The 576,716-nt window shown below is 43.2% G+C and overlaps 2 protein-coding genes across 5 annotated transcripts; one reads left to right on the top strand and one right to left on the bottom strand.

Annotated features, from left to right (window-relative positions):
- Window positions 1-92,992: 92,992 nt before the first annotated feature.
- DIPK2A (divergent protein kinase domain 2A) lies at window positions 92,993-117,750 on the bottom strand. 2 transcript variants are annotated; one of them, XM_075004099.1, is made up of 3 exons: window positions 116,994-117,750; window positions 98,029-98,332; window positions 92,993-95,951 (listed from the first exon to the last, which is right to left on the bottom strand). In XM_075004099.1, the coding sequence occupies exons 1-3, from the start codon at window positions 117,645-117,647 to the stop codon at window positions 95,620-95,622; spliced, it is 1,290 nt and encodes a 429-aa protein (XP_074860200.1). In that variant the 5' UTR covers window positions 117,648-117,750; the 3' UTR covers window positions 92,993-95,619. The 2 variants fall into 2 exon arrangements, with proteins under 2 accessions (XP_074860200.1, XP_074860201.1); XM_075004100.1 differs by lacking the exon at window positions 116,994-117,750 and adding an exon at window positions 116,281-116,348.
- Window positions 117,751-174,519: 56,769 nt separating this feature from the next.
- SLC9A9 (solute carrier family 9 member A9) lies at window positions 174,520-500,280 on the top strand. Of its 3 annotated transcripts, XR_012646757.1 has the most exons (17): window positions 174,520-174,803; window positions 181,961-182,163; window positions 192,437-192,514; window positions 193,191-193,267; window positions 248,940-249,055; window positions 268,917-269,022; window positions 305,434-305,572; window positions 307,616-307,721; window positions 320,133-320,221; window positions 357,744-357,857; window positions 359,513-359,624; window positions 368,080-368,233; window positions 421,532-421,580; window positions 429,432-429,447; window positions 497,417-497,540; window positions 499,293-499,421; window positions 499,909-499,947. XR_012646757.1 is itself a non-coding variant. In XM_075003792.1 (16 exons), the coding sequence occupies exons 1-16, from the start codon at window positions 174,635-174,637 to the stop codon at window positions 500,128-500,130; spliced, it is 1,920 nt and encodes a 639-aa protein (XP_074859893.1). In that variant the 5' UTR covers window positions 174,520-174,634; the 3' UTR covers window positions 500,131-500,280. The 3 variants fall into 3 exon arrangements, 2 of the variants coding, with proteins under 2 accessions (XP_074859893.1, XP_074859894.1); XM_075003792.1 differs by lacking the exon at window positions 497,417-497,540 and having other exon boundaries at window positions 429,432-429,511; window positions 499,316-499,421; window positions 499,909-500,280; XM_075003793.1 differs by lacking the exons at window positions 499,293-499,421; window positions 499,909-499,947 and having other exon boundaries at window positions 497,417-497,984.
- The last annotated feature ends 76,436 nt before the right edge of the window (window positions 500,281-576,716 follow it).

Genomic DNA, 576,716 nt, shown 5'->3' with positions numbered 1-576,716 from the left:
AAGTATGTGCTCGTGAAATGACAGTTTGTCTTCAAAACTTAAGTTGGCCTAAAGCTGTTCCAGCAAGCTAGTTCTTATCTATAGTAACTGGCCATTTTAAGTTCTAGTTAAAAAAACAAGAAGCTGCTTCCCCCCTTCCCCGCAGGAGTAGAGGTAAAATGTATTCCAACATGCAATAAGAACCATTACTAAGAACAAACTTACACAACACACAAAGATGCAGCAAATGAAGGCAAAGAGTATGAATGATCCTGAAACCCAGTGGGCAAGATAAACAATTTATAAAAGGGAAATGATTAATTTTACAAGCTGTTGAGCGCATCCTCAAAAGATGTTTTGATATTACAGAAGCTCTGTCAGCTTTAAAAAAAGAAGGCATGTTATTTTAACAGCTCGTATCAGACCATTAAAGCAATTCAGACATAGTTTTTACTATTAATTATGCTTGATTGCTTTGTGCTGAGGTCAGCTTGGACAAAGAAAATAGACTGTCATATTTTATAGATGTCATGAACACACACAATACTATGTTTGTGTTTCAAGTGGTCATTTATTGTTCTCCACATCCCATAGCATCAAAGATTTTCAGGGTTCTGCTTCTCAACTTTAGAGAGAGCTGGGAACAAGGCAGCTCCAGAATATGAACATTGTGCCACTGTAGAAAGAAAGGGGTAAATTCTATCCCAATTTACACCCTACACAACATGATTTGCTTCAATGACATTGCATGGAGTAAAAACCGAGGTGTAATTTCCCTATACGTTAAAATTTCATACATCTTGTCTGGAATAACTAAATGTCACATCAATTTGATCTTTATAGTTACATAAATTAAAGATGTGTGCCTTAAATACTAACAGCTTTTTAAAAAGAGTAAATATATTAGATTTCAAAAGTTTGTTAGGTGGATTAAGTCAGTCAACTTTCAATTCTCTCATACCACGAAAGATCTCTATGATAAGCGAACCCATTATTTTTCCTTTCCCTAAGCTTTGCTAACCGTACAAAAGACAAAGGAAACAATGGGAATGGACAAGTGTTGCACAGTACAATAGACTATTGTATGAAAAGGAATGAAAACACTTTCAACCCAAAGAAGCTGACCACATGCATTGTTTCATTGTCTTCCCCTCCCCCACTTTCTCGAGTGCAAACAATTCCAAAAGTCTTTGGAGAACAGCTACTCGTGCAAACACATCCAATAGAAAATCCACTGTATTGCATGCATGTTTAAACACAGGCACCATTATAGTCAACAGCTTTCCAGGCCCACCAATTTGGCACAGGAATATCATGAAATCTGAGTGTCCTGAGGGCCACAGGATCTTTCGGTGTAAAGCCCCTCCATGTGACTTACTCAAGGTAGACATTAACAAACTCACGATCTACTTGCTAAAGATACTTTAGAAAAAGACTATGGGTTCACATTGTCCTGTACAATATATAAAATCAGCAGTGATGGTTCAAATTAAAGGACCTGCATGGTCTATTTCATTTGCAGTCCAGCGGCAATCAAATGAGTGCCTTTGTCTTTAAAAAAAAAAAAAGTTTTTAAAAGTCTTGAAAAGGTAAGTCAGTGTAGCAATAAGAGACAACTTTAGGGCCTTTAATTATGTTGACTACTTCTGTCAGCAAGATCATTCGTTAACTGCGGTGCCACAAAAGCATCACAGTCTCCTCAGCTACTGATGTTCTTTTACTGAAAAGTTTTATACTGGGAGAAGCTAACAATTTTTCAGCGAGATAAACGAAGTTTATATGGGGATTGGAGGGGCAATCAGTCAAGCCCTGCAAACTTTAACATGAATTATCACTACTGACCTGTTTGCAACATAGCCTGCGGTAAGCATTTTCCAGATATATCTTCTCCACCCCTTGGAGTTCATAACCTAAGGATGAACACAAGATACTAGGGAAGGGAGCAAACATCACAGTTTTCTACAGAAATCAATAAGATTCAGTGCAGAAGAGGAGTACTTTGTAAGAGGGATGTACAACTGAAGAGAGTCTAGAGCATCGTGAATGATCTCAAGCCATACATAAGGTGAGGTGTGAAGACAGTACAAAGGCAATTGCTGGAGATCACAAAGCAGGTAGTTGTAATATTTAGAGAGGTTATGGGCAGAGCTGAGAGAACCTACCCTGGGCAAATTGCTTAAAACCAGGCCACCTACAGCCCAGGCTGGAATACCCTTCACAATAAGGCAAACCAAAACCAGCCACAAAAGTACCTCTGCCAGTCCCCCTGGCCAGCCAGAAGCTTCACAAGCAAACCCACAGATTTTCCAGCTACTGCTAATGCCCAAACCAGCAACCCATTACTCAGGCGAGCAGTTACAAAAACTTCTCACCAAATCCACACAGATTCTTCCAGACCCCAAAGGGTCCAGCCACACTCCCAGGTCAATCTGTACTCAGTTCTTACCTAAAACAGCACACTGTACCAAGGTTATTAATAAGGAAAGAAATAACAGGGTGAGAGAAGTTGTTAAAGTGGTATATTACGTACGTCAATTAAAGCTATTGATGCAGGACAAAGCAATGGTTCAAGAACAGCAGCTTGAGAGTCTCTGAAAATACTTCCTCTGAGGGATGACCCTCCAGTCCACACAGTCTTAGCTCATGAGGACTGAAGGGACATCTTTATAGACTTACTATGTGGAGGGAAAAACCACTTTCTTCTTCACGTAGGCAAGGGTGGGTCACGTGATCGGGTGGCCTGTTGTGGCATTCTGCCATTGTCCACTGAGTTAGACAGCCATTCTCAGTCAATGGGGATTTGAAGTCTAAGCCTCTGTTTAGCCCATGTCACCTGACTAGAGAGGTGCTCATACCTTCCACTGTGAATCCTTAGCTCTAAAAACATTTCTAATACAGGTATAGAGCTAAATATCTATAACATTAAATACAAAACAACATAAATGGGATTCAGTGAATTACCAGATTTCATTAGGTACCTTACGTGGCCTACCTTGCACCCAATCTTGTGAGAACTTAATACAGTGATTACAGAAATAGTTTTGTGTGTGCTGGATTTTGACAATAACATCACAGTAGTTTAGCAAGAAACATGAGTAATAGCTATGGAGTTCTCTCCTTCCTCCCATCTGAAAGAAAACCCCCATCTCTGATGAAATATGAAAATTTGCCGTAATGTTAGCATTTTAGTGCTGTAACTAGTGTCATCATTCACAATAAGCAACTTTCATGAGTTAACCTAAAAAAAAGAGAGAGAGAGTGAAAAATTGCAACACACAGAACATGTCTTAAGGGTTTCTGTGAAAGTCCACTGCGTAACTGATGACCATGGGTGCCAATTAGCAAACAGTTACAAGCAATGCCTTTCTCAAAACCAGACAATACACTCTACACTGAAAACACTGCTCTCATGAGGTTTATACTAAATAGTCTAGCATGTGAGGTCTCTCCTGAAAGCTCGTAGCTGATCAATACTCATAAGCAGCATGAGGTATGTGTAAAGGTAATATTTAATAATGTAACTATATTGAAAATTGTTCCCTAATGGTCTTGGGGTGGGAGAGTCACCAGCAAATCATGGGTCACCCTCCCTGGCTAGCAAATTATGTGATGTATTGTTCAATTACCCACTGTTGCAAACAAATGACAAAATGCAACAGTAAACCCATCAGAAAGCTACATCTATCAAAACCACTTGGAAGCGAAATGGGCTCAATAGTAAGGGAGCACCCATGTCAGGGATTTTTCGGGCATTATCGCCCCCGTGGGTCAGGAGAAACAAGCCTTTGTCCATTAAACATCATTACAGGTACAGGTAGAATCTAAAATCACATAGGCTGCCATTTAGCAGCCCCCTGTAATGGTCATTCTGAGTCAGTCGGTTTCCCCGGGAACCCTGAACTCATAAACAACTCGTGACCTGGGGTTTAAAATCCAGGCACCTGATTGGCCGCAGGTGGAAAGCTTCTCGAAGTTTCCACAGCCCAGACGACCTGTTTGAAAGCAGGCCCTCAGAACGCTCGCATGTAAATAGCCTCATGAATCATGCATGAGATCATAGGATATAAGGCAGCGCAGCACAGCGCTCGCCAGCCCTTGGCGCGGATACAACTCTGCTACCTGTACGGGGAGGTGCTGGCCCTTGAGGCGTCCACCAGCCCCTAGGCTAGCTGCCTCACAAGCAGCGAAGACTTTCCGAAGAGCTCCAGCCTGAGAAGACTTTGCGAAGGGCTCCTGAGTCAACACCAGCATCGCCCAGCAGAGCCCGCCTGCTGTGGTGACAGCTGGCAGTTTTACCTCAGCACTAAAAGAGTGATAAGCAGCCCTGAGGTGAATCAGGCGAGCGGCGAACTGGCCTCATCACTAGGGTGAGGTACTGCGTGCTCGCCTGTTGAAACCCAGGGTCCGCCATCTAAACAGCAAGCAGGCTCCAAGGTGAATCAGCTGGGTGGCGAACTGGCCTCACCATTAGGGTGAGGTACTGCGTGCCCAGCTGTTGAAGCCCAGAGCCTGCCATCAAAGCGGCACCCTCGCTCCCGCCGCCTGCCATCCTGCAGTGATGACACTACCTACCAGCCACGACCCACCTGCCTGACGAGACTGCAATCACCTGGACACGTAAATCCACCACAAGCCTGAGGCCCAGCCCAGGCTATAAGGACTTCCACAGGCCTGAGGCCCAGCCCAGGTGATAAGAACTACCATAGGCCTGAGGCCCAGCCCAGGCCACATAGACTTTCACAGGCCCGAGGCCCAGCCCGGGCTATACAAATTATATTATCATAATAATTTGGGCATTGGGTCCCCGCAACGGGGGGGTTTGAAGTCGCGAATCAAACTGTGCCCCTCCTGGCCAAGAGGGGCCACACCCTGGGGCTCGACCGCAAGGCCGGGCCTAACAGCCCAGGTTTCCTCTACCATCTTAGAAACTGCACACTTGTGTTAATAGTTTCACAGCTATAGTTAATTAGTTAGTCATTTAGTTATAGTAAATGGTACTAGTAGCAATAATTAATTATCTAAGTGATTAGTCATAGACTGATAACAATAGCATTTATCTAACTGACGTGTTTTATATACTTAAGGAGCAGGCAAGTCATCTTGGTAGAGGCTTGACCTCCCAGTTACCCTATAAACCCTGCATCCTACCTTACCCCCCCTTACCTGTCCCTATTCTCTGAGCCCCAGGCGGGGAGGTTACACTTCCCTCTCACTCAGCTGGGAGGAGGACCTTGGCAGGCAAAGCCCGAAGGCCTCCAATAGGCTGGCGTAGCAAACCAGCCAGGGCATTAAGGGGGAAAGCATATTGACCTTCCCCTGCCCGGAGCTATATTAATATAAAACTACCTATACCTCTCTCCTTGAATTTCCCTTTAATCTTCCTTTTTGCCTCCAACCTAATAAAAAACCATCATACAGGTCACTTCATGGACTCTTTAGTGTATAGCATTGTAAGTGTCTAAAAAAATACTATTGTTGCAATTCAATGCATTATCAGTAATCATGAATATATATATGGTTACTTTATAAAAAATTGTCTACTGGTACAAGTGTCATTACTCCTTTCCCTGTTGTTTGTTCTGTTAATAAACTTTGTAACTGTTTGCACCTTCACAAGCCTTCCTCTTCCCCTCTCACCCCTCTCCCTTAAAGCCAGCCTCCTGCCTGCCAGGGAAAATTCTACCAGCCTCTCTAATGGCGGTACAGGGCCAGTGCATAATCCCCGGGGCCTCCTGCCGGAGGTGGGTGGGGGCGGCCTGCAGAGGGGCGGGGCGAACTCTTCTCATCGCCGGGTCTCCACCGTCCCCTCCATATCCTCGTCCCAGGCCTCTTGAGGATCCAAGCGGTATACTGGTGTGGGATCAGTGTGGCCTTGGCCCGCGACTTTGCCTGCACCGACAACCCAGACTGCAAATACAGAGAAAAGATGGATTTGGTATATCTCAGGATGGAGAAAGATACTCTCCATCCAGTCACTGAGCAGCTCAGGCCCTAGATTCTTAGGGCCAGCAAAAAGACTGAACTTTGGGGTGACAATGTACTTTCTTAGCTCTGCAAGAAAACTATTAGTTTTAGGCCACGCTTCATGGTGTAAGGTTTTGTTTTGTAGGTAACTAGTTTGTTTCAGGTCACTCACATGTATTTCTATTAGAAAGGTTTGCTTCTGTTTTCATACAGCTGAACTCAGGTGCTTTGTTTGATACAGAAGCAGTGGGTAAACGTAAATCTTTGTTATACTGTTCCTTTGAAGATGGAGGATCTGTGATTTCTGTGGGTTTCCAGCAACTGGGGAGGGGAAGCGTCTTTGAAGTGACTGGGCCAGGGAGCCACATCTATCATCACGCTACAGAGCTGGGATAGTCCAGAGAAGGAGTAGCTGACAGGTTATGTTACAGAGCTAATACCCAGCTGGAAGGGAGAAGGCTCCCACACCCTGGAGGCAGGTGGCAATAAGGTGACTCTCAGCCTTGGGCACTCAGCTATATCACAGTAACAGGACTGTTCTACAGAGAGTTTTACTAGAGAGGGTGTTAAATGAGCAAATTCTAATTTCAATGATTCAAAGCTATGGAACCCAATTCTAGAGTTTAATAGGCAGCAGGTTTAAAACTAACTAACAAAAAGAAGTTTCCCCCCTCCCCAGTCCATAGTAGGCCTGTGGAACTCTGCCAGAAAAGGTGGTGAAGACCCAGACTTTAACAGGGTTCAAAAAAGAACTAGATATATCAATGGAGGTTATGCCCATCAATGGGCATTAGCCTGGATGAGTAGGAATGGTGTCCCTAGCCTCTGTCAGAGGTTGGAAATGGATGACAGGAGAAGGATCTCTTTGGTGATTACCTCTTCTGTTCACTCCCTCTGGGGCATCTGGCATTGGCCACTGACAAAAAACAGGGTACTGGGCTAGATGGACCTTTGGTCTGACCCAGTATGGACAGCCATTCTTGTGTCTCTGGGTAAGACCTAATCATATAGCTCCTCCCCAGCACTGTATGATAAGTTGTACTTCACACCCATCAGGTGCCACAAAGTGGGCTAAATGAGCCCCCCAGACTACCAATAACACTTTCACTGCCAGTGCAGGCTGCATCACAGCACCTGATAAGTAACTGGTAGACAGAGGATTTTCAACTCTGCAGTTCTTGACTCATTGAGTCTCAATTGAATTTTTGCTCCCAAATCCCTTAGGCACTGTTGGGCCTGCCCCCCTCCCAAGAGTTAAACTGTGGGCAGGCACTAGGCATACTACCATCTACCATGAAGGTCACAAAAGTCCAGTAATGTTGTCACCTCCTTAAAAGGCTTGTCTTCACTACTGGCCACATGAAGGAGCAGCAGTGGACCAGGAGTGGGAAGTAGATATATCAGTTCTAGTATAGACTCAATAAGTTGACTGCTGATAGCTCTCACACTGACTTCAGTAATCCACCAGGCCAAGAAGATCAAGGGGAGTTGATGGGAGAGCATCTCCCACTGACACATCACAGTGAAGACACTGAAGTAAGTAGAGCTATGTACACTGACTTTAACTATACTACAGTATTGACACAGCTGAAGTTGCTTAACTCAGATCAGTCCTACCCCCTGCCCAGCAGAGACCAGGCCATATGATCAGCAGACATAAACCTCTTCCGTGGTCTACTTTTTATGGCCCCAATCCAAAGTATTTAAGCATGTGAATATTCTCTGCTGACTAATAAAATGACTTACATAGTTAACGTTAAACATGTGCTTCAATGCTTTGCTGCATCAGGAACTAGGTCACTTGCTTTCTTAAAGGCTGATGTATCTGACAGCTGTAAGAAGACAGCAAAAAGCCCCCACTGTATTAAATAGCTGGGAAGCTTATTTCTTCCTAAAAGGACTGAAGCTCAATGGTTTTTTGCAAAAGCACCCCACACAGATGTAAAATATTGATCAAACAGTGTTTAGATGAAGAAATTTATATTATTGATGGTCCTCTTGACCTGTAAAAAGCTTTTTGAATGAAGGACCATTCCAATTATTACACCATTCAGCACTTTGATAGCGTCTTCTTTCTTCTAGGTAGGACTGTAGGATTTGGGGAACTAGGCCTAAATGAGGCCTGAAAATGCAAATGATTTTTGGAAATGTCTCATGAAAATGCTTCTGTTTGGGTCAGAAATCACAAGTCACAGCAACACGTCAAGATCTGGAAAACAGCCAGTACTGCTTTTCCCTTAGGAAGAATGGAAGTGGGCAGCGTGGCTGAGTGACCTTGATGCACTGAGCCAGCATGGTTAGGCTCAATTTAGCCCTGTAAGAGTCTGCTGCAGGGAAGCTGACGATGTTATTAAAGCCAGACAACAGGAAAAATACTGCTAGAGGCATTAATATTACAATATAGCTTTGTGAGAGCATGGAAAATGGAACAAACAAAAACAGGAGTGAGGGGAAGTATAGAATCAGGGGGAAAAAAAACCCACATTTGTACTCTACAACACAGACTCTTACAAGGAACATGATTTAATCTTTTTCTAAGAATTAAAAGTTGGTAAAAAAAAAAAAAGTATATTCCAGAACATTCTTGAAAGTCACTGTGTGATAAAAGTCAAGGCATCAGAGTCAGAAATGCTCCAGAAGCATTATGCTTGTATGAATGTGGGATAAATCACTCTGACCAGCAACAAATTATGAAAAACCAGAGTAAAAATAAAGTTTAAAAAGGTCAAAAACTGTCAAGCAAACAACCCAAGTATGGCAGAAGGCTACAACACATTACTACAGTCTTTTTTTTAAAAAATGTTAAAAATCTGTGTTACTTGCTGTAACAGAGGGATGTAAAACAGTCATCTGCATCATCAATAACCCTAGGCTCAGCGTCTGTTGGAAAGGAATAGTGAGAGGCATCAGACACCATCTTTCCCTGTCCAGTGTGGAGTGGCTTAGTTTGTGTAGACTAGCTCAACACCAATCTAATCTAATGTATCATCTACCCATTATGCAAAAACAGTGCTTTGTCATATATGCGAGACTGAGTAAGAGAGACTCAAAGGCTGTATTTGCTCACAAATGGTGCAAATCTCCATTTCTAATCAGAAAGACCCTGTAGTGTTTCAATAAGCAGATGGGAAAAAAAGGCCGTGAACCTATGACATCTGCATGCTAACCTTATTCCAAGTGCTATTTCTTCCAATGAATCAGTTTTCCTATGAGTTTACCAGACAGGAAAGAGGTGTTCTGGCTATGGCATGTTGCCTTTTTCTGCACATAAGCCAGAACACCAGAGTAAAAACTCTTTCATGTCTGGATACTAGAAAGTTATACCTAGCAATGCATAACACTCATGAAAAATGAGATTCGCTATTAAGAAACAAACAAAAATGTATGCAGAGTACTTTAATTTACCACCAACAGTAGTATTGTACACTGTAAACATACTGTGTGCTGTATTTGTTTGTATTTATTTTCACTATACTGCACTTATGGAAAACATAACTAAAATTTACTTATTGTTCAAATGCCAGTTATTTGAGTGTTCCAGATAAAAGGATGCCAGAGATGAAAGCTTACTGTAAATTGAAAATGAGCTCAATCCTGTACCAAGGAGTAGCTAGTTGAAAGGGGGCAATTCTCAATTAACATATGTATTTAAGTTAGTAGGGTTGCCTTTGATCATAAACTGAAGTGTCCTTAGTCATAACTAACTAAATAGACTGTATCTAGGTGTTTTCACCTATGGATAGTAGGGCAGGGCTGGGACCCACTGTCGTCATGATCTAGAGCAGGAGTTCAATATTTTTCTTCTCTGAGGGCCTCCTCCACATGCTATAAAAGCATAAAATGGAGGTGGGGGGGAATTGGACACTGACATCATTTGACTTATTTGGGAGAGGGGTGAGGGCTACCAGGGCAAGGGCAGCTCTGCACAATGCGCAGGGACAGTGTAGCTCAGGGTGCGGAGGTCAGGGGTAGCTAGACTCTGTGGCTACATCTACACGTGAAGCCTACATCGAAGTAGCCTATTTCGATGTGGCGACATTGAAATAGGCTATTTCGATGAATAACGTCTACACGTCCTCCAGGGCTGGCAACGTCGATGTTCAACATCGACGTTGCGCAGCACCAAATCAAAATAGGCGCTGCGAGGGAACGTCTACACGCCAAAGTAGCACACGTCGAAATAAGGGTGCCAGGCACAGCTGCAGACAGGGGCTACGTCTACACGTGAAGCCTACATCGAAGTAGCCTATTTCGATGAATAACGTCTACACGTCCTCCAGGGCTGGCAACGTCGATGTTGAACATCGACGTTGCGCAGCACCACATCGAAATAGGCACTGCGAGGGAACGTCTACAAGCCAAAGTAGCACACGTCGAAATAAGGGTGCCAGGCACAGCTGCAGACAGGGTCACAGGGCGGACTCAACAGCAAGCTGCTCCCTTAAAGGGCCCCTCCCAGACACGGTTGCACTAAACAACACAAGATACACAGAGCCGACAACTGGTTGCAGACCCTGTGCATGCAGCATGGATCCCCAGCTGCCGCAGCAGCAGCCAGAAGCCCTGGGCTAAGGGCTGCTGCACATGGTGACCATAGAGCCCCGCAGGGGCTGGAGAGAGAGTCTCTCTCAACCCCTCAGCTGATGGCCGCCATGGCGGATCCCACTATTTCGAAGTTGCGGGACGCGCAATGACTACACGGTCCCTACTTCGACGTTGAACGTCGAAGTAGGGCGCTATTCCCATCCCCTCATGGGGTTAACGGCTTCGATGTCTTGCCGCCTAATGTTGATGTTAACATCGAAATAGCGCCCAACACGTGTAGCCGTGACGGGCACTATTTCGAAGTTAGTGCCGCTACTTCGAAGTAGCGTGCACGTGTAGACACGGCTTGTGTGTGGTTGGGGGATAGCTAGGAGCTGTCTCCCAGAGTGGTTCCTTCTAAGGCAGTTGCTCCCTGCAGACTCTGCCACCCTGCGGCTGGGTCTCTCTTACAGCTGCACATGCAGTCAAAGGCAGCTAAGGAATAGCCACATCCCCAGACACTATTACCAGCAGTTGGGTGAGTGATAAAGCTGCCTGTTTTGCGGCACAGCCAGCCAGAGGAACAGTTGCCCCACGCTATGTGGCTCTGGCTTCCCACCTACAATCTGGACAGAGGGCTGGGTCCAAGGGAAACTGTGGGAAGGGGGAGGACTCAAGCTGGCCCCAGGACTGCCTGATTTTAAGTAAGGCCTTGCAGTTTGGAGGAGCCACACCCATGCCCTTGCCCACAGGCTCAGGACTTCTGCCCATGGGAGTACTGGAACTTGGATTCTGATCGTGTGCCCCACGCTGCTGCCAGCTTCAGATAGGATTGGATGGCGTCAGTGGGGCTACCAGCTTCTGCCCCATGCTGCTGCTGGCTTCACATGTCAGGGTACAGGAGTTTGCAACGACCAGATTTAGGGGTGGTGCCAGGGCTCGGGACACTAGCCATGGGGACCTGCAGCCCTCCCTAACTGGTTTCAGAGGTCCATGGACACCCAGTTGAGAACTCTTTACAGTATTTCCCCTTGGTGGAAGGCAAGTCCTTTAGGCTAGGATTACTCTTGTACTACAGAGACATTGTTTCTGGTGTTGTCAGTGAGCTGATGCACCTTTATCAGTTAGGGAGCTCCAGTCCAGAGTCAGTCTTCATCCTGATTTCCAGTGCAAAGCATAGCTACTGGGATCATTCTTAGGGTTGCATGTACACAAAGCTTTCCCCTCCCCCTGCTGAGACAGGATTAGGTACAGTTAGAGCATCCATGACCTGTGTTTATCTAATCTAGTCTTTAAAACCGCTGAATATGGGGATTCCACAACCTCATGTTTTTCCCCAAAAATGAAAGTTAAAGGCAGGTCTACGCTACAAACTTTGGTGGATTTACATTAGCTAGACTTACCAGCACTACAGTAAACCCTCGATTTAATGGGTTAATAAGGGGAGGGGTGTCCATTAATGCCAAAAATCAGTTATATCTGAATGGTTCTACTGTATGACAATGCACTGACCTTCCCAGTTCATCACTCACTCCTGCCCTCTGCCCCCCTCCATCTCCCTCTCCCAATTACCAGGAGCTCCTTCCACCTCCTGCAGCTCCTCCAGCCCCTGGCTCCGAGCCACCTGCACGAAGAGAAAGATGCATTGCAGGCAGTGACATCTCAGTGCCAACATGCTCCATGCACATGGGGCTGGGGGAAGAAAGCTCTTGAGCCCTGCTACAGCCCTCTCCCCACCCCTCAGCTCCTCTGCCCCCCTGTGGCCCCAGCTGCTGCATTGGCCCTTCCAGCCCTGGCAGTCCCAGCTGCTTTGGCAGCTCCTTCAGCCCCAGCGGCGACTCGGGTGAGCCTCAGGCATTTATTTGGGCAGGGAGGGGCACAGAGATGGTGGCAGATGACATCCATTATTTCCAAAGTCCTTTATATCAGGGTCCATTAAATGCAGAGTACAGTAATTACTGCAGTGGTTCCTATCCACACTGCCCTCCTTTGATCAGTGGTGCACACCCTCAGCAGGAGCATTTTCATCAATGGAGGAGGGGCAGCATGGGGAGGACCAAAAGTAGACTTCCAACTCCCTGCCAGAGGCAGAGCAGCTGCCTAGGCTCCCGCCTCTGTGCAAGAGCTGGGCAGCCCCAGACAGGCGCAGCAGGATCTCCATGCTCAGAACCGCTTGTGAATACAGAGTTATTATGCAGGTGTAAGAGAATATTTACATCAGCAGGAGCAGGTATTGACAGTCAGCGTGACATATGCTGCATGGCTTCAACCCAACTCTGGTGTAGACCAGACCTACAGTTCCCATACTCCAAATTAAATAATTAGTTCTTATGCTACCATCTGTGTAGATGGAGCACAGTTGATTGCTGGCTTCTTTATAAGACCTTTTGAAGACTGACATCCCGCTTAGTCTTCCCTAGATTAAACATGCCCAGTCACTTCAACCTTTCAACAGAGGTCTTGTCTTTTATCAGTTTGGTTGCTCTCCTCTGGATTCTCTCCATTTTCTCCTTATCTTTCCCAGAATGTGGTGTATTCCAGATGAAGCCTAAGTGGTGCCAAGTAGAGAAGGAAAAGGACTTTTTGGTCTTAGATAAAATACTCAGAATTAAATTTGTCCTCTTCATAAAGTGTCACATTGTTCCTTCAGATTGTGAGCCACTAGAACCCCCAAATTCTTTTCTGCAGTACCAATTCCTAGCCAGATATGCCCCATTTTGAATTTGGGTATTTTGTTTTTCCTTCCCAAACATAGTGCTTTGCACATGTCTTTGTTTAAATTCAATAATAAAGATTTCATAATAATTCTTCGGTTTAATCAAGACCACTTTCAGTTCTAACCCTGTCCACCAAAATGCTTGTAGCCCTTCCAGTTTGTCATCTTCTTTTATAAATGGACTCTACTCCATACTCCAAGTAATTAATCAAAAGTATTGACTCAGACTGGACTGAGGACACATACCCATGGCACCCCACTTGATAAGTCTTCCCAGTTTAATGATGAACTATTGATAACTACTCCAAGTACAGCAACGAAGGGTCCTGTGGCACCTTATAGACTAACAGAAAAGTTTAGAGCATGAGCTTTCGTGAGTTAACTCACTTCTTCAGATGCTGGTCATAAGAAGTGAGTTAACTCACGAAAGCTCATGCTCTAAACTTTTCTGTTAGTCTATAAGGTGCCATAGGACCCTTTGTTGCTGCTACAGATCCAGACTAACACGGCTACCCCTCTGATACTTCAAGTACAGTACTAATTTCATCTAGACCATGGTTTTCCTAGAAGGATGTCACAGGGAATTATGTCAAAGGCTTTACAGAAGGCAAGTTATAACAGAGCTGCAGCTATCCTGAAGTAAATAGAGTTGCATTCATTTTACACCCTCTAAAAAACATGATCGGGCCCTGTGTCTTTCATATACCTTGAGGAGAGCACGGGAATATAGACGGGTTGATTCTTCTCTGTTAAACAACAGAGAACAGTCCAATGCTCAGTTCAGGACTGCAAGATGATGACGGCATACATATGTACCAGCTTGAGACCTGATCCATGCCCTTATGCAAACTTAAGCTTCAAGATGTTGTTAAGCATAGGATCTAGCCACCTAGACATTTTTTTCTTTTATGTATGGAAATTCAAGTAATATATTCCTTTCAGAATTAGTATTACCTCTTGAACAGATAGCAAAAGAGTCAGAAACTTCTCTAGTTTATAAGTCTCATATTTGAAAAAGTTTAACTGTTTGAAATGCAAACAGAGCTCTGTGCAGAAATGGAGTTTTCAAGCATCCTGTGTACATTTATAATGCACATGGTTGTTGTATATGCTTTAATGTTTTAGGAGTTGCCCTGAATTACCAAAACTCTGGCATAAAATAGATGCAACGCCCATCTGTGCCTGCAAGAGATGCACCTGCTTATGTATTGAAGAAGGCCCATTACATAGTAAAAACACTGGAAGTCATTTTGTTTTAGATTTAAAAAAAAAAAAAAGTCACCACCCCTGAGCATGTTAGAGATACATTTTTGGTTCAGCAAGATTTTTTTTTAAAAAGCAACTTAACTGTGTTAAATGTGATCAGCAGAGTCACATTTTCAGGGGGAAAAAATGCCTCAAAATATACACCTACAGGGTTTAATTCACTGTTATTCGGCATCTTGTGGGGTTGCTTAAGCCAGCACACAGTGATTGGCAAGTGAGTGCTGAACACACTGCCAAGAGAATGGTAGCATTTTACATCCATTTTCCATTAGTGGGAATGATCCCAAACTGCAGGGCAGTGGAGAATTGATCCCACAGTTCAGAGTGCCCATTCTGACAAATTTAATTACCTCGCATAAGTCGCTTGCCCATGCTCTGCATGCACAGAAACGACAGGCAAACATGGAGAGCTGCTTCCACAAAATTCCTGTGACATTTTTTTTTTTTAATAGCATAGTTCACATTCCTTGCCACATATACATTTCCCATGCCATTGTGGTATTTATTAGCAAATTAACTTTTACAGAAGATTGCAGCTTCTTTTGAAGAGCTCTGTTTAAGAAAAGATTCTCTGTGGGTTGTGGGGGGGTGTGGCCAAAACATTATTTAGATATATTTTTTTAGGCATCTTGTGTGCAGGAAGCTTCTTGCTCTTATCCCCAGCACTTGTACAAGACTTAGATCTAGTAAACACTGAAATCTTTTACTGGTAGAACTATTTCACCTACACTTTTACCACAATAATTCTACCAGTTTAAACCATAGTGTGCATGAGGGTTGGGCAGATGGATCTTTCACTTTGTTGGCTGGGTAGAGAGGGGTTAGTGATTATTCCAGTATTTTATACGAAGAGGAGCAACTTCAACGAGAGACTGGAGATCTGTAACAGGTATTTGAAGCCAGGTCCTCCCTGCTTCCCCGGTGCAGGCCATGACTATCACACTCCTCCTCTAGGCCCCTTGTGAAGCTAGACATTCCCCGCCCCACCCCACCCCCAAAAGAAAAAACCCACCTATTTGGCAAGTGAGTGTCAAATCCATAAATACCTTCAGGAAAAACAAATGTTCTTGCAGCATCCAGAACTAAGTTCCCTTCTGCCTCCAGCAAAAGTGAATCTCTCCCCCCATCACCAGCAGAAATTTGTCCGATAAGAAGATATTACCTAACCCATCCTGCTTGTGTCATATCCTGAGACCAACACAGCTACACCACCACTGCAAACAACCACATGTTCAAAGCATCAGTAAGCATCATGGCTGATCAGGTACCTGCACCCACTAAAGCATTCTGCCTATATAGCCTATATAGATACAATGCCTCAGGCATCTCTACTCCATTACTACAGCTCCACAACACTCTCCTAGGAACACTGCTATCTGGGGAGCTGTCAGGTTATGATGAACTGGATTTCTCTTTTTAGCAACAATTTCTTAGTTCTCATTGCCAAGGCCTCATTTTAAGCCTATTTTATGAATGTTAATATAGATGATTATCTCAAAAATGTGACTCCACCACATAACCCCAGTCTCTAATCAAGACCCAACTTCAACTTTCCCAAAGTTCAGGCTGTTAGAGGTCCACAAAGACTGGCCTGAACCGCAAGCTTTTGCAAGTTCACCACCAGCGTAGTTTAGAATCAGAAATGGCCGGACCTAGTTGGATCCAGAAATGGACCTGGAAACTGTTCTATGCACTCATCATTGTGGTTTTTACTCAAGTCCTGGATTGGAATTCATGTCTGGCATCTGTCCTGTGGATCCAAGACCAGTGCTATGCCCCACCTTTGGGGCAATTCCTTGGAGGAAAATCCTTTGATGTGCTAAACCCACAGGAGACTCACCAGTACCCTGCTCTAACCCAATCCCCAGACCCCTCTCACCGCCCCCAGCTGTAATCCAATGACAATGACTCACTGGAGCTAACACTGCCACATGCTTCTCCCTCCAAACCCTGGGGCAGGAGGCATACAAAGACCAGCACACAGTGCTCCTGTGACTCCGAGCATTTTATTGCTCAAAGACCTGCATGCAGCTCAGGTGTGCGTACCCTCACCCCCAGACTTCTGTCACATACCCCTAGGGGTACATGTACCATGCACTGAGAAACACTGTGTTATAGTATATCTAGCACATTAATACAATCTGAGTGGGTAGGAATGGATACAGATACACCCCCTCTCAAGGGTGTCCTCTTTTCTGAAAGTTCAAATACGGCAACCCTAGTTAAACTAGAGCAGAGCAACTTTCCTTCAGGGCTTTAAAAGACCCCACTGTGAATCAGATCCTCAGCTGTTGTAAGTCCACATAGTTCCCTTTATTTTAATGGAGTTGTGCCAATTTACACAGGTCCAGGATAGATGCAGTGTTCATTCAGGACCCTAAGATGTTTTTCAGATAAAAACGAGTTGCCCTGGTCAACATTCCTTCCATTACACAAGCAAGTTTTCCAGGACCACGGATGGGCTATTACTGAGCATAGCTATAGCACTGGACTTACTAACTCATAACATTGTTAAATGTTTTGATACCTTGAGTAAGAAAGGAACCAGGTAATGCCAGATGCTTTGCCATTATTAAGCCTCTGCTTGACTTCTGTTTTACAATTCATTTTGTTCAAAGGCTTTTTAGCTTGGGAAAAAACTTACACATTTCTTTAAAAGAAAAAACACCCCACAGAGGGAAGCAGAGGTGAAGTTACTCCATCACAATGGCCAGATCCCTTCTGTTCTTCCCAGTCCTTCTCTTTTTTCTGAATGCCAGTCACTGAATCCAGACAGCAAGCTATGAAAGAGCTGTATCTCATGGCAGCATCTGGCTTTCTAGCAGACTGCAGACACACTGGTGTTTGAAGTTTTCAAGTTACTGCCTTAGGGTTTTCAGAGCTTCGGCTGCTTATAGGCTGCCCTAGCTCTCTGGATGCCATCTTCCATCCACATCACCTGTGATTCTATAGAATCTGTGGCATTTTATCTATGTAAGGATAAGATCCCTTCTCCCACCACCTACCCTTTGAATCAGCGTGCAGGCTTTTCATGTAATTTTCCCATGATCTTGTTTTCTGTAGACCTGCTCAGGGAAGTTCTTAAAAAAAAAAAAAGAACCAACCTCTTATTAATAAAAAGATATGCTCATGCAGCTTGTCTCCCGAATATCCTGGGATGAACATGGCTTTGACAACTGTTTTTTGTGGCCGCTTGAATATAGATGCACACTACCTACCTACAGGCATATCCAGCTAAAGTACCAAAATTAAAATCTACAATTGGGCCCAGATCAGAGTACCACTGGTATTTACACCTAGAATGAGAGGTCAACATTATCTAGCACATTACCAACACTTTCACTGATTACTGGGTTCTTGGAAGACATTTGGGTAAATTATAGCTAAACATCAGCACAGAACACTGAGAAACAGGACTGGTGGCTGTAAACAACCTTTACAGGACCACAAAAAACTTGGTCACACCCATGATAAATGGTTGTCCAGCTAACTAAAATTATGCCCAATCGCAGAGTTTTCTGGATGTGAAGTGCCAGTTTAGAGAGGTTCAACCTGTACACAGAACAAAAATTTCCAGCTTTTTATACATTGCTATGAAAAAATTCAGTTTATGAGAATTCCTCCTTTATTATTAGCTGCTCTTTAAAAAAAAAAACAGGAAAAATTACTAACAGGGCACATGGGGAAGCTGGACTATGAGATAGGATTGGTTTGCAACTCAACAGCCACATCATTTGTAGCACAACCACAGGGTACCCTGAGTCAGTACGACTTACTGATGGTCCCAACAATACACCGCAGGTGGCAGTTACTCAACTCAATTCTGTTTCATCCCGGTAGCAGGGGAAAGAAAGGATGAAGTCACTGATTTCTACTCAATAATACTCTTCACAAAAGGGAGTTTTGCTTCTCTCAAACAGGGTATCAGGTTCAATACACAATAATTTGATGTAACCAAATTTGACACAGCATATGTTTTTGTTAGATGCTTATAGAAACATATTAAAACAAAACACAGGCTAGAAAGCTCTTATACATATCACACAGGATTCAGGAATTCCAGCCATTTTTGAGAGCATAGTAAAAGAAAGGAAAGCTCAGATGTAATATAAAATGAAAAGGCTTTTCCTATTTTTCCAGCAGAAGGGTGCGTCCACTTTGTGATACAACATATACAAAATAAAATCCTGTTAAAACCTGGAGCGTATGTACTTACTTCACTCTGGATTTGATATATTTGCTAAAATAAAATATTGTTCTTAAGAGCATTTTTTCTTGAGAGCTGTCAAAGAAAATGATGTCAGCCATACAGATAATGAACAGCATCATGCCAGCTTTAAGCAGGCACCTACTTAAACTAATACATCACTGTAAGGTTTGGCTAGGTTTGCTGCATACTGCTTTAGGGGTTTTTTGTTTGTTTGTTTTTGTTTTTTAAAACAAGTAGCACAACTATGAAGAATTGCAGAAAACATTCAAGGAAGAATCAGCATGTGGTCAAAGTAACTCCTGGAGACATGTATTCTATTCCTGACTCTGGAACACAACTTCCTTTTTGACCTTCGGCAGGTGGCACCCAGGCAGATTTTTCATAATCTCAGGTATTGCAGGTACCCAGAGAGGCACAGCCAGGTCCCTCCACACCCTATCAACTCTAAACAGCATTTTTGTACTTAAATATCTCCCCATGGCTACCCAAATGGCCATAGATATCAGTTGTGTAATTGTGCCCCATGAGTCAGGGAAAAGGGAAAGTAAAAAAATTCCACTGCATTGCTGATACCACCTTTTAATTACATCCCAAAATGGATTTTAACTGTGTTACTTTCTCCCTGCTCCCCTTTGAAAAAAAAAGGAGGGGGAGGGCAGAAGGCTGACAACCCTTACCTGACCTGGCCTGGCCTTCCCTTTCCTCTCTCCCTTTCATGGACTCCATGTTCTGGGCTGCAGCCATATTCAGAAAAGCTGCACAGCATCAACCTCCCCTCACACCCCACCCTTTCCATTTTCCCTTCTAGACTTCCTGTGAGATACACATTCCCAGAATTCTCTGTTCCCCCACAAATCCCTCCAACCAGTGCTCACAGCCCCTCACCAGCCTTTATGCTCCCCTTCCTTAAACTCACACAGAGCTGCCAGGTTTTGCACAGCTGAAAGTACTCCAAATCATTTACTAATGAGCTGGTGTTCCTCTTTGCCGCGAGTTGGCAGAAGAGCTCTCACCCGAGGTCAGCTAGAGGCCTTGCTGGGAAGCAGGGGAGATAGTCTGTGATCTGGCTGAGAGAGATTGGTGCTAATATTGAGGCTCTAGGCTACTCTCATTGTTGCTTTCCTGTTCAGATCCAGCAGGAATTGCAGCCTGAGGGGGGTAAACAGGCTGCCCTGCTGCCCACAAATCAGTCTTCATGGCAACCCTTTAAGGCTGGCAGGGGAACTGCAGTACCTGAAGACAGCTTGGTGGTCTGGATGACATTCAGCCTGAACGCTAAGAAATGGGGGGAGGGGAGGCTGCCATACACAACAGGGTTCTTCCCAACCCTCCTTATTTCCTAACTTGCCTTGGACCCTAGGCTCTCCTCCTTACAGCTTTTTGTCACTTTCCCTCCTGCCTGTCCCCTATCACCCTCTCATGCCTGTGTCTCTATAGTAATGCCCCCACTCGTGGCTAGCCCTCCAAAGGAGAAACTGCAGCCCTAGCTTCTCCTGCTCTCCAAGCACTCACAGACAGCAAGTGAATAATCTAAGCAAAGAGCTGCTTAACAAGCTGCAAGCTCCCTCAGGCCCATGGTAGAGCAGACTTTGGTGGCCACCTGGAGCCTAACAGTTTACAGAGGGTCAGGGCACTGAGAGAGTCTGTGCACCTCTGCTGCCTCTAACTCGTTTTCCTCAAGAAGCCAGAAGTTAGGGCGGAGAAAGAAAAGTGATGTTATCTCTAGGTGTTGGGGGAAAGGAGTGCCCCACCCAGGCCTGCCCTGTCCTAGAAACACACATATGGGTGACCCATGAATTCTTCATTGCCCCTTTCGCATCTCTTCTTGAGAATCCTCAGGGCTGGAAGGGAAACTGGTCATTTCTACTCCAAGTAAGTTCAGAAATGGCTCTGGCAGGGGCAATCCATTCAGCTATGTTACCTGAATTCAGTGTGGCAGGGAGGGTGACCAAGACCAACACTTGGGAATTTGTCTGTGGCCCTTCTTGTATTTGGAAGACTGATAGCGTGCACTTGTACTAACCAGCAAGGGACATGCTATAATTTCAAACATGCCCTGTCACATTAGTTCAGATTTGGCGTTAGCGCCTTTTAGCTCTGGCAGCAATTGTTCTTGGCTGTTACTTTTTTCATGATTACCAATCTCGTTTTTTACACAAAACTTTTCAACATAGTTTCCAAGTGCTCAGAAAAAGGAATTTCCTACAGCAGAATAATAAATAAAATGCTTTAATCACAGGCACTGGCCTTAATCACCAGGGTAGGGTAGATCATTTGTGTAGTAGAAGTTTGTGTTTTATGTGTCCTGGTGATAGCTAAGCACTTGCAAAATAACAGCAACAAGGATAATTCGCTGAGAAATAAATCAAATGGGAAGGGTGTGAGAAGAAAGGAGTTTCATTACTGCAAGGGAAAATGTATCTACGCTGTCTTTGTGAAGTCATTTCATTGTCATACAGTAACCTTGGTGTGATATGAATGTAAATGGAGAGAAAGCAAGTCACATTCCTTAGGCACCTTGGGGTAGAATGAATAAATATAAACAGAAGTTAGATATAAATTTATAAAAGGCTGCCTAGCTTGCCTTAAAGGCAACCTGTGCTTTCAACTGAATGGCCAATATCATCTTCTGATAATTTTATGCACACAGGCAAGTAAGCAAACACATGATTTCATCTATTGTCATACTAGTTTTTTGCTTTGTTTCTCTTTCTAATGATGAATCAAAGGCATTTGAATATTGAAATGTGAAAACGGTCAATGAATGATTTACAAGAAAAAGCTACAGAATGAGGATTTAATACTAGTTACTAGGTGTTTTGCACTAGCAACCAGGAGCCCCAATCCTGGACAAAGAACCTCGTTGCGCAAGGTGCTATACTCTTTAAATACCTATCTGGAAACTCCTCCCACCCCTACCCCACCCCACCCCACTCATGCATCTGATGAAGTGGGTCTTTGCCCACAAAAGCTGATGCTCCAAAATATCTGTTAGTCTGTAAGGTGCCACAGGACTTCTTGTTGTTCACAAAAATATAGTCACTGGCCTACAGAGCTTACAAACCGAGTGTGAGGCAGTAGATGAGAAGCAGAAATGTATTTGCTTTTCTTTTAGCTTTCTCCCTTTTTGAAACCAGTTTGATAAACCAAAGTATTATTTTCTTCTTTCTTGTTACAATGAAGGGTACAAAAGTTTCCAACCTGTTCTTCAGACGCTGCCTTATCTGACGTCACAAAGCACTACAATAGGAAGCTATGCTTCCTGTTGTGGTGGTAGTGTATTTTGAAGTACTGTACTGCTTCACCTCTTGCCCAACAGGTGCCATTTTAAAGAAGTTTTCAAGCACTATGTGATTACAAATGATTGACTGACTTCCTGCCATCAAACCATCTAGCTGCTCCTGATTTAGAACTTAGGCAGCCTGCTGTGTATAATAGAGATAGTCAGACTGAGTGCAGAATTGACAAAACATAATTTCTTTCCCATTCACTGAGTAGTCTTTTTCAAAAACTCCCCCAGTACTGTATAATGTAAGCACGCTTGCGGAAGTTTGCACAACCTAACTTTGCTTGTGCTACTTCACAGACCAGCTATATTTGAAACAGCATGGCCTGCTGCTAAAAAATCATGTGAACCTTGCAGAGGAACATAATGCAATATACTGAAATATATGTGCACTTTGAAGACAGATCTCAATTTTTTGGTAACAAGATTCACATCAACCTCAGCCTTGAACCCTGCCAAAGACCCTCAGAGCTGAAAAGACTGCTGGAGAAGATTGTAGTGGCAGAAAACAGCGCAAATGCCCCTCTCTCTGAGAAGGACTACACAGACCTGGTGAGCCCCTAGATCCATAAACACAACTAGCAGCAGCAGCCTCCAACTGAACACAAGCTGCAATTTAAAACTGTCACCACATCCTCCCTGGCTGAAAAACCAAAGAAGGATAGGCAGTGGCAATACTACTTGGGATGAAGCACCCCCTCTCAGGGGGAGAAGAGCCAGGCTGACACAATGAGAAGTTGTTTATGCCACTCTCTGACAGCTTGGGGTACTCCACAACACAAACTAAACCATCTATAGTTTGTTTAGCAACGTGCTTCTTTCAGACAATTACCCATGGATGCTGTTCCAAGGCAACCAACTTGACAGTATGTTTGCTTGCTCTACCTGTACAGCAGGAGAATTCCTGAGCTAGTCATATGCTGCTGCTGGTCACCCTTTGTCTTTGTACTCAGTCAGGCGGGAATCTGTGGGCAGGTCTACACTAGACCTGAATGGTGATCTTAGATACACAGTTCCAAGTACAAGAATTGCATAGCTGGAACTGACTTATCTAGGATTGACTTATCACTAAGGGAGTTTGATGGGAAAAACTCTCCTGTTGGCCTCCTCGCTCCTCACCACAATGAAATCGACTGTTGAGACCTGATAGTTCGAATCACACGTCCCCACTAGATGTGCAAAATTGAACCCAGGAAGATCACCCCTGAGTGGGTCGGTCACCCAGTAAGTGTAGATGTACCCTTTGGCTAAGCATACTAAGTGTAAGCTGGGAGGCTGCAGCCATACTGTCAGCCTGACACTTAAGGTTCTGTTGACAGTGTGCAACTAGTCATCAATCAAAATGAATGGCAGTTGAGGAGAAATGGCACTCTCCCAGATCAGCATTCACACTGATATCTCCTGAGCTATGCTAAACTGAACAAGGACGTATAAGTGACAGCATGGAGCTGTTTTGAATTACAATAGTAATTGAAGCATAATTTCATTATTACCATTATCCAGCTACAGGTAAGTGTGCAGGCCCAGGGCAAACCAGATGCCCCATCCAACCAGGCCAAGTTCTGCTGGAGGAGCTCCTCATGCAGCCATATGGAATCCAAACCTGCCCTCCCCAGGGGAACTTCCAGCAGTGATCAAGCACTGCATGGCTGTCAGCCATCATCACCCAGGTACGGGACGCCTCAGCTTCCATTGCAGACATGAATTGTTCCCCTGCCCCAAAGGCATCTACAGGGCTTAATCCAGCCTCGGGGTGGTGAATGTATTTATAATAGTCATTAATCCTCAGGTGCCAATTTAAGCACCCATAGCAGTGTTTCATCTTCTGTATTTAACTTCTTGAGAACACATAGCCCAACCTCCCTCCTTAGAAGCAAAGTCCCCAAAGCTGTTAAGACAGACTTGTATCAAAAGTCATTTTCTCAGCAAGACATGTTTTAACAGAATGCAGTAAATGGGATTAAAGAGAGGAAAACACAGCCAAATATAACTTGTAGGTGTACTGCGCTTGCTGAAATCGACTGATTCGTTAAAGCACTTGGGAACAGCAGACTGCTGTGCTGTTCATTGTAATCTGTGCTGAGAACAGAGAGGTCCTTAGCCTCAATTAAGTTCTTTTAGTTTCTTATTCCCTGTGATACAAGGCAGTGTCAGCTGATGTACAGTAAAACAAAAGGTAGGCTGAATATTGGGAAAATTTCCTACCAGTAATATCTACTAACCCATGAAACAGTCTGTAAATGGAAGAGGTAGATGTCCCATTGCTTGAGTTATTTCAGATTGGACTAGAAAAAGCACTGGCAACTACGTAAGAGACAGCAATCTCTATTGACAGGGAGCTGACCTAGATGTATTGGGTGTTTTCCAATGCTAGTCACCACGATCATGTGTTTACTCCGTACATAGTAAACCAAATTTGTCTTATATCACCATGACAAAGATGTCTTGCTGAGGTGCCCTAAATGGCAGTTCCACTCTGCAAAGTGACTGTAAAAATGAAATTGTCAGGTCACACGTTGATTACACATATTCTCATGCATAATCACCACCAGTTGTACAAATGTTGCAGGCCAAATTGTCTTCAGTTACCTCTCTGCAAACCCCACTGATGGCTATTAAGTTGGACAGATGTATCTGATGGCATCATTTGAAGAGAATGGGGTTTTGCAGCTGTATGTATGGGCATAAATGAGCATGCAGAAAGGTTATGAAGTATGAAAAATAAAGTACCCAGCTAGACTTTTAGACCTCAGGTAGAGGTTAAAGGCTTGAGACCTGGAAGAACAGGGATGGAGCAAACTCCTTTTAGGAATACAGTGAGCGTATCTGATAGAAACAATAAAAAACTATAAATATGTTCTTTTGCTTTAAAATGGTCAGACAAAAGAAAGTTTCATTCATGTTTAAGAGTTGCCTACTTATAATGAGACAGATTTCTTTTGTCACAAAGGCAGCACACAGCACAGTCATTCCTGTTAGGAAAACTATTTTTATTCAGCTTTGTGACATCTCAAAAGAGAATCCAAAATTCAAAACAAAGAAACTCAGGACTGTACAATTTGCCTCTTATGAAACATGTGTAGCCAAGGTGGCTATGTCACATAATCAAACTGAAAGAAGAGTAAAGGAGATTGCTGTCTGTTCCTCAACCACCAGGGTCCTGGAGCCCCTTAGGGGATACAGCTACTAAACAGAAACATGTCACTCAGATTACATTAAACAGATATGAGCTTGATCAAAACCACATTGAAGTTACTGGAAGGATTCCCATTGCCTTGAATGGGCTTGTGATCTGAGGCTATATGCATTGTTCTACTTTACCCAACACCACTTGAGATGAAGGAAATTAAATGAAAACTTCCTTGAGTAAAAATATTCAACCAGAACAAATATGAGCCCATGTAGTTGCTGGATCCTTCACAAAGCACTGTCCTTCCTTTGGGAAACACTGTTTGCTGACTTTGACAAAATGCAATAGTTGGTTTGGTTTCTTTTTGTTATCTTCATTTTTTAATGTGATTATTCCACCTGTGAGGCCAAGGAACCGTGTGTCATACTCCTCCTGTTCCTTTAGCTCTGCTTCACATGTGGAGCCATGGCCTCTCAGTTAGACTAGGGTGAACAGACAGCAAGTATAGGGAAGGAAGTAACAGGCAAAGCCGTCCTGGCCCCAGGACATTTTGGGCCAGCTGCCCTACACCCCGCACTTTGAGGGTGGGGTAGGGCTCATGGTGGATGCCTCAATCATCCTATTGGCAGGGCCCAAGGGGTTACTGGGCGGACTAGTGTGGGGCAGCAGCAGAGGATGCCTCCTCCCCTACTCTCTGCAGCAGTGGGAGCCAGAATGACCTAGCAGCTTGCTTTGCTCTACCCCAAGGCCCTCTCCCAGCCAGCTGCACTGAACTTAACCAAGCGCAGCTGGCTGGGAGATGGGAAGCGCAGTGGAAAAAATGTCAGGTTGCTGCAGCTCCAGCTGGCACAATGAGCGTGGCGGGGGGGAATGCCAAGCCTTGTTGTCGTCTGTCACCAGGGCTTCCCCTCCTAGTTATCCCCAGCTCACATTGCTATAGGGAGGATGCAAGGAAGCAGGAAGGGGCAGGGCAGGGGTGGAGCAGAGACAGGGTGAGGGCGGAGCCTGCCCTGCAGTACTGGGAGGTTGCCCTGGGCTCTGTAGATGGGGCACTGGAAGGGGTTGCCCCAGGCCCTGTGCACCCCCTTCCCCCCCACAGGAGCGGCCCTGGTAAGAAGTGCCTATATAAAGACAAAGCACCAAATATAAAAACTCTACCTATAAAATTGGGGCTTCTGGCCACACCCACTTTCCTACCATACCTTCTCCTTTTACACATATTGCACAGAGATATTCAGTGGAAAGCACACAAGGGAAGGAAAAAGCAAGACTGGAAAGCAGGTGTTTTGCAAATGCCCTGACTTTTGCATCAGCATTTACTTCACTGTTTGTCTGGAAATGTGTCCCAAAATAAAGTGCATTTGAACTGCCTCAGGAAAGGGACACATACCATAGACAGACATATCTCCTGGCACAACAGCGCACAAAGGCAAATTGCTGTGATACCTTCATTCCTTGTGAACGGATTTGTGGCTGCTTGTGCTGTCTTTCCTTTTGGCATCCTTTGCAGGATTTTTAGGGCCCAATCCAATACTTGTTGAGACTTTGCATTGATCTCGGTTGTAGCTATATAGGAAGACATCTGACGAGGAGAACAGGAATTTTATTGTGTATTATAAAGCACCTCCTGCAGCGTACCCACCCGTCAAAAATGGTAGCTATATGCATGATCCATTCTTTGGAAAAATTATAAAAGCAGACAATTCATGAGAAGTGTTTAGCCCTGTTCTGCAGCATTAACGTATTTAGTAATACTCTTCTATTTTTCTCTCTGTTACAGGCTTCAAGTTCTACTGTGTGCCACATTAGAGGGGAGATCATTTAATATGTGCCTGAGCAGACACCGCAGTTTGGATAGGTAGGATCATGTTTTACTGAAGTGCAGCACATGCCTTTCCAAATGACAACAAAAGGACTGTTTCAAAAATTACAAAGTATCCTACATGGTCTCAACATAGTATAATGAATAGTTCGTCTGTAAGTCTGATCACAAATCATTGGAGGAATTATACACTAGTCAGTCAAAATTCAGTATGTGGAAAGATACTAGAACAAACTGTTAAATAATCAGTTTGTTCAAATCTAGCAGGTAGTAAGGTGATAAATAATAGCCTCCACAAATTTGTCAAGAAGAAAATCTTGCCAAACCAACATAATTTCTGTCTATGAAAGGATAACCAGCCTAGGAGAATGGGGGGATGCAGTAGAGAAGATATAAGTGGACTTTAATAAGAATTTTACATACTCCTTCCCACACAGCATCCTCTTGTGCCAACTGAGAAAATATAGTTTAGATACAATTACTATAGGGCAAGTGAACAGTTACTAGAAAGACCATACTCAAAGGTAGCTACCCATCACTTGCTGCCAAACTGGAAATATGTATCTAATGGGGTCCTGGCAGGGTCTGTCTTGGGTCCAGTATTACACAGTATCTTTAACAACTTGGATGCTCGCACAGAGCAGATGAGTTGAACATTTGTAGATGAACTCGCACCAGAAGAAGTTGTGAACATTTGGAGGACAGGGATAGAATCTAAAATGATCTTGATAAATTGGAGAATTGGTTAGACATCTCACTTATCTGTCAGAATGTTTTTATGAACTTATAAAAAGTGTCAGTCGTGCAACCAGGGATCAGAAGCAATGCCATGTTGGAGACCAACCATACAAAATAAAAAAGTGAACGGCAAAGAGTTAAAGAGAACAGCTACTGAACTGCACTGTAGGATGAAAAGATCCCTGGCTGTCCCTGTCTCTGCCCCTTTTGCCTGAGGGTCCCCTTCTGGGAGTGTGGAGTACAGTATCCAGGGAGCCACCCCTCCTCGCCATCTTGCCCAATGACCTGCACAGGCTGTCATCTCTCCAGGGCCCAGGTCTTTATTGGAATCTGTTGAACAAACCACTTCACTGAACTGATCATAGTGATGTCAAATTCTTTTAACCTGTGATATACTGTGGATTCTGAAGACGACAATACATATGTGTAATTTGCATCATTCCCTCATCTGCGCTCAGTGTTATCTTCTACCTAGCGCATAGCACAAATACTGGCTTTCTTAAGCCCTTCTGAACTTCCTTGATTTGACTAACTTGAATAATCCAGTATAAGCAGTAACTTTAATCACTTTGCCATTTCCCTCCCCTGCCTTCCCACCACCACACTTACCTACTTACCTTCCTATCATTATTAAATGAACTGAACACCACCAGCCCTACCAGTTATCCTGGGGTTACTAACCTTGTTCTGCACAGACTTGGCAATTTATTTTTGCTTTTACTTTATACTTACTTAACCACTTTTTAATCTAGATATGGACTAAACCACTCATCCCATAGCTACAGGCAATCTTCAATAGTCTTCTGTTTAGCTGCCGAGAAAGCTAATATGTAAAAACCATCAAGACTTCAATAGCCTCCTTTAGAATTAATTTAAGAATGCACATGAGGAAAAGAAGAGATCATGTGAGATATTTTACTTATTCTTTTTATGAACTTGCCTATGCCCAGCATTTGAAGCTGAGTAGCAAGCAGCACACGTACTGAATATAATTAAACATATTGTTTAAGTATAGTGACCAAAGCTGTCTGAATTTGTATGGTTAATATTCTTTGCAAATTTAGTTCTGTGTTGTAGTGAAGGTGTGAACCCTCTCTAAAGGTTAGGTATAGGGCCAGAAGTTTGAATCCCCACCTTTGCACCGCACCCATTGCTATTGGTCAACTAATTGTGATCAGCCTCAGAAAACAAAAGAGATTCTGATTTGTCTCATAAATAAATGTGTAATTTTCAATGCAGAGTAATTCACGCTAACTTCTTAATCAACTATCTCAGGCAGTCATCACCTTTAAGGAGCTTTCCAAATTTGCAGTTTGCAAGCTGTGGGGAGCTGGTCATATTGCTGGTATCAAATCTTGACTTTCCTTTTAAGATTATAGATTTGAAGCATGTAATGGTGGAAAAGACTGCACATTTGGTGGATAGATGAAATTGTTTGCAATGAATGGTTAGCTAAACTGTGCTGGCAGGAACGCCATTCCAATACTGTGTGTGTGTTCTACTGCCCACCTGTTTTATGCCCCCACTATTTAATCCCAGATGGGATTAAATAGGCTAAATTGTTGGATAGGTACAACAGTGTGTGCATGATTATTAGAAGTCAAATCTCTGTTATACGATAGACTTTATTCAGAAGAATGTCAGTTGAGGCAACTTATATTTAAGTTACGCTGACTCTAACAGAATGTTCCTGATGTAATGAGCACTGTAATGATGTAGATGCTTTAATCTTAAATGAGTCATAAATCTGATTGTAGTACCATCCAAACAGTGGTTAGCAGCAACATGACCTCTGAGTTGAAAAGATAGAGGGAGGGACATAAAGACAATTAAATTAGGCCACATGAATTACGGGTGGAGGATGCAGTCTATAAAAGTCTAGAACCTGCCTGGATCAGAATGGCAAAAAGGACCTAGCTAAGCACCAGCTTCATTAATTATCTTTTAAGAATTGATCCAGAGGAAGCCATAAATTACTTGACACACTTAATGTAAAATTCCTGTACTCAACAGCTTTTTGGGGGTCTCTGAAAACTATAAAATCTGATCAAATCCAGATCTCCAAAAAGTGGGGGCACTTTACATGCATCTCAATAGGCAGGCCCATTGATGGAAGGGTGGGGGAATGAAGGGAGCAACTGCCCCGTGACCGAGCAATTCAAAAGAGACTGGGCCTCATGGCTACCCATTGCAACTAAATGCAGTGGTGGCAGGGGGCAAAGCCTCGGCCCTTTAATTTGTTGCATCCAAGCAGTGCTAAGAACTGACAGGGGGCACAGTGCAGTCCAAGCAACACTGAGGGCTGGCTGTCCTCAGTCACACCACTTCTATCTGAAGCCCAGCACCTTCTGGGAGGGTGGAGCCACCCCATCATGCACCTTGTCCAGAGACCAGGCAATTCTGTCAGCCCCACTGTTAATGGGTGCCAAATTTTCACCCTTTTCCCAATAACCCACCTCATAAAATTTCAAACATAACATAACTGTTTTCCATGCTTTAATAGATGTAGGGATATTTTGCTGAGACATTTTCTGAGGACAGTTGAAAATGTGGTCCTCTGTGACTTTTCAGTGGTAGTGTCTTTGTTTACAAATATGTTTTTATTACTATCATCCCTACTGAGCCAATGTAGCTGTAAGAAAATAAATTATAATTTAGTCTGTTTCATGCATCAACAAGCAAGATGCTAACTATGTTTGGAAGCTAAGCCCTTTATTGTTGGCATTGTTTGGCAATCTGTTCCAAGCTAGTTTTAATACTTTGTGTACCTTTTCCTCAAACCATAATTCATTGGCCCTAACATATTGGTATCTAACAAAGCAGAACCAACACCGTTCAGATAGTTTATCCCCAAAAATCACTGTCTACTGCACACAGCTATAACACCATCTTCCATTCAACAGCTCTTTCTCCAAATTACAATTGATAATCTGAAGCAGAATTGCAAATGAGGGGTTGGATTAACTGGGTATTGTTTATATAATATTTATTCAGTCATTTAGGATTTTAAAAGCCTAAATTCTATTTTCAAAACTGATTTTCAATGGGATCGATGTAGGCACTTGAAAACAGGATGATGCTGCTCTCAGTGGAAGTAAGGTACATAGAAACTTTGCAAAATCTCACATGAGGCCTATCTGCATTTTTAATTACCTAAATTATTTAAGAAATCTGAATCAGTCGTTTTTGAAAATGAGAGCTAGGCACCTAAGTCAGCTACACTTCTTTTAAAAAATATGATCCATGGGCTTCTAAAGGACTTCGGCATTTCTGAACCTTTTACCCCCTTGCATAAATATGATGTACCTGCATTCCTTAGGAGAGCATAACAGCCTTGAGGTAGAATAGCCCTGTTACCACAGAGTACTGACCCAGATCCAGAGCCTGTCAAAAACAACAGGAGACAAGCAGGGTGGGATAATATTTTTTATTTGACCAGTGTCTGTGGTGAGAGAGACAAACTTTCGAGTCACATAGAGCTTTTTCTGGAGTCTGGGACTGGGGTAGGAAAAATTCTGTGGCTTGACAGCTTATCTCTACAACTATACTTACAAAGCCATGGGTGGCATTCCATTGACTTCAGTGGGATTTGGATTAGGCTCTGCTATGCATTATGTTAATGACATTGGTTGCCTTTAGCAGTGCAGCTCCTCATCAAGTTAAGTAATTCTCACCACAAAAGAATACCTTCTAAAACGTGCATTTTGCTAACCTATACATATTTAGAGAGAGTTTATAATGCTAACAAAGCACAATGTACCACCCTTATTCTTTAGGAAAATTGTTATGGGTGTTTTATCATCTTCCAGGAATTTTAAAATAATTTACTCCACTAGTTTCCCCTAATGGATACACTGAATATATTTGTTCCATTCCCATTAAAATGACAGAAAAGTTTGCCTTCCATTTCCCAAATTCAGATTTAAGGCCACATCATAACCAAAGCTACTTTCCCACCTAGAGGAATGAGGGGATGTAATACTCCCCTGTACTTGTGTTGCATCTAGTACAAGGACAAAGCAGCTGCTGCTTGGCTGCTATTCCCTTTCCTACAGGGTATGGACTGAATTTTGTTCCCGTTCCTCCACTCCAAATGTGTGTGGCAGCACAAGGTCTGCCAGGAAACAGGCAGGCACTTTACTTGTCCCACAGAGTACAGGAAAAGCCAGGACTGAAGTCTAACTTTGTGATCAGATATTGATTCACTGTGGACTTGGAATTTAATCTCTCTCCCTCAGTATGCCCCTCTGCTGAATGAGGATAACAACAGTCACATTGTAAAACATTTTGAGAGCAGTGACTAAAAAACTTAAAGCTTTTGATACAATAAGGCATTTCTGTGAAGTACAGGTTCCCTGAAATACAGCAGACAAGAGCAAACCTCACCTTCCTGGGAGCAGGCACCCATAGTGTTACATTTTTCTTTCCTGTCAAGCATGCAAAAAGTGTGTGGAAAATATGCTGATTTATGTTGGAGTCAGGTACAGGCTCATTATACAAAACAAGAGATGAACAAATATAAGATGTCCTTAGGCCTAATTCATTAACAAATTCAGAGCATAATTAATTACTAGCCAAGGTTATGTTTCAAGGGATGGTTAGCTGTACTTTATGGTAATATGTGTCCCCTTCCCCATTCAAAAGGTGAGGAAATGTGAGCAATAAAAGAGTGTGCAGAATCCCATAGAGAATGACATCCATTCATCTTGCCTGTGATTGTACAATCATCAACCTTCAGCAAGAAAAGACATATGACTAAAATTTTCTAATAAAAACCTCCATAATGTTGAGAAGGGGATTCATTAAGATTTTAAACTTCCGCACATACATTTTCTATATTCTCTGGGTAGCTGGTAGAAGTCAGAGATGCGTGATAGCTAAAAGTATAGTGTTTGTTTATTTTTGTGACAGTTGTATTAATGTTAAATGGAGGGACTGTTCAGTCCATGAGGCACCAGTTCAGTAAAGAAGCTAAACATACACTTAACATTAATACCATGGATGATGGAACTGCCCCCTCAGCAAGTTCACAGATAGATGGAGGGAGAGATAGATGTGCTGGAGGGTAGGAATAGGGTCCAGAGTGACCTAGACCAATGGTCCTTAAACGCTGAACAACTCACAGCTGTGCCATGAGTGTTTGGAAAAATAATTCAACATTTTACAATAATCATTATATAGTGATAACATTAATGGAAAATACTGAAAAATAATCTTATTTCTAGAACTCACAAGAGCAGTAGTAGTCTGGCAGCACAGCAAAGTCGACTAATATTCTGCTAGCCTCCCCTCTCCTCTAATCTTCTTCTGCTATCTAGACAGTGGCGTAACAACTAACAATGATGCGTTATGCCAGTGTGGCAGCTACGCTCAGTCAACTGCTTGATGTCAGCCAACGTGCCCATGTGACATGATGATTTATTTTCATAGGTGTTCCGCATAAAAAATATTATTGTTTGGTGTTCTGTGGTCTCAAAAAGTTTAAGAAACACCGACCTAGACAAATTGGAGGAATGGGTCAAAAGAAAGCTGGTGAGATTCAACAAGGACAATTGTAGAGCCCTACACTTAGGATGGAGAAATCCCAAACACTGCTACAGGCTGGGGACTGACTGGCTAAGCAGAAGCTCCTCAGAAAAGAGTCTGGGGATTACAATGGATGAAAAACTGGATGTGAGTCAACAGTGTGCCCTTGTTGCCAAGAATGCTAGCAGCATATTGGGCTGCATTGGTAGGCACACTGCCAGCAGATTTAGGGAAGAAATCATTCTCCTTTATTTGGCATTGGTGAGGCCCCATCAGGAATATTGCATCCAGTTTGGGGGCCCTGTTGCAGAACGGAGAAGGGAGAATTGGAGAGAGTCCAGTGGAGGGCGAAGAAAATGAATATGGGACTGGGGAACCTGACTTATTAGGAGAGGCTAAGGGAACTGGGCTTATTTAGTCTGTAGAAGAGTGAGAAGGGAATTGATACCAGCCATCAGCTACCAGGAAGGGGGTTCCAAAGAGGATGGACCTAGGCTGTCCTTGATGGTGGCAGATGACAAAATGAGAAGCAATGGTTTCAAGTTGCAGTGGGAAAGGTCTACATTAGCTGTTAGGAAAAAACTGTTTCAACGGGAAGGTGGTAAAGCACTGGAATCAGTGGTGGGATCTCATCCTTAGAGGTTTTTATAGTGAGACTTGACTAAGCCCTGGAAGGTCTCTCCCACCAGAGCAGATGGAGGGCAGCCGCAATCACCATGGCCAACAGCCTGACCACAGCATGGACCAGAACCAGTCTAGGGGCTTATGTGAGTCCATGGCTAGCAGTTTCTGGTCCCTGCACTGGTTCTGCTCAGTGTGTGCAGGGAGGGGGTTTTTGGGAGGGGCCCTTTAAGGGAGCACCTGGCTGGACCTCCCAGAAGTGCTTGCCAGCCATGTGACCCCATCCACAGCAGTTCCTGGCTCATTCTTTTGGAAGTGTGGCCAGGACTGTGTGGTTGCTCTCTATCAAAAAGTAGATCAATTTTTCAATACTTTGTATATGGCCATGATATTTTGATAGAAGTTTTTCTGGAAGAGATCTTCTGGAAGACCTTCTTTTGAAGGATCGCTGTAGTCTAGATATACCCCAGATGTGTTGCATGAATGATCTTCTTCTTTCTTTAAACCCTTGTACTGCAGGTGGAGCATAGGTCATCTACAAGGCTCCTCTACTTCATTTGGTCTCGGGAAATAATAATCCTAATTCAACAGTAACTTACAGTTGTTATGCCTATGTATTATATGTGGAAAATTTTCATATTGTGAAAGAAATTGACCTGTATTAAATGTAGGTCCTGGTACATGTATGCAGTCCATTTTCCCTACAGGTAAAGACAACCAACAGAAGAATGCCATTGCTGTCTATTTGACACAGCTGTCTGTTCCTTCCAACATGAAAAAGTGTTACCCTTGAATATGAGAGGCTGTGGACAGGGCAAGTTCAGGCCTCCTGCCTCACAGGCACTGATATCCTTAACATAACTGCTGGCTAAAAGCCTGAGGACTGCAAATGTCAAGCTATCCCCAACCACCAAAATCTATGGAGCTCCACAATCGTGCAGTACTTGGAATAAAGTATATTTGCACCTAACCGAGGAAGAGGGAGTGGAAGGCCAAGGGAAATGGGCGCACAGACTACTCCTAAATGTTTGGATCAATAAGTATTAACGTAGTTTGTGGCTGGCTTGAAGAGGCCTCTGTGAAATCTGGAATCACACAATGGTGATCCATACAAAATCCCCAAGCTGGTTACACTCAGATTTTGAGGCTTGCCCCCCACTCCAGGCTTGTTATGCAGGTTTCCCAGAGATCAACAGACAAAGCAAGAGCTTGGGGTACAAGGGACAATAGCACAGTAAGTAGGGGTGTGGGGGACTCTGCGACATCCCCCAGATTTTACACCCTGTGCCATGATCCCAGCAGCCAGCCCACACCCAGGACCCAGCAGCCAGATCCAGGGGATCCCAGGTGCCAGCCCCGTTGCCTCTGGGGGTCTCAGCCACCATCTCCACAGTCAGCCCTGGGATCCCTGCTGCTGGAGGCTCTGCTGCCAGCTGGGTCTTCACCAGCTCTACTGCAGGCCTGTGCCCCAACTGTTTACCCTGCATCCAGGGCTCTGCAGCCATCCCTAGCTGTGGCTCAAGTGTGGAGCAGTGAGGGGTGCAGATGGGGTAAGAGGATGGTGCAGCTCAAGCTCCTCCCCTGCCCACAAATTGTTCCAGCATCACCGTTTGAACAGACAGAGGTTCCTTCATTTTGATCCAACCAACAGACATGAACTTTGGTCCAAGGTGGGGGGACTGGGAAAGTGGGCTAGAAAAAGTTTGGAAGCTATCAAGGGCTTGATTCTGATGAGACCGGTGGAGAGCCTCAGTAACCTTAAAGCTGTTCTTAGGCACTTCTATCATTGCAGATGTTTTCCTCTTTAAGGCTTTGTAATCCTAAAATAAATGCGCACTGCTTTGAAAGAGCTGTTTGGAAGGGCTGAGCTCGGGTCAGACCTACTGGGATAAACCCCAGTGAAGTGCCAAGGGGCTGCAAGCCTAAACCCCTAGTCAGATGGGCTAGGGACATCGATTCCCGCTCAGAGAGTGCTGACAGCTAACTTAGAGCTCTGAGACCTGTGCAGGAATTCTTTGAGCAGACCACACTGGGCCTCAAAGGCAAGTGTTGATGGTAACATAAATTTCTTTCTCTGGGCTCAATTTTGTTTGCCTCGGCCACGTTATCCAAATGGGTAGTGGACCTATTCTCAAGAAAATGTGAGCATGATTTGCACATTTTAACATAAAAATCAGGCCACCGAGTCAAACTAAAATCATGACATATCACGCATATTGCCAGACCACAGTGCACTGGACAAGAAAGGCTCAACCTTTAGTAGTATTAATTATTCTAACTGAATGGATAGAAGCGTGGAAGACTTTAAATTGATCAAGAGGTTTGTTGCATTTGCACAGGTTCATTTTAACTACTTATTCTAATCTTCAGAGTTACAAGTCGGAACCGTTTTTTATTTTTTAAAAAATTACAGTATTTTTGTGCCTACTACGGTATGTTAGATGGCTACCTGACATCACTGCTGCTTCCAACAGCCAGACTGGCTTTCCAGAATTCCTAGACAGGGTTACAAAAATGGAATTTAGAGAAAGTTAGTAACTGAAACGGCACACAGAATCATCATCATCATGATGCTGCATGCATTGTTAACAGGCAGAAAAAGCAGTGTTTCTTCCCACTGTGAAAAAGTATCACTGTCCTAGGAACAAGCAAAAATTTCTGAGCACTCGCAATTCTTAGTAAAAACCATGGCCCTTCAGCAACAACTGGACTGACAATGTCTAGTACAATGATACTTAGAGAATGGCCAGGCACAACATAGTCTCTGTTTCCGGTCACCTGTACCCTCCTTAGCTGGAATAGAGTCCTCTGAGACTGGTGGAAATGATTTTGTTGAAGCTTTTAGCCTATGAGTTCTACCTTTGACCCTGGTTACCAATGCAGCACATCTGGGGGGGTTGTCATGTTCACCATGAGGCTTTTCTAAATTGCCTTCCTCCTTTGGGACAGTCAGGGCCAGAGTAGCATAGCCATGCCAAGACTAAAATACAGAGTAGTGCACAGAAAAGGAAAGTCTGAAAAGGCAACAGAGGAAGTGGAGTAAACATAAGTAAAGGAAATTCAGGTTGACTGGCAAGTTTTAGCAGGCAGAAGTTTCCCCAGAGTACAGTGAGCATGAGCCTTAGGCCTGGTCTACGCTGGGGATCAAAGACAATCCCAGATACTCAGTTCTAGCCCTGGTGTAGACAGGGAGTCTTTGGCTGGCAGCTTGGAGTGCCAGGCTTGACAGCTGAGCCCAGAGAGATCACTAATATGGCAAAATTGACCTCCAGAAGATCAACCATAGCGCATCAAACCCCCCATAAGTATAGACACACACTTAGAAATTTACCTTCCTTGTGAGAATACCTTTAAAGTGCTAAAGCAGCACTGAGCTCCACAATTCAGTGTCCTCTTCTAAACTCGTGGTTGTGTAAGGTTGGGGGTGGTTCTTTTGTTTTTCGGGTTTTTTTGTTTTTTCGCGGAAGACAAGATATTCTGGAAATAACTGAACTAGCTAACAGGCCCGTGTGCAAACTAGAGATCCATTAGATTTCAGCCCACTCTACATGCATGATGGGCCCCCTTTTGGCACAGAACAACATTTGACACCCCCATATTGTACCTAGTTTCCTTTTATAAACTTCTGTGTGAGCCCTCCTTTTCCCTACGCAGGAAACTTTAATTTGGATTCATTTACACACCTGGTGGATGAATTCACTAACTTCTTAAATCAGGTAGCAAGCATCCAATTTGTAAAAACTTAATGGGTAAGTGGAACATTAGCAAAGCTTCCAAACGACTACATTATTGGGTAAGTATGGTCAGACATATTCGGTGTAAATGCAACTCCCCCATCTCTTGGATCTACATTTCACATTTCTTTTAGAATGTAGTCATTCTCAACGTAATGTTTAAAACAGTCGTTCTCAGCCACAGTGAAACAGCAGTCTTCCAGGAGGTATATCAGACTCATCTAGTTTTATAAGTGCCTACATAAAAAGCAGGAGCAAAGGCAATATAAATTAAAATTTTGTACAATGACTTGTTTAATACTGCACAATAAAGTCTACACTGAAAAGTAAGCATAATGTTTATATTCGAATGGATCTTTAATTATATGATAAAAATGGGAAAGTAAGCAATTTTACAGTAAGTGTGCTGTGAGACTTTTGTATTTCATGTCTGATTTTGTAAGCAAGTAGTTTTAAGTGAGATGTAATTTGAGGGCATGAAAGATAAATCAGACTCCTGAACGGGGTACATTTGTCTGGAAAGGCTGAGATCATGGCTGTGGCCACACTTGGCCAAAACTTTGAAATGGCCATGCTAATGGCCAAATCAAAGGATACTAATGAGACACTGAATTGAATATTCATCATCTCATTAACATTCATATGCTTCCAGCTGTGGCACTTCAAAAGTGCTGCTTTCAAACATGCGTCGCTCAGCATGGCTACATGGAGGTCCTTTTCGAAAGGACCCTGCACATTCCAAAATTCCCCTCTCAGCTGAGGGGAATAAGGGGATTTCAAAATGTGAGAGTTCCTTCTGAAAAGGAACCCCGTGTAGCTGTGCCGAGCCGCGTGCATTCGAAAGTGGCACTTTTGAAGTGCCGCAGCCAGAAGCATGAGAATGCTAATGAGAAGCTGAATATTCAATTCAGTGCCTCATTGCTATTCTTTGATTTGGCCATTAGCATGGCTATTTCGAAGGTTTAGCCAAGTGTGGCCACAGCCCATGTGTTTAGAACACATAGGCTGGGTCTACACTTGACCCCAGCTTCGAAGGGGGCATGTTAATCCGGGTCATGGGACATTACTAATGAAGTGCTGTGCTGAATATGCAGCACTTCATTAGGCTAATTCTAACTCAAGGCAACTTTGAAGTGTCAAACTTCAAAGTGCTAGCATGCATTCAGCCATGGGCCCATGCTACTTTGAAGTGTCTCCAGTCCCCATTCAGGAGTCTGATTTATCTTGCATGCCCTCAAATTACATCTCACTTAAAACTACTTGTTAAAAATTTTGGGGAGTAAAGGAACTTCGAAGTACTGCGGGCCCTTCGAAGTGCCTGTGGCTACACGCATGCCAGCACATTAAAGTCTGACACTTTGAAGTTGCCGTGGGGGAGAATTAGCCTAATGAAGTGTTTTATATTCACAGCAGCACTTTATTAGTAATCTCCCATCACTCTGATTAACACGTCCCCTTTGAAGTTGGGGTCAAGTGTAGACAAGCCCATAGTGTGAGGGGAATTTCATTAATGGAAGCATCCTTCCAAACCATCCATTGACAGTGTTCAAATCTACACTGAAAAGGCTCCTGAAATGTCAATTACTTAACTGTTGGCCACAGTGCCACACAGGAGAATTTCACCTGATTTCTACAAGAGGTGAGTCCACTCAGGCCCAGCCCTTGCATGACTTTAGTATAATTGAAAATCTTACCTGGCCCTTTCTGGTGAAAACGAGACAGGTACCCATGGGACCTGATCAGGTGGGAGACAACTATGATAGAAAATGCATTGGGGATACGATGGCCACCCAGTTCAAGAGACCTTCCCTATCCTGTGAGTGTAGAGGTGGAAGTGTATCGAACAAGCCATATTCTTGCTCTTAGCAGCCGCAGCATAAATTTTCCCCATAAAATGACTGCTGTGCTCCCCTCATTTCTTTAGTTATACCATAGACTCAGCACCATTGTGCCACCCATGTTCCCCAATGAGGCCAGCCAATGGGGCAGGGGTGGAAAAGGACAGTTGCCCCCAGCTGCATTTGAAATGCCGCAGCAGCACTGCTCTGGCTCCTGTGGCTGACAGGGGGAAAAGGGGGTAGCACCATGGTCCAGGTGGTGCTGGGGACTGACTGCCCTTAGCCCCACCCCTTCCTCTTGTCTCCTTATGTGGTGTGAAGTCACTCCCCCACCTTGCCCCAAGGCCAGATATCGTTGCTGCTGTCCCTGATGCTCTCCTCTTGGATTGCATGCATGCACTCAGAAAAGAAAACGTTTACTGTGTGCATTCATCAATTACTGCCTGAGCAGGTGTGTCCAGCTCAGAGGTGCATGTGCTCTTTATTCTGCACATGGGCTTGCAGGATCAAACCCTACATGATCATCCCAAGTCTGAGTTGCTCATAGGAATATATTATGCTGAGAAAAAGTCACTTATAAAAGGATAATGACACGAAACACTACATCAACAAAGACTACATTGTCTCAGGGGGTAGCCATGTTAATCTGTAGCTTTACAAACATCAAGCAGTCCTGTAGCACTTTAGACACTAACCAATTGATTAGGTCATGAGCTTTCATGGTTGACACCCACCCTTACCCATGAAAACTCATGATCTAATAAATTGGTTAGTGTCTAAGGTGCTACAGTATTGCCTGCTATTTGGAAAACTAGATTGCCATATTAAAATAGATGAACTTTAAGCCAAAACAGACCAGGAAACTAGCTCAGAGCTATTTAAATGTCATCCATATTGCATGAAAGCCCATTCACAGTAGCTTGGAGGTGTGATTTACCATTTGGCAGAATAAATGTCTTGTAGTGTTCAGACAAAGTATCAAGCACTGAAAAATGGACACTACCAAATACAAGACACACCTATAAACTATAGTGAACAGGTTTGCAGGCAATACAAAGGTTATCAATTAAACAAACTAGACATGCACATTATTTCAAGTAATTGAAACTGTGCACTGAATACGTTCTCTGGTAATCTTTCCAACTAAATCAGAGCGCTTAAGTGGATGCTAATGTACCTGAGTTCACACACATTGCTTGGCTTCTCCTACATCCCTGTGTGTTGTAACTAACATTGCTGTTCTTTGAAAGGAACAAATGCAGAAGCAGTGTTGTCAATGGCCAGCACTGGACTGGGATGCAGAAGGTGGTGCTATTCCTGATTCTTCTACTGACCTGCTCAGTGATCTTGGGTGAGTCATTTCACTTCTATTCTTTCAGCCCCACTCCTTTGTCTTTCTTCCACATGTAGATTTGCTCAGCACAACAAGACCCAATCTCAGCTGGGCCTTCAAAGCACTAGCACAATACAAAGAAATAGTAGCATGATTCTGAAGATAGTGGGATTGAATGGGAATAACTAAGAACAAAAGTGAACCTAGTATCTTTTAATGTTTTCAAGACAAATCTCTATGAATATCAGTCTTGAATGGCCCAGAGCAGTATAAAATCATTAAATATTCCCAATTCATCAAATGCAGCTGCCTTAAAGAGCATCACTTTGCAAAATACAATTATAGAAAATCTGAAGCAGAGCTACAAATACAATATGTAACAGCAACGAAGGGTCCTGTGACACCTTAAAGACTAACATAAAAGTTTTGAGCATGAGCTTTCGTGAGCACAGACTCACTTCATCAGATGCTGGTCTTGGAAATCTGCAGGGCCAGGAATAAATAAGTCAGAGCAAGGGTGGGGATAACAAGGTTAGCCTCACCCTTGCTGACTGAGCTTACTACCAGCAGTTGATCTGGAGGTGTGAACACCAAGGGACGGGAAGCTGCTGCTGTCTTATTTATACCTGGCCCTGCAGATTTCCAAGACCAGCATCTGATGAAGTCACTCTGTGCTCACAAAAGCTCATGCTCAAAACTTTTCTGTTAGTCTATAAGGTGCCACAGGACCCTTCAGTGCTGTTACAAATCCAGACTAACACGGCTACCCCTCCGACAAACACAATATGGTGAGTCTGAATTACAGCAGAGTAATCCCTTTGAGTCACAGTCTGCCCTCCGATGCACATGTGTGCAAATCCCATTCCACTAGTAAGGGTTCTGTGCATATATCTAAGAGCAGAATGTAGTCCCTTGTTGCATAGTGCCCTTCTACACACCACAATGTTTCAGATCACACCACTCGGGACCATCATTAGCACATCTTTCAGCCCTAGGGTCACCCACAAGTCTGACTTCATTCCAACTCACTGAAGTTACTGTTATTCTTTTGACATCACCGACATTACTCACTAACTGAATTTTTTCTTAGTCTCTGTTCCACGTTGAAACTCCACTAGCCTTAATAATACTGCAGGGATAGATCAGATAGGGAGGAGTGTTGAACTTCAAATTAAATGAGAAGTTTGTATCTAAATTCTATTCTACTTGCCATCCTTGAGGGAATGAACTTGAATGAAGAGTTATCATAACTCAGCAGTGGCACTGGCATGATTTCTAGTGCTGGGGTGCTAAACTGCAGCCCCTCTTTAGACCTGATGAGATCAGTTTGCAAACTCTCTCTCAAACTGGACAGATTGTACCCATTGCTACAAGTGGCATCTGATCTGTCTGGTCTCGGAGAGCTGGCAACCCTCATTGCCCCAGGCTGGGGCCGCAACAAGAGGCAGCTGCAGCATCCAAGACCAGTCGTGGGACACACAGTTGGCAGGGCTAGCAGCTGGTGGAGCTCACAGCAGGGTTGGTGGGAGGCAGGACCCCAATGAGCCAGCAGAACCCCACAGTAGGGCTGGTGGGACCCTGGAGAAACTGCCCACAAGATGGGAAAAAGGGCTGGTGGAGCTGGGTCTGAGCCCCAGTGCAGGAAAGAAGCCAGGTGCAAAACTTTGCAAACTCAGAATAATCCTCATGACCCCAAGATTTGCTTTTTGAATTTCATCCACAATCTTCACTTTAGGATTCACAGAAGAGTTTATTGTTCTCTTTATGGAATTACCCTTTTTTTTCCTTCATGCATTATTTTGTTTTAGTTTCTAAGTTCCAGGTCCCACTTTTAATGCATCATTCATTGTGATTTCTTGCTTCATCTCAAAGGAACAGTCCTTGGCAGTAGTACTGTCATTTAGGCTTACTTCTCATTAACTTTATACCATATTACTTACCATAATGCTTTTTTTTTCTTTTGGGGCTTTGTCCTTCATCCGCTTTTCACCACTGATTTGACTTTTTGAGATAAAAATCATCTTACAACATTATTAAAAATAGGCAACTTTTTTATAATCCTGGGTTCTGAAATGCTATATAAAAATGTATTGTGTGATCTAAGTAAACCACTTTTTTAAACAAAACATATGTTTGCAGACATTGGCTGAGTCCCTTTTAGCATGTTTTACTCTTCAATTAAAATACGAAGTAATTAGCTTTGAAAAATCAACTATGGCAGGAATAAAATGTCTACTAAGCATTTTTAACCTATGTGGCAATATTCCATTTTAGAAATACTATACAATCCTATTTATTTCAGCAAGATTTGTCATGCTAACGTCCACACTTTAATTGTTCCATTCACTTGCGTAAAATACAAAGAAAGGGATACCCTATGCCCAATGACCAACAATTTATAGGCAAAAATAGTTCTTTTCATGCAGAAGAATTCCAAAGTACTTTAGAAATGATTCAGGGGCCCTTTCACCCACTACTGAAATGATTAAAAACATTTTACATCTCAATGTATTTGCTATTTCTTTTTTGTAGCTCTAGGAGTTGAAAATGTGATTGCAAGCTTTTGGATAAAACTTCCTGCCTCTTTCAAAACAAAAAGCAGTCAAGTAGCACTTTAAAGACTAGCAAAATAGTTTATTAGGTGAGCTTTCGTGGGACAGACCCACTTCTTCAGACCATAGCCAGACCAGAACAGACTCAATATTTAAGACACAGAGAACCAAAAACAGTAAGCAAGGAGGACAAATCAGAAAAAGATAATGAAGGTGAGCAAATCATAGAGTGGAGGGGTCAGGGGGAAGATCAAGAATTAGACTGAGCCAAGTATGCAGACGAGCCCCTATAGTGACTCAGAAAGTTCCCATCACGATTTAAGGTCTGAAGAAGTGGGTCTGTGCCACGAAAGCTCACCTAATAAACTATTTTGCTAGTCTTTAAAGTGCTACTTGACTGCTTTTTGTTTTGATAGTGTATAGACTAGCACGGCTTACTCTCTTACTATTCCTGCCTCTTTGTCCTTCCCAAGCACTGATACTCTGTGAATGCGCGCTTTAAAAGCCTTATGAACATTTTTAAAACATATTAAAATGACAAATCTCCCTTGTGAAGCTTTATGGACAACCAACTATCAGTAAGGAAAGTGTGCAAAAGCCAACAAAATTGAAAAGTGCTATTTACCTTGTAAACCAAACAATGACATCCAGCAGCAACATCTCTTTGATAATGGAATGGAGCAGCTGGAGCTTATTGGTTGGTCCCCCTATTTGGTGACCCCCTAGTTCTTGTGTTATGAAAAGGATTAAATAACACTTCCTTATCTACTTTGTCTACACCTGTCATTTATAGGCCTCTATGACATCGCCCCTACTCATCTCTTCTACAAGCTGAAAAGTCCCAGTTTTGTTAATTTAAATTCATATGGTACCCATTCCTTACTCCTAATCACTTTTGTTGCCTTTTTGTGAACCTTTTCCAGTTCCTATATATGTTTTTGAGGTGGGTTGACCACATCTACATGAAGTATTCAAAATGTGGGTATACCACAGATTTATATGGAGGCAATATGATAATTTCTCTCATTATCTATCCCTTTCTTAATGATTCCCAACATTCCATTTGTTTTCTGATGGCTGCTGACCCTGTGTGGATGTTTTCAGAAAACTATTCACAATGCATCCAAGATCTCTTTCCTGAGTGGTAATATAACAGCTAATTTACACCCCATCATAATATATTTATAGTTAGGATTATTTTTTTCAATGTGCATTACTTTACAGTCACCTTGCTTTGAGAGAGCCTTTTGAAGATCTTCACACTTGCTGTGTCTACACTTGCATTCCATTTTCGAAAGAGGAATGCAAATGAAGGAAAACAGAAATGCAAATGAAGTGCTGATTTACATGCCTTGCTCTTCATTTGCATAATCTCTTTTTGGAAGGGATTCTTTCAAAAGAAAAAGGTGGTGTAGACAAGGCTCTTTTGAAAATAAACTCCTTTTTGAAAGAACCCTTATTCCTAAAAATAATTAGTATATATCTGGGTCTGATCTGGGTCTGGACTGGAAATTCTATATTTCTGAAGAAGTGGGTCTGTCCCATGGAAGTTCATCACCTAATAAATAATTTTGTTAGTCTTTAAAGTGCTACATGACTGCTGGTTTGTTTTGCCCAAATATATGAGTGCTCCTTTACTCTGCGCTTCCCTGAAACAGCCAGAATCCGCTCACCCTTAGAACACAGTGTGAGGCTCATCTTTTTAAAAGAACTGAAGTACCAGAATGGGATGCATGGAGAATTGTGTTATTAATATTAATAATTTGCTGTGAATAGTTACTGAGTTATGGTGTATCTCTGTGGTTGCTGTTTTATATACTTCCTGTCAGAGCACAGAGAATGAGAGCGTTGATGATTTTATACATCCAAAGAAACCAAGTAACACAGAATAGATCTGCTCCAATATGAACCTATGCCCAAGAAAAGTGGGCTTTTTAGCTGACCTGATGCTTTAAATGCTCTCTCCCCACTGCAGGTGGGACCAAATCATATTCACAGTGTTAGGAGTCAGGCTGGTGACAGCATAGTACCAGCCAGTGTTCCCTGTAAGCTGAGCACTTGTGTGGCCACCCAGGACAGATTCAGGTGCTGCCCAACCTATTAGTAGAGCACCCATGGCCACCAACTGGGCAGCATGTGTTTCTACTCATGGTGCACATCCACACATGCCATGGTGCACATAACAGAATTTATTTCGCCCATGGATGCAAAAAATTAGAGGAAACACTAGTGCCATCCATATGTTTATTACAATGAAAATTCTGCCTTTGCAAGACGGGATTGTTCAGGGAGGACAGCCATTCTGAGCAGTGGCATTGGTACAAATTGCTGCTCATTTGCAAGAGTAGCATCATCCCCTACACTATTGAAGTCGTCCTATATACTAGCCTTTAAAGATCTGGCCACAACCCTTTGCTAGAGGCTGGGGAGCTGCAGAATTGCAGTCAGACCCCTTTCCTTTAAGCTTTCCTGATTGTTAGATTGAAATCTGGCTCTCTTTAAGACTATCTGTAAGGATTAGAGAAGGATAGGAGGCACCCTACACCCATTGCTCCCCATAGCACAGCCACACAGAAGAGGAGATTTATCCTTTAACCTTATTTCCTGTCAGCTGAATCTGCATTTTCATTTTATTCCAAAGCTAATCACACTGAATTGAACAGGAAAGATTTGAATGAATTACGGTTCCCTTCCTCAGGAGTGTTTATTCTCACAGCCATGCTCCTAATCAGTAACTGCCAGTATCTCCAATACTGCCCTTGGAAAACATAGTGTTTGCATATTTCTTTTTTAATTAAGAAGCACGTGTTACTTTTCTTACGTGAGGTACTCTTTTGTAGTTAGTGAGCCAAATTCTGCTCCCCTTTACACCTGCATGTGTACTAGCTCTCTGGAATACAATGGAGTTGCTCTGGATTTACACTAGTATAAAGAAAAATTAGAATTTGTCTCCCTCTTTAGCCACATTTCCCTTAACATAACTATTTAAACAGAGTAAACAACAGGGCTCCATCAAGGAAGATCACACTAACCTGCACGATGTCAGCCCAAGTTTGCTCACTTTCATCTGAGTCAATTCAGCAAGAAAATAGCAATGAGTCACAAATGAAATATGTGAAATAACGTCCCTTCCATCAGGCTCATCTCTCAGAAATTCTGTGCAAGCGCATCTTATCCAACCAAACTAAACTCATTCTAATTAAACCCTTCTACCACACACAGAGACAACACCACCATGCTATGTATAATTGAATTTAAGATCAATGCATCGTCCAATAAATAATCACTGGGCACATAAGATAGGAGAACATGAGCGTTGAGCGAGATATGTGAGAGCATGCACACAAGGCTTGAAATAAACTAGGAAAGATTGCTGCAGGCTGCTTTTGAAGAGCGTGGCCTAAATATCCAAAAACGACGATTGATTTTGTGTGCCCAACAAGGGACGTAGTAAGGAGGCAGCTTTTCAGAGACGGCCATGATCTCTTTAAAGCAGGGGCAGGAAACCTTTTTTGGGTTGGTGGCCATTGAGACAACCTCACTCCCCTTATACTCCAACACCCTGGGCAGGAGGTTGGAGAAGGGGGAACTGAGGTTCAGGGCTTCCCACAGGCCAGATTAACTCTTCTGGGGGCCCAGGGTTGGACCAAAAATGTGGGGAGGGGTTCAGGATTCAGTATGCAGGAGACAGCTGCTAGGGAGCAGGTATGGAGTCTGGGTGGGAGTGATGGTGCGAGAGCAGGCCAGGGGTTGTTTGGGCTCAGGGTGGGATGAAGGGTGCAGAAACAGGGTGAGGATGGGAGATTTGCCTCCTCACACTTCTGCTACCTCCCCATCCCCAGTGTGGGGGAATGGCAGCATGGAGAAAAGCTTCCTGGAGAGGGTTTTCTCCCATGATCCCAGGCACCCCCACCACCACTGCTCTGGTTGGCTGGAACTCTGGCCAGTCAGAACCTGCGTGGTAAACCTCTCTCCAGGCAGTGCTATGCTGCCATTCTCCCAGCTGGGGGAGGGGAAGAGAGAGCAGCAGTGGTAGCAGTAGCAGTGGAGCCTCTTCCTGTCCCTACTGGGCAGAGCCCATAGATGTGGATCCTGCGAGGGGAGCCCCAGGCCTTGGGGGTCAGATTCCAGCAAGCCATGGTCTGAATCTAGACCACAGGCCAGGTGTTCTTTACCCCTGCTTTGAAGTACCTCAAATTGGGCACCCACGACAGCCATAATCACTAGTCCATCTGGAAGACTGAGGTCCTTGTGCAGGTCTATCTCCTCTTTATACCAAAGCTAAGAGTCTATATGTGGTTATATAAGCTCCTCAGGGTATGGACTATCTTGTTGATCTGGATTTTTATAGCACCTAGCACAATGGGGTTCTGATCCATGACTGGCGCTCCCAGATGCTACACAATAGAAATAGTAATTATTAAATATATCTATGTGTCTCCTTCCTTGATTGTTCCTTGCTGCTTACAATAGATTTTAAAAATGGTCTTAGTTGCTGCACTGTAGACCTTGACTTGGAATTTAGAATGCTGAGTGTCCCCCCACCCCCACTTTGTGTCCTCCCTCTGTTCTCCAACCTGAAAAAAAGAATTTAACAGTAATTTGTAATGCACCAATAATTTACAATTCAGCTCTAGGCAAAAAGCCCAATGCAGATTCTCAGTTTGAAATGTTATTAACACATCTGACACCAAGGTCAATCTCAAACCCTTTCAAGAGCACCTGTACAAGGCTCTGTCTCTACTCTCATGTAATTAAGTGTAACGGTTGCTTACATTAACAGGTGCACGTCAGATTTGCTTTTACCGAATGAGGTGTAACGTTTGTTGCCAATTGATTTCAGTAACCTGAGAAGCAGCAGCCCCAACTATAAATATATCTCTGGGGGAACATTAATGTACAGTCTATTTAGATGTTCATAAAGACTATCCCTTTTAAAGTCATGAAACATCAAAAATATATAGTAGTTTATCCTTTTAGGTAGTAAAAATAGCAACCTTAATGTATTGCCCTAGACATAGACGAAATATAAAAAGTTGTTGCTTTCAGTTGCTTGTAAGTTTTCAGTAGTTACTAGTAAATGTATTTTCTATATAAATAAATGTTATCTCATTACCAACAATCTCCATTAGGATCTAGCAGACCATGAAATAGGCTTTGCAAGATCAAGCAATGTGCTAAGGCCCAGAAAAGCATTATTTTGGCTTCCAGTGCCAGAAATTATGGGAGAAATGAAGCACTATATTACAGTTAGGAATACACACACTATGTAATCCTTTCCAGGAAGAGATATTACTAAACAGAAGTGCAGATTACTCATAGCTGTGAAAGTAAATCTAGTTTATGCCTACACTACCACTCACACTGGTATAATAACTTACGTCTCAAGGCTCTGAATAAGCCACCCTCAGTGACATAATTTATACTGACCTAAGTGCCTGTGTTGGCAGTAGAACTTTGCCCACTAGCATAGCTAATTGGGATGGATTAATTATGCAACAGGACAGCTGTCTCTTACGGATTGTCTCCAGGAAATGGTGGATTGACACTGCTGTGATCGACCCACTGGTGGGCGATTTGTCACATCTGCTTAGACACGATAAACAGACTGAGCACTCTCCTATTGACTCCAGTACTACACCAGAACAAGAAGAGTCGAGGGAGAGCATCCGCTGCAGACCTTACTGCGCAGAAGACATTGTGGTAACTACATTGTAAGTCTAAGTACATTGACTTCAGCTGGGCTATTCATGTAGGTGAAGTTGCGCATCTTAGGAAAGGTCTACATTATGACAAAAAAAAAACCAGTTTAAGATACGCAACTCCAGCTAAATGAACTGCATAGCCGGAGTCGACATATCGCAAATCTATTTGTTTTGCTATCCCCACAGGGGGAGGTCAATGGGAGAATCTCTCCCATCAACTTTCCTTACTCCTTGCAACAGTGAGGAGAACCAGGGTCAACAGTGGAGTCCCTGATGGTTCAATTTAGCGTGGAAGAAAAGGTTGCAACACTAGACAAAACTGCCTCAATGACTGCACTGAGCATTAACAATGAGGATCAACCAGGCCAACAACAACAAACAACAACATTACACTGGGAGGGATAACCCGGAAGATGTAGAGAAGTTCGCTTACTTGGGAAGCATTACAGGCAAAGTGGAAGAACAGACAAGGATATCAATGCCAGGAAAGGGAAAACAACAGCTGCATTTGAGACTCTGCGTCCCATATGCAGATATTACTTGTGAACTCCGAAGATGAAACTGTGAATCTTCAATACAAATGTGAAGAGTGTGCTCTTGTATAGATGTGAGATCTGGTGTACTGAAAAGTCTTCAAATCACAAGCTACTGGCATTCATAAACAGATGCCAGAGGTACATCCTTCACATCAAATGGCAAGACTTTGTCACAAGTGAGGAGCTTTGGAACAGAGCAGGACAAGATCCACTGTATGTGCAAACCAAGAGAAGACTGTTAGAACAGCAAGACCACACTCTCAGAAAACCATTATCCAATATAGCCCATCAAATTCTCACCTGGAACTCAGAATGAAAACACAAAAGAGGAAGACCTTGGACAACGTGGAGAAGAGCTATGGAAATAGAAGGACAACAATTGGGGTACTCCTGAACTCAGCTACAAGCTTTGTCTCAAGACAGAGTGAAGTGGAGGAGACTTGTAGATAACTTATGCTCCATTGGAGTACAAGGGTTTAAGTCAAGTAAGTCAAGTCACTAGGGCTGTGTCTATGCTACAAAAATAACTTTGAAGTTGCTTATTTCAAAGTACAACTTTGAAGTAAGCAACTTCAAAGCTGAGTGTCTACACACACCCTACTTCAAAGTCAAACTTTGAAGTAGGGCACTACTCCATTCCTGGGAATGGAGTAAGGACTTTGATGTTGGGCCCCCTAGTTAACTTCCAAGTAAGGGAAAATGTGTGTAGACTTTCTGATGGCTACTTTGAGTAGTGCCTAACTTTGAAGTTAACTTCAAAGTTAGTTCCTAGTGTAGATGCACCCTACGGCTGTGTCTACACTAGCCCAAAACTTCGAAATGGCCATACAAATGGCCATTTCAAAGTTTACTAATGAAGCGCTGACATACATATTCAACGCCTCATTAGAATGCTGGCATCCACGGTACTTTGAAATTGATGTGGCTCGTCCAGACAGGACTCCTTTTCGAAAGGACCCCAGCAACTTCGAAATCCCCTTATTCTTAATAGCAGATAGGAATAAGGGGATTTCAAAGTTGGTGGGGTCCTTTTGAAAAGGACCCCCGTCTGGACGAGCCACGTCAATTTTGAAGTGCCGCAGCTGCTGGCATTCTAATGAGGCGCTGAATATGTATTTCAGCGCTTCATTTGTAAACTTCGAAATGGCCATTTGGATGGCCATTTTGAAGTTTTGGGCTAGTGTAGACACAGCCATGTGTGTTAAATTGAATCCCAGAAGACTGACCACGGCAGCTTAAATCTTCTAGTAAGTGTAGATGTACCCTTAGATCAGGGGTCTGCAACTTGTGGCTCCTGACCCACATGAAGCTCTTTAAGGACTTCTTTGTGGCCCGCGATGCTATAGTTGCAAAGTTAAAAAAAACCCTTCTGATTATTTTCGATATTTCTGAGAACATCTGAAAGCCCAAAACAGAACTCACATCTAAATAGCAAACAATATGTGATCTTGAAATGTGAGAACTCCTTCTTTAATATGTGTGGTGTGTTGTGGGATACATGTGTGCACTGTTCTTAAAATAGGGGTTACAAAAAAGTATGGTTTGACGTTATTTATTAAGGACCATCTTGTATTCACATGCATTGCAGCTCCTGAATTATTGAGATTTTTTAATAAATTTGAAAAAAATGGCACCTCTTGCTCTTTCGGTTGCTAACCCCTGCCTTAGATCAGTCAGCTGCGGGGAGGGCATAGTGTAGTCCAGGCCTTAGATTAGCTACACTCAACAGACTACAGCAGCCACTGCTAACTCTCTAATGTACGCACAGCATTTGTTTGGTTAGCACCTACATTTTTTTGTTTAAGTCTCTACTGTTTTTAACTGCTTGCAGAATATGATTTATGCAGAAGAAAGTTGACTATGATTTTAAATACAAGGAGGAATCTTAAATATCTATGAGCACAATTCTGCGCTAGAACATGATCAAGAGGCACTTTTCTTGCTGTGTGCAGAAGATCACAGTAGGAATATTTTTGCCAAGATTAACAGCAATGCAGTCCAGAAACAAAACATGAATTCTGATTTTCAACTAAAATATCAGTGTACCCACTGCGTTTTCTATTAATTTAGTAAACGATGCCCAGTATACATCATCATAAGGCTAAAGGAACATATTTTAAAAGTCACTTGTCTGTACATGATGTAAAATTGTAGCACGGGTTGGTAACCCGTCGCATGAGCTGCTTTAGAGTGGCACGCAGCAGGGACTCCAGCTCTACCTCTTCTCCCCACCTTCCCCCCGCAGCATGGGAGGTGGTGAGAGCATAGGGCTGGGGCCAGAGCCCTGCTGCGACACAGGGATGGGCTGTGGCCAGAGGCCACTCCATGCAGCCCCCATGGCCAGAGGTCCCCATGCCATAGCAAAGCCAGAGCTGTCACCCCAGCCACCAAGATCCCACCACGATGCAGGACCTAGGCCAGATCCGACACACACACATGGATCCATGGCCGTGGCACAGGGCCCGTCCCAGAGCTCTCCATGCCCCATGGAACCACCTCCACATCATGGGGCCAGACTCAAAGCCCTGCCACAGATGGTGGGGCCAGAAGCCGTCTTCCTGCAGCCCCCTCTGAAGTGCAGGAATTATAGAACAAACTGAGAGATGTGTCACTGATGGGCTTAATTTATTTATTAATAAAAATGTTGTAAGTAGGATTATTAGTGACTTTAAAAAGTATCAAAAGCTCTCGAGCTGTACATAGAGGCCAAAAGGTCAAGTTTTGGCACCCTGCTTTGGAAAGGTTGCTGACCCATCATAACACTTTTCATGTAAATTTATCAAAGTGCCCAATGTATCAAAAAAGTCTGGATCTCAAACTGAATATGAACTATCAGACAAAATAATATTGAACATCAGTATCTTTGATAGGGATTTAAAATTGGTGGAGATGTTTTGTCCCAAGTTTTACAGAGTGAGAACTCTCTTGCTTGGCTTTTGAACTAGCAAAGATGCAAGAAACTACTCAAGAAAATTTCATAGCAAGGCCTAATCAGTTTTGATTGCCAGAGTACAAGGACTTAGAGGGAAGGTAAAACAGTCAGTCCAGAGAAACAGTCAGCCCAGAGAAGTATATACATTATTTTCCTTTGGGCAATGGAGCAGAACAAATGTTTTGAAATCCACAAATTGTTAATATGTTAACAGTGAGAACTAAAGAAATATTTTCCCTTCTCAGGTCAGCAAGAAAAGAAATGATAGCTTTCAAGAGTAAATATCTGCATTTAACACTACTTCAAACCACATTATTTTTCGACTGGATTGTCTAAATTTGTTGTCATTAAAATCAGTGGCAAAATCACCATTGGAAAAAGAAGACCCCCACCGGAGTGACTGTGGAAAGTGAGATTTTGTAAACATGGAAAAATCAAAACATATTAAATAATGTGACAGCATAATACATGTAGTGCTTGCATTTGAATTACACACTGGAAATTGAATACTGTCTGTGCTTTAGCAATACCTATATACTTTTCACCAACACACTAAATATCATTTTATAAACATTTATACTGTACATTCATTTTTTCTGTTATTTTGAAATATTGAACATGTTTTAACTTCTATTCTAAATGAAGTCACTACTTTGGTTAATATTTATCTTTGTATCTGCTGGGTTACCTGTAAAAATAGGTCTAAAAGAGAACAATTTGTGTGCAAAACTTATCATGTTTCTGATAATCATATACTCTCTAATTAGAAGTCTGAAAGCTGTGAACACAGTTGGTCTGAACAACATTCCTTGAACTTTTGCTTCCAACTTCTCCATTTGTTCCCTTCCCTAATTGACCCTATTATTCATTTTTTTCATATACAGATAATTACGTGTATTTCTTACATAGTGCTTTTTATATCTAGATTTCAAAGCACCTTACAACTTTTAAGGTGATTATCCTGTCAGCTCCCTGTGAGGTAGGGAAGTGTTATTAGCCCACTTTTACAGCTGAGGAACTGAGGCACAGACTACCCTAGGTGACACAGGAAATCTATGGTTAGCAAGAAATTAAACTGGTATTTTCTATATCCTATGACAGTGTGCTAACCACTGGACCATCATTCTCCTTTTGGTAAAAGAGATACTCTTTTAACACTATATCCAATCCATTGTTTCATATTGTATTATTTCTTCATGGTCACACACTTGAAATCAATGGAAAAGCTTTTAAGACAAGAGATCTCAAGATCTTACAGATAAGCCAGTAATTCCTTTGGGTAATCATAGGCTTTCAACTTTAACTGATACGTAACAGTGGACAGAGAGATGACTTAAGGTTTTCATCGATGATCACATTCAATTTGTTTTCACAGTGTTATATGGAGGTCCAGCACATATCTTGAAGCATCACAACAGATCTGAAAGCAAAATACCCACCTGTGCAGCCTTTAGCTTCCGTGACTTACTTAACTTAAACTCTTGTACTCCGGGTGGAGCATAGGTCATCTACAAGTCTCCTCCACTTCACTCTGTCTTGGGACAAAACTTCTAACTGACTCCAGGAGTACCTCAATTGTTGTCCTTCAATCTCAATAGATCTTCTCCACATTGTCCGAGGTCTTCCTCTTTTGCGTTTTCTTTGTGGGTTCCATTTGATATCTTCACGGACTATGCTGAACGATGGTTTTCTGAAAGTGTGGCATAGTCATCACCACTTCCTCTCTTGATTTGCACAAACAGTGGTTCTTGTTCTGCTCTGTTCCAAAGCTCCTCATCTGTGACCAAGTCTTGCCATTTGTTACGAAGGACATACCTCAGGCATCTCGTTATCAATGTCTGTAACTTGTGATTTCAAGGATTTTTAACATACCAAGTCTCCCATGCATACAAGAGCACACTCTTTACATTTATCTTGCATCCCTCACTGGAATTCATCTTCACAAGCTTAGGACTTTTTGACCATTTGTTTTTAACCTGATTGCTTACAACTAATGGGAAGTGCGCACTCCCTCTGGAACAGGAAGTTAATGATAACATTTTTCACTATTATTTACTGTCTTCATTTCAGATAATGTGTGTGGAGGGGTGGGATTTTAGACTATAACTTTAGTTTTTTTCATTTACTCTTTTGAAATTTTTGTAGACAGGACAGCACTCATTGCTACCATTTGATGAGAAGGATAATCTTTTATCCATACTTCCATTATAGAATCAGTTCGATATTGTCTCTGGTCACAAGTCAGACCCCAGGACGCCAGGTTTCAGCCAAAATGTATATTGCGCAAATATTTTTTCCAGGGTATCATTTAATACACTTTATAGGGAAAAAAAAGGTCTAAAGATTCTTATTAGTGTCTCTTTCTTCCTTAAGATTTTCTAGCTGCATCAGACCAAGATCCACTGATGTCTGAAAAGTGAACAAGCTGACCTTCACAAACAACAAGCAGTTCTGTAGCACCTTAAAGACTCAGAAATTTGTTAGGTCATGAGCTTTGGTGGGTAAAACACACTTCTTCGGATTACCCATGAAAGCCCATGACCTAACAATACATTTATTAGTCTCTAAGGTGCCACAGGACTGCTTGTTCTTTGTGAAGATACAGACTTCTATGGCTACCCCTTTGAGACAAGTTGAGCTTTGTTATGAATGACTGGATAGTCAAAGTAAAAACCCAAGATATTTGGTTTTACCACATGTTAACTAAGGGGTGTTAATTGTCCTGTTGTAAAACCTGGTGGAGATAAGGCAGTGTCTTTTTTTTCCCAGGTGGCATAATGGTATTATCACCCCACCTGGTGGTCTGGGTAGTTTTCTTACATTTATAGACCAGCTCTCCTCCTGTGCAAGACTATCTGCTATACTAATGCTCTCCTGTGAGTACTCAATTTACTGAGTAAGTGTTATGGTTGGCCCAGTTTCTCGCTGCTGTTCCTTGGGAAAAAAGGGTGAGAGGAGCTGTGGAAAGTGAGGAAAAGTATGAAAAATGGTTTGAATCCTCCATGGTTTTTGCAGGAAGAGGTGTAGAAGGCAAATAAATTCCTCTACACAGACTGCAGCCCTCTTTATTTGCTGCCTGTCAACACTTCGTTTTCATCAGGAGTGATGGCCAAAGGAATGTATTGAAGTACAATACTTGTCATGCAGACTTATACATATCCTGGATTTTTCTTAAAAGTAGAATTCTAAACCCCTTTGCCCCTACAGAATATTTCACCTCTCAAGTAGCCTGCATTCTGAAAGGCACCCAACAGCAACAGCCCACAGGGGACCGGCAGAAGCTGATTTCCCTGCCAAGCTATGGGGAAAGAAGAAGGTGAGAAATGACAGAACTGTGGATTTCTTTAGATTCTAAAAGCACATTGGAGTGGGAAAGGGAGCATGTGGCAAGAGAGTATGAGGAGTTCAGAACTGGATATCAACTTTGGACACAGCCTAATGTGAGCATCTCTTGCCCTCTCCCCATCTTCACATTTGCTGACATGGTTTTGCCGATAATCAAGCATTCCATAAATCCATGGAAATTAAATTTAATAGCAAATGAGGAAATGCCTTAGTGGATCACACACCCCCTTTCTAAACGAGGCAACCTAACCTTAGCTTCAGCAAGATAGTCAGAGCTTTTGGGGTGTCCAAGTAATAGGTGGCTGTGGAGGTTTCAGCAATAAAACCAGGGGCAAAAGTAACTTAAATTTCTTAAAGTTACTGTCGTATTGCATCCCCCGGTGGAAGGTCAGGGCAGGGAGATGCAGGGGATGCAATACAATAGTTGTAAGAAGTTTAAGTGTGAGGGGCCTCAGGGAAGGAAGTTGTGGAGTGTCTAATGAGGCTGGCAAGTACAGACGGAAATTAGGCAAGCCAAGGTTCTTTACCCAGCCCCAATCCGTCTTCCCTAGCAGGGGCTCAAGTGATAGGAGCTAACTGAGGCTGTGTCAGCAGTACCCTGCCACAGGGCATAAAACAGGCAGTCTGCTGAAGCCCCACACCCATGAAGAAGGGACATGCACAGAAGTTCATTCCATTAGCTTAAGCTCTGGGGGAATGGAATGAAGATCTCTATCAAGAATAAATTATCACCATCACATCCATCTTCCACCTCTTCTGGGGGCAGTCATCTGATACCAGGACTGAAGATCACACCCTTCATGCCCCAGAGCCCCACCTGTGCTCACCCCCTGAGGTGATCAGGCAGTTCTGGAGGTACTCCACCAGTGCAGTGCTGACTGGTGGGACTGGCTGATCATGAGGCAGTGGGATGACCAGCCATGGCACCAGAATTTCCAAATGCAGGACGACACATTTCTGGAGCTCTGTGCCTGGCTTGCCCCTACCCTCTGCAGACAAGACACCCAGATGCAGCCCACCATCCCCCTGGAGAAGCGGGTTGTTATCACCATCTGGAAGCTTGCCACCCCGGACAGCTATCGCTCTGTCAGGAATCAGTTTGGTATGGGAAGTCCACCATCGGGACTGTCCTCATGCAGGCACAGCACTTTCTGGCTGCAGACCCTGCACAGGTGAGAGAGGGTTCCACAGAAGGGGGGCCCTCAGGGAGTGGAGTTGGGGGTGTGAGGGCTGGGGTTGGGGGAGAAGCCTTGTCCCCAGTGGACTGACCTGTTCTACTGTCACACAGATGCACTGCTGAGGGGATGGCCTTGTGGGGGGATGCCTGGTGGAAAGAGGGATGGTGGGGAGGGGAGCCCATGAGGGCCCAGAGACACCCTCCCTCAGTCCCTCACGTGTGTGTTTGCTGTTCTCCACTTGCAGGTAGTGACAGCCATCAACATGTTCCTGCTTTGGAGGGTTACCCACATTGCAGACTTGGACGTGGTCGTGGTCCTGGCCAGCTTCACTGCCCTGGTATTTCCAAACTGCTTTGGGACAATCGATGGGACCTACGTCTCCATCCACACCCCAGGAAACAGCATGGCATGGTACATCAACCACAAGGGATACCAGTCCGTTGTGCTACAGGCCCTGGCTGACCACCAGGGATGGTTCCTGGACATTTATGTTGGGTGGCTGGGCCAGGCACACAGAGTGCGGGTGTTCTGCAACTCTGGCCTGTATGGGTGGATGGAGGCAGGTACCTACATCTCTCACCGGGAACTAGTGGTAAGGGACGTGGACATGCCATTGTGCATGGTGCGGCATACAGCCTACTCCCTCATGCCCTGGCTCATGAGACTGTACACCGGCCACCTGGACCCAACTCAGAGCCTGTTTAATACCCACCTCAAGGCACAGTTTAAGGAATCCTCATCTGGCTGGATATGAGGGAGCACAATGCCCCGCAAGTGATGGCCAGCTGTTATGCCCTCCACAACAGTTTGGAGAGGAAGGAAGAGGCCTTCCTCCCAGGTCAGGGGCGGATGCCAGCCAAGGCTATGAACAGCTGGGTGCAGCTCCAGTCTGCCAGTCCCACAGGGTGCAGATCCCGGAGGCCCTATAGGAGAGCTTCCCCCAAGGACCCTCCCTAGGGCACCCCCGTTAGGGGACTTGGGCCTGCAGCACTTACCCAAGCCCACCGTGATCCCTCCCTTGGCCTACTCAGCCCTCCCCACCTGCCTCCCCCAATAAAGAGGGATGCAGGGGTGATGAACAAATAACGCATTTACTTAAAAAAACATAAATCTGTTAAAAAATAAAGGCTGTGCAAAAAACCCTAATCACAGTGTGCAAGGATATAGTTATATACAGTGGTAGGGCTTGGGTCAGGGGGACGTGAATTTGGTTTAGGGGCTTGAGACAGGGGATGGGGGCATCAGTCCAGGGAGGGTGTGAGGGTCTGCAACCTCAGGGGGGAGTAGGACGCTGAGTGGCATCAGGCATGGGATCACCTCCCCCCATGTGTCTAGGGTCCCCGTTGGGGCTGGGAACGCAGGGAGGTACAGAAATGTGGGGCTTCTGTGGCATCAGGCTCAGCAGATGGGGGGGGCCTGGGGAACAGGGGCGCTGGCCATGACCATTGCTCACTACATGACCTGCAGCATACCTGGGGGCAGGGCAGCGGATGGGTGGGTAGGGACACGGAGCAGGGGTTGCGGGGGGGGAACAGTGATGGCAGCCAAGGGTGCCTAGGCCAACAAGGCCTGCCAGAGGGCAGTGGCAGCATCAAGCAGGGCCATAAGTTGGTTCTGGGTCCACATTCACCACTCCCACTTCCATGTCCTCCACTACAGGTCAGCCTGCAGCCACCACTCCTGGAGGTCATTCTGCCTCCTGAGGGCAGCTGTGTAGGCCCACAGGGCATCCTCGATGGGCCAGGGATGGCCCCTCTGGCCACAAGCCCGTCCCCACAATGGTGGGGTGCTGGCCCTGCTAGGCCTTGGTTCTGGGCTGCTTGGCTCTGCTCTCGGGATGGGGCTGGCTGGCCCTGGTGGAGTGGTGGGCCTGGCTCTAAGATGGTGCAGCTGTAAGGAGGACAAGGAGGAGAGAGAGTGAGTCATTCCCACAACACAGCCCCTAAGGCCCTGCCCCCAACCCACCGTGAGCAGCAGCCACCACCCCGGGCTGAGGATCAGAGATGTCCCAGGAGCACAGGCATGCATGCCCTGCATGGAGAGCCCTGCCACACAGGGAACCCATGATGAATCGGGGACTGTGCCAACCAGGGAGCCCCGCATCCCTCTGCTTGACATCCTAGTGCCCAAGGGAGGTGTCCCTGCGTGGGTGGCAGGTGAGCTGGGTGCAGCCTGGCCCATCTAAGAGCCCCCCCACCACATGTGCGGCTTGCAGAACTGTCCACAGAGGCACAGATGGCAGTCACCTGGGGGCATGCCTGAGAGCCAGGACCCATGGTCCTTGATAGTGTGTCTGGCCTGCTTTCAGCCATGGCAGGGGCAGGTAGGCCTGCCCCGGGCCCTGGGGCTAGTGCAACATCCTATGGGGCTAGCAGTGGGCTGGTGCCCTTGCCCGGGGGGCTGCCTGCTGGATCCAGGTGGGACATGCTGGGACCACAGCTTGAGGCCCTGCCTGAGCTACCCAGGCGAGCCTTACTGCATGCTCCATCTGCGCCTGCCCCCCCGGGTGTGTGACTCATGCTGTACCTACTGGAAGGTCCCCTGAGGGCTTATGGGGTGGCTATCTTGGATGCCATATCACTTGCCTCGCGCAAACGGAGTGGCTGTGGAGCATGGGGAAAAGCGGCGTGCTGCTGCCATGCTTCCCACTTCCTGTCACAGGGTTTCCAGGGCTCCCTGCAGCTTTAAGAATGGCTGGAGGCAGGGAGCATGGAGCTGTGATTGCAGTGGACAGGGTGCCCCTCTGGCCAGTTTTGACATTGTTCTGTTGCCAAAAGCCCCCGCTGGAGCATCCACATTTGTATTCTGTCGACAAAATCTGTCAACAGAGGTGTTCTGCCTCATGGGGGAGGCAGAAGGCTGGCAACAAAAGTGCCATGTTCTGTCGATTTACCGGGGACAGAATGCGTTTGTAGCGCAGATGCTCCATGAGGTTCGTCAACAAAATTCTCTAGTGCAGATGTAGCTATAGAGTTTGCACCTTACAGCAGCTTCCATTAGTTTTTGAAATCTAACTAATTTCTTTTTCCTAACTAATAAATATTTAGATGGTTTATTATCAGATTGGCCAGTAGCATCATCTTGGATATAATATGTGAGATAGAATTGACCTGTTAGGTGACAGGTTCTTTGGAACTGGGCTCAAGCTGAATAGGGTTGTGATTTTTGGCAAAAGGGATTATGAATCCCAAAGGCACGTTTCTCTCAGTGGCAAGATAGACTTGAGGACCCAAGGGAACTGTCTGTGACCCCAGCTGAAAGGCTGTTAGAGTCTTTAGCAGTTCATGCTTGATATTTGCTCGGTGAATTCTCTGTTCAGAACTCACAATGAGTTTGGGGTTTGTTCCCTGGTTTATATCAACCTGAACTACGGCTGCAGTCAGCATTTGTGTTTATGAGCCACTCCAGCCAGCTTGAAACTGATCTGTCAACCAAATCAAAGGCACTTTGATGTCGATATAAGCCATGTGAAGCAGATATTCTCAGGGCTGCTCAGCCAGGGAACAAGGATAGCATCTATTGCCCACTATGCAGTAGTGTAACTTGATTGCTCTGAGTGGTGATTCTTTTAAGGAGCAGCTGCATCCTACCAAACAGAACATGAGCAAATCTTCTCGAGAGAGAGACAAACACAGAGATTTGCCTCAGCTTTCTGAAGAGTCCTGTGATACATTAGTGAAACAGGCAGACATGAGAGCATGGAGATGTGCAAGAATGTAAATATTTGAAGGGCATGGCAAATTGTGAGCAGGAAACCTACATCAGTTCTCTGGTCAATAAAGCAGAGCAAAGCCTGAAGTACCCTGTCTGCAAAGTGGTCCCATGCCAGGCGAGCAGTCAAACATCCTTGTAACGTTACCATCATGAAACTAGACCAGTTTTAGTCATCAGCAGATAGAGGTCCTGAACAGATGGAGAACATTACAAAATGATCCTGAGCCACACACCTACTGACAATTGTCCAGAGCTACATGATGCAGCAAACTCTGTGGCTGCAGAACCAGGGATGCACAACACTCCTGAGTTTCTTGAGGAAGTAGGAAAGGCCATATAAAAATTACAGAATTGAAGTACTACTTCTGCACATGATGGTATTCCATCCAAGCTGCTCAAAAGTGCATTGGAACAGTGACCTGCATCAATCGCCTTTCAAAGTGCAGGCATAAAGAACCAATGAAATGGAAAGACAGAATCCTGTATCCCTGAACAAGGTAAAGAATATGTAATCATTACTGGCGTATAAGAGATGCCTAACAGAATCTTTCAAGGTATAGCTGATCTCTGAGAGAATTTTTTTAAACATTCATCACACTTTCTCTTTGCTGCCATTTATCTGCATTCATAATTTCTTTTCCTGATTATTTGAATACCAATAAAATACAAGTTATCTGTGCCAAGTTCAAAAATCATCTGAGTAAAAAGCTGTTTTCCCAAGGATCCCTTGGAAGTCTTTTTTTCTTTTTTAATGATTTATAGATTTTTTTTAAATGGTCAGAAGTCACCATTAGCTTAGTTTGACCCCTAAATATCACAGGCCATTAAATTTCACTCGGTTACCCACTGCACTGAACTCAAGAACTTGAGTTCAGCTGAAACATATCTTTCAGAAAGGCACCTGGTCTTGACTTAAACACCGCAAGAGATGCAAAACCTACCATGCACTTTGGCAGTTTTGTCCCTTTGATTATTCTCCTGCACAGTTAAAAATATGTGCCTATTTGGCTCTTAACTATGCCTTTCTTGGTAAAAGTCCTTTCATCTGTGGTATTTTCTCCCTGCAAAGGTATTTATGTATCATAATCAAGTCAAATCTTGATCTTTTCAATAATTTAAAAAAGTTGAGCTCCAAGGCATTTTCTCGAGCCTTCAAATAGTTTTGGTGACACAGGTCTGGAGCCGGTCATATTTTTCAAGAACCTTTTTAGAACAGCTACCATACCTGTATATAATATTCTAGTATCTACATGGCCAATGCCAAAAGACAGGCATTGTGCTCCTAAGTGATCTCTGTTCATGCATCCAGGGATCATATTAGCCCTGTTTATCACACCATCACAGTGGGAGCAAATGTTGAGATGCTTGCTTATCTGCTACGAACTGTGCCTTTTGCTCTCTCTTCCTAGATATACAACTAATATGATGTACATCAGGCCTTCCATTTGTTTTTTTTTTCCCCATTTGGTTTCTTTTTCTTTTTTAAACTAAAAACTTCTACAAATATTTTAAACTGCTCCAACTTCCCAGATCTGGCTTCATGGCTCTTCTGGGGCAGGGCAACCACGCTCCCATGCCCTAGGCATGGGGGCCAAGGTAACCCCCCCGCAGGCCCCACCCATCATGTGATACCCTCATCATGACCCCTCTTCACCCTCCGCAACCAGCTGGGCCAGGAATTACATGGGGCAGCTTGCAGCAGCAGACTGCAGCAGCAGCAGCAGCGGAGGTTGCCTGCCCCGCCAATCATCTCTCACCATGCCACACAGCTGCTCTGCTCCAATGTGGCCCCACTTCTCTGCAGGCAGCTGGGTTGGCTGCTCGCACTGCGTGGTGAGTTCAGGGAGGGGTAACAGGAGAGGAAGTGACCCCCTGCTGTTGCCATTGTCCTCTGCCACCCACAACCTGCCCCAGGTAACCCTCCCACACCCTGTCCATAGAAAGTCTGGGGAGGCTGCTGTGGGCTCCTCCTGCAAAAGTGTGGGGCCTGTGAGCCCCACCTAATCCTATGGATGAGATGGCTTTGTCTGGCTCCTCCCTTTCAGGCTTCCTGCCACATGGAGCAGGGCCCACACACGTACAAGGGAAAGTAATGAGAGCCAAATGGGCAGTATGGCTGGGCCAGGCACAGCCTCTGGGACCAGGATGGGGAGTAGAAGGCTACATGCCACAAGCACTGGGCCCCTCTGACTGCAGCCATTTAGCAAAGGCACAGAACCCTGTCTGCTTCGCCCTCCCACATACCTGCCTATGCACTGCCTGCTGGGCCCTTGGAATACCGGTCACCCCCTTACGTCACACCTCCTGCCTCCAGTGATGCTCCTGAGAGCAAATGACCAGGAACAGGTCTCTCTAACCTCCTGTGATCCAGTGGAGCAAAGTCCAAGGGCACAAAGCACGATACATGTCCCTTATCGGACAGGGCCTTCCTCCTACCCCAAGATTCTTGGAATTCTCACTGAAGCCTCTTTTATTAAGCAAAGCTGATCAAGTAGCCTACAGCAAACTGTTTTAATCTTCAAAATAAATGCTCTGATTTTGTAATGGGGGTACAAATAATGGTTTCATAAACAATAAACTCTTCCCTTTATTGCTATTTTCCGTTCTCCCTTTTCGCTCCCCAAATATTAATCATATTTACACAGAAAACTGAAGTTTCTTTTCATTTTTAAATAAATGAAGCAAAACTGATACAGTTTAGGACATTCTTAAACAAATTAAAAACCGGAGATAAAGGGCCTTAGATGTATGACATTTTCCTTCAGTTTTAGTGGGTGCTGGATTATGTAGATGTACATTTAAATAAATAACCCAGTGAGATTGCAAAAGTAAAAAAGATACCTCCTCTATGAAATAAAGTCTGTGGAACTTAAAAAAAAAAAAAAAAAAAAAATGTAGATTTTCCAGAAGTGGGAAGACAGGAGTTCTAAAGAGTGTTGTACACTTCTAGTGCAAGAGCCATAGTCCATTGATTCAGTTCAAGTCTAAGTATCCCCCCTTCAACGGATTTTGAATCAAACCAAAACTGATGAGCTTTCAGCTTTGGCAACTGTAGTGCCAATATTTTTGAACTCTATCCCAGCCAATACGAAAGGTTAAAGTTTAACTGCCTTGAAGGGACTGGTGATCTAAGGTTGTCTGTCTACAAGTGGATGATATGCAACAAAAGCAGAAGAAGGATGTTTTTCAAACAAGCAAACAAAACACTACCTAAGATTTAGATTGCAGAGCAAAGTCTTGTTTAAATCACCAGCAATTTTTCCTCTATCTTCAAGGCCACGCTCATTAAATTAACTAGTTGAATATACTGATTGTTCACAAAACAACAACAAGTCGTCCTGTGGCACCTTATAGACTAACAGATATTTTGGAGCAGAAGCTTCCTCAGTCAAGCAGAGGGCCACAGTTGGCAAAGTCTGTTCAGTCACGGAAGATGTGGCCCATCGTCAGCAGTTAATGTGGGGTTGTGAACATCAAGAGAGGAGATGTGCAGGTGAAAGAGCCCCTGATGGTGTGGTCGACGTGCTTCGGTCTTGTGATGATATTGCTTATGTAGATACGTGAGCAGAGTTGGCACCAAGGTTTGTTGCAGGGATTGGTTCCTCTTTTAGAGTTAGAGTTACTGTGGGTGTGGTCTATAGTTGAAGATAAGAATTTCAGCAGCAACTATAGACCATCTACTAATAAAAAGAATAAAGGGACACAAAATCAGATATCAGGAATGATAACATACAAAAACCTGTGCAGGAGAACACTTCAATCTCCCTGGACACTCAGTAACCGATTTAAAAGTAGCAATCCTACAACAAAAAACTTCAAAAATGGACACCAAAGAAACTGCAGAGCTGCAATTCATTTGCAAATTTGACACCATCAACCAAGGACTGTAAGAGACTGGGAGTGGCTGGCCAATTACAAAAGCACTTTCAAAAACAACAAGAAGTCCTGTGGCACCTTGTAGGCTAACGCAATTTGGAGCATAAATTTTCATGGGCAAAGACCCTCTTCATCAGATGCAGTTTCTCTGCTCTTGATGTTCAAACCTCTACATTACCTACTGATAATGGGCAACATCCTCCCTGACTGAGCTGACCTTGTCAACTATGGCCCTCCCCTTGGCTGAGACTCCTTCCTTTTCATAAGCCCATATATGTAAACCCTGCTCTGGAACCACCCCCCCATGCATCTGACAAATCAGGTGTTTGCCCATGACAGCTTATGTTCCAAAATGTCTGTTGGTCTATAAGGTGCCACAGAACTTCTTGTTTTTGAAGATACAGATGAACTCAGCTACCACTCTGATGGTTGTTCACAGTTTGTATAAGGGAGTTGAAGTGTTAGTCTGAATTACCCTGAAGGCAGGATCTTACTGTGTTAATAGCTTTATGAAAGTAGTTCTGATAAGCAACAATATCTTCCTGCTCTATTTTCCTCTGCACAATTTGGTCATTTTTACAGCTAGATGGAATGCAATAAAGCGCTCTCAGCCACTATTCAGCTGAAGTTGAAGATCAAAAAAAGAAAAACAAGCAAATCAAGCAAATGATTTCTTAAATTTATATTTTGTAACTACTAAACTAAAAGGGCTCAAAATCTCTATTTGGTACAAACAGAAATTAATACTTTCATATTAATAATTAGTATAATTTGCAGGAAAAGTCATGTATCAGAATTTTACACTTTTAGTACTAGATCCTCTCTCCTGCATCTCCATCCATAATTCCCTTTGAAGGCAGCCAGAATTTTAAAACAACAGCCCAAAGAGTTTCACAAGGCAGGATCAAGAGAAATGCTTTTGTGGCCTTTTTCTTAGTAGAAGGGAGCACTCAACTTGTAACCAAGACAACAGTTTTTATGGCCCTTCACCACAAGTCAGCTGACACAAAGCAGCTACAAGGGTTTGATTGCATTGGAAACCTACCTACCAAGCCTTAAAGATTAGACTACTTCAGGTATGTGCACAAGAACACAGTTGCTCACTTGCAGGTGACTGGACAAATGCTAAAATAGTGTCATTTAAGTCAACTACATACAAACATGTTTCAGTGCATTGCAGACATCAGAGCTGGACTTAATGATTGCCATAATTCTCTTAGAATCATGGTTACACCTGCACCCTCACAGAAAGGTTATCTGAAGAAGATTAGACAACATCCATTAGCAGAGTAAGTGCTCAGATTCAACCTACTGAGCAAACAGGAGCACCTGAAAAATAGGTTGCACAGCACAGGTAAATCTTTCTCTCATGCCAGAACAAACCAAGGAAAAGATACCACTGCTGGGCTAATTTACAGCACTTAACCAATATGGCATCTAAAATAAATGATCTTTTCAGTATCACGTATGCTCACTTTCTGTGTCACAAAGTTATCTTTGAGCCAAACTTTGCAAGTCTGAGACAAAGTTTTGAAACAAGTATTTAAAAAATAATAATATAGCCCTTAACTCCAGGAGAAAAGGGGAGAAGAATCGTTTAACTTGTACACAGTGGAAGAGAAGTTGAGTAGATATTTGAAATGTGAATTATTTTGTTTTTACCTTTTGCAAAATAAATTCCCCAGAGAACTGGCATAACTGCTGCATTAGCCACCAATGAACAAGACTGTTAACAGGAGAGTCAAACTCATTTTAAAAAATTCATTTAAAGTACTTTCCAAGGGCTGTGTTCTTCCTTACACCAAAGCTGAGTTGTGTGATACAGGCACAGAGGAGTTCAGCGATGGCTGATTACTACAGAAGTATAGTGGGTGCTAAACAATCTGATTGAAGCTTCAGAGGTACTGATTTTTTGACATCAACCGGAATATTTATCAGGCAGTCAAGTTACAGAGAAGCAGGCCATTATTTCCTAAGAGGTCTTAATATGTTTAATGCAAAGCAAACAACTAAAAGACAGCTTATAACACTCCGGAAAAAGAGTCTACAAACACACTGTCTTAAGAGATAAGAAGGAAGTACATGAAAATTTTACTTTTTATTAACGTTTTTGATTGGCGGGCCTGTCTCAGGCAAGCAAGACCCAGGGCTCTATCAGCTGCCCATTTCACTTTGGTTTTATCTGCACCTGCAATTGATCAACAAGTCTTCCGTCATTCACAGGTGCTCAACTCCCTTAACTACATGATGAGTAATATATAATTAATAATAGTACATAATTAATCCCTGCAACAAAGCCCGCTGCCAGCTTTGTCCATATATCTTCTCTGGAAATACCATCACTGGACCTAACCAGGTTACTCACAGAATCACGGGCACTTTCTCATGCTCCTCTACTAACACCATATATGCCATCATGTGCCAACAATGCCCAGATGCTTTGTATATTGGACAGACTTCTAACTCCCTTAGACAAAGGATTAATGGGCACAAAACAGACACCAAAACACTCCAGATCCACAAACCAGTTAGTCAACATTTTAATGGAATGGGGCATTCTATTAATGACCTAAGGTATGTGTGTTACTGAAAAAGAACTTTTGCACCGTTCTTCAATGGGAAGCAGCTGCGCTGGCTTTTCTATTCAAATTTGGCACATTAACACATGGTTTAAACCAGGACGGGAACTTTCTGAGTCATTATAGGGGCTCGTCTGCATACCTGGCTTAATCTAATTCTTGACACCCCCCCCACCCCTCCACTCTCTGATTTGCTCACCTTGATTATCTTTTTCTATTTGTCCTCCTTGCTTACTGTTTTTGGTTCTCTGTGCCTTAAATATTGAGTCTGTTCTGGTCTGGCTATGGTCTGAAGAAGTGGGTCTGTCTCACGAAAGCTCACCTAATAAACTATTTTGCTAGTCTTTAAAGTGCTACTTGACTGCTTTTTGTTTTGATAGTGTGTAGACTAGCACGGCTTCCTCTCTGTTACTCCATAATGAATAGATACTTTATGTGTTTTCTTGTCTAGTGTATGTAAAGTCTCGTTCTGTGGGATCACAGAATCACGGTCACACTCATGTTCCTCTACTAACATCATATATGCCATCATGTGCCAACAATGCCCACATACTTTGTGTATAGGATAAACGGTAAACACGTTTCAACAAAGAATGAATGGGCACAAAACAGACATCAAAAAGCTCCTAACTCACAAGCCTGTCAGCCAGCACTTTTATGGAGTGGGCCATTCTGCTAATGACCTGAAAGTCTATGTTTTACTGAAAAGGAACTTTAAGAATCGCCTGCAAAGATAAATTGCCGAACTCTTTTATATTCAAATTTGACACATTAACACATGTTTTGAACCGGGACGCCAATTACCTGAGTCATTTTTTACATACTTTGTTTGATCTGACTCTACTTCCCCTCCCTCCTACCGCCCCTCTGCTCTTCTGATTTGCCCACCTTGATTACAATTTTTCTGATTTGTCAACCTTGATTAATATTTTTTGTTCTCTGTATCTTAAATATTGAGTCTGTTCTGGTATGGCTATGGTCTGAAGAAGTGGGTCTATCCCATGAAAGCTCACCATCTAATAAATTATTTTGTTAGTCTTTAAAGTGCTACTGGACTGCTTTTTTGCTTGTATATGTTTTACTATTTAAAAAGCTGTGTCTTTTCTCCAGGAGGAAGGGGAAGCAAGGTGAGAAATTTGTAGTAATATGCTCCATCCTGTTACCTGACATCAAAACAAAACACTTGATTTTTTTTTTTCAAAATGAAAATGAGGAGACAATTAAAAGGATATGGCCTAGAGCTACAGTAACAAAGCAGGTCAAGCCTGTCTGTCTGATTGTTAACATATCCACCAGCTCTTGCTGATAGGACAAATATTTACTAGCTACCGGTGTTCTTAGCCTGATTTTTTTTTAAACTTATCAGCAAAAGTAGAAAGATTGTAAGAAATGTCCAAAATGTGTAGCTGTACCCATAAAGTGAGAGGGAAAAGTCAATGGTGTGTGATCCACAGTCTGCCTTTTGATGCTCTTAGTATATATTTGGCATGCATTTCCTACAGTTTAGACAGATATTCTGAATTACAAAAGGCAAGGCCATTTCTAAAGATCTAGAATGCTGAGTTATTTCCCAGGTGTATCTGTCAAAGCTATACAGGTGTTAATGCTAGCCACTAATCTATGGGGCTACAACAACATAGCACAGAGCTCTGTACCTTTCAGTCATTTAGGTAACATCAGTTGACAAGACAAAAGGAGAAAGCAGAGACTTGAAGAAAGCAAAGCAATGGTGGGCCTCAAACAAAATATTAAATATAATAAATTATTCAGATAAGTATACAAACATTTGGATAAATATTAATTTAAACACTCTTTTAGAACTTGCTGTTATTCAGGAGAGGGAAATTGTTCAAGTACTGTATACAATCGTGCTGCAGTGTTACAAGTGAGATTTAAAATATGTTTAAGTCTGGAGAAACTGATTGTACAGAGTTCCAGATAGCTCACAACTTGTTCCAGTATTGCTTCCAATATGCTCTCTCCTCACCTACCCCCCAACACACCCATTTACAGCCACTCATGTCTACACTTTGAGCTCTACAAGCTTTGCCACTGAAGTGTGTTTGGTGAAGATGCTCTGTGCTGACAGAGCTCTCCCCTTGCATAATAAAACTACATCCTTGAACAGAAGAACTTATGTCACTCCCACCAGCATAGCACTGTGCATGTAAGTGCTCATGTTGGCATAAGTTATGTCGCTGAAGGAGGTAGCTTATTCACACCCAAGTGACAAGCTATGTCAACATCCGGTGTTCTGTAGGCATCACCTAATTTTGGTGGGGAAAATGACTTTCCAATTTCCACCATGCATACCTTAGAACATAAGGTATCTAAAATAATTATTTCCCTTTACTGAAAAGGGAAGTGGAAATGTGTGGTTTACCCACAGAAGCTCTTGACTTAATACATTTGTTAGTCACAAGGTGCCACAGGACCGCTTGTTGATAACAAATGTCAGACTAGAAAAGAAGTCCTGTAATGAGGAAACCCTGAGAATGGTCAATAGGGGTCTGGTTGTCAAAAAGAAAAAAGTGTCCCTGAAAAAAGGGCTGCTTTTGAATTATGCCACAATTGCCAACATGTCACTTTCCATTAAATTCTGTTAAACCCAGAGCTTGGGACACAAAAAGGAAATGTTTTACACCGATCGTGTTGCACTCAAAAGAAATACAGCTACCTCAACTAACTAGTTCCATGTTTTATCCACAAATTATGCCTCATTGGAATTTTGGCATAGCATATTTCAATTCCCAATTTTTTAATAAGGTAAGAAGTGTGCCCTACATGGGAGCTTCTCAATTGCATTTGTTGTACACAATGGTAAAGGAAAGGCTTCATTGTTTTATTTCAAGTTTGTACCAGTTTAAATAAAGGTGCAATTTTAAACAAGCCAGTGCAAATCATGTGTGGACGCTCTTAGTTCAATTTAAACCTGGTTTATATTCAGTTCCGAACAGATGTAAGTATTTTCAAGCTCCAGAGTCTTCAGGCTCACACTAAAGTGGCTAATACAACTGTCTGTGACCTTCTATTTGCTGAACACTGTGCACTGTTAGCTCATCCAGTGAAGGATGCACAGGAGCTTTCTGATCACTGTTACCTCTGCTCACCGCTTTGGACTCTCCGTGTGAGCCTCAAAAAGACAGAAGTTATGTCTCGGCCTGTTTAGAAAGGGCCCAGCACTCAAGTGTTAACTGCTGCTGGTACAGTCCTTAAGGCTGTTGAAAAATTCTACCTAGGAAGTGTATTGTCCTCTGGTATAAATGTGGATTATGATGTACCTGCTCAATTAGCCAAAGCCAGCGCTGCCTTTGGAAAATTGACTAAACACCTATGGAACGACCATGGTATTAAACTCCTTACCAAGGTAGCAGTTTAATCAGGCAGTTGTCCCAAATATCCTGCTGTATGGCTCGGAGCCATGTGCAACATACTGCTGCCATATGTTGGAACTTGATTAGTTCCATATGCGCTGTCCAAGGACGATCACCCACACGAATTGGTGGGACAAAACTCCTAACATGGAGGTTCTTAAGCTGTATGGCATCAAGGGCATGAAAACAATGCTTATGAACAGACAGTTTCACTGGACTGGTCACATTATGAGGACGGATGATACACAGATACCAAAGATGCTCTTCTACGGCCAGCTTGCTCATGGAAAGCACCCTATCAGTGGTCAGTATAAGCGCTATAAAGACACCTTAAAGGCCAATGTGAAGTCATGCGACATCTCCCAATGGTCTGGAAACTCTAGTTCAGGATAGATTGTCCTGGTGGCAAACTACTGTACAAGCTCTTAATTGCTTTGAGAGTCAGTATATCCAGGCACTATGGGAAAAGCGTAGTATCCAAAAAGAACACACAGTGCTTGCAGCTCGTGGCTTTTTATGTGACATCTGTAATTAGCTCTGCCGATCAAGAATTGCTTTAGTCATCCATCAATAGCATCATAGATGAAGAGATCCATCAATCGATGGCTCAGTCCAAGAAGAATTACAGTGTAGTCATTTATAAAGTATAACCACAATGTCAGATTAAGCTTCAGACAAGCCCAAGACAAGGAGATGGCAGACGACCACATGCCAAGAATATATTCTCCTCCCAGATTTTGAAAGCAAAACAGATCCTTTATGTAAGGGAATTTCCCCTGATGCAGAGCTTCTGCTCTAAAATACAATTGCCTCAATAATCAGGAACAAACTTCCACCAGCAGAAGTTGATCCAACAAGATATTATCACACCTCCCCTGACTCTCTCATGTCTTGGGACTAACATGTCTACAACCCTTCAGACAATCAGAAATGACAGCTCCTTACCAGTACAATAGTAATATATAAAAGGGACGCCAAACAATAATACGTATTCTCATTTATCACATCACTTCACAATCTTTCTCCAAATCATTTAGGAGAAATCTGTTTAAAGTGTAAGAGTTGCCTGTATGTTAACACAAGATTAATGCTTAGGATACATGGAAATCAGACCTGCCATTCAAGATGAGTTGCATTTCCCTCTGATCTTATTCAGTTACCAGCCTTTTCAAACCACTCCAAACATTTCCATTAAGTAAAATGTCCATCTTCTCTGTGGTGTGGGGTTTGGGATCTAGATTTTTTTATATTAACTTATGCAAAAAATATATTTTGCATACCAAAGTCTGTTGAGGAGGTTTATACAAAGGTGAATACGAGCTGCATAAACCTAATGTCTCTCACATATTGCAGTATCTATTCAGTTTCCCCAATACATATCACCTAATAACAATCAATCTATTTAAGAAGATTTATAAGAATTTTACAAAAACTAGTTGTACTGCTCTGTTTGTTCTCTAGTTCCAACCAATGGCCAACACTTTTAAAACTTAATCTAAGATTAACCAGTGTAAAGACAGACAGAAGTAGTTCTGGGCTATGTAATACGTAGAGGACAGAGATAGTATTAATTGATATCTACATTTTAGCAAAAATGAAATAGTTATAAATTCAACATTCATTGCCTGTTACTGAGTATGATACAATTCAGTGATTTATATAATATAGTTTGTAAACTGGCCAGCTATGTCAGCTAGCAATGTAATGTCTATACAAGATTTACAAGACTCCAGCATGTAGTCAGATGATTTATTAGATAATAGGGACGCGTGCACATATTCATGAGTTAGTGACATTGAAGGATAGTAATCATAAAGTTGGGTATCAGCCTGTGGTCTTGCAGCTTGGCACAAGTCCCAATAATGTTATTAAGTAATGAGTAAAAATAGCTCCCAAACAAGCCAGCACAAGATGAGCTGTCTAGTTATTTTCTTTATTGGGGGGGCAGGGGGAAAGTCTTTGTTTAGTAAATAGTGTTTCATTTATGCTTAATGTTAGATGCATATACTGCTGCATACAGCGCAGTTAATCATAGAAGGTTAGGGTTGAAAGCAGTGCTTTTTTTTGGCAGGGGAGAGGGGAGAAGAGGAGCCAGTATTCAGCTGACTCTTCCCTTCCCCCACTACTAGCCAATCCCATGGCTGGGGCTGCCAAGGTGCTGGTACTCAGTACAGGCAAGTACTGGCACAAAAAAGCACTAGTTGGAAGAAATCCCTGGAGGTCATCTACTACAACCCCCTGCTCAGAGCATGACCAACCCCAGTTAGATCATCCCAGCCAGGGCTTTAAAGCCCTCTAAGTATGTAGATTCCACCACCTCCTGAGGCAACCCATTCCAGTGCTTCACCGCCCTTCTAGTGAAAGAGGTTTCTTTTCTAGTATCTAGCCTAATACCATTGCAACTTGAACTTGAGACTATTGCTCTCACCTGCCATCACTTAGAAAAGCCTCTAAAACACTCCACTTTTAGATAGGTGCAGGCTGCTATCAAATCTTCATTCCTCCTCCCCGCCTGTCTTCTGAATGAGCCCAGTTCCCTCAGCCTCTCCCCATAAGTCATGCTCTCCAGCTCCCTAATTACTTGCATTGCCCCCTACTGGACTCTCTCCACTTCATCCATACCCTTTCTGTAGTGGCAGCCCCAAAACTGATTACAGTACTTCATGGGTGCCCTCACCAGTGCCGAATAGAGAATAATAACTTCACTCAATCTACTGGCATTGCTCCTAATTAACGTAGCCCAATATGCTGTTATCCTTCTTGCCAGCCAGGGCATACTGTCAACTCATACCCAGCTTCTCATACAGTGCAATCTCTAAATCTTTTTTTTGCAGAACTGGTGGTTAGCCAGTTAGACCTGAGCCTGTAGTGATATATGGGATTCTTCCATCATAAGTGTAAGAATCTATACATGTCCTTGCTGAACATCATAAGATTTCCTTTGGCCCAATCCTCCAATTTGTCTGGATCACTCTGGACCTTATCCTTATCCTCCAGAACACCTACCTCTCCCCTCACCTGAGGGCATGAACTTGCTGCAGGTGCAGGCCATCCCAACATCCAGATCTTTAATGAAGATACTGAACAAAACTGGCCCCAGGATTGACCGCTGATTGATTAACAGCCCCGGGCAGATTCATTTAAACTAAGATGATTTAACATTACCTCAAAAATCATTGATTTAAAATAAGTTGCCAAAAAAACCTAAGGCTGACTGTGCTTAGAGTGTGCTTAATTTCGGAGTAAGCCCCATTGAACTCCCTGGCACTTCTGTTTTTTTGAGAGAAGTGTAGAACAGGGTTCCTTTGGAAAAGCTGAGTTATACGGAAATAAAATAGGGAACAGACCTATGGCATCACCATTATGGTCTGTGGCCATGATGTTCCAAAATAAGGGGCATGTATTATGTAATCTAAAATAAGAAAATGACAACTGGCAACTCTAAATTTCTCTTACTGCAGTTTTTTGTATTGTATATTTGAGTGACAGATTCTAAATCTAGTTAACCAATTAAATAAACCGTAAGGATTAGCTAAACTAAACATTTTTTTCTAGTAACATCCAACACAGCAAACAGCTTGGGAATTTAATTTTCAAATCGCACTTACACTAAAAGGAATAGAGCAAATCCTGAAGAATGATGTACTACAAAGTGAATTATTTAAGTTACTAACCAGTTGATCCACACAAACATATGCACCATCTTCATCCACCTTTTCTCCCACTAAGCAGTTTCATTTTTGCAAGTAGGCCCTGCATCTTCTTCTGGCACTGCTTACGTTTGACATGTTTTCCTTTTTTCATCCAGGAAATGAATTTCTTAAAAATATTCCCAAATTGGGTTTCTCTTACACCCAGAGGCCATGACTTTTCTTCTATCAGAGGGGTAGCCGTGTTAGTCTGGATCTGTAACAGCAACGAAGGGTCCTGTGGCACCTTACAGACTAACAGAAAAGTTTTGAGCATGAGCTTTCGTGAGCACAGACTCACTTCATCAGATGCTGGTCTTGGAAATCTGCAGGGCCAGGTATAAATAAGCCAGAGCAAGGGTGGGGATAACAAGGTTAGCTCAGTCAGCAAGGGTGAGGCTTACTACCAGCAGTTGATCTAGAGGTGTGAACACCAAGGGAGCGGAAGCTGCTTCTGTATTTAGCCAGCCATTCACAGTCTTTGTTTAAACCAGAGCTGAGGGCATCGAACCTGCAGATGAACTGCAGCCCAGAAACTTCTCCTTGGAGTCTGGTCCTGAAATTTCTTTGCTGTAGGATAGCTACTTTTAAGTCTGCTACTGTGTGGCCTGGGAGGTTGAAGTGCCCTCCTACGGGTTTTTGTATATTGCCATTTCTGATGTCTGATTTGTTTGCATTTATTCTTTTATGTAGAGACTGTCCAGTTTGTCCGATGTATATAGCAGAGGGGCATTGCTGGCACATGATGGCATAAATTATATTGGTAGATGTGCAGCTGAATGAACCCACGATGGTGTGGCTGATCTGGTTAGGTCCTGTAATGGTGTTGCTGGTGTAGATATGTGGGCAGAGCTGGCAACGAGGCTTGTTGCATGGATGGGTCCCTGAGTTAGAGTGACTGTGGTGTGGTGTATATAGTTGCTGGTTGGGATTTGCTTCAGGTTGGCAGGTTGTCTGTGGGCAAGGACTGGTCTGCCTCCCAAGGCCTGTGAAAGTGGGGGATCATTGTCCAGGATGGGTTGTAAATCCCTGATGATGCGTTATAGAGGTTTTAGCTGAGGACTGTAGGTGATGGCTAGTGGTGTTCTCTTGGTTTCTCTCTTGGGCTTGTCCTGTAGTAGGAGGCTTCGTGGCACACATCTGGCTCTGTTGATCTGTTTTTTCACTTCCTCAGGTGGGTATTGCAGTTTCAAGAATGCTTGGTAGAGATCCTGTAGGTGTTTGTCTGTGTGTGGGGGGGGAATATAGGAAGCTGTGTGTGCACGAACAACATTTTCGCTTTTTCCTTCTGGCTCACTCCATGGTTCCTTTCTGTGATGCCTCTGTCCTTTCCTATTGTGTCTCTGTCTTTAAGACAATACTTCAACTAACTCCTGTGCTGGGCTTGGCCAAGGTCCACTGCCACAGAAGCATAGAACAAAAACAATCCTTGTGTCCGTGTTACTTTGTAGTCTGCTGAGAAACAGAAATTGAAAGCCCAGAACCATGAATAAGATGGACAAACTAGAGCCATTTAATTAATTTTTAAAAGACTGTAAGCGTATGTGTAGCATATTTGTGATAAGTGTTAATTGTACCTGATTTTGAAATAAGAAATTTTGGACTTTATTCATGATTTAAAAAAATAAAATCTGATTTAAATAAAAAACCCTGTTACTGATGTTTTTTAAATCTTTTATCCACCCTGGTTGAGCCCAATGACACAGACAGCTGTCTATCCACCTTAGAGTCCATTTATCCCATCAAACTTCTTTAACTTGTTGGCAGGAATACGGTGGGAGACTGTAGCCAGCTTTGCTAATATCAAGCTATGACATGTCAACAACTGTCCCCATATCCACAGCACCAATTAGGTTATTTAGACATGACTTGCCCTTTGTGAATCCATATAGACTGCTCTGGATCCTCCTCTCCAAGTGTTTCATAATAGATTCCTTAACAACCTAATCCAGAATGTTTCCAAGGATGGAGATGAGGTTGACCGACTGAGATGAGGTTGACCAGTCTATTACTTCCACAGATTCTCCTTCCCTTTTTTAAAGGTGGGCACCATTTTTTTTTTCTGGTCACTTTGGACCTCCTTTGATCACCATGAGTTTTCAGGGATAATAGCCAATGGCTCTGTAACCACTTCACCCAGCTCTCTGAGCAAGCTTGGATGCATTTGATCTGGTCCCAAGGGCTTTTGCATGCCCAGCTTTTCTAAGTAGTCCTTAATCTGTACTTTCACTACTGAGGGCTGCTCACCTCCTTCCCATACCACGCTGCCCTATGCAGCAGTCTGAGATCTGCCTTGTCTGGGAAGACCAAGGCACAGAAAGCATTAAGTACTTCAGCATTTTCTACATCATCTGTCACTAGGTTGCCTACACTTTCCTTGACCACCTTCTTGTTGCTAACATACCTCTAGAAATCCTTCTTGTTATGCTTGATATACCTTTCTAAAGGGGTAAGAGAGTACAAAAGTTGGCATACTTTCTTTCAATTAGGAAAGAATTGTTGACTGAAGAAATGCCATAAAAAGTAGCTTACCCACCCAAAATAAATTAAGTCTAGTAAGCAAAGACTTCCCTTATCTATTACTATCAAACAATCATAGTTAAGTCTAGGACTGGGAGGAAACTCAATGTATCATCTAGTTTTGTCCCCAGCACTCAAGTCATGGTATCTTATGTTCTAGGTCATCATGCTAAATAAAAGCAACAGGCACACAATAGTATAATGAACAGTTGCAGGAAAAGAATATGGTGTAAAAAAGTGAGAAATAGGGTTTTTTTATGATATTGATATATCGAGTAGAGGAAGTTAGCGTCATCCGAAAAAGGCTTGTATAGTATTCTTTAAAAATACAGTATTTTGTCCAAGTAAATACTTGGATAGGATTTGGGAATAGGAACTCCAAAAGTGAAGCTGTAACATTGTCTGCAGAGAACGCAGAGAAGTAGGCAGGTAAGCACTGTGGAATGGGCTGCAGAGTGCTCAAACAAAGCATCAAAAGACACAGATAATAAGTGTAAGATCATTCCTCCTGAATCTTCCTTAGCAGGTAGGCGTACTTTATGATCCATAAATACCATGAGGAGATACACTTTTAAAACTCCTCAGAGTATAACTACAGCTGGTCTACACTACCGAGTTAGGTCAACAGAACAGCTAATCATGTCTGTGCTCCCACAATAGCCTTATATCGCACTGATACAAGTGCCCTGTAACATCAGCCTAACTCCACCTGCACTCGAGGCAAAGAGCTTATATTGGTGTAGTTAGGGCTATGTGGTGTCCATTTAGACACTGTCAGGCTAGTCTTTTGGGAGAGGGTGAAGAAGAAGAAAAAAAAAGTTACATGGTTCTTAGTTACATTTGATTTCCCACAGAACAGATGTTCACGTAAAATATACAATGTCAGATTACACAGAGAACATGTATGTTACTGAAATACTCATTAGAGCCGAGTGAATGGAAGGAAGATATTATTTGCAAAGAAGTCAGGGAAACTAAAGACCAAATTTTAATTTGCTGCATTAACTCCATTTGTACATCTGCTGCTTATCATCATTCAACTTTCATTGTGTGTGCTGATTATTGAGAGGTTCTTATTAATGAGGCAGTCTTTTAACAAAAGGACAGACCTGTTGAAATGCACTTCTGATTGCTGGCCAGAACAGTGATTATTATTGCTAGAACAGAACAAAAAGTATTGTAAGGTTCTGAACACACCCTATCCAACTAAGACAGAGCATGGGTGTGAATTTACTTTGGGGCTTGCCTGCCTTTCATTTACACTGGTTTAAACAGACTGTTATTCCACTGAAACAAGCAGAGAAGCATTTGACGTACATGACAGCAGTTTAAAAAAATAAAAAGACATGAACACTGGCAAATAGCATCATATAGTAGAAAAGCTGTATCTCCCCCTAAAACCTGAATATCATTTTAAAACAGAGATCCGTTTTTGCACTTCTCAACCAGAACTGTGTGTACATTCTCACATTGCAATTTTTTGTAACAATGAATGAAGACAGTTTCCTAGACCCAAAAATTGTGACCTGCTTTACAATACATCAGAAAGATTCAGCCTGTGAAAGAACATCAATTGCCTAATATGAAAAGTCAAAGTTACCAAGAAGAGCTCTGTATGGCTCAAAAGTTTGTTTCTCTCTCCAACAGCTGGTGCAATAAAATGTAACTATCCTCTCATACCTTGTCTCCAATACTCACCTGAAGCCTGACCAGTTGGCCAATGAGAATTTATCAGACAGAAGGGTGACCAAGCCAGTTACAGCTGAGGACCAAACTAGTCGATAGAAGACAGGAGTCAACAACACAGCCAAACACAAGACCGACAAAAGCGAAGCACTTGCCAGCTGATCTGCATAAGCAGTATTATTAGTTATTCAGGAAGAAAACACGCACCACCACCCCCAGGTTCACATTTTGAAAGGGTAATTTTGGCATTACTGTGGTATTTTAGAATAGTAACAAAATTAGTAGTAAAATTACCTGTAACATTCTTCAACATTTATAAGTGCATGGAACTTTGAGAAAAATAAAGCTATAAACAAGAATATACAATACTAATATATACTCAGCAAAGACCAAGTTCTAAACAAAAGGTCAATTACTGTCTTTTCTTGAGCAACTAGTAACTCGCAAACAGTAGACTCCTTCTGCCTTGCCGGTAGTGTATTAGGTGTTTCATTTTGAAATGTATTCTCTGGTGTATCATTTTTCAAAAAGCCAAAACTTATTCAATTAAGACACCATATTTAGAAATCGCCAGATTTTAAAAGTCAGAGCTTTCTGGCTCAAAATTGAAGCACTATGAAGGTCAATATTCATTAACTCTTTAAATGCTATATAAATTTAAACAGCAACCAAACAAGCCAAGTAAAACATTTGCAAGTTCCCTTAGCTTTCCATACCACACCTCTAAGTAGCAGCCAAATGAGAGATCTCGCCCCACTCCCACACATTTCACAGTTGCTGGATGCACCATGACTTGGCAGAGCATTGCATTGCAATGGTTCAATAATGTATCAGCCAGTGTAGGTCAGGTTGCCGATACTTCTCTCCCAGAAAGCAGTGAACCATATTGCTAGCAAAGTTCGCGATCAAATTTAAAATGTCACTCAGTTTTCAGTAACTCTAGGTGGACGACTCTTCCTATAGCTCTGTAGATTCCCAGAAGTCATAGCACAGCACTTGTTACATAGGAGTGTCAGCTATGAAAATTAAGCTAAGGAATTCTACAGGCAGACAAAAGCTCATTTAATTTTGTCCCTTTCAGACATAAATGAAGTGTAATAAAGAGTGTAAAGATTACCTGTTTGAGTAATTGTAAAGGAGGATGAATGAGTCTTCAGAAGTTCTAGTACTGTCTGAATTAGTTATTTCAATCTGACTGCGTAAGCCATCTACTGCACCCCCTGAAATATGCAGAAATAACTGAGTGCCTGTATACTCAGAGAAGTTCACCTCTACAATGCTAAGATGTGAATTTAAATGAACAGTCAAAGCACTACAACTCCCTGGATGGATGCTTTTTCTGATGTCTCCAAGTCCCTTTTTCGGTTTCACTTATGTCACATTGGAAGGGGTTTAAGCTAAAGTGAAATAAGTACTCTTACAACAAAGTGAGAAGGTCCACACAAAGGAATATTGTTTCAAACTATACCACCTAAAGCTCTCCTCTGTACACAATCCCCAAGACTAGTTCTTCACAGGACTGTAATGGTTTGGTTCTGAAATTTAGCTCTCTCTAGCTGGTGAGCCTTGTCAGTGCCGATCTCTCTCTCAAGGGCCACTGGGGCTTTGCTGACAAAACTTGCAGTGTATCTACACACAAAATGTATTTTGTTGACAAAAAAGATGTGTAGATACTCCAGGAGGGTCCTTCTGTCAACAGAGTGGATCAGAAGATCAATCCGCTTTTAAGTGTAGATGCGATCTGATGGAAGTTTTGTTAGAACATCTATTTCGACAGTAACTTCTGTAGGCAGATGCTTCTAATGTAGATGTAGCCACGGAGAAATTCACTCACAGCTTTGGAACCCTGGTGAACAAGGACTCTTCAGATGGAGCAGTACAGATTTTAATTGTTTTGATTAAGGACAAAAGAGATTGGGAAAAACAGAGAAAAAGTAAACAGCCTTAAAATGGAATTGCCTATTGAGCTGGTAGAGTCAGAGACAAAATGAAATTTAATTTAATTCTTACCTGTTAAGTAAGTCTTGCTAGCTCAATTAAATAATTCAGCTAGCACCAGCAGATCCCACAAGGAATTTTATACACATAATAGAATAGCAGTACCAGTTGTCACCTCAGAACAGGGATATGAAATTTATTTCACAGGGGGACAGGGGTAACAATCTACTAGAGCAGTAATAACAGGACATAAGTTACTTGAACATTTCCTACTAGGATGTCACATCGGAGACCATATATTGGTACCATATGTGAACGTACGCTAGTTAATGAGAGCTAGTTCTTAAAGTATGGTTATGACATAGGAAAAAAGTGACCGTAATATAATTTAGATATCCTTATTCTGCACATAGAGAATACTGAAGGCTCAGTTATGGTGTTACACTTTAAAAAACAAGTTAGAAGAGACAGGAAATTGAAATCCAGATATCTATGTGGAAGTTGCTAAAGAATTAATTACAGAAGATACTTCATAAAAGCCTAACTTGTAAGATATAAAAGACCTATTTATTAAACAAGGTGCAAGGATTTATAATACCAGCTTTGAAAAAAAATTGAAATGTTTTAAAAGCAGCCTTTTAAAGAAAAAGAAAAACTATTATGCCTCAGATCAAGCCATGTCATGAGTCACATGAATTTCAGATCTGGCAGATCACAGCTTTACTATTACTTTAATTTTACTATTAAATTAAAAAGTGTTTAGAACTATGTTTCTTAAATTATGTTTGACGGAAAATTGGTGGTCTGTAAACAAGTCATAAGAGTTGTTTGGAAAAATACACTGATGTTATATATTTTCTGTTATTAAAACCAGGTAAAATGTTACTTTTTAATTGTTATGATACCCAGTTAAAATTCCTTCATTTTGTTTTTGCTGTATATGTTGCTTTTTTTTTTTGGTCTGACAACAATTTTTTCTTTGATAGGTGTTTTACATAAAAATTATTGTCTGGTGTTCCATGGTCTCAAATAGTTCAAGAAACACTAGTTTAGACAATCCTTTCCATTGTGATATAGCCTGTGAGTTGGTGTAAAAAAGGAAACTAGGAGCTGAACTTAAGAGCTTTAGATCATACCAGATAAAAAATGTCAAGAACTATTTGAGTTTATAACCATCCTTCCAGCCCTGAAAAATGTTGGTGGGATGATAGTCCCAATGAGGGTCTTGTGTTTAGCTTCCTGTGATCATAGAATCATAGAATACTAAGACTGGAAGGGACCTTGAGAGGTCAGAGTCCAGCTCCCTGCCCTCATGGCAGGACCAAGTACTGTCGAGACCTTCCCTATAGAAATATATCTAACCTGTTCTTAAATATCTCTGGAGGTGGAGATACCACAACCTCCCTAGGCAATTTATTCCAGTGTTTGACCACCCTGACAGTTGGACGATAAGAAAAAGTTCCTAACCTAAACCTCCCTTGCTGCAATTTAAACACATTGCTTCTTGTTCTATCCTCAGAGGCCAAGAACAAGTTTTCTCCCTCCTCCTTACGGCACCCTTTTAGATACCTGAAAACCACTATCTTCTTTTTTTCCCCAAACTAAACAAGGCCAATTCTTTCATCTTTTCTTCGTAGGTCATGTTCCCTATACCTTTGATCATTCTTGTTGCTCTTTTCTGGACCCTTTCCAATTTTTCCACATATTTCCTGAAATGCAGTGCCCAGATAATAGGGAAGTGGAAGGTGAGGGGCACAAGAAACCTCCCTTCCACAACAATTATGCAGTTGTGATCAGATAGAACAGGGGTTGGGCCTCTCCTCAACCAAACTGACACTACATTTCCCCCATGAAACAATAAGATCTTTCTCTACATGCACAGAAAGGAACCGCAGAAGGCACTAAAAAGATATAAAATTTACTGGCATTTACCTTCAAAGAGCATGAAGAAATACTTAAGAACTCTCTCAGGATATGGAATAGAGACAATGCACTTGCAGAAAGGTATGAAGAATCAAAAAGGTGTTCTGAGAGAATTTTAATTACACACCAGTACCAGAAATTGTACCACCAAGCATTCTAAAATGATAAATCAAATGAGTTAAATGTAAAGCAAAAAAGAAAGGTTACTCACCGTAGTAACGGTGGTTCTTCGACATGTGTCCCCATGGGTGCTCCACATTAGGTGTCGGGCTCGCCCGGCGCCACAGATCGGATCTTCCAAGCAGTTTCTGCCGGACCGCGCATGCGCTGGTGCGTGCCGCTCCCTTGCGCGCTCCTGGTCACGTGCGCGATCCGGTCCCCACCAGTTCCTTGACCAACCGCCTCGGATACTCCTGCAAAACACTAAACAGAGATCTGAAGCGGGGAGGATGGGCGGGTAGTGGAGCACCCACGGGGACACATCTCGAAGAACTACCATTACTACGGTGAGTAACCTCTTTCTTTCTTCTTCGAGTGTCCCCGTGGGTGCTCCACAATAGGTGACTACCCAGCAGTAACCCAAGATAGGAGGTGGGTAATCGGATTATGTGCAGCTTGTCCCCGAGAGGACCGCTGTCGAGAGACGGGTATCCTCTTGGAATACCCAGTGAAGGGCATAATGTTTGGCGAAGGTGTCAAAGGATGACCAGGTCGCCGCTCTGCAAATGTCTTTTAGCGCAATGCCCTTGAAAAAGGCTGTTGATGCCGGCACCGCCCTAGTGGAATGAGCCCTGGACGTGGCCAGTAAAGGAGTCTTTTTGAGTTTGTAGCACATTTTAATGCAGGATACAATGTGCTTCGAGATTCTCTGCGAAGAGAGACCTTCTCCTTTCGATTTGAGAGCGAGAGAGACTAGGAGCCTATCCGTTTTCCGGAAGGACTTGGTCCTGTCTATATAGAAGGCCAGTGCCCTCCTCACGTCCAGGAGGTGTAGGTGTGCCTCTGTTAGAGTTATGAGGCTTTGGATAAAACGAGGGTAAAACAATAGGTTCGTTAATGTGAAACTCAGAAGAAACTTTAGGAACAAAGGCTGGATGCAGCCGTATGGTTACCGCCTCCTTGGAAAAAACAGTGCAGGGTGGCGTTGCCATAACTGCCGCAAGCTCGCTCACCCTGAGAGCTGACGTGATTGCGAGAAGAAAGGTCGTCTTTATCGTAAGGAGGCGGAGGGAAACCGTGGCCAAAGGCTCGAACGGTGGTCCCGTTAGCACATTAAGCACCAGGTCCAAGTTCCACGAAGGTGGAAGCGGTTTCCGAGGGGGGTAGAGGTTTACCAACCCTTTTGAGGAACCTGGTAACCATGGGATGGGCGAACACCGTGTGCCCTTCCTCTTTGTGTCTGAACGCCAAAATGGCGGCAAGGTGGACCTTTAACGAGGATAGTGAGAGTCCTCCTCTCTTGAGGTCCAGTAAATACTCTAATATTACAGGTATAGGCACCGAAAGGGGGGCTAGCTGTTTGGTAGAACACCATGCCGTGAAGCGAGTCCATTTCTGCTTGTAGGTCTTCCTGGTGGAAGTCCTCCTGCTACTTTCTAGGATTTGTTCCACTTCCTCCGTACATGTGCTCTCTAGGGAGCTGAGCCATGGATTAACCACGCTTGTAGTTGCAGGCCTTGGGGGTGCGGATGCACTATGGACCCCTGGGCTTGCGTGAGCAGATCCAGCACCACCAGAAGGGGCATCGGTGGACGGTCCAACATGCACAGGAGCAGGGGGAACCATTGCTGTCGACCCCATGTTGGGACTATCAGGATCATACGGGCTCCTTCCCTCCTGGCTTTCTACAAGACTTTGTGGATCAGCACTGTGGGAGGAAAAGCGTAAAGCAGGGGGCCCCTCCAGGAGATCGCGAATGCATCCCCCAGGGACCCCCGTCCCAGTCCTGCCCTGGAGCAGAATCATGGGCACTTCTTGTTGTGTTGAGTGGCAAACACGTCTATCTGGGGAAAACCCCATGCGTGAAAAATCGGTCGTAGCAGATTGGGACGGATCTGCCACTCGTGCGTGAGTGCAAAACGCCTGCTCAGCTGGTCTGCCTTCACATTGTGAGCGCCTGGTAAGTACGAGGCTTTCAAGATTATATTGTTGGTGATGCAGCAGTTCCATAACTGGACTGCTTCCGCACATAAGGCACGGGACCGAGCTCCTCCTTGCCGATTTATATAAAACATGGTGGAGGTATTGTCTGTACTGATCCCGACTACTTTGCCTTGTATATGGTCTCGAAAGTGTCTGCAGGCGTTGAACACTGCTCTGAGCTCCAGTATATTTATGTGCAGTGACTGCTCCGTGAAGGACCACAGCCCTTGAGTCACCTCTTCGCGCATGTGTGCTCCCCACCCTATGAGGGAGGCATCTGTAGTAAGAAAAACCAATATTTGTGGTTGGTGGAAGGGTACCCCTGTTAGCAAGTTCTTGGGGTTTACCCACCATTGCAGGGATTTGTGCACCTCTGCTGTGGGCGACACCAGCCTGTGAATGGTGTGTGCTGCCGGTTTGTATACGCTCGCCAGCCAGTGCTGCATGCTGCGCATGTGTAACCTGGCGTTCTGTACTACGAACGTCGCTGCTGCCATGTGGCCCAGCAGCTATAAGCACGTCAGGACCGGCACCGTAGGGCTGAAGGTGATGACCTGCACGAGGGAGCCGATGGCCCGAAAGCAAGTCTCTGGTAGATACACTCTCGCTGTAATAGAATTTATGCGTGCCCCTATGAACTCTATGTCCTGTGTGGGGGGGTCTATCTTTGATTTTGCCAGATTGATAACCAGGCCGAGCGAAGAGAACGTGCCTGCTGTGATGCGTATCATGCGTAGTACCTCCTCCTTCGAGGCCCCTTTGAGTAGGTAGTCGTCCAGATACGGGAAAATAAATACCCCGTCTGTGCAAGTAGGCTGACACCACTGCCAAGGTCTTGGTGAAGACTCTGGGGGCCGAGGAGAGGCCAAAACGGTAGGACCTTGTATTGAAAATGTTCTTTGCCTACCATGAACCGGAGGAATCGTCGGTGAGCCGGATGGATAGTTATGTGAAAATACGCGTCTTGTAAGTCGAGGGCTGCGAACCAATCTCCATCGTCTAGTGCCATAAGGATGGAGGCGATTGTGATCATCCGAAAGCGTTGCTTGCGCAGATACCGGTTGAGGCCTCGAAGATCTACGATGGGCCTCCAGCCTCCTGTCTTTTTCTCCGTGAGGAAGTACCTCGAGTAGAACCCTTTCCCTTGCAGTTGCTCCGGCACTCTTTCCACTGCCCCTATGAGCATGAGATGGTCTACCTCCTGCTTGAGCCTCGCTACGTGGGAGGCCTCCTGGAGGTGGGGCCTGGGTGGAGGTCGTGGCGGTGGGAGCGACTGGAAGGGGATGGCGTACCCCGTGGCTATGATCTCCAGCACCCATTTGTCTGTGGTGATCCTTTGCCACTGGTCGTAGAATGGTCGGAGGCGATGGTGGAATAACCGTTTCAGATGACCTTGTGCGATGGTAGTGATGGCGCAGCCCTGGATCTGCGTGTCAAACTTGTGGCCTTTGGCCCTGCCCCGAGGACGCACGGCTCTGTTGGGAACGTCACCTGGGAGTTCTGTACTGCTGGTGCTGTTGATGTCGCCCTTGCTCGTAACCCCTGTGGTACTGGGGACGCTGTTGCTGGTACTGGTACCGTCTTTGTTGAGGGTAGTACTTTTTCTTTCTGTATGGAGGGGTGTAAATCCCCAGGGTCCTAAGTGTGGCTCTTGAATCTTTACTGGAATGAAGGACCGAGTCAGTTGATTCCGCAAACAGCTTCTGCGAGTCAAAGGGAAGATCGACTATCTTTGCCTGCAGATCCCTCGGTATACCCGAAGTCTGGAGCCAGGACTCCCTTCACATCACCACTGCCGTAGCTGTGGAGCGTGCTGCTGTGTCTGCAACATCCAGGGCGATCTGAACTCCCGTCCTCGAGGCCGTGTAGCCTTCTTGCACGATGGCCTTGAGCACCGGTTTCTTGTCCTCTGGAAGCAAGTCCATGAGGGAGGTTAACCTAGTGTAGTTGTCGAAATTATGGTTCGCTAGATGCGCTGCGTAATTTGCCATTCGCAACAGTAGAGTGGAGGAGGAGTAGACCTTTCTGCCGAACAGCTCTAGCTTCTTGGCATCTTTGTCTGTTCCCCCTGTCTTGAATTGAGATGTCTTGGATCTTTGTTGCAACGACTCCACCACCAAGGAATTTGGTTGTGGGTGGCTGAACAGGAACTCCATGCCCTTCGCCGGCACGAAGTATTTCTTATCTGCTCTCTTGTGGACAGGCGGAATAGTCGCAGGGGTCTGCCATATCATAGTGGCAGACTCCAAGATTGCTTCATCAAGCGGTATTGCTATTTTGGAGGAGGCCGGAGGTCTCAGATTTTTGAGGAGCTTATGGTGTTTCTCTTGCACCTCTGCTGTCTGGATGCCTTGCGTGAAGGCCACCTTCTTAAACAGCTCTTGAAACTGTTTGAGATCGTCCGGAGGATGGACGTCCCCCGGGGCCGTAGCCTCATCCGGGGAGGAGAGCGAGGAACCACTAGGGTACGCCTCTCTGGACCCTTCCGGTTCCTGTTGGTGATGGTACATCCGCTCGCTGGAAGCTTGCAAGGGAAAATCTCGGGGTTCCATAACCAGTTCCCCCTGAGATACTTGAGTCTCTGTCCCCGTTCGCGATTGCCCTCGGGGATATGGGACCGTCTGTGGGGATCTTTCCCTGGTAGATTGCCGGTGGTGTCTATGCCCCGCGTGATAGGGGCGACCATGGCAGCATGGGCACTGTTCTTGGGAAGGTGACCTAGACCACTCCCTTGGTGCGTACCCCCTGCGTCTGGGGGAGTGAGATCGTCGAGAGACCTGGGACACTGGAGAAAGCGATTTGTGATAGTACTCCAGCGGCTCAAACCCCAGGAAGGGTGAAGGTGGTCCCAACCAGGGCGAGGCTGGTTGTAAAAATGGAGACGGGGGCTCCGGGTAGACTAGGGGGGACCCTTGCCTTCTAGTTGGAGTCTGCAGCATGAGCGGAGGGCTGAGAGAAAGCAACTCTGCAGCCCTGTCTGGAGAGGGGCTGCGGTGCCTTGTTTTGTGTGTGCAGCCTTCCCCCTCCCTTGAGGGTGTAGCTCCGCCCCCTGACATGTAGGGGATCTCGGCCCCGTCCGCACCGCGCTTGGCACGCTTATGGGCGGTGCTGCACGGGCGGTGTCCTCCGGTGCCTGCAGGCTGCGTGCCTGCGCGCTCTGCACCGCCGGTTCCCCGGGGGTCGGTGCCACTGCTTGCGGTGCCGCTGGTACCGGCGCTTGTTTAGCCGCCGCCCTGCCTGCGGTGCGGGACGGCTGTTTGATTATCGGAGGCTGAGCCGCCTCCACGTGTCTCTCCGTGCCGCCGCCGATCAGCTGTTGCTGCGGCTGGGGTCTGTGCGCTCCTCCCGTCCCACTCACTGTTGCTGCTGGCAGGGATCGGGCTGGGGAGACTTTCCTCCGTTTTTGCGCTGATGGGGTGAGGGAGGCGGCTTTCCTTTTATGGGCCCTGGAGGGTCCCTCCTGCCACGGCCGCTCCAGCACGTCTGGCTGGAGGGCCTTGTTGAAGAGCAGCATTTTAAGCCGCATCTCCCTGTCCTTCCTTGCTCTGGCTGTTAATTTTGCACAGAAGGAGCATTTCTGCATGACATGGGACTCCCCTAGGCACCTTATGCAGTGACTGTGCCCATCAGACGCTGGCATTGCCTCTCGGCAAGACTCACATTTCTTGAATCCTGAAGAGGACATTGTTGGTGAGTCTTTCAGTTGTTAATGGGGTACTTAGCACCTTCTGTGCTGTTTTCCCCCTCTCCGATAGCCTGCTGCGGCAGGAGGGCTAATGGCCCTAGGCTCCTGGCCTCCAGTGCTCTGCTTGTTACTAGGACTGGACTGAATGCCGTCCCGCTTGTTTTTTTTTTTTTTTAAAATAACAACTGGCTAACTTAACAGTAGCCTAAGAACTTGAAAACTTTAAAGAAAAACAGTTAAAACCATTGAATATGCTAACTTGGCCATAGCCTAGTCGGATTCCGTCTGCAGCCGACGGCAGTTAAGAGGAACTGGCGGGGACCGGATTGCGCACATGGCCAGGAGCGTGCAAGGGAGCGGCGCACACCGGCGCATACGCGGTCCGGCAGAAACTGCTTGGAAGATCCGATCTGCGGCGCCAGGCGAGCCCGACACCTAATGTGGAGCACCCACGGGGACACTCGAAGAAGAATTAAAATTACCAATTAACATAGATGGGAAGTGGCCATTGCTTCTTCCATGTTTGAGCTGAGGCCAAACTATCAGAACAGCTTTAGACTTCTCAGTACAATCTGTATCAGATGGCTATATTTTACAGTTATCTACCTGATCCCTTCTTGAGAATGTTCTCAGTAGAAGCATGTAAGGAGAACGTTTGGTTCTGAAAAGCACTTTCTTCACTGACATCGCTTACGTTTGTTCTTATATGCTTAGTTTCAGGGCATTTTTCTGTTGATCAAAGGGAGATGAACTAGGGTGAGGCAATTCTCTATTGAAGAAACCACATCCCTTATCTGAATTACGGACCTCTAGCTTCCCTGGGTTTTTTTTTTTTTTTTTAAATTGACTGCCCACTGCTTTAAGGTTTTCTTCACTTTTAATAAATATGAACTCTTTTATAGCACTTTTCACCGGCAGATCTCCAAGTGCTTTTACCAAGCATGTACCAGATGAGATGGTGCATGGCTAGTGTTTGCCCATCTAGAATGTTCTATTTTTGCAGGAAATTGCCAGCTTTCCCGCCCCCACCTTTGGTAAGACTATTTCAACAATGTTCCAGTAGAGTCACATTCTGGTTCACTTATGGGTATGCTGTGTTAGGAATTGGTATCAAATTTCCCCTGAGTGCCAGGAGCAACACTTCATTTCCTGATATTAACAGGGCCTGAATGATAAACTCTAGAGTTTCTTATAAGTGGTCCTTGGTTAGTCATTTTGACACTGAAGAACCTATCTACATTGTAGCTCTTCACCTAAAATCAACATTCCTGAGATAATGTACCCTCGTTTGTATATAAATTAGGCATGATTTTTCACCTTGAAAGAAATATACCAAAGCAGGATGTTTAATATTTAGAGATGGACAGACCTATTCTGTTAGGAATTTCAGTCACAAACTACTGCACACCATTGACAGAGTGGTTTTGTTTATTACACCGCACAGTCTGGTTAAGAGAGGATGTGAAGGCAGCTATTAAAAACAAAACAAACAAATGTGAAGTAGATGACAAATTCTACAAATATATGAAGTATAGAAAATTGATAAGATGGGCCAACAACATATGAAAAAAAATCCACAGCTAGCAGAACTGTTACAACAATTTTTAAATATATCACATACCAAATAAATTCTAAACATGGTTCGGGACCATTTATAGATGGAGAAGATTAAAAAAAAAGTGTTAATGCAGAAAAAAACAGTGCATAATAAATGTGTTTGATGTATTCATATCACATGAGGACAATTAACTGCTTTCTGGTACATTAGAAAATAATGTTAAGCTATTAGGGATAAACATTTTACATTAGTCAGTAGTAACTGGCAGCTAAGGGTACTAAATGAGTTGGTTGATGACACCTCTGATCTACTGATCATCAGTTAAATAACTCTTGAAACAGACATTTCAGAAAACTAGAACAGTGCTGATATTGTGCTAATATTTAAAAAGTGCAAAACCTCATAAAAGCCCTCAATCTTGGACAAAAATGGAAATGCTAACAAGATTCCATGAAAAAATAATAGATCAGGATAAGATTAATGTCAGGGTTTTTTTAAAAAACAAAAAACAAAAAAAAAATCCTGATTTAATTCTTTGAGATTATAACTATATAGATGCAATACACTGACTTGATACTGTAACTAGTTTTCTTTAATTAAAAACTAGCTTTTACTTTAAAAATCAAAAACCAGAACAGGGTGACTTACCATTGGAATCAGTTACTCAGCGACGCAGTAATTTCCTACCTTTTGAAATCTTCAGATCAAGACAGGGTGTCTTTCTTGTATATATTCTTTTATAGATACACCAGTAACAGGACTAAAAGTATTACAGACTTTGTTATAATTAGACTAGTAGATGATCTAACTGGGAACATTTTTTCAGAGCAATTTGGACAGCCTAACATACAAGTTGGCACTTGTGGAGTTTTTAGGGTATTTAGGTAGGCTGGACACCAAGTTCCATTTAACTCAAATTAAGTTAGGTTTCTAAGATGCCTGTATGTCCCTGGCCACTAATCTCTACTTTTGGCCACCTAGATTCCGTCAGAAAAATCTGGCCCATGGCCCCTTCTGGCCTTTGAAAAAAGAAAATCAATGAAACTGCTTTTTTCTATATCGTGTAGAAAGTGAAAGCCAAAAACAGAGTAGACACAAATAGCAAAATTAAACCTTTCACAACGGGCACCTCCCCTTCTTGCCACTCCTACTAAGCAGGACATATTTGTTCCATTCTTATTCCTCCAAGTACTGGATAAAGACGGAGTCCCTCCAATCTGCTAAATACAGAGAAGACTGAACAACAGGTTACATAGCTGACTAGCCACACTTAGTTCTAGAAAACCAAGTCTGAAATGCCTTCAGTGGTTCACGAAGAACCCAGCTGTAACTAACCCCTCCAGAAAATGAAGGAAAGAAACAATGTTGACAAGACAGTAGTAGGTCTTAGGTGTAAAGGAGCAGGATATGCTATGGAACAGGGGTCAGCAACCTTTCCGAGGTGGAATGCTGAAATGTGACCTTCTGGCTTCTATGTACAGTCTGAGCGATGGGGATACGTTTAAAGTCCTACTTACAACAGCTTCATTAATAAACAAACATGCAGAGCTTTACTGTTTAGGTTGTCGTTGGTAGCATTAGCAGGTCTTCTGTTAATCCACAGGTCACAAGGCTTTGAGCAAGCTCCTAGCTGCGTGAGGGAGGCAGGGCGGGGCTGAGCTCCTGCTTTGTGTGCCAATAAAAGTCACCCATGCTGGGGGCTGCTGATGCCTGCTACAGAAATGAGAGTAATAATGGACTCTGAGGTTATTTACATTGACTTCTTCCTTACGTCCGCCTGCAAATGTTAAATTTTCTCTGCTTCCACAACTAAATGCTAAATTCAGCTCTGGTGTAAATTGGCTAATTCACTGGTATTGCACCAAGTTGAAGGGGGAAAATGTGTGGTTCTAAGCACATCTGGCACTGTTTTTAAACAGAGAGACCATCAAGAGAGAAAATCTGTTGTGGTATCACAGAATTGTTTCAAAACTTAATTGTTTCCTAAAAATCCAGAACAGAAATTACATTAAATCTTGTAACTCAAAAAATTATTGTGAGCAAAGTAAATCCTCGAATAGCAGAGGATACAAGAGCTTTAGCTACCATTATCCCTTGTCTGGCTTGGCCTACACTACAGAGTTAAGTTGCTAAAAGATAGTTTACATCAACCTAGTTATGTCACTGTCCTGCTGATATAAGTGTACTACTACATTGACAAAGTAACTCCACCTCCACAAGAGGTGTACAACATGTTGGTGTAGTCAGGAGGACAGAGAACTTATGTCCACACTGCATTCCTTATATCAGCTGTCAATTCTGTCAATTTCATTTAGAGCAGTGAAACTGACAAGCAGTTCACCCACAACCCAGCTACCCCAACTCTTTTCGAGCGCTGGGCAGCTGGCCCTCACTCGCAGCTGGAACAAGAAGCCCCAGGAGTTGGGTCCTGCTACTGCCAGCAAGTGGGTAGGTAGAAAGCGTTGGATGGTGTCCCGCTTTCCCGTTCCTGGCTGAGAACTTTCCCTATCTTGTCAATTTCATAGCTCCAAATTGCAAAAGTTGCCTGGCTCCTGCAGGGAGTCCCAGGGAGTGGGGAAGAGAGGGACGAGAAGCCAACACAGACGAATCCCACTCTCCAGTGGCAAGAAGCTAGCTTGCCTTACATTCCCAGCAGAGACCAGAGAGGGGAAAAGCCCCAGATGGCCTCTCCCACCCCCAGCAAGGAATGGGGAAGCCTAGGGGCAAGGCAGAAGAAACTACTGGGAATCCAGGACCCTAAGTTGCAGCTGGGCTCCTGACAGGGAGCTGCCAGTGAAGCTGAAGGGCCAGGTTTTCAGCTCCCCACGCTGCCCCCGCTTAGGTCGGTGAAAGCGATCCTGGTCTTGCACCACTGCAGTAATTATTGTAGTGGCTGTAAGTTAACCAAATATAGGTCATCTTGAATTTTTAGCACAGACATAGCCAGTAATACTGTCTCACAGAGTGTCTTTAAAGTATTTTCAATGCACACCAAGGTGCTACAGGTTGGGGGAGTTAAAAACTGAAACAAGAACAAAAAGGCCCCATCACTTCGGCTTGAATTATAGCATATTCTTTCTCAGAAATTGAAAAACTACAGCTATACCATTATTTAAGGTACACTCTTTAACGAGAAAAAATAATGCTCACTTCAAGACATTTCTAAAGGGGTCATAATACTGGAGCAATTTATGCTTATTAACAAATAACTCCACAGCACAATTCCTAGACCCAGGTATATTGAGTGTCATACCTTTCACTTTGGACTAAAATGCTCTCCACAATGTCTATTTCCACACATGCTTATTCACATTCCCTTTTAAGTGGATCTCAAAGAACTAGGCTGATCTGAAAATGAAAATCTGAGAGGAGATTCTTAAAGTACTCTTTATTAATATCATTAGAAGTTGTAGAAACAACTTTGTGTAATATAAAGGCACAGGGAGACAATTTTGATAAAATATTCCAATTGAACAGTAACTTACAGTACAAAAGACAATTTTAATGCACATACAAACCCCAAATGTCTCATTCAAAAATATTTCACCAAGAATTCATCAATATTAATGGGCAATGACTAAAAATATAAATTGTCATTGTACAGTAAATATCTGACAGGTGCAATTCGAACAAAATTTATTGCTTTCCACGTAAGTGTTTTCCCTGTAGTTACTTTTTAAAATTCTAGATTCCTTTCTGAAATCACCTCTCTCTATATATTTCAGAGGGAACTAAAACCCTTTAAACCAAACCTAACCAGGGACATTTATTAGTAATAAGACGACCTCAAGTACTATCAGAGCTGGCAGTGTTTTCTATTACCATTTAATAATCACACATAACTCAATCATATAATGTGCTAGGCATTTAAAAATCAACATCAGTGACACAACAAGGCTTGTGTAGCAGCTACTATTATTTAATCTCCGTTTTTCAATGTATATTCTTCAAATAAATGTATTTTGTCCCCCCAAAAAAAAAAAAAGTAGCATAAACCCTACTTAAAGCTTCAGTTCTGAAGGGAAAGAGATTGCAGCACAGCTGGTAAAACAATCTCACAATAGCAAAAACAAAACAAAAAGCCAGAAACAGCAACTAGGAAAAGAAAAGCTGCAAGTGTCATATTAGCTTCTGCAAACAAAATTAAGACAAGTGGGCTGCAGTAAAATATGACTCAATTGGCAGAATGTATTTAAAGTGAAAAATCTAAAGCTGTGTAAAACACTCGTTAATACACTCCAACAAAATCTGAGAAAAACTTTTGTATCTTTGTATAGTAATAGTTTCCCATACTGCATCCTCCAGCTTTGAGAAAGATCATCTAATCAGTGTTGAATTACAATATGTTTTTTTCCTTCACCCTGCTCCCACAGCAATTCTCGTATAGCACCAATTTCCATTTGTCTCTGAAGTAGTATTTGATAGCCATGTTGACTTTGTCATGAATGGTGGTACCTACCCAGCTCATTCCACATTCTTTAATACCATCATTGTGGTTGACTTAGAACTGCTACCCTTCCCTTTGTTACTGCTGAAAGCAATAAAAAAAACCCCACATATATCCTAAAAGTGTTTGCTTAGGAATAGAATTTTACCAAAGTTCAGATAAATGAAACACTACAGCAGCTATTGAATAAAAGGAAAAATAGCCACCAAAAATCTTCCAAAAAGTGAACCATTGTGATAGTGTTTGATATTTTATGCAAATTCTTGTTTATGGGAGAAACTCAGGTTTACATTAACCATTAAAGGGACTATTTTTTACTGATATTCAAATAGTCAAACTTATTTCAATGCAAGGTCTCTAGTGCAAACATGGCATAGACAGTTTAACAACTAAACCCATGGATGAACATACAGTAAACTTCTATTACATTGTGAATGCAGCACAACTGTGAACCACAAAACACTAGTCTGCTAGGCATTTTCTGAACTTTACATTTGGATTTTCCCTCAAGAATTAACTAGCAGCTTAAGGTTTCTCAAAGAGTAACTAAGGACCCACTGAAATTTCATTTTGAGGAAGGATTAGTGTTACTACAATACATAATTTTCCTTTAAGACTAGCCTAGGGAACAATACACATAACCATTCTCTTTGGTTTACGCCACACTGGACTAGTGATCTTATTTTTAAACCTACTCTCCATTCCTACGGATTTTTACTATATTCTGCTTGCAGGTTAAAATGACTTTGCTCATACAAACTATTCCCTGCTGAATGGCTATGTGTACATACTTGCATGGAAGGTTGAAATTTTGTACAGCAACTACATTACCTACGGTTACCTGAAATTGCAGAGCTACAAAAATAAAATATGCATGTACTATGGTTATGACATCTGAGTCGGCTTTATGACTATCCTTTTTAAAAAAAATGTAATACACACAGTAAGATACAGTGGAAAGAACTTAGACTACACAGTAAACATGGGAATCCTGCACTCATAGTAATAACATACAGCACAACATTAAATAAAACCTGTTAAATTTGAAACAATGCAACAGACACCTAGGTTTACCAGCATGTATGTAAATGCCACTTCAGTAAGGTGTTTGAACACAAAAATGAGACAATGGCATCAGCAAAAAAAAGCCTTTAAAACAGGCCATCAGACTAACTTGACTTTCCAAGTAAAAGCATCATCTTCACAAAACTGTGATACTAATGCAGTTTTATGTAAAGTACCCTTTGACAAACAAGCTGTCACTTAAGCTATCACAGTCCTCTGTCATCTGACCCACTCCTCAGGCAATCAGGGAGAACAGTCAATAGTTTCTCAAGCTTTAATTAGGTAAGTACATTATCTGTTTACAGAGGAATGTCCTCTGAACACCATAACGTTTCTATGGCATTTATAACACAGATCAGATAGTTCAATTTTTTTTGTGTAAAAAAAAAACTCTTTTGAATATATGACCTCAAAAACTCATTTTTCCATGTGTCTTTGTGATACTGTTTTAGCCAGTGTTATAAAAAAGGAGATTTGTTCACCATGGACTACCTCACGTTATTACTTAGTTGTGCAAGATATTCACGTAGTTCTTTTGCAGCTTGGAATCTACCATACCGCTTCTTTGGGTTGGCACACTCATCCAGCAAGGCCTCAAGTCGGCCATCTTTGGCAATTTCAGCTGGAGGGTCATGAAGTAATCCTCCAGAAGTGCCACGCCAGGTGGCATGTCTTGATAAAAGGTTCTGACAAATAGCATAGTAATTGTGGTCCACAGTGGCACGAGCACAAAGAATCTCTTTCGAAAAGGACAAGCAAGCTTCTTTATCACAGTCATCAAACTTGCTCTCGTACCATACATCCCAGTTTTCAGGTTTATCTGTAAAATAAAGTACAGTGAGTAAGACAAAAGGAAAGCAATACCTTTAATGCAAAATGTGACTGAAAGCTTAGTATGAAGGAAACTAGTAAACAGAACCAGATACCTATATCTATAGCATTATATCTATCCAAATAAAAATCAGTTTATCTGCCAAAAAGAGCCTAGTTTGAGTAGACCTAAAAATCATTCACAAACATGAACTAAAGAATCAAAATGTCAACATTATTTTGACCTAACAACATTATTCATTTCAATTTTGGATATTTTAACAAAAGCAAAGGAAGACTAGATTCACTGAATGACATAATGAAAAGTGAGTCACTGGTGCCTGGTGAACCTTCAGCACAGTGGTCAGATCACTGATTTGAAGTGTGAAAAATTCATGTTCAATTCTCCTTCTGCTAATGTGCAGGAGAGTGCTTTAGTCACTGGGCTATGGGAGAGAGTCTTAATCTCTCTTCTTGAAGCGGATAATGTCTCAAAAATAATTAAAGTCAAAGTCAGTGCTCTAATGATGATTTATAACCTGGGAAGGAGAGCACCCACTAAAGAAGTAGGAGACCCAGGTTCAAGTCCCCTGCACAACTCAAGCCATTATCCCTTAATTTTTTTTTTTTTTTTTTTTTTTTTTTTTTACTTATTTGCTAGCTACATTTTTGTTAGCAACCCTTTTTTGCACATGAAGTTTTAAGCTATAACCTACATTTCAAGAGTCCTTAGTAGTATCTTAGTGTTTTTACAAGTACAAGAGTACAAATTAAATTGTAAATAGTAAGTGGAATTTATAAAGTAAGAGTATCTTAAGAATCATTAGAAATGCTATAAGACATCAAGCAGTGAACAGCTGGATGTTAGAATTTCTCTACAGAATCTAGTTTCCCATAAAACAAGACAACAAAAAAAAAAAAACAAAAAAACCCACACTGATGGGCTTCTCCCCCCAAGTAACTGTATTTTAACAATATAGGTCCTTTAGAACTTCACTGGAAATCAAAAATATTGCAGATATAAAAGGGTGATTAGATTTTTTTTTTGGGTATTGCTAAGCCTTGATTTCACCGTTCACAAAATATCTACACCTGAGAAAAAGTGACCTGAAATTTCCTCCTTACATAGGTGTTCATTTTTTCTGCTTAAATCTAATAATTTTATTTTCGTCTCCAAGGGGTAGACATGTCAGTCTGTAACTTCAAACAACAAGAAGCCCTGTGGCACCTTAGAGAATAACAAATTTATGAGGTCATGAACCCACAAAAGCTCCTGATCTCATAAATTTGATAGTCTCTAAGGTGCCACAGGGCTGCTTGTCAATTTTATTTTAAAAACAGTACAGAGGAATCATCCAGAGTTTGTATGTAAGTGAATAATGTGACAAAAGATTAAACAAATAGGTGAAATCAAATCTTCCACACTTTTCTCACGTACACCTAACAGAACTCCTGAGAGTAGCAGCAACAGTATCCTGGCAACCTTCCTTCTCTGGGGACTTGTGTCTAACAGAAAGGTTGCCGCTGACAAAAATAATTACCTTGATTACAAATGGGAAATAACTGCCTTGAGCAATTCAAAATTGAGCAGGCTATGCCTCTCCCTCACAATTTCCTTGAAGAGCATATAGAATTGAGCTTCTCTCTGGTAGCTACATACTATTGCTTGATTTGCAGTAACTCTTTGTATTGGGGGAAAATCAACTTTGTGGATCCCCTTTGGAGCCTTTTAAGCATCTGTACTGCCTATGTTACCCGAGAGCAGTCTTTGGATGACTAATTAGTTTACAATGATGGTGCACTTCCAGAGTTGTTCTGACAGTAAGCTACTAAATGCCAAGGGATGGCTGACGTAAAACCCTGAAGTAGTTAAGCAATGAAAGGCAGACTCAAAAGAGAAGAGGAAAAAGAAGTATGAAAAAGCTGATTCAAATTTAGCTAATTTAATTACCTCCGATTTCAGATCAATTGCTACACTACTTGTAGACTTAGAAGTCACCATTTCAGAAACTCGTAACAGCTTCATGTTCTTTTCAGACAAACTGTAAAACATGAAGCAAGATGGACAGCAGTGGAAGACTACTTACTCTGTTTGATTAACCTTTTGTCTGCCACCAGAACATTTTCTGCATCTACAATTATAACCTTCCCATCTCTAGGGCCAACTGCAAAGTTGTCAAAGCTGACATCAAGGAGGTAGAGTGCAAATTCAAAGTCATTGTTTGTCAGTTGTTCTGCTATTTCCATTAACTGCCATGCCAGGTCCACTCGTTTTTCCCACGGTGCATGGAAGTAACTCCACAATTCTTCTCCAACATAGTTGACAGCCACCATTCTTCCACATGCTCCCAGGTACTTCGCAAAGGGCCAGCCCTCATCTGATGGGAAACTCTGCATATAAACAGATTTTTTTTCATGTTAATAGTGAACAAAGAAAGGAGCAACAGTATATTTTAACAGGTTGAAATTTGTGCAAGACAGAAAACTTTTGAGATTAATAATTACAACAGATGATTAAGATGACCAGAATACATTTTTATATTTTGATACTATCAAGAATACCTACATACGTACTAGTTCTAAACTAGCTTCTAGCTTTTGTATGTATATTTGCCAATTTTGGAACAGATTATCTTTTGCTTTGGTGTTTTACATATTGTGACCTCTGTTGTAAGAAAATGATGACTTTCTTGCAACGTTAGTTTGTTTTAGTCATTAAGTAGAAAGTTATGAAATATTTGTGGTGTTAAGACTTCTCTTCCCCTTTCCTTTTCATTGCTTCCAGATCAGATAGAATTTTCTGGTCTTTCTTGAGGGAAAAATAAGCAATATTTTGAAGTATAACAAAGTTTAGGATATTCTGTTCTTCCATCTTCCTTCAATTTCCCTTTCAATATATGTAGATTTTTAAAATGCAAGCTGTAGTATGGACAGTACTGTGTAGGCTGTGTAAACATCCAGAGGGCAGGGCAGGGCATCCACAACAATTGGCAGCCTCTGTTTGCTGTGCTTCCGGGAGCCTGTTTTGTCAAGAGAGCAGCCAGGCAGTCCGACTGCTCTGTCGACAGAGTGGAACGCTCTCCTGATTTGCTTTTGTGTGTACATGCAATCTGTTGACAGAGATTTTGTCAGGAAACCTCTCCCAGCAGTGACTTCTGTTGACAGATAGCTATAGTGTAACGGTAGCCTGGGAGATTCAGGTTTCCAGAGTGCTAGTTCAGCACTGTTTGCAGTAGGCCACTCTCCTTACCCAAAACCATCGTTGCCCTTTAAAGAAACCCAAACATGATACAGTGTTGAAATGCACAGTTAAGACTCTGACCGCTTTAACTTTACCCTGTAATGATGCAGCAGAGTGATAATGATCATGTTTAAGACACGCAAGTGTTTGTAATCAGTCCTAGATTAGAGGACACTGATTTTTTGAAGACAGGGAAGGTTGTTTTAATAAGAGCAGTTACATGCAATAGATAATTATCTAATTTCATCAAAGATAGCCAGTCCACAGGAGATTTCATACTGTGTGGAAAGGTTGAAAAGTCTGTGTTTATTTTGTTCAGGACAAAATAAAAATGATTCTCAATTTCTTAAAAGACCTAAACTTGAATTTAATTTTAAACTAGTGGATTTACTTGTCAATTCACAGGAAATCCATACTTTTACTCAACATTAGTCCTGAAAGGGCTTTTTGAGGGGATATGCTGTATTTCTGTCAGAAGGAAAACAAAGGTTGAATCCCTGAGTAGACCATGATTAGGGATTCTTGACTCTATAATACAATCACAGTTAGATTCAGGTTCCATAAGCACTTAAATATTAGTGAAGATGTGCATTCCATTCCATCCATAATGACTACATAACTGTCAATAATACACTACTCCATAAGGTTTTCACAGGCCTCTAACAGATACCAAAAGGCAAGATGTATGTCACTGCATCAAACTTGCACTCAAAATAACAGCAACCTCATGCTTGTACACTGACATGTCTCATACTTCACAGTCAAGTTCTGTTAACTTAGGGTACATATTATTTATTGGCATGCATTGGGAGATGGAATTGAAAGCTTTATGATGTATTTGTTTGCCTGTAATGCTGACTATAGCAATCTGAAGCTGAAAAGAATGCCTAAGTCTTTCCTCTTAATTTCTTATTTCCATGCTTTTCATGCACTAGGTGAATGGGGTGTGACCTAAACTCATTTTTGAGCTTTTTTTTTTTTTTTTTTAAACTAGTTTTCATATTACTTAGATAAGCAAAGTTATTCCTCCCTGCCTGGTAACGACAGCCAGAAACTGTGCTGCTGAAGTTACATCTGACTATGACTATCTTTAAGGGCACGAAAGGTTGTGACGTGCTTTAGAAAGACTAGGAACATGCTACAGCTTATTGGTATAAGTCACGTAAGTATTGGGTGTGAATAAACTACTTCTCGAGAAATGTAAATTATACCGACCTAAGCACTCTCCTGCCAACATAGTGTTCTCCACACCAGTGCTTAGGTTGGTGTAACATACATCACTTGGGGGTGGATTATTCACTCTTGAGGGACATAAACTTTTCAGCTCTCCAATCAACACAGACTGGGTCTACCCTACCACTTATGTTGTCAAAATTTTGATAATTTATTGAAAAATTTATCAGAATTTTCTAGATCTGAAGAAGTGGGTCTGTCCCACAAAACATCACCTAATACATAATTTTGTTAGTGTTCAAAGTGCTACAGGACTGCCTTTTTTTTAAAAAAAAATATGAAAAGTAATGACTCTAAGGTCTTTTGTAACTAAAGAGGGGTGTGTGTGAGAGAGTGAAGTAATATGCAGCAGCTCCCCCCAGTGCTTTTTTAGGTTGGAGTTCCTGGCCTTAGCCATTTAAGAAGAATACTGAATGAACTGCATTGGAATTTAGAAGGAAGATATTTTGGCTCTATCTTCACTGCAACTTTCTGCACAGTAAACTAAAGCAATGCAAAGCGCCAAAGTAAATGAGTATCCAGAACTGGGAGCTGTGCTCCTGGCACTGTTTACTACTGCTGTCTTGGAGGTGCTTTACATAAAGAGCTGAGAGAGCTCCAGCCATGGCCACACTTTCTCTTTAAACATGGCAACACTTTAATTTTGGAAGTGTAGACAAAATCTTAAACCCCTGATTTCTTTTATAGCTCTGAGAGCTCTCTCACTGCTTAATGCACTCCCCCCGCCTGCTCTGAACCAAGGGGTGGTGGTTGGGCTCTGCTGGATTTCAAAGAGACAGTTACAAAAGAAAGGTTTAAGGTTGCTGTTAAGATGAAAGCAGTAACTGCAACCTTTGCTGCTTCGACTGAATAACAGTTTTATTCAATGAAATATTTTTATCTCTATCTGGTGACAGAGTTATGGTAGCAATGCTAGAAGTATATAAGCAGCTGTAACTATTATTTCAGAATTATTAATATTTAACTGGTGTGTGCTTAACCTCATTGAGTGCTATAGTCTATAATTCAGCTTCTGATATTAACATTCATTTTGGATTTTCTTACTGCTTCACATTCTTTACTTTTTCCAAAAGTGCTGGGTAGCTCATCTTGTTATTGCATGGTCACAGATATTTTTAAATTGCATCAAACAGACCAAACATGCACACACTGAATTTTATTTTATTGTTTTCAGTACGCCCTTATTACATATACTGTTTTGTTGACGCAAATCTGTTGGCAGCAGTGTTATGCCTCAAAGTTTGGAAGAAGAACACTGCAGGCAAAAGAGCTGGGTTTTGTCAACACACTGGTTGACAAAACCCATTTTGTGTATAAACACTCCGTGACTTTTGTCAACAAAACTCTCTTGCATAGCCCCAGTGTCTTGCTGTGTGACCTTAGGCAACTTATTTTACCTCTGTGCTTCATCTTCTTCGTTGATAAACTTCGGGTATGATACCTACATCCATTATAAAGCACTTTTGACAGTACGGATGCAACTCTCTCATTGTTATTTCAAGACACTACAGAGCAAAATTAAGGTTCTATTCAGATCAAAAGGCTAGTTACGTTGATTCAGGGATGGAGAAAGACATTAGTGGATGGCAACCAAATTACTGGCCTGTCTGACTTTAGTTATTAATGCCTGCAAAATTTAAGCTCTTTAAGGTTCATAGCTTATGTACGGGAAAGGTAGCTTTCCTACATGTGAAAGGAGTGTAAAACAAAGCAGAGCTGTCTTTGTGATTCTACAGACAGATTTAATGTTTTCTGCTGCTTGTGGTTTTTCTGAACTCTAGCAAATTGAAGTTAACAAGTTCCTGGCCAGTGTCACTGCTGTTTTAAATCTGGATTACAGTAAATACCAAGAACCAGTCTGCTGTTGCTGCAGCAAGGCAGAGCTAATTATTCATAGGACAGCCTTGCTCCTTCCCACCACCCAAGGGAAAAAAAAAAAAGAAAAAGAAAAAGTCAAGGAAAATAGCACAAGGGATACCTCACTGCACTGGCCCTCAAAGCAGGAAAACAAATCCTCTTTCCAGAAACTGTGGGGACCAGGGAGTTACAAGATTTGGAATATACCTGCCAAAGGTGGACATTAAACAACCAGCATCTTAATCCTGGGTCAGCATATTGGTAAGAATCCAGGGAAACCCTCACTTTCCCAGTAGCTCAGGTAACAGAAGCAAGGGGCTAGCCCTGCACTTTTTACTCAGGGTGTTGTCCTTGAACCTCCCTGCTAAGCCAGTCCACAGGAATATTTTACGCAGTCTACATTTGGATAGTATCCACACACTGTAAATTTCTCCAGTCCCATACCAATGTAACAGGATATGCATCATACTGCAGGCACCGATCTTAGCCTGATTTCACCCATGCTTAAAAAAATATAGTTTGTGTTCAATTCTAATGTACACAGTTTTAACTGATTTTAGTATCTTCTCATTAAGTATGAAATACTTTAGTGTGCATCATTGAAAAGGTTCTGAAGAGCGTTTCCAATTTTAGCCAAGATTCCAGCCCCATGCTCAACGATATCTGAAGAAAACAGGACACAGAATTCTAATAACCATTTTACTAATACCATATACATACAGAGGCAATATCGCCTCTTTACTCCTCACTCCAGATTCTCCCAGTTATCCATCCAAGGATCACAACGGTTCTCTTAGCCACAGCATCAAACTAGTCCGTATGCACTACATATACTTACTGTGAGCCTCAACAGGATCATTGATCTCATGACCTCAGATCATGAGTAGAAATCCAAGGACTGGTTTGCTAGATGTAAAAAGTGAACCTTCCAGACATAATGTTGGTATAACAACCACTCACCATATTGTAAAACAGATATATTAATATCTCTGTGGCAACAAAAAAACATCTTGACAACAAGAGTAGAGGGAATCCTGCCAACATCTGCACATACACAAGCAAGCTCTCCGATTCTGGCTCCTTTCCAACTGGCATGTAACAGCCACATCTATGCTTCATTACCCAAGTCAGCAGCACAAGGAGGGCATAAAAAAAAATCTGTGAGTGACACATTCAGCAGTTTTATATTCATATTGATTTTGATAAGAATGTTAACTGAATGCAGATCTGATCCTTTTCTAAGCAGAGGTGTAACTTTTGATACTTGGAGCATGAGACATTTGGCACTAGAATAAGTTTTAAATACATATTTTTAAAACCCAAAAAATATGCATGCAAATCAGAAACATAACTCCCAGTACATATGTTTAGCTGCCTTTAAAAACAAAAGCCAAATACAGTAAGGTCTCAGAGTACGTGAACCCAGAGTAAGTGACCCTGCTCTCACGCGGCTGACCCCCGATTCCTACAGCAAATCCTGGAAAGGCATGATTACTAGTTAAGCTCATCATGCTTTAACGCGAGTCAAGCGCAACTCAAAATCTCACTCTCCTCCCCTGCCCTGGCTCAAAGCCTTGAGGCCCTGACTCAGTGTCTCCCCCACCCCCAGTGCACAGCTCCAGCTCAACCCACATCCTCACCGCTTGCGACTCCAGCTCACCACCCCTCAGGCGTGGCTCTGGCTCAAACTCCCCGGCCTCAGTTCGATCCCCCTGCCGGTTCTCAATCCCCGCACTTGGCTACAGCTCACCAGCCCTGATGTAAAGCTCTGGCTCAACCATTGCTGCCCACCCTGGTGCAGCTCTGGCTCAACCTCTCCCCCACTGCCCTGGTTCAACCTCCCCTCTCCCCACATGCAGCCCCAGTTCCACCCTCCCACCCTGGTTCAAATCCCCTGCATGTAGTCCCAGTTCAAACCCCCTGTGACCCGGCTCACCATCACCACACACAGCTCCAGCTCAACTCCACCCTTCGCCCCCCTGCAGCACTAGCCCACTCCAGGCTTAGCCCCCTCCCACAACCCCAACCCACCACAAGGTTTAACCCTCCCCAGTTGCCCCCCACTCTCCAGGCTTACCTTTCTGATGATTCTCCACCTGCAGAACACATGTTCCGCCAGGGAAAAAGCCAGACCCTGGCTTACACAAAATTCGGGTTACAAGAGGGTGTGTGGAGTGGAGCCCTCACATAAATCAAGGGTCTACTGTAAAAGAGATTGCTAAAAATCTCTAACTACTGTACTATAAATAGCATATTTTTGAACTAAGTAATTGAATTGTTATCAGTACACCTATATAAAATTAAATATTTATATTTGTTTGAAGACAAACAGTGTCAGATTTGCAGCTAAATAAAACAGGGTTAGCAGAAATATTAAAATCTATTCTGGCCATAGCTCAAAAACAGCTACTTGGTTATAAAGTATGTAACTCTGATGCACTTGCGAGCATGCGATAGCAGACTAAAGGAAAGCATTTAATCACCAATTTGAGGGGTGCATTTTGATACAGATTCACAAGCACAAGAGTTAGGACTAACCTACATAACATAAGAGTATACATCTATAAAGAAATTTTCACTCTGTGCATAGAGATATACAGAACAGTCATACCTGACAAAGAAGAGGAGAAACAGTAAACATATTGGAATAACTCATTTCCTCCATTCCCACCGATGACCAAAACACTCCCCCTAACAATTAAGCTGTGTTTCCAAGTGTTGCTTCTTCCGGATGCAAATTTTCCATGCCTTATTAGCATATCGGCATGTGGTTCAGAGTCCAGGAGAAGGGGCTTCCAGAAGGAGGGTTTCCTTCCGGAACATCCCTGCAGGCCAAACGTCTCCACATGTGCTTCGGAGTCCGGAAGAGCTTCTTTCAGACTCCAAAACATATGTCAGTATGCTAATGAGGCACAACATTTGCATCCGTGCCTCATTAGCATCTTCTGGTTAGCTCATTAGCATGCCACTTCCAGAAGAAGCAGCACGTGGAGACGGAGCCTTAAGGTATTCTAATCAGATTTTTTTAATCATAATTGGAAACCTACTCTAAACATTGTTTTTTAAAAAAAGAGACTCTCTTATACAAAGGACATGTGTTTGACCAAAAAAGATGATTTACCTCACCCAAACATAAGCTACACTAACACAGTGTGGTTTTGTTCATCTGCTTCCAGCCCCAGTGCTAGCTCAGAAGTTTATGATTCCACCACCATTTTGAGCTAACAGAGCTACTGAGTCTTTTACCGCCAGAAGCAAAGTATCCGGGTTTAAGATCAAACTCCACTGTCAATAACCTAAAGCAGGGGTCTGTTTGTAACCTATGGCTCCAGAGCCGCATTCAGTTCTTTTAGGACTACTTTGTGGCTCCTGATATTAACTACAAAATAAAAAAAAAAAACAAAACCCTCCTGATAATATTTCATAAAAGGGTGAACGTCTAAAAGCCCAACAGTGAACTCATACCTAAATAGCAACCAATAGGTGATCTTGAAACACTGGCTAACTCCACCTTTAATATATGCAGTTTACTGTGGGACATGATACTCTGTGTTTTGATCGTGTTGTTAATGAAGTCTTGACTCTGAAAAGGAAAAAGAAGCTTGTGGCATTTCTGCTACGAAGTGCAAATCGCATTTTATGAAACAAACGAAATTAAATATGAAGTAAAATTGCATAAATTAAAATGGATTTGGGAGTGAAAGACAGAGGTAGTAATACACACACACACAGAACATGTAAAAAGTTTGTGCACGTCCTGCAGTAAACATGTATCCTATTACAAATCATTGTGTGTGACCTGTTCTTAAAAGAAATGTTACGAAGAGTGTGGTTTGACATTATTTATTAAGGACTGTCTCATACTCACATGCATTGCAGCTCTTCAATTACTGAGTTTTTACCAAATTCAAAAAAAAAAAAAAAACACTCTCCTTGTTATTTTGCTAGCTGACCTCTGACCTAAAGGAAAACTGTATAGAAGCCATTTAACTTTCCAATAATAAAAAGGTAAAAGACACACATCATAAGCAAAGCAAAATTCTTACATTGCACTTTTTCAGGTTCCTAAATATAATATACATGCAACATACCTACATATTTTTTATGTAATAATTACAGTGAATTAAAAGCTAAAGAGTCCGGAAGGATAAAATATTTTAAAATGGTCAGCTGACATCTTGGCATAATTAGATGCACAGACTACCTGCAGTGTGCTTCTATTTTTAAGAAAGCCAGTAAACACAGCACTTTTAGTCAATCACTATTTCTGTATCAAGTATGCTTTAACTCTCCCCCCGCCCCCGCATCTTCCTACCACCCAAGCAAGTTCAACTCAAGATAAGAGCAAACTGGCCCTACAGAACAAATTGCACCCTCAGTGATACTCATGCAAACCTTATCCTCTTAAATGGTGTTTGCATAGGTGTAGCTAACTCACACTGTAAATGGAATTTACATAATGCTGTTCTTACTCAAAAAGGAACAAAATCTAGGTCCCTTTCCCAGAGCCATGTTGACTCTACAGAGCAAATAGAAATAATACTTATTCTAGCCACTGAGCCAAACCAATGCAACTACATAAACTTATATCTAGAAGAGATCTGCTAATATTTTTATTTAGCCATTTTTCAGAGTAGAATGAATGAAAAAGAGTACAATGTAATCTCTAGTTCCCCCATACCTTAAGTCATCAGGAGATATAGACATTCAGTTGGTCCAATAATGCATACCAGATGTATGCGACATGACTGTCTATATCTAAACAGACTCACTGTATGTGGTAGAGACGGAGTATACACCTGGATACACAGTTGGAGCTCCTACTAACAATAAGTATCTAAGACCAAATTATTTTAAAGAAAAATTAACAACAATTTCAGCACACAAAACTCATGCACATACATCTTGCAATGACTTTTGGGAACAGCAAAGGCGTCTGCAACAAAAGTAGCAAGAACAGCCATTTTTCAAATTCGGTAACAAAAAAAAAAATTGTTCAAGAGCCACAATACACATGAACACAAGATAGTCCTTAATAAACAATGGCAAACCATACTTTTTGTAACCCCTATTTTGAGAACAGTGCATGCACAATTTTTAGTTTCTTTCGTCCCTAAGTTGGAAAGCAGAGGAGGAAAAGGAAAATGCTGTGCATGGGGAAAGGCTTTTAGGCAGGAAGGAGCAAGGTCTGCATCAAACCCCCACACCCATGTTTCTCAACCTTTCCTTCCCTGCCCCCCCCAATAATAAAGTACCCTTGTTAACCCCCAACCCCACTGCTCTTAACCCAATCCTCACTCTCACCCTCCAGAGCCAGGCACCTCCAACACCCTCCCCCACACAAACACGCACACTGTAATCCAATGCCAGCAACTCCCCAGAGCTGCTTCCACCATCATCGGTGCCCTGTCATTCTCCCTCAAATCACTGGGTAGAATGCACACACAGAGTGGCGCACAGCGCTCCTATGGCTCAGAGCATTTGATTGCTCAAGTATCTGGATGCAGCTTAGGCAGCGCACCTCCGGACTTATCCTGCACTCCAGGGTTGGCAACTTGCCAGCAGAGCGGGGATCCCACCTGGAGGTGGCTCTGTGGCTAGACCTTACCCTGGGGGCTCATCAGAGCTGCAGGAGTCAGCAGTGTCAGCATCCAGAGCCTCAAATGACTTGTTAAAGAGCCACAGGTTGCTGATCCCTGGATCAGCGTTTCTCCAGTTTATGTAGGAGGCTATATGGGAGAGGGGAAGAGATGGGATTGAACAAGCAGGAAGGCACAAAGAATGGTTCATAAATAACGCCTCAAGGGACACGAGTATTGCAAAAAAGCACAGTGGCTAAACACATTTACTTTGAAGATTTTTACCTCCCCCACAAAACTAATTTTGCCCAGAAAGGCTGAAGTCCAGCAACACAATACAACAAGAAGACTAAAGCAGTTTGTAAAAAGGGCTCTCCTAGAGACAGGGAAGATGTTCAAGAGACAAGAATAGGGCAAGCAACCACTGAGGTGTCTGAAAAAAGTAGGCCTCAATAGCTTACCCTACAGGGAAGGTAAGCCTTACAGGCAAGACACATTCATGAAGACTTTAAAAAAAAAGTTTGCCCCTACTACCAAAAAGGTTATTAATAACACAACACTTTGGTTTTAACAAAGATGTTTAATCACTTTATATCACTACCAGAGTCCCAAAGGAGTGAGTGAGCATGCGAACGAGCACACAGACACATGGCCTGCTCTGTGGCAACCATATCAAGAGCAAGAGTGTATCTTGCTGGCATTGTAATGTCCAAAACCAGACAAAACAGACAGATATTAGAGAAAAGCAGCAAAAGTGATCAAGAAAACAAGAGAACTAGTTTATAAAATAAAGATTAAGAACTAAATAAATATACTTCAGCAAAGTATAAATAGTCATAATACTCCACAAAAGTGTTGGACATAAAACACTCCTAATTCATTAAGTGAATGTTTGCAAACATGCTTAAGAGTACAGGCTTTAAGGGTAGTGAACTTGATAGGGTATCTTGGAGCAGGTGTTTGCGATGGGTTGAGGGTGGGTACACACATTACATTGTATTAATAGGATGCTAGAGCCCGGTGCACTGACTGCATGCCCCTATGCCACATGGCATCATATATCCTGTGGGGGAACCCACACATACCCATAAGCCCACATTGCCCAGAATACAATATTATGACAGCTTGGAATCAGAACAGTAAGCTACTAGGGCTGTCCATTAGCAAGTGTGCATCTGCTGTAAAGAGCTCCAACTCCATTTAAGATGAGCACTCTAACGAGACTTGCTAACGATCACTTATTTGCAAAGTTACCCACTATGCTATCACTGTATTTTGGATAGGGTTTATGGCCTAGATGCAGTTAGAGAAACAAAGAATTCTAAAGGATCATCAAGCCCAGGTCTTGCCTGAAGCAGGATCAACCCTAACTAAATCATAACAGCCAGGACTTTTCAACTCCTGGCTTGACAAACTGCTAGGGACAGAGATTCTACCACCTCTCTAGGTAACGCATTCCAGTGCTTCACCGCTTTCCTGGTGAAACAGTTTTTCCTAATATCCAACCTACTCCTCCCCCTCTGTAACTTTAGACCATTGCTCTTGCTCTGCTACCCGTCACTAGCAACAACAGCCTCTCTGCACCCCCTTTAGAGCCCCCTTCAGGAAGTTGAAGGCTGCTGTCAAATCGCTACCTTGGTGTAATTACACAGGTATAAACCCACAGCACAGAAAAGCCATGTATTATAGTAGTGGTGAGCAAACTTTTATGCTGGGCTCCACTTTTTGTCCCTGCAATTAGCAGCTTGTATAATGTAATCCAAACCAATGGTGGAGTATAGGGGTAGGAAATGAGACCTTTTGGCATATGTAAGAAAATACATAACTAAAATGTAAAAACTTTATGACTTTGTATATAAATGTGAATGCACATACATAAGAACAGTTAACATATTTCAACCTTTTTAATTAGATGGAGAAGCCTGAGACACAGAAGCCAATTATGCTGCATCCCCCTTTCGAAATTTCATAAGGGAACCTGCCCCCACAACTTTGTGCGCCCCTGTACCATAGAAACTAAGTTAGAGGCTACTAGAATCCAAGCTTCCTGAGTATATCAAGAGGAAAAAAAGTCTATGGATGCTTGCATCCATGTGACTGAAGTCTCTTGCTTTGCAAGGAGAAAATCTAATTTCAAATTTTGCAGGGGCTGAAACCCATAGAAACGAAAAACAATCCTGACCTGGTTGTCTGAAAGATGGTCTTACATAAATTAATCTCAATGGTGAATGCTTTTGGGTCTTCTGAGGGAAATCTATTGGCTTGAGGCTGTCGTAGAAGATGTGAAAGTCAGATTCATCAAGCTCTGCTCACTTAGCTTCAATGCTTGGATTCTGTTCATACAGCAGTGTAAAAATTAACAGTCACTTGGACCACTTTACAGAGTTATTACATGAAGCAGAAAAAGAGTGCATAGTTCCGAATGACTGGTACTATGACTCCCAATCAAATGTCAACAAGCCCGCGCTTAAGTATGCCTCCCCATTTAACAAAGATGAAAATACTGATGATATTGTGAATTTTCCCCCATAAGTCTGCCCGAAGTACACTAAATTACTTGATAGAAATATGAATGAATGGCTCAAGCAGAAACTCACTCAGGTTTTTTGCTCTCCAATAAGACATATCTCCTCCATTTAGCTATTTAATAGGCAATCGGGAACAAAGTTTCTTGCAGGATGGGAGCATATCCCTATGTCCAAGAAACTCTGCAGTAAAAGGGCATGTATAAACTACCAAGAAGATTGATGTGATGAGGGTCGATCTTCTGGGGTTCAATTCTGCACCCCTAGCAGAGATGCGTGAAATCAAACCATCTGGGGTTGGCAGTGGACCCTGAGTTTCTCTCACTGACCTCCCTCTGTGAAGACTGCCAGGTAAATCAACTGCAGATAAATTGATTTTAGCTTATGTAATTGCTTTAGCTGGAACTGTATGTCTACAATCTACTTAACGGCTTAGTGTAGACCAAGCCTAACTCTCCATAGATGAGATCCATACTGAGTATTCAAAAGATAGCACTGATCAGTTCAGACTTAACAGTATAATTTTAATTTAAACTAAGGTTAAAACTAAACTTTATTTTTGTAAAGAGATCAATAGTCTGATACAAAAGAACAAGGAAAGTTAAAAAAACAAGATGAACAAAATACAAATGAATGCCCTCAGAAACTGAGAGCAGCAAGTTTTTTCTTTTTTTTTTTAAAAGGGAATCCCTACGCTTACAAAGCTACATCCACGTGGTTAAAGTACTGTACCACAGCAGCACGTTTTGACGACACTCAAAGCCAAAGGAGCAAGAGTTCTCCAGTTGGCATATAAAACACATCTCAGAGCTGCATAAGCTGCATTGCCAGGAGTAGCTCACCCACCAACACAGTGCTCTGCATACTAGCACTTATGTCAGCCTAACTTATATTGCTCAAGGGAGCAAAATATTCATATCCCAGACTGATGTGAGTGTGATCAACACTGTTGTTATAACTTTAGTGGTCCTACCAGTTTTAAACCACAGCTTACAACTCAGAAAGCCACAAGTTTTCGCATTGGACAATCAAAACCAAGGACGCCTGCTGGCAAACAAACTATGTCAAAGTTCTTTTGCCATTTTGACTAAAATAATAAAAAGGTTTAATTGTATAGAGATTGAGTACAACTATTCATACAGCTAAAAGAGCGAAAGTCCACCAATATTTGAAAATGAGTTCAGAGCTTCACATCTCTGTGTAGCTGCAGTAGATAAAAGACTGCACTAAGCAAACACCTATCACCACAGACATAAAACTCAAATTACAATCCAAGTATCAGACAAAGAAATTAATATTTTATAAGTATGTAAAGATATCGATAAATGTCATCTACAAACTAGGATTTAAATTTATTAAAATATTTGCCTATATATTGAAAGCAAGCTGTTTCCCAGTAAAAACGTTTTGAGATGTAAAAAAAGAAAAATTAAAGTGTTAAATCAAAGCTTTATTTCTTCCTCAACTTGTCACAGAAGTGCATGAAACATACAATTCTAAACTGATAAATCCTTTCTTGTTGTTTAAGCACAGAACACGTGATGGAAAAGTCAGTGAAGCAGATAACATTTTGGTACTCAGAAGAGGCGTAAACTGTACCAAATCATAACAGATGGACTGTGATTTCCTGTTCTACAGAGATTAGCAAATCAAAAAGTCAGTCCATAAACCTTATTTAAAATGTACTAAGGATGAAGTAAAAATGTGCTCCTGAAAACTAATAAATATTAATATGTTTACACTAAACCTCAGTAATTAAAACTATGTAAGTTGTATTTCCCTAATATCTATGACCTGCACAGAAGCGTACTCTGCTCAACTGAAGGATGCAGTTTACTTCAAGCTGGCTAAAGCAAAGGCTGACAGTCAACTGTGACAGTATGCATTTCATAAGCACTACCACTTTAGAGGTAATCCACACGCCAAATAAGCTTGAAGCTAAGCTTACAATCTCTGATAAAAAGTTTTATAATCCCCAAGTCACTACATTTAGTGTATGATTAAAGTCACCTTTCCCATTATAAATCCAAGTTCAGTTCCAAAATTATTGTATTGAATTACAACTGTAAGTTCATGAAATACCACAGGTCAACAATACAATTGAGACTGAAGGCACTTCCCCACCTAAAGCTTGTATGTGCTTTTTGTACACATTAAAATGAAGAAAAAAAAATGGTTTTTTTTCCCCCAGGGATAATCCACAGGACACAATTTGCCAAAGTCTTCCTTTGCTCTGTCTGCTACAAGCAACTAACATTAATTACTACTGTTTTTATTTACAATCAGTACAACCTCCAAGGAACAGAAAGAATTAAAACATATTTCTAATTCTCACTCCCACGTCTTCCCTACCCACTGCTACAGGAACAAATACTTAACGATTTACCTTTATAAAATAAAAACTGCAAAACCTCTGAAAACATCCAAGAGCAGGACAAATTTGCCTTTTATTTATTTATTTTTTTACAAAGTTTGTTTCCTAAGTGTCCGACCTGCTGCTGTCACAGTACCAGAGTCATTACAGAAGAGACTGAAGTTATCTGTATTTCTCCCAGTCTTAATACTCTTCTGATAATTCCATTTATCAAAATTAACAAAAGTGAAGTGAAAGCCAGATGTGAAGTCAACATTAACTTTTTGAATTAAACCAACCTATTTGTTATGTTCCATGTTATAGTTTTCCCTTAAAAAACAGAGAAAATTTTTATCTATTTAAAAGGGTATCCAACTTCAAAAAGGTCTCCAAACAACTTAAATTTTATAAGCTTTCAATGCTCTTGAAGCAAACCCTGAGTAGAATTGCTCTAACAGTATTTTCTGAAGGAGAGTGCTAATTCATACAAATCTGAAACATTTTGCAGAGAGAGAGTTTAATTCTGACAAAGCTGCAATGGAACACAGGCAGAGTTCCAATCGAAGTATCTTGCCAGCTCGCCAGACAGACTGACCAGGAGCCAAACGTCTGAAAGCCCAGGAAGCCCCAGCTCCACAGACAGGCAGTTGTTGAACAGAGCTCCCAGAATCCCAGCTCCTCTATACCTTACCAAGCATGTATGATGGAGAGCTGGAAGCCTTGCAAGGGCTATTTCCAAGCTGTGAGACTCCTGACTTCTAGCTCTTTAGCAGTCTGAGGTTCCACAGTCAACAGAACAGCAAGTGGATAGCCCCAGAGCCAATACTCTGTTCCCATCCACAAACGGTTTGAAAACGTTGGGGATTAAGAAAGGTGTTCCTAATCAGAACAAAACTAAGTTTCCAAATGTCAAAATCCTTCACAAACAGTTATTTTTCTCTTCCCAGAAAAAGTTAAAGAGAGATGGGCTATAAAGGTAATATGTGGTTTTACATGAGTACCAGAGTTATGGTCAGCTCCTTCGACGTGTATTTACATTGTAACCTAGCAATCCACGTTTTAAATGCGTGTCCATAACACTGCATAAAATACATGCATTCAGCTAGTTAAGTTACTACCTCTGTCCATCCTTGCATCACAATTAGAAAGAGAAAGTTCTCTTACAACAAATGAGGGCTTCTTTGGTTAAAAGAGGAGCCGGTACTCTGATGGCTCCCCACCCCACCTCCAAATCCCATGGCTAGGGCTGCTGAGGTGCCAGTCCACAGTACAGGCAAGTATCAACACAAAAAAAAAGCACTGCCATAAACACACTAATAGCTAATTCATAGTAAAGGCCACGATGTCATCAGTAAATAGAAAAACAGGACACAGAGAAAGATTTGTTCTCATGCTATGGCACATTCACTGATTTCTGTCCTCCGTTTCTCTGGAAAAGTATTTTTAAAAACAAAAAAAGTTATAGAATAGTACAAGTTCCTGATTTCCAGCATTATAAAATAATGTAATCTAAAGACAACCAGCTTTCAGATTTTAAGAAATGGGCAGGAAATTTGAAGGAAAAACATCCTAGTAATCTATGCCAGAATTATTTCAGTTAAACTACTGATACCTTTAAGTCCAAACAGTTCAGTTATCCAGAAAGTTACTTCAACATTTCCTAAAATTCAAAATAACTTATCTGAAGGGAATGTGGAAGAAAGCATTTAAATCTGATACTAAGTGATGTAAGTATCACATAGTTTTAAAAGTTAGCACTAGAAACAAAGCTAAAACATACACTGAAATTTTATTTACATTTGCAAAACCATTAAGTAGGCTTTGTATATCACAATCTACATCAAGAACAAATGCCACATTAAAAATGCATGCCAACCAGGGTTCCTGGTGGCTGTGTGCTTGTGTGGCCACTAAGGCAAGATTCAGATGTCACCTAGCTGATCAGCAGAGTGCCAACACCTAGGTTTTGTTTCTACCAGTGGTGCACATTTGTACATGTCTGTGCATATAAAAATATTCTGCACATGGATGGAAAAATATCTGCCCATGCTTGGATAAGATTACAGTGAACACTGATGCCAACTAAAGAATCACTTCTGTCCAATTTTTAAAACTACTGTTACAGTTTACACGATAACCAGAAGGTCAGAGGAAAAATTATTTATTTTCCCAACTTATCTGATTGATGCATTTAACACCACTTAGTCTAGTGTGTTTCAATATATAGTCAGTGTGCTCCTGTGCTAAGATCAGTTTTACACTTTCCTGTGATGAAACCTCAACTATAATAAGCCAACTGTAAAAAAAATCAGAGAAAACATTAAGAGGGCTGAACAGAGTAATATGGTGCCATAAAAATAAACCACTACAAAAATCATTTCTAAAATTAAAATCCATGCACCTTTTCTTAAATGAGTATTCTAGATATTAGTCAGATAAATTCACTGGAGATTGTCAAATAGCTAGTACTGTGGAGACTAAAGCCATCAACCGGATCTCCTTGGCTAAGTAGCTCTCAGAAGACCAGAGGTTTAATAGTAATCCTATGATAGCGTATTTATTACTTCTCCTTTAAGTATAAAGACCAAAATGGTCAGCGGTATGGGGGGGACTGGACAAAGATTAAACGCAAATAACTTTTCCAAGTGCATACTTAGCATTTTCTCAATAGTGTTCGCAGCTTAATATAAACAGAAGGCCAGGAACTGTTCAGTTCAAGTAGTATTGATGCAAGGTGAAACAACCAATATCTCAAACAAGAAATTACCCATTTTCCACAACTTTCCATCTAACATCTGATCAAAATCTAGGGTTCTCAAAACAGAGTACATGTTTGTCAGTCAAGCTGAGAAAGCATAAAAATTACTAATCTTATTTAGATATAATTAAAGCCTAGAACAGTGCTGCTTTGCCATCATATATGTATCTCACCGATACATTCTTAATAAATGTATCTGAACATAGGAATGGCCATACTAGGTCAGACCAAAGATCCATCTCACCGAGTATCCTGCCTTCTAACAGTGGCCATTGGCAAGTATCCCAGAGGGAATCAAGAACACAATAGGTCAGCAAGTGACCCATTGCCAGTATCTCACAGAGGCTAGGAACAGCCATTAATGGGCCTATCCTCCATGAATTTATCCAGCTCCTTCTGATCCCTCTTATAGTCTTGGTGACAAAACATCCTCTGACAAGGAGTTCCACGGGCTGACCTTATATCAGGTGAAGAAATTGCACCATATGGCTGTTTTTAAATTTTATGCTAAACAGTGACAAAAAGCTTTCTGATTTATGTAATAAGTTCTAACCTTAACAAAGAACATTGGGATGAACTCTAACAATAACAGAGTTTATGAAAAAGGAATAGGAGTCACAATTCACGGTATACTAAACCTGATCCCACAAAATTGATCAGTTAAAGAATTCTGACAAAAGTTTCAGGACTTGTCAAATTGCTAATGTGATATGGGGACGGACTGAAAGCCTCCAGCTAACAAGAGAGAAAACAAGGATAATTATACGGAAACAGGAGTTTTAAACATACACACAGTTCTGCCAAAGCTGCTATCTGCAGAACAGCTGTTCCTCTTCACCCCCTCAGACAATCACCCCCGAATGTAAAGAAGCTTCCCGTGGGAGGCGGAGCAGTGAAGGGTGAAAAGCGGAATGAAAGCTCCAGGTTTCCTCGCCACGACAGAGCAGTTACTAAACAAGGGGAAGAGATGGGAACGCGCGAATTCAGTTCTGGGGAACATCCAGGGAAAAAGAGGAGCTAAATAAGAGACCAGATCAGCACAACCGCTGCCCGGGGCAAAGGAGACACCTCCCCCATAGTCCCAGGGTCGTTTTTTTGGGAGCCCCTAGCTCACTGCTTGGGAGGGCGATTAAAAAAAGGGAAGCGTGGGGCTAGCGCCTGTTTCTGCGGACACGTTTTCCCTCGACTACGCCGCCCAGGAGGGTTTGCGCCATCTGCCCACTCCAAGCCACGCTCCCTCGCCACCGCAAAGAGCCAGCCAGCCACGGAGCCTCTGGCAACGTGACCAGGGAAGAGACCCAGGCGATGCTCGGCCGGGGGAGCGGGGCTGGGCAGGCGGGGAAGGAGCTGGGGCAAGCTCCTGCAGCTCCAAGGAAGGCGGGCCGGCCGGCCGGGCTGCCCCGACCTTCGTAACTAGGCTGGGTCGGCGGCAGAACAGCCCCATGGCCCCGCCCCAAAGCCTGCGTGGAGGGCAGCCGGGCTGCGCCAAGGAACGTGGGGCCCTACCTGCAGCACCAGCGGCTCCGGGTTGAAGGCCAGCGTGATGAGCAGCTGCATGCGCTCCGAGTCCTTGAGGTTGCGGAGCAGGAAGCTGCCCGAGTCCTTGGTCTCGGCGTAGCGGCGGACCAGGCGGTCGAGCAGGCGCTGCGAGGGGCAGTGCACCAGGTCCGACCAGCCCTCCACCACGTCGGGGGTGAGCAGCCGCACGTCGCCGTTGATGCTGGCGAACTCGGTGGCGTGCAGGGCCTGCAGCAGGTCGCAGCGGCCCCTGCCGGTGGCGCGGCGGCAGATCTTGGTGTCGATGTCGGCGAGCTCCTGCGCCGAGCCCAGGCGCTTGAGCACGACGCGGCGGCTGCCCTCGCGGGGCTCGCCGTAGCGCGCGAAGTAGACGTTCTTGACATTGAGGAAGTCGAGCAGGCGCAGGCGGCCCCAGCTCTCCAGCCGCAGCTGCCCGTTGAGGAACTTGCGGCACCAGCTGGTGCCCCAGCAGGCCGGGCACTTATTGAGCTGCAGGAAGCGCCGCTCCGACAGCTCGTTGCGCTGCAGCGAGGCCAGCAGCGAGTGCGTGTTCAGGACCAGCGCCGCCGCCAGGCTGCCCAGCACCGCCAGCTTCACGTAGCGGTACAGCCGCCCCAACTTCAGCGACACCAGCCGCAGCATCGTCCCGGACCCGGCCCCCCCGGACCGGGCCCCCCTCCCCTCGGCGCCGCTCAGCGCTCGCTCGCGCCGCAGCTCCGGCCCCAGCAAACTCTCCGCCGAGCGGCTCGCCCGATAAAAGGCAGCCAAGTTACTGAGGGGGACGGCAGGGGGGAGGGGGCGGTGCCGCGAGCCCGCCGGGCCGGACCGCCCCGCCCCGGGGAGGAGCCACGCCGCCGCGCGCGCGCCCGCCCAACCCCTCCCTCTGTCCCACCTGCACGAGGGGTGGAGCCGGGCGCGCGCGGCCTCTTGACGCGAAGGGGGAAGGCGCGCGCAGTGCCGAGAGGAGGCGGGGCTGCTTCGTATGCCTGCGAGAGAGAAGGGGGCGTGGTGCCTGACAGGGGGCGGCCGACACGGGAAGGAGCCACGTCCCTCTTGCACGCGTCAGCGGCTCGGCTGGCCCGGACAGCGGCTGCCGGCGGAACCGGCTCAGGGCAGAGGGGCGCCGTGTGAGCCGCCATGTTGCCCTTACCCCCGCCCGCCGGGCGGCTGAGGTGGGCGCAGCTGCCCGGCGCTGAGGTCCGCGGAGCAAGCAGCCCGGCTCGGAGCCGCTCGGCTGGGCTCGGACATGCGGCCAGTGCCGTGGCCGCTATGTGTCTTTGTGTGGCAGCCCGGCTCGCCGCCACCCTGCTGTGCTTGCTGACTCCCTTCTCACGCCCTGCTGGCTCTTGCACGGTAGCGCCACGTAATGCACAGGGCAAGGGTGCCTGGCGTGCACGGCTAACGTCACTAGCATCGTGCACACCTGCCACGCACGCGAGGCTCGTCACACACCACGTCTGTAAACAGGAGAATCGGGGCACTCGGTGCCTGGTGTCTCCTTGCGCACCTGCACCGCCCTTGGAATTCCATACGGAATCGTGCACTGGAACTCCCACGTGCTTGTGAGCCCAAGTGTGCCTGTAATACCTTTCTCTGGACAGCCCGGCTGCTGTGCACTGAGGCCCAGGAGAGCTCATGCCTCCCAGCAGTAACTGTCTGACATCTCTGTGTCACTGGCATATGGGTGTGGAGTGGCTGGCTAGTGTGTAAAACCAACAGAAAGTCCTATGGCACTTTACAGACTAACAGATATTTTGGAGCATAAACTTTCGTGGGCAAAGACCTCCTTTGTCAGATGCATGAGTGGACAGTCCAGAAGAAGGTCTAATTATACTGGCTCATGAAAAGGAGGGAGTCCCAAACAAGGGGAAGGCCAGAGTTGATGAAGTCAATTCAATGGCTGTTGTGTAGTGATGTCATGTCCAGCATAGCACAACTCATAGCCTAACATGCTACTATAGTGTGTAAGTCCCTGCTGCAGTGGAGGTAACTGCCTGGATCACTGTACTGGGCTCTGCCTATGGGAGAGATTTCCTGTCTTACTCCAGACTCCTACCACCACAGGGTAGGGAAGAGATGAAGTTTCCTTTTATCCCAGCAATGGCTCTGGGCCTTCATGTTTTGACCATCACATTTTTATGTCTTACCATTTATTTGACTCACCTTACATAAAAAAATCATCATACCCTAAATCTGGACTAAGGAGCCTACAAACTTAGCTATCCTCAGAAATATCTGAAAGTCAGGCGTATGGAGATTTTCTCACACCATCATGAGAACTGCCTGGATAATCAGTCCATAGGTGCCACAGGTACCAGAAAGTGTTACTAGGAAAGTGGTTTGTCATATCAGAGGAACACAGTCTAGGAAGTCCAAAGAAGACAGTTCTTCCTTGCTACCAGTGTCAGGCCTGGTCTACACTAAGGAGCAATGTCCACCTAAGGTATGCAACTACAGTTATGTGAATAGCGTAGCTGGAGTCAATGTACCTTAGGACATGTTTTCGTGGTGTCCCCACTACAGGGGGTTGATGGGAGAGTTTTTCCAAGGGATCAGCAAACCTTGGAATGGGTGCTAAGTGGGGCACAAAAGCCAATTTTCATAGGCAAGCGAGGAGACAGCTCAGACTGCTCCTCCTTCCACATGCAGGCTGGAGCTTGCTCAAAGCCATGCTGACTGTGCATTAACAAAAGACCAGCTATTGCTACCAACCCCCAACCTAAACAGTAAAGTTCTGCGTCTTTATTTATTAATGAAGCTGTTGTAAGCAGTACTATTAGCAACTTTAAAAAGTATCACCAGCACTCGGACTGTACATAGAGGTCAAAAGGTCAACTTTTCAGCGCTCTGCCTTGGAAAGGTTGCTGACCTCTGGTTTATCCTATCAACTCCCGTAATTCTTGTTCCAGTGGAATACTGGCATCAACTGGAGTGCAATCAGAAGTCAATTTAGCAGGTCTTTACAAGACCTACTAAATCGAACCCTGTAGACAAGGGCTTGGTTTCCTTAAGAATAACATAATTTTCCCATATTAGAAAACACCTATTTAATGTCCATTTTGTCCTCTTAAATGTAAGAGGGAGTGGTGGGAGTGTAAAGGAGAAGGAGAGCTTCGTGAACCCTAACAGGCTTTCCCACTTCCAATTCCAAAGGAAGATTGCCTGAGAACTCTAGTAAACTGTAAATATAATTGGATTCTTTTTCATTAAGATAAACCTAAATTCTGTTTTGACATGTATATATGTAACAACTTCCAAGCCCCATCATACTGTAATACTGTAACTTTGTAGAATGAGGTATGTAAGCTCACCCTTGCTGCACTTCAGGAATGAGCTATATTTCACTCCAACATGTCCTGTCAGATCCTAAATTTAAATATCAGAATCAGTCCAATCAACAGGCTTTATTGTGTGAACCAATTTGCAGATGATAATATAGTCCATTATTTAAAAGTATCTAGTACCTAGAGTTTATTATAAACAAAATATTAGAAGTCACAGAACATGCTGGAACATGAGAAATAATGAATCCTATTACATTAGCTCACTTTGATTTATTTATTTGGTAGATGCAGCTTGCAAGCTGTAGAGCCAAAGAAATCCCTTCTTCAGATTGTGGCAGTATCTTTTATCTAAGAATATGTTTTGTCTTAAAAGTCCCTAAAATGTCCAAATATGTACATATGTTTATTAAATTGTCAAAATTCATTTTCTACAGGTGTTGCTTTTATTGATCTCCTTTTTCAGTTTTCTTTGCACAGTTGCAGGGAAACAGACTGATCCTTTAGGGCAATACAATTAATGTTATAATTTTTATTAGAAGAAAATACAATTTAAAATAAACCTTTAAATAATTTGACTATTAATTTGACATTCCAGTGAAGACATAATACTTTTGAGACATATTGCATAGATAATCCATAAACAAACTGCCCCTAAATAAATCAACAAATCTGTTCTTATTATTTGTGAGTCATTCAGTGATTTCTAATGTTACGGATTGGTGTCTACATCACAAGCTTTTGTTCTTGCCCCTCTCAAATACCTGGAGAGGAAAGGTCTCGTTATCCAGTAAGACAGTAAGTTGCTTTCACACACTTACAAATCCATTGTTTTGTCGGAACAGAGGAGACACATACAAAAGGGAAGATATTAATGTTTCCCTCCTGCAGATTAAATGAAGAGAAAACTGAGGTAGAGTTACAAAGAGGAGGTAACGGATAGGGAATTATTGAGCTAAATGAAATTGAGGAATGGAAGAGAAAATATAGGTTGCATCTTTTGAAGAAATATGAAAAGTTTATTTATGTCAAGTTCAGAGCAGCTGGAGAGAAGCAACCCTTTCCTAAAAAAGAGTTTCCTTAAGATGAGTCGGTTTCTGTGGGGAATAGTTAAAAAAGAGAGATTTTGAATTATTTATACTTTGGTGGCACTTGGAGGTCCATCACCCATTGTGGGATGCGCTGCACAAAACATAAAAAGAGGATGGTCTCTGCTCAAAATATCTTACAGACTTTCTCAAATGTTTTCTTGATAGTACTTGAAGGTACTGGGATAGGACCCACTTCATCAGATTTGGAGCAAAAATAAGAATCCATGGGCCCAATAGCAGGGAGCTGGGAGGAAGGAAAAAGAAGGAGAGGGGGAAAGAGAGGGGAATCACTTTGGTATTTATAGGAATGGAACCCATCACACTTAATTTACTTCTTCCACAGATCCTATTCATGACAAACAATTCCCCCTCACCCAACCCCCCTTTTTCCTCCTCCGTTCCTTGCTATACAAACCCTGAATTCTTATTTTTGCTCTAAATCTGATGAAGTGAGTCTTACCCATGAAAGCTGATTACTTAATAAATAAAATTGTTAGTCTTTAAGGAGCTACAGGACTGCTTGCCTGTTTGTTTGTTGTTTTTGTGACCCTACAGTCTAAAACAGCTACCCCTCAAGATTATTTACTGGAATAAGAGGTTGTTAGTAAGATGTTTTATTGCTGACTTGTTATCCTGATTAAACTAGTGATTTATTAAATCCCCACTTTAATAAACTAAAACCTCAGAAGCTGTTCTTGCTGGATATGAATGTCAAACTTGTCTGCACCTGCACTTGATGCAGTGCCTGACATACCTTGTTTTTCAGGTTGTACTAGAAGGGGTATGTCAGTGATCAGAGAAAGACTTTGTCATCTTGTAAACTTTGCCATCAAAGAAACTACATTATGACACTGTAATACTTGTGCAGTGATCTGATGCCCCCACATCTGGAAAGGTGTTTCTGGACTCAATATTCTACAGAACACTAAATAACTTAATCAAACTCAGAATAATACCTTAAAGGCCACATACAACTCTACAAGACTTGGTCTAGATTACATGGTTTTGTCAACAAAATCTGGCGAGTGGCCAGACTGAGAAGCTTGCTCTGTCGACAGTAGGTTGACAGAACAGAGTGGGTTTTTTGTTTTGTTTTATTTTGATGGCTGTATCCTGATCACCATAAGGAAGAATGCCTCTGTCGAAAGAGATCTGTTGACAAAAGGCAGGGCTGGATGTTCTGGAGGGCTTTCTATTGACAGAAAAGGCCTCTGAGAGATGTCATGCAGATGCCTCAGTGGACACCTTGTCCGCAGCAATCAGTGCTCTATGGTTCCTGCCCCTGGCCCTTCTTAAAGCGTTGGGAAGCCCAGGGAACCCTGTGACAGGAAGCTGAGAGTGTGGCAGGAGCCACACAGCATGCGGCTCTCCCCCACATGCTCACAGACATACCTCCTATGATATAGGAGAATGCCAGACACCCTAAGACCCGCCCCCCCAGGGCCCTCGAGAGAGCATCCTGAAGGGTCCCAGGATCCTTCCTGGGGCTTCAAGAGGTTTGCCCCATCCTGGAGTGGGGCTGAGATTCAGGGCCTTCTGAATGTATGGGCGGAGGAGGAAATCCTCCATGACCCCAGAGCCAGGCACAGGAATGCTGACATCTACAGCTGGATGGCAGAGGCCCTGGCAGAACGAGGCCACCTTGGCTGCACCCTTGAATGGGTGCATGCCAAAATAAAGGAGCTGCAGCAGGGATATGTGTGGGCCCAGCATGTTGTGGGACGGTCAGGGGGCAGAACCCCTGTCCTGCCCCTACTATGCAGAGCTGCAGAACGTCTTGAGAGTCAGGGTAGTGCATCACCCCTTGGCCTCATCCTGGACTCAGGGCTGAAGGCCCCCTTGCGGAGCAGGAGCCTGAGGATGAAGACCAGCCACCAGAGGGGCAGCGCCAGGAGCTAGGTTCTGAGACCAGCAGCCTCGTCATCATGCTGGACCCCGTCCTTGACAGCCAGGACTCCTGCCAGGCCTCATCCAAGCTTGACGAGGTTTCATCCGGTGAATGCCCCATTAACACACACCCCATAGCATGGGAGGTGGGCATAGATGGGCTGTGACCGTCATTCATCTAGCTTCGGCGGTACCCCGCACTGTGGTACCAGCACGTGGAACAACATGCAGCGTTAGTGTGTGCCACTCAGACCCAGCAGTCAGCCCCAGGGCCCGGGTAGCATTTTGCTGCCAGGCTCATGGGAGGCTGGGTGAGTGTCAGGCCCCGGTGGGGGGGATGATCCTCCCACCACCTGCCATGGCTGGAAGCTGACTAGCCAGAAGGGTGGTGGCCTGACCCCAAACCCTTTGAGGAGTGCGGTGCATGGCACATGGGCATGCTTGCAGGTGTGAGGAAGCAATCACTCCCTTGGGCAGTGCTGCAAACCACGGGTGTGTGAGTGGACCCTGGGGAGGGTCAGGCTGCTCCCTGCTCCCCACCACCCATGAGGCAACCCCTCTGTGGCTGGACACCCCCCTTGGCTGCTAGCCTGTCGACTGGGGTGGTAGAGACAGCAGTGGCCAGCACAGTCCCAGAGGCACCTTGGATTCCTTGTGCAGCAGGGCCTGTTATGCAGGTCACACATGAGGAGCAGGTGGAGGGTGCAGAAGGATGTCACCCTCCTCAAGGACATACAATGGATCCTGACCTACTGCATTCAGGAGGATGTGGCGTGGCGGTGAGGCGTGTGGGACCAGGTGATGTCCTGCTATGACTCAGTTACCAGCATTTGGTGGGACATGCTGGCCCGTCCGCCCACTTCTGCCCCCACCACTCTCCACCTGCCTGCCCTCCAGCAAGGCACCCTGGACCCCCACCTACTCACCTGGGCAATTGCCATGACCCCTCCCCATGTGCCCCAACCTCCTACCCCCTACCAGTCTAGATCCTGCCCCAGCCCCTCATTGTTCATACCTCCCCCTTGTCCAAGCCCCAGTCCAGTCCCAACAGGGGCCCTGAATGTGTGGTGGGAGGGGATCCTGAGAAAAACACCATTCAGGGTCCCACTCTCCTTTGGGTTCATGGTCCCCTTCCCCCCATGTTCTGAGGCCCCCTGCCACCTGCCCTGAGCCCCTCATGTCCAAGTTGAAAGGCCCACACCCCTTGTCCTGAGCCCCCTATGTCCATGTTGAAAGGCCCCCCACAACCCCAAAGTCCCAGCCACCATCCCCCTCACATTTTGTAAATAGTTTGCCTATTAAACCCAGTTATCATTCACCACACGAGAATCTGTCTTTATTGCGCAGGGGTCAGGCAGGGATGAAGAGACAAAAAGAGGGGTCATGGTGCAGAAGGGGTAGGACTGTGAACCTGAGGCCCCTAATATGTGGACCTTGGGGAGGGTTACTAGGGTCTTTGGGAGAAGCTGTCCCTAAGGCCTCCTGGATCTGCACCCCATCCTAATGGACCTGGTGGATGGTGGCTGTGCTCAGCTGCTCATACGCTCGCACCTCATAGCCGGCATCTTCCCCCCACCGCTGGGAGAAAGGCCTCCTCTATGATGTTGTGCAGAATGCAACATGCTTCCCACAAGCTTGAGGATGTTGCACTTCCCCACGTTGAGGTGGGTCAGCAGGCGCCTAAACGTTGCCTTAAGGCAACCAAAGACGCACTCAGCCAGCATCCTGCAGGCACTCATTGAATTGTTCCCTCTAGGAAGCCAGTATATGGCTTCATCAGCCAGAGTGTGGGGGGGAGGGGGGAGGCGACATCCCTCCACAGTGCAGACTGGCATCTGCATGTCCCCAGCTACCAGCTCACAGTGGAGGACGAATGTGCCTGCCTACAGCTTCCAGCGTGGGCTGGAAATGTGGAACATGCGGGCATCATATGCCCTGCCTGACCACCCAACATAAATGTTGGTGAACTGTCCATGGGGTTCAACCAGGGCCTACAGCACCATGGAGAAGTGTCCTTCTTGTTGATGAACTTGGCCGCACAATGTTCCAGGGCACAGATTGGGATGTGGGTGCCATTGATGGGTCCAGCACAGTTCAGGAACCTCAGGGCAGCGAATCCAGACACATGACCTTCGGCAGCAGGATCGAGTTGATGGCCCTCGTGACCTGCACAACACATGTGACAGGGACTGAGGGAGGGAGTACCTGGGTCCACTCACCACTCCAGGAGCTCCTCCCGTCAGGCCACACAGTACCAGGGCTGTGTGAGAGTGGGATGGCATGATCCCCACCGGAACAGAGCTTCCCCCTCCATCTTTCACACCCTCAAACCCTTACTTCCTGAGGGTTCCCCTTCACTGGGAACTCCCCCCTCCCCCTGTGCAGAGCCTGCAGCCCAAGGGTGCATTACCTTTATGGTAGACTTCACCATACCAAACTGGTTGCCCACCAACTGGTAGCTGGCAGAGGTAGAAAGCTTCCAGAGGGCGATTGCGACCCACTTCTCCATGAGGATGGCAAGCTGCAGCTGGTTGTTGCCTCTCCAGAGGGTGGGGCAAGTCAGGCACTGAGCTCCAAGAAGGTGGCCTTCTGTCTGCAGAAGTTATGGAGCCACTGCTGGTCATCCCACCATTCCATGACCAGCTGGTCCCACCAGTCCCACCAGCCTGAGCACCATGGGGCCTGGGGGCAAGTGTGTAGCTGCTGAAGCCAGGATGACAGTCCCGACAAGGATCTCAGGGATGACCTCGCTGAGGAACAGGAAAGCAGCTGCCAGAAAGTTCAGCACAAGCTACAGCATGCCCATGTGGGGCCATTGCAATCCCATGGGCAGTTCTGGCCTGCTGGCACACATGTACCAGCTGTGTCACCCACAAATGCAGGACAAGCACAGTGGGCACTGTGAGAGCTTTGCTGTCCCTCACAGGTGTAGGCAAGCCTGCAGCAGGGGTAGGGAATGGCAATCTGGAAGGGGTCCCTTTAAGCATGCGTCTCCACAGGGCTCCGGCACTCATTCTCAGAAGGAACTGGTGACCTGCAACCCTTCTTGATGTGGTCACAGGTGGCCGTTTTGCCAAGAGAGTGGCCTGACTGTCTGTCCACTTTCTGATAGGAGAGCAGATTGCTCTTTCGGTGTGCCTTGGTGTCTGAATGAGCTCTGTCAACAGGTATTTTGTTGCAAGATATCTTCTGACACAGACTTCTGTTGACAAAATCCTGCAGTCTAGACATAGTCCAATTGATTACTCCAATACTAGGGAACCCAGCAGGAGGACTAGTATTTTTCAAATTTGGTTGGAATCCAATACTGTACTTCTCAAATTGAAGTCCTAGCTATTAACATAATGCATAGTCTTTTTGAAAAGTCAATAGTATTAAGAGACTCTGTGAAATTTATGCAGACACATTAAAACTGGGATTGTCTGTCCATCCTTAAGATATTTAGGAAAGACAATTATCTTTTACTAGATTAAAATGTACACAAAAATTGACCAGATTTTGATAGATACTGTACGATTCACAGTCCCAGGGTAGTACCCAGTGATATTTTGCTTTTAGTAGAATGGTTTGAAAAAAACAGAACAAAAGTTGTGGGATTCCTGTCTTCCTTGCCCATATAAAACACGAATAGCTACGTGTACACTTACCCCCATCTTTGATGGGGGCATGGTAATCAGGGTGATGGGGGATTACTAATGAAGTGCTGCAATGCATATGCAGCACTTCATTAGGCAAATTCTCCCCTGTAGCAACTTCGATGTGTCAAACTTCGAAGTGCTGGGATGCCATTAGCCTGCCTGCACTACTTCAAAGTGCCTTTACTCCTCAAAATTATGGGGAGTAAAGGCACTTTGAAGTAGCTGTGGGCACTTCGAGGTGCCCGTGGCTACACACATGCCGGCACTTTGAAGTTTGACACTTCGAAGTTACCGTGGGGGAGAATTTGCCTAACGAAGTGCTGCATATGCATCACAGCAATTCATTAATAATCTCCCATCACCTTGATTACCATGCCCCCATGAAAGAAGGGGGCAAGTGTAGACGTAGCCAAATGTTAGTTACCTCAGTGCCTATATTGCAGGCAAGTGTAGTGAATAGTTTCATTACTTTAAGTGGATTGCACTTTTATCATGATGTAAGTGAACATTATTTTAACCTAGGCATGACAAATTTTAAGTGATTCTGATGCATTGAAAAGATAGCTTTGTGTACCCTCAAATTCACTCACAGTGAATATTAGCCTTACTTCCTAACCTGGAAATCCTGTGCTAGTGTTGGGAATGCATTAGATCAGTACTTCTTAACCTTTTTTTTTTCATATTATCCCTTTTTTAAAAAAATTGTAAATATCCCCAGATTTCTTTCATGTACACTTAAGGAAACATATACCACCAGTTAAGAAACATGGTCCTAAAATAATCTGAGGTCTTGACACAAGTGCCATTGAACCTTTGCAGATTACTGTACCCTTTTCAGGAGTCATATTTGTTTTGCATACCACCTACCTACACCTCACTTAAAAAGTACACATAAAACTATGCAAAAACATCACAGAAGATTACTACTGAACTCTTGCTGACTTTCTACCATCTTATTGTGAAATAAATGAATTGGAATAGAAATATTGTACTTACATTTCAATATGTCATGAATGAAGCAGTAGAAACAAGTCATTGTCTGAATGAACTTTTAGACTGTACTGACTTTACTAGTGTTTTTATGTAGCCTATTGTAAAACTAGGCAAATATCTAGATGATTTGTTTTACCCCCCTGGAAGTCTTTGGCACCCTTGTTGAGAGACACTGCATGAGACAACCTAGGGCTGTGTCTACCGTAGCCCCCTTCTTCGAAGGGGTCATGTTAATTAGCCAGATCGGAGAATAATAGTGAGGTACTACAATGAATATGCAGCACCTCATCAGGCTAATTCTCACCAGGGCAACTTTGAAGTTTTAAACTTCAAAGCGCCAGCTTGCCGTGTAGCAGCGGGTACTTCGAAGTTGCATGGGTATTTTGAATTGCCTGTGGCTACATGGCATGCCAGCACTTCGAAGTTTGCAACTTCAAAGTTGTTGCGGTGAGAATTAGCCTAATGAGGTGGTACATATTGCTGAGTCCACCTTCTTTCCCCCTCACACTTCACCTTGCCACCAAGGAGTGGCCTTTCTGGACTGTGGCTTGCTCCAGGGGGTGGGGTGGGGGGCTAAACTGAGACTATAGCTGTCCACGGTGCTGGGTATGTGGAGGAGTGGGAAAAAAGACTGTTAGTGAATACTGCTGCAGGGCAGTGTCCAGATGAGGACATCTCAGTCCTGGCAGAGATGTGGGTCCAGACCAAAGCACATAGTGGTAATCAGGAAGACACTGGGCAGAAAGGAGTACCCTGCTGATGAGTGAGCTAGTTCCCTGAGCTAGTACTGGGAGGCACTGTGGCATGGGTTGGAACTGCAACACACATGCTACTCATAATTGTTGAAAGTGACAGCCATAGTACAGGGCTTCACGTGTTTTCAGATTGAAACTTGTTCTACAATTCTTTGTCTCAAGAAACACATTCGTATTTTCAGTCAGACGAAAGGTGGTGTTTCCATTCAGTTAGACATTTCCTAGTATTTGTTGTAGAAGTGGTTTTTAAACATGGGCCTTAGAACTTCTCCTGGTAGTCTTTCAGAATCAAATATTTTCAGAACCAAATACTGGGGAATAGGGAGTGGGGTTGAGAGAGAAGTTACTCCATGAAACTCTCACTCTCATACACAAAGACCCTATTATGCCAAATTTAGCTAGGTAATTTTTATCATATGCATGCAGTGACCATATTTTAGGCCAGATTCCAGTATTAACTAACTGGCAGGTGTCAGTTGGAGTACAAATGCTGGTTTCTGTGGGACTTCTTGGCCATTTCTACACAGCCCCAGAGCATAGCACTGCTGCCAGCAGAGGCACGTCCACACAGCCTCTTTACTGCTGGCAGCCCCCTCTGCCGAGAGCGGAATCTCACATGGCTAAGCCATGCAAATGTGCAAGTGGGCAACCGTTTGCAATTTCTAGAACCTTCATTAGCATAGCGCTGCCAACAGCAACACTATGCTCCAGGGCTGTGTAGACATGGCCAAGAAGTCCCACAGAAATCATCATTTGTCCTCGAGCTGGCACCTGCCAGTTAGCTAATACTGGAATCTGGCCTAAAATACGGTCACTGCATGAATATGTTAAAGAAGGACTTTTATGCTAGTTTTCAAAGACCCAAGTTTGACCATAAATAAGATATGGGATTTTTAATGCTCAACTTTATTTATATCTGTTTTCAACTCATGTTAACAAACTTTGCATAAGAAAGAAAAAGGAAAGAAAAGAATGAAAGGGTCTATCATAAATAAATATTAAAATTCTTTCAAACTTACGTAGCTCACACCCATCTACATCATTTCATCATGGAAAATATAATTATTTTCTCAGGGCATTTTTCATATTTTGTCCATATTGGAAACAATTATTACAGATTAAGAAGGTTTTTAACATAGAACTACAGGCGGTATGCTCCAGTTTCTTTTATTGCAGGGATGTATCTGTGTTGTGCAGAATGGGAGGCTCCCAAAATTTTCAGCTATCCCAAGATATGCAGATACTGGGAGACACAAGTCCAGAGACCCAGTCCCTACAAGCTGCTCCCAAGGGTCCATGACTCATTCTCTATATTTTTAAGTAAGAGACGTGCCAAAAAGAGCAAGTATGCCAAGGTTCTTTTTCTTTCTGCAATCGGACACTTCATCATAGAATCCCATGTGCATGGAAAGCAAATGGTGGGCTCTTCCTGTTGTGTAAGGGCATGCTCTGACATGTTCATGCTCGCTTCCACACACCGCAAGCTTGAGATTTATTCTGCAATGTTTTGTAACTTACCCTGTAGTGTACTGAAGTTAGCCTGTGGCCCTGGACCCACCACCCAAAAGGCTTTTGATGTGTGTGCACATTTGGAAGAAGAGTGAATCCAGATATATCTCTCTTTTTCCAGTGACTATTTATATTGGCTTAATGTTTTAATTTTCATCTACTGTAATTACATCCTGGGCTGTAGGACAAATGAGAAGAAGGAGCAAACAGGAGGAAACATTCCCTTTTTCCTTAAATAATAATTTATTCCCTATTTTGATAGAATTTTATGCTGTCAAAATACTGTATGTGAAGCAACATAGCATATCATTACCATCACAGTAGCATTTTGATCATAGCAGTTTGGCGTGATTCGTAAAAACATCTTTACTCTTAATTGCTGTCTGAGTATCATGCATCTTGAATAGAACAAATTTTTGTTGCAAGTTGTTTTGCTGAACCAGCACCTCAGCAAATATACTTTATTTTTATGAAGGATACATAACTTTGCTGGATATAGTACTGCTCCTTGGCTAGGGCAAAATCTAAAAAAGCAATTTACATTCTGGACGTTCTCCTTGCATCATCCATCTTAGATTAAAATAAAATTCCCTCACCCCTTGAAAGACAGTGTCTCCCTTTATTAAGGTTGCAGTTAGATTTTTTTGTCTTTTAATGCCAATATTATGTTGTTGGACAAAATCTATTTAATTAGTTTTGGTAGGAATTCTATAATATTTTTTTCCAGTGGAAATAGTTTTTTGCCTTCATCTTCAAAACATTATACAATAATTTTATCATAAAATCTGCAGGGTCTTTTGTTTCAGTGCCAGCAATTCTTACACTTTTGTCTGTGATTTTACACATTTAGTTCTGTATGCATGTATTTTATGGTACATAATTAAGCCTCTTTAGCTAAAAATATCATCTTCCATTTATCTATATCTACACTAGAGAATTTTGTTGACAAAACCCACATCCGCAGTAATAATATGTTCTGTCAACATACCATCAACAGCCTTGTGCCTCTCCCCCATGAGGCAGAACACCTTTCTCAACAGAATCTGTCAGCAATAAAGCCTTGTGGATGCTCCAGGGGGCCCTCTGTCGACAGACCAGGCTGCTGGGTCACTGGGCAGCCCTGTCTGCTGTGCTTCCGGTTGTCTGTTCTGTCAAGAGAGCAGCTGGGCAGTCCGATTGCTCAGTTTCAACAGAGCGGATCGACAGAGTGATCGGCTTTTGTGCGTGGCCGCAATCTGTCGACTGAAGTTTTGTCAGAAGATATCTTCCGACAATAACTTCTGTCGACAGATTGCCGTCTTGTAAACAGCGTTTGAGGGGAGACTGTACTGTGAGTGAATTTGAGGGTGCACAAAGCTATCTTTTCAATGCATCAGAATCACTTAAAATTTGTCATGCCCAGGTTAAAATAATGTTCCCCTTTGTTGGAGATTTCCTGCCCTTGGCTGGTCCTGCGATGAGTAGAAGGAGAGCGTTGGGGTTCATGTTCCCCAGGGAAAGCAAGAGCACCACAATCTTGCTAATACTTTGTGTTGACTGTATGCATTTCTGTGTACAGCACATATGGAATAAAGTTATTTTATCGGGCTATTTTACAATTAAATTAAATAAAATGCACTGAAAGTAGTAATAACGTTGGGGTTCATGGTTCAGACTGTGTTATCATTTCCAAATGGACCAGAAGAGGGATATTGTGTGTTCACCCTCCTCTTGCTGACACCTTTCCAAAATTCATCCAGTGTTCACCCTTCTGCTCAATGGAAATCCCTGGCCGAGGGAAAGGTTGGTCAAGGGATCTATAGACAAGAGACCAGTGCCATGGAGACAGCTGACCTGACATCTGGATGAGATGTTGGCAATATGTCATGAGCTCGTTATCAGCTTGCTTTGAAGTGCTTGGGTTTTGTAGGGGAGACTGTACTGGAGTCACAGCTGGTGCCTTAATCAATCAATATGGTGACCGACAAAAAGAGGATTGGTGTTAAAATCGCTGGCCCTTTTCTTCAGACCTGTGGATGATCTGGCCCATTATTCTTTTCAAAGATGAAGAAGGCACAAAAGTCATAGAACCCAATCCTGCAACTCCCATTCATGACCAGTTGCACTCACACAAATCATGCCATTGACTTCAATATGACCAAAAGCTGCAGAACCAAGACCTTAATTCTGACCATCAAAAATTGCATTTTACTGTGTGCAGTAACTACATTGTTATCACTTAGCAACCTTAACTTTTGTTTGAAAGAAAGGGAATTTGATTTTGGAACAGTAGTAATAATAGCTTTATGAGTGTTATTAAAATTTAACATTAAGCAACACATGCTTAGAAAACATTTTTTTGCACATGGGAACCTTCAGAAATATCTTCCTTATCTAAAGTTATTACTACTTTCAGTGCATTTTATTTAATTTAATTGTAAAATGGCCCGATAAAATAACTTTATTCCATATGTGCTGTACACAGAAATGCATACAGTCAACACAAATTATTAGCAAGATTGTGGTGGTCTTGCTTTCCCTGGGGAACATTTTCTTACGCGACTTTGATGGGCTACTCACATGGATAATCACTCACCATTGTGAATAAGAGCTCAATCTAGTCCTGTTTTATTTACTAGATAGTGTTCCAGCTGTGAAACTAGACCTTCTCTTAAATAAAAAGTTTTATTCATCTTATTATAAATTGTAAAAGTCTTAATATAATAAACCACATTAGAGCAATGGTGACTTTTGTATTCTATTAAACAAAGCTGCTATTAATATAAATGAATCTCTAAGTGACTGTGGGAATATATTGCTATGGTAACTGGGATCCACAACAGCAGCTGCTTGCTTTTCGCTGCTTTTGCATTTGAACAGATTTGAAGATGACAATATCTGTTTTAGTCTCCCAATTTTAATGTCTGACCTGCAAAAATAAACCAAAACTCACAATACTGTACACTTATAGAAAATGAAGCCAAGGTACGGTTTAGATTTATTTAGCCTTTCGAGGTTCACAGCCTGATGAAATATGTCAAAACTATTCTTAAAAATTGTTTAAGACTGTTTCAGATTAGTAACATTTGAATCTGTGTGCTTTTGAAATACTACAATCTTGAAAAAAATTTGGAAAGCAAATATTTCATACTTTAATCTTATGTTAGCCAGGTTGTATACACAATATATTAATAACAGAGAGAAAGCCGTGCTAGTCTATATACTATCAAAACAAAAAAGCAGTAAAGTAGCACTTTAAAGACTAACAAAATAATTTATTAGGTGAGCTTTCGTGGGACAGACCCACTTCTTCAGACCATAGCCAGACCAGCCAGGTTGTCATAATATGTATCCAAAAGGTAACTTTGAAGGTCTTATTAACTGGCAACACACTGTTCAGGGATATTACTGCATGCTGTATGTATGGGTTGCATATGTGTGCTGAAAATATATTCCTAAAATGTGTCTCAGAGGCAGTGAATATATCAAGTCTTCCTTTGACAAAGAAATATGGAGTTACCTGTCTGACTGGCTTAATTACTGGCAGAGGACAAGGAAAGTACATTTAAATATTGTGTAAACAAAGCCATCAAAATAACAAACAGCAGTTTAGTGAGAACACCAGCAGACAGAGTTTGCACTCTCAGTATGCCTTCCTTGCTTTTGAGGTAAAAACAACAGCCTTTGGAAAACATAAAAGGAAAAAAGGTATTTTAGTTATCCACCAGTTAGGGTACCAGGGGGCAGGACCCTCTGTTTCCGGTAAGATTGGATCCGCTAATAACAATTGCTAGAGATGTTATCAGCTTGATGGAAACAAAAAAGCTGAGTAGACAAATACATAGCTTGCTGGAATTACATTTCGGACACTTGAAAATGTTATTTGTATTTTGATTGTAACCATACCTGTCTCTTTTTTTTCTTTTGTTTAGCATCACTTACATATAAGCTCTTTATTCATTAACTTACTATTAATTTTGCTATATACCATCTCAATGGTGTTATATTGAAGTGAAGAGAGAGTCCCCTCATAATCTACCAGACTGGTGTATGTAAATTTTCTCTGCAGGCAGCAAATTGGATAATTTTTGTGAGTGCCCAGTGAGAGCGGCTGGACAATTCAGCAAGATATCTCTGGGGACCTTTGGAAACGGGATTCACCAACTACTCCAATAATCTGAAGAAGTGGGTTTTACCCACAAAAGCTCATGACCTAATAAATTGTTAGTCTTAGAGGTGCTACAGGACTGTTTGTTATTTGTAGAGCTACAGACTAACACTGCTACTTCTCTGCAGGGTCATATTGATTGTGGGAGCCTCTGTGCAACCCCCTCCATTCCTCAAAACCTCAGATGTAGGACCACGAGCATCCCCCGACCTGCATGCCCCACCCCTTCTCTGCTCCACCCTGACCATGACACCTGGCTCCCACCTCAGACAACCTGGACAGCGATTGCCTCGGTCAGGGGCCCGGCAGCAGATGGGAGCAGCTACCGCAGGGAGTCACCTCCCCCAGGCCTGCCTCCTTTCCCAGCTTTCAACATGTGCTGCTCCACCGCTGCCTCCTGGCCTGCTGAGTTCTGCTTCTCTGCAGCGCAAGTGTAGGGCAGGGGGAGGAGGCCATGGAAAGACAACCTCTGTGGTTGCTGCTGGTGCTGTCTCCAGTTGCCCCCAGCAGCCAAGCCTGCTCCAGGTGGTCCCCCCGCCCTTCCATAGGGTGTCTGGGGTGGCCACTGCAGGGCCCCAAAAAGTGCAAGGCCTGGTGTGGCCATCCCAGCTCATCCTATGGATGGATGGCTCTGTCCCTCTGTGACTGTTATCTGTGAGGCAAGGCTGAGACAGGCATTATCTTTTTTATTGATTATCTTTTTCTGATTTGTCCTCCTTGCTTACTGTTTTTGGTTCTCTGTGCCTTAAATATTGAGTCTGTTCTGGTCTGGCTATGGTCTGAAGAAGTGGGTCTGTCCCACGAAAGCTCACCTAATAAACCATTTTGCTAGTCTTTAAAGTGCTACTTGACTGCTTTTTGTTTTCAGACAGGCAGAGTCTTGATGATTTTGCTGGTGAGGCAGACAGACTGATGTGACAGGGAGCTGACTCACAGTTTAAGACACAGCAAAGATCTCCTCAGCGGAAGCAGAGATGTAATCCAGTCGTTTATGGTTCTGAGATCCCAGAGGAGAGCATCACAATGATATTGTACCCTCTTTTATCAGAAAGGAGTAATAAACAGCTATTAGATCAGTTTCCTTGGTGGGGTTTCACTGTCTGGTTCACAGGGTTGCTTTGTTTTAGCACAAACAAACAAAGAAAAAAAAATCCCATTAAGAATTTTGTTGTGTTGCAGTTGTAGAAGTATAGCTAAAACTTTACCTTTAGCAGGCCTTGTATAAAATGAGAAAATATTGCCCAAAAACTAATTTAAGGAGTTAGCTTTGTGATGGTTACAGTACTGCCCCAAGGATTCAGAGCTTTCAAATAAAATTTGAGTCCCAAGTCCCTCAGAATTGAACACAATGACTTTTCACAAATTCAGAACATAAAAATTTAATTGCCCCAAGATTGATTTTCTATAACATTAATTAATAATAATACTTGAATTTATGAAGTGAGTGCCCTTCCTATTATGGATCTACACTCTGGTATTTCTATTCCAACAGACACAGGGGATGATAATTGTATTCCCTTGGGCCAGCAAGGGGGTGAACCAGTGCAACTAACTAACTAATTCTCTCAATGCCCTTGTGAAATGAGCATTGCTATGTTATTTTCTGTGCTATAAAGACAGGGAAAATAAGACAGAGAAAGATCAGGGGTCAGATTGGAAGCAGTGGGACTCCTTGTAGATTAAAATATTGCTCAACTGAGTAACAGCCACAAAACAAGTCAACTTCAGAAATAAAAGGTAAATTCCAGACTTCCGAGGTACCTAGTCCTGTACTCCATCCACTAGATGCTTTTCCCTTTGAAGTTATGAAATAAAATAAACCGTTTAATCTAACTTTATTACTTGCCTCTCAAAAATGAAATAAATACAAATATTTGAAAGTTGTTGGCAGATATACTATTGTTTTTAGAGATCATTTCATTTTTAAAAGTTTGATACAGAGCATGAAAGGAAGGATTTTCACACTTAATTTCATGGCAATTTATTGACATTTTTTTTTTTTACAAAGCTAATTGACAGTTTCCTGCTACTGCAATGAATTTTCTAAAGGACAAAAAAATAACTTTTCCTTATTAGACTTGCTAACTTTTGAAGATATGATATAAACTTAGATATGGGTCTCATTTAAATTAAGTCAGACTGGAAGAAGTGTAGAAAGAGTTGTTGACTCTGAAAACTACTCTTTTCATCAGAGTAATGAAATGCAGAACTTGATTTAGAAAGCTAAAATAGACATTTATACACAAACCGTTCTGTCTTTTAATAGTTGGATTCCACTGCCCTCTCTTTTCATCTGGGCTTGTTTCTTATGGAACATGTTGTACAAACTAAAGAGAAATGTTTTTAATGGGCTTCACTTGCAGAAATGTTCTTAAAGGTAGACTGGTTGTTATAGTTGAAATACTGCATGCAAAAGGAAAGCGAAGAAATCAAATGTGCCATCTTGTTATAAAACAACGTATGCCAGAACGATGTACCACAGTTAATAAAAATGATAGCATCTAGACATATAAACCTAATTACAATGAATTATAATAAAGTATGCTAAGGAAATATAAGTTTTTAATTGAGAGTTGAAAATGGGAGAGTTAATAGATTACAGACTGGCAGTAAGACAAAGACTTAGTCTGTACTAAGTAGTTAAAATATTTAACTTTAACTGTGCAGTGAGAAAGGACATGGTAAGGAGGATCCATATTGAACAAAAACAGTAAAATGTGAAGAACAATATAATCAGCACATTGAGTATTAGCTCATGAATGAATTTGAAAACTAAGGTCTCTGTCTGAGGTTCATAGGCAAGGATACTTCAGAGGCAGTTCACCTAAGCAAGGACTCGCTCCAGCCCTGCACTCCTCTTGATGCCCAGACCATTGGGCTGACTCAAACATGACTTTGATCTTCAGCTTGGTCTGGACTCTGATTACAATCCTGATTTGACTTGTCTATGGACTCTGACCCTGTGTCACACCCGTGACTGGGACCTACTCTACATCTTCTTCAGCTCTTGGCATCCGATCTTGACCACCGTTGCAAGAACTGGGCTTGACCATCTAGAATCCATGGCCTGAAACACTGGGAGAGTTTTCAGTGCCAGGGTTTTCTGATTATTCGGAGCTGACTTTATTTAACTAAGGCTGGGAAACCATTCCCACCAAATGACGTTGGCATAGTGGAGTTACCCTCCCTGCTTATGAATCCATAGCCTGGTCTCAGAGGTTCAGTTATACTCTCAGCAGGTGCAGAATGGCAATTAAAGGTGCATTTCACTGAAATACTTCTGGTTCTGTGTACAGACACATTTGGGTGCCTGTATCAGTAATGCTTTCTGTGTTATTGTGGCTTGCTGTGCTCTTTGTAATCTGTGTGAAGCCAAGGGTCGGCCATTTGCTGGTGAATGGAATGAGGACAGTAATGGACTGCTGAGCCAGTGCACTGTGACAGAAAGTGTACCTATCACAGCTGGAGCAGAGCACACCTGGGCAACAGACATAAGAGGTGCTCTCTGCCCTACATGACAGCCGCTATGGTTCCCAGGGCAAGGTGGGAGTGGGGCCCACCTCTACATCCTGGAAGAAGTGGAGACAAGGGCATTCAGCCCTCAGTGCTATGTGAACCATAATGCTGGGGCCACTCCCAGCCGCATGCCACCAAAGCACTGCTGTGGCAATTCAAAGGGGCATGGAGCTCTGCTAGCAGCAGTAGCATCATGTCCGGGGGCAACAGGGACCTGCTTACAATACATGAGGCACTGTCACATCACACAGTACAAGGGAAGGGGTACTGTCACTGTATACAGTGAATGAGGCGGTTGATTGTCATGATTTATTCTTGTGGATGAGATGACTGATTATGGAAGGGGGATTTTACATTTACATTGTGGATTGTTGCACAGAGATGTATTGAGAGAATGTGTCTAGATAAAACATTTTTATTTTGCTTTACCATGTGTTATCTATATAAATCATGGTACATATTGCGTGATGTGATGTACTAATTGCAATGCATTTTCTCAATTAAATAAAAGCCTTTGTGAATATAGATGTTACCAAAAAAAAAAAAACCTACTACTGTGTTGCCAGGCAAGCCAGCTGCCATTAGAAAACCAAAACAACACTAATAAATAGGGTGACCGTATTGCCCTAGGCCGAATACGGGACACCCTGGGGGATAGGGAGGTGGCTACTTGGCTGTGGCTGCCAAGCAAGTATATCTCCCTGGCTGCCTCATGCAATGGGGCGCTGGAATTGGAGTACTATCCCTCGGGGGAGCTCCCTGGTTGCAGGGGCAGTTGCCTTGCAGAAGTGGCAGGGTGGTTTCCAGATGATCCACACTGCTGGGCACCAGGAGCCAGACTGCTGCCCCATGGGGGACCTCCCCAGCTGCCCTGCACCTCTGGTTGCCAGGAACAGGGCTGCTGCCCCATGGGGAACCTCCTTGGCTGGCCCACACTTCTGAACACTGGGAACAGGACTGTTGCCCTATGGGGGACCTCCCTGGCTGTCCCACCCCTCTGGGCACCGGGAACAGGGCTGCAGCCCTGTGGATGCATCTCCCAGCTTCTCCCCAAGCTGCGGAGAGCTGAAAATGGGCCTCAGCCCTGCGTCAAACAGAGTTGTAGGAAAGTAAAAGGGTGTTTGGGTTTGAGTCCATAAGGTACCAGTCATAACCAATGTTCCCTCTGATCTTTTCTATCCCTGTGTGGATTTTTTTCCATCCATGTGCAGAATAAATGTTTTTATGCTCATTGAAATGTGCAAATGTGCACCACCAGGGAGAAATGCAAAAGCTATCTGTGGGTGCTCTGCTAGTCAGACGGGTGGAACCACCAGCTTACAGGGACCACTGGTAATAACCAGACTCTACTTGACATGCATCTCCTATTGCCTCAGAGTTTAATTATGTTTCTAGACATAAGTAAGACAAAAATGAACGAATAAGTGTGAAAGAATACTAGAAATAAAGAAATCAAGAATTTAATCATCATTAACATTAAAATTACTAGCAAAATACTACCAGCAAATACTAGCAAAAATTCTATTAAAATATAAAAAATAAAAAAATACTAACAAAAAAGCCCAGTTATGAAACAATAATCAGAAAATTCGTTTAAGACAGAACTAGCTTTAGACAATCAGAGCCTGGTTCAAAGCCCAGTTGAATTATCTGGTAATTGACAGCTAATTTGAATTTGTTACAAAGGGAATGCTGAAGGACTAGACACTTTTAAAAACAGAAAAAATGAATTTTTATCTTGCAATAACGGCAACACAGCCTTCAGCCCCACTCACATCACTAAGGAGCTTGGGACTCATGCAGTCTCAGACTGGTGAGGGAGCATGTCCCCAGCCAGCCCCTTTCACCTGCCTGACTTCCTGCTTAGTGTGCCCTCCTGCAGAAGAGCCCTGGGAGCCTGGCTGGTAGTATGCCATTGGCCAGTTCCTTAACTGAGCGTTGCACCAGCTTACTTTCACAACTGTTTCTAACCAGGTTAGACACAGAGTCTGTGCAAAACTTAACCTTAGCAGGAAATATCTTTAGCAGCCCACACAACTCTTAAAATTTTACTCTGAAAAGTCTGAGTCACATGCCATACTACACGTCTTTGCCCATTTCAGCAGATTAGTGGCTAGTTGATATGTGGCACAATTTCCAGGGGACTAATGGCCTCAGAGACATATGTTCCTGTTTTAGAGACTATTTTCAATTATCTTCATTTTATTTTGAAGGAGTTCGTTTACACTATTCCTGTAATCAATGCATCAGGGTACTCTCAGAGACCTGCCATCTCTGCAAGTCTAAAGACATTGTTTTCAGACTGACTGCAAATGATTAATATTGGTATCTGTCTTCCCTGCAGCATTCTTCCTGGAAAGAAGCAGACCAGATAACTTTTGAAAAGTAAAATCAGGAAAGGAATGATGACAGAAATAGGACTAAAGCAATGTCATCATGTATTTCATTTGAAGTGGTTTGGGTTGAAATGATTTGAAAGGTAAGTTCCATCAGGCAGTTTTTAATATCACAGTTTTTAGTTTTTGTTTGCAGAAGATTTTAGCAACCCAGTCACAGAAATTTAAAGAAAGTACTTTACTGTGTGTAATGTACAAGCTAAGAGAATGTAAATTTTATTTCAGTTGATAGGTTGCACAATTTCAGGAGCCTGATGGCCTCACATTATGCTGACACTTTGTGCTTTGCAACAAGTAGCTCAGCATGTGTCAAAGAGGGAGTCACTTAATTCACTTATCACTGAAATGCTGAATTAACTAGGATGCTGAGGCAAATGCTTATTTCATGTAAAAAAATTCAAAAGGATTTTAAATTAAGGCTACACTTGTGCATCTAATCCCAAAATGACACCTCCAGCAACATTCCCCCATATCCAGTTCTGATTCAGAGGAGAGTGCAACCAACTGAATCAATAATGCCATTTCCAACAGTCCCTAGGTGTCCTCAAAGTTTCCCATTTGAATACTGAACTGTGCCTGCTCAGAGAGAAAGCTGTGCTAGTCTATATACTATCAAAACAACAAAGCAGTAAAGTAGCACTTTAAAGACTAACAAAATAATTTATTAGGTTAGCTTTCGTGGGACAGACCCACTTCTTCAGACCAGAACAGACTCAATATATAAGGCATAGAGAGAGAGAGAGAAAGCTGGGCTAGTCTCTATGCTATCAAAACAAAAAAAAAGCAGTAAAGTAACACTTCAAAGACTCACAAAGACTAACTAACTATGCCTTAAATATTGAGTCTGTTCTGGTGTGGCTGTGCCTGCTCAGTTTTTGAAATCTGACTCCAGATCACAGCCTGGGATAGTATGGCTACTGACATGTAAATGTGAAAGCAAATCTGGTCTCTACTGTGATTTACAAACCAAAGCACCTTCCTTCTAGAACTTTCAGACTATAGCAATGAGAAACAGAGCTATAGAGCATTATTCTATTGATTAATTGACATCTTTTCCAGGGTCACCAATCATTCTCATTCCAGAGCTAGTTTAACAACAGTTTCTCATATCAATTATTGATACACCTTTTGCTAGACAGGTGATTAAACAAAGAGAAGAAAAAACAAGTTCAAATAGTTTCATTCTGTGATTTTCAATCAATTTCTGTAGACAAGGTCAGTTAAGTTACATGCCTTCGGTGCTTCTACTTTGGCTGACAGTCTGCTGGTTATAATGTAAGAACTGGTTATAATTTAATGTAAGGGCTGAAACAGATTTTTCTGGCATGGAATGCCATCTGGCACTAAACACAATCCTATAAATGCTGTTCCTCCGCTCTGCTTTTAAAGAACTAGTGAAGACATAATTGCAAGACTTCTTAGTTTCAGTAACTGAGTTACTTTAGCAGTACCTGTCTATACAAAAGTTATGGAAGTGTATATTCCCAGAGGCAGATGCTTTGCAATCCAAAACTTCAAATTATAATTACAATTCCCATACCAGAGAAAATTCTTGTATGTAGGAAGTGCTGTGCAGTTGCATTCCTTTGCAATACAATTAAAAGCTTAGGAAGATTCAAACAGTTTCTTTGCTTGAGGAATTGCATTCATGCTTGATTTGTCTCGTAGTATTTAATGAAGTAACAATTGACTGGATTTAGTTTTACTGGTCCAAATTCTGATCTAAGTTAGAGAGGTGAAAAAGAGATTGGAGTCTGATTTTAGAAACTGAAGCACTAACTGAATGAGTATCACACAAGCAGCTGCTACATGAGTTTTCCCAAACAGTATTACTAGGGCTCCTCAGTATTGACATGATACTTAATAGGGTCTTTTCTGAGACTAGTCTGCTTACCCTCTGCACTGTGCAGTAATATAATAATGTACACACATAGGGAAGTGGAAGAAATTTTTTAATTCTTTCACTTGTGACCCAAGTCAGAAGTTGACCTTAGGTCTCCAGAAGGGAAAGACTTGTGAACCAACCCAATGTACATTTAGCCCCCTTCAATCAACTTTTCAAAGCTTTTGCTGAATGTTTCTGTCACTATGTTGAGAATCTCCTTTCCTGACAACAAGCAGACATTGACCTCATTGGGAAAATAAGATTGCAGAGATTCTGTGATAAAAGCAACATTGTTAATGAAGCTGCTATAGTGATGCCCCAAGTAGTCATTTTCATAATCACAGGTTTGCAGCTGTGACACAAGTCTATAACCTGAGGGATTCCATCACATTTATCTTCTACCAGATTTAGTTGGATGTGCCACAGAAAGCCCCAGAAGAAGGCTGCTGAAATTCTCAAGTCAAATGTAAAGACTTTGGTCCAATCTTATTTTTGACATTACAATATTTTTGTGTTAGTGGAAACTTTTTTTCTGCACGTCGCAGCTAGAACTTACTTCACACTACACTGATGTGCAACAGATTTGTATGTACTGTACATTTTAATCATCCTGTTAGACTTTCAGAGTATAAAACATTCTGCAAAAATTAAAGAAAGATATTAGATCAGATTCTTTAATGGTTTTAAATCCAAACAAGCTCCACTGAAGTCAACAGCCTTTGTATAACTGGGAACAGAACCCAGATCATTGATTATATCAAATGACTCTCTAATCTGAATCCTCCACAAGCTTCTGAACATATGTGGTACTTTTATGGAAGTGACAAGTAGTACATCTGAGAAGAGATTTTTCTGTACAACACTATAATCCTTTGCCATTTAGGCAGTGTTATTGGCGAGACCCCAGATTTCTGTAATGCTGCAGTTACAAAATTACCATTCCGCCACTGAAAACCTCCAAGGATTGTTGTAGCAAGCTCAAAATGAAGGGTCATATGGTCTGAACCATGCCCCAGCATGAAAGAGAGCAAAGGCTCATTACTTGTCCAAGAACAGTCCGGGAGGGGAGGTCAGAGAAGAAGGTAAGGCAGTTAAAGCAGATGAGATTTCTGCATAGTCATTGGCAGCTGTTATGCAGCAAGAGTCTCTTAACAAAGCACAGCCTTGGCCTGAGAAATGTAATCATACAAAGAACCACTGGAAAATGGCAATTCGTAATAGTAATGCTGAGCACAAGTGAATATCATCTAAGGATTCCAAAGCCCATTATGATAATGATTAAATGAAGCATCACTCACAACACACCTGCGTGATAACAAAATGTTATTTTCCCTACATGAGGAGTAGCACTTTCCTGAGGAAGGGTGGTGGGGCCTGGGGCAGCACCCCCAGTAACCCAGGCATGTGGCCCGAGGCAACCCAGCCTACATCAGAGACCCTGCATCACCCCATTCCACCCCTATCCTGCTCCCATACCCCTTTTCCCCAGAGTTGGGCTGCGGAGGCAACAGGTGTCACCTCCTCTGCCCCTGACACTCACATGGGCTGCAGAAGCAGCAGCCTGCTCCACCTGCTGCTCCACTACATTCACCCTCACGGCCCACTGCACCTTGCTTCTCTGCAGGTGGAGGGAACCAGAGAGGTACTCCACTTGCTGCTGCTGCAGATAAGTGAGGTGCAGTGGGCTGGGTGGGTGGTATGGTGTGATGTGGCACAGTAGGATGCCTCAGCCTGCTGCTCCCACCACCCACATGTTGAGTGTGGGTGGACCCCTGCTGTCTCCACCACCTGAAGTTCAGCCCCGATAACCCCCCACCAACCTGTCTGTCCACAGGATAATTGGGGCCACCACTGCAGGGCTCCCAAAAGCAAGGGGCCTGGGGCAGCCATCCTAGTTTGTCCTATGGATGAAGAGCGTGGCAAAGCCAAGGAAAGAATCATGCTCTCCAGACTCCCAGGTATAGACTTTTGACATAAAAACATCCTTGATCCCTTTTGGGGCCTCAGGCTTCAGGCCTGAGGCTTCACCATTAGCTTTTCTTCTCGCATTCGATCACACCAGCAGAAAGAGTTCAAGTGCTCGTTTGGCTTGGGTCAGGGTGGGACAGAGCAGGCTGCCAGGCTGCTCTGGCTCTTGTGAATGTGGTGCAGGGGGAGAGAGGTGACCCCTGCTACCACCCTGCACCTGGTCCCTGGTAATTTACCATCTTATGTCACCTGGGGCAGAGCAGGGGTGCAATGGGGTGTGGTGGGGCAGAGCAGGGATGGAGCTTGAGGGAAAGGATGATGCTGGGCCAGGGCTTGGGGGAAGTGATGGAGCAGGGGCAGGTCAGGTGAAGGAGAAGCAGGACAGTGCCTGTGGTCAGAGGTTGCCAGCGTCCCCCTAGGGATGGCCCTGATGCCAGTCCTGACATTAAGGCATGTGGTTTACTTCCCGTTTCCAGAAATTCACGGCCTTTCCATGTTTCTTCCTTTTATGTGCTTCATCCTGGGAAAAGATGTCCCTAACAAAACCATTTCTGTCTCTTTGCAGAACAGAGATGGGAGCAAGTGCTGGATTCTTCAACCTGCAAACATTCTGATGACTACCTTGATGCTGGTATCAGAAATATCAGAGACACTCCAATCAGCTTCACAATGGTTTAAGCAAAATCAAGACAAAAATGAAGTATGGGGAAGCACAAGGCACTCACAAGGTATCTTGGAAGACTTTAAAATTATACTGCTAGATTTCTGAACAATATTTTCAACCTTTTTTTCCCCACTTTTTGCTAACTCTGAGTGTAGGCTTGTGTGCATGTGTATGTGTAAGTGGGGGTGGGAGAGGTAAGCGGGTAGGCAGTACTGTTGCTAAAAACTTAACATTTAAAAGACCTATTGAATACCAATGCTTTCCTCCCCTGTTTAATAACTATGTATTGACTTTTCTATTTGATTTTAACACCAGCTCAAATAGTACTGTTATGTATTGCTGGTGTCTGATGCTCGTGAAATAGAGAGTGGATTTAAATACCACACTTATGGTAGTTCTGCAATGTTGTGTGGAATTTATAATCATTTCAGTATTTCTGTGAGATGAATCATATGCTCTATTCAAACACTCTGGCCGAGATTTTCAAAAAAGGTGCCCAAGGTTAACCTTTTAAATCTGTACTTAGGCACTTGAATAAAAGGCCTAAAAGTATTGAGCACTCAGTAGTTCCCACTGAAGTAAGCAAACAAGTCAAGTGGCAAAAACTAGGCTGCACTCTTTCAATGTGGCGTCACTGTTTTAAATGAGTGTCACTATTGGATTTACAACATACGTACATGAGAGCAAAAGCAAACTTAAACAGGGAGGAAATTGCAAGTGTTGCCAATGACAATAATTTTTTATGAATCCATTCTGCCAGGCATCCATCCATTTCTTGTGTGAGCCTTTCGCCTTTTAAAAGGTTGTATGTTGAATCAGTTTGAACGGCATCTTCCTAAAATGGAAAAATAAACAGTACTTGCAAAATCACCTCTTGTTGCACCACGGAGTTATCTGAAGAGTTCTCCCTCCCCCACTTAGAATTTTTTGGACTCATTCAAAAAAGAAGAGTTAGATTTGAAGATTTTACAGAAGCTCTGCTAGTATTGCGTTATTTTCTCCTGTTGTCTTTTGAGATGTTATAAATATAAGAACATCCATACTGCGTCAGACCAAATGTCCAAGTAGTAAAATACCCCGTCTTCTAACAGTGGCCAATACCAGGGGCTTCAGAGGAAATGAACAGAACAGGTAATCATCAAAAGATCCATCCTCTTCACTGATTCCTCGCTGTGGGCAAACAGAGGTTAGGGACACTTCAGATCTTGGTTCTGCATTCTAGACCATCTTGGCTACCTCAGGACCTAACCTCCATCAACTTATCTTGCTCCTTTTTGAATCCTGTTATAGTCTTGGCCTTCACAATTGTCTTCTGGCAAAGTGTTCTACAGTTGCATGATAACGTACCTTCTATGGAAACTTTTTGTTTGTCTGAAAGAACTTGCAAGAAAAATGCATTCAGTGCTAGAATTGCAGCAGACCTCCACAAAGAGAAACCTACTGGATACCTTTTTGTTCTGGGGCTTGGCAAAGTCTATGGTTTGCTCAGCATTATCAGTATAAGCTTTTGAAATAAGGCTTCCATCAAATGTAATGAAACGATAGATTTGTGTTCAAAAAGACTAGAGCAGCTGGTTTACATATTAACAGTTGTATGGAATCACTAAAGCTTATCAGTAGATTACTCCTTTCATGCCCCCAGAGTTAGAGAATATAAATTAATCTCAAAACAAACCTCCTCAAATTGTTTAAAATGAATTATGTTTCTTTATGTAGCTACCGATTTGGTCCCTGTCATATCTGAGTTCCTCCTTAAAAGAAAAACGTGTTTCAATGGACTTTAATATCCAAAATAGTGCTATATTTTCTTTACAAAGCTCTACTTTTTATTTAAAAACAAATCAAAATAAAGGCTTGAGGTGTCCAGCCAGTTCTCCATTGTCATGTAATCCTTTCCATCCTGTCTACTATGTATCAGAGGGGTGGCTGTGTAGTCTGTATCTGCAAAAACGAGAAGTCCCGTGGCACCTTATAGACTAACAGATTTATTGGAACATGAGCTTTCATGGGCAAAGACCCACTTTATGAGACCATGTGTGTCTTTGCCCATGAAATCTTATGCTCCAATAAATCTGTTAGTCTATAAAGTGCCACAGGACTTCATGTTGTTCCTGTCTACTGTCACTCTAACCAACTCACACTGCCCACCTCCACCCACCCCAGTGCACGGTGTACTAGCTCTGAGGTTTCCTTCAGCTTGTTGAGAAAATGGCGAACAATAAATGGCTTGCTTCAGTCAGAAGAAAACATCATGGAGTTCTTAGTTTACAAAGCATCTTGTAATCAAGGACAGTTTGCTGCTGTTTTTTTGCTCCATGCCCAAGCCTGTACTCTGAGCCTGTTTCCTCCATGAACTGGGCAACAGTGGGAGAGACAGAACTTCCTGTTCCTTCAGGGGAACTACTCTCCCAGCTTGCCACTGACTTCTGTTCATCATACCTCTGACCAAACAAGCTCCAGCTTAATTTCTTTCCTATTGACCTTACTGTGATTGTGTAATTTTCCCTCATCACAAATGCTTTCTATGATATACTGTTGTAATTTTCCCATGAAAAAACTTTCTTTCCTCAACCAATAATACACATACATGCACACAAAAAAACACTTCTCAGGAAGACAACATAACAAGTTTACAGTTGATTAGGCAAACTATTTTGGACCAAACCTGAACTGGACAAATTAGTCAATGGCTTTAAACGTGTTGATTTTTCTCTATGTGAAATTTTAGGAGAATCAGTTTCTTTCTAAGGACATTATTGAGAGTATTGGAAAACTCAGATCTACCGTGAGAAACTGTTGCCACTCTATGACCCAAATAATATATCTCCTCTCACACTTTTCCCTTATTTTCCTAGACCAGGGGTCTGCAACTGAAATAGCAAGAAGAGCCATTTTTTCAAGTTCAGTTACAAAATCAATACTTCAGGAGCGGCAGAGCATGTGAATATGAGAAAGTCCTTAATAAATAACATCAAACTATACTTTCTGTCACCCCTATTTTAAGAAGAGTGAACGTAATGATTTGTACCAGCTAGAAAGTTGTTATCCCCATCTCCTGGCTTAACCTGCCTCAGCCTCCAAATCTGCCTTCCTATGCCCAAGTTTTACCCCCCAGCCCTCAAACCCGCCCCCATCCCAGGATTAACCTCTCTCAGGTTTAACTCCTCTCAGCCTTACACCACCCCCCACCCCCAGGATTAACCTGCCTTAGCCCCAACCTCCGCTCCTCCAACCCCAGCTGCCTCAGAGTGCACAGCTCCTCCGTGGCTGCTTCATCTCCCCTGCTGCTCCCAGCTGCCTTCTCCTCATTCTGAGTGGAGCTGCAGAGCTCCGGCAGGGGCAAACTCATCCACCCCTCCTGCCAGCTCTCCTGGGGCATAGTGCTTCCCCAACCTGCAGTGCGGGAGTCTCCCTGCCCTGCCGGCTTTTTCTTCCAGGGCTCCCTGCTACAGCTGACTGCTCAGCAGCTCTGGAGGCTGCCACCACTTAAACAAAAACAACAAAATTCAGTTGGTTTAATGGCGGGCAACTGAATTTAGTGGTTTTGTTTAAGCGGAAGCAGCCTCCAGAACCTCAAGAGAGCGCGTAAGGAGCTGTATGTGGCTCCGGAGGCGCAGGCTGCTGACCCCTGGGGATATTTGAAAATATGAAACATTGAAGCATAATGTTGCAGTAAAATTATAGTACCCCTTTTGTCAAGCGTCAGTTTTCTATATCTCCCCCCAACTTCAGAGCTGCTTGATAAAAGGTCAACAGTCTGTGAGGAGATGGGATACTTACATTGGTAGCTTTTCTTCTTTTGAAATCCTTAATAAAATATTTTTTAAAAAGTCAATTAGCATACAAGAAGCAGATGTAACCCAAAAATGACTGTCTTCCAGAGCTAATAATTGTGTGACGTTTTCTCCACTTCTAGTGTTTTGTAACAAAATGCCATATTCAAAACTAGACTTCCAAGCACACAAAAATGAAAAAATCTGAGCCTTGCTGGCAATTTATTCCACATTCACAAAAAGAATGTTTGAGTATGCATGTTAACTAAAGCCGGCAAACATGTTTAATTGCAGAATATGTCCACTTTCAACGTTTTAAAAAATCTATCTTTTTGTCATGAGGGAAGTTTGTAGAATTGCATTCACACACTGTTTCTCTATACTCAATGGAGGTCAAAAGGAAGCGGAAGGAGCAGCAGAAGTGCCAAGCCCCTATTACTGTTTTAACTCAAAGAGAAACCAGCTGACCAGGAAAATGTGAACTGTGTTTTTCTACGAAGGACTTGTCACTGCAATCTAGGCATTTTTCACCCCCTAGCTAAACTTCTGCAACTCACTCCATCTTGGACTGAATAGGATTACCAAACAGCAACTGCTGTTTCTACAGCATTGTTCACTGTGGTACTGACTTCAGAATCTTGGTTCTAGTCTAATCAGGACCTGGGTATCTCAGACTGTCTAGCATGCACAATGTAGCAAGAGAGCTGTGCTCTGCAAATTAAATACACTAGGAAGAGCCTAGGTTTAGACTTGCAGACAGCATGGCTTGTGCATTCTCAGTGGAAGATTCCAGCTGTTATCTTGGGAAAAGATGAGACAGCACAGATGTAAAGCCAAGGTCCAACCTTCTACTGACACTATCTCACAGTAACAGCAGCTTCTCATGGCCTCCATCCAAAGATTTCAAAGAGAACATTGAGAGAGGGAAGAAAATGGAGAGACAAAGTTTTGTTAGAGCAAGGGCTGTGTGACACCCTGAAGCTGCAGTTAGTATTTTGTGAATTGTGAGGGCTAGACACTTGTTTATACCATTAGAAATCTGGCGTACTTTGAGGATTTATACCAGCACATTTTCAATTTGCTTACTTGCAGGGACAATGAGAATATGGGCTTTATTTTGGCTTTTACGAATAGACTCCCACAAAAGGAGACATGGTGGTGTTGTGTGAGTACTCCCAGAGATATTTTGGCTTGCTCTGTTGGGTTACCAGCAGGAGCTCTGAGGCTCAACCACCAAAGTGGGAACTGTAATTTGGACCGAGTGCATTGTACATGAAGCACAGTACGCATTAATGTGGGAGACGGAGCAGCATAGCCCCTGTTTCACCCAGCCTCATATAGTGTATCTAGAGTTGTCGTGAGTATTAAACATACCTGGGTCTTGCACACCATAATGATAAGAACTGAGAGTGTAGATGTCCCTTGCATAGTTGTGCAGGGAAAATGGATCTTTTAATACTTTCTCTCCTTCATGCCCATGATGCAGTACAAGCTGCAACCTAAACCTAAGTTTACACTCAGCCTGTCTCCAAGAGCCCATGGTATTTTGAAATATTCATCCCATTGCAAGGGTGTGGAAAATAACACCACCATTTTCTGAATGGCAGAATATAATTTCCCCATAAATTATAGGAGAGCAGCCTTGTGCCTCTTCTGGATAAAGAATACATGACATACCAAACGAAAATGTTCGCAGATGTTGGCAGAATAGGAGACAAAATTCTCATATGCCATTTAGAGGTCACACAGCTCAATATATTCACAGCCCCTTTCCAGGTTTGTGCTGTGGGAGTAGGTACACCTATGACTTGGCCCTGAGATACTAGGGGCCCAATTCTGTACCAGTGGCTCAGAGCAAATTTTCAGCAAAACCTCTGGACTCCAAGATTTTTGCGTATTTCATGATCTGTCTAGCAACTGACAAGCAGGCTGGATGGTTAACATCACTTGGGCATGCAATAGAGAAGAAACTCCTTGTGAAACTGCAGCAGCAATCTCTTAGTGCTGGGATTCTGCCATTAAGATGAGGAAAGAGGTCCCACTATTTACCAGGGCATGGAAACCAAATAGTAGTTCAGGAGAGGCCCTGAAGAACACTGTGCATCATTCCCTTTCATACATTTTCACTGTGTGTCATAAATTGAAAGAATCTTGGCTTTTTTCAGTGTGGTGGTCTCTGGGGAATAAATACAGCTGAAAACCTCACTATACAGTTGAGTTTGGTGGGATGCAATGGATGACCTATTTAAATCCCACTGCCTTACTGCTGCAAGAGCAAATTTTCACTTTCCTTCCTTCCTTTTTCCTTTTCAAATGTTTACCTCAATAGAGTCCTTTTTGGCCCAGGATCTTAGATGATGGTTTTAGATTCAATATTAGCTATTTTGTGTACTTGTTTTCCTTTTTACCATGTACTTGGTTGAATACAAATATATAGATCTCGCAGTTTTTCCAAACAGAATAGAGGTATGTCCCAACTTCCCTTTTTTCCCTCACAAGATTCTCATTCACTAACATGCCATGAAGGTCCCCAAGGGGACTGCTTCCTGAAAGTAAAGCTTCTTTCAATTTGCAGCATTACTGAAGTAAGGATGAAGTAAGGGGTTTTATGTTGAGTGATCATGCAAATTTCAGATGGAAAAATATGTTTAAAGGGATGCATAATGCAAGTAGGCACCATACGATCTGTCTAATACAGGTCAGCCCTTAGTAACTGCGTCTCATCTGTACACTGGTGGTACTTCAGTTCATGTTGTCTCAACTTCATGTAGATGTTAGATAACATGAAGGAGAGGACTGAGCAACAGGGGAGGATTCTGGAGGCAGGGCCCAAAACCACAATTATCATATGTTCTTAAGGGGCTAGCCCACACAAAAAAGTGGGAAAAGAAGTGAATTCTCTATAACTGACCATTTTTAAACCAAGTTTGGGGTTTTTTTTCCCCCTATATGCATTAGGAATTATCCTGAGGAAATTGTATGGCCTGGGTTACATGGGGGGGTCAGACTAATGGCCCATTCTGGCCTTGGAATCTATGAATCAGTAAGTTACAAAAATAAATAAAATATCTCAGGGGTACTTCTATTTGGTGAAGATATTCTTTAATAGGGTGCCCACCACAGTACAGTTCTCTACCTAGTACTCCAAACAGAACAGTAACTGTTCAACAAGGGGAAACTTTGCTTTGCTATGTTCTTCACTGGTCTGCCTCATCATGATAGAAAGAACTCCCAGGGTCTTGCCAAGAAGTGATAATCTCAAAAGGCCAAAGATCAACATGTTATCAACCCCTTTAATGGCACAACCCATTAATAAAGTATAAGTCTTTTCTTGCAAAAGGTCAGTCTCCCATTGCCATTTTTAAATGGAGACAAGAAGACACCATTCCCTGAGAACAGACAAGCCCATTTCAGTTTTGTACTTCTGTTGTCTGAAAAGAAGATACCCTACTCCCATTTTTTATCATAGATGTACCTGAAGTGCTCATTTCTACGGTAGTCCGGAAGTGGTTAGTGTTTCATAAAGTCTTTATAGAAATCTACTCATTGGTATCCAAGTTTTCTTAAGAGGGTGAGGCTTCTAAATGTGTGAAACCAGCCTCTGGGTTTGCCAATGTGCTGACAGTGTGTTCCTTTTGTTAAGTATGCAACGAGAATTCAGGACCAGCTTGTGGTCCTGTTAAAGTTAATGATAGTAAAACTCTCATTGACAGCAGGCAGAACAGTATTTGCCCCTCACACTTGCTGCTATTCACAATTAAAGAGACTGTTGCTAGCTAGATTGCAGAGTGGAAGGGTATGAACTGGCTCCCTTCCTAAGAAGTTTTTCATTGAACCCATGGCCAACAGCCATTGCTATAGCAACCAGAGTTTTAACAAAGGTAGTCACTGTCTCTGTAATCATCAGGTGTCACTATAGCAACAGGAAATTCCAGAAAGAGAGAGAGAAAATTCTCAAACTGTCAGCTGGAAGAAAAGAGGTTTGTGAAAAAGGAGGTTGGCACCAAAAAGAGCATAAAGATAAAACATGGCTTAAAGAAAAGAGAAGTGATTGTCCAGAACCTGCACAAACAACAGACAAGAGGAGAAAGAAAGTGAGAGGGCAGAGGGCAGAAACTAGATCAAAGATTAGAGAGGGAAAGGGAGAGAGAGAAAGCTGTATAATGAAAGCAAAGATAAATGATGTCATAAAATTTTAAAGTCCAGTTTTAGCTCCTTGGAAAGTCACCATCGAGTAAATGTGATTTGCTTTCTGGATATTTCTCTGAAGAATCTCTAAAGATTAACATAAGTACTGAAACATTACTGGGAAGGAAACTGTCAAAGGAATTATGTATGAGTGATCTTGTAGTACACAATCTCATGCAGACAGAGCATTCTAATGGAGATCTCTATTTTATTAACAAATAGGATTGCTTTATATACAAATACAGCCCGGTTATCGTGGAAGTAATGGGCCTGGTTCTGCTCTCAGTTTGACCAGTGGGAGTCAAGAATAATTCCACTGAAGTCAACGGGCAACACAGTACAACTGAAATCAGAATCAGGTCTGTGATTCCTTCACTATAAGGCTGTTTCTATACATGCCACTTCCCCGTCAGAGGTGCCTTGGTAATGAAGCAGTTTGAAGCAGGGGAATGAGAAGCTAATGTGCAAATTCAGCACCTCATTAGTATAATGGCAGCCATGCAAATTTCAAAGTGCAGACTTCAAATTCCAGATTGTCAGTGTAGATGGGAACAACAAGAAGTCTTGTGGCACCTTTTAGACTAACAGATATTTTGGAGCATAAGCTTTTGTGGGCAAAGACCTGCTTCATCAGATGCATGAGTGGCGGGGGTGGTTTCAGAGGGGTGTTTAAAGAATGGGGTCCCAGTAAAAGGGAGGGCCAGAGCTCCCTTTTAGTGGGATCCCATTCTTTAAATACCCCTCTGAAACTACTCCCCCACCTCATGCATCTGATGAAGCGGGTCTTTGCCCACAAAAGCTTATGCTCCAAAATATCTGTTAGTCTATAAAGTGCCACAAGACTTCTTGTTCTCGAAGCTACAGACTAATAGGGCTACCTCTCTGATACTTGTCAGTGTAGATGGGGGCAGCGTCAAAATAAGCACCCCACTGACATTCCCTTACTCCGACAGAACTAGATCAGATGGCTAAGTGGGGTGCTTATTTTGAAGCTGCCCCCATCTTCACTGTAAATCTTCAATTCAAAGTCTGCACTTTGAAATTCATGTGGCCACCATTATGCTAATGAGGCACTGAATTTGCACATTAGCACCTCATTAGCCTGCTTCAAATTGCCTCACTACCATACCACCTCCAATGTTCGGTGGCATGTGTAGAAGTAGCCTAAGACTCATAGGCTGTGTCTAGACTAGCCCCCAACTTCGAAGGAGGCATGGTAATTAGGGTGTTGGGAAATTAGCAATGAAGTGCTGTGGTGCATATGCAGCACTTCATTAGGCTAAATCTCCCCCATGGCAACTATGAAGTGTCAAACTTCAAAGTGCTGGCTTGCGTGTAGCTGCGGGTACTTCGAAGTGCCCGGGCTACTTCGAAGTCCCTGTAGTTCTCAAAATTTAACACTTTGAAGTTGCTGCAGGGGAGATTTAGCCTAATGAAGTGCTGCATATGCACCGCAGCACTTCATTGCTAATTTCCCAACACGCTAATTATCATGCCTCCTTCGAAGTTGCGGGTTAGTCTAGACAAAGTTATAGAGGAATTTTCCAAAAGAAAACTGATGTCTCCTCAAGTGGGATAAAGCATAATGCCACAAGAAAAGATTTCTGGCGTTGGATAATTGCTAAGATAAAGTTTTATTGCCACTAAATTTGCAACATAATTAAATCAATGATTTTCACAACTTTGATTTCAATACAACCCTGCATTCAGTTTCCTGGTTTTAATATAAGTAGACAGTGCATGTAGCTGGGGAAACGAACAAACAAATGAATGGATGAAAGAAAGAACAAAAGAACGAAAGAAAGTAAGTTTTGATAGGATATAAAAGTGTTTTGCTGCTCTGTACACCAGTCCCTGGAGCTCTGACATACCCTGCCCCAGAGATGTTCATAAGAGAGGAAATTGCTGAACAATAGCAAAGGGGAAATTTGGGAGGAGAATTCCCATTCAGAATTCACAGATAATTCAGTGAGAGATGCTCAGCTGGAAACTAATTATGTTCCACAAGGCCTGTTTAAATTTGACACCTTAAAGAGGGATTGATTGTTAGCAGGGAAGCAGAAGACTTGAACTCCTGAGTCCTTTGACTCATAGGCCCAAGAATCTGTAGTAGCATGGTCAAGAAAGACATAGCACTGATTTGTGCAAGTTGCCTGTTTCCACGCAGCCACGCAGTTTTTGAGGGGAGGTGACTTTTACATGAGCTTTCCTATGAATGGAGCACCATGTGGGACTCAAATGGCCAAAAAGAACTGGTTAAAAAATACATCATTGGTTTATGTGACTGATATGGAATTCTCCCTACTTATTAGAATAAGGTTCTGATGAAACCACATTAGCACGTGACCAGTTTTGTTCTTATTGAAACTCATCCAGTGTGTGTAAACTGCTGTCCATAGCATGGTTCGAACCCGGGACACCGTCATCATAGTCAAGGATGATACCATATCTCCACAGGTTCACAGCAGTGGTTGTAGGAAAGGAGTGTATGTAGATCAGTTGGATTGATCGCTTTCCCATATAATTGGACCAACAACTGTTGGCCACGTGTGCTACGTTCACAAGTGAGTGACCTGTAAGCATGCCCCAATCTATATTTATTAGAATAAGGTTCTGATGAAACCACAGTAGCATGTGACCGATTTCGTTCTTACTGGAATTCGTCAGACATGCGTAAACTGCTGTCTATAGTGTAATTCAAATCCAGGACACCTTCATCATAGTCAAGGACGATACCATATCTCCATGGGTTCACAGCATTGGTTGTGGGAAAAGAGTATATGTAGATCAGTTGGATTGATCGCTTTCCCGATTGGAGCGTGCTTAGAGTTCGCTCACTTGTGAGTGTAGCACAGATGACCAACAGTTCTTGGTCCAATTATCTGGGAAAGCGATTAATCCAACTGACCTACAATTCTCTCTACCTTTTTCCAGCTGTCTTTTACCTATAGTACATCCTTCACATCAAATGTCAAGACTTTGTCACAAATGGGGAGCTTTGAAACAGAGCAGGACAAGAACCAATTGACATTGAAATCAAGAGAAAAGTGGGGATGGCTAGCCCACACTCTCAAAAACCATCCTCCAGCATAGTCTGTCAAGCTCTCACATGGAACCCGCAAGGAAAATGCAAAAGAGAAAGACGTCTGACAATGTGGAGAAGGTCTGCTGAGATTGAAGGACAACAACTGGGGTACTCCTGGAGCCAGCTAGAAGTTTTGTCCCAAGACAGAGAGTGGTGGAGGAGACTTGTAGATGACCAATTCTCCACCCAGGGTACAAGGGTTAAGTAGCAGTAGTAGGGGTTATCCAGATGTCTGAATAGCACCTGTTCCTCTTTAGCTGTTATTTTATTTCACCTGAATGTCAGTTTATAAAGTGCCAATAAGAAAGTCTAATATGCAGTACAGTACCTACAATAGCTACTACATAACTACATTCTGGGGACACTCAACTGGGGGAGCTGGAATAGCCCAAGATTTAGGTGGTCATTTGTCAAAAGTGACTAAATGACAAAGCAGCCCAAGGCCAAGTGTACACTAGGTGCACCTCACTGGTATAGAAATACAGTGTTCTGTAACAGCAAAGCACTGCCAGTGGTGTGGATGCAGCTTATGCATGCGAAGCTGCACTTTCACAAGTACAGTAGCAAAACAAACCAGCAGCTTTTTGTTTTGTTTCATTAGAATACAGACTAACACAGCTACCTCTCTGTTACTAAGTATAGTAACAGCAAGGTAGCCATGTTAGTCTATATCTTCACAAAACAAAAAAGCAGTCATAACACTTTAAAGACTAATGGCATAATTTAGTAGGTGAATAGCTTTCCTGGGACAGATCCACTTCTTCAGCCCCTATTTCCAGTACAGCACTATCTTCAGATCTGAAGTGGGTCTGTCCCCATGACAGCTCATCACCTAATAAATTATTTTGTTAGTCTTTGAAGTGCTACAGGACTGCTTTTTTTGTGTTGTCACAAGTACAGTTACTCTCATGCGCTCTCAAGAAAAATGAGCTATTCCAGTAAAAGTGCATTTCTGCCAATATAACAGGTTCATCTACACTAGGGGTTTCCACCAGCACAGCTGTATGTCAGAGATCACACTCTGTTACTCCCTTGACCAACATAGCTATGATGGTGGCAGAAGTCTGTAGTACAGACCAGGCCTAGATCCTAATTTCAAAAGTTACTGGGACCACCCTACACTACAGATTGCTACCAGCATAGCTATGTTGTCAGGGAGGTGGAGGGACATGATCCCTACACAACATAGCTGTGTTGGCCAAAGGCCCAGGTGTAGACAGAGCTGTTTGGGCAACTGCACTTTTTTCTGTATAACCTGTTTCTTTCATGGGAAGGGATAGAACAACTATACCAATACAAGTAAAGCTTGGTCAGCATAAGCTCTCTCCACTTTAGAAGAGGCTTCCCAGTATCATATGTTGGTATATCTAGACTGGTAAAGTGCTCCCAACATAGACTTGTCCTTAGACACTTAGGCATCTAAATCTCATTGAAAGTCAATTTAAAGTTTCTTCAGGGTCAGATTTTTAAAGGAATTCTGGTGTCTAAATATTCTGACAGGTGTGGAGTGAGATTTTCAACAGCATCTAGGTGGGTTCAAGGAAATCATGTTTTTTTGGGGCGGAGAAATGGGACCTAGGTTCCCAAATCACTTAGACACACTTAGGAAGCTATTTGTATTTATTTCACTGCATCTTAAAGTTTGTCTGGTAAGTTTGTAAACAGGTGTTTTACAAAGAGGTACAACTAAAGAGGAACAACTACTATGTGAATGGTTGGATAAAAACAGACAACATTAATCACTGTGGGTGAAAGCCTGAAAAAAAATTTTACTAGAGCCCTGAATGTCCCAAAAGACAGTAGGAAGCTCTACTTATAGAAAAGGCCAGTCTTTTAAAAGTCATTTACTGTCAGAAATTGCTTGGCTCTGTAGTGATATCAGCAGACCCTTCAAGCTTCCCTGAGGGCCTAATCTAACTCCCTTTGAAGTCAAGGGAGAAACTCCCATCGACTTCAAAGCCATAAAAGTTTGGGCAGAATTTTACACAGAATGAATCTTCATGATGTGTCCTCATGGACCAAGAAAATAGCTCAGTCAGTGTATGTTGTATGCCTCTACTTCTGAGATTGATGGCATGTAGCTAATTACCTATCCCTGATGAACGCATGTTCAGTATACCTACATACTGTAATACACTCATGCTTATTTAAACCCCATAGCTTTTTTTTTTCAATTTTGTGAAACTATTTAAAGTGGAAACAAGTGCTGCTAAAAGTCAGATTTTTATATCATGTGTAAACAGAGCCCCCTGGTGGAACATTATCACCATTAAAACATTTTCAGACTGGAATTGTGAAGAGTAAGCACTAATTAAAAAAAGTGATTCTACTCATTTGATAAAGCACAATAATTTGATTATGATTTTAATAAAAATACGTTTCTTCATAGGAAACAGAGAACAGTAAAAACAACTCTTATTGTACTTATTGGGTTATTTTGAGTATACCGTAGTGCCATGGTTTATGCAAGGGTTGCATTCCCATGCACCCTCGCATAACTCTAATTTTGCCTAAATCAGGGGGTATCTTTTTTTCCCTGGCAGAATGCAGGTTCTTCAGCTGGGGAAGCAGCCAGAGCACCTGGAGCTCCTTTTGAATGGTAAGTCCTGGGACTGGGGGGATAGTTGGGGAGGGTTAAGCCTGGCCATGGGTTGAGGCCATGGGACGGGGGTAGGAGGGTTAAGCCTTGGGGTTGGTTAGGGCTGTGGAGGGGCAGGAGGTGGAGCTGAACAGGAGCCACACGGGGGGACATGGGTGAACTGGGGAAGGGGGGTTGAGCTAGAGTCACGCTCTGGGGTGGTGAGCCAGGCCGCGGAGGGGTTGCACTGGGGCAGCAGGGGTTTGAACCAGTGTGTGGGAGGTGTGGGGGTGAGCCAGAGTGGTGTACAGGGGTGGTGAGCTGGAGCTGCGCATGCGGGGGTCGGTTGTACCATGGGGGGGGTGAGTTGGGGCCACACACGGGGGGTGGTGAGCCAGAGCCAGCGTGGGGCTGGGGGGTGAGCTACAACCATTCATGGCTGGCGATCAGGGCTGTGGGGGAAGTTTGAACTGGGACTGCATGGTGCTGGTGGGGTTGAACCAAGGGCCAGGGAGGAGCGGGATTTTGAGTTGCACTTAGCTGGCGTTAATGTGAGTTAAACACAGTTCAAAACCACGCATTTTGAGGGTTTACTGTACTTACTTTGGGAAATGCCAAAAACAAGTAGATTTCAAGTAGGTGACACTTTCTTTAAAACACTGTCCTCTCTGTTCCAGATATTTGCCACTCCCTAACATTTGGGGAACCTGATATTTATCTGTGACTGCAGTATACCCAACACAATTGAATCCATCCTGGATCAGTATAATTGTTCATCTGATTTTTGTTATACATCTAGTGCACATGGAGAATTCCCAGTGGATTCATATTTCCCACTCTGATCGTACATGATTTGAAATAGTTAAAACAGTATCATCATCAAACTTGCTCTCAAGTAGAAGGGAATTCCGGCTGTTGACTATGGATGGATAGACACTTCAGTGCTTGTCCCCTGGTGGGGGTTTGTAACTGAGCTATGCAGTCAGACAGGCATTGGTTAGAAAGACACCAACACATACATGTTTATTTTGAGAGCTGAGTTATATGGACTTTATATGAAACAGTGGGGCTTCCTTTCTAACCTCTCTCTTAATGTCCAAGATGTTCTCACATTTTCATTTAAATATTTATTTTGGGTGCACAGATGAATTTGAAAGCAAGTATTACAGATGCTGGTAAATACATTCAATTGTGCATGGCTATGTCTAGAATAATATTCATATCTACAGAGGAAAGAATTTAAAGCGTTACTATTAAGCCCAGAAAACATATGTAGGTGTTTGGTGTCTCACCATTACATGGTGCATAGTTATAGTAAGGGTAAAAGTAAACATTCAGGACACTAGGGTTTCACTCAAACATAGGTGTTATGTACAATAGATCTTATGCTGGCTCTCTGCAGAGAAGCAGTTTAATTCTTAGTGAAGGAATATGATAAAAGTTGTAACTCATGCATATATATGCAGGCAGAAGACTGATTAGCTGGCCCCACAGGGTAGCTCCCAGTAATAGGGGGGCCCGTTCTGTCCCCAGACAGCCCACAGTGTTGCAGGCCCGGACTTACCACTCCTATATTTCTTTTACCTTGGCCCAGACCTGCTCAAGGGTGTGGCACAGGTGGCCCCATTTGGCCAGGGCCTCATGTGACTGTAACTGTCTGTGTTTTGGTGCCTGGCTCTGAGGTTTGAGTCATCTCTTCCTCAGCCCATAGATCCAGGAGGGCCTGGATCTCTGCCCTGGACCATGAAGGGATATGCCTCTTTGAGCTCCAGGGAGGGTCCTGAGAGCCCTGGCGCTGCTCTCTGAAGGGCCCCTGGGGGGGGTCTTGGAATGCCTGTGGCTCTGCCATTTCAGCTCTGGTTGTGGCTCTGAGTACATGCTGCATAGCTGCTCCCACATTCTCAGTTTCCTGCCATGGGGCTCCCCAGGGTCCCTGCAGCTTTAAGGCCTGGAGGCAGGAACCATAGAACACTGACTGCTGTGGACAGGGTGTCCACTAGGTGGTGTGTCAACAGAAGGCCTCCTGTTACATTCACACCTGCCTTTTGTTGACAGATCTCTCTTGACAGAGGCATTCTTTCTCATGGTGAGTAGGATACAGCTGTCAAAAACAACTGCTCCCTTCTATTGACTTACTGTCATCATATCACAGGCTATATCTAAACCAGTGGGTTTTGTCGACAAAATGGCCATTTTGTCAACGAAACCCAGGGTGCAGCTAGATTGCAAAGGGTTTCTGCAATTGGTACCTGGCATATGTCTGGGCATTTTACTGGATTTCTTTGATTTCTCTTTTTCACCATCACCCACTTGTGTTTTTTGTAAATATTAAATAGTTTCAGTTTTTTCTAGAGGAAATATATATCTAGAAACAATCTACAGGAAAAATAAAACTTGCATAAAAGACAGTCCCTTGCTGGTTCTAGAGAACTGTACTTCTAATGGCCAACAAGGCAAGATAATAGACACCTGTTAACATTCCCTTTTTTAGTGCCTGTAGGCTGTACAATAACTGGAATCCACTGTGCACATCAAGCAATGGAGAAATAAAATATGAAGAAAAAACAACTGCAGGGAATAATATTTTTTTAAATTAACTAGAGGCTCCTATGCCCTTGAAATCCTACCATAGCACAGATCCACCACTGCACTCATACATTTGTACTACTTCAGGGCAGACACTACCTTTGCTGATGCGGGGGTGGGGTGGGGGGTTTTCTCCCATCTGTGTAAATACTCTGCATCCCCGAGAGTTGGTAGCTAGGTTAACAGAATTCATCTGTCAACTTAACACTGCCTACACTGCAGGTAAGGTGATTTTCAGTATGCCTCCAAGGGCACTGGACCTGGGGAGAGAGGTCAGGGGGCCATGGCCCATCCACTTTTTGCCACAGGCCTCTCTGCCCCATCCCTCCTGTTCCCCCAGAGGCCCTGCCCCTCCCCGCCATTAGGCCTGCAGCTAGAGTCCAGCCATGGAGCCTGGGCTGCATAGTGCACCTGGCCATCCCTCCCTGCAGCTCTTCACAGCTGCCAGCCGTGGAGCTCTTTCCATGTCAAGGTTGCAACACCAAAGCCCTGTGCCTCAGCCAGAGCCAGGTTGGGGAAAGCAATGCGGGCAGCTATGGGGAGACATAAACCCTCCACCTGCCCTGGGCAGGGGGGCACAGAGCGAGAACATGGGCTGGGGCTGCTCTCAGCCCTGCCTCTCCACCTCCAGCAGGTGGATGGTCTGTGGCCCTGAGCTCACTGCAGCTTCAGGGTTGGCCAAGGGCAGAGCCTCAGGCAGACAAGAAGTGGAGCCGTGGAGAAAGAGGGCAGCCCTGGCTCCTGGTACCCCTATTTTTGGGAAGGCTACCCCACTGCTGCTCAGGGTTATGAATTTTTAACAGTATTGCTGAGAGATGTAAAAGTCAGCTTAATTTGCTGGTGTAGAACAGGCTACATAAAAAAGAGTAAGGAGTAGAACAAAGCGTGCAATGGTGAAACTAACATACCAATATGACATTTCTTCACAGATCCAGTGGTGAAAATCCTTTGCTTTACAAGGTGACATTTAGTTTACATATCTCAGTATTTTTATATTGAGGGAAGTGTTGCTAAAACATAGGCCACCCATTTTGGAAATCACCGATACTGGAATTACTAATTGCATTTTTAAAAATTGCTCTGCTTTTTCTTGCTTTTGTTTTCTCAAGATGAAAATCTCTCTGTGGCTCTTACCAGCTTCTTGTCTTGGATTCATCCTCTGTATATCAATAGACATCTGTGGAAATCTAACGAGGGTGTAAAAAAACAGCTGATCTATAAAGGGGGAGTATATAAGGCATTGCCTGTGAGTGACTGAAGAAAAGAGCAGAGCAGAAGCACAGGAATTGAAAGAGACAGTACAAAAGTAATGTATTACTCAGGATCACAGTATTATTTGTGTACAAGGCAGAATGCTAATGAGAACCTAGCAGATACAGGCCGCGTCTACACGTGCACGCTACTTCGAAGTAGTGGCGCCAACTTCAAAATAGCGCCCGTCACGGCTACATGTGTTGGGCGCTATTTCGAAGTTGAAATCGACGTTAGGCGGCGAGACGTCGAAGTCGCTAACCCCATGAGGGGATGGGAATAGCACCCTACTTCAAAGTTGAACATCGAAGTAGGGCACGTGTAGACGATCCGCATCCCGCAACATCGAAATAGCAGGGTCCGCCATGGCGGCCATCAGCTGAGGGGCTGAGAGACGCTCTCTCTCCAGCCCCTACGGGGCTCTATGGTCACCGTGTGCAGCAGCCCTTAGCCCAGGGCTTCTGGCTGCTGCTGCTGCAGCTGGGGATCCATGCTGCATGCACAGGGTCTGCAACCAGTTGTCGGCTCTGTGGATCTTGTGTTGTTTAGTGCAACTGTGTCTGGGAGGGGCCCTTTAAGGGAGCAGCTTGTTGTTGAGTCCTCCCTGTGACCCTGTCTGCAGCTGTTCCTGGCACCCTTATTTCGATGTGTGCTACTTTGGCATGTAGACGTTCCCTCGCAGCGCCTATTTCGATGTGGTGCTGCCCAGTGTCGAAGTTGAACGTCGACGTTGCCAGCCCTGGAGGACGTGTAGACGTTGATGTCGCTACATCGAAATAAGCTATTTCAATGTAACATGCACGTGTAGACGTAGCCATAGTGAAACTTAAAACAAAAAGATCGGGACAGTGACAAATGCCAGGCCTAGCTAACTTTAGTGCTGGGGAATAGTATTTGAAATCTCTTCCTTATTTGTCATCATAGTGCCTAAGCGCCCCAGTCATGGCTAAGGGTCCCATTGTTCTAGGCACTATACAAACCTGTGAAGTTATTCTCCATTCAGCAGGCTGGCCACTCCTCCAGCCAAATACATAACTTGAGCCTGAACTTCTCTTCAGTGTACTCCTTTGTCAGTCTGGCTATGTCAAGATTACAGCAATTTGTTGACAGAAGTTTTTGTCAGAAGATATCTTCCAACAAAACTTCTGTCGACAGATCACAGCCAGGCTGCCAAGCGGATCACTCTTTCGATCCGTTCTGTCAACAGAGAACAGCTGGGTTGCCCAGCTGCTATCTCGACTCTCTCACAGTCGTTGGGAGGCAGGCCAGTCCTCGCCTACAGACAGCCCACCAACCTGAAACAAATTCTCACCAGCAACTAAACAACACACCACACTAACTCTAACTCAGGAAGCAATCCCTACAACAAACCTTGGTGCCAACTCTGCCCACATATCTATACCAGTGGCACCATCGCGGGACCTAACCGCATCAACCACACGATCAGGGGCTCATTCACCAGCACATCTACTAATGTAATATATGCTATCGTGTGCCAGCAATGCCCCTCTGCTATATACATTGGCCAAACTGGACAATCTCTGTGTAAAAGAATAAATGGACACAAATCAGATATCAGGAATGGTAACATACAAAAACCTGTAGAACACTTCAATCTTCCTGGGCACACAGTAGCAGATTTAAAAGTACCCATCCTGTAACAAAAAAACTTCTTCAAAAACAGGCTCCAAAGATAATCTGAAGAGTTACAATCCATTTGCAACTTTTACAACATCAATCAAGGAATGAACAAAGACTGGGAATGTCTGGCCAATTACAAAAGCAGTTTCTCCTTCCTTGGTGTTCACACCTCCACATCAGCTGCTGGAAGAGGGCTCATCCTGCCTGACTGAATTGACCTCATCAGCTCTGGCCTTCTTCTTGATTGGTACTCCCTTCTTTTCATGAGCCTGTATAATTACACCTGCCTCTGGAACCTCCACTACATTGCATCTGATGAAGTAGGTCTTTGTCCATGAAAGCTTAAACTCCAAAAATCTGTTAGTCTATAAGGTGCCACGGGAATTCTTGTTCTCTTGACAAAACAGCCAACCAGAAGCACAGCAGATGGGGCTGCCTGGTGTCACAGAAGCTGTGTGTGTCAACATGGGGTATCCCGGAACATCCAGGCCAGCTTTCTGTCAACAGCAGTATTATGCCTCATGGGGAATGGGGTAAGACCGTCAACAAAAGTGCCACATTCAGTTGATTTATTTTCAACAGAACACCTCGGGAATCTAGATGTTCTCCAGCTTTTGTTGACAAAACCCTCTAGTGTAGACATAGCCTCTGTCTCCTCCTCCTATTTTCTGTATTGGGACTACCTCAGTTTGCAGAATTAATTAAATGTAGCAGTTTTAAAATAAGTATTCATGTTCCTCCTTAATTTGAGAGGTACAGGTATAAAAAAATTTAGCTTCCCTAATATTTCCCAGTAGTTTAGCTCTACCAATGAAGTGTATATGGCAACTAAAGACTGGTGAGTTAAGCACAGGGCTGGGAGTCAGGAGACATTGGTTCAGACACTGACTCATTGTCTGCCTGCTGGCCAAGATACTTTTTCTGTATCATGGTGATGAAGATGACTCTAATCCTCATTGCAAAAAATACATCTCCACTACCATCAGGGCTGAAGCACACATGGGGGCAAAAAAATAGTGGGTGCCCACCAGCCACAGATGTTCAGTAATGCTGTTAAACACCTGCTCATTTGCCACAGCCAAACAACCATTTGGTGACTTGGGGAGGGCAGAGACCAGCAGGGGGCCTGATGGAGGAGGTGCACTGAAGACAGTGCATCAGGGGAAGGGGTGGAGTGGGGTCAGGAAGAGGTGAAACAAATGTGGGGCTTTCGGAGAAGGGGAAGAGTGGGGGCTGGGCCACAGGGTGTAGCACCCCCAAGGGAAATTAGAAGTTAGTGAGCTTCCCAATGTAGGGAGACAGGCTCATGGTAGTGGAACTTAATTTACTGTGCTAAAAATAGCAGTGAATTTTGTAAATCAGGTTTCAGTGCAGGCTGTCAAATCTGGGGGTCAGGTAGATTGAAGAGTCTGAACTGCAGTGTCCACACTTACTTTTAGCAAGAGTTTGTCCACCCAGACTGTGAGGCTTACCCACAGCTGCAGAGGAGAGGTGTCTTTTGAATTCTGTACCTGAAGCACTGCATAAAATGCAAAGTAGTGTAATCCAAGTGCTAAGGGTTATACTAGCTCTCTTAGTACAAAAGCACTAGTGCAGAGCAACAGGTGTGATTTCTTCAATAACTCCACAACTCACATGCAATTTGGGTCAAGCTGTGCCAGTCTGGTCTGGTCAAAAATCACCAGCCTTGCAGAATGGTTTATTAAACTTAACTTTCTTCCAGGTATAGCTCATTCCTCCTTTCTGTGTAGAGGTGAGAAGACTGAGGAGCTCATGAATTGTGTGAATAGAGTACTGCAAGCCTCAAATCCGGGCTGTGTTTGCATAGATTTGAGCTTCAGAAGGAATGCTTTACTCACCTATGTTTTTCTAGCATGAGGCTTAAGGCTTTTACTCACACTATTTTAGACAGCTGTGCCTATGGGTCCATGTTTTGTAGATCATATTGCTGTGTCAGATCCTGTTGTATGTCTGTGTGGAAACAGGATGGACAGTTTTATAGACATGCACTTTGTACCTCAGAAAAAAATCTTATAGCAATTTTGGTTTTATCTTCCAAATAGAACAATAAGTATTGAAAACCCCCACAACTCAGGGAGAATTGTAATGTGTTTCTGTGGGCTTTCTCAGGCCCAATTCACTACACCTGCAGGAGGTGTCAGGTTTGTGAGGAAGAGGAAAAACCCAACTCAGAAGGGGGCTGAGTGGAAGGAAGAAAATGAGAGTGAATTGAAAACAGGAGCTCCTTGGAAAACCTAGCTTGTTTTCACCTTTTTGAGGGAAGGTAGGCCAGATGATAGGTGTCAACTCTGTGGGTGCTCTGAGGCTGCAGCACCCATACGGAAAAATTAGTGGGTGCTGATACCCACTGGCAGCCAAGCTTCCCTCCCTGCCTCTTTCTTCTTCACTAACCAACTCCTCCTCCCACCCTCCCAGTGCTTGTGGAGTGCTGAGAAAAGCAGATTTGTGCAGTCAGGAAGCTGAGGGCATGAAATGGAGCCAAGTGGGGTAGAGCAAAGGTAGAGCTTGGGGGAAAAGGTGGAATGGGGATGGAGTTTGTGGTTGGGTGAGAGAAGAGGAACTCGTTGCCTGTGGGCCACGTGTGAGACTAATGCTACTTATGCCCTTCTCATTGCTACTCAGTGACACTGTGGCAGGTAACGGTTGGCCTGAGCAAGGCAACAACCAAAGAACCCCTCTTTTTGTTTTAAGCTGACCAAGAGCTTGTAGTAGTTTGTTTTGAGGTCAGGAGTGACCTGGGTCACAAGCGCCAATTGTCAACATGCTATTGTGGCATTACCCAGAGATGTTTCTTGTGACCTAGCTCAAGGGGAATCTAATGTTGTATAGGTATACAGACTTAGAATCATAGAACACTAGGACTGGAAGGGACCTCGAGAGGCCATCAAGTCCAGCCTCCTGCCCCAATGGCAGGACCAAGTATTGTCTCAGCCATCCCTGATAGACATTGATCTAACCTGTTCTTAAATATCTCCAGCAATGGAGATTCCACAACCTCCCTTGGCAATTTATTCCAGTGTTTGACCACCCTGACAATTAGGAACTTTTTCCTAATGTCCAGCTTAAACCTCCCTTGCTGCAGTCTAAGTCCATTGCCTCTTGTTCTGTCCTCAGAGGCCAAAAAGAACAAGTTTTCTTTCTCCTCCTTATGACACCGTTTTAGATACCTGAAAACTGCTTTCATGTCTCCCCTCAATCTTCTCTTTTCAAAACTAAACAAGCCCAATTCTTTCAGCCTTTTTCATAGGTCACATTCTCTAGACTTCTCATTATAATAGTATTATGTGGGGAAAATAGTAACGTGGGTACACAGCCCACTGCCAGAAAAAAAAAACCCACTCTAAGACTAGTTTGGTTGGAACTTGTCTGAAGACCTTTATCCCTGGATTATACATCAGCTACTCTCAGCCTTAGATTCTGAATGCATGGGTCCTCCTTTTGAGTGTCCTACCTATGCCAGAACTGCTCCAGATTATCAAAACCACTCATTCAATGCAGCTGTAGGCCACCAGCAGCTTTTTCTTGCAGGATGACACTAAGCATAGCAAGCTAGATGCTTATTCACAGGAGTACAAGTTTCCGTAGTAGCCTATATTTGGAAGATGTACAATAGCTGCTTGGTGTATGGTGTTGCTGCAGTCATTTACTGGAGGGAGTAAAATAAAATTGAATTACCACTGATGACACAAGATGCCTGTTAGCAAACATCTTGCTGTGATTGTTTTCAGTTGATGTAAATCAATGTAACTTCACAGTCAAGGTAGAGAGGTTTTTGTTTTTGTTTTTGTTTTTGTTTTTGTTTTTTTACAGTATGGAATCATACTTATGCCAGTTTATAGGAAATGGTCCATTTAAGACATTGTCTGTGCTAGTAGTGACTTTAACTCATTTAAAACTGTAACTTTTCCCTGTGTCTGTGAAAGTCAGATTATTTTATTGAGATAAGTTATATTACACAGTAACTACTAAAAATGTTCAGTTTCCATATATAAAAGTGGCACAAAACAGCTAAATTGACATCAATAGTTAGTATTATAGTTATTTCCTTGGTTTTAAATAGCACTTATCATTCAAGAATCTCCAAGTTCTTTACAGCCATTAATTCTCCCAGAGGCTGGGAGGAAAGCAAGTCCTGCTCTTTGCAATCTTAAATATGAGAGAGCACTAAACATCTGCAGGCTGGACTGATGGTTTTCCACAGATGGAGGTGTATTGTGGCAACCAGTTGTAAAAGGTCATCCAAAAGTATCCTGTGTGTTTTGAGTGTCAAGAATGCTGTAATTTGTTATTTTTAATCACTTCTTCTTAGTGTATTAATGCTATGGCTGAATCTGATGATTTTGTGGATAAGAAAGTGTGGGAAGCAGGAGGAGGAAGACAGTTTTTATGAATATATTCAGAACTAATTATTTTGTAAAGTTTTTATATTATCTTCAAATACCGTAGCTTTCTGATTTGTTTTTTGGAAAAATGTCAACATTGATCAATGCCATTTCCTTTAAGTTCTGTTTGTATATGTATTCTCAGTTTTAACTTCAGTCTTTTTGGGTGGCTGGCTAGTTAGCAAGGAAAAATGTGTGACCCTGCAATGGGGATGTAGTATACCTATAAATCTTCAAAGCCTCCAAACTGTCTTGCTAACAACTGAAATGTGTGACAAATGACCACACATGTGGACACCTGGGTTTTGCTGAATAATTGCTAGGAAAAAATAATACCTATGTTAAGGGAGAAATCTATTACAGTATATGCAACCCACATAGAGCTCACTGTGAAGGCATCTTCAGCTGGGATTGACTGCTGGATCCCAAGTTCTAGGTTAGGCCTTTACCACTTGAACTACAGGAATAATTATTTTTAGTCTATATGACCCAGTGATAGATCAGAGATGGGCAATAAAAAAGTGGCAGCCCACCAGGGTTAGTCTCTGTGGGCTCCCACCTCTATATTTACCTGTGTCTCCACAGGTGTAAGGTGATTGCAGCTCCCATTGTTTGCAGGTCGCTGTTTGTGGCCAATGGGAGTGGCAAGTGGTATGGATCAGGACACTGCCTGCCATTCCCATTGGCAATGAACTGCAACCCATGGCCAATGAGACATGGCCTGATACCTGTAGAGGTGCAGATAAATATACAGGTGGGGGTGCCACCAGGGACTAAGCCTGGCAGACTGGATCGCACTTGCAGGCTGGTATTTCCCAACCCCTCCATTAGATGGAGACTTATTACACTTTCCCAGTGGGCTACACAAATTTTTGCTAAACAGCACTTGCAAAGTGAGACGTCTGAGTCCACCTCTTGGTCTTGGAGTGAAGTGATTCCAACTAGTTAGAGGTAAACTAGCCAATACACATATAGTACATTCAGTCTGAAAGGCCATGTGGCTCAGTGGATAATTTTCACTTTGCCATATAAGACATGTGAGGTGAAATTCTGTGCCCAAATTAAATCAATAAGAATGCTGCCATTGACTTCAAAGGGACCAGTTTTTTAACTCTGGGTTCTATTCCTAACTCTGCCTGACATGATCTGCAACTTCAGTATTAATTTATTTGTGAAATGGTCGGGTGGTTTGCTGCCTTGTAAGGTTTGGGCTTAATCACTAATGAAGTCTACAAAGTCCCAGGAAAGATAAACAGCAGTCGATAGAAGTGAGACTTGAATTAAGGCTGAATAGACAAACTGAACCCACCAACGTACAAATTGTCCCACAAGGTCCGTGCAAAAGGTCAGCTTTTCAGGCTTCACTGAATCTATAAATTAACAGTTATGTCAAATTTGTCTTAATTAGCACATCTGGCTGCCTCCTGGCTATTACTGTACCAAAGCTTGTTCCAGAACTCTACTTGAAGGACCTTTTAAAGTCCTTCAATCTGGCCATTTCACACCAAGAAGCCTTCATACTTCAGAAAGTCTATGGAATTTAAAAGTAACAGTAACACTGCATAGCACCCTGTAGTCTCACCCATCACCTGTGACTAAAACATTTTGTTTTGGCTTTAAAATATGGCAGTGAAAAAAAAAATGACCAGAATGATCCAGGCTTGGAAGATGAGCTTTCTGAAAGCAGTGGTCCAACAGCAGTCTAAATCTAGACTGAGTTTTAATATGCTGATATTCTGCATAATCAAAATAGAGCATGGATCATCTGTGACCATCAAGTCAATGTGTGTTGAGTGCTTGAGTCAGGACAGAAGGGTTCCAGCATGAATCAGAACTGTTTAAAAATTTAATTCTGACTCTCTTGGAGCATTTTTAACAGCATGTGTATTGCCTCTACCCGCAAATAAGAAAATGCTTGAATCAGCAGAACAGTCTGAGATAGCATGTGGATGGAGAGTCAGATATTGACCAAAAATGGTCTGAATAAATAAAGGAGAAAAGTGGGGAAGCAGAGGAAAAGTGGGGGAGCAGAGAGGGGAGTGGCTGTAAACTAAACAAAAAGAGTTTAGCAGAAAATCAAGACTGTATCCTTTTGATGGCTGAAAAATACAGTGATTCAGGTGACCAACATGAAACGTAGTTTAAAAAAAATAATTCCTTAGACATGATGGACGTGCCTGCTGAAAATTGACCATATGCTAAATGAATTTCTAAAGGGTCAGCTGAGGTCAAGGATAAAATCGTATGTTGCTTCAGGAAGAAATTATTAATAAAATGTGGAATTCCAAGAAGCAAACTGCAGCATTTTGGGGCTGCACATCTGGATTTTTCACAAAGAGCAGCTCTGACAGATGGCTGTGTCTGGACAGCTGATTTATAATTATGTTTTATATTTCTGACAGGCTGTAATCTCTGGGGGCCCAATGTTGCAGAGTGCTGAATATGATCTAGAGAGGTACTTATCCCCCTCCCTGATCCTGAGTCCTGAATGAATATCCAGTATTTCTGTATTGAGTCTGACAGCTCCCAATGTGATTGATGTGGTCTGTTGTAAAAGCCCAGATGTGCTTTGATAAGCATACTTTGGCCTAACAGCCCCTCCTGGGGTTGCTAAGAGAGAATGATGAGTAATTCACTCGTAAGGGAAACCAGTTTGGCCAGAGAGAACATCTCCAGTCTTGCATTTTGAATCCAGTTTCCACAAGTGAGATAGATAAGATCTATTCTAACAAAGAACCCCAGTTACTGTGACTGAAGCCGCGTCTACACGTGCACGCTACTTCGAAGTAGCGGCGCCAACTTCGAAATAGCACCCGTCACGGCTACACCTGTTGGGCGTTATTTCGAAGTTAACTTCGACGTTAGGCGGCGAGACGTCGAAGTCGCTAACCCCATGAGGGGATGGGAATAGCGCCCTACTTCGATGTTCAACGTCGAAGTAGGGAACGTGTAGACGATCCGCCTCCCGCAACATCGAAGTAGCGAGGTCCTCCATGGCGGCCATCAGCTGAGGGGTTGAGAGACGCTCTCTCTCCAGCCCCTACGGGGCTCTATGGTCACCGTGTGCAGCAGCCCTCAGCCCAGGGCTTCTGGCTGCTGCTGCAGCAGCTGGGGATCCATGCTGCATGCACAGGGTCTGCAACCAGTTGTCGGCTCTGTGGATCTTGTGTTGTTTAGTGCAACTGTGTCTGGGAGGGGCCCTTTAAGGGAGCGGCTTGCTGTTGAGTCCGCCCTGTGGCCCTGTCTGCAGCTGTTCCTGGCACCCTTATTTCGATGTGTGCTACTTTGGGGTGTAGACGTTCCCTCGCAGCACCTATTTCAATGTGGTGCTGCCCAACGTCAACGTTGAACGTCGACGTTGCCAGCCCTGGAGGACGTGTAGATGTTATTCATCGAAATAGACTATTTCAATGTCGCTACATCGAAATAAGCTATTTCGATGTAGCGTGCACGTGTAGACGTAGCCTTGAAAGACATGACAGACTGGGTCAGTGAAGGAGGGTGTGGTCTGTCAGGGTATGTCTGCACAGCAAGGAAACACCTGCAGATATGTAAACTTCAGGGTTTGGACTGGAGCCCAAATTCCGAACCCTCCCATCAGACAAAGTCCTAGAACTCAGGCACTTCCCCAAGCCTAGAAGTCTCTACAACAGTGGAACGGCTCTGTAGCTTGAATCTGTGAGCCTGAATTGTCTGGCGCAGGCCAGCTGTGGGTATTTAGTTGCTTTGTAGACATGCTTGAGTTCTCTCACACGAGAGAGGGAGGAAGGAGACTGCTGAAATAAGTTGAGCACAAACATCTCAATGGCATGATTGTTGGCTAACAAGAAACATTTCCTTTAAATATGCACATTTCTACACTGTCAAAATCATCCCACCCAATTGCATTTAGTGTGTCTCTCCATGGTACAAAAAGAATCTGCATATAGTCAGAAAAAATGACTGAGAGTCAAGACATAATTGTTGTGGTGATTGTCATAATCCTTTCATATCAGAGAAGTTATTTGTGTATGGGGAGCCAATAGTCAAATAGCTTCATTGTGCTACCACAGAAAAGGGACGTTAGGCACCCATATTCTTGCCTCTAATGTCAACAGGTCCTGGTCATATGGACAAAAGTCTTATACTTCAGATATTAAAGACACTAACATTTTACATGCTTCTGTTTTCCCAAGGGCATGTGATTTATTGGTTTGGGGGGTTCTATATAAAATCATAACCATAGAACAGAATTGTGCTGGGGTTTTTTGTTTCGTTGGTTTGTTTTGGGGGGGTTTTTGGTTTGGTTTGTTTTTGGCATTGAGAACATTAGTGGTTTCAGATACAATCTACAGGCCAGTTTCCATAGTCCCAGTGATTTTCAAAAAGTTCCTGCTATCTGTGATATGTTTAGGCTGTCTTAGTGAAAAGCTGCAGTATCAGACATGCACAGCCATTATTGAGCTAATTCTTTAGCAAGCAGGAAGAACGGCACATGAGAACTTCCTGCAACTTGCCACACACAGATACTGGTGGGAGAGCTCTGTTTTTTCTTCTAATATATTGCTTAGTCATATTGCTACAAATAGTCATTTCTGAACTGAGAAAACATTGTGCAAATCAGATGTCCTATCTCTCTCCCTCTCTTGCACTGATATCTTTATGCTCATCTGGCTGTAATGTTCTGGGAAGAGTTTTGCTTCAGGAGGGTAATCAGAATCCCTCCACCTTGTCATCATGTATTATTTTGCTATTTCCATGGTAATGGATAATAAATATTCAACTATCTAGTTCAAAATCCGTTTTGTCTTTTTTTTTCTATTTTTTCCTGTATTATATGGCTAACAAGGGATTTTTGAACTGGTTTTGCCTATTTTTGAATTCACTCAGACTTCACGGGCTCAAGAGAGAGGCTTGAATTCAAATGTTCTGTCAGAGCTTACATCCTGCCTATGAGCAATCATGAGAGGAACAAAGCAGAGGGGAAGGAGAAAATGATGTTCAGGGCAGTGGGGTAGAGCAAAATTACAACAACACAATGAGTGGGTGTGGAATGGTATAGAAAAGATGTGTGAATGTGTGAAGTGACACTTTAGGAGTTTGAAAGGGCACTGTCAGCTCAACTTTGGCAGCAAATGCAGGTTTTCTGCAAACGAACTTGTATGGAATCTGAGCTGAAGAGAAATGCTTTACTCTTCTTTTTGCATAATACTCCAATGACCAGAGGTGGTTTTTAAACACATGAATATGTCCCTCTTGCATCTGCAGCCCAAACATTGGAGCACTGAGCTAGGACACCAGAACCTGACAGTGAAATTGACTAGCAAAAGCTGTGAAACTAGCCAGTTATTACCTAAGGTGAATGAAAATTGGCAACAGCATAAATGATTAAAAACTACTTTCTAATTTGTATTCTGATTTTCTAAGTATGGTGCTTCGTGTCAGCAGCCCCCTGCATTTGCCGTGTCCCGGGAGTCTGTCCATGCAGAGCTCATTGCAGAACTGGGGCCTAATTTTGAAATCTTCATTATTTTTTTATTTTGTCTTTATGCAGGCAAACTCCTAGGTCATGTCTACACTAGTCCAAATCTTCGAAATGGCCATGCTGATAGGAACAAGGGGATTTCAAAGTTGGCGGGGTCCTTCCGAAAAGGACCCCTGTCTGAATGAGCCACGCAGCAGCGAAAAGCGGGAATTTCGAAGAGCTGCGGCTGGCAGCATGCTAATGAGGCACTGAATATGCATTTCAGCGCCTCATTAGTAATCTTCGAAATAGCAATTTGCATGGCCATTTAGAAGATTTGGGCTAGTGTAGGCATAGCCGTAATGTAGCAAGCCCACAGCTTCCTTGCTTGTGACCAGCACTTTAGAGTTCTAAATTGAAAAGATTTTTTTTAAACTGTTAAAACATAACCAGCTTGTCACTTATGCCATTTATTTAACATCAGTTTTTAGTTCCACATAGGTTTGCCTATGTTAGGTGCTCAAGGTTCTCCTAATATGATTTTTATTAAAAAGATGAAAAATGCAGGAATAAAATGTTGTGGGCACAAACTAGCTTTGCAAACAGAAAATAGCTTTTGAAAGGACCACAGAGGTTTTCTTAGTTCACAGAGCCTCAAACTCCATAAGGTTTGTGCGTCTCTATTTAAAACAAGAACAACGTAGTGATGCAAATATAACATTACAAATGAGACAGGACAGCTTTAAGAAAGAAACAGGAAGTTGTAACTAGAATCCATCTGAATTCTGAGCTCGGGGAGTTTGCCGTGAGGCTGCAAATAAAGCAGATGTGTTTGTGAATTTCAGTAGAGTCTGGACTTTTATTTATCAAAGTTGATGGTATAGAATTTTACCTGTGGTGTTATCTTTATTTTGCATTTTGTTCTTTAAGTGCTCACACAAGGGGAATGAAATGGAGAAAATAAGCAAATATATAAGAGATGAAGATCATTTTTATCATCAGGGAGCTGTGGAATTGCTGGTCTTTAACTTTTTGCTCATTCTTACAATATTAACAATTTGGTTGTTTAAAAATCATCGATTCCGCTTTTTACATGAAACTGGAGGAGCTATGGTTTATGGTGAGTATAAATTCAAGTGTCAGTTTAGTATTAAACTTGTTGCATGTGTATAATTAGACACTTAAGCTGAAGTGCTGGCAAAGCATAGAAAATGTACTGAATGAAATGCCACTAGCCCATTGGAAGGTGCAGTTGAAAATTTAACTCTTTAACTTTAGGTTGACTGGTCAATGGAACAAATGTCATGAATAGGTCATCATAGCACTGTGCACGTAATGTACTTCCATCAGTAGATCTGAATCTAATAACCTTTTGGGCGTACAGAAATATAGGATGCCTTTTTCATAAGAATGAAGTAGCAGATTGAAAGAGATGATTTTATAATAATATAATACATGCTTGTGTGTGATAGTGTGATGTGAAGTCATGGCAGGAATCTATCAGGACCTCTTGGTTCCAGTCCTGTGGTCTGATGCAGTTTTTTTGACAAGCTGAAGATTTTTGTTGGTTGGTTGTTCTTTTTTTGTTTTTGTTTTTTATTGTGGAAAAGCAGACTTTGAAAAGTGGCTCTCTGACTTCCCTAAACGTTTCCAGTATATTAGTACTTCAGTTTGCATCTACTGTTCTAATATTCCTTGACGTAATTTTTCAATATTCTATTTAACTCATGCATGGGACCCTCTGTGTAGCCTGCAGCAATGTCAGTTTAACTATTCTATGGAGAGAAGTGGTGGGCAGGGGTGGGGGAGAACTGTTTCTACAGTTCTTCCTGTCACTCTTGTTTCACTTTCAGAAAAAGTTGTGTGGTCTCCATTTTGCTTTTCGGAATACATGTCCCAATGATGCTGTCAAGGCTGGAAAAAAGGATACAGATTATCATTTTATGCCTTTAGCATCCTAGCCACAATGACTTGGACTTTCTAATGTCTGTTTTGATGATGCCGAAGCATACATTAAGAAAGTCACATGTTTAACCTGTGGCATGCCAAAAAAGTGGGGCGGAAAAGCAATTTAGGTTGTATATCCTAAAAAAAATTTACTTGAGCCTGATTTTCTGACAGTTGCATGCACTATTCCCATTGAAGTCATTGACAATTGCCTGCATAGGACTTGGGATAATATGGCCCAGGATTTCAAGATTGTTGGAGCTTAAAATGTGACGTTTAGTTGCTGTTCCACAATAGCAGTATCTTTTTAAAGCAGGAGGGATAGCGCTCATTGGATGGTTAGAGCTGAGGTCTATCAGTCTTAACATTGTCCCTTTTAAAAGTGTTAATTACACACATGAATTCTGAAAAGTCATAGCAACACAGGATTTACCCTTTAGTACCAGATACTTGACCTGATTAAGTCACTTCCTCCCTCTAGCAATGACCTGATGCTTCAGAAGAAAGTAAAAAACCAAACAAATGAAATCTCGTATCAAGTCACTCACCATATTCTAAATAGGTGGGTGGGGAAGAGTGAGTGTTTCTTTCCAGCACACCTGTCCCTGTGCCTGTTTAGAAGATTATATTCTATAACATAACTCTCTAGGGCTTACTGGAAAACAAGGAGAATGGTGGAAAAGGAATTTGTGACAATCCACCCTATTTAATTTCTTTTCTAACTTCTTAGATCTTATGGTCCTTGTCACGTGTGTAATATATTGCAAATAAACCAACTGAGATTTAGAAACAATGCTTGATAGAAGATTACAGTTTGCTACTATTGTACACATTTTAGATATTCTACTAAAATAGCTTTTATAATATGAAATCACTTCTAATTGCAAATGATTTTATACATATATATATATATATATATATATTTGTCTGGTTTTATTCCATTAATCTCTGCATGTGGGAAAATACTACCCAATAGTTTTATTATATCCACAATAGTTTTATTCTGTCCAACCAATAAAACATAACATTTTTTTCCAGGATTTACACACACAACCCTTCCCCTTACCATCCTTTGCTTCTGCTTTAGGGCCTCAGGTGTACAACTGGTAATATTACTTGCAGAGTTAGACACAAACCAAAACCTGAGATTCAAACCCTGTTTTTGCCTGTGTTTTGGATGGGATCTGCACTGGGTTCTCCATCTCTGGCTCATTTTGAGTATAGTTATCAAAACTGATAGGAGACATCAAAACTAATAGGAGGTGGGGCATGCAATAAAATTTGATATAAAAATGTTGCTAGATAGTAGTAAATGATTTATTTCTTAAGGAATAATATGGCTGTAGCACTTACGTTGTCACCAGAAATGTGTTGCAGTGATACAGCAATCGTCTCTTATAAATCCTCCTGTGGAACTTTCATTAATTTTCTCAGTCAGGGGATTTGAATCCCTCAATGCTTTGCTCAAATTTAAAACATCTCAATATTCCTTTGAGAGCTCAAGAGACTTAAAAGCTCCATTAATGCTCTGAGAATATTGATTGTCAATATATGCTCTACTTAATGCTAGCCATTCACAGTATATCAACAGATAACCACAAAATTGCCTGTTTTATTTGTACTCTAAAACCATGAACAATACCATTAAGCATCTGTGTGGGCCATATGCTACCATGACCCATATTGCATCTGAGGATAGGATCCCAACAAGGGAAAAAGCAATGTGAGTCAGGCTTGAATTTCAGTTGTCTGTTAATAAAGGTTGATTTTGATTTCCTTCTTGGAATCTTGATGATAATTTAAGACCTTAAAAAGCACCATTCCTGCAAACACACCTGTATGAATATATTCAGGTCATACCATAGCTCTGTGACTTCTTTGGAAAAGTGCAGTGAAATGCCAGACTAGCCACATCTGAATATTATCCTACCTGTCGAGAGAGAAGCTACTGAAGGCTGTTTGTGACTACTGTTGCAGGTATCATATCCTGCCAGGACACATAATAGCTGCCTTTATAGCTTCCCATCTTTAACATGTCACTGCTGTTTGAAAATAAGATAAACAAGAAGTAAAATTAATGGATTTTTTAATAGTATAACAGAGAACAAAATTTGTCCCAGTCTCAGTTTCCCTAGATGTGCTGTCAATCTAGATTTATGTAGGGAATAATGCCTCTTCTGGGTGATCTAGTTTTTAACCAAAGGCCCAATGAAAATACAAGCAAACCTTCACAACATCTTGGCTGGGAGACCGTCATTCTTGATTTATGTTGTCTGCCTAGTCTCCCACTCCCCTTCGTCAGGGTTTTCTTGGCTCTGGTCCCATTCCTGGAGCTAGGTCCCTTGTCACTACTTGAGAAGAATGCTTCCCTAGAACCAGGAGTCTGCAGAGATCTACCAACTGCAGCTCTTCTCTGGGACAGCATTCAGCTGAGAGCTGAGCTGCCTGACACAGTTGGGAAGTTCCCTGTCCCTTGGAACATGCCTTCCAGGATGCTTCTGGTGAGCTGTCCAGGGATCTCCCCTGCTCGGGATCATCTTGTCTCTAGGATCCCTACTTGTTAAGTCCTGGCAACCCAGCTAACTAGCTGACAAGCAACTGACTAGGAATTCAGTTGTTTCTAGGTGGATCTGACTTGACTCATTCTCCCTACAGGGACCTCTTGCAGGTTGCCTGATTCTGGACTTCCCTGAGAAGCTGCATATAGTTACAACAGTAACTAAAATTTGGTTTTCTGTATACAATATATACTATATTTCTCAAAATATTTTATGAAACAGCAGTATATGCAATGGCAGCACAGAGGCTGCATAGGCAAAACATAGATGCCATTTTAGAGCTACAGGGTCCCAATGTTGCCAGCATTTATCATTTTGTCAGGAGTCTCATGTCATTAAGTGTTTTCCATAAATCACCTACACCTAAAGGCAATTAATTAGGAAAGAATCTCATCTTTTACTTTTTTCATTTAAAAAAATATGAGGTGCTCTAGCCTTAGTGGTTGTGAAGAAAAGCTTAAAAATGTGAACTAAGTGAATCCAAAAACCCCAACCCAGAAGTTTAAAGTATCTAAGTTTTACTCTTAAAAATTCTTTTCTAATTATTTTGTTGACTTGCCTCATGCTTTTTAAATGCTTCGGACTGGCCACATTGGGATCCCTGCAACTAAAATGACTGTGGTAGTGAGAGACCTCCTAGTAAAGATGGCCACCATCTCCCATTGTTTCAGTAGGAGAGAAATGTGGGTGACTCAAGGAAGACAGCTGCCCTGGAAAGCGGGGAAAAATAGTGTGAGGAGACTGGGTGGGTATGGAAGGTCAGGAAGCAGAGCAGGATTGTAAAGTAGAGGATTAATATGGAGGCAAGAGAATTTTGAAGCTAAGTAGGAATGCTGTATGGAGTAAATTAATATTTAAGTATAGTGAGGGAACAGGTGAGTATGGAAGGACAGGAGAATTTAGAGGAGTAGGAAAGGAGGTGAGGAAATAGGCAAACCCATGATGGGGAAAGGAAATGAGGGCGATAGAGGTAGACTTTGGTTCATGGAAAGGAAGGGAAAATGTGGCATGCCAGAAGACTGAAAGGAAAGGCAAGGAGAATGCACAGGTAGGGAAGCAGTCAAAGGACTGAAACTGATGGTAGATAGACCCTTCTCTCAATCCCCAGACCCCAAGAGCTTGAGGCAGAAGGAAAGAGCTGAAGAGGAAAAGATGATAGTTCTGACCCCAAGGTCTGTGTGATGGTGGCATCACTTCCAAACATGCCGTGCATGTGCATTTTGAATGCGTGTAAGGTTGAATTTTCAGCCTATAAACAATACCTTGTGAGATAGACTGTTCCTCTAAAGGTTAAATCATTTGAAGTCTGACTGAAAACTCCTAACTATTTTAACCAGTTCATTCCCAGGGCTTTCAACTCTTGGGGTTGGCCATCAGGGTGTTAATATGTGGAACAGTTAGCGTCTGCTTCCATTTCCCCTTCATTTTCCTCCCTCAGGATTTTGCAGAAAGTTTGTATACCACCTCTTACTACAGCTAGATTTATTATCAGATTTATTATGTATATTTCATGCAACCTCAGGAAGAAACCTTTGAGCTTTTAGTTAGTTATCTGAATCCCAAGGGATTAAAAGAAAACATCCCTCCTTAATAGCAGAGTCAGCATTGTTGCTACTACACGATCGTTTCCTCACTCCATAGAGCTAAAATATTACGTATGATTTCATACACTAGTGGCAAGCACTCTTCAGAGACCTATATCATTGTCATCATCGTAGTATCTAGTTATTGAATGAAACTTGAATCTTAACTCCAACTTTTCTGACCCCTCTAGGTTACTGTCTCTAGTTAAGTTGCCTTCATATTTTCCAAAGGGCTCTAAACGTCTAGTTACTTAATGCTGTCCATCATTGTATCTGTGTATTTCCCAAGTGTTTATGGATTTATACTATTAGTCAATATTGTAGAATGAACCAGAAGGCATATGCTTGGGTAAGAACCAAAAATTGCCAGCATGCCTTTGTACTCATGCTAAAAGTGTATTATGGAATATTTTATACTCAAGATTAGGTTACATGAGTAATTAAATGGTTGGTTTTGTGCCTTGTATATTCTGTTTATTTGCTAAAAGCAAGAGGAATGTTCCACTGATTTGTCAAAAGCACAATGTTTAAGCTATGCCTGGGAACTGTGTGCTAAGAACACTTGCAGTAGGTTTTCATGTGTTTTATGAATTATTAACATTTAGAATAATATTGTTTGTGGTTGGCACAGATGTCTTATAACTGACACACAAAAACCAGGTAAGGAAAAAAGAGTGAGGAGCATTAGTTTTGTTGCTGGTGGGTTTTTTTGGTTTTTTTTTTCACTGGCACGAGGCCAGCTTTACACTAAAAAGTTAAACTGATCTAGCTACATCCCAAGGTCATTAAGCCAACTGAACTCTCAATGGGTCAAAAGTTCAATGGCAGAATTTTTCTATCTCCTCTTTCTTGGGCTAGGGGGTTAACAACAGTGATGGAAGAGACCCTCCCATCGCTTTACTGGGTGGCTTTATTGAAGCACTGCAATGGGGCTGTTGCACTGGTTTAAGTGTAGACATAGTCCAAATATGAGCTGAATTAAGCAGTTCAGAGTAGACGTGCTGAGAACTGCTTCCCAGTCCCACAAAAAGTATTAATCCTTTTGTGTTTGCTGATTTCTCTGTTCGATAACCCAATTAAGCTCAGTTTTCTGACATCTTATTGATAAATAAAATGAGCCCGTTGATTACCAGCAAGCCTCACAGCACTTATGGCAAATCTGGAAGTAGTATTTTCTCCACCTGAAGGACACTATAGATGACTTTGGCCAAAGTCCCACAGGAAGTCAACAGCATAGGTTATGTCCCCACTGCAGAGGGGGGTGTGTGTGTGTGTGTGTGTGTGTGTGTGTGTGTGTGTGTGTGTGTGTGTGTGTGTGTGATTTGCAACTTTTAAAATCTCAAGTGGGTATGTCTAGTCTAGCTAGATCGCTTGCTGAGAATCAGTAGTGAGGATGTGGCAACAGAAACTACACAAGTCCACCTGACTCCCCTGAGCACGTGCTTGCTTGTGCAGTTCCTGCTGAAGCCTGTGTTGCTGTGTCTTCACTACTGTTTTTAGCAAGGTAGCCAGAGTACAGCTAGAACAGGTATATCTATGTGAGGTGCAGCATAACCATAGTCCCAGCTGCTCTGAGGACATAGCTGCAGTCAGGAACTAAATCTAAGTTTCTGTGCTTCCACCACAACATCCCCTTTTTCCTTTGTTTCCATTTTATGTTAGCTATTTACATAGCATCATAACTGAGCAGAGTTCCTTAAAATATGCAGAAAGTGTCCTGGGACAGAGTAAGTGATGACACCAGAAGTCTTCAGAGTTGTTGAGAAAAGAACTTTCTCTCTCTTAGCCACGAAACAGCCTTCTTCTCTAAATTTGAACTTACTGCACATACCTTATTATGTATTCAGTGGCAGATTAACATGATTAGTAAAAACATCAGAATGACCCCAATACCTGGATCACAGAAGTATGATCTGTTCCAAGTACGTGTAAAACCCTCATGTCTGTCCCTGTATTCATCCAGAAATTGCCATATTCTTAGAACCATAGGATACTAGAACTCTTCATCATTCCATATTCCTCCATGCACTACTTCATGTAGTGCACCTCGGTGGTGCTGTTGGTGGAGGATGATCACCATTCTGGTGGTATAGGCACGTTATGAAATGGTGTATTCTTTACTTCTCGACCAAACCAAAGCTGCATCAGACACTTACAGTATTTTAACCTCTTGGGTTTTCAATCTTCAGGTCTCCTAATGGGATTAATTATACGATATGCAACAACACCAACAGACCTTGAAAGTGGAACTGTCTATGCCTGTGAGAAGTTGACTTTTGGCCAACCCACTCTACTTGTTAATATAACAAACCAAGTTTATGAATATCAGTACAAAAGGGAAATCAGCCAACGCAACGTTAATGCTCACCAAGGCAATGCAATGCTTCAAAAGGTAAAAGGCTTGTCCATCATTATCTTTGTGTAGTTGTTGCTTTATTAATATACACCAGAGCGAAAGGAGAATGCAGCTTTATTTATAGTATGATATTGACCCTGTATTCTGATTTTAGGATGACGGGAGGAACAGGAAGGAGAACTGACTGGAAACAGGAAATAAGATGAACTAGGTAGTCAGTTGTTGTGAAACAGAAAAGAATAATTGCTCCCAGCCCTGCTACAGTCTGGAGGCTGTCAATAAAACAATTGCCTGAGTTATCACTGCAGCCCCCTACAAATATTGGCTTTATCTTGAGATGGTCTGATCAGATCATATCACTGAATGATGGACTCAATGCATTTTACCAATCACTCACTGCAAAGCTTAGCTCCAAATCAATATTGTCATTACTTAAGCAGCTCTATTTGGAACCAAAATTTTCAAATTTAATGTTAGATTTCAAAATCTGAAGTTTATGTTTCTTCTCTCTGGTTTTTCTTTCCTAACTTTTAAAGAAAGAGAATATTGCAAGCTCTCAACAAGCGCCTTTCATAGCAGCGCATTTCTCATATTCTAAAGAGATATAAACCTTGTGCATATCAAGGTTCTAATCTTATAAGTAGGGTATTTCCCTAGCCCAACTGCAGGACACCCTGGGACAGTTCCCTGGCTATCCCATGCCTTGGGGCACTCTGAACAGGGTTGCTGGTCATGGGGGACCGTCCTGGCTTCCCCACACCTCAGGGTTTGGGAATGGGGTGGCAACGTCACCTGTGTTCCTCATGGCTCTCCTGATGTGCGTTGAGCTGGGAAGTGGGCAGCAGCCACGCTAGTGCTCCTTCTGGCTCCCCCCAAGGTACGGGTAACTGGGAACCAGGTGGCAGCTGCAGGCTAACGACAAGACTCCCTGCTGACTCCCTCTCCAATGAGGCCAGAGAGCACACGAATGTGTGCTTTCCAGCCAGCAGCTGTGCCTGCGCTGTTGTGGGGAGAAAGGGTCAGCTCAGCAGGGGACCTGAACACAGGGTAATTAGCCCCTTTGTTAAAATAAATCAGGATTCCTTCCTGGTACCCAAAATACAGGCTGTCCTGGTCAAAACAGGTGACAAAACAGGTCACCTTTTCTGTTTCTACACAGGCCACTTCCTTTGGAAGTGTCATGCTAATGCATGGAGCGAAAGATGTAGAAACGGCCCCTAAGTGTAAGAAATTGTTTAAACTAAGTGTTACTATACTCCCTTACTGCAAGACTTACACAGTCCTTGATGTGTGCTGTAATGGTAATTTTATTTAAACTTGGGCATTCTAGAGGTTCCCATGAGTAGAAGACAGTAGGGTTACCCGCAAGCTTAAAGCTATCCACTTACATATATTCCTTGCTAAATTGGAACCTGTATGTGTTTTGGTTATTTCAGACTGTTACCTCCCTCAGGAAAATCTAGGTTGTGATAGCAAAATTGGGCGGATACAGGATAATGCTGGGACCTCAGACTTAGTCACTTTATTGAGTCCTCAGGCTTTTTTCCTGTAAGACTATTGACACTAGACAGCTGCTTCTGGCAGGTGGTTCTGCACAGCCACAGCAATCAACTTTAGCAGAGGTGTGCTAGACGTTAGCAAACTAAAAAATTGCCTAGGGCCCTGAGCAGCTCCAGGGAGCCCCCACCCCCTTTCTTTTTAAACTGTAAGAGCTTGTCTGGTTGAGTATTGGGTGTTGGGGGGAGATTCCAGGTTGGGGCCCCCATGCGGGGGTGGGGAGGCAGCACTAGCTCTGCCCCTTAGCTCTGCAACTAAGTCCAAGTCAGCCTAGAAACTAGGAGCCATCTAGAAGCATAGAGAGTTTTCCTTAAATATCACAGTGGCAGTGGCATGTGTTTCAAGTGCATGAAGTGCCACCTTTTGCCTGACGTCCAGCTGTGTTCAGAGGCATCAAGCAGCATAGGATTCAGCATCTTCATCACAGCACTTGCTCTGCCCTTGAATAACTGCTATTCTAGAACGGAACCTCATAAATTGCACACTGGTATCAGCTGTCTTCTCGGGGAGCATCTGCCCTGCCTGACATCCAGAAAAGCGTGTCTCGCACCTCAGCTCTGTGGAGTTAGTGTGCTGTCTTTTTTTCAGGCCACTGGGAGGGTGGAATATGCTGCAGATGCTACTTCTGCAAACTGCACCTGCAGGACTATTACTCCACCTTCACTTGACATATGCAACAAATGCCCTTGTTTTTAAATAAAATTTCAGCAGAATTTAGGATGGGGAAAACAAGCCATGAAGAACCTTTCCTGCCTTTGGTTTAAATGTAGTAATAAAAAAATGCTTGTATTTTGGCTTATATCTTGATTTGTTTTATGCAAACTACAATTCCCCTTTGACTTCATAAAAGACTCCCAAGCCTCCTCAGCAGTGATTAGCCTGTGCCATGATTTATAATTTTTTGTGTGTCATAGGATTGTTTTGAATAACAAAAACATGCAATTAGGGTTTCTGATGCCTATGGAAAAAAGTTTAATGAATTTACTTACTGACTTAATTCCCATGTTAATGTGACATTTGAGACTCTTGATTTGGAAGAATTAGTAGTAAAAAGTTCTTTCTTCATCTTATTTCCCATAAAGTTGTCAGTGTAGCTAAATTTATCACATCCCATTATTTGCCAGCCAGTTCACATTAGTTTAATATTTCAGAGTAAGCAGAAAAGTTTAAAAAAAATGTGCTGAGTTCTCACTTCCTGTTTATTGAATCAAACTATCTGCTGGTAAGAAGACGGAAGCAATTTTGCAGTCTGGTCTGTTTGTTATAAAGCTAAATAATCCATCTAGCATATTGTAGCCATTTAAAAAAAAAACATTTTATCTGGATCAAGGAATTGCAAGCCATTACGCTAATGACATGTTGTTGTCACGTTTAAAGGTATTACATGTAGTAGAGACCCTGGACAGAACAATGAATTACACGGGCTTATTATAATGTCTTTTGTGTCTCTGTGCTCAGCTGTAAACAGGGTCATGTTGCAGTGGGAGTTACTTGAGATGAAGTTTAAAAAGCAGAACACTATCTTTGCTTTCTCTAGAGACCTGATTTTAATGGGAATATGGGCACTATACCACTGCCATAAAGTCTGACCATTCTTTCTTTTTGTTCAGACCTACGTTTGTTCTAACATGACATTTGAGAAACCATTTTAATGAGTGCTTATTTTATAATGCAAATGTACATTGTTTTTCTTCCCCAGTCTTTTGTTGAAGAAGCAAAAAACCACTGTAAAATACGTCTGTTTCATACATATAGAACATGGAATGCACTTTGTTTGAACTCTAGGCAATATTCCGTTTTAATCACGTCTTTGCTTTCCACAATGGCACTCACAGAACAAAATGTGTTCCCGACCACACCCAAAGCAGCTGGCTAGAATCCTTTCTGTGTTCTGACCCCTTTCCATCACATTCACACACCAAGAAGTGGGAGCTGGCTGTTGGTGTAAAGCTGGTTTATGGCAGCTCTTGTATTAGCAATCATCCCCACCCTGCTGTAGGGGCATGCCATGGAAGGAGGGGGCTTTCGGGGAGTTTGAATGGAACCGTATTCTGTGAATTTTCAGCTGCAAGAATGGGTTGCCAGGTACCCACAGCCCCATGGGGGTGGGCGGGCATGCTTCATGCATTGCCTTCATTCCCTCAAGCACTGTCCTTGCAGTTCCCACTGGTTGTGGTTCCCAGCAAATGGGAGCTGTGGGATGGAGCCAGGACTCAAGCAGGGGCAGTGTATGTAACCTCAGGCCACAGGGACCTCTTGGCCACTTATCCAAGCAAGTGGGAGCTGAGGCAGATAGGGAACAGACCTTAGGCTGAGCCCTGCTGCACCGCTGACTGGAGCTGTCAGGATCCATTTTGAAACAGGTGTTCCAGTTAAACACCATGTGACTAGCAACCCTAGGCACCAGGTGTCACATGGAATAAGATAGAACAGTCCCCAGGACAGGCACAAACGCTCAAGGAGAGTCAAGACAAATGAAGTGTTTTTCTTTTCTTTTGAATTTCTGTGCAAGAGATAAACTGGACAAGATCCACAAATTCCTAGGATTGTTACTCTAAATCGGCCTTGCCTACCAGCTACGCTATTTGTCATATCGAGTTCAAATCCCAAGGTTGCAATTCTTTACACAGATTTCATACATCCGTGAGAAAAAGGGATGTAGCTTTTTTGAAGGCAGTAGATCAGAGGCACCTGGGGAACAGCCCCCTCTATCCTGCTCTTGCTTCACCTCTGCTCTCCCCGACTGCCTGTTTCACTGGCAGTGCCACGCTGCTTCTGGGGAGTCCAGCTGTGGAGCTGCTCCTCCCCAGAAGGAGTGCAGCCCCAGAGTAGCACAAGCTAGAGCACGGCTCTAGATTGCTCTGCTCTTGGGCGAGACCACTCTGGGACAGGGCCAGGACCACCTCTACACTCATCCAGAAGCAATTCAGCACAGCTGGAGATCTCTGTGAGCTGGAGCTGCCTTGCTGCTCTTTTCCCCTTGTGGTGCTGCCAGTGAAGGGGTTGGGGGGGTGTTTTGTGTGTGTTTGCATGTGACCCTTGTACTTCCCTGGGAGCAGGGTTGGGGCACAGAGGCTCTGCCCACCCAGCACTCTTACCAGGAGGGAGTGGGGTTCAGTGTGGAGTCTCCATTTTTCCAGGGTCCCCAAGCACTGGCCCGTTGGCACAATTCACTGTCAGTTCAGGTAGCACATTTGTCCTGTGCTGCATATGGATCTCCTGTGGTTGCTGAATTTTGAGTTCAGCGTCCCATTGTTGAAATTCTATCAGGTCAAACTACTCAGGTTTAAACTGTATTGTTGCCACAGACAAAGGTGTGTTTATTTGTCATCCTGTCAGAAGTTCTGCTGGAGATAATCCAGATGCTGGTGGTTTTGAGCTAGAAGCTTAGGAGTGCCTTTTTATTGGATCACTGATTTTTGCAGAAGTCTTCTAAAATCTTCATTGTTCTTTCCACCTCCCTGTTATTCTGGAGGCAGTGTGGACTCCTCCTATCATGTTCAAAATCAAAGTTCTGTGCAAAACATAGGAATGTTTTAGAGGTAAATTGAGGCCTATTATCAGATATGTGGACTACAAGGACTCCAGCACTAATCAATGTATTGACTTTAGTTTCTGCATCACCTGTGCTGAAGGAGCCTGTGTAAGTTTAGCTAAATCAAACTACTGCGAGACGCAATCCACTATAATAATGCATCTGTTTATCATTTTGGCAGGAGGAGTTCAAAAGGATAAGAAGGTGCCATCCTTCAGAAGCAGGCATTCTGGCATATGAAAAGTCATTTTGGCCCTCTCAGTGTGGGGATAGATCAGTTGGAAATTGACTCCTTTGATAATGCTGAGTCTGTTTATCTCCAATTTGCTGAAATCCTTTAATTGCTGCAAGAGCAAAGTTTAGGCTTTGTCATCTTTTTCTAATGCTTTTTCATCTGCCATGAGTGGCTACCCCATCAAGGATCTAGATGACAATTCTGCTGCTATACGTGCTTTCTTTGGAATGTGTTCAGTAGTGGAAGAAAATCACATTAGCTATAGCCAAAATCTTTGAATCCTAACTGGAGGGTCATCCACTGGTTTTGCATCCAGTAAGAGCTTTAAATCCACTAAGAGCTTGTGGTCTGTTTCTTTGAGGGGCCCCTAGTGAACTGCCTAATTTGGACGTTCCCTCACTCATGGAGACTCTGCTGCAACACATTCTAGTTCTCTTTGTAATTGTGGAGGAGAAGAAGTGCTCTAATGACTCCAAGCCTGCAAATTTGGGCGGTTAACATTGCATCTCTGAACCAAAACATTTCCCACTACAAACAGACCATTTGGGAAAAGCATAGAAAGGAATGCATACTTTTGCAAATGGCACATGTTTTCCTATCAACCAAGAATTTTTCTGGGAGCTGTTAAATGACTGTAAACTTCTATCGAAAGAGTGATCTGAAATAGACTGGCATTTATGTTTAGTTTTTGGGTTGCCGAATCCTATAAGATGCTTAGGGCCTTTTGCATCTTGGTGAGCCCTCTGAACGGGAGGAAGTCTATCACTCAGACCTAGATCCACAAAAGGACTTAGGCATTGTAGTGCCTAACTTTTACGTTTCTTGTCAACCCCTGAAATCCATAAATGCTGAATAAATTGTCTAGGATCCAGTGTTGGGGCAGAAGGGTGACTGCAGGAAGTGGGAACACTAAAGCTAGTCCACTAGCCAGCGATGTGTCTAAACTAGCTGATAGCATTATGGGAGAGAGAGGGACTCATTTTAATATCCAACCGTCTCTTGGGGGTAGATGCCTAAATAGAGAGAGACTTATTTCTGCTTGGGAGCCACAGCTATGTAGATATGCCCTTAGAGAAGTTGTAGGCGTCTAACATTCAGGCCCCTACAGCAGTAGGAGGCAGCAGAGTGGGAGTGTTGTGGATCGCAGTGGTGCCTAATGCTGGGCTTTAGGCACTTAAATCCATTTGTGGCTCTGTTCTTCAACACTTTGGATGAGTTCCTAAATGCTTCTCGGGACTGGCCCCTGAAATTTTAAATTTAAAAGGCCTCATAGGGATTCCCGTATAGAAATGTCCTCTAGAATTTTCTTCCATTGGTCTTTGGAACCCTTTGAATGTAAAAGTAGGTCCCTGATACAGAATTCTGTAGGATGGCTCACAAGGTCGACAGAAAGGACATGACCCCTACTCCTCCTTAAGTCCATTCAATGGAGGGTGCCAGGCACCTTGGAGGACTGGGACCACACACATTGCTGCTCTAAGTTTTAACAGTATGTCTATACATACAGCAACTTCAGTAGTGTAGCTGTACCACTCTAGCTGCACTGCTGCAGAACATCTGGTGAAAGACTTTCTATGCAGACCATCCCTGATCTCCCATCAGCGTGGAAAAACACAGCCTCCCAAGTGGTGCAAGCTAGCTCTCCTGCAGAGAGAGAGCTCTGCATAAAAATGCTCACATTGATGTAATTGTTCATAGTCTGGAATATTCCCAGTGAATAACCCATCTGCATAAAAACAAAGAATCTTCCAACAGTGATCAGGCTTTGACTCTAATCCTTGATGTGGTCTTGCTGACCACTCCACTTACTTGCATACACGTGCATTTGGGGATTTTTAAAGCTGTGCAGTGGGGTATGCCTGCATATCTGAGCACAGAATCACACCTGAAGAATACTGAATATTATCCTTTGACATCTGGCAAAGCTAGCACTGGCTCTGCTGTCGCACAGCTACAGAAGTGTTCCCAGAATCATATTAACAGGAACATTTTAAAAGTAGATAAACTATTTTAAATACCAATGCCTTTCACGTCTCGAAGATTGTCACTGATCTCAGCAAGTGGTTGCTGGCTCTGTGCTCAGTTTGTGCTAGGGCCAAGCTCCAGCACCTCTAAGCTCAGCGTGTCAGAGCTCAGCACTGCTGGGCTGACTGCCACAGTTAAGAGAGTGCAAAAATTGCTTGGGCGCCAGCTACTCCTTCATTGCAAATTAAGCACTGGGCTGGATCAACCTCAAAAGACATCTGAACTGAATTTGGACCCCAGTGTTCAGATCTTTATACTAAATTTATTTGAATGTCAGGAATCTATTGGCTTTGAAAATTTGAAATGGAAGCTTCACAGGAACAGACTCCTCCCCACACCTGTTAGTGTCCCCTGCATTTGTCAGACCACCTGCTGGTCCTCTGCTATTTTGGACCCCCTGTTCCTCATCTTAAAACAGAACTGGGAAGCGCAGAATTGTGTGACAATTGAAAAAGAGGAATAAATTACACCTGAACCTGCAAAAAGGTTCCATTCAAATGTAGGCCACAGATTCTTACTTTTTTAAAGTCGTTTCACCTTGTTCCATAAGTAATGCTCTCTGTCTATTCTACTGAAGTGAAATTCACCCCAAAGCAAAGGGCTTATACATACAACTCAGCATTGCCTGATCTTTTGAGTAGGTCTGGGGGGGACATAGAATTTTATTGCTATTTAAGGCCAAAGAGGACCACCCTGAGCTATTCTGACTTCCTGGGTAACACACGGGTAGCCCTCCACCTCATCACTCTAAGGAAGCTACAATGGGAACCCAAATAGACTGGTACTTAGCAGAGACTTGTGAATGAGTTTAGCCAGGATTACACTGGTCTCAGTGCCTAACAGCTTGCATTTGGTTGTATGGAGCAATAGCTGCTGTTATCCCAGGCTTTGGGATGGAGTAGAGGCCAGGAAGGGCTGGGTTGTAGCACAGTGGCACACCCCTGGTTTGAGGAATGAATAGTGAGCTGTGCATTGCCCCATGCAGAGCACAGTTACTATGGTTCTGAGCAGAATAAAAGTGTCTCATCACATTGTACATGGAAAATATAATGCAACCCCCTGCTGCTTCCAAGACAGGCCATTTTCTCCTCAGTGTGGCATTCCAATGATCATGATGGAGCTAGTGCCCCTCCGATTTCCAGACACAAGGGCACATTGCTTTCCAGCAGTGCAGAAGATAGATAAGCTGTGCCACTGAAAGGATAGTTCAGTTCCATTGCCATGGTGGTTTCTCCTGCACTGTCTGTACAAATAGGAACAGAAAGATAATGAAGAGCTACCAGATGTCACTGGTAAATTAGCTGAACTGTTAATAACTAAGCACATTAAAAGCCCACTAACTGAATATATTTCCTTAGAGACAGCAAAACATCAGAGCTACATCTACACTACAGTGCCGTTTTGAAAGTGATCTTTCAGAAGGTGATCAGTAGTTTAGCTAGTAGACAGCATTTTTATATTGTGCGGAGCCAAGATGTTATGGCCCTGTTGGATCAACCACCTTGTGTATTGCAAAGTGGAGGCCTAAGTCACCAAGGACTGTTAGGTGGTATCTTGTCCCAAATGCCCATTTTTGGAGGTTGTTAATGAGGCTGCAATGTGATGTGATATATGCATATTCAAGGAGGCTGTTAGTTCCATTCCCAATGAGTTGTACATAGGGTTCAAAATCTTATAGTGTCAAAGTGAAGTTTTGGCTTTAAAAAATAACTTAAGAAGACCTATAATAGTCCATGGCCAACAGATCTGCTGCTGCTGCTGCTGCTGCTGCTGGTGGTCTGGTCTGTTCCATTTTCTTCTTTCTACTAGTACTAGTCTTTCTCTAAATCTTTAAAGTTTTCCTCCACTATAACACTATCACATTTCTCACCACAAATGAAGTGAAGCTGGTCCTGCACCTCCTCAAGTCCATCTGGAGGGAGTGTAAGAGTAATTTATGGTCGCAAAACAAAAAAGCAGTCCTGTAGCACTTTAAAAATGATAATTTATTAGGTGATGAATGTTCAGGGGACAGACCCACTTCTTCAGATCTGGAAAACTCTTATTCTGGTAAATGCATTAGTTTATTATTTATTACCTCTCTGTGACTATAATTATGGTGTCATTCTAGGTATATTTGTAATCATATACTGCTTTTCTGTAACTAACCAAGAGAAATTAATCTGTATGTAATGACCATCTCAGATATGTAATTATAAACCCCATTATTAAGTGCAATAAACCCTTGTGCTGGTATTACATCATTTGCAGATTCATGCAATTGCTGTTGGTCCTACAACCTACTTCCAGATAATATCTCCTACGGCTCCTCAGAGCTGTGGTCAAGGGTAAAGGGCAAACTTAAGCATTCTTAGGTCAGACTGGGGAGCCCTTACCCAAAACAATAGTCAACATTACTCATCTCAACATGTGAAAAGTAATTTGCCTGTGTTCTGTGTTCAGAATTCTACAGGTTGGGTCTCTCTGGTCTGGCATCTATGGGACCTGGCTGTTCCTGAATCAAGGATTTTGCCGAACCAGGGGAAGTTAATGCCAACCTGCTGGTCTCTGGCCCCACTCCTGGGTTCCCCTCTGGGCCACCAACCTGCTTCACAGCTTTCCAGTCACCCTTGGCCTGGTCCCAGCTGCAACTGCCCAGCCCTGGCTGGGGACCCCGAGTGCCAGACTCTCAGCTGGTCCCTGCTCCTAGCTACTAGGGCTCTCTGGTCCAGCAATATATTTGGTCCTGCCAGAGTCCTGGATTTCAGAGATTCAACTGGTACTGCATACACATTCAGTAGGGAACTCTAAACTAGTATTTATTCAGATGATAAATGAGTAATTTGTCCAATTTCCACTCTTTCAAGAGTAATTTATTAAGTCTGATTTTTAAAATGGCATGACTTTCACTTAAACCCTTCCATGGAAAACTGAATGGCTACTTTTTCCTTACTCTGCATCTTTGTCTTTTCTGGCAGATGACATTTGATCCTTCGATTTTCTTCAATGTTTTACTGCCACCCATTATATTTCATGCTGGATATAGTTTAAAGAAGGTAAGTGATTTCTCTGTTAAATGACAGCTGGCATGATGGCTATTTTGCAGTGCTGTTGTTACACTGGTGAGGTGAAACATCTAGTTAATTGTCAATTTAGTTATTTAAGCCAATTCATATCCGAGAAGAAAATGAAAAAGAGCTATTTAAGAATTCAAACCTGTGGGCCTCATTCTGCTTCCATTGCACTTAGTTAAGGCTCTGATCTTGTACTTCAATGTGTGGGTGAAAGGCTGTGCCCATTCACAGGCCCTTGACATCACCGAAGCTCAGCATGTGTGGAACATCTTTCTACCTTTCAGAATTGGGCCCCACAACTGTGTCAGGGAGAGGATTCATTGTACTAGTTATATTGGTCATTAAGAACCGTAGCTTTCATTTCAACTGCTAACTGTTTCACACATGAGCATGCAATTCATACTTCATATGAGAAAATGGAAGACCACTGACCTGTAGACACTCAGACAGAACATGAGAGGGTCTTAGATCATATTTTCAAAAGTGTGTTTGAAGCCTATGGTTGATTTGGTCTTTTTCCAATCCTGAAGAGCTGCCAAAGCAACAGACTGAATGGCTTGCAAGGGACTTCTAAATTCAGTGTTTGAACTTCAATTTAAGTTTCTAAGATGAACTCTGATAAATTTTACATTGTATTTTTCATACTTTGTTTCCCCAGAGACATTTTTTTCGTAATTTAGGATCAATTTTAACCTATGCCTTTTTGGGAACTGCCATCTCTTGCATTATCATAGGGTAAGTTAAATCACAACCTGTTGTTCTTGTTCATACTTAATATTGTTTGGTTTTTTTTTCTTTTCCTGGTAAAGGGACACATGATTTACTTCACTGGTATTTATCTAATCTGAAAGCATTTTCCTCTATGCTATCTGTTCATGATTTTTCTAAACAAAGAGGTTCTGTCTTCATATCAGGAAAATTCAAATGTTGTCATGGTATAGAACAGGAGTAAGCAACTGTTTTAAGATGGGCCCCATTTCTCATCCCTGCAATTAGCAGGGCCCTACAGATGGCCCTGGAAGTGTGTAGTGATCTCCCAGAAGTGAAGTGCCATGTACCCTTGGTGGCGGTGGAGGCTGTGGGGGTGGGAGTGAGGCAACGGGGAGATGGGGAGCCAGCAGAGGTCATGCAGGGGAGCAGGGCAGGGTGGAAAGATTAGAGGGATTATTGATCTGGGGTGAGATTTTAAAAGTCACTTTTAAAAGGTTTTAAAAGTGGTGGATGAAAGGCTGGATATGGGTAAACAGTGTGCCCTTGTAGCTAAGAAGGCTAACGACATACTAGGGTGCATTAGGAGGAGCATTTCAAGCAGATCTAGAGAGGTGGTTGTTCCCCTCTATTCAGCACTGGCGAGGCCACATCTGCAATGTTGTGTCCAGTTTGGGCCCCCCAGTATAAAAAGGATGTGGATGTGCTGGAGCAGGTTCAGCTGAGGGAAACCAAAATGATTCAGGGGCTGGAGCACAAGACCTATGAGGATAGTCTGAGGGATTTGGGCTTGTTTTGTTTACAGAAGAGGAGGCTTAGGGGTGATTTAATAGTGGCCTTCAACTTCCTGAAGAGGAGCCCTAAAGAAGAGGGTGAGAAACTGTTCTCAGTGGTGTCAGATGGCAGAACAAGGAGTAATGGTCTGAAGTTGAAGAGGGAGAGCTGTAGGTTAGATATCAGGAAAAACTACATCACCAGGAGGGTGGTGAAGCACTGGAATGCATTGCTTAGAGAGGTGGTGGATTCTCCATCCCTCAAGGTTTTTAAGTCTCGGCTTGGCAAGGTCCTGTTTGGGATGACTTGGGTGGGTTGATCCTGCTCTAGGCAGGGGGCTGGACTAGATGACCTCATGGGGTCCCTTCCAGCCCTATGATTCTGTGGTTCTAAGTCTCAGTAAAGCACAGAAGTCCCATGCTGGGGTGCCAGGTGAAAGGGGCTTCTTCCTGCCTTGCCATGCACACAGCATCCCTGGCTCACTGCCATGCTGGGGGTCTCCCTAGAGCAGCAGCAACCGTATGGGAAGGGGCAGGTGCAGTCCTGCTGGTGCACTGCAGAGTACAGGAGTGCAGCCAGGTGGTGTGGGGGAGGGGGAGGAGGAGGTGGCAGCCCAGCTGCCCAGCAAATGGCAGTGCAAGGACAGCTGGAGGACCAGTGGGGGGTGGGCTGCATGCTGGGCTTTGCCCAAGCATGGGGCAGGAATGGGGCTGGGTGCTGGGCTGTGGGGAGGCAGCAGCATCATCGCACAGGAGAGTGGCCCGTTACAAGGCTGGCTTTATCCCTTGCTAATGACATTGCAGATGCAGGGAGCAGGACTTTGGTCCACCTCCCTTCGAGGGGGTATGTCCCCTGGTATAGACCAAACCCTTGCCATGAGGCACTCCATATTTTGCACACCTGATCCCCAGTTTGTGGTTTATGTAAGCACAGGCTGCCTTTTACAGTTATACAGCATTAACATTTTATCTGTCTGCAAGGAGGGAGCATTCTGAGGGACCACAGTGTTCTTCAGTAGCATTCCCCTTACAGGCCAGCATGTGTCCAGAAGACAGGAGGAATTTTAAGGTGCTTGAATTGTAGTGGATATCAAGTATCCTGTGTGGGAAATCAGTTCGTGTCAGTGCTAGCCTCAGTGAGGCAAGCTTCAGCCCCAGTCTGCTAGGCAAATTCCCACAGCAGTAAAAGGCAAAACCAAGCCTCCTGCAACAAGCGCTGTGCTTGGAGCTAATGGAACTCTTTACAGCTAATGGAACTCCTCCTACCTGAGCTCACTTCAGGCCTAGGACCTAGCACATCATAAGCCATGTATCTGGGACTGTGTGGAGTTGAAGGAGCGGGCTTATTTTAGAGGTAACGGGAATTTACTGATGATTCAATTTTCAAGGTAGTGGATCATTGAGTCTTGTTAGACTACCGGAGATCTTGGTTTGTACAACTCTTAAATGAGCCATTTAAGTTACCTTGTATGTTGCACAAGCATTTATGACAGTGCTTCAGTTTTAGGTAGGTGCTTTAGTATAGAAGTGATTGGGCTTTTGAACCTAGGCAAAGTGCTTTCACATTATGCAATTAACTTTGACGTCTGTCTTTTGTTTTTTTTGTAACGGGCCTTCAATAAAGTTCTATGTACTGAGTCAAAATAAAACCCCTTTCAATGTCATCACAAGACAGAACTTTCAGATTTAACCTCAATTCAGTATTATGAAAACATCAGTGATTGATTGGCCTGTAATCTGAAGTTTTAATTCTTGTTAAAACTATCCTTTCAAAGGAAGCAAGATAAAAATGGGTGCCTCGACATCAGAGTTATCTATCTTGTCATTACCCCAGCCTCTCCTCCCCCACCCTCTGCCCCCTTACACCTCTTTCCCATGTAACCCAATCCTCTGCACTCTCATTCCTGCTCCCAGGCCCCGCACCCCAATTCACTGTCTCAACACACTTGTCTACCCAATCTCCCTCCCAGAACCCCTACCCTCTCTTTCATACCAGTCCCCCATCCTGAGTTCCCTTCTGCACCCAACCTCCATCCTATTTCCTGCTTCCTCCATTAATATCATGGATGAATGCACCTCTTGACCACTTACCAAATTCTTGGCGCCCTTGTCAAAAATTATTGCCCACCCTGACTTTGAATTTATTTTTTATTTTCATTATACTGCATGCTATGATCACTCAGAATTTCACTGACATTAGAGAGAAATACGATCGTCCTGATCCAAAAGCACAGGTCTCTGTCACATGAACTGAAGAAGAGCCTGGGTGAGCCTTTAGCTGTGTAGCTCCTGTCACCATTGAGTGATTCTGATTCCATCTATAGTGGGCAGAGTCACACAGGTACACCAGGCAGTTTCTTTCAGTGTAAGCAGTAAGCCAAATGCTTAGCTGTTGTAAACTGGCTTCAGCAGAGCTGTGCCAGTTTATACCAGCTAAACATCCTGCCCGAAGTGTCTGAGTCAATGTGTGTTTCTTTATGTGGATACATGTATATATAAATATGCATATACAAAATGCTGAATTATTTTTAGGATCAGTGCTCCAATGTAGGCAAGTAATAGCAGCTGTATATCTGGACCCTGCAGAACTTAACTTGTTAAAACGTCATGTGAGGGATCAGAACTTCTGGGTCCTATATGCAAAAGTAATTTTTGTGGCACCAGAACAAATGGAGAAATCTCCAGAGGTCTGGACTTCCATTTAAATACTTCTGTGAACCATTTGAACTTTCAGGGTTCCTGCCAGCATATTACTACTGGAGTTGGCTGAATAATATTACCCATATAATGTTAACAATTTATTACCAAACAATGCTATTTTATTTTCGTATAAACTATTTGATGACTATTTAGAAAATGTCTGAGAAACTGTGATTAAGTCCATCTCTCCCTGCAACAACGGCCTTATTTCCTGAACTCTTGTTCCAGGGACCAGCAGTTCTAGCAACCTCTTTAGGCCTGGGTGCCTTTCCTTTTGAATGCCATCCAACTCCTACTCATGTCCCATATACAACTTGTCATTCTAGCTCTCCTTACCACCCACTCCTTCTTTAACTAGGCCACCATCATCATACAGTCAACAGTGTGCACTTGTAGCCAAGAAGGCTAATGGCATATTGGGGTGCATTAGGAGGAACATTTCCAGTAGATCTAGAGAAAATATTATTCCCCTTTATTTGGCATGGGTGAGGCCACATCTGGAGTATTGTATCCAGTTCTGGGCCCCCAGTATAGAAAAGAAGTGGAAGCATTGGAGAAGGTCCAGTGGAGGGCAACCAAAATGATTAGGGGGCTGGAGCTCATGACCTGCAAGGAGAGGCTGAGGGATTTGGGCTTATTTAGTTTGTAGAAGAGAAGAATGAGAGGCAATTTGATAGCAGACTTCAACTTCCTGAAAGTGAGGGTGGTTTTAAAAAGGTTGGAGAGAGGCTGTTCTCAGCAGTGATGGATGGCAGAACAAGGAGCAATGGTCTCAAGTTAGAGTGAGGGGAGATCTAGGATGGATATTAGGAAAAACCATTTCACCAGGAGAGTGGTCAAGCACTGGAATGGGTTACATATGAAAATGATAGAATTTCCATCCTCAGAAGTTTTCAAGTCTCTGCTTCACAAACTCCTGGCTGGGATGATTTAGTTAGGGGCAGGTGGTTGGAATTAATGACCTCCTGGAGTCCCGTCTAGCCCTAGGATTCTACTGTTTGATTCTATGATACAGTTCTATCTATCCTTTCCTGCTGTGCCAGCTCTCCTGAACTGCCCCAACTGGTTTAAGTAGACCTGTGTCTCTGCATGCCACTGGATATGAATTTGGCCTCTGCTCTATATAATCCCACAGTACAATGGGTGTGGAGTGTTGGCTGAACAGGAGTCGAGCCCAAGAACATTCATTTTTTGGACCAGAGTGATGGCCAAGACATTTCCTTATGGGACGAGATTGCCCTGCTACCACATGAATAATCCCATTGCAAGGCCACTAGGCCTGACTGCCTGGTCTTGTTATGCTTTCTTGCCTCTTCAGCATTTGGTTTTAATTGCCTGTTACTGTCCGCAGAATGCAGAGGCAATGGGAATGTATTAAGAGTAACTATTCAGAGTTCACATGATCTGTGTACCCTTCTTTGCCATTATGTGGTCCAGATTATCTCCTGTGGGAGGGGACTCCCATGTCGGAGCAGGCTTTGCCACTCATCCTCTCCACGAAAGAGGCCACAAACCTGGCAGCTCCCTGGGATCCCCAGAAGGTGGTAAGGGACATCTGCACAGAATCCCCATGCCTTTGCAGAGCCTCCTATATCATGGAAACCACAGCTCCACTGGAACCACTGTACAATGAACTCGTCCTACCTCCTCCCAGGTCCCAGCTGCCCAGAAGCACCCAAGGGAGGCTGCACAGAGAGTTAATTTGTGCACAGCTGGATTACCTTTTTTTTGCCTAATTCTGTAGAGGGTGATGTGTTTCCCTTCTCGGATCTACATTCATCCCATTCGGTCTGTTCCTCTACCCACCCTGTCAAAATCCTTCCGTTTAGTTCAAACAAAATACTTCTGGAGGACCTGGAGGGTACAGGTGCCTAGTTCTTTCACACAGAAAATCCCGAGTAGGTAGTGCCTATGTGTTTGGCTTTTCAAGCCAGGTCAAAAAGACAGTGCCAAACCTGCTTATTTCTGCCGTAGAATTCTCCGCGGTTTGACTGGGAGCTGGTGCAGGTCAAGTCAGGGGAGGAATGTGTATATGTACCTTTCAGAATACTTTGTCCTGGTTTCTAATGCAGTCTCTCACCATTACTGGACTTCATAAGTCAGCTTGGGTCATGCAATCATAAAAGCTCATAACAATGTGTCTTTTTTACTCTACCTTGGCAGTAATGCTTTCCAGGTTCTTTCTGTTACACTGTGTAAGGTATAGACTGTGAGAGCTGGCTCAGTAAGTGGGCTCTGGCTGATTTTAAGATGCAATAGATAACTGTGAGTGTGGGAATAATTATTTGCCTTTTATGATCTTTTAAGGCAGGCTTAATATCATAATACAACTTGAAAACTCAATTAAATAGATCCTTCTAGTAGAAGATGAACTTGATTCACTTTTCAAGGTTTTTGAATACTCTTCCAAATGCTGCAAAGGGGCACACACATGCACGCATGCACACACAAAACATAAAATACCTCCAGGATAATCAAGATACTTCCTGGCCATACTTATCCAGTTTTATTTGTAATTTCATGTATTGGCCTTGCCCAGTGATGTGTCAGAAAGAAAGTGTGACATGTTCCCCATGTCCTTCTGTGTCTAGACATCAGCATTCTTAGATCTGTGCTAATTTCCAAAAGTGGCTTCAGTATATGTTGTCATTACACGTATGGTACCAAGTGAGCACAATTATAGTAGAAGGGGCAGCACATTTGAGTGAGCAGAGCAAAGAACTGTTCTCAGTTCTGCCACTGAATTCCCATGTGATACTGGCCAAGTCATTTAATTATTTAAGTCTGTGCTTGTTTTCCTTCTTTTGTCAAAAGGGAATAGTAATACTTACAAGAGATACTTGTGTCACAGCCTTAAATCCCTATAATTAAAAAACATGCTCTGTCTTAATGTTTGTTAATATTCTGTGTGGTGATGTGTAGCACCATACAAAACTGAGGTGTATATGACGTCTCCCTTCACAAGGTGATCTGATGAGCAAAACTGTTGGCAACCTGCAGCCTGGGGGCGGAGGGAGGTTCTCCAAGACACACCTGTATAATTCAGCGGTGGAAATCATTTAATTACCCAGATGGATAGAACTTGTTGGAAACCACTGGGTATCTCCAGGCTTCCATACCAAGGGAAAAGAATCCGGCTTCCCCACATCCACATCTACATCTCCATCTCCATGCCCACTGGAACTGCAGTGTGCCTGCTGACCAATGTGCATCTGGCTGTGGAGGAACAGCTGAAGAAACAACTCTTCTGGCATGTTGCCCTTGTGCCAGCATGATTTATAAGCCCATCCCTGTGTCTTTAACCCCATGGAAGGAGTATGGGAAAGAGAAGTGGGGTTTGTTAGAATATTTCAGTATTGGCCTCTATTCTGCAATAAATTTATGAGCGTCTATATGTCACAAACGCAAACTATTTTGAAATAGTGGACACCTTATTTTGAATTTGGCAAACCTCATTCCATGAGGAATAACACCTATTCCAAAATAGATATTTCAGAATAGGGGCTGTGTAGCTTGGAATAATGGCTATTTTGAAATCAACTATTACAGAATATTTTATTTTGAAATAATTCTGCTATGTAGCCATATTTCACTACTTCCAGGGGCTCTGATCTAAAATAGGCTCTATTGTGTGTAGGCACACTATTTCAGAATAACTTTTGCTTATTCTGGGACTTCCCTGTAGTGTAGATGTGTTATTCTGAAAATACTTATTTTGGAATAATAACTCCAGAATAAACTGTTCTGGAGTAACATTGTTGTGTAGACATACCTCTGGGAGTTGAACAGTGGAAGCACAGAAATACAGATAGCTATACTATTACTCACACAGTGGGCATAAGGCAGCATCTATGGGCAAGATTTCTAGGAAAGACCCCTGTTTATCTAATGATTATTGGTTTTCCATGCAAAATAGTTGTCCGTTCTGCTTGTCTGTTGGACTTGCTCCAGCTGGGAATTGAGCTGGGTAGGAATTTCTGGGATCACTGGTTCTCTGGAAGTGAGCCCTTCTTTTAATGAAAAAGATATGGGCCCTTTATTGAGCTGTAAAGACGTAAATTCTTCCAAGCAGAAAGTTGATGCTCCTGGGTCTTCATCAGGAGTAATTGAACCTGCAACCTAGGGATGAAAGCCCTGTGTTCTACCGCATGACCTAAAGGCCATCTGACTCACAGTCAAGGCTGTAGAGTGGAGACTCCACCCTGCCTAGTACAGGGTCTCAGTGTCTCTGGGGTTACACAGGTTTCATGAAAGTCCTTTTTGCTAAGGGCTGCCCAGCTGACATTCTGTCCTCTGAGAAGAGATTTTTAATACATTTCTCTTAATCTGATGAGAAACATCTTCCAGAATCCATGCTGGCAGTTGGTATTTTCAATTTTCTTGAAGCTGCATGAGTGCTCAAATAACTGTAGAAGTTCTAATGCTTTCTATGTGCCTATTAGAGCAATCGTTCCAACAGTGAGCAGTAAGAGAAGCAGGAAGACTTGCGATGTTTTCCCTTAAAAACCGTTGTTTTCATATCAGCCTCCTCAGTCCAGGTGAACACCAAGCTATCGGTACTTGGGAATTCTGATTATTTTCATAAACTGGGCTTTGTCAGAGATTTTTGCTTTGGTTTCACTTGGGTTATCTTGCATGACAGTGGTAGTAACACATTTCATGTATTCAGAATGCAATGCTTTTTGCATTCATTTACTTCTATTTTTCCACCTATTTGCCTTGGCAAGGAGATACCATTTTCCTGGAATCTAGAGCTGGGTGCAATATGCCACTTAAATTGCAAAGGTATTTGCAGGCAGGCCTTATTCAAACATGTCCCAGCTTGGTGAATGCGGTGAGTTTTGCCTAAGTAAAGACTTCAAGACTTGTTTCAGAACACGAGTGACTTTGTTGCTGAAGACAAAGAAATTATGAAATATAAACCGCCCATGTGGTCAGTATTATGAAGATTTATTTCTAGGTCAACTTTGCCTGGCCCATAGGGGGAATTTAGTTCTGTTGTGTTTTGAGTTGTAAGAACATAGCATTTTATAGTACAAAACTGTAAGGTTTCCTTCTTGTTGCTTTCACTTTTAAATTTAACTCCCTTGGCCATTTTTGCCATGTGTGAACATTACTCAGAAGATTTATAAGTGGTATCAAAGTGGTGATAAAAATATCTGAAACCTAAGTTTACTAGCTGGACGCTGTCTTTTCTTCAGCCTTTTTCCATGCATTCAGCTCCCCTTTTTAACTACATAAATACAACTCATCAACTTGAATCTAGCAACCTTGCAATAAAATTCCTCTCCTATGATAAGCTGTTAAGAGCAATTTCATAGCAGCCCTGTTTTAGAAGCCTTAATTTTATCTTCTCTTAAAGTGGTTTATTGTTAGTCTGTATAAAATCCAAAGATCAAACCCATGGTTCATAATTTCGAAACAGTTTTCATATGTTTTGCAACCCAAATCCTATCTCCCTCTCTCACCACCCAGTCCTAACCTTTCCCCCTCGCCAAAATGCTTTGAAACATGGGAGTCATTTTCATTCTGGTGAGTGTGCACAACTTCTAATATATTGAGGATTTTACATGTGCACCAAGGGAAGGATACACTTTGCACTATGGTATATTATAAAACAAGAGCACAGGATTTCTCCCCCTCATTGTAAGGGAATGTTAATGTTGAAACGTCCCTCTCCATTTCTGAGTGTCGCAATGTGGAATGCTAGTCTTCAAACTTTAGGGACACTGCTGTCTCCTGTGTCTTCCTCCCTTATCTGTGTCCTTCTCATTCTCTTCTTCTTCTGTCAATGTCCCTTTCCCTCCCTCCCTACTTATTATCCCTTTTCTCTTTCCCTTCCTATTTCTTTTTTCGCCCTTTCTGTAGTCTCTCCTCTCCCACCCTATGCCTGTCCCTTTATTAAATCCTTACAACTTCCCAGCCTTTCCATTTCAAAAAGGAATTATGTAGGGGGAAAGTCTGATGACCAAGGCTTTGCTGCAGGCCAGACTAGGTGATTGCAATGGTCCCTTCTCTCCTTTAGAACCTATGAATCTTTCACCTCCTCCACTTGGTCTCGCTCTTGGCCCTTCGTGGTTAGGAAGGGATTGCTCACTCCTGATGGGTGCACCCAGCATTCCATCTCTAGCACCTGGAAGGGAAATAACAAAGCAAAGAGCGGACATGGAGATAGGGCAAAACTAGAAGTGCTCCCACTATGATACTGTATTGGAAAGAATGGTATATAAAGGTTAGAGGGGCCGTGCTGGAGATGAACATCTCTGCTCCTTCCTTTCTTCCTTCTTTCCTTCCTTCATTATTAGAAATTCAGCTCTTATCTGACATAGAAGCTTTGCTGAAAGGAAAAACAGGGATTGTCTATATACAAACTGGAACTGAAATAACTAAATCAATGGTAATTCCCTCCATTTGTCATTCTTTCTTAAATCTGTGTGTGGATATTTATTTCAAATTAAGGTTATCCTGCAATGATTTAATGTAACAGAGAGTAAGCTGTGCTAGTCTATACACTATCAAAACAAAAAGCAGTCAAGTAGCACTTTAAAGACTAGCAAAATAGTTTATTAGGTGAGCTTTCGTGGGACAGACCCACTTCTTCAGACTAGCGCAATGATGATGTCACAACAGTTGAGTGAACGAAAGCTGAACAACTGAATAAGGAAAAAGAATTGTCACACCATTCAACATTTATGGTTTGTTTGTACCTATGTAACTTAAGTGACTGAAAGTCTTTATTAGACATTCAACATCCCCGATTTTTCAGGTAAGTAGTAAGGGACCAAGTTTTCATACCCAGGCCTTAGAAATCAGTCTAATATGTAAACTTGCATTTTATAAATAAATATTTAAAGCTTGCACAAGTTGCTCCGAGTGATAGTAGAAATACAGGGGTTATTCCTGTGGCAGAACCAAAACCTTAGCAGCAACTCGTCAGCTAAAAGTTTTGGTATTCGATCATGGTAGATAGCTTTTAGCTGCTGAGTTGCTAAATTCTAAAACTGGGTTTGTACATTAGTTTGTGTTAAACAGATTGAATTATAGCAGGGGATGGGCAAAATATGGCCCATGGGCCAAACCCAACTGCCAAACATTTTCCCCTGGCCCACCATGACCCTTTAAGTGAGGGCTGGAGGAAAATATCGCATGGCCCATCAGGGTGCTTAGGCAGTCTGCCTCAGTGCTGTGGCTACAGCCATGCCAGTCCCAGAAGTTCTGCAGTGAGAGGCCTCTGGCAAGTGTGTCTCTGCACACCCCTTTGGGGTGGGAGGTATCAGATCTCCATCTGCTGTCCCCACCCTCAGCACCTTCCTCACAGTTCTCATTAGCCAGAAAGCTGCCTGTCTGAGTGCCCTGCTGAGTCACTGGCCAGGAGCTCCCTATGCTAAGCACTTCCATACCAGGGTCAAAAACTGCACCTCACACCTTCCACATCCCAGTCCCCTGCCCCAGGTGAGACTTACCCCCTGGACCCAAACTACATCCCAAACCTTTTCCTACATCTCTGCCCCAGGTCAGAAACCCCTCCTGCATCCCAGTCCCTGACTGGAGCTACCTGCAGCCCCCAAACTCATCCCAGCCACACATCTCCCATTAATATGATGGAAAAACATGGCCTGTGACTTATTACCAAATTTCTTGGAGTGGGCCCTCTGAAAAAATTATGGCTTACCCCTCTGTTATCCACTCTGATCTAACGATTAGCCTCCACACTTCTAAATCGTGGTCGATAAGATGTATGATGTCATTAAGTGGCACAATCGAGACCGAGAGAGATGAAGATACTGTAGTACGTCTTGCTTTTCATTATCTACTGAAGGTGAATTGAACTCTTTGTGTAGTGTTAGCCTGTGCTGTTGGGAACATTGGAGGCAAAGTGAAAGTGTCAAGGAATGCTGGGGCCTTTTCTTTTGATTTCTCATTTTCATGGTTCCAAGGGTTTGTCTGGCTACTAACTGTCCAACCAAACAAGGGTTTGTTTGTTGTACTGAAAATACAGACTTCCAAAATGCTGCTTCTAACTTTCTTTTTAGGACTAACAGACATATTAGTTCTATTGATTTACAGCTTATCCAGGCTGTTTTCAATGAATTTTTAGCTAGAAATGCTCTATCTAGCTTCTAGCTTGAAACAGCAAAGAGCTTCCTGCAGATTTTTTTTTCCTTATTGTCAATTTTGCCCCACCAAAAATGAAGCTGACTCTGTTCTTCTGCTCAACAGTAGTTAAGCTGCTCCAGCCCCATAGTAATGTGAGACAGAACTTGCAGATGATGATATTGACATATTCTCAGTAGATTCTTTGCTTCCATTTCTCATTAAGCATTCAGCGCACATGAGAAGTTCAGCATGCAACAGTAGTTTACGCTTGCTATGTACTGCAAAACTCTGGGGATTTGATTTTTATTTATTCATTTATTTAATGTTGGCTTCTTCATGGATATTTAGACAGTTTGGCAAATGTCAGGTGGGTGTTTACTTTTGTGTTTAGCTTCTGGGAGTATTTTTATGTTTCTTTAAGACTCAAACACCATAGAATTGCACAGTTGGTTCATACTGCACTGAAATAATGTTGAGTTAGAGTCTAACTTTATTCTTAGGCATTCAAGGGTTACAGGTAGGCTGTTGCTATGTCCTTCAGCAAACCAAAACCAAATGTTGTTTGGCTTAAATCACTCGTGCTGTACAATCCGTGCTATGTGATTCTTTTGAGTACTGGAAACTTTCTTGCAGGGAACGATGGGGCCATGTTAAGGGTAACAGGAAAACATTTAGCACTTCCAACTTCCTAAATGAGGCAACTACCTTATTCAAAAAGCATCTCCTGTGGCAGCCTGTAGCTCCCACAGTCCCAAAGCATCATTTCTGCATTTGAGTTTTAGAGCTGCCTCGGAGAAGTTAATCAACATCTCATTGCTCATTAAAAGAATCTATATTCTTCCACACGTGCACCAGGGAGAGCTCTAAGGAAAACAGAGCCCATGCTTCCAGTGCATGTCATTCATAAATAAAGCTGTGTTGCCAGTTTTTCACATCACACGATGCACAGAAGTTATGGGGGAGGGGTTGCTGAGTATCTTGATGCTAAAAAGATTAAATGAAAGAGAAAGAAAGGGGAGGAATTTCCCAAAGCTGGACTTTAAAAGTTTCAAGTAATTATCTCTTAAACCCCATGAAGACATTAGAGTTTAATGATAACTAACAATTTTCTGCAGTGCCATGTGCAAGCCATGTGAATGTCTGGAAAGAAGGGACCATTAAGATCTTCACCTTGTGATATAAACTGTGTATGTGAATACTACATATGCAAGGTACTCTGTATCATGGACTGCCTGTCTGGTCAAACTTAGGCAGGCATCTGAGTGCAAAGACTCTTGTTTGGTTATGGGCCAACTCTGTACAATGCTGTCTTCTCTGATCTGTGCCAGATGAACAGGAAGAGTTTTAGATTAAAAGAATTAAACAGTTATACTCTCTGTCCAAGGAGGGCACGAGCATGGCATGTGCATTTGTAGGTAAACATATAGCTCACTGCCTTAGTGTAGATCTGATTCTCCTCTTGGTGCAAGTTGGAGTAATTCTATTTCAGTCAAGGGAATTATGTCAGTGTAACAGAGAGGAGAAACTTGACTGATTACAAGGGAACTATTCCTGATTAATGTACAAGTATAAATAGAGCAAACACAAAACGTATTGATCAAATACGAGATGAGAAGCTGAAGTATAAGTACTCAGTGGTGGCAGGGTCTAGGAATTTGCTTTGGGCTCCCTTCTAATTATGGATTTATTATAATAAGCTTTTACTGCAGAAGGAAGTGAAATAGCTAATGTTCATGAGTGTGCTGGATTTATGGATAAGATCAGTATCTAAATTTATCACAGCCTATTAAAAATGCTTTCCAGAGCACTAACTCCCACACAAACCTGAAAACACTTCGAGGATTATTTCAAAGCAGTTGAGTATCTCTCCTGATGCAAGTCCAGAGGTGAGACTAGAATTTGAGACAGTTTCAATTTACAGCTATTGCTAATCTTGAAACAGAGCCAAAGCGTACAAAAATACTGTTTCTGTTGCGATAAACAGATGTGGAAAACAGCATGATGACATTATTTGCATCTCACAGAGAAACCCTTCAGCATGTAATGGATAGTGAAATAATTGCCTTGCACTGGATATTTTAAAAAAGAGAAAAAACAACTGCCACTTGAGAGAGAAGAGCCCAGCACAGTTCAAACTGAATTAAATCTGACTTTGTTCTGGACACGGTACATCATCTTTCTATTTAACCAGTGATGTCTTTTATTGGGCCCCCTGCTGGTAAAATGTGTTACTGACTCTACTGCTTGGAAAATAATTAAAAACACAGCTTCAGATTACTTCTTCTACAGAGAAATCCCACAAAGGAACTTGACTAAGAGAAAATTTCCCTGAGGGTATGTCTACACTGCAACCTTGTTCCAAAAGAAGCTATTCCAGAATAGCTATACAGAAATAGCTTATTTCAAAATAATGCTCCTATGCACTAATGCATTTGACAATACGTCATCGATCCACATGCATGGAGCCTATTTCAAAATAGAGGCATTGGACGTACTCTGGCTTATTTTGAAATAGGCTCTATTCCCTCTTTTAACAGCCCCTATTTGGAAACACCTATTTCAAAATAGGACTTATTCCTCATGGAATGACGTTCATCAATTTTGAAATAAGATTCCCACTGTTTCGATATTATTTTGAAATAGCAGTTGCGTTGTGTAGACACCAGGTTAGTTGTTTCAAAATAAGATTTGTTATTTCTAAATAACTTTGTTGTGGGGACCTACCCTCAGATTCCTCCTCTTTGCAGTTTTTTCCTAGTTGTTCCCTCTAGGGGTTAGGGTTTATCTATGCATCGAGCCCCAGACACCATTCTTCTCCTCCCCCTAATCCCCCAGTATTGGCATAACCCCTTGGAGACCAGCCACAGATCTTCCTGTACCTCCAGCTAATTCTGCATCCCCAGTCAAACTTACCACCAATCAGGCTCCTCTAGGTGCCACTCCCTTTGGAAAATCCCCTGTAATATGAGGCTCCCAGAGAGAAATACCACCTGGGGCTAGTCCGTCTGTCTGGGGACAGCCTCTCGTGACGTGGGTGATGTGCAGTCCGTTCCACCCCCTGGCTGCAATGTCCTTGTCAGGCTTGACCCGAGATCCATGGGGAGCAATTCACAGAATCTGGGGAGCAGAGAGATATGCTGCCTGGGGGCAACTGCTTTCCCCTGCCCCAAGATGGGATGTCCATGGGCAGGTCTCATGGGTGCAGTTGGGCTCACACTATGAACTGGATTATCCAGTCCAGACACCATTAGTGTGCTTTTGGGTAGTGCGCCGTGGCCTCTGGCATATGCACTGCTTGCTCTTGGAGCAAACTGACCCCTTTGACAGATGCAGGAGCTTGCATATCAGTTTGTGTTGTGCTCTGTGCTGCTGCAGGATGAGGGGCATGATAGAAATATACACTAGGCAATGCTTACCCTAGTCTGGCAGTCTGGACAGTTGAAACTGACTCTCTCACTGCCAGCCAGACAAATGGCTGGCCTGCCTTTACAAATGCACAGGCTCATCAATGCAGCTGCTTTACAGCTCAACATGAGGGTTGGCTGAAGTGCACGCCGGAACGCAGCTGGAATTAGGAGGAAGGTGTTTGCAGGGAAGCTGATGTCAGTTTTCATTTCAGCCTCTGTGCAACCAGAATATCCAAGTGTAGGTCAGTCAGACCAGTGGGTTGTCTATCAAGGAAGGAAAATGGCATTTAAAAACAAGAGAAACAAGACTTCTTACTGTTTCTGAAGTAGTTAGACGTACTGTGGACTCCTGGCCATGTGTGCACTTCAATTTCACTCTCATTTTACCACAGGTTGAAACTCTGTAGTCCGGCACCCTGGGGACCTGACCAGTGCCAAGCAAGAGAATTTGCTAGACCACAGGAGGTCAATACTGTCTAGCGTATTACCAACACTTCCACTGCTTACTGGGCTCTTAGAACACATTTGGAGATAAATTATAACTAAATAACAGCACAGAACACTGAGAGCCAAGACTGGTGGCTGTAAACAAACTTTATGGGACCACGGGAAACTTGGTCACATCCATGACAAGTGATTGTCCAGCTAACTAAAATCATGCTGGATTATGGATGTTGCTGAACTAGAGTTTCAGCCAGTATGTGTTATCTCAGCAGGAGCTCACCACATAATTTTGCAGCCCTGTCTGGTGAGCAATCCTACACACAGAATATGAAATCACTCCTCCTTTCACCTTTGCCGTACTTCATGCAGTAGCACTCTGTGGGGGCGCATCCTTCTCCCTTCTGCTCTCTGCTTTCCTTCCCCTCTGCTTTCATTTTGTTTTCTACTCTTCCCACTTTTGATTTTGCACCATTTTTGCTCTCACTGTGATGATTTCCCCCCAGCCATCACTCACATCCTCTTGCCTGCTCTTATTTTTCATTCCCTCTCTTTTCCCTCGACTCTATTTTAAAGGGCTGGCATAGGGGAAACGACTGGGATTATTCAAATTCTTCTGCATGAAGAAACTTCCAGCTGAGTGCCTCAAATCCTGATGAGCAGCTCCTTCTAGTTCCAAACCTGAAGAGGGAAACCACACTTCCCCCGCCTCACTCCAAAGCCGTTGATTGTCCCTTGCCTGGCATTGGGCCTCCCCATGCAACCTGGCTCCTCTGTGGAACTGAGCATCAAACAAGCTAGCCAGAAGTGTCAGGACTTCATGCTAAACCACTTCAGCCTCTGCCCCCGTTATTGGGCTCTTCCCCTAAGGAGGGCTGTGTGAGTTTCTATAGCAGCTGTGCCTCAATCACAGTTAGTCTGTGCACCGAGAGGAACAGGGCTGTTACTGGTAGAAATTTTTCTGTGAAAAGGACAAAGACATACCTAAAATCAACCATGAGAATATGTTTGATTTAGAGCCTGCAAAATGGAAAAAAAGTCTACAAAATATTAGGGGGGGTGCTGCTATTTTAGCCCAATTTTGGATCTAGGCTGACCTTCAAAAGGCATATTAAAATGTTTTCCTCCTCTCCTGGGCAGTACTTTGATAGTGGTGCTAATGACTGGTTTGAAAATATTTTAAAATGAATGGGTTAAATTGTATATTCAAAAGAAATTATTATATTGCTCTGGGAAATCCACTAGGTGGTGATCAAGATCCATAGGCTGTGCAAGCAAAAGAACTTTTTGACTTCTGAAGCATGCATATGTGCGTACGAACGTGTACACTGGCAGCTAGTAAGGAGCGAAGTACACTAGAGTTTGTCATTGGTGGAGCTGAACACTTCCGGAATTCTTATATCTGAGAAAGGGAAGTGAACCAACTCCAGAGATGGTATCTGAGTTTGATTGGGAATCTATTGGAGATAGTTTGGATAATATGTTTGAGGCTCAGAAATTTCACTCTGACCACGTCTCTCTTTCTCCATCAGTAATCTGTCACATTTTATATGCTTTTGAATGTCCTGTTCTGGATTGCTGTAGAAGTAATGAACCAGAAATTTCCTTTCCAATTTTGCACACCCAGTTATGTCACACATGGGTTGGCTAAACATCCAGACTTTTAGCTTCAGCTATTAAATTATATACGCTGCTTCTACATGGGCTGCATGGAGGAGATTGGATAGAGCAGCGAGGCCGAAAGCTGGGTGAGGGAAGGATGGCCTTGCGTTTAGGCCAGATGACAGGAACATGGAGTTCAGGGTTTTGACCCCAGCTCTTCTCCAGAGCTCTTATGCTGCTTTGGGCAAGTCACGCAGGCATTTAGTTTTTCAAAAACTTTTGCTAAATTTGATGATTATATACATTTTTTTTGCTTTTCCATGTGTTTCCTCTGCACGGATCCTATTGTTTGACTACTGTTTTCATTCATAGAGAGAAGCCAGAGGCTGACTTCAAGGCCATAAACACAGCTTGTTTTAAACAATTCAAGACCTCTCCTATAGTTGGTTCCTTATGCCTGGTCTACACTTTAAAAATAGATTGCCGTAACTACTTTGCTCAAGGCTGTGAAAAAATGTTTTGCTCTAAGTACTGTAATTAGGTATATCTAAGAACTCGTTTAGACACAGCTAGGTTAATGGAAGAATTCTTCCTTTGACGTAGTTACCATCTCCTGGATGGATGGATTAATTATACCAATAGAAAATACCTTTCCATTAGTATAGGAAATGTCCACAGCTGCATAGCTGCAGCCACTGATGCGCTTGTATTCTCGACATAGCCTGATGCTGTATGCAGGTAAGAATTAATGAATATAGTAAAGAAGATAAGAATTGAGGTTTGCAGCTGATAGTCCTTCAAATTTTCTATTTCATTCTTCAAATATAGAGCCACCCAACTCCCTCTTAAGGATTCTGGGTAATGCAGTCCAACAAGCAACTTTCACTCAAATATTTTAATATAAGTAGGGCCAATGATAGAGAGAAACCAAAACATTGTACCTCAACTTTTCATATGTTATGGCTAAATTTGAGCAGAAGAACAAGTAGCCTGATTTACCACACTATTAAGTTAGTTGTCTAAGGATGGATTTAGCTACTTAATCGTGAAGCACTCAAGTTTAAAAATGTTGGTCTAAACACATATAAAAGGACAATAAACAGAAATACTTGTTGTAACAGCTGAACTGTTGGTCACAGTCCAGTTTCGAGTCGATGAATAAATGCACCATAAATCCCATTACAGTCAGCACTCCTAATTGGTAATGTGCATCCTTGGTTCAGAACTGGTTTTACTTCATCACTCGCATCACATTAGGATGGTAGCACTAGTTGAGGAAGTTGGAGGAAGCAAACATGGTAACTCTGTTCCTCTCTTGCTGAACAGATGCTCTCTGTCTGGGAGGCTGTCAAGCTGGCACCATTCATGGCCACGTAATTCCATTACAAATAAATGAGAAGAGCAGGCAGTAGTTAAATCTGACAAAAATTAAGGTATATTGATAACTGAGTGTTCAAAACCTGTCTTTCCCCACCCCACCCCCACAAGAGCAGCAGGGCCAACGGCCACCGTGGGCCCTGGGCCAAATTGGGAGGGGGCGCAGCTCCTCGGCTCTTGAAGGGGCCCGTGTGGCTTAGGGCAGTCAGCTCTGTCTGCTCACTCCCCACACATGCTTCCTCAGAACCACATCCAGAGCAGCTGCACAGAGCTCTGCAGCATTTCAAAGGAGACCAGTGGTCCGGCTGCCACCACAGCTGTTACTTCAGCACTTTTGTGAAAAGCCGGGCCCGGGGGCAACTGCCCCCTTTGCCTCCTTCTCTCCCAGTCCCCATTGGTGTGCCTGACCATGAGGCAAAATGTGTAGTGTAAAAAAGCTCCAGAAAACCTTACTAACTTGTCTTTTTAACAGTGAATGCTGCTTGATACCTAATTTTTTTCCCACAAAGGAATAGATGGATGTGTTAACGACACATCGACATGCTATACTTTAACACTGATATAAGGTGGTGTTAAGAGTTATCATACAGGCTTTAAGTGGTCTTGTTTATATACCACATTGCCCTATCTCTCTTGTATAATCAGGTACAGGTTTTACATGAAGGGATGCTCCACTGCCCCCCAGCACTCGATCTCACATCAGACATGCAACAACCTGGCTGAAAGCACATGTGATTGTCTGTAAAGGAATCTTGTAATCTTTTCCCTAGTGTCTCAGGAAGTTATGGGGGAGCAGTAACACTTCTCCTCTTGGAAAAGAGCCCAAACATCCCTCAGAGAGAAGCCAGGGTAATGGGCCTGCAGTGCTGAGGAAAGTACCATTGGCCTGGGGCGTGGACTGCTGGAAGGAGGCCCAAAGGGTCCCTTTAGTTTGTGTCCCACTGAAACAGTTTCATGTTGATAAATGATATGTTATGGCAAAGTCTCCTGATCAACAAGGGTAGGTTAGGAGTTTAAACTGTCACATCAGGACAATTGACAACTACATAACCTCACAGAGCCTAGTGAACGCCCTTACTTGGTTGCTTACTAGAATGGTAATGGAGGAACACAAGCCTCTTCTGCTTGACTATTACAAGCTAGTTGGGTTTTAGCAATCTGCAGCCCTGTTTCTTCTCTAGCACACTTTCTGGTCACAGTCAGTGACTCCTTCATGGAAATGGACAGAAGAATGGCCACGCTGGGTCAGATCAAAGGTCCATCTAGCCCAGTATCCTGTCTTCTGACAGCAGCCTGTGCCAGGTGCCCCAGAGAGAATTAACATAACAGGTAATCAAGTAACTTATTCCCTGTTGCCCATTGCCAGCTTCTGGCAAACAGAAGCTAGGGACATGTTCCCCACAATGTTGGCTAATACCCATCAATGGATATATCCTTCCTGAATTTATCTAGTTCTTTTTCTTTTTTAACTCTTTTGTTGCCTTGATCTTCAAAACAAGGGCTGCGTCTACACGTGCACGCTACTTCGAAGTAGCGGCAGTAACTTCGAAATAGCGCCCGTCACGTCTACACGTGTTGGGCGCTATTTCGAAGTTGAAATCGACGTTAGGCGGCGAGACGTCGAAGTCGCTAACCCCATGAGCGGATGGGAATAACGCCCTACTTCGACGTTCAACATCGAAGTAGGGACGTGTAGACGATCCGCGTCCCGCAACATCGAAATAGCGGGGTCCTCCATGGCGGCCATCAGCTGGGGGGTTGAGAGATACTCTCTCTCCAGCCCTTGCGGGGCTCTGTGGTCACCGTGGGCAGCAGCCCTTAGCCCAGGGCTTCTGGCTGCTGCTGCTGCAGCTGGGGGTCCGTGCTGCATATACAGGGTCTGCAACTAGTTGTTGGCTCTGTGTATCTTGCACTGTTTAATGAAAGTGTGTCTGGGAGGGGCCCTTTAAGGGAGCGACTTGCTGTTGAGTCCGCCCCGTGACCCTGTCTGCAGCTGTGCCTGGCTCCCTTATTTCGATGTGTGCTACTTTGCCGTGTAGACGTTCCCTCGCTGTGCCTATTTCGATGTTGGGCTGAGCAACGTCGAAGTTGAACATCGACGTTGCCAGCCCTGGAGGACGTGTAGACGTTATTCATCGAAATAGCCTATTTCGATGTCGCAACATCGAAATAAGCTATTTCGAAGTTGGGTGCACGTGTAGACGTAGCCAAGGAGTCCCACAGGTTGACTGTGTGTTGTGTGAAGAAACCCCTTCAACCTTTTACACCAGCACTGACCCCCAAGATCCTCACCCACTTAAACACATCTTCTCAATTAGAATTCTATCCGAAAGGTATGAAGCTTTTGGTTTACAGTGTGACTTTCTGGGGAGGCACTCCGTTGTGACGTGTAACACTCACTCACATTTTGCACAGCCTAACAGTATTCTCTTTACATTTAAATTGTATAAAACATGGGAGAGTATGGACGACACAAAACAATATCTGAAATAAAAATCCTTTACTAGCTGTACCTTCTTTTGAGTCTTTGGAAGACTTTCTGTGCCTGGCCAGTCAAGCAGACTGGACATCCCCTGCCTCACATAGGCTGTTATACTGACTGGTTTCTCTACCTCACGGAACCCTTTGCCCAGCTCAAGTGACCATCTTACCGTCCTGCCTCAAGGCTCCTCTTCTTGTTTCAGTCCATCTATTCCTGTGTCGCTTCTTATTTAAACTCCTTTTGCATCCTCTTCTCCATCCCTTCATTCTTTCAGAGAATCAGCTATATTGGATTTCTAAGGACGTAGCTTCCCATTGTCCCAGGAGTTAGTGCTGCTAGAGTTGTTGAGTCCTCAGCACTGCACCTGGTATCTCTCTGGTATCCTGTTGAGCCCTGTCAGAAATGACGGACCCACGCACATGCAGGCATTCATGAGGCAGCAGTGTTTCGTAATATAATGTCCCAAGTATTTCACAAGCTGTACACCCAACAAACTGATTTAAAATAATAAGCTACTCAGGCTTTGTTCCCCACAGAACAGCCACCTTTTCTCTCCAGCTGAATTATAGCCTTATTAATAAGCACTTTCCCATAAATGTAGGGGTGGGATTTCACTGAAGGAGTTAGGGAAACAAAAAGCTGGGCTACAAAGGAAAAAACTCTTATTTGACTACTGTGACAGGGCCAACATGTGCCCTCTGTTTCACCGATGTAAATCTGAGTAACTTCACTGAAGCCAGCAGAGCTCGTCTGGATTGATGCTGGTATAAAAGAGACCAGAGCTTAGCCCATATCTAATAAGAGAAGAGTGAACTAATCCAAAATACGGTCCAAGTACATTTCTGTTGATCTGAAGGCTGGTTTTATTTCCGCTAGGTTGGGTCTAGTATGAAAGACCTCAGTATAGTGCCAACATCTGGACAAATTTCTCTTTTAAGTCTCTGTTGAAACTTTTGTTTCATGGGCCTTGACTTCTTAAACCCCCGTGGATATTTTTCATCTGCATTTAAGCTTCTCCCCTTCTGCTTGTCTCTAACTCTTTTTTAAAACATCAGGCTGTTCTTTCATTAGGTTCACCTGGGGGAACCCTACTCCACTGAGCATCCAGGCAGGCTTATGCATCAATAAGGCACATTGATGGCAGCTTTAATGCATTTGCCAGTAATTGTCTGCATAAGCTTTGTACAGAACAAACAATCCCTAGAATCTTTTTACACATTTTCCCCCTGATTAAAAAGCCTTGTGGAGGGTAAATCTCTGCTGAGACAAGGAAAGGGCTGTAGCATGGGCCTAGCCTGTCCAGGGCTTGACTTCTGTCCAGATTCACAAATCATGCATGTGCATGACATAGATTTTAGTCAGCAACCAAATACACTCTTCCTCCTCCACACCCACTTGTTAGGTGCTGGCTTCTGAATTGTTTTCTCTATAAAGGAACAAATAAGTCAACTGAGTGCCTACCTCTGGAAATGAAATAGCAACCACTGGAGACACTGGGTTTGGAGACAATGACATTGACACTGTGTATGTGATAAGAATCTTAACTTTTGTGTCTCTTGCCCAGGATTGAGGCCAGTCAATAATGGTCAGTTGGCCTTTGCCAGCACTCTGAGGCATCCCTAAGGATTGCCAGCACTCCTGATTTTATTGCAAGCCTGGTGATGTTTATATTTTAATTCAAGCCCAGCACTTGGTACCCTGTGATTGAAAGAGAATCAAGTATTTCATTTTGAAAAAAGAAAGTTAATTTTTAATCCTTTGGATTGAAAATATGACCTATGTGCACCAAAAGCCTGAAAAAAACAAAAGCAAATAAAAAGAAAGCAAAATATATTATGTTTTAAAGAATTTCAAGAGCTTTGAGGGCAAGCTCTTAATTTTTAAGTAGTGGGGATTGGAAATATTGCACCTAGTTTTCAGCTAATACCCTATTCGTGCTGTTCATGTCAGTGATACTGCATAGTTCCTTGTCTCATGGCACCATGTAACATGAGCACAGTATTATGTCGCTAGACTTGTGCCATAGCATTTCCTGCTATTTATTGTTTCTGTCTTTTTAAAAGATAACTTTGCAGTTGCTTCTTTTCTTCATCTCTTCTGCCATGTTTTCCCAACACATTTTTCATTTCCTCCCCCTGACCCATTTTGAAAGCCTGGCCCATGATTTCAAGTGGATGAAATTGCCAGAAGGATGCCCTTTTCTCTTCCCTGAGCATTGATCATCATCACTTCTGAACAGATGCTGAGGAGGCAGTTGATCTTTCAGATGTGGCAAGTAAGAACTAAGTGATGAGGCTGCCTGGAGGCAGATTCAACCACTTAGCATCACAGAGTCACACTTCTTGGTGTGAGCGAGCAGTGGGGGTGGAGAAGGGGGAAAGAAAGTGGAACATCAAAGTGCAATGTACATTTAAAATTCATAATGCTGCAATTTTCTTTCATCTGCTTTTTTTTTCCTGGCAAGGTATTGCTTAGAGAGCATCTAGCAGATTCACCTGCCACCAAGTACATACCCAATGAATGTAAATGGAGCCTGTGCACCAGTTCCTTAATCCTTAGAAGCACTAAAAATTAATTGGAGTATGAAATCTATTATCAACAGAAGATGGTACATGTTCTACTTTTTTTCAGAAGCAAATACTGCTTTGATTTCCTCTAAAGTGGAGAAGTGCTGGGTAGAGATGGGTGGGACTGGGGACTTTCTTCTATGGCTGCTTAGTCCAGCCCAAGGCCTGGGGAGAGCCTGTGGTGGTCCATGGAGGCGTAGAGAGCTAATGAGTCAAAGAGAGTTTCAGGCATCAGCTCTGATGACAAACCTCCTCTGTTGTCATTCCTGATAAGTCCAGCCTCAGGTGTACACCCTGGGACCAATGAGATGTCTAAGCTGATTTCCATAACTTGCACATGCTCTGAGCAAGATAGCCTTCTTTGCTGCCCACTCTGAGGGTGGGAGCCTTAAAATGAAACCTCTATAACTGCAAGGCCCATTCTCCTTGCAATGAAGATAACGGGGATTCTTTAGTGACATGCATTATAGTTCCCTCTGACTATCCAGCTTCCCAAGAAAGTCCTGATCACTGCAAAATGGTCATCTTCTGAACACACAGCCTCACACTGTCTGTATGCCCAGAGCACCAACTGCGGAAAGGATCTAAAAGTACCACACAAAGTTGATGTTACTAGTCTCCTACTTCCAATCCACACAACCTTCTACTGACACAGACAAACCTATTTCCAAATGCAAGGAAATGTTTTCAGGGAAAAGATTGCCCCAGGTCCTTTCATGATGATCCCATTGCCTGGGTGCTCTACTCTGACTTTAGCTAAGCTCGCGGTAACTAAAGATGCAGCATATCTGGTGAGCCAGAAGGCATCTGAAATTATCCTTACAATCCATCCTTAATCTCTGATCTTTGTGCTCCAGAAAGCAAGCCCAGCCAAAGAGTTTGTGGGACCTAAGGCAGAACCCTGACAGTGGAGCCAGGCTGGTGGATGGGACTTAAGGCAGCACTCTGTCAATGGGGCTGGCACAAGGCCCTGAAGGCACAGGGCCCAAGGCAACCACCTTGCTCACCTTGCCCTAAGGCCGGGCCTGGCAGAAAGCATGATTTCCGCCAAATAAGATGGCAGCCTGGTAAGTATTAGAGTAATTGCTTTCATACCTGGCAGCCTTGGAACCAGGAGTTTGCCAGATATTCAAATATTCTGGATACTAGAGAGGTATACCTAGCAATGCGCAACACTAAAGAAGAACCAGATTAGATATTAAGAAACAAACAAAATGTGTGCAGAGTATTTTATTTACCAACACCTGTAGTATTGTACACTGTAAACTTACACTGTATTTGCTATATTTATTGGTATTTACGCTAACATTTACTGATGGTTAAAGTGCCGGTTATTTGGGAGTTCCAGATGATAGAATGCTGGTTAAGAGGGAGTTTAGTGCAATAGCTGTTGCTGTTTTGTGATTTGGACAGCAGGGGGTGGCATACTGATAAATGCATTCAGCACCCGGCTGTACAGTCTGATCCTCTGTCGTCCATCCTGATCCTTGTCAGAGAAAGAATGGATAGTTCAAATCCGTTTCTAATCTTGAAGCCTCTTCATCTATCATGTGGGGTCAAGACTTATCTCCCTGAGGCCTTGTCACTGAGCAGCTAGCATAACCCTTCTCAACTAGGAGCATCCCTGCTCTGTTCTGTCTTACTCTACAAAGAGAAATGTTCCCGTCATGTAAGGGCCTGAGTGTGACTGTCTTGAATATTCCAAGCTCTCATGGAGACTTCAAATCTGTGTATATAACATAGGTGCTGACTCTAAGGGTGCTCTGGGGCTGGAGTGTCCAGAGGGACAAATTAGCAGCTACTCAGCCGCCACCAGTGCCAAGCTCCTTCCTCCATGCCTCTCATGTGCTGATGGCTCCGAGCTTACCAACTCCTCACCCTCCTTCCCAGAACTTCCATAGCACTGCAAACAGTGTTCAGTCTCCAAGGGAGAGGGAGAAGCAGGGCTGGGGTGCACTCAGGGGAAGAGGCAGGGCAGGGATGGAACAAGGCTGTGAATCATAGAATCATAGAAGAGTAGGACTGGGAGGGACCTCAAGAGGCCATCGAGTCCAGCCCCCTGCCCTCATGGCAGGACCAAACATTTTCTAGACCATCCCTGAAAGCCATCTATCTAACCTCTTCTTAAATAGCTCCAGTGATGGAGACTCTACCACCTCCCCTGGCAATTCGTTCCAGTGTTTGATCACCCTGACAGTTATGAACTTTTTCCTGATGTCCAACCTGAACCTCCCCTGCTGCAATTTCAGTCCATTGCCTCTTGTTCTATCCTCAGAGGCAAGGAAGAACAAGTTCCCTCCCTCTGCCTTATAACACCCTTTTAAATACCTGAAAACTGCTATCATGTCCCCCCTCAGTCTTCTCTTTTCCAAACTAAACAAGCCCAATTCTTTCAGCATTTCTTCATAGGTCATGTTCTCTAGACCTTTGATCATTCTCGTTGCTCTCCTCTGGACCCTCTCCAATTTCTCCACATCCTTCCTGAACTGCGGTGCCCAGAACTGGACACAATACTCCAGCTGAGGCCTATCCAGCGCAGAGTAGAGCGGGAGAATGACTTCTCGTGTCTTGTTCATGACACACCTGTTAATGCATGCCAGAATCATGTTTGCCTTTTTCGCAACAGCATCACACTGTTGACTCATATTTAGCTTGTGGTCCACTATAACCCCCAGATCCCTTTCTGCTGTACTCATTCCTAGGCAGTCCTTTCCCATTCTGTATGTGTGACACTGATTGTTTCTTCCTAAGTGGAGCACTTTGCATTTGTCCTTATTAAACTTCATCCTGTTTACCTCAGCCCATTTCTCCAGTTTATCCAGATCCTTTTGAATTATGACCCTATCCTCCAAAGAAGTTGCAACCCCTCCCAGCTTGGTATCATCTGCAAACTTAATAAGTGTACTTTCTATGTGAATATCTAAATCGTTAATGAAGATATTGAACAGAACCGGTCCTAAAACAGACCCCTGCAGAACCCGACTAGTTATACTTTTCCAGCCGGATTGAAAACCATTAATAACTACTCTTTGGGTACGGTTATCCAGCCAGTTGTTCACCCACCTTATAGTAGCCCCATCTAAGTTGTATTTGCATAGTTTATGGATAAGTATATTATGTGAGACCGTGTCAAATGCTTTACTGAAGTCTAGGTATACCACATCCACCGCTTCTCCCTTATCCACAAGACTCGTTATTCTATCAAAGAAAGCTATTAGATTGGTTTGACATGATCTGTTTTTAACAAAGCCATGCTGGCTGTTCCCTATTACCTTACCACCTTCCAAATGCTTGCAGATGATTTCTTTAATTACCTGCTCCATTATCTTTCCTGGCACAGAAGTTAAGCTGACTGGCCTGTAGTTTCCTGGGTTATTCTTGTTCCCCTTTTTACAAATGGGTACTATATTTGCCCTTTTCTAGTCTTCTGGAATCTCTCCCGTCTCCCACGATTTACCGAAAATGATTGCTAAAGGCCCAGATACCTCTTCTATCAGCTCCTTGAGGATTCTAGGATGCATTTCATCAGGCCCTGGTGATTTGCAGACATCTAATTTTTCTAAGTAAATTTTAATTTGTTCTTTTCTTATTTCAACTTATAAGCCTACCTCTTTTTCACTAGCATTCTCTATGTCAGACATTCCTTCAGATTTCTCAGTGAAGACCGAAACAAAGAAATCATTAAACATTTCTGCCATTTCCAAATTCCCTGTTACTGTTCCTCCCTCCTCACTGACCAATGGCCAATGGCCCTACCCTCTCCTTAGTCTTCCTCTTGTTACCAATGTATTGTTTCCCTTTATGCTTGTAGCTAGTTTGAGCTCATTTTGTGCCTTAGCCTTTCTAATCTTGCTCCTGCACGCTCGTGTTGTTTGCCTATATTCATCCTTTGTAATTTGTCCTAGTTTCCATTTCTTATAAGATTCCTTTTTTATTTTGAGATCATGCAAGATCTCCTGGTTAAGCCAAGGCAGTCTTTTGCCATGTTTTCTATCTTTTCTACACAGTGGGATAGCTTGCTTTTGGGCCCTTAAATATGTCCCTTTGAAAAACTGCCAACTCTCCTCAGCTGTTTTTCCCCTCAGTTTAGCTTCCCATGGGACCTTACCTACCAGCTGTCTGAGTTTACCAAAATCTGCCTTCCTGAAATCCATTATCTCTATTGTACTGTTTTCCCTTCTACCTTTCCTTAGAATTGTGAACTCTATGATTTCATGATCACTTTCACCCAAGCATCCTTCCACTTTCAAATTCTCAATAATTTCCTCCCTATTTGTTAAAATTAAATCTAGAACAGCTTCCCCTCTGGTAGCTTTTTCAACCTTTTGGAATAAAAAGTTGTCTGCAATGCAATCCAAGAATTTATTGGACAGTCTGTCCCCTGCTGTATTAGTTTCCCAACATATACCTGGATAGCTGAAGTCCCCCATCACCACCAAATGCTGGGCCCTGGATGATTTTGTTAGCTGTTTAAAGAAAGCCTCATCCACCTCTTCCACCTGGCTAGGGGGCCTGTAGTAGACTCCTAGTAGGACCTCATCCTTGTTTTTTACTCCTCTGAGTCTACCCAGAGACTTTCAACCCGTCCATCTCCTTCATCCATCTCCACCTCTGTCCAAGTGTGTACATTTTTAATATGCAAGGCAACACCTCCTCCCTTCTTTCCCTGTCTGTCCTTCCTAAGCAGGCTGTACCCTTCAATACCAACATTCCAATCATGAGTATTATCCCACCAAGTTTCTGTGATGCCAATGATATCATAGTTGTATTCATTTATTAGTACTTCCAATTCTTCTTGCTTATTTCCCATACTTCTTGCATTTGTATATAGGCATCTCAGATATTGATTTGGTCTTGCCTCCCAGAAGAGGCAAGGCAGTGGCTTAGGGGGAAGGGTGGAATAGTGGAATGGAGGCATGGCCTGCAGCGGGATGGGGGTCAAACACCCTACAGCAAAATAAGAAATCAGCCTCTGGTAAGTATGAAAGTCAGGGGTCTGTGCTTTCTGCTAATGAGGAAATCTGTATGAAAAACATGTCTATGTAGATAGAAAGTGGCGGATATGTTGATTTAATATACTGCTGAGAGTTCCGAACCTGCAGGAGTCAAGCTGCTGAAGCTAGTTTTCTAGTTTTCTTTATGAATTGCAGAAATAGTCACCCAACGCTCATTTGTGGCTCTGCTTTCATATAGCTCTAAAGAGTTAATGATTTCCTGTCTGAGGAGCTTGGTCAGCAAGCTAGGAACACTTTGATCCCCCAGGGTGCTGCACTGGAGCCTCTGTTTGATTTTGAAAATTACAATGCTCTTTGGTGGTGTGAAGGGGCTAGCGACGGAGGGGTTTTTTGCCAGCAGAGGCACATCTACATAGCCTGTTTACTGCCAGCACCCCCCTCTGCTGGCAGTGAGATTTTGTGTGGCTATGCTAATGAATGGCCAGAATATGCTAATGAGCAGCCATCTGCAACTGCAAGACTGCTCATCAGCATGAAGCTGCTGGCAGGCCAGCCTAGATGTGTAATAAGACCCTTCACAGGAAAAATATTTTCCACTCCCTTTTTTCCAATCCATATCTTGACAATATTACTACTGAGTCCACTGAACTCCACCTACATACTGGTCCATATCTGTGTTTGTCTTCAGTATGAATTTTTGAAGCAATTGTATGAAGCCTAATGCAGGGCAGTGGGTGATTCAATAAATAGCCCTTTCTACTCAGCATAGTGTATGGGTAGTACAATGCTTTGAGAAGACCTGTACAGCTGAGGTCCTGACCAATTTGTCTATAAAGATCCCATGGTGAGCTTTTCACGGTGCTAGACCTGTAGTAATTACTATGCTTTTTGCTACCCAAAGGCCTCTAGTAGTTTTGATTGGTTTCTGTTGTAGTGCTGGCCAGCCAGATGCTGGCTCATACTAGAGCCCCAGGCCAATTCACTTATTTCTATTGATCAAAGTGGTTCTTGCATTTGTGAGAGTGTATTTGGTGTCAAAACTTCATGAAAACTAATAGGGTTGGACTTTAACTCACTTGTGCACATATTTTGCCTACTTTAACCTGTCAATATATCATTTCCTTCTCAGCTAATAAGCCTTTTGTTAGTTTACTACAGAATTGGCTACCAGCATTGTGTTTGGTGTAAAAGCTAAGATTTCAGTTTATCTGGAGCAAATGACTGCACCCTTAAAACTAGAAGTAACTTAAATGAGATGTAATTTTTGGTGTAAATGACATTTTACCCCTAAATCCAGTTTGTCCTGGGGGGGGAACACCATAGGCTGGAGAATCTAAGGCAGTGATGGGGGAACTGATGCTGGTGAGTGGCCCTCCATTTCAGTGGGCTGCAAGACTGTCATAACCAAGACAGTCTCGCAGGGTAGGGTAGTTTTGCTAACTTCTCTTTCATAACTAGAATTTGCAGCATGTGTCATTTGAACTGTAACAGCACTTTGGCTGAGAGCAGAGGGAGCACTTGGCCCTCACAGTCAGTGTTCTGTACAATCAGCAGGCACCTCACTTCACGTGCCCCTGCATTACGTGTTTGTCACGTTAGTAATACCAATATGAAAAAAACCTGTGCAGATGGAAATCAGTGGAATCTGGCAACCCTTTGTGTTGTGAAAAGTTTCGCAGGCTACAGGCATAACTTCAATGGGCTGCAGGTTGCCTACCACCAGTCAAAGGGAATTGTCTTTGACCCCAGACAAGTGAACCGGATGAGTACCCAGAAGTCACCTACTTTACCACAGGCCCAACAGTGGAAAATAACAGAACACAACTTGTCCTCATTGGTAGCCCTCAGCTTGAGGCCCTCCATTGCATCATTAACCACCTCCAACCTATATTGGAACATGATCCCTCACTCTCATAGGGCTTGGCTGACAGGCCTGTCCTCTCCTACAGAAAGCTGCCCAACCACAAGAAAATGCTCACCAGCAGTCACACACCATACCAGAGAAACAGTAACCCAGGAACCTATCCCTACAGCAGGACTGACACACATCCTACTTAACTGAATTTGCTTCATCTACTGGTTCTACTAGTGACCTTTTTCCTTCCTTCTCCCCACCCACCCCCACTATATAAACCCTAGATTCTAATTGTCTGCTCCAATAATCTGAAGAAATGGGACTCCCTGAGGAAAACTCATCAAATTTGTTAGTCTTTAAGGTGTTACAGAATTTTTATTTGTGACTCCGTGGTAAGACTGTGATAGTGATCCAGGAGTTCACATTTATTACTGATTTGGTGAAATCTAATTATAGAACATAACACCAGTTTGAGAGGGGGTCTGCTCTGTTTTCTGACAGACAGCGCTGAGGTAGGCACTTAAAGTCCTGAGCCACTCCAGACAGCATAGCAGCTGTATTCTTTGCTTTCTAAATGCTACACAGAGTTGATAAGTGCCATGAATTTGTTGCTGAATTCCACTCCAAAGGTGTCTGCACTACCTTGAGGAGAGAAAGAAGTGTACGATGGGCCTGGTTTTCTGCCAAGTTGCATTTGGTGCAGCCGTTTGCACCTGTACAAACTGCTAGCAAATCAGAGTTTTCCAATTCTGTGCCCCAGTTGAAGCATTTTAAATGGTGCTGAAATGCTTTAGCTAAGTGCAGTTGTTAGTTTTGATCCTCCGTTGCTTCATGCTGTTCTACCAGTTTGGGAGACCACTGCAAAAAGGGGCTTGCTTGAACAGCCCCGGGCTAGAGGGCACTTCCGTGTTGTCCTTTCCTCTCCTTCCCAATGCTGGGGACATACCAGGAGCACGGAGGTTCATCACCGCTTCTTGCTTCAACTATTCTTGCCTCTCAATAGCCTCCAAAGATCTGTTGGTGCAGCTGAGCGCAGTCTGAAGCAGCCGTAATGTGCCAGAAGATTATGGCCATGAAATGCATTGAGTTATCTTAGCTCTGCTCCATGGATTTAAAAAAAAGCCAGACACAATGAAGTATTCAAGACAATTCTTTCCTAGGGCATTTCGTCTGTTCTGAACCTTTTTCCTCTGAATTAATTTATGTTCATCAGTGAAGACTATGTCTTGGTTCTGACCAATAAGTTTTTCCATTACATGAATTTGTTAATTTAAAAAAGTTTTCTTAATTATATGTCTGATATATCCATCTGCTTGCAAAAAGTTTAGTTTTGTGTAGCAAACTTTGTGCCAAGTTCTCTCTGAGATTTTAAAATCTCATTTATAAAAAATGCTGGAAGAGGTTGGAGTCAGATACCAAGCTCAGGCACACTGATGTAATCAGAATAACTTCATTGCATTCATGAATGCACTTGGGTTTTACACCAGTATTAAAGGAGTGGAGTATTTAGCCCGTGATATTCTGTAATGTCAGTCAATGTAAGGACAAAAACGTTTAACAAATGCTCTTTATGAACAGCATTGGACCAAAGTGCACACAGACATTATTTCGAAATAACTTTGAGAGCATCTATACCACACACCACACACGCTATTTTCAAATACATTCAAAATAGAAGGTGCAATATTTTGAATTTTGTAAAACTCATTGCAGGAGGACTAATGCCTATCTCATAATAGCTATTTTGACATGGAAAAGCTCTATTTCAAAATAAGCCATAATGGCGTCCAATGGCACTATTTCCAAAATAGCACTAGGTGTCCGGAAATGCTATTTTGAAAAAGTTGGGTGCTATTTCAAAATTCATTCTTGTGTGTAGCTATGTTATTTTGAAATAAGCTATTTTGGAATACCTATTCTGGAATGGATTATTTCAAAATGACGCTGCTGTGTAGACTTAGCCATATTGCTATTACTCATGCAGGCAGTTGCACTGAACTCAGTGGTTCTGCTCCCATGAGGTAGGTGAGTAGGATTTGTCCCTGTGCTTGTGATTTTTAAATGTGTGCTGAATAATGCCCTCCCATGTAATCTATTATCCCATGCCAGATTTGCTCCCAACTGCAGCACCCTTCAGAAAAATATCTCATTCCCTTCACATTAAAACCTTCTTCAGTGAATGTTTGCATATTAGAGTGGTGTGAAAACAACCAACTGCTCACATCCACGCCTCCAGATTCCATTTTCATTTATTTGCCTCACCCAGGAAACATTTAAGGTAATTTTCCACTTAATCGTTTTCACTAAAAAGGTACATTACAAGCCTAAATTTTGAAGACTATTAAGCCCAAGAGCATCGAGCTATAAATTCTAATAATTGTTTAAACAAGACATACAAAAGATATTATGAATACTTATAATGGGAATGGGACACATGCCACTGGGTATGCAAGTGCTTCCAGGTCCAGAAGAGTGCTAGCTGGGAGATGTACTCCTCAATTCATTTGTCTTAACTCAACTGAAATGTATGTTTTTAGAACACCTCAGAGGAGAGCGCTCTCCTGCATAATTGTCTCTGTGTTGTTTTATTAAATCAGGATTTTCTTTTAGCGCTATGGAAGTTTACGTGGAAGAAATAAACCACAATAAGCGCAGGCCAACAGCTAATGGAACTGAGCAAGCAAGGAATGTGCTTATCTGCAACTATCATTGAGATGACTTACTGTAGGGAGGGCAAACTCCACCTGTGATGCACTGTGACTCCTCACTTCTCTGCTATTATGGTGATAGAAAGACTACTCTTTCGGGAGCTGTATCGGAGGGCAGCTATTGAGGAGGCCATCCTGCTATCAAGGGGAAAGCCATGGAGCTATCAAGGGAAAGCTGGAAAGTTGTGGACAGGCACTCGTGTACCTTTTGAGACTTCAGCAATTTGTGGGGCAAAACCCCTTGCTTGCTGCCCAGTGGGAGTGGGTAACCTCCATGCTCTTTCTGTCCCCTCTCAGAAAATGACTAGGCATCCACAAAAGCACTTAGGCACCTAAATCCAATTTTTAGGTCCTGCTGTGGTCCAGAAAGCTCCCACTTAGCTGCCACTGTAACCTGTATGCACCTGAATTCATTCAGTGCTTAAATGTTTACAATAAAAATTTCCTATATGCCTATGTTTCTACCTCTGAGCTGCACACTGCTGGCTTATGCTTGGCACCTAGCTGCCTATGTTCTGTCTAAGCCCCAGAGCAATGCACGAGCCAGGGAAAGGCAGGTAGTCAGCCCCCTAAGTTGTATGCAGGGCCAGGTCTGATAGATGTACTCAGAGGTCACTAAATTCTACAGCATATCTGGGGGAAGAGTGGGGGTGGGGGTAGGAAGTGGAGGCAGAGAAAGAAAAGAAAAGGAGGCTCTTCCTTATAACCCTTAGCCTAGAGCAGGGATCAGCAAACTTCAAAGTGTGGCCCTTCTTGGTAATCTGCTAGTGGGCTGTGAGACATTTGCCTTGACAATCCACAGGCATAGCCCCCAGCAGCTTCCAATGGCCACAGTTCATTCCTGGCCACTGGGAGCTTCAGGGAACCATACCTGCAGATGATCAATGTAAACAAAATGTCTTGTGACCCACTGGTGGACAACACTGATGGGCCATGCATCGGAGGTTGCTGACCACTGAGGATAAGAAGAGGGACTGGGCACCACTCTGGTTGAATGCACTAACCACTACGGCTATAGAATACTCTGATGTAAGTCTTCCTCAGCCCCTCTTATTGAAGTTGTTCCACGTACATTGGATAATGTAATAATTAAATATAATGGAGTCAGTGAAAGTGTTAGAATGACTCCATAGCCAAGTGGTTAGGGCACTCACCTGCAAAGGGGTAGGTTACTGTGGGTGAAATGAGACAGTTGTTATACTCTTGATGGCACAGGAAAATGAGGGAACACACAAACACCACACTTCCCCACTCAGGCGCCAAAAATTTGTTGAAATATTCTGGGTTTTCACAAAGCTGTCAACCCATAAGTGAACTCTTGGTCTTCACCCTCACCCCTGAGTACATCTACCAGACCCAAAGAAGAGCTTTGTGTAAGTTCAAAAGCTTGTCTCTGTCACCAATAGAAGTTAGTCCAATTAAAGTTCAGACTTGTGTCTCCAGTGAGTGCCAGGTATTCCCCTCCCAGTTCTTACTTCTGCGACTGGCACTTCCAAGACTGACGCACACACAGCTAGTGTAAGGTGACATGATACCGTGTGCCTCACACTGATTCCGTGGAGGAAAACCTTGACCTAGACTTAGAATTTAGTGGAGAGACAGTTTAAAGAGCACAGTGACAGAGCAATGTGCATTTTTCAGGCCCTGTTGCTAAGCAGCTGGGCTGCTCTGCTGTGAAGTGGTGGAGACCATTCAAAAGTCTTTTTTTTACTATTGGTTGGTAGTTTGATTCTTGGGACTATACTTTGCAGGATGTTGAAGGACTAAAGTTTGTTGTGCTGGCCTGTATGCTTGGATCGCTGTGACCATATAAAATCTGACAACAAACAGTACATAACTGGGAAGTTGCATTTCGCACCGCTTGCTATAGGCATTTTCACCATTCAAGAGAATGGTGTATTCATTGGTGCTGTTAGTGTCACGGACTTGTTGTTTTGGTATAAACAAATAATACAGAGAACCCAAACATGAATGATTTTACCACAAACTCCACTTTCTTTCACTGAATGCAGATGCTTACCCTGTAATGTGATTTATTATTATCATATGTAAATACCTTGATGGGTATCTAAGCAATATGTCCCTCCCCACAACAGAATTTACTGTCCAAGGATTACAGATAGTTGAAATATTTTAATGAAAACATTTTTGACTGAAATTGGTTGTTTGTCTTAAAGAGTTATTGAAATTTTCTGGCTTTTTTGTTTTATTTTTATGAAAAATGAAAACTAAATTAATTTCATTTTAACTGAAAGTTCAGTTAAAAACTGATTTTTGGCTACGTTTCATATGAAAAACAATTGCCATTTTCCAGGCAGCTCTATCAATGATAGACCTGACCCAGGAGAATTGACAAACAATAGGAGGAAGCAAATCTAAAGATTATAAAAGTAAGTATACACAGCTCTTCTTCCAAAATATGTTACACAGAGAGAAAGTTCATTCCTAAGCCACTGAATTCCCTTCCAGAGCACAAAAGTCACCATCTCCACCCACTGTCCCAGGAGCTCCATTACTATCCATGGCACCACCCAACTCTTTCTCAGCATCCAGCCCATTCCATTTGCTCTCATAATTTGTTCCCTCTGTCTTTCCTCTCTTAATAAACTCCTGTTCTTCACCTCCATCCTGCAAAACCTCAGCTTCTTTCCCAACCAGCACAGAGCTGCTTGCTGATCAGACTGCAGGCAATGCTTTTAGCAAAGTCCATTCACAGGAGGGGAGGAGGAGGAAGGTTCCTGCCCCACATGGTTCCAGCTGGGTGCATGTTAAACATGGGAGAGTAGTACATGATGGCATCAACACTCAAGGTCTTCTTCGGCCTTCATGCAGCCTGAAGAAGGATATTTTCTTGTCAACACATATGCAGAATTATCAGCAAAATCTTTGGTTTGACCAGTGTCATGTATTCCGTAGCTGATTTACTCTTCTCCCAGGTGCAGAAGCTTCTGATACTGTTTATGGCCCTGCTCCTGGGGACAAGTTCTTCCTTTTCCAGCCACTGAGACTGCAGGGTGAGAAGGTCTCTTGGGACTGTATTCCTCTAGAGCTGTGGTTCCAACCTTTTCAGTACCACGGCACATTTCAATGAGACAAACAATTCCATGGTACACCCACTTTTTCAGCTGAATTGATTGCTCATAAACATCATATTTACTTACATTTACTCTGTTTACTGTCTTAGTAGAGAGGTTTGCAACATAGGAATGCATACAACAAGCTAAAAGAAGATCAAATGCATTTAAGTTTCAAATCGACCACCGAATACACTGTCTTAGACAGTGAGCACAGACACATTTTCAAAATCTGCTGCATGCCGTACTAGGGATGTTGAATACACAGGTAACGACTGAAAGCAGGCTCCCCATCCCACCAGCCCCTTGGAGCCAGGACACAGCATTAAACCACGTCCTAGCTCCGACAGGCTCACACCCTCCCTCCCTCCCCCTTGCCATAGCAGGTGATGGGGGTGGCCTCCTGACAACTTGTTTGGGCTGGGAAGCAGTATTTCAGCTGCCTCTCGGTGTGAATGGCATCTGACAGGGTTGACATTTCCCCTCACCATGGTTCTGCAAAGAGCCAGCGGGGGGTGGGAATTGACGATCCTCACGCCAGCAGCAGCTTCTTGTTGCTTGAGCCCTAGCTGGCACAGGGTCCTCAATTCCATTCCTCCTCCCCTCCCCTGTGGTGGCTCTGCAAAGAGCAGCCACAGCGAGGGGAAATTGGCAGCATTTGACGGCACACTTGGACAGTTCTCACAGCACACCAGTCCCTCTACTGTAGACCACATCCTACTTTTCTGCCGCTGGCACGGCAGTTCTGGCAGCTGTTCTTTCAGTGTCTCATCCTTCAGAGAGCTTCTGCACAAGAAGTGCAGTACTGAGACTGGAATAAATTTGGAAGTATTATTTTCTGTGTTTTGTAATCCAGCCCCAATCTTTCTCCACTGCTCCCTCTTTCCAAAAATGGGGGTAAATGTTGTTTATAGCATCTTAGCCATTGCCACAGTTTGCAGCTTTGTATAAAGAAAAATACCAAATCTTCAGTAATTATTGTAATTAGCAGTAGTTATGGACTATTTAACACATGCCCATTAACAGCATTTTGGTATAAAAATCATGAAAGTATAATAAACTGGGCGCTGTTTGCTACTGAGCAGAAGTGACAATTCTGTGTGAACGAGTGATTAAAATATCTGTGTATTCACTGAACAATGTGATCTTTATGACACAGTTATGTAACTGGGTTTGGGAAGAATACAACTCATAGTACAATCCAGAACCAGTTGTTCAATATGACATTGAATCTTATGGGGTTTTTATTATTATTATTATTATTATTATTATTATTATTATTATTATTTCATTAGCTTCAAATCTACTAAATATGATTATTCTTAATCAATGAATATTAATACAGTAGCACAGAATCTGAGGCTGTGCTGATGCATTAAGCATATTAAAGAAAATTCCTCCCAATTAAGAATCTCAGTGTAAGTGGGAGATAACCTATTCACCACAGGTTAAGTAACTGCATTCTTAATGCTAGTTGGCTGCTGACTCATTCTTCATTATTAACATTTTTATTCTCCACCACGATTAACAGACATTCTGCCTGGAAGATTCCTATTTGAGCATTTTTCTAACTGTATCAGTCACCTTAGATAAGGGTGCATCTGACATTCACTAAAACCCCATGTTAATTTAGAAACTTAGATCTCTGACATATTGACTTGTGTCTGGCATTAATTTGGTGTCAGACCAAACACCCAAGAGTTTACACGGATGGACTCAGAAGAACATCTAAGCTTGTTTTCAATAAAACGGAAAAAAAAGATTGTTTTCTTTCTGGAGTGGGTACAAGTAATATCACATTTAGCTTGCTATTATCAATAACAGATTTCCTCTGAGGATGTCAAAAAAGCTTCAAAACTTTATTTAACTAGGCTTCACCATATCCTTCTGAAGTAGGTACATATTTTATTCACCATTGTAGAGATGGGGGAAACTCTGACAGAGCCAGTTTCATTCCTGGTTTAACTTCCCTGAATTTGCACCACTGGATTTGCTGTTCCCATGCACTGTTGAGGTTCATGGCAGGTGTTAACAATGGTTTGTCCAAGGGCAAGAGAGTACTGGCAAAGTTGTTTTGCCAACACTTGTTAGTGAGCATGTTTCCACTGCTTCAATAGGATTACTCACAAGAATAAGCAACTTGGAAATACAAGTTGCTACAGGATCATACCCCTACTGAGTGGCAGCATGAGATGTACAATGAAATTCACATTGTAGACTGATCATGATAACTCTTGTGCTTTTTTAAAGGCCAAGATGCTGCTTTTAGATGCACAAGCACAGTGCCATTTTGTAAATTAAAGGGTTGCGTGCAGTAAAGTATCAACAAGTCAGAATTGCCTTTTTCCTACTACAGCTGCAGTAACTCCAGAATATGCCACAATGGTCTTTGTCAGGTTTTTTTTTTTTTTTGGGGAGCTGTTATCTAATGTTTGTACTATACTAGCACCAAGATCATCATAAGGGTTGTGGGCCCATTGCACCAGGCACTTTTTAAACACACTTGAAGATCTGGTCCCGACATCAAAGCATTTACAATCTGAGAAAGATTTAGCAATGCTAATATTCTAAAAACAGCTACCACGTTTTTATAGCAGCTGCTGTTTGGAATATTTTTTTCTAGTTGTTAACATTTTATTAATGGACGAGACAATATTTTGGACAGCTGGGCCTTGGAAAATGACACTGCAGATGATAGTGGCTGCTGGAGCTAAAAGAACAGTGTTTGTCATAAAAGTTAAGCAGCAGCATAAATAGGACAGTAATGATAACCGGAGAGAAAGGAAGTGGCACACAGAATGTAAAGATACCCATGTGTCTCCATTACCTTTCTATCCAACACCTCACAATCCTTAATATATTTATTCTCACAATGCCCAATGAGGTAGGGGAAGGGTTGCTATCTCTATTTTACAGCTGCAGGAGTAGGACACAGAAGAATTAAGTGAACTGCCTGGAGTTGCAGTGGAGCTATGTGGCAGTGCAGGAACTGAATCCAGATGTCCTGATTGGGTAGGTAAAGCACATAACACCAGATCATCTTCCCCAGAAAGGTCAGAATATGTATGGGTGAGAGGAATGTGGGGACTCTGTGAGAAAAGGAAATTTTAAAATCTGAGCTCTGTGGGCAAGGGCTCTCTCTCAGTGTCTCCATTGTGTAAGTATTTGAGGGCATGGGCACTGCTTAGCTAACGCAGCTCTCGTATCCCTTCTGCAGCTTTACTTTGCAATTTCGCTCTGCCTGGACCACTGAACCAGATAAATCAGTTTCTCTTTCCTGGGCTAGTGACATTCTAATCTGTTCATTTTCTAATTCCCTGGCATGTACATGAAGATGTAATGTTTGGGTTTCAAACACTGGTGTAGAATGTTTAAGTCTAAACTGGCCCTGGATCAAGTTGCAGGGTTGGAACACACCCAAATTTGGGAAGTTCTGATTCCCCCGTGTAAATTTCATGGCTTGCCCGCAATCTCTATAATGGACTGACCTGAAACCTAGCGTATGAACACTGAATACCTCCTTCATGCTCATTCACTCAACCCCATCTGTGCAAACAGTGGTTATCACTGTTATTTTCAGAATGATTAAAATATTTCTATTGATATGAGGCATTGTGCAAATCTGTCATTCATGGACCTTACAATAAACATTCTACGTCAATTGTCTGATAGTGTCCCTGCTCAGAGGCAGTAGGAGCCACTTTTAGTTTTGCTTTTGTTCAGGACTGCAACATCTCTTGTCATTGTGTTTTGAACTCTCCCGTCACTAAGTTAGTGCTAGTCCAATCAAAATGTTAAAGTGGTATCAAACATGCTTCTACATTTCTGCCATTTGTTGTAGTGGGTTATCAGCTTACCTAATTTATGTGACTCTGAGGCTGTGTCTACACTATAAAAATAACTTCGAAGTTGCTTTACTTCAAAGTGCAACCTCAAAGCTGAGCGTCTACACACACCTTACTTTGAAGTCAAACTTCGAAGTAGGGCACTACTCCATTCCCAGGAATGAAGTAAGGACTTCAAAGCAAGCGGAAATGTGTGTAGACTCTCTGCTGGCTACTTCAAAGTAGTGCCTAACTTCAAAGTTAACTTCACAGTTAGTTCCTAGCGTAGACGCACCCTTGCAAGAGTCACAAACTGATCTTAATTATCTTTTTTTAACGAAAAAATCTCATTTAAAGAGAACATTAAGTGCTCCAGAAAAAGAACAGTTAGTAGGTTCTTGCAATATAAGAGCATTGGGAGTGTGAGTGTCTTTTCATTCAAAATATTTTGCAAGAAAGTTCTCTGTTTTTTTAAATAGGCTGTTAAACATTCTTTTGACTGTTTTGTAAATGAGAAGTAAAAAAGTGGTGTGTAGTCCTCTTTGGTGGAGACTTTTTTGTTTTAAATGTCAGAGCACATTTTCTTTACTTATTCATGAATTACATCAGGGTGAATAACAGTGTTATTTTGTGTTCCCCTGAGCTTCACTGCAGATGGGTTAATATCCAACAAAGAGGTTCTCTGGTCTTTGAGGGCATTTTTTTTTTCGGTCTCCAAGGTTGTTTGCGCTCACTGTCTTTAGCCAAGTTTTTTGTTTTCTCCCAACATTAGCTTTTAATTCTTACCTTTTTAGTCTGTCAGGTCCCCATCCTGCAAAGTACTGACCACATCTGCATAACCACCACTCTCACTAATGACAGGAGGTAGAAGCGGGAGAGCTTGGCTCTGTACTGCTAAAATATCCAGTTTTTCTTTAATCTGCTTCAGAAAGATGGCATATCTATTGTCAGCATGAGCTCCAGAGCAGTGGAGCAGAAATTGTTTCCCTGGCTATAGAATGTTGCAGGAGTAAAATGGACAAAACAATTCTATCAGCAATAAAGGAAGTAGAAGGGTCGATATAATGAGTAAGTGAGTATTTAAAGGATATATCCATGCCCAGAATCGAATGGGCCTTCCAATTTGCTCTTTTTCCAAGGGGAGATTAAATGAAATCAAAAAACAGCAAATTTAAAACTATTCAAGGGTAAAGACAACATATAAAACCTTTTTTCACAATAAAAAGGTGATCTGTACACAGGTCATGAGACGCCAAAAGCTTAGGTACCTACAGAGTTTGGCAGGAATAAGGCCAGAGTTTTGTGGATCTCAATCAGTGGTGCCTACAAATGGGACTTAGGCATCTAAATACCACTGTGGATCCCACCCATTGTAGTGACAAGGCCAGGAACAGAAACCAAGAGTCTTTGGTGGGCCAGATGGACTGTCACCATTCAGCAACCCTGCCTGCCTATGAAAATGTGTTGTACCATTGTATCACACCAGGTTATCGTTGGCTAATGTATCTATCAACTAGAAAGTACTGAATTTAAATATTCACAATGTAAATATTAATATCCTCATCTAGTATCTTACTTCCACAAGGTGCATGTTTTGTTGTTAAAGGCTATTAGAAAGACTTTTTTTAATGAATTAAAACTATTTAGAGTAGCAAAATTGCAATACAACTATAATCGCTAAAATCACAGGTACAAGCCTCAAACACTCTGTAATATAATATAATCATATAATGTGTAGATATGTGAACAGAGTTGGTAGTGAGACAGAGCCAGACGTGTACCCAGAAGCCAGCTGCTACAAGACAGTCCTCACAAGGAAAACAAGAGAACACCACTGGCCACCACAGAGCCCCCAGCTAAAGCCTCTCCAGTGCATCATCAGTGATCTGTAACCTATCCTGGATAATGATCCTTCACTCTCACAGACCTTGGGAGGCAGGCCTGTCCTTGCCTACAGATGGTCTGCCAACCTTAAACAAATTCTCACCAGCAACTATAGACCACAACACAGTAATTCTAAACCTGGAACCAATCCCTGCAACAAAACTCATGGCCAACTCTGCTCACGTATCTACACCAGCGATATCATCACAGGACCTAACGTCAACCACACCATCAGGGGCTCTTTCACCTGCACATCTACTAATATAATATATGCCATCATGTGCCAGCAATTTTACATTGGCCAAACTGGACAGTCTCTACATAAAGGAATAAATGGACATCAGGAATAAATCAGACATCGGGGTGGTAACATACAAAAACCTGTAGGAGAGCACTTCAATCTCCTTGGACACTCAGTAACAGATTTAAAAGTAGCAGTCCTACAACAAAAAAAATTTCAAAAATAAAGTGGAGAGAGAAATCTCTAAGCTGCAACTTATTTGCAAATTTGACTCCATCATCCCAGGATTAAACAGAAACTGAGAGTGGTTGGCTCATTACAAAAGCAGTTTCTCTGCTCTTGATATTCACGTGTCCCCATTACAATCTGACAATGGGCTACATCCCCCCTGATTAATCTGACTTGTTCTCTTGTCTCTTGATGTATACTACCTATAATGATCCATTTCCACCCTGACTGAATAGACTTTGTCAGCTCTGGCCCTCCCCTTTATTGAGACCCCCCACTTTAAATCCTCCCCTGTACTGCCCCCAACTCATTTATCTGATGAAGCAAGTCTTTGCTCATGGAAGCTTATGCTCCAAAATATCTGTTAGTCTATAAGGTGTCACAGGACTTCTTGTTGTTTTTGAAGATACAGACTAACATGGCTACCTCTCTGATAATCATTATAATTATGCATTTATAATCTGTTTTTAAAAACCTACTACAGCATCTACTACTATACCTTGCGGCAATAAGTTTTCCATAGGTTAATCAGCCATTTGTAATACATTGCATATCTTTTTGTCAGGTTTCAATGTGTTGCTTTTCAGTTAAATGGACTGTCACGTTGCTTTTGAACTATGCGAAGGGGTAGACAGCAGTACCCAGCTCTATGTGCTTTCCACCACTAATTGTTTTGTACCATTCTTTCATCTCCTTTCCCATTGTCTGCTTTCTAAATTAGTCAGTTCTGAAGTCTTTAGTCTTTCTTTATGTGGAAGTCTCTCCATGCGCACAGTAACTTTCTTAATCCCTTTTCACAGAGATGTGGTGGGATAATACACGTGCTTGGAATATTGGCATAGAAGGATATGACTTACTCACGAAGGATAGGCAGGGAAACAGGGAGGAGGTGTTGCCTTATAGATTAAAAATGTGCACACCTGGACTGAGGTGGAAATAGATATAGGAGAAAAAGATGTTGAAAGTCTCTGGATTAGGTTAAAAGGGGTAAAAAACAAGGGTGATGGTTCATCTTAGGGGGTCTACTACAGACCATCTTGCCAGGTAGAAGAGTTTGAAAGTGGAAGGTAGCTTGGGAGAAAGTGACCATAAAATCATGGGCTACGTCTACACTAGCCAAAAACTTTGAATTGGCCATGCAAATGGCAATTTTGAAGTTTACTAATGAAGCACTGAAATACATATTCAGCGCCTCATTAGCATGCGGGCGGCCGCGGCACTTCAAAATTGACGCGGTTCGCTGCCGCGTGGCTCATCCAGATGGGGCTCCTTTTCAAAAGGACCCTGGCTACTTCAAAGTCCCCTTATTCCTATGAGCAGATAGGAATAAAGGGACTTTGAAGTAGCCAGGGTCCTTTTGAAGAGGAGCCCTGTCTGGACGAGCCGCGCGGCGGCGAGCCACGTCAATTTCGAAGTGCCGCGGCCGCCCACATGCTAATGAAGCGCTGAATATGTATTTCAGTGCTTCATTAGTAAACTTCAAAATGGCCATTTGCATGGCCATTTCAAAGTTTTTGGCTAGTGTAGACACAGCCATAGAGTTCATGATTCTAAGAAATACTAAAAGGGAGAACAGCAAAACAGAGACAATGGATTCCAGGAAAGCAAATTTAGGTGAACTCAGAGAGCTGGTAGATAAGGTCCCATGGGAAGCAAGACTAAGAAAAAAAACAACTGAAGAGAGTTGGCAGTTTTTCAAAGGGACATTATTAAGGGCCCAAAACAAGCTAGATAGAAAGTATGGTAAAAGAATGGCTTGGCTTAGCCAGGAGATCTTGCATGATCTCAAAATCAAAAAGGAGTCATTTAAAAAGTGGAAATTAGGAGAAATTACAAAAGATGAATATGAGCAAACAATACATGTGTTCAGGGGCAAGATTAGAAAGGCCAAGGCACAAAACAAGCTTACACTAGCTAGAGACATGAAGGATAACAAGAAGTAATTCTATATACGTATTAGACGCAAGAGGAAGACCCAGGACAGGTTAGGCCCACTACTGAGTGAGAAGGGAGGAACAATATCAGGAAATTTGGCAATAGCTGTTGAACGTAATGACTTCTTTGTTTCGGTCTTCACCAAGAAGGCTGATGCAAAAATGCCTAACATAATGTATGCTAATGGGAAGGGAGTAGGTTCAGAGGATAAATTCAAAAAGAGTGAGTTAAAAATTACTTAGAAAAAAATAGATGTCTGCAAGTAACCAGGCCCCGATTAAATGTATCCTAGAATACTTAAGGAGCTGACAGAGGAGGTTTCTGAGCCTTTAGCTATCATCTTTCAAAAGCCCTGGAAGTCGGGAGAGATTCCAGAAGACTGGATAAGGGCAAATATAGTGCCCATCTATACAAAGGGAAAAAAGAGCAACTCAGGAAACTACAGACCACTCAGTTTTTAACCTCCATGCTGGGAAAGATAATGGAGCAAATAATTAAGGAATTCATCTGCAAACATTTGGAAGAAAATAAGGTGATAGGTAACAGCCAACATAGATTTGTAGAGAACAAATCATGCCAGACCAAGCCAATAGCTTTTTTTTGACAGGATAAGAAATCTTGTGGCTAAGGGAAAAGTGGTGAATGTGGTATACCTAGACTTTAGTGAGGCATCTGACATGGTCTCACATCATCTTATCAATAAACTAAGCAAATACAACTTAGATAGGGCCACTATAAGATGGGTGCATAACTAGCTGGATAACCATTCTCAGAGTATAATTGTTAATGGTTCATAGTCATGCTGGAAGGGCATAACAAGAGGCTTTCTGCAGGGATCTGTTTTGGGACTGGATCTATTCAATATCTTCATTAATGGTTTAGATACTGGCATAAAGAGTACTCTTATTAAGTTTGCAGATAATACCAAGCTGGGAGGGATTGCAACTTCTTTGAAGGACAGGGTCATAATTCAAATGATCTGGACAAACTGGAGAAATGGTCGTAGGAAACAGAATGAAGTTTAATAAGGACAAATGCAAAATACTCCACTTAGGAAGGAACGATCAGCTTCATACATATAGAATGGGAAATGACTGTCTAGGAAGGAGTACTGCAGAGAAGGATTTAGGGATCATAGTGGACCACAAACTAAATTAGAGTCAACAGTGTGATGGTGCTGCAAAAAAAGCAAACAAGATGCCGGGATGCATTAACAGGAATATAAGGAGGAAGACAGAAGAGGTCATTTAATTAGGCTTCAATTGGAATATTGTGTCCAGTTCTGGATACCACATTTCAAGAAAGATGTGGAGAAATTGGAGAAGGTCCAGAGATGAGCAAAAAGAAAGATTAAAGTCCTAGAAAACATGAGCTATGAGGGAAGACTAAAAGAACTGGGCTTGCTTACTTTAAAAAAGAGAAGACTTAGATGAGACATGATATCGGTTTTCAAGTACCTTAAAGAGGGTTACAAGGAGGAGGGAGAAAAATTGTTCTCTTTGGCCTCTGAGGATAAGACAAGGAGCAATGGGCTTAAACTGCAACAAGGGAGACTTAGGGTGGACATTAGGAGAAACTTCTTAATTGTCAGGGTGGTTAAACACTGGAATAAATTAGCTAGGGAGGTCGTAGAATCTCCATCACTGGAGATTATCAAGAGCAGGTTAGGTGGATACCTCTGAGGGATGGCCTAGACGGTGCTTGGTCCTGCTGAGAGAGCAAGGAACTGGACTCGATAGCCTCTCAAGGTCCCTTCCTGTTCTATTTTTCTATGATTATGTGATTTGCATAATTAGTATTTATTAATTCCTACATTCATTTCTGAAGCCACCTCCTCTCCTTATGCTATCTGGAAGTTCTCATAGTTGTCTCTAGAGTTGTAGATTTTTATCATTTATTTAATGAAATGCCAGCACCACAGTCTGTTTGGCTTTTTAAAAATGTATTCAGTTAGATTTTCAATCCACAAGAGTCATTGTCAGAGGTTCTCTGTATAATTAACACTCAAGCAGGTAGACCTTGCTTGAAAGTTCAAACCCTTTGCAGCAAGATGAAATATTCAATGACACTACATTTTGGACATTCTACATTTGACAATGCTTCATGCTTCATTTGCCTCAGTAATTAGGAAATTTTTGTCAGCACTCAAAGATCAAGTACATATTTTTCATTTCAAAGAGATTCAGGATTTTATGTTCACGCCATATAATGCCTACAATTTAAACTGAGCTCAGAAACACAATGATCTTGAAGCTGTGTTGTATTCATTAGAGGAATATCAAATATGCATTAAACAATACTGTACCTGTAACTTGTAGTGAATTGGTTTTCATCTTGTTAATCCAAAATGTGGTGAAACAATACTATGTTAAGGACTGATAGAAAAACAACCTGAGATACAGTGGTAGCCCAGTTCATTTAAGGATTTCCAGCTATGTTTAAGGACCTCAGTATAATTCAGCTGACTTTCCACACCCTGTACACATACCTTTCTATGCGCCTGAGAAGTGATGAGAATTGAGGCAACCTTGAGTGGAGAAAATGAGTCGCAGGTCTCAAAAGAACCAGTTGCTTTAGACAGAGGCTGCCCTGTCAGGAAGAAAATACATATTTGGGTGGTCTAAAGCTAAGTCAGGGCCATGTAACAAAGTGCTGCATGATTTTACCGTATCACAGAATTCCTCTGTGTGGAAGCCTGTAATGGTTTTCCCATTTTCCTCTCTTTCTGTAAAAGATAGATCAAAGCCAGGATATGCAGCACAAGAGCGAGACTGATCTACAGGGGAAAAACTGTAACTGTAAAGCACTTATAAGTAGCTAAAATGTGTTTGAAGAAAGCATCAGAATAATAACTGTATTTATTATCGATGGCAAAGTGACAGTATACTCGAAAGAATAGACCGTGTTAAATCAAGAGTTTGCTGTATCTTGGTCATTTTTACCAAATCTGTGACTATGTTTATCAGAACTGTAACTTCACATTGCAATTTAGAGGTGAGTAAATTCCATCCCCTCCTCCCCCATATAGGTTGAAACTCTCTAGTCCAAAACTCTCTTGTACAGCAACATCCATAATCTGGCATGATTTTAGTTAGCCAGACAACCATTTATCAGGGGTATTGCCAAGTTTTCTGTGGTCCCATAAAGTTTGTATACAGCTACCAGTTCTTGACTGTCAGCCTTCTGTGATGTTTAGCTGTAATTTATCCCTAAATGTCTTCTAAGAGCCCAGTAAGTAGTGGAAGTGTTGGCAATGTAGTAGACAATATTGATCTCCTGTAGTTTGGCAAATTTTCTTGTTTCACACTGGTCAGGTCCCAAGGGTGCCTGAGTAGAGAGGCTCAATATTTAGCTGAAGTTATCCAAAACGCTTGTATATTGTAACACACACTTTCCAGGGTTCCACTATGCCAAGGGAAATGAGAAAGTTGGCATTTGCGGTCAGAGGAGAATAGTGGTAGCACATTTTCCTTGACTTGACTTACCTGATTAAACCCTTGTACTCTGAGTGGAGTGTAGGTCATCTACACAGATCCCCCACTTCACTGTGTCTCTGGACAAACTGCAGATATGGTCTGAGGTAAACAACATGAAGTTTAACAAGGACAAATGCAAAATACTCCACTTAGAAAGGAGCAATCAGCTTCATGTATACAGAATGGGAAGCAACTGTCTAGGAAGGAGTACTGTGGAAAGGGATTTAGAAGACATAGTGGACCACAAGCTAAATAAGAGTCAACAGTGTGATGGTGTTACAAAAAAAAGCAAACATGATTCTGGGATGCATTAAGAGGAGAGCAGTGCCAGTGACAGACAGAAGTGGAGGGCCTTTGTTGGTGCCCTACACACCAGTAGGTATGAAGGACAATGATGATGATGATGATCTTACAATTTTTTCATAGCCGTTTTGTTACCATTCACAGTGGAAATAAATAAATTCAGCAGTTCAATATTTTGTATATTCTCCTTTCATGCTTTCAGTCTGCTGCCACCATCAGTTAGCTGCAGGCTGCAAGATAATCATGTGGAGGTGCAGAGTGATTCCCAAGAAAATTAAACAAGAAATGAAAAATTCTCTGTGGATTAAATAACAGAGCTGATAAACAAAATATAAGTAATGAATCTCAGTCATACTAAAAAGCATAACTGTACAAACATTTTAAAATCAGGAGCTATGTTTTTTAAAATATTTTAATGCAATAAAACAATATTAACAATGAGGTTTAGAAGAAGTATATGTTGATAATTAACAAAAGTGGAGACACATCAGCAGTTGACTCAACATCATAGATAGACTAGGATAGCTACGTAGCTCATACAGTATGTATGCTATAGATCTTCATTTAGAAGCAGTGGCTTCCATTAAATTTTAACGACCTCTTCTGTGACTTTAAATTGAGGATGCTTCTATTACATTTAATTACTTTTCCCTGTAGCTTCCCTGGTAATCACCTACTAATCAAGGGCATCTTCTTAATCACAATATAAATGTGTATCATTTTTTCATATTCATCATCCAAACTTTTTTCCTGTCTCTCTGGAGACATTGAGGATCAGGTGAGCCATGTCAGCCAGAGGATCAGGTCCAGCTCTCTTGGCAGGAAAGACTCAACAGCACATTTTCCTACCTCACTGCAACAAATTTTGGTCATGGAAGATTTGTAGGATTTAGTGTGCTTAGTTTCACCTCCCATGTACCTAAGGCTTGTTCTTCAAGCTCTGAAAATCTGTGTGTTCACATTAATAGCTCGTGTCAAACGTCCGGGAGAACTGCTATCCTTCCAGAGTCTGTTTTTAAAAATGTGATGGCAGAAAAGTTGCTATTTCTTTTGTAATGTCTGTACTTTATGAAGCATCTGCTTCACCGTGAGGACTGTGTTGGGTAATTTCTCAAATCCCTCTTCCTTTCTCACTCATCAATGAGGTCCCTCAGGGCTCCATTTTTTTCACCATCCTCTTCAACGTGTATGTGAGGACACTGATGCATTTTTCTGAGCCACTATGCCGTCAACGACATTTCTCTCTTTTTCCTTTGAACCAGGCAGCACAGTTTGAGGGCAGTCTGCTTTGCTTCTTTGCTTAGACTGATACTTCAATGAGAGTGAACTGTCTAAGGTTTAACCCAGAGATGTCTGAGGTGATGATGCCATCAGACACTCTAATGGGGTCCTGGCCTGTCCTTTAGTGGAGATCACACCTCCAACATTGTCAGTTCCCTCCACCTCTCTGCAGAGGTTTGCAATTTCAGGAGTCCTTTTGGACACCTAATTGCTCTTGGATTCACATATAGAAACAATGTCTTATGAGGTTTTTCTTCAGCTGCAGTAAGCAATGGTAAAATATTGCAGCCATGCCTCATGTGTTCAGACATCCACACCTTTCTCACTTCCTGACTGCACTAATGCATTGGACTTCATTTAGAGCCAGAATACCGTGGTGATGGGCACCCTACAAATATTGCATTAAAATGAGTAACAGCAGTGAGATTTTCAAAGGCAAACCAGAAATTAGGCATTCAACTTCCATTGAATCCCCAGGGGAATCAAAAACCTAACTCCCTTTAAGCTTTTGTCTTTGAAAAACAACCCTCTAAATGCCTGCTGTGGGTTAAGGGTAAAAAACCCACTAAACCATTTAGAACAATAGAGTTATAAATATGTGCGCAGATATTTTTTTCTTTAGCACTAAGAATTTGTTTTTAGGCAAAGCAACATAACCAACCACATTTGCTACATCTACACTACAACAATCTTTCAAAAACAGTTCTTCCGGAAGACCTCTTCTGAAGATCTCTTCTCTCTTGAAAGATCACATCCACACACAGATCTGCTCTTTCAGGGATCAAAAAATCTGGCCCTATGAGGACCGTTCTTTTGAAAAAAGAGCCTGTGGAACATCTACATACACTTTTTTTTTTCCAAAGAAGCTTTTGAAAGAAAGCTTTCCTGATCTGGGAGCAGAAGAGGGCTTCCAGAGGATTTTGATTTTGGATCAAAAGAGCTCATTTTGTGTATAGACGCTCTGCATGTTGTTTTGAAAAAGGACCAGATTTTCCAAAAGAACTTGCTAGTGTAGACACAGCTATTAAGATGAAGAGTGAAATAGAGGATGATCAGAAAAATTAAGCATGGTTTGAATCACTGTGTCTTGCATATAACTAATTGGTAATATGTAATGGAAATTTCCACCTTGAAAAAGAAGAGTGCAACACATTTTTTTCAGTGAAGTCATTCAAATAATAATAAAAAAAGGCCTCAATTACCTAATGCCTCCTGGTACAGAGCAGCCCCTCACCAAATTCTACTGATTTGCAATATCTGTATACAGCTAAAACCATTATAAAAGGAAATGAAGAGCAGCATTCCAGTGCAGAATGCACAGCAAACCAGATCCGGGTACTGAGGGAATGTACCTGTACAAATAGAAGAAATGAGAACTAAAATATTTCTTGATTGAGGCAGCATTGAAGAGATAATCATCTTCTCCTCCTCCTCCTCCTCCTCCTCATCCTCCAGCTCCTCCTTCAGGCTGACAAGTTTTAAGGCTCTTTTCCTGCATGGTTTTGGCAGAGTTGTTATGGTAGATAGTTTATTTATTGGTTTGTTTGTATTATGGTCATTCTAAAGAGCCCAAATCATGGAAGTGAAGCTGGTCAAACACATCTCAAGAAAACAGTGTTTTAATGAGTGGGAAGCCTGACTGAAAAAGCAGACTCCAGAAAGTAACTGATACTGCAGAAGCAGCAAAACCCAGATTTGCATGCATAAAAGAAGAAATAGCCGGTATAAAGGCTTATTTTATTGTTACTTAGAGTATCATCAATCAGGGAGTAGTGTTTCATTATTCTAGGTGCTGTATAATGTACACTCGTGCCTCGTTAAACAAGTACTTTACTTACGAGCACTCACTTAAACGAGGGACACATATACTTACCTTTGTTCGCTGGATGAGTGAATTCCCCCCACTAATACGAGCCTTATCCCCCACCCCGTGGCTCCAACCCGCTGTAGCCTGACTCCCACCGCCAGCCCCGCAGCCCCAACCCACTGCAGCCTTAACCCCCCGCCCACCAGCTCCACACACCTAAACCACAGCAGCCTAACCCCCCACCACCGTCCCTGCAGATCTAAAGCGTTGCAGACTTAACCCCACCCCAACCCACAGACCCAACCTGCAGCAGCCTGAACCTCCCCACCCGTCCTGCCGCCCCCACTCCCTCCCCAGATACAACACGCCACCAGATTTTAACCCTCCCTCTCGCTCATGGCCCCAAACTGCCACCAGCCTTTATCCTCCCCACTCCCCCCACAAACCCAAGGTTCACTTATCTTTCAAAAGCAGCGCCACATGCTGCTACTCCTTCCCTGAGTTAGGAGCACTAGGAACCAATCAGAGACTTTTACATGTATTTTAATTGTAATTTAATGTCCCTCTTACAAGTTTTCACCTACAAGTAGAAAGCTGGGAACAAATTGTGCTTGTATAGCGAGGGATGAGTATATAATATATAAATTGTTCCCTCCCCAGAGCACATACAATTAGGTTAATGATAAAATGTAACAAGTATACGAGACAATCGGGTAATTTTGGAAGCACAGTCCAAGGCTGTGATTTTCAAAGGCATCTGGGTTAAACTGAATATGAATTGGATGTCCATATCCATTAGATGGCTTTGAAAATCTCAACCTTGATGGCAATTTTTGAATGTGTCACTTGGTATTACTGTAAGTGCCAACTCCATATATGTTCTAGGGCTGGAGCAGCTATAAAAAGTATTAATTATCAGCAGCCCAGTCAATCAGTATCTTCTCTATAGCACCTCCAACCCACTGTGACCAGCTGTTCAGCTGCCGACAGAAGGCGCGAGGGAGGAAGGGCAGAAAGAGATGGGGCAGAGTCGGAGTGGGGAGAGGTAGGGTGGGGTGGCGGTTTGGGAGAAGAGGTAGAGTGGGGTCAGGGCTTGAGGCAGAGGGGTAATCAAGCTCCCTCTGACAGCTCAGAAAGGCAACATCCCTCTACCTGATTTGATGTCCAAAATTGGGAAGAGGGAAGTGTTTCCACAGAGTGGACACATCCACTATTGTTGAATTGCATTGTGTCAACAGCCTGTGTTTTGATCAGAAATTGTACCCCAGCAGGTCATAGACAGTCTGGAAGAAACTGAAAATAACTGTTATTTATTTAGAGTTTAGTTGCTGATGCTTGAAAGTGCTCGTTATCAGATATATATATGCTAAATGGTTTGGTGCAAGATGCTGAAAGCAATTTGATTTGCCAATATACAGGGGAATGTGAATTCTGTAGAAACACCATGAACGTATACATTGAAATGGTACTGCCCATAAAATCAATAGAATTGCCTTCTCCTATCTCCAGCCTCCCACAGTCCCTTTCACATTATAAAAGCAATCGCACCCTCCATGCAGGATATTTCCTTGGATTAATGATGAGCTATCATAAAGGTGTGCTTTCTTCACTTGATTTCGAGTTAAAAGCATTCCTGATGTACTGTACAATATGACTGTGGTTGGGAAATCAAATATCCAGGCAGATTCAACTTCCAAATGTGTTCTTTGTTGTGGAATGGAAGTGTTTGTACTACTTCATTAACTAATCACTTCAAGAAACCTATCAAAACAAGAAAGCAGTCAAGACTTTAAAGACTAACAAAATAATTTATTAGGTGATGAGCTTTCGTGGGACAGACCCACTTCTTCAGACCATAGCCAGACCAGAACAGACTCAGTATTTAAGGCACAGAGAACCAAAAACAGTAAGCAAGGCTGACAAATCAGAAAAAAATTATCAAGGTGAGCAAATCAGAGAGTAGAGGGGCAGAAGGGGTAGGAGAGGAGTCAAGAATTAGATTAAGCCAAGTATGCAACAGAGTCCCTATAATGACAGATAATTCCCATCCTGGTTCAAACCACATGTTAATGTGTCGAATTTGAACATAAAAGAGAGTTCAACAGCCTCTCTTTCAAGGCTGTTGCAAAAATTACTCTTCAGTAAGACGCAAACTTTTAAGTCATTAACAGAATGGCCCACTCCATTAAAGTGCTGGCTGACAGATTTGTGGATCAGGACTGTTTTTATGTGTGTTTTGTGCCCCTTAACTTTTTGTCTAAGAAAGTTTGAAGTCTGTCCAATATACAAAGCATCTGGGCAATGTTGGCACATGATGACGTATAATGTTAGCTGAGGAACATGAGACTCTGCCTGTGATTCTGTGAATAAGCTGGTTAGGTCCAGCGATGATATCTCCAGAATAGATATGTGGACAAAGCTGGCATGGGCTTTGTTGCAAGGAAAAGTTCTAGGACTGGTGTTTCTGCGGTATAAACTGTGGTTGTGGGTGAGAATCCTCATAAGGTTGAGAGGTTGTCCGTAGGAGAGAACAGGGCTATCACCTAGGGCCTTCTGGAGTGTGGCATCCTGATTAAGGATAGGTTGTAGGTCTTTAATAATTCATTGCAGTGGTTTGAGTTGGGGGCTGTAGGTAATGACCAGTGGTGTTCTGTTCTTGGTTTTTTTGGGCCTGTCTTGAAGTAGCTGGTCTCTGGGTATTCATCTGGCCCTGTCAATTTGTTTTTTTTATTTCTCCTGTTGGGTAATTCAGGTTTATGAATATTTCGTAAAGATCTTGTAGTTTTCAGTCTCTGTCAGTAGGATCAGAGCAAATGCAATTGTACCTAAGGGCTTGACTGTAAACAATGGATCTAGTTATGTGTGCAGGATGGAAGCCAGAAGCATGTTGGTAAGTATAGCAATCAGTGGGTTTCTGGTAGAGTGTGGTACCGATCAGGACATCCTTGATTTGTACTGTAGCGTCCAGGAAATGTAGCTCTCACGTGGAGTACCTGAGGCATAAGTTGATGGTGGGGTGCAGATTGTTAAAGTCTCTGTGAAATTCCTCTACAGTCTCTATACCATGGGTCCAAATCACAAAGATGTCATCAATGTATCTGTAACTATTCAAGAAACCTCTTATTAGCATAGCTCTGAGATAAATTGCATCCTTGCATAATGTCAGTTGTTTGATTAGGACACTCAATAGTTTTCACATAATCACCTCTACATGTAACTGACCATATAAAATGATATAGGTAGGCTGACCTTTTCAGCTAAGAGGAATGGATGAGCTAGAGAACACAGGGATGGATTCTGATCTCAGTTACACCAATGTAAACCAGCACTAACACCAATGATTTTGAGTGGAATTATTCTGAGTTTACTTTGACTTCACAAGCTGTCAAGTGTGCTCTTGCTCATCAACTGTATCTGATTTACGTGGAACTACCTTGGGTGTATGTTTGTATATGTGAGATTAAAAGCTGGTTCTCTGTGTAGTATAAGGAATATAATGTCACTTCAAAGGTAAATGAAACAAAATAAATACATCACACATTCAGCTTGTCATATTTCCAGAGAAATTAAATCATGTCCATTCTGGCCTTGGATAAGGGCACAGCTGCCTGTCACTGACATCCAAATCTCAGGAGGCAGTACCAAACCAATTATTTGTAAGATTAGATGTATTGGAAGTGCATGGTTAAAACCAGAATCATTAACTATGGTTCTTATTGTCAAACAAGCTCATTTAAAGATTACTTCAAATGCATTAAGTATGTGTTTTTCATTTCATTTCTATTTAAGGCTTCTTTACACAGACAAATAGTCTCTCAATAGCTGTTCTGTACAAGCTCATTTTGTGGACACTCTTATTTGCCACGCTGTGTCTTTATGCATGGTTTAATTTAAACTATTTTGGAATATGACTTCCAGAACAAAGGGGATTAAGATGAACATCACAAAGATACTTAGTGTCTGATAATGTATCCACACAGGACACTAACAAGAGCTGTTCCACTTTAAATTCATACCCTTGCTTATTTCACAATAGCTTCCCCGTGTAAACAATTTTTCAGTACGCAGTCCTCTGTGTGTGTGTGTGTGTGTGAGAGAGAGAGAGAGAGAGGATGGCAGTACTATAGCACCACATTTTAAAACCTGACTTGTTGACTAATCTTGAGAGTGTAAATATGCACTTCATTGTGATGACAAACCTGAAGTTTTAACTCTGCCTCACACACACACACCCCTTGAAAACGGAGAAATCAATTCATTTAAGAACATCAGAAGAAGACAACAAAGCCACTCAAATCACTATGTTTGTGTGAAGGCTCCATAAAGTTTGACAGATTACTTTTGATCATCTCTTCTTTAGGTGACTTTATTTTATTTTTTTGTAAAATAAATGGCCAAATACATTGTAATCTATCACCCGGTGAATAAATTGCTAATATTCAGTAAAAGGTTTTGCTCTTCAAATGTCTAGACAATTTTGATACAATATTTCAACAGCTGAAACAGAAGTAGATTTATATGACAGCAGCAATTTGTGTTCAGTACTAGGACAATATGTGTATTTAAAAGAAGTTGGAGAAGACAAACTAGAAGTTTTAATAGGAAATTATTTAGTGTTGTGAAATGAAGAGAGTAGAAGTGGAATACAATGTTCACATCTCTGTCTTTCTTTTCTCTGACAGGTTGATAATGTATGGCTTTGTAAAGGCTATGCTACATATTGGCCAGTTAAAAGGAGAGGATTTTCACTTCACAGACTGCTTATTTTTTGGCTCATTGATATCTGCTACTGACCCAGGTAATTGTTTACATTTTATTTACCTTTGTTTTTTAACTTTTAGACTTGAAATGATCAACTGTGGAGACTACAATATAATGTTTACACCTCCCCGTGCATTTCCTACTTTTATTGCATTAACTATTAAAATAGTTGATAGGTATTTTGGTAATAAGAAGTGTTAGGTCAAAAGAAATATCTCTTTGGAAAGATTCTTCTCTTATTTATGTTAATAGCTAGTTTAACTGTGTTCCTTTAGTCCACAAGCTTTGAAATGTTGAAATTGACCTAACTGTAGAGGATACCTCCCAGTGTTGCTAGGTTTACTAGGAGATAAATCCTTTTGTTCTAGATACAGAGGGTCAAGTTTAGCATTAATGTAAATGGGTCTCCCCCCTCCAGTTCTACTAAAGTTAATAAGCATCCTTCCATTTACTTTAATGGGTGTTAGATCATGCCATTAATTACTAAAGTACTTGAAGATTTTCTACTTGTAGGTACATCAATTCTTGGTAGGTTGTCTGTTGCATATTTTAAGAATATCTATAGTACAGAAAGGGGGCCTAAATGCCACATCCCTGAGCTTTAGGAAAGCGCTGATCCAGATCCAAACTTTGTAGTCCAGACCAAACGCAATAAGAGTTTATTCTGTTGGAAGGGGTTGGGAGACACATTGGTGGTGGGATTGCTCTTCACCAGCTGCAGAGATCTGTTCATGTTGTAAACAAGAAATTCAAAGCAGGCATTGAGGGCGCAGACACTTCACTCTTAAGAGAACCTTCTCATGTAGAGAGGAGGTATTGCCACTAGTCCAGCAGGACTCTCTGACTGCTTGCTCATGGCTGGTTGCTGGTGATGTGGGTTGGTTGCCTTTGGTAGAACTATTGTGACTGTGGATGTTGCCCTGTAACAAGTCAGAGGTTAAGGCACAAGATTCTTGGTTACTCTAAGCCTGTAATGTGGTAGATCCAATGTTCATACATCGATATCTCAGTGTTAGGGCAATAGATGCCAAACTCTGGTACCCAAGGCAGCCAGCGGATTTGCTGGGCCCCCAGGCAAGATCAGGGGTGTGGGGGGCAGGCTCCACATCCTCAGAAAGGGAGAGCCTTATGTGAAAGAGGCAGGGCTGGGGCTAACCTCCCCCAGCCAGCTCTTTAGCTCTGCCCAGAGTGCTGCTCATGGCTCTGGTGGCAACTTAAATGGTCTGGGACTCTGGCTGCCACTGCTGCCACAGCAACTGTAGTAGCCAGGAGCCTCAGGCCCTTTTAAATTGCCATGCCCAGAGTAGCAGCCTCCTTTTCTCCACCCCCACCCCCGTCAGCAGGCCTGAGAGTGTCTAAATACTCACCAGAGGTAAGTACAGCTGGCATGCAGCATTTAGAGTCTGATGGGTCTTTAAAATGATGGATACCAAAATGTCTAGTTGATTTCCCAAATGTGGGAGTTGGAAACGTAGCTTGACAGCAGACGCCTAGCTCTCAAAATCAGGCTCAGTGAGTTCTGCGCACCCAGAAGAATTCAGCAAATGTGTTATGACTTGAACAATAGGCATTTCTTTTTTTGCCTGTAAGAGGCGATAATGAAGGAGGCTAAAGTGAAAATGAATTTATTGGAATACTACCTGTATGAGATAGCATAGCCAGCAGATGTGCTAGTTGTAGGCTGCGTGTGCATCAATTTATTAGCATGGCACTGAAGAGACATATCTTATGTCATGGAATTTCTTGGCTGTTTACTCATTAGCTTCTTCTTGCCTTGTACAGTAGCAAATAACCCTTGACAAGGGAAAGGGGAGTGTACCTAGGATATTATTCTATGTAGTATGCATTCTGATTGAAACTTGGGTTCTTACTGCCAATTAGGCATCTAAGTCCAAGACTTAGGCATTAGTGTGATTCTCAAAATCCCACCTCAAGTGTCACCTCACCACATAGGTGATTCATATCCCTCAGTTGCTTAAGTTTCAAACATTGGGCAAGTATAGAACAACCCAAGTCCTGACACAGCCAAGCTGCTTGGTTTCATAGTTTTTAGGATCAAATGCACCTTATAATTTGGTCTTCCTCAGGGCATTCTCTCAGTTGTCACCTTTCCTGAGCAGATACTTGTGCGTCTCTCCCTTCAGGCTGGAGTTGTAGGCTTGTGGTCCCTCTGCTTTTCTCTAGGATTGTCCCAGCAGGTCTCACTAGGGTCCGGCCCCTGTGGTTAGTCTTTCTTCAGGGGCTTCTACAGTGTACACCAGTGACACCAACTTTCACAAAGTAGGCTACATTTATTTTCAGGGTAAAAGCATTAAGGAAAAAACATAATAAAAATAATCACTATCAGTGTTCCATGTAAGCTGAGTGCTTGGGTAGCCACCCAGTAGACATTAAGGTGCTACCCAGCTGATTGGCAGAGTGCCCAGTGCTGTCCACAGTCAGCAGCATGTTTTCTATTGGTGGTGCACATCCATGCATGCTTCAGTGCACATAACAAAATTTATTCTGCACATGGATGAAAAAAATTAAAGGGACCATTGATCACTATGTTGACACTAAATCCTAGTGAGGATAATAGGTACATGAACTCTAACAGGTTATGTGTAAAAGCATTTTAAGATCAACTTCCCAAAACACAAAAACTACCAGAATTTTTTTAAGTACATCAGAAGCAGGAAGCCTGCCAAATAAGCGGGGGTCCACTAATGACCACAATATTAAAGGAGCACTTGAGGAGACAAGGCCATTGCAGAGAAGTTAAATGACTTCTTCCAGTAGTCTTCACCACTGGAAAGGATGTGGAAAGAGATACCCACATGAGAGCTATCCTTTTGCGTGACAGCTCTGAAGTACTGTCCCAGAGGGACATATCAGTGGAAAAGATTATAAAATATATGGATGAATTAAATAGTGACAAGTTGCCACAACCAGGTGACATTTACCCCAGAGTTCTGAAGGGACTCAAATACAAAATTGCAGAATTACCAATTCAGTATGGCTGAAACAAGTCCCCATGTTAGATGCCTGGATGGTAGCTAATGTAACATCCATTTTTTCTAAAAAGGGCTACAGAGATGAGCCGGGAAATTACTTCATTGGGTCTACCTTCAATATCGGGGAAATTAGCAGAAACAATAGGAAAGGCCAGAATTATCAGATGTAGAGATAAACATGATTTGTGATAAGAAAGTCACCTCCCATTTTCTTCATGAGAAAGGGCTAACCCTGCTTTAGGCACCTAACTCCCTCTTGCCTGAAGATTGACACCTCACTAACCTTTGAAGGGCAAAGTTTAGGTCCCACCCATCTTCTCTGCATTTCCTCCTGCCTAGCCTAGGCAGCTTTCTGGGCAGCTGACTGGCATTAGCGAATACCATATTTAGGCATGTAACCTTTTCTAAGCATTGTTTAGGGAGCCTGGACATCCAAAAGTTACTATAGCAACACCTGAGTCCATCTGTGGATTTAGCCTTAGGTGAACACCTTCTCCTTCTTTTGTGTTGTGTAACTATAGTAGTAAATGAGGACTGGCAGAGATGTTCACAACAACTAATTTTAAAGAAATAGGAGTCCCGGAAAGCCAGTTATAAAATAGTAAATGTTAATAGTCACACCAGGAATCTGATTTGTAGAATTCTGCTCATCCCACAAGGGAACACACCTGATACATATACCAGACATGACATAACTGGAATTTCGAATACAAGAAGCCGAGCTTATCAACAACCTATAGATAAAGAATTGTTCAGGGAAAATGTTCTATTTGTAATTTATTGTTCATGAAAAATGTTCCATCTGTAATTTGAATGAAGAATGTATTTAAGAAAATAGGAGTCTGTTTGTGGACAATTCTCAAGCACAAAACTGCTAAATTCACCAGATAATTTATTATCTTCATCTTCTTTGTTTGAGGCTATTATGTACTTATACTAGTCAAAAATCTGCATAGTCTTTCGAATCAAGGACAAAGCATAGTCTGGCAGATGGAGCAGGCTCTCAGACCTACACACCACAACAACTCGCCGCTCAGCCATAGCCACGGGGAGATGAGACTGTTGACAGGGCTTTATCTCAGACAAGCCCTACAGACAAGGGGACATCCCCTGGAGCTGACATGAGGTTTCACACTTCCTTGGGGTCTGCCTCTGTGATGGTGAAATCAACCATCTCTGAGCACCGTGCTGCCACCCTCCTTGCTGTGCAGGGGGCAGCTGTGTGTGCCTCCTCAAAAAGGTGACACAAGGAGAGGGCTCACCCCTCTTCAAGCGTCTCTTTGATTCAGCCACCATCTTGGCACCACAGAATAAACCTGCAGAAAATGAAAAAGGGTGCAAAATTCCCACAGTTACTTTAATAAGATTTAGCACATGATCAGAGCCTTCCCATGGGAAGGGAAAGGACAAAGAGATTTTGTTAAAGACTTAGAAAAATCAAATGCTCATGAAACAAATGGTTGCTTACACCTTTCAAATCCAGCACTTGATTCTATTACAAATAGTCTGTTGCAGTTGGCTTGTTTTTACTCTTTCAGTCCAATCCCGTTTAGTTGCACCAGTGAGCAACTTGACTAAACCAGAATCAAAGAACTGGAAGGATCAGTGTGTAATGCAAATATACTGTTCATTGTTTTAGCAGCATTAGCATTTAGCATTAATCCTCCATTAATCCTCCATCTGGAGCAATGCTAAAATACAAAAGAAGTTTAGCTGCCTCTGAGGGGAGGAACGGAAAATGGCAAAGAATATTTCTCTGAGGGATTTTTGTCAGGAGGAACTCAGCAGTTATCTTTGCATCCTAAATGTTTGTTTTAATGTACAAAGCAATTAACAACCAATACTGGGTGTAATTTAAGTCCTACTTACATAGAGTGCCCAACCATCTCCAACAACTCTTCCCGTATTCAGTCTTGCCTTGTTCTCTCATTCAGTTTCAACATTTCAGGTAGTGGTATTTGGTCCCGTTAATTCTGTCCATGCACCTTCAATCTCTCAAGCTGTGTCTACACGTGCACGCTACTTCGAAGTAGCGGCACTAACTTCGAAATAGTGCCCGTCACGGCTACACGCGTCGGGTGCTATTTCGAAGTTAACTTCGACGTTAGGCGGCGAGACGTCGAAGTCGCTAACCTCATGAGGGGATCGGAATAGCGCCCTACTTCGACGTTCAACGTCGAAGTAGGGACCGTGTAGACGATCCGCGTCCCGCAACGTCCCGCAACATGGCAGCCATCAGCTGGGGGGTTGAGAGACGCTGTCTCTCCAGCCCGTGCGGGGCTCTATGGTCACCGTGTGCAGCAGCCCTTAGCCCAGGGCTTCTGGCTGCTGCTGCTGCAGCGGGGGATTCATGCTGCATGCACAGGGTCTGCAACTCGTTGTCGGCTCTGTGTATCTTGTGCTGTTTAGTGCAAGTGTGTCTGGGAGGGGCCCTTTAAGGGAGCGGCTGGCTGTTGAGTCTGCCCTGTGACCCTGTCTGCAACTGTGCCTGGCACCCTTATTTCGATGTGTGCTACTGTGGCGTGTAGACGTTCCCTCGCTGCGCCTATTTCGATGTGGTGCTGCGCAACGTCGATGTTGAACATCGACGTTGCCGGCCCTGGAGGACGTGTAGATGTTATTCATCGAAATAGCCTATTTCGATGTCACCACATCGAAATAGGCTACTTGGATGTAGGCTTCATGTGTAGACGTAGCCTCAAAGCGATGGAAATTCAAATTAAATGCTTAATTGCTATAATGACAGACATTGGTCAAAAGCATTTCACTGCGCTGTAGGATCCGCTAGTGAACATAAAATAGAATGTTAACCATTTAAAACTGAACTAATAGGAGAGTTTTTTAATACTCATTATTCAAGTACTGGACCTTGATGTGTGCTGTTGGAATAGGAGTAAGAGTGTCAATTTGACACATGATAATTGATGATCTTTTGACCAAAAATATTATCTGGTGAAGTGTTTAAGTGTTATAGTAATAAGATGGAATAATAAATTACTAACTGAGAAAAAATGTATTTGCCACTTGATTTTTCATCAGTACCTCGGATTACAAGGTATTATTTTTTAGAAAATGGATTGTAATTGCCCTTGGTTGAAAAAGAGATTAAGTCTGAGGAGGTGGTAAAGACTGATCCATTGACAAGGCAGAATTTGCTTCATATGATCATCTTATATATCGGATTAACGGCAAAGTGGAACAATTTCATATTATATGTGAAAAATATAATTCTTATAAAGGTTAACATAGGTGCATAACTGAAACAGAATATTGCAACATAAGTGTTGAGAACAGGAAGACATCAACATGGCAGTCTGGGACTTGTTTGTTTGTTACTAACGCATACATCATTTTGTTTAAAATCAATAAAGAGGAGATTCTCCAAAACAGAAGATTATTTCATATTCAGTGTAGACTGCCACCAGAATTGTGTTACAAAGCACTGGAAAAAGTGTTTGGTCTTGAAAATATACTAATACAGGATAAATCCAGAAACACTGCAAACTGCTAAAACGATGCATGAAAATGTTTTTGTCTATGGCTGCATCTACACTGTAGTGATTCATCGACAGAACTCATTCTTGGGAGAAATCTTCTGACAGGACCCCTGCTGACAGAACACATATATACCTAATAGATGCTCTGTTGACACACACTGTTTGCAGAGAGCGTCCACACCCCCAGACGGCTTTGTCTACAGAACGGGCCCCGGGGACCCAGAAGACAGGCTCTCATGGACTCCAAGCCCATCCTGGATCAACAGCCCTGCATGCCTTTGAAGGGTGACCCCACCCCACAGCCGCCCATGTTCCCTGCCCATGCTGAGGGTCGCCTACCTCCTGGAGGGACAGCAAAGCTAGCACAGGGCTCCCAGGCTTTCTGTGAAAGAGTTTGACCTTTCCAGCAAGCTATGCTGCCAGAGCAGCCCCCAGGCTTGCCCTGGCCACACGCGCTGCTGCTGCAGCTTCTGCTGCATCTCATCCCGGCCGTCCTCCTCCTCTGCCTCTGGAGGGATGAGCCGCACGTGTCCCATGAGGAGGACACCCTCCTTGCTGCCGCATTGCTTCGCCGGTGCCCACATCCTCAGGTCACCAGGCGTGTCTGGCGATACACTGCCAGCTCAGATTGGTGCGACTGGCGGGTGATGGGCACTCACCCCTCCAGGGCCCCTCCCCAGTAACAAGGGACATGGGCTGTGAACAAATAAACCTTTACTTCTCAACAGATGAATGTGGGGGGCGGGGAAACGCTATTTACAAAGTGCAGTGGTGCTGAACTATTCACATTGTGGTCGGGGCTTGGGACAGGTGGTGGGGGAGTATCTGTAGTTGGCTGGGAGGCATGGGACAGGGGTGGCTTGCCTCGGTCTAGGGTAGGGGTGGTGAGCCATGACCCTGTGTGGGAGTGGGACCCCAAACGGCCCCAGCCATGGGCTCCCCTCCCGTTGTGGATTTGGGGTCCCCCAACAGGGCTGGGTTGGGGCCGGTGGCACGGTGAGGTGTGGGCGGGGAGGGAGCGTAGTGGGGTGAGGCTTAGCAATGTGGGCCTGGGGGAAGGGGGGTTGGGATCAGCAGAGGGAGTTGGGCGGTGGCCTGGTGGGCAGTGGCGTGGACAAGGACAGGATCCATAGTGCAAGGTCCAGGGCAGCCGGGGAATCTGGTGGAGGAAAGATGGTGGGGAGAGTGGGGGTGGCAGGCATGGGTGGCTGGGCCAGCTGGTGCCACCAGACTCTGGTGACCGTGTCGAGGTGAGACATCATCTGGTGCTGCCTGTGCCCTATAGGCACGCCTGCGAACAGAGGGCCACAGTGCCTGGTGGCATGTCTGGCATTGGGCTTGCCAGACATGTGTCTTGCCCATGTGGCTGGGTCCCTGGGGCTCTTGCGGCCTCCCGCGGGCTAGCAGCAGGCCAGTGCCCAGGCACCGGAGCTGCTTGGTCAGACTGGGTTGAACATGGCACCTTGTGCATATGCTCAGGTGCTGGGCCCACACCATGGGATCCCACCCAAGCCGGCCTGGTGGAGATCCTGGCACACCCCACCCTTGCCCACTCTGTGTGTCCTGGGTGTGTGCCCTCGGGGGGGGGTGCTCACCAGCAGGAACCTCAAACATGTCTGGCAAGGCCCTAGAGGTGCCAGGGCTGATCACCAGGGTCCTCTCATTGGCCTGGGATGCAGTGTCACCCTCGTCCTCATCCTCGTCCTCACCCTGGGTCCCGGCTGCTGCTCCTCAGGGTGGGATTCTGGCCCTGGGGGTGGGAGCCTTCTTAGATGTATGCAGGGTGCCAGCAAGCGGGAGGGGCCTTCAGCCCGGAGGAGCTCATGCAGCTCCTGGTAATACAGGCAGCTTGGTCATCATGCCCCCAACTGGCTGGCAGCACCCCAGGCTCAGGTATACCCCTGCCACAGCTCCTTTATCTTCACTCGGACCTGCTCTATAGTCCAGGAGGGGTGTCCCCAAGCCTCCAGGGTGGTGGCAACCCAGCTGTAGCCCAGGGCATTCTGACATTCAGCAGCCAGATATAGGAGCACTGTCTCTTCTGCCCAGAGGCTGAGTAGGTCCAAGATTTCAGGGTCTGTCCAGGATGGAGCCCACCTTCTCCCAGCTGGGGGAATGTCTTGGGGCTCCTCTCCTTGCTCCATTTGCCTAGAGTGGCTGCAGGGGGTGGATGTCAGAGGGCTGAAGCACACAGGCTGGCTGGGCTGCTCGCATTCTACTTACCTCCTGCTATAGGGTTTCCAGGGCTCATGGACCTTTAAGGCTGGCTGGAGGAGCAGAGCAGGGAGTTCTGATTGCGGTGGACAGGGAGTCCCCTGGCTCCAGCTGGCCAGCACCAAGGAGGACTCCTCTGTGAGCAGAAGTGTCCCCCCTCCACACAGCATCTACACTATTTTTTTTTTTTTTTGTCAACAGAACCTGTGAACAGAGGCGCTCCTCCTCAAACAGGAGCAGCGGAACTCTGCTGAGAAAACTGCCGCGTGCTGTCGAGTAGTTCTCGACAGAACACATTTTAGGTGTGGAAGCGCCACGAATTTTGTCGACGAAACCCTATAGTGTAGATGCAGCCTCTGAAAGTGAAACTGTCATACCGAGAATTGCATGAAATGAGCATTTAAATATTTTTTCCATTGCCTGCATTTTTATTAAATGCTCCCAGAACCACCTGCCAGGAGTTTTGGGATATCTTTGAAATCCACTCTAGTTTGTGGTATGTAACCACGGCATCTCTGCACTACAGATTGCACCTCCCTGGTCAGACATCCTTGGAACCAGAGTGGTCCTGAATGAGGTAATTAGCCAGACCAGTGGAGGTCAGGCCTCCAGGCTTGCCAGAGGATGGTGAGGGCACCCCTCCTGGCTGCCACCAGTTATCTGTCCCCAGGCTGCCTGGGGAGCTTCTTTCCTGCCCGGAATCCCTGCTACCAGGATTCCTGCCACAAGGCTCCCCACTCCAGGCCAGCTCCCCTGCCTTGGCAGTGACACACCAACAGGGCTCCCTGCAGGACTCTCCAGCATTAGCCTGGCTCCCTGCTGCTGCAGAGCTACTGCCAGGGATTCCCCACTCCTGCCAAGCTGCTGGCAGGGATCCCTAGTATCAGCTGTGCTCCCAGCAGTGTGTCTCCCTGATCCTGGCTGCGTTCCCCTCACCAGCAGGGCTCCCCATGCCCACGGGGCTGTTCCCTGCAGCAGGGCTCCTGTCACCAGTAGGAGCATCCCACCAGTCATCAGCACCAGGCAGCTGGGACTGTAGTCCAGGTGTTCTCTGGTCCAGCAACATTCATGGGCATGCCAGACCATGGATGTTGCCAGACGCGAGAGTTTCAACCTCTATGCCCTTTTTATTTTCCGGGACCCTTAGAAAACAATTTCCATTTGCCTCTGTTGAGACTTAATTCTTCTGACTTATCAGGAGAAGACAATGATAGTCCAGGCAAACCTTCAGATAGCCGTATTATGTGCAGTGAGACGTTGTTTGTGGAGATTCTCCCTTCTGCGCCTATACAAACATTGTTTAAAATTCCAGAGATCTGTGTATATTTTTATACTGATCAATTGGCATAATTTATCAAAAGTAAATCAAATCAGCTGTAAGTGAATGTATCATCTATCCTCATTACAGAAAAACATAATCAATCAGCTGAGAACTCTTATGATCAACTGGATAATTAGTGCTACTGCAGGTGCACCTTTAAGTAGCTCAAGTTGTGTGACTGACTAAATGAGATATTTTGCTAATGTTGAAATAATAACAAAAGGAATTTTGTCCTCTCCTGCTTTTTCTGTCCGAGCTTACGTTATTTACAAATGTTACTTCTGTTAATTTATTAAGCTAAATACATTGCATCCTCTCTTTCTGAGGGCTTGTACTTCATAGTGAAAGAAAAAAAGAGGGTTACCTTTTCTTAATTTCAGGTTTACATTAACCTATAATACTTCCTACAACAATAAACTGGGTTATTTTTTAATATCTCATTTTGCAGTTCAGTGTCAGACAAATTAGGCATTCAGCTTACTGAGCACAGTTGTGTCTGAAGAAGTTGTTCTGTGCTCCATTCATACTACGCAATATTCAAGCCCATATTCTCATCTAGGATTCCACCAACTGTCCCCCAGAGCTAATGCGGCAACTGGGGATTATTGGAACATACGTACTCTCCGGTAGAGCTGGTTTCAAAATTTTTTGCAAATATTTTCATGGAAAATTTGTTACAGTTTTTTTTGTAATTTGAGTATTCAACTCCTCAGTCATCTCTGTATCAACAGCAGGCAGGTGGTTACTTAAAAGCTGGTGTGTCAAAAATTGTCCTGACCAGAGATCCACAGCAGTTCAGATCTCCACATAGTCCATTATTTATAGCAGTAGCCCAGGATGGGTCATCTGCAAGGACTGAATTTGGGACCTCTGGATCTAAAAGTATGATGTTTTGTTGCTTAACAGAGATAGTAGCAGAGCTGCTCACCTGTTAAATGTCCAACCACTGGATGGAGACAAAAATTCATGCACAGTTATAGTAGGTGATGCCATCTCCATATTGCCTAAGATCCCCGTATTCTGTTGTGATCTTCCTCAGTCTAGACAACCCATCTTTATGGACATTTGCCACAGCCAGTCTAGTACAGTGGAGCTGCATTGTGGTTACAGATCTGAAACTCACTTTATATAGTGACTCAGCTGGAAGAACGTGATTCAGATAAGGATGTTTGATAATATTGTTCCCATCAGTTGAAGAAATAAAAATATCAATCTTCCATATTCATGTGTTCCCTATAATTTAACATCCTCTGTGCTTACAAATTCATTATACAAAGCTTAGAGTACCCCATCTACAAAAGTAATGAGTAGATATCCAGGCCTGCTTCCCCTCTTCATTTTTATGATGAGTGAAACTCAAAGTTGCATTCAGATAAAGACTGAGAATTTCTGATTAGCTGAAGTTCATGTTGGGCTACACCTTCAGTGTGGGTTAATCCTCTGTACTTCCACTGGAAACAATCCATAATCAAACTCTAGCTCCTCTTTTTGCAAATTCTCCCTTCTGTAGTAGCATTCTTGGTAAGATTCATTTTTACATCATCTAGTGGCATGTCTTTCTGAGAGGGCTCTGCAATTCACCACTTTGAAGAAGGACATTCTAGTAGAGTGAGAACAGCTCCCCCCACCCCTCTGGCCTGTGCCGCTATTAGAGATAAATTAAGTAGTGAAGGAGTCTTTACATTGGTGAAAGTTTTGCAAAAGATTTACCAAACAGAATTGATTATGAATAAAAATTTGGATTCATTTCTCTCGACCATATTCATGTCTAGTTTCTATGAACTAAACAATCTAAATGTTGTATAGGCTGAACCTCTCTAATCCTTGAACTCTTTCATCCAGCAAACTCCATAATCTGGCATGATTTTTGTTAGCTGGATGACCATTTATCATGGGTATTGCCAAGTTTCCCATGGTCCCATAAAGTTTGTTTATAGCTCCCAGTCTTGCCTTTCAGTGTTCTGTGCTGTTATTTAGCCCTAATTTACCCCTAAATGTCTTCTAAGAGCCCAGTAAGCAGTGGAAGTGTTGGTAACGTGCAAGATAATATTGACTGCTCATTGTCCAGCAAATTCTCTCATCTGGCACTGGTCAGGTCCCGAGGGTGCCAGGCAAGAGAGGTTCAACCTGTACTATAAGAAAGACCTTAGGCATTTAATTGGATGCTGACAAAGAACATTCTTTCTTGTGTTTGAAATTCTCTTTGTCCAGTTTATGGTACAGGATTCAGCTGAATAGCTTTGTGGTGGATGCATTTCAAAGGTTCAGAAATTTGCTGATCAGATAACTGTGGTTATCTGAAGCTGATATTCATCATCTTTGTTCTAAAAAGGCCAGAATTCTTGAAAGAGCAGGCTCCCAGTGTTTCAAGACCTTTTGATTTCCTTTCTTATGAGATTTTAACAGGAAACAAGAGAGCAGTTTCATTTTGCTATGTCTGCACCTTTGCTTCTACTCTGGGCCAAAGCCAAGAAGTGAAAGGGTGTGTTGGAAAATAAGCGAAACATTAACCCAACATTTTCAAACCTTGGTTCCATTCTAATTTGGGTCAGTTCTGACTGAGCTGGATCTGATTTCCTAATCCCAAAAGAAAGTTTCAATAAATACAAGAATAATAGAACAAACATCCAAGTCTCAATTCTTTCCTTCCTTAGATGGGTGCCATTCTCATTGATTTCCATACTGAGCCAATATTCTGCATAACTGGTATTAGTAAGAGAAATTAGTCAGAGCAGTCCTTTGAGTCTGTATACCCACAGCTGGATAACATGAATGCCACGATCATTCACATTAACAAAATGACCTGACCTTTGCCTTAACTATAATGAAATGAGAGAATTGCTAGAAAGTGCTACTTTGGGGCTTTGTCTTGTGTGCATTATTACCAGACTATTATATAAGGACATTCCAGTCTAAAGACATTTTACTTATCTACAGCACTTAAAAAAAGCTTTTGACGTTTAAAGCACGGGTAGCACATTTACGTTTGCTAAAGCATAACTATTTCAAAGCTATGTGAACTTCCTTACCTTTGGTCATGTTGACAGTCACAAGGCCCTTTTCTATTTAGAGTTACTATGGTTACAGTTGCAAAGAAGATATGAGTTGTACCGTGGTGTGTGTGGATTTTTTTATATAAATAGATATTAAATACCAGCCAGAGCAGTTCTGCTCCTCACAAAATCACCACATTGTGTGTTTGGAAAAAATAATTCATTGAAACAGTGCTAAGATATTTCATAAGCCATGTAAAAATGTGCGTTTACAACATCTTTGTGATTAAAACATTTTGTTGGTTGCTTTCTCCCTTTTTCTGAGTGAGCTAAGCTATGTGTAGCTTGGGTGACTAGCAGTGTCAGGACTCGACCTTAAAATGGGACCTACTATTTTTAGAGAAAACCCTTGTCTGTATGGGTGGTTTAATTAGGCTGTCTCACCTCTTATTTTCTTCCAATTATTTATTGAGCTGCCTGTTAGAATCTAGGCTTATTAGATATGACAGCTGATTGTTAACTTTGTTATAAGCAGAAGATTAAAAGGAGACAATGGCAGCCCCTTTGATCATTGTTTCTACTATAGGCTTTTAATATTCCATTTTATATATAGTTTATTTTCTGTTATTTTGATCTGATCCTCTTTATTCTAAATCACATATACTAATCTAATTGATTTTCTGACTCCATTTTCTGTCTGAGTTCTTCTCAGCAACCACAACAGGAAAGTATTAGACATTGTTAGTCTGAATATTGCTGTGGTTTCTTAGCATTTCTTCAAAATTATTACAGGAAATGAATTGCAGAAAATTACAGGAAATGAATAGCAGATGGAGTTGCTCCCATGTATGCTAAAACATCCTTTAAAAATCTACTTAATAAAACTTGTGATGACTTGGATAGGGCCAATACTACGCTAGATTGAGCCTTTGTTGGTGCATGTCTTCTCAGGCCATGAAATATAGAAAGGAGAGAACAACATTTGTCTTAGGTAAAATACTAAGAAATTCTCAGACACTTCATCAACTTAGGTTTACTATCACTGAAGATCATTATGTTGTGAATCAGAACATTAATATGCCATCTGCATGTGTGGCAAAATTTTCCACTTCATCAGAAAACTCTTAGTGGTCAGTTTTCAAGGAAAAATCTATCTATCTCTCCGCTGACGTAGATATCCTAAAGCAAAATTTCCATCGTGAAATAGGCAAAATTGTTTAATTAAAAGTAATTTCACCTTTACATACTCACTATAAAGTACTTGGGGAAGTACTTTGATTATTTATCTTGTTAAATAAAACCCAGCTCTATCTATTGTTAAAAGCAGCAAAGTGTAGCATCTATCATGTTTACTTTTATGGTTAAGGTAGAATTGTGGTATCAAATGGGATTGCAGTATCATAGACTTATAGAACCCTAGGGCTAGAAGGGACCTCAGGAGGTCGTCGAGTCCAGCTCCCTGCCTGAAGTAGGATCAACCCTAACTAAATCATCCCAGCCAGGAGTTTGTCAAGCTGGGACTTAAAAACCTCTAGGGATGGAGATTCCACTGCCTCTCTAGGTAATGCATTCCAGTGCTTCACCATCCTTCTGATGAAAGAGTTTTTCCTCATATCCAACCTATACTTCCCCTTCTGTAACTTTAGACCATTTCTCCTTGTTCTGCCATCCATTACTACTGACAACAGTCTTTCTATCCTCTTTATAGCCCCCCTCCAGGAAGTTGAAGGCTGCTATCAAATCTCCCCTCACTCTTCTCTTCTGAAAACTAAATAAGCCCAAATCCCTCAGCCTCTCCTCATAGGTCATGTGCTCCAGCCCCCTAATCATTTTCATTACCTTCCGCTGGATCTGCTCCAATGCATCCACATCTTTTCTGTGTTGGTGGGTCCAGAAATGTATGCAGTACTCCAAATGTGCCCTTACTAGTGCTGAGCAGGGGGAATAATAACTTCTCTAGATTTGCTGGAAATGCTCCTCCTAATGCACCCCAATATGCTACAAGGGCAACACTGTTGATTCATATCCAGCCTCTCATCCACTGTAATCCTCAGGTCCTTTTCTGCTGCACTGCTACTTTGCCAGTCAGTCCCCAGCCTGTAACAATGCTTGGGATTCTTTCATCGCAAGTGCAGGATGCTGCACTTGCCCTTGTTGAACCACACCAGATTTCTTTTGGCCCAGTCCTCCAATTTGCCTAGGTCACTCTGGACCCTAGCCCTGCCCTCCAACGTATCTACCTATGTATGTACTAATAAATAAATTGTTGGCAAATGTACAATAACTGTTGGCAAATATAGTGTTTTTAAAGGAGATCATTCTACTTTCCAAAAAGACATCACTATTTTGCACAATGCTGACTGCCCCGAGAGTACAAATCATTCTCACTGTCGTATAATTTCAGATGGCCTTCTGTAGGCAGTTCTCAATTAATCTTGTAATTTTCCATTCAGCAGAAGAAATCTGCAGAGTAAGGGCAAAAGAAGTACACGCCCTAAAAATAGATGTACAGGTTGAACATCTCTAGTCTGACGCCCTTGGGACCTGACTAGTGCTGAATGAGAGAATTTGCCAAACCATGAGAGGCCAATATTGTCTAGCAGCATTACCAACACTTCCACTGTTTACTGGGCTCTTAGAAAATATTTAGGGGTAAATTACAGCTAAAGAACAGCACAGAACACTGAAAGCCAGGACTGGTGGCTGTAAACAAACTTTATGGGACCACAGGAAATGTGGCTATCCTCATGACAAGTGGTCATCTGGGTACCTAAATCATGCTGGATTATGGATGTTTCCAGACAAGAGATTTCTGAACTAAAGATGTTCAACCCATATAAATCTCATGTTAATGCTGGTCCAAATTATTGCAAATTCTCTTTTAGAATAATTATATAGAGTATCTTTCAGCCCTTAACCCAGATCAGTATGAAAGGTAAGTCATTGTAGTTTACAAGTCCGAAATTCTAGTTGAGAAGCTATTAGATCTTAAACTAGATAGTAACGTGTGGTCATCTACACTTGTGTTATCTTTCCTTCTCATATTTTAAGGGATGGAGGCATGTTGCTGTGATAATTTAATCCTGTAATGTTTGTTTTGCTTCCTCTTCACCCTTTTATTCATTTTGCATTATGAGATTTCTCTTGACAGGCTTTGATTCCTTAAATTGGCTTTATCTGGATTTATTTGCACTTTAAAACAGGTTTCAGAATCTTCAATGACCTATATGAATTGTTCTCAGAGGATCTTCCAGTGGCACAGAAGGCACAGTCATGTCTGAAGTTCCTAAGTCCAAAGGGACCACACTGGCTATCTACGCTGCCCTCTGATATTTTACAAGCCATAGAAGTTCACTTAACTGTCTCTTAGAACCTGTCTTTTAGGAACAGATACAATCTTGATTGAAACATTCTCAGTGATGGAGAGTCCGCCACAATCCTTACCTAGTTGTTCTAGTGCGTAATTACCCTCACTGTCAAAGATGTGTGTCTGCAAGAATTTATCTAGCTTCAACTTCCAGCCATGGGATCATGTTATACCTTTCTCTTCTGGGTTGCAGATCTCATTATTAAATAGTCGTTCACTGTCTAGATACTAATGATTAGGATTAAGTAGCGCCTCAACCTTCTCTTTGTTATAATAAATAGATTGTGCTTCCTGTGCCAATGACTGGTATGGTGTGTTTTCTAATCCTTTAATCATTCTGGTAGCTGTCCTCTGAACTAGTCTAGTTTATCAACATTCCTCTTGAACAATGGGCACCAGGACTGGTCAGAAGTTCCAGCTTGGGAGGTTGCCCCTGTTTATACATCTCAACACACCAGAACTTGCATTGTTGTTTTTACGTTGTCTTAACTTCTCTAAGCTCTTTGTTAAAATATTCTGCCACTGTAGGGCTACATCTACACTAGCCCCAAACTTCGAAATGGCCACGCAAATGGCCATTTCGAAGTTTACTAATGAAGCGCTGAAATGCATATTCAGAGCTTCATTAGCATACGGGCGGCCGCGGCACTTCGAAATTGATGCGCCTCTCCGCCACACGTCTCGTCCCAAGGGGGCTCCTTTTCGAAAGGACCCCGCCTACTTTGAAGTCCTCTTATTCCCATCAGCTCATGGGAATAAGGGGACTTCGAAGTAGGTGGGGTCCTTTCGAAAAGGAGCCCCGTCGGGATGAAATGCGCGGCGGCGAGGCACATCAATTTCAAAGTGCCGCGGCCGCCCACATGCTAACGTAGCGCTGAATGTGCATTTCAGCGCTTCATTAGTAAACTTCGAAATGGCCATTTGAGTGGCCATTTCAAAGTTTGGGGCTGGTGTAGACACGGCCTAGTAGTGCTGATTCAGCTCCCTGCGTGGAAACAACAACAGTCACTGGCATTTTTTCTAAGAGGAGGGTTAGATGGCATATCGGTTAATAATGTTGGCAGACAGTCTGCAATGGTGGAAGACTTTAATAACAATTTCATTGAAAACAGCCTGGGAGACCTTCCCTGGGGAAATTGTAGACATTTTTACTTTATGGTCAAGTCCAGGGGAAGCAGCAGATAGACAGAGAGAGGACTTGAAAATGGCACAGTTGAACCCAGCCCTGAATGTTCAATACCAAGTAATGATGGTGGCTTCTTGTGTGCTAAGTGGAACGGGGACAGCAACAGAGAAGAACAGGCTCCCTATCTTATACTTTTCAATCCAGGAACACTTTCACTATTTCCCAGTAAGATTTCTTTCCTTTCCTTTGTTTCCACTTCTCATTTATAGTAAGTTGCTTTATTAGGGGAGGCCAAAGTGGGGGATGTAAACTTTGTTTTAGAACAATCGGCCTATGTGGAACACAGGATCCACTAGAAACACGGATGTGCATAAGTTAAATCCCCTGTTGTCATGCAGTCCTCAGCACTGATTTCTATGGATCTGTGATTTTTCATGCCCAGAATAAGGGAATGTATCTAGAAACTCACTGACACCCTGACTGGAGAGTCAGCACTCAGTTACCTCTCTGGTCTTCTGTCTCCTGTAGGCTTTGCCTTTGCAGTTTCACAGCCAGTAGTTACAGGGTCTCAGCATTGTTTTTGGTACCAAACACACCCTGTCAGGGTTGGCTCTGGCATTTAAGAAATTTTGGCTATGGTTATACTAGCAAGTTTTGCCAGTAAAGCCCTGGTTTTGACAACAAAACTCATGGAGTGTGCACACACACAATGCATTTTGTAGATAGTATCTGGACAAAACTCAGCACTTTTTCTGGCAAAGTTCTGCATCAAAGCTTTGAGGCATAACATTGCTGTTGACAGATTCAGGCAGGGTGGGGAAAGGAGTTTTCTCTTGGCAGACAGGGCATCCACAAAAATGGGCAGCCCTGTGTGCTGTGCTTCTGGGTGCCTGTTTTGTCGAGAGAGCAGCCAGGCAGTCCTGCTGCTTTGTCAACAAAGCTGAGCTCTCTCCTGATTGACTTTTATGAGTGACTGCACTCTGTTAACAGAAGTTGTGTTGGGAAAACTCTCCCAAGAGTGACTTCTGTTGACAGAGCGCTGTACTGTAACCGTAGACTTTGAGGAAGAAGCAGTGAAAGTTTGCAATTAAAGAATGAAATCTAGGTCACTTAAGGGCTTGTCTGCTCTGGGACTGCAGCAGAACCACTTCAGTGTAGACACCACCTATGCCTGTGACAAGAGTTCTCCTGTTGGCATACGTAACCCACCTACCCAAGAGGCGGTAACTAGACTGACATATAATTTCATTGGTGTGGATCTTGGTTTGGTTTGGACTTTAAACTAATACTAGATTCCAAACATTCCTGGAGTATTCTGTAAATAAGGTCTAAAGCTTTAGAAAGAGACTAAAAGTCACCCACACAGCAAAAGCTGGTTTGTGAATCTTGAGTGGTAGCATTAGTGCAAAAATTCCCTTTTCTGAAACGTCAATAACCTGAAACCCTGGAGATGCTTCTAAACTTCAGGATTCCTGTGCTAGGAAGATTTAGTCAATTGCACAATTATGTACCAGAAAGGGCACCACTGAAGCAAATGTAATGGGATACTGTGTAATTTTCCAAACATACAAATCATTAGGAAGCTTTAGGGCAATATTTTTGGTAGAAAGGGAAAACTTTGTTTCATGAAAACAATTAATATGAATAACAATACTGAGCACGTGCACAATATTTTTTATCCATAGCAATCAATGGACTTTACAAAGATGACTCAGCATTATTTTACTTTGTTTACAGATAGGGAAACAGAAAGACAGAGGGGCAAGTGATTTGTCCAACATCATTTTCCTTCTATCCCAAATTGAACAAATTGATCATCCATAATCTCAAAATATAAACACGTGGTTTTAGGGGAGAATGTTAAAATTATGAATGTTAAAATTCATGGTATTGAAGTGTTTGCTAAATGTGAAAGGATTAAACCTCACAATCCACTCTGGAGATAGGTAAGAGATTTGTCTTGTTCATGGATAGGTAAACTGGGGCTTGGGTGGCCCAGGAGGTCCAAGGGAAAGCCAGGGATAGTCCTCAAGTTTCCAGTACCTCTAGTTCTGTACTTTAGTCACAAGACTATATCCCTGATATTATGGGAAATTAAAGGTATATTTTCAGCATGTACCTGCCTGAAATGCGACAAGGAGTGAGTGGGCATTTCGAGTTCATATTAAGTAGCAAAACTCTTCAAATTATTGCTCGGTTTTGGGAATTGGCAGCCTTAAATGTATAATTTTTCTAATGTATTTCATTCAATTAATGTGAAAACTGCCATGTGACATTGTTTAGATACTAAAACTTGCTGATAAAAAAATGTTTTACTTGCATTTAGCTCATGAGCAATTCTAGAACTATGAAAATAAGTTTGCTTTGCTCTGTATGTTTCCTTTTAGTGACAGTTCTGGCTATTTTCCACGAGCTGCATGTGGATACAGATCTGTATACCCTCCTTTTTGGGGAGAGCGTCCTAAATGATGCTGTGGCTATAGTTCTCACATAGTAAGTACAAACGTCTGTATTCCTTAAACCCTGAAATAACTGGTAAACAGCTCTTACCATACAAATATCCATGTAGTGTTTCAGGGGTAAACTTCTGCAAAGGCAATTTGTGCATGAAATGCCCAGTATCTAATATTAAATGGAGATGTGCATCTGAACTGCAAATTTTGGCTTGAATACTCACCCCAGATAACAATAAATGCTTTTAATGTATATGTTAAACTGGATTTGTTGTACCCAATGTGACTGCAGGGAATTTTGCTATTGGAACCTGTAAACAAGGGAAATCCGATAGATTTTTCTGGCTACTACTCTTTTCTAGGCATCCCAGCCATTCAGTTAACTAAATTACCTGTGAAGGATTAAATCCAGAGACAGTGGGTCTTGGAAAATGTCCAGGAAGTGTTGAGAGGGAGACAGGGCATCCAATGGGAAGAGAGAGTGAGATTTGATTTGGAAGCAGTAATCTGCCTGTCAGTCTTTTTGTGAGGCCGGAGGAGAGATACTGAGATGAAATGAGCCAGGAACATCCTTAAAGTTAATCATAGATAAAACTAAGCACGTGTTTACATATGTCTTGCATCTGGGCTATAATGCAGCCACCTCTGGGGTGGAACACAGCAGTTGTCCGGTAGTATCCAGCACTATTACTCAGAAATGCTTTAAGGACAAGACATATAGAAGAATTCATATCCTGTTGAAGTAGCAAAGTGAGATTTGATAGACGGGGGCTCAGCAACCTTTCCAAGCTGGAGTGCTGAAATTTGACCTTTTGACCTCTACGTATGGTCTGAGTGCTGATGATACTTTTTTACAGTCACTAATAACCCTACTTACAACAGCATCATTAATAAATAAATAAAGATGCTGAGCTTATTCATATGCTATTTAATGAGTAAAGAGAAGAGAAAATGAAAGAGAGACTGCAAAAAGTATTCGAGACAGCTGAAGAAACCTTTAGCCAGAGGTCATCAACCTTTTTCTGCAAAGACAAAGTTGGCCAGCAGGCGTTCAGCCTTGCAGGGTCCCCAGCCAAGGCAGTCGGTGGGGGCCCTGTGCTGTACCCTAGAAGGGGTTGGGCCTCAAATAGAAGGGGTGGGGCTGGGGCAGCCAACCCTCAGCACCACCCAGACTGTGGCACACCTCCCCCAGCCCTCAGCCCTGCCCAGAGCACACCTTACAGCACTCTGGCAAGGATTTAAAAGACCTCAGGCTCTGGCCACCGCTGCTGCACTAGCAGCAGGTGCTCCAGGCCCTTTTGTATCACTGGGCCCTGGGCCAACTGCTCCTTTCCATCCCCCCTCCCCCATCGGTGGGCCTGAAGTTGGCAACCCTATTCCAGAGGCGCTCAGAACCATGTTTTAATCTGTATAGTTTCTTGAGGCTTCCATTATACTCCCTTATATACAAGCAGATTAGTGTAAGGGGACCTTAGCAGGCCTTACCTGCAGTAGTAACTGCAGAATGGCTGAACAGGTGTTGAGCTGCTGCTCTCCCCGCACTCTCACATCTGTTTACTCAGACTTTGTAAAGGAGAGGTTAACCCTCAATAAGTACTTTATGTGGGGGCCCAGCTGTTTGCATTATCAACACTGTGGGTGCGCCTGCACTTGCATTCCTCTTTCGCAAGAGGTATGCAAATGAGGGAAATCAAAATGCAAATGAGATTCATATTTGGCACCTCATCTGCATGTTCTTATTTGAAAGTAGCTTCTTTCGAAAGAAGAAAACCAATGTAGGAGCTGCTCTTTTGAAAGTAAACCCCATCTTCGAAAGAATAAATAAAGGGAAGAAGAATTCTTTCGAAGATGGGGTTTACTTTCGAAAGAGCAGCGCCTACATTGGTTTTCTTCTTTCGAAAGAAGCTCTTTTGAAATAAGAATATGCAAATGAGGTGCTAAATATGCACCTCATTTGTATTTTTGATTTCCCTCATTTGCATGCCTCTTTTGAAAGAGGAATGCAAGTGTGGATGCACCCTAAATAATTCTTGGAATAAAATAATTTCAGAATCCTGATGGCCAATAACTGCTATAGAAGACAAAGATGCAACTGTTCAAAATTAATATGGTTAAATATGTTTTGTAGAGGAGCTTTAAGCTTTGGAAGAATAACCTATAATACTAAGAAAAGCCCAAGATTGACAAATTGGTTTTTTTCCAGGGTAATTATTAGAAATTGTCTTCCCCAAAACACACTTGTGATGATTGAAAATTACTTTTACTCATGCAAGTCTACATGACTGCTTATACTAGCAATCAAGTATGTCCTGGGCATCTTGTTTTCAGGAAATTAACTGTGCTATGTATATAGTAGTACTGCTGCTTGTCCTGAAATGAGCCTTATAAAATATTCACAACAAAGCAAATATGATATTCATTGGCACATCTGTCACCTTGTCTGTGTCTGCTTACAGTGTTTTTTTTCAGTGTATAGAGATAATTTATATGTGGCCCAACCCAATATATGAAACAAACTGTGTGTGTGTGTGTGTGTGTGAGACAAGTTAGATATTTGAACTACTCTGTAATGTTGGATATGCATAAAAATATGAGTTCAGTCTCTGCCTTGCAATAGTTTCTAAATTATAAAACAAGGGAGTTTGGATGAAGGATGATTTGAATTTTGTACACAAGGAGCAAGATATTTCCAATCATATATTCATGCTACTTTTAAGGAAAGAAATATTTTTCATAAGGTTGACACAGTTATCTATGTCACTTCTTCTACAACTTCTAAGAGATAAACTGTTATCCTTCTTGAAAATCATGCCACACTTCCTTTTATACCTCTATGTCAAACAAAATATGAAGGCTGGTTTTTCTTTTATTATCCGGGAGGTGCTGGTGTATGCTCCCTGCTATCTCTTTCCGACAGACCCTGCCTGTTTTTTCCTGCTCCAGCTGAAGACATGGCTGATCTACCTGGGCCTGGATCTCCCAGGGCTTCCAGGCTCCTAATTCTCCTTTTGCCCCCTGGCAGGCTACAAAGGCACTGGGAGCAGTGGCTCCCACTCACCCTAGTCAGAATAAACTCTTAATTTTTATCCTGTTTCATGGACAATTTTGCACTGTTTGGTTTTCATTGCAAACAGAACAAAAACCAATTTTCACAACTGCAAGATTCTCTGCCAAATTGGATTACCATTTGTCACAGCTCTATTCTTAACCATTCAGACCTCTATCACTTTTATTCCTTTCCTGTCTAAACAAAACCGCTCCAATCTTTTCTTTCTAAACTACAAGAAAGTTTTTCCAGTTTTTAATTATTTTCCAATTTCACCTCCGGCCCTCTTCTACGCCTGCTAATTCTTTCTTGAAAGCAGGTAATCAGAGTTGAATTCAGTATTCCTGAGAAAGAAAATACCAGTTATTTATGCAAAGACATGCAAATATCCCATCCTCAGAACATCCCAGCATTTTGTTTTGGCTTTTTAATTGCCTTTGGAATTCTTCTGAAGTGTCTCATGGTCTTCTCCAGTCTTGAGTAACCCAATTAGTTTTGTGCCATCTGCATATGGTATCCCCCCACTAGTATCAGAGGGGTAGCTGTGTTATTCTGTATCTGCAGAAACAGCAAGAAGTCCTGTGGCACCTTATAGACTAATAAGTTTTTGTGGGCAAAGGCCCACGTCATCAGAAGCATCATAAGAAAAATATGAAGCCTGAGAAAGTGCCTGATGCTTCTGATGACATGGGTCTTTGGCCACGAAAGCTTACGCACCAAAAAAATCTGTTAGTCTATATGGTGCCACAGGATTTCTTCTTGTGTTTGTCCCCTTAATGTTCATGCCCTTCTAGACAATTAATAAGTTTACATCATAACACTGGTCCAAGAATGGATCCTGAGAACATTCTAAGACAACATTTCTCATAGTTGAAAATTGGCCATTTATTTCTTAGCTATATCTAAGGCCACTGATAATTGTTGATGCATCTGAAAACCTCTCTGAGGACTCTCTCAGGCTTCATATTTTAATTATGTATACCCTGACAGAAGCTGACAACCCTGTACAAGATAAAGACAGCATAACTACCCTGATGTATTTACAATCCAAATTGGCTTTGTTATTGTGGGAAGTCTGGCCAGGCTCCTGGGCTCCAGGCCTCTATTTAGTCCACTCTCCCCTGGCCTGGACACCACTGCCCTTCATGTGGAAGGGGAAGGGGGAAGATGGTGGTCTGGGGGGAACCCGGGCCCCACCCACTCATTCCAGGTTCTGACCCAGGGACCCTGTGTGGCTGTTGGTGGCGGGGGAGGGCTCCCCTTGTTATGAGCACCACAGCTCTTCCCTGGGCCACTTCCCCAGACAATTCTTCCCCCCCTCCTTCCGTACCTCCTCCAGGTAGTGGCAGTGGTAGTAGCAGCAGCCGCCGCAGCCTGTTCCCCCTCCTGGTTTGGCTCTTCCTGTGGATTCAGCCTGTTTGGCCTTACTCCAAATCCCAGACTTCCTGGGCAGGGGCTTTAGCCCCTTGTGGCTAAGCACTCCTCTCCTTCTTTTGGTCCCCCTAGAAAATTCACCTTGCTTTGTGCCTGTCTTTTTCTCTCCTCTCCTCCAGCTCTCTCCCTCTGCCTACTGGGCAAGGGTTCTTTTAAAAGCAGGCTTAAGTGGGACCAGCTGGCCCCAGTTGGCCCAAGGCATCTTCCTCCCTAGCTGCTCACACCCTGTTCCACCCCTGGTTTTTTTCTTTTGTTGTCCCCCGTGTTCATTTGGGGCTGTGGTTCTTTTAGTGGGCCCCTCCTCATCTTGAGAGGGGTCTTTTAGCTGTGGGAGGGCTGCGCCCACCCACCTGCCCGGCTTTCCAGTAGGTGCTCACACCCTGTTTGTTTAACTGTCCTGCTTTTCCCTCTCATTCTTACCTTGTCACATATCCCCCTCCCCAGCTGAACACCATGGGGTTGGGCTACCTGGGATGGCATACAGTGTACCCGGGACAGGCCATCGGCATTCCCGTGCCCTATGCTGCACTCAAGTGGAATGGCTGTAAGGACAGGAACCACTGGGTTATTCTTGCATTCCTATCTTTGTTTCTGTGCATCCACTGTAGGGGCAAGTGGTCCATGACAAGGGTAAACTTCCGTCCGAGAAGGTAGTACCTTAAACTTTCCACTGCTCACTTCACCACAAGACACTCCTTTTCAATGATGGCAGAATTCCACTCTCTGGGAGGGAGCTTGCAGCTCAAGTATAGGACAAGGTGTTCTTCTCCAACCATTTGGGACAGCATGGCTCCCAAGCCCACGTCAGAGGCATCAGTTTGTAGTAGGAATTCCTTCTTGAAATCTGGGGCAGTAAGGACTGCGTTACTGTACAGGGCTGTCTTTAAATCCAGAAATGCCTCCTCTGCCATTGGGGTCCAGTTTACCATGTCAGGGCCACGGGCTTTCGTGAGGTCAGTTGGGGACATGCTCTAGATGCAAAGTGGGGGATGAACCTTCGATAGTACCCCACGAGTACCAGGAATGCACGGACTGGTTTCTTCTGGAGCGGTTGAGGCCACTTTTGTATTGCCTCTACCTTATTTATTTGGAGTTTCACTACACCCCGGCCCACAATGTACCCCAAATATCTTACTTCTGTTAGCCCTATAGCACATTTTGTTGGGTTCACCGAGAGGCCAGCTTCCCTCAGGGTGCTTAACACTGCCTCTACCTTCTTCAGGTGGGTGTCCCAGTCTGAGCTATGGATAACAACGTCGTCAAGATAAGCTGCAGCAAAGGCACAGTGTGGTCGTAATAACTTATCCATTAGTCATTGGAATGTGGCAGGGGCACCATGTAACCCAAACGGGAGGACTGTGTGTTGGTATAGGCTTTCTGGGGTAGAAAAGGCTGTCTTCTCCCTGGCCGGGGGTATCTGCCAGTACCCCTTGGTCAGGTCAAGGGTAGACAGGAGGCGGACCTTTCCCAACCGATCTATCAGTTCATCAATACGGGGCATGGGGTACGCGTCAAATTTGGACACTTGGTTTAGCTTTCAAAAATCATTACGAAACTGGAGGCTGCTGTCTGGCTTAGGTACTAAAACAATCGGGCTGGACCACTGGCTATGAGACTCCTCAATAACATCCAGTTTCAGAATCCTCTGAACCTCCCTCTGGGCCTCTTCTCATTTCACCTCTGGGAGTCTGTAAGGCCTCACATGCACTCTTACCCCTGGGTCAGTGACAATGTCATGTTCCACCTCTGTGGTTCATCCAGGGTTTGCTGAAAACACATCTGCATGTTGTTTCAACACGTTGAGGACCTCTCTCTGTTGGTCGGAGTTTAGCTCTGGGGAGATTCTCACCTGTCTGTCCTGGTTCTCCTCTGGCGCCAACATGCTCAGGGCAGCCAGCTGCTCTTCCCGGTCCCGCCAAGGTTTTAGTAAGTTAGTATGGTAGACCTGCTCAGTCTTCTGATGACCTGGTTGTCATACCTTGTAGTTTACCTCCCCGATGGCCTCAACTACCTTGTAGGGGCCCTGCCACTGGGCGAGGAGCTTGCTCTCTGCCGTTGGGACTAGTACCATCACCTGGTCCCCCACCTTGAACTTTTGGATGGCCACCTGTCAGTTATAGTATGCCCGCTAGGCTTCTCACGCCTGTTCCAGGTGCTCCCGGACAATGGGCATAACCTTGGTGATCCAGTCCTTCATCTGGAGGATGTGCTCGATGATATTGCACCCATGGTTCGGTTGCTCCTCCTAGGTCCGGCTGCTCCTCCAAGGTCCAGGATACCTCGGGGGTTCCATCCATCCGTCCAATAGCTCGAATAGAGAAAACCCTGTGGAGGCCTGAGGTACCTCCTGGATGGCGAGCATTAGGTATGGGAGCAGGGATTCTAGTCTCCCATCCCAGCTCACTCCCTTGCGATTCATGCTTTTGAGGGTGCGACTGAACCGTTCGACAAGGCCATCAGTCTGTGGATGGTATACCAACGTCTTCAGGGCACGGATGTGAAGCAGTGTGCACAAATCCTTCATCAATTTGGAGACAAAGGGTGTACCTTGGTCCATCAGTATCCCCCGGGGGATTCTGACTCTGGCAAAGATCTATACTAGCTCCCTTGCAATAGACTGAGTGAGCATTCCCCAGAGGTACAACCTCTGGGTATCAGGTGGCATAGTCCAGGACTACCAAGATGTATCGGTGTCCTCGGGCTGACCTCTCCAGTAGGTCAACTAGGTCCATGGTTATCCGCTCAAAGGGGACCTCAATAACAGGTAGAGGAACCAACGGGACCCTCAAATGCGGTTGTGGTCCATGCAGCTGGCACTCAGGGGACGCAGGAGGTAGGTGCTAGCCTGCCAGGGTCGAGTCCCATCTAGGCCATGCACCCGGGCAGTCAGGCCTTTCAGCTGCGTTACGACCTCTCCAAGGGTGGCTCAGTCTTGGGCTGCCTGGCTTATGAGCAGCTGGTTATCTCCTGCTGTAGCTGCAGGGCCTCCTGCTGGGTGGCCTCCTGCTGCAAGGCAGTGGCTTGTACGAGGGCTTTCACCACATCCTCCATCTCTCTTTTCTTTGAGTTCCTCTTGGTGGGTCTGCTGCAGGGTCTCACAGCAGCACTTGATCCAACACCTGACACCACATGTGGCAAGGCTGGCCAGGCTCCTGGCCTCTATTTAGTCCTCTCTCCCCTGGCCCGGACACTGCTGCCCTTCATGGGGGCGGGGGAGGGGGAACATGGTGGTCTGGGGAGAAACCGGGTCCCACCCACTTGTTTCAGGTTCCGGCCCAGGGACCCTGGGTGGCTGCTAGTGGTGGGGGAGGGCTCCTCTTGTTAAGAGCACCACAGCTCTTCCCTGTGCCACTTCCCCAGACAATTCCTCCCCAACCGTACCTCCTCCAGGTAGTGGTGGTGGTGATAGTAGCAGCAGCAGCAGCTGCCACAGCCTGTTCCCACTCCTGGTTTGGCTCCTCCTGTGGATTCAGCCTGCTTGGCCTTACTCCAAATCCCAGGCCTCCTGGGCAGAGGCTTCAGCCCCTTGTGGGTGAGCACTCCTCTTCTTTTGGTCCCTCTAGAAAACTTGCTTTGCTTTGCTTTGCTTTGCTTTGCACCTGTCTCATCTCATCTTTTCCTGCCTACTGGGCAAGAGTTCTTTTAAAAGCAGGTTTAAGTGGGACCAGCTGGCCCCAATTGACCCAGGGCATCTTCCTCCACCGGCCTCCAATAGGTGCTCACACCCTGCTTGTTTTCCTGACCTGCTTTTCCCTGTCGTTCTTCCCCGCTCCCAGTCTTACCTAGTCACAGTATTTACAGGAAATATTGTCAGCCTAGAAAGGCATCCTGGGCTCCTGCTTCAAACAAACCCAAACTAATTTGAAACTCCTTTAATGATTAGTTTTAAGTTTCCATTAGCTTTTGTCAGGCACTGTCCCTGATTTGAATCCTTTGTGCTTGGATATTTGGAGAATTATGCAGGAAGGATTTTGCCACAGAATGTAGTGTTCTGCTTTTTGCTTTGATCCCTGAATCCACTGAATAGCTGGTCTTAAAGTATTGTTTTCACATTCTTCCTTCCATATACTTCTGCACTTATAGTCAGAAAAGTGGCTATTAAAATGACAGAGTAGAGCTCCCTATATAGTCGAAAAACTTTTATATCAAGCATGCTCATTTAAGAGCCAGAGGCCTACCTAACAGTCAATGCAGAGTCTGGGATCTGAAAATCAAGCTGTTTCTTTTTGCTGTTGCTTTTCCATCAAGCACCAGTAATAAGGATTCTGCAGTTGGCACAGGTGGCAGTTTTGTTGATGAACTGTGTGACTAACTCTTCCATACATTCTGCAGCATTAATGGGGGTAAACCTTGTTCTCCTCTGAAAAATAAGTAAATGACTTTCAAAGAGAGAGATAGAGTAGTAAGATAGAATATGTCACTTTTATGGTATGCAAAAGGTTCTGTTTCTTAACTTTATTCTGCTTGATATTGAATACCCATCTTTTACTATATTCTTATATAGCATTTGGCTCTACATTTAGTCCAATTCCAAAGAAATAAACTGATGCTAACAGGTGCTTATTTTGTCCAGTCTCTGAAATGGACAGGAAACTACAGGGAATGCTTTAAAAATGTTATCTCCTGTGGTACAAGTGCATTTGTTCAGCTTGCATGCAAAAGGAATCATACAATAACTGTCTTTATTCCTTGTTGTTTGTAGTTCAAATAGAAGGCTATTCAACCTGCAGTATAGCAATGAAAGCTGCCCACCTCCGCTCAATCCCATCAATTGAGATTTATAGGGAACTTCTTCCATTTCATTGCAATTTTCAGGAAAAATGATTGTTTTGAAATTGACTTTTCACACTGAGGTTCCAAGATTGGATGGTTAGGTAAAAAAACAGATTGCTTCTTCAAGTTCAACTGTACCTTTCACTATTTATTCACTCTAATTATGGTTGGCTTATGCTTAAGAATATCTTTATCTCTTCAGACATTGCAGTAAAAAATGTAAAATATTCACCTAATTTGCAGGAAATTATCCAAACAAAATAACCAGCTAGCACTAGTGGGAAAATAGCTATCCATTGTTGTTTAGATGGCCCCTTTTTGTTGACAAATATGTATTTTGTGAACACATTTACTTGTTTGAAAGTTTGTCCACGTTTTGTGTGTACTGTTTAGGTGCCTGGTTTTGAATATTTATCGTGTAGTGCCAAAATTTGTCCTTGTGTGTGGGGTGATGGCTACCATTGAAGTTACAGTAAGTCAAACTTATACAACATGTACATGAGCAAAATTTGCCTCATAGCATCCCTGTATGTTAGGAAGAAGAGCTTTCTGAAGCTAGGTGCAATAAAGAAGGAGAAAACAACCAGAATATCTCATTATTGTTCTTTCGTATGAATAGTTTTGCAGCAGCCAGATGCTCCCATCAGGATTGGAGGTCCATCATAATAACCGTTGGATAAAAAGATATGATGTCTCTCAAGGTCTGTCAAGAAAGAGAGACCATGCAAACAGGATCCAAGATGGTATCAGGCAAGGGAATAGGTGGTAGAAAAAGAAATGAGAAGAAATGGACAGAATTACACAGTAATGGAAGGAAGGAGGAAGGGGTAAGGATTTTTTGGGATGAGAAAGTGATGGGACAATGAAAATAAGGACGAAGGAGGTAGAGCTGGTGAAGCCATTGAAGCGGGGAAGGTGTGTGAAAAGGAGGGGAAATGTTTAGGTTTTGTTAATTTATTTTTATTACACAAATAACTGTTTATTTTTCCACATAAAAACCATAGGTGATTTCTTATTCCTGAAATGGGGAAGGGGGAAGAAACACTTGTAAAAGGTAACCAAGGAGCTTAAAATTTAACTTCTGAAAACCAAGGGAGAAAATAAGGTTTTGGGTGACAGCTTGAACCAAACTTTTTTTTATTGCAACCCTGGATAGCATTGAGCTCAGCCTACACTGGTAAAACCATTCATTGTTGGAAAGGCTTATACAGAGCAGTAAATCAATTATAGAGTCAAGCAAATAACAGTACATTAATAAAGCAAGGAGTTATTTGTGCTGCAAGTTAATGAGTGAATCAATAAGGTGGATGAGGAATCCTTTCCCTCCTTGATTTCTGTAATGACATTATGATTATCCATCTACTCTGCTTATCTTTGAGGGCGGATTTATCCCCAGGACTGTTAGCTTGTTGATAAGAATTTGACATTTCACATCAGTAATCATCTGGAATAGCCAATGTGAGAATTGAGAAACTGAGCAAATGTGTTATAAATAGAAGCTTCTAAAAGACTTTACCCCTCTGTGAGGTAGAGTCAAGCCCTCTGATCAAGATGGGTGCTCACTGCATTAGTAAAACTTCTGGATATACCTTTGCATCGGAGAATAATAATAAGTCTGTTTTATCCTCTGAAAATAATGCAAAATAGTGTCACCATTACTTGCTATAGTCAAGACTATGGACAGGATATTTTTGGAATGTAGTCCTTATCATTCCAGTAATATTTCATGCAGTTTTCAATATAGGTTGTATGTAGTTTACTGAAGTCTATCACCGATAGTTGCAGGCTGTTTCATGAATTGGAATAGCTTTCAGTGAGTGGTGTTGGAGAGAGCACCCTCCGGGAGATATGAAATGTAACTTATCTCAAATCAACTGGGAATGCCTGCACTTGTCATTTCCAATCAAATCAGACTAACTGCAAGTATTTCTGTCCACTTATTCACAAACAAACTGATAATACTTATAAAGATGGCATATAGGCTCAGAATTAAGAAAGCCACTTGTGATGCTTGCAAATCATGTCGAAGAGGCAATTATTTAGCTACATTTTCCGTACAAGAGACCGTGTTGGCATCAAAGCTTCCTCTTTTCAAAGATTTCTACTGGGAGCACTTCATATCTGAAGTATACCTGCTACAAATCAGCTTGGGTTTTTTGAGCCCTGCCAGATGTTTTTTCTTATCCAAATAACCTTTCGCCTGTGAAAGAGAGAGATTTTATGAGAGCAGGATAATTACACACAGAGTTTAATTCTTTTAGAGATGAATCCCTTTTCATTAAAAATAGGTGTATGGATTCTGTTTCCCTGGAAGCATAAACTCACTGCATCCTCTCTGGTGAATCATTTAGGAAAGACCCTGTGTGGATCAAGGAGTATGTAAATCTACTTTCTTGTCCTGTTGGCAAGGATAGAAGACAACAGATATTAACCATGGTGGGATGCGTTTCTCTTTTTCATTCATTGCCTTCTGTCACCAAAGTTTTTATTTCAGATATCTTAAAGCCCTTACAAAAACCATAGTGCTTGGGGGTCTGAATGGCATTTTAGCCAGATGGGAACTGCTGGACTGTGTGGTGTCTCTGATGGACAGTATAAACCACACAGTGCTGCTGCTGATGGGAGTTGGTGGGGGGGGGGTGGCGGCAAAGGAGGCAATTGCCTGGGGTCCAGCAATGTAAAAGGGCCCAGGGCTCGCAGCCACTCCTCAGTGGGAGCTGGAGCCCCAGGCCCTTTAAAATGACATGAGAGTCCCCCAAGCAGCACTCCCCATGACCCTGACAGTGCTAAAGAGCTGGCAGGAGGAAGGTAGCCCCTCAACCAGCCCCTTCCACCCAAGGCACCACTTATTTGAGCAGCCCAGAGCTGGTTCCCCGGCGATGTCTCTCATCAGCCCTGAAACCACATAAAAGTTCCTTGTTCTTAATGTTCCAAGGCTTCTTTCCAAGGCAGCAATATCATTCTTTAAACTGGTGTGCACTAACTTATATTTCCTGGGACTGACTATTGCATGAGTGTAGTGGAAGGGAAGGGCTCACAAGAGGCCTTCTTCCCAGAAGGAACCTATGTCATCCTTCTGGATGATGCCAGATGCATAACTCCAGTGCCAGCCCAGCAGCTGTGGGAGCAATCATGGCATCTAAAGTCTTTGGTTGCTCCCTCAGGGATGCTGTCCTGCAAAGGGCTTTGTGCTGCTCGTAGAAGCTAACTATAATTTTCACATTACTGATGGGGACAAGAGCTGGTTATTTGAACAATAGAGTCATGAGTTAAACACCAACACTGCTGGCTTTGATCTTTTAAGTCCTCTGAATCTACCATCAAAGAACACCCACATCACCCAATATGAGGTTGTGTGTGTATGCAAAATCATCCAAAAATTATATTAAAATAACATAAAGGCTGCCACGTGGAGCACTCAAAAATAGTATGTCATCATTTAATTAAAGACAGATAATGTAAATAAAAGTTTAAAATAATACTGCATGGTCAGCATTAATTCTGGCATTTCTCAACTTTTAAGTGTTTGAATATTCAATTTTAAATTTATTTTTAATTTTTCTGTGCTGGGAAGTTTTAATGGCTTCCATAAGCAAGTCTTTGGTGTACAGGCAATCACAGACCCAAGTGAAGTTGATGGTTCTGCTAAACACTCAGGCTACGTCTACACGTGCACCCAACTTCGAAATAGTTTATTTCGATGTTGCGACATCGAAATAGGCTATTTCGATGAATAACGTCTACACGTCCTCCAGGGCTGGCAACGTCGATGTTCAACTTCGACGTTGCTCAGCCCAACATCGAAATAGGCACAGCGAGGGAACGTCTACACGCCAAAGTAGCACACATCGAAATAAGGGAGCCAGGCACAGCTGCAGACAGGGTCACGGGGCGGACTCAACAGCAAGTCGCTCCCTTAAAGGGCCCCTCCCAGACACACTTTCATTAAACAGTGCAAGATACACAGAGCCAACAACTAGTTGCAGACCCTGTATATGCAGCACGGACCCCCAGCTGCAGCAGCAGCAGCCAGAAGCCCTGGGCTAAGGGCTGCTGCCCACGGTGACCACAGAGCCCCGCAAGGGCTGGAGAGAGAGTATCTCTTAACCCCCCAGCTGATGGCCGCCATGGAGGACCCCGCTATTTCGATGTTGCGGGACGCGGATCGTCTACACGTCCCTACTTCGATGTTGAACGTCGAAGTAGGGCGCTATTCCCATCCGCTCATGGGGTTAGCGACTTCGACGTCTCGCCGCCTAACGTCGATTTCAACTTCGAAATAGCGCCCAACACGTGTAGACGTGACGGGCGCTATTTCGAAGTTACTGCCGCTACTTCGAAGTAGCGTGCACGTGTAGACGCAGCCTCATTGTTTAAGCTAAATGGACAAAGCAACTAAGCCTCTTAACTAAGCTGAAGATGGTAGAAGAGACCATCCAAGGCAATCAACTACATAGCCCTCCTCCAGCTTTACCAAACTGTATGTTCTGGGGTCTGCTAATGCTGAAATTAGGGGATTGCTTGGTAAGTTGTGTGTTTAAAGGGGCAGTATGAAAGAAGGCAAAGAGAAAGAATAGGCCAAAAGAGAGAGAGAGCTCCCTGGGGCACAGGAACTATCAGAAAAGGCAGGGTTAGAAATTGTGAGGAAGGGAACTTGTGAGAACAGGACTTCATGCACATTCTTTGTAAATAATCAGAACTGGAGCAAAGAAATAGCTTCTTGTATCATCAGTTTCTCCAGCTCATAGAAACAACCTAAAATGGCCCCATATATTGGATAAGCATTTGGCCCAAACAGGTAGCAATATGTATATTAGGTTTTAATGTCATGTTCCAGAGTTTCATTTGGGACCTGGTAATGATAGAATCTGAATTTTGAAATATGATAACTTAAAAAAATCCAAATTTCTCATTGAATAGGTTGTTATAGACAATTTTCCTTTCACTAACCTTCAGCACCTCACAGAAGTGAAAATCATTATTATACATACAGCATTTTCATTTTCAAGAACAAGACGAAGTCCTCTGGCACTTTATAGACTAACAGATATTTTGGAGCATAAGCTTTCATGGGCAAAGACCTGCTTCATGAGATGCATGAGTAGGGGGGTGGTTTCAGAGGGGTATTTAAAGAGTGGGGTCCCAGTAAAAGGGAGGGCCAGAGCTGACAAGGTCTATTCAGTCAGGGTGGAAAAGGCCCATTATCAGTAGTATGTATGAAGAGAGGAAAAAACAGGTCAGATAAGACAGTGGGGATATGACCCATTGTCAACCTAATGCGGAGATGTTAACACCTAGGACAGAGAAGCTCCTTTTGTAAGGTGCAAGCCACTCCCAGTCTCTGTTTAATCCTTGGTCAATGGAGTCAAATTTGCAAATAAATTGCAGCTCAGAGATTTCTCTCTCCATTTGATTTTTGAAGTTTCTTTGTTTCAGGACTGCCACCCTTAAATCTGCTACTGAGTGTCCAGGGAGATTGAGTGCTCTCCCACAGGCTTTTGTACATTACCATTTCTGATGTCTGATTTATGTCCATTTATTCTTTTTTTTTTCTTTCTTTCTTTCCCTCTTCATACAGGCTACTGGTAATGAGCCTTTTCTACCGTGACTAAATAGACCTTGTCAGCTCTGGCTCTCCCTTTTACTGAGACCCAACTCTTTAAATACCCCTCTGAAGCCACCCTCCCACTCATGCATCTGATGAAGCGGGTCTTTGCCCACAAAAGCTTATGCTCTAAAATATCTGTTAATCTATAAGGTGCCACAGGACTTCTTGTTGTTCTCGAAGATACAGACTAACACGGCTGCCTCTCTGATCATTTTCATTTTATATCCCCATTAATCATGTGCTTATACATGCTTAAAGAAAATCAAACAGTGCTTCCTTTCTACATTGTTCTACTGATCTGTAGCAAGCACAGCCAGTAATGGGAGGAGGAGAGAAAGAGAGCCCAGTGGGCCTCTGTTCTCTGCCTCTGGCAGATTGGAAAGGGGTTATAGATAGTTGAAAGTATTCATAAAGAAAATCTCTCATCCCCATGGACCATTTTAGCAATGTACATCTCCTTTATTGCAATACTTTTATTCCTCTAGAGTAATGTTAAGTGTATTTCTGAACCATCCTTCAAGGATCCATGTTTGCAGATTTACAATACTTTGCTATAGTTACTCTCATAGCCTATGGGGTGGGCAAATACCAGTCCACAGTTCACATCTGGTCTGCCGGGATTAGTCCCTGGATGGCCCTCACCTCTATATTTACCTGAACCTCTGCAGTATCAGGCAATTGCAGCTCTCATTATCTCGAACACACGGGTCAATATAGTGGCGGGATCCTGGTGGACTGCCACTTTTTTTATTGCCCACCTCTGGTCTAAACAATACTATTCACTTTGCACATGCTTAGAGCGATGTGTGGTAAGGTGAGACTTTCTTATTCCAGTAGCTATAAGGATAATGAAGCTACTCTGTATTAATTTCACTGGATCAATTTTTTTTATTTAAGACTTATTGAGCTACCAGTTCATAGAAAGTTTATAAACTAAAAGTAATTTTGTTAGAAATGAAAGAATTCTACTGAGTTGAATCTTATAAATTGATGAAGTCCCAACAAGTTCATAGTAAAATATATATTGTCTGTATGGAGGTCGTTAACACAGTACTACAACGAGGCCATAGGTTAAATCTGAGATTTTCGTTGCAAACTTGGGGAGATTTCCTTTCTAAATGACACATAGTAGCACCTTCACCTCCTACTAATCTAGGAGGAATTCATTTCAAATGCTCTGTACATGTTCTGAATGTCTAAGCTATATGTACTGTACTGTATATGGTATATGGTATATGTACTGTACTGTATATGGTATTTATTACCTCCTGCAAGTAAGGCTCTTTTATCAAATTGAGATATCTTCCCCCTTCCTGTACATTCAGTAAAAATCTTTCTTTCACTGAGCTGTTTTCATTATGTGGATAGTACTATTATGTAGTGCACTGTATTTTTTTAGGATTTGTTTAGCCAGAATGCTTTCAAGCCCACAGTTGGGAAAATGGCTCTTTATTAGCTTTCAGATACACCACATGTTTGATTGGCTCTGTAGAATTGTGCAGGAGGTAGGGGAATGAAGATCACATGAGGAGTTTTGCACAACAGATATTTGTCGCCTGCGGTTGGAATAAAAGCAGAATGGTTGCTGCAGATCAACAAACCACATCTATCTTGGTAGGTATTATCCCAAGGGATGTAAACATCTGGCCCCTGCTTTGCTCAGTTCCACTTGCTCAATGCAAGCAACATTCATCTTAACATACTGACTGGAGACTCCTCCACTGCACGTTATTTTACTGGTAGTGGAATCTGATCAGTCATCCAAAAGCAGAGGATATTTGTAAATGCCATAAACAAGGCAGAATCTCAAAGCCTGGATACTCTGGTCTGGGTGAGTTCAGACGGGCTTCTCCTGGAGCTCAGAAGACTCTGAATCCCTAGATAAGAGGGGTAGTCATATGACTTTGCCCAGCTGTTGGGATGATCTCTGAAGGTATGACCAGTTGGGTACGATTTAGAGTACGGTCAGACCAAATCAGACGTCAGCCAACTCCTAGATCAGGCAGGGGGCTGTAAAAGCAGTGTAAGGCCACCTCTCACACCGCCTGCCCCCACCATATCCATATCCTGTGCTGAGGGCAGCTAAACCAGACCAAAAGATCCAGCCTTCAGCTTCTATCTTGGGCTTGGTCTACACTAGACCTTCCAGTCAACTGCAGGTATGCAATTTTAGCTACGGCAATTGTGTAACTATAATCAACATATCTGCAGTCAGCTGTAAGGTCTGTCCTCACTGAAGGAGGTTGAGCATTTCTCTCATCCACCTCCCTTACTCCTTGTGAGATCAGGAGTTCAGGGGGTAGACTGTGGACCCCAGAGAGATTAATTTCACACATTTTTCCCAGACTCGCAAAATAGAACTCTCTGGGAGATTGACCATTCGACCCAGTAAGTGTAGACATTTGACATTTGCAAATACTTGTTCCTTTTGGATGTTCTTAGCCTCTTCTAGGAACAAAACACATAGAATCTTTTCCTCTTCTCACACTGGTGTAAATCTATAATGACTGCCCTAAAGGCATCCCAAAAAGAATTTAGCCTTTTAATTTATTTTTCCTTTACAGTGACTTGTATAGACCACATTCTCCTTTCAGCACATGGTTTGTTCATCCATGAATTTGTAGCCTGTTAAATTACACTTTCTTTGAACTGCATTGCAAGATACAAATATTGCTACTGGGAGTTGTCTAACATTCACTGTGTGAAAGTAGTTTTAGAGGACTGCAGGCTACTGGGTGACATGACAACGAGTAATAGCTGAGATTGCTGCTTGAACATTTCTACAATGTTGTGTGTGGTATTCTTCTTTCTATGTAATATAAGCAACATGTTGGTCTCTTGGTCAAAACAGATCTGTGAACAAAGCTGCAGGACTACAACACATCCTGACTGGAGTATTATACTATTAGGAACATGACATTTTCTGCGTGAGGATCGCCAAATCTTTAATAACTGAAAAAACTTTACCGTGAGCTTTTAATTTCTGCTCCATTCATTTACTATATTTGGATCTGTAACAGAAACCCAGCACACAGGATATCCCCAAGTGCCCATCCTCAGTTATGGCATATATAGAAACTGAAATATACATTAGTTCTCTTAATACAACTAATGGCAAGAGAGTACTGTTCACATCTGGATTTATTTTGGATGGTCTCCTGATAACAGCTGCAATTAATGTCTTCACTTGGACAGATTTTTAAAAATGAAAATTACCATGGCAACAGTTTCAACCATTTATTATAAAGCAGTGGAAGTGGAACTAATGTTGGTGAGGGACACTATGCAAGTAGGATAGTGGGTCATTCGGCCAAAGCAGAATCATTTTCCCTCTAACTTTCTGATTTTAAAAAATAGAAGGTAAAAAAAAAAAGAAATATCTTCAGTGGGAGGGTGTAGGTGGGATTGGATAGCTCTGAGGATTCTGAATGGAATAAGAAAGTTTATTTCTCATGTTGTCACTGGCTCGCATCTGGTCCAGATTAACAGCAACCAAAAGTTGTTTTCATCTGTTTGGTTACAGATAGAAGAAGAATTAGATTGAGGTGCCCAAACTGGAAAAAGTCACCCCGACAGCTGGCTGTTTTGATGTCGGTCTAACCAGAGATGCAACAAACCGTACCAACATGAGAAGTAGCATCTTCACTAGGAGAAAAAGTGTGCCCTTATCTTGCGTTAGCTAACATGAAGGAAAATCCTAGTGAAGACAAAACAGCTGTAGGTTTAACCTGTGGTAGCCAGCCAAAGTGAAGACTGGTGTTTACCTCAATCTAGCTCATGTGAAAACTACTATTGGCTTGTCTTCGTGATTTTACCTTGTGTTAGTTACCACACATTAGCTCTCACAATTCAGAGCACAACCTTGTTTTCTAGTGAAGAAAAGGTCAAAAGGGAACTACTCCAGGTGTCTACAGTTCCAGCTTAAGGCTGAGGCAAGTTGTCGTGGTCATGTGTGGTAAATCACACTGACCAGCCTTGCTGGTTACACATGTTTCCAGGTTGTCAGTAGGCATCTTTCAAGTGCCCTTTAAAATCTACATGCTGTGTGTGTAAAAGAAATAATGAAATGTACCTGAGTTGGGAAAGAAGCATACAAAATCAAAGGCTTTAGAAGTATGTTCCCTCTAAACCTCTTCAGATTCTAATAAAGGTGTGTGTGAAGGAAGGGCGGAATATACAGCAAGCACCTGTTAACTTACAGATCATATTTCCTCCTTTATTGTCCAGAGTGGGTCTTACCTGTGGGAGGAGGTGTTGGAAAGGAAACATTCTCTGGCAGATTTTCAGTTTTCAGAGTATTCTGTTTGTAATTTGTGTGGGTTTCTTCTTCTCATCTGTGTTGCTAAACTTACTGCCCCTCCATTTATTGTTCTCTTTTAGACTAGAAGTTCATAAGTTGGTAAAGGTGTTCAGGCTGTGTAATTGGGTGAAGGAGCAGGAAGGAAAATGATCTTTTTGAAGTAGGCAAGCCCAAGGTAATTGACAGTTAAGCTTCAAATTTGGCACAAAGTATCACAACCAACTATCAAATACCTGACAGCTCCACCCCCTGCATAAGCCTAAAAGGAAAGTTCGCTGTGTCTCAGCATATAACATTCCAATCATAAACAATAGCTTTTTGTTCTCCTTAAGTTTTAAAACATCTCTTAGAACAAAATTTAGATTCATATGCGTCACTGCTGAATTCTGAACTTGCTTTCCACAGAGGTTGTCATTCAGACCCAGCTGTACTGAATTTCAGTGTGCCATGGACAGTTCTGCTCTGGGTCCTAAAAGCAGATATAGTGGAGATACTTGAATAAATCATTCTCTTCCTGTGGGCTACCTGGAAGAATTTGCATGAAGAGTGTATTTCAATTCAAAGCTGGGGTTTGAATTAATGCACAGAAATGCTTTCCTTTTCAGTCATTGGTGCCATATTATTAAGTGCTTTTAATTTCAGACAACTGTGTAGCAGATTATTGGCTGTATATGCTCAGTTCTCTCTTTCCTCACAGGTATCCCAATATATGCTTTCCTGTGTCTATCCAGTCCAAAAGAGGGTACTGAGTTTGCAAATGCCTCTTTGAGGCAATCTAGGCTGTCTGAACCTGACTCTAAGGAAAGACTCAGTATAGCCGTGGTAAGGATGCCTCATTACGATTGCTTTGGGCAGAGAGGAGCAGGTAGACTACTTGTCTGCCTGAAGATGGTGAAAACAGGGACTGGAGCTTCCTGACCAGCTCTCTAGAGGTGTTGGACAGGGAGCATGTTTGCAAACAGACCTTTTCTGAATTGAGAATGCCATCTGCCATGCAGTGCTGAAGACTAATGTAATACACCCTATTCCCAGAAGACTGTAAGCATTGCCTTCGTACTGCTCTTCAGATGGGGCCACCTGAGGAAAGTGAGACAACAAAGCTTACATTTGAATCACTTGTCAGTCTCTTTTGTAAGTAGAGGACATGCAATCCACTGAGCTGTCTCAAGTTGCCCCAGCACCCCATAATTTATTTATTTCTAAGCAAATGTTTCTTTTTGGGGCTTTCAGGATTTCTAGACATCTTGTAGTGCCCTCCAGTATAGTCTCCACCATATGACAATTTGAGAAAAAAATTGATTTAGCCCCCCGGAAAAACAGTGTGAGTAGGAACTCACTATTACTGCAAACAGAAGTCTGCTAATTTTCCCTGTCCTTTCTGCAGATAGCTACAGTGCGTTTTTTCACTATGCAGTTTTGGATGATTCGAGTCTCATGTGGTGTCAGAACTGTTTGTTAGCTCAGTTCCATGCCTCTCCTGAACAAACATGTTATGGGTGTTGTCCTTTTGTGAAGTGAAATTATGGTGCAGTGAGGGCTCAGTGCAGACTGGTAAACATCTTCTACTTAATTTCTACTAGCTGTCCCATAAGCAAAGGACCACTGCTTTGCATGCTGCTAGCTTCCTTCCTTGAAGCATTTAAGTGCATGGAACAAACTCCACCTTTGGTCCCACCAGAGAAGATATGGAATAATTCAGTTACAGGCAATGCAGATACCCCAGCTTTATATTGGCGTAACAGTACAACGTGATCCAATCTCATATCTAGAGTGTTCGTGCAGAATGGCAGTAAAATTCTAATATCCTGGGACTGACCTGGCTACAACTACACTGCACGCAACTGTAAGATGTAGCCATTTTATGGTAATCTGCCTAAGTGCCCTAACTACTAGACATCAGTGCAGACAAACATCATGCTCCATCATTTTATGGACAGCAAGTCAGTGTTCAGCTGACATAGATAAATGCTGTTAAGTATTTGTGAAAGTGAGTGCAGACACTATAAAAGCTAGGGAAGGGTGAAGTGCTCCTTGCCAAATAGTAATTGTCTCAAAATTCTCTCATCCTTAAGGTAAAGGCTAAAGCTGCCCATCCTCTCACCAATCTTCCAATCCTTCCTGCTGCTGCTGTCCACTGACGCTGTTTTAGGTCTGTCTTTGCTGTGCTTTCCTCACTTTGGGTCTTCTTAAAGTTAGTTGTCACATAGTGCCACCTCTTGCTTTTGGTAAAGAGAGGACCATGGAGTACAGCTGTCTTGCTACTGGTGGGAAAGAGGTAGGGATGGTTACATAGAGTGGGGCCTATGAAATAATCTTCAAAGGTTTAAATTTCTAAATTCTTTGAACTGCAACTGTAACTAACTCAGCTGTAGCCAAAGACTAAATTCATGTCATTATAAAAGTTGTACCTTATGCCAATGCATTGTTCATTGCCCTGGACAAATACCGTAAGAGTCACATAAAGGAGAGAATGTTAAAGTGTGCCTGACTCCGAGAACTTACTTTAAGGCCAGGTCTACACTACATCTTCAAGCTGATTATAGATATGTAATTCTAGCTACAGACATTGTGTAGCTGGAGCCGACTTATCTATAATCAACTTACTTGGCCATGCTGACTGAGGGAGGTTGACAGGAGAAACTCTCCCATCGACCCTCCTTAGTTCTCGCATGATTGAGTACAGGTGTGACCCCCTGATAGTTCAATTTCACATCTCCCCACTAAGGTCAATCTTCCAGATAATGAAGACATACCCTAAGTTGCTTGGTGGATTACTCCCGAATAGTGTACTTTTAGGATGAATGTGTACATACATTCAGATGCATGCAGGCATGGTTCATGTCTCACAAACATGAGAAGAAAACAGATGATGTAGAAATCACAGAGGTGTTAGTTCTTTTCAGTGAGATGCTGTTTCCTGTACTCAACATATTTTCTTAATACCCAAGATCTGTCCATTGCCTGCGTACATCTCTATACGGAAAATGAGGAGCCAAAAGTTAGCGGAGAAAAATAATGTTTTAAATTCTGTTAAAATTTGAAAATAGACGTGTTTTGAAATAAAAATAAAGATTTCCTCTTCAGCACTGAAATGTAAGTGAAGTTCTTGTTACACATAGTACCTTACTGCCAGATCTGGGTATTATTAATTTATTTATATTCAGGAAACATTAAAAGAGTGCAGTCAGGATCCGAAGAAAGGATGGTCTAATGGTCTGGATACTAGCATGGGATTTGTGAGACCTGGATTCAGTTCCCTGCTCTATAATAGAGTTCCTGTGTGATCTGGACCAATACATTGTCTCTCTGTGCCTTGGATTTTTGTCTGTGACATATGATAGTAAGTGAAGATATAGAAAGTCAAAGCATACAAATATTGAGACAATATATAGGTAAAACATCTTTTTAGTTGCAATGTTTTGTTATTAAATCTCTTCAGATCATCCCCTTTCCTCATTGTTCAGGTGGCTGTCAGCCAGCTATTCTGCTCAAATTACAGAAATAAATATCAGTCAACATATCAAGTCAATTGTGCCAATGTTTTATATCTACAGTATATTCTCTCTGGTATGTCTACACAGCAGCCTTATTTCAAAATAAGCGATTCCAGAAGACCTGTTTCAAATAGTTTATTTTGAAATAAAGCTGCTACACATAAAAATGCATTTTGAATTAGCACTTAACTATTTGGAAATATGGTGTCTACACACCTAGAGCCTACTTTGAAATAGAGCCATTGAATACACTTTGGCTTATTCCGAAATAGACTCTACTCCCTGTCTTAACAGCCCTTATTTTGAAATAGGCACTATTCCTTACAGAATGAGGTTTACCAATGTCAACAAAAGCCAACTGCTGTTTAGAAGTTATTTTGAAATAGTGGTTCCATTGTGTAGACGCCAGGATAGTTGTTTCAAAATAACAGCTGTTATTTTGGAATAACTTCTGCGTAGAGATACCCTCTCAGTGCTCATGAATAGGGTTAAGGAAAGTTGTGCACATAGACTAAGAAGAGAACATGACTGTAGGAAGAGTCCTCTGTCGCCTGGAATAAAACAAATGCCCTTATCTTTATGAATTGCAAGGCAATGGAACGTGCAGCACAAAAGAACATGAGCAGGGAGTGCATTTCAGCGGCTCTCTACTTAATCTCTTGCACTTTTAAAATAGCAAAAAACCAAATAAGTATCGATGCTTCATTTTTTCCACGTTGAACTTTGATCCTCCTCATTGCTAAGCAGGCCAGTCTTATTGTGTTGCTAAGTGAAATCATTTGAAAGCAGACTAATCATCTTTAGTGAAAACAAACCAGCTAGAGCCAAGAGTTTCAAAAAACTTAACCCCTCGAGGACCTAGTTATAATATACGTTGTACATGCAGTTGTTGCCCACAAAAGCTTGTGCTCCAAAATATCTATTAGTCTATAAGGTGCCACAGGACTTCTTGTTGTACGTATACAGAGTAGTCATTGCAAGCTGTGACAAACTGGAGATATGTGTTATTTCTTTGGGACAACATGTGACTTGCTTTCCCTGGTCAATTTAACATTACTGCCTGAGCAAATGTATAGAGTTAAAGGAAAGGATGCTGTAAAGGGCTGGGGGTGGGAGGCATTAAGGAAACCAAAAAGGGTAAAATAATGTGACACAGGTGAGAAAGCCTGTTGGGTATCAGCTTCAAAGGAATCAAGACCTCAGTGGCTGAGCCACCAACTGATGGAAGAAGCCATCCAAATAAGGAGGCTTTTCTCTTTCCAAGGCTAGTGCTGAGAGAAAATAAAAAGGTTCCCTGACAGACAGGGCAGGGAGGAGTTGTAAAAGTCAGCATGCAGTGACAATGATACACACAGAGGTGGACTTGTGAGCCAGGGGCTGCGGCTAACAAGCTGTAACTTGGAGCCCAAAGGGGAACAATAAGGTCAGGTCATCAGGGTACCTAATGTTTGAGGGTAATGTCAAGTGCAGACAATAATATGTTTATAGGTGTCTCTGCTGTTTTTAAATGTACTTCTCTTAGCTGTGTGTGCATTTGGGGCTAATAAACCAGAGGTCTCCAACCACTTTACATTCAAGATCACTTTTTAAATGTGAGGGCAACCCAGGATCTAGAGTGTCCCTTCTCTGAAGCTCTGCCCGTCACCCAGAGCCCAACTCACTCCATTCTCCCTTCTCCTTGTCACTTGCTCTCCCCCACCCTCACTCACTTTCACCAGGCTGTGATAGGGGATGCGGGATCCGGGCCAGGGCCAAGGGTTTGGGGAACAGGAAGGAGTAAGGTGTGCAAGCTCTGGGAGGGAATTTGTGCAAGAACAGGCTCCAGCCGGGGCAGAGTATTGGTGTGCAGGAGGGGTTATGGGATGCTGGCTCTGGCAGGGGAGTCCAGGCATGGACACAGCATTGGGATGGAAGAAGGGGTGAAGAAGCGGGTGCTATCTCTGGGAAGGGACTCCAAGCTGGAGCACAGTTTTGGGGTGCAAGTGTGTGTGGGATGCTGGCTGTGGGGGAGGGGTCAGGGCTGGAACAAAGGTACGGGAGAGGGTGTGAGGTGCAGGATTTGAGGACTTCACTGGGTCCCATGCACATTTAAATATATAGTGTTAACTTTGTTCATTTCTTATTCATTGAGAAACAAATGCCATTTATTATTTGTAGTACAGTCACACCTGAATCAGGTCCCTATCACATTCAGCCCTATGCAAACGTGGACAAAGAGGAAGTCTCTGCTGATCAAAAACATTGGCTACTGGATATCCAAAGTAACTTTCACTAAAGGCCCAGAGGGGTAGCCATGTTAATCACAAAAGTCACCCATGAATGCTCATTACAGTAAACTCTTTCATATCCGGCAGCCCCAGGACCAGGAGGTTGCCAGATAGTCACATATTCTGGATAACAGAGAGGTGCACCTAGCAATGCATAACATTAAAGAAAAACAAGATTAGGTATGAAGAAACAAACAAAAACGTATGCAGAGTATTTTATTTTCCAACAACAGTAGTATTGTACACTGTAAACTTACTTATTTGTAAACTTATCTGTAAACTTATTTGCTGTATTTATTTGTATTTACTTTCACTTTACTGTACTTGTTATGGAAAACATAACTAACATTTACTTATGGTTAAAATGCTGGTTATTTGAGAGTTCTGGATAATAAAATGCTGGATATGTAAGAGTTTACTGTATCTATTACATGTGTTAGTCTTTAAGGACTGCTTGTCAAAGACTGTCCAGAGACTCTCTTAGCAAGGTTTAGTTTGTATTACAGCCCCCATGTAAGTACAATGAAACAGCTGAGACCGGAGATGGTTATGAACAGCTCAGTAAAACAAACTTTCTTGAGTCTTAGGAACCTGTTGAACCATGAATGCTTTAAAATTCCAGATACTGGTAGGATTTTGCATAATTTTAATAATAGAATAAATAGTCATAATAATAAGAATAAGAATAATAAGAATAATACTTTATTCCCATTTTACTGAAGCCAGCTTTGCTATGATGTTAAGCTTATCAGATTCAGTCTTAGATAGCCTCTCTAAGCTTTGGGAACACAAGCTCCTTTTAACCGTGTTATTTACCATTTGCATTTTATTACAATAACAAACACTATTAGGCAGTGCATTTCTGGGGGATTATTGTACTTCTTGGGTGGCTGAATACAGAGAGCTGTCATTGCTATGCCTCACAGAGCACTTGAGGTGCTATAATCCGCCAGATATGCCCTGCCTGTCATGTCTTCTTTAATGAGCATGGGCTGATACAGTCGATTTGTTTCAGGTCATAAGCAGTGATTTAGTGTTTTCTCAAGATGTTGCAGGGACAAGGATTTTTTGTTTGTTGGCTTTTTTGTTTTGGTTTTTTTTGGTAAGGAAGATGGCATTATGGGCCTGATTCTTCATTGCTTTTTACTTCATATAGTCCTTTATACTTTACACTTGTCCTGCTTTTCTAATTGGGCAGGGTTTACACCTGTTTTACACAGGCAAGACGCAATGCACTGGGGAAATTCAGGGCTTTTACATTACTACGTGTGTGAGAGAAGGAGCGGCTCATGGGGCATCTCTTTTACTTTTAACTCCTTCTTTCTTTTATTCCATGCATCATGGAACTGTTACTCAGGGGAGCTGGAACTTTTTGTATAGTGCGGGTGCCGAAAGCCATTGAAGCAAATTATAAACCCTGCATATAATGGAAACAACTTCAAGCCAAGTGATGAGGCAGCACCTCCTATCCCCCAGTTCCCCCACTCACGCTGCTACTGTGGGTCTCCCTGAACTGGAGGGTAGCTCTGTAGCTGCTTCAGAAATACAGACCCTTTGTATTCCTGCAATTTATTTTCAAGCAAATGAATGCCTGGATTTGGACTGCAGTTCATATACCCAAACAAGCAAGAATCATAGAGGCAGATGCAGAAAGCTCTGAATGATGTGTGTTTGATGGAATCTGTTCATACAGTAGAGATACAGTCTGCAATTGGAAATTGCCCAGCACATAGTCACAGGCAATCCACTATCCAGCCATCTGTTTTTCTGCTTACGTGCTTCATTCCTTCCAAAGCTGGAAGATAGTCTTCCTGGGCAGGGATTTTGATCATTTTCAAAGGCATTCATGAGAAAAAAATCGTATCTAGCAACTTCAGCCTTTTTCTGTTTGTTTTTGAGTTTTGGGTTTTTTGTTTAAAACATTCTCTTCCAAGACTGGGACATGTTTTTTACTGGCATCATGTTTAATATTAAGATTCCTTTTATACATAGAGATGATGTTACAGGAGACCAGGTTGCTGTTTTTCAAAGTTAATCACTAATTAAGATGATAATGGGGTAGTTGCTACCTAGAAGATGGTAATCAAAATGTTACATTCACATATCTATGTCACCCCTTGAGGAGAGAGAAGAGACGATGGGATGGAGGAAGATACCACATGGTCTTCCTCAGGAGAACGGTTAGTTTTAGCCATGGCTGAGATTTGAGTTTCAGCTTTATCAGAATCATCTGTGTTTTTGAGAAGAAAGCATACACAATAAGGTAAGTAGAATCATCTTTGGTAGGATTTTGAGTCTGGGTTACTGCCCACCTGCAACTAGCTATTCAGGGAGGGACAGTTCAGTGGTTTGAGCCCTAACCTCCTGAACCCAAGGTTACAAGCTCAGTCCTAGAGGAGACCATTTAGGGATCTAGTGCAAATAAGCTTAAAAAGAAATACTAGGGGTGTTGCTTGGCCCTGTCAAGAGGGCAGGGGACTGGAATCAACAACCTCCTGACATCCCTTCCAGCTCTATAAGATGCATGTGGTTTGTCATGTTTCTTAGGCACCAGTAGATCCCATTCTGTGTCAGTGTGAATGTATGGAAATATATCCAAGTCCTCCCTTTGTTCTCCTCTTCTAGTGAGCACACACACACATTTTCCCATACATTCTTACATTGCAGTTGTTGAACAGATGTCAAAGCCACTGTGTGTACCAAGATAATTTTTATTTGTTTGTTTATTTTATCAGAGGAGAGAGAGTCATACTTTTCATGGAGCAAACTGGCAGACTTCATGTTGCATTTCATGAATGTATTTAATGTCCATTATAAAAATGCTTTGTAAATGTGGCAGAGCATATGTGACGAGCGCTGCCAAGAAGTCATCTCACTTGCTGGATCTGAGTTGAAAATTCCAAAATCAAGAGATCGCTTGTGCAGGGCATGTTTAAAAGCACAAATTTCAGTATAATCCACTACAACAGACTACAGGCCAGAGAGCCTGAGCTGAAGCTCTGTTATAGCTGTCCCACCCAAAGAGAGACAGGAGCCAGCTAGCCAGGAGCAAAGCCAGGCCTGATGGCTGGCAGCTGTGAGCCCCTAGAGCAGAAGGGTTATCTAAAGCAGCTGTGGGGGAGGAATGCTAGAGAGAGGAAGGGGAGGAGTCAGGGTGTGGAAGGCTCTATGCCTCTGTATCTGGAGATTGACTGTTTATAGGAGGTGGTAGGATTTTCACCTGTAATAAAAGCACAGGTAACTGTAGTGGTCTCTGTTTGGTTTGTGGGCAGGAAAAGGGCCTATGGCATGAGAGGCTGTTAGACCACCTGCCACCACGTTTGAGAGTTAATACTGTAGGAGTAGTTTGCTCTGTTGAGTTCACTCAGCTGCAGTGTCTGTGGTTTTCCACTGCTCCATGTATCATTTAGGAGCACAATGGAAACAGCAAAAGGATCTTTCAGCACCTGTCCCATGGGCTGCCACACAATGGCAATATTAGCCAAATCTGGAAAATTTATCAAAAATAAATGTTGGTGTTCTTCTCATTTGATCCAGCTTAGCTGATTTATCAAACTGTCCACGTCTAGGGCTAGATCTGTGAGGCAAGGTAGCGAGGAACCTGCTTCCCTGGTCATTGAAGCCAATTCTGTGGCTGTTTGGGCTCCATGGAATGACACAAAGGCTGTGTCTACACTTAGATTCCTCTTTAGAAAGAGGCATGCAAAGGAGGGAAATTGGTAATGCAAATGAGGTGCCAGATTTACATATCTGGCATCTCCTTTGCATATTCTTTCTAAAGAGCTTCTTTCAAAAGAAGACAATCACTGTAGACCAGGCTCTGTCAAAAGTAAACTCCATCTTCCCCTTTTTATGGGAAGGAGGGTTCTTTCAAAGATGGGGTTTACTTTTGAAAGAGACATATCTACACTGCTTTTCTTCTTTTGAAAGAAGAATATGGAAGTGAGGTGCCAGATACGTAAATCTCGACCTCATTTTCCTTTTCAATTTCTCTCATTGGCATGTCTCTTTTGAAAGAGGAATGCAAGTGTAGACGCAGCCAAAATAAATCTGGCCTGTCATTTCAAAATCAAGGACTTTTGGAGCAAATGAAAATCTAGTAGAAAGTATGAATTTTGCATTTTTCCATGCAGACATTGCAATTTGTGGCAAATAGTCAATTTCATGTTTCCCACAAAATCTGTGACTGCCTTACCTTTCTGGGGTGCATGTTGCCTTGATTGCTGCATTCAGCTTGCAAATGGCTTGCCCTACTGTTACCACAGACTCTAAGAGCTTTAACTGCTATAGCAGTGTACTAGATTAAAGTGGTCAGAGTTACTGCTTACAAGACACTCTAAAAAAAACATGTTGAGGAACCCAGAAGAGAAGGTTGGAAACAATAGAAAATGAACAAGAATAGATAAAGAGGTAAGGAAACTGCTGCTGACAGAAGCCAGATGATGGTTTCAAAAATGGCTTGTAGGCTTCCTTTTCAGAATTCAAAGGGCAAGCTCAGGGGAAAAACAATGTTGGGGATGGCTCCTGTGTTGAAGGAGTGAATGTGAAGCTAAATGGGGCTTGTGTGTTTAGACTGTCAAGTATAACAAATTTTTGGACACTGAGAAAAACTAATGGTGAATGAACAGCCTGCCATTTGAGAGTCAATAGCCTGGTTTACAAGTTCTTGTGTATGTGGAGATTTTATTTATATAAATATATGTGAAATCTGGCTTTTAATTCTAGAGTCTTATGTCTAGAAAATCTCACAAATATATTGTCAAGAGTCAAACGAGAAGAAAAGTAGGTTGGTAGCATATATTGAAGATCTTCTTGGTTTGTTTGTTTTAAAGCAAATTCTCCACATTCCTGCTCCTTTTTAACCATTATTAAAATTTTCTAATTAGGAGAGGGTGGGTGTCTTGTTCCATAAATATCCACCTTCATTTTGGCAGCTTTCCTCTGAAAGATAAAATCCCTACATATCTACATTTAGATCCCCTGTCTGCTTTTGTTGGCCATAACACATTCTTACACTGGGATGTCTCCTCAGTCTCCACTACTCTTTTGCTTTTGTGGGTTTGGTAACAGGTAGCACATACCCAATCTCAAACATCTTGGACTGATATTTCATCTGTGCCGGCTTTAGTTAGTTAGGATTAATTTCGTGGGAGCTGGGAAGGATTTAATGACCTTATGGCACTGCTGTTTACTAACTGTGGGAATGGGTGTTAGGTGCTATTCACACATTTTCTTGGCTCCCCTGTGGCTAGAGAAGGGAGGGGATCAGTGAGTCAGAAAGTTGCAGGAAGTAGGACTGCCTGAATCCCCTGGGAGGGAAGGCTACAAAAGCCTGAGAGGTAAAAGGGGGAATAGCCCCTGGAGTTTGTGGCCCAGGGTGAGGCAAAGAGGTCTTTGAGTTGTTTAGTTTTGGACCATAAAACTGCTTTAGGGAGGCTCTGGGCATGGCAGTAGGTCTGGCAGATTCTGGGGCTAATGGTTACATTGCAGAAGGCTAACGTTACCAGTGCGACTGTCTTCTGCTTCAGCATCTTGTTAGGGTGTTTTGTTAAGTGTTCTGTTTGTGTAGCCACATTGAGGAAAGTTACATACCCTTAAAATTACATGGCATTAAAACTATTTGGTCAGCTCTATCTGTAAACTCCACTTTTCGTTAACATAGATACCTGTACAATCATGATTGTGCATCATTTTCAGGGAGACCACCTTCTTGCTGCCCTCTTTTATGTGGCCTTGAATTCTGGAAAGCAGTGGGTTTTTTTTCTATCCCATCTTATTTTCCTTGATGGAATTAATTAGCACCCCATGCACTTCTTTTATTAGTAGCTGAGGGAGGTTCCATATATTATTTGAGGCATTACTGGTTTTCTTTTGTAACTCCAGGCATGACTCCTTCATGCTCTCATAATACTCCTATGTGCTAAATATGCCTTATACAAAATTCAGTGAAAAGGAAAGTTGATCAGCTAAGGAAACAATTGTGGAATGAGGTACTGTGACATATCAAGTGGAAACAAGATTAACATTCACCAGATCATAAGACTTTTCTTTCTACAATAGAGGGAGAACTACCTGCTCATTGCTACTGCTTTTAGCTATGTTACAGTATGGTATAATCAGTGAATTAACTGCTTCTATCTCTGCAGAAATCAATTGCCACTGGTTTCTTTTGCTGTTGCTAATCATCTGCCCCACAGTACTTTGCTAGAACCTCTCTTTTCTTTGTAACATATTCAGCCTCAGGTATTTTAGCTAGTTTTCTACAGCATGTTGTCTGTTTCCACAGCTGAACTGCTACAGCCTTTGGGTGATATGAAAATCATGGATTCTTTGTGTTTGTACTGTTGTTTGCAATTGATAAACATCTGTTTATTTGATGATGTCACACTAGCCTAAGGCGTGCTGGGCCTCAGTGGTAAAAGGAGGAATGTAAGATATAATCTCATCTCCACTCTGTCTCCAGACAACCGTCATGACATTTTGAGGAAATTTATGCTGTAATCCTCTAATGCCTTGGAATACTTAAAGGAGAACTCTGCCATTTTCCTAAATGCCTAGGGCAGGAAATGTTGTGTCAAGAAACTCTCCTCCTCCTGAATGAATTGTGATATATACTTGGAAATAAACATGGACTATGATATCTAATTAATTTAGATTTGATTTGGGAAGATTTTATTTTGTTATGATAATGCTCAAAGACCCCTTTCAGCACTGGAGCCCTGAATTGTAATCATTTTACAAACACATAGGAAGATGTGCAGTCTTAGAGTATCTATGCTTCAAATTCATACCTAACCCACCCGCCTTGTACATACCTATAGTCTTGGATGGGATCATGCTTTGGTGACTAGTCCCTCCTGTTGCTCACACCACTGTGGTTATACACTAGCTCAATTGGAGCTAGTACAGGTATATCTCTTCAGCATTCCACCCCCAGCTCCAAGTGTATATAAAGCAGTGAAGTTATTTTTCCAGTCTCTTGTGCACAGTTTTTGTCCACCTGGCTCACCCCTTTGCATCAAGCACCGGAGGTCAGCTGGCGGAAGCAGGTTGCATGCAGAATGTGGTTGGAGACCTTTAACAGGGAGAGGGAATAAAGAATAGAGATGTGACACTTCGGAGTGTGGCCAAGTTTTATCTTGTGACATTTTGCTTTAGGGTCAAATAAAGAATTTGGCAGGGAAAGAACTGGAGTAGGCTCAATGTTATTTAGCATCTTCAGTGATAAACTGGAAAAGGGGTGGCACTAGCTCTTTAAAGAGGACCAGGTCCAGAGCAGACATGCTGCATCAGGTGATCTTGAGCTTGAAAAGAATCCTCTGTGGCTAGAGAAGGTAGGGGACCAGTGAGTCAGAAAGCTGCAGGAAGTAGAACTGTGTGAATCCCCTGGGAGTAAAGGCCACAAAAACTTGACAGGTAAAAGGGGGAAGATGCCCTGGAGTTTGTGTCTCAGGGTGAGGCAAAGAGATGTTTGTGCTGTTTAGATTTGGACAGTAAGACTGCTTGAGGGAGGCTGTGGGCATGGCAGTAGATCCTGTGTAAACTGCTGAGAAGCCCTGCCTTGTTAACAAGGGTTGAAAATCATGGGGGAAATCCTGGATGTGTTGAAGTCAGACTATTATTATTGATTTCAATGGAAGCAGGATTTCATACCTTATGGATACTACTAAATGTGGAAATACTGTGGACACTAGTGAAGACCAAAAAATAGCACAATGGGAAGGACTGTGCTTACAAGAACTCCAAATGGGATTCACTCTGGAGAAATATAGGGTGAAAAAACCAACACAGATAATTGATGATGGGGGAAACGAAGGGCTGGGAGAAAGATATAATATTTGTAAAGCAAGAATGTTTGGTAAGATCTGTACCTGATATTACAGATGGCAGTAACTTAAATAGATGCTCCTCAGGGAATGTTGTTAAAAATATACAGTGTGATTTTTGGATTACATATTGTATAACTAATCATCATCCATTGAAGCAGAAATCATTTTGTACAGGGAGATAATGTGACCTCGTGGGTAAAATGCTGCACTTAGATGCTAGGGACCTTAGTTCTAGGCCTGACTCTGCCATTGCTCTCAGAAAAGTGAGTTAGCACTTGGGGACCATGTCATTTTAATGGATCCCCCATTCAAAGGGGATCTAGTAGCTGTGGACAGGCTTGTGACTGCCTACTCCCTCAGTTACCCAATAGGCAGACCTTTGAGTTCACCACTGGGTGTCTCTTACTCCACATGTAAAATGATTATACCAGTACTGACCTTTGAGATATGCTAATGAAAAGTACTCTGTGACAGCCAGGTGGTATTACGTTTGTCACTGAAATAAATGCACCTGCAACAGAATGTTCAGTTCTGAGCACCTTAATATTTGAAAGATGCTGATAAATTGGAGGTTATTCAAAAACAGAAAGCTCTGGGAGACTTGTTGTTAGACAGTGCTAAAATAACTTAATATGCTAAGTTGCCTAAACAAAGACTATGGAAATAAGGAAGAGAGTGTTGAAATGTTTAGAGAGGCAGAGGAAGCTTTAGTAATCAGATGACACCAACCAAATGAACATTTAGACGCTATGAGAGGAAAGCAATTCCTCATAATGAGAGCTGAATATTAACATGACAGACTTTCTAGTAAAGGGATGGAAATTTGTTGTTTGAGACATTTAAAATTAGACAAGACAGGAAGCTTGGAAATATAATCTCACATTGTCAGGGGAATGAGCTAGGTAACGTCACATATTTAATAGGTTTCTGTCTTTTCTAGTGTTTGTGACATAAGAAATAATTGCACTGCTGCTTGGATAGTAGCTCTTATGTTTAGTTTGATAACTAACCTAGGAATCTGGATTCAGTGTTTAGTGACCAAGATCAGATTTTCAAAAGTCTCATCATTACTAGTATAAGATGCAGTGATTCCTGTCCCAACAGTTCTACTTTTTAAAGTGTGAAAAGGCGTAATTTAATAAGTTTCGTACAAATGATCACCTGTCTGAATGTAAATAACCCTGGGCCTAAATCTGTTTAAATCAAATATTTGCTTTTGTTTCAATTGTAAAGAGGAGCCAATATTTAGAATTTGAATTTCTTCCTGAATGAAGGCAAGGCATGTACTGTCTGAGATCATTCTCCAGCATAGCATGTCCAACAGTTGAGAGAGAGAGAACTAGGAATGCTGGTCACAGCCATATGCGTGCGCTGGTTGGCACGTATGCTGGATTTGATGGTTCAGAGCCAGAATATGATGCTTCCTCACAAGGTCCTCAGCTAGTCCTGCTGAAGTTAACCAGAGCATTTTTGGAAATAAAGCACTACTCTGGATGAGAATATCAGATTCAGGTGCTTTGAAATGTTCTGTCTATAAGGAAAATTTTCATGAGAATGTGAATGTGAAAGCTGAAAAGGTTTAGACTGTCACTGCTCACATGCACATGACTGTGCAACCCTTCTTTGATCTAGCTTAATGACCACAGTGATGATCACTGTGCAGGCCAGTGTAACACAACTATGTGTCATTTTGAATCAATACTAAATCCACCAGAGGCAGTTTGATCTAGAGGGCTGCAGTCAGGAATCAAGAGCTCTAAATGTCATATTCCGGCCCTGACACTGATTCTGTGTGCCATTTGAGTTAGTCACTTCACCTCTCTGCATCAATTCTTCAATATGTAAAATAGTAACTGTTACCTAGCTACATCACTAGTCATATGACACTTAATTAGGCCAGGCCTATACTCAGGGAGAAAATCAGTGTAAGATTTGCAACTTCAGCTACATGAATTGCATAGCTAGAGTCGACATACCTTACATCTATTATCTGCTCCTTTCCCACAGTGGTAGGTTAATGAAAGAAACTCTCCCACTGACTTCTCTTAGTCCTCACGACTGCAAGGAGTACCAGGTTTGACAGGGGCACCCTTAATATTCAGTTTAGAAGGCCCTTACTAGACCTGCTAGATCGAATCCTGGATTATCAGCCTCTGGAGCATCAACCCTCCAGTAAGTATAGACAAGCCCTTTGTGTCTGTACAGTGCTTTTTGTGGTGATGGACACAAAAACTACTTAAAATCAAAAATAGCAAGCAGCCCTGTAGCACCTTAAAGTGAGTTAGTCTATAGGACTGCTTGTTATTTGTAAAGCTGCAGACAAACACAGCTACCCTGTTGAGTCTACAATCAACAAGTAAGACTTTAGATTCAGATCCAGAGAAGTGGTAAGCACTAGCTGCTGCAAGTTGAGCATTTCTAAGGATTGGGCTCTTATTCACTCATGTTCGCTTCCATTTTGATATATCCTTGACCAACCAATGGATAAGATCTGAAAGCAAGTAACCCAGTTGCTCCTCTCTGCATAACATTAGTCAGCACTTGGTGAGTGAACTATTCAGAAAAATCTCAAATACACAGCTGCATCTCTGTTGTTTAATCTCCAGATAGAAAGCATCCAGTTGCAGAGACGAACTTAAAAAAAGTGACCCTAAGCATGGAATACACACCCCAACTTTAAAACTTCTAGTTTTAATGTTTAAAATACCAATCATTTTACAGCAATGCTAACTCCATTTTAAAATGCACTGCCAAGCTCACTTGCTTTTCTTTGACAGTGATCACCAAGGTCCTCAAGTTTCACAAGCAACAGAGCTACAAAAAATCTGAAAAGTTGCTTAATTAGTATTTGGGAAGCTTGGGGCTTCAGCACATCTGTTAATTTTTATGTTACAACAAGCAGAAATACATTCACACTTGGTGGTATCATTTGCATTCTTGGCATCCAGTCACTAGTAATAAACAGCAAATCTGATGCCCCCAAAATTGTTTAAAGATATGGCCTTGCCATTGGTGGCGTAATTTCCCATAAGAAAATACTCTTGATGGTTACAGCCAGAGACTGGATATAAAACATGACCTCTGGCAACTACAGCGGTTGCTTTCTCTGGGAAAACAGTCCTCTTGGTTTTTTCCCTGGGGTTTCATATTGTGCAGCTCTTGACATGTTCGCCGTTTTGTTTACGAAGGGTTCTGCTGGGGAAGGGAACGACTTTGTGGTTTATGACAGGCTCACTGCTGAAGACTTGGTACATACTGTGATTTGTATCGCCCATTTGTGCCTCAGCTGTAAAAGCACATTTTTAATCAGGAATATTTGTGAATATATATAGCAGCTCCAAAGACATATGGCCAATAAATAATTCAAAGTTATCTATTATCCCTGCATATTCCTTCTACACCTACCATGGTTTAATGCCAAGCAGGCTTGGAAACAATATTCTTTTTGACAGTCCTGGTATAGAAATGGTTACTGGCTGGTGGCAGACCACTGATTCTCAGGTTATTGCCTTGAAAAAATAAACCCTGTCCTCCCTGTCTCCTTTTTTCTTGCCTTTCTGTTTTGCTAACAACACTGAGGAGCATCCTCTAGCAATGCCTATGAAGTGGGTAACTTTAACACTTGATTTTGCTTGATGTAATTCACTAGTTCACCTGATTTAATTCACTTTTCCCTTTCTCTCCCTTGTCTCATTTACAGTTCGATATCTATTTACAGTCCCAAGGAGAATCCTAACATGTTTGATGCTGCTGCTTTCTTCCAGTCTGTGGGGAATTTCCTGGGGATCTTTGCTGGATCGTTTGCAATGGGGTCCTCGTATGCTGTTGTCACCGCTTTAATATCCTTTATTGTTTTTCAAACAGAAGAACTCTGTAGGTTTGAGGGTCTGCTTGCCTTGACAAGACCACCCAAGGCTGGCTGTGATTTAAGATGGACCATCTAAACTTTGAGCTCGAGCTTCTTGGCATGGGTTTGAAAAGGCTCTGTTAAAAAAAAAACCCAGATCTTCAGCTGGAGAAAATCAAAGTCAATGGAGCTATGCTGATTTTCACTAGCTGAGGCTCTTGCCCAAAATCTGTACCCTTTACTTCTCTAATTAGTCTCCTTGACCTTCAGTGAGACTACCCTCACAGCTAAGGACTATCCGCCTGAGTAAACGTTGCAGGACTGGACCCAAATTCTCTTTTATGGGAGAACCTCCTGAAATCTTGGGGGGTTTTCCCATTTATTTTATTTATCCCTAAAACATTATCACGCTGACTCACCTATTCAATCGGTGAGAAATGGAATACTGCCCTGGACCTGGGAGAGGCACAATGTGTGATGCAACCTTGCTCCAAGGACTGGCTCACTTCCTTGACAGACCTCACAATGATCAATAAAGCCATTAGATTTCCAGTTACAAGTACCTATCTGATAGTATTTTAGCATTCCGGAGAAAATCAAAGCACAAGCAAGAAATTATTATTCTCCTGTGCTGTGCCTCCTGACACCAACATGAATTCATAAATTAAGCAAATATTGTATTTTATGTGATCACCCGAAAACACTTGGTAACTTTAATTGTTATTATACCTGGCTTCATATAATACTTAGCCTCCTCAGTAGTTGCTATATTTTAGGTGACTCCTACAGCTATGTCAGAATCTGGATAATCATCAGAAGTGCTGTCTATTAGAATAGTAGAAAGGAGTCAGGACTCTCGGGTCCTATCTTCAGATCTGTTAGTGATTCACCGTGGGACTTTAGGCAAAAATACTTACTCTTGGTCTACACTACAGACTTGGCTAGACATCAGGCACCTTTCATCAAGCAAATTATGTCATTATACACACTACATCCTTGCTCCCACAGACGTAAATGCCATACTACATCAACATAATAAGCCCACCTGCATGAGAGGAGTACGGCTTATGTCAGTGTAGTTAGGTCAATGCAGTGTCTGTGGATAGATTGCATTACTTACATCAGCTGTTAACCATCAAATTTATCAGTTTCATAGCTAACCTAACATCTAACATAGGCTGCTTTAAGATTGTAATGTAGACAAGTCCTTGGGCCCAGAACACCAAAGGTAGTTCGGTAGCTAATTACCTCTTTGGATCTGGTCGTTAGTCTCCCTGTGCCTCTATGTATGCTGCCATAAAATAGGTACAATAACAATTAAAGTATGCAAAGTGTTTTGAGGTGATCATATAAAATACAATATTTTGTTTAATTTACAATTTATGTAACAGCAGTAATTAAATAATGTTCAAGCCAAGCTGTAGACTACAAATCAAATCGTAACTTATCTGAACTGGGAAAGACACAATTCTCCACTCTCCTACATCTTAATTAGTCATTTAAATCAGTTGGTGTTCAACAGTAGTAACTTACACTCACTTCACACAAATATAAATGAGTAAACACAGCACTAATGTGTTAATCAGCTTCCTCATCTTGATTCCTCTGAGAGGCCAGTTCTTTAGCACTGATTATAATTCCTAAACTGATTCCATTTAAAGGCTACATAGGAAGGTTGAGTTTCCCTTTTGACAGAGACAAGCCTTGGACCAACTTGGACTTTTGATCATCTAGTTACCCTCTCACCTTTTCACAGCACATTTCTTTGGAACCGTGTGACATGAATACGTTTCAAAGCTAAATGTAAATACAAGTAGTCTAACACTGGAAAATTAATGTTAAATTCAGTCACTTAGTCCTTGAGCCAGTGGAGCACTTAATAACATTTATAAACTTAAGGTCCTATTGAAGGCACATGCTTAAGTAGTTTGCATGAAACAAATGCAGTTTTATGGTGCATAATTCAATTTCTGATGGTGGGGGTGAATTCAGGTTGCAAAGTTGTTTGATTTTTTTTCCTTAGTATTTTTAGCACCTGACCAAATTTACAAAGCTGTGTGAATTCCCCATGTTGGAAACAGGCCTGTTTTTCCTTCTGTCTTGGAGTGCCTTCCTGTCAGCAGAAGCTGCTGGGCTTACAGGTAAGTGTTGCATTTCACTGAGCAAGCCAAGACTGTGGGGTCTTTGGTAAATCTGTGATGTGGGAAATCTGCATAGCTGTTCTGAGAATAACTTCTTATATAAACCTTCCAAAATCCAATTGCTTCTCTTCATTGCTGAAATGTGTAGGTGCTGCAGACATCCATCTGCATGCTCAAATCCATACACACCTGAATTACTTCTTCTGCACAAGGTTTTGTTCTGTTGGTAGTTTTGTTATTGCTCCTGCGCAAATACCCATTGTATCAGGAGAGAGGCACAGGCTGCCCAGCAACAGATCAAAACCATTTACTGCCTACACATCACTGTAGCAACTCAGATGTGACATTTGTGAAACCACAGTCAAATGCGTGCCCAAGTATTGCTTCCTTCAAAACACAGAACAAGTGAACACGTTCAGACAAAATGAAAAAAAAAAAACATACACTGACGTTATCCCCAGAGGTTGGTTTCATGATGTGATTAGGAAAAATTTGATTTGTGTAATCATATTAATGTTTTAGATTTTTTATGAGCTACTGCCATAATTCACACTAAAAGAAGTTAGAGGAGAACCTTAGTGCCTGAGCATTAAAAGACAGATGGAGATTGTTGGTTTTGCTGGAGAAATTGCTCAGGATCTGTTACTTTTATTTTCAACATGATCCTTGTAAAGCTTTTGCGGCTCAATAAGTGGGTGAAATCCTGGCTACCCTGACAGTCAATAGAAAAGCTCACTTTGGCCATTGGAACCACGATTTTTCCCTTTGTTTAATAAGTCACGTGTTCAAAGGACATTGAAACGAGTGTGTAATTTGTTGTAAATTGCTGCATGTTCACCCATCTTCCTCATTTTATGTAGCTGTCTATCCCTTCCCATGCCAAATGGAGATGAAAATCATCATGGCACAAGATGAACAAGGGACACATTCTGTAACACTTTCCAAAGAAAATCCAACTTTAACCTGAGCAACAGCTTTGAGTATTTTTAAAACCACCTCCCCAGCTAGAAACATGGATGACATGTTTTAGCCAGGAGCAAATGTGGTGTTACTAAGTTTTTATAGAACTAGAAACCAGCGTTCATAATGGAAACACTGATACCAAACCAATTCTGTCACTGTTTCAGGGGCTGCTATACCAAAGGCAAAGTCCACTGTCAGAATACTGGAACAGACTGTATGGCTAAATATTTAGCATATATAACTTCTTCACACTGCAAATATGTTAACACATAATGTATTCCCTCATACTAGTCGCTTGGGATGGTGTTTCATCTTTTTAAGATATAAAATGTCAGAAATCAAAGCCCTAACTACCCATGGCACAGATGGTTTTTATACTGACATAGTAGCCACAGTAAACTATTTTTAATGGCCAATTAAAAGGAAAAACCAAGGAAAGAAGTTAAGCTATTGCTTGTAAATAAAGGAGCTGATCTAGATGTTAAAAAAATTGCTCTACTTATGCTAATTCCAAGGAGAACAAACCCCCTACTTTTAGTTCTGTCACTGGCAATTATTTTCAAATGCACGTTCTTCCTCAGTTGGCAATTGTTTAATTACATTGTTGTGATGCGGCAAAGTGGACTCTTGCCTCATTTCTCAGCAGCATTGAGACTCTGTCACTGAGCCCCTCTGGAAGTCCATTGTCGAAAGCTGTGAGGAGAAAAGACCATGTGCAGGCTTCGTTATAGCTTCAGAAGTTCAAAGCTGGGTTTTCCAATTGCAATAACTATTAATACGGTATTGACATTTCAGCTTAGCTATTTGATTTTAACCAGTTCCAATGCAAAGTTCATCTTCTCTAAACCTTGCCTGAAAATACTTTCTCTCCTTCCACAATGGTTTTCTAAAGTTAAATCTCAGAGTGGGGATTGTTATTCTGGTTAATAGACCCTCGGTTGACTTAACATCTTTCCAGTTGCACATTTCACTGCTTAATGAGAGATACAAATTTAGGAGGAAATGTGTGATTTCTTAATCCCAAACTAGTGGGGTCTACGTAAAGTGAGGTTGATCGGTAGAGCTACCAGGAAGGAGGGATGCACTGGACTACGTCCGTAGACACTGATTTTCATTTTTACTGGTCTACCCTGAGGCTTGCTCTTCTCCACCTTTCCCTGAGCGTCTTCCACCAGCTGCCTAACAGCTGTTTGGCACCCCTCTATAGTCAGCAGCAATGCTTACGTTATATCTGAGCAGTCAGCTAAACAGAGTGGTTGGGAAAAAGTTAACAGAAGTGTTTTAAGGACACATCAAACTGCCAATCTGTAAAGTATCTGCTCCAGATGCTTTTTCCATTGCATATGCTTTGCATCTTTTCAGCTCCCCTGATTCCTATAACCTCTGGTTTTGTAAGAATGTATATTTACTACAAATATCCATAGAATTGTCACAGCATCAATGACGAATCAAGGTTATTGTAAACAGGTCCACTCAGTGAACCAAATTCATTCCTGGTGTAAATCCATTGACTTCAGTGGATAGACTCCAGGGATGAATGCAGCCCATTTTGGCCTTGTCTGTGCTACAGAGTTTGGTTAACAAAAATTATGTCCACACATAGCTTCCAAAGTTTGCATAATACTTGGCCGTGTGCATACCTGACTGCTGCTGTCAGCACAGTGTAATATTCAATTTCAATCCATTTCTTGTACTCAAGTTTTCAATGTCATCCAGATCTTCTTGTATGATATTCCTGCCCTTATCCACATCATCAACACCTATCAACTGTGTATCTGCAATTCTCCCACTTTTATCATCTGCCTCTCCTGGCTGGGAGTGGATGAGCCAGTTGCGCACATTAGCATAACCAGGGACAGCTACCAATGATCCTGATGCCCACCATTGTTGGACAAGTCTGAGGGTGGTACAACCACCCCAGGGGAGCTGGTGGCACAGGGCGCTAGCTCCTGGCAGGGGTAGACTGACATGCTGCAGCTTTCACTGCCACAGTTCCCAACAAAGCCCTGCAGCTCCATGCTGATTTATATCTATGGATATTCGCATATATGGGTATCAATTTTGAATCTGTTCAGTGATATGCAGCCGGACAGTTACACGCTCAGGGGTGAGGAGGTAGGTCTCCTTGAAGAAGTGGGCAATCAAGAAAAGGTGTCTAGGTATTTTGGAAGGGCACAGGGAGGTATAAAGTGGGGTCAGGAAAAAGGTAGCTTCTGGTCTCTGTGACCCCTGAGCAATTTAGTTCACAACTGTCACTGTCACAAGGAATAGGGAAATATTGCAATAGGATAGCCACTGGAGCACTCTCAGGCCATAGAAAGTCTACGTTCACACGTTGTCAGCTTCGGTAGATCGACTGTTACTCCCCATCAGTCTGGGAGGTGGTTTCGCTGTGCTTACATTGGAGGCAAATTTGAGCATAGACATGTATCTAAAATAAGGCCATTTATGTCAACCTATCTTTGTAGTGTAGACCAGGCCTTTGTGCCTTGGCTCATAGTAATTATGATTTTCCTCAGCAATTGTGGTTGTTCTGTAGTGATAGAGAAGGTTGTCCAAACTGAACTTAAATAAATTTATACTAGATATTACTATGGCTCTATGTTGTTTATACTGTGCAACAATAACATGGCATATTTTTCCATAATGACTTTCATATAAATTCTATCCCTTTTTGAAGTTAAAACAACTATAGGGGTCAGCTGTGCTCCATAAATAAAAGGCAGCGAGTTATTTTGTGCTCCTTCTACAACTGGTCAATCTGCTCAGATAAGTGCATGCAGCCCTGATAAAGGGATAGTCCTCATCACAGCCTAGCTGGAGGGTTTTTTGAAATGTAATGCAGACGGCATGCGGTGCCCAAAGGGGAATATGCAGTGTTTCAAGCATGATACCCATTCATGATACCCAGAATGATGGTACCAAACTAAATGTTAGATCCTGCTTGTAGGTTAGAAACCAGGAAGTAAACCTAGAGATCTGGGGTGATTGTACAACTAATTAGTAATATAATTTAATAGCATAAGAGAAAGAAGACAATCCTTGCTCCAAGGAGTCTGATTACATGAAAACCCAAGCTTTTAAACAACTGTTTCAGCTATTGTCAGATGTATGATCATTTGATGCTAATACAGTAGACCCACACTAATTCATGCATTTCAAAATTCACACAAAAATGGCAGATGCTCCCTACATCTGGGCAAAAATAAATTAGCAGAGTGCTGGAGTAAAGTCAGTGTTGAGAAAAACTGCATTAATTTTACTAATTTATGCTAGCATGTTATGGAGAATCACAAATAATTAAAATGAAACAGTTGTCAAAATAAATGAGGAAAATACATTGTGTGATGAGGTTTCCTGCTTTTATTAAGTGCCTGCCAATTAACAGAATTGAGTAATTTACTATTGGTCTCTCAGTCATTAGTCCAAATGAGTGACATTCTTCTGTAAACACAGGAGTCTACCAGACACCTGAATAATGCTGTCTTTTTTGCTGGACGATGGGAAGTCAATATTTTCTAGCACATTACGAACATTTCCACTGCCTACTGGGCTCTTAGAAGACACTTAGGGGTAAATTACAGCTAATAACAACACAGAACACTGTAAGCTAGGACTGGTGGCTGGAAACAGACTTTATAGGACCATGGGAAACTTGGCTACACCATAATAAGCGGTCATCCCATTAACTAAAATCATGCCAGGTTACGGATGTTGCTCGATGAGAGAGTCCAGATTAGAGAGATTCATCCTGTAGCTGCGAGCACATTATTATGCCAGTGCACAAAAACAGTGACAAGAATCATGGGGAATTGCTTTACTTTTCCATGTAGTGCAAAGTATATATAAAATTGCTTCCAGATTGGTTGGGTGTGTGCTCTTATTCAGTTGCACAGGACCTCAGAGGGCTTTATAAACATGTTTCAAGCTATAGGCAATGTACTTTCCCTACCCAGGGAGTGGATTTGATATGAGCTAAGAAGGGGTGCAAGTCTCATAGGTGAAATGTGGGTTTGGTTTTTTTTTGCCATACTTAATTTCCCGACATGGAGGATCGCATATGTTGGTTTATTTGCTTGATGGGGATCAGTCTAAAATGACTGTTCCTTCCATAATCATAAAGGCACCTACTGGCAATAATAAATCATTACCACAGCTTCATCGCCAGCCAACCACTCTTCAAAATCTCCCAAGGTGGTGTTCACTGGCTTTTTCCTCACACTTTTGAATATTTGGGAATGCAGTCTAGCTCAACAGGAAGTAGTTTTCTCCAAAACATATAATCTGTAATAAATTCACAGTGTTGCAACAGGGAGCGATGCTCCTGGGCAAGTCTGGCATAAAACTCTAAGGCCGTGTCTACACTAGCCAAAAACTTCGAAATGGCCATGCAAATGGCCATTTCAAAGTTTACTAATGAAGCACTGAAATACATATTCAGCTCCTCATTAGCGTGTGGGCGGCCACAGCACTTCGAAATTGATGCGGCTCGCTGCCGCACGGCTCGTCCAGACGGGGCTCCTTTTCAAAAGGACCCCGCCTATTTCGAAGTCCCCTTATTCCCATCTGCTTATAGGAATAAGGGGACTTCATCTGGACGAGCCATGCAGCGGCGAGACACATCAATTTTGAAGAGCCGCGGCCGCCCACATGCTAATGAGGCACTGAATATGTATTTCAGCGCTTCATTAGTAAACTTCGAAATGGCCATTTGCATGGCCATTTCGAAGTTTTTGACTAGTGTGGACATGGCCTAAATGTCTAAAGTCTCTAGCTGGAAGAGTCTCATGCCAATTTTGCACGTAAATTAGAAAGGCATAGAAATCGGTTTTCTCTTCTGGAAAATCTTTCAAAAGTGTTCTCTATGAAACTGAGACAAAAAGTCAATCTCAAAATTTCATGAACTGACAATCCAAAACAATGTCAGAGACGTCTATCAAAATGTCTTGTTTTGACAATTTCAGAATCTGTTTTAGATGACCTTTTTAAGTTTATTATTAAAATTAGCAAAAAATTTGGAAATGAGTCACTTAGAACCCAAAAAAGGAAGTTTTAGTTTTGAAAATGAAGAAAAAAAAAACCTGTTTTGGCAAGATTCAAACATTTCCATTATTTTCAAACAAACCTTTTCCCACAAACTAATTAGATTTTTGACATATTGGTGTTTTCTAACAAACATTTGGTTGAAAAATTCTCAACCTGGTCTAATAAAAACCACAATCCCCCCAATGCTTCCAACTACATGTTCTTTTCTGAATGCTGACCATGGTGGAGCATGTTTGGGATCACTTTACTGTTCCAACTGCCTCCCACAATGCACCTTTGCTCTTTCATTCACCTGACCGCTTTTACAAAGAAATCTCACCAGTTTTCTTCCTTATTGTCTTCCTCTTCAAAGAGGGCATTTTGTGCTGTCTCCCTCTGTGGTATTAAGCATTGTAGCACAATAAGCTTCACAGACCTCAGTTCACTAGAATGCTGCATGCTGTGTTTTCCTTTCCATGTGTCCATTCTGGAATTTCTAAGATGACGAAACCCTGAAAATTCAAATAATGCCCTACTTGCTGTTGTGTGTTGACCAGTTGTGAGTGAATGTAGGTAGCCCACTCCCTGTAATGGGGAAAAAAGGATAACTGAGATCCTGTACCTGGGCAGGTAGAGCCCTTCCTTGCCCTCAGGGTAAGATGCTGCTTGTCATGTAGAAATGAGCTGAAACTTGGGCATCATTAGGGACCAAACCCTTAAAAGGCTCCATTTGGGCAAAAGTGTGTGGCTTGGCTATAGGGAGGAGAACCCTGTATTTGGACACTGAGCTAGGAAGACTTCTGCTGACAAGACCAAGCGTTGGAGTGAAGTCAAAGAATTTGGGTTGAGGATCTAGCTGGCCTCTATATTCAGGTAACTTTGGATTGTCAAGACTATTACTTGAAACAGAGTCTTTCTGAGTTAGCCCTTTTTAGGGAACCTGGAATGAAATTCTATGTTTACAATTCTGACATAGCTCATCATGTGTATCCCACAGTCAAGCCAAACTCTGCAATCCTTTTGGACCTGCCAAACCACAGCTGGCAAATGCAGTGGTCCTTGAATGCAAGTGGCCCAGATGATAGTCTGCACCGCAGTGTCTGTGCTCATGTCACCACAGGCTATCAGGCCCCTGGATAAAGCATAAAAGCTTCCTTAATCACTCCTGTCCATCTGACATAAAGCTGGCCCAAGAAGCCTCCCAGGCAAAATCTCCTGAACAGAGTCAAGCTTTCCATTCTTCATGGGTGCAGCTCTAGTGAGAGACGCCCAGAAGCTCTTTCAAGATGTCCTTAATGTGGCCAGCTGCACTGCAAGCTACAGTGAAACAGCCTATGTGGAGGTTTCACACTCATCACTGTGGTAAGCCTCGGTGGTGATATGGGGACAAAGCCTTACTTCCTCACAAGCAGAGGTTAAGGTCTGCATTGAACTGTTTGGCTTTAAAGATGTCAAACCACACTCATGGAGTAAATGCTATTTCATTAAAAGTTTTTTTCCATTATCTACTACTCCCTGATCTCTTAAGAAATATTCTGGTCTAAAATAAAGTCTTTTAGAATTCTATATTCCCTTTTCTTTCTTTGGTCTGTAATTTCTCCTCCCCAACTCCCCCCCCCCGCCAAAAAAAAAAACCCTATATTTGTTGTGAAAGGAGCTCAGTCCTTAATATCACTTAATATCAATATAGATTCATTGTAAGGATCACATTCAGCTTTGGTATCTCATGTTATAGGAGTTTGCTTCCTGGGTTGCATTAGAACACACCTCTCCTAGTGCCCTCCTCAGCCAAAATTCAGGGCTGTGGTTCAAGTTATATCTTTAGGTCTGATCATGACAGCTGCAGATCCTTGGCAGCTGAATATATCTAGCACCTTGCAAAATCAGGCCATTAGACAGTAAGAATTACAGGGAAGTAATTTCCTTTTGCCTATTTGTGAAATGATCCATCAAGGACATTTATTCTCCCTCTCTTTCAGCAAAGGAATTATTTATAAATTAAAGCACACTGTCAGTGATGCATCTTAGGATGTCAGTTGCCTCTTTCATGGCATGAGCCCCATTATCAGAATTGCATATTGCCGTCTTTTACCGTAAGATGAATTGCCACTATCTATATAAACAACAGAGTAAAATTCATTGAGACTGATTTCCTTATGCCTGGCATCAGCTAACAAGCTGTCACTATTGCTGTGTGTTTCGCAGAGTAAAAGGCGACTAGATTGGTAGGCTTTTGAAAATCGTATTGCCCATCATCAAAGAGGTGGAGCTGAGCTAGCTACTAATTGGCTTGTTTCACATAGCTTTCATTTTTTTATGATCAGGTTCTTCAGTTTTTATCAAACATGAAATTTTCCCATAGTTTAATTTCTTCAAAAAGATCACTCCTGTTGCATTGCCATGACAAGCCAGTTTTCCCTTTCTTCTGAAATCTTTTACTTTAACCTGTAGTTCTGTTTCACCAATGAAGGTATTGGTGGTGCTGTGAGTTCGTGCTACATTCTGAGTGTTTAAAAAAGGGAAGGGGAGGGAATGGAAAAGTACGTTGGCAACTACTATCCCCTCCTCCAAAAAATAAAGCCACAGTTACGAGCAACTAACTCTCTCATTGTCTCTGCTCTGACAGATCTAATCACTATCTCCTGTCCAGAATTCCAACATTCTCAGTAAAACCAAGAAGTATGCATTTAATTTAGCAGGAAACTGAGACAGACATTTACATTTTTGGCTCAAAAATCTGACGTTTTAATGAGAAAAGAACAAGTGAATATTTTTATCTTTGATGCATGAGTGGTGGGCGATACCAGTCCTGAGTCAAACTGAAAGATGTCAGAAGAAAATTGGACAATTCTGCTAATAAGTCTGAAAAAAGTATGTAATTGCCTAATTTATATCCCATACACAGAGGAGAAAGCATTTTGCTGTCAGGCTGATCCCTTTCTTCAAAATCCAATTTTAATACTTCTTGTCAAAGAATTTTCAACCTCACTTAATCTGTCTTTCCAAAGCAGAAAGTTTGCCTTTTTTGGGTAATTCTTGCCTCTGTTTCCTATATAGCTGCACTGGCATTCACTTGGTCACCAAATCTGTTAAAAAGATACATTACAATAACTTTTCCCTAGGCTTTACAATAAATCTTATGCTGTAACCACCAGGGCAGTTCACAGTAAGCCTTGTTTTAGCAACATATAGATTTCCGGCTGCAAGCACTCCATCTCCCCTGGAAATAAGGTTCATGTGGTCTATGAAATTCCATTTTGAAGGATAGCAGGGGCGCTTCAGGGCTCAAACCAGAACCCACACTCCATGTCAGATACTCCATGGTTAATACTGGTCTCTCTTTGTACTGTTTCTCAGTGGACTCACTGCATTGGTTCAGAGAATGTATGCCTGGCGAGTGAGCAGCATCAGGCACTTTACATACCACTGACACAGTTTTCACATTGCTTCAGGAGCCAGTGAATAGACACACATCCCACCTCTAACTACCCATTGCATTTAGCATTCACAAATCAGTTTTTACAACCACAGCTGAATTTAATACAGACAGTTTTTAAAAAAATGGCCACATGATAACTCAGGAGGTAAAAAAAAGAATGGGAAATTCATACTTCCATTTTTATTTGTTGCCCCAGGAGTTAGTGATATTTAGAAGTAGTGCTGCTTAGCTATACTTTTTAAAACTGGCTTTTGATTGGGTGGGTATGTATCCATCCATTACATTCTACAAGAGAGCATTTTGAAGCTACTAATTAGACAAGAGGCTTTATACATTCTCTTTTCAGCTTTTTGGGAGAATGAGCCCTTACCATAAACTTGAAATGCCCAGCACTTTCTTAGGGATTGCTCTCTAATGACTCTAGTGCTATAGATGTCCTAGTACAGAATTAAAAGAAACAGAAATATTGCCAAAGTCAAGAAAGGGCAGTTAAAGCTCAATGAAATTTTCCTGGTTTGCAGAAGCTTTTATTACTGCAATAGGAATACAGTCTGGTGAATAGAATTCAGAAGCCAAGACAAAGTCTGCATTGCTGAATGGGAATAGGTTTTTCATTTTCACTTTGTAGGCAGTTGTTCTTTGTGCCACATATATTTTCCCTTTTTCATCAAAGGCATGTGGATGCTATTCCTCCAGCTTTCCCAGAAATGAAAAGAGAGGTTTGCAGTTCCAGTGAACAATACTTCTACATCTAGCAGTGTAAAAAAGAGTCAGAAAACTGAGGAAGGGCTCAGAAGAATCTTGTAAATACATATAAATCCTGTAAATGTAATAAAAGAATCCTGTCACTTTATTTACTCTTTAGCCTATCCAGTTTTCCCTTCTGTCCTTCATTTTCTATATCTTCATTTTGATCCCAGGAAGTAATTCCTACTTTTCCTCAGTCTCCCTGAGTCCTACCACTAAACTGTAGTGATATCCCCAATTTCAAACACCTGAGAGGTTTGGATAAACATTTAATATCTCAAATGTTAATCTGAGGCTTCTACAAACTACCAGTCACATCCCCAGGATTACCTACAGCCTCTCTTTGTAGCCAAGTTACTGCTGCACATCCCTGTTGCTTGCAGCTTGTTCAGACTGCACCACTCATTTGCTCACTGGCTTGAATAACTGTGAGCTTATTAACCTGTCCTGGATTTTTTTTCCTGCTTATGAAATAGTGGATTATTTTACATTGGCACTATTCAGTTTTTAAAGCTCCTTACAGCAAAGGGGTTGGCTACATTTGAAACCTCCTCACTGAGGAGGCAGTTGTTCTCCAGATGAATTTTTCTCCATTTCTCCAGGTGAATATTTACACAGATGCACCATCTGCTTTTCAGGGATTTTACCATTCTGTCTTAGGCATTGGGGACCTGAGCCATCCATTTACTCCAGTGGGAAGTCAAGTGTGGAAGCTCCTATGTCCAGTGAGGTTCAGTGGAAGTCCCTGTGAGGGCCCCCACCTCCAGCTCCTCTCCCAGGATCACTCTAAATCACCTACTAAGTACTAGTGAATTCACTGTGGAGAATCCCAGGACCATTCCCCCCTCAGTTTGCTGCAGCCCAGTTTTAAGAGAAAGTTTTCTTCTTCATTTCCAGAGGTGCTTTTGCACAGTCACCATTGGCCATTCTTTCATTCCCTGTTCTCCTTTTGTCTTCTGTGTGTTCCTTTTAGTTGATGTTTACTTAGCTGGTGTGAATATTTCATGGTTTTTAAATGTCATACCATGTCTGCTTTACTGTCGGCAGCTCTAAGCACCTTAATGGGCGCTGGGAAGGAAGAGGAGCTTTAAAAATAATGAATGTTACTGTACATAAGTACCTTTGTATTCCTAACAAGACTGCTGCTCCTTCTCTCCCCTCCTGGCCTCTGATAGGCTGGGGAAACATAATTACTGCCACTCAGTTACAGTCACTGACCCAGTCATTCTGGGCAACACAGCCTTTTCCCACCAGAGCAGTATTTTTAAGCTGGGTTTTGCTGTTTGCCTTGTAATAAGCAATGTGCAACGTGCAAAGCAAACAGACGTGCAGAGGGCAACATCTCTTCCATGTACTTCAGTCCTTCAGCAGCCACTGCTCACAAATGCAGTTTGGAGGAAAAAAAATGAACTTATGTCACAGTTTCCTAATTTTCCATTCTCTTATCTCATAATTAACTAACTTGAAGAAATCTGATGAAGTGGATGTTACCCACAAAAGCTCATTATCTAAAAAATGTGTTAGTTTTTAAGGTGCTACAGGACTGCTTGCTTTTTGTGTAACTTGAATAAGCGTCACTCTAACCGTGAGCAGAGGTTGTACACAGTTATCACTGGCTACGTCTACACTAGCACAAATCTTCGAACTGGCCATGCAAATGGCCATTTCAAAGACTACTAATGAGGCACTGAAATGCATATTCAGCGCCTCATTAGCATGCCGCCAGACGCGGCTCTTTGAAATTGCCGCGTTTTGCTCCCGTGTAGCTCGTCCAGACAGGAGTCCTTTTCAAAAGGACCCTGGGAACGTCAAAATCCCCTTATTCCTATCTGCGATAAGAGCAAAACGTGGCAATTTCGAAGAGCTGCGGCCAACAGCATGCTAATGAGGCGTTGAATGTGCATTTCAGCACCTCGTTAGTAATCTTCGAAATGGCCATTTGCATGGGCATTTTGAAGATTTGTGCTAGTGTAGACATGGCCACTGTGTCTTAAACTGTCCAAGCAGATAGCAATAATATGTCTGGGATGAAGGGAGGTGAGGATTTGCAAAGATTTCTATCAAAGCAACATTCTAGTTTGTTTGAAGGATATTATTGTAAAACATACCTTTTGCATTTCTGTTACAAAAAGCTGTTAACACAATCTAATTAGTTTCTGAGAAGGCTAATCCCACCCTTTGACTCCTGCATGGCAGAAAATAGAAGCAGCTGACTTCAGCCTTTCTTTGCATTTCAGGAATTGTTGCAGTCCTTTTTTGTGGAGTCACGCAGGCCCATTATACGTACAACAATCTGTCACCGGATTCCAAAGTGAGAACTAAACAGGTAGAGTACAAAAATAACTGACTTTCTCTCTTCTACTGTTGTAATGGATATATAGAGGTACTGCCAGCATAGCTTGAAAGGGTTTTCATTAAAGCAAAGCAAAAGGTTTGTCTTCATTACAGGAGAATGATACTTGTGGAGATTTTTCCTGCAAAACTTCAACAATTCTCTTGCTAAGCAAAAAAGTAATAAGCTAGTCTTTGAGAGGCTAGAAATATAAAATATCCATCTACAAGATGAAAGGTATAGAGCCAGTAATAATTTACAGTCCCGTCCATCTGAAACTTCTGCAAAGGAAATCCAGGAGTCCTACTGAGTGAAAATGAAACAGTGAGAGAAAATGAGTTCAGGTGCATTTTTTGCAAAAGCATTTTTGGAGCTCTGTGGACCAGGCCTCAGTCTCCAGCATTGACTGATGTCTCTCCCCTCATGAAATCTGTGGCATAGTAAAGAACATGCAGTAGATTTGCCAGTGTCCTTTTCAAGTGCACAATTGGAAAAGCAAGAAAAAGTCAAACAGAAAACTGTTCCTAGTAAGAGGTCTGAGTCTCGCAGTTGTAAGTATTTTGGAGAATGCGGGGCTGCTTTCAGGATTCGAGCCTTTGGAACTCTGCAACACATCAAGGAACAAATGTTAAACTGCCTAGTCACTGGACAGCAGCCACCCACCTCGTGGAGGTGCAGCAAATCTCTGGGCTCTTTAACCTTCAGTTCCCTCTCTCTGAAAGTGTGACAGCGAGAAGCTTGCATATCTGCTAGGACTCACTCTGTAAACTTTTGCGTAAAGGAAGTGAATAGTGAAAAAATAAATGGCTTTCAAGCCTGTTCTGCTCCTGGTACTTTTCTTTCTTTCTTTCTTTCTCTTCTGGAATAGTCTCGTTTCAGTTTCCAAAGAACTTGCAAGACTGTTTACCTCTTTCCAGTTCATCATCAAATCATCCTTCCCTGCAATGCATTAACAAGACAACCTGTAGTAGATCTCTCCACCAGCCCCAACTCATGCAGGCAGATCAGTTAATGTCTGTGTCTATGTTTTTTTATCTGTCACTGAAATATTTTGCAAACTAATTGGGGCAGGGACTCTTTTATTTGTAAAGGACCAAGTGCATTGACATTTGATAAGTATTAATAAGGGGTGACTGGCTTTTCTTGAGCGGCATTTTAAACTGGTCTTAGGAAGGTCAGTGGCTGAAAGGAAATCTCTCAACAAGCTCCAAGAGCTGAGCTGAGTATGATTAGAAGATGACCTTCATGAATGGCTACCATGATGAATGTTTTCAGACTTGTCTTCAGCACGGCATTAGCTTGAGTTATCTACCCTTGAGTTAACTCCTCTCAAGCCTTCCCAGCTTGACTGAGCATGGTCACCCTGCAAAGTAATACTTGAGCTGCACAAGTGTTTGTATTAACAGTACAAAGTGACTTTATGTCAGCACACGGTAACTGCATCCCTTCTTCACAACCAGTTCAAGCATCTGCAGCACCTGAGCGCTGTCCCATATCTTCTTGTTGGCCAGCTAGTTTGAGTTTAAAGCACTTCTTAACTCAAGCAAAAGATTTTTGGGTGAGCACAGCAGATTGGGATAGGGGCAACACTCCAATTGTATCTTGAGCTAACCTTTCTTGGATTGAGAAATGGTTAAAAGGCAGGAAACAAAAAATAGGAATAAATGGTAAATTCTCATAATGGAGACAGGTAACTAGTATAATTAGGGTAATGTGACAAAGTACCTTGTCAGCCTCTGTGGGTCCCTGCGCTTCCTGGCAATCTGTGCTGCCTCAGAGACTCACGGAGGCCCCCCTTTTGCCCAGGCCCTTCCAAAGGCAGGGGTCTCCGCTTAGCAAGCTATCCTCATCATAGGCAGGACCAGTACAGGGAGATATGTTCCCCTCATACCCTGCCCCCCCTGGTATCGAAAACCCCAATGCCGACCCCTCCACCTCACTGGTACCTGCTGTTAGACACAATGGCACCTCGCCCTTATCCCCCCCTCCCCACACCCCTTTTACTCATACCCCCACTTCCACCCCCTCTTCCAGTCAAAGTCCCGTCCCAGAAACTGCATCCCAACCCCATCCAGACTCTCCTCCTCCTCCTCTCCCCCCTTCTCCTCCTCCTCTCTCACCCCCACCCCCTCTCCCTCCGCCTTCCCCTTCTCTCCACGACACTCACCCTCCCCCCAATACATTCATCACCTTTGCCCCCATCCCCATTCTTCCTGCACCTCCCCTTGACCCTCGTCTGCTCATAACTGCCCCTGAGGCCGCAATCCCTCGGGAGGCCCCCTTTGTCTCGCCCTCTGCCAGCACCTCTGGGGCTGCTCTCCCACCGCCACCCCTAGTCCTCCCAAAACCAAGCCCCAGCCACTGCATGACCTTCCCTGCCAGCCGCGCAGCCCAAAAGAATATGAGGCCGAGGGGCACTCAGGACCCCAAGGCCTCAGCACCCCATGCGCTGGAGGACGAGATGCGCGAGTTCTTGGAGGACGTTCGTGGCTCCAAGAACAAAGTAGCTCTCGCCCTCCAGCGCTGGGGTGACTTCCATCTCATCCTTGAGTCCGTGAGGGCCCTTCTGAAGGAGGGCAAGGGGACCAGGAGGAGGGACGCCACGGCCTACCAATGGGCCCACGGCTTCCGTGATGCCCTAGTCACCTATGGCATCGGCCACGGCTTGCTGCGCGGCCCCACGGGGACTGTTGGCATTCCCTCCGGCGAGGATCCTCCCCAGCCCTCTAAATGCTGCCGATCATCTTTGCCACCTTGAACACCAGGGGCTGCGGGTCGGGTCTCTGCAGGTGCCGGGTGCTCTCCTTCCTCCGAGGGCGGGGTACTCGGTCACCTTTCTCCAGGAGACCCACACTACTCCAGCCACCGAAGCCAGCTGGCAGCTGGAGTGGGGAGACGGGGTCCCCCTTAGTCACCTCTCGGCCCATCGGGCCGGGGTGGCGACCCTGTTCTCACCAGACCTGCAGCCCGAGGTGCTGGGGAGTGTCGAGGTCGTGCCAGGCCGCCTGCTGTATCTCTGGGTACAGGTGGAGGGGCTGCCCCTCCATCTTGTCAACGTCTATGCCCCAACATCCGGCCCGGAGAGAACATCCTTCTTCCAGCAGGCGGCAGCCTTCCTTGACTCCATCGATCCTCGCGAGTGCCTGGTCTTCGGCGGGGATTTCAACTGCACCCTCGAGGAACGGGACCATACAGGGACGGAGCAGTGCCCGGCCGCTGCGGACGTCCTCAGGGAGCTTATCAATCATCGCTCCCTGGTGGACGTCTGGTGCAGCCGCCACCCGGATGAGGACACCATCTTTACCTACGTCCGGGTGGTGGGCCACAAATCCATGCACTCCCGGTTGGACTGCATCTACATCTCTCGCCACCATCTCTCGCGGGCCCACTCCTCCAGCATGCAGCCGGCCCCCTTCTCAGACCACCACTTAGTGGCCGTGAAGGCTTCCCTCTCGCCGGGGAAGCGGGGGTCGGCCTACTGGCATTTTAATAACAAGCTGCTTGAGGATGTGGGCTTCGTGGCATCCTTCCAGGAGTTCTGGCTGGCCTGGCACAGGCAACAGTGTGCCTTTCCCTCGGCATGGTGGTGGTGGGACTGGGAAAGGTGTGCGCGCAGCTCTTCTGCCGTGACTATAGCCGGGGGGCCAGCCAGCAGTGGGATGCGTTGATAGAACAGCTGGAGCGGGAGGTTCTTGAGCTGGAGAGGCACCTGGCCACCAGCCCCGGAGATCCATCTCTCTGGAGCACATACCAGGAGAAGCGGGATGAGCTCAGGGCCCTCGACGCCCTTCGGGCACAGGGGGCCTTTGTGAGGTCGCAGATCCAGCTCCTTCGGGAGATGGACCACAGCTCCCGCTTCTTCTATGCCCTGGAGAAAAAGAGGGGTGCCAAGAAATATATCCTCTACCTCCTTGCGGAGGATGGCACCCCTCTTACGGATCCGGCGGAGATGCGCGAGAGGGCTTGCACCTTCTACGCCACCCTTTTCTCCCTGGATCCGACCGCCGCCGATGCCTGCAGAGTGCTTTGGGACCAACTCCCGTCAGTCAGCATAGGTGACCAGGACCAGCTAGAGCTTCCTCTCACTCTGGCTGAGCTCTTGGAAGCCCTCTGTCTCATGCCCACCAACAAGTCTCCGGGCATGGACGGGCTGACCGTGGAGTTCTACCGCGTGTTTTGGGACGTCCTCGGTCCAGACATGCTCAGCGTCTGGGCTGAGTCCTTGCAAAGCGGGGTCCTTCCCCTGTCGTACTGGCGGGCCGTCCTCATCCTGCTGCCCAAAAAGGGGGACCCCCGCGACCTTCGGAACTGGCGTCCCATCTCTCTCCTCAGCACGGACTACAAGATTATCGCTAAAGCCATCTCCCATCGCTTGGGGTTCGTGCTGCAGGACATGGTCCACCCCAACCAGACCTACACCATCCCGGGCCGCACCATCTTTGACAACCTCTATCTGGTCTGGGATCTCTTGGAGCTCGGTTGTTGGGATGGTCTGTCATTCGCCCTCCTGTCCCTGGATCAGGAGAAGGCGTTCGACAGGGTCGACGACGGGTATCTCCTGGGCACTCTGCGGGCCTTTGGCTTCGGACCCCATTTCATCGGGGTTCTCCAGGTGCTGTACACTGCCTCAGAGTGTTTGGTCAAGCTCAACTGGATCCTGACCGCTCCGGTCAGCTTCGGGCGAGGGGTGCATCAAGGCTGCCCACTCTCAGGCCAGCTCCACGCTCTGGCCATCGAGCCCTTCCTCTGTCTCCTTCAACGAAGGTTGACAGGGTTGATGCTCCGTGAGCCAGAGCTGCGGCTGGTTCTGTCAGCGTACGCTGACGACGTACTCCTTGTGGTCCAGGACCCGGGTCAACTGGGTCAAGAGCTCTGGCCTGGTGGTTGGGGCTGGATGGCAGGCAGGCCACCTCCCACCCACGCGTCAGGCCATTCGGTGGAGCGTGGGTCTGCTATCCTATCTAGGCGTCTTTCTATCTGCAACGCATCTCCCTCTGCAGGAAAACTGGCATGGTTTAAAGGGCAGGGTGGCTGAGCGGTTGTGGAGGTGAGCGGGGCTGCTCCAGTGCCTCTCCCTACGGGGGAGGGCATTGGTGCTTAACCAACTAGTCCTGTCCATGCTCTAGCACCATCTCAACACCCTTGTCCCACCCCCGGGTTTCCTGGCCGCCCTCCAGAAGGTAGTTCTGGAGTTCTTTTGGCCAGGACTGCACTGGGTCCCTGCAGGGGTTCTTCATCTCCCCCCGAGGAGGGAGGGCAGGACCTGACCTGCCTACGCACTCAGGTCCATGTCTTCCACCTCCGGGCCCTGCAGAGACTCCTTAACAGCAATAGTGCAGATAGTCCGGCGTGGAGCACGCTGGTGCACGCTTTCCTCCATCACTTCCGAGGGCTCCGATACGACCGGCAGCTCCTTTATTTGCCTTTGAGAGGCCATCCGCGAGACCTCTCGGAGCTGCCAGCCTTCCACCAGGACCTCCTCCGCACCTGGCGGCTGCTCTCAGTCTCCAGGTATTTAGGGGCCACCGCGGGGGAAGACCTCCTCGCGGAGCCCCTGCTACACAACCCGTACCTCCGTGTGCAGGCGGCGGAGTCCCCCGCGGTGTGCTGGAGGCTGGTCCTTGGTGGAATCACCAGGGTTGGAGACCTCCTGGACTACGGCCGGGGAGACTGGATGGAGGCCCTGGCGCTCGCCCGGCGCATGGGGCTCTCCACCCTACTCTCTCCCCAGCGCCTACTCAAGGAGGTGAAGGCCGTCTTGCCACCCGCTGCTCACGTCTACCTGCGCCGGCTCTTGCGAGAGGGTGCACCCCACCCCCCTCTCACTCCTGGCCCTCTGGATCTCTCCGTGGGCCCTCGGCTCTTTGAGCCTTCCTGCCCCCCTCCCCTGCATCATCCCAGCCAGCTGCACGCCTTGCAGCCAGTCCCCTTTCGAACCGCACCCAGACATCATCTGTACATGCTCGTGGTTCACACACTCCACTATCCCACCCTCATGTCCCGCCCAGACCACAAGTGGCGGCACCTTCTACCATCCTCGGAGGGTGGGGAGCCCCAGTGGGCCAGCCTTTATTCTTCCCTGGTCCCGTGGCCCGCCGGGGACATCAGCTGGAGAATCCTGCATGGGCTGGTGAGCACGGGCGTGTACCTGGTGCGGTTCACCCCCTTCCCGGACACCTGTTTCTTTTGTGGCACGAGGGAGACCCTGGCACACATTTACATCGAGTGCGTCAGGTTGCAGCCCCTCTTCCGGCTCCTCCAGAACCTCCTGCTGAGGTTCTGGCTGCACTTCTCCCCGCACCTCCTCATTCTAGCACACCCCATCCGTGGCCCCACTAAGTCGCGGGACCTCCTCGTCAGCCTCCTCCTGGCTATGGCCAAGGTAGCCATTTATAACACTCGGGAGAGGAGGCTGGCGGGGGGGAAGCCTGCGACTGTGGGGCCTATTTCCGCTCCGCTCTCCGCTCACGAATCTGGGCAAAGTTCCTTTGGGCGGTATCCATTGGCTCTCTCGACACCTTTGAGGGGCAGTGGGTGCTGTCCAGGGTTCTCTGCTCGGTGTCCCCTTCTGGTTCCCTCATTTTAAACCTTTGACCTCCACTCCCGTCCCTGTTTTTTCTTCAGTTGTCCCCCGCACTCTGTTGGGGCCATGGTTTTTTTTAATGGGATCCCTCTTCTATTAAGAGGGGCCTTTTAGTCATAGGCGGGCTGTGCCCGCCCACTCCCTGGTCTCCAAATAGACCCAGTATACTGTCCTCCTAGAAAGCTCCGGAAGCTTCCAGGTAAGGGTCTACCACCGGGTTTACCACAGTAATTAACAAGGGTCAGTCATAGGACCAATCCTATGCAACTTATTCATAAATGATCTGAAGAAAGGGGTAAACGGTGAGGAGGCAAAGTCTGCAGACTGTGCTAAGCTGCCCAAGATAATCACAGAGGTGTAGCCGTGTTAGTCTGTATCTTCAAAAAACAAAAAAAAAAAAGACTCTTCTAGCACTTTAATGACTAACCAAATTATTCATTAGATAATGAGCTTTTGTGGGGCAGACCCACTTTTTCAGATCTGGAATACTTAATAATTCAAGATCTGAAAAAGTGGATCTGCCCCACAGAAGCTCATCATCTGATAAATTATTTTGTTAGTCTTTAAAGTGCTACTTGACTGTTTTTTTGTTTTGCTTAAGATAGTCAAGAGCAAAGCAGAATGTGAAGAACTTCAAAAAGATCTCACAAAACTGAGTGATAGGGCAACAAAATGCCAAATGAAGTTTAATGTGGATCAATGTAAAGTAATGCACATTGGAAGAAATAGCCTCAACTATACATACAATATGATGGGGACTAATTTAGCTACAATGAATCAGGAAAGAGATCTTGGAATTATTGTGGATAGTTCTCTGAAAACATCCACACAGTATTCAGTGGCAGTCAAAAAAGCAAACAGGATGTTAGAAATCATGAAAAAGTGATAGAGAATAAGACAGAAAATATCTTATGGCCTGTATATAAAACTGTGGTACATCCACATCTTGTGGTCTCCTCATCTCAAAAAAGATATAATGGCATTAGAAAAGGTTCAGAAAAGGACAACTAAAATTATTAGGGTTTTGGAATGAACCCATATGAAAAGAAATTAAAGAGACTGAGACTTTTCATTTTAGAGGAGGCTAAACAGGGTATGATAGAGGTCTAGAAAACCATGAGTGGTGTGGCAAAAGTGAATAAGGAAATATTATTTACTTGTTCCCATAATATAAGAACTAGGGGACACCTAATGAAATTAATGGACAAGTTTAAAACAAATAAAAGGAAGTTCTTTTTCACACAGCATACAGTCATCTATGAAACTCCTTGTCAGAGGAGATTGTGAAGGCTAGGACTATATCATGGTGTAAAAAAGAGCTAGATAAATACATGGAGATTATGTCCATTAATGACTATTAGTCAGGATGGGTAAGGAATGGTGTCCCTTGCCTCTGTTTGTCAGAGTCTGGAGATGAATGGCAAGAGAGAGGTTGCTTGATCATTACCTGTTTGGTTCATTCCCTCTGGGGCACCTGGCATGAGCCACTGTTGGCAGACAGGATACTGAGCTAGATGCACCTTTGGTCTGACCCAGTATGGCCATTCTTATGTTCTTATGACAAACTCTGTGTGTGGCTGAGGGCTGCTACATGAGTTGTGGCTGCAAGTTGCAATGAACGATGTTATCTCAGATTGACAACTCTCTAGTGAACCAGCGCAGTGCTGTCTTAACCACTTCTGAAACTGCCTCTAAGTCACATCCAGCTATGAAAGGCCTTTTCCATATTTCAGCGCAGAGTGAAGTAATTGGCCCACTGGGAGTCAGGATCACTTTTCAAAATTCTCTACCTCACAATGAATCTTTTCCATGCCAAAGACAATGTGTTCTGTTGCATCTGCTTGCCAAACCGAGGGGACATTTCAAGGTAGTAAGGCTGGTTCAGCTGTGGCAGCCTTCGGCCTATGCTGCCTATAGGTCTCACATCCAAACACGCCAAATAACTGATAGCGGTAGGAATAAATTTACCAACAAACAACCCACTTTCTTGACATCCTGCAGTACTCCTTCCCCATCTATGTGCAGTTTGGCAGGCACACCACACCGTAACAGTGCATCTCCCCGCAGCCCCCAGATCTGCTGTGCTTGTTGTGTTCCTGATATGCTGAGGAGACTCTGTACCCCCAGTAGCATTGCCAGTAACTTGTCAGCTGGGAAGTGTCAAAGATATGTACATGTTGTGGGTGGGGGTGGGAACGAGGTGAGGTTCTGTTCTTTTTGCCTCACAGAAGGCCCTGTGGAATCAAGAGTTGACCCTTGATAGCTTCAACACCATTCTCCTCTGGCCTTAGAACTTATTCTGAAGCTATAGCAGTAAATTGTAGCAGCAGCTATCAAGATATGAAAGTAAAGACCCCAAATGCCCTGGACTCCACTTCAGATTGCTCAGTACTTCAGGCTGCTTCACCTTCATGCATTTCTGCTGTCAAAAATCAGTTGCTCTTCAGGTCACTGGTATATTGAGAGTCTTCTGGACTATTCACTAGCAAATGGTGTTAGCAGTTTTGACAATCCCTGAACTGCTAAGCGGAGATGCAGAGGCATCTCTCTGTGTGGTGTTCTGTCAATTGCAGCTTGGCTGGTTGCATTGGAGGAATTTTCTGCCTCCCAGGTGTCTGTCTTCTCCGTGTACCTACTGTAGCTTCAGTGCTAAGAGCTTCTTACTTAGAGAAGAGGGAGGAGTCTCCACTTACTGTGTGCGTCAGGAGAGTCATTAAGAACTCTTCTCCAAAGATTCCAAGTGTTAGCTCAAGTCTCTGCTTTCCATTAAAGTGTTCCAAGGTTAGCATAATGGACAGTGATGTGGGTACCACTCTATCAGCCAGTTGTATGGAGAGCTAAATATCCATTTAAACACTAGAATACATTTTCTGCCCCATTTCCCTAGGAGTGGTAGAGTTCAAGCCTCTGAAATGTTGACAGTGTGTGCAACAGGTATGATTGGAGATGAGGGGAAGAGAAGTATGTTCTGTCCCCGGATCCCATTATTCTAGCTTGAAGTTTTGTTAGGTTTTTTTTTTATTTTTTATTTCCCTCCTCTTTTCTTGTTCCCAACAATAAAACCAAGCAATTTCCAATGTATTTGGTGCCCTCATATTCCTGCCATGAGCACTTTGAGCAATGTCCTTGATGCTTTAATAATATGATGGGTTGTGCTTCTTGCATTGCTCTACATCCCACCCTGTTCAGATGCTTCAGTTCTTCTTCGAGTGGTCCCCGTGGGTGCTCCACAATAGGTGTCAGGCTCTCCCGGCACTGCAGATCGGAATTCTTCCAGCAGTTTCTCCTGGATCGCGCATGCGCTGCTCCCCCGCGCGCCCCTGGCCGCATGCGCGATCCAGTCCCCACCAGTTCCTTTTCCACCGCCATCGGCTGCAGACGGAATCTGCTCAGGCTAAGGCCAGAGTCAGATAAGATAGCTGATTTTCAAGTAATTTGTCGTTTTTGTCACTAAAAAAAAAAAAAAGAGAGCGAGAGGAGCGAAGGAGAGAGGAGCGGACGAGAAGGCCACTTAGGCCGCCCGCTGCCCCGCAGGCCGGTGATCGCTATTGGGGCGAAAAGGCACTGATTACGCGCTAAGTACCCTATTAACAATAAAGGACTCACCGCGATGGCCTCCTCACGCTTTAAAAAGTGTGAGTCATGCCGCGAAGCTATGCCGGCCTCCGATGGGCATAGTGAATGCATCCGCTGCTTGGGGGAACCATACGTTACCCAGACGTGTTCTCACTGTGCTAAGCTCACAGTCAGGGCCAGGAAAGACAGAGAGATGAGGCTTAAAATGCTCTTGTTTGACAAGGCTCTCCAGCCGGAGTTGCCAGAGGAGCCTCACCCAGAAGGGCCCTCGGGGTTGCATGAGAGGAAGGCAACCTCTCTGACCCCCTCAGTGCAGAAAAGGAGAAAACTCTCCCTGGCTCGATCCTTGCCAGCGAGTTCAGCGAGCAGGACGAGCGGCGCGCAGAACCCGCAGCCGCGAGCTCAGGGAAGCGGCGGCGCGGGCAGGCTGAGCCTCCGATTACACAACAGCCGGCACGCAGGGCGCCGAGAGCGCCTGCGAGGCAAGCGCCGGAATCGGCGGCACCGGCCCCCGCAGCACCAACAGCACAGGGGCACCCGGCACGGAGCCTATAGGTGCCAGAGGAAACTACCCGCGCGGCACTGCAGCTGACTGTGCCGAGCGCGGCGCCGACAGCGGGGCCGAGATCCCTGGCACGGGAGGGGCAAGGCAAAAAAAAAAAAAAAAGCAAAACCCCGGCACCACAGTCCATCTCCAGTCAGGGCTGCACTGCCCTTATCACCTAGCCCTCCCCCCGAGATACACACGCCGCACCGACGGGCTGTGACTCCACCGGCTTATCTGGAACCTCCCTCTCCATTCCTCCAACCAATTTCACTGTGGCTTGGGCCACCTTCACCATTTCTGGGCATGGATCCCCTGGAGTACTATCACAAACCAGTTTCATCTCTATCTGTGTCGTCGCGGAGGTCCCGCCCTCCCAGACATCGTGGGTACACTCTCTGCTCGTGGCCCAGGTCTCCACCACCGGGCCCTTGCCCATGCTGCTCTGGTCGTCTGCATCATGCTGAATAGACACCGCAGGCCTAGACCCAGGGGCAGGTCCTCCCCTGCTGCTCAATACCCCCGTGTACACTCTCGCTCTGGGACGGAAACACAGTTGTCTCAGGGGGAGCGAGGTCCAGAACCCCGAGACTTTCCTTCACAATCCTCCAGGGAGCAAGTATATCATCAACCACGGGAGCCTGAGGTTTTGAGGGAGGTTTACCCCAGTGGTTCCTCCTCAGCCTCCCCAGATGAGGCCACGGCCCCCAGGGATGTCTCCCCCCCGGATGACCTTAAACAATTCCAGGAGCTGTTTAAAAGGGTGGTTTTCACGCAAGACATTCAAATGGCAGAGGTGCAGGAGAAACATCATAAACTCCTCAAAAATTTGAGACCCCCGGCTTCATCCCAAATTGCTATCCAGCTAGATGAAGCCATTATGGAGTCAGCCACTACCATATGGCAGACTCCGGCGTCTATTCCACCTACGAACAAGAGAGCGGATAAGAAGTACTTCGTCCCAGCCAAGGGCATGGAGTTCCTCTTTAGTCACCCACAACCAAATTCTTTGGTGGTCGAATTGTCCCAGCAGAGGTCAAAGGTGTCTCAGTACAAATCGGGGGGATGGGATAAAGATGCTAAGAAGCTAGAGCTGTTTGGCAGGAAGGTATATTCCTCCTCTACCCTATCATTGAGAATGGCAAATTACGCTGGACGTGGCAGACGCAGCGGCACGTTCAACAGCTACAGCAGTGGTCATGCGTAGGGAGTCCTGGCTCCAGATGTCTGGTATCCCCAGAAGCCCCCAGGCGAAGATCATGGCTCTTCCCTTTGATACACAAAAGCTGTTTACGGACTCAACCGACTCAGTCCTCCACTCCAGCAAGGACTCAAGAGCCACATGTAGAACCTTGGGTATTTATACTCCCCCATACAGGAGGAAGAAATTTTATCCTCAGCAAAGTCGCTACGCTTACCAACCACAGCATGCTCAATATCAAAGAGGCTACGACCACGGGCGCCATCAACAGCAGCAGCAGTACAGAACTCCCAGGCGACATTCCCAACAAAGCCGTACACCCTCAGGGCAGGCCCAAAGACAACACGTTTGACGGGTATGTCGGGGGCTGCACTATCAATGCCATCGCTCAATGCCACTCTCATCTCATGTTCCATCATTGCCTCAAACCATTACACTCCAAATGGCAAAAGATCATCGCAGACAGATGGATGCTAGAGCTTATAGCCACGGGTTACACGATCCCCTTCCAGTCACCTCCACCGACAAAGCCTCCCGCCAGGCCTCATCTCAGAGATTCTGCCAATGAGGCGAGGCTCAAGCAGGAGGTGGATCACCTTCTGTTCATAGGGGCGGTGGAAAGAGTGCCGGAGCAATTCCAAAGGAAAGGTTTTTATTCACGCTACTTCCTAACAGAGAAGAAAACAGGAGGCTGGAGGCCCATCTTGGATCTACTGGGCCTCAACCGTTACTTGCGCAAGCAACGTTTTTTGGTTGATCACCGTTGCCTCTATACTCACGGCACTGAACGAGGGAGACTGGTTGCAGCCCTCGACTTACCAGATGCTTACTTTCATATAACAATCCACCCAGCACACAGACCCTTCCTCCGCTTCACGGTGGGCAGGGAGCACTTCCAGTACAGGGTTTTTCCGTTCGGCCTTTCCTCGGCTCCCGGAGTTTTTACCAAAACCCTGGCAGTGGTATCAGCCTACCTGCACAGACAGGGGGTGTTTATTTTCCCATATCTGGACGACTGCCTCGAAGGCAGAGGTCTTACGCATGATACGCGTCACAGCGGACACGTTTTCTTCGCTGGGCCTAGTTATCAATCTTGCAAAGTCAAAGACCGAACCCACACAAGATATAAAGTTCATAGGGGCATGCATAAACTCTATCACAGCAAGAGTATACCTGCCCGACGCCCGCTTCCGCACCATCAGTTCACTGGTGCAAGTCATGACATACAGCCCCACGGTGCCGGTCCTAACGTGCCTACAGCTGTTGGGCCACATGGCGGCAGCGACGTTTGTGGTACAGAATGCCAGGTTATACATGCGAAGCCTGGAGCATTGGCTGGCGAGTGTTTACAAACCGGCATCTCATACTGTCCACAGGGGAGTGTCGCCCACAACAGAGGTGCGCAGATCCCTAGCATGGTGGGAAAATCCCAAGAATCTGCTAGTGGGGGTGCCTTTTTCACCAACCACAAATTTCTGTTTTTCTTACTACCGATGCCTCCCACATAGAATGGGGAGCGCACATCGGCAACAAGGTAACGCAAGGGCTATGGTCCCCTGTGGAACAGACACTGCACATAACCATACTGGGGCTCAGAGCAGTGTTCAATGCCTGCAAACATTTTCGAGATTACCTGCATGGCAAAGTAGTCGGGATCGATATGGACAATACCTCCACTATGTTTTACATCAATCGGCAAGGAGGAGCACGATCCCGTGGTCTATGTCCGGAAGCAGTCCAATTGTGGAACTGGTGCATTGCCAATAACATAACGTTGAAAGCTTCATACTTGCCGGGCGCTCACAACGTGAAAGCAGATCAGCTGAGCAGGCGTTTCGCACTCACGCACGAATGGCAGATCCGCTCCGATCTGCTACAGCGCATTTTTTTCGTACATGGGGGGTTCCCCAGATCGATCTGTTTGCACCCAGTACAACAAGAAGTGTCCTCAGTACTGCTCCAGGGCAGGAGTGGGGCGGGGGTCTCTGGGGGGACGCATTCATGATTCATGGCAGGGCCCTCTACCTTACGCTTTCCCCCCACAGTGCTTATCCACAAGGTTCTGCAGAAAGCCAGAAGGGACAGAGCTCGCATGATACTCATAGTCCCAACTTGGGATCGGCAGCAATGGTTTCCCTTGCTTCTGCGCATGTCGGACTGCCCACCGCTTCCTCTACCGGTGGCGCCGCACTTACTCACGCAGGCTCAGGGGTCCATAGTGCACCCGCCTCCTCAGGGTCTGCGTCTACAAGCATGGTTAATCCATGGCTCAGCTCCTTAGAGAGCATGCGTACAGAGGGAGTACAAGTCCTGGAATGTAGCCGAAAGTCCTCCACCAGGAGGACTTACAAGCAGAAATGGACTCGATTTACAGCCTGGTGTTCCGCCAAGCAGTTAGCTCCCCTTGACGTTCCTATACCTGTAATATTAGAATACTTATTGGACCTCAAAAGAGGCGGGTCTTCTCTATCCTCACTAAAGGTCCACCTCGCTGCTATATCAGCCTTTCGGCATACAGAGGAAGGGCCCACTGTATTCGCCCATCCTATTGTCACAAGGTTCTTGAAGGGGTTGGTAAGCCTGTACCCCCCTTGGAAACCGCTTCCACCATCGTGGAGTCTGGACTTGGTGCTCAGCACGCTATCGGGTCCACCTTTCAAACCATTAGCCACAGTTCCCCTCCGTCTCCTTACGATGAAAACGACCTTCCTCCCTGCAATTACATCAGCCCGCAGAGTAAGCGAGCTCGCAGCAGTGATGGCAACACTGCCCTGCACAGTATTCTCAAAGGAGGCGGTAGCCTTAAGGTTGCACCCAGCCTTTGTTCCAAAAGTTTCTTCGGAGTTCCATCTTAACGAGCCAATAGTTTTACCCTCGTTTTACCCGAAGCTTCACAGCTCCAGCAAGGAGGCACGCCTGCATCTCCTGGATGTGAGGAGGGTGTTGGCCTTCTACATAGACAGAGCTAAGTCCTTCCGGAAAACGGACAGGCTTCTAGTCTCTCTCACTCCCAGGTCAAAAGGACAAGGTCTCTCTTCACAGAGAATCTCAAAGCACATTGTGTCCTGTATAAAAATGTGCTACGAGCTTCGAAAGACCCCTTTGCTGGCCCCGCCTAGGGCTCACTCCACCAGGGCGGTGGCGGCATCAACAGCCTTTTTCAAGGGCATCGCATTAAAAGACATCTGTAGGGCGGCGACCTGGTCATCCTACGACACATTCGCCAAGCATTATGCCCTACATCGGGTGTTCGAAGAGGATACCCGTCTGTCGACAGCAGTCCTCTCGGGGGCAAGCTGCACATAAACCGATTACCCACCTCCTTACTTGGGTTACTGCTGGGTAGTCACCTATTGTGGAGCACCCATGGGGACCACTCGAAGAAGAAAGAGAAGTTACTCACCTGTAGTAACGATGGTTCTTCGAGATGTGTCCCCGTGGGTGCTCCACCACCCGCCCATCCTCCCCGCTTCGGATCTCTGTCTGGTGTTTTTCAGGAGCATTCGAGGCGGTTGGTCAAGGAACTGGCGGGGACCGGATTGCGCGCGCGGCTGGGGGACCGCGGGGGAGCGGTGTGCGCCGGCGCATGTGCAATCCAGGAGAAACTGCTGGAAGAATTCTGATCTGCAGCGCCAGGCGAGCCCAACACCTATTGTGGAGCACCCACGGGGACACATCTCGAAGAACCATCGTTACTACAGGTGAGTAACTTCTCTATCTTCTGCCCCCCACTGTGGTGTTAGAGCAGAGTGTGCAGGGGTTCCAGTAGCATCAACAGCAATCTGGTGGTGCAGGGAACTTCTGAATAGGTTAAAATATGTTATAATGGAGCCTACTTTGTAGAGGATTTTTCCCTGCTTTCTACTTGTATCCAGTTCAAAATGTTACATTCTGAGCTAGTATCGACCAGCGTCTAGTCTCTGAAGAGTTGCCTCATGGCAAGTCACCGTAACAAACTTTGAATTTCTTGTACTTCAGAATGTCTGTGCAGTACAACCATGTGGAAATTTAAATACTATTACTGAACATTATTGTCTGTATGCTACATTCTTCCACAGATCCCCAAGGTTCCATACGGTCTTTCTGTTTAGGTAGGGGGGAATGTTGTTCTGTCATTTAATAGAAGTTGGAAGCCCGTCACTCATGATTTTTAATCCCAAAGTTCTTACTTAGTTTTGACAGTCATTTCTCTAACATAATTCTAGATCAGAATCAAATTGTGGTCTTCACAGCCCTGGGGTCTGTGAACTATGTCTAAGGGTTCCAAGAAAGATTATCATTGCCACATAACAATGGTTTTTAAGCTGTGGCTGGCAGACTCTTACCAGGTCCACAGACCATTTCCAAGGTTTTCAAAGGGGTCCACATATCCCTTCAAAAATTTTAGAGGTCAGCAAATGAGAAAAGGTTGAAAACTACTGGTTCTAAATGAAGCCAAATGGAGCTTTGCTAAATAAGGACAGGTGAAAAACTGAGAAAGGACTAAAGTATTTGGCCCAGAAATGATTACTGTGGTTTAGGGGCTGAACTTTAGTTTGATTAGAGGTTACTCATTTTGGAGATACTTGCTATAAATACATTTTAAAATAAAGGAAAGGATCTGGAATAATATATTCAAACCTGAGAGCACCTCATTACCAGAAAATCTGAAGGTAGAGACCAGTAATTAGCAAAAGGCTATTCAAATTCACAGAGAATTTCAAAATTTGGTGTCATTCAGAACTGGAAAAAAACCTGAAATGTTTGGAAAGCTCCACAAAAGAGAATGAAATTCCTGCTCTGAAGCAATCCATCTGGTGGGCTGCTCTGGATCTTCAGACCCCAGAAGCCCTGAGATTGCCAAGGAGCTTGACAGGTGAGCTAGCAGAAAACCAAGCAGGTTTCAGTCAGAACCCAGCCTGGTTCCATCAGGACTGAGTCAAAATCAAACAATTTCCTCTAAATGTTAGTCAGAATTTTTCTATAACAATAATCATATGAACATTGGAGACGGTAACAGAGGACATTTGGAAGAGTTAAATATATAGGCCCCAGTCTTCATTGAGATCAGTTATTCAAAGTGGCAAAGAGCAGACACTGAGGCCTGTGCTATCAGGTCCTACTTTATGATTAAGACCATATACTGCCGTTTGGCTAAGAGACGATTGAAAAGGCTTGCAGTAATCCTTTATGAATATGTGAAGAATAGAATCTTGAGTTGGCTGAAAACTTTCCATTAAAATATTTATTTTAGGGGAAATTGCTTTTTGATAAAACAGGTCTTGTATCTTTCAATTCCAGTCAAAACAAAACAAAACAAATACTTTCCATCAAAATTTTTCACAGTGAAAAGACCATTTCCTGATCAGTTCTCATAGAATTGCTATGAAGTGAGAGGGAGTTGTTCAGGGTGACACAAGGGAGTATATCTTGGAATGATGAGAAATTTGGGGAAACAAGTGATGTAATACAAAGATCAAGATACACTTTTGGATGGTGTGCTATATTAGAATAGGCCAGTGAAAGTGATGGTAGCTTCATCCCTTAGGACGGTTTAAATCTGGAATGAACAAACTGCAGGACAACACATTATAGAGAATAACCCTGTATTGATGTGAGAGGAATTGGGTTATCTAACAGGGTTTTTTCCCCTCTCCAGTTTATATCATTGTATGATGTTATTTTTGAAAAGTTGAAGGATGTTGGCTAAAACTAGTCAGAAAGTACAGAGTTTTTTTCCCCTTTGGGAAAACTGTCAAAAATTTAATTGGTAAGATGAAACACAGGGTATATAAAAGAGTAAGAATGCCCACCCCACAGAGGAAAATGGAAGTATAAGGCACCCAGAACTACATCGCCCTCAAGGCATCATTTTGAAAATAGAACTTTCTCCCTTTTCTGGTGGGAGAGGGGAATGGAGGTGCAACATAGGAATCTCTTGTCATAGTGCATCATAGAAAAGGTACTTCAACCAGAGAGACTGGTGATAGAGAAAATTCCAAGATTGCAGCACATCTGGTTACAGGGTGGCACCATTCTGAACTAAAATGTCTTAGAATTGGGTGGTAGGGGTTGTATTTAAACTAAATCAAAAGTTTCTGCAGAGAACAGACACTTTAACTCAAAAATATGTAATTGAAAATCCAGTTTTCCGTTCAACAGTTTTGATGCAATTTTTTCTTACACATTTACCCCTCCTCCATTTTTAAAAAACTTTCACACTCTAATGGACAATAAACCACACAGTATGACTGAATCCAGTCCCCACTAGACAGTTAACACTATTGTATGCACAAACAATGTCATGTGCATGCAACTGCACCACACTGGACATTCAGATGCATATTTCCTTCATATGCAGTCATGGAAATTGCACCTGTAAATTTGCCAAGGAATTGCTTGAATAGTTTGGGAATGCTACTGGATACCTGACTTTAAAATAAAGCACACAGCATTTGATTTCTAATGAGCGCTGAACTGCTGTGTTATATTTAATTGAAATGCATTGTTTTTGTTTGCAGTAGCTCTTTTACTCCCTTACATGTCAAAAACAAAATACACACATTTGCCCTTTAAGACACATAGTCACTAATATTGCTTTGTTCTTTTCCAGAATGGAGATATCTATGTGCCATGTCTCGTCTGTTTTGCCTTTCTACCCTAAGCTATTTAGCCACAGTTACTCTTAAGATATGGTTCAAAAATTGCTTCCCAATTCCCTTAAATTCTTCTAATTTCTTCTCTAATCCAAAGGTTACCGTTTCATATGCAGCTGTTTCTGCTGGATCTGCACTTCTTCTTTCTCTCACACAGACCCTTTCCTTGCATTGAAACCTGCTGAGCAATGTACATGTATGATTATAGGAATGCCATGATTTAAATAATTTAAAATGAATTATTGTTCCTGAGTCTGTTTAAAAAAATGGGTGGGAGGTTGTCTCCCCATCTATCCTCCAGATTCAGTCTTGTTAATACTCATTACCGAGCAAAATCAAGACCTTTCTAGTTCACTTAATTCATAGAGTTATTCCTAGACCATCTTGCTCCTTTGTTATAATATGACAGATTATTCACTATTTTCACACCTCTGATATAGGACTGTCAAGACGCAGTACCCCATGAAGTTTGCTTCCCGACAGAATGAGGCATCATTAAGGGATAAGTACAGGTTGGCCCTCTCTAGTCCAACACCCTTGGGACCTGACCAGTGATGAAAGAGAGAATTTGCTGGACCACGGGAGGTCAATATTGTTTGGCAGCAATACCAACATTTCCACTGCCAACTGGGCTCTTAGAAGACATTTAGGGGTAAATTACAGCTAAATAATGGCACAGAACATTGAGAGCCAGGAGTGGTGGCTGCAAACAAACTTTATGAGACCACAGGGAACTTGGCCACATGCATGATAAGCGGTCAGCCAGCTAACTAAAATCATGGCAGATTACAGATAAGGTTGGAAGAGAGAGTTCTAAATTAGAGAGAGTCAACCTGTGCTGATAGGAACCCTAAAATATATCTACAGTAGGGGAGGTATCGTAAGGAGCTTAGGCTGTGTCTGCACTACAAAAATCACTTCAAAATTGCTTACTTCAAAATACAACTTTGAAGTTGTTTACTTGTACTTGTACTTCGAAGATGAGCGTCTACAAACCCCCTACTTCAAAGTTAAACTTTAAAGTAGGGCACTACTCCATTCCTGGGAATAGAGTGGTGACTTGGAAGTTAGCCTCCCTTACTTCTAAGTAAGGAAAAGCGTGTGTAGACGCTCTGCAGGCTACTTTGAAGTTAACTTTGAAGTTATTTTGTAGTGTAGTCATAGCCTTACTGAAAAAGACAGCAAATAAAATGAAATTCAATACATAGCCCTGTTTCTAGAAGACATTCTACTCATTATTAAGTGACTGCCAAGAATAGAACCTATGTAGATGTGATTCTGTTTTGCACAATTTCTAATGTGCCATTGCTTTAACATAGAGATAACTACTAAACAGTGATTTTTTAAACGCAAAACATTCTTAACTTGTTGAATAGTAACAGAGAGGAAGCCATGCTAGTCTATCAAAACAAAAAGCAGTTAAGTAGCACTTTAAAGACTCTATTCTGGTCTGGCTGTGGTCTGAAGAAGTGGGTCTGTCCCACGAAAGCTCACCTAATAAACTATTTTGCTAGTCTTTAAAGTGCTACTTAACTGCTTTTTATTCTTAACTTGTGTGTACTATAGCTCCAAGTTTCAAGGGCTTTAAGTTAAGTGAGAATTAGACTTGATCCAGTTAGTTTCTGAGTTATTGGCTTAAGATGGTGCGGGGTTTTCCCTTCTTCCACTGTGACAATTTGGTATGAAACATGTGACTCAAAGGTTTATAATCATAGTTACTTTACTTTTTTAAAAAAAAAGTATTGAAACAACCTAAAAAGCACCATGAGAAACTTAAGTTTTTTGTCTGAAAAAAAAAAGTTATTCGACCCACTATAATCCCTTGATGGATTTGAGTCACGTAGCAAGCTATCATCAGTATGGCCCTGAGGCTTCATGCTGTTCCATCTAGAATTACACATTTGCTTTTGAAGCAAATCTCAGTTTAGCAGCAGCTTATCATTTAACAAGTGAAGTATGGTGCCAGTCATGTCCAGAGATATTGCAAGGAAAAGTTTGTGAATTTAAAGTATGGTTACAGAATAGTATCAGAAACTAACATAAAAAAAAGCAGTCAGGGAGCACTTTAAAGACTAGCAAAATAGTTTCTTAGGTGAGCTTTCATGGGACAGACCCACTTCTTCAGACCACAGCCAGACCAGAATTGAAGAAGTGGGTCTGTCCCACAAAAGCTCACCTGATAAACTATTTTGCTTGTGTTTAAAGTGCTACTTGACTGCTTTTTGTTTTGATAGTGTATAGACTAGCACGGCTTCCTCTCTGTTACTATTTAACATAAAAAAGAGAATGTGAAGTGTTGAGAGTAATTTAAAAAGCCTGATTTATGCACAGGGGAGATAGAAGAATGTTTAGCTCATTATAGGCTCACTGAAATACCCTAATACTGTGCTCCGTCATTTCATTACATTTTCTTGAATCCAAAATGTTGAAGATTTCTCAATGGGTCTTTATACCACAGATAGAAAAACATTTTCTGTGTGTTCTGATCAAGACAGTTTTCCACCCAAATGCCAGAGCAAAAATAAAATCAGAGGGTTAACTGGAGCAGACCAAAAATTAAGAGGGTCCCCAGCTAATGTGTGAAATGAGAATTTGTAGTTAAGAAAAAGTGCTTGCAAATTCCTCTGTCTCTGCAATAAATATAGTTACTAATGCATATTACTAATGGCTCTTTCAAAAGATTCTGCAGAGCATCTACACACAAAAAGCATTCTTTCTAAAGTAAATCAAACCAAGGTAATGAGGGGTCCTGTGGCACCTTATAGACTAACAGAAATGTATAGACCCACTTCATCAGATGCCCATGAAAGCTTATGCTCATACATTTCTGTTAGTCTATAACGTGCCACAGGACCCCTCGTTGCTTTTGCATATCCAGATTAACACGGCTACCCCTCTGATACTTCAAAAAAAGGTGGCGTTCCTTTCAAAGCGTTCTTCCACTGCTATTTCAGGAAGAACACCTTATTTCGAAAGCTTCTGTCAAAAGAAAGTGTGTGTATAGATGCTCCACGGGCCCTTCTTTCAAAAAAGGAGTCCTAATGGTGCTGGATTTTTTATCCCTGGCCCATTCTTTCGAACGGGCAGGTGATGTGTGGATGCTCTCTATTGAAAGAGTGGATTGATCTTTTGACCCACTTTTTTATGTGTGGACCCACTTTTTTGAAAGGAGTTTTTTTCAGAAGATATCTTGTATAAGAGCTTCTTTTGAAGGATCTCTCGTGTAGATGTAGCCTAAGTCTGTTTGTGACTTTGCTGGGAGACTGAGCCATAAGTCCTGCACTGACCGATATGCAGAGACTGGAAGAGATCTACATCGGGGGGGAAACTAAGTCAGGGAGTGCCAGCAGCACCATACTTGGCCAGCAGGGGGATGCTATTGGGCAGTCATAATTAAGCAAGAAGAGCAGAGTACCTCCTCACAGACTGTAGTCCTTTCTTCAGCGGAAGATTTGTCACAGGAGTGGTATTTTGTAATAACTATTGCCCTTAAAATTGGACTGAAATTAAACAAATAAAATGCAAAGTGGGTTTTCTATTTCTCCAGCTAATCTGTGTTTAACAGGAAAATTAAAAAAAAACCTGGTAATGTGCTAGAATTATTCATTGTCTGACCAGCTGTACCTTAAAAATTGTAAACCCCTGCAGAATAGTAAATTGCCAGAAAGAAAATTAGAGCTGTTCATTTTGTAGTTTAACCAGGACAATCATAATGCCAAAAACAGGTATTTAATTTTACTATCTAGTCCTACAATCTGAATTTCCTAGCAAAAACATTCATTATCTGACTGATAGTCCTGAATATTTAGCCAGACTAAAATCTTCAATGTTGCATTTAAAAAAAAAATTAAGAGCCTTCAAGTTCTGCTGTAGATATGCCAACATTCTGTCTCCCACTTTTTAGCTACGTGCTGTAAAACAGGTGCTAAACAGCAAAGAAGGCACTAATAATGACAAATTTATATCAATTGATATTATGGCTATAACATCCCACGAATCAGCTACATGAAACAAAGTGTTTTATTTTAGCACAACAGAAGGAGATACAGAATAGTACAACAGCATTGTCTGAGCATGACATTGCTCTTTGTACTGGAAATACAGTTCTCCTCTCCTATTAGGAGAGGTGGAAAAAGTACCCAAAAAGCTACTTGAGTAAAAGTACTTTCACTTCTGGATATTCGAGTACAATCAAGCTGTAATGTGTGCAGGTGTACTTTTTACACAAGTAGTTTTCCAGAGGGACGCCAGTGACTTGTACTTAAGTACATCCCCCTCCCTCCCAGAAGTTGTACTTTTACTCAGGTAACTCTTTGGGTACTTTCCCCACCTCTTCCTATCAGCTATAATCAAAATACTGTGTGTCCCCTTACAGAAATCTCTTCTGTTTCTGCAGTTCTACGCCATGCTCATTAATCTGTTCCTTTCATAAACAGCACCTGTACCATATCAGTTTTAGTGTATGAGAGTACAAAGACTTTATCTGACATGAATCATTCCCATCAAGCCTGTCTCCTGCTTTCCTCAGTGTTTCTGAGGGATTGATCTGTGCTGATATCTCCTTTTTCGTTGTGAATCATAACATTTTATAACCTATTGTTTTGCAACTACAAAAACTGGATTTTAGGTCTCTACTTAAAAGGAAGCTGATCTTGTTGTTCTCAGCACAGGAATCAAACAGTTCACCTTTTCAAAAGCTATTCTTACCATGAATAATTAGTGCTTGCTTCTAGCTTTGTCCATCTTACTGAAAGGTAACAGTTTTTGACCCAGGAGCATAATGTCATATGCAAACCAGTTTCCAAACAGCTTTCTTAAATGTCTAACCATTTATTTAAATGTTCAAGATTTTCTTTATTAATAAAACTCTTCTGATTGTTAAGATGATTGTGTGTACTTTAGAGCAGTGACGCACAACCCGTGGGTCATGACTCCCTGGGGAGTTGTGGTTGTCTTCCTGGGGGTTGTGGCTCTTTAAGGAGCCACTTGCGGCTCCCGAGTTCTGCTGCTGCCGCCTCTGGCTCTTCTTGTGGCTCTGGGGGCTGCTGCTGCTTTAACAAAGCTTGCAGTTAAAATGGAATTTAGCTTTTTGTTTAAGTGGCGACAGCCTCCAGAGCCGCAAGTGGAGTCAGCAGCAGCAGGGAGCCACGGAAGAGGAAGCGGGCTGGGCAGGAACCAACCAAGTGCTCCATGTGGGGGAATTCTAAGGCTGCAAGAGAACTGTGGAGAGGGGTGGCCAAGCACTGAGAAGAAGGCGGTGGGGGGACAGCAGTGGGGGGAGGCGGTGGCTGTGGAGGAGCAGTGGCAGCATGCGGAGCTCGTTGTTTCTGTCAGGTAAACCCTGGAGATGGGGGTTGGGGCTGATGGGGTTAAGCCTGGGGATGGGGATTGGGGCTGATGGAGTATAAAGCCTGGGTGGGAGGGATGTTGGAGGGTAAAGCTTGGGGTTGGAGGGTGGGCTTGCGAGTTGTGGGGTTAAGCTTGGTGATAGGAGGGCAGATTTGGGGGCTGAGGTGGGTAAAGCCTGGAAATGGGGGTAACAACCTTGTAACTGGTACAAATCATTGTGTGTGTGCTGTTCTTCAAATGAGGTGACAAAAGGTAGTGTTTGACATTTTTATTAAGGACTGTGTCATATTCACAGGAATTGGGGCTCTTGAAGTATTGATTTTGTAACTGATTTTGACAAAATGGCTCCTCTCGCTGTTCCAGCAGTCACGACAGAAGTGCAATAAAATATGGGGATTGTGGCTGAAAAAAGGTTGTGCACCACTGCTTTAGAGGAGGCTGCAAATGTCAGCAATTGGCCAAAACATACCTATTGGAATTAAAAGCCGTATGCCTGGTTCTTGATAGCATACAGAAACAGGCACAAATGACTTCCTGTTGAGGGCATATATAACCCGTGGTGTCCAACCAGTTCTGCTGCAGTAGCAGCTGTATTGGCTGCTACGATAACGAACTAGCCACATCAGTCTGAAAATATATTTGTTGTTCAAGCCAACTAGCCACATTCAATGGTCCAAACAGCCACATGCGGTTGGTGTGTTGGACACCACAGAATATACCATGAAAACTGTATTAATATGCAAACTAGCCTTATGAATGGCTCCCAGCAATAAGGCTCTGGTGGAAGACTGCATGGAGACCGCTGCTGGTCAGAAATCAAGTTCCTTGGCAGAGTCTGCCATTTTACCCCATGCCGTACCCCTTAAGGTACCTCCCGGATTTTGTCAAGATGGATCAAAGATCAGCCTGTGGGTGGCCGGCATTCAACCACGCTCCAGGTTTTCGGGGGCGAGTTTGTGCACAATGCCAGTGTTGCTCCTTAATTCTGTAAAGAGTGAGAATTGCTTCTCAGTATGTGCACTGCAGAAACTCGGTGCCATTTCCCTTCTTCATTATCACTGCCTCCATTGGGGACTGGGGTGACAACATGAGGGAAGAGCAAAAGGAAATAGAATGACTGTTGTGCATAGTAATGAACTAGGCACAAAGAAAAGCACAATCCCTGAGCAGAAAATAAAAATCAGTTGACTGTAATGTGGGGCTGCACACTATTAGGCACTCATCATAGCTGTATGCTTTTTTACCTGGCTCTGTTACAGGGCAGAGATCAGTCTGTTTTGGTGCCTTAATGGTGCATTTCTCTCTTTGAGTCCATAGCGGGTTAGGTGGTCTAGTGGTTAGCACACCTGGTGCTTCCTACGTTGCTGTGAGTTAGTCTTACAGTCCTGGTCCTCCTCTACTGAGATATGTGGTGAGGAGTACAAGTGGTCTGAGTCATTCCTGTAGTGGGAGCAGTGGTAGGTGAACCCCTGCCCATTCACTCTACCATGCGGAGACACAGAGCCCTAGGAAGGCAACAGTGTCTGACCACCCTAAATCACTTCCTCACTCTGCTTTACTCCCTCCTCCTTCAGTCCCAAATAAAGTGCAGATATAACCAAACCATAAGCACCCTTGTCAGGAGCCTTTGGGGTACGTCCGTCCTTCTGAGCTGAGTTGTTCCCTTTTCAAGCCATTCTCCAATGGTGCATACTCTGCAGAGCTTAAGGGAGGGGCTACCTGGGCCCACTACTGTCCTTTAACCCCTTGCAGTCCAGTGTGGTGTTTGCATACCACCTCACATTAGGATTTCTTTTAAGATGACCCTTAACCCTGAATTATCTGGAACTGTAATGCTTGTTTTGCAGATAATTACAGCTTTCCTATATCTCTTTTAGCATTACATACACAATCTTAACTCCAGTTTAACATACTTCTAATCAGGAAATTTATAATACAGGTAAAAATGATTTTTAAAAAAAGTGATACTTAACACTCTCCCTTTACTGGTCAAATAGAAAAATTAATTACAGTGCATTTCTCTGTTTGATGACCAACTTAAAGCCCAGTGAAGTGCTGGGAATACTCCCTTTACTCTAATGAAAGCTGAATCATACTCTGCCCAGCAATATTTCAAATAAACTTTTTTTTAAAAAAAAATGCTTCATTAAGGTTTTAATTAAGTTCTACATTTACTTGTTTTCCACTTAATGCTTTGTTTGGAACAATGTCTACTTTTCATTACTGTGGTATGTGGCTTCAGGAGATGGATTATCGGTAAGCGATCTGATTACTGAATTAATTTCCAGAATTACAGTATCTATTTTGTTTCACAATATGTAATACAATATTTTGTTTCACCAGATTGTAAGAAGGTTATTAAGAAACCCTTGTTTTAATTATGAAGCTATTATTAATGGGGCTTTTGTCATAACTCTGTATCCTCTGAAACTTGCAGGATTATGTCTCAGTTTGTTAAAAATTGTTCTGTCTGTGGGCAGCATTGTGCTATGTGTAACAGCTTAGATGGAGTTTTCTTGAATTATAGGAAAGATTTCTTTGCTTATGTTTTGTTTATAAAAGGTTTGGGTCCAGGATCTTTAAATGATATAGGCCTAAACAAAGACTTTAATAAAGCCTTTGAGAGTTCCACTTCCTTCTGAAAATTAGAATTCTTTTCCATTAGAACTGAGAAGCTTGGCATGGCATGATGCTTAAATAAACTATTTTCAGACTTTTGTCTGTAAGATTTTTAAGTTTGTGCAACTACAGCATATGAAGGTCAAGTTTTACAACTAGAGAGATGTTCTGTACATCTCCAGTTCTGCATTTTATATGTTCATTTGCCTGATTTCAAGAGCCAAATGCAAAAAAACTCTAGAAAATCCCAGCAGTGTTGGAACAGTTTCGGAATGGGGGTGCTGAGTGGCCGTCCCACCTCTGTCCACCCCCCCTCATCACCCCCAAGAGCTGGGGCTGGGAGCATGGCTGTGGTTCTGGGCAGGTGTAACATAACTAAGGCTATAAACAGAGTTATGTGTGGGTATGGAGCCCCAGGCAACGGCCAGACTGAGGGCACCCAGATGTGGGGTCAGCAGCAGGGACCCTGGGCAGCACAGTCTTGGGTGTGGGGATGTCATCCAGGATCCCATGCGGCAGGGGGACTTCTGAAAGGGACTGGTGGTCAGGTCTGGCCAACAGGACCAGAGGGGCCTGGTTAAGCAGGGATGCTGGGTACGAAATATGTGGGTGCTGCATTACTCACAGAACCCCTACTTCCGCCCCTATGAAGTTGCTGATCTACGTAGATATGGGGGGAAATTACTATAAAAAAACAAAGCAAATGCATTTACAACCTAAAGCATTAGCCAGTTTCCTATGCTTCCTTCTGAACACTGATTCTGTACCACTGTTTCCTACATAATTTCTGGACATTCTGCCAGGAGAAAAGTTGAAGGGGTATTTGAGAACGATAAGGCAGAGATACTGAACAGCTGGTCTTAGCTGGTTCCTCTCTAGTGATCTCTTCTTTGTAATTAATGGGCTCGTTTTATTAATCCATTCTGAAAACTTTATCTGAACTTTACAAAAACAAGTGTCTAAGTCAAGCTCCTGAAAGTGTACATGGACCTCCAGATAAGTGGTTTGATTTTCAAGAGCTGAGTACTCAAGCCAATTGACCTGAAGTAGCTAAATCAGGATTTAGGAATCTAAATTTGAGAATCTGAAAATTTTAGTCACACAGTGAGGCACTGAGCACTATGAATTCCCTCTGAATTCAAAGAGAATTGAGAGCCCTTGGCAACCTGCAAACAGACATTGAGCATGTCCCCAAGGTCTGAGACTGCCATTGCACAAAGTTGATAAAATACCTTGCTCTGGGTACTTACACCATTTTTCTCACCAGAGGCCAAACAATATCTTCTGCGATGACAAAACAAAATACCACAAGAGGCGTGATTCTCTGACAGTTCTGACTGCACTGCACTTAGGAAGTATTTGAAATATTTAAGGTGAATTCTCATAAGAATTTCTGCTCAGATTACCTCAGGTACAGTCAAATGATCTTCTCAGCTGAAATCCTGTTTCTGCTGAAGACAACTGTAGCATTCTCATTGATTCCACTAATGACAAGACATCTTGCCCCAATTTTTACAGCTAAGCCTTCCACAGTCTCGAAATCTTTTGTGGTTTGTCCCCCCATGCTCATCTTTTCATGTTACACATACACCTGAAAACATGCTATATGAAATAGATACACAATCAGGTCAGTGACTTTCCTCTGATTCAGTTGCTGGCACACTTCAGGATGGCACTGAATAAAAACAAAGCAATGTCCTGCAAAAATGAGCTTTTGCAGGCTTTCTTTCTTGAAGAAGAGGAAACACAGAAGTCTTCCTCTCATTGGCTAGATCTACACTATAGAGATCTTTCAGAAGAAGTTATTCCAGAAGATACACACACACCTTATAGATCTGGAAGGGACCTCAGGAAGTCATTGAGTCCAATCCTCTGCTCTCTTGGAAGAGCCACGTACCATCTCTGGCAGGTTTTGGGTTTTTTTAAATCTATTTGCACCAGACCCCCAAATGGCCTCCTCAAGGATTGAGCTCACCAGCTGGGGTTTAGCAGGTGAGTGCTCAAACCACTGAGCTATCCCTCCCCTCAAAAGCACATCTGAAAATACTTCTTTCAAAAGAGTGTGTCCACACACAAAAAAGATCAAAAGAATTCTGTTCTTTTGAAAGAGGGCATCCACGCAGCCCCTGTTCTTTCAAAAGAATGGGCCAAGAATTGAAAAATCAGACTGCTCTTTCGAAATAAAGGGCCCAGGGAGCACCTGCACATGTTTTCTTTTGAAAAAAGCTTTAGAAAGGAGACGCTGTTCCTGAAATGGGAGGGGAAGAGCGCTTTTGAAAGGAGTGCCACGTTCTTTTGATTTAATTTCAAAAGAAGGCTTTTTGTGTGTAGACACTGCGCTGGATATATTGAAAGAGCCTCTTCTTTTAAAAATTATTTCAAAAGAACTTGCAAGTGTAGACGCTGCCATTGTGGTAGTTAGAGGTCCTATCTGGCATTAGCCGCAAGAGTTGAATGGTTGAAAGGAACAATCAACCTGTATAAAAGGGAGCTGCAATTGAACATAATCTAGGAGTTTATTTATGTAGAATATGTGCAATATGTTGGTTCCTGCAGTACAGGGAAATTGCATGGGGACTGAAATCTGATAACTATGGCACAAGGGCAACAAATCATTCTTTTTGCAGTCCTGCTTCCTGTCAGAAATCATGTCATTCATTTTAAAAGAAAACACGGCATGGACTTGTCAGATTTTTTTTATTTCACTGATAAACTCATGGCCCTCACATTGGATTCCAGCTCCACATATTTCAAAGACTGTCAAAATGAATACCTTTCTAACACCCCAAGCCTGGCAAAGAATGAAAATTGGTTTTGAACTTGCTTCGAGAATTAATATAAGAGAATAGAGGGGTTTTTCCTCTCAGCAAATTGAAGTTGAATAAATTGTATTTGGTCTCCTTAGAAATGGAATTGATTGCTGGAGGTTAGTTCTAGGATGGCAAGTCACAGGAAAATGTTGTGCAGGGGTGGAGAGCAAGAGAGAAGATTGATTCATTGTTTTGCTTTTAAGCATCAGCAAGAATCTGTTCCCTTAATGTTAACGTAAATGCAGAAGTACAGAAGGCAAATATATTAGTTCATTGTAACTTTAAGGACATTTGAATTGTAGAGATATTATTACTATTTCTCACTGAGCAAGAGAGCAATTGAGTCACACCAGTCAGTCTCCTACATGGCACAACAAGCTGAAAATGACTTCAGCTAAGCTGCATATTTTCTTCATTTTTGCAACACATTTATTACAAATATTCTTTATAATGCATGTCAAAATTCAGGGCAGTTGTGCCTGTATTTCCTATTATTGACCCAGTCAGGCATCCACCCTCAGATTCTGGCCGCCAGCTGTTGCCTCTCTCTCCTGCATCCCCTCTCCCTTCTTACCAGGACATTTCCAGGCTGCAGTTTACTGCCTTTACTGTGTATTTCCCAGCACAGACCAGTTGTCCAATGGCACCTGCTTGTTTTCTCTTCAGAAACAGATAAGAGATGTAATTGCTATAGTTATAAGGTACCACACATGACTTCCTATGCAAGCCTATTTTATCTGTAAGGTAAAAAGCACTACAGAAAAAATGGATTAAAACAATAAAAAGCCAACACGTGCTGATAAGCTTGATATTGTTAACACCATCTCTAACAAGGATTCTGGCAGGCTCTGTCTTTCAAACCTCCACCTTAAGGGATTCCTTGTGGTTACCTCTTCATCACAGCTTCAGCTCAGAACAAGCATATTCATGACATAAAGAGCAATTTGAATATATGGATTCAGGGGTCTTTGATCTCAAGTTTCCAGAAATGGGTCATTAGTAGACATAGAGTCTCTCTCTCTCTCTCTCTCTCTCTCTTCAAAAGAATGGCTTCCAGAGGAGAATTTGCACGCCCCTAAACTGAGATACTTTTGAGAAAATCCACTTTATACATACTGTTCTTTAAAAATACCTTTGACTCCCTAATACTGTCCAGAGATTGTATTAATCTTGTCTCCCTGCTAAAGAAGTTCCCTGCAATCTCACAAAAGAACATAGGCACTTGCGTTTCCAATACGCTGTGCCCCAAGAATAAAAACTCTAATTCAATAAGGTTCAGCTTAATTCAGTAAAGTTCATTCTGCGTACTACAGGATATTGTCAGTCTGTCACAGTTCTCCGCTATTAGTATGTGGTCTGACCCAACCTGCACCACTTCCCTCTGGCTTGCACACCAACAGGCTACCTCAGGTGGCTAATTTTCCCACCCTTCTGGATACACTCTAATGTAATTAAAAGCCTACACTTAAGAATGTCATAATTTTGTTATGGCTTTCTTACTGTCCATCTAGTCAAACAGGTTCACCCTCAGATTCAGAAATGAGTTACTCATTCATTAATTTACTGATAAAACAGAAGGACAATGAAATTTGTTATATAAATTAGTTCACAATATAATTAGGATTGCCAGACCAGTTCAGTTAAAATATAAACCGGCCCAAATTTCCATTGCATCCACTCATACGAAAGTGGAAGTTTTAGAAGTCAGAACAGGCTTACTGGTTTTTTTTTTGTTTTTTTTTTTATTGTTCTGTCTCTCAGTTCTTCACTGCTTGGTTTGGGAAGAATGGAAAACCCCAGTGAAAGTTTCCCTGAATTGAGGCCACCGATAGGTGGGAGGAAAAGGAGCAGCGGCCTTGGGGTTGCAGAGATTTAAAAGGGATCTGGGTCTTCTGGCCACCGGTACCTCAACAGTGGCAGTGGTCAGACACCCCAGACCCTTTAAATGGCCGAGGAACTGTGGGAGTGCTGGCTATGCAGCCCTGAAAGGCTGGCTGTGGCATAGGATATTAGCCCCCGCCCACCCCCGCAGGTGTTACACCTTCCAGGGGTCCAGAGCTGCCTCTCTTCTTGCCCAGGGGCCCAGGAATTCTGTCCACAGCCCTGCCCCCTCCAGTGATATTCCCATAAATACCTGAAATCTGAGCACCGAGCCAGAGATCTAGAGCCAGTCTTAGAGAGAGAGTTACTGAGGGCTTTAGATGCGTTTTCCTCCCCATATCTTTATGTTGCTGTCTTCTGTTACTCCAAACTCCTGGCTCTTTCATGGTTCACTGCTCAGTGAATTTCATACAAAAAGAGAAAAGAAATGTGACTTTTTTCATTGTTGCCATTTAAACAGACTTAAGGAAAGGCTCTGGCGTTTCACTTTAACTAGCATATATACTCGGTAACATATTTACTTAGTTTATACTACATCATATTATTCAACCTAATGCAGAAGAAATGTAGGGTTCTCACTTGGCTCTAAATTTACATTGTGCTTCAAGTATTTACTTGATTACTTTCGGAGTTTGCAACAATGCTGTTCAAGTGGTCTTAGTTCTTCTTCTGCCTCCTCATTGTTGTTAAAGGTGGTCTGGAAAGGAGAAAAAATGTCATTCTGCCATTTCCTCCTTCTCTTCCCTGCGCCCCTTTATAATAGCTAAAGAAGGCCTGATGGGGTGTCTTTCATTTGCACTTTTTTATTACTTTGCCAACATCAGAAATAGAAAGTTTTCTCTTCAGTGGTTTTACTGGAGAACTCTGTGGAGGACTAGAAAGCTGGAGTGGGCTCTCATCTCTAAGTTTTAGGGCAGTTGACGTTTTTCTCCCAAGTGTCTGTCGGGGGAGGTGGTGGTTTAGTGTTCATTTTTGGTATGAAGGGAAACTTCATTTCTGGAGTCATTGGACTTTGCTTCTTATTTGTGCTGTACCAAAGTGCCTAGGAACCTAAGGTGCCTAGGGGCTAGGATGGATGCTGCTATGAAATAATAATAAATTGAAATCATTCAGTACATCAGGAATGAAAGATTCAGGCTCCCAAAAAGTGCAGAGTCAGATGCCGGGAGGGTTGGCTCAGGCTCTCATCTCAGTACCCTACAGTTTACTTTCTGGTCTTTCTGGTTAGGACCATTCTTTTGAAAACTTGTGTGCCTATATTGAGATGCCAACATCCATATTCAGGCACCTAAACAGGAGTGACAAGTGAGTTTTTCAAAGACTACCCTGAGAGCAGCAGCTCCTCTGGACCGCTGAAAAATCAAGCCACATGTAAAGGGATTAAATAAAAATATGAGGTGCCTAACTTTAGACGATCACATCTGAATTTTTGCTTTAGTATCCTTTCTGCTTTGCAAGAGCTTTCAAGGTCCCTTGGCTTTTCCAACAGAAATAGAGGTTTGCCTGAATGTTTGTAACCAAAGTATCCGCTCCTGTTACTTGGGAGCAGGAGAAATACAAACTCTTATATGGCCTGTAGTTCCCACGTCTCTTTCCTCCCCTCCCCCGCCACAACTTCCTGCTGTTTTGTCACCACATCTTAAAAACTGTCTAAAACTCCGCTCCAGGAAGAGAAAGGAAGTTTGTCGTACTGAGCATAAACTTAATAGAGGTTAAATCCTGGACATACTGAACTCAAAGAACCCACTGATGTCCATACAACCAACATTTCATTCCAGGACTTTAAAGACCTTATACTGTGAGATTCTCACTCTCTTGAGATTGCTTTCATGTTTGCTGTTCCTAAATAAACTGTGACTTTAAAATCAGCACCATATAAAAATAAACAATGCCCTATCTTCTTATATAAATTCTAGTTATTTATGCATGATTCTTATGGCTAAGCAGCTTATCCTAGAAATGAAGAGCTTTACACGATTGTGTTGTAAGGCTTCATTATTCGTTACATTTTGCCCATAGTATCAAAGGCTGCAGGCTATGGCTTCAAATTCAAATCTGCTTTCAGGGATTTCGAAGCCTCTAATTGAAAGAGAGATTAAATAACGTGATTAGAATGTAATAAAGTTATTTTTGAATCTTATACAAATGGTCGTAGTCTGCATCCACTGTCTTTTAATTTAAAACAGTGAGGCATGAATAGTGATAATCAAGTATTGATTTATCAGCATCCTTAATTCTGTGATAGCTGTGTTCTAATTAAATAGCATACACGTGTCATAAGTTTTATATCTCTTAGTACTGACCACAGAGGTTTTCAATAGCTCTCTCACACCTCATTCTCTGTCATGGTACCGAATGTAGTCAATATGATAATTCAGGTTCCCCTGGTTGGCGTTGGATTATTGACATGTTTCCTGTCCTGCTTGGATGTCTTAGAGACATTGAGTGCTGTGTAATTTAGGCCAGAACAGCTAGCTACATCAGTGCAGCAAGAGGATGCTTACTGACACCTGCAATGCTTTGGAGGTCAATGCAGAATGTTGAAGAATTTAAAGAAGAACTAATTTTATTGGCTTGAAGAAAATAAGGAAGATTGTTGTGCTCGGTCTCTGGTAAGGTTCATGGCTTACAAAGGGTTGTTAGAAAAAATAAGAAGGGCAAGGATGGACTTCCATGTCAGAAACAATTAAAACCCACAGGACAGAGCTGTCTATTTCTAGGCTGCTTATTTATTTGAAACAAATAACTTTAAACAATCATTTTAATGCATCTTTCCTGAGAAGTCTCATTGGTCTGGAGGGTGCCCAGACAGAGCATGGCTTATTGGTTACAGTACTAAAGCTTAAATGGGATGTGCAGGCTGCTGGTGCATTGTAATTTACTATTTAATAAAAAACTGAAGTTCTCAGCTAAATCCTGCTGTAAGATGGGTGAGGTATAGGGGTTGCTACCTTATATCCATAATGTGTTTCTACCAGGTATCTTCATTGCACTGAAAGGGGCCCAAGTATAATTGCTTGATAACCTTAAGGAAAAACCTTATGGGCACTTGTCGAAGGGCTGATTTTGTTTATACTGCGGGGAAGGAAAACGGCGTGTGCATTTCTTTGAGGATGACTTCCTTTGAACCGACTAATCCCTGCAAATATAATAATGCCTTGGACTCTGATCCTGAAGGCATTTACACACTTACATAATTTTACTCACCTGAGCCATCCCATTAATATCAAATGGGCTACTCAGGCAAATAAAATTAGAAATGTACATGCTTACAATATCCGCATTTTTGCGCTCCGTAAGCAGGGAAATTTTCAGAGGGCCGCTCTTGGAAACATCCTCGATTGTGGGCATGTGATTATGGGTACTCAAAGAAAGAGGGGTATTTTCAAAGCTAACTGCGGGTGGCGCTGCAGTTCTTAAAATTTGCTCCAGATCTCTCAGTGCACAATGAGATTACAAAGTTAAGCAGACCATGAGTGCCAGGTTGCCACTTTTCTAACGGGTGGTAACTGTACCCACAATGTCCTGTCCACCGTTGCTTATTCCTTTCCTCCATCGCTCACTGGATCAATTCTACTTGAAGCAGGAGGAAACATATTGGATGTTGTCAAGACAGGAGGTGAGCTTAGAGCAGAAGCATGAAAGATGTCATGGAACTGAAAGGAAAATTAATACTGAAACAGTCTCCAGACAAGCAGCCTTGGACTGAACAAATGGGGATTAGAAATAAGACCTTAGAGGTCGGAGATTTAGGCTGATAAGACCCGTGAAGGCAACAGCAAGGAGGTTGATGTTAATCTAGGAGGCAACTGGGAAGGATTTTTATGAGGCATTGAACTGATGCCTGCATGAAAATATGGGACAGTGGAGTGGCTGATAGGATTGCGGTTACCACATAAAGGTGAATTTAACTCCAGAAATCATGTTTATCAAATACAGCAGTAATTGGTCATTTCTCTTTAAACTTTAAGGCCATGGCTACAATATTATCCCCCTTTCGAAAGAGGGATACTAATGAGCCCCTTCGACAGATGACGATGAGGAAGAAGGGGCTTTCGAAGTCCGGGGGTCCTTTCGAAAGGCCCCCATCTACACCATCGGCGTACATTTCTAATGCGGCACTTTCGAAATGCACACGGCTGCCATTATACCAATGAGGCACTGCATATGCATGGTAGCACCTCATTAGCATCTGTGGAAGTGGCTCATTACCATCCCCCTTTCAAAAGGCGGGTGCTAGTGTAGCCACAGCCTAACTGGCTTTTAGCCAACAGAGAGTAAAAGTATCATTGCATTGAAACATGGGGCTGCCCTCCTCTTATCTGAACACCAAAGCTAAATTTCAGACTATGAATCCTGTGAGGAAGTTCATAAATAAAATATCAAGGAAATGAGGTACATGGCAGAGATCTTTGCTGGAGAGAAGCAGAATCATGTCCCCAAAATAAATGAAAGAACAAAGGTAAAGAAAAGTAATGGGTCTGGGCCCTAAGGCTTTGTTATGGATACAATCTCTTCCAGTGCCTGAGGTTTTTTGGACTCACAGTTTTGATTTGGCCCTGTCTCCAGTTTTTTACTACTGTAATTCATTTTGACCAAAACACAGAGGTTTCTTATTTTTGTAATAGGAACTGTGCTCTCTGTTAGTATATGGGTGATGATATTTGCTTGAATGATGTAGCATTGAATATGGAACATAGAATATGTGCTCAATGTCACTGACAGTGCTACCACTGAATGCGAGGACATCTTGCACTGTGACATTGCATATATACGGCCCTTTGCCTCCATATTTCTTTTAAATGTTTTGCCTTTGTTAATCCTCATTCAGAGTTTTATATTTACGTTTAGACCCACCAACATATTACAAAAATACATAAATCCCAATTAAGATGTAAAGAGAAATATCTGCGTACTAACAATCTTAATGGTGCAGTGGGCCCTGATTCTGCACTAGATTTGCTACCACTGAATCCCAATCCCACACAGAGCCCCCATGGCCACTAAAGGAGCATACACTGAAGAAAATGTGCATGTAACTTTCTCTTCTTCTGTAATCTGTTGTTGCTTTCGGGATGCTTTGAGCAGGGGTTGGACTTGATGACCTCCTGAGGTCTCTTTCAACCCTGTGATTCTCTGCTATGTGTAGATTCTCCAGGTATAGAAGCAGACTAAAGATTTATGTTTTATATTTTCTCTTCCAAACTAATTGTCTTCTGATACCCTTAGGACCATTCCTTCAAGACAAATAGATTTATTGGTCTGTTTCGCAGAAAAAAAAAAGCCATGTTACAACAATTAAATTACTGTCATTTTGTGTGACTTGGTTAAATGATTCCTTAAACAGATTGGTTTGAAATGAGAATTTGACTACCTGATCCAATTTATAAGATTCTTGAGATTTTATCTTGGATAATCTTATTTTTAAGTTCATCATCTTAAAAATCACGCTTTTATCTGAAATTTTATTGCCCCAAGTAACACATAGGATTGCTATAACTGAATGAAATTAGGGTGAAAGCTTTCTTTTGCATGTGTGTGCATGTATGCACATTTGATTGCTCATTAGGCATAGTCAGTTTCACTGGCTGTGGCCACACGTAGCCAAAACTTCGAAATGGCCATGCTAATGGCCAAATCAAAGAATACTAATGAGGCGCTGAAATGAATATTCAGCGCCTCATTAGCATGCTGCTGGCCATGGCACTTTGAAAGTTTCCTCAGCTGAGAGGAATAAGGGTATTTCAAAATGTGTGAGGTTCTTTCGGAAAGGAACCTCATGCGTTTGAAAGTGGCACTTCCAAAACACAATGGCTGGCAGCATGCTAATGAGGCACTGAATATTCATTTCAGTGCCTCATTAGTATTCTTCAATTTGGCCATTAGCATGGCCCTTGCGAAGTTTTGGCCAAGTGTGGCCACAGCCACAGTATCAATTCACTCTATTCACTTATATAGGCCAGGGCCCAATTCAAATCCAAGTCAGCCTAAAGCGAAGTGTCTTGGTTCCATTGCTTCCTTTAATTAAGTTTGACTGTGTCTTTAGTTAGACCAGTTTTCCCTGTTTGCGTGGGACTTTCATACAGCGCTAAAGTGGAAAAAGCACGTAGAAATACAAGACAAGGTCTTTGTAAAACTACTGACATTGCCAAAGAAACACAGTAAACAAACCAATGAAACTCTTCAGAAAGACTGGATTTCAAGTTGTCAGTGTTCTTTTAATCGATTGTGCCTGTTTTCCAAGTTAATGTGAACTATGAGATGAGGCCACTTACAGATATGAGTCATAATAATAGTTCTTTTTTTTTCCTCTTTCAGTTGTTCGAGTTCATGAATTTCTTGGCTGAGAATGTCATCTTCTGTTATATGGGGCTTGCACTATTTACATTCCAAAATCACATATTTAATGCTCTCTTTATATTTGGAGCAGTTGTATCCTTTACTTTTAAGTGTCTTCAAAAATGACTTTTGTGGGTGAAAAAAGCAAAATTGAGTAAACAAAAGGGTTTTTTAAATGGTAAAAATAAATTGTTTGTAGGGCTCATACTGAAGTGGAAGGCAGGCAATAGGATTTGTTTAATATGTCCCTTTCTGTAACTAGCTTAACAGACCGAAGGAGAAGATTTGTTGGAATGTGCTGCAGCATTTTGCAGACCCATTGCAATGCACAAAGCTGAAGGCAAAGCTCTCATTTCTAATATTCTTTTTTCATACATGGAGCTGCAGTTAATGTTGCTGTCATCCAGGTGGTGTTACCATCAGTTGAGTCTGGAACACCACACAGTGACTCTTCCCTCACCCCCCACCCCGAAAACAAGAGCCCTTTGCTTGTCACTTTTTGATGAATTGCTGTAGTGTCACAAGCAGAGACTTCACTGTTTGCTTCCTCCACTGCATTCTATTTTATACGTAACTTCCAAATTGACACCAAGAGCCAAATTATGGCTCTCCTAGTACATATTATTTTAGGGTGCGGGAAGAACTTAAGGAGCTGGTACCCACAAAACTACCCGGGGCAAGTGTAAAGTGACTGCCCCTAACCTAAGCAACAGAGGACTGCTAGAGATGACAGTGGCACAGGGTGAATCTCTCTTCCTGTGGGCCAACAAGTGATGCTACTAAGCTAACAAGGCCATGCTAGATGGAAGTATATGGGCTATGTGATCTACAAGTGTAGTAACTGCTGTTGTTGTGTGTACTCTCCTGGGGCACTGAGCTTGCTCCTGAATTTTAAAGACAATGTTTCCAGACACGCAGGTGTGTCGTCTCTTTCATTCACAGCCTGGCTCAGGCTCTTATTAGTATAACTGAACACTAGACTACATAAGGGGAAGGCAGGAAGGAACTGCCTGATAGCAGAGTTTTCAATATAGCATCAGTTATAATTTTTTCTGCAATGTTCTAAAATATGTAATTAGGCAACTTCTTGCATTAAATAGACAAAGGGATAATATAAAACCTCTTTTCTAAAGTCAAGGGGAAAAAATGAGAGACATGAATTGTGAGGAAAGAAGGTGGTAATCCTGTTCAAAAGTTTGTCTGTACACCATCAGCTGCTGTTGAAGAAGATAATGCCATTTCCATTGGAATGATTTATGGTTTGCATTTTACCAAAGAGCTGAAGATGTAGCCATATATGGTGATTTAATGCAGAGTGAATATGTATAAGATACAAGGAGTTCAAAACCATAGGTGAAAGTAGGTAGGTCTGCCCTGGTGCGCCGGTCCAGCAAGAGCAGGCTGGGCTGTGGCAAAAGGCAGCAAGGAATTATTTAAAGAGCTGGCAGAGACCCAGATTGCAATAGGAGAGTACCTGTAAGGATCTGTAAGTTACTTTTACCCCTGTTCTAAACTAAGAAGTCTGAAGAGAGCCAACCTGTGCCATTGCATGGGTCCATAACGAAGCTGACAAGATTATGGCTGGCTATCTAAAATCTGAAATGATTAATTATACTCAACAGGAATTTAATGTTGTGTTTATTCTAACTTCATGCTCAAGATACTAAGTGGGAGAATGTATGTTAGCTCAGTTTTCCTGTTCCCCGTCACCCCTCATTTTCCTCAGCATCTCACATTTAACATTATAGGTGGCAATTTTCATAGCAAGAGCATGCAACATATATCCACTTTCTTTCATTCTGAATTTGGGTCGGAAACAAAAGATTCCCAGGAACTTTCAACACATGATGATGTTTTCAGGTAAGTTTCACTGTACCTTTGTATCTGTATTTGTTAACACCTGATATAGAATAAAGACATAGAAAGTTATTATTTTCTGGCAAGGAGACAGAAGGTCTAGGTATGCATATGCATGCTGTTTCAAAGCCCATTGAAGTCAATATACAGGTTTTGTATAGTTCCATGCTCATTAAGGTGCTTTGTGTGTAAGCGTATAGTAAAGATTTTAGTTATTGTAATGGGGACAACTCACCACTGTGGTGTGTCCTGCTGGTCACATGGGAATTAGCTTTTCCAGCCTTTGTAGCACCTTCTACTGGCTAGTGTCTTACCTGCTCTTGCCTATCCATTTGTTCTCCACCTCATATCAGGACCTGCATCCCTTGCTAACCACACAGCCCCTCCTTCAGGCTACTGCCCCACTGCAGTTACACACACTCTGGGGTTCTCCTTTCCCTTTGGAACCCCAGTTCTCCTAGACCCCCTGAGCTCAGTGACCATCTATCCCCTTACCTCAGGGGCAAACTGCAGTCTGAAATGGCCACTCATCAGTGGCAAAAGGTTGGACCTGCTGACTTCTGCTTCCCTGGCTGCCTTTCTGCTGCTCAAGTACCCTCAGGCCTTCTCTCAGACCTCTGCATCCTGGGACATACCTGGCCAGAGCTCCCCTGGCTCTCCCTGCCTTTCCCCAGCATCACTGTCTATGATACCGAACTCTAGCTGACAGCCCAGTTCCTCTCTCTCCAGGGCTGGAACAAGAGTGTATCACCCTGGCCAGCCATCTCCTTTATACAGTCATTCTGCACTGTGATTGGCTGCCACAATAATGGTGCCTGATTGGTTCCCCAGACAGCCCTCCCCCAGGGCTGTTTTTAACCCTTTCTTTACCAGTGTCCTGTCACACTTACTTATAAATCAGAATAACTTAAGAAATCTGTCGCTTACATTACCCATCTCAAAACCTATTGTCCATCCACATCTCTCAATATCCTTTCCTATTTTGAGAAAAATATATTTCAGTGTTAGCCACCCAAACTATACCAAGTAGTATGCTTACATTACAAGGAAAGAAATTAATTTAACATACTGTAGCTTTCTGAGAGTGGGTGGTGTGCTTCACAGATACCCACTCTCCAGCCAAATGCCTCCCACAACACTCCCTAATTTAACTATTCATTTTTACTCTGAAAAGTGAGTGTGTAAAAATAGTCATTTTTAATTCAATAGGCCTGCTCCTTCTGAGTATTCAGTCTGATATCTGATTGCTTTACCTACTAAACTAAAATTGTACTGATTTTCACTCCTTTCAGTACTGCAGAACCATGCAGCTCTGGAGTGGGGTCTGAATTCTATTCTGATTTTTGCATCATCCACACAATTGTTAAATCCCAGTTACAGTCTCTTTTTTCCTAGACATACCTGGTGCAGAAATATTGATTCCAAGGAAGGTTTGTAGGCTTGGCAATTAGAAGAAAAATTCAGATGGCATATGACCTCATTTAACTGCTGAGAGAGAGGAATATGGAACCAACAGAGTCATTTTTACAAAGTTCCTTTTCAGAGTGGAACCATACCCCATGCATATTTCTGAAGCATTTTTCTAAATCAGTGAGGAAGTCAGAGCCACCATTTTCCTTTGTCTCACATAAATTTTATTGTACAGATTTTGCTTGCTCAGCTCAGGATGTGAGGTGGTCTCTTTATCCCCCGAAACAAATAGAGCAGAAGTGACCACTGAGCATGTCCCAGCTGGAGACAGGGTTAAAAAGGGAGCAACCATCTCAGAAAGGAGAGGCTGAGGAGGAGGACAGACTTACCCCCAAGGCTCCTGACAGAAGAACTGGAAAAGCCCCTCTGAGGAAATAAGATTAGGTGCTTAGCCCAGTTAGAGATCACTGTTTAGTTTCTTGTCATTCTACTTTTTTTGGGACTAGAAACTGACAGAGGAAAACAGTGGTAGGAAGTGACCCACAGAGCGTAATTCAGAAGCCAAACCCTGCTGATCCTCCTAGTGCCTTGGCTGGAGCCTGGTGGAAGACGTGGATCTGAGCTTCCCTACCAAATCCCCCAACTACTGTGTACCCTGAGAATGGCCAGCCCACCAAGGACACTGTTATATGGCCCTTTAGGGGCTCAGATCCTCAGAATTGCAAACCCTACAGCAAATCATAAAGGTCTTAGTCTGCCATCCTTAAGCACATTACAAAGTAAGATATTCTTGAAGTAATCTGGTTGATTTCCCTTGATTCCAATAGGATTATCCTATTCTATATAGTTTTCTATACTGCACTCATCATCATAGTATCTGAGTGGCTTGCAGTAGTGCATTAAGCCATGTGACTACGCATCTCTCACTTATGCTGTGTCTACATGGGCACAAATCTTCAAAACAGCCATAATTCGAAGATTACTAATGAGGTGCTGAATTGAATATTCAGCGCCTCATTAGCATTAGGACACTTCCGGCTGCGGCGCTTCGAAAGCCCCACTTTTGAAAGCACGCAGCTCAGCGCGGCTACACGGGGGTCCTTTTTGAAAGGACCCTCCCCTTTCAAAGGACCCGCCTTATTCCGATCAGTGAGCAGGATAAGGGGATTTCGAATGGGGCGGGGTCCTTTTGAAAAGGACCCCTGTGTAACCACACTGAGCCGCACACTTTCAAAAGCAGGGCTTTCGAAGCACCACAGCCCGAAGCGTCCTAATGCTAATGAGGTGCTGAATGTTCAATTCAGCACCTCATTAGTAATCTTCGAAATGGCCATTAGCATGGCTATTTTGAAGATTTGTGCCTGTGTAGACACACCCTTAGTGTTAGTTTTCTCACCTGCTCCCCAGAGGACAGAAAGCATATAACAGTGTGTCTTGTTTTGCTAGGTTATCCTCATTTACACACACGCACGCACGCACACATGCACGCACATACACACGCACACGCACACTGTTGCCATGAGTTTACATTAGAGAAGAAATGTGTGTTGGATTTGAAGGCAAAATGGTGCTTCCAGAGAAACAGTACACCCAATCTAACCAACTCCACTTCATGTCACTGCTCTGCTTAGTGCCCAGCACTTAGATTTGTTGAAAGTGAAAACAAAAATGTTTAGCAAAGCACTTTCTACTTTAACAAGCAGAGATATTGGAAACAAATGCCTACATATGAAATAGAATCATAACATGCATTCTGGAGTCTAGACTTTAATATCTAGATACTCTAATGGCTCTTAGAATAACATTCACCCCAAATCTTTCCAGAGCTTTACATCCAGGTTTGGCTGTGGCCCACTTTTTGGAAGACAGACATGCTGTCCCCTTGCATTTTGCATAAAAGATCCCATGTGTTTCTTTGCCCACTCAGTTTTACCAGTCCCATTCTTTGTCTTTATTCCTAATACAGAACACCCCAGACTGTTTACCTTGCAGGTATCTTCTTTTGCTGGTGGCTCAGTCTGTGAATAGGCATACAATGCACAAACAACCAGACAGGGAGACAGGTGACTGCAAGTGTGGCAGGTAACATCAGAACTATCGAGCTGTTGTCTGTGTGTCATATACCAATCTTTAAGGGTTCATGAGAGGAATCTCTCAGCAGAGGCTTCCTTTAAGAATGCCTTCAACAGATCTTTATCACAAGGAGGGGTGATATTGCCCATTGAATGTTTGAGTTCTGAGAAGTAAAATCTCTTGGAAGGGAGTTGAGATCTTTCTTTCAATAAACTGTGTATTAAATGTTGTAATCTGAGTGACTTGAGTATTAAACTTCTTCAGATGACAAGAGGAGTGTCTGAGCAAAAGTTTAGCCAATAGAAGTGCTACTGTGGACATGGCCTTAATCATTTGAATTGACAAATGATGCAAATGACGTGAAAAGAAGCTTTGCTTATTGAGTGCAGACAATACACACATCTGTGAAAGCTTTCACCCAGGTGCAGAATAAATAACAGCTACTGCAACTCTGGCTGGCTCCTAACTGATAGACATAAGAAGCTTTCATTCCTCTCACAGAGCGGCTGCAAGTGCTAATTGGACTTCTGGAGAAGCAAACTGGAGTAGCTAAATAACTGGAATAAAATATAAGAAGCTGTTGCTCTTAACCAGACATGTTCTTGTATCTAGAGAATTGCAGCTGTTGCAGGAGAAGTGACTTTTAGTCCCATCACTGACTTCTTCGTAGGACAGAAACAAGTTATAAGCCAGGTACACCCGGAGTTTCTGGACCAGTATTGAACATGCTCTGCTCCTGTCTACTCTTGCAGTTAAACCATTATTGGTATCTGTTGCTGAGACTATCCAAAGACGCACCCTGGGGTTTCAAAAAATGCTCAGAATTGGCCTAATTGCACTCCTTGATGTCAATGAAAGAGCTACAATTTATCGCGGAGCCCTATATATGTCCCGCATGCACCTCACAGATGCAGTCATAGACTGCCCTCCTGCTCAGGCGTCCTTTATGCTGAGCACCTTGCCTTTCAAATCTGTTCCATCCATGATCAGAGGTTATTTACTCACCATTGGGACCAGTCACAGAGCACTACAGGTAAGCTGCACTATATAGTGTCTCCTGACTGAAGGCACCCAGCAGTATATAGTGCTGCTTACCTGGGCACAAATCACTGTATAGCTAGTCGTGCTCGGGTAGCTTTCACTATATAGTTTGTCGTGCCTTTTAGGTGAGAATCACTAAAGTTAGGCAGCAGGGACTATAGCCATGAACAAAGGCAAAAGAAAAGCCACAAATCAAAATATATAACACAAAGAAATGACTGTTCACGCTCTTCATCATTTTCATTTATTTCATAGGAAAATGCAGAGAAAAAGAGGATATTACAGAATTGGATAAATAAATGCAAAGCTCCTTTTCCTCATGTGCAATTGCCTCAAATCTGTCAATATTCTCCTTTGCTGGTCTGTGAAAATACCAGTCCTTCCTCATTGCTCTTCATGGCTGGTAATAGACAGCTATGACTGTTTGAAGAACTGTGGCAAGAGCGAAGAGCACAACATCTGTACCCCAGACTTTGTCTTGCTTCATTTGGCTTTGGAGCAAATCCTTCTTCACAGTAAGACCAACCCAGGCTTCGAAAGCTTCTTGATATTCAGGAGATTTCATCATATTCACAGCAGCAGCCCTGACTCCACCAGTTGTCTTTAGACTATGCAATCTTTTTGCTGATAGCCCTGAAGAAGCAATTGCCATCACCAGTAATCTTGACTGGATTATCTGGTGGACTCAACTTTCCTGATTTCTTCCATAGCTCTTTGTTTGGTCAGGGAATTGGAATCTGCAGCTTTTTACAGGCTGCTGTTCGCCAAGTAGCTGAGGTGGGAGTGAAGGGCTTGTCAGCATGACTCTCACCCCTAATTCTGATGTCAGGGTCTGCAGGATGTGATGTTTTTCCACAAGTAGTAGCAAGCATGGGAATGTTGGGCATGTCATCACGGTTCTCACTGCATGATATGTCAATGTCTGTGGAGTCTGATGTTTGTGAAAAGTTTGGAGGCTCTTTCATCTTGGGAGGGATTTTGCACTCATAAAAAGCTTTTAGATTCGAGCCATGATGTTTCTTCTGCAGTGTGTTGCCTTTTTCATTTACTGAGGTATGCAAGCCCTTTGAATTTTTTCCATGGCTGTACAAGGGTCCAGATAGGATAGTTGGCCTTTATCCTCCTTCCTCCTTGCCCTTTGCACATTGCAGAGGAGTACTTTTTGACCAATTTTAAAGGTTTCTTGCTACTTACAGCATTCTTCATAATCCATTTTTTCTCTTGCTTGTGCCTTAACAATGTTCTTTGCAGCCTCCTCCTCTATAATTTTTTGTACCTGCTTGATGTGGGTCAAGTGATCTTGGACATCACTGGCATTTAAAGTACACTGCATTAAATCAGGATCAACAGGAATCTCATCATTTAAATCTTCACTGTCATCATTGGGTAGGCAATGTCTGGACAGCAGAGGCTTCGTGGCATACATAAGTGAACGAGGAGTAACACCGGCTGACTTATGCTGTGATGTTCAGAATGCAAACAGGGCTCCTGTAGCACCTTTGTCCATTCTTCTTGTTCACCTTCTAACACTGTTAGCATGGGACCTTGAATTGTCCAATTTGCACACTCTACAAGGCCGTTTGCCTGTGGGTGGTAAAGACTGGTGATCCTCTGGTTTATTCCTGTTAAAAGATATAAATTTTTCTGATCTGCATTACAGAACTCACACTGCTGGTCATTAATTTGTATTTTGGTGCAAGCAAATCTGCCAATCAGCTTGTAAAGTAACACCTCTTTGGCATTCTTATTCTGCAGAGGCTCTACCTCTAGCCAGTTAGGCTGCATCTACACTGAGCCATAGTGCTGCCAGCTTGATTCAAAGGAGGGGTCTCGGAAATGCAAATTGCTTCTCATTTGCACATTCATGTGGCTAATTTGCATATTTATGTGAGATCACCCTGCCAGCGAAGGCTGCTGCCACCAGAAAACAAGCAGTGCAGATGTGGTTCTTCCAGCAAAAGCCCCCTTTGTCGACAGCCCCTTATCGCTGATTTTTTACAGGCAAGGTGGCCCCAGGCAGCCAGTCCAGTGGCGAGGCAGCTGAATTGGCCACACTCAGCCACTTGCCACGCATCTCTCGGAGGACTTCCTCCTCCTTCCATAGGCCCAGGAAGTCCTGGAGCTCTGGATAAGTCCAGGAGGGGACCCTTTTCTTAGGAGCCTGGCTGGGTTCCTGTGAACTCTGGGGATCCTGAGGAGGTTAGCTGCTGGCCATGGTGGGTTTGTAGGTCCACAGGTACAGCTGTGAGGGCGTGCTGCAAGCAGGCTGTGGCTTCGCTGCTAGTATGCTCTCAGCTTCCTGCCACAGGGTTTCTGGGTCTGTGCGGCTTTAAGGGTGGCCGGACACGGAGATTACAGAACCCTGTTTCTGCTGGCCAGGGTGTCTCTGCGCCCCTACTCGCTGGTGCAATGGCAGACTCCTCTGTCGGAAGAGTGGCCCGCGGAGCATCTGCGCATGTTTTCTTCCAAAAGAATCTTTGGAAATGGGCTGATCTTCCTGATCCAGGATCAGAGGAGCACTTTCGAAAGAGGCACTGCATTCTTTCGATCTACTCACAAAAGAGCACGTTTTGTACATTGACACTCCGTGGGCTCTTTGGAAAGAGCCCTGGGTTTCAGTTTATCTTCTGAAAGGCTTTGCTAGTGTGGGCACGGCTACTATGAGGTCCTATTTGTGTGCTTATTACAACTCTATGAGGCTTTTTTAGGCTCATAATTAGCAGTTTCCTCCATTTGTATCTTTTGCTATTTATTCAGTTTCTGTAGGTGGCTAGATTTTACACTGGTTGTAAAATTTCAACATCTGCATTTGTTACGTATTTTTATTACAGGCATTTAAACCTTTCTCAAAAAACTATTTATTATTCTTTTTTTCTTGTGCTTTTTCCTACTACAAAAGTTATTTTACATGATCATATTTCACATGGCCTCAAACAAGAAACAGATGTCCCAATGATCCGCATTCTGATAGCCACACTCTTGTTAACTACTACTTAATTCCATCTATAGTCCCAGTGAAGTCTGTGGGGTTCAACAGAAGATTACATGGATGGGGGTGTCAGAGTCTGGCTTTTGGAGATTATTCCTGACATAAAGAAATCTGTGGCTGTAAAACAAATGTCTGACTAGTCTGTAAATATCAGGATGGTTTCATTGTGAAATCTGGCAAGGCTGATTTGTGTGTGGGTTGAACACCATTGCATCAATTTAATGTGATTCAGGGTCTGATACTGGAAGGCTCAGAGTCTGTTTTGTCTCTAGTGTGTATGACTTTAAAAAGAGAATATCTGCTTTGTCATTTGTTTGAAATAGATCATGGTAAAAATAGATTTTTTTTAATCACTTGAGAAACTTGAAATGGGAACAGCTCCCCTCTGGTTGCACAAATAGCTTTTATTTTTCTCCTTTTTTTCTTGTAGTTTTCTTAAGTGAGCTGAGCTTTCACACTACCTAATTCCTCAGTGAAGGCTAGTTGTTTTCAGATTTTTTTTAAATAAATATGTTATAGATGTGAAAATAGATTAAGTTCTTCAGTCCACATATGTTCAGCAGAGCCCTTTGACGCTAAGGGCTGGAAGTTGGCATGCTGAGGGTGCAGCAACTTGCCCTGGCTTGAAGTAGTTTCTATCAGATACGGCGTTGACAGTTTTGTTCAGTGGCTTCCATGATACAAACTCCTCCAACTCCACTGCTGAAGGTCATAACATTTAAGTCCCTAAAGCACATGAGCCTTCTGATGTCCTATTTGGGCAGAAGACATGGGCATAGTGGAAGCAGTTGCAGCAGCCGTGAGGGAGGTGAGTGTCCTGTTTCTTCCTTATTCAGGCCTATTTATTTAGGTTTTTCACAAGGAGTCAGACTGGGGCTGGAAAGAGCGAAATGGTTTTATGTCTGAGAATATTAAGTTGCCTTGTTTGTCTCTTTTCTCTCTCAGGATTACGTGGTGCAATAGCATTTGCACTCGCTATTCAAGATACAGAATCTCAGCCCAAGCAAATGATGTTTACCACTACACTGCTTATTGTGTTTTTCACTGTCTGGATTTTTGGAGGGGGCACCACACCAATGCTCACATGGCTTCAGATCAGGTCAGTAACAATTATTTAACACTGCAAAGTAATAGGATGGCAATGGCTAACCACTGAACTTTTCAATATTCATTATTCTCAGTAGAGATGGTTACAAGCCACCAAGCAGGGTATGGATCCAGTGTTCTGCTTCAGAACCATCTGTTAGGGTTTGGGTCTAAGCTGGAAGGGGCAGATCCTGTATTCTCCAAAACTCTTGGAAGGGAGTTGGTCCAAATTTCTAATTCAGGCCCGATTCTTAAATGTGCATTTCTGTACTGTTCCTTAAACTCACTATTATCAAGTGCTGACAGAGTGGGCTTGAGACTACACAAAATGAAATACGAAAAGAGTTCCTGCTCTAGTCAAAATCTTGTTCACTACACAAAAGTGCTAAACATGACTTCAATACTTAACAAACCCCTTCCTGGAAACTCTTACATTACTATGCTTGTGACACAGAAGGGCAGATAGCAAAATGAATGCAAGAAAGGTACTCATCCAAGTTGTCAGCAGAGAATGGTGGGATCTCTTGTCTGGGGGTGAAGAGATGGATGTGTGCATGGGCGCACACACACACTTATGTCAACATCAGGGACAGGGAAATCAACATTTATATATTTACTCTTTCTATTTGGAGCTCATTCCAATATATGGAATGACTTAAGTGTAATGGACCAAATCTCTTCAGTTTCATTCTTGCAACCCTGTAGTTGCAAGTATGATTGCACAGGTTTAGCTGAGGACACCTTTTATCTCATACCATTAACTATCCCTTCTGGTTACCTTTGGCTCCTTGACATCAAAATTGTGGGAGACTGTAAATGAGCTGATTGTTGTTGCATTCCTCCTCAGAGGTTATGTTATGCTTTTCAAGGCTCTGACCCGGAAAGACGTAGAGACATCTGTAAGCTATTGGAGACACAGATACTTTCTGCCAGGAGGCAAAACAGGAAAAATGTTAAAATTATTCTTAAGAAGAGTGTCAGTGGTACTGCTTCTGTGTAAGGAGGCTAAATATCCACTGTCTTTCAACCACTGTGGCCTCTCATGTCTATCAAACAGTCCTGGAGGAATTTTAATATGGCTTCAAATGCAACAACTGCAGAATTCTCCCTGGACTGTTAAAACAACCAGCAAACACTTCTCTGGCTGTTTCTGAGGTGAAGTGCTGATGTAGAGGTCTCCTGGCAACTCCCTTCTCATCAAGCACCATGCTGCAGGTGAGGCTTCCTCTTACCCAGGACATAGCTACATCTACATATGCCTTTTTAGCACTGAAAAACCCTCTTTGGAAGATCTTATTTACCGCACAGAAAAGGACAACAGAAAAAGCTTTAGTTAGCTACTGCACTGAAAATTCTCTGCCCCCCACTCATGTCTCACTCCTCCTACCCGGAGCGTGAGCCTGTGCTGGGCATTCTTCCAGATGCTGGTGTTCCCTGACCAGTGCATCAGTCTCCACTGAGCCAGTGGTCATCCCCGAGTACCACCCACATCCCTCTAACAATATATGCTCTTGAGCTGCTCTGGTCCATTGCCTGGGAATGCTTTTCTTTGGGCCAGTTTCTGCTCTCCTGGGTGAGAACACTGGTGGTAGCTTCCTACCTCAGTGGCATTATAGCCTTGTAATTTATAGCTGCTTATAATTTATTCTATATATAGCTTGTGCTTTGCTTTTTTACAGAGTAGTGTCTGATTAACAAACCTCCATGTCAGACTGTTGCTGTAAAATATCACCTGAAGATAACTAAATGGGAACCTTAACAAAGAGGCATAGATACAAAGCTTGCAGACAAAATCAGGTCTAACATACAAATATGTTATATAAACATAAAAAGCTGGAATCTGTACCTTGTATGTGAGCTTTGCATTTCCTCGATACTTTGATTTATTTTAATCTCTCATCTCCTACAATGTCAGCCGAGTTCATTGCAATTTAGATATAGACCTCAGGTGTCTGGCTGCCTTATCAGACTTCCTACCATTTCATTTTTACTTGAAAAAAAAATTCTTAAAACATCATACTTCAAACTAATGCAGGTGGTAGCAAAAGCCAGGGCCAATGAGGAATATCCTGATTCAATCTTGTGACACAAAATATTGCACAATCTTAAAATCAGGAGAAAAATACATAATGGTTGCACAGTTATTTCCCAGGTGAAGTTTGGAACCCTAAATATCTTCCCTGATCTAGTTTTCTGGAAATTCATAGGGCAGATTCTCGTGTGCCCTTACTGACATAAGCAGTCCCATTAATTTCAATGGGTTTTTTTCCCCCATCACTCAAGACCACCCCTGTGAGTTAGTGGCTGATCTCAGGTTAGTGGCCGATAGTAAATTTTTTCTAATTGTATGAATATATGTGAGCATCTTCGTGCTCATCCCAGCCTCATTAGCTCTTTCACCTTCTGTCCTTTCCTTCATGAAACATCAGAACAAAGTTGGATAGAAACTGTCCAGGAAAAGATAGCTTCTGTCCAAGAGTGAGCTGCTGACTGCAATGGGAATTAGCCATCTAAGTATTTCTGAGGGTCTGGGTCTGTGTTTCAAAATGAATTGATTCATAAAATAATTTTAGTTCAGTAGCAAAGGCTGGGATTTTCAGAGTAGCTCAAAGAAGTTAGGGGCACAATTCCCCCCGGCATTTCTTAACATCATCAACTTCATAGCTGAAGAGAGAGAATTATGCAGAAATTTTGTATTTTAAAGCAAAATGTGGTTTTGATGCCCCCTGATTTTTCTGCCTGGCAAACGTTTGAACCAGTTTCACATTGTTTATACACACACACACCAGAATTTAGCCAGTTTATCTATATAATGATCATATACTCCTGTGGGAGTAGCATAGGGTCAAGCTATGATCACTGTGGTTAGTTGGATGAATTGGATCTTGTCTTTATCCATGTAAGTATTCCTCTGTTCACATATATGCAGATGGGGCAGGCCGGTAGTTGAGTAGCATTGCTCAGATCAGTGGCTCAGGGGATGCAGCTCTTTCCTGTCGCAACACAGAAAGGTTGCATGTCAGTTTAGATGTGTTATAGAGAAACTAACCTACCTGCAGGCACACAATAATAATCATCAAAATTAGTCACCTGCCTATTATATTAAAATAAGCAAAAGTATTTTGTTCCACATTTATTAAAAACAGTCTGTTTACTGTACAAATAACAACCTTCAAAAGCTGTCCTCCTCTCCCACTGTGTGCTCTCATCTCTTCCCTCCCCTGTATGTCATGGTGCATTGTAATTATTTATTGGGTTATCTGTCTAATTTACATTGTAAAATTGTCCGGGCAAGGACTGTGACTTCTTGTAAATCTGTCAGTGCCATGCAAACTGCCATGTAAGTAACGTTAATAATAGTCTCTGGGAAAGACAATCTGTTCCAGTGATATCTAGCGAGTCATCCACCTCTCCCGAGGTAGGGAACTTTTTTTGGAGCAAAGAAGATGCACCTCCACAGATGACAATTTTACAAAATAATTTTCTTCTTTTCCACAACTACTTGTGCCTTCCGCAGCTCTCCAATTTGTTCACCAAACTGCCAAAATATGTAGTCTGATGTATGGCAAAACAGCCTGTGTTTCACCAACAGTGGGCTCCCTCAAATGTTCCATGTCAGTCAGCAAAATGCCAGGCAGCTGGTTCTCTCTCAATAAGATGTTCTCTCTCCCTCCACTCCAAACCCTCCCCTCCATGCAAAAAAGTCCCATGTGCTTTCCCTGTCCTCCAAATGTGTCAGCTCCATATTCTCTTCATCATTCCCTTAGGAACTGCTGATGGTCTGGTGGGAAGAAATTGTCCCTTAGCTAGTGTGGAGAGTTGGATACAAGCTTTGGATAATAGCAGATGGCTGAGCAAAATGACAATGTGGGGAGGGGTGAGGGAATATTCAGGTACCTGCTAGCTTTACAAGGACCAAAGGCCAACTTGATTAACAAGAGGCTCACGTGCATTCCAAGGCCCCTCTCCAGGTTTGTCAAACTCCAGAAATTTAAATCAAACTCAACCCTTAGGTGAGCAAGTGCAATTATGTTGAAAGACTTGTACCTTCTCACATAAGAACAGCCCTACTGGGTCAGACCCAAGGTCCACCTAGCCCAGTGTCCTGTCTTTCAGCAGTGGCAATGCCAGATTCCCCAGACAGAGTGAACAGAGCAGATAATAAATCCTCTTCTGTCATCCATTTGCAACCTCTGACAAACAGAGGCTAGGGACACCATTCCTACCCATTCTGACTAATAGCCATTGATGGACCTAAGCTCCCTGAATTTATCTGGTTCTTTGTTGAACCTTGATAAAGTCCTCGTCTTTACAACATCCTCTGGCAAGAGGTTCCACAGGCCGACCGTGTGCTGCAAGAAAAAAACCTTCTTTTTCTTTCTTTAAACCTCAGACCCTTTAATTTCATTTGGTGACCCCCAGTTCTTATGGGAGCAAATAAATAACTTTTCCTTATTCACTTTTCCCATACTGGACATGATCTTATAGACCACTATCATATCCCCACTTAGTTTCCTCTTTTCTAAACAGAAAATTCCTGTTCTTATTAATCTCTCCTCATATGGCAGCAGTTCCAAACCCCTAATAATTTTAGCTGTCCTTTTCTGAATCTTTTCCAATGCCAATATACCTTTTGTGAGATGAGGTGACCACATCTGTGTGCAGTATTAATGAGGTGGTTGTACCATGGATTCATATAGAAGCAATAGATATCCTCTGTCTTACTCTGTCCCTTTTTTAATCATTCCTAATATTCTGTTTGCTTTTGTGACTGCTGCTGCACATTGAGCTGATGTTTTCAGAGAACTATCCACAATGACTCAAAGATCTTTTTCTTGAGGAGTTATGCCTAAATCAGTCCCCGTCATTTTATAGGTATAGTTGGGATTATTTAAGGGAAGATGCGTGTTCTAACCAAGATTCATAGTGCTTTGGAAATCAGATCTTCCAATCACAGATTTGTTCAGATCATTTAAACATTTCCCCTCCCTGATATACAATTTTAAAAAGAAACCACATCAATTCATGTAATAAGTATGGAAGCAACGGTACTGAAAGGTGAGGCTAAAAGAGGTTAGAAATACAGTACTTCCCTGAGGTACACTGGTTTGCAGTATTCCATTTTATGAACATTGGCGTTTAGTTTATGGGTAAAGTATTGTGAATATCTCATGTACTACCAATACACTCAGAGTTACAAAAATGTGTCTTAAAGAGTTCTTGAGGGGGGAAACAGGCTGAATTATTTTTACTCTTAGTTCTAAAAGAAGGTGGCCTAAATTTCAAAAGTGGCCAGTTATTTTAGTTGTATCTACTCTAGGGTCCCCAAAGTGAGTCACCTTAATTGGGTCTTATGTTCAGAAGAGATGTGCACCTTCTGAAAAGCAGGTCTCCTCAGGTTGGGTGCCAAAAATCACTAAGCACTTCAGGCTTGCATATTCAAATATATTATTATTTACTCAGTTACTAATGGGTTTTCTGAGTACAGAATTGTTCACACTGGACACCTAAATATTACTTTGTCCTTTGTTTTATCTGCATGGAGATATGCATGTGTTATGCTTGTCTTGGCTGGTAACGGTTGAACTAACATCCATGTTGATTAGTAACAGACAGAAAGCTGTGCTAGTCTATATCCGTATGTGATAAATATAATACAATATTTCAAAAGCAAAACAAAAAATATGGCCATTTAAGCATGAGTTCACAGAAGCATTCAAAAATGTGTCTTTGGAGATGTTGAGTATTACCTGCTAATGCTTTTGGATATACGTTTTCCCACCTCTTTCCCCTTTACTCAGATTACAACAGCAAACTACTTTTTGCAGTAAATCTCCAGTCAGTAGTTTGAGGATAAAGGATTCTCCTGACAGGCACAGCTGAAATACAAAGCTGTTAATAAAACATGATATATAAAAATATTGTTGTGCTCAGTATTAGATCTTGTTTGTTTATCATCCTTCCTTGTACAAATATTTGTCAAGGGATTTCTAGTCATTTTGTGTAGCATTTTACTGCAATTCTTCAATGACTCAGATGCATTTATTAAATGGTCTGCAGTCTTTCTTCAGTGACGCGCTAAGCACTATTAAATAATAACTGTTAACAATGCCTTTGTGGTCATTCCCCATCTGTTTATATTTGGTAAGGTCTCTTTGATTATTACTGAGAAACACATCAAAGTAAACAAAAATAATTGCTCAGGCTGGGGCATGAATATTGAGAGAGGGCATTGAGATGTTTCTCCAGGGAATCCTCTGGGTCAGGAATCTCAGCTTCAATAATAGACTCTAATTCCCAGTCTCAGCCAATGGAGGAAAAAGTGAGTCTGTGACAAATGACATATTGATTTTAGATTCAGTCACAGTGTTAGGTGGCTGAAGCCAAGTAATGAATCTGGAAACTCGGGAGTCAAGCCCTGTGACTGCAGGATTGCTAAAACAGTACTAATTTCTAAGAAGGCGGGGGATGTGATCCAAGAAACTACATGCCTGTTAGTTTGACCCTCAGTTATATGCAAGACCTTAAAGAAAATTTTGAAGGAAGAAGTAGTTAAGGACGTAGAGGGAAACAACAAATGTGGTAAAATGCAACATAGGCCGTGTCCACACTAGCCCCAAACTTCGAAATGGCCACGCAAATGGCCATTTCGAAGTTTACTAATGAAGCGCTGACATGCATATTCAGCGCTTCATTAGCATGCGGGCGGCCACGGCACTTCGAAATTGACGCGCCTCGCCACCACGTGGCTCGTCCCAACGGGGCTCCTTTTCGAAAGGACCCCGCCTACTTCGAAGTCCCTTTATTCCCATGAGCTGATGGGAATAAGGGAACTTCAAAGTAGGCGGGGTCTTTTCGAAAAGCAGCCCCGTAGGGACGAGCCGCGCGGCGGCGAGGCACGTCAATTTCGAAGTGCCGCGGCCGCCCGCATGCTAATGAAGCGCTGAATATGCATTTCAGCGCTTCATTAGTAAACTTCGAAATGGCCATTTGCGTGGCCATTTCAAAGTTTGGGGCTAGTGTAGATGTAGCCATAGTGTTACAAAAGGGAGATCATGCTAGACTAATCTGATGTCTTTCTGTGAGAAGACAACAGATTCTTTTAGAGAAGTGAATTGCAGTAGATATAATGTACCTGGATTTCAGTAAGATGTTTGATACAGTTCCACAGGGGGCTTTTTTAGTTATTTTGGAGAAGACAAGAATTAATATGAGATTTGAAAGGCAGATAAGGAACTCGTTGAAGGCAAGGCCACAGTGGGTCATACTGAAAAGAGGAGGGGAGAATTCCTCAGGGATCAGTCTTTGGACTAATCTTATTTTTTTTATTAATGACCTTGGCACAAAAAGTGGAACTGTGCTAAGAAAATTTGCAGATGTCATAAAGCTGGAAGGTATAGCCAATAAGGAAGAGGACCAGAATAGCATACAAGAAGGCCTTAAAAACAGGAAGAATAGACATGAGATAAAATTTAATAGTGCAAAGCACAAATTAACTATGACAACTAACGACAAGATTTTTTGCTATGAGCTGAGGATTTACAAGTTGAAAGCAACAGAGGGAGGAGAAAGCCCTGGATGTGTTGGTTGATCACAGGGCAACTATGAACCATCAATGTGATACAGCTGTGAGAAAGGCAAATGTGATCCTAGGATGCATATGACCACAGCACAATTGCACAGGGTCCTGGGGCACTTAAAAAAACCTGGAGCTCTTGGCCACTGATGCTGCAATGGTACAAGCTCTTTGCCACTTTTTACATGTGGCAGTTTAAATCATGGTAGTGGCACAGTGATAGTGTTGGAACACAGGGCTGCCTGGGGCTCCCTGCCACTTGTAAACTGTGGTAGCAATAGTGGCCTGTGTGTACCATATGCATACACTATCCTGCTGCCATCTGTAGGTCAGCTCCATGCCTGTGTGGCAATGCCACCCCAACCCACCATGGATGGGGCAAAAGGGGCTGCTGCCCAAGGCCTTTTAAATTGGTGCCAGATCCCCACATGGCACAGACTGGGCAGAGCTGAAGGTCTGGCTGGAGGAGGCTAACCCCCAGTCACTCTCTGTCTAGCTGAGGCCCCTCCCTTTTTGTGGACTCAGAGCTGCTGACTCCCCTACCATGCCCCCACCATGCTGATCCGTCATTTCTATTGGCAGCCCTGCACCAGGCACAGTACTTCCAGGTAGGGAAGTATTAGTACTGTTATATAAGGTGTTGGTGGGAGCTCATCTGGAATACTGTGTGCAGTTCTGGTCTCTCATGTTTAAGAAAGATGAATTCAAATGAGAACAGGTGCAGCGAAGGGCTACTGGGATGTTCACAGGAGTGGCATCTGTTCTCATTAGGAGCACTCCTTTACTATTAATGTTTATGGGCAAATCCTTCATTTCTTGAGAACAGCTACTGAGATTTTGTTATCAACAAATCCTGACTCAAGCTCCTGTTACTCAAATCCCAAACCTTAATCCAAACTTAATCAGAATGTCAACTTCAATGTCTCAGACTCTCTTTTAGCTTTTTAAATGAAGACTATAAAATGCCTGTTTACAAGAGTAACTAATCTATCTCCACATAACAGCTGTTCTCATGACTTAGGTAATGGTATATGGTAGATTATTTGGGCTTTATGTGAAAAGTATAGTGGACCACCACAGCTCTGAGGAAGCTGTTCTGGGGTGCTGGGAAAGTCCATGTTTGCATATATAACCCACAAATGCTCCTGTGCATTCACTTGACTGACTGGCTTGGATGATTGACCAAATTATCAGTCTTTATGACTAAACTTTCCAAATTTAAATATAGGGCATTTTTTAAAAGAGTTTTAGAAGTTGTACTTTACATGCATAGGAACAATTTACAGTTATTAATAATGCTGATGCTTTAAATTAAAATACTAGAGAGACAAGTTGGGTGAAGTAAAGTCTTTTACTGAAACAACTTCTGTTGGTGAGAGACACAAGCTTCTCCATGTACCTTGAAAGTATGTCTCAACAAGAAAACTTGGTCCAATAAAAGATATTATCTCACCCACCTTGTCTATCTTTTGCCGTGGGACCAACATGGCTACAACAAACATTTTAAAAATTGCTGGTACTTAGTGCACATTGTAGATTGACATGCTGAAAATGTATACCTGACAGTATACCCTAGATGACAGACCTGTCCTCTCCTATAGACAGCCTCCTAACCTAAGGAAGATTCTCACTTGCAATCACAGGTTACACCACAGTAATACTAATACTGGAACTTTTCCTTGCAACAAACCCCGCTGCCAATTTTGTCCACATATTTATTCAGGGTATACCATCACTGCACCTAACCACATGGAAGGAAGCTCTTGAAGAGTTCCACTGTGATTTCAACAGTTTCCACCCCACTATCAACCTTAGCCTGGACCAGTCCACACAAGAAGTTCACTTCCTGGACACTACTGTGCAGATAAGCGACAGTCACATAAATACCACTCTATACCAAAAACCCAAGGACCGCTATGCTTATCTACATGCCTCCAGCTTCCATCCAGGGCATACTATACGATCCATTGTTTACAGCCAGGCACTAAGGTACAACCGTATTTGCTCTGATCCATCAGACAGAGACAGATATCTACAAGACCTTTATCAAGTTTCCTCAAACTACAATACCCGCCTAAGGAAGTGAGGAAACAGATTGATAGAGCCAGACGGGTACCCAGAAGCCACCTGCTACAAGACAGGCCTTGCAAGGAAAACAAGAAAACACCGCTGACCATCACATACAGCCCCCAGCTAAGGCCTCTCCAGTGCATCATCAGTGATCTGCAACCCATCCTGAACAATGATCCTTCATTCTCTCAGACCTTGGGAGGCAGGCCTGTTCTCACCTACAGACAGCCTGCCAACCATAAACAAATCCTCACCAGCCACTACAAATCACAAACCAGTGACTCTAGGCCTGGAACCAGCCCCTGTAATGGTCCTCGCTGCCACCTCTGCTCACATATCTACACCAGTGATGTCATCACAGGACCTAACATCAACTATACCATCGGGGCTCCTTTACCTGCACATCTACAAATATAATATATGCCATCATGTGCCAGCAATGCCCCACTACAATTTACATTGGCCAAACTGGACAGTCTCTCCATAAAAGAATAAATGGACATAAATCAGACATCAGGAACAGTAATGTACAGAAGCCTGTGGGAAAACATTTCAATCTCCTTGGACACTCAGGCTACGTCTACACGTGAAGCCAATATCGAAATAGCTTATTTCGATGTAGCAACATCGAAATAGGCTATTTCGATGAATAACGTCTACACGTCCTCCAGGGCTGGCAACGTCGATGTTCAACTTCGACGTTGCGCGGCACCACATCGAAATGGGCGCTGCGAGGGTACGTCTACACGCCAAAGTAGCACACATCGAAATAAGGGTGCCAGGCACAGCTGCAGACAGGGTCACAGGGCGGACTCAACAGCAAGCCGCTCCCTTAAAGGGCCCCTCCCAGACACAGTTGCACTAAACAACACAAGATACACAGAGCCGACAACTGGTTGCAGACCCTGTCCCTGCAGCATGGATCCCCAGCTGCTGCAGCAGCAGCCAGAAGCCCTGGGCTAAGGGCTGCTGCCCACGGTGACCATAGAGCCCCGCAGGGGCTGGAGAGAGAGCATCTCTCAACCCCCCAGCTGATGGCCGCCATGGAGGACCTGGCAATTTCGACGTTGCGGGACGCGGATCATCTACATGGTCCCTACTTCGACGTTGAACGTCGAAGTAGGGCGCTATTCCGATCCCCTCATGAGGTTAGCGACTTCGACGTCTCGCCGCCTAACGTCGAAGTTAACTTCGAAATAGCACCCGACGTGTGTAGCCATGACGGGCGCTATTTCGAAGTTAGTGCCGCTACTTCGAAGTAGCGTGCACGTGTAGACACAGCTTCAGTGGCAGATTTAAGGGTGACAGTTCTGAAACAAAAAAATTTCAGAAATCAAATGGAGAGAGAAATCTCTGAGCTGCAATATATTTGCAAATTTGACTCCATTAACCATGGATTAAACAGAGACTGGGAGTGGCTCGCAGCTTACAAAGACAGTTTCTCTTCTTTGGGTATTGATAGCTCCCCATTAGACACTGACAATGGCTCACATTCCCCTGTGTGATCTGACTTGTCTTCTCCTCTTTTGATAAGTATTGTTGATACTGGGCCATTTTCACCTTGCTGAATAGAGCTTGTCAGCTCTGGCCCTCCTCGTTTACTGGGACCCCACTCTTTAAATACTCCTCTGAAACCACCACCCCCCCCACTCATGCATCTGATGAAGCGGGTCTTTGCCCACAAAAGCTTATGCTCCAAAATATCTGTTAGTCTATAAGGTGCCACAAGACTTCTTGTTGTTCTCAAAGCTACAGACTAACCCAGCTACCTCTCTGATACTTGCACCTAACCAGGTTAGTTACAAGATCAAAGGCATATTCTCCTGCTTTGCCAGCAACTTTATATATGACATTTTGTGCCAACAATGCCCTGCCACTATGTACATTGGACAGACTAGGCAAAACCTTTGCCAAAGAATAAATGGACACAGAACAGACATCAAGAAGCTCAATACACATCAGCCGGTCCGTGAACACTTCAATGGAGTGGGCCATTCTATTAAAGACCTGAAAATTTGTGTCCCAGAATAAAGAGGATTTAAAAACAGATTACAGTGAGACATTTGTGAATTGGAATTCATATTCAAATTCGGCACATTAATAAGTGGTATAAACAGAGACACCCATTACCTCATGCATTACAAGGACTGCTTCCCTTCCTTTGATGCTCGTAATAATCTCAGGCAGAACACCTAACATTCCCCACTCCTTTACCCCCCTGCTTCAGTCCTGTGTACTTGATTTGTCAGTTTTTATTGCAATTTTTTTTGGTCCTCTGTACTTATAAATGCCAGTCAGTACTGGAAATTAGATGATCTGATGAAGTGGGTCTGTCCCATGAAAGCTCATCCCTGAATAAATCATTTTGTTAGTCTTTAAAGTTCTACATTTCTTCTGTTTTGTTTTGTTGGAGTACAGACTAACATGGCTACCTCTCTGTTACCCTGACAGTGGTGTGGAAACACTTTTAAAAGTGGAGGTGCTGAGCCCACTTACTCCTGTCCATCTCCTGCTAAGGCCAGAAGCAAAGAGCCAGCGCACAGGGACTGCAGCTGGGACCCCAGGCATGACCCCAAGTGTGCAGGGCTCAAATTAGGACTAGCAGCAGAGCCCCTGGTGAATGGGGCCTGCAGCCGGGACCCTGGTGCTAGGCCAGGTGCCTGGGGGTGCTGCAGCACTCTCTGTACCTGCTAAGTCCTGTATCTATATACCCTGCACTAAAGCCAAAGAAGCATCAACAAAACCATTTTCCTAGTGTTTGTCACTAGATTTTGTATCAATTTCAACCTTCATCAAGCTTGAAAGGCTTGATTGTCAACTCTTCCCTCTCATAACCTCAAAAAAGGCGGGTTATAATGGAAGAATTTCAGTTGCAACATTATATTCACAGTATCACATAGTCATTATTCAAATAACAGAATATATTCTTTAGTCCGCTCCCAAAACCTATGTCAGTATGTACATGCTTTTAGCCAGGTGTGTTCTAAGAGATGCTGAACAAAGGCATCTCAGAAAGGAAGTGCACTTAGATGCCAAGTGAAAGACTTTTATTAGAGTTCTTGGTTTCCAAAGGAGTGTCCCTTGTTATTCAACACCGTCTCTTCCAGCTGTTAGTATATCAATATTATGGGCTCTGGAAGGAATCCCACATTGCCTGTTATCTAGAAAGGTAACACTTGTGAGGTGGACCCTCAAGGAATGGTGAAGAAAATATGATTGCAACTCAGGGCTTCTTCAGGTTGAAGAGGCCCTTTCACTCATAACAACCTGGGAACACAGTGGAATGTGTTGCAGATGAAAGAATCTAGGTGATGCAGGTGGTACTGCTAACATGCCTGCAACTCTGGCCACACAGGCTACGTCTACACGTGCCCCAAACTTCGAAATGGCCTGAGATGCAACAAAGACCAGCCATTATAAAACAAGAATAAAACATTAATCACTCTGTGGCCGTGTCTACATGTGCCGCAAACTTCGAAATGGCCACGCAAATGGCCATTTTGAAGTTTACTAATGAAGCGCTGAAATGCATATTCAGCACTTCATTAGCATGCAGACGGCCGCAGCGCTTCAAAATTGACGCCGCTTGCCGCCGCGCATCTCATCCCGACGGGGCTCCTTTTCAAAAGGACCCCGCCTACTTTGAAGTCCCCTTATTCCCATGAGCTGATGGGAATAAGGGGACTTCAAAGTAGGTGGGGTCCTTTCAAAAAGGAGCCCTGTCTGGAAGAGACGCGCGCCGGCAAGCTGCGTCAATTTTGAAGCGCTGCGGCCGCCCGCATGCTCATGAGGCGCTGAATATGCATTTCAGCGCTTCATTAGTAAACTTCAAAATGGCCATTTGCGTGGCCATTTCGAAGTTTGCGGCACATGTAGACACGGCCACAGAGTGATTAATGTTTTATTCTTGTTTTATAATGGCTGGTCTTTGTTGCATCTCAGGTCTCTGGGCCACGTGTAAGGCTGGTGCAGTTGTCTGAACAGTCAGCATGCCACACCTTCCATCCCCAGCCCCAAAAGCACAGGGAAGTGTCACATACTAGAGCTGTGTTTCACCCTTTTGCCCTCCCCTGCTCCTTGCAAGACAACACACAGCATGTCTGTAGCATAGGTCTAGGAAAGACCAAACAACAGCATGTATTATAACCTCCAATTTGTCTGAGACAACAGCTAGGAACTATGATGAACCTGCTAAATTGTTCTGCTCATATAGGCACATTTTCCTTGGACTATTTTTCAAGATGAAGGAAGGTCATTTTGAAAAAAGAGGTTTAATTAAATGTTTTTTCCCAGCCTTTGCTCTCCTATACCTGTAATCGCTTGTGTCATATTTTCCCTTGAGAGCTGGGAAACAATTCAGTGAAAGTGAAGGATCCATTGATTTACTATTGCAAAAGGAAATGTCAGCCTAACTGTGTTCAGCTGTAATTTCCCAGTGACTGTAAGACAGAGCTACACACTTCAGGGTAACGGCCACACATTTTCCAGTACATCTGGACCTTTATGATGGTCCATATTTCTGTGCACTTCATGTTTTCATGTTTATTACTTTGCTTTTTTATTAGAATGCTTGTAATCAGCATAAGAGGTTTTTCCTCACCTGTCACCTCACGTGAATAGCACTGATGAGCAAAGTTCTTTATTTGTTCTCACAGACTTTTTTTTTTCTTCTTAGCAATAGTGCAGTAGGTTCCTTACACCATTTTACAATAAAGTCTCCCACCGGGAATCCAATTTCAGACAAGTTACTTTTGCTCCTTGGGCTCCCATTAGCCTAGAAGCACTTCCAGCAGAGATCAAACTGTCTTCAGCTGGGAAGTCTTTTAAATCCCCGGCTGAATGCCACTGAAATCCACCAAAGCCTATAATTAAACATAATGTGTCTAACCTTTAACATAGCAGTTATTCGGTGAAAGGTGTAAGTACTAGCCTAGTCAGCTGTCTGCACCTGCTGAACCAGGATGTTGTTCCTAGCCTCATGTACAGTTACACCTGGGGTGTCTGGATACTAATGAAACACTAGATTTTGGAGACTGAAAAGCCTGGCTTCTGGCACTTTAGACTGGGGTGTGGAACCACCAGCCTGTGGCTTGCCTGGTTCCAGCTCCTGAGGCTTGGGGCTTCACACCCTTCAGTGGGCCAGATGCCAGGTCACCGTCAGGCAAATTGGGGCCAGGTCCAGCTCACAGTCTTTACCTGGTAGGGGGGGCAGGAAGTGGCTCCCAGCTCTGTGTGCCACCACTCCCCCACTCCCTCCCGCAGTTGGGGAAATAGCAGTGCAGCAATGCCCAGAGAGGTTTTACCCTTGCTGATCTGATTGGCTGCACTTCCAGCCAATCAGAGCAGTGGAGGGGTAGTGCCTGGGGTGAGAAGGGAAAGCCCTTTCCAGTGAGCACTTCTCCATGCTGCTGTTCCCCCAGCCATGGGAGGGGGTAGCCGTGGCAGTAAGCACTCCCCATCACCCAGACTCACCAACCCCAGCCCACTCCTGTCCCCTCCCTCCCACCCGACCCCAAACACCCACCCCAGCCCACTCCTGCACCATCTCATCTGCCCAAGCCTCACTCTTGCTCCCCAGCAGCCCCCACCCATGTACTGAAACCTAAACCCCCCATTTTGGTCCCACACGGGGCCTCCAGAAGAGGTAATCTTGCCTGGAGGAAACACTGAATGGCAGTCCCCCACTCCTCCATCTCCCTACCCAACAGGCAGGAAGATGGAGGGAGTGAGGTATCTCCTTCAGGTGCCACATCAGTGAGGGAGTTTTTTTGCTTCTCTCTTTTATGTGGCTTCTGGCTGATTTTTCTGTGGGTCAGGAGCTCCTAACCCAAAAAAGTTTCCCCAGCCCTGCTTTAGACTCATCAAGGAGAAGTTAAGGCATAGGTTTCATATGAGCTCACAGAATTATGTGATCTCAGAATTCAAGCTGTCATTAAAACAAAAATAAATTTTCTAGCTCTCCTAGTAGTGAAGAACCCCTGGAAAACATGACCCAAGCGTGTAACCCACACAAAAACCTGCTCCTGGTACTTTGGCTGTGGGGTATAATATTGGAGGGTTTCTCTTCTGGAAAGCTGTGCACTTGGGTGACCACCCAGGAGAGATTCAAATGCTGCCCAACTGATTAGCACCCACTGTATCCAAACCCAGCAGCACACTGGTGGTTCACATCTGTATGTTGTGGTGCAGATAACAAAATTTACTCTACTCACCCTTTTCTGAGAAGAGGTGGGAGAATGTTGTGCCAGTGCTTCCCTAGGTAGGCAAGAGAAGGAGACCCCTTGCCTCCCTGAGAGGAGCCCTGTTTTAGAGAATGTTGGGGTTTGTTGCAGGTACCAGTCCATGGGAGAACAATAAGGGGAAGCCTTATGTCATGTGTGCTTGGTCTACAGATTTCTGGCCCTTGCTTTCCCAACCCATTACAGGGAAGATCATGGCCCTCCCTACACATCTGTGCAGAGACATCAGGGAGGGTAAGATAGATGTGTCCCATGTGTGATCTTCCTGGTCTTTAGAGCCAGATAGCAGGAGGTAAGTGGGTGAGGCATTTCAGATAGCCTCCACCTCCATTCACCCGCAGATGGGTGGAAATGGACAAAGAAGGGACAAATGCACCAGCCATCAGAGATGATTCCAAAGGTGACACCAACCAGGTATTGATAAAGCACAGAAGCACAGATTGCTCTAGTACAAGGGGTTGCAGGGAATGGAAAAGAGAAAGAATAGCAGCTCTGAGTCCCAGTTCCTTCCTGAGCTGCTCCTGGGCCTTTGAGCAATGTCACCCCACTCCCTCCCCACCACACACACACACACTTTACACAGGCTGATTGTAAATGTACAACTTAGCTTTGTGTGAGGTAGATTTAGTTGGTGTACATGAGATAGTGACAATTTATTTAGAAGCATTTCTGTGATACTCATCAGAGTCCTTTATAAGCTATTCATACAGAAAGGCCAAATGCTAATCCCATGCTCATGCCAAGCAGCACTTTACTCCATAAAAAGAGCCAATGAAGACAATGGGGTTTCTCACTGGGGGACAAGAAGCGTGATTTCTTCAGCTGGGTATACAACAGGTAGAGGTGTGCACAGGTGTTGCTAGCCCAAACCTTATTTTCCCAACTGTCATTTCCATCCATGGTGTTTTGTTTATGTTTTTGTCTCTGATATGAGCTTGTCCCTCAGGATGAACATTTGGTGATCATCCGTAGGTTTGTTATTGCCTAATGAGAATGCTGTTGAACTTAATTAAGAGCAAACTGAAGCCTGGAGCTTTAGTGCTAGTAGAAAAAAGCATTTCTTTTATCATCACATGTTTATCCTAAGAACCAGAACAAACAAAGTGTAATAAATAATTGGCTGCAGGTCACATGGGTGGAGCGTGGTTGACATAATAACTAACAAGCCAAATAGGAACATTTTGTTAAACTACTAGATATGGGCACAATCTAGCTCTGCAACAGTAGGTGAAAATAAACCATTGTTAAACCAAACTCTTCTTTATTGTGACCCAAATAACACATACGAAGAAGTTTATTTACCAAATAATGCATCCATGTGCCCATGCTCACATAAAGAGGGTGCTACCTCCTACCACTGTAACAATCTCCCATGAGATCCTCGAACCTTGGTGCACCCTCTTCTTTTCCAGTTGTGATTTGCACCCTTTTCTAAATGCTAAACTCATTGACGGGAGGGACAGATGATGGGAGGGACATGTTTTACTTCCTGCTCAGAATGTGATCATCCACTTAGCAGATAGTTTATCTGGTAACCTATTTATAGCCTGTGTCGTGCTGTTTAACTCATAAGCCACAGGATGCACAGAGTCAAGTTTTGGCCCTCACACCATTCCCGTTGCACTGTTTTAGCTGGAAGTCTGATTTAAATACCATTTAAGGATGTTGTATTGGCAGTATCAGTTCTGTGCCACCTGCTCCTCGTTTTCTCCCGCATGTGTGATGGAGATATGAGGAGGAACCATGGCAAGGAAGCACTGTGCTCTGGGGGTCCTGATCCCATGGAAAGGGGAATAGATTCTTGATGCGCCTCTAACTTGCACCAGGTCCCCTGGCTGCCCCCACTCAAGGAGGGAGGACATGGCAAAAAACCCACCTTTGTTACTGTCCCTCTCCATGTGCACGGAGGGTAGCTCATTCTACACCTGATGGTCTGATCAATCATATACATCCAAAGGGTCATATGAAAGTGCTTCCCATGGACACTATGCTGCACATGAGAAAGGTTAATATAACAGTAGCTTTTGTAAGAGTGGCCAGAAAGCCATTAGTCTGGCAAATGCTATAAATCAAGAGGCAGAGTGAAATTGGACACTAAATGGATTGGACATTATTATAAAAAGAGAAATAGGATAATTTTCACTCATTTCTAATTGGAAATGAGAAATACTGCAGGTCATGAATCTTAGTGACTAACTGCAATACCTATCTTGGTATTTTTCCAGTACGATAAGGGCTTTAAGAAAGTTTTACTGGAGTTATTCATACTGTCAATTTGCCTGAATGATGATAAACAAACTTCAAAACTATTTGTGCTGTAGGAGTCCCTGATGAGCACCAAGTGAGTGTCCCGAAGGCAGGGGAAAGGTGGAAGTAAGAATGTTACGTTTATTCTAAAAATTTGGGTACAAAAGATAAGAGTTAAACAACATTTCAGACTGATTCACACATTTCAGGTTGTTGTTACTGATTCATATGGCAACTGCAATTTTTCATAGAAACTCAGATTTGTCCATAGCTATTTCAAGAAAATTTCAAGCCAACATATTGGTTGGAATAGTACAATCAAGCATTAGTATCAGGGTTTGCATTAAAGAAATGTATCAGAGAGGTAGCCGTGTTAGTGCGTGTCTTCAGAAACAAGAAGTCCTGTGGCACCTTATAGACTAAAAGATATTTTGGAGCATAAGCTTTCATGGGCAAAGACCCGCTTTGTCAGATGCATGACTGATGCATCTGACGAAGTGGGTCTTTGCCCACGAAAGTTTATGCTCCAAAATATCTGTTAGTCTATAAGGTGCCACAGCACTTCTTGTTGTTATTAAAGAAATGATTCATTTATGTTATTAGCATTTAAATACTATTTCAAAATTGTCAGTGATAGATTTAGTCTAAGTGAGCATAAAAAGTGCAAATATTGAATATATTTTGACTGGCTGTGATGAACTGAAAACTAATTGTCTGCCCTGCATTCTTATTGAGACTTTCCTCCAATCAAAATTTCCTTAGTTTTAATGTAAATGATGGCTTGTCATCATCACTCAAGGCAGTGAAATATCCTGAACAACAACAAAGGAAACAATCTATTATCTCCAGACTAACTTCTATATTATGCCAGGAGAATTCTTTAGAGCTAACTGATGAATTGTTACTTTACACCAGAATTTGACAAACCACTCAAACTAATCTGAACCTCTGACTTTGTCTAATTCTCAACCTTGAAGTGAAGCACATGCCTAAATATCTTACTGACTCGCCATCGGACTGAGGTGAAAGGAACAGGTAACAAGTTTTGACATGTTTCAGATAAACAGTTAGGATGACTCTTGAAGACAGTGAGAAAAATTCCCAAATGCTTCAAAAGGGCCAGCATTTCACTTCCACTCATGTGGATACTGATCCAAACCATCATTTGTGTGATTTGCTTAGCACACCTATTCATCCAATACTGATTGTTATTTTGCAAATTAATTTCTAGAAAGGCTCAGGGCTTCTCTGAAGAGCTGATTTATGATAGTATTTGTCATGTTGATTTGGGAGCTTCATATATCTTCATTTGCTCATAAGACAGGGAATTCTGGGTCCAACTGATGGTCCACCTAAGCCAGTCCTGGGTTCTACATTAGCCAGCGCTATATGCTTCACATGGAATGAACAGAACAGGGCAATATGTTGAATGATCCATCACCTATTACCCAGGCCCTGCTTCTAGCAGTCAGAGGACTTGGGATACCCAGACCATGGGTTTGCATCTCTGCCTACCTGGACCATCAGCCATCAATACACCTATCTTCTAAACCTTTAGCCTCTCCTTTTTGATCCCAGTTATATTTTTGGCTTTCACAACATCCCTTGATAATGAGTTCCACAGATTGCATGTGCAGGGTGTGAAAAAGTGCCTGCTACCTATTAATTTAATCAGGTGACTCCTGGTTTTTGTGTTAAGTGGCGTGGTAAATACCTTTTCCTTATTCTCCTCCTCTGTATCATTCAGGTTTTATAGGCCTCCATCATAGTTCCCTTAGTCACCGCTTTCTCATGCCTACCAGTTCCAATATTTTTAATCTCTCATTGTATGGGAGCTGTCCCATACCCCTCACTGTTTTCATTGACTGTTTTAGGACAACCAGAATTGCACACAGTATTCAAGATGTGGTTGTACCGTGAATTTATGCAGTGGCACTATGAGATTGTCTGCCTAATCTATCCATATCCTAATGCATCCAAATGTTCCGTTAGCTCCTTGAACTACTGCTGAACTCTGAGCAAAGAATATTAGGCCCTGTCAACACTGTGCCCTAAACTCAAAAGAAGATACACAATTTGCACTGTGCAAATTGTGTATGTTATTTCAATTTTATTTTGAAATAGGCTATTTTGGCATATGGCACTGTCTAAACAGCACCAAATGTTGAAATATTGTGCTATTTTGAAGCATCCCTTACTCCTCCTGCAATGAGGAGCACATGGATGCCAAAATAGCACACCTGTTATTTTGAAAAATATTTTGAAATATCAGGCATGTTTCAAAGGTGTGGAGTAGCTATTTCAGGATACCAAGGTATCCCAAAATACCTCTGTCATGTAGACATAGCCTTAGGGAACTACCCACAATGAATCCAAGGTCTCTTTCTTGAGTCACAGCTGCACATTTAAACCCCATCATTTTACAGGTATCGTTTGGCTTATGTTTCCCAAGGTGCATGACTTTGCATTTAGCAACATAGAATTTCATCTGTCATTTTATGAGCTCAATCACCTAGTTTTGTGAGATCCATTTGTAACTTTTTACAGTCAGCTTTGGATTTGACAGTAATGAGTGATTATGTATTGTCTCATTATATTTGGTTTCCAAATGTATTTATTTTTTACTCTTCTCCCTCTGACTTTTGGGTAAAACTTTTAAAAAATAAAATTCAGATGAAAAAGATGTTTGATTATAAACAGATTTCTGAAGGATTTGTTGACAAATTTTCAATTTTCCAACCAAATATCAAATAAAAATGGAATTTCAAACCAAATCAGAAATGTATGCACATTTCGACTTAAAATATTTCTTCTGGGTCTGTACTGGGCATTGCTTGGTGTTCTGCTTCATCAGGGAGCAAGAGGGAAACACATAGTTTGCTGCATTTCTCACTCTAGCTGGGGAATGCAGGGGATAGATGAATTGGGACCTGTCCCAGCTGGTGGACATGCATCCCTACCCCGGCTGTGCCCAGTGAAGCTGCAGTAACCATGGAGCAGTTGAGAGGCACTTCTTACCTGGCACCAAGCTCTTGCAGTGAGAAAGGGATGAGGTAGTCCTGTCTCCCCAGGACAGGCTGCCTACTTAACAGCTATCTCCAAGCCCAACCCAGAGCAATGATTTAAATGAAAAAAAAAAAACCAAAAATCGAGTTATGCACCCAAGAAACACCAGGTAAATCTTCTAGTGTGTGTATATGTGTATATATATCTATAGATATAGACATAAAATAGGTGAGGTATAATAAAACCAAATTTAACACTTTCTTACTGTTTTCTAATTTTTTCCACTAAAAAATCAGGAAAAGATGAAAATGGGGACCCCAGCAAACCAATGAAAAGCAGCTGCCTCCTTTTGGTCACACAACTTCAGGGTTTGTAGGAAACATTTCTCACAGCCCTGCATCTAGGTGTTAGCTACTCAAGATCAGCATCTCTCACTTTCTCCATGAAGATGACATTGGTTGTTATTTAAATGGAAGGAAAAGGTTTAGTGGCACAGGAGAGCATCTGAGCTTATGTGTGACCCTCCCTTGAAAATTCAGGATGGTGATAGTGAATCCCTGAAAGGCAGAAAAGTCATGACATCCTTTGGTACCAGGCTTATAGAAGTATTCTGTAATTGGTTGTCATCGGAAGGTTCATCAAGACGTGTATTTAATAGCATATTCCTTAGAAGCACGGTCTTGGTGCTGCAGTATGAGCTTTTAACATCTAATTTCATTATATCATGGGCTTTTTATAGTTAATTATCATAGAGGAATCAGCCCAACATTAATTTCCTAGTCGGTACAGCTGTGAGATTTAAATGGGAAAATTACCTCTTGTCTCAGCAAGGAAGTAATTGATTTCAGTGCACTTAAAGATATAATACCAGTTGCTGCATGTTTTCTTTTCTTTCCGTCCTTCAAAGATCTGACACCATTATGTCACTGATATAAATGGAATCTTGAAGAGGCATCTGATTCCCTCCCTTTTACAAATTCTGGCTCTTTGTTATCTAAATGGGAATATAGTACAGGTGAAAAATAGCTCAAGGTCAGAGTTACAGTCCAGGTCAGTGCCAGACCCTTTCATTTTGTTTTTCTTTATAAATGTCTACACTCAGTCTTTTTCACTTCATTGCTAATCACTGGGATTTCGCTAAAATAGAAGAAATCACACTTTTGAAAAAGGCTGTCAAAATCGAGGGCAGAAGAGTCTTTGTTGGATGGCCATCTGTTATTGCATTCAACTGAAGTTAACTGGAAGGCAGCTCATGGTACTTGAAACTAAATTTAATTAGAGGAGATGGACTAAAAAAAGAACTGCACATTTAAACATGCCTTACAGAGCACTGGATTCCCACTCCCCCCACACCCTGAACTTTAACAGCTTCTTATACATCCACATTTTATCAAGTGTCTTAAGGGTAGCTCAGGTAGGAACACATGGAATTAACACTTAAGGCAGAATACGTATTGCATTTTAATCAGAACTTCACATTATATTTGCTTCACAAACACAATTCAAAGCTGACCTGCAGCTGTTATTCTTTCCCTTATTGTTTACCATGTAATGAGAATAATGCTGAGCACTTCTGTAGCATGCTCAAGCTGTGAGTCTCAGTGTTGTACAAGGTTATGCTGAGCAGACTCTCAACACCCCTAGTCAGGTGAATAAAAGAGAGAGAGGGGTTATTTCACCTGCCGCTGCTATTCAGCTACCTCTGGGGTGGAATGGAATAGCACTTTTAACTTAAAATTTTTGGACTGAATCTAAAGAATAATGCTGTATGCACTTGAAACTGAAGAGGAAATATAGGTTAAGCAAAGTGGAATTACTCTTGTTTAGACATTGGGGTAACACCCCATTCTTACCAAAAGTGACAGGGGATCTTTGTGGACTGCTGTTGATCTAAGGTGGTTTATATCTCATCTGCTCCTGAGTCAAAGAAGAGTGCTACCTATGGAATAATTTATCTCCTTGACTTGCACATAGGTATTTTGAAAATTTCAATCCAAATACTGAACCATCACAACCCAGCTTTAGCTAGAGACATGAGTAAAACTCAATATAATTCTGGGCCTTAAGAATTTTTTAATATTTTACCTTTACTGAAAATGTTATTTAAATTCTCAGGTCATAGTAAGGGAAGCTCTCAAAAAGCTTTGGCATCTAAAAGTCAATAAATATCCAGGTATTGATTTATTGGCCAAAATCACATTATACTCTTTTTTTGTACCTTTTTTAAACCATGTTTTTAATCTCTTTCAAACTGATTAACAATTCAGTCCTGCATACAAAGAATTTGTTTCAAAAAGAGTAGAAATTGCAACCTAGAACTCCCTCTAATTTACCACTTCAGCAACACTGTAGATATAAATGTTTATGCCAGAGTGCAGGGAGAAATGCTCATTCCCCAAGAGGAGCGGTAATACATTTAAAGGTGTCATTAATTATCCTTCCTCTGGGCTTCTCCATGCATCCTGCCTTCCCAGTTTCACTTTTTCAACCACAAACTCTCTGGTTCACCTTGTACAACATGGAGCCTTTTACCACACTAAATATATTGTCAGCATGCAACCAGTCATAGATAATTATCCAAAATCTTTTTCAAAGCCTTTTTATTCAGAGTTTTGTAAGTAAGGGCTCTGCCTGGCAGTGATGAGAATCAGAGTTTTACATCTCCTACAAATTTGAGCTAACCTAGGCAGATCTTGCTGATACATCTCATGGGCCGTGTCTACACTAGCCCCAAACTTCGAAATGGCCATGCAAATGGCCATTTCGAAGTTTACTAATGAAGCGATGAAATGCATATTCAGCGCTTCATTAGCATGCGGGCGGCCACGGCACTTCGAAATTGACGCGCCTCGCCACCGCGTGGCTTGTCCCGACAGGGCTCCTTTTCGGAAGGACCCCGCCTACTGCGAAGTCCCCTAATTCCCATGAGCTGATGGGAATAAGGGGACTTTGAAATAGGCGGGGTCCTTTCGAAAAGGAGCCCCGTCGGGACGAGCCACACGGTGGCGAGGCGCATCAATTTTGAAGTGCCGCGGCCACCCACATGCTAATGAAGCGCTGAATTTGCATTTCAGTGCTTCATTAGTAAACTTCGAAATGGCCATTTGTGTGGCCATTTCGAAGTTTGGGGCTAGTGTAGACGTAGCCATGGTGTTACAACTTTACAAATATCTAGATTTAAAGCAGCACTCCTTTGGGTTGTATCTGTTATGGGAATTGCAAGGTTATTCTCTCCTCCCCATTACCATTAAAGTTTCTTGCTCTCTTTAATAAGCCGTAAAACCCAAGGTAGTATAGAAGTTGCATATACTGGTTGAGTTATCATACACTCCTCATCATGGAGAGTTCCATAAAGCCCAGGGAAGTTAAAGCCATAGAAAATGAATAGCTTGCAACTGATTCTCAGATTATGTAGGTTATCATCGTTCCATTCACTTCAGTGGAGGCAACATAATCTGTGCAGCTGGATCTGTAGACTGGATACATAGAGCAGGCTTTGGGATCTCAGAATAGGGTGCTGTCTCTTGGGCTCGCTGTACTTGGCTTTTACTGTTCCAAACGATCTGTTACTTGCATGATCTTCACACAACACGGTTTATTTGCCTTTTTGCCAGAAGGCAAATACACATGGGGGGTGTGTCTACACTTGCATTCCTCTTTTGAAAGAGGTATGCAAATGAGGGAAATCAAAAATGCAAATGAGATACATATTTACATGTTCAACACCTCGTTTGCATATTCTTATTTTGAAACAGCTTCTTTCGAAAAAAGAAAACCAGTGTAGACACTGCTCCTTCCAAAGTAAACCCCATCTTTGAAAGAATCCTTCTTCCCACTAAATAAAGGGAAGAAGGATTCTTTCAAAGATGGGGTTTACTTTCGAAAGTGCAGTGTCTACACTGGTTTTCTTCTTTTGAAAGAAGCGCTTTTGAATTAAGAATATGCAAATAAGGTGCTGAATATTCAAATATGCACATCATTTGCATTTTTTTATTTCCCTCAATTGCATGCCTCTTTTGAAAGAGGAATGCAAGTGTAGATGCACCTGGGGAGTGTAATAAAATAACCTACCCTTAGCTGTGGTGCAGCTGCCCCCTTTCTGCATACTGAAAAGTACCAACAGGTTACAAACACAAGAAGTCTGATGTGTGTGGGAAACACACTGCTTGTGGGTGTGAATCACACACTTCCTCTCCATCTCACCCTCATCTGGAGCTATAGAACTGCTCTAATTTCAGATGGTGAGAAACAGTGCCACAAAGCATCAGTAACAGTTTGGGCTTCATGCTCATGCTCTAAATGGTTACAAAAGAAGAGCTTTCAAGAGTCTCACCAAATGCTTCAGTAAAATTATTTAGACGTAATAGATTAAAACAAGAGGTTTTGCAACCATAATGCTAGTGTCACAGAAAATAAATAGTATTTAACAAATGGGTGACTAACCTTCCCCTTGGGTACTCATAAGAGGCTCCCAAATACCAGTGAAGGAAGCAAGAATTCTCATTACAGTAAATGGCTGGAAAGAGCCCCTAGCAAGTGCAGAGCAAATAAGCATTGTTATTTTGTTCATTAAAAAAAAAGTTTGGCTTTTTTTCTGATAAACTGAAATAGAGAGTCAAGAGTTATATATCTTCTGCCCACCTGCTGGTATAAAAGTAAAGACTGATGATCCTTGATAAATTTCCATCTTGTGCGTGATCAGCCAAATGTTACTGCAGGCTGCAAGCAAGCTGCAAGTTTCCAAATTTTGTCAAACAGAATATAACACAGCAAATATACATGTAGGGTGAAATGAATCCCTTTGCTAGGTGCTACACCAAGACCCATCCATCGCTTGTGTAGCAGCCAAACCCATGACTCTCTGTGGATAAATAAGTCATTCATATTTAAGAATATATTAAATAGAAATACAAGAAAATCTAACAGCACCCTATATCTCCTTTTTGTGTGTTTACTGGAACTTTCACAAGAGAGTCCAAGAACAACAGGTTAAATGATAAGGGTGACATCATTTGCTTCCTTTGTAGAAGTAAAACCAATAGAACAGAATTAGACTTTATTATATTCTGCCAAAGTCACACTGACTGCTGTGTGATTAATGAAAGATGTGGTAATGAATGAAAAGAAAGCTGGTCCAAATTTGATGCATTGGAAAACATTTTCTCCTTCTGCAACCATTCCTATCTGAAGGTGATTGAGCCTAATCTTTCTTGGATTGAATGCACACTAAGGCTGTGTCAGCAAAGCAGCATTGTTTCCAAATAAGATATTCCAGAAGAGATTTTCCAGAATAGCTTATTTCAAATTAGCGCATCTGCACATACAGCGATTTTTTGAAAGATGATCTTTCAGAAGATCTCTTCCAGAAGATTTTCTTTTGAAAGAGTGTGTCCACACATGAAAAAGCCTATTGAAAGATCGATGTGCTCTTTCAATAGAGAGTGTTCACACAGCCCCCGCTCTTTTGAAAGAACAGGCCAGGGATTGAAAAATCCATCACCATGAGGACCTCTTTTTTAGAAGAAAAGGGGCCACAAAGCGTCTATGCATTTTTTTCAAAAGATTCTTTCAGCAGAAGAGCCACATTCTTTCAATGTTGGATCTGAAAAGCGCATTTTGTGTGTGGACGCTGTGTGTGTTCTTTCGAAAAAGGGCCTGTTTTTCTGAAAGAACTTGCTAGTGTAGAAGTGGCCAAAATGCATGTTGAAATAACACTCAGCTATTTTGAAATAGAGCATCCACACAAAAATAGAGCCTATTTCAGATTAGAGCCCCTGAAAGCAGTATAGTTTATTTCAAAATAGCTCCTATTCCTGTCTATATAGCCCCTAATATCTATCAAATGAGGTGTACAAAATTCAAAATAAGCTGCCAGCTATTTTGAAATTAAATCTGAAATAGTAGTTTTTCTCTGTAAACACTTACAAAGTTATTTTGGGAATAGTGGCCGTTATTCTGAAATAACTTTGCTGTGTAGACACACACAAAAAGATTAACAGGAGTAACATCATTGACATTACCCATCCTTTAAGTAATTCCATCAGGTCTTCCCAATCAGAGTCTATCGTAGAGACAGTATGTTCCTCGCCTTTTGTTTTGCCAAGATTTCATTCATACAGAAAGTTAAAAATACCCCTATAATTAATGGAATATAGGAACAAAACAAATGGCACTGTCTCTGAGTCACTTTGGAATTCAGTAGTGTTACTGAAGCTCTTGAGAATCCAAACACCAAGGATGTACAGAAATCCAGCCAGTTGTAGTGTATTTTATTCATCCTTATTTCAGAACACAGTATTTTCCCAAATGACATTACTCTTCATGTAGTTCTATCCAGGCTGGCACTATGGAACCTGTATATCAGTATGCCAGTGGTTTTCTCCAGCATTACAATGTATGGGGAGACAACTGCTGACCCTGTATACCAGGGGGGACAGTAACTTGAAATTTCTTACAGGTACTGTCCTATTGCAACCCAGCTCCCTGCCAGCTCTTTAAACAGCTCTCTGCTCACTTTTGCAGCAGCTCAGCTAGCCCTTGTTGGAGTTGTGCACCAGGGTGCATCTGTTTACTTTCACCTCAACTGTACACAATGAGCAACTTCTGTTCAGGCTCTGCTCAAATGATGCTTTTCCTGGGGTTCCTCATTATTAATGTTAGTTCTGTAATTTCAGGTTAAAAATGACAGTGAAACAAGCACTGTTAATAGTGCTCAGTCAGTTTATGGCTGAGCTTCCACAGAATAATGAATGATTTGTAACTTCACAATTAATTTTTGTGTTGACTGATCATCCGCTAGTATGTAGTGTCCATTTCTGATACTATGTTAAAATACATAAGCACAGATCCCAGTGTCTACTTAATTAGGTTGCCATTGCAATATATGATCATAATGTACTAAACATTACTATGGTGCCTAGATGCTATGGCAAAAGAAATATATGGGTCTGTTGAGTACTCGCAGTCAACTCACTGGTTTAACTCAAAAAACTGAATGCAATTATAAATGAATCCATATAAATCGCAGTTTTAGTTGCACTGTTAAAATATATTAATTGAAATTATTTTATATTTTGGATATTTTTCTACATTTTCTATTGATATCAATTCCAATGGGGAATACAAAATGTACAGTGCTCACTTTATAATATTATTTACAAATGTTTGCAATGTAAAAAGGGTAACAAAAAATTCAATTCACTTCATAGAGGTATTGCCATGCAATCACTTTATTTTGAAAGTGCAGTTTACAAAGGTAGATTTTTTACTGTGTTACCTAACTGTGTTCCAAACCAAAACCATGTACAATTCTGTAGCCTGTAAATCCACTCAGTCCTACTTTTTGTTTAGGCAATGCTGCCTGCCTCTTAGTAACACTCTTACCTGATCTGAGAACAGATATTTGCATGGCACTTTTGAAGTCAGCATTGCAAGCTATTACATGCCAGAAACGCTAAATATTTGTATCCCTTCATGCTTGGGCCACCATGCCAGACGACATTCTTCACAGACATAATGTGTGAATTAAATTTTTGACTGAACTCCTCAGGGGAGAATGGCTTGTCTCCTGCTCTGTTTTACCCCCGTTCCGCCATGTATTTCATGTTATAGCAGTCTCAGGTGATGACCCAGAACATTTGTTTTAAGAATATTTTCACTGCAGATTTGACAAAACACAAAGGAGGTACCAAAATGAGATTTCTAAAGATAGATACAGTATTCAACCCATGTCTACATGTCTGCAGTATTATGTCAAATCACACGGCTGAACTTTTCGGCTGTGTCTATGCTGGAGAGTTCTGTCGACAGAATTCAGGAAACATCTACACTCAAAAAGCTTTCTGCCAACAGAGTCTCAACAGAACTATGGTTTTGCCGAGACAGAGTTATCCCTCACAAATTTGAGCTATACCAGTCTGTCGACAGAGTACTGTTGACAGAAGTGTGGTGTAGACACCTCTGTCCACAGAGGCTATATCTGCACTAGAAGCAGCTGTCGCCAGAAGTGACTGTGGAGAGGGAAATCTTGGACAGCCTGGTTTGCAGAGTTGCCATTCTGCTTTCTGTCATGAGAGGGCAGTGCAGTCGAGTAGGTCCAGGGATGGCTGTGTGGAGCTGGCAACGCTGCTGGTGGTGGAGTCCAGGGCACTCACCAGCGTGCCCTGGCTGGACTTGGGGTCCGAGGCTGGCTCCTGCTGGGTTGGCTCAGGTGAGTTTGCCTGCTCCAGAGAGGCACCCTCTGGTGGGGAAGGCTGCTCCCAGGGTATTTCTCTGTCAACAGAGCAAGTTGTGTATGGCAGCAATCTGTCAACAGAGGTTCCGTCGAGATTTCTCTGGCGACAGTAACTTTTGTCGACAGATGCTTCTAGTGTAGACATAGCCTTAGTGCATCGTAGCAGCACCCACACAAAATGTTCCTGTGTGGCAAGCTCATGTGCTGTAGAGTCACATCCTCCCTTGCCTCACATTAACGTCCTGTGTAGACAGATACAGACAGGCACTTCCCTGACCATCTGAGTTGCATGGTCTGACCTAGTAAGCACTCTCAGAGCATGCCTAACCCATGCAAGAGAGAGCCAGTGCTGAGTAGGTTGGGAATATTTTGAGGTCAGCTGGCTGCAGGTGTGTCCCCAGAATACCCAATATCCTGACCAGGGATGTGGGGGACCAGGCTTCAATTCTCTGCTGCAGAACAGGGATTTGAAAATAGGTGTCCTACAGCCTGCACCACTGAGCTAGTGACTATAGGGGGGTGGAGATGCTCACTTGCTTGCACTTTCTCTTCTGTTTTTGGCTAGAAATGGCTGACTGGCAAAGGTCCCAGGAAAGGGCTCATGGCTGAGAATGCTGAACTAACATAGGCAGCTTCCTCTGTCCTGTCAGTCAGGAGCTTAACGACCCATATAAAAGTGAGAGAAGTGACTAAGCAGTTCTGTGGAATGGGGCAGCAAACCTTGCCTTTTTCTCCTGCATTTCACTCCAGGCTAGTTCAGATGACTACTTGTTCAGCTCACTGGCTTCTAAATGTCTAACAATCAATCCCCCTACCATGCCTGGGGAGCCAAAACACCTAACCTGAAGCCAGGAATTCCACTGGCTGTGGGGTGCCTAGGAGTTGCACCTCTGAGCCATGTTCCCTTAGTGCAGCTCTCCCTTAGAGTTCCCTGTTATCCTGCACCTAGGTAATCATTTACGCCTATGCAAAGTGGGTAGAGATTATGTCCAGACGTGAGGAACGGCAACATACACAGACCTGTAGGAGAACATTTCAATCTCCCTGGACACTCAGTAACAGATTTAAAAGTAGCAGTCCTACCACAAATAAATTTCAAAAATAAAATGGAGGGAGAAATCTCTGAGCTGCAATTCATTTGCAAATTTGACTCCACCAACCAAGGATTAAACGGACACTGGGAGTAGCTGGCCCCTTACAAAAACAGTTTCTCTGTGCTGGAAATTCACACCTCCACATTAGAATCTGACAATGGGGCACATCCCCCCTGAGTGATCTGACTTGTTTTTTTCCTCTCTTGATCTATACTACTGATAATAGGCCATTTCCACCCTGACTGAATAGACCTTGTCAGCTCTGGCCCACTCTTCTACTGGGACCCCACTCTTTAAATATTCTTCTGAATGTCCCCCCCTCCACTCATGCATCTGATGAAGCGGGTCTTTGCCCACGAAAGCTTATGCTCCAAAATATCTGTTAGTCTATAAAGTGACACAAGACTTCTTGTTGTTCTTGAAGGTCCAGTGATGGTATCCCCAGAACAAATATGTGGACAATGTTGGAAATGGGGATTATTGCAAGGAAAAGTTCCAGGGTTAGTATTACTGTGGTGCAGTCTGTGATCACTAGTGAGAATCTTTCTTAGGTTAGGAGATTGTCTATAGGAGAGGACAGGCCTGTCACCTAGGGTATTCTGGAGTGTAGCATCATGATCTAGAATAGGTTGCAGGTTTTTAGTGATGCGTTGCAGGGGTTTGAGCTGGGGGCTATTGGTGGTGGCTACAAGTGGTGTTCTGTTATTGATCTTCTGGGACCTATCTTGAAGTAGCTGGTTTGTGGGCATTTGTCTGGCCCTGTCAATCTGTTTGTTTTTTGTTTTTTGTTTTTGTAACTTCTCCCAGAGGCTAATTAAGTTTTAGGAATGATTGGTAGAGGTCTTGAAGTCTTCCATCTCTGTCAGTGGAATCAGATCAGATTGCCTGGATGTAGCTTCACCGAAATACTTTGGTGTCACCCTGGAGTTACACAGTGAGTAGTCAAACATGCTGCTTGAAAATATGCAAAACAAACTAAAGCGAACTGTGTGAAAACTACATCCCCAGCTCTTTCTTAAATCATCATTCAAACCTTTGGAAGTGTCTGTGAATAATATAATACTGCCACATTGGAATGAAATGGATGTGACGTTGACAGAATATGTAGCAATGAGAGTTTAGGTCATATGCAGTGACAAAGTAGCAACTCAGTTTTGTCTGCCTACATATTTGTGGAGAGATCATTTTAGTTTTGAGATAAGTGAGTGGCAGATGCTGCTGGTTACACTGTTAATTATTTTGTCACAGACAAGCTGCTTGGTAGATGTTCATTCTAGGCTACTCTGGCTGGCATAGGAAGCACAAGTTATATACTTGTCCCCCTGTGGACAAATGTAATTGCCTCAGAGGTTAGACTGAAAAACACGGCAGTGGTGGTGCTCTTACGAATCACTCATGCTTCCGTAATGATCTAACAGTCTGTGCAGATCTTCATAACTGCTGAGACTTAGCCCTGTGCAAAGGGATATTACAGGGCCTGTACAGATCTTGTCAGACAGAAGACCCCAAAGTAGTGCTGCATTGGCCCTCCTTGAATTCTGCATACTGGTGTAATTCATCTAACGTGCCCATCCCTCAACTTGAATGCTTTAATCACCAGTAAAATGGTTTACTGTGTTTTGCAACAGCTGTACAGTTAACACCTTCTGAAATGCCTAAGTGCAGTCCATAGCTCAGTCAGAGCTATTGTTTCAGGCTGTCTGCAGACTCAGGCATTGGTTTGCATCCAAACCACATTTTGAATGTTAGTTTCGCGATCATCCAGATCAGAGATAAGTTTTTGTTCATGGGAAAGCTTAGATTCTGGAGCCATGGTGAGGAGACCAGAAGCCAAATTCTTTCCTGCAGTCTCTGCTGCTATGCACTCATAGGGCAAATTTGATCCCTATTCCACTTCAAAAACTATTTTCCTGTATTTGATGTAGCAGTCACCCCATGAGGTGCCATCTCCTGAAGATTAGAGAGAGGGGAAGTAATGAGTCAATGAAGCCCAAAGATCCCTGCAAGGGATTGCATGTCATTGGGTGGGAGAACTGAAAGAGGCAAATCCTCTGGAAGACTTCAGTGGAAGGAGATGCCAAATAAATGTGGTCCCAGTTTACAAAAGCTCACCAAATTTGGGTTGCATTGTTCAGATCTTGGGAGTTTCATCTACTTTTCATTGCCAATCTTTTGCATGGTATTAATAAAGGCATCAGCTACACCCTAGCAAAAACAGCCAAAATAGCATGTGCCTCTGGTTCCATACGCATTCACAATAGTCATCTGAATCCACATTCCTAAACTGACTCCATTAACAACAACAGGTGAATATTTATAATCTGCAGTCTATAGGTCATATATTTTGCTGTTTATTCCCTCAAAGGAAGATGACTGAGACTTAGTTACCAGAATAGCAGCAAGCTATTTTGGACATAGATACTCCATTCCTAGACGTTTCTCCTATGCACTTCACTGAATGACCAGAAACTGCCAGATAATGACAACTATGGCTGAGATCCCAGCTGACATTTGAACTTTATGCCCTGAGGTTGACCAATTATGCATAAAGTAGGAGTGCTAAAGGTGATTCTGTGGGCTCTGTATTCCCTCTGGGGATACCTCCATGGCAGGGGAATCTTCTGAGAATCAGATGGACTGATTTTCCAGTTTCTGTGCTAAAATGGAACCTAGACTTTGATCTCCAATGTCCACTGACCTCTCTGCAAGATGCAGAGATCCCTAGAAATGACTCAGGATTACATTATACTACATCAGCTCAACTCAAGATCAGTTTAAGTCCAAGCCTTAGGTATTTCAAGGACTGAACCATTTATATTTTTAGCTGTTGGAAGGATGACCTTGTTTCCTAATGATTAACTGGTAAATCTAACCTTCCTATATGGGATGTCTTCTGCCACTATGCTTTTGTTTGAGTTTTCTGCTAATGTCACTTTAGTTTTTAAAGGACGCTCTTGTGATTGTTAGATCTAAAATTTTACTCACCAAGAGAGATGTCCCAATTAGTATTTATAACCGTAAAAACTGGCACAATAGGTCCTCCTACTTACGTCCATTTAACACGAGTGTAACTCCACTATTGTCAGCTTTCATGAGATCAGAATGAGGCTCAAGTTTATTTTTCACTCAAGTCATTTTTAAAACTGCCACCTACTCCCAAGCTAAAGGGCATTAAAGACTGAGTAGTATCTAAGCCACAGATCTTGGAATTGGATGTCTAATTGCCCCTCATCTTTCAAGCCAGAGATGTTTGGCTCGCTGGTTTTGCTTTGATTCATTTTAGATATAGAGCCCAGAAAGGCATTCTGATCCCACTTTGGATTCAAACCTCAACTCTCATTTCACACATTTTAACAAAAATGATGCAACTGGAAAAGTGACAGCTTTTAACTTCCCAATGAACATGGCTCCGTATGGCACTCACAAAGCCCTCGCCTGTGGAGTCCCACCGGAATCCATCTTCTCCCTGGTCTTATTCAACGTGCATTCTAGGAGGCATAGGAGTTCCTTCTGGCAACTGCCTATCTTGCAAGATACCTCCTGCGAACCTGTATTTTTAATTCTTTGCAAATATTTTCCCCATTTCTTTAGCTACCTTTACACTTACTTGCTCTGTTTCTCTCTCTAGGGCCTTTATTTTATATTTCTATTTATTTTTACTTGCTATTTAGGTACTGCACTTTCTGGAATGTCAGCTATTCATATATCTGCTTTGTCGATGCAAATAAAAATAGATGAATGAATAATAAAAGTGTCCTTTAATAACAGTGTGTGTTGCCTAGATCAGTCAGATTAGTGACCTCTTAGATTTAAATCAGTTACCAGTTCATCTCCGTTGCCCCCTTTTTTTCAGTATTCCTATCCAGAAGACAGGTCTCTTAGATGGAACATTTTTTCAAGGACCACAGATATTAGCCGTGTCTACACGTTCACGCTACTTCGAAGTAGCGGCACTAATTTCGAAATAGCGCCCGTCACGGCTACACGTGTTGGGCGCTATTTCGATGTTAACATCGACGTTAAACGGCAAGACGTCGAAGCCGCCAACCCCATGAGGGGATAGGAATAGCGCCCTACTTCGACGTTCAACGTCGAAGTAGGGACCGTGTAGTCGTTGCGCGTCCCACAACATCGAAATTGCGGGGTCCTCCATGGCGGCCATCAGCTGAGGGGTTGAGAGACGCTCTCTCTCCAGCCCCTGCGGGGCTCTGTGGTCACCGTGTGCAGCAGCCCTTAGCCCAGGGCTTCTGTCTGCTGCTGCTGCAGCTGGAGATCCATGCTGCATGCACAGGGTCTGCAACCAGTTGTCGGCTCTGTGGATCTTGTGTTGTTTAGTGCAACTGTGTCTGGGAGGGGCCCTTTAAGGGAGCGGCTTGCTGTTGAGTCCGCCCTGTGACCCTGTCTGCAGCTGTGCCTGGCACCCTTATTTCGATGTGTGCTACTGTGGTGTGTAGACGTTCCCTCGCAGCGCCTATTTCGATGTGGTGCTGGCGCAACGTCGATGTTGAACGTCGACGTTGCCAGCCCTGGAGGACATGTAGACATTATTCATCGAAATAGCCTATTTCGATGTAGCGTTCACATGTAGACGTAGCCATTCTCAGATATTTTCATTATGTCTGCAAATCTTAATTTTCTTTCCTTATCCTCAGAAAGGAATGGGTAATATAAAGCATGCTTCTGCAGCTGCCATTACAAACAAACAAGCAACCAAAGCAAATTTCTGTCCATCTACTCTCTGAATTCACTCTCTGTGGATGTCAGAGAGAGTTGGGGTTGCCATCTGAGGACTTGTCTATACTATGCACCACTGTCGATATGCTTCAGCAACACTATTTGCGAAGCTGAAGTCAACACAGAATCACAGGGCTGGAAGGGACCTCAGGAGGTCATCTAGTCCAGCCCCCTGCTTCAAGCAGGATCAACCCCCACTAAATCATCCCCGACAGGACCTTGTCAAGCCAGGACTTAAAAACCTCGAGGGATGGAGAATCCACCAACTCTCTAGGCAATGCATTCCAGGGCTTCACCACCCTCCCAGTGAAGTAAGTTTTCCTAATATCTAACCTACACCTCTCCCTCTTTAACTTCAGACCATTGCTCCTTGTTCTGCTGTCTGACACCACTGAGAACAGTTTCTCACCTTCCTCTTTAGAGCTCCCCTCCAACATACCTACTGTGGTGTCTTGCATGTGGTAAGGTCAACAGGGGCTGCTCTCCCCCCAGAAGCAGGCTACTCTTCTTGTTTTGATGGAGTACAGGCGTAGACCAGAGAGCACTGGGAGACTGATTTCTCATGTCTAAGCAGACACAATAAATTGACTGATGGTAGATTGATCGCTGCAGCGTCAATCCCAGAAGTAGTGGAGACATACCTTATGTCAAGATCTTCAAGGATAGTCTACACAGCAGAGCTATTTTGGGATATCTCAGTATCCTGAAATCGCTACTCTGCGTCTTTGAAATGCACCCGTTATTTTGAAATATTTTATTTTTCAAAATTACGGGTGCGCTATTTCAGCGTTGCTGCGCTCCTCGTTGCAGGACAAGTAAGGGATGCTTTTGAAATAAGCTCCAAATCAGATACACATTTTGTGTAGCATAAACTGTGCATCTTATTTGGAGTTCATGGTGCCATGTAGACATAGCCCAAAAGTGCTCAGCATGGGAGAAGAATTAGGCCAATACCAAGTGCTTCTGCAAAAGCCTTTTCAGAATCCCTCTAGCATTCTTGAGGTTTACTTACTGGAGTCTTACCATTTCAGTAGCATCTTTTTAATTTCACCTCTCACTCTGCAGTTGGCATCCGTAACCATGAGACATGTGCTGTCTTACTAGATTTACTGGCAGTCAGCCTTTCTGCTCTTTTGTTACTATGTGCCATTTTCAGTGAGGAGAGAGGGTGGTTTCAGGATAAACTCATTTAACTAACAAAAACTCTAAGAACAAAAGTTCCCAGTTTATTTCCTTCTGTTTTACCCACTTTGCTTAAGTGTATAACTGCCCCAGGAGCAATTCGTTCAGTGCTTGTTACTGAGACACAGAGCTACAGAAAGTGAGGTATTTGCATAGTGTCGTAACTCTGGATGAGATAAATAATGGGGCCTTTCCAGTTTTGTGACATTGACGCTGCCCCTTATCAATCACATACTGTATCCTCTATGTATATCCTTTACTGTTGTGTGTACGTATGGAGAGGAGAAATGCAGATATGCTGGTTTCTCAAAACTATCTAAATTTTTGCCTTAACATGGGTACATCGCTCTGTTCATTGGGTGCTGTTGAAAATCTATAATTATTATTTAAACAACCATTTCAAACTATAACAAAGATTCCTCTTTAAAAAAAACTCATGGCACCTATAGCATAGAATATCTCATTTTCAGGGTCCAGTAATATTAATAATTCCTTTGAGGATAATGATCTTATGCTTCTATATAATTTTCATCCTAAAGTGCTTTACAAACATTTCAAATTGATGTACATTCACTCTCCATGGAAATGCAGCTATTTGTGGGGAAGAAGTGTGGCAACTGTTTCACAGTACACTGTTATACAACAATTTCAAAGGAAATGAATAATACTGACACAAAATAATACTCAACACAAACTGAAGTTGCAAGAGAAATGTAAATAGGCAGAATTTACTGAAAGCTGGTTATAATTCAGATACTGGAAGTAGCTTCCCACCTTTTAGTAAAATTGACATTTGATCTTTAATTCCTAGTGGCCTTGGGTTTATGACTCATTTGGAAGATTGTACCTCTAGCTGGAGCTCTGGTTCAGAACAGACTCAAAAAGCAGTTTGTTTCTTACAGAAGCAGCAATAGCATTTCCTGCAATAACTAGAGAATTCATAGGGTATGTCTACAGTGGCATCTAGGATTAGTGGGATTTAGCTGACTCATGAGCTTGAGCATCTACATTGTATTTTAACCCCAATGTTAAGACTTTTTAAACCTGAGCTTGAATCCAAGGCTGTGGTGTTCACACGGCAGTGCAGAGGCCCAAGTGAAAGTAACCATATCCCCGAGTCCTTAGCACCAAGTCCAAGGACAGTGGGGCATTGTGGGAAAACTTTACTGCATGTTGCTGGGAAGCAGCTCACTTTGCAAAAGCCTTCCTCCATATGCTCTCCCTTGCAAAACCAGGAGGCTGTCTGATACAGTGTGCTTGCAGATGGGTGATCAGAAGAGAATGATTTAATGCTGACATGAGCTGCTGCAAAGGGGATGGGAGGTATCTCTAATTTTCAGTAGAGTGGTTTGCTGATTTTTGGGGTAGGTTTCCCTAAGGATGGTTTCCCAAGGAATTGTGGGATACTTCTGTATGACTCCTAGGATCCAAGCCAAGTGGGGTTGCACCTACGTTGCAAAGCTATATGGCTCAGAGCCTGGCTGCCAGCTTAACTAGCACTTGAACCCTCCAGCCCAGCAGACTCCTGAGACCCTAGGCTTGAGAACTAAATTAGCACAATTGCAGGATAGACACAGGGACTTGGGGACTCATTCTGTAGTGTAGACATACCTGTAGAGGTCTGCTATCCAAGTACTGGTCCAGCAAAAGTGACTCAGACTTGGCTTTCAAGCTCAGACAAGATCACAGCCCAGAAGGCAAAGGTTGATCCGATGTGATGTATGGCCTGCCATCAAGCACACAGTACGGTAATATAGTATTTTGAAAACAATATCCAAGGCTTTTCAGACTGTGTAAGTCGACTTATTACCTCTAATTAAGTGACCTCGTTTTCAATACCATCCAATGGGATGGAGAAGTGGACTGCAAGCGTTAATGACAAATGACCAGCATTGTGAGGGAAGGAAACAATAATGATGTCAGGTACTGTTTTGCTTCCATAATGGGAATTTTAAGAGGGTAGAAAATGACTAGGCATAAATATACAAAGGCCTTTTTCCCTATGGTGCTTGCAATAACAGCCAATCTACAAAGCACTAGTATTGATCAGACATCCACATGCTTTATGAGGTTTACCATCACCATAGCTCTTGCCATGCTGTGAGCAATTCTGCAGATCAAATGCTCTGCACACACATCTGAAACTCTATTAATAAAAAACACTGCAGAGCATTATTAAAATGTATTTTCAGCTAATGGAAAGAGACAGAAACCCTACCTCATCACAAGGAGAATAGTTTGTGCACAAACCACACACCCCCACCTAAATAGCCTAATTGCTACTTTTCTGAACTCTGCAAAAATGAATGCTACTTTAGAAAAAGAAAACACCCAGGAATTAGGCCGTTTTGCTGGCATCTTACTTAGACTACTAATGGTCTTCCCCAGCCAGGAAAAATGAGAACGGACTATACAAAAGATCTGCATGAGAAAAAGAAACTGTGCCCAGATACATTTTGACAATTTCCTACAGATGAGGCTAGTTAACACTTGGCTCAGAAATAACAATTCCCTCCAGTGAATTATGTCTTAGAGCAGTATAATGTTTGTTCTCTGAATCACTTTAGGTGTCTGTTCCTTTATTTTCCTTGAACATAAACAGTACAGCTTTGGAAAGAAGCCCAGCTCCATTGTAGGTGTGTAACATTACTGCTAATGTGATTAACCCAAAGTAAAACATTAAATGCTCTGGAGGCATTAGTCTAAATAATAAAATGACCAGCTCCAACTTCCTTTAGCTACGACAGATCAGGATTAGCTACGACAGATCAGGAAAGGGATCTTGGAGTTATAGTGGATAGTTCTCTGAAGACATCCACGCAGTGTGCAGCGGCAGTTAGTAAGGCAAATAGGATGTTAGGAATTATTAAAAAAGGGATCGATAATAAGACAAAAGATATCATACTTCCCCTATATAAAACTATGGTACGCCCACATCTTGAGTACTGCGTGCAGATGTGGTCTCCTCACCTCAAAAAAGATATATTGGCATTAGAAAAGGTTCAGAAAAGGGCGACTAAGATGATTAGGGGCTTGGAAAGGGTCCCATATGGGGAGAGGCTAGAGAGACTGGGACTTTTCAGTTTGGAAAAAAGGCGATTGAGGGGCGATATGATAGAGGTATATAAAATCACGAATGGTGTGGAGAAAGTGAATATAGAAAAATTATTTACCTTTTCCCATAATACAAGAACTAGGGGACACCAAATGAAATTGATGGGTAGTAGGTTCAAAACTAATAAAAGGAAATTTTTCTTCACACAGCGCACAGTCAAGCTGTGGAACTCCTTGCCCGAGGAGGCTGTGAAGGCCAGGACTCTATTAGGGTTTAAAAAAGAGCTTGATAAATTTTTGCAGGTCAGGTCCATAAATGGCTATTAGCCAGGGATAAAGTATGGTGCCCTAGCCTTCATAACAAGGGCAGGAGATGGATGGCAGGAGATAAATCACTTGTCTTCTGTTCTCCTTCTCTGGGGCACCTGGCATTGGCCACCGTCGGCAGATGGGATGCTGGGCTTGATGGACCTTTGGTCTGACCCAGTATGGCCATTCTTATGTTCTTATGTTCTTATGTTCCCTGGACTCACAGCATAGGGAAGCACTTTCCAAATGTGTGATCTATCATGCCTTTAGATTGATACTCTGTCTGGTCACGAACAGCCACTGCAAACTGGGAATAATCATGGTAAAAACAAAGTGTACATTACAACCACCCTACATATTTTAGCAAGTATAATGTGAGTGAATAACCCCTATAAGAATAGGATAAATACTGCTAGAAACTTGTGATAACAAGTTGTTCTGAAACTCAGTGCCATATGCTGCCATTTAAACTGCTCTCAGAACAGGGTTGATTGGAATCAGCTGCATGTACTTCAGGTTCTTATTTAAGTCACATATTTAAGTCCCTTTCACTTAAGTGCTGACTGAGATGGTTAGAATTGCAAGAAATAGCAGCAGAGGGCTGTACTAGAAACTGAGCATATGTATCAGTAGTGAGTCAGTGGGTCTGTATGTTCAGTGGGCATATACACGCACTGACTGAACCCAAGATTGCATAGTGTAATTATTTGTTTGTAGAACTGTCCTGAGATTTTAAAAAAGATGAATGGCACTGTTAAACAATAATATAAAACCATTTATTTAAATATTTTGAAAGTTTTAAATGTAATTTTTTTCAACTTAATGTATGTTTTTTAATTTTAAAATGTTTAATGTAATTATTTAAATTACAACACGGACTACAAAGTACACAGTGCTTATTCCATATTTATTTTAATACAAATATTTGCAGTATCGAAAACAAAAGAAATAGTATTTTTCAATTCCCCCCATTACAAGTACTGTTGTAGAATTGCTTCATCATGCAAGTTGAACTTACAAATGTAGATGTGTATAAACAACCTGCTTCAAAAAAAAAAAAATATATATATATATATATAAAGCTTTATAGCCTGCCAGTCCATTCAGACCTTCTTCATGTTTAGCCCAAAACAAGTCTGTTTACATTTGTAGAAGACAATGCTGCCCACTTTTTGTTTACACGGTCGCCTGAAAGTGAGAACAGACATTGACATGGCACTGTTGTAGCTAGTGTCACAATATATTTATATGCCAGATGAGTTAGAGATTCATATGTCCCTTCATGTTTCAACCACCATTCCAGAGGACATGGGTGCATGCTGACAATGGGTTCTGCTTGATAACAATCCAAAGAAGTGCAAACCAATACATATTCATTTTCACCAACAGAGTCAGGTGCAATCAGCAGACAGCTGATTTTTTCTGGTAGTTCACGCTCTGTAGTTTCTGCATTGGAATGTTGCTTTTTTAAAATTTCTGGCAGCATGCTCCAAAAGACACATCAGATTCTTAAATCACAGGCTGAGCATTCTGCCATGTAAGTGTGAGCCAAGGCTCCCAGCAGCTCATTAGCCCTGGCAGCATCTGGACTCGTACAGTTTTGTGCATGCCCAATGGTGGACACGTAGGCAAGTAGGGCAAGGCAGCAGCTCAGCAGTGCTTTTTGGGAATGTCAGTGTTAGGTGCCTAACAAAGCAGTTAGGTGCTGAAGTGCCTTTGTGAATCTAGCCCTAAATACTCATTTAGACTCTATCTACGCTACAGCCAATGTCAACAAAACCTGTTTCTCTCAGGGGTGTGAATATCCCTCCCCCCTTAAACAATTCAAGTTACACCAACATCAGAGTTTGTGCACATAGTGCTGCGTCGGCAGTAGCGCTTCTACTGACCTCATAACTTCTGCTGTTTGTACACTACATGATAAAGTCGACTTTAAGGCAGTTAGTTTGACGTTACAATGTCACTGTCTTCACTGTGGACACCATTAGGTCGATTTTAGGGAGTGCTAAGGTCGATATTATTACACCCATCATGCAAGTAGGCATAGCACCATGTTCAAATTTCAAAGGTCAGATTAAGTCTGGTGTGGAAATGCATTTATCTAAATTGACTTTACTGGCCTCCAGAGGTGTCCCGTATGTATTCCACAGTGCTCCATGGTTGTCCGCTCTATCCACTTCCATCTCCGCTGCTGTCCAGGTGTGCAGGAAGTAGGTAACAGGAAGCCCATGAATTTGAATTCAGTACCAGGAACCCCAGGAAATTGAAGTGGGCCCCTGGGCCCATTTTGAATTCATATCTTTATGACCAATGCAGCAGTAGCATCTGGCCATGAAAAAATAGCCCCAGCACAGGCAGTGACTTCTTACCTGCACAGCATGTAGCGGAGAGACCAAGATTTTTTTCAAGGCTGACGCCAGCCCCTGCCCCACCACATTACGTGTTGGCTAGGCTGCAGGGCTCATGCTTGTATGAGAGGCTGAGAAAAATTCTGTTCTGTTCACATTTGTGCAGAGGCAGCCCCTCCTCTTTTCCCACAGGTGCCATGCAGTTGGGGCCCAACCACATCACATGGCTAGCTCCCAACCCAATAAAAGCATGTGCGTGCAGTGTTGTGCAAACCATGCTGCCAGATAGCACCATGTCCTGGCTTGCATACAGTGAAGGTTCCAACGAGGGGAAGATTTTTGGGGACTGACTGTGGCTGGGGGGGAAATCTCTTCTTCATGGCAAAAATTTGATTTTCAGGGCCTGGCTGTCACCAGAAGGATGGTGGGGTGACTGGATGGCCCCTCATAGGCAACACAAGCCGGGAAGCTTGGTGTTTGCTATATTTTCAGTGGGGAACCACATGCTGGGTGGGCTGAAAGAAAGCCCCTGAAGGCACCATCTGAAGTGGCCCTTCGTCTACATCCCCACCCTTCAACGTACATGGCAGGGGGCTGGGTCTCACAAGCTGTAATCTGTTCCCGTAATATTTTCAGAAATGATGGTTCATCTGCTTTTTGTAAAATCTTCAGTATTTCAGTTATAAAAGCAAGAGAGTTCCGTTAATTTGGCAGTCTGTGGTTTCAAAGCAGGGAGGGGAAGTAGACGAGGGACCAGTTCAGATGGCACAGTCACCTGGGTGATCCCAGGGCAATATGACAGTCCCATGCCTAGTGCACTAGTTGGCTAATCATACAAAAGTTGTATCTAAAGGGAATAATGTGAAGGTGTTCTTTCAATGGAGGAAAAGTAGCTGAGCAATAAGTTTGGTCCATTCACCTTCTGAAGCTGGCCTATTGGTTTTCTTTCACCTGAGATTCCTTACTTTTCCTTCTTTCCTTCTATTAAAATGGCTGTTTGCTTTCCAAAATAGGGGAATGAGGGCAATGTGGTGTGGGAAGATGACATCACATACCCACAACCACTTGGGGAGCATTTTTTTCCCATACTGCACCAGTGAAAAAACCCAGAATGCTTCAGGGCTGACGGAACTGCGGGCTAGGTTCACACAATGCACTCCTGCAACAGTCGTTGTTTGGCAATTTACCACTACATTTGAAATTCCATGACTACCCATTCATAACCAAATGACATCTCTGCAGCAACTGCAGTAGTTACTAACATGGAGAGTGTTAGGAAAACATTTAATATGCTTAAATGCAGGTTTGCATCTGGAAATAGTCAATGACCAGCCCACTCTCCATTTCCAACCAAATGATCCTTCCTTTCATCTTTAGAGCTTTCTGAAATAAACATCCTTAACTTTCTATTGCCAAGTTTCCCTCACTTTATATCAGACTTTTAATTTTAAACACACTTAAGAGACAGCATGTGTTAGCCGCATGACGAACAGCTGACATAACCATTTAGGAAGCATTGTTTGCTGGTGATTTACTTTAATCCTTCTCTGTAAGAAATTCAGCATATTTGCTTTTACTTCTGTGAGCCAGAGAGCAGATTTTTCCCCTGGTTTACTCCTCAGTCTTTCCTATTCATGTCACATTTTACACCACAGTGTTTTCATTTATTTACAGCCTCAACCTGGGTTGAACATTAAAGACCTTCATATGTGACTTTATTCCCACGGGGTTTATGTCAATCAAAAGATTACACCACAGCACAGGCATTAATTATTGACAACATGCTGTAGATTGATGTGGAGGGTAGGAAAGCTAGGTGTCAGTTTGTTAAGAATACAGATCACAGTTACCGCCAATTTTGGACAAGAAAAATGGCCTGAAGGATCATTATTTTTCCTGAAGGTTCTTTAATTTCCATTTTAATGATTTATAAGCATTGGTGAAACAATCTCCTTTGTATTTCATTCCTGTTTTTAGCCTTTACAGTTAATAATTCCATACTGACTGCAATATGTTGGTGATGGATAGCCACAAGCTACAAATTTACTTATGCAAAAATATTCAAGATTCACACTGCAAATGTTGCTTAATGGCTATCTTCGAAATTTGGGTTATCAATCTTCTTTTAAAACAAGTGTCGCAGAGTATGTCCTTTTTCAGAGACAGGTTGGGGCTTGAGCACATCTTTAGTTACACGGGGATGGAATTTGGAGGCTGGCACTGTTGCACTCTCAAGGCTGCTTCTCCCCCTGAAAGCCCTGACATTGGGGAAAGTAGCCATTGTAGTTGTTTATCAGTATAGGTTGAACCTCTCTAATCCACAACTTTCTTGTCCAGCAACATCTGTAATCTGGCATGTATTTAGTCAGCTGGATGACCACTTATAGGTGTATCCAAGTTTCCAGTTGTCCCACAAAATTTGTTGAAAGCCACCAGCCCTGGCTGTCAGTGTTCTGTGCTGTTATTTAACTGTAACTTACCTCTAAATGTCTTCTCAGAGCCCAGTAAAGAGTGGAAGTGTTGGTAATGCTGCTAGACAATACTGAACTCCCAATATCCCAAGGGTGCCGTATTAGAGAGGTTCAACCCGTAGTACAGCAGTGCCCCAAGGCTCTGGACAAAACCCAGGCCTTCTTGCACTAGGACGCATAGTAAGGGACAATTCCCGGTCCATATGCATTTACAATCTGCACAGGTAAAACAAGGGATGGAATAAAGGAAGTATTATTTTCCCTTTTTTACAGATAGGGAAACACGGCAAAGAGAGAGAGTCTTTGTTAAAGCTTGGTATTTAATCCAGATCTCCTGAACTCGCCTGTTGCTTTGAGCATAAGACTATCATTCCTTTTGAATTGCTCATCCACCTCTCCCAAACCCCTTCCATTGCCTGAATCCTGTAATGTTCCATGATTTCCTGTGTTGCAAACTTTACACCTCTTGACCCATTGTTGGCTTTAAGCTAGCAGCTCCATAAAGTCATGTGCCATCTGCTGCACACTCATTTTCAGTATCCATACTTAAAGCAAGTAGCTAATATCTCATGAGAAGTGTGTGTTTCTCACATTAAGAGGCTCTTTCCCTTATAAATCTTTACAAGCCTGGTGGTTTACCCATTATACAATGAGGTTCATCAAAGACTCAATATAGAAAAGCAGAACTTGAAGCTTTACTCCACTGATTAAAGTTGAGTGATGCAGTTCAGCCAGTAGGGAGACACTGAGGTTTTCTACTGCTCCACTGTAACATATTAATCTACTGGGTCTTAGATTTGCAATGATTTGAAGTGAGGGAAGGAGATGGAGTTATGTTATAATTGTCCAGATAGAATCTTATTTGTCAGCATTGCAGTGTTCAGGTTTCTTACTTCTCCTTTCCCTGACAATTTGGAACTTATCCTTCCATCTGTTTCCGTTCCAGACCAGTGCTTCGTATTGGCCGCGTCTACATGGGCACGCTACTTCGAAGTAGCAGCGCCAACTTCGAAATAGCGCCCGTCACGGCTACACGTGTTGGGCGCTATTTCAAAGTTGAAATCGACGTTGGGCAGCGAGACGTCAAAGTCGCTAGCCCCATGAGGGGATGGGAATAGCACCCTACTTCGAAGTTGAACGTCGAAGTAGGGCACGTGTAGACGATCCGCGTCCCGCAACATCGAAATAGCGGGGTCCGCCATGGCAGCCATCCGCTGAGGGGTTGAGAGATGCTCTCTCTCCAGCCCCTGCGGGGCTCTAGGGACCGTGTGCAGCAGCCCTTAGCCCAGGGCTTCTGGCTGCTGCTGTGGCAGCTGGGGATCCATGCTGCATGCACAGGGTCTGCAACCAGTTGTCGGCTCTGTGGATCTTGTGTTGTTTAGTGCAGCTGTGTCTGGGAGGGGCCCTTTAAGGGAGCGGCTAGCTGTTGAGTCCGCCCGGTGACCCTGTCTGCAGCTGTTCCTGGCACCCTTATTTCGATGTGTGCTACTTTGGCGTGTAGACGTTCCCTCGCAGCGCCTATTTCGATGTGGTGCTGCCCAACGTCGAAGTTGAACGTCGACGTTGCCAGCCCTGGAGGACGCGTAGACGTTATTCATCGAAATAGACTATTTCGATGTCGCTATAAGCTATGTTGAAATAAGCTATTTCGATGTAGTGTGCACGTGTAGACGTAGCCATTAAGTAACAAATTCTTCTTTTTTCTATCAGGCACATTAAAACTGCTGCTGAGAAGTGATGTCTGATGGCACATAGGGATTTAAACAAGATAATTGATGTTAAGGGTTATTTTGCAAAGTAGTGCACACATCCTGGTAACAATAATCCCTAATTGCTAGAGACTATGGAATTTAGATACAGAGTTTTGAGTTCTCCACATTTCAGTGATGTTTGTATGCAGAATTTGGTTCAGCCCATTATTAAAGATAGGTGGCACTTGCAAATTTTGGTCCTGAGTTTAGATTTTGCATACTTCTAGCTTTGGGGGCATTTTGATGATTAGGACCTTTCTCAATAACCTAGGCAATAGAAACTGAATGTATTGCTAAGCAATGGAAGACACAGGTAAGCTACTGCATCAGACTTTCATCTGAGAATACTTGAGTTTTAATGTAGTGTAAAAAATGAATCCAGTCTCATTCTGATTACAAGTGGCCATTTACCCAATACACAAAACCTCCATATACTTGCTTTTGATTATCAGTCAAAATGCAGGAAAGGTCATAACCAAAACATTTTTTGTCTGTGTAGGGAAAACTTACAAAGCATCATTAGGCTCCAACCATTAGTGTCACCTCTCAGTGTATTCACCCTTAAAATAACATAAGGAGCATGGGATCCAATCATTCATATTCTTTGCAGTTTATCGAAACAAAATAACTTTTCTAATGACTCCATTGGCAGTGTTGTTCTATAATAAGACTATAATATTAATCGAACTACATTTTTCCTCAGTACTTGTGGACTCCCAGATGAAATATTTGACAGAGAGTTGCTTATTCCTTATTTGCATATGTCATGTTCCATGGTTGGCAGCCTCTTTTGTGCAGTGTTGTATCCTCACATCCCACCGAGTTGGGTAGGCAGTGAAGGAGCTTAGCACCTCAATGGCCTATGTAGCATTAAATACAAAGAGAAGAATGATTGATTAATACCTATTTCCTCATGCAACCCCTAATTTCTTACCATTCTCAAAGCAAGAAAGCAAGAAAGAAAGAAAAATATTATCTGAAGCTATAGTGATTTATATGGGTAATCAAAGCACTATTAGTCTTTCACTGTAGTCCTAAAGATGCAAAATGATGAGGCTCACAACAGTTCTTTGTAAAGGGGAAAGAGAGCCTTTTGTGAACTGGTTAGTTTGTTTCACAGAAAAAGCCATGTTCTCAGTTTTCCTTCTGTGCAGGAATGGGTATGGGGTCTTGCTAAAATTTTAGTGTCCAAGATGCAATCGCACAATAGAAAGAAAAGTGTGTATGGATGTATTGGTTCTGAGGCTGGAGAGAGATGGTTACCAGTAATGAGGAAAGGAGTTGAAATTCCATGAATGGGAAGAGGACTAAGCGAGCTGGGTCTACATGGGCACTCTCTGTCGACAGGGCAAGACTTTTGTCAACAAAAGTCTCAGAGTGTCCACACGGTTAAAGCGTTTTGTCAAGATTCTGTCGACAAAACCCAGCCCCTCAGCTGGCAGTGTTATGCCTCTCCCTGCTGTGTAGATGCTCGAGGCCCATTCTGTCAACAGAGTAAGTCCTTCATGGTGCCGAGAGGCACCCATCCCACCAGCCACAACTCTATTACCCCTGCCTCTGGCTGTGCTTAAAGGGGCCAGCAGCCCCAGGCATGAAAATCAGGGGCAGTGGGAGCAGCAGCCTGGCTGGAGGCTGCCCTGCCATGCTGCCAGGTGTCACCAGAGGGCTCTGCGAGATCTGGCTGTGGTCCCTGTAGATACCTGGCTGCATCCAGCAAGGCTCTGCCAGTCTCACCTCGCTCAGGGACTGTGACCAGGTGGGGGGGCCCTTTTAGGGTGTGTGGGGCTGGTGCACCTGGAAGGGCTTGCCCTCCGTGCATGCCATGCTTCCGGTGTTAACGGGCTGCCTCTGTCAACAGATCTGGGTGCCATGTAGATGCTCTCTGCCTTCAGAGCCGGGAGCTTCTTTACCGTGTGGTTGTTCTCTGTCGGCAGATGTTTTGCTGAGGTAATACTGCCGACAGCGCCATCTATTGGCAGAGGGTGCCTGTGAAGACATAGCTGAAGTCAGCAGAAAACAGACTTGAGAGGAAAGATGAGTAGAAACCAGGAAAGAGAAATATGAGGGAAGGACAGAGAAAGTGGAGACAGGGAGTAACAAGAGAAGTGGGAGAGATAGATGGGTGGGTAGGAAGGAAAGTGGAACAACAGAGGAAGAGAGGAGGGAAATAATAAGAAAAACAAACTACACAGCAAGGAAGAACAATGGCGGGGGGAGGAATGGCAGGAGAACACAAGAATTAGGATTTTAAGGTTGGAAAATGGGTTTTATTTTTCTTTGCTCTCCTGTGCTTTATGATACTTTCTGGCAAAAAGGGGGAAGCTGAAGAATCATAAATGGGGGGAAATCAGGCTGGTATCAACAAGTGGTTGTTTTTGCAGATCTTTGGGTTCATCAGGCTTCAAGGATGAAGGGATTATACCAATATATTTCTGTCCACACTGTATCAGCCTGCCTGTAGAAATGTGTGTAATAAACTACCTGATGATAAAAGCAATCTGGTGTTACTCTTCATTTGTACACCCACCATTAGAACTCCTGGCTTTTGGCTCTATTGTGTGGGGCAGATTAAGAACAGGTGGGGCCCTGGGACAACAGAGCCACAAGCCGTGCTCCACCCACCCCCAACCCAGTATATTAAATTATTAATGTAACATCCTTATTTATGCTTTAAAATCTATTCATGCTTATTATTACTCATGATGCATAATAAAATTATACTTAAATTAATTTTCAAATAAGAATGAAATAAGAACATTTCTTTTGTTCCGTTAAAACCAATTGTTTAAACAAAATGGACTTATGGAGCCATGAGCCTCTCAGGTGTGGAGGCCCTGGGGCAACTTGCCCTTACCACCACTGCCTGTTGTAAGTTATGAGATCCCAGCATGCTGTAAGTAAAAGTTGAGTCAGACCCTTCCTTTATAATTAGATAGTATACAGCCTGTCTAGAAGACTTGAAAATTTATCCTAAAATCTCAAATTTTACTGGCAATAGACTGGCAAGGCACAAGAATCTGCAGGTGATCCTGTATGAGCTTAAGTTTCACAAGTGTGGTGAAATTCATTTCTTTAGACCATGTCACATCATGTGTGAAACTTTGAATTCCTGCAGTTTAAAACTGTACTGTAGCATATGTCAAATACATCAGTATTATACAGCCCAGTTTTTGCAGTAATACGTACCTAAAGTTGGGCTCCTAGGTCCATATCTGAACACCTAAATAAGTGGTCTTCTTTTCAAAAGTGTGGTGTGGACACACACTCTCTCTAAGCTGAGTGGTTCTCTTTGGAATATGCTTCATAAAAATATTAAGTTATAAAAAAAATCAGAGGGTGGTGGTGGATTGATTTTAGTGCCCAAAGCTGCAGTAAATGCTTCACAAAACAAAGCAGCTGAAATGTAGCAGTTTAAAGACTAACAAAATGATTTATTTGGTAGTTCTTTAAAGTGCTACATTTCTGCGGCTTTGTTTTGTTAGAGTACAGACTAACAGCTATATCTCTGTTACTATTCTAAATGCTTCACAGAACACTAAGGAAAATGCGGTTCATCAAAGGGCTTCCAATCAATGCGCCAGATTCTGCCCTATTCACGCTGGTCAATAACTTACTACATACACCTTACTACTACCTTAGTCCCAAGAATTTCAGTGGCATTACTCATATAGTAAACTACTACTTAGTGAGCGTAAGTGTGGAAGAATTTGACCCTACATATTTGACACCAGTCAATGAGTGAGGAAGTGAGCAAGGAAGGATTTGAGTCACAGAAGTATAGTTACCTGGCTGCTCCTATTGGAAAGTAAACATAAGGGTGTTCACATGGGGAGGTTTTCATTGTTTTTTTTCATACATATAAAATTCAAGGAAAACGGAGATGCAAGAGTGAATATATTTGCCTTTGTTTGTGCTGTCTTGTAACGTTGATTGTCTACAGAACAAGCAAGGCAATAGTGCTTGCTATCTTTATAACCAGAAAAAGAGGAAATAATTTATACAGAGGATCTTAAATTCTGCAAAATACAAGAAAATCTGCAAAATACCTTATGCCTGTAGAGCCCTGCTGTCCCTGCTTAGACAGATTATATCACTGTTACTGAAATAGTACAGTCACAGACGTCTTCTGGGCATGTGTGAAATGTTTTCCATTGTCTTACCTCATTCTGTAATAAACACATCACAACCCCACCACACATAATAAGTCACAAATGGCCTTTTTCTCGGTTTCAGTAAGTTCAGAACTGCATGAAGTCTCAATTACTTCTGTCCCAGGAGACTGATTCTTTGTGGTCAGGTCAAGCTCATTAAGGAGAAGAAAGTGCAAAGTTTGAGTTGCTGCATCTTGAACTTCACCTCTTGTGCATAAATAGACTTTTCTTCTGTCATAACCAGAACTAAAAGGGCACTGAATGATTGTTACCAGTGCTTCTCCATGCTGCCTGTAGAATGGATGTTATGGGAAAACTTACTTATGGGAGGCAGATGGCCAAGTTGTTAGGCCCCCAGACTGGGAATTAGGAGACCTGGTTCTGTGCCTGCTGCAGGCACTGACTTGCCATGTGACCTTAGACAAGGCACACCATCATCCTTTGGTGCTTTTATTCCCTTCTGTTTAGATGTTAGCATGTTAGGACAGGGACTGTCTCTTGTTATGTTTATAGAGCACAAATGGCACCTAAGGTCTATTGGGCCTCTGGGCGCTACTATAACAGGCCTGTACTCAGTGCATCCTCCCCTGCATGTCTGATTTCTCTCCCTTCCTCCCTGGTGCACTGTGCAGGGAAAGCCTGCAGGGCAAGATGGGGTAATCCACACAGTACCATGGGAGTTGCAGTTTATAGCCCAGCTCCCTGCCAAGAGCGTTGGCCCTGGATCAGCAAAGGGACTAATTTCCTAGCATGCCCTTGGCCGCTAGCAACAGGAAAGGGAGTGGGACAAGGGACTGTTGTTTTCACTTACACTATTGCAGCAAGATCTCAGAAGATAATTTCTATAAACCTTTATTATTGTACAATTTTTAATATGTTATAACAAAATAATTTTACCAATCATTGTTTCCACTCAAATTTTTCATTAACCTCTTATGCACACTTATTGCGTGACTATTTTGAGCTCCTTTATGTTTTAAAAAAGTACACACACACAGAGAAATTCCAGTGTATGGGCCTGTATAATAAGTGTGATAGCAGGCTGGGAGTCAAGCTTTCACAGATATAACTTCATATTTTTCATTAAATGAAAAGATCTAAACACTTGATTTATTCCAAAACAATCAATAAGTTAGTACCTTCTGGTGTTTTTCCTGGTAACTCAAAAAACAAAAAGTAGAGTGAAAAATAAACATCTATTCATTCTTTTATCTCCATCTTGAGTCAGTGCCAGAATCGTTAGTTTTAATAAAAAGACAGAAATTTTAATGCCTGGAGGACTTGGGTATTTTAAACTCGGGAGTTGGGGTGGAGACTTCGTCTTTTCTTTTCCATTCAAGATTTACATATGAACGTATCCACTTTGCTACTAGTTCTTGTCATTTTCTCAGAATGTGTTGGAAGTCTGTATAACACTTACAGTAAAGAGCAATGAAGCAAGTAATTGCTAAAAATAAATAAATAGGATTTTAAAAATGCAATTGTGATATGTATAATGGATCAAAAATACACAAAGAGGAAAACTGTTCCACATGAGGTAAGGCAGCCTTACAGGAACATCTGCGAACGAATAAATTTTCTCTGCATCAGTAGATTCTGCATTAGCTCTGTGGACCTGGCGCCCACAGGGGCAGTTTGTTAGGCATTCTGGGACAGATGGTCACCCTCTCTTTTTGGACATTGGATTTCAGTGAGGAGGATGTGTGCGTTAGTTATCTCTTACTGCTTTGAGTTCTTCTGTGACTGTGGTCACCACCATAATCCACTGTATTACTCAGGCCCATAGTCTTGGATTCACCCCCTCTCTGTCTGTGCCCATCAAGACAGTACCCAAATTTTGTAACTTCTCCATACCATCTTTAATATCCAGACTTTTCTTTCTGACCACACAATGAGAACTCCCACACAGGTCTTCCATCTCCTCTGTGAAAGCCTTCTTCCCTCAGTCTTGTTTCTTAGCTACCTATCTAGTCCCATTTGCATCCATTCAGAAATGCTGCTGTTAAAACCATATTCCTGGTCTGTTATTTCGGCCATGTCTATTGTCACGCAAATAAAAATAATAGTGGCAGCTTGCATCACAATGTCATAGGTATATGTGGAAGAGGAGACGCTGTTGAGAGCAAAGCGCTGAAGCAAAGCACCTAAGCCCAGTGATGTATTTTAGTTTTTGTCAAGGGTGAGATTCTGTGCTGAGCCTCTGAGCTGCAGCATAGAACTCACACCCCCAGAGAAGAAGGGGCTAAGGCAAAATTAAGCCACCTTGAGCCTTCCCACTAGTGAGCTGTTCCAGGGGCTGGGAAGACCCTCAATGTAACTTTATTTTGGAGACCAGTTTCTTATATTACACCTCACACCCCCAGGAATGTCTATGGGCTGCAGTGCATCCTGAAGTCTCTACACCACTGCTCTGTGGCCTCACCCTGAACACAATTCTCCTGCCCCCAGCATGCCTCTGATGCTCTGATGCCAGGATTTGCATGTGGGTCCTCACAGGGCAGCCATTCCCCCTGAGGACTCACTTTTTTTCCATGCCTGCAGCAGGGGAATCCTCCTTGCCTAGATGTTTTTAGGGCTCCACTCTGACCCATTTAGCTAACAAACAAGGTTTGGAGTGAGAGTGAAGATCTAAGCCCAGATACTATGAACATGAGCTGTTGAGTGTTTTGTGTTTTTTGTGAACTTAGTGAGGACTTTGAATTAGGAAGAGCTCTTAATAGTGTTCTGCCGCTGCTGCACATTTCTTACCTACTTGGGACTCAGTGATATGGTACAAAGAACAGTTTTACACAGGTGCCCATCGGCTGCATTGAGTCATTCACCCTGTGTCTTGTTTCCTTTAATAGGGTTGGCATAGATCCAGATGAAGATCTTAAAGCAGAAGCTTCAAGCCAGGCAAGTTACAGCTATTGATATTATCTGTTTTGAATAGTATAATGTTCGGTCATGTTTAGTTCAAGTTTTTCAGTGGAGATCTTTAGAAGAGGGTTATCTCTGATATGAATGCAGAAGATGCACAAAATAGTTGGCGCTTTATAACATTTTGTAACGTGTGTTGGAAAGACAGGTACCTACGTTTTTCAGTTTTATTGGCACACCAGAATAACTTTATCTGAAACTGGGTTTTGAGGAATGCATTACAAATAGATAACTAACATGATGAAATATTAGTAAAACAGTAGACTTGCTACTCTGATAAATTCAAAGTTTGAATTAGCTATCAGCTGCATTTGTGAAAACAAGAAAGATTTCAGAACAATATTTCGTTCCCTGGATTAAACAAAGGAGCAGCTCTGGCATCAGCGTAGGCCAGGTTGCTGACAGCATACGTTTGTCATTTTTAACATGGTCATCGGAGCAAACATCTGCGTAAAAAAAAAAAAAAAGAACTGTGAGCCAGTGGGAATGCAGGAGACTGTTTGGGAATCTGCATGTACTCAGTTACCCCGTGTTCTCTTTTTCGTAGTTAATGTTAAATACAGCATTGTGTTTTGCCCAAGGGCTAGTTAAGTTCCCCTGTTGAACATTCACAAGCAGACCCATTGATAGGAGTGGGGACAAAGGGGGCAGCTGCACTTGGCCCAGTGTTTCAAAGGGACCCAGAGCTCTAGCCACTACTGCTGCCAAAGTAGTAGCAGCAATGGCCAGAGCCCCATGGCCCTTTGAATTGCCGTGACAGCATGTGGCTGGGAGGAAGTATGGTGGAGGCCAGTGACATGGTCCCCAGGGCACTGAGGCATGAATACCCCAGGATCTAACCCTTCTGCCCTTGGCCTCACTCCTTGTGGGTGTGGAGCCACCCCCCTGCCCATCTTGCCCCGGGGTCACAGTGGCTTTCGGTGGTGCTATTCACAAGGCTGCTGTGTTTGGACCTACACACTGGAGCTGGTGCTTCTGAGCATCTCAAGAACTGAGTGGCTCCAGGCACCATCTCTTACTGTGGCGGCTCAGCTCACTTCCTGGGCAGAGAGCCTCCTTGACAGAGGAACTTCCTTGTCCCAGCAATGACCAACACTGAACCTTCTAAGACTTCCCAGGAGTTCAAACACAACCTTCACAGAATATCACCCATGTGGGCACTCTGGTTTATAATCTACCCTTTCGGAAATACAAGATCACAGAAGCAAAGAGACACACGTTTTACAGAGGAATTTCTAAAATTTCTTGAGACAGATCTAGGCAATCCAACACAACACCTGTACATCATTCCCTGACTCAGATTGCTCAGGGATTTGCTCAGTGTCCTTTCAGAGATCCAGCTCTTCGCTCCTCCAGCTCATATCTCCCTGACACCAGCATCCTTCAGCTTTAATTGGTCCAATGCTATAAAGAATCCTTCTCACTGAGTTCCTCCGTGAACTTTGCTGTTTCTGTTTTTAAAGGCTTGCACTAATACCTCTGTCTCTGTAGTCTCCTTCTGGAGATTTTCCTCTCTTATCTCCTCTAAAAATCTACTTTGCACCTACAGTAGCAATATAGACAGCAGTATGTTTTCCAGTTTACAGCACTGTAGAACATAGTGATCAACATCAGAGATTCTACTGCATGGAACAATATAGACATTATTTCACCCTGAATGTGATATTTTTCCCCCAGGGAGTTTGGGAATTGTGAAAATGCACCTACACTAGATGTCAGTACATGTGAATCTTAATTTTCTTCATTTTTGTATTAAAAATTAAAAAATTATATTTGTGAATGACGAGAAGGCACCCACTGACCTAAACTGTGTTCTGTTAATTAACACCTAGTTCTAATCTTAGCAACACAGTTGAGTAGGTGTGAATAAACATAACACATTTCATACCTAATTATATCGAAATCAGCATGCTTTATTGTAAAATATTTTTCCTAGCAAGGTAGTCTTGTTGTTCTGATTTCCTTTTTAAAATGTTTACTATTTTCATTTCTCTAACATGTTTACCTGTAGCTCTTACATTAATTTTTATTACCTGTAATATAGTTCTGTATTTTATTGTCCATGTCTTCTCTTTTTAATTTAGAACTATGAACTATTCTTTATTTTTCTATCAGATTATTTCTTAAAGTTTCCCCTATTCCTTCATCTATATATTTTCTTCTTTTCCTCTACTCTTTTAGATCATTAATTTTATTTTTCTTTATTTTTCTCTCATGGAACTTCTGGTATGAGTTTTTCTTTTCTTTTCATCCGTCTTCCATATTGACTTTCCATTTACTTCATATATGTGCTATTCTCTCTTTCATACTAGAGGATTTTTTGCCATATCTTATACTTAAATAATTACTTCCACCTGAAAGAGCCTTAAAACACAATTCAGTTGTATAAGGCATGTTGCAGCATGAAGCTCAGAGTGGGAAGTAGCATTCATATGCAGTAAATTTTTGGCTAAGGAGACTGGCACAAACCAAATTCATACTGCTGTGAAGAGTGCTATGTGAGCCTAAATGTCCAAAAAGAGCAGATAAGACCTTGATTTTTAAGGCTATGTCTACACTACAGTGATCTGTCGACAGAAATTAAGGTCGGAAGAGATCTTCCAAGTAAATGTCTGTCAACAGAGCACATTGACACATAAAAGCAGATTGCTCTATTGATCCGCAATGTGGACAGAAAGAGGCCAGACTTGCCGACCCTCTCTCAACAGAATGGCCAACCGAAGCACAGCAAACAGGGCTGCCTAGTGAACCGGAAGTGCTGTCTGTTGACAGAATCTCCCCCCCCAAGAGTGTCTACACAGCTTTTTTGTCAACAGAAACTGTCAACAAAGGCATTATTCCTCATCGTGGAGAGGCAGAACATTGTTGGTGAAAGTGCAGGGTTTTGTCGACAGCCTGTCAACAAAATGCATTTTGTGGGTAGACGTTCCATGTTTTGTTGACAAAACCCCTAAGTCTTCAGCTGAAGATGACACAGTTCATTGGGCAGAATCTATTTTATCTGATTCAGAAGGATGAAGGGCTGGCAAAGTCACCACAGTTGAGATTTGAAATTTTGACTCAGGTTTTCCCAACCAGAGGGACTTTCATACCTATTTCATTTACTGCATTAGAGAAAGAAACATGGTGGAACAGTCCAAAAGGCACGGTCCCAATAAGGGCCAGTTTGGATCTGGAATCTTCCCATTTGTGTCTTTCTTAGTTCTAGTCCCAGTTCTTGTATGAGAAGCAACAGACTGCTCTCTCTCTGTACCAGACAGATCTACTTCAACAGGGCTGGAGGAAGAGCAGGGGCATGTTCCCATTTCCCCTCTCCAGCAAACACCTGAGATAACAGACTAATGGCACAGACAGTGTTAGAGATGGTGTTCCAATAACAGTATTGTATGGCATTAGCCTGTTTTCAAACATACTTTATTGTCAGTCTCGGGTGTTATCAAATTATTTTGAGGTTTGAGTGTGGTTCTTGTAACTATCACACAAGATGACATGCAGAGAAAGCTCTGATTGCATGAAGAAGTAAAGAGAAGCTAACTTGACTTTTGACTATACTTTTTCTTTTACTACACTTTTGTCCTTTTTCTTTTCTGGCATTCACTATGTGCTGTATTTGTTGTTTTTCTATAGTCATAATCCTTGCACGTACTGTCCCTGAATACACAAAATCTGTCATATGCCAGGTTCCGAGTTGGTGTAAATCAGGGTAAATGCATTAAACTGCCGTAGAATTATACCCATTTACACCAGTTGTAAAGTTGGTGTTGAGTTCAGAATGGCTGCAGAATGGGCACTGGTCTGTGAAAGGCTCAAAGCTAATGGGTCTGTGAACGTGCAGACCCAATGGTCATTGATCCTTCTTTGCAAAATGGGATGCACATGCGGATGATACTTTTGCTGTTCTTGGGCTTCAGCAGGTGAGTAACTCTGAAGCCTTGAGGAAGTAATTCTATTCCCTCTTCCCCACACAAGATCCCCTATACAGAGCCCATATCTCTTTTTAGCCATAGCCAAGAGGATTAGAATTCTGCCCATGATTGGTTCAACTAAAGTTCTAAGACAATAGAAAGGATAAATGTGATTCTTTAGAATTCTTATGTACTGTCCACCCTAAATAGTGTTATGTCTGCACCCTTAGCTTCTCCGTGCTGCGAATGATAAGCCTGCTTTGACTCTGGAGAAATGTTTTACTATAGTCCCACACGTTGTACAAACCCATCTTGTTGTGTCTTCCAACATGGAAGGCATGTTGTATCCTGGACTTGGTAGTGAAAAGAAGATATTAGTGTATTTATTGGTAAAGAAAGACATCACTGTTGAACCCAGAAGAGTAGGACACACAGATTAGATTCAAGACCACCAGAAACAGAGGCTGAGTAATCGTACTCCATTATTGTGGCATTATGGAGCCACATCATTCAATATTGCCAGTAGATCACTGGCCTTTCTTAACAGTGAAGTATGTATCCTTCTGAGGCAAGATGAGTGATCCTATTTCTGAAGCTCAAGAAAATGTCATTGTGCTTGAGGAGAAAAAATATCCCCAAGTCTGTCCTGGTCAGATGCATTTGTGGTTTATCACTTTTGCTGGCAAGAGGAGATACAGGAAGCTATGCTTCAAAATGGCAGCTCTGGGCAGATTGGCCATAAACAACACCTGGACTTTGCAAATCCCTGATCTGCACACCATCCACATCAGGGTTCCCTCTGACTTCTTTTTACTTCTCTAGGTCTGTCTTCTCTCCAGTATATTTATCATCAAACCCTCTTGCAGAAACAGAAAATACAATAGGTTAGCTAATTTATTTCCACTCATTTATCAATGGGCTTTCATAACTCAGTTCTGAAAGGCTATCAATAATGTGTAAAAATAAATGAAATCAGTCCACTGCGTGTCTTACACAATTAGAATACAAACTCAAAAACCTATTTCTGATGACCAGGCCTACAGGATAAAAAGTCATTAAGCTGAGCTGCAAAGCCAGTCTGCTACAAAAAAGACAAAGAGCTTTCTAGCACTTCTTAAAGTAAGGATCTAATTAATTTTCTTGGAAAGAAAGGTGGTTGATAAAAGCTTTTAGTCAGCTGATTTAAATCTCTCTGCTATCCTGTTAGGTGCCATCACAGAGATTACATGAAAGAAAGCACTTTTTGGAAGTATTTTAGTGCAATACTCTAGGCTTGTTGTTGGTCTCAGGGGAAGCCCCAGCAGTTTTCTGTATAGCTCTGCATAACTCACCTGCTAAACTAAAGTTCAGTAAAAGAACTTTACTGAAGTCAAATGCATTTGACTGTTCGGTGTTTCTTTAGCTCCTGGGAAGGACAGTGTCCCTATGTTTTTATTCTTTTGTTCTTCTGGGGACCTGCAAATGTCTTTGTGAAAACACAGGGGTAGAGCCAAATTCACAGTCCATTTTGGTCAATTTCATGGTCATGGCATTTTAAAAATCATAAATGCCATGATTCCAGCTATTTAAATCTGATATCTCATGGTGGTGTAATTGTAGGGGGCCTGACCCAAAAAGAAATTGTGGAGGGATTACAATGGTATTGTGGGATGGGACAGTTGTGGTGCTGCTATCCTTGCTTCCACACTGCTGCTGGCTGGTGCTGCCTTCAGGCTGGGCAGATGGAGGACAGCAGCTACTGAGCAGGAGCCCAGCTCTTAAGGCAGTGCACCACCACCAGCAGTGCAGAAGTAAGGGTGGCATGGTATCACCACCCTTACTTCTGAGCTGCTGATGGTGGGGTGCTGCCTTCGGAGCTGGGTGCCCAGCTCTGGGTCACCACTCTCTGAAGTCAGCACAGAATTAAGGGTGGCAATACAGTGACACACAACACCCCCGAACACAGCTCTCTTTTGGGTCAGGATCCCAATTTAAAAAAAATTGTCTGTCAAATAAAATCTGTATAGTTCAGCATAAAAGCACATAAAAGACCAGATTTCATGGAGGAGAAAACTTGATGCAGTTTTCATGGCCGTGAACTGGGTAAAGCCCCACACATGGATTACCTGTGCGTAGGGCTTGGAAGTGCTGCCAGTTTCAGTTTATAGACAGCCAACATTCTGCTGGCAGAGTGTGCCAATTTCTTATCTCCCAGCCTGGCCACTAGCCAGCCCTGTGAGAAAGGCTATACTAGGCCAGACTTTAACCCTGCAGATCCCCGAGGAGCTGTCCAAGGTCAGGAGCAACCGCAGTCCCTACTGCTTCTGTGCCATCACTTGCTGGCATTGTTCCTGCAGAAACTCATTGGGACTATAGCTGATAGGAAGTCTAGGGGATCAAGCCCAAGCTTCTGCCCTGCTGGAATGCCCACATTGCTATTTTTAGTGTGTCAATGCAAGTCCTGCTAGCACAGGTCTGTCCGCCTGCATTGGGAGACCTCCTGTGAGCTATACCTTGCAGATAGAGTGACTGTATTTCCCCAAAGGGAAACCAGGACACTGCATATAACTAGCCCAAGGACCACCTCCCTCCCCACTACAGCATGGGGCTGACCCAAGCTGCTTGTCCAGGCCCTGCCCCCTCCTCCCTGGATTGAGAGCTGGTTTTGCTGCTCGCCCACACCCTGCCTGTCCCCCATGGAAGGCTGGGGCTTATATAGCTGTTTTCACAAGCCCTGCCTCCCTGCTGCATCTCCACTCATCTCTTCATTTGCCTCATTTGCTATTGCCAACTGATCACTTCTTCCACAAAAGCTGGGACAGCCAGGGCAGGGTTTAGAAAGCAGGGACTGTCCCAGCCAAAACAGGGTATACAGTCACTGTACTTAGGGTTTTAAATAAAGCCCAATTCAATCAATGTAGAGGTTTCTATAGACTTTGGGCGGGTTGAATCAAGCCTTAACAATGTGCCACCCTATGACTGTGAACCTTACCCGATCATGGTATGTATAAGACACAAAAATGTTTGTATTATTAGCTGACAATAGAAACAATGTGACAAATTAAACTGAAAAATGAAGGAATTTTTTTCCATTAAACATTCCATGGAAAATGAAACTTCTTTACAAATAACTTAAAGGTGAATAAAACTCTAAGGGAGTGTGCTATTTGGAATGCTTATTCCCATTTGTATTCCCATCCTGTTGTTAATTCTGATGCAATTTTTACATAATGCCCAGAGCATAACTAATTAGCCATCTAATATATGAGAGGGCTGCAAACGTACAATTCCAGACTCAGCATGATCCTGCTACCTCTTCAGTGAGAGGCTGGCCCCTGCGCCCAAGCAGAGCCTGGCTGCAGTCAGCCTGCAGAATGGAGACCAATGTTTGGAATCAGTACAGGAAAATATTGAAAAGTATCTCCAGGAGTGTTGTGGGTTCTGCGTGCATTGTAGTTTGTTTTTTTTTCTTTTCAAGCAAAGAGAAAAAAATGGAAAGAAAACTAGTATCATAATTATCGGCATATTATGATCCCTTTGGAATGATCTTTTTGTAAACCATAAACAAATACCATCTGAGCTTGGCAGAAATAAGCTTCAGCAATCCCACTACAGCAATATAACAGAAATATCATTTTTATTGATCTCAGAATATAGAACTTCTCAGCTGCTTAATAAAATTGGAATAATTAATATAACTAAATGCTGAATTGTTCCACTCAAGTACAAACACAGCAAGGAGAAATGTGCTGAGGATCTAATTTGCCCCTGAACAAATTCATGTACTGAGATGAAATCTGGCCCAGAGAGGGTTTGAGGAAGGGGCTTAATAAAAATTGTGGGTAAATGCAACTTGGTTTGACAAGTATTGGTATTATCAAAACTTTGTTTTGTTTATGTTTCGAAAACTCTTTAGATTTTATTATATGTTTTTATTTTGCAGAGAGCAAGTACTGCAGGTAAGAACACAACCAAGGCTGAGAGTGCATGGCTGTTCAGAATATGGTACGGGTTTGATCATAAGTATCCTTTTATTTTTATAAACGGTGGGCATGAGGTTTGTTACTCAGAGCACATTGGAAAAGCTTCAGAGTTCAAATATCACCAAAAAGTGAAATGAAATTGCAGCCTGTGTAAGAAGTGTGACAAAGTCCCTTGTCAGCCTCTGAGGGTCCCTGCGCTTCCTGGCAGATCTGTGCTGCCTCAGAGACTCACGGAGGCCCGCCTTTTGCCCAGGCCGTTCCAAAGGCAGTGGTCTCCACTTAGCGAGCCATCCTCATCATAGGCAGGACCAGTACAGGGAGAATAATACCAGTCCCCTTGCAGGCCCACCCCTGCTCCAGTAAAGTGATCCCTTGGGGGAAGGGTGGGGGGGTCGAGACCCACCCTCTACCCTGGACTCCAGCCCAGGGTCCCTATGAAAACAAGAGGTAACCGGCAGGACCTTCACCCCTGCCCCAAAGTAGTAGCCTCACCCTGGGCCACTTCGCCCACCACTTCCCCATGGTACCTTTTCGCTATGCTCCTGCTCCTGCTCCTCTGGTGCACCTCCCAAAACCTTTCCCCCACTACCAGATGGGGAGCCTTTTGTAGGGAGCACAGGGCCTATCTGACCAATGAAGGTCTGGGCCTAGACAGGGAACAGAAATGCATTGGCCCACCACCCAGTATACTGTCCTTCCAGAAGGCTCCGGACGCTTCCAGGTAAGGGTCTACCACCGGGTTTACCACAGAAGACAGAATGAAAGAGTTCAAACACAGTACTGAAATAGGCAAGCACAGTTGTGGCACATTCCTAAATGAGCCAACAGGGAAGGAAAGCGAATCAGGCTGGAAACACCTGTCCAAATCAAAGTTCCGTCAACTTATTAAAACTAGTTAAGCCTATCTATTTGCAGGCTACAAAATGTGTGCTGGAATGAGCCAGTTCCCATGTTGTCGTTCCCGCATGGGAGTGAATTTGGTGCTCAGGAAGTGAGACATTTAAGACCATACAAAGCCTGATTGTAGCTGGTCAAGTGAGCAAGGGCCAATGAAGTCTACATACGCAGGGTCCAGACATAATCATGATCTCTGTGCTCCTCAGGGCACAGAGGTTACTGTCTGCTTGTACATCTTGACTCAGGAGCCACTGCAGGAAGGGGTGAAGTATTGGCACCTTCCCAACAGGCATGGTCCAGGTTGCTGTGAAGTATCAGATGCTTTACCATTGTCTTTTGGGGGGCACCCTACATAATATAAAAACCCAAATGAAGAAATGACCTGGCTCTCCAATTCAGGACAATAACCCTTTATTCCTGCTCACTTTAGAAAGTTTGACTTCCAAGCCTTTTATATTTCAAGAAAGCATTAAATTGCTAAGTGACTTTTGAAGAGATTCTCAAAATGAAAGCAAATTTACATCTTAAGTAGCAATCTATCTTCCAGTCTGGTAATAATCTTTCTCCAGTGTTCTCATTTCCAAAGGCTGCAGCCCTGCCATTATCCTACAGACAGTTTTTCATTTTTTAAAAAATATTACTTTTACATTTTATTTATGCTGAAGACTTATGCTCAAATCCCTGTGGAGAAGGATGGTTCAACCCACTAATACTTGGACTCACAGCTCAGAGGTTTTCTGCAGTGTGAGTCACAATTCTGCTTCTGAAATATGTTCCTGTTCCTTAGAGAGAGAAATTATCCAACCAAACTTTTCTCCAATATCTATATCATATTTCTAGCAATGTTATGAAGTTGTACTGCTGAATGTACAAGAAGAAATTAATACAATTGTCGGGTGGTGCAACATTTATACCTAGTAAAGGATGCACAATAGATTGTGATAAAATTTTCAAAAAAAAGGTGTGGAAAAGTAATCATCTATCTGGCTGTGTACTTAGGAAGAGTCCATGCCAGTGACATTTCTCTGGCCTGACATTTGCTTTATGGTACAAAGACATATCTACCCACTCTTCTGGTAATAAAATCCCAAATGTGTGTTTATTTCATGCAAAGCAGCACAACTGCAGCAATCAAAAGGTTACCTTGTTTCTTGCTGGCATTGTGAATGATTTCCTAAATTGACTTGCAGAATGTTTTAGAGTCTACATTATAAATTCACCCAGTTGGGGCCAGATCCAAAGCCAGTTCAAATCAATAGGGGTCTTTGTGTTTGCTTCAGTAGGCATTAGATTTGGTCCTAAATACCTAAGAAAAATACATCTCATTCTAACATTGAGGCTACGTCTAGATTACAGCAATTTGTCGACAGACGTTTTTGAGTATTTCTGGAATTATTTACCATTCTGACGTATTCCTCCAAGTCTAAAGGACAGATATGTGGTCTTCCGTCTCACCTTGAATCAATTATGCAGAATTGCACTGATTTTAAAGGCTTGCAACTTTTTGTAAATTTAGTAGATCCTGTTTTCTTTTTCCTCCCTCCCTGTGGCTTGTTTATGGGCTAATGGAACATTTTACTTCATAGGCAGATATTAGAAGTGTGATGGAGAAGGTGTGTGAACACATAAAAGCCTTTCTTTTGCTTACCAAAAGCAAAATTATGCATTCCTGAGGCAGAAAAACTGACAGTCAAAGCAAATTTCACCGTCTTATGATCTTCAGCTGAACCTTCCCTATCTGATGACTTGTCACTGTCATGCCAGAGACAGATGCCTTGGAAGGAAATGGGGAGTTGCTATAGCAATGTCTTTTGAATAGAATTTTGTCCTTCCAGGTGGGAATGTAACTTCCTAGTTAGTAAAGTTTTTAGTTAGTGGTGATATCTCTCACTTATGCAGCAGCTTTTTAATCTGAAGAACACCAGATTGCCTTATTACTCTTTCCTGTTTGAACTGAAGTTTTGCCTACACACCTCAGTCAGGGACCAGGAAACATTTGTGCTGGGTGCTGTGCAAACACAGAAGAAGATAGTCCTTACCCCAGAGAGCTTACAAATGGAGTATAAGACAAGAGACAATTGAATGAAGACCAGCAGGGGAATACAAAATGGGGGGAAAAAGCCAGTATTGGTCAGTATGACTGGCAGTGGTCTCGACTCATAAACAGACTAATCATTGTCAAGGTTTTGTAGTCATCATCGCAAAGAGGAGTTATAATTAGGTAGCTTTTTCAGATGCTTCCAGGAAACAATTCTCAAGCATGATGGGCAGCATCACAGAACGCATGAACATGCTTGTTGGAAAATTTAATAAGTGGGTGATGGAGGCCTGGACCAAATGATAATCCTTGCATGGTCACCACTGAGCTACAGTGGCTTGGTTGGAGCCCTCACAGGCACGCAGAACAGGAATTTAGAGAAGGAAGCAAAGCTTCAGTTACTCATATACCAGAGATGAGTACAGTACAGGAACATAGATAATAAAATTCAGACTCTCTGAAAACCAAGATATGAAGTCTAATGCCTCCGCTCTAACCAAAAAAATTCTTAAGATCTTTAATTACCCAAAGTGATCAGGATTTGGCTTTCAGCTCTCCTTTCAGTTGTCACTTAAAATGGCAATCTGCTGCATAACATCCTGAAAAATTAGCTCATTGCTTCCTTAGGGGCCCATTCACCTGGCCACTGAAGCTCTTTAAGTGCTAGAAGTCTGCTTGTGGTGGTCACACGAAGGACTGATCTATACAGAGACTGACTTTGCCTGGTGTAGAAGGGGAAATTGGAACACTCTCCCACTGTGTGGCTGGATCTTGGTGAAGGGAACTGACAGCTGGCTGCCCCAAGAGTTCATGCAAATTAGTTCCTTGCCTCTTTGAGCAGCATCATTTGGTATTTTTATTCCATCCTCCTCTCTCATTCTGGAGCCATAGAGAGACTGAGAGTTACAAAAGCCCAAGGATTGTGCAGCCCAGGAGCAAGAGGGGCATGATCTGTTCTATACTTATGCGTGGGGGAGTTGACACTCTGCAACTGATCTTCCAGGGCTCAGTTTTCCTGTGTGCGTGAAGATGCAGCAAAATCAATCTCTCTGTGCTCGGCAATCAGCCATGGTTCTCCACGCTGACATGCAGGGTAAGGGACATCAGCATGAGCCTGAATATCCCTGATCTAGCCCGGGGAACACAGCTCTAGCTATGCTAAAAGCGTGGCTAGAATTATGTATCTGGTATTGACTTTGATCCCCAGTAATGACCAGGCCTTCGTTTGTATGGTACAGCATGTAGGAAATAAGAGGGACCTTTCCCAGTGCCAGTCGCTATAGTTGAGGTTGAATGGGAGCTCCTGCCACCTCAGAGAGGGGCTCACTTCTCCCTCTTTCCATAACAGTTGTGATTACTTTTCATGATGGTAGCTCCCTGAGCTGAGGAGTGCCTCTTCTTTCTTAGTTAGCAGCACCACTAAGTCTGTGAGATAGTCTTTGGAATGGTCACTTGTTTTCAGTCTCCTCCTTAGTTGGTCATCTGACAACCCAGAAAAAAACTCACCAATAATGTCAGGGAGGCACTATCCCTAGGAAAAAGGTAAGCAATTGTGCAATATATTAGGTGGTCATTACCAAGGAGGAGGGCCCATTTGAAAGCTGAACCATTGCAGGGGCCAAGTGTATCATAGAGCTTCCTCAGATACAAGACCTGCAGGATTAGGTTTGGGTTCCGTAGGGCCCCCAGAAACAATAGTACTAATTGCAACAATTGCAATCGCTCTGAACTTGCTTAAGAATTCATCCAAACAACCTCATTGTGGACATGTTTTCTGGATTAGAAAGCTGGCCTTGAAAACTCAGTGTTTTTTGCTGTTGTGTGGAGAATCACTACGTCTGATTTGGGGTTCTCTCTTGAACCTTTTCAGGGACACAAGACCATAGAGATCTTGCACATTAATTTAATAAATAAATACAGCCAACGATCAACACACATTAAAAGTGTTCTCAGTTTGTCCTTCATTTGAGAAAAGGAAACCTTAGAATAAAAAATTCTTAAATAATTCTCCACTGAATATGAAATTGAAGGAGTCCCGTGTATAAAATTGCTCTCATGTCAGTTGTCTCTTAAACTGTTTACATCCTGACAATCTCATAGACAAGAGAGGGGAATAGGACTGCACTATACAAGACATAATTTTAACTGTCAAGCTTGTTTCTCCTGCATGAGAAGTACAACTTTTTTCAAATTAGTTTGTCATCAGTGTGATGTGTGAAAACAGAGAACATTATTTAAACTTTGTATTCAGCGTGCAGACTCTGAGTCCGAATTTGAAACATAAGGAAGATTCCTATAGATATTGCCTATGCCTAGTGATATGGCTATTGCAATATACACAGTTATTGCTGGGAAAGCCTGTCCTAGAATTCAGCGTTCTTCACTTGTCATACTGCATGGGACCACACTGGCAGTTCAATGAAATCAGTATAGTAGTTCTAAGATGACAACAGGGCATGTTTAAAAGTTTAATCCCTGGGCATTTTCTATCTTTGAAGATTAAAAACAGTATTTCACAATGTAGATCTTCCCATTTGTCTGTGTGTTGCATATAGCAAATATAGTTTGACTTATCATCATCTGTTAGTTTGTCAATAAAAACTCTTAACTCGCACCCCTCCATAGCTTAATAATCACCTTACAGACACCAACACACCCCAAAGAGGAAGTTGCAAGAGGACTTCTCAGTGTTACTAAAACTTGCAAATCTCTACTGTGTGTGACAGAAAGGATTAGGGGAAATAAGAGGAGTGCTGCAGGGATGAAGAGGAAGGTCATGACTTCATAAAATCTATTAGAGCAGAGGTCGTTCTCTCCTTGTCTGGGTTTCCAACCTATCCATCATTCTTACTTCTTCCTAGACCAGTCTCTCTTTACTGAGTGGAGCTGTAAAGTCTTAGCAAACAAAGAAGCAGAGAGAAAGAGCAGGAGTAATAGTGTTCCCACAAATGATGGTGGTAGTTTTAATGTGATTCATTGCCATTAATTAGAATCTGAGAATTCTTGACATTTCTGATTGAATTTGCACCTGGATTATAGGGCACAATGGCAAAAAATTAGATTATGTTTTTGATACTGGATGCCCACTCCATAACATCTGGTGCATTTTCTATAGTGACTGGCCTTCATCCAGGTACTTCAATAAGGAGGGAGAGTCACAAAAATCTGAATACAAAACTATCACTGGTTAGACATAATAGTAAGTCTAGGTGTCTAGAATTCATTCTCAGTTTCATGAATCAGTGAAAATAGGTGATATTTTGGAACAGGAATAGACATGTTACACATAATGCCCAGTCAAAATTACTTCAGATTTTTTGCAAACGTAACCCTTGCTCTTTAATTTTAGAGAAGCTGTACCATAAATGATGTGACTTTATCTGAGCCAATGAAGACTCTCCATATCCACCCCCAGAAAATCTATTGGCAGCCTCCGACAGGATTCTTATATTGTTCACAGTCCCAACAGTGGAGGAAGTTATAAATCTTTCAAAGGGTCACACAAATATCCAAAGTTTTAATAATTATCCAAATCATTCAGGTAAGCCAACTGAAGCTGGAAACCACAAGACAGATTCCTTGAGGGTTTCTGGCTATTTTCTCCTTTTGCTCATCCAGGAAGTATAGTTAGAAGAGTCTTGTATCCTGCTTTCCATATCATTCATTGGTTCCTAATTAAACCATGAACCTTTTCCAGTTTGATGCAAGCCATTTCCCTACGGTTAGCCTGCAACATTCATGAACAGTGCCTAGTATGGACAGATCAGCTATTGTCACAGAGCCAAAAAAGACTAATCTGTAATATACAGAAATGGGTACATGGATTTTTGTTCAAACCAGAAAATGATCCTCTTTGAGCAAATATTAAGCACAAATATCCTTATTGCGAAAGAAATCTGAGTGTTTCATTCACAACAAGATACAGACAATGGAGAAGACATTCACAAAAAAGCAACACAAACTGTAGCCGTGGCAACTAATTTAAAAGGACAGATTTAAAAATTAGTGACTTCGTGGCAGCTAATGGAGAACATTATAGCCTATTAAAAAGTGAAGGCTTTCGCAAATCAAAGCAGGAGAGCATGACTGGATGGAACGAGAGGCTATAACTAGAAGTAATGAGAGGAAGTTTAAAAAAAAAAGTGAAAATTGAGACTTACTCACTCCTGACAAAGAGATTTAACAAAGTGTGTAGAATGTTCTCTAACAGCAAATTGGAACGTCAGTTGTTTTGTACTTTTAATATTGGAATGATTAAAATAGCAGAAAATACGCTGTAAAGAACAAACCTGTACTGGCAGGAGAAAGAACTAGGTCTATCAGCTCTTTTCCATTTCTAATGTCTATCCTTTTATGGTTACATAAAATACCACCAAAATTGTTATTCTTGAAGTAGATGTTATCAGACTGAAGACTTTTACATTGCTAGTAGCAAAGCCATTACAGTGAATTTCTTGAACTCTACTCTATATTCTTCATAGTAATGTGCAGTGCTGCTGCCTTTGAAGGAGTAAGTAAGAGATGTGGGGAAAACTTTATTGGATTTCAAGAAAATCAATGTTCAAAGTAAACAATGAGTGTTGCAGACCTGACATAGGTGGGAAAGGACAATTGAGTCATCATTATTGGATTTTTAAAAGATGGAAATGCTTTTGTATTAAAAAGAAATTCACCAAAGAGTCAAAAAATTCATAAGCTTTTAAAGTTATTTATTGAACTTTTTCTAGAATCTTAAAGAGACAGCTGTGGTCAAATACTACCCTCAAAGCCCTGTGGATGTTAACTGATTTTGGAGGAAGTTGCACTTTGGTACTGAAGGCAAAATTTGACCCACAATCTGAGGGCAATGTGGTGGCCAGTACTTAGAATTTATTACTGACATCATGATTCCCATGAGCTGGCGCATCTTCTAGTTCAGCTGTACCAGGAGTTGTCAGACAAGGTGCTATATGGGGAATTCTCAAACAGTTCTCAGTTCTGAATACTACTGTCTCATGGACTCCTCCCTTCAGATCACAGCTGTGTGTTCCGTCTTCTCCCATTTACAGCTTCATAGCATTCTTGCGGTAACTATGTCAATTGTTTGCATGAAACAGTAATACCAGTAAAGAGAGAGAGAGAGAGAGAGAGAGTGTGTGTGTGTGTTTTCATTAGAGCTGGCTAGAAACTAGAATTCCTGTTCCGCAGCAAATGTCCAGAATTTCCAAACCAATTTTTCAAAAAGAGAACACAAAGCAGAGCAGGCTTCTGACATTCTGGGATCCTGGGTTCCCAATAATCCAGGAGACTGCACACTTTGGGATCTGGGATTCCCAGGGCTTTTAAGCTCCCAACAGCCCACCCGAAAGCCTGGACCCCCAGCAGTCTATCTGGTGGGCTTCTGGATGCAGGTGGGTGAACTGAGGAAACCTAGACAGGCTGTCCCATTGGGGCTCTGCCTGGTTCCACTGAAACTAACATGTAACCATGTTTGTTTGAACTGTTGGAACAAAGTAACTGTGGGCATTTTCAATATCAAATCTACATTTTAAAACCAAAAATGCCTTCCATCTGAAAATTTCTGACCTGCTGTAACTGAAGCACATTTTAGCAGCTGGACTTAAGGCACTGCAGGTTGAAACTCTCTAGTCCAGCAATCTCTCGTCTGGCAACATCCGTAATCTGGAATGATTTTAATTAGCTGGATGACCCCTTTTCATGAGTGTGGCCAAATTTCCCATAATCCCATGAAGTTTATTTCCAGCCACTAGTCCTGGCTCTCAGTGTTCTGTGCTCTTATTTAGCTGTAATTTACCCCTAAATGTCTTCTAAGAGCCCAGTAAACAGTGAAAGTGTTGGTAATGTAGCTAGACAATATTGACCTCCTGTGGTTCAGCAAATTCTCTCATTCAGCATCAGTCAGGTCCTGAGGGTGTCATACTAGATTGGTTCAACCTATATTTTCAGGCCATTGCCACAATCTTTGTAAACTGATGATAGTCTTCATGGTTTTAGAATGTGTGTGCTGTATATTAGAGCTGAGAAATGTCAACCATGCCTCAACACTGATGGTTTGCTCTGGACCAAGTCCTGGAAATTATTGATCAGAGCAATGTTTGCTCACATCGTCATATGTGGGCACCAGGCCTTTTCAGATGTCCAGAGTGACCCAGGTCACTTCCAGCTTTTGAGGCCCCGAGCCATAATAAAAATAAAAAAAGACAACACAAAAACTATGTCTTTTGCCAAATCATGTCAGTTATTTGCTTAAATTTGCAGCTCTAAGCTGAGAGAGTGTGCAATATTTTGGTTCATTTGGGATTCACCTGAAAAAAAGTTGTGAAACTTACTCAATGCCAAAAAATTAACAAATGTTTAAGTTTGAGGGCCCCTTCTGAGCTTGAGACCAAGGTCACATGACCCTTCTGCCTTCCCCACCCATCTAATTGGCCCTGATGGGCACACACTACCTCACAGGAAATACCAGGCAGAATCAGGCCCTCAGGCAGGAGCCATGGTATGTGAAACTAAGTTGTTTTCTTTTTTTCCCATTGCACCTTGCAGTGTGGTTGTATTAAGCCACCATTCACACCTGTAGCAAGTTAGAGTTGGACAGTGGCAGAATTTAAAGCAAAAGGGAGATTTGCCGTCAACAGTAACAAGACTGCAAAAAACAAACTCAATTCTTCTCAGACATGTTTTCCACAGCGCTGATACATTAATAGTATTGACCCAAAGCCACGTGTTATTGTTTGGAGAAAGAGGCAACAGGAAAAATAACTACAGTGAAAACTCTTAGCACTTTAGGGCTATGTCTACACTAGCCAAAAACTTTGAAATGGCCATGCAAATGGCCATTTCGAAGTTTACTAATGAAGCACTGAAATACATATTCAGCGCCTCATTAGCACGTGGGCGGCTGTGGCACTTCGAAATTGACGCGGCTTGCTGCTGCGCAGCTCGTCCAGACGGAGCTCCTTTTCGAAAGGGCCCCGGCTACTTCGAAGTCCCCTTATTCCTATGAGCAGATGGGAATAAGGGGACTTCAAAGTAACCGGGGTCCTTTTGAAAAGGAACCCTGTCTGGACGAGCCACGCGGCAGCAACCCGCGTCAATTTCGAAGTGCCGCAGCCGCCCACATGCTAATGAGGCGCTGAACATGTATTTCAGCACTTCATTAGTAAACTTCGAAATGGCTATTTGCATGGCTATTTCGAAGTTTTTGGCTGGTGTAGACACGACCTAGGAAAAGCAAAACACTTGCCAGTTGTCTCTTTTAATTCCCAGTTCAGCTCTCCATCAGTTTCTGGCAGATATAGCACTCAAACTAAGGCTATGTCTACACTACAAGATAAATTCTAATTTAAGACAGTTAGCTCAATATTACAACAAGACTATCTTCACTGTAAATACCATTAGCTCAATTTAGGGAGCACTAATATTGATATAATATCATCGAAAATGTCTGGGTGTAGCATCAAGTTCAAATTTACAAGTTCAAATAAAGGCCAGTGTGGAAGCCCCACATCTTAAAATCGAATTTGTTAGCCTCCAGAAGTGTCCAGTATGTGCCCCACAGTGCCCCAGAGCACTCTGCTCCAGCTGCTGCTCTCCAGATGCCCAGGAATTAGATAACAGGAAGAACATGAATTGCAATTCGGGACCAGAAAGCCAGTGACTGTGAGGTCATGTTTGTATGAGAGGCTTAGAAACGTCTTTCTTTCTTTGCTATTAGCACAGTGAGCGCATGTACCCATTGCAAATAGCCCCAGCACGGAGTCTGTAGTTCTGTCTTTACCTCTGCTAGCTGAGCACTTGGTATTTTTTTCTGTGCTGTGTGGCACTAGCCACTGCCCCACCACACCATGTGGGAGCAAGGCTGCTGTGAGGGTCATGCTTGTACAAGATGCCGGGAAACTTCTCAGTGGTTTACCTGCATGTCCCCCTCCTTCCCCCACAGGTACCATGCAGCTGAGGTTTTTACCTCGCTCAGCCTTTTCATGTGACTACCCGCCCCTCACGCCCAATAAAAGGATGTGCCTGCTGTTCAATAATGACCATGCTGTCAGGCAGCACCATGTCCTGGCTTGTGCACGGCTTGAACTCCAAGGTCAGGAAGGATTTTCAGGGGCTTGCAGCCATCCGGGGATGAACTGCTTCAACTGCCCCCCCGCCAAAAAATATTTTGGGGCCTTTCTGCTGCTGGAGGAAGTCTCCCCTGGCAGCTAAGATTTTCAGGGTGTTGCTGCTGCTGGGGGGATAGCTCCCAGGCGGCTAAGATTTTTGGGGGCTTGCAGCTGCCCAGGGGACTACTTCAATGGGTCCCCCACAGAAACCCCCCATGTCCTCCACCCCAACAAGGACCGGAGGGCAGAGGGGCTAGCTGTTGCCAGGGGAAGTCTCCCACAATGGATACACATTGAGGGGGGCTTGCAATTGCATGATGAACTGGGAGTCCAAAAACTCTCCCCTCAGCAACTGTCTACTAGCTACTCTTTCTTCATGCTTTGCATTGTCCCTGTATTGTTTTCAGCGATCAGATGTAATCAAGGGAGGTAGGACAGTTGGTGGAAGGCCAGTTGAGAAGACACACACCTGGGCTACGTCTACACGTGAAGCCTACATCGAAGTAGCTTATTTCGATGTAGCAACATTGAAATAGGCTATTTTGATGAATAACGTCTACACGTCCTCCAGGGCTGGCAACGTCGATGTTCAACTTCGACGTTGCGCAGCACCACATCGAAATAGGCGCTGCGAGGGAACGTCTACACGCCAAGTAGCACACATCGAAATAAGGGTGCCAGGCACAGCTGCAGACAGGGTCACAGGGCGGACTCAACAGCAAGCTGCTCCCTTAAAGGGCCCCTCCCAGACACAGTTGCACTAAACAACACAAGATCCACAGAGCCGACAACTGGTTGCAGACCCTGTGCCTGCAGCGTGGATCCCCAGCTGCAGCAGCAGCAGCCAGAAGCCCTGGGCTAAGGGCTGCTGCCCACGGTGATCATAGAGCCCCGCAGGGGCTGGAGAGAGAGCGTCTCTCAACCCCTCAGCTGATGGCCGCCGTGGCGGACCCCGCTATTTCGAAGTTGCGGGACGCGCAATGACTACACGGTCCCTACTTCGACGTTGAACGTCGAAGTAGGGCGCTATCCCCATCTCCTGATGAGGATAGTGACTTCGACGTCTCGCCGCCTAACGTCGAAGTTAACTTCGAAATAGCGCCCGACGTGTGTAGCCATGACGGGCGCTATTTCGAAGTTAGTGCCGCTACTTCGAAGTAGCGTGCACGTGTAGACATGGCTCTGCTGATTTTTATAACATTTTTCACAATTCAGTTACAGCTACAGTTTTAAAAAGCAATTCAGTTATAGAAGAAAGAGATTTCTGCATACTTGGTGATCTCTGTTGATGCACTAGTTTTCCTTCCTTCCACCTGGAAAAATGGATGTTTGCTTACCACAGAAGGGAAATGAGGACAGATCAATGTGGGAGGATGATGTCAAATACCAGCAAAAATACCCAGAATGCTAAAGCGATGAGGGATCTGTGGGATAGGTTCCCACAATGCACTGCTGCAAAGTCGATGTTTGCCGATTGAGTGTGGCAGCAATAAGTTGACTTTGTGAGGAGAAAGTGGGAAGGTAAGGATAGTCAAATTTGAATTTATACAATCCAATGTTACAAAATCAGTGTTAATAAATTCGAATTTATCTCATACTGTTGACGTAGACTAAGTAAGTTTAAGGGGCTGATCCGCAGCGTGTTGAAATCACTCTCTTTCCAGTGATTTCAACAGACAGTCAGTAATACTCTAATACAGGTGGGCTCTGAATTTACTGATGGGCATCAACTCTAGGTACATATGACAAAGTTTTTAGCCTTTGTATTTTGCGTTATTTATCTTTCTCTTCACTTTATTATTGTGACCTCACGCTGTTTGTACAGACAAAAAGCAGCAGCCCAGGCTTGTATTAGTCCAGTCAAGCATGAAATTATAGTTTGTTGGCTTACAATACTTAACAGCACCCAGGGGACTTAAGTATGATACAGCATTGCTGAAAGCTTAAAACACAGACTTAATCACCCATGCCTCACAATCTTTTCTCAAGTCTCATTATTTCATTTACAGCACTATATTTCAAGAAGTTCATCATCATCATCAACATCAACAATCATGGGCTCATGCCTATTCATGTCCAGTGCCTCCCTCACTATTTCCTTCCATGTTTCTCTGTCCAGTGCAGAGTGGCTTAGTTTCTGTAGAGTAGCTCTGCACCAATTTACTATATCATACCCATCCTTCGTGGGGTCTGCCACTCCTGTTCAAGCCATCCATTGTTCCAAATACCAGGGTCTTGATTTTTCATGCATCATTCATTCTGCAAATATACCCAAATAGCTGTAACTACCATTGTACAACCTTCTGCAGTAGGTTCTCTTTCAGCTGTACTTTCCTATATAATTCCTCATTGGTAACCTTCTGCAGCCATCCTCTTCTCAGGATCTTTCTATAACAACTCCTCTCAAATGCCAATATTCTTTTTGAATCTTTCTTTATCATCCATGTCTCACATCCATACAACATGCTGCTGAATACAAACATTTTCAAGATGCTCAGCTTTGTTCCTAAGCTAATCACTTTGCTTTTTCAGATCTTGTCCATTGCCTTCAAACTTGCTCTTGCTTTCACTATTCTAGTTGCTATTTCCTTCTTACAGTCTAGGTCATACATTATGTTGCTCCCCCGATATGTGAACTTCTCTAGTTCAATCCCATCTACAGTGATCTTCCTTCCTATATCCCTATCTCCAAATACCATTGTTTTTGTTTTATTCATGTTCATAAGCAGTATGTAGCACTTCCCTTCCTCGTTTAGCACCTGCACCGTTTTTGCTAGCTTCTCTTCATCTTCCTCAGTGATAACTGTATCATCCATGAATCACGGTCAGCGCATTGTCACTCATCTGACCAATCCTCTTCCTTTATTGAGGCTTGGGACTGGCATGGAACCCCTACAGGCTTCATGGCAGAGTTTGCAAGAAGTTTCTTTATGTTATGTCTCCAGTGTTTGAAAGTCTCTTGGCTTCCACTCTGTTCTCTGTCCAGTTAGCACTTGTTAAAATGCTTCCATTTGCAGGCAACATATTCTGTGCCACTTGCTGATGGCACTTTTTTAAGAGCAGCAGGTATCACTATGTGATATTGCTGATTACACAGTTACCTAAGCAAGGCGTGGGTACTGCTTCTTAATAAGGACTTAATGTTAAATTATAGTGGAATTCTCATAGAAGATTAGTGTGTAAAGAGATTCAGCATGATTAAGGTTATCATCAGGAATGGCAAAGGGTATGTTAATGATTTACTACTTCTTCGAAATTATTGTTGAATCAAAGCATCCCAGAGCACATTAACTGCCAGAGGCAAAGCCCTCTGAAGTCACTGGCAGCATAAACTACAAAGAGTACAAGCTAATGTCACATACTAGATAGTAAAAGACACAAAGGAAATTGCATTACCTACCGTTGCTATAACACACCAGTACTGTTACATCTGATACTAGTATCAATATCACAAAACATAGTAGTGTGTGCTTTCTCATTACTGGATAAGAATAGGAAAGTATTATTAGTTGGAGGGTGTGGTCATCAGACATATTGGGCCAGCATGAGTCCATCAGTTTCTGGGAAAGGAGCTATATCTTCTTTCATGATTTTTAAAAAAAGGGGGGAGCAAATCTACCCCTGTAGTCCGGCAGTGGAGGAGGAGCTAGTAAGACAGAATCTTTACTTATCATAGGGATATGGGAAGTTGGACATTTACAAGCTTCTTACAATAGTAACAGAGAGGTACCCGTGTTTGTCTGTACTCCAACAAAACAAAACAGCAGAAATATAGCACTTTACAGACTAACCGAATGATTTATTTGGTAATGAGCTTTCATGGGACAGACCCACTTCATCAGATCACACTTCCAATACAGACTGGCATCTATAAGCACAGAGGTCCAAAAAAAATTAAAATAAAAACTGATAAATCAAGTACATGGGACTGAAGGAGGGAGAAGAGGGGTGGGAGATGTTAAGTGTCTTGCCTGAGATAATTATGAGCATCAAAAGGAAGGGAAGCAGTCCTTTTAATGCATGAGGTAACGGGTGTCTCTGTTTATACCACTTATTAAGGTGCCGAATTTGAATATGAATTCCAATTCACAAATATCTCACTGTAATCTGTTTTTAAATTCTCTTTGTTCTAGGACACAAATTCTCAGGTCTTTAACAAAATGGCCCACTCCGTTGAATTGTTCACTGAACAGCTTATGTGTATTGAGTTTCTTGATGTCTGTTCTGTGTCCATTTATTCTTTGGCAAAGGTTTTCCCTGGCCTGTCCAAGGAACATAGCGGCAGGGCATTGTTGGCATACTATAGCATATATAATGTTGCTAGAAGTGCAGAGAACATGCTTTTGATCTTGTAACTAGTATGATTAGGTCCAGTGATGATACCCCCAGAATAAATATGTAGACAAAGTTGGCAGCAGGGTTTGTTGCAAGGAAAAGTTCCAGGATTTGTATTACTGTGGTGTAGCCTCTGATTGCTGGTGAGAATATTTTTTAGGTTAGGAGGCTGTCTATAGGAAAGGACAGGCCTGTCACCTAGGGCCTTCTGGAGTGTAGCATCAAGGGGGCTATAGGTGGGGGCTATAACTGGAAGCTATAGGTGATGACAAGTGGTGTTCTGTCATTGATCTTTTGGGGCCTATCTTGAAGTAGTTGGTTTCTGGGTATTCATCTGGCCCTGTCAGTTTGTTTGTTTTTTTACTTCTGCTGGTGGGTAATTAAGTTTTATGAATGCTTGGTAGAGGTCTTGTAGTTTTCAGTCTCTGTCAGTAGGATCAGAGCAGATGCAATTGTATCTAAGGGCTTGATTATAAATGATGGATTGTGTGGTGTGTGTTGTATGGAAACTGGAGCCATGTAGGTAAGTGTAGCAGCCAGTGGGTTTCTGGCAGAGAGTGGTGTTGATGTGGCCATCAGTGATTTGTACTGTGGTATCCAGGTAATGTATTTCTCATGTGGAATAGTCAAGACTGAAATTGATGGTAGGATGCAGGTTGTTAAAATCTCTGTGGAATTCTTCCAGAGTCTCTCTTCTGTGGGTCCAAATGATAAAGCTGTCATCAATGTCGCTTAAGTAGAGGAGGGGTGATGGGGGACGAGAGCTAAGGAATTGTTCTAAGTTGGCCATAAAAATGTTAGCATGCTATGGGGCCATGTGAGTGCCTATAGCAGCGCCGCTAATCTGGAGATATAAATTGTCCCCAAATTGGAAATAATTGTGGGTGAGAACAAAGTTACGTAGGTCAGCCACCAGATTTGCTGTGGTAACATGAGTTATGGTATTCCTGATAGCTTGTGGTCCATCTTTATGTGGAATATGGGTTCAGAGAGCCTCTACATCCATGGTGACAAGGATGGAATTGTCAGGAAGGTTTCCAATGTTTTGTAATCTCCTCAGGAAATCAGTGGTATCTCAGAGATAGCTAGGAGTGCTGGTGCCATAGGGTTTGAGGAGGGAGTCTATATAACTGGACAGTCCGCTAGTAAGGGTGCCATTACCAGAAATGATAAGTCGTCCTGGGTTTCCAGGTGTGTGGATTTTAGGCAGTAAATAGAATAATCCAGGTTGGGGTTTCAGATGGTGTGTCTGAGTGAATTTGGTCTTGAGTAGAGGCAGGGAGTTCTTTAAGTAGATGGTGTAGTTTCTTTTGGACTTCTAAAGTGGGATAGGAAAAATGTCTGTAAAAATGTGGTATTGGATAGTTGTCTAGCTGCCTCCTGTTCGTAGTCTGACATTCATGATGGCAATAGCACCCCCCTTTGTCAGCTGGCTTGATTATAGTGTCCAAGTTATTTTTGAGACTCTGGACAGCATAAAGTTCAGCACAGTTGAGATTGTGTTTCATTTGGTGGTGTTTGCCTATAATTTCAGCCTGTGCATAGTTGCGGAAGCATTGTACACATTTTTCCCTATAGTTCATAACTGGTTTGCTAGAAGGGGACAACAATGGATTGTGAAATAATGGTCTAGCATAATAGATGTTGGTTATAAAACAAAAATAATAAAAACTGAATTTTTGTGCATCCAAAAGCTGGGAATCATTTTGCAAAGAGTGAACGACATTTACATGGAATGTCAGGCTCTGCCTATCACATGAAAGAAGGAAACAGCTGGCCTGGTCTGGTGAGTTTATGGTCATCTTGGTACAGTTTTATGCCTGATGGCGAGGAAGAGCTGAGCTGTTAAATATGTATTTATAAATTATTGTAAAGGATCTATTATTTATGCAGCAGAGCAGATAGCTCCTCTTGAACCTTTGTGGCTTTTCATGTAAATATGTATTGGGAGCACGTGCTGTGCATGCTAACATGGCTCTGAAGAAATGTGCTTTAAAGCTCCTAGCCAGATGCTGGCTGGTTTTTGAACATCATAATCTCTGCTGATTAGAAATTTGTGGGGCTTGTTGTTGTCAAAGTACTAAAAGCAAATAGAGCATTTTCGGGTCTCATTTCTTGGCATATTGCGGGAATTTAAAATACGTCTTTTTTAGGTTTATCAGTATAAAAAGGAACAAACAAAAAGAGATTATTTGGTTTAACATTCTGCCATTTTTAAATGGAGAAGGTTTTTGTTTGTTTTAAAATAGCAGATCAAAACATTTATTCTGAGTCTGAAACTTCACCTCACAAGTTTTAATCAGTAATTTTTTATTGCTGGTTACAAATGTAGCTGCAATTTTAATTATGTCATAAATGACGTTAGGCAGATTTTTCTGAGATTAATTTGGCCAAATTCCTCCCTGATGACTAAAGTAAATGGTATTACACCACAGAATGAACTTGACCATATTTGTGTATTTTAGTTCTTTAGGGACCAGTATTAGATTTTTTCTTTAATTTTATTGTATCACATTCCATTGCCAGCTTGAGCAAGATCAGACAGACACTTACTAAAATACTGCCTGTGTAGTTCTTGTTGTATAATTTCAAGTTGTAATATATACCCATGGGATCTAAAAACCTGTATTTTCCTAGCCCCAGCCATTACTGCTTGAAAGTCACATTTCACAAGAGAAGTCAGGCCTGGGCACTAGAGTAGATAAGGTGATGTCTCCCTTCCCTTTGTGTGAGCACAGGAGAGGTAGGCACCTGCTGCTGATTATGGTTTAGGAGAGACCTGGCATCAGACAGAGAAGGAAGTTAGCCAATGTGGAAGGCAGTCAGCTGGCCACGTAGCCCAGCACCCAGTAGCCTCTTTTGAAAAGCCTTCCCCTCAGCTGACCATTTGACAGCTGCCAGCATAACCTAGTATTGATTGCAAGAGTATGTGACTCTCACTCGCTTTTCTGCAATGGGCCATGGCTGGGGAGGGGGAGTTCTTTCCCTGCTTCATGTTCTAAATTACATATTATTAGGTAGACATGGTCCAGATTCAAATATGAGTCTAAATCAGTCTGAGGAAGCTTTGTTTTCCTCCCACTTGATGCTCATTTTATGCTGATATAATTTCATTGATTTCAGTAGAGTCCAGTACTCTTGATTACACGAGTGTGAAAAAAGAATCCATTCCATGAGTCTCAGTATTGTCCCTCCTTAATCTCCCACTAGATTTAATTAGCCCCACTCTGGCTGTGTCTACACTAGAGAGGTTTGTCAACAGAAGGGGCTTCTGATGACATAACTCAGGGAGCATCTACACACATAAAGCGCTCTGTCAACAGAGTCTTGACAGAACTCTACTTTTCCCTCGACAGTGTTATCCCTTGAAAATTTGAGGAATAACACTGTCAACAGAGTACTGTCGACAGAAGTGCAGTGTAGACGCTTCTGTCCATAGAGAGGGGCTTCCAGTTGAAGGGCAGCTCTGTTTGCAGAGCTGCCATTCTGCTGTTCTGTCACCAGAGGGCGGTGCAGTCTGGCAGTTCTCTGTCGATAGAGCACATTGTGGTCATTTCTACACAGGCCACTTTCTTCGAAAGTGGCATGGTAATACACAGCCGGAAATATGCTAATGAGGCACGGATGCAAATTCCCCGTGCCTCATTAGCATATGGTCACGTGATTTGTAGTCCGGAAGACCGTTCTTCCAGATTCCAAAACGCTGTTTAGAAGCGCAGTCCTTCTTCTGGACGCCCCTTCTTCCCAAAAATTTTTGCCATGAATATGCAGTGCCTCATTAGCATAATGGCATTTAAAGTACTATGCATTTGCAGGGCAGGGGAGGGGGGTCTACTAGTGTTTAGAATTACGAAAATGTTCTGTAGTGCTCAATATAGTTATGCTTGTGTTTATATTATGCACATCCAAACTTGTTTTTAACCACATTTTCAAGCACCTCATTCTGTCCCCTCACACAGTGGAGCCAGGCAGACCCTACACCCACAGACATGAGATAAGATTTATCCTGTAAAACCAGGTATACACTCTGGTGTACAGGAGATTTTCTTGCCTCTTGCTTCCTGATGTAGAGGCTTGCCACAAAACAGACTGGCAAGCAAAGCTAGGGCCCCATTCTGCTACTTCTCTATTCCAGAGCCCTGGCCCAATATAGTGCAAAAGAGGCCTGGAATAAGAAATTTGATCTAGATGCTGAATCTGAGCTCTTAATAAACGGCATTTGCACAACTAGAGAACAGTGTACAACAAATGTTGTTTTTCTCAGGGCATCCCTATTATCAGTGCATTCGTGGAACTGACTGCTGTATCTTACCTTTCAGTTGTTTTCTGATTCATGCCTGTTTGTTGATACAAGATGTGTGATAAGGTTTATTCAATGGTTGAGTCTTCACCGGAAATGCAGAATAGTATATGTCACAAATGGTTAAACCTTTAAAATTCCTTGTGGATTATTCATTGAAATTTGCATTGCTACAGAGTAGAACCTATTTTTGGATTGTGCATAAATGGAATACCTAATATAGAATTACATTATAATGAAATATGCAATAATGCAAGTATTCATAAAGTGCTTTTCATGTGATGAAAGCATCCCAAAGTTTCAAATACATAAAATATGATTACACTTGCTGCACAAATGACTGTATATCAGGTCCATTCACATTTAATTAAAAGTCAAATTTAAAAAAATATACCTTATGACGCAGTTAAATTGCTATTACTATAGAGGCTGGGTTTAAATGGCAAGTTGCATGAATAAAGATGTGATGAGGCTGGAGGGCCTGTAACCCCGTCCAGCTTGGCCAGAGGAAAAGTATTTGATGTTTTGAAGGAAATGCTATGTGTTAATGGCCCAAATCTAATTGTTTTGCTGGTTGCTCTTCAAGTTTAAAGGGACACTACCAAGAGCTCGATAGCATTTGTTTAGTGTTTCCTTACGTGTCTCAGTTGGTCCAATGGTGCCGTTGATTAGGCATGAGCAAACTTTTTAGATTGGGCTCTGCTTTGTGTAACTGCAATTACCATCCCCCTCTTCATTCCCCACCCCCAGCTGTCTAATGTAATACAAACTGACGGGAATTTCGGTTATGTTCCTATGGAAAAAAAAAACCCTTTCAGCAAGTGTAAGAAAATAAGTATGTAGAATGTAAAAACGTTATTAATCAGTATATCTTCTTAACAGTCACTTGACAACCAGTAGCGTGTTTTCATGTCACCCTCCTATTTGTGAGTCCAAATCGGTCTATAAATGTGAACACACAAACATAAAAACAGTAACATATTTCAACATTTTTCATGAGATGGATGAGCCTGAGACCCAGCAGCCCATTGTGCTGCAACCCCCCCCTTACAAAATTTCACCCCCCCAAGGGTGCCCAGCCCCCACTTTGCACACCTGTGCTATACATTATTAAAAGTGTGGGACAAAATAAAAATACCATTCATGCTACTTGTTGACTTTTTGCTCATTCACCCAATGATCTCTAGACCTTCATACTGAGCCCATCGCAGAAGCGTTCTATCACGTAGAACAACTGTGTATTGCTAATAAGTTATTTTGTTTGGTTCTTGCTCTGCCTATAGCACTCTATAGCCGTGTCTACACGTGCACACTACTTCAAAGTAGCGGCACTAACTTCGAAATAGCGCCTGTCACGGCTACACGTGTCGGGCGCTATTTTGAAGCTAACATCGACATTAGGCGGCGAGACGTCGAAGCCGCTAACCCCATGAGGGGATAGGAATAGCGCCCTACTTCGACGTTCAACGTCGAAGTAGGGACCGTGTAGTCGTTGTGCGTCCCGCAACATCAAAATTGCGGAGTCCGCCATGGTGGCCATCAGCTGAGGGGTTGAGAGACGCTCTCTCTCCAGCCCCTGCAGGGCTCTATGGTCTTCGTGTGCAGCAGCCCTTAGCCCAGGGCTTCTGGCTGCTGCTGCCGCAGCTGGGGATCCATGCTGCATACACAGGGTCTGCAACCAGTTGTCGGCTCTGTGGATCTTGTGTTGTTTAGTGCAACTGTGTCTGGGAGGGGCCCTTTAAGGGAGCAGCTTGCTGTTGAGTCCGCCCTGTGACCCTGTCTGCAGCTGTGCCTGGCACCCTTATTTCGATGTGTGCTACTTTGGCGTGTAGACGTTCCCTCGCTGTGCCTATTTCGATGTGGTGCTGCACAACGTCGAAGTTGAACATCGACGTTGCCAGCCCTGGAGGACGTGTAGACGTTATTCATCGAAATAGTCTATTTCGATGTCGCTACATCGAAATAAGCTACTTCGAAGTAGGCTTCACATGTAGACGTAGCCTATACTAAGCTTTGGCGGGGTTTTATTGTGGGCATGCTGCTAAAATGAATAGGCGGGTTTCATGCTAATGTTTGCAGTCACTCCTGCGTAAGGTGAGCCATGGCCAAGGGCAAGCTACATACAACATGTTGTTCCTGCTCCTAGGGGTCTAAACTTTGTTGCTGACAATTTCACTAGTCCTGACTAATCCCAGATTGTCACTTCAGACAGAGAGAACATTGTTCATAGATCCCTGTTCCTTTCAGGGAGGCCAGATGAACTTTTTGTGGGTCCGGCTTCACACACATATTTGCACCCCTGTGGGGACAATGGAATATGGCACGCAGAAGTCAGTCCTTGGAGCAAGGTGCAAGCCAAGATCAATGGAATGTGGCACAGCCCCACGTAGCACAGTGTGAGGACAGTGTACACAAGCCAGCAGTAGCCAGGGGCACACTGGCCTGCCCAGCTCTGTGCTGCATTCCCTGTGGGAGGGGATCCATGCTGCATCACCCAGCCTCCCCACCCAGCACTCCCTGGAAGTGCTATGCCCAGGACCCCTCCCCTGCCCCGCAAACACGTAGTGCTTTGAACACCACCTCCCCTGCCGCGCGCCGCCACCCTCAGTCCCACCAAAAGTCCCACTACCACACACAGACCCCTCCCACTGCCCTACCCTCTTAACAGCCCACCTCCATAAATACAGTACCTCACACAGGCCTCCTTCCACTGCCTAACACCCCAAAATACCCAACCCTCCATCACTGCTCAGGGCCTCTCACCTCCTCCCAACCCAGCAGTGCCGATGCATGGAGGTGGCATGGATCTGAGCCAGTGCAGATATCAAGGGCCCCTGTGCAAATTGTCCCTGGCATTTTGCTAAATTTGGGGCTTCATGGTCTTTTTTTTCTGCAAAAGAAATTCACCCCAACTTGTCACACAATGGCAGGAATCTCCACACAGGAATCCTTACAAAGACTGACTCCTTTTATAACAAGACAGGAGAGGGGGCCCTGTTATGATTTTCCCCATTATCAATTACTGTTTCCAGCCAAGATTTGAATGTATAACACATACAACTCCTGCAGATCCAGTAGAACAGTACACCAAATGCAGAGCAAGTAGCAGGTATGAGTCAGTTAATCACAAACAGACCTCAAGTACACATTAGCACACTCATATTTCATTTGCTAGGTTCTCTCTTAATAAGCTTTTTTAACTATTTTGTGACAGGCAGAATTCAAATTTGTATTTGCTTTGCACTTGATGTGCTGATGCTTGCAGTCTTGTTGTCAGATTTTTATGCTGCCCCAAGCTCTGGTTGCACTTTTCAAGAGGAGGGCTGGTTACTCATTTCCCATTTATTAAATATGTTTATCTATTAACTAATTTCTGGGAGGGAGTGGGGTTCTGGTGTTTCTGAAGAGTAGTGTGGTTTGCTGAGTCTGGTTTGAATATTGGCATATTTGAGCTGGGGCACCCACCCCATCCATCTGCTCTTCTGTGAAAGAGCCTGCCTATGTTAGCTCCAACTGAAATAGCAGAGGACTGTGTCTCTTACCCTTCACTCTAATTTTCATCAAAATACTCACACACAGCATTCCAGAGACATTTCAAGTAGAATTAACCAGCGAGGACTGATTTCCTAAGGTACGTGTTTCATCTCCTGACAGAGTCAAGGAGACTGCTGCTCCTGGAGAAAAATGACTTTTTAGCAGCCAGTTCTCCTCACTGATGTATGAACCATTCTCATTATCCTTACTAAGGGATTCTGGGTGCTTACTGAGGAGAAAATAAGTGAATTAATAATAAGTATGTGTAAAAAAAATTTATATGCAAAACCATAACTATCAAACCATACTTAAAAGTTAATTCTAAACAGCTATCATCGATCATATTCAGGAGGTGATTTAATTCTCATATGCTCCTCTGCCCCTGTTCTTTGTCCTTATGCCAGCAGTTCTGATGGGTGATGCCAAGCTATATACATTTCAGCGAAATGAAACCAAAACAGAGGAGGAAAATGCTTCTAGCAAAAAAATTCATATTAAATTATAAGCTTGGAAGGTCATGAAATATAATGATCCTGTAGAGTATTTCAGTTAGTCTCTTTAGGCCAGTGGTGGGCAACCTGTGGCCCACCAGGCTACTCTGTATGGCCCATGAGACATATTGTTGACTGTAGCCCACATGCAGGTTTGCCAGATTCTGCTGGTTTCCATTTACCTAGGCTTTTATTCCTACCACATTACTAAGGTGACATGCATATAAAGCGAGGGCACGTGAAGGGAGGCATGTGCTGATTGCACACAACATTGGCTGCAAGAGCCATGCGCTCCCTCTGCAGCCAAAGTGCCACTATCATTCAACTGACACACCCTGCAAATTCTAGGTACACAAGCACTGTTAGCAAAACTACCCTATCCTGGGAGACCATCTTGTCTGTGACAGTCTTGCAGCCCACTGAGATGGAGGGCTGCTCACTAGCCTAGGTTGCCCAATGTTGCTTTAGACTGTGCATTGATTATATTTCTAGGATGATGTTACACAAATGTGGAAATTGCTGCTTTCTATTCTACACAGGTGCTGACTTTTATAGTCTATTTTATTTCAAACTTACGTATAATTGTTATGAAAAATGAACACATTGCATGGAAAGTATGTGAGTACATTACACGGAAGATCAATACTTATTCATTGCCGTTGTGTACTTAACAGAGCTTGGACACAATGACAGGTATCAGACCAGAGCTCATTCTAGTTTATTCCGACATAAATTCAGAATAAATGTATGGGAGTCAATGAATTGCTATGGAATCTAGATCAGAAGTTGGACCCAGACTTTCTAAATGCTACATCCAGTGCCTGGCATTTCCTTGACATCAAACAGTGCTGGACCTGGAGGGTCTTGTGCCTGATTCCACACATGGAAAGCCTAGCTGCATCCTGGGGGTGAGAGCAGAGTATACTTTGGTGTATCTTTTATAGTTGCCTAATGCCTCCCTGTTCCTGGGAGTCAAAGACCAAGGGTAAGATTCTGCCACCAATTACGTTGGTGTGAATCCCGTGTAATTCCAAAGATTTGGATTGTTTCAAATGATCGCTAGGGTAGCTGAGGGAACAGGTTGCCTTGAAAACTCTAGGCTTGTGCATGGGAAGAGAGGACAGTGCTCCAGATTCAGTCCCAGTTGAAGTCAGTGAGTGCTTTTCTACTAGGCACAGAATAGGTCCTAAGGGGTGTCGAGGAACGCCTTTACATGGACTCCCTTTGTGTTCACTCCCTGCTTAGTCCTGAGAAGCAGGCATGAAGCTGTTCCATAGTGCCTTCCTCAGTGGACCTACTGTCTTTAAATTCAGCGCCACCATCCCCCAACCCCCATACAGAGCCAGTTTCTATAACTCAGAGTTAAACATGGAAACTAAATGGAAGGACTTGCTACACGCACTGCTTACAAACCACACTGATAAACAGAACAAAGACCCAATAACACAACAAGGGTCAGACAGCTATTACGGAGACTGAACTCATGCCTCCTCAGAGTATGTATGAGCCTGAGGCATGGTGGGCAATAAGTGGTCTGTGGGTGGATGAGGTTCACTAGGGATAGCCCCCAGCAAACCACCAGATGTCTTATTTACTGGCACGTCTCTGGGTACTGCAGCTCCACTAGCTACTGTTCGCTGGCCCCGGACAATGGGAGCTTGCAGTGGCCTGGCCTGCACCACTTCCCACATCTACCCCTGGCCGGGAACAGTGAACCATGGCCAACAGGAGCTGCAAGCAGCCATACCTATGGATGTACAGGTAAATAAAGTCTCTGGTGGCCTGCCACAGGCTAATCCAGGTGAACCACATGCCGCCCATGGACTCCTTATTGCCCATGCCTAGCCTAAGACATAAGTAATTAATAGTGATGCTACTGAGGCTTTGTCTCCACTACCCTGCAAGATCAACCCGCTCGGGGGTTTGATTCCTAATATGGACACATGAAATCGACCTCTCAGGAGTCGCAGTCAACCCCTGTACTCCTCATGAGATGCAAGGAGTAAGGGAGGTCAATGGGAGAAACTCTCCCGACAGCCTTCCCCAGTAGGGACAGCCAAGTTAGCCGAGCACAGATACGTCAGTTTTAGCTACACAGTTGCCATAGCTAGAATTGTCCTGCTGTGGTCGACTCACTTTGCCTAGTATAGACATAGCCTAAGAGAATTTCAATAGCCCTCAAGAAATCAACACCCTTTAAAAATAGCAGCATGTTCAAGACTGATTTTCAATGACATATTGAAAAAAATCAGTCTTTCGCGGGTACCCCTATATGTTAGGCACTGCTCTTATTTAGCATAGTCATTTACAGTAATACATGGCACCCCTGTGTCTTCCCTACTGAAAAGCAAAACCACCTTTAATAGCAAGGGCAGACTCAAGATCAATATCACAAAATACCTCACAGAGATTAACCAGCCAAAAGCTATAGCAAGATCTGTTTAAGCATTACAATAGTGTCTCCCTCTCTGTTTATGTATTGTCTTCTATTAAATAGGAAGGAAATTAATTCCAGTTTCAGTAGAAACTAAAAAAGATAAAATTTAACTCACTGTAAAATACAAGCCACTGTTAGAGTCTGAACTATTCCATACTTTGGGTGTCATGCATGTAACAAGGGATTTGGTTTTATTTTTTTCACCTAGAATTAACAGAATTTTGAATCACATTTCAGCATTGAAGCATCTGGGACAACTTTGGACCTATCCCACAGATAAATGTGACATAGATCATAAAATGAGCGTATTGTAAGAAAGCAGAATAACAGTGTGACCTTGTTATGACAAAATCCGGCCTGGGAGCAGTTATACTCACTTATTTATAATTAGGGCCCAATTCTTCATTCCTGAGCAACTCTCAAATAAAGAGGTTTTAAAGGAAAACAGTCTCAGTCTATAGACTGAGGCACCAATTGTGCTGCTCTCTGGCCATTGCACACTTGCCCTTCTGTATGGGTTTCAGCTGGAAGGATCCATGGATTTGCAGATTCACTGGCTATCAGGCAGGCAATGAACTGGTCCAGTGAATTAGGGCTGGGGTGTTTGGTGAGGGAGAGGAACAGCATATATGGGGGTCTACCATCTAAGATATAATTTAAAAAAATGACATAAGGACCACCGCCTCACCTAGTATAAATGAGCACATCTGCACTGAAGTTAATGGAGCTAGGCTGATTTACAGCAGCTAAGACTTGACTATTTTTGATGATTGCTAAAATAACCTGCACAAGATAAACTAAGCCTAACCCATGCAATGAGTCTGAGGACAGCCTGGGAGAGCTGAACTGCCTCTTTCATCTTGGTGGGGTGTTGATTCTCAAGCCTAGTTATTGTAATTTAAATGTCAGCCTTATAAACTCATTCACGGGTGCCCAATTGTGTAAGAAATAAGGATGCTGATCAGTTGAAAGAAGGGAGAGGTTATACTATGAGGACCTCCACACACTGGTATGGGTGGTTTCTCAAGCAGGTGAAGTTTTGAAGTGCGCCACTACCACTGCTTTTCTCTCCTCTCGCATTTCAGCCTTGCAGGCCCTGTTCCCAAGTCCCCCAGAGGCCTGCAGATAGAGGCCTGCACAGCACAGTTTCATTTCACAGAGAGGATGCAAAGCCTCCCCTGCCACGCACACTTTAGTGAGCTCTCCACAGGCGCTTCTTTTTGGGCTTTCTAGGCCATCCTATGCCAGGAGTGGTGTGAGGGATTCCACCTGTGTTAGGGAGGCGATTGCATACTTTTGAGCTGTGAGTCTAGTATCTCTGAGTACCAATCAGCAGGCTTCTGATGAACACTTACCTCACAATAGCCTACGTATCTTCCTGTTAGGATTAGAGAAACCCTGAGTCACCCATGAATCATGTAGGCTTACCATCTGTCATGTCTGTAGCCTAGACTATCTGCTACTACATTACTCAGTTGCTGCCAAAAGTGATGTAGATTGCAACATGACCTAAGATCTAGAAAGCATCTCCAGCTTCTTGCTGACACCTTTGGCAGTTGTAACAGGGCAGATATCTTTATTAGAAAGTCTGGAGGGAGTCCAATACAACCTGTGTAAAATTTTAAACACTACCAATCAGTCATGCTTTTTAGCAGGCTGATCAGATGCCTTTAATATCCCTTCCTGCTGCTCTTCCTTATTTTCTTCCTGCAGGATTTTTTTTTCTTATTTTGATCTAAGGTCAGACAAAAATTACGTATTAACTCCACATAAGTGCTTTGATTCTCTACAGTTTGCAAATAAATTAATAACTGATGATGTTTAAAGATCTTGTTATCTACACAGCTTCAATGGGTGCTATTGTAATAATACATTTTTGAAGTCAAAAGGGTTGCATGCCTTTCAAAGGACTTACATGACCTTCAGTCCATGGTTGTAAGAGTGCTATCCATCCAGATTTTCCCATAAAACTTATTTTGAAATTTCTCCCTATATAGAAATGTGCTGAGTGATAGGGATTACACTAATACATTCTATTTAAATGTAATGCAACCCAAGTTGTTATTTAATAGTGGGATTATGATCTGCTTTTTATTTTTGACCCCACCACATCTTTTTTCACCTGAATAATTAAAACAACTACAACATAATGAATCTCCAGATCAGATCATTTAAATCTTCTCATTTACTTAGACCCTGCAATTTTCTAACTGTGATTCTTGGTATGGTATTATCACACATAAATAATAACATTATGTCAGATTTCATTTGAAAGTCTCTGGATGGGATTATCAATGTTAAAAAGAAAATCTGTAATTACATCTCTGGGTCACCATTATTTTTATCATGTGTACCCATCCCTAGAGAGGGGCATTTCATTTTCACTGAAAGTGTTTCATTTTTAATATGATCTTTAGGGAAAAGCTACAGGGACCAATTTTTAAAAATAGATCTCCATTTTTGAGCCTGCACATTGAAGGAAAAGGGAAAAGGTGATTCAAAGCAATATGCTTTGGTATTATCCATGTGCGATATCCCTGGAGAAATCTGCTTGATTAAATACGTATTAACTTTCTCTGCAGTGCTATCTTCAAGGAAATTGATCCTGCAAGCAAAGGTGAAGTGATGCTTGTTACTTTGTTAGCAAATTGCCTCTTGTTAATTTGTGAAAATCTGAAGTATATGAAATGCTCATTAGGTTTGTCTCCCATCTCCATTGCTGCAGAGCAGGCTTTTGCATCTGCTGTAGCAAGGCCACAAATAGTTTGTCTTTTTATTTAGAGACAGTCCAAAGATTCCGTTCCTCCCAGTTGTAGCACAGTTTTCTCAGGTCTTGTCATGGTCTCCATTTAAATTTGCCAACGTTGTGTCTGCCCTTTAGGAGTTTGTAATTTATAACAACAAACTACGATCAGCCGCCATTGGAGGCGACACATGGATAATGCTGTATGAATCACTGCCTGTTTTCTGATTCACAGATGCTATTGGTAATGTTCCAGAAAATGGTCCTGATAATGAACCATCCAAATAACAGATATAAGACTACTCATATGCTTGGCCCCCTCTAATAACAGATATGAGACAACATCTGTGTCTTACTGGATCAGGTCGATAGCAGCTCTTACACATTTGCTTCTCTTTCAGTAGTGTGGTAGGAGGCACAGAGTAACAACAATAATACCTCGCTTGTTCTTAAAAGCATGCACTTTAGCTTTCATTGCAGAGGTCCCTTGAGTTCTATACAACACCTTTCATCTTCAGTACACCTTACAAATATTAAAGTGAATGTAACCTGTCTGCCAGATACAGTTGGCTGCAGCAAGGGCTGGGCTCAGTACCTAGGGGTTCCTTTCCAACAATAAAACACCAAAAGTGGCTCACAGCCCCACCCAGTGACCTGGGACACTTACACACCAACCCCTTGGTGCCTCTAATAGGCAATGCTTCCCCTCTCGTAAGCAGGCACCATAGCAAAAACCTTTAATAAAAGCAGGGAAGTAACTTAGACATTCATTTGGGAAAATAGTTCATAAACGTAAACCACATGCCAAAAGACCCACTCTTGGTAAGCTGGTAGTGTCCATTCCAATCAGGTTCTTAAGTTCAGCAACCCAAAAGTCTGTTTAACACGCCCATCCTGTCTCTGCACCCTACTCACAGTTGCTGTTCTTGGTCAGTGCATCCCCAGTGTCCAGAAATTCATCTGCAGAGTTGACCTCCCAGCCTGAGGGGAAGTGAGGATAAGGAGGCAACCTGCACACTTCACTGCTCGGGCACTCACCAGCCACCCTGCTGGCCGCTCCTCACCAGCAGCCATACCTCTCCTTGCCAGCCACCCACATGTCTTCAGGGCCCCCCAGTTAACACAGCTGTCAATGATTTCAGCTTTTAATTGGCAAGCCTTATTGCTGGTGCACAATGGACAATTCTCATGCATCAGAAACACTGCCCACAAAGCAATTTAATACTGAGGTCCAAACATCAGTGATTTCAGCTTTGCTGCAAGCAACAAGACTCTCAGTTGGATGTAACTTAGCTTTATTGTTATACAGAGAAGAAGATAGATCACCTAAGCTGTGTCTACACGTGCACGCTACTTCGAAGTAGCGGCACTAACTTCGAAATAGCGCCCGTCGCGGCTACACGCGTCAGGCACTATTTCGAAGTTAACTTCGACGTTAGGCGGCGAGACGTCGAAGTCGCTAACCTCACGAGGGGATCGGAATCGCACCCTACTTCGACGTTCAACGTCGAAGTAGGGACCGTGTAGACGATCCGCGTCCCGCAACGTCGAAATTGTGGGGTCCTCCATGGCAGCCATCTGCTGGGGGGTTGAGAGACGCTGTCTCTCCAGCCCGTGTGGGGCTCTATGGTCACCGTGTGCAGCAGCCCTTAGCCCAGGGCTTCTGGCTGCTGCTGCTGCAGCAGGGGATTCATGCTGCATGCACAGGGTCTGCAACTCGTTGTCGGTTCTGTGTATCTTGTGCTGTTTAGTGCAAGTGTGTCTGGGAGGGGCCCTTTAAGGGAGCGGCTGGCTGTTGAGTCCGCCCTGTGACCCTGTCTGCAGCTGTGCCTGGCACCCTTATTTCGATGTGTGCTACTGTGGCGTGTAGACATTCCCTCGCTGCACCTATTTCGATGTGGTGCTGCACAACGTCGATGTTGAATATTGACGTTGGCATCCCTGGAGGACGTGTAGACGTTTGTCGCCACATCGAAATAGGCTACTTCGATGTAGGCTTCACGTGTAGACGTAGCCCTAGTGTCTAGAGCCCTTAAGCAAGACCTGCACCACCCTTTACAAATACCTACTCCCAAACTCTCTCAACACTCTTGGAAACCACATCCCTTGCCTAGCAAGTGCTCTCTAGTTGAGGGTAAGTCAGTGTGCCAGGCATAGTTCTGCTGCCCTCAATTCACACAATATAGGTAACAACTCTTTATTACTCCTGCCACAGTAACAAGCACAATGGAGATACAATACCAGCCAAAATTATCATTTTGGGCAAGCAATCCCATAATGCTGAGCATCTAGGCATGGTGGGTGTGCCCATGCAAACCAAATCAGCTCCTGAATTCCTTTTCCACAAGATATCAGTGGAAAGCTCATTTAGACTCTGCTTACATAAATAATGTATTAAAGTTCATAACATAAATGCCATCATTTTACAAATAATTCCTCTCTCGTTCTCTACAAAAGTAATTTATTTTGTACATGTGTTTAACACCACTATAAAAATTCACCTATTGTTATAATTAGACATGCACAACAAAAACATTTCAAAGCTAACAGAATAAATCAACAAGTCCTGCATTTTATATCACTCACACAGTCTCTCCCTCCCCCTATAAAACAGGAACTTTTCAAATGCCTGGGAAATGGAGAGGTTTTGGAGTATGTCCACAATATCAATGATATATGCACTTCTTATTTTTACCTCAAATGAGGAATTCATTCAAATGCCTGACCCATAAGCTGCACGAGTTTAGAAGCCTGGAGTATCATCTTGTGGTCATGAAAGTACAATATTGCTGGTTGACCTGTACTTTTCAGGACAGTTTGCTCTATTGCATATGGCAAAAAACGCGATGAGACATTGACATTTCAGAGTTATGAGGTCAAATTTTGAGAGGAACAGCTGGTGCCCTTACAAAACCTCACAATTCTGACTGCAGATTAAGGACTGCTGCAAGTGCAGATGGGCAACAAGGTGTGTAATGTAATTTGGTTGCACTTGCACACATCCTTTTTCATACACAAATGTGATGTCATATGGGGAAAACATTGCAACTTCCTTTGAAGAGATGATCCCCAAAATCTCATTACTAGAAAAGGATTCCTGGCATGCTTATTATCAGAAAACAGACCCTCCACTGACCAGCAATGGTGGATTCATATGGAATGGGGGTGGAGAGGGAAATCTGATGGATCCGAAAGCCCTTAGACACCTGGACAAATAGACTTTTTCCTTCACAAATTCCCCATTTTTCTTCATTCAGATTTGCTCCTTCTAAAAACAACTCCTTTTTGTTATGGTGCTAAGGCAAGCTGTCAGTTAGAAGGAAGTTACAGCATAGCATGGATTGATAGAGTTCTTGTCCCAAATGTAAATTTTAGAAGTGGGTTATTATTGATGTGCAACGTTCATATATCAAGTGGCAACAGAAATGCAGTAGTATTTGAACATAAAATTTTACTGAAGAAAATAACCAGGTGTCAGCAGTCCCTAATCACTAACGAGCCCATGTAGAATTACCATACCCTGATTCTAAGACATTTTGCAGGTTTGTTCCATCAATTTTCATGCCATCATAATGTATGGTAGTCAAGTTTTATGAAGATGCTGTACTGGTCTCAGAAAAAAAGTCATAAAACTTTACACGGTTTCAATCACAAGTCCACCAATGAAAATATGTAAAAAGTTCCTAGAAAGAAACCCAAGTGTCAAATTTAATAAAATAAAACATCTTCTAGTTTCAGGTTTCATTGTGAACATTTTGAGCCTCCCTAAATTAGTCCTTTATGAAGGAGCACTACCCAGTGGTATGAGCAGAAGTCAGAGCTCTTGGGTTTTATTCGCAGTTTTGCCCCACCTTGCTATGACAAATTAAACAAGTCATTTCAGCCCTGATCTTACACCACCAAAGTCAATAGGAGCTTTACCTCTGACCTACCTAGATACAGGATCAGGCCATTATGGCCTGACTTGGAAACCACACCTCAATAACACGGTGCATTTGAAAAGTTTATTTCACACTCTGACTCAAAGTAGAGCACCAGCACTCATTAAGTCTTAGAAATTACCCAGAAGGTAAATATTACAATTCCCATTTGACAGATGGATAGACTGCAGCCACCACCACATTTGCAGTCCTAATTTTCAAACGTGCAAAATTTTGTTATGTTATTAAACAGCCCTGAGACAAAACTAAAAATATTTGAAAAGTGGGGAAGGAAGGAAAAATTATAAGCTAGAGAGAAATTTGTCTCAAGAAGCTTGCCTTTTGCCAAAGAGCTGGAGGTGTTAGAAAACACCAAGATAGAATGAGAGTACTTTGCCTATTCATTAACAGTGATTGACCTGTGCACATCTCAAAATGTCATTCTGGGTCACTCAGTGCTGTTGTGTGTCTGTAAAACAGAACTATTAATTTCTGGAAAAAAAACGAATCGTCTTGCTAAAAAGCCAAAACTGTATGGATATGATTCAGGAGCATAAATCACCCTGGTTCTGCCATTGTCCCAGCTCTCGTTATATGTATTTACATGTATACAGTGGCTGACCACATTTGCTATCATTAGAAAGATACTGCAAGATTGCCCTATTGAGCACTCATTATGCTATCTACTTGCTATCTGTAGTCAAGGTGGGAGGTCAACAGGTACAGCATTGTCAGTTGTGTTCTTGCTGCCTTGTTGTTTTTAAGAGAGATAAAGTAACAATTTTTCTAGAAGAGTATTTATAATCTATATCTATAATTTTACATATTCAAACAAAAACTAAGCAGGGCAGTGAAGAGGACATTAAAATGCAGTGATTTGATAGAACTCTTAACAAATGTTACTGCATAAATAATAAAGGAGCTGGTTATATACAAATGTATATGCTAATCTGTTGAATAAATGTTTTTGTAATTCAGCATAGAAAACCAGTGAAGAAGAGAAAAGATGTAATAAATAGACAGATGATATCCAGGTTCCACAGAACCCACTGGGAGTTTTGCCACTGAATTTAGTGGATTTGAGATTTCAGCCTAGTTCAATAACCAAATAAGAGTCTTTTTTCCTTGACACCTGACTAACTTGTACAATGAAATACATCTTAAGCAGCCCTCAGAAAAGAATCCTCCATCTCCAAATAGTGCAGAGTACCTGTGGCTGTTTAAGCAAAGAGCAAACAAAATTGTATTGGAAACTGTGATATAGAAATCAAGTTGTAGGTAGCCTGCTGGAAGACAGATATCTAGGTTTCAGAAATACAAGGATTTGTGGCCAAATCCTGCTTGATCTGACTGTACAAGTATTCCCATTGACTCCAGCCGACATCTTGTGTGAGTAATGCAGACAGCATCTAGTCCTTTTTGTACACATAAATATTTGCCAACAAAAAATCTTCTATTATTTTCCATCCTACCCTCCTCCTCTTTACAACCTAATTATAGGCACAAAGGCTTGCATTTTCAAAAGTCATTCTGGGTGCCCAAAAACTGAAACACTCATGAGCAAGAGTGAGTTTTGACAGTTGAGTCCAGAATAGCAAGAAGCTGATTTAGCTGTTCTCTCAAGGGAAAAAAAATCACTGTTTCTGTTTCTGACTGGCCAGCAGCTTGTTCACTGAATATGCTCAGCAGAGAGATCCAGATGAGCACACATGATTATCTGAGCATTGCTGTGGATTCTTTTAATTCAGTTCTTGTCAGGTGATGGCAGTTATCTCTGCAGAAATCTGATTTCCAGGAAATTAGAGTTGTGGAGTTACCTGTCTAGTAAAATGGGAGGAAAATAAACCTTCCATTAGTCAGGTGACTGAAAAGATAAACTGTGGTGTGTCTTGGTCAGTACTCACTGTTGTTGCTCTTTTAAATGGATTGAGTCTCAGACAGGATGTTGCTTTTTATCATTTGATTTATCACATGTGTCATGCTGTCTATTAAGAATCAAACAGGTCTAGAACAATGAGGTTTGGGGCTCAGCTCGCCATTAGTTCCTATTCACTGTCAGTTCTGTGATATCTCCTTCAATGTCTTACTTTTCTGTTTTGTCTCCAAGAGCTGGACTGTTAGATCCCTGGTGAGAACACGTTGAATAATAAAACAAAATTGAATGTTACATTTAATTCCCTACACAGCCTAAAGAACTAATGGAAAGGCTGCCTGATAGGTCACATACTGTTCCAAATATTTGTTTGTTAAATTAAGTCTGCGTGAGCCACAAAAGAATCAGAAGTCCAGTTCAGCTAAACCTGTGAAAGACTATGTCCTCTTTTGAACTGGATGAGCCTTTGGACGGAGTCTTTTTCTTGGAATCCACTGTTGTATGTTTGCTATGTGGAGGTTTCTGCCCTGGCAGCAGAGCAGTAACATTCTTCAGAGGAAGCATCTCTGATTCTTAGTGGCACCGGAGGGTGAGTCTGTGCCTTCTTTTCTCCTCTGAACCCCGCAAGGAGCTTTAGTTGGGGCCCAGTGCCTGCATCAGGCAGCTTCAAAGTCACCGTGACACTCCCCATAGCAGCACGTGTAGAAGTACCATTCCCCATGCTGCCACAAATAACAAGCAGTCTAATAGCACCTTAGAGACTAACAAAGGTATTAGGTCATGAGCTTTTGTGGGTAAAGCCCACTTCTTTCATCTGAGGAAGTGCATTTTACTCACAAAAGCTCACAACCTAATCAATTTGTTAGTCTCTAAGGTGCTACAGGACTTCTTGCTCTTTGTGAAGCTACAGAGTAACACAGCTACCCTTCTGAGACTATTTATCACTCCCAGTGCTGTATATTTCATATTTAGCAGATGGGTAGGGATAAATACTGGATTAAAGTTCTCTGTGAATAAATTAATCATCTTCTGAGGATGAGAAAATACTACTATGTGATCAATATTGTCCCATCACCTAAACAGTTGGTCAGATAGCAACAACAACAAAAAAAAGACATGTAATTTATTCAACAGTTGATAGGAGAAAATATGTTGAATAAATTACTCGTGGCTGTTGGGCTAAATGTAGCTCTTAGTTATACTAGTATAAATCCAACTGGCACAATTAAAGCCATTATCCAGTCTATTATGCAACCAGCTCTACTTTGCAAGCACTCTCAGGGATTCTCTCTCTAGTGAATCCCATACTTGGCTCAGTCTAATTCTTGACCTTCCCCCCTCACCCCTCCACTCTCTGATTTGCTCACCTTGATTATCTTTTTCTGATTTGTCCTCCTTGCTTACTGTTTTTGGTTCTCTGTGCCTTAAATACTGAGTCTGTTCTGGTCTGACTATGGTCTGAAGAAGTGGGTCTGTCCCATGAAAGCTCACCTAATAAACTATTTTGCTAGTCTTTAAAGTGCTACTTGACTGCTTTTTGTTTTGAATCCCATAAGTGCACCAGAGGAGCCAAATTCCAAAAAGCCCAAGATATGCAGATTCCCTGTGTCCCTGCTCGTTCTGAGTTTCAAATGTCAAACAGCAGAGACTGGAGGAAGACGTATGGTCTAACAAACAGGGAATTGGTCTGAGAATCAGGTCCACAAGGTGTTGTTCCCAGCTGATCCAGTAACGTACTGGGTAAGTCAGTTCACCTCTGTGTCTCTTTCTGCTTTGTCTTGTCTATTTAGGTAGCAAGTTCTTCAGGAAAAGATCTGTTTCCTGGTAGGTACTTGTATAGACCATGGTTAGCACAGTGCTGCTGTGACTCCACAGGAAATGCAACTATAATACAAATACAATAACCAACAACAAGACCCAAAAACCACCACAACAGAGTGAAAGAACATGACTTAATTGAACTGCTCAAAGAAGTCAAAATAGGTTGGGTGTCATTAATTTGCAGTTGGGCAAAATCTGGATAGGTTCTTTTCTGTCCATATCAATTCAATATTCTTCAATATACTAGTAGGCCATACAATATTTATGACCTTAAAATTAAGGATCAGTTGATTTTTCTTTTTAAATAACATTTTAATCAGCTTGTCATCAGAGGATCATTCAGTTCTTGAAATAAGTTTCATTTAGACAGTCCCCTATGGAGTTGTTTGAGGACATCTTCATACAGGTAGATACATCTGTTTTTTTGGGAACCTACTGGCATCCTCAGATTTGCTTCCTGTTTAAGTTGGCATTTTAACCTTGTCTTAAATATACAAACGTAATCTAGATCAGAATCTGATGATCTGTCACATCTTTGCCTCCTCTTTAATTTCCTAGATTGCTGAGAGCCAGAAAAAAATTGTCCAGTAATCGTAGACTGTCAGTTTTCAATGATGACAACTGTTAAGTTTACACACCAGTTCCTGGACGATATTCCTGACTTCCTGTTTCCCTGCCTCCACAGTTCAATAATTTTCTGCCCTGCCTGTCACTGTAGTAATTAAGGCTGCCCAGAAAATAAGAATTCTGTTTATTTTTCTAAAAACCTAAGTTTTTTAAACTTGTTTTTATTCCATATCAGAAAAAGAGCTCTAATCTTCCACCCGAGAGAGAAATCCAGTTGTTAGCACTCTCATGTGGGATATGGGAGACCAAGCTTCATGTCAGCTGTTCTCAAACAGGCAAAAAGAAGATTTAACCTAGTTCACCACTAAGCTAAGGGTGGTGGCATCTCTCGCACTGAAATTCAGTGCTGAACCCGAGAAACCTTTTTAATAAAACTGTTTTTTAATGGAAAAATCTTTTGTCAAAAATGTTTTCAACTAGCTGTAGTAGTGAGGTCTGCCACCCATGAAAGAATTATTATTATGTTATTATGACAAGTATGAAAGACCTCCTATTCATTATCTCCACAAAAGCATGGATATAGAATGGAGGTGGTGTTTTGCCCCATAGCAGATAATTCATCTTTAAGAATACTGTCTTCTCTGAGCTGTAAGTCAATGTACTATTTCAACTTTTTTAATGAGTAAAAATGTAAGCGATCTCATAAGGACAACTAAAACAGTCTCAAAAGTTGTCATTGCTATGACACAGACACATCATCAAAGAAAATCTGTGAGCATTGGTGCAGTTGGTGAATGCACAGATCTTTCTGCTCTTTACGCTTGAGTTCAAATCCAGGTTAGATTAAAAAATAAAATAGATCTCAATCTTTTACCCAGACGGTGGTGAACATCTGTCTTGTCATCATGAGAACACCTCTGAGCAATTTAACATAATAAAAGGATTCTGCTAGAAAGAGCCAGAGTACTCGCCCATTAAGCATGTTTTAGGTCATAGCTAAAGTATACTTGCAAATCTAGAAGAAGAAACTTGTACAGCTCCTGCTGTTATTTTGCTTGCTTTCAAACAGTGCCATCAGTCTTGCTGAACTGAGAGCTATAGCAAATTTAACCTACTATACCTAAACAACTTGTATGCAGTATTGCAGAATATATTTTGTAAGAATTACACAGCTATAATTCAATCATAGTGCTTGACTGACATAACAAAGAATATAACAAAATATAACAAAAAAATCTCAAAAATGAATAGTGACCTCAGTTTCTATGTAAGAGTCAGGCATTAGTGTTATTGAAAACAATTCTTAAAATGTTTAGCTGTGTAGAGAAATGAAGAAACAGGAAGAGAAATGTTACCAAATTGTAACTAATAGTGTTACATTTCTGGATGTAGAATCCTGATTGTAATTCTGACTGTGAAAAAAAGGAGATGGATGTGTGACAATGAACCATCGAAAAATCAGTGAGACACCTGGACGAGATAATACAAAAAGGAAAAATTTCTCAGTGATCCATGAGTACATCATAAAAAATAGACTCCTGGTTTCCTAAGTGGAGTGGGACGGGGGGCGGGAGCGTCTATCTTTTTTTCCCCCCAGAATAAAGGGGCAGAATGTGTTTTGATCAGGCATTGATTAGGGCAAGTCCACACTACCCATCAGACCAATAGGCAGCAATATATCCAGTGGGGATCAATTTATACTAAATAAACCAACTACTGAGCACTCCCCCATCATCTTTGGTGCCAGAATGAGAAGTATGGGTGGAGTCAATGGTAGAGTCTCTGCCATTGACTCAGCTCAGTGAAGACACTGTGATAAGTAGATCTAAGTACATCAACTTCAGTTATGTTTTTCACCTAGCTGAAGTTGCATGATTTAGATCAATGCACCTCAGTCTGGTGATCAGATTTCATCCTCATAGACATCGGGTCATTGAGTTCCAAAGTGATTAGAGTTCTGGGTTATAATGTGAGGAATGTGAACTGACACAGTTAACCAGGTCCAAATAGTACTGAAGGGTCTTAATCCACCACGTGATCCTTCCACCTACGTCTGTGATCCAGCTAAAGTCTCCTGCACCAGGTGCTGTGGTCCCCCACTTCTGTTCAGTGTTCTGAGCCTACATGTGGCACAGGCACAGAGGGGAAGGAGAGCCCAGATCGGAAGACAAGGAGCAGGCCTGATAGTGAGGCAGCAAGAGGAGGAGACAGCACATGGAGAGCACTTTAGTTCACGGTTAGACCAGGGCACTGCCTATGGAGCACTATTCAACCTCCTCATCGTATATCAAGGCATGTTGTCACTCTGTATTCTACCTGGCAACCCTCGGCTGCCATCACAGCCTCCTTCTCAGCTAACCATAGAACCATGGAAATGTAGGACCAGAAGGAGCCTTGAAAAATCAGCTCATCCACCCCCCGGCACTGAGGCAGACTAAATATTATCTAGGCCGTCCTTGGTAGGTGTTTGTCTAATCTGCTCTTAAAAGCCTCCCGTGACAGAGATTCCACAACCACCCTAGGCAGTTAGTTCCCATGCTTAACTATCCCAACTGGATTTTTTTCCTCGTATCTAACCTACATGGTCCTTACGGCAATTTAAACCCATTGTGTCTCATCTTTGCCTTAACAGCTAAGGAAAACAATTATTGCCCTCCTGTTTCTAACAACCTTTTTACATATGTGAAACCTGTTAAGACAATCCTCCTCCATCTCCTCTTCTCAAGACTAAGCAAACTCTTTTTTTTTTTAAATCGTTCCTCTGGGATGAGGTTTTCTAGATTTTTAATCATTTTTGTTGTTCTCCTCTGGATGCTCTCCAATTTGTTCACATCTTTCCCAGTCTGTGGTGCTCCAAGTTCTCCAGCTAAGCCCTGAACAGAACGGAAGAATTACTTCTCGTGTATTGCTGACAATACTCCTGCTAATACATCCCCAATGATGTTTGCTTTTCTTTACAACAGTATTACATTGTTGTCCTATATTTAGTTTGTGATCCAGTATAACCCCCAGATTTTTTTCTTTAGTACTCCTTCCTATGCAATCATTTCTCATTTTGTAGCTGTGCAATTTATCATACCTTCTTACGTATAGCACTTTGCATTTCTCCTTATTGAATTTCTTCCTATTTATTTCAGATCATTTCTCCAATTTGTCACAATCATTTTGAAGTCTAATCCTGCCCCTCAAAGCATCTTCATCCATGCACTGCCATAATATCTGCAAGATTTTTAACTGTATTCTCTATGTCACTATCCACATTATTTGTAAAGCTATTGAATAGAACCGGGCCCAGGACAGGATGATGCAGCATTGCAGCTCAATTGTGAACCATTTATAGCTATTCTATGAGTAAGATTTTCCAACTGGTTATGCACCTACATTATAGGAAGAGTGTCTATGCTGATTTCTTTTTGGGTTTGCTCATGAGAAGGTTATTTGAGACAGTATCAAAAGCCTTAGAAAGGTCAAGATATAATATATCAGTTGCTTCTCCCAATCCATAAGGCTTGTAACTCTGTCAAAGGAGAATATTAGGTTGGTTTGACAAGATTTGCTCTTGACAAATCCATGTTAACTGCTCTTAGCACCTTATCATCTTCCAGATGCTCACAAATTGATTATTTGTTCCATTATCTTTGTAGGTACTAATGTTAAGAATCTGAGGATGTAAGCCCTGATTACTCTGAAACATCAGTTTGTCTAATTGATTCTTAACTTCTTCCACTATTTTAGCCTCAGATCCTACTCCATTTACACTGATGTTCACTGTGCCAGTCAACTGATTACTGCTAACCTTTTTAGTGAAAACTGAAACAAAAAAATCATCCATTGCTACATTTTCTGTTATTGTCTTTACTTCCTCACTGAACAAAAGACCTACTCTGACCTTGATCTTCCTCTTGCTTCTTAAGTATTTGCAAAATACTTTCTTGTTACACTTTATATCCCTAGCTAATTTAATCTAATTTTGTGCCTTGGCCTTTCTAATTTTGGTCCTACATGCTTGTGTAGTTTTTTAAATATACATCCTTCATAATATGACCTACTTTCCACTTCTTGTAGGACTCTTTTTTGAGTTTCAGGTCATTGACGAGCTCCTAGTTATGCCAGCGTGGGTTCTTATTTTACTTTCTGTCTTTCCTGTGCACCATGATCCAAACTTTAGAGACCCAAGTTTAAATACCTTGCCTAATATTTTAAAATGAGCTTGAATTAAAATTATATCACTGAGAATGAACAAAGAATAGTCCAACAATCTCAAACTTCATTTGCACTCATTTGTAAAGGTCGACTTTTTTACAAAATATTTGGTTAGCTTCTAATTTTTTATTTACATTTTTTCTGCAAAATCCCATATTGCTGACTCCATCAAGTATTTTAGCTTTCAGCTTTAGGTACGTCTATTTGGTGCAGAGTTGTGAGGGTGGAAGGGGAACAATTATAGACTTAGAAAAGCAGTAATTTTATTCAGATGATGCATATTCTACAAATTTGCTGTTTCAACTCAGTAAACACTCCATATGAAGAGAAAATAAAACTTTGTGCCTGAGGGCCCAAGTCTTTGAGGTGCCTTGCAAAAGACACTGCACACCTTCTCAGGATTAGGCTGTAAAGCAGCAGATGTTTGCATGCAAGGGAGGCACAATTCCCACCACCCAAAGTAAGGGAAAATGTAGTAATTTAGATAATGACATTAATCCTTAATTTAAGAATGACAACAAAGACATTCCAAAAGTTCACTAGCTAAACATTTTTGCAAATGCAGTAAATGATTTCCAATTCTAGGTACAAGAATTTTTAATTATTACATATTTTCTATCTTTTTTCCTTAAGTACTTCCCATTGTCTCTTTATTCTGCGATGGCTACGTCTACACGTGCAGCCAACATCGAAATAGCTTATTTCGATGTTGCGACATCGAAATAGTCTATTTCGATGAATAACGTCTACACGTCCTCCAGGGCCGGCAACATCGATGTTCAACTTCGACGTTGCTCAGCCCAACATCGAAATAGGCGCAGCGAGGGAACGTCTACACGTCAAAGTAGCACACATCGAAATAGGGATGCCAGGCACAGCTGCAGACAGGGTCACAGGGCGGACTCAACAGCAAGCCGCTCCCTTAAAGGGCCCCCTCCCAGACACAGTTGCACTAAACAACACAAGATACACAGAGCTGACAACTGGTTGCAGACCCTGTGCCTGCAGCATAGATCCCCAGCTGCCGCAGAAGCAGCCAGAAGCCCTGGGCTAAGGGCTGCTGCCCACGGGACCATAGAGCCCCGCAGGGGCTGGAGAGAGAGCATCTCTCAACCCCCCAGCTGGTGGCCGCCATGGAGGACCCAGCAATTTCGACGTTGCGGGACGCGGATCGTCTACACGGTCCCTACTTCGACGTTGAACGTCGAAGTAGGGCGCTATTCCTATCTCCTCATGAGGTTAGCGACTTCGACGTCTCGCCGCCTAACGTCGAAGTTAACTTCGAAATAGCACCCGACGCGTGTAGACGCGACGGGCGCTATTTCGAAGTTGGTGCCGCTACTTCGAAGTAGCGTGCACGTGTAGACGCAGCTTAAGTGTGTTTATTACATGTTATTGAGTATTGACTCACATGATTTGCATAGATGCTTCACATGAGTTACTGTTTCTATTTTTGTGTTTCTCTGAGTAAATAATGTTCTCTGAAAGGATGTAGATTTGAGCGAAACTGAAGTGTACATTATGTTTCAAGCATATTTAGGCCTGTAATCTTGTTTCATGTCATAGCCAGAGCATGATTTATAAGCTAAAGGTTAGAATTTAAAAAAAAAAAACATACAGTTACTGAATTCAAGGGCACTCTTTCAGTGCATTTAAAACTGAATCTGATTAAAATCCAAACTTCACAATCACAACGGTTCAAAACATACAAAGCTCTTGGCTGCTATTGTAATAGGGCCATCTCAGTCCCTGTATAGGTCAGTCGTTTAGGGTAGATTCTCCACCACTTATGCCAACTCGCAGTTACAAAAATGATTGATCCTGTTGACTTTGGTGACAATTCAGGGTAAGAGCTACAGAATCTATCCCTTAATCCATTCAAAAAGGCCTCAGATACACAAGAAAGTGCTTTCATTTTAAAGTGGCTGTGCAAAGACCATTAAAAATCAACCATCAGTGAATCACTGACACCATTTTTTTCTGACCAAAGACCCTAATGTTCATAGTCTCTGAATTCTGGTGGAGTCCAGATCGTGATCCACTGCTTTGTAATTGGTTATAATCTCTTCTGCAGGCCAAACCAAAATCTCTCACATCAGCACCATCCCAATTTAAACACTCTTGAATGCTCAGAAAGACAGGCTCCAGAGCTGGATCTGTACATTGTAACTTAGGCTGATGTACACAAATGGAGTTTCTGCAAATAGACAAATAGCCATGCAATACTAAGAATATGTTTGAAAGCTGCCGAAAAGTCTCTTTCTGAAACACATGGGATTTCCTGGCCGGGATGAACGTCCTAACTCCTAGGCCCTATTTCTGCAAAATCTTATTCAGACAAATAGTCCCCATTAATTTCAACAGATCATATAATCATTGTGAATAGCCCTATGAATAAGTTTGCAACTCTAGGCTCACAGTCTTCCACCTAAAAGGAGAGGGGATTCACCACCTTTCTCCTGCTATTAAAGTGTATAATTATCTGTTAGTTTAAATACGTCAGATAAGACTGTGTTTGGCTTTAGGGGTTGTAATTTAATGGGGAAGAAGATTTCTCTCCCCTTGTAGAAGTGGACACACTGGGGCACTGCCTGTCTCACAAAGATGAGAAAATCACTGAGTAACATAAAAATACTTTCAACCCAGTTCTATGCACCAGTCACAGTAGTTTGTTTAATAGAGCAGTTCTTAAAGGAAGTTATATAGAGAGTAGCAGTTTTTATACCCCAGATTGAATGGTGCACTAAGTTACTTCCCAGTAAAGGGCTCCAAACTGCAGGAACTGGCACCTTTCCCTGTTAGCAGGGTGGGGAGCGGGAAGCCAGGGAAGAGCATTTCAGGCACAGAGGAGTATGATCATGCACCTTATTAAGCAGCAACGAAGGGTCCTGTGGCACCTTATAGACTAACAGAAAAGTTTTGAGCATGAGCTTTCGTGAGCAGACTCACTTCATCAGACGCTGGTCTTGGAAATCTGCAGGGCCAGGTATAAATAAGCCAAAGCAAGGGTGGGGATGACAAGGTTAGCTCAGTCAGCAAGGGTGAGGCTTACTACCAGCAGTTGATCTGGAGGTGTGAACACCAAGGGAGGGGAAGCTGCTTTTGTATTTAGCCAGCCATTCACAGACTGTTTTTTTGCTGTGAATGGCTGGCTAAATACAAAAGCAGCTTCCCCTCCCTTGGTGTTCACACCTCCAGATCAACTGCTGGTAGTAAGCCTCACCCTTGCTGACTGAGCTAACCTTGTCATCCCCACCCTTGCTCTGGCTTATTTATACCTGGCCCTGCAGATTTCCAAGACCAGCATCTGATGAAGTGAGTCTGTGCTCACGAAAGCTCATGCTCAAAACTTCTCTGTTAGTCTATAAGGTGCCACAGGACCCTTCGTTGCTGTTACAGATCCAGACTCACATGGCTACCCCTCCGATACTTATTAAGCAGTGGAATAGCATCTGCACTCTATTGAGCATCGAGAAGCATTTTGCCTGTTTCAGCTATAATACCTCCCACAGCTCCTGCTAGGGAAGGGCAACTTTACACAGCCTTCAACACAGAGCTCTGCCTTAAATGGCCTCCTTCTAGGGAGACACCAGTGTGCAGTGAATTTGAGTGTGGGAGTTGTTTGAGTGTGATTGAGTCAACATAGGGATCTCATTTGTCAGTGCCCAGGCCATTATTTGTGTAATTCTCTTGTTAATAATATAGCCTGCACACATTCCTTTCCTTCCACATTTCTGAGATACAGATCAGGAAAACAGTTATTTAGCCAAATGCTGACATAATAAGCATCACTGATCCCTTGTCACAAAGAAACAAGGTTTCAGACAAACGATATATAAAAAAACTCAGAATTTTTGTGTACCATAGAAAATGTGTGGGTTTCTTTTCTGGTTCATAAGAAAACTTGGTACATAATGGATACACACTGAGATGTGGGTGGCTAGGAAGCCAGCATACAGAATTCATATACACAGCCCCTCTCTTTGAAGCTCTGTCCTTAGGAGTTGAGTATTTGGAGTCTTATGAAGAAGAACTAAAACAAGGGTCCGTGCAATGAGATTTAATACAGTCTGAAGTGAAAACAGTGGTCATGTATTTAAAAAAGGAATTGAAAATGAATGTCTCTAAGTTAACTCAACTAATGGAGCTAGGGAAGGGGAGCTGTTTCGTGAAAAAAATTAAAAGCACTAGAGGAACACATAATTTTACACAGTAAAATAAATCCCTTCTTTTACACTTTAAAAATAAATATTGCATATTGATTTAAAGGACTTTAGTTTTTTTATAAAACAAGAAAAAACAGCCCATTTTCTGTGTGAATTTTGATCATGTACATGTGCTTTTAAAGGTGAATTCTGTTCTCATATTAGCAAAGCTGATTTCTGCTGTCCCTTCATGTGTTGAATTGGAAGCCGTTATGGAATAGCATTTCTTATCACTGTACAGTTCTGACACCAGACGTTTGCCTACCTTTTAAATCTAAACCTGGGAATTTGACAGTGGTGAGAGGTGTGCCTCAGTGCTCTAAGTGCCAGCTGTTAGACCACAGCAAAAGTATCCGTTTTCAGCATACGTAATTTTGAGTGTATGTCCATAGGAAATTCACCCCAGGAGTTTGATTTGATTTGATTTGAATGCTTTCCTTAGAAAAATATCATTCCTCAGCTGGTATAAATCAACTTAGTTCTATTATATAACTGGAGCTACAACAATTTAGACCAACTCAGGGTTCATCTACTCCATATGCAGTGCCCAGTCCAATAAGGTGCTGGGACACTTTGGTTTTCAATGAAAACTGAGGAGCTCCTAGGAAGCACTCAGCACCTTGCAAAACTGGGTTACCTACTATCAAATTGGCATTTTTGGACACTTCAGTATTGAGGAGATAATATGTCATTCTCACCAGCCAAGGTAGGCCGATGACCATTGTGCTGTGGTGCCCAGGTTTGAACACTGGGCCCACACTAATTCTAGTGGTAGCTACTGAGTATTTATGTTATTCAGAAATTGTTACATATGTAGTAAAGATAATCCAACGTGGTGAAGAACCACAAAAGTATCTACTGAAATTTAAAACTATCTCATTTAGTGAAGGGGAAGTTTGCCAAAGATAAAGTTTTCCACTTAACATCGCAAACAACCAATGTGTCTCATTCTCATTTGATGATTTTGGTTCAAATCATATGCCAAAATATACAAAGTAAATGCAGATCACCCAAATTCTAATAAATCGTAACAGTCTTTTTTTAACATTTCATGACTACAAATTTTGATTAGTGTAGACAGGTACGTTTTCATTGGTTTGTGTGCATGAAGTTAGGTGAAAACCAGCTAGAAGCTATCTCAGGGTCTCAGATGGGCACATACACTCACTACTGACTTCTTGCAAGAGTTAATGGGAATCCTTCACACACTTGCCAAACCAGCATACTACCCCATGTGGAGGTACAACTCCCTTGGTTCATCTATGTTACAACTGTTATCACTCTTAGCTTGGTATTTCTTCTTGCACATGTATCCCATTTCATAATACAGTTTATTCATTCATAAATGCAAATATGGAACCAATTCTGACATTTTAAGTTATCTTAGCACATAACTAAGCTGCTCAGCTAAATTTCTGGAGGTTTTTCTCCTTTGCAAACTTGTTGGTAAGTAATCTTGAACAGCAGAATTTCTAGTGGGTCACATTTTTTTTTTGGCCTGAAACATTTGTTAGCGAACTGAAATCTTGAGCTAGTGTGGGTGTTTTATAAACTGATTCCAGATACAAAATATGCTCTTTGTTTCTTTTTCCTCACAAAAAGAACTGTAATGCATCCTACCTTTACAGGAGCCTCATAAAACAATTTCCTTAGGGAGTGTTTTGTCTATAGTTTAACCTGGAGCCACATAAATCAATACTTTAGCTGGCCAGATATTACACTTTGTGGTGTTGTATGTACCATTACAGAGGCACCAAGATTAAATGGAAAATAACATGATTTAGTCTCTCACCAGGCCTTCGATTAGCACGTATGACAGATTACTATATAGTGATTAACAAAATGGGGCCCTCCTCCCTGACTACAGCTCCTAAGCAGTAGAGCAATAAACATAATTAGTTGTACTGGAGATTTATTGCTGACTCACTTGATCTTGACCTATGATGAGCCTATTGTTCCACTCCCACAATGCCACATAGAACAAGGCAGGGCTGCTCTCAGAACGGCTTCTGGCCGTTCTGTTTCTCCAACTTGAGCAAAACAAGCCAAAACAGTTCTTCAGCTCACACTGCTCTATAACTCCTGGACGATTTCTCCCCTTTGCCTCCCACTCCCAGGGACTCTGAGGCCATGTCTACATGGGCACTTAGCACAGCACTGCTGCTGGCAGCGCTGTGCAAATGAGGTTTCTAGAGATTGCAAATGGTTGTCCATTTGCAAACTTGTGTGGCTAATTAGCATAGCTGCATGAGGTTTCGCTGTTGGCAGAGCAGGGTGCCAGCAGTACAGAGGCTGTGTAGCTGTGCCTCTGGTGGCAAAAAACCCCTCTGTCACCAGCCCCTTATGCCTGAAAGCTGAGGCAGTACAGGTGCACTACCTGTAGCTCTGCTGTCTCATAGTCATGGTCACCATTACCAAGCTTACCAGTTTTTGTTAACGGACAACAGCCAGACCTGTGTTGCTAAACCAAGGCTGTGCAACAGAAAGCAAAATAGAGTGAAGTAACATGGTAGGGCGGAACATGTTGCTTGTGACCTGAATGTCAACCTCAAGGCCAGAGAATAATTTTTCTGAGACTGTCAGATACTTGGGATGGAATCTGAACATGATACAGCTCAGCACAGTGTGGATGGGAGAACCAAGTTGTTCTACTTGGCTCAGTGCTGAGAGTGGCTCTGAGCAGCAGCAACAAATAAATCCTCATTTTTATAGATTCATCCTGGGTAATCTGAATATGACATAAGGGGATCCTGGTGGAATTGCACGATTGTCCTCTTCCATATTGCACTTTGACAAACAGAGGGGGCCTTAAAGTTGCAAGACCTCTATTCATTCTTTTCTTGCAGGGACAGTTATCTGCTTGCCTCTCAAGATCAGGCACCATCCCAAAGAGATGCTCCTTTCAAATAAATTTATGATGACCAAGAAGATTACATTTTTCCATATGTCAAATCCTGCTCACTTTACACTTCATCATGTGGCCTATTCACATATGTAAAGCAAGCATGATACTGTCCTTTCAGAGTGCCCCATCAGAAATAGAACTCATCTGTTCTCTATACGTATGCTCACTTTCACATCCCCTTTATATTGCCAGGGCAGCATAAAAAGCTTCTACTGTAAACAATATTAGCTTGGGGAGTATACAGAATAAGCATAGATAAAAGGCCCAGTTGGTCATTATTCAACACCTTGAATTATGCAGCCCCTTAGAATTATTTGAGATGTCAGTTTATTTGCAGTTTCTGTCATATTCTTTTTTTTCGCAGTTGTGTGATTTGTGAACCACTCCAGTGTGTTACATACACACACACAATCTTTCAGGAAAAGCAATTTCTCTTCCTGGTAGGCACTGTTACTGAACATGAACCTGTTAAGGAGCCTGTATTTTAAGGGTCACATATTCCGGTGTAGGTTTCCTTTAAAATATTTTTCTGGAATTGTATGTTCAGAGCCATATTAGCTCTTCTGGGTGCCAAGGGCTGATATATTTTGTGGTGCCTCCCAGGCTCCAGGGAAGGGTTAAAAATAAGGGTTCAGTGTGCTGGAGGGGGCTGCCAGGGAGTGAGCTGGAGGGTAGAAGTACAGGGTCTCAGTGGGAGGTAGAGGTCAGGAGCAGACAGAGGGTGGAGAATCTGCGTGGGAGGTAGGATGCAGGACCGGGCTGAGGGTGGGGGTGAGGATGTGAGTGGAGACATGGAATGGGGTTGCTTACCTGGCACAGCTCCCATTTGTCAGAGGGAAAGCGATGTTTTCATTGCAAAGGACTGTATTATACCTATATATTAGATGGAGACTGTCAAAATGTTGTAAACCTTTTATAATGTAGGGCTATTAGGCTATGTCTAGACGGTGCCCTAACCTTGAAATAAGCTACGCAATCTGTGCGAGGCAAATTGTGTAGCTTATTGCAATAGATTTCGAAATAGGCTATTTCAGCATGTGGTGCAATGAGGCGTACAGGGATGCCAGAATAGCATGCTTATCTCGAAAACTGTTTTGAGCCAACAGGTGCATTGCATAGACATGGGCAGCTATTTCGAGATACCTTTGTATCCCGAAATAGCAACTGCTGTTTACACATAGCATTAGTGACACAGATGAATGCCAAGCACATGAAACACCTGTTAAAGTGACAGATTCGCACAGATCATATAAAACTTTGTATCTAGCTACAATGATACCATTAACTTACAAAAAGGTACATAAATTTAAAAGTCAGAGAAGGAAGAGTCTTATTCATTGGGAGAAATTCAGGGACTCTGCCCCTCGGGCACAGGGGAACTAGGTGCCTCATATTCACTCATGGTTGGTCTATACTAAGGCAATAAGTAAATTTCAGATATGCAATTCTAGTTATGGTATTTGCGTAGCTAGAATCTATGTATCTGAAGTTGACTGAATTCCCTAATATCAGAGGGCAGTAGTGTTAGTCTGTATCTGCAAAAACAACGAGAAGTCCTGTGGCACTTTATAGACTAACAGATTCTTTTTGAGCATCAGCTTTTGTGCACAAAGACGCATTTGACAAAAATGCATCTGACAAAGTGGGTCTTTGCCCATGAAAGCTTATGCGCCAAAAAAATTTGTTAGTCGAAAAGGTGCCATGGGACTTCTCATTGTTTTTACTTCCCTACTGTAGTCCAAGCCTTTTTGGACTTGTGGTGATGTCCCTTACTCAATACAATAGCATGGCGTACAGGGGTCAGCGGTCAAGACCAGAGAGGTCGATTTTGCCTCATCTATACCAGATGTGCAAAATGGAACTCAGGAGCATCAACCACAGCGCGTCAATCTTCCTGTAAGTATAGATGTTTCCCGAGAAAATGGCAACTGTGCTCCAGTTCTAGAAGACTTTTTCATTGGGTCTATGACCACATGACTACAGAGGGAGTCTGGATAGAAAAACAAGTGCAGATAAGGGTCAGATACCATGATGACAGGCATTAAACCTAGACAGAGTATTAACGTGGGAATCTGCATGAAAAATAACGAAGGCCTAAAATGTTCCCATACTGTAAACCATGACACAGAACTGAAAATGACACTTGAAGGATTCGTAACATTTAAAGCTATGCCGACGCTAGGCAAAGTAAATCGACTGCCAATATGCAATTCTAGCCACAGCAACTGCGTAGCTAGAATCGACATACCTACGCTCAGCTTACTTAGCCGTCCCTTACTGAAGATTGATGGGAGAAACTCTCCTGTCAACCTCCCTTAATCCTCACATCTTGTGAGGAGTACAGGTGTCAACGGTGACCCCTGAGAGGTCAGTTTTGTGCTTCTCTACCAGAATCATGAACTCAAACCCCAGAAGATCGACCCTGAGTGGGTCAATCTTCTGGCCTAGTGTAGCCAAGTCATGAATATCTAATGGCTTGTTTGGGGACTTTTCTCTATGAAAGACATATGAAAGGCACATGCTGTCATCAAGTACAGAGACAGCTAATCACAAACAAATACCAGGGAATAAAATGTGATCTGAACATTTTCAAACAAGTGCAGGGTTTCACTCCCACTTTTGAGTGAACATTTAGGTCAACTCTTATTTCCCAACAAAGGAAAAGATTCCTATAAGAACTGGGTTTAATGTGGCCACAGACAAGGTAACATTAGAAGCATTCCTTGGTTTCACTCAGGTCCTTCCAATGTGTACACATAATACTACCATCAATACTTGGATAGTCAACAGGATAATCATCATTTAGACATCAAAAGACCATTTGTGTCACTTTTAAAACCAGGGAGGCTCAAAGCTCATGCTGAAGTCTTATATTAATGAAGCAACAATAAATAATCATGACAATTTGAAGGTTTAATTCAAGAGTGAAATTGCAGAATGATTCATTATCTTCTTTTCCTGTCCTTTCTTTTTCAGCAGCGAGCAGGGTAGCTGGTGCAGCTAATGTCAAGCTGCTGGCATCATTCCATTTGCTTCTACACCCACGCACATACTCACATTTGATTCAAGAAATTTTATTTTTCAATGATAAAATCTTATCATGAAGTACAATTTAATCTGCTCTCGAAGGGCTTTATTTAATCAAAAGGCTAAAATCGGGTCACATTTGTTTGTGCTAATAATATTTTTCAGAGGTTTTAATAGAAAGTGAATCTTGCCATCTTCTCAACAGATTTGTTTAGGATTACGTTATTTGCATTCACAGACTGTAAAAGTGTGATGAATAAAGTGAATTTAGGAGCATATTCTGCACTCAGTAAGCACACATAACTGGTGTTGATACTACAGGGAGTTCACAAGGAGAAGGGCATAGAGTCCTTTGTCTCTAATTATTTGTGTTTTTGCAAAACTCAGCCTAATTAAGACTGGTGTCTCTTTCTAACTTGCCACTCAAAAGGAAAGAATTAATCATGGTTTTTTTTTTAAAAATACAGTGAAGAAAAATGGTCCCTCTCAGGTCTCCCCACCTCTCCCATCTGGTGGATAAGAGTAATGTAAATTAGCCTTTGTAAACATTAGTAGCCATGGTTCTCTGCTGGAGCTACTGAAGTGTGCAGCACCTTTGAAAATCAGGCTACATATTTAAGTGAATAGCTACGGAGAGAAGAACTCATTCAGAATCCACGCTGGAAATTTGTGACCATTTCTTAAGATATTTAAAGATATCTGAAATCAAAACCAAAGAGACATATGGTTTCTTGTTCTCAGAAACAGAACAGTTTGTAAACTAATTTAGTGACTGAAGGAAAGAAATGGGAAGAGGGAATCCTGGCTATTTACTTGCCACATGGGTGAGTCACAACCTCAGTTCGTCAGCCTTTCCACTTCTAGCCTCTAGAATTACAGAGAATATTCTCCACTCAGTGAGCATTGATAACTGCTATTCCTCTGGCTGGAAGTACAATGCATCCAATGTACTAATCTAATTCCATATTTCCCCAATGGAGTTATTTCTTATTTGCCCTGATATAACTGAAAAGAGAATATGGTTTGTGTGTTTAGGCCCCTGGATATCATGAGCGCAGTTATTCTAGTTGTGTGTGTTCAGCCTAACCAGAAGCAGGAACTACAGGAAACATCGTAAGAACGCTTTTCTTGCAAGATTTCAAATCCTATTTTTAGCTGTCTGTAAGTCTTCTGTAATATCCATCACCTTTGCATCTAAGCTCTCTCCAGACAAACTGGACCTGATAGTGAGCCCCACAGTGGATTTAAGGGATTATTCTGCTCTTTGCCCTCCCAACATCAGGGAACATCTATGTGGACTATACAGGTTTTGTTGCTGATTTTATACATATACTAGTCAACCAGCTCAGGTGGAAAAGTTTCATCATTAAGAAGGATTATGCAGTGTGTTCTAAAAACAGCCAGACTCTGGATGAGCCTAATCTCCTATGGTAGCTCCCTATACAGCTGAGCCCACACAACCAGCAGTAGTCTAGCTCTAGCTCTTGAACCCATTGTCCTGGGCCACTGCCATAATGGAATATGATCGCTGACAGAGCTGGCGTGTCACTCGAGCTGGTTGAAAATTTTCCATCAAAACAAAAAATTGAATTGTTGACTAAATGAAGTGGGGTTTTTTTTTCCCACAAAGTGTCTTATTTCCACAGAAATATTTGACTTTTCCTTGAAAAACCAAAGCACCTCAAAACTGACACATGTGCCACTGAAAAAAATGTAACATTTCAATTTGTAAATGCTCCATTTGGGAGCTGTAGTTTTGGTGACTCAGGCTCCCCTTCTCTACAGGCATCTTCAGAGCCCCATAAGAGGGGAAAATGAGGTATATTATGGGAGATGTAGTCCAATAAGGACCTCAGTACATAGAAGAAAACGGCCATAAGAGGCACTGTGTTGTGATACCCAAATAGAAAATGTTCATGGAAAATTCTAACTGATATGATTTTTTTTTTTATTTTTAAATGTTAATGACATTTTTCAGGATAAAGCATTTCTGACCAGCTCTAGTCTTGACCCTCCTTTTGAATCTCAGATCCTGAATCACATTTGGTGCCAGTGAGGGGACTGGAGCACAGCAGTGATGTCCTCACCCACAGGCCACACCATGCCGCCAAGTTGCCACATTCTGCACGTGCTGGAGTCTATGCATGACTTTCAGCTGCAGAGCATTATTATAATCTAGTGTGATAACGACAAAAATGTGGCTCATAGTGGACACGTGTGTGTGCGCGCGCGCGTGCCCACAAAGTGGATGGGGGTTCCCTTTCTGATGCACCCAGGAAAAATTCATTTATCATTTTAAAGATGCTGAAGTGCTCCTGTCCCACTGCTAGCCAACATAAATGTCACCTTTTGGGGAAGGGAGTTGTTCCTAGGTGCTGCTTCTCCTGGGATAGAGGAAAGGAAGTCTGTGCATTGCTCCCAGTCGTGGTGCTGACAGCAATTCAATTAATTTGGATAAGGATTCAAACACATAGTTGAAGTTGGGGCACTTATTCAAACTGATGTGAACTTCTGACACCTCATCACTGATTTATTTCGCCGGTGTACAATGCTTCCCTTGTGCTCTCTGAAATATCTTGCCCATATACACTAATGACTTGTGTGCAAAGGGCGAGAGCATTGGAATCAAAATCCTCTGTCTGGATCCCAGAGTTGATGTTCTCCTTGTCAGAAAGATGGCGAAATGGTCCATCGCCCTAATTGTACCACTTGCTTATGTTAGATTCAGGAACAAAAGCAAAACTAATTTAAAATCTATGTAAATGGCTTACCCAAAGCAAACTCCACAACATTCTAAATGAGTTAAGTGCTCTCTCCATTATGTTGTTGACAAACTTGAAGCTAATGATAATAATTGAGCACAAAGGCAACAGAACATTGTCAAATTCATTCAGGAAATTCAGATTCACATACAAAGATAATGAAAGATTTATTTCATTGGTACAGAAAAGAGAGGAGCTTAGATGATGTACTTTCAAAAATGTTACTAAATTAAGTCAAGCAGAAAAAAATCACCAAGACAGACAGACATTAGTGAGTGTAGTCACCCAGGCCTAACATGTGACAACTGGCCACACAAGAAAGAAAGAAAGAAATATGAAGAAAAATAGTTGTAAAAACTAAGCTAAGATTAAAGATGATAGATTCTTAAATACAGAACCAAACCCATCTCAAGGAGAAAATAACTATAGTTCGCACTTCCGTAGAAATCCTAGCTTTAAAAGGCATTTAATTTATTAACAGAGTTATAGATTAATTCATAAAGCCATAGATTTTTAAGGCCAAAGGAGACATTTATATCATCTAGTCTGACCTCCTCTATAACAGAGGCTTTAGATTTCACCCAATTACCTATCTGTTGAGCTCAGTAACTTGTGTTTGGCTAAATCATATTGCTGAGAAAGGCATCCAGTCTTAAGCTAAAGACATCAAGAGCTGAAGAATCCACCACTACCTTTGGTAGTTGTCCCAGTGGTCAATCACTTTGACTGTTAAAAGACTGTTAATCTTTCATTTGAATTTGTCTGGCTTCAGCTTCCAATCATGGGCTCTCACTACCCCTTTATTTACTAAATTGAAGAGCCTTTTAGTGCCATGTATTTTCTCCCTATGAAGATATTGATGTAAGTGTAATCAAGTCATCTCCCAGTCTTCTTTTCAACAAGGTAAACAAATTAATCTCTTTAACTCTCACTGTAAGCTATTGTATCCATCCCTTTGTGGCCATGTTCTGTACCTCCTCTAACTTCTTCGTATTCTTTTTTTCAAATTCAGACACTGGAATTGTATGCATCAATGTAGTATCATGCTCACTAGTGCTGTGTACAGAGGTAAAATCATCTTGCTACTTCCGCTCACTAATCCCACCTATAGTCAAGGTCTACATTCACATTGCTTTGGGAGTTTGTCCTCTATATGACCCTGACAGCCTTTTCAGAGTCACTGCTTTCCAGGATATAATTCCCTATTGCGTAGAGATGGTCTGCATTATTCGTTCCTAGATGCATAACCTGCATTAACTATATTAAAACATATTTTTTCCAATGGTCCCAGGTTACTACATGATCCAGATCACTCTTGTTCCTCATAATTATTTACCACCCCTTTGTGTCATCCATAGTATTATTGCAGTGACTTTATGTTTACTTCCAGATTCCTTTCTCCGTGCTTAGTATAATTTGACTTTCATTTGCCTAGTGCCCTAGGACATTTATTTCTGTATGGTCTATATCAATGTGTTGAAACAAATATTCTCTGCATTGCAATGGTAAAGAAAATTCAACAAACCTCCAAATGACTACAACCCATTGCGAGCTGATTTAAGAACAAGTCATACCAAGCAAGATTTCTGTGGTGTTTCTGAATACTGTTTTAATGCAGTGTTAATGCATATTCATGATCTAGCAATAGTACTATATGGCATAGCACAGAAAACCTGCAGCTTGGTCAACTGCTGGTTCCAATCTTAAAAATCCTGAGCCAGCAGGGGGCTGGAGCCCTGTGGAGACAGACATTCACTAGTATTCAGGAAATATTTTACATTGCTATCTGTGAGGAACTACATCATTGTGAAGACACTGGCCAACAGGTGTAATTTATATAGGTTCCCAAGTGCATGATCCAGTTCTCACTGTGAAAGATGCTGGTTGCATCACAGCGTATGTATTGCCAAGCCAATTCCAGGAGGCAAATCCACATAATCTGGTTTGTTACCAGGTTTTCACTCCCAAGTAAACTCTCCGGATACTTGAAGTTTACTCACTAGGATTCATATAAACTAGCAGGGATTGTCTTGAGAGGCCAAGTTTCAGTTCTCAGTTGCTCGTTATCTGTCCTCTGTGCCACCGCATTCTGATTTTCCCAGATATGCTCTCTGAGCATCCCTGTACAAATCCTCCCTGAAGGGCACCTGGGGGGTGAGAGGCTCAAGGCTAGGGAAGTCCTGGAAGAAATTAGGAAGAAGGGTGCTTTCAAAAGCAGGGCTTCCTTTCGAAGGAGCCCTGTCTACATGGCTATTTTGCATTTTGAAAGCAGCACTTTCAATGCACCAAGTGGCCACCATTATGCAAAGGAGGTGCTGAATATTCATATCAGCACCTTATTAGCATTCTCAATCCACTGCATTTACATACCCCTTCTGAAAGGGAGGGGCAGTGTAGACACAGCTATATGGAATACTGCTATTTCGAAATAAGCCACAATGGGTGCCAGTGGCACTATTTTGAAATAGTGCTCTGAATCCGAAATACTATTTCAAAATACATTTTGTGTGTGGTTGTGTTATTTCAAAATACAATATTTCAAAATAGCTGTTTTGAAATATCTTTGTTCAAAATAGGACTGCTGTGTAGCCATAGCTTAAGTGTGCTGAGTTAAAGAAGTTACATAATCATAAACGTGCGTACCCTGCAGACAAAGGAACTTGGGAAGTCAGTGTGCCTCCAGAAGGCAAAATCCCTTCCTTATTATCCCCTGGAGGAGTACAAATCCACAATTCAGGGCTGTGGCTAAATGTCACAATCTAACCCAAAGTTCAACAGACAGATAATTGGGGAGTGTTGCGGCAAAATCTCACACAAAAACAGATTTAAAACTGGTGAATTCACTTGACCCAAAAGAGAATAGGTGGTTCAATACAGTCATTATGAAGTTTCAAGAGGAAAAATATGAAGAGATGAATCGGAATCAAAACAGTAAATCTGAGCCCTCCCAGGCCTGACACTTTGACATATGGGTGGCAGTCCAAACCTTCCCAAATTTTAGGATGTTCAAATTGGACTTGCTACATGGGAGACTTGACCTGCAAACTGGGATTTGAAATCAGAGTTGCATTGGGTTTGGTCCAGGCACATGTAGTAAGAAGAATAAATAAAAGCCATATTCATACAGTAATTATATGAATTTCCTAAATATAACACATTTATTAAATGACTACACTTGTTCATGTGCTGTTTCTATGGCATTTGTATTATGAATCACTCATGCTTGGACCCCTGATAGCTGACCTCTCTATCAACAATAAAAGAATGAGGGTGAAAAATCCTCATGCCCATTCAAGCCACATGATATTGTTCTGCTATCTCTATTACTGTCTGCATTGGTACATGTGTGCAGTGTACTGCACCAACAAACAGAAGAGAAAGATGCCAAATTAAAAAAAAAGGTCTTTCATAAGCACTCTTTTTCCAAAATCCATCATTGGAAACATAATGAAGTGTGATCCCCAAAGGAGGCAGGCATGAAGAAATTGGCTTATGCTCTCTGAAACTGATGCCTGACTAATACCTACGACATCTTCAATAACTAATCCATGAAAAATTACCAAGCCATTTTACACTTTAGTCAGGCACAGCAGTAACCACATTATGGGAGCACTGAATTTAGTGTACTGTGGTAGACCCACCTAGTATCCTCCAGCAGTAGCCAGAGGCTTATGTTTTAGACATATAAGAAGGGGAAAAAATGTATGGCTTTTTGGATGACACCATTCTGTACATGGGAAGAAGGGCTCCCTTCTTGACCTCTGCAAGTAGCCTCAGGTGACACAGCCCCTATAGTCTTGCACAGCTACAAATGATGCTATGTTAATGAGATGGTCCTTCCTTTATGAAAAAAAATTGCTACAGTTTATGTTTCAATTATCTAGTACTTAGGTTCCAAAACTGGGGGAGGGGGACGTGAAGAAATTCCGGGGGGGTGCATGAGGTGACCCAGTCACCCTGTCATCAATTCCCCTCACCCCAAGAAAGAGGCTGTGTTGACATTACCTCCTGCAAAAATGGAGGTCGTGCCAGGTTCCTGCAGCATGGGGGCAAAGAAGTCCCAGAGCTGCATGCCAGAGCCAAAGTCTCAGGATGCACGTGCACTGCTTCCCCCTCCCCAAACAGCACATTATCTCAAAAGCTGGGTTAGTTGCTTACTGGCAACTTCCATCCGCCTCTGCCTTCCTGTGCGGGGGGCGGTGTGGAGTGGGAGTTCCAGCCAGGTCCGCACCACTACAATTGCTCAGGCAGCACACACCTGCCGAGGAGAGCAAGGATCTTCTGATGTTATGAAGATGATTTCCAACTTTTTTGAAGAAAATAGACTTGCACGGGAAAAAATTGGTTGGTGTATGCACAGAGGTTGCTCCAGCGATGCTTGGCTCTCACGCTGGATTTGTGACATTTGTGGTTACGTCTGGATTTTTTTTCTTTCACCACTCACTGTGTCATATGCAGACAAGCATTTGCTGCTAAAACCCTTTCAGATGACCTATGAGACTCTTTGAATTTGGCCATCAAAGTTATCAAGTTTGTGAAGAATATTGCTTTAAATACGAGACTTTTTGCAGCTCTTTACACTGATTTGGGAGCGGATCATAAAACTCTTTTGTTTCACACAGAGGTGTGAGGGCTCTCCAAAGGAAACATGCTTTTGAGATTATTTGAATTGAACGAGGAAGTGGAAATTTTCCTCAAGCAACAGAAGAATGAAGAGTTATATCGTGCGTTTACAGACCAAATGTTTCAACTTTCACTGGTGTACCTCATGGACATTTTTGAATCTTTGAACAACCTCAGTTTGAAGCTTCAAGGAAACAGTGCTGCAAACATGATAGCACGGCACGATGTCATCAAAGTGTTTACAGAAAAAAAGCCAGCTTTGGAAACATCGAACACAAGCTCAGACACCTTGACTTTTCGTCTTTTCCAACATTTTCATCACCTGCAGCAAATAAAGGTTTCCAAGAACTTTGTAAAGAGGATGTGAAGAACAAAATTGTGTTTCGTCTGGACTGCCTTGTTGATGAAGTCGTCTGCTATTTTCCAGATCATTCTTCTGTCAGCCCTGTTCATAAATTAGGATGCAATACATTCAACATTGATGTCGATTTATTGCCAAAAGTCAATTCATTGCATGAATAAGCACTCAAAATAAAATATGATTCAAGTGCAAGAAATAATTTCAAAAACTCAAGCTTGGAGGAATTTTGGATAAAATATTTCCCAGTGCACTTGAAAGTTGGAAAAGAAGCACTACGTTTTATTCTTCCATTTTCATCAACGTACCTCTGTGAGTAAAGCTTTTCAAGTTTAGTCACATTAAAAATGAAACAAAGAATCAACTGGATGTCAAAAACTATTAGCATTGTGAACTTTCATCTTTCAAACCTAGGATTGCCCAACTCGTGAAGAAAATGCAGAATCAACCTTCACATTATATTCATTTTGTTTCTGCTATTTCCCATGTTAAAGTACACTTTTATTAAATTTTGGGCCAAGAAAAAATATTTATGCTTATTTTTAATTTTAAATACATTTTATACCAAAATTTTGTATTTATTTTAAATTTTAAATTATGAATTGAATTTTTTGTTAAAAGGCTGGTTGGATGATGGTAAAGATGAAGTGGGGGTGTGAGTGTTTCTCAAAAATCAAAAAGGGGGCGTGATGCTGAAAATTTTGGGAACCACTGATCTAGGAAGGCAGTGAATGCCACAGACTGACTACATGCTGTGTAGTACCATACAGCCTTTTATTTGCTTTAAATTGAGTGCCCCTTACTATCATTGTGTACTATCGACAGGTTCTTTTGTTAAGGTACAGTTTAAAACAGTGCGGGGCAACCAAGGCTAGTGATTGGGTGGATGAGTGGCCCTCCCTCATTTCAGTGGGCCACCAGATTGAAACTGCTCATGTCACTACCTGCGGCCCCAAGAATAAGATATAATACATTAAGGTAAGTCATGCCGGCTATTTCAAAGCAAGTAGCAATGTTTTCTCCATTCAAATATTGCTAGAACTGTCACCAACTTCAAATAATAAAAAGAAACATCGATCCTTACCTTACAATAGAGCTACTTCGGGCGACTTTGGGTTGGGTCTGTCCTCCACAATCTGTCTGAGATTAGGAATAAGGGATGTGCAAACACTTTGCAATTCAGCACTGAGGTGTCTCTCCATTAAGTCCCTGCCCAGCATTTGCTTTGCTGACTTTCCCAAGCACATTCCATCCCTTCTCTTCCCCTTTCCTTCCAGCACTTCCAGAGCACCATAAATTGGTTGATTTGCACCATGCCCTGGCTCTTCTCCCTCCATCCTGGAATGTAAGTGCTGCAAATCAGCTGATTCACTGCACTCTGGACACACTGGAAAGGAGAGGGAAGAGTAGGTAAGGGCAGGGCCCCAGTATGTGAGAGGTGTGGAGGAGGAAGGGGGCAGACGGGTGGAATCTCCATGCCTGGGGATTTTTAACTCATGGCTTGACAAAGCCCCAACAGGGATGATTTAATTGGGATTAGTCCTGTTTTGAGCCCGGGGTTGGACTTGATGATTCACTCTATGATTCTAGGGGGTGCCTAGGTTGCATGTGGAACCCTGAGGGGGCCGCATGCAGCCCACAAGCTGATGGTTGCTCACCACTGGTGTAAAAGGAAAGGCTGATACCTTCCCACTGTGGCCTTTGTAATTTGGAACCCTGCACACTGGTAGAATTAGGGCCCCTTTAAATTTTCTTTCTTCCAGGCTAAAGCATTCTGGTTTTACTATCAGTTGTCCAGCCACACCTCTAACCCAAGCCATACATGTAACATTTGCACCAGAAATCTTTGTTTTTTACCCTACATGGCTTTCAGTCCTTCCCTTCACTCTCCTCACCCTCACCTGAGCAGCCCCACACACAGCATACTTCTCTCTGCTCTTCCCGTTAGCATAGCAAGAGACCTGTGCTATGCAGCACCCCGCAGAGAAAAGGCAGACAGAGCTCAGAGTTCTGGAGTTCTTTCAAAGAGAATGCTTATTTCCTGTCAGGATGGGGATTAAGAGAAAAAGCTACCAGAGAAACTCCAGACCATTGGTCTCCAGCCTTTTTTAAGCACAAGCTCACTAGCTCAAACCCAAATACCTTTGCCCTGTCCCCTACCCCACCCCTTCTCCTTCTTTCCCCATCCTCAGTCACTTTCACCAGGCTGGGGCAGGTGTTGAGGCATAAGGGGAAGAAGCAGGCTCTGGTCTTAGGCTTCCAGTCTGAGCCTCGGGCAGGAAGTTCAGGGTGCAGGAGGGATGTGCTAAGACAGAGGGCTGGGGTGCAGGAGGGGACTCAGGACTGGGGCCGGGGTTCAGAATGTGAGCTCTGGCTAGACATCGCTTACTCAGGCAGCTCCTCGAATGTGGCACAGTGGGGATAAGGCAGGCACACCCTGGCCCTGCAAACTCCCAAAAGCAGCCAGCAGGTCCAGTAGCAACTCCTGCATGGGAAGGGGCAAATGGCTCCACACAATGGCCCCCTCAGATGGAGGCATCCCCCGCACACCTCCCAGTGACTCAGGGTCCCAATGGACAGCATGTGGAAAACGTCTGCCCCACCTTCCTGAGGGACTGAAGGGACTTGTCTCCATTTTCAGGAGTGATGCAGAACCAGGGTATGGGAGAGTCTGCTTTAGCCACCCTGCACTGCCTGACTATTAACAGCCAATCGCCTGGTCTGGCTGTAGGAGCCTCCAGGAGATTGAGACCGGTTCCAGGAGACTCCCAGCCAGTGTTCTGCATGTGAATGGAAAAATTAGAGGGAATATATTTTGTGTGTGTGTGTGTGATAATTACTCCAGGCACTACAGGTTAGAGATTTCAGAACTCACTTCTCAAAGAATTAAATTTAAGCATGACAGAAATAAAAATTATGAAATGCACACACTGCTCTAAAACCTATAATAACTCACTTTGAAAGAAGTAACAACACCACAATGTGCTGATGCATGTGTGAGGAGGGGAAGGGAGTTTGAAAGACAGTGTGTGTTTGTGTGAGTGACAAAGACATACACGGTCTGTGAGAGTGACAGAGATTTGCATTGCCTCTTTATATGTGTGCTGAATACATTCAGACATAGGAGCTGCTGCCAGAAAGCTCTCTCCATCCCTAGCCCTGTTGTGTCTCCCCTCTCTATGTACATAGCATACAAGGGCGGGGAAGGTAGACACCCTGACATCAGCATTCCCCTCCCCTGCCTTGCCCACTCTGAACATCAAGCAGGAGGCTCCTGGGGGGCAGCTCCAAGGCAGAGGGCTGGAGCAGCACAGCAGTGGGAGGAGGGGTAGCTGAAGCAGCAGCATTTGATAGCTTCCTGGTCAGGATCACCTGCCAGAGGCTCCAAGATCTACCAGTAAATCCCAATCTATTGGTGGGTGACCACTGCTCTAGACACAAGTCTTCAGGGTCAGACGCTGATCTCCATTGCTAAGATGAAAAAAGTCAAAGATAAGAATCTGTCTCTCAAGGAAATAGAAACAGAAGAGAGGCCCTGGAAACTGTAATTTGTGCGGTGCGTACCACAGTCATGGATTCCTTTTCATCACTGCTTTACTTCTTCATGGGATCTGACATGCACAAACAAGGACATCTGGTCACTGCTTGGTTTTCACGGTCTTCACCCAAAAACAGAAAGGCATGCAACCATAAAGATTAAATTTCCTACCATTATGCCTTGCCCTTCTCAACCACTCCAGCTAGATAGAGCCCCATCCTCAGAAGACAATTCGTTGCTACAGTACCAGAAGGAAAATCTTGTTTAAAACTTCCCTTTTCTTTTCTGGGACACATCTGCCAGGCAGGTATTTATGCCCACAGAGGTTGCTGGCTACTGCCTCTCCAGCTCAGTTGGACATACCCGGGCTCTCGCAGACCAGTCCCAATCACCTGTTGGCAGCAGTTCATCCAGGCCCCCAGCTCTCAGCCATATGCTCAGCAGAAAGTATATTCACATGCACACACAAGTGCACACTTTCAGAATGGAACCATTTCTGCTCTAGCCCTCTGTACTTACCCTATATCAACATTGCGTTCCTTGCCACCATGAAAATTGAACAAAGAACTAAGATAATTTGTGCTTAAAGAAACCACATTTCGGATGTGGAAGAATGATATCTTCTTCTTTGCATGTTGACGACCTGTGATTTCTCATTGCCATAAAGGAGAGAAGCTAAGCTTTTTACCTCAGTCCTGTGACCTAATGTAACTTACAAAATCTGCTTGAAATAGGAGGACTAACAAAAGAGACGTCGTCAACTAAAAAGCCGCAAACCAGAAACATTAGCAACACTGCATAGGAGCAAAGCTAAGCTCCCGGGAGTGATGACATTCACTTCCAGGGATTTGTGCCTCTGACATAAATATCATTATATAATGCAGCAATGCCTTGCCTATGAAATGCCATGCTGTTAACCAATGTATGTTTATAGCATGGCTTGCCTTTGCCATGGAAAACAGCATTTTTCCTGGAAAAAAGACTGAACATGGATTTGAATGGTCTGAAAGAGAATTCCATTAAATTGAATATGTATGTATAATGGAGGTACACATCTCCTAGAACTGGAAGGGACCTTGGGAGGTCATCTAATGCAGTCCCCTGCCCTCTTGGCAGGACGAAGCACCATCCCAGACATCTATTTGCCCCAATCCCTAAATGGCCTCCTCAAGGATTGAGCTCACAATCCTGGCTTTAACTGGCCAATGCTCAAACCACTGAGCTGTCCGTCCCCACCAGGTCTGAGGTAATGATCACATACAGATTAGATTGCCTTGGTTAGTTACATAAATGCAATTTGAGTATACAGTTACAAATCTGCCTCCTATAACATCAAACTCACGAGCTCTACTGAGGACCCGAGGAGTTGAAGGCCCAGCCTCATTCCACTGGTGGTGACGTGACAGTGCCTTATAGCAGAGGAAACTTTATAGAGTTAAAGAAAGACTAGTGCTACTAGAAGGAACAAAACTGTAGAAAATCCTTAGAAGATTTGTAGAAATCCTTAGAAAATCTGTCTCTACACTATTGGCCATGGGGTGTTATAGGCCTCTTTGCATCACTTTGGCCCAGTCTCCTAAAACGAAAACCAGCCTTTCGTTCTCTAAGATTTTGAGGGTACACATATCTGATTGGTATTAAACTAAGACATGCCTTTCAATGTGCATGAGCTGTCACTTCACAGCCTCATGGACAAACTTCTAAAATGAACATCTGTGGTTAAAATGCCAAGAAGTACCAACTGATGACCTTTGGTGACCCTTGCTTCTACTTTATGATAAATAGGATGACCAGTCTGACAGAGCCATTATATTTTGGGTGCCTTCTGATACCACACAAGATAAAGGTTACATTCTACATCAACACACTGGTCCCTTTCTCAGATATGCCACAAGATAAATGCTTCATACTACATTAGCGTACTGGTCCCTTTTGTCCTTTGCAGGACACGCTGAAGCTGAAAGGTCTGGAAATTCAGATATACTCACACTTATATAAATATTTCTGGAAATTTCTATATACTCACACCTACCTAAATATATATAAAGTGCTAAAGCTAACGTCTCACAGAGTGTAATTCCTGTGGGCCCCTTGCATTACTGCTAAAATAGAATAAAACAGGGAAAGGTTAAAGGGAATAGATAGGATTGAATATAGGCTTACAAGCTATAAATCCTGTCATGTATCCTGATAGGCTACGGAGTGGAATTGAAATCAAGTATAATGGAAGAGACAAGTCTGTAACAGGGGCAGGATGAAGGGGACAAGGCAGAAGAAGCTATGCACCCTAGAGGCATTCCCTGCTAGAGCCTGGAATGAAACTCCAGTTTCCTGACTCTCACCATTTCTCTGCTGTCACCAAATATCTGCGAAACCTTCAGGCCCTTTGCATCTCATCCCCCGCTAGTGTTGGTCCACATAAGGGATGACTGTGCTTGCAGTTAGCTCTAGTGACAGAGGTTTCGCAGTGAATCTAAAGCTTCCAACTCTTCTGTGGAAACCTGTGGGTTCTCAATATACCACATGATGCATTTTGTTCCAGCTTGGTTGAAAAGCTAGGAAATTACGTTAAAAGGGCATTATTAATGTTGCAAAGACAAGAAGTTTATGGTGTATTGTAGAACATATAACATTGGTTGATCAGTTAAATTCCATCTAGGGCTAGTGCAGACACCCTTTGGTGACGTTGCAATAGTTTGCTGGCTTACCTTGTACACGGTCATGCATTAAATGAAAGCCAACCTGACTGGTCATTGATGTCTATGAAGTTTACACTGTTCAGGGGACAGAGGTTTTTGAAGGGATGGAGCAAAGTGGCATTTTTAAAAGCCTACTTTAATCTAGAGTAAAAACTTTTTCCTCCTCAATATTTGATCTCCCTCTGACTTCACAGGAAAAAACTAGTAAAAAGCACTCCTGAAATGCCACCACCACCGGTCTGTTTGGCCTTTGAAGTGTCAGAGCCGTACATGGATTAGCATTCCACCAGCCTGCTGTACTGAACAATAGGAGTATGTCTGCAATGAAATAAACCAACCGTATCAACAATAAAAAGGGGACTCTCTTGCACAGGTTATTTAAAAAATGAAAATAGTCCAATGCAAGTTAAGCTGTTTATCAGGCTGAATGATAATTAGTTATCTAAGAAGAAGAGAGATTAATATTTTATTACAGAACAAGTATCTAATGGATACAGAAGAATTGTGTCTACTTTAAGCCACCTCTCATGAGGGTACAAAGTAGAATTATGGAAGATACAGAATTAATGCTAGACAAAGTACAAAAGGAGTGTACTGGGAGAACTACCACATCCTCAGAATAACACAAAATGAAGCATTTACCCCACAAATATTTAGAAGTATCAATGCAAGGACTTGGCAGCTCAGTGGAAAATAGAGCAACCTAAATTGCCCATATGTTGGGTCCAGTCTTAGGACTGAGTAAGTGAGCCAAAAAGCCATCAAAATCAAGGAGGCAACATAGATGAATTTTTATCTTCAGTTACTTACTGTTGGAGGGAATCAAATTATGGCTCACCCAGAACATTATCTAACTGATCACCAGCTCTTCATATGGCTATGCTGTTGTTGAGATGACTGAGTGTTATTTGTGATGCATCAAAGCCAATATTTTTCAGATATAGAAACCTTGAACTAGGTTTCTTCAACTTTATATCTAGGCACCAGTTTGCTTTTCCTAAGTGCTGAGACCCACACAGTGCCCACTGACTGTTTGCCAAGATTATCCTCGTTGGGATTGCTTGGGTGCTTGAGTTTTGCAAAATCAAGAAAAGTTTCAAAAAATGGCTGCTACAGTGTTTGGTTGGTTTGTTTAAATCAAATTCGCTCATCTCTGTTGAAACTGAAATCAGGAATTTTAGAAAAATCACTAGAAAAATTGTTTACATGAAATTTTCATACTGAGTTTTAGATCAAAGTAGTCCAAACAAGCTTTTCATAATCAAAGTTCCTCTGTCTTTTGTGTTTGACCCTTCATTAGCTTTTCACACTAATTCAGTATGTTACCCAGTATTCAAGGATCACCTCATCTGCAGCAAGTTAAAAGACCTGGTTTTGGTGGCTGTTCATAAATTTATAAGTAATGATAATTTCTAAAATGTACTGACTACTTAAGAAACTGCTTGGATGCATATTGTATTATATCTTGTTTTATTGTGTGAGTATGTCTTCATAGGAGTATCTTTTGATATGCTGATATTCTGTGTAAATTCCATTAATGCTGTCATATTCATACTGTAAATTCTCTTATGTAGGGACTTTTCACCCTTTGTATGCAGCATTTAAGCATGATGATGGCCTAATCTTTGACTCAGACCTCCAAGCATATCACAATATAAGAAAATAAGAATACTATTAGCACAAGATATGTGTAACTCCCAAAGACCTTTTAGCCTACCTTACTTTCACAAGAGTAATGTCACCAGTTACCACCGACATCAGTGGGGCTTTGTCCATTTACTTCAATAAGAGCTAAACTGAAAAAAACTGAGTATAATAGACTGGACTGCTGCTTCCTTTTGATGATCTGAGTTAAACTTTTTTTCTTTTCATTTAAGGCCCTACACAAATTCCTTCCTAGCCTCCATATCCAACTTTCTTTTGGTATATCAGTCTAACCTCTCTCTCCGAGTGATGCCAACTTCACAAATGGCCCCATGCATTTTTCATGCTGCTCCATAAACACAAACTGTTCCAACTCCAGGAAGCCCAGACAATCTCTAATAAAGATTGTGATTCATGATATCACCAAGAAGAACTATTGTTTGCTCAAAAAATCCTGGGCACTCCCTCCTTTGAACTTACAGTCTTGTTTCTCCATTTCTTGATAAAGTCAAATTAAGAGTAGGTGTCTTTATGGCAGATATGCTTTACTCGAACAAATTAGAAGGCTCAGAACACGGATAACTGGCCTGCAACTATGGTCTGTGATGTGCAGGAGATCAGATGAGATAGCCCAGTGGTTCATTCTAGCTTAAAAATCAAATAATATATGTCTGTATAACTCTGCTTTATTTAGTCTGTAAAGTCTTCAGGGTATAGACTGCCTATGCTTTGTGTGTTGTATAATGTGGAACACCCTATAAGCATTAAACAAATACATAATGAAGTTGAGGTACTGAAAGAGTTCCCCTAAAAAACTGTTTATTACTGGTTTGTTTAGTACTTTCGTGATACATCTACAGAGTGCATGGTCATTAGTTTTACATCTGCTACTTTTATTTTCCTTTCCCATCCTTTCACAGAAGCTTTAACAAAAGAAAATAGCCAGCAATCCAGACAGGGAAATTTTCCTTAGCCAAGAAAATAGCCTACAACTGGCTTCCCATGAAACTGAAAGTTACACCGTGAGCAAAAGTAGCAGAGGAGGTGAGTCAACCTGAGGTGCTCTTGGGAAAATCTTTAGTGGCAGATCTGAGGACAATATAATTGCTAAAGATGAGTCGGTTTTTCTTTTATCTCAGTAAAGCACTTTTGGATGAAGAGATAGGAAAGACAGGAGCAACACAATAGAAAACACTTGTTAAAATATTATTTACATAATTTCATATAAAGGAGCATTGATGTATGAACTGTAAAATGAATGTGTTGAATAATGAAAATAAAGCATTACAGAAAACAAATTATGCTTACTCCCTAACTATAAAGGAGCTTAATATTTAATTAAATACAGTTGGATGGTGAAGGGAGGGAGGTATAGCTCAGTGGTTTAGAGTATTGGCTTTGTAAACCTCCAGTTGTGAGTTCAGCCCTCAAGGGTGCCTTTCAAGGTTCTGGGGCAGGTTAGATTTATCAAAAAAAAAATCTGTTAGGAGTGATCGTTCCTGTTGTGAGTGCAGGGGACTGGACTCAATCATCTTTCCAAGTCCCTTCCAGCTCTGAGATGTGGATGTGTTTCCATGTTTCATTTGAGAGAAGAAGATGCATACATATCTCCATGTTTCAAGAAAAACATTGATTTTATAAAAAGCTGGGTGTGCGAATTCAATAAAGCAGAAAACTTCCTGTCCCTGGATCTTTTATGCAAAGTGGCTCATCCAGATGAATCTTAAATTGTTTTGCGTATTTTTTTGCATAGGAAACATTTTCACCTCACAGATATTAGCTGAAAACACTAAACATGAAGCTCCTGTATGTTTCCTTGGCTACGTCTACACGTGAAGCCTACATCGAAATAGCTTATTTCGATGTAGTGACATCGACTATAGACTACTTTGATGAGTAACGTCTACACGTCCTCCAGGGCTGGCAACGTCGATGTTCAACTTCGACGTTGCGCAGCACCACATCAAAATAGGCGCTGCGAGGGAATGTCTACACGCCAAAGTAGCACACATCGAAATAAGGGTGCCAGGCACAGCTGCAGACAGGGTCACAGGGCGGACTCAACAGCAAGCCGCTCCCTTAAAGGGCCCCTCCCAGACACAGTTGCACTAAACAACACAAGATACACAGAGCCGACAACTGGTTGCAGACCCTGTGCCTGCATCATGGATCCCCAGCTGCGGCAGCAGCAGCCAGAAGCCCTGGGCTAAGGGCTGCTGCCCACGGTGACCATAGAGCCCCGCAGGGGCTGGAGAGAGAGCGTCTCTCAACCCCTCAGCTGATGGCCGCCATGGCGGACCCCGCTATTTCGAAGTTGTGGGACGCGCAATGACTACACGGTCCCTACTTTGACGTTGAACGTCGAAGTAGGGCGCTATCCCCATCTCCTGATGAGGATAGTGACTTCGACGTCTCTCCGCCTAACGTCGAAGTTAACTTCGAAATAGCGCCCGACGCGTGTAGCCGTGACGGGCGCTATTTCGAAGTTAGTGCCGCTACTTCGAAGTAGCGTGCACGTGTAGACACGGTGCTTGTGTCCCAGTCCTCCTGCCTCCCATATCCCATGGTGTATCCAGCTAAGATGGTATGGTGTCATTTTTGACAGGCTCTGAGCATCAAATGTCTCTGTAACCATGAATGTAAAGTGGATGATGGCTGAATGAATGGACTGATGGGCAGCCAAACACATGCAATCTCCTAAATTTCCCAATACTTGTATGATTATCTTCTGCTTTGCTATAAAATTATCTGCTGTGATAGAAAAATTTGTTAACATCAATATACATGTTATGGAAGATATTCCTTGACAGGCATCACAGATATCTGAAACCCATTTTAACCCACGCTGGTCCGCCGCTTACGACAACATTACCTGAATGGTGTAATCCCATTGCCAGACTGCTAACAAGTCCTAGAGCATATGGAGTAAGTAAAGAGAGAGAAAGAGTCAGAGTGAGCGAGAGAGAGAGAGTGCATTCAACTTTGAAATTATAACTCAGAACCTCACCTAAAGCCTACTCTAGTTAATTTATGCTGATTTCAACGGGCTTTGTATCAAGCCTCTAACAGGGCTAGAAACTATGACTTTTTCTGTCATACAGTGATGGGTAGGGGAGAGAAAGTACAGTCACATTTGGAACAATGGCCACTTCTTATTAGTGCTGTGATTTGTTTGCATGGGGGGAGGCAGGGACCTGGTTTCCAATGGTATATAGAAGCAGGATGCAGTAAGCAGCCACTTGTTTCACACTGAAAAATGTTCAAAATGAGGTCACTATAAATCAAAGTCAGGTCACTACAATTCACAGTTGATGTTGACCATCGACACTGAAAATATGACAATGGAATCCCATCGGGCTTATTTCTGGGAAGTTGTTACTGATTAGGGTCCCCTTTTCTTTTTAAAATGCAGGAGCAGCTGAAGGATGATGACATGGACTGTATCGTCAATAATGATGAACTGACTGTAAATTACGAACCCACCAATCCTGTTCCAGTCCCAACACAAGCCAGGATAAACTCACCCCAGACTCCTCTCAAGGAAAATATTCACGAAGGAGACCTGGGACTAGGAGGATGTGAACTCCATCTTGAACACACACCGACACAAGCCCAGTTGAATTCATTGGCATGAGCAGTGTAAATGTAATCACAAGAAATGCATGGAACATGAAGGAGCACAAGCCAAATGTACTAGGCAGTGTTGGTAAGAAACTACAAAATGCATTAAAAGCATAAATTGAAGAGAATCAAACCCTTGTCAAATGTACCTCCTGGCGCTGAAAGAAATGATAGTTTATCATCATTTTCCATATATGTTATACAACCAAATTTAATTTTTTGACAGTGGCAATTTTATTAATGAAATTGAGTGCACTGTCTGCTACAGACATATTACAGATGCATTCGTAGTGTCGATTGTCCTGGCGCACATACATGCACAAGTTTTGAATGTTTTTCTCTTTGTTACTTAATTCAGGTGGTGTGTTTTGATTCGCATGATATGCTCAGGTGGTATTGGAACTTTGTAAAAAGTTACTTCTGGGGCAACATATAACCCATGGGACAAGTGGAAATCTATTTTGGGTACATGCAAATTTTGGGCAGCTACTTTCTCTTTACAAAGCTTTGAGACTCATAGGCTACGTCTACACGTGAAGCCAACATCGAAATAGCTTATTTCGATGTAGCAACATCGAAATAGGCTATTTCGATGAATAACGTCTACACGTCCTCCAGGGCTGGCAACGTCGATGTTCAACTTCAACGTTGCGCGGCACCACATCGAAATAGGCGCTGCGAGGGTACATCTACACGCCAAAGTAGCACACATCGAAATAAGGGTGCCAGGCACAGCTGCAGACAGGGTCACAGAGCAGACTCAACAGCAAGCCGCTCCCTTAAAGGGCCCCTCCCAGACACAGTTGCACTAAACAACACAAGATACACAGAGCCGACAACTGGTTGCAGACCCTGTGCCTGCAGCATGGATCCCCAGCTGCCGCAGCAGCAGCCAGAAGCCCTGGGCTAAGGGCTGCTGCCCATGGTGACCATAGAGCCCCGCAGGGGCTGGAGAGAGAGCATCTCTCAACCCCCCAGCTGATGGCCGCCATGGAGGACCCGGCAATTTCGACGTTGCGGGATGCGGATCGTCTACACGGTCCCTACTTCGATGTTGAACGTCGAAGTAGGGCGCTATTCCGATCCCCTCATGAGGTTAGCGACTTCGACGTCTCGCCGCCTAACATCGAAGTTAACTTCGAAATAGCGCCCGACGCGTGTAGCCGCGACGGGCGCTATTTCGAAGTTAGTGCCACTACTTCAAAGTAGCGTGCACGTGTAGACACAGCTATACAGTGGAGCTGCCAGTCACTACAGCCCCCCAGGGCAAGGTAGAACGGAGCCCAGCTCCATGCCTTCGGAAGGTGTAGAGCCAAGGGCAGAAGGGGCATGTCCTTTCACAGTCACTCCTTAGAGATGCGCAGACTGTGGCACTGCCCTCCCCAGACCCATGCAGAGCAACTGAGCAGCAATGCCATGGCATTTCAAAGGTGCCTGGAGTTACAGGCCCCCCGTAGAAACACTGGGCCCCAAGGCAATTGTCCCTGCCTGTCAGCGGGTGTAGACTCTCACTTAATATTTACACAATTGGCATTGTCTAGTCAGCCAGTTTAATGGATTCTTCAGCAACAAAAAGTGTCACACCCTGCAGAGGATTAATTCAGAACACAAAAGGTGGCCATCCCTAGATGAGCTGTTAAAGCTAAATAAATCAGCAAGAGAACCTTTTATTATTAGTTGAATGATGATGATCACTATGGTGTACAGCACTTACACATAACCCAAAATGCATTTGTTGCTAAAGCTTGGCAATAAGTTTTTACACCCAGCTTTCATGATGGGAGCTATTTATGGTTGGGCTGTTTTTTTAGTTTTTTGGGGTTTTTTTTTTTTTGGTTGGTTGGTTGATTGGTTTTGTTTTTTGTGCACATGTGTAAAAACAGTCTATGTTTGTATGTTGATTTTAGCTTCTTGTGGGTTTTCTTTAAATTGGTGGGGAGCGAGTGTGCATGTGTGTGTTCGTGTATTACATATACACATGTACAAAAGTACTGCAAGAGTTCACTTTTCAAGGTAAGATTTTTTTCCAAGTGAGTTGTGCAAAAGCACACATTTACATTTGGCATTTAGACATTGAAGGGATGAGTAAGATGGTAAAATCTAGATAGACAAATGACAGAAAGATTTAGCTATGGAAATGCCAGCTGTGTCTGCATAAATTCAGCATGTGGTCGTCACACATGGTCAGTCACGCACCTAGCAGATCAGGATGTACAAATATCAGGCATTTGCGCATATAAATTGTGTATTGCAAATGCATGGGCACAGGGACATGTAGCCAACATTTAAAGTCTGGCTCTGTATCTTCTCGGCACAGGAGTTTCAGCTCTGATGCAGCAGAAGTTGTTTATCACATTGCTTGAAAGTCTTCCTACCATGAAAGTTAAACCATGACAGAAAGTTTGAATAAGGTCATTCTTAACAAAGACAAACATTTTTGAGCAATGGGTGGTAGTGGGGTGGTGGAAAAATCAAGTCATCTCAATGAAACCATGAATTATCATAAAGCTGAATGGGATTTGATTCCACCACAGATGGAAACTGAAACACAAACTTAAATATAATGCCATTTTAGTCATTCTTTTCCAAGCTAATTAATTGCTGGTTGGATTTAATACTAGGCCAGCTGCTCTAAGCATAAATTTAACACAGGAGTCCTTTGTGATTTTCTGTAACATCAGAAGCTTGAATTGGCATTTTATTTTCCCTAAAATACTAATCAAAGGGCTTCAAAGGATGAGCATCCCTGGGGTGGGGAGATCATTCTATATTAGGTTTCAAGGAAAAGTGGTAGATTTGCAACTCCCTGTTTAGCTGAAGGGCAAGTGGGTGGGAAGCAGTGCACCCTGACTGCAGGAAGAGATGAGGAAGGATGGTGGTATGCCCTGCCTGGCACAAAGGAGGATGGAGCTGAACACTGTGAGACACAAACTGGGTGGTGTTGATAGGTACCTCACTGCACACAGAAAAAGGAGCAACTAGAGGAGAGCCGAACATTTAGCGACAGACAGGAGAGTAGAGAAGTGACAGTGGGCCCTGAAACTCAGTCATGAATTCAGTAGCTGCCTTCAACCTTCACAAGTACCGTGTAAGTGTCCCCATGTATTCCCTGGAGAAGTTAGGCTTGGACGTTATTAGATTTATGGTGGAAAAAAACTAAATCCTTGTGCTAGTGTCAGGCAGGTGTTAAGCTGTTTTTCCTGCTTTTCTCAAGAGCTGGAAGTGATGCATACTCTCTTTACCAAATGTTCTCTCCCCCCACCCCCTACCCCCACTCGAGCATCCTCTGCGATTCTGCCCCGTTTGATTCATTGTGGCTGGTTTCACGTGTCATTACATAGGATAAATTAAGAGCCCTAGGCTAATGTCCTCTGCTTAAGCATAGACTGGGAACATAAGGAAAGATCTTCCATGCCAGCATGCCAATATCCCTTGAGACTTACTTTGTAAGGATAACCTCTTTTTAGGGTGAAGAGTAGTTCAGTCTTTTTGGCTATTCAGTCCTTGCTCTTCATGCTGAGATTATCAACAAGGAAACATTAGTGTTTTGTGGAGTGGACCGCTATCCACTGGGACTGACTCAGAGCACCTATTTAGATTCTTTTACCTGAATTGAGCTATCAAAAAGATCTGTAGGAGCAGTAAAAGTGTCCCTAACCTGTTAACGGTTCACTGCATTGTTAAATGCTCCTCATTTCCTCATTTTAAAGTATGGTTGAACTGGTGGAATACTAGTGGGATACAGTGATAGGTACTGCATTCAGCTGTAAGGGATCCTGGGAACCAGCATCTAATTATTCTACATGAAAATTCAAACAGTGCTGTGAGAGAGGCCTCTCTGTTATAATTCAATTCATACTCTGAGCATTTAAACTACTTAATTTGATGTGGTGCTTGATTGAATATATGATTCATTACCATGATAAATATAGAGCTATTCTTCCTATTTGACTTAATCTAATAGAACATTGCTTGGAAAATGAGATATAAAAAATACGTAGTCACAATGAAGTGACTGCATCCTCAATATTAACACCAATATGCTGGAAAAGAACTGGTCTGGAATTCTACTGTGTTACTAAATCATTACTCAGTTTTCAGTAGCAACAACTGGTGCGCCGCATTAACTGAAGAACAGGTTACACAGGTTTTAGAAGTATCAGGAATGGATCCCGCATGTACAGAAGAGCCCAGTTCTAAAAGAACCTGCACTGAACATTATCAGGTTCTCGTGAAAACAATCATTGAAAAGTGCAAAATCACCTGGGGAAGCTATTATGAGCAAACATTCATGTTGTTCTACATAAGCTCAGAGGCCGTGGCTACACTAGCACCCCGCTTTTTTGAAAGGGGAATGCGAATGAGCCACTTCAGCAGATGCTAATGAGGCACTGCCATGCATATGCACCTTCTCATTAGCATAATGGCAGCCGCGCACATTTCGAAAGTGCTGCTTTCGAAATGCACACTGCTGGCATAGATGGGGATCTTTTGAAAGGATCCCCTGGATTTTGAAAGCCCCTTCTTCCCAAAACCAAATGGGAAGAAGGGGCTTTTGAAATCTGGGGGTCCTTTCAAAAGGCCCCCATCTACACCAGCAGCGTGCATTTCAAAAGCGGCACTTTTGAAATGCATGCAGCCGTCTTTATGCTAATGATGTGCTGCATATGCATGGCAGTGCCTCATTAGCATCCGCTGAAGTGGCTCATTAGGATCCCTCTTTTGAAAGGGGTGTCAGTGTAGCCATGGCCCATCAGTCCAGCAAAGCATTTAGCCAGTGCATAAATTTAAGCCCATTGAAGCCACAGGCTACTCACATCATCAGTAAATGCTTTGTTAGACTGATTCCTTAGTGTATTTCTTTTCTTTTTGAAAACTAATCCATACCCTGCCAGAGACAGCAGCTGCCTGTGAATATCTAGCATATATATACAACCCTGACTTGTATACATATCAGAGGTACACAAAGATCTCAGCTTGCTTGTGCACAAGTTTGGTACCCACACTGAATATTTTAAATGTTATCCCTGTTTTTACAAATGCCAAAAAATTCCCTGGATGGAAATAGTAATTTGCCACTTGAAAACTGACCACTAGTACAAACTAACACCCTGCTTTACTAAAAGTGCTTCTTCTAAATATAATGGGTTTTTTTCCTCTGTTTCCTATTAGCAATATGAAAAACAGCCTCTTCAATAACTTACAATGAACATAAGGGAGTTTTTTAAAAAGTAAAATAATGCAAACAAGTATAAGCCCAACAGCCATACACCTCCGCAAGCCACCTGTGAAGGGCTTGTGAACATTTTTATTTCTAAACAATTATTTCAGAACCAGAGAATCCGCTGGTTGGAAACTGAAATCAACCAGAGAGTTCAGTTAACCCATTTTTTTTTTCCTAAAAGCAACCCTTTTCCAAACAATGAAGTCCCATCAGAAGTTTGCTCACATTGAGTTGATCTAGCACTTTGGTTTGTTTCCTTGGCCGTTTTTGCCCTTCAAGGGGATTAGCTGAAATACATGAATGGACTTAGTTTGGATTTTTTTTTCGTTTAATTTTGCCTACTTTTGGTATACTGAAATCAATTTACAACAGAAACTATATCAAATACATGAATGCTACCTCATGTACTACATGAAAACAAACTAAAGCTGCCAAGATAATACTGTTGTTTTTTTTCTGCTTCCTTCCTCCTTTTCAAGGGATTAAGAGATAGGAGATCCTGGTTCAATAATGAATGTCAGAAGAGTAAATACTCCCTCAACAGTCTGGCTAAACAGATGCAGATATTAGGCTCAAAATAATCCATTGGATTAAATGTGGTAGAAACAAGATTCTTCCTGAAAGTAAGAAGCAATGCAGAAGACATGTGGAACCACTCAGTGAGCCAGGTTGTGGCTTCCCATTTTGAAAGCATTAGTGCTTTTTTTAATGAGGAACTCTTTGCTTCATCACACACACACACACACACACACACACACACACACACACACACACACACACACACACACACACACACACACACACACACACACACACACACACCCCCCTTTGGCTCTGGCATTTGGCAGCCACACTGACAGCAAGCAAAACTAAAGCTATGTTTCTGAAACCTTCCTCCAGCAGCTATTGCAGCCTAAGACCCTCTTTGGAGGTACACAAATAAACAAATGCAGTTGTATTGTAGGCAGTACTAATTACTTCAGTTAATGTCCCTGGGATTAAGGGAGAGATAACAAACATCCCAACTCCATTCTTTTCTTAACCATTCCTCTTTCCCCTGGACTACTCTATCTTCTCCCTCCAGTGCAGATTCTGGAATTATTAGGACAGGTCTACACAAGACCTGAAAGTCAATCCTAGTTATACAATTCCATCTACAACAATTGTGTAGCTGGAATCGACTTATCTAGGATCTACTTATCTGGCCATCTTCTGTAAGGGAGGTCAGCGGGAGAAACTCTCCCTTTGGCCTCCTTTCCTCCTCCTGAGAATGAGGCGTACGGGGCTTGACTGTCGAGCCCTGATAGTCGAATTTTGCATGTCCACGCTAGGTGTGCGCAATTGAACCCCAGAAGATCGACCCTGACTGGGTCAATTTCCTGGCAAGTGCAGATCACCAGAGAAGGGGCAGTATTCACTCGCCAAGCCAGTGTGTTGAGAAAGTAGGTTTTCGATACAGACAAGATCACCCTCATGTCAGGCCCTAGAGGGCTCCAAATCTGGACAAGACCGATTCATTTCACCCTCCTGTGGCCCCTGCAAGGCTTGAAATTCTGACGTTAGAAACCATAGGGAATGAAGGAATGTGTATGGGAGCCACTGTTCTACGTCGTTCTGTTTAACTGTTTGTTTCTCTATATTACAACGGACAATAGGCATAAACAAAGTATTACTGCTATTTTATTCAGTTAGGATTTCAAATGAGAGATCAACATGGCTAATGAGCTAAACTCTAAATGAAATAACCTCACACAGTGATATTAGGCATTACACTTGGCTGAGACAACTAATACACAAGTGAGTTAAAGTAAGATAATAATATCCTATAAGTATGAGATTTCTTATACCAGAGGTAGAGTATATACTAAATATAACCCAGTGCTTTAGAATACACAGCTGACAGGGACTGAAAATCTGAGAAAGAGCAAAGGCAATGGGGAATATATGAATGATGACGGAGAAAAATGAACCTGAATGCCAGAGATGAGCTACCAAAAGAGGTCAAAGAGATTCAGCAGCAATTGCAGACATAAAAACCCAGCTGAATTATTTGCCGGTAATTTGACAACCTGAATATTTGGTTTGAGACCACTACCAAAACACACTAATGCTGCAAAATGAAAATCACTGATTATCACTCTGGGGCTGTAAAACACTAGGAATGCCACAGGCCTTCAGGGAGCTAGAAGAGAAGTCTGCAGGCTGACTGATTGAAAACAAATGAACAAATCTCCAAATGTACAAGGCTACTTTTTATGTAGGGCTGTTAGAAGAGCAAATGAAGCAGTGTCTGGCAAGCTCTTGCACTACAGTAGTTTGTCAGCATACCTCTGTCTGTCACGTGTGGAAAAAAAAAACACCCCTCCTTCTGTGCGCTGTCTGGAATGGCTTATAACCATGAGTGCCTACCTCAGGGAACACACCTTGGGCTGCTGTTAGGTTCTAGAATGAGATTTCACGAACACAGTTACAAATGAGAACTCCTATATCAGTGTCAGAGTCTTAGCGTGAAGCCACAGCCAGTCCAGTTAGGCTCTGCTGTCTGTCCTGCCATCCAGTCAGACTGAGTTTAGTGACAATTGGTCATTTACACCAAAAATCACAGACCATTCAGGTTGCGCTCAGTCCCATGAGACCAGCCACTAACGCCAGCTCGATCTTGTTTCTTAGATCTCACACCAAAGACAACGCCTGCAGGCAATCCTTGTATAAATGATCTAGATGTTTATTAACTAGGGGAAAAGTGTTATTTACAGGTGAAAGCAAGCAAGCAAACACACACAAATGAGCTACCATCTCAGGTTTCTAAAGATGACAGGGACTGTAGTAATCTGTTGAGTCAAAATGTCTTACAAGGTGGACCTCTGGGGATCTCAGATTTAATTTAAGGTCTCCAGCTTGGTGAGAATTCAAATGGCAAAGAGATGAAAAATTCTCTTGTGACCCTGTTTTACGTTTTACATTTGGTCTTCAAGTCCATGAGCTCTGCTCCCTTAAGCAAATCATTTCCATAGCACCATTCACCCACCCTTTGTTTCACAATGTTCCTTAGGCTACGTGTACACTAGCCTGGAAGATTGACCTGCTCGGGGTCAATCTTCCAGGGTTTTATTTCATGCGTCTGGTAAGGACTCATGAAATTGACCTCTCATGAGTCTCAGTCGACCCCTGTACCCTTCACAAGACACAAGGAGTAAGGGAGGTCAACAGGAGAAACTCTCCCATCAACCTTCTTCTGTAAGGATGGCCAGGTACGCTGAGTACAGCTATTTCAATTCTAGCTACATAATTGCCAATCCTAGAATTGCCTATCTGCAGCTGACATACTTTGCCTAGTGTAGACATAGCCACAATGGCCTGTTTACTCCTGACAGGTGTCCTGAAGGACACAGGGGAGAATCCTGTGCCAGGGTTCACAAGTTGAGCGCAAACATTTTCAGTGCTACAAAGCAAAACTTAAATACTTTCTACAGAGTGGAGTGGAGGCCTTACAGGCAAGATAAATGCATGCAACCGCTTACCAGTGTTTTGGAACGTCTGACCACCAACTACATTCTTATCATCCTAATGCCTATTTTGAACAAAACATAAGGGTGAGCTGGTTTGGTTTCCAGCCACAAGTTTGTCACTTCTTAGCTAACATCCACAGCCTGGGTTTGCCACCAGCATACCTGCAAACACCACAGCTATGCTGGTAAACCCCAGAGAAGCAGTGACTGTGCTGTCAGAAGGAAGTGGGACGTGGTGGTACTACACTGAGAGAAAAACTTGTGTTGTCATAAACTGTGTCTAAGAAGCTCTGCCAAGGTAGCTGATCTAGCAAAGCTTTTGTACTGCGGACAAGTCCTGTGGTTGCTATTTTCAGGGAAAGTGTGAGAACCACACTGGGGGACTCAGCAGTGATGCTACAACACTAAATTGCGCATTTCAAAAGTCACGCAGTGATGCGTTTCACCACACGAGATTAGATGGCTCTCTCTACAACCTGGCAAGACTCAAGGCCAAAACTAAGGTCAAGAAAGTCCTCATTAGGGAACTCCTTTTCACAGATGCTGCAGCTCTCGTCACTCATAATGAAGACACACTACAGTCACTGATGGATTTTCTATCCAGAGCCTGCAAGTTGTTTTCCCTTGACATAAGCATCAAGAAAACTGTTGTATTCACTCAAGGTATACCTCAGCGACCCAATGTCATTCTGGATAACAGCCCATTAGCTATTGTTCTACAATTCTGTTACCTTGGATCTACTGTCACCACAAACCTATCCATGGACGAAGAACTGATCATCAGAATCAGGAAGGCAACTACGCTTTTTGGTAGACTTACGAAACAAGCTCGGAACAATCCTAAACTGACAGTGAAAACAAAGATACTAATCTACCAGGCATGTGTATTGAGTATCCTGCTATATGGTTCTGAGGAATAGACCACCTGCTCAAACCAGGAGAAAAAATTAAACAGCTTCCATCTTCTCTGCCTCCGCAGAACTATGAATATCAACTGGCAAGATAAAGTTTCAAATGCAGATGTCCTGTCAAGAACTGGCATATCCAGCCTCAGAGTGATCCTCAACAGCAGAAGACAGTAATGGCTTGGTCATGTGAGAAGAATGGGTAACAAATGTCTTCCCAAAGAAATCCTCTTCAGTGAACTGTCATGTGGGTTGAGAACAAGAGGAAGACCAAAACTAAGATTCAAGGATACATGCAAAAACGCTATGAAAAAATTCAACATCAATCCAAAATCCTGGTAATCTACATCATCGGATCAGGATACCTGGCAACAGTTGCTACGACAGGGCATCATCCTTTGATAGTATATGTGCAAGCCATGCAAAAGAACGTTGTCTTATAAGGAAAAACTCTCAGACTCAAGAATTCAGAAATAGATTGACGTGGTTATTGCAAGTGACCGTGCAAATCCAATATTGGACAGATAAGCCATGAGAAAAGCTGCAGACTCAAACACTGCCCATAGATCCTCACCACCGCTGCTAACCACTGTCCCTCGAGATGAAAGGGACCATAGTAGTAGTAGATTTAAAGTGTTGATATCTTTTAAGGAAGCGGGAGGGGAAAGGAGGAAGTAAACATATATAAATACACAAACCAGGCCCACTGACTTTCCTCTGTCATGCATCCGTGCAATGACTAATTCTGAGGTCATGTGGAGCAGGCCCTGCAACTGTGCTGGGGAGACAGAACAGTTACGAAAGCTAGTGTTTTGCAACAGTTTTCTACACAGATTCTCTAGCATATGCCCATAATGGAATTTGGTCTTTCACTCATGGCATTCTGAGCTGATAGGGATTTTCCTCAGAAGCTTCAAATATAGAAACATCAAAATGCAGGGCTAAAGATGTGCTTTATAGAGAGAGCTAAGAGCAATGACTGTAGTAGGATTCTTTAAGGTTTTAAGATCCTGGATTTACTTGTTTTGCAAGCTCTGTTTAGAGTAGTATTTAGACAAAGCATCCACCATCTGTTCCTCTAAACAGGAAGACACTATGCTCCCATCCCACCCCCTCCACAAAGAGCTGTGTTATTTATGTTAGGACATACTATGGGTGCAGAGTTCAGGGATGACAGTGCAAAGGCTGAGGATTTTCTTTCAGGAAAGAACTTGGAGCTTGAAGTAGTAATGCTTCGTTTTGCACAATACTGAACCCATTCTAGGGCTGAATGGAATTTGCTATTAGACAGTTTCACTGTTTTAAAGGGAGCCAAACCTGAGAGCAACTAAGTGGGCTTACAAGATCATCTAATACAAGATAACTCACCAGCACTTCTTATGTACAACATATTTGTGCAGAACCTGTGCAGCAAAGTTTGATTTAATACTAGGAAGCAACAGTCCTGCAAAATGAGTGAATTAAGCCACAGCCTCAGTAATTGAACATAGTTTCCAGTGACAGGCCAGGCCCAGACCCCTGCTTAGCAGAGAATGGTATGGTCTAGTTGGACACATACCGCAGCTTCTTCTCCTTCTTCTAACAACAATTTCCAATTTGGAATTTGGAAAACCTAATTCTCTGCCTCAGTTTCCTGACCTATGAAATGTGGCTACAGGTACTGATGGCCCCTCTGGAATTGTATCATCCAGGCATGGCCCTGAACCAGTCTGGAGAGCTGGATGGAATTCCAGGCCCATTCCAGGGGGGGTATGATGGGTGCAAATGCACCCCTCTGCCTCTCCAGGCACACGCAGCAGGTATAAGAGGCAATGCCTCTCCTGGGTCTTAGTGCTCAACCGCTTCCCCCTTCCTATCCTTATACTGACCATTCTTGAAGGCTCACACAACAGCAGCTTGCAGACTCATGACTCTTCCGCTGAAAGTGGCTCTGTCACCTTAAAAGTGAACAGCAACAGAGAGGTAACTGTGTTACTCTGTGTCTTAACAAAACAAACAAGCAGTCCCGTAGCACTTTAAAGACTAACAACATGAGTCAGTAAGTGCTGAGCTTTCATGGGGCAGACCCAATTCTTCAGATCTGGCGATAGTGCTGTGCTATCTCCAGATCTGAAGAAGTGGGTCTGCCCCAGGAAAGCTCATCACCTAATAAAATTATTTTGTTAAAGTGCTACAGGACTGCTGGTTTGTTTTGTTCACTTAAAAGGGAAAACTCTTCCAGCTTGTTGGACCTATCAGCATAGCACAGAACCCATAAAAGACACATTAAAGTGGTAATTAAAAGCATTTAACAGGCATGTGCCAACCATGAATTTACTGACAAAAGCAGTTGTGTATTTTTGTCTACAGGATCATTAGTTTGTGGCTGAAGCTTTTAAAATCACAGCTCTAAAAATCCCGTGCATAGATATTTAGATACAAAATCAGTGTATTCAGATTTAGCCTTAAATGCTTGGATCTTTGGACAGTTTTTTAAAATAAATTCTTCAGAAAAACAGCCTAATCTAAAATCATCTGCCAGGTAAGATAACCCAGTCCCAGGGTCATCCCCTTGACCCCCACTCCTTGCCCCCTGCCCTACCTCCTGTACCTTCCAAACCAAAGCCCTGCCCTGACCCCCTCATGCCCCCAACACCTTACCCTAACTTATGTACTCGCACATATTGCAGCCACCTGCCCTGAGCCCTGCATGCACCACAGCCCTGACTCCTCTATCACCACATCCCCAGCATCCTGCCCTAGCTTCTGCATGCCCTACAAACGCCAGTCCCACACCGTGAGCACGTCATATACCCCAACCCTGACTCCTGTGCCCCCACGGTCCCAGCCCACTGCCCTGAGCTTCCCACTCGATCCCATAATTTTTGGAGTATTTCTAATTGACCCATAGATTTGTTTAGCATCTTAAAGCTGCACTGTGTGCAGATTTTTTTGTGTGTGTTCACCAGCTTGAGGTGTTAGAAAGGATGATAGTACAGGTACTCCCAGAGTGGTGTTCATTTTATTTTTATTTGATTTCATATGAAATACACATCGTAGGCATTGTGCCACATTAATTATTGCTTATTTTAATATATCTTCTTCTACACCTATGGACTGGTTACAATAAATATTTATATCTTGGTTTTTTTGGTCATACTGGTGCTGCACCTTGGTATTGGTGCTGCACATAAGAAATTTTGACCTGCTCAAAAGAAAATTCAACCCATCCCAGGATGGAAAACCTTAGAGCAGGCGTGTCCAACCCGCGGGCCGCATGCGGCCCTGGACAGCTAGTTATGCGGCCCCACAAGATTGTAAACTTTTAACATTATTATGTGATTTATATACATTAACTATATTATATATTTTATATGCGGCCCAAGACAATTCCTCTTCACTCAATGCGGCCCAGGCAAGCTAAAAGGTTGGACACCCATGCCTTAGAGGGAACACTGCTCCCCTGCCTGCACGCCATCAGGAGAGGCCCAGCACATGCATGCGACTGGGGGCAGCTAGGATTGCCCTGGCCCCAGTGCATACAGCAGGTAGGACGGGGGGGAGAGGGTATGGAAGCAGGGGCCCCCAGGCACACAGGTGTGGCTGCCAGCAGCAGGAATGCTGAGAAGAAGAGCGGAGCCAGGCTGGCTGGAGGAGGACCGGGGGGTGCAGGGACAGGGCAAGCTGGCGGGGGGAGAGTGCAGAGCTTTCTGGAGAACCAGGGGTCGGGGGAGAAGGGCAGGGCCCGCTGTGGGGAGGAACAGTTACACATTTACAAAAGAAAGCACACACGCTCCCCTCCCCCGCACCCGCCAGAAATTCCTGCGTACAGGCCTGACCTCTGTCTAGGGGCTTCTTCCATGAACTCTGGTGTGCAAGAGGATTGGCTCCAGCCATGACTAGCCCTTGGTGGGGGAGATGCAGCTGCTGTGCTGACGCTGCCCCAGCCACCCATGTGGGTGCTGTGTGCCCTGGCAGTGAATGGAATGACACACCCTGCACTCGGAGGAATTGTGCTGAAAGAGGCAAAGCTTCTTGGGTCTGCCCCTGCTCCCCTGTGCCATGGCCTGTATAGCCTGTCACTGAGACAGAGTTACCATTTGCAGGGGCCACACCTTCAGCGATATGGGAAACGGCTGGAAGATGAACTTGACACAGTCTTTGAATTCTAGCTTTCCTTGCGAACCGCCTGCAGAAAGAGTGCACCCAGTGGCCAGCTCTACTGATCTCTTCACACAGCACCATGCACACTGCTTCCAGCGTGCGCGCGCGTGTGCACACACACACACACACACACCAACATTTCCCCAGGGTACTTTCAAAGGGGCCACTCCCATAGCTAATGATATAATTTATAGAGCTACTGAGAAAACCCACCAAATACCATTCATGTAACATTCAAAACTATACTGACTATAATCACTAATATTAGTACATTTATTACTGAATATACATCATATGAATGCATGTAAGCTGCTCTTCTCTGGGGACACAGGACCAAAAGCAACTATGTTATCCCTCTGCCTCTGCGAGGGAGAACTTTGATGGAGTTTAAACTGTGCATTAGCTCTCTGCCACACTATCCTGTCCATCTCATCAGCAGCCTCCTTGAGACTCTGGAAGTCTTACCCTTGTGTCACAGGTACAAATCAGTGAACCCACTTCCCGAGGGCCCCAGAGACATCGCTCTGACTGGGACATGATTACCGTCTCCAAAAGAGTCAGAGCCCACAACAGCCTGTTGGGTTAGCTGAGGACTCACTCTTTACTTCAGTAGACCAGCATTGAGATTAATAGTAAAACTAAGAATAAGTCTATTGATAAAGAACAGAGAGCTATGGGAACTAACAGAGATAACAGAAACACAAAATGTTTACAAACAAACAGTGCCTACAACTGAATTCCAGAAAGCTATGCTGTCGTCTAACACAGTTTCTTATTTACATCAAGTTAGCAGCATCTCCGGCCTTCCAGGCAAGAGGATCCTATTCCCACAAACTCAGAAGGAGCTGTGCCCATTGGCCCCGGTGGATATCTAGAATACTTTTTGTTCCTCTTATATTTCCCATATCTTTTCCCCAAGAGCCAGGAATACCTCCTGGGGGGCTTAGGTAACATTGTACCCCCCTCTCCCCCCCCCCGATATGCTCATCTAGCAGTTTCTTGTACCAGCAGTTAGCTTAATCATTTTTATCTTATAGGTAAATGCACTTTTGTGGTCTGCAGCTCACAAAGCTTGGCACAGAAAGGACAATCCTTTGTCTAAGGAAATATCAGAGGGGGTAGCTGTGTTAGTCTGTGTCAGCAAAAATAATGAGAAGTCTTGTGGCATCATAAAGACTGACAGATTTATTTGGGCACAAGCTTTCATGGGTTGGCCCCTGCATTGTCAGATGCGAGGTGGACTCCAGCCCACAAAAGCCTATGCCTTAATAAATATGTTAGTCATTATGGCGCCACCGCGCTCCTCATTTTTGTCTGCGGAAGGCTTGTTTCTCTGTTGTACCCAAAAACTTATTTTGGAACCTACATCCAGCACAAATGCATTACTCTTTACACACCATTCATTCACACCTCACACAACAACAGCTGTTAGCAGTGTGTCACCAGTTTTTTTATATGAGCCCTTAGTTGATATTCTCTTATAGTACAATAACACTGTATACAAACACACAGTGCATTTAGTTCCTTAGTCTTTGTGGTTCAGGCCTCCTTTTCTCCCCCTGGAGTGTCTAGATTCTGGATGCTGATTGGCACCTATTTCTAAAACCATCCATTCCATAGTCCTCGTATGTTCACCCAGCTGAAATTAATTTTCCAACATACTGCAGCTATTCTGCTCAATAGGTGCAATAATTTTAATTGTTTAGACTCTTGAAGTGCACTAATAAAATAAAACTACCTATGCGATGGTTCACAATGTTTTGATTTTTTTCTAAAACACAGTTTAGCCTGACAGCTGACCATTTCCACTAAAAATGGAGTTGTAAAAGTCTGCTGCTCCAAATAACCATATGTCAGTATCTCCTTTAATCACTTCAGTCTAGCTGATTGTCTTGGTGGGTTTTGAAGCCAACTGACAATGTCTGTAGCAGCAAGAGTTTTCTTTTATGACAGACAGTGGGAAATGCACTCAGGGTCCTTGACCTCAGTTTTCACACACACACTGATCACTGGCTTTAAAATTAGCATTTTAAACGTTTTGTCTATTGGCATTTCACAAGACTTTTTTGATGGATAATTTAGTCACAGAAGTATATGCAATGTAAATGTTTGCTACATTAGAACCTCAGAGTTAGAAACACCAGAGTTACAAATTGACCTATCAACCATATACCTCATGGGAACTGGAAGTACACACAAGGTAGCAGCAGAGCAAATAATAAATAAATAAATACAGTACAGTACTTTGTTAAATATAAATTACTAAAAAGGGGAAAAATAATTATTTCTGTTCTTATTTCTGTCCCACAAAAGCTCAATCGCCTAATTATTTTGTTAGCCCTGAAGCTGTTGGGGAAGCCCAGGCTGGCGAAGCCCTCCATGGGGGCATTGAGGTCCATGAGGTGGACGACCCTCCACAGGAGGATGGTATTGATTGCTCAGATGACCTGCAGGGCACAGAGGGTGTGCACACCATGAGTACACATCTGGGTGTCCCTGTCCCCTCCTGGGCCCCTCCCCTCAGCCCTCCCTGGGCTGCTCCTGTCGCCGATGGTTGCCCTTTCCCAGGAGCCCCCATCTCCCAGGCCCCGGGGTGTGTGTGTGACCCCAGCATCACTTACCTCAAGCGGGATGGCCCTGACGGTGGCCTTGCCCACCTCCACTGGTGGCCAACCGAGCAGTGGCTGTCTGGGGTAGCCAGCTTCCGGATCACGCTCCCCACATCTTGCTCCAAGGGGAGTGCGGGCCTCAGCCACATGTCCTGATGCTGAAGAACAGGGGCCAGCCAGTGGTACAACTCGAGGAAGGTCTCTTGCCTCATGCAGCGGTTCTGGAGCCACCACTCATCATCCCACTCACACAACCACCCGGTCCCACCACGCGACATTGGTGGGGTGGGGCCACATGCACTGAACAGCACAAGGGATGGGGCACAGGCAGTGCCCTGTGGAAAGGGCCTGCAGGATGGGGGGAAGGGCATGGTTGACCTCTGGAGGAGGGCTGTGGCAATTATTGTGGCCAAAAGCCTGACCACACTGCTGCTGGCATCCCCATTGGGAGCTGGCTGGGATCCATTGGGTGCCCATTGGGTTGTGTGCTCTCTCCAGGCACAGGGTCTGTGGTGCTGTGTATGCCAAACTGACCCTCAGTGTGTGCAGGCCAGGGCTGTTTGGGAAGGGGCCTTTAAGAGCACGGCTGGCTGCAGGACCCGGAAGGGATCGTCCACCACGCGACCCCCAGCTGCAGTGTTTCCTGGCATGCGCTTCCGAAAGGGCCCCCGGGGCTGTGTGGACGTTCCCTTTTGAAAGACCAAATTGGCGGATCGCTCCACTTTTGGGTCCACCTGCAATCTTACAACACCCAGTCTTTTGAAAGGTGCCTTCCGTAAGGGTGCCGGCTGAAAGCTCCCTGTAGTGTTGACACGGCCTTGTTTTAGTAGCAAATCCTCAGGGTTCATTCTAACAACAGGCTGCTCGAAAAAAATTTTCCAGTCTCACAGAGGTGTTGTGAAACTTCCTTGCACCATTTTATGGGGGCAGTGGTATGTAACACAAGTGATTTGCCCCAGCCACACACTGAATTACTAACACAGTGTGGGTCAGAACACTCAGGTCTATCACCCTAGCCATGTCACATGCAATCAGCAGGAAGCCAGTGAGTAGCAGACACCAAGACACAGAGCTGATTGGCAAAAGCCGGTCACATCTTGTTGTGCAGGACCCAGATGAGAACATACATCTTATATCCATGAGGGGGCCCTCTTCCAAATCCACAGAGTGGGCTCAGGAGGCCAAACCTGTGTGTAATAATTCATACGGCCTGGTGCCACTCACTGCCAAATGGCCTGATGTTTTTCTCTTGGTGGTGCAGCACAGAAGGAGAAAACCCTGGTGGATTCAAGATCAGCATACGCTCTATCCACCCCTGACTGCAGGCAGCAGGCTTTCATTATGTATTGGAGGCTTAAACCTACCTTAACTGCTGTGTCAAAAGGTCTCATTCTATGGGCTGAACTTGCTGAAGTTAAGAGCCATTATGCTACAAATGATTCTCTTTTCATGCCTCAGTCTCTTAAACCATAGCGCAGGCCTCAGAGCAATCAGCAGAGCTGCTCGAAGTGTACATATGGACAGTGCACTAATTCGTTCTTACATGCACCCAGAATTGGTGTGATCTAGGGAAAATAAATCCAGCTCTGACTGGGTACCTGCTTTTGGCGGTTTTTTTTTCTTTTAAGGGCCTGGTGAGGCTTCTGCCTGGTTGAAAACGCTATTAAGAATGAATTCTTCAGTGCATTTAGCTGCAGTTTCACTTTAATTGAAGCCATGCAGCAAAATGCCCTGTCTCACGGGTGCTGTAAAGCTTTCCTTCATATTTTGCAGTGGGCTCAATAAGCTGCCATAGTCCTCAGTATTGTTTTAAGTGAGAATCTTGCCGATAACATTTGTAAAGGGCAGTACAGGCCCATCCAGGGCTTAGTTTATATGGGTTAAACCCCTGCGGAGCGCTGCAGCAGTTGTCTGGCCTCGCTGGTAGGATTGCTGAGGAACCCAGCCATAAAGGAATGTTCCTGTCCTTAGCTGAACCCAATCACATAGCTGTACAGAGGAATTGGGACTGTAAGAGAGGTTAGTGTGCATCCTTTTCCACAGTCAGGATGGGAGCCCAGGGCATGCTGGGAGTGAAGAGCTGTAGTTCAGTTTATTCAGGATATTACATTATACAGTTGACATAAATTATGACTGTACAGCAAAAAATAAAGACATTTCTGACATGGGCGCTGTTAATGTTTAGTTTGTTGCCCACTGACAGGGCCAACTGATCGCAAAAAAAAACAGGCTATTTGCTGTATCCCTACTCTTTGTCTTCCTTCTCCTAATTAGACCAGTCACTGTGGCCATTCACTAAGTTTCCACACTTGCCTCAAGTGAGATAATATCCAAAGCTTCTGGAAGTGCCGTAAAAACCAAGGCGAGGATTTTCCTTTACTTTGTCTTTTATTCACCTTTTCAAAGCTGTCTTACATGCTATGGTGCTCAATAGAGTGATTCTGAGCATATTAGAGATAGATGGTAACCAAACTGATTCTCTTCACTTCTCCACTTTAGGAGGGAGTGCTCAGATCTGAAACTAGGTTAGGGTTTTGCGCTGAATCAGGGTGAAGCTGTAGGTTCATGTTCAATGATTCTGCTAGCATGTCCATAAAGTCCCAATAGAACTGGCCCTAGATAATGGGAGCATGAGATCAGATTATTTTATAACAATTTCCTCATTGGGGCTAATCTCATAAGAATCAATGATCTCATGAGATTTCGGTTATTTATATACGCCAGAAGTAGAATGGCAAACAAGCCCCTCGCAGAACTAATTCACATCCAGACTACCCTCCCCCGCAAAAAAAAAAAACTTGTGTCAAGGCTGATCCCCACTAGCCATTCCGAGAGCAGAAGGTGGGGCCCACTAGGCACCTTAAAAATACCTTGCTCCTATAGGCTTCTGCTTAGAAGCATCCCAAGCTAACAGATTTCCTGATCCTGGTAGGTAGCTGCCACCACACACATGAGAACACCCCTCACCCCTCCACCCCTGGTTTAAAACACTGGAAGACAGGCTTGGCATGTCTCCCTGTGGGGTAACTCCAAGGTCTTGACCTTCCCTTACAAGAGAGCTTGAAAACAAAGAAGAACTTAAGCTGCAATCTGGTAGCTGATCTTTTGGCCTTAGGCATGAATATACACAGACCCTTCTTTAGGACACAGGAATCAAAACACTGACATTGCCTTTAAGGAAAAAAAAAGGTGCTTTGTTAACAAAGCAAAAGATGAAGTATACCAAGAAAGTGATAAAGTGCTAAGTAGTACAAAGTAATTTAAAAAAATAAAAAAGATAGACTAAAGCACAGAGAATTACTTTTCTGGGAGTCAGTTTAGAAGTTAGAGTGTACAAGCAGGGGTTAGGTACATGAGCCAGCCTGAAAAGTCCCATATCAAACCCACAATAACAACCTGATCATGTCTGACTAAACAGTTCCTTTCTACTTACATAGCTGTATGCCCATGTCATGATGTGGCCTGAATACTTGCTGGGTTCATTAAGCCTGCTCAGGATTAAATATCGTGAGCTCCCCGCTCCAGACAGACAAAGCAAGTCCCCCTCAGCAAGTTATTGCTTCAATTCAAAAGATCCCTTTATCTTCCCGTTGGCTCACCTGCCTGTGTGCCAACAGCGAACACACAATCTCTGGGTTAGCCCTTCACAGGCATTCATTCATGATAATTTGCAAGGGTTTTGTCTTCCCATTTGGCCTATCTCCTTTCCTTAGCCTTTTTCCCTCCTTCACTGCAGTAGGAGAATGTATCAGCCGTTTAGCGTTGTCAGGGTCACCTCTCTCTTCTTTGAAAAAAATGTAAGTGGCACAAATGGTTGTTGTGACTTTGAAGATTAAAATAATTCCATCAGAACTGGCCCATATTTGTTTTGAGCCTGAATAGCCTTGCAGCTTGGGAGGCATTGCATTACACTGATGCCTGGGGATATTGAAATAACCTTGGTGTTCCTACCTTGAATGCCAGCAGAGAACAGAAGTCATGTCAAAAAAGAGGGACTCAGTCACCACCTAAAAGTGCAGGTCTCAGCCCTTCACAGAAACACACGGGCTAGATGTGGAAAAGACCTAGTTTATCAACTTGCTAGCGCAGGATTGTTAGTAATTGCACACTCTGCTGTGGATTTAGCCAGCCTTGTTTTCAACATGCTGTTCAGCGGGGTTTCCACCCATCTTCCCGGAAAGCTAAGTTCTTGGGTAGCCACCCAGGAGACATTCAAATGCCACGCAGCTGACTAGCAGAGCACCCACAGCCGGCACCAGGTGTTTCTATTGGTGATGCACATCGGCACATATTTCAGTGCATGTAAAATTTATTCTGCATGGGGGCTGGACAAAATTAGCGGGAACATGGGTTTCCACCAGTTATCCTGGGCAATCATTTCAGAGCTGATAGATCATACTGCTAGGTCCAAAATCATGAAACACTGCCTAAGGTTTTCCCTTTCTTAATCTCAACTATTGCTCCTAGTTATACCTGCTGACAGGGAGAGGGCAACTCCATAAGGAGCCCGAGTTTCAAAGGGGACTGGAGCACCCTGGAAACCCTGCAGGACCATCATTCCATGTAGCTTCTAAGAGTTGGAGGGACCTGGGGGTATGGCACAACCCACCCCACACCTTGCCCATGGCTGTCAGCGCCACTGTCTACGTCTGTTCTAGCTAAATAAAACCCCTATCTCTCGCTCTCTTGGCATTTACAGCTTCCAGGTGTTTGAAGGCTGCTCTGTCCCCACACATTTAGCCACACTACCTAGCATTAACTCAGTTTTGGCATGAACCAAAGCTTGCTGAGTTTCCTAGAAGGCTGCAGTTTCTTTTCTGTTGCTTCATTGCGAACTTTTGGGTGGGGTTTCTTGTGACTCAGATTTCAGAGCTGGAGAAAGGCATGGATGGAAAAATCTCATTTCCAGCAGTCAATTGTTTTGCTGCTAAACAAGCTGGCCCACTCCACCATCTTAACCCCTGCTGCAAAAAGGAGCCTGGGCACTTCAACTCCCACATGTAGCCAGGGATTAATGATTATGTCTTAGCCAAATGAGAGTATAGTGTCAGCTAGTCCCATGCTGGCAGAGGGCTAAGTCAGAGGGGGTGAAAAAATGCCACTTACCAGAACCATTGTCCCTACTTGCTGCAGCATGTGGTTGGTTGTTAGTGGTCACCTATTTCAGCACCAGCCAAGCCGGAGATTGCCCAGCTGTGTCATAACAGAAAAGACCACAAACAAAGGTACTATAGCTACAACCAACATAAAGGATGCAACCAGAGTAGTGGTTTTTCTCTCTGTCTCTTGCTGTCCTGACACTTGTAGTAGCGTCTCTAAGGGTAGGTACACACAATCTGACTGAACACTTGTTTGTTTGCTGAGGCTATTTTTTGGTTTGTTCCAGACATTAGACTATTTCCCCAGATTAAGAATGTCTCCGATAGGTAGATATATGGCAGCCTATTGCTCCCATCATTAGGATACAGTCTTTCCCCCCAGCACTGGGGACACAGAACCCTTTGCACCTGCTACAGCTGGGTTTCTTAAACGTTTTGGCCATATCAACACCAGCATTCCCACTTCCGGAAGAGGCGTGGTAATGAGCTGAGCGGAAGATGCAAATGAGGCGTGGATTAAAATATCTAAAGTCCATTTCCATATTCCCGTGAGATCACACTTCTGGAAGATTTCTTTCTGGAAGCAAAAGCTGTCATGTAGATGGGGGTCCTTCTGAAGGACATCCCCTCCCAGAAGACCCTGTGTCCATTGCAGAAGAAGGGTCTTCTGAAAGGGGGATTTCCTTTGGAAGGACCCCTGTTTCCTTTTGAAGGAGCCCTGTCCACACAGCAGCTTTTGCTTCTGAAAGGCGCTCTTCTAGAAGCAAGATCTCATGGGAATATGCAAATGAGGCATGCAATATTTTAATCTGCACCTCATTGGCATCTTTCACTCTACTCACTACCATGCTCCTTCCAGAAGGGGGAGGTAGGCAGTGTAGTTGTGGCCTTTGAGACCACAGAACACCAAACAGTAATATTTTCTATGTAGAACACCTGCGAAACTTTTCTTTGAAAAAATTATCAGACCAAAAAAAAAAAAACCCCACCCCCGATCAGCAATACAAACAACAAAAACAGAATTTAATCAGGTACCAGAGCAACGAAGAAATTAGTTAGCTAGTGTATGAGATCAAAAGACTGTCAGATGCTCCCAGCACGCCGGCAAGTTGTTCACGGAACACAGTTTAAGAAACACTGCTCAACAGTACCTGATGAGCATAAGGTGCCAGCAACAGCTTTTACAGCACCAAACCCTCTCTCCCGAGACCTGCTATATCATCAGTTCATTTGACCCACCACAGTAACATCCCTTTATAAAACTGAGGGTTTTATAAAACTTACTGGCTCGAAGCCTGGCTCTCCCAGAGTTTGATTTTGCACAGCTACTAAAGATGCGCAAAATCAATCTCTCTGAGCTCCGCAGTTGACCCCTCCCCCCCGGCATTCTCCTGCTCTCACAAAGAGTAAGGGAGGTTGACAGGAGAAACACTCCCGTCGAACTCCCTCAGGGAGGACAGACCTTGCAGTCAACTGCAGCTATGCCAAGTCTAGCTGTGCAATTGCTGTAGCTAGAATTGTGTATCTGCAATTGACTGAAAAGTCCAGTGCCGACCAAGCCCCAGAGCCAACTGCCTCCCTGTGTAACACAGCTGCACTCACAGGGGTTAGAGTAGAGGTGGTGTTGGACCAGATTCTCTATTTTGCATTATTTTAAAAACTGCTTTACCCCGGGACAGCCTTTAGAAGCAGGTGCTTTCTTTCCTAATATTCAACCTTTTTTCCGCCTGCTATCATGTCATAATGCAACCACCTGAGGTGCAGCAATGCCTAGTTGAAACAGAGCAATACAGTCCCACTCCTGCAGATGTGTCTTTGCCTTTTTCATGTTTTCTGGAGGTGTGGTTGACTAGTATTGTAGGTGATTTGGTGACTGCGCGTGGGACGGATGGCAAGGTGCCAGCTAGACACCACATGACTTGAAAATAAAGTCAAGATTGTGGCTCTGATTACAGAAATTGTGACTGACTTCAGACCCCTTCACTTCACCATTGTAAATCCCTCCTGCTTCCCAGTACCTGAAGTAACAATGAATGCCAGCTGCCCCACGGTACAATGCAAAAGGAGAAAGTGCCTGGGGCTTACAAAAGAAAGTCTGAAAAACAAGCTGGCAGCCTTTCCTGCAACCTCAGGAAAGCTGCATATGACAAGAGAAGCCCTGAGCTCTACTGCCAGTCTCCTTTTCATCTTTCACTGCCCAAGTGGTGCACACTTTGCTAGCCTTCCTTTCCGTACAGACTACATATTGTTCCCTAACCAGTCCCCTCAGATGGTGCAGCTTCTTCCCTTGTCTGGGCCTTTCTTCATGACCCCAAACACAATACAGCAACTTGTGGCAGCAGCCAGAGTTCCCTTTAATATTTTCCATCCATGTGCAGAATAAATTTTGTTATGCCCACCGAGGCACGTGTGGATGTGCACCACCAGAAGAAACATGCTGCTGGCTGGGGGTGCTCTGCTAATCAGCTGGGCAGCACCTGACTCTCTCCTGGGTGGCCGCCCAAGCACTCAGCTTACAGAGACGCCGACTGCAATAGCTCCGTCTCAAGCAGCAGATGCGCATGCCAATAACTATGCACTGGAAAGGCTTGTCTTTTGATTTACACCTGCAATGGAAGAGCAGGAGACTCCAGGGCTTGAGCCCTGCGTACAATCAACTTCCAGATGGCACAGCGAGACCTCAGCAACTGGCAGGAGCCAGCCAAGGGAAGCCACTCCAGGGCCAGACAGTGGAGCACCAAGGCCATGGTAAAGAACAAACCAAACACCCTCCCGCCTCTTGAGGGTACGGCTATGCTAGAACCCAGGCTGCAGAAAGTGAGGGGCTTTCTGAAGGAAGATAAATATTCAGTATTGATCTTTGTAGCTGGAGTCCTTCTGGAGTCTCCCGTTGCTACCCATCCCCACACTTCATTTCCCCAGTGACACTGACAGTAGTCTGCAGGGCCAACAGCCACCACAGGCCCCGGTGAAAGGTCGGAGGGGGGGAGGGGGGCCTTGGTTCCGCACCACCAAAAAAGAGTGGAGCCAAGAGCAGAAGGGGTGGAGCCTAGGGCAGTCAGCCATTAGTGCCACCTGGACCGCAGCGCTGGGGCCCCCCTCCCACGCTCTTAGAGCAGCACAGAGTGGCAGACCAATGCATTTAAAAAGGGCCCAGAGCCCTGGCTGCTGCTGCTGCAGGCAAAGTAGCAGCAGCAGCAGCTGGAGCTCTGGGCCACTTTGAAAGGCCAAGGCCCAAAGCAACTGCCCCTTTGCCGCACCCCCATCAGCTACCCTGACTACAGCATGGCACCCCCTCATTCATGCCAAAAAGGGAAGTAAATGGCACTGAACAGTTCCAAGCAGCTGCCAGAGGAGACTCTTCCACAGAGCGAGAGTGACAAGGTTGGCTCTTGACTACTAATTTATTCTGAGGTTTCTGCGCATCCATTGCCAACAGTAGCCATCACAACCAATACACTGATATATCACTCTGGGCACAAAAGAGTTCATTGGATTGTTGCTCCATTTGCATTACAACACTTTGCTATAAGGTAAGGAAAGTTTGTTTTTAAAAGTTAAAATGATCCTGAATGCTGGGTCTTTGTTTCTTGCAGCTACTCTGAGAGACTGTTCTAATTACAAACTTTTCACCCAAAAAAAAAAAAATTCGTTGAGTTCTACAGTTACAGAATACCCTGCATACTAATGGTATGTAGCCTTATAAATGAGATGAACCACTTGTCCTTGCTGTTCTGTAGTATTCAAGTCAGTAGGGGCTGACCAAATTCACTCTCGGGAACTAAAGAAATTAATGAAAGCTGTCTTGGAAATACTAGCGATTATCTTCAAGAAGTCATGGAGGACAGGTAGGGTCCCAGTAGACTGGAGGAGATAAAACACACTACCTGTCTTTAAAAAGGAGAACAAAGAGGACCCGAGAAATTACAGATCAGTCAGCCTAGCTTCAATTCCTAGAAAGATACTAGAACAAAATAATTGTAAGCACCTAGATCAGGAGTCAGAAACCCTGATTTTCATTGGCACAAAATGTGGGAGCTCAGCCTCCCGCCCGCCCCCTCCCATACAGTTGCCCCTCCTTCCTCATGTCCAAAAGCCATTGGGGTGCTTTCCTCTTCCTCGGTGGTGGCTGCCCACCTCGGCTCCCCCAAACATCACCGCTGGGCTCGGCAACCAACTACTTCAGCTGCCGCACACAGACACAGGCTGAGCTAAACAGCTTGGCCCCTCTCCCTGGGCTGAGTAGAAAATGACTACGTTTAGAAAGAGCAGCAGGCTGCCAAGCTCCTGCGCTGGGAAGCAGAGCCAGGTGGGATGGGAGGCCAGCAAGGCTGCAGAAGAAGAGCACCTTAAGTAGATCGAAACAGCCTGCTTCAAGGAAGGGTAGTGAGGCTTAGCCCAGCTCCCTGCAGGCCTCTGATCCCCACCAAAGGCACTGTACTGCCACCATCCCCATTAAGTAAACCCTAGCCCAGCCATCTGTTTTCCAAGGCTGGAATCTCAGGGCTTGATACTGCTTTTCCCAGCAGAACATCCAGGCCCCACCCCCCAGGGGTCAGCAGGGGAGCAAGGGGCATACAGGAGGACTGGGCCCATCCGGGTGCTGCCATATGGTGGGGGGCGTGGTGGGGGAGATGTATTTGGAGAGGGAGGGTTCTTTGTGTTTTAGTAAAGATTTTGAACACTAACTTTTCTTCTTTATATTTGATTGTGGACCATCACCACCTTCTCCTGACCCTAAACATCAGCAGAGGTGTAAATGACCATTTGAAGAAAAGCAAGACTCAGTTATCCTGAAGCCCTTCTCATGCTAAAGGAGGTGCTACTCAGTTCCCTTCTGTCTTCAGACCTTCTCCTTCTGTGAACTTTACTTTTACTATTATTTTCTATCTTTCTTTTAACCGTTTCCTGACCCTTTTGGTAGGCAACAGAGGCCATATCTATCATTTTTTTCAGAGATTCTGCTTTATGAATTGAGAAACTCAAACCTCAGTATTTCTGCTTGTGGCTAACTTAAGTTGCTACTTTTATGCTTCACTGGTCCATTTCTCTTCTTCTTCTGACCTCTCAGTCTTGGCAGTCTTTTGGTGTTTTTTAAACCTAATCCCAGCTGTTTCCCAACTCCAACTCTAGTGCTGTATTGGTGTGCGTGCACACACACACACACCCTCTGAACTCTAAATCTGCAAACATTGCAATCAAAACTTAGAGGTAAGCTCATGGTAAGTGCAGCAGCAGACTCTTAAATAGTAGTATTAAAGGTGTAAACTCTTCAAGGTTGAGACCTCCATGTGAAATATTTTAGTAGTCTATACATGAAGAAAACAAAAACAGATTTAATACAGTGGCCATATTTTGCTTCACCCACCACATTAAATAAAAGCTGTTGGTTTTACCGTGTTAGCACCTCCACTCCCTGAAGTTCCCTTTGTCTGGCAGAGAAGAATTCTCCACCCAAGACACATGGCACCGCTCAGAACGTCAGCAAGGAAGCTGCATGCGGGCTAGTGTCCCTGCTTTGTTCCTCCTGCCCCTGATGCAAACAGAGGTGCAGTTAGTTTGCTGCTGGGGGATGTGTTCAGAAGCTGATGGTCACACTGCTGGCATGGTTGGCAAAGCTGCTACAGCATTTACAATTTGCTTAAATTACCAAGAAAATAGCACAGATTTAGGTTTGAACGACGCCTTGATTTACACAAGAAGAGGTGCAGCTATTTCTAGAGGAACGACAATCTTACAGCTACACAGTTGGCTACCTCCAATACGTCATTCATAACACAGGCAGTTGTGCTACTGCCACAGCGGCTTTTGCAGAAGCTACTGTTGGATACGTGCCTTCCTTGTTTATCTCTTCTACTGCTTTGACAGTAGCTTCTCTGAAGCAGTCAAAAGGGCTGTTTTACAGATCACCCGCTTTGAAATCAGACCTTGGAAGCCTTGAAGGGACACTGTTCAGACTGACACATACAACTGCACCTTCTCTTCTCAGTCACCAATTACAGGCATCTTGAATTTTGAATTCTAGCACTGCAGCGTCCATAAGCTGAGTCAGCACAAGGATAGCTCTAAAAACAAAAACAAAAAAAAGTGTCAGTGGCCCAGCTCCAGCACAGTATACAATACAGCACCAAGAGGAGCAATTCTCCTGTCAGCTTGGTAATCTAACTCCCCGAGCACTTTGGTGATATGTCAACAGAATTCTTCCCTTGACCTAGTACTAGCTAGCCGGGGACTTAGATCAGCTTAACAATGCCACTCAGGGATTTAGCTTTTTTCTTCTCCTAGACCAATCTAGTTAAACCAACTTTGTTTGTTTAGTGTAGACCAGGCCTAAATGTAGTGTTGTGGTAGGTGTCTCCAGTGTCCACTGTTTCACATCGCATACAAGCAAGTATTCAGTCTTGGGAAGAAATACTGTGTGGTCTTAGCTTCTCTGATGCAATGTTCTAGGCCTTGGAGATAGCAGTGTAAGCAGAAGAAAATTTTGCTTTCTGCTCTACGCTTTGATTAGTATCTGTTTGTTTGCATGTTTGTGACCCCTCCATCCTCTGCCCCCTGCTACAAGGCTTGTACATAAATAAATAAAGCGAGTTACCTTTAGCATATACATCATTGATTTCTCCTCTCAAGAAGCAAACCTGCAAAGTCTTGAATATCTGTTACCACATATACCACAACATTTGTGTCAAGCTGCAACAGTGATGTCAATAAAAGGGGCAAGTCTGTGATGGATGGGGTTGAAAACTCTTGGAATAATTCATTAATCGTTTTTACCAAAAAGTTATCCTTGATCCTGGTGAGATCCTCAAAATCCTATTTGCTCTGTGCCCATGGACAAGTAAAGTGAGGTTTCTGGCTCAGTTTATTCATCGGATTATTACTTTAGGAAAAACTTTGCAAGAGGAAGTTGTTACAGCTCAGGCCAAGTGCTTAGAAGGCTTTCATCAGTCTTGGCAATTGGACCCAACTGCTGGATCCAGGTACTTCCGAGCCAGCTAGGTTGTAGTGGCATCAAGGCCCTGTTTCTATTGCTAGGCCTCCAAGGCACAACCCTGATTGCGGATGCCATCCAGCACCCTTCCTTGGGATATGAGACTCCACCGTGCAATTGCCCTAAGCCTTTAATAAAAAGGGTGGCACTTCCCATGCTTCCTGAGACACTAATGTGTGCTCTCCTTGTGGGGTGCCTCGGTTTATAGTGCAGCACCTCAGGGACCATGTGATAGATGAAGTAAGGAAACCCATTTTTCCAGGGGGTTTCTTATCCACAGTGAATTTTATTGTCAAACAATACAAGAGCCACCCACCTTTAGGAAAAGAACAAAAGCTTCTCTGTGCCCTCCTCTAAATGTATGTTTATCCCATTGTAGGAGTGTGAGAGGGAAGCCAGGCAAAGCGGGGTTAAACAAGGCCTGTTAGCCCAATCAGCCCCACCCTGGCTCACCTGCGGCCGGTGTCAGGCCTGGAGGTGTATAAAGGGAGGGAAGCCAGCCCAGTTTAGGGCTGACCAGCTAAGAGGCAGGAGCTGGCTCTGGGGCAAGAGGCCCCAGGCCAGAGCTGCCACCCAGTTAGCCGCCGGACGGCGCAGCCCAGGACCCTCACCCAGGTCCTGAGGGGAGCCCCTCCCCCCCCCCGAACCCCTCTCCTGCCAAAAGATGGGACTAGATCCTTGGGGCCACGCCCCAAACTCAAACCATAGACTCTCGGGTGGGGCTGTGGACCACTCCCACCCATCTTGTGAGTTCCAGCTCAGCCAGTAGCCAGCATGTCAGGGGACAGATTCCGCCCCCGCCCGCGTCAACCGCCACATCAGGGTTCTGCAGTGGGGACCTGGTTGACCACTGAAAGAGTTTGGAGCAGATGCTATCCTTACATAAAAGGCTTCTGCCCTCTGTCAGGTGGCCAGCTAATCAGTTTCAGGTGGGTAGCAGGAAAGTCACAGCTTACTTAGAGTCCAAACTGGGCAAACCCACTCGCTTCTGCCCACCTATTTAGTTAGTGAAATCATCAGCCTGGGACTGGACCCCTTTGATTAGAGGACAGTCACATCTGATGATTTGTGCTACGCCTTCAGGGAGGCATCAGGTATCACAATAAAGCTGCATTTGACAACTCTAAGCTGTCACAGTTACACTCAAAGTGTATGTCCCATTCTTAAAAACTGCAGGTACGCTGTGGAGTGAAGGGCCCCATTTGATACAGGCTTGTGCAGACATCCACTCCAACACAGAAAGCTCAGCTTCCTTGTTGCCACCATTCTCCACTGCCTGAGGATAGGGTTCCAATGCTGCCTGTGCCCCTTAATCTGAAAAACAGCTCAGTAAACTAGCAAACAACTAATCCAATCACTGCAGCACTTCAGCCGCCTCAGTTCCTGGATTCTGAGCCCTGATGAATCAGACTCCTGTTGACGGAGAATTCACAATATGATTTTACAAGTTTAAGCCTGTGAATTTCCCCTCTCCCACTGAGAGCAAATTGTTTTGTTTCTTGCAGCTGTGCTAACAAATACCATTTATTTTCAAGCACACCCATAAAATAAGAAGGGTTTTCTAAGACTGCAACCACATCTTCAACACATACATCTTGTATGTAAACCCATCGCTATTTCAACATGCTTCCAGGATTACAGAAACAGGAAACTAACATGGTAAGTTAGTCTGTATTCTAACAATACAAAACAGCAGATATGTAGCACTTTACAAATTAACAAAATGATTTATTTGGTAAAGAGCTTTCATGGGAGAGACCCACTTCATCAGCTCAATGACACTTCCAATACGAACTGGCATCTATAAGTACAGAGGTCCCCAAAAAATTGCAAATAAAAACTGACAAATCAAGTCCATAGGACTGAAGGAGGGACAAGAGGCAGGGGAGATGTTAAGTGTCTTGCCTGAGATAATTACGAGCATCAAAGGAAGGGAAGGGGTCCTTGTAATGTATGTGATAATTGTTGTCTCTGTTCAAACCAAGTATTAATGCATCAAATTAGAATATGAGCTCCAATTCACAATTTTCTCTATGTAATCTCTTTTTAAAGTCCCTTTGTTTTAAGACACAAATTCTCAGGTCTTTAACAGAATGGCCCACTCCATTGAAGCATTCACTGACTGGCTTATGTGGATTGAAATCCTGATGTCTGCTCAGTGCCCATTCATTCTTTGGCGAAGAGTTTGCCCAGTTTGTCCAATGTACATTCTAGAGGGGCATTGCAGGCATATAATGGGCATATATAATATTGGTCAAAGTACACAAGAATGTGCCCTTGATCTTGTAACTAACATGGTAAGTTTAGTGTGTTGTTACCTCTTTGGGAGCTGAGCAGTACGCCAAAATTCAGGATCCAGTAGCTTGTTTCAGTTAGGAGGTGTCACCATGTCTCGGTGGGTCACAGCTGAGAATGCCAAATTCAGAACACAGTGTTGAGAAAAAGGGAAAACTCATCCTAAAGTGGTGCCTCGTTTATTATTAGATGACACTAAACCAGTACCAAAAGAGTAGGCTTCTGTCTCACCACATTGGTTAATAAGCCAAAGCTGCAATCTCCTTCCACATTCTTGCCATCCAGACACTAACCCCCGTGACAAAATGCTTTTCAGTAACCACTCATTGAGCACAGGGCACTTGTATTGCCAAGACATTAGCCAGTAGCCAGGTCAATACACAACTCAGATCCACTCCAGTAATCATACTGCTGCCAAACTTTTAGTAACTAAAATCTCACAGTTCAATAAAAAAGCAAAAAGAGACTTTAAACTGGTTAATGGCTCATATACAAATAATTGAAAGTCCTCATCTCAGGCTTGCTGCAGTGAGGGAATTAACTGCAGGCTTGTCACCGGTATCTTCCAAACAATTGAAAGGACCTCAGTCCTTAATTCTAAATGCTCCTTTTAGTTGTAAAGCCACAGTCCAGAGAATCAGGTCAGGAAAGAGGCAAAGTGGAATGTTTCAAGGGTCCTCTCTGCCATGTGGCTGGAAATTTACTCTCTTAAACAAGACTCACAGCCTAGGGCTGGTAATTTTCCATGCACCAAGACTGAGCCACAGATGACATGAGCCTATCACACGTCCTTACGTTGGGATGGGCAATAATTTTTATGGGGAGGCACTTCATGATTTTGGAAAGTCGTCAAGAGCCGCACTTTTCTACAGAGGTGGGTGTAGGGCCTGGGACAAAGGTAGGGTGCAGAATGGAGCTGGGGCTAGGGGACTGGGTGCAGGATAGAGGGGGGACCTCAGAGTGTGTGTGTTGAGGGGGTTGTGACCTGGGGCAGGGGATTGGTGAGCAGGTTCCAGGAGGAGGCACGGGTGCAGGGGAGGAGTGTGGCCTGGAGAAGGGGCATAGGAGGGAGCACAGGGTTTGGGAGGGAGTTGTGACAAGGGGCGGGGAAGAGGAGGGTACAGAGGGTTTGGGTGTGACCTGAGGAAGGGGGTTGGGGGTGCAGGGTCAGGGATATGGGTGCAGGAAAGGATTCCAGCTTGGCGGAAGGTTTTTCGAGAGGATGCTAGGTCTGAGAGTGAGTTGGGGAGTGGAAAGGTTACCAGAGCCAGGCTTGGGCCAGGAGGTGCTTTTTTAAATAGCAGCCAGCCAGCAGCTCTCTCAGGCAAGCTTCCAGGCTTGCTAGCAGTTCTTGACCACTCCATGTGGCTCTCTGTGCTGCCGCGAAATCTTCATTGCTGCCCTACCCCCAGCAAAATCTCTCTCTTCTTATTGGCTAGAATTTGGCCAATGGTAGCTGAGAAATTGTGTTACATTTTTCCCCACCCCCAACAAAATCTCTCAGAGCCTATTGTCCAGAAACCAGCAAATGGGAGCTGAGAGATTTTGCTGGGGGTGAGTCCTCCCACTTTGCCAACTCCCTGTGGTGTGTCCAGCTGCTCTTCCTGGCAACCAGCCCTACAGCTACCTCTGGACGCTGCACAGCAACTGCCTGAGAAAGTGCCTGGATCTGCCAAGCAGCATCTCAGGAAAAGGCTCTTGCCCCTACTCTCCCTCTCTCCACCCTTTGTGTCTTTCCCACCAGACGGCTCATCACACATAACTTTTTCTTTGACACCTCATCCAATAGACTTTGCACAAGATTTATCACAAGTGTATGAAACAATGGCTATTACCACTGTTAATGGCCATAGCTGATCATAAAGCATCACAGGAAGAGAATCTGATGGTGGATCCAGGTATTTCTCTGACACAATTCTGTTTATTTACAGGGAACATGTAAAATCCTGTTTCCGTGAACACAACTAGAATCAGCCTGCAAAGGAGCTTCTTTGCTCACAGTTCCAAGCATCCTTCCACCAGCATTCAGCCAGAAGCTTTCTAGGCTCTTCTCAGGGCCAGGCTCCCAGAATCTGTTCAGGCTCAGTCTTTGGTTGTCAGATCACACATCTCCTAACACACAAACGCCTTTGTTTTGGGCAATGACATGTGCCTGGGGGTTGGATGGAGAGTCCTGTTATTTCAGTCAGCTAGTGCCATAAAAGGAGCTTAATTTCTTACATTTACCCCAAACGGAGGGCAGAAGTTAATCCATTTGAAACTGGTGAGTGTAACCCAGTTTATAATAGTATTAAATTGAACTTTTGACTAGATAGGATTGGGATTCTGGGTACAAAAAAATTTGCGATATCCTAAAAAAAAATCAGAAAATAATCTACAGAAGCATAGACAAGAGATTATTTATCTAAATTCTTACCATTAATCTACTATATATTTTAGATTCTGCTTCCCTGTTTGATCAAGGTCGCCTCTGAAACGGTAGAACTAGGACCACCAAATTCAGTATACTGCTTCCTCTTATCATTATGGGTTTGGTTGCGCAAGGAAAATTGTCCTTAGAATGGCACTGGTTTTCATAAAACCAAACAGGCAATCACCAGATCAAGTACAGTCTGCAAAACTGAGCCAATGTTGAAAGAGACTAAACAAAGATGAGCGAGAAAACTGTGATAAACCTGGAATAGGATTGCTTCTCAGTAACCTTACAGAAGAGATAAAATGGAGAAATTTGGAGTCGAACTCTGTTTTGGCCCAGCTAAATCAATACTTAAGGTTTGGAAACAAGAAGTTTACTGGAAACCAGATTGACTATAGTTCCTTTTTACTAAAACATACTAAATGATTCATGGCAGCGCCTCATTAGCATCTTTCGAAATCACTCATTAACATGCCCCTTCCGAGAGGAAGGGGCTTGTGTAGACACAGAGTATGAAACACAATCACAACACTCTACCAGACTCTTATTCACGCACATAAATGTAAATTTTCAGGTATACCCATACATCCATTTCACCATACTTCTGTCAGAACCATAAAAGTACAGAAACTAACAGGATGAGTGAGCTCAGAATCAGGATTTTTTTTTTTTAAATGAAGGCCAGAGCTGAGTTATTTGAGTGTGAGATTACAACTAAACTCAAAATGACCAAAAAGATGTGATCACAATAGCACAGGAAGCCAGCACTGAAAAGAAGTACAGTAACTAGGAAATAAAGATGGATGTTACCAATCTTTGGGTGGTTTCAGACCTCATTGCATTTCACACCAGATTTTCATTTGAATTAAAAATTACTTAAATTCCTTTGAGTAAAAGGCCCGGGAGATGAAACAGCTACATTTATGTTAGCTAGTCACATTCCTGTTTAAAGGAACACAAGGAAAACTATACAATTATGAATTTTGTTATATTGTCAGTTTCAATTGTGGATTTTTAACACCACATTTTTATGGCATTTTCACTGGTTTCACTCCCCTCCCCCGGTGGTAATTAAATGCTTCCTAAGGACCATGTTGTAAATTAGATTTTGGATTGAGCCATTCTCTGCTATAAAACCAGGAATTAATCTCATTTGTGCAGACAGCTAATATGTGTTATATTATCTTTGGAAGATAGACAGCCCGAAGGAAGTCATTTCATTCTTCACAACACTTTAAAAAAATCTAAAAGGTTTTGACAATAGCAATCTATAAAACAAATTAGTAACAAAAAACTTTAAATAATAAACCCACACACTGTAGCCCTAAAAAAATAAATTTGGTCTCGTGAGTCATTGGTCTCACGTTGTGACCACAATGCAGTGTAATATATGCGGATATACTCCATATTCTGATTAAGTCTGCATTCTTATGAGGAGAAGCTGTGGGATTTAGGCTTAGTCTACAGAAGAGAAGAGTGAGGAGAGATTTTATAGCAGCCTTCAACTACCTAAGAGGGATTACAAAGAGGAAAGAGGGTGACTTTTCAGTAGCGACAGATGACTGAATGAGGAACAATGGTATGAAGTGGCAAGTGGGAGAGGTCAAGGCTGGATATTAGGAAAAACTGTTTCACCAGGAGGGTGGTGAAGCACTGGAATGCGTTACCTAGAGAGGTGGTGGAATCTCCATCCGTAGAGGTTTTTAAGTCCGAGCTTGACAAAGCCCTGACTGAGTGGGGGTTGGATTTGATGACCGCCTGAGGTCTCTTCCAACCTCATGATTCTATACTGCAGCAGTCCCCACACCAGACAGAAGGACAAGTTCAGAACAACAAGGACACACAGTTCTAAAACTACCTTTTCAGTGCAGTAATAACTATTCTGTATGCAAATTATTTCAAATCAATGTCCTTATTGCTGTACCTTTACTCAGAAAAATTGAAAGTACGTACAACATTCATAATAAAATGCTGCTCACTCTGAAGAATGTTATCTGCCAATATATTAAAGTATGCTTTTAGGGGCTCCGTTATGCATCACTAATTAACCCTTTTTTATATTTTAATATGCGAGATTGACAGTGTAGGGATTCTTATAACAATCCTTTAAAAAGCTGCATGAACCACTTCTACCAAACTAGAGACAATGCTTCCATTGTTCTCAAAAGTGAATTGATTCTAGCACTGTTTCAGCAGGCCTGAAGAAAAATAAAACCAATATTATTTTTGCAAATTCAACTCTCTCTGGTCCAGGAAGAGGCTCTCTGTTGTATAAAAAAGGATGCCAAGCTTTGCTAATTCTGCCAGGCACTGCTATTATGTTAAACTGTTTTGCCAACTTAGTATATGAAAATTTAAATTTAACTAGCTAATTTAATTAGAGAGCAAAGAAACATGCTTCATTCTGTTCAAAAAGAAATTAGCACAGTAGCGTATGTTAGAAAGGAGATCAGAGCATGATGATGGTTTGAACGGATGGAGGTATTAAGTACTTAGACATGCCTTTCAGAATCCGCTTTCCAGCCCTTAATCCTACTGCTTTTAAAGCCATGTGGCCACTGTTCTTGGCAGCACTTGATTTGTCTCCTCCCCTTGTTCTTTTCCGCTCCAGACAGCTTTCTAACCTATAACAGACAGAGACTCCATGATCTCTTCCATCCACCTCTCCCTCCATTCTCATTGCTGCCACCTCCCTCTTCTGCTTACCACTCTTGCCTTCAAAACAGAGGGCCTCCTCTGAGGCACACATGCAAGTCCCATTGATTTATGTGGGAGCTGAGCACATGTACCTGCCAAGTATGATCAATACCTCATGGTATTGAGCCCAAAGTAGCTACCTCTCTGCTCTAAAACATAACATAAGAATGTAAGAACAGCCACACTGGGTCAGGCCAAAGGTCCAGCTAGCCCAGTATCCTGATGCCAATGCCTGATACCCGTGAAGGAGTGAACACAACAGGTAATCACCAAAGCAATCCCTCTTCTGACATCCATTTCTAACGTCTGACAAGCAGCAGCTGGGGACACCATTCCCACACATCCTGGCTAACATCCATTGAAGGACCTAACACTGCAGAGATTTGACCTGGACTCATCTAACAAAGTCATATTTTAAAAACCTTGAGAACGCAGCCACGTCCATTACATCTTCTTCCACTGCTTTCACCTCACTGCTGTGGGTGTGGCTGGCTGAGGTGAAAATCCACAGTGCTCTAGTGTGCTGCACATGAATTATCCCTGTAGGCCCTGCATCTGGTACTTCTCTAGCGTTCTTCAGCAGCAGATCAAAGCACCTCAGAGAGCTTCTCATGCACAGCACAGTCCACACGGACAATTCATGTGCACTGTAGATTTATACCCCAGTTGTATATACACATGCCCTGAGAGGTAGTAATGACAAACAGTGAGAGTGCTGCCCTGTAGGGTTGCAATGAGCCACCTTCCTGATCAAGAAGCCTTTGTAATAGGGAGAGATTTTTCCTTTCTTCCAGACAACTCCTCTACAGGAAGTGTCCTTTTGTAACCTGTGGAAACCAGGTAGCTTGCAGCTTTTGCCTGTCAGACCCTGACTGACAGAACATGATTCAGAATGCATTTAAGTCTACAAGCACCGCACATCAATTATTCAACATGTTAAATCAGACAGGCATCAAAAGGTGAAAGAAAAGATGGGTTTACAGACTCAAAACTAGGAAGTTACACTTCAAAAATCCATCTAGAGCAGGGGTGGGGGGCAAATACCAGCCCACAGGACTGATCCAGCTCCCCAGGGCTAGCCCCTGGCAGGCCACCACCACAGTACTTACCTGCACTTCCACAGGGGCAAGCAATTGCAGCTCCCAGTTAGCCGCAGATCATTGGCCAAGGGGAGCTTCAAGAAGCAGTGTCCTGGTCCATGCCACTTCCCTCAGCTCCCATGGGCCAGGAACAGAGACCAACAGCCAATGGGAGCTGCAATCACCCAGACCTGGGGTGGTGCAGGTAAATATAGCAGTGACCACCCACCAGGTGTTAACCCTGGGGAACGGGTCACGGTTTTATTGCACACCCCTGACCTAGGGAAACCCAAGTTCATTTGTTTGACAATCGATTCATCAGAACATTTGGTTTTATATACTGCTTCAATATTCTAAGTGTCCCTAGTAAACCTACAAAGCAATGAATTAAACCTTAGTCTAGCTGCACATAGGCTGAGTATTGTGTACATGCTGGAAAAAATGTCAATGTGCTGTTATACACACAGCTGGCTTTTATTAACTTATTCCTCAGTCATTTTCTCTGCTCTGATATCCCTTTTGATCATTGCTGCACACCCCCATCTCTATTCCTCTCACTCCTTCAACTTTCCTCTCCCAGCCACTCCCTTCATTATATGCATGTCCATGAGGTAAAAAATGCACACAAGAGCAACATAGAGGTTCTCCTTGCATTGCTACTCCACTACCAGCCCCCCAGGGCCACGCATGCCTGTGTAAATAGCTTTTGCTAGTAACATTTTGCTCTTGAGCACGTGGGCCTGGGTTCTGAAACAGCTTAGGCAGAACTGAACTAATATGAGAGTTGGATTAGCTTTTCCTAGAGAATTTCAAACACGGGTGCTCAGGTGTAGGTGGTTGCTCTGCGTAAGACTCAGTTCAACCCCACTGCCTTTTGAAAGGGGTTCAACAGGATTCTTTTGATTGGCTTCAGGTAGGAGCAGATCAGGCCCAAGGAACATGGGCCCTTCAGGAGTTACCTTTGGTGAGTCTTGTGAATGCAGAGAAAGCATTTATTTAAGGTAGTTCCTGAAGTTATGACAAACCAATTGTTTATATTTATTGGAGGAAAAGTCAATTTGATGACTTGAATCATCAGTGACTTCAAGTCATGGGGCACTCACTTCAAGCACCTCCTCGTGACAGGGTATGGTACTACAGTCCTCCTGTTGCTCTGGCAATCTCTTCATGGGGGTACAGCTGACCTTGGTGGATCTCCTGTGGCTTGGCCCTTCGACCAAGTCAGAATCCAAATGAACCCCTTCCAAGGTAGGAAGAGTTCAAAAAGTGAACAGCCCTTTTGCGTTCACTGGGATGCCCTATCCAAGCTCTGGGCCCTTTAAATTCAGCCCTTTGTTTGGCCTCTCAAGTAAACTCTGTTCCCTTCTTAGGGTTTATGCCACTGTAGTCAGTAAGGGAAAGCGGGCCTGCCCACTGCTCTAGATTCCGCCCCTAGAAGCATCACAGTAGCTATGCACTACTTGATTTCAGTATGTTTTTGTTTCTTCCCCAAGCCTCTTCCTAGCTGGCCTCCTTCATGGCTCCCCAGGGCCTTGCACACCTCAGTTAGTAGCTTTTTTTAGTAACTTTGTGGTCACGTTTAAGGGTTTGCCTTGGGCAAACATTTAAAACCCAGAACACAACCCCCAAGTTGGCTGAGAATGCTAAACTTACCAATTCCACAGGTACATTAATGTCCTCAATGTGCAGTCAGGCACTGCCCTTGGGTTCTCGGGTCCCACGGCTCTGGCAGTCTGGGTACTTCTAGTCAGGCCAGGGGGACCCACCCTCCCTGCTTCCTGGGTTGAGATGTCATTGGAGTATGGGACCTGTTGCTGGAAGCGGCAAGAGCACTCAGTCAAACTTCCACTCAAGCAGGTGCTATATTACGTTCTGGATCTCTGGGCCGTCTGACAAAGCACAGAGCCCATCTGATTTAGGATCTCTCTTTGGCTGACGTTCCCTTGAATTCTTTTTGCTGTGTCACTGATCTCAGGACACCTCTTTATTTTTAATCTTGTGCCTATGTTTGGAATTGAATGAATATTTGTTTCTAGTTTATCTTTGCTAGATACTATCAGAGGCAAGAGAACAATCTGAGCTTCTATCAGAGATGGGGCCAGAGCCGCAGCTGAAGTAAGACAGACCCACTGACACCAGCGGAGGATCTGGCTCAACACTGCTTAGGAACTGGGTTTAATGGTAGAGATGCTTAAAATCCAGCTTTCATTTTTGCTTAAAAAAACTGTAAGTGTTTGTGATAAGGAACAAGAACTAATCCTGCAAGCCTTACCAAACGGAACAATTACACTGGTTTCCAGCACTAAGAATTTACATCAGAAGCACAAATCAGCACTTTTTACATTTAAATGTCTATTAAAAGAGAAAGAAAGTGCCCCCTTGACAGCCCTCCCACACTAGTCCGGGATGTACTCTGGTATATGTCACCTCTGCCCTGAAGCCCTGGGGCCCTGCAGTGCATTGCTTAAATAACCCCCAGCTAAGCCACTCACAGCCTTGCAGCATGGCAGCACCCCCAGGTGGAGCAGAGCAGGCTGCTACGTCAAGCTGTTTCCCATAGTTCCTGCTCCTGTTCCTTCTCTTCCCCATGCCCCACCTCCCAGCAGCACTGCCTGCCTTCTCCGAAGCCCCGTGCAAGCTGAGGAATTACCTGGAGGGCCTGGCATAGGGCAGTAGCCAGAGTCAGCCCCTCGCACTCACTGCGGGGCTGGGAGCCACAGGAAGCAGAGCGATGCACCATTCTGCTCTGCTCCACTGCCCAACTCCCAACCGAGTCACTCCCCTTCACTGCAGCAGCAGCAAACAGAATGCTCTTGTCCTGGACTGAGCCTGCAGCCCCGGTGAAGCTGAGCTATTTGGCCAGCAGATGACAGCAGGCCAGAGCAGGCTGCCACACGTATCACTCTGCTTCCTGTGGCTCCTGCCCCCATGGTAAGTGGGGGGGGGCTGAACCCTGCTGGCCCCAGCCCCTCACACACCTCCCAGGCTTCCCTGAGCTCCACAGGCTACCATAAATATGAGACTGTCCCATTCATAGGACAGTTGGAGCAGCTGCTACTGGGCCCCAGGCAGCTGCCCTGAACTGACCTAAGGTGATCACCTGACACATTTCTGGGGGAAATGAGAGGCTTGCGGGGTGGCATGTCCAGTACAATCTCCTGGACAGTACAGCCCTCTGCTAGGCAGCACAAATATTTTATGCGTTCAAAGGCTCCAACAGCTGCTCTGGCTGGTGGTACTCAACTCCCCAGGCCCACTCCACCCCCTCCCCCAAAACCCAACCTCTTCCCAGCCCCTCGCCTAAGCACACCCCATCCCTGCTCCTCTCCCTCCCTCCTTGAGCCTCTGGCTGCAAACCACTTGTTCTGTGGTCGTGGGAGATGCTGGCATGAAGAGGGAGGAGTAGATCAGCAGGGCCGCTGGTGGGCCAAAGGCATGGCGGGAGGGAGACCTTGCCTACCAGCAGATGCTAAGCACTCCCTGATTTTCCTTGGTGGTACTCCAGCCCCAGAGCACCCACAGAGGTGGTATTCCTTCACGGGGATAATGAATCATCTTCTCTCAGATAGTTAATCAGACACTTCAAAGCAGAGTGGATTCGATGAAAACAGTAGAATATGTTTATTAACCAAAGATTAATTGATTACTAGTAACGAACCATAAACGTCAGAAATGGTTACAAGCAAAAGACAGAACATTCTAATGCCTAATACACAATATTAGATTCCAGCCAAGTCTCACAACAGGCTCCAGCGGGTTACTGACTGAACGCCCAGTATAACGACCTCTCCCCCACCCCGAGTCCAACGAAAGCTTCCTCTGTCTGCTTCAGTGCTGTGAGCACTATGCACACAGGGAAGGAGGTGCCTGGGGGTACTTGCAGAGCTGTTAAATGAGTGACCAGGGGGCCCACTGGTACGCTTACCAGTTAACCAGTCCTTACTGGTGTGAGCTCTGGGAGCGAGCAGCCCAAGACAGAGGAGCTGGCAGCGGGACCCTGCAGCAGGCCCTGATGGAACTAGTTAACCTTTTTAACATCCCTTGGTGTTGGTCCTTCCTTTCTGTAGTTTGTACCTTTGCAAAAGATTTCCAGCTGGGCAGCAGAAGTCAAAGGAGCCCACGGAAGGATCATCTCTGCTGCTTTCTTCCCCCTAACCTGTTTGAGCTTTGTTTCCCTCCGGGCTCAATGACTGTTTGCTGCCCAAATGCAAATTCAGCAGCACACACATTCCTTTGTTTAAGAGAGGGCTGTCTGCCAACCTTGGTTTGAAACATATGGTAGCACCAGGCCCACCCAGTGGGTGTGTGTGCAAAGGGGGCAGTTGCCTTAGGGCTCCCAGACGCTGCTACTGTGGCAACTGGAGTCCCAGACCTTTTAAATCACTGTCAGAGTGCCATGCAGCATGCTCTGGGCAGTGCTGAGGGCTGCCAGCTCCACCCCTTCCACTTTTAACACCAAGGGACCCAAGTCATCAGCAGAAGAGACTGAACCTGCAACCATAGGGACTAAAGCCTTGCGCTTTACCACATGAGCTGAGCTAAAGGCCAGCTACCTCTCAGCCAAGGCGGTAGAGCACAGACTTCACTCTCCCTAGTACATGGTCTTGGTACCGCTGGGGTTATACACCCAAGGCCCCAGCCCTTCTGAGAGTGCAGAGATCTCCCCCACACACATTGGCCAAGGGCCTCGCAAGTCTGGTTTTTCCCCACACACACACACAGAGACACTCACAGTTAACACTTCCATACAAGGGAATCTTATCATTTCACACCAAGTTGCCACGCATTGTATCAGGACAACACTGACCAGCTCACTCAGATCCAGACGGACATCATCTTTCTCTCCAAATGCAAAAAGGACATTGTACCCACGGGATTGACCATGAAGAACCCATTACAATCAACGCACTACACTGATAATAGTGAGAAGCTATGCCACACACTCTCTAAGAAACTGAGGAACCACTTGATTTGTATCCTTTAGAGCTAGCAGGAAAGGATCAAGAATGACCTCTCTGAACTTGAAACTTTCATCAGTAATCAAGCTGCCAGGCAAGACCCCACAGAGTGGGACTTTTGCTACACTAGACAGCAAGTTAAGAGTTTAAGCAACACCTTACAAGGCATACTTTGCACAAGCTTTACTACAATATCATGCAGGTTGTGTACTCAGGTCTATTCTGTCACATGCATCTTGCAATAATGCCCACATTCCTACAATGAAGTTGTAACATATATGCAGACTGAGCCAGACAACATAACATGGGACAGCCACAGAGGTCCTCGATGCTACTGCTAACCTTCATCAATGAGGTCAGGCGCCTAAAGAACTAAGGCCTGTTCTAGAACCCTCCAAGAGACGGAGAATTAAACGCAGACCCATTGACCAGCAGAGGTTACCCCGGAATACAAAGGGCCCAGGACTAACGTACCCTCTAATTTTTTCCACCCAAATGTTTTGCTTGGTTATGTGCACTGAAGCATGTGTGGATGTGCACCTCCAGTATAAACAAGTGCTGCCAGCTCTGGGTACTCTGCTAATCAGCTGGGGAGCACCTGAAGCTCTCCTGGGAGGCTGCCCAAGCACATAGCTTACAGCGAACACTGCCCAGTATCGAAGTGACTTTTAATGATTTTTTGAGTCGTTCAGTAATCACTTGGGAATTTAAAATACTGGCGCTGCTTTAAGCAGCCAGCTGTCCCCATGCAGATTGCTCCCTCCCACAGCACGGCATGCAGTCCTGCACGTAGCAGCCTTCCCCTCCCTTTGGGGCTGGCAGGCGATCAGACCTCCCATTGTTCACGTGTGCCCCCAGTGACTTGCCACGATTTTTTGTGTCGTTCAACAGCCACTTGGGAATTTAAAATACAGGTGCTGCTCCCCCTGGTCCAGCATCCCTGGGACACACCAAGCCATCCCCACACACTAGGCCAGCCCCTTCTCCCCACATGCCCCGGCATTGCTTTAATAGAATTTTTTTCTTGTGACATGAGAAACTGAGGACAGCTTACCACCGTGCTGACCATAAACCTCTTTTGTGGACAAGTTCAAAGCATTCTGCTTGGAATTCTGTCTATCATTCTTCTGTCTTATAAGTAACAAGAGCGCCCTTGTAATTGCAATGTGTTCTTCAATACAGACAGGCAGCCATTACCTCTGTGACTATGGTCATTGTGCTGAGTAAAGATAAAAACGTTGTGATTGCTAATGCATATTTCTAAATTTGTTTTATCAGCGAACGACCCTGGAAAAAGATCAAGCGCACACAGTTGAGCAGATAGCCGGCGGCCTATGATGTGGAGGAAGAAGAAGACCAAGAATGATTTGTTCGAGACCCATGTGCAAGCAGTTTCAAAAGAAAAGAGTGAAATTAGAGGAAGCACATGTTGGAGTCACAACGATGAATGTGTGAATCAACCATGTCCTGTATGGGCAAGCAGGTAGAGTTACAGAATTCTGTGACAGAGAAATTGCAATCTGACAGGCAGATGGAATTAATTACCTCATTGCTGAAGTCACTGACCCATGCTGAAGTCCACACCCCGCCCCCCCCAGATGCCCCATTACATGCTCACCCTACCCATACACATTACCTTCCCCTTTTAGAGGAACAGCATCCCCAGGCCACTTCAGGCACCACTGACATATGCTACCCTTACCCCATTCATTCTCCTCCCCCTGGACAGGGCACTGTTTCCCCAGACACTCCACGCACCATCACTTTAGACTTCCCTCAACCCAGTCAGCCCAGTCTCCTTCTCCTGGCCCAGTCTCCTCCAGTCACACCAAGCACCATCAGTTTAGAGCTCCCACAACCCAGTCAGCCCAGGCTCCTGTCTCAGTATCCCCCATCCAATCATTCCCCCACCCCCATCCCTCCACACATTCAGCACCCTTCTCACAGCAGGGACCCAGAACGATGGGAGAAAGGCCACAGAAAGCCCCAGTTCCTAGCCCCAAAACCTCAACACCCACCAGAAGGCTAACTTTTGATTAACCATAACCTTAGTACCCTTTTTTCCCCCCTATTCCCCCTACTCTTCCTTTAGTGCCTCCTATAGTTTGGAAAAAAGAGTTTCATGTATTGGTTAACATGCTTTAGTGTTGGGCAGGTGGTGACGGTTGTCTTACAGTTTATGGGGGGGTTTCATAAAGAGCAAGGAAACAGCATGGTTGTGGGGGGTGCCGGTTAATGCATTTCACGCTCATTCACAAATGTGGTTTTCAAGGCATCTTTAATTTTCACGGCCTCTTTCTGCACTTTCCTGTTTTCTCTTGGGGTCGGCTGCTGATAATTTCTTGACAGGACCTTTGCCTAGCCCCCTCCCCCCCCCCAGCAAGAAACTACCCCCCCCACCTTGAAAACGTCATGAAGAATACAGCTGGTCCCAATGACCATGACAATGTTCTCTTCAGTGAGGTCTTAGCAGGTCAGAAGGCACCTAACCCTCACTTTTAAATGGCCAAAGGCACATTCTACCACCATTCTGTACCTGCTCTGTCTATAGTTAAAGCTCTCCTAACTGGAGTCCAGGGTGCCTGCATAGGGCTTCATCCGCCAAGGGAACAATGGGTAAGCAGGGTTACCCAAAACCACTATAGGCATTTCAATTCTCTCAATGTTAATTTTCTGTTCTGGGAAAAAAGTACCACTATGGAGCCATCTAAACAGACCAGAATTCCTAAAGATTTGCTCGTCATGCAACCTTCCCAACCACCCCATGTTGATGTCAGTGAAACAATGTAATATGAGGCCTGATGGTCTGGTGGCAGGATAGGGATGTGCATTCCATTTATGGGCCCAATGCAGTTAGGGAACTCGATGACAGCAAATCCATCCACTATTTCCTGCACATTCCCCAGAGTCACTGTCTTCCACAGGAGAAGCATGTTGATTGCCTGGGCTACCTGTATGATGACAGCCCCCACTGTACATTTGCCCACTCCAAATTGATTGCCCACTGACCAGCAGCTGACTGGTGTTGCAAACTTCCAAAGAGCAGTTGCAATGCACTTCTTGACTGTCAAATCAGGTCTCAGTTTGGTATTGATGCACTTCAGGGCAGGAGACAGCAAGTCACAAAGTTCCTTGAAAGTGGCCTTACTCATGAGGAAGCTCTGCAGCCACCGCTGGTGGTCCCATGACTGCAAAACAATGCAAGCCCACCCCTCTGTGCTGGTTTCGTGGTGCCAGATCTTCCAGAAAATTTGCCGTCCTTCTCTCCAGAGATTCCTCTACGCCTATGGCCCTAGCAATAATGATCTGGTTATGTATGGACGTTATGTTCAGAAGATTCTGCATCATAGTGTGCAAACTGAGCACAAAACACTGCATCAAACTTTGAAATATATTGGGTTTCATGTTAGTGTCTGTAATGTTGAAAATGCAGTTTGTTTCCAGACAGAAGCATGAGGTGAAGAAAATTCATTCTGGGATGGTGAAATCAGAAACCCCGAAACACTTGCTGTGACTTTTCTTCCCATAATACACTGGCACAAAATCCCAAAATGCAATGGGGGAGCAGAAACTGTGGGAGAGGTGCCCAGCATGCACTGCATCCACAGTTGGATTCACACATCCTTGTGTGGACAAACTAAATTGACTTTCTTAGTTGGTCAGGTCACTCGACCTCAATTTCATAAAATCCAGCATTAAAAGTTTGACTTCAAAAATTTGACTTTATTCCCAAGTGTAGACATACCCTCAGATAAGTGTCTTCTCCTCAGGCTCTAGTCAGTCATGGTGGGTAGATATAGCATCACCCACCCCACCCAGACTACTTACTCCTAGGATTCCATTGCATATCCGCTTCCATATAGTTTACACAGATAAATTGACTCGCTTAGGTATGACCCAGTCAATATTTAAGCTTTATAGTTTTAGTGCCTGATCCTGCCAATTGAAAACAGCTACATAAGAAGGTTATAGGAATCAAAGTTATAGTTGTTTTTGAACTATAACAAATATTCATGATGCGTTTCACCCAGGAATGACCCCATCTGCTCCTGGTCACACAGTTACTCATGCACCTAAGTGTTGTAGGATTGGCTCTTAAATATCTGCTATGCAGGATGTTACCCAATCTGTTTTGTTTTTGGTTTTTTTTTTTGAGATATGAAATCAAATTCAAACATGCTAATGAATGAGATTAAATGGGCAAGTTCACAGACTCAAGTGAATAGCTATTAGTTTTATAAAAAAATCAGTTGGATATTATGTCTCAGAACTGGTACAGTGCCTCCAGATCCACCTGTGCACCCCAGGGGGGTTGGGCACAGGTGTGACCATTGTGCAGCCATGGTGAGGCCCTCACCTGTGTCTCGGGCTCACTCTCCATAAGGAAGAGGACAGCCATCAGGAGGTGCAGCAGGTGCTGAAGCACCTCTCTGTGGGGCCAGTGCAAGCCCTCTGGGGGCTGCTCTGGAATCATGGCTCCCTGGACTGTCTCCCAGAAAGGGTCAAAGCCCTGCTCTAGCTGCGCTGTCCCCTGAGGGGGTAGATATGCCTGCAGCATAGGCAGGGAACACATGTCTGGGAGGGTCCCTGTAAGGGAGTGTCTCACCAGGGCTGCCAGAAGGCACTGGTGATGTGCGACCCTGTCCAATGGGATTCAGGATAGCCATTTTGCTGGTACAGCCACCAGGCCGCTCTCTGTCTACAGAGTAAATTGAAAGAGCAATCCACTTTGCTGTCTGAACGTGCTCTCTCAACAGATGTTTTGTCACAAGATATCTTCTGACAAAACTTCTGTCGACAAATCGCTCTAATCTAGACATAGCCATAATGACAGAGGCGCATAGTTCTGTAGTCTCTGGTAATGTGTGGTTAAACACAGGATAAAACCAATCACTGAAAAATCTCGGTTAGATTTAAATATCCAGCAAGACCTGGTACAATCCTGCAGCCCTGGTACAGGTAAAATTCCCATTATATTGAGTTTTTTAACTATTAGAATGTACTTATTTCTTATGTTGCCTGAGACGTGTTGAAAAATGGACTTTTGGAAGAAAGAACATTTCCTCAACACAATACATTAATTTTACCCCCATTTTATCAGCATTGAGTGTTAATTTATTTGGGTTCATCTTGTATTTGATAACAGTACAACCTCTGAATAATAATCCATAATGATAATGGAATGGAAGCTAGAAACATAAGTAGGTTTATTCAACTGACATAGCTTGGTTTTCAAAGTTGAGTGCTGTAATTGCAAGCTTGATATCGTAATTATGCATGTTATTTAGGTATTTGTAGATGAAAATAGCTAATTGTATACTTAGCTGATCATACACACGTGCATACTTGCCTTGCATGCAGAAGTACATATTCTCTTTCATTTAATAAAAGATAATACAGTTTAGTGGACAGTGCACTAGACTGGAGACAGGTCTCCTGCAATCTATTCCCAGCTTTGCGACTGATACCTTGTTAGGCAAGTCACTTCACCTCCCTTTACCCATCTGTATAATGGGCTTCTACAGGTAACATAGCCCAATGGCAAGGAGAACTATGAAAGCTGGAACACACTATAGAACAGTCCTAGGCAACCCAGGCTAGTGAGTGGGCTGCCTGAGTGGCCCATCTTCAGCTCAGTGAACAGCAAAATTGAAATCAAGCATGTGCACCAAGCATGACCCCAAGATTAACTACATTGCACTTGATTTTCCATCTTAATCCTGCCTTTGCAATACAAATGATCTGTTATCAGAGCAAATCAAATTGTTGGCAAAAGCAAAGACACTGTGAGAGCCATGCGCACCCGCTGCGTTGTGCGTGATCAGCATGCACCTCACACATGCCCTTGCTTTAAGTGTGCGTGTCACTTCTTATTTTGCCTGGGGCTGCTCAGCCCTCCCCTCCACTGCAGGCCCAACTCCTACTCCATCCCTTCCCTCAAACCTACACCCTTGCCTCCTCCCCCGAGTGCGCCCCTCCCTTCTCTTCCCCCTCCCTCCCAGCATTTCTGGAGCCTGCAAATCAGTTGAGTTGCAGTGCTCAAGCTCTGGGAGGGGGTGGAGGAGTGGGAATGGGGCACAAATCAGGTGATTTATGGTATTCTGGAAGTCCTGGGAGGGAGGGAGAATAGGTAAGTGCAGGGCCCCCAGCACGGGAGATAGGTGTGAGGTGGTGGAGGGCAAATTGAAGAGGGGTTGTGTGGCCTGCAGATAGGACCACTGTAGGCTGTATGTGGCCCACAGAGGGCGGGTTGCTCACCACTGACGTAAGTCCTTAGTTATCACAGAAAACACAGTTTCATCTTGGTCATCTGAGTCAGTTCAGAACCCAGCGCTCTCTTCTGACCCCTTCTTAGTGCCAGTCCAGAAGCTTCTCTGCTTCCAGTGGCTTCACACTTAATAACCACACCTGGCCCCTCCTTAGTCCTTTTCCTTGCTCCCAGACATGTTCCATCACTGTCCCTCCCTCCCCCCGGTCTCCTCATAGCTTTGTTCTCCAGCTTGTCATACCTGGCTGGCTTCCTGCAGAGAGGTGGGACATTCTCCTCTTGGTACCAGGCCTCTGGGCGTTTGTCGTCTGGAACTGCTCATAGCATGGGACCAAGCCTCAGTCACATCTGGATTTCTACAAAGAGTAACCAAGTTTTCCGTCTCTCATCTCCCCATTTCCCTCCCTCATGCAGCACATGGGGAAAATAAGGCATCCCGTGTTCTCCCAAAATATTACCAATAATTCCCACTCCCTCACACTTGTTGATCCACTGATTCACAGGAGGACACTAAGACAGCTGAGGTACTTAATGCCCATTTTGCGTCAGTCATCACTGAAGAGTGTAGTGACTGAACTCTTAAAAGAATAAACATTAACAAGAGGGAAAAGTAAACTAAAATAGAGAAAGAATATTTTAAAGAATATTTACATAGGTAGATTTTTTAAATTGGCAGAACCTAATGAAATTTACCCTGCTGTGCCTAAGGAACTAGCTGAAGCAATCTCAGAAATATGAGCAATTATCTCTGAGAACAGGTGAGGTCCCAGAAGACTGGAGAAGAGCAAACATTGTTCTTGTGTTTTAAGATAGATACTAACAGGCTCTGGGAAAGTACAGATCAGTAAGCCCAGGGCTTTTTTTTTCTGGTAGAATGCACCGGAACAGAGTTCCGTCACCCTTTTTCTCATAGAACACCAGAAAAATTTTCACCAGAAGTTCTGCAGCATCATGGGGACGGGAGCAGGGTCCCCCACCACTTTGCAGCAGTGCAAGGACCAAGGTATAAAAATTGAACACCATATGTCCTACGAGGAATACTCAGACTTGGGTTCTAGCACCTTTTCTTCTAGGGAAAAAAAAGCACTGAATAAGCCTAACTTTAAAGACTGGAAAGATACTGGAATAATTAAAGTTTGTAAGCACCTAATAGGGTGATAAGTAATAAACAGCAATAGATTTGTCAAGAGCAAATAATCATGTCAAACCAATTTTTTTTTTTTTTTTTTTTGCCAGGGTCACTGGCCTGGTGGATAGGGTGAAAGTAGTAAACTTTATATATTTTGATTTTCATAAGGTTTTGACACAGTCCCACGTGACAGTCTTCAGTGGGTATAAGAGACAAGGAAAAGCAATGCCTTGCCTGGGTCATAGTGCTCAACTATTCCGCTCTTCCAATCCATGTTCTGACTACTCCTGCAGGTTCCCACAGCAGACTGTCACAGACAGCCGGTCTTGCCCTGGAGCTAGTTAAAAGAGAAATGCCTTCCAACTTGCCAGATCTATCAGCATAACACTGAACTTGTGACATAGCCATTAAGTGATAGTGAAACAATTTAGCAGGCATATGCCAGCCCAGAGGTATATATTGTCAGTGTCTGACCTTACTGACAAAAAAAAACTTGTGCAACTACTGTAATAGTTTAAAATGTGCTTTAAATACTTTGTTGCCAATTATAAAAAATATCACATCTCTAAAGAAATCCTTGCATCAGCGTGAGATTTCATAAACATATCTATTGCTATGGAAGCCACACAAACTAAATTAGTGGCCCCCTTTTCTAAAAGCAATGAAGTTTGTTATGAACACATGAAACTGCTTTGATTAATTTAAAATGTCTTTGTTTTGGTGTGTTAACTAGGTAGTAATCTGGAATTTTATGAAGGCTTAAAAGTAGATTTAAAATAAAAAATCAGTTTAGAAATACTGATTCAACAAATGTAAATGCAGGAGAGCCGCATCATGTAGTCCATATTTAATACAGTATTCAGCAAGACAGGTGCCTTCCCTTCCTTACAAAGTTTTTGCAAATAAATCTCTGACAAACTTCAGGAGACATTAAAAAAGCCCAGTGACTAGCTTTTATTCCCAAAGTTAGTGCTTCTAATTAGTCACCTTCTGCATGTTCTGTCTTCACAATCGAGCATGCACTGGAAAAGATGTTACATTTTCTTCAGAAAGATATTTTAGAAGAGCAGTTTTGTCATTTGTTACATCCGGGCTCGTGGATTTGGCTGGATGGGGCGAACAGAGGTGGGAGGGAAGAAAGGAGAGAGGCAATGGAGGAGGGGGTGGGCAATCCCAACTGGGGACATGGCAAAAGGGACAGTTGCCCTGTAGCCCAGCCTTTCAAAGAGGCCCAGAGCTTCAGCCACCAAAGCAAGCAGCGGTGATGGCCTCTCTCCCAAAATGACCTTAATAAGCAATTAGAAAAATATTCTGAAACCAACCAGATGAAATTCAATAAAAACATGCAAAATACTACTCCTGTGAAGAAGAAAAATTGAATGCGCGAATACAAACTGGGGACTAACAGGCTAAATTGTGGTACAGCTGAAGAGATGTGGAGTTTATAGCAAATCAAACAAGTATGAGCCATCAATGTGGTGCAGTTGCGAAACAAGGCTAACTTTCCAGAATATATTAATAGGAGTCTTCTGTGTAAGACACAGGAAGCAACTGTTCCACTCAGCACTGATGAGGCCTCATCTGCAGTTTTGGGTCCTGTTTTAAGGTGCATTTCCTGCACCCATGCACTATGGTAGGCCAATTAACCACCCAGGACTGTCTGTGAACAACTTGACCCCACCCACAATGGCCACAATCTGCTCAGCTCTTTTATGCAGCCGGAGCCTGGAGCTTCCCAGTGCCGCCACAACTTCCAGGCTGACTGAGGCTATAGGAATGTGAGTGAGCATGGAGCACAGTTAAGGGACCAACAGACCCACACATCCCATAGACACCCCCTCCCCAGAGACCACAGCCCTCACCCGGGGAAGGAACAAACTCCCCACAGACCCCACATGCCCAGGGACCCTCTGCATGCCATAGGGAATCCACCTAGATCCCATCCCACAGTAGGATCAGTAACCCCACTCACCAACATAGTGAGCTTCCCAGATACCACATGCCCTCCCGGGGTGGGAACTGAGAGACACCCCTGTATCACTGCACCCCCACCCCACAGAGAACTCCCAGATCCACAGCCCTACAGACCCCACCCCCGACACACCACAGGGAACCCTCCCGTGTCCCACCCCAGGGAGGATTGACAGGTCCACACCCTATAGGGAATTCCTCCAGGACCCACACTGGCCAAGGGAGGGACTGACCACCAGTCCCTATGTACTGCCATGGACAATCCTGGTAAACTCCACATTAGCCATCAGGAAAGGGATAGCGCACGCACACACGCACGCACACACACCCCCCTTAGTATTTCCCCAGCTGGCCCTTCCTGCCCATGCCAGTGTCAGTACACAGTTTTTGGGTCAGTGCCTTCCAGTCTCTGCCCATGGCCTTATCTGGTCCATGTAAACCCACTTTATGTCCTTAAACAGACAGCTGTTTGAAACAAAACTACATTCAAATGCTCTAGGGAACCTTTGATGGGCCCCAGCAGGGTCTAGTCCACAGAGCAACTAACACACAACACAGAGTGCTTTAGCAATCACACCCCCAGAGAGCACATTACCCCGCCATGCACATAAGCCTTTGGTCTGTTTAATCAAGGTGGGAGTTTTGTTTTTAGACTGCCTTAAATAAAACTCCACAGGAAACACCACAAGAGAAAGTCATCTAACAATAGGAGTTAAACAAGAGATATTCCAAGCAAACACTGAGATTTCATATCTGTTTGGCTTATGTGTCTGCGAGGTTCTGTAACCATGAGGGTCTAATTAGAAAAGGAAGAGAGTTCAGTAAATAAAGGGTAAAAAAACCCTTGGCTGTGTCTACACAAGAGGCTTTTCCTAGAAAAACTGGGCTTTTCTTGGGAAACACCCATGGAGCGTCTATACGTAAAATGCACTTTGTCAACAAAACCTGGCCCATCCACCGACAGCATTAGACCATTCCCCACTGAGGTATAACAGTATAATGTCGATAAACGTACCATGGAGATGTTTCTAGGCCCCTTCTGTCGATAGGGGGTCCTCCAAAGCTCCAGCCTGCCAGAGCCGGCAGGCACATCCCCACTGTAGGTGCGGCTCTATGGCCTCAGCCTCCGGCGGCACTTAAAGGGGCTGGCAGCCCCAGAAGCCGTGGGCAGGAAGCTGGAGGCGTGGCTCTAGCCCTGCCGCACACAACCAGCAGCACACCCTGGCAGCCACACCCAGCTGCCATTAAAAATGACTCAGGCTGCCAGAGGCCCTCCTGGCCCCTCCCACATCGCAGGAGATGGCTCCCCCAGTGCATCACAGGGCCTCAGGAAGCAGGTCCCATCCTGGTCTGGTCCCGCAGTCCAGGAGCTGCTGGCACTATGGGCCACCCCACCTGCACCTGGAGCAAGTGCAGACAAAGGCGAAAGAGCTCTGTCAGGGCTACGTGCGTGCCCAGGACACACAGCAGAGATCAGGAGCGGGCATGGCCAGTTGTCTCTACCACCAGGAGCTGGGCCATCTCCTCGGGGGAGATGATGGAGCCCCCCAGCGGTGCCACGGTGGACACCAGGAAGAAGGCTCCCATTATGGAGATGGTGTCCCCAGAACCCCACCGGAGCCAGCCCACAACCTGCCCTCTCTCCCTGAGGAGTCCGGCCAGGGCACCCTCACCACAGCCCTGGGGTTGGGCCCCTCCACTGCCACCACCTCGGCATGGGCATCTCTGGACAGCTCGGCAGGACCATCCAGTGAGCACCCAATGGGTCGCATACCCCCGGGCTCAGGGAGGGTAGGCGAGACAAGCCATGGGGCTCAGCAGAACAGCTCAAGTGGGCACCCTCACCAGGAGCTCAGCATGTGCACCCTTGTCCACAGAAGTGCTTCCCACACACACCCAGCAGACAACCCCTGGGCACAGCTGCCAGCCTGCTGTTGGCCCCACTGGGAGCCTCACAACACCTTGGATCCCGGTGGGAGGCGGGGACACCCGGCCCCCTCCAACGCTGGGAGTAGGACAGCCACATGGTCGATGGCCAGCCCTCAGGCAATGTGCAGCACCCTCCCCCAGGGACAGTGATGTGAGCTGCACTAAGGTTTTGGGGGGGGGGGGGTCCTGGGGAGGGTACGACTGCACCCGGGCACCCACCACCCATTCCAGGACCCCTCAGTGATCAGCCCATCAGGCTGGGGTGGGCAGTGATCAGTCTGGTCCCCATGACACCAAGCGCTCCCCATTCGTTAGGGCCACCATGCAGGGAGTTCAGATGCGTACCCCAGACAGCTCCATCCCAGGGGTAGGGGCAGCTGCTCAAGGAGGTTATGGGGTGGGGCCTGGGGGGGACATGTTGCATGAAGGCCTCACCCTCTCCCCCCCACAGCATCACCATCCACTGGCTAGGCCAGCCCCCCTCCCACCCATTAGCACCCAGGCTGCCCCATGGAGGAGCCAGAGCCAGGGCCAATGTTACCCAGAGCAGTGCCTCTGGGAGATGGCAGCCCACCCCAGGCAGACTGTGCCCACACCCGGAGGGGCCATTGCCACCTGGAGGAGGGCACTCTACAGGCACACATGGCCACCCTCTGGGGCTGCAGTGGCAGGAAGAGTGGCACTGGGACTGGGGACAGGCCTCTGAGCAGTGGCTGTCCCAGGTCAACCAGCTGCTGGACCTGGTGGAGGCCTGCCTGGCCCAGGCTGCCCCACTCTCAGACCCTGCCGTCCCCTCCTCCCCTTAGCTGGTGGCCTTCCTCATCTGGAAGTTCTCCATCCACTGCTGGTCACCCCAGTGCCCCGTGACCAGCCCCATCCCACCAACTGAAGCGGGTGGGGTACTGCAAGCCCTGCCTGAGCCCCCAAGGGCATAAGGGCAGGCGGGGCACTGGGGCTCCACCGGCAGCCTCTTGGGGTCATCCCCCAGATGTGGTGGAACAGACCTAGCAGCAGGAGAGGCAGGGCCAGCAGCAGCTGGACCTTGGTCCAAGATGAGCCCAGGGGGGGCTCTGGCATGGTAGCAGTCTGGCAAGAACAAGCAAACAGCTATGGTGGCCTGCTCCAGCTCTGCTGTCACTCCAGGAGCCTCAGCATAGGCAGGGATGGGTCAAGGGAGCCATTTAAGGGCGTGCAGGGCCAGTGGTCCAAGGAGGACCTGCCGTCCACGTGCACTGCAATTCTGGGGTTAGGGGGCCGGTTCTGTCAACAAAGCAGCCCATGCGTGTGGACACTCAGTGTTGACAGAGCGGATTGCTGTAGTGACCCGCTTTACCATGTAGCTGCACTATGTCAAGAGATGGCTTACTGGATAATCTCTGCTGGCAGTGACATCCCTCGACAGAGGGCTACCGTGTAGACGCAGCCCTTGAGAGTACATTGCTGGTGCACAGAAGAGCTAGCTAATAGGCACTGGACTAAAGACGTACACACCGAAGAAATAGGCAAGAAGGAACCTCAGCTATCGTGCAGCTCTGAGGATCTAATTTTGGCCTGTGGCAGGCCCGCTGATGGGGCGGGGGCAAAGGAGGAAACTGCTCCAGAGAATAGCAATTCAATGGGGTCCAGGCCACCACTGCTGCTACTGTGGGCCAGATGGTGGCCAGAGCCATGGACTCTCTAAATCGCAGCTGGGGTGCTATGCTGGGTGGTTCTAGGGGCTCAGGAGGGTACACTGCACTCCAGACTGCACGGAGGGCTGCTTGGCTCAGCCCCACACATTTTGCCTGAAGCCCCCACCCTTTCTAGGGGCCATGGAGCCCAGCCCTTCCCAGACCTTGCCTGGAGGCCCTGGGGGCCAAATACAGCATGTGGGATTCTCTGCAGCTCAGGTCATGGTGGTAAACTACAGGCTGGGATCTACCCTCGCCAAGCACAGAACCGCCTCATGAAAGGTAAAATTAGTTGTAGTAACGCTCCTGACAAGCTCCTACTGGAGTGCATCTGGTCTGCACTTACGGCCACAGTGAAGAGTCCCAATACCCTGCTCAGGACAGCAGCATGGACAAGAGAAGCACTTCTTGGGTGCAGAAAGTCATACAGGGTAAATATCAAGGGTGCAAGTATGTGGAGACCCACCCCTACTATTATTTATATCTGCACTAGCTGGGTGTGCACTGTTTGTACTTTACACACCACTGCAAGTCTGCAAATACCTGTCTGGGAAAAGTTTAGGAATGTCTAGAAAGGATAATAGCATAAAACTTGGTCTCACGGTATCTGAACACAAGTTACTTCTACATCAGCTAACTCATTCACCAGGAGCTGGTGGGGTTCTCGCAGCCTCAGCCAGGCCCCATTGCTCCAGTGACTACCCTGAAGCATTTCTGCCCATTCTCAAACTGCAAATTTTTGAAGGAAAGCGGCAGCCAGGTCTGTTAGAGGGCAGTCATTGCCTGATTAAAGCACAGAAAATGGTACTGGCATCAAGGAGGGCATCCCTGAACAGAGCTCTGCAGATGATATTTTGAAAACTCTGGGTAATATTATTTGTGTGGATAACCTAGAGAAGGTTAATTCTAATTATTGCCCCAGTGCCCAGAACACAGGATGTGCGCCTGTTCATTGGAGTCACATTGTCTTAAATCAAGAAAATTAATTACATAATTAATAAATAAGAGCCCCACAAGAGCTTCAAAGTCAAAAATGATACTGAGTTTTGGAAGCAGAGAAAAGAAATCACTGTCAGAGGGAAAACATCCAGTGAGGATAAGAGAGATCTTTGCTGGGACAGGACCATCGGTAACAACTCCACCTTATCAGAACATAACTTGTCAGCCAAGCCTTTGTATCAGAAGACACGAGAATAGGGAGAGACACATTGCAGAGAAAGGCTAATACAAACAGGGGTCTGAATTCCAGAGACAACAGAGAGTGTTAATACAATCACTGTCCTAAAGGAAACCTGAGAAGCATTTTGTCATTTTCAGCAGTATAGGGGCATAGCACAACTACACTGAAGACAGAATTTAAACAGACTATGATGCCTCTAAACACACTAAATGGAAAGATGAAAGAGACAAAATAAATAATCAGCTGGGTAAGTCTGCATTAGAGAAAGAGCCACAGCTAGAGTTCAGTAAGAGCTGAGATACTCTGATCCTTTTAGGGTTAAATTAAGGTTCATGAGAAATACCAGAATCAATGTCATAAAGTCCCTATCCAAGGAGCAGGTACAGAATGTGAAGCAATGTTATGAGCTGCCCACACCCCTCAATCTAGACCTCCTAGTGACAGGAGGATAGTGCATTCTCCTTTCCTAATCTGTGGCAATTCTGCTTACACTACATGGGCATCAGTTATTACCATGGCTTTTCCCTACCAAGGACACCTGAAATCATCATCTCATTTCACATAGACCACTGAATAGTCATCAAATAGCAATGATTTTCAGTCAACACTGGCCTGTGATGAGCTGCAAAACAGTATCATCTGGCATAATAAAAAGTATGGCCTGTGGCCTGTATTAGCAACTCCATTAGGAAGTCAGGATAGACTGCTCTACGAAAGCCCTAATACATACATATCTTCTAGCCCATGTACATTAAGGACCCTATCCTGAAATCCCTTTGTGCGTGGGGCTTGGGTGGACATCAGAGGGATCTGTGACTACAGAATATTTGGTGGACTGGGCACTGGGTTTTGCCTCTCTCAATACAGTGCTGCTCCTCGCCCAAATTCTTGAAGAAAAATCAATTCACCTTTGTCCTTGTGGCAAGCACTATGGGCAGGACAGGTGAGATCCTGACTCCTCCTCTTGACTGCTCCACGGATTATTTCTTTCTTTCCAACTTTGACTCAGACTTCAGCCACTCCTTTACACACCCACCCACCCACCGCTTCTTCCTTCTCTCTGCAACTCACTGTGCTTCCCCCATGCATTTTCTCTCCTTCTGAGGTATCAAAGACCTGCATGGTAACGATTCTAAGTACACTTCTGCTCCACTGCCTGGCCTGTACCACTTCTTCAGCAGCCGGCCATGAAAGGCAGGCTGTCCTGCTCACCTACTACTCCAGCTCTTAACCCACGGACCCTGCAACAAGCAGCCAAGGTCTACACAGCCCCAAACCTCACCACTGTTTGCCCAGACTGTTCCTGCTTTACCTGTATCTCCAACCTCCTCTGGTTACACCCTTCCCTCAGGAACAGGGCTTCTCTTCTCTCTCCTAGTTCCCAGCTTTCCCAGGCAGTGACTGAAGAGGTTTCTGTGCTACAATCCCTTCCCTTCCCTAGCAACAGAGAGGAAGCCGTGCTAGTCTATACACTACCAAAACAAAAAGCAGTCAAGTAGCACTTTAAAGACTAACAAAATAGTTTATTAGGTGAGCTTTCGTGGGACAGACCCACTTCTTCAGACCATAGCCAGACCAGCTTTCCCTAGTCTCAGTTGCCTCATCTTACACCAGTTCAGCTTGTTCCTCTCCAGCAGGGCTCCGGCCTCCATTCAGGCTTGCAGACCCAGCCTAATTTTGTCCCAGAAACAACCTACCAGGCTAAGTTGCCCCTTCCCAGCTCCCTGAACTCTTTCAGGCAAGGAGTGGCATGAACAGCCCATCTCAGGTTCACAGATAAAACACTGCACATGGGTGAGTCTATACATTCATACAAACAGAGACGGTCACACTGGGTCAGACCAAGGGTCCATCTAGGCCGGGGGTTCTCAACCTTTCTTTCTGTGCCTCCCGCAGCTTGCTATTGGAACTCCCACCAGTGCCCTCAACAACTTTTTCTCAGCACATGAAGTCCAGGGACACCATTAGAAAGTGGGAGGAGGGCAGCTGGCCAAGGCCCTGGCCACAGGGGCCCCACGAAGCTACTGTGTTGTAGCCCCAGGTGGCAGGTTCACGGCCCTGGGCTCCAGCCTTGTACCAGTGGCACAGCTAGGACAAGAAATTGGGGGCGGGGGGATCAAGTAGTCAGGAAGGATAAGAAGCAAGGGGGCTGCCAAATCTCCTAACCCACTCCAGCCAGCCCTTACCCCTCAGCAGACAACAGAAGCGAGGATGCCTGAGGGACACAGGCTGCAGGGAATGCCCATGAGGCAGACAGGGGCCCCTGCTGTGATTCAAACTCCCAGCCCCAGCTGAGTCTCTGGCCAGCTGGCCACATCCGTCTCCTGCTGGCACCTCAGTCTGACCCTGCATGAGCCCCACCCAGACCCAAAAGGCACTCCCCACACACCTGGGACAACACCCAGCCTGTGGACTCAGGGGGTTTCAGCAGATCTCAACCAGGGATCTGGGTCCCCCTAAAACCTACTTGCAGCCCCCCAGGAGGTCCCATACCCCTGGCTGAGAACTGCTGATCTCATCCACTATCCTGTATTCCAACTGGCCAATTCCAGGCACTTCAAAGGAATGAACAGAACAGGGCAATCAAGTGATCCATTCCGTTGTTCAGGCCCAGCATCTGGCAGTTCTAAGCTGAGATCCACCCTTACCAGACTGGCTAACAGTCATCAGTGGATCTCTCCTCTAAGAGCTTACACCAATTTTTTTTTTTTTTTAAAAGCCTTGCAATAGGTTTGTGTTTCACAGCACCCTGTGCACCGAGTGATGGCAGACCTCTTTTTGTCTCTTTTAGGCAAGACTTTCCAAGGTGGAATAAAACATTTCATGTTGTTTGGAGGTTTCCATAGCATGATAAGGTGCCTGCAGGTACTTGCAGTCCTATCTGCACTTGTGCTCCCTCTGGAGCTGCAAGTGTTAGCAATAAAGGGAAGAATGCATAAAGAAAACCAAGGGTAGCTAATGCTCAGATTTGGCTCTAACCGGGTCTCTTTCTGTCCTCACCGGCAAAAAATAAATCACGTTGGACGCTGGTTCTGGCTGAACCACATTACACACTCATCTGTAAACACTGTCTTAATAATACAGAGTTTACTAATACAAGTTGGTTTGCTGGTCACCTTTAACACCTACTCTTAAAGTCAGCACTGGTGGGTTATAACATTGGTTTATTCCTATATGATAAATTCCAAGTAAGACATTCAAGAGCTGGTTTTTCCTACTATCGGCACCTACAAAAGTGCCGTCAAGCACGTGCTTGGCTTGGATGAAGCTGTCTCTAACAGAAAGAGGAACGAGGTGAGCTAGGTGAAGCTGGAGAGGAAAAGAATTTAGCAACCCCACAGAAAGCTGGGAAACAGAATGTATAATGAGAGGCCTAGTTGGGAAGTCAGATTAATAAACACAGGAAGTAGAGTAGGAGACAAAATATTCCCCTTACATGAATAGGCCTGGAATTATATATTTGTATTCTGTAATAAAAATCTGAACAAATCAAAGCCAAAAATAACTAACTCCAGGAAGTCAAAAACTTGAAAGTCTGCACTCCCAGCAGATTGTACACTGCAGAAGAACATTAAGGCATTTCCATAAGCAGCATATGAATATCATTTACACTTTTGTTTTTGATAACCTACACACTGCTTGTACTGCCTTGAAATTCCAGATTGATTACTGCCACACAGAGCCAAACAGTTACAGCTATGTTTTTAAAGCATGTTTCTATTGCAACATTTTAAACCAGTACAACATCTTAAAAATTGAGGGTACAGTTAAGATTTCATTTCAATGTTTGTTTCCACAAATCAGAGTCTAATACTTTTATGCCTTCAATTAATTGTTCCTACAATGCTCTAGCTACAAATTTGGGGGTCAGTGGGAAAATCCTTTGCGAATATGGCCACAGAAGCTCATTCACTGCTTTCTCCAGATAATTGGCTCAATAGGCACAAACTGTTTCGGTTTTGTGAGGAATATTTTATTTTCCTCGAATAGCAACACAAGAAAGTTTCCTGCAAGGCCAGTTGTACAATTCCTCCATATTAACTTTTCATGCTTGTCCTTCTAAGCTTTCATCAGCTTATCCATAGGAATAAAGGGATTTTTAAGTTGACGGGGTCCTCTCAAAAAGGAAAATACACGTGCCCAACTCTGTTCTCAGACTCATTTACACCAGTGCAGCCACGTAGTCCTCAGAAAATATCAGACACAGACTCTGTGCCTTGGCACAGCTCATTCATGGTCACGCTCTTCTCAAGGTACATTACACATGTTTTGCTAATAAACTAGAAACAATGTTGACATAATTCCTGCCAACTTCTAAACCATCATGTTGCAAGACTACACTGAATGTCAGGGCAGGGTCAGTTTTCCTGACATAGCAGAAGCTGTACAGAGCTCAAAAACTTTGATTAGTGTTAACTGTTTGCAAGTGTGCCTTCACTGCTTGTTGACAGCCTGTTTCTGTACCTGTTCTCATGGTAAATATTTATTCACAAAAGGCACTGTATCTGCCCTAGGTCACAAGTTCTCTGCTTTCCTCTCATACAACAAGTCTCTGGCTTTTTCACCTTCTCCGTGTTTCACTGCCACGCTGAGCAGCACTCCAGGTGATGGCGTAACCCACTGGTTCACCATCCCATATATCAGAGCGGTAGCCGAGTTAGGCTGTATCTTCTAAATCAAGAAATCCTGGGGCACCTTATGGGCTAACAGACTTTGGAGTATAAACTGATGAAGAGCATCTTTGCCCATGAAAGCTTTTGCTACAAAATATCTGATTGTCTATAAGGAGCCAGGGGACTTCTTGTTGTTTTTGTCCCATAGAGCGGCACTTAGACTGCTTACAGAGACAGAAAGAATGAGTCTCAGCTAATAGCCAGATGGCTTTTAGCTCAAACAGTTGAGGTTCATGTGTTAAGCTCCAGGGGTCCCAAGCTCAGTTCTGCCTGTTAGTCTTAGAATGGTAGGTAAATGGTCTCAGGACAGTAGCTGTGTTAGTCTGTAGCTTCACCAAAAAAAACAGTTAAGTCTGAAGCAGTGGGTCTTACCCATGATAGCTCATGACCTAATAAACGTGTTAGTCTCTAAGGCTGTCTACATGAGAGGGTTTTGTCAAAAAAACCAAGGTTTTCTGTCAACAGTCAGTCAATCAACAGACCGTAACATTTTTGTGGACAGTCCTAACCCACTGCCCAGGAGGCATAACACCTCTGCCACCAGAGATCTGCCACCAGAAAGACTGTTTGGACATTCCAGGGGGCCCTCTGTTGACAGACCAGGCTTCCAGGACACTAGGCAGCTGTGTGTGCTGTGTTTCTGGCTGGCCATTTTGTTGAGAGTGCAGCGGGGCAGTTCAGCCACACTCTGTCAACAGAGCAGATCACTCTTGCTTGGGAGTTTGGTCACGATCTGTCAACAGAAGTTTTGTGGAAAGATATCTTCTAACAAAAACTTCTGTCCACAAATTGCTCTAATCTGGACATAGCCTGAGGTGGTACATGACTGCTTGTTGTTTGTAGCAGCTGGTAAGTTCAGCAGACACATGTGCCCAGAAGATGGGCCCTCTGATATTTTTTTCTTTAGTAAGGGTCGTTCAAATGCCAGCTCATTTGGGACCTGGACTGAGACAACATTGAAAAAGAGAACAGTAGAGATTCAGTAAGAAGAGCATGCACATTTCTTCTGTAATATTCATCATCACAAAATGACAACTGCCACTGCAGACTGCAAGCAAGCTAAACTGGCAACTGACTTCTCCAGGCCTTGGGCATTGGCGGGGAGGCAGGTCAGAGCCCTCCCCCTCATGGGGAGCCTCAGGTGGGAGAGTTGTAGCAAAGGGCAGCCAGCCCTCATTGCCACCCAAACTAGCTGCATGGGGGGTCTGGTAGCAATTTAAAGTGCCTAGGGGTCCACCCAGGGCAACTGCCCCCTGTGCTGTCGCCATTCTGAAAGCAGATGTAGTGCACAACTCAAGTTACCACGCCATGTGCACCCGCTTTCAGTCTGCAATAATCCCACACTCCACTCATGAAACCAGACTAGCTGCATGTTTCCAGACAGAACTTCCTGGATCAGAGACAATCTACTCCAAGGAAGGCAATAGCTGTGTTCACTCAGCTACCCCGGGAATTTTTGCTGGGTGAGGACATATTTCAAGTTTGTCACTAGGTACTCTTACATCACGTTAGAGGTTCAGGGGAAAATATTGAATCTGCTCCTGTCCTAAATGTGGGGGCTGTACCTTCTCCCCAACAAGTGACAGTCACTGTTCAGGCTACTGTAGTCCCTTTCCAGTCCCCAGAAGGGATGTTGCAGCTACTTTTCACTGCCACAACCTCCGCACGGTAGCCCTCCGCACGGTAGCTGTCCTCTATCAGGCACCTCTCTCAGAGTTTGCCAGCATCAACCCTGGGGACTATCACTTCCCTATTCTGTGACATGAGGCTCTACTCACCAGCTGGTGGTTTCTCTGGAGTGGCCACCCTAGTGAATAGCTCAGCCAACCCAACAATGCTTCCTGCAATTGCACGCCCTGTCTTGGTCTGCAGCCACTCTTTTGCTCCAGGAGCTCCTGCTTCCTCTTTGTGACTTAGCCCACTAGCTAGGTCACTCTGCATTTCCCTCTCCTGAGGGTACCAGTCTTTCCACACGAATATCTGAGGCAGTCTGGCCTGAGAGTACCATTTTCCAGGTGGCAGTAGGGGACTCTGGGCCTACCCCCTATTCTAAGTTCTTGTCCAGGGACTCTATAATCAGCAGCAGTAATCCACTTTCAGTCAGACATTGTCACTCCTTCCTTGCCTCTGGCCTACTCCTTCTGGCTCCCCCGCTCTCTCTGTAGGCATACCAGCTCAAATTCCTTCCTTGCAAGGAGGAACCACAAACTGCTAAACCCTATAACCACCCACCACCATCTCCCACAACGTGACAATAACCTACTTCTTCCCAGCAGGCCTTGCTGTTGCCTACTTCATAAACCCAGCCCAGCTGGCCTTCATCAGCCAGTTGGTCTTTAGCATGTCCTGGCTTTCCTCTAAATTCAGCCTATAGCTTAACTTGCCTAATTTACCCCTTCAGGCCTTGTGCAGGGTAGACATCCCACGATGGACATAGCTAGTTTGCTCCCCCTGAAAATGGACAGACTGCAGCTCAGTGTTGGAAGTCTATGCTCTCTACTTGCTTTAGCCAAAATTACCAATCCAGTGTGACTAATTTGGAAAAGCACAAAGGTCCACTGCTGCGAAGCAGCCTAAATACGGGCAAAGGAAAACCCCTGCGGCCCACTGGCAAATTATTTGCACCACACAGGCACATAAGTGTCATTTGTCAATACAAATGCAAAGAAATATGCTCTTGTTTTGTGAACAGCAGCAGTTCCTTGTTGAAGGAAGAGGGGGGCACTGCCTTCAGCTGTTAGAAGTCAGATGCACTGTGATCTTTACTTATTGCTGTAAAATCAAACTCTGAACACATCTTATGATGTCCTAATCACTTTCCTTATCATGAGCCATCATTTCCACTCTCTTTACGATAGGTCTGCGCCCTTTGATGTCACCGAGTTTTACCACTTAGTAGACTTGTGCCGCTCATTAGCACCTGCATGAGAGTGTCTTTGAAGACACAAAGGAAATCATAAGGCCCAATACAACTGCCCTTTGCATTCAGCAACCCCTTATTCTAATAATAGCATGTGATCCTGCAGCCCTCTCTCAGGGAGACCCTGGACTGCAATGAAGAACTATTCATATCAGAGAGGGGTTGCAGTGCTGGTCTATTAATTATTCCAAATGAGATTACACATAACAGGAAAGAAGAAACTTGCAATGAGACATATTGCTTCTCGGCTACAAGCTGGTAGCAAAATGAAATAGGAAGCACTGACTCTAAATTTTCACATCAGCCAGCGTGGATGGTCATCTCTGTCCTAGCTCTACGGTAATTCGTTCATTCCTTTCCTTTCCAATAAACCTTTGAGTGTGATTTTAACTGTCTGTACATGTCTACTGTCTGAAGTTGGAAAGGCCCCATCAGTTTCTGTTAACTCCCACCCTTATTTCTGGGGTTACATCTGACTAAATTGTCAGTAGAGTGACCCAGTAGAGTGGCTGTATTTAATACATTATTAAGACATTTAACAAAAACAAAAGGCCAGCACACCTCTTAAGGATGAATATGCAGTGAACCTCGCTGAAATGAGCTGTGCAGCTACTAGTGATATTTCAGTAGTTTAATTCTGGAGTACAAAATCGGCCTGATTCATGGCCTGTACAAATATTGCTCTTTCCCCTCCCCTGGGGATATTTAATGATCTCATCAATTAGGAATTTCAACTTAGATAGTCTGGTGCTGAAGGTTCAAGTCCCAACAAAACTAATTCAGGTCTTTATCTTTCAAGTTAGAAATAACAGAGGGTCAGACAGTTTGCTGGAGCCTAGTCCCTCATGCGAGACTTTTGGGTGGGGGTGGGGGGGAGAAGAACCCACTCGTGATTGCTCTGTGTGGACACAAGCAAACAAACAAACGCCTGAGTCTAGTTGTAGGAGACTGAACCCTGACATTTTTATCCAGTCAGCAGAATTCAATCCACTGCGAGTCAAATAATATTAACAAGAGTTGTGCTGGAATAAGGTCTTATGCATTTAGTTTGTTAGGAGGTGTTTAAATATCCCTCGATTCTGTGTACACATAAGCAATCAGAAAGCTATAGTTCTCTGGTGTTGTGTATAGATAGCTGAGGCTTTCAGACACTTTCGACTGAAATTATACAAAATGATTAGCATATCATCAGAAGGCTAAAGATGAATACAGTAAACTTTCATATTCAGCAACCCCAGGCCTGGGAGGTTGCCAGATATTAAAAAAATGCCACTTAACAGAGAGGCAGCTGTGGGATACCCATCAAGGGGGCAGGAGACCCTGCCAGCACTGTGGCTGGGAACTGGGTTAGGGGGAAGTCCAGCAGCTCTAGGACTGGGAAAACTTCGCTGGTTTGCAGGGCTCTGCCATGGCACAGGGCAACACTGGGCAATGCCAGCAGCCTCAGGCTCTGCTGACATGCAGGGCTGTGCCTGGGGGACCAGGCTCTGCTGGCAGCCTTGGGTGTGGGGGACTCACCTGGGCAGCAGAGCTCCGCCAGCAGCTGGGCTGGGGAGCAGAGTCCTGCCAGGGCCAGAGGAACTCCAGCAGCCCACCAGGAGCAGTTTAAAAAGTTTGGCAGCACCAGACAAATACCCGGAAACCAGCTACTTCAAGATAGGCCCCAGAAGATCAACAACAGAACACCACTTATCACCTACAGCCCCCAGTTCAAACCCCTGCAACGCATCATTAAAAACCTACTACCTATTCTAGGTCATGCTGCTACACTCCAGAAGACCCTAGATGACAGGCCTGTCCTCTCCTATAGACAACCTCCTAACTTAAGAAAGATTCTCACTAGCAATCACAGGCTACACCACAGTAACACTAATCCTGGAACTTTTCCTTGCAAAAACCATTGCCAACTTTGTCCACATATTTATTCTAGGGATACCAATCGCTGGACCTAACCATGTTAGTACACAAGAATGTGCCCTTGATCTTATAACTTCAACCAATATTATATATGCCATTATGCGCCAACAATGCCCTGCCACTATGTACATTGGACAGACTGGGCAAACTCTTCCCCAAAGAATGAATGGGCACCAAGCAGACATCAGGAATCTCAATACACATACGCTGATCGGTGAACACTTCACTGGAGTGGGCCATTCTGTTAAACACCTGATAATTTGTATCTTAGAACAAAGAGACTTTAAAAACAGATTACGCAGAAAAAGTTGCGAACTGGAGTTCATATTCAAATTCGACACATTAACACTTGGCATAAACAGAGACAACAAATTACCTCACACATTACAAGGACTGCTTCCCTTCCTTCGATGTTCATAACTATCTCAGGCAAGACACTTAACATCCTCCACCCTTCAGCTCCCTCCTTCAGTCCTATGTACTTGATTTCTCAGTTTTTACTGCAATTTTTTGGACCTCTGTACTTATAGATGTTAGCCTGTACTTGAAATGCTATTGATCTGACAAAGTGGGTCTGTCCCATGAAAGTTCATCACCAAATAAATCATTTTGTTAGTTTTAAAAATGCTACACTTCTGCTGTTTTGTCCATTGTAGAAAATCTTCTCTTGCTCAGCACTGACTTCTAACCATCTTGAGAAACATGGGGTGGGCAGGAGAGAGGAGATGGTTTTAGGAGTGTGCAGTTATGGGAATAATCTTAAAGTAGAACAGTAAACAAATTTTTGCCATGCCTGAGATGGTATTGCCAGTCTCCAGGCAGCCAAGATCTGGATCTGTCTGGTTCATGAATTTTATAAGCTGCACATCAAAACAGTCATGCTATACTTGATTTTTTTCTATTCCTATCAAGTAGCCTAAATCCTGATTTTTCTATATCTATTGAACATCCCTGTTTTCCACCAGAGGAGCTAGACTCCCTGTTGAAACAGATGTACTCAGTAAAATCAGATGCATTGTGTAGTGACTCAGTCAGTTCATGACCCATTAGAGCTAATGCCCTACCTGTCACTTCCTATCCTGGCATCAGAAGCATTTCCAGCTGAATCACATTTGAGAATATAATACACAATCAAATCTGAACTGTGATTCATGGCTATAATGTATGTCTCCTTTTCAATCATCTCACTGCTCTATCAATCTGCATATTAAAGGCTCAAGTCAGGATCTTACAGGGAAGAGAAGCTGAGGGCGTGTAAATCCCCAGTGGATTACTAAGGCAGGCAGAAGACAGCATACTTAGAAGCGGATTCTGATCACTCCTTTGTGGAGGCTCATGCCTGGCATATGGATGGCCAAGGTTACAAGGAGGGGACAGGGCCACGGACATTCTGCAGATTATCTAGCACTTTTAGCCACACTAGCCTATGCTCTCTCCCCTTCTGTGCTCAATGAGTCTGAAGAAGGAAATTTTGTCTGCTCTCTGCCCAGGAGGCACCCACCCACACAGCATCAACCAGAAACAATATAGCCTTTAACAGGCATTGCCTAATATGTACACAATATAGGCCTGTATGCCAGTCTACCAAAGAAACAGTTACTGAAACCCGCCTAGCAGGTGAATGTGATGGATCGACTACCAGGCTGGATGCATCCACTTCTGAAGCAGCTACAACAACTGCCAACTTCCCTGTATTGACTTTCTGACACCAAGCATGTCACTAGAGTGAAATCATGGTGAAGCAGCACTTAAGCAAATAACAGCATGAAGCAGAGACCATTTAAACTGCCAATTCCAAAATGGCCTCAACTAATGGGGCCATTCAGAAATCAGCTGATTTTTCAGGGAAAAACAATTCAAAAATGAATGGAACCAGGAGAAAGGGCTGCAAGGGAAGGTGCTATGGGCTACATAAAAGCAAACAAACAGATTTCTTGGTATGGCACAGCAGTGTTTTGTTTTATGTAAAGTAAACTTTGTATTGTGGTGCAACATGCCCACAAGTTTGGCTCCAGAGGCTACAGTCACGTCTGTTACTTCAAATTTAGTCTTGAGGAACACACAAAGCCAGCTTACACATTCTCCAGTACCAGGGCTAGTCTATTTGGTCAGTTTGATTGAAGTTATGGTTATCCAAGTACACAGAAAATCTCTGACACCTTATGCTGTGTTACAAGTATACCTATACTCACAACCATGACAGTAGTGTTACTATGGGTCTCTCGTGGTTTGATTGTTACCAAAGGGATGGCTCCTGCTGGAGTGTCCCACAGGAAGCTCAACTTGCCTATTCTAATGGGTCCAGTCCTTAAAAGGACCCAACTCCGCCTCTTAAAAAACCCACAGAGCGCGTGCGTGCGTGCGTGCACACGTGCACACACACACACACACACACACACACACCAATTATATTTGTGCACGTCAACTGAAAATGTCATGCCTTCAGGTCATATTTTGTGATTTTGTAGTATAGAAAATAAAATTTGGTGTCTTCCCTATTTTTCTCAAACCGAAACCAGCGTGTCAAGTATCAACCAAGAGCAATGTTATTCAGAGGATATGAAATTCCAGGTATAAAAAGGTAATTTGTATTTTATTACAAATCCATTATTTTATTCAGATAAAACATTATTTAAGAGTTCCTTCCTTTTATAAATGTTTGAGCTGATAAAAGTTCCTTACAAGCTGAAGCCAATCTCTATAAAAATAGGGAGTTAGTCATCCAAACTCAAAAAAATCCTCTGTCCACCTAGCTTCACCTCTAAGAAACTGTTCTCAAAATGTTGTTAGCTAAAAGTCCCCAAAAGTGAAATGAATGGAAGTTCAGCCTAATTCCCAAAAGACACATCTGCATCAGAGAAAGCTCCACCCCAGCTAGCACTCACTGATATCCTTGTTAGCATGCTCAACTGCTCACTATCCTGAAGATCAACCCAGCCTAGCAGGGATGTGAAATCAAACTATCAGGATCAACAGTCTACTCCTGTACTTCTCAATATCATGAGGAATAAGGGAGACTTCTCCTGTTGCGCTTTTTTGGAGGATGGCCAGGTAAGTCAATTGTAGAGAAGTTGATTCTAGCTTCTCATAGCTAGAATTGTGTATCTACAATCAACTTGAACATCTAACGTAGCCCTGGCCTGAGAAACCTAGGAGTTAAATCTTCTCTCACTGAGTGTGTTCACTCAAACATTCCCTCCCATATGCTGGTGGAAAGTGACCATGCCCCACTGTACACCTACACTAGGATTCCAACAGACCCCTTCAGTGCCCAGGGCTGTCACCGTGACATCTTTACAAATGCCATAATTTAATGTTTATTTTTGTCTGTAAACACTCTTATTCCCAGGGCACAGAGGTGTGTTGCCAGGCTCACGTCTTTGCCTTCCCTCTGTAGACCAATCTCCTGCTACCTCTTTCACGCAGGACCATTATGTTCTGTTCCCAGAGTTTGCTTGTCACAGACTCTCTGCACTAAGAGATGCACAAAAAACAGTAACTAACTAAAGGTTAATAATTTCAATGGAAAATAAAAATGCTTTCATCATGGAAGTCACCAAGAGCCCCTCTGACCCAAAGGAGGCAAAAGAAAAAACTCATACAGTATCTGCAGTTTCAGGGCTGCAAAGGTATCTTCCCAAACAAAAAATCTGATTTCCTTTTCCATTTACTCATCAGCCTTTAGATTCCCTCATTATAAGCTTTCTAGAGTAATAACTTCCACTAATCCCAGACATTTCTGGGGACCTTCACAACAGGGCTGGACAAGGATCCCTCAGATGAAACCACATTAGGATGTGACCGGTTCCGTTCCTAATGGAACTCATCAGATGTGCGTAAACTGCCATCTATAGTGTGATTCAAACCCGGGACGCCATCATAGTCAAGGACGATGACACAGTCAGGTGCTAACCTGATTTCATCAGAACCTTATTCTAATAATTATAGTCAACCCCGATTGCGGCGTGCTTACAGTTCAACTTGCTTGTGAATGTAGCACACATGGCCAACAGTTGTCGGTCCAGTTATCTGGGAAAGTGATCAATCCAACTGAGTCACAACGATCCCTCCATTTACAGGCAGAAGTAAGTTTTGTTACGTGGAATGAGGCAGGTGCCCCTGTGCACACCAAGTGGAACACTAGCTGTTGACTGTGGACACTCTGCTGGTCAGCTGAACGACAGCTGACTTTCTCCTGGGCAGCCACCCAAGTGCTCAGCTTACAGGGAACATTGGTGCCGGACACCCTCACCTTCCATTTTAAAAATCAAGAAAATTGAGGGGGTTCTGTCTCCTGTAGGATTGGGCCCCTGATTCTAAATCACACAGATGGGAAAAGCATTACAGTACATGTTGTCTGGACAGTTTCTGCAGTGTTCCATCTCCATAATGTATTTTTCCTTTCCCTTTCCAGCATGAAAGGGCCTGTAAAATCTCATTGTCACTGACCCTGTGCTAAGCAGCCTTATCAAACGGGTAGGTTCAGCTCAAGCATATACAAAAAGTTTCCTATTGAATTGTATAGCTGAATGCTTTCCTCACATGCTCTTTTTCCACTATTTTCACATTACTTCCAAGGCCAAATCTCTCTTTTTCTCTGAGACGGGTATATTTCTGTACCACCAGCTCTCTCATAATAGTAATTCTACTCAAAGAGCACCTACCTCCACCACGAACTACACAAGGGGGATTAACAAATCCAGATTCATAATAAAATACTACTCAAAACATTTGAAAAGAAACTAGGGGCTCCCAAATATTAAAATAGAGATGGGACCTATACTACAAGGCTGACACTGGTTGGTCTAAAAACCACAGACAGAGGAGGGACAAAGGGAGGTGCATTTTTAACTGTAGAGAGGCACAAAAGAGAGATGGAATCTTAGCCGAGGTGAGTTCCACTACTTCCACACCAGCGCACCCACCACAGCAAAGCTCAATCACTTGCCAGCTTCAGACACACAGGCAGGCTCTTCCGGATGTGGATAACATATGACCAATTACTCATCAGTCCAAGGCACAACAAGTAAGTCCTTAATGCTGATTCATAAACTCAGTTCCCCATTTACACATTACATTAGATTTCCAAGCATGAAACGTATTCACCAGGGTATGTTAGTATTTTTGACTTTGTGCTTTAAAATTTTGAAAGTCAGGCATATCCTCTGAAGTCGTTACACTGATGTAAAAGGAATGCGTTATTTCATTCTAGCTCTCCTGGTAAAGGTTGGGTGAGGAGATTTAGGGGCTCAATTGGTTTGTTTTCATTAGCTTTGCAAGGCTACTACATGTTGTTGAAAAGAAGCTGAATATAGTTATTTTATGTGAGTCAACAAGCCCAGACCAAATCAAATCTGAAGGAGAACTTGCTGCACTCTTTTTAAAAAACGGATTGTTGCTTCTGTAGATGCAGCCATAGATACCATCCAATAGTGGCAACTGATAGCAATATCTCTATTGGATTTTTTTAGACTTATCTTTACAAATCTTGGATTTCAGCTTCTGACTCAAGCCAAGCTCTTCAGAGGCGGGAATGAGCAATGTGCTGAGTTCATGTGGGAAAGAAGGAAAGACAGACCTCATATTTCTCTACTGCAGCCTTTCCAAGTGATTCAGAAGTATTCCAGACAGGGTCCCATGAAGTCATGGTGTCTTAGCCATGGGGAAACCACAAAAGAATCCTAAAGGACCTTTCCACTGATAATAATCAAATACTAAGTCACCTGCCATAGACTGATGCAAATCACTGCAATAGCTTTTAAATACGTATCATGTACTCTATAAATGGTACTGTTTGAAGGAAGAGGGCTCACTCCTGAAGTCCTTTCTCCTGGGAGTAATCTTACTGAACTTAATGGAACTGCTCACAGGAGTAAGGGCTTCAGGACTGATCCCATAGCTACACAAGTTTCCATAGGAACCATTGGATGCATATAAGGCACCAAAGGCCAGCATTAGTACTTTCTCCAGCCAAATGTGTTCTACATATTTCCATTTTCTTAGCAGCTTTCATGTTAAAGAGTGCTATGAGACATGCACATGGCTAAGAACAAATAGCTACTGATATTCCTTGTAAGTGGGAGAATGCATCATCTGGCAGTTTGAATTAATGGTGGTGTCAAGAATCTAACAGACTAGTGGGTTTATTGGGAATTTGTGAATGGAGGTGTGAGGAGAGAAACCAAGATGAAAAGTCAGCTCAGGCATTGCTACCACTAAGCAAAGTAAGTCTGGAAAACAAATATCCCTATACCAATAGCCTTCAAATAAATGAACTTTAAACATGGAAAAGTAGTTTTAAAATTACATTTTTTTAGGATCGCTTTTTGGTTTGTAAGTGTTCCTGAAGGGCTCAGAAAAATCCTTTCCCAATATTAAGAATAATTTTAAACAGTTATGACATACCACACCTGTACATTTTCCTCTCACCCCCTTTAGGATTTAATATTTTAAAAACCATCACACCATTCAGATGTCTTTAATCTTCCTCTAACCCTGCTGTGTTATATTGTTTGTTTCTAATTGTTTCCCTGCACAGTATTGTTTTTCTAGCTGTAATGCAAGAACAACTTCTGCGAGACTCTGCTTTGTATACCTTTCCTTTCTTCTTTTACTGTCGGGCAACACAAGGGACAAGGATGGCCTCAGCATCCTCCTTATGAATCCAGTTTTTCAAAGGTGATTCTTGATCATTAACCATTCTACTGCTGGTCCTCTGCAAGACAGGAGCTGCTGGCAGTGTACTGCTGCAGTAAGCAGAGTATTAGGACATGCCTGTTACCTGCAGTGACAGTCACACAAAGCTATTTCAAAGGGCAAGAAGTTCACCATACAAAACTAGCAAGTTGGAGCCAGATTTTTAAAAAAAAAAAAAAAAAAAAAAAAAAAAAAAGATAGAGTTGAAGCAGAGAGAGTAGGGTAGGAAAATTTTCAAAGACGAGAGTTAAGTGCCTGGCCTTTTTTTGAAAATCCCCACTATGTTCCCATATGCTCCACTAGGCACCTGTCTGGAAAAAAATCTGGCCTTTAGGAGTCAGGATATGTTCCTATAAAAATGCTGAGCATCCCAGACTCCCACTGAAACCAAGAGAAGCTGAAGAGGCCTAGAACCTTACAGTGAAAGCCTTACAGGATCAGACCCACAATGATCTGTGACTGGACTTTTCTGGGGTGGTTTTTTTTTTTTTTTTTTTTTTTTAGGGCTTCTGCCCCCTTCCCTATCTTACATTCATGTTCTAGTTTTCAGTGGGAAAGGCTGAGTGAGATGAGAGCCTCATTTTCATTCTTTTCCCAAACAGCAATGCCATGATTGACAGGAACAAACTTAGGAACAAGCTTCTCACAGCCTCATAATACTGCACTGACTCAACAACTCACAAACCAGCCACACCATTCAACACTTCCTGCAACAGGACCAGAGACAGAAGGTGCCTTGGCGTTTCCCCTCCAGCAATCCAAAACTCTGCTCTGTCTGAGACCTTGCGAACCATAAGGTCTGCACTGATTTACGTAGAAAAATTTCCCAGATCCGAGGGTGAAATCTTGACTCCACTGAGCGCTATGTCATTGTCTTCAGTGGAGCAGAATTTCACTCCATGTTCTTGAGCTAATCTGAATGGATGTACGCAGACTCAAAGTATCCTCACAGCAGAATTACAGGTGCCATTTAAAAAAAATCAAGTGTCAATGTTTAATATTAATGCTTTGCAAACAACCTCATTTGCTACAATCAAAATCACTCACCCTTCCTTGAGAACATGTCTAGTGTGGCAAATACTGCGGGCATGCTACATTCTACACAATTCTGGTTTTAGTCTGCAGGCTCATTTTTATAAGAGCTTCCTCAGAAGCAGTGACAATTTTTAAGTAATAGCCTTTGACCACCAAACTAAAACATGGCATTGATCATGCAGGCTGGATATATGGCATATATACCTACCTTTATGGCAGCCTCAGACTAGCCCATTCTCCAAGTAATCCTACTTGCCTTATTCATATCTGTAGTTTCAATGGACCAAATTCATTCTGGCACCAAAGCTGGATTTCAGTGATGCTAGATAGAGAACTTGACCCCACTCATGTCAGTGGATTTGACTAGGACAGATGGGAGTTAACCAAGTCTATTCGCATTATGAAGCCACTGTATTAGTCAACATGATTGGCACTCGCAGCTCCACATACAGTCAAACCTGGAATTAAAGTGATGCACTGGATCAAAACTGAAATGCTCACTATAATGCCTTTCCATACTGGAAGCTGCAATTAAAAAAAAAAAAAGCCCACTTTCAAGACTACCTACAGGATAGCAATTAACAGTGTAAGAGGAAGGAAGAATGAATAATCTGTTTCTCTCACACCTTCAGGATGAAAAACAGTTTCAAAATTGATTATAAACCACTGCCTTTCATCTCTAGAGAGCAAAGTTCAAATCGCAAGTGAAAATAAGCTTTTGTAGTCTTCAATTAGTCAGTTACACTTTCTTATCCCATGCAAGGGAAGAAACAAAATTTTGAGGCAACACAATATTAAAAACATGCCTCCTTTATTACCACCACCCACAGACATTTCATCAAACAGCCAGGTCAGTCTCAGCATCCTTGGGCCCATCAGCACCTTTTACATTTTAAATGGATTCAAAGGAGGGCTTGTGTGTTTCACTTGTAATGTGGGATAAGAGTGTGCACAAGCAACTTGAGCTTGCTATTGATTTTCGGGTCTTGTAGCTTAATTTACTGTTTTCTAGATTAGCAGCATTCTGGCATGTAGTGTATACATATAATTCACTGTATGGTCATACGTGATTTTCTGCACTTGTTTACATCACAAAGCCATCACACAATTTGCCAGTATATTTTTTCCCCAAGTGAGATCTAGGGCTGGAATATCAGACGCATCACATGTTCATGGTAAGAGAATTTGATTAGGTTACTAATTCCTGCTATATCTGATTCAGATAGAGAGATTCCCAATTTTTATAAATTAATTTAGTTCTCATGAACTACCGCATAGAAACACAGATCTTCTAGACTCATCACACAATGCAATCCCCCGCATTTTTTAAAACACGACTCCAGGTGATTGATTCAGATTCTTAAAACACGAACTATGGATCTTTTCTCCTCACTGTCATATTTTCTCACCCTATGTTTCTTCTGCCATTTTTCATTGCTACTGCATTTCTAATTTTGAAGTTCTCTTTATCCTCCCTTCTTTAAAAAAAAAAGAAAAAAAAACTTAGTATATGGTGATGGACAAACCCTTGTCTGACAAAATGTATGCTATTTTTTTTTGCTTTTAAAGGAGCAGAAGTAAATATTAGGCCTGATCTCTCAGTTCTGCCAGAAGCAAAACTTCTGATCTCAGTACAATGTGTGCCTAAAATAGGACTGGAGGAATACGCCCAGCTTACGTATATGAACACAGCACCACTCATTGGCTGTGTCTACACTACCACCTTCCTTCGAAGGAAGGATGGTAATTAGGGTGTTGGAAGTTTACTAATGAAGTGCTGCTGTGCACAGACAGCACTTCATTAAGCAAAGTCCTCCCCTGCGGCAACTCTGAAGTTTTAAACTTTGAAGTACGGGCACGCGTCTATCCGCGGCGCACCCGCCGGTATTTTGGGAATTTTGAGGAGCAAGGGGACTTCGAAGTTGCCCCGGCACTTCAAAATACCGGCGGGTGCGCCGCGGATAGACGCGTGCCCATACTTCAAAGTTTAAAACTTCAGAGTTGCCGCGGGGGGGAATTTGCTTAATGAAGTGCTGTCTGTGCACAGCAGCACTTCATTAGTAAACTTCCAACACCCTAATTACCATCCTTCCTTCGAAGGAAGGTGGTAGTGTAGACAAGCCCATTGTGTATATAGAAATCTGCCCACCTGCACCAATAACTGACAAAAGCTAATTCCTTGCTGCAAAGTAGAAAGGTAGAGCTTGGATAATGGGCTGCATCCTGATGTCACACTAACTCCATTTGTTCTTTATTTACATCAGCTCCTAGACCACTATTTTTATGCACTTGTTTAATTTAAAAAAAAAAAAAAAAAAGCAGTACTCTTTCAGCAAAATGGAAAAGGATTTGTTTTTTGCCCCCAAGTCAAAGATACGTCCTAAAGATCTGCTAAACAGGGGAAGGCTAACGAGCATGTCTCTTTCACATTCTTGGACACAACTGCTGCTCATCTTACTTACACCAAATTAAACCAAAAGGAAGTTTTCAATGAGTAAGGCAAGCAGGATTTTGTCCTTGGCATCAGAACAGCTGGTAAAACATAGCAACCCAGAAGAGATTCTAGTTCAGAAATTGCTATATGAAGTATGAAACTTCTAAAGCATTACAGAGATGGTTTTCAGCATCTTTAGTGGCATAGCCTGTGCCACTTTCTTAATAAGTGGCCCGAGAATGGTATTGCAGCCCAGTGGAGGTTGTTCCCTCCTAATCATAGAATTTAAGGAGATCACATGCAGTGAAGTACAAAACAGCAAAAATAGTATGGGGGGGGGCAGAGGGAAGAGGTGCTTAATGAAAGAAAGGTGGGTTAAAAAAAAAGTCATGCAGCATGCTTCAGAATAAATTCAGAATCCTTAGTAATTGCTCTTGGGGATGCCTGGGCTGGGAATCAGCTGGACCGAGAAACAGTCCAAGCCTAGGAACCATCTGATGTAAAAAGACAACATCTGTGGCACAGGAGACCTCTAATTTCACTATCACATATTTTAGTATGCATTTTATTTATTAATTGAATTATGAAATCCCATTCATTTCTCACCATTGCTATATCTCTGGAACTTCTAAAGCACATCTCATACTTAACCATTTTTCTGAGAACATTTGCAAGTAGACGTTTATTTCTACTGCCCCCCCCGATAAATTAACAGAATGGGTATGTGTCATGAAATTAATAATTAGCGTTAGTGTATATGCAATAAGCTATTTAACTAGTTTACTTAATAGCTGCTTCCTTTTCAAACCACACTGACTTCCAATTGCTAATATTTTGTAAGTATCTTACGTC

This window comes from Carettochelys insculpta, chromosome 10 (assembly GCF_033958435.1).
Source record: "Carettochelys insculpta isolate YL-2023 chromosome 10, ASM3395843v1, whole genome shotgun sequence".
NCBI lineage: Eukaryota > Metazoa > Chordata > Testudines > Carettochelyidae > Carettochelys > Carettochelys insculpta.
The sequence above is the reverse complement of the archived record's forward strand: the minus strand, read 5'-3'. Positions and strand labels throughout refer to the sequence as shown.

What these genes read in the sequence shown, in the direction of transcription:
- SLC9A9 (XM_075003792.1), top strand. Translation starts at nt 174,635, where the DNA reads ATGGAGAAAATAAGCAAATATATAAGAGATGAAGATCATTTTTATCAT. An exon ending in CTCACATGGCTTCAGATCAG is followed by an intron (nt 368,234 to 421,531) that starts GTCAGTAACAAT and finishes TTCCTTTAATAG; the next exon opens with GGTTGGCATAGATCCAGATG. An exon ending in AAGCAGAAGCTTCAAGCCAG is followed by an intron (nt 421,581 to 429,431) that starts GCAAGTTACAGC and finishes TTTATTTTGCAG; the next exon opens with AGAGCAAGTACTGCAGGTAA.
- DIPK2A (XM_075004099.1), bottom strand. Translation starts at nt 117,647, where the DNA reads ATGCTGCGGCTGGTGTCGCTGAAGTTGGGGCGGCTGTACCGCTACGTG. An exon ending in CGGAGCCGCTGGTGCTGCAG is followed by an intron (nt 98,333 to 116,993) that starts GTAGGGCCCCAC and finishes GTTTATATGCAG; the next exon opens with AGTTTCCCATCAGATGAGGG. An exon ending in CAAAAGGTTAATCAAACAGA is followed by an intron (nt 95,952 to 98,028) that starts GTAAGTAGTCTT and finishes TTTATTTTACAG; the next exon opens with ATAAACCTGAAAACTGGGAT.